The sequence below is a fragment of the Idiotropiscis lumnitzeri genome, chromosome 12, assembly GCF_059441095.1.
Source record: "Idiotropiscis lumnitzeri isolate Australia: NSW breed Sydney's pygmy pipehorse chromosome 12, RoL_Ilum_1.0, whole genome shotgun sequence".
Classification (NCBI taxonomy): domain Eukaryota; kingdom Metazoa; phylum Chordata; class Actinopteri; order Syngnathiformes; family Syngnathidae; genus Idiotropiscis; species Idiotropiscis lumnitzeri.
Window position 1 is genome coordinate 15,497,758 of NC_142402.1, and position 570,567 is coordinate 16,068,324.

Genomic DNA, 570,567 nt, shown 5'->3' on the forward strand with positions numbered 1-570,567 from the left:
TAAATAAACCGAGCTGTTGAAAAAATAATACACCCACCATTCACGCAATTAAAACATTTCAGACTTCAGTAATTAAATACATATGCATTAGTGCAAAGTAAACAAATTTGAAAAACAATGGATCACTTGATGTGTGACGGCGTAAGGAAAGAAAAAGAAATTGCAGCAGGCGTTTAAGGGTTGCTGCACACTTATTTGTTCTAAAGCGCTATACCATAGCCCCAGATTGTGCAGTCAATTACATGATCATGTTTCCATCTTAATTTCCTCTAGATAGAAAATATGACCTGGCAAAGTCATGAAACCGCTCACAAAAAAAATTCACGTTTCAAACTCAAATTTTATTGGACAGAAGCATGCACACGAAACGTGTTCAATTGGACCACGCAGTATTGAGGAAACCACTGAAAAAGAAAAATTCCTACCTAAAAATAAAAAAGAAATTACCACTGATACATGTCATAATGTCTTGAGTACAGAAAAGAGAACACTGAAGTTGGGTCGTGTTATACTCTTCACAACCATGGAATGAGCTATGTGAAACAAAGCTGTCTTGAATTGTTTTCCTAAGAGTAGGACTTTACTACAAAACATGCAATAGTTCATTGGCCAATATTGACTGTAAGGTCCTTAGAAAAATCTTTACACTCCTTAAGATTATTCCTTATTTCATCTCCTTAAATCTCTTCAGTGTATGACAGCGACTTAACTACAAACATTAATATGGAAAAAATACTCTTGGCGTGTTGACCAAACGTCTCAGCAGATGGTGCTCTATGTTCTGGTGCAGCTTTGTACATCCCTGTTAATAAAAAAAGAAATGCATGTTAAAGCAGTATTATACATCCATAATTGTATAATGATGGGCAAAGGGCGATTAGTGACTCACCACAGTATCAAAGTCAATTTAGAGAACCTAAAAAAAAAAAAAAGAAATTTGGGGGGGCATTAGAAACAGAATTCGTTTAAAAACAAGCACCCCACTACAACGTAATGTGGTCAAACGCGTCAGTGCAGTAAAGAATAATCATCAGACTCAGCTGAAACACGAACTCGTATGCAACTCATCATTGAACGTTTGACCAAAAAAGAAAATTTAAAAAGCTTAAAAGACGACATTTTGTTTGACGCGCGTCCAAATAGAGCGCTGTAGCAGGTTGTGCGTTACAAAAAAAAAAAAAAATCAGCGCTGGGTTACCTAAAATGGTAGCACTGTACTCCACAAAAAAGTTAGCCAAGGAAATATTTCACAATTTAAAATGTGCAATATTTTTGAAATGCTTCACTTGAGCTAAGGCTGCCATCTTGTTAGGCGGCGGCATAACACCCACGAGGTGGGCTGCCGAGGCAGGAAACGCGCCAACAATTCAATACGAAATGACTCATTAAAGGAACCAACACGAGTAAACGACAAAAAAATTAAAGGTTAGTCTCACATAGAATGAAGTAAATCTTTAACATACCGGGTGAAAAGTGTTCACCAGCCGGTCAACCCCACAGTCCGACCGCGACCAGTGCCAAAAAAGGACGAGAGAGAGACTGGTGAAGGAGTTACTGCCCCTTTTATGTGGTTATCAGCGTCACGTGACTCCTGCTCCCGCCCCCACACGAAACAATAAAGGGTTCCGGGTTTGCAGACGCGCACTTCCGTCTGGTGTAATGAGTTAACGATTTAATAATAATAATAATAATAATAATAATAATAATAATAATAACAATAATAATAATATTAATAATAATAATAATAATAATAATAATAATAATAATAAGCAATAGATAAAGAATACAATGAGTACTGTATATACAATAATATATTATGTAACATTTAAATTATTCGATTTATAAGCAGTTGTATTCTTCTGGTGTCTTGGTCAAAATGTTTTATGACATGAATATGGTTTTATTGAGAAAGCAGTGCAGACAGTCATGGGGGCCTCCTTCTCCACATACTGCTAAGATTAGGGTATTAATATTTATCCTCAACTCAAAAGTGTGAATCTGAGAATATCCCCCTATTTCGTCAGTTAGATAAAGTTGTTAAATTCCTTCTTGGGGATTTCTATCTAAGTGAATCATCTCAAACTGTCTACAGTCAATGATAAGAATGTTAATCGGCATTTCATATAGTTTTCCATTCCAACCACTTCAATACTCACATTTTCAGGATGAAAAGTTTCATTTGTGTCACTGCACTTTATCTCTACTGCATCCTGACATGGACACCTGTAGTGCTACTGCACCTGGTAAGTAAACTCAACTTGGTGTCATTTTGAAAAAGTATGAACATTTTTTGGGCTTATTATTATTAATTTAACTCTATTGTCATTGTTTTATTGAACGATTTAATTATTTATTGCATTTAAACAACCAGAGCTGGGCATTTGACCCTTTTTTTGCCGGTCAGTCCCCTGCCCTCCAGCCGCTATCTCGGTACGATTCCAAACTTAAAACCGTCCGGCCTTGTTCATAAAAATTGTCATTCCCTGACCCCGTTCCGCCCCCGGGACAGACTGCCCAGCTCTGGAAACAACATACTTCTGCTTAAGAAAAAAATCTCAATCAGTTAAAGTGGGCTCAAAAGTGCTTTCATTTATTAAGCAGGAGACACAAGATGACTCCATTTTGGATTCTCTATGTTTTCATGCCAAAAGGACGTCACACTAAAATGTCTTTGTATAAAATGTACACAAGGAAATTAAGCAAAGGCACTATACATCATTTTAAATCAAACCTTTACATTACAACTTTGATGCCAAAAGTGCACACCTGTACTTGTACAACGTGGTGTCAAGTCCACAAAAACCAACACGTTTGGTGTTGCGATGTCCTGACGCAGAACAGAAAGTGCCTTTCAAGTCTTCACACCGTTTCCCTGTCTATTTCCATCTCTCTCGTTCTCTCTTTTTTCTGTAACGTGCTTAAAACAGTCCTTTAGCCTTCTTCAAGTTGACCTGTTTCCACCCTGGTAGACGTTCGTATTCATCCCTCTTCATCTCCAAAGCCTCCTGCAAAGTACATGCACACACACACAGACGGCAGTTAACAAAAAAATCATGACAATTACGTGAGAAAGCCCACGCAAGCATAGAGAGAAAAGCACAGAGGAAGGCCAGAGTGAAAATTCAAACTCCGAACCTCAGAACTGCGAGGCAAACATTCCATTGCGCTGTCCCTAATGAAAACAATGTACATTATAGTATCAGAAATAAAAGTAAAAAAAAAAAATAAACAGGTGTATTTACAAAAACTAAAATATATTAATATTAACATAATATATGAAACCAATAAATATAAATAAAAAAAACACATACATTTCCACATCATAAGCAACATTAAATTATTTTAACTAAGTATTCCAATAAAGTGAATTCAATTTACATTTTTAATTTACTCAAATATTGTGGGTTATTTAATAACAATGTTCTTAAAGGGGATGTCAAGTCATTTATTTTCTCCACAATACATTACACGCACAGACCATGGTGAGCTCACATGACATGTTTTTAATGTAGTAAAAATTATTTGATTAATTAATTATTTAATCATTTAAGGTGTTATTTTTCGAAAGGCTCAATCATTTTCAATGACATTTCAGTGTTGCTCGAGAAAAGTGTGTGAATTCTTGCGCTATGTGCCATGCAAAAACATCTCTGTGAAATGATTCTATCCAGCATTCATGTGCTTGGTCATGCTTCACGTCGTACAGTGTGGCAGAGGTGCATTCGTTCATTCCTTGGGAGGAAAGTGAGCATCAGGAAGAACAAGAGTGACACACGGGCGTTTTTACAGCATAGTTTGGAAGGCGATGAATGCTAGGAATTCCATGGCTGCAGACGACCACAATGCACTTCTCTTGTTCACTTGTTATATTTCAAGGGAGGTCAAAAATGTGCAACTGCAGTTTGAGAGCTTAAAGGGTAATCTTACCTCAACGCATCAGCACTTGCTCTGAAACGTGAGAGTTAAAGGGAACATAATATGGAAAAGTGAGTTTTTAATAATGAGTACATTTTTTATTGTCTGCCTCGCTGTCTCACAATTTGTTAATTAGCACATCGTCAAACGTTCAGTGAAGTTGTTGATTGGTGGAAACTATTACTGGAAATAAAAAAATGCAAAAATTGTAACCCTGATATGTACCATATTCACAGATCCGCTGCTAACTTTACAGGAATTTTAAGTGTACTGTAATTCCTCATCCTTTGTGTATTTTGACCGAATAATATCAATATTATTAAGACACCTGGGAACTGTTTTGAAATGTGAAAAAAAAGTGCACAATATTTCGTTTGTCTGATATTTCTGAGTTGACAACCATACGGGTCACATCATCAAAATTTCAATGAACATTTTCCCGACCTCAAAGTCACAGTCGGACAAGTAGATCTCCAGGCGTAGTGGGTCCACACCCTCCGGGAGTGGCCGGGTCCGCAGCTGGTCCAGTGGGAATGTGTTCCGACTGAGTCGGGCCAGCACGTCCTCCACCAGGATGATCTGGTTGCACACCTCTGCTTCCTGCAGCCACAAAAATTGCAATTTAAGGAGAAGCTCTTTTGTACAAAATGCACTGCATTCTCTTCTCTGTATTCTGTGTAAGATATGCAATCATTCAGGGAATATAATTATAACAAGATTTGTACCTTTAAATCAATCTTTATTCATGCTGCCTTCTAATTTGTTTATATTTCAATATATTTCTAAGAAAATATGAATATCGTCGTCATGTATATGTTTGTTGTAGTGTCGGGGGGAAGCAAAAGGGGGGGTCTCAAATGCAAGCTAGGACCGCCATTGAACGTGTCATTACCCTTTCTGAGATCTCAGCGACATCCTCCCGGTGCTCCCAGCTGGGGAACATGTTGGTGAAGGTGAGCGGTTCCAGTCCTGCATGTATCAGGTAAGACTTCTGAGGGTTCCTGTCACTCTTCTCTGCAAAAAAATAAAATAAATATTATTGAACCCAATAACTAGTATCAATGTTTTTTTTTTAATTTCAGTTTGTAATTGTATGCTGTTGTTTCTATTTTTTGTGTTTAAATTAAATGCATTTAAATTCCCATAGGCTCCACCTAATAATCTTTATGATGCTTCAATGGGGTTTCTCCTTCACGTGTCATTGGATGATAAATCTTGGTTGTCCTGGTGTTGATACAAAACTGTAACACTTGACGTGATTAAAAAAGAAAAAAAAAATCTAAACTAAAATCAAGTGTTACGGTTACTATAAAGCTGAGGGTTGCAGAAGGTTAGGATGTTTGCGTTTATATTTACAAGCGGGAATTACCCTTGCAGTACTGAAGCACCGTTTCCATGGCGCACTTCCTGTCCACGTCCCAGCGGATGCGAGCTGATCCAGTGCTTTCGCTGTCCTGAGGCCACCAGCCTTGCCACAGGTAGACCTCGTGGAAGTTGTCCACCAGGAACAACGCTGGGGAACCCACACATAGTCCAGTACTCTTTTAGTTCACACTTGAACTAAAAAAAAGGTGAAAACTGGCCTTGAGACGAGCCTCACCGGGTTGCGCCACATTGTAGAGTTCCTCCTGCAGGAAGGGCAGCGAACTGACGAGGTCTGGAGCGCGGGATGGGTGGAACAACTCCGTCGCCACAAACTCTCCTGAAGTGCTGGTCAATTGGAAGAGCCGCGGAGTGAAGTTGAATTTTCCAGGGTCTGAGAAAAATATGAAGTTGTCACAATGTCATCTAACGCCACATTTTCACTTCTTGTTTGTTAATTCTTTTGTCAAAAGTATTTTATAATTTTTTAACCTGAATGTGTCTCAGTACTTTTGCTGAAACGCCAAAATTTCATCTTCATGTTCTAACATTCTCAATACTTTTGTCCAAGCCTCATATGTATTTTACGCTTCCTCCTGAAGCGGCTGACCCAATATTTTTGTTAAAACTCACTAGGTGTTCCAATAATTTTGACCAAATACCACCCTTCGTTTATTTTTCACTTCCTGTTGGTGTCCTGATTCTTTTGCCAAAACTCTTTTCACTTCCTATACATGTTCCAATACTTTTTTGACAACCTTCACATTTTCTACAATTTATCACTTGCTGAAAGTGTCCCAATACTTTTGCTTGAACTTTTTTCACTTCCCCAATGTGTCCCATTACTTTGTCTAAACTCCTCATGGAAGCGATATCTATAGCATATTGCCCTGTGTTCGTCTGAGGTGAGAAATATGATGTCATATGGGATTGTAAACTATCCCTTCAAGGACAAAAGCTCAAAGTCAATATTATTTATCATATCCGTGCATGTCACCTTGCAACATGCAGTCGTAGGCCTTCCTGTCCTTGTGTCCCAGAGCTTCCCAGAAGCCCGGCGGCTCCACCCCCTCATCGCACTCGTGAATGGTCACCTTGCTGCTGCTGTGGAGTCCGGCTTCAAGAGGACACCTGAAGAGACACAAGTCTCATAAGATTTTTTTACTTCTTCAATATCGTGGGCCTAGATGGCTTTGTAATGCACCTTGAATTCTATTTATCTCTTTTTTTTTTCTTTTGCTGATCTGAAAAAAATAGATTTGGTATGTGACTCAAAATCCGTGATCCCGTCTGAATCATGACTTGATCTGTTGCAGCACTATGTATATACTGAACTGTATATATGTGTGTGTGTTCAATTTACATTTAAAAATCCAACTATAATGCCGTTTCGATATGACAAAACTTAAAAACCCCATACTGTTCTTTGATCTTGATCGCCGCCGTGCTGGCCACTCCACGAGTGTGTGCCTGTGTCTTGCAGCCATGCCACAGGTAGATGGCTGCCTTGTTGACGCTGAGCAGGATCACGGACGATCGGGAGCGCAGGCTGCTGCAGTGACACGCCACTTCCAGCAGGTAGCCCTCTGCCGGCATCTCGCCACGGACGCAGTACAGACGCCACTCGCCTAAACAAAAGCTGGTGAATGCCACAAATCGACGGACACGCATCATGGACTAAAAATGTTTACTTTGGATGTTGTCCTCCTCTTCTTCTCGCTTCCCGGCGTGGACTATCATCCCGCCGTTGAAGCACTGCAGGAAACACGGAGGCTCTTTGCCCTGCTGAACTTGTACCTTGGAAGCACAAAAAAAAAAAGACTTTCACACAGAGATCCTAACATATTGCTGCATCACAGGTTGGGAATGTGAATATTTTTATGGACCGGTGAACTAATCACAAGCCTCAATGAACTCTGTCTGTCAGCAAATGACATGACCACAAAAAAATAAAAATAAAATAAAATAAAATAAAATAAATAATAAATAAATAATTGTTGTTAATGTTCAGGGGCAAGTGACCCTCATTGCCTAATTTATCATTGAAACATGGAGAGCATATCGTTTTTATTTTTTTAAAGGGAACCATAGGCCAGGCACAAGCCCTGTGAACTCTACCTAGCAACAAGCGACGTGAAAAGGATGCGATCGTCCTGTATTTGTACCTGAGCCCCTCTCTCCTCGTCCAGCTCAACTGTCATCAACGCCGACGTCCCTTTCTCGCTAACAGTGGAGTGTCGACCTTGCCAAAAGAAATAGCAGCATTTCTCTCTGCCCGGTCCGCTGCTCCTCACCTCTGGATTGTTTCTGCGTCCCACTAAAACAAAAAATCTTAAAATCAACCAGTATGTGCAAAAGAGAATCAAGAATGAAAGGCAGGACTTACCTGACGTGCTGACCATGTACTTCCATTTGACCACATAGGCGTCACCTTCATGGAACTGACCGATGCTCTGGCGGGGCAGGCGGCTGTAGTCGAACTCCAGGATGTGCCACACGTCCACCGAGACGGTGCTGAGCTCCTGAGTCCTCATGTGGTCTTCCGTTTCCACTGAGCCATAGCCGCGGCCCACATTCACGCCATCCAAGATGGTCGCGACGGATGACTGCAGGAACGGCAGCATCAGGCTGGCATCGTACGGCCGGCACTCACGCCCCGTGGATTTCTGGCAAAACAGCCCAGCGGTGAATAAAGCTAAAAAGCTATCTTTTAGACTCATAGTTGCGGTTTGTAAATTTGACCAAGACAACAACTATTAGATGCAAACCTGTTGTTCTGGTTGCTGTTCGCTCACTTCTGTCGGCGATAGTGGCGGCTTCACTTCGGACCAGTCCACAAACTTCTCCTTGAATAAGATGGTCTCGTTGTGCTCGGTCAGCCTGCCGAATATCGCCCATTCGGGACGGCCTTGGCCCTTCCTGTGTCAAACGATGAGGAAAAAGTTGTTCAAGGTGAACCAGTTTAACTTAGTTGGTCTTATTCCTTTTTCTATCTTTGGTTCTCCATCAGCTCATCTTTTTTTAGTCATTGTGTTAGACGTATCGCGCTGGTGACGATAACACCTGTGTCGGACACCAGTGACTTTAAAGCTCCCATCAATAATCCAGTATTAGATACCTTGGTATTAGGGTGTTGCAGTTTCCGGGGTCTAGCGGGTTGATGTCGCAGCAGGTGTAGTCAAAGGTACCATTCCAGAGGTGTTTGGCAAGTTGAAAGGCCACCTTCCTCTGGGCAAGCGTCACCTCTTTGCCGTGCCATACGTACACCTCGCTGCCAAAGTCCAACACCAACACCTGGAGCGCAGACCAAGAGCCACAGTGAAACTTCATCAAATTAGAATGTGGCCATGGTATGTTGACTTTGGGGATGGATGTTTTACGGAAAAGGGTTGTCCCGAGTGTTTTTGGTGCACAGGTGCTGACCTCTTTGGATGATAGCAAGGAGTAGCGAGGGACCTTCCCCCATTCATCATCATCGGGCATCAGTTTGTCATCAAGCAGTCGAAAGATGCAGTTAGTCTCCACGATGGCGTTCTCAAAGCGGTCATCCTCCTCCGGCGAACCGGCAGCTAATCACCCAGACAGGAAACATGTCATGATTTTTTTCCATTTGGCGCTAAAACTTGGAATATTTCTTACGTTGGTAGTCACTCTGTCCCCCGAGGATGGTCCAAAACTCTTGTGAATCTGGACTCTGCACATGGGCGCCTTCCTCGATGGTCTGTACTTTCGTTGCCCTGCAACCCAAATCTTTCTTCGTTTGGATGAACATGGCCAAATCCATCGCCTATGAAAAAAAAAAAATCCATCCATCAATTTGTAGTATTATGCTTATAGTAATGATGAGTTGCACATCATAATGTAATGTAGAAATAGAGATCACTTTTGCCCTCTCGATAACGTTGGAGAACTCTCCTATCCACACAAAGCAGTGCTCGGGCGTCACCAGCAGGAAACAATCCCCGCTGTTCAGTGACGACGCTCTCGGCTCGACTAGTCTGGTCTGAACGTGGCGACGGCCTACAAGAAAATATTGCGGGTGTGACAAGAGCCTGGGTGGGTACCTCGGGTGAGAACCTCCTTACCTTTGATCTGCAGCAGCATGACGTTTTTGTACGGGACTGCGCTGTTGTTGGACGTGGGCGTCTCCGCTACGTTGACGCTGCGCAAACTCACGGTGCTGTAGTTCTCCTTACTAGACAGACCTGCCAGAGCCGCATCGGAATATTCGGAGCTTTTAATCACTGCAACACAGAGGACGACCACTGTTAAGTAGACGCATACAGCAATTTTTAATTTTTTTTATGCTTCACAGAAGATACATCAACTGGATCTGGTAGGTTCCTGCCAAATGTGGTCCCAATACAAGAGGACCTCATGGAAAAGCCAAAATAAATTCCTCAAGCTGCACCGTTATCTAGATCTGTGACAAATATGTTATGGCTTCCTCCATGAAACATGCAACACCCTGCTAAAAAAAAAAATCTGAATTGGTTTCAGCTTAATACTATGAACCAACAAGGTATCTTTTTGCATTAATTAAGTGAGAATCTGCCCCCAAAAATTAACAGCACCTGCAGTTACTAAATGTACTTAATCACTAACTTGACTAACTGCAGGAACTCAAAAATGTTACAACCGTATTTTCCGGACAATAAACCGCTCCTTTTTTCCTAGATTTTGAACCATGCTGAGAATACAACGGTGCGGCTTTTCTGTGGATTTTTCTTTCACCACTAGGGGTGCTCTATAGTTCAGAAAATACGCTAAAAAATCTCAATTTTTTTTTTCTCTTGGATCTGTTCTGTTTTAATTCACTGTTGATGTACCTTTATGTGCATTCACACTACAAAATTGTTCTGCACATGCAATGAACAACTAATTTTTCTTCAACATAGAAAACTGCGGCTTATAGCCTGGTGCGACTCATATCTAATTTTTTTTCCCCAAAAAAGATTTTCTGCGGCTTATATACAGGTGCGCCTTATGGCCCACAAAATATGGTAACTTCAGTCACAAACAATCAAACAAAGTTATGAACTGCACTTAATCATTTATTGACTAACTAAACTAACATTAGCGACTAAAGGACTGACTTGTTATCTAGCAAACTAACTATTAGTTTTTTGAGAAGTGATGTGTGCATGTTAACACCGTGCCTTCCATGCACTTACACTCGGAGGTCATCCTCTTACTCTCCAGCTGAGCCACGTTGAGTCTCTCCTCGGTGTACTCGTGTCGTATGTCCTGGCGGGCGGCCAGCATCTTGACGGGGTTGCGGGAGGCCTGCACGTTCCTGGATGGACGCACAGAGCGCTTGTGCCGCACCATGGCCGAGGTCAGCCTGCCGGAGCCCTGCCGTGAGCCAAATATCGCGTCGAAGTCTTCACTGAGCTCGATAGGCGAGGGCACGTTTGGGAATTCCGCCACGCGGCGGTAGAAGTTAGAGAAGATCTCGTCGTCCAGCTTCATCACCTCCTTTACTGCCTTCTCTGTGACTGTCAAGGTGCTTTCCTGTAGTTCGGACACTGATGGACACAACAAGCGGGAACATTACGGACAGCTAAAAATGACCCTTGCGAAACAATCTGAACTACCTAATTGTTTCGTTGAAAGAAATCTGTTCCTCTGCAGTACTAACAACTAAGTAACTAACTGAGAATGTAAGAATGTACCTTTGCTGTTGAGTCGTCCCAAGAAAGTCTCCAACTTGTCCAACTTTTTATCAGACTCCATGTCTGCTCTGGCTTCAATGTCTGCATAGTAAGGACAGATACCATCAAAGGTCATCTTACCGAATTTACAAAATTCTCTTATAGTTAAGATGTAGGACGAAATTCCAACGCACCTTCCTGAGGTTTCCCAACAACCGCAGTGCCAGTTTTGAGCTTGGTGGAAACGGGCGAAAGAATCGGCCCGATGACTGATGAGGAGGCAGCCAGGCCTGTCAAAAAAAAAAAAAAAAAAAAAAAAAAAGAGAACAAGCTAGGCCCTCATCCAAACATTGTGATCACAAACGTAAAATTGTTTACAGCATGGGGCGGGGGTGGATAAATAATCCTTAGAGGTGAGGTACATGTTGCCTCACAAAGTTTAAAAACCCAAACCTAATTTTCTACAGACCTTTCTTGACCATGCGAGCTGCCACTGTGTACTGGCCAGAATCGTTGGCCGCACCCTTGCCCTTGCTCTTCCAGGCGTCCTCTCGCAAGGAGATCATCTGCTTCCTCTCCTCAATGGTCATCTGGGCCTCCTTGTCCTCCTTTCTGGCCGGCTGAGCCTAAAACAACAACAAAAACATAGATGTTGATTAATGTTTCTCGACTTTTGCAATGGTCTCGTTTCGCTTTGGAGGGATTTGTTTTGAATAGTTGTTATATCAAAACTTGGACAAAAACGCCTTAAAGAAACCCAAGGGAAATTTTATGCTTTTCTGTTTTTGATTTTTGTTTACGACATGGCACCATTCAAAGCATGCCGCATGCCTTTTACTGTTTTCTGCAATAGCGCCTTGCTACTCTGCTCGTAGAACCTAACATTAACTCCAATACCTACTCCCATCCCTAATGCTCCAGCCCACACAAACCTAACCTTAACACCAAACCATAACCTCAAACTAAAACCCAAATCCCCAACCCTCCTCTGCAAACTCGAGTCAAACGCTTAAAAATAACTAAGATGAATCCCGAAAAAAATCCTTCGCCACCCTGCTTACCTGAGCGTGATGGTCAATGTACTGACACTTTTGTCCGAGGGAGAAAGGAGGAGAAAAAGTAGAGGAGAAGACAGGCTCCTGAGGATGGAGAGGTGGAAGGATGAGCGGAAGGATGAGGAAGGAGGGATGGGAAAGGATGCAAGAGTACGCACGTCAGATACGTGTTCCAAGGCAATATTATGCCTACCAAATTGCTAATTGAAACTGCTTTCAGGCAAGATTTCTTTTTTTAAATTATTATTTATTAATTTATTTTTAGAAAATAGACATCATCGGGAGTCTTTTCTGGCCTTGAATTATGGGTCTTTTGTCGACCAAGTTTTCAAAATTATATTGGCCTCTATTTCAAAAAGTCACACCAGTGCTTCAAACAGCAGGCAAAGGAAGAGTATTCAAGCGACAAACGTGATTGGATGACACGGCCGCCCCCCCTTGCAAGTGAATGGCTGAATGACGGGCCTTACCCACAGCTGATCTGACACGCAAACTGCAGAGTGGTCATGGATGACCACCTCTTCCTCCTGATGGGAGGAGTAGGGATGGGGGCAGGGGATGATACAAGGGATGGTAAGTGAGGGGGCAATATTTGGGGAGGGTGGTCTTGTCAACAGGGTTTATTTATATTTCAGGCAATATGTAAGGCATGTGGCAAATGCGTGATCTGAGGTGTTTGTGGTCACGACGTGGTGACGTCACACCTTCATCTGATGCGTTGGCTCTGCCTCTTGGCGCCGGGGCACCTCGGTGGACGCCACGTCTGCCACTTCCTGTTTTTTGTTGATCCGGTTCCTCCAGTCCTCCTCGCCGCTCTTCTTCAGCAGGGCCACTCTGACACAAATGGAGAAACACTTTTGAAATATGTGGCTTAAAAGCATTGCCTGTCATGGGTAGAGCCTCAAAAACAATCAAAAGGCGTTACATTCCGCTTGCATCGGGGTCACGGTTATTCGGACGAGCCCTCCATGAACATTCTGTGGATTTGAAAAGTCTACACACTCCATGTTCAGATGTATGGTCGTGGTAGAATCATGGATTGGGGCTGTTCTTCAGCTGAAACTGAGGACTTACACAAAGCGGACGGAATTATGAACAGTTCAAAATAACAGTCAGTGTTAGCGATTAGCTTCCGCAAAAAATGAATTAATAAATCAGAAAATGCCTAACTAGAACATTTGAACTTTATTTTAGGGTTAATCAGAAGCACTTTAAAGGGTGATGGGTGTATGTTGACTCTTTTTTACATGTTTGACTGTGATTAGTTAATTACAAACAGATCCAAGTCCCCAGATACAAAAGAGTGTGTACATGTGTGCAACAGCAGTATTTGAGTTTATTTTTCCTTCCCCTCTCAAAAACTTAATTTTCAAAATTCTTTTGAGTTGTGCAGATAATAGGCTACATAAATAGTGGAAAGTTTATTTTTATACTACAAAAGCTAGAATTTGAACATGGGTGTGTAGACTTTCTATTTACACTGCAGTACAACGACTACTCATGTAGTTCCTGAAGAGGCAATCACTCAAGGGTGAGGATGATTCAGGTCACATCAAGCACGACTGAACGAGGAAAGCTGATAGAAGGGAAAGTGTGTCATCACTTCTAAGTGAGTGTGGATACAGAAAAGTGAATGCAGTCAGTCATTTTCAACCGCTTGTGAGTTGTCACGGAAAGCAACATCGGACACTCACCCGAGCCAAAAACGTTTGAAATCTTACCTAAAAATAACACTCAACCTTTCTCCCTCACGCTTAACTCAAACCTTACAAATCCTAACACAACCCAGGAGCCTCATGTTTTTAACAATATACAATAAAAATGAAAGAACTCTCACCAACAATAGTCCTAACCCTAAAACCGTAACCTTTATATTAACCCTAACCTCTTACGCCTCTAATCTTTTTCTTTTTGACTGGTCGCTACAGTGTGTCATCCTTCTCCATCGACATCCATCTTCTGCATCCTTGTCCCTAATACCAACTGCCCTCGATTCTTCCCTCAGTTCATCCATCAACCTTCTCTTAGGTTTTCCTCTTGCGCTCAGATCCATACTCGTCATCCTTTTACCAATATACTCACCATTTCTCTTCAGGACGTTAGCGGTCTCTAACTTTTTCCCCCCAAAATATCTAACTTTGACTCCCTGTGATGAGCTTGTTGCAATTCCTATCTACTCCGATGACTCCTTTCTTCATTTCTGCCACAAAAAGCCCTCAGCCCTCCCAGGACGATGATCAATGTATTTGGATCTCCATCATCTGGCACACTTACCTCTCCTTGATGGACATCTGTTTGCTGGACATCCCGTAAGGCAGCCGGTCCGCGGAACCCGTGGGGGACAGTAGATCAATCGAATGGACACTGAGCTTTTTGTAATTGTCGCTGTGGTCCAGCGGCAACGACTGAGACTTGACCAGCGCTTGGGGAAAGCTCTGAGGTTTTGGCGCCGTCGGTGGAGGCACCTGGAGTTTGGGCAGGGGCTGAGGGTCGGGTTGAATGTAAGGCTTGGTGAGGAGTTCCTGAATTTTGCCCTGGCTCTGCTGGGGCGGAGTGAATGGTTTGGGATACGTTGGCGGGGACTGGGATGGCTGAATGTATAACTGGGGCTTCGGTGAATCTGCGGGGGTTTGCAGCAGGAAGGATTTGAGTGGAGTTGGGGGAGGCTGAATGACAGGATGGGTCTGCTGGATGCTGGACACTTGAGATGCTACTGTGGAGGACACTTTGGTTAGCAAAGGTCTCAGTGTCGCTGTGCCATCCTGCAGGTCTGAAAGGATAAGTCACAACATATATATCAGAAATTGTATTATGTCACTTTTTATCAACGGGTGGATATAAAATTATAAATATAGTTGAGAACTATTGCACATCAAAATGTACTGTATAAAAATGATTAGCTGTACTGATATGGCTGAGACCAGAATCAATTTTGGCTCTGAAAGCTCATCTGTGATATTGCAGTGGCGATTTAAATTTCCAATTGCAGCAAAACTAGTTACCGACTGATGCCCACTCATGAAATCGGAAGTTACGACTGTAACTACGGTTCTATTAATCCCGACTGACTGTCAGACCGTCCTGTCACTCTGAATCCTCATGGTGATACGAGAAGATTCCGTAGGAAACGAACCTCTGGTGATACCGTAATTTACACCCATCCAGGGTCATTCAGGGGTCTCAGGTGACTAATTTGGATGCATAACTCAAATTGCGCATGAGCAAAGTGAACATTCAGTGCTTGAAGCACTGCCTCTGGTGCTCAAGAGGGATGTAGTAAAACTAGTTACAGAATTCCATAAACTGTACAACAATTCAGTTATGTTCGGACATGTCACGTAGTTTGCCTAATGCCGAGCACTTTACCATAACCCCGAACACTAAAGGCATGCGACATCCACCCTGGACTATTGGTGAATTAATGGCAGCACACATACAGACAAAGAACTGGCCAACACATTGCTAGACTATCAGTGGCAGTTAATTGATGCGTGAATGCTCAACGCTAAAATGTTGCCAACTGGTATGGTGCTGATCTGCCTTGGCAGAGGTTCATCTGACCCAGTAACACCTATTCAAGGGACTGATTCTAATGGGAGCCGGATCGTAAAACAAAGACCACATAACCAGGATTTTACGCTTGCATTGTATCCCTTGCATAACCAGTTGACGCAATCCGACTGACCGCAACTGGCCACTTTAAGGATAAAACGTGTTGCTAGATCAGTCTCTTTGGAGACAAAGGGATCCACATGGTACAGCGGAATATTAAAGAGATGCGTCCCAAATAAATATAACTTCCCCTCCTTCTCCTTCACCGCGCCCCGCTGAGGCAAGCAGTGATGTGTGGAAGCACAATGAGGGTAATGAGGAGAGTCCACCGCCCTTTCTCCTCTTCCCTTTTGTTCAGACAACAAAGTAGTCTCCTACCTGAGAGTCGTTCTAGGCTGCGGGTACCACCGTCTCCTCTTGCCTCTTCTCCCAGGTGTTGTCTTCCTCCTCCTCCTTCCTCCGCGTTCTTCTCCCGGGTATCACCGAGGGCTCTCGGGCTAGGATGTGCCTCCTCCTTCTCGTCCTCCTCCGCCTCCGCCTGATGCCGGCGAAGAGTGCCGGAAGAAGGGGCGGGAGAAGGGAGAACCCCTAGTTGTTGTTCAGAGATTTTGGGGAGGGGCTTGGGATGGCCTGGGTCCCCCTCACTCTGGGTCATGGAGAGGTACCGCGATGCCCTCTCCTGGTGGTCCGCAGTGGCGGCAGGGGTCTGTTGTTGGGTGATACTGCTTCCCTCGTAGGCGATGCTGCTGCTGCTGCATGCGGGCGTCACGGTTACCGTGGTAACGGAGGCATGGGAGAGGGCAGCTGCCACAGAGCGGACCACGGAGGCGGGGAGGGGCTCTAGTTTGACGTGACTGCTGTGTTTTAACTATAGATAGAATAAAAAAAATTGAATTACGAACATGTAAATATGAGCAAAAGTATTGGAACATCTGCAGTATGTGATCATGTCTGGCTTGGACAAAATATTGGGACACCTACAAGAACTAAAAAGTGAAGAAAATCTGGAGTTTTGACAAAAGTATAGAGGCAGCTGTAGGATATAATTTGTGGTGTTAGGACAAAAGAATTGAGACACACCTACAGTCAATGAAAAAGGGAAGTTTAGAAAAAATATTGCAATAATTAAAAAAAAAAAAAGCAAAAGGTTTTGACACGTAAAATATGTGAAAAGTGGAGTTAAATAAAAGTGATAAAATAAGATAAAATGTGAAGAAAAAATTTATAAAAATCTTGGAACATAGGCAGTAAAAATCTGGGGTTTGGTCTAAAATGTGCCTCCAGTAAGAGAAAACATCATTACAAAAAAAAAAATAATAATACATCCATATTCGGACACCTACAGGAAGTAGAAGTGGCGTTTGGACAAAGTATTGAGACAACTTTTGCCACCAACATGCACTATTTCCCTAATAAGACACCTCATGCTTGTTATGCTCACAAAGCCAGTTGAAGTAAACTTTACATGACAACACCAATGCCGTGTGTTGTATGCCAATCCTGTACTGCACTCATCTGCGCTAACGACGAGCCTAGGTCGAGCCAAATCGAGACAAGATGCGGCTTATTAATGAGCTCATTCAATTGCATCCAATCAGCATTAGGGACCTTACATGTTCTTCCTGCTTGGACTCAATATGGTCGACTGAGGAGCCAACTGGAGGCTCAGTCACCTGTGAGGACACCAGCTGCTTATTTATGGAATAAATATAATCCGGCATTATAATCAATATTAAAAAGATGAAGTTAAAAGTTCGGGGTATTAGTTTTTTTTCACTTTCATGATGAACCTAAAATGCATTGTTACCTTGCTAGATAATTTGACCTCATTCATCCTGAAGCATCACCAAAAAGTCCAACATCCTTTACTTTTTGTGAATATATTTTAGATAAAAAGCACCTGCTCCACTTCGCCCAGGGTGATGGGTTGTGTCTGAAAGCGGGCGAGAGAGCGGCGCTGGCGGGTGGTGTCACTCTTCGCCGCCTCGTCCGCGGGATGGGCGAGCCGGTTGAAGAGGGCCATCTTTTCGGCCAAGCTGAGCGTGGATAGGTCGTCCTCCTCCACTTTAGGGGTTTCTTCATCCTGGTTCTCCTGGACCTTCTCCTGGGGGGCTGGAGTTGCTTGGATACTGACACGGGGGTCCAAGTGTTAAGGCAAGGCAAATGTATTTATTTTGCACATTTCATACACGAGGCAACTTAATGTGCTTCACACAAACAAAAGCACAATAGCTCAAAGCATTTACAAACAAATAGCTTTAGACATTCAAAGGCAAAGCAAAAAAAAAAGCAGCGTATTAAAAATAGAAATAGAACAGTGAGTGGGAATACTTAAACGCCTTAAAAACGATTTAAAGACATTTAATAGCAAAGGAAATAAATAAAAATTAACATTGTGAAATTACTAGAACACAGGAGTGAAATTGAAAAAACAAATGCTTAAAAAGAATGTGGAAAAAGTATAAACGATAATAACCTGGATTTAAAGAACATTTATACTTGGGGCTGACTTCCCTTTTGTTGGTCATTTATTCCATTTGTGTGCAGCATAGCAGCTAAATGCGGCTTCACCATGTTTAGTTTCGAACCCGGGTTCCACTAATAGACCGCAGTTGGCAGACCTCAGAGACCTACTGGGTTCCTATTCAATAAGCATTTTCTTAATTTATTCAGGATTCAAACCATTCACTGATTTATAGACCAGTAGCAAAACTTTAAAACATATTCTACTGTTGACTGTGAGCTTGTGTAAAGCTTTTAAGATTTAAGTAATATACTGTGATCTTTTTGTTCTGGTCAGAAAAAAGTAGGAACGCAAAGCTAAACACTGAGAAACAACTCAATTGTATTTGGAAAATTTTCCAATAACGAGAAATGCATGACCACCAAAGTGTTTGTAGTGGGCATAATCCTTTTGCTTCTGATTTACAACAACAACAAATCACTTGTTGAGAAGTGTGTGAAATGGGTTGTGAAGGGTTTCACGTTTGCTTGTTTCTGGTGCCCAACTTCAGACATGTGGACCTTGTAAGAATGTGAGGAATGCAACAAACGGGAATGCTGGGGATCATCGCGAGTGAGTTAATGTGTAAACAGCGGCTTCCTTCCCCTAAAAGGTGCAGCAAGGCGCTCATGAGGATGAGGCTGGGACGGCACATGAGCAATGAGGGACGACAGAGTGAAATCTGTGCACCATCTTCATTTAAAAAAAAATATCAAGTCAATAAAAGTATTATGATGATTGTTTATGAGGCAATATTTTTTATTGTACTGTAAGGAATAAGGGTTTTCTATGTCATTCGATTATATTTGAAGGTGACGTTTTCTAAAGTAGTTTTTCAAGCTTGGATGAGGTTTAAAATTTGGGGTTGGCGTTCCAAAAAGCGGTAAGGGTTTGTGTTGCAAACTACGGTTGCAAGGTCTTTTGATTTTAAATAATGTTGGGCGATGAGCCACATGCTGCTTCACCAAGACTTATAGTTTCATTGTTTCGGATCACATTTTGCTGCCTTGCATTTCCATTGCATGTTTCTCATTAGATTGCGTTACCTGATGGTGGTCACAGTGGTGCTGACAACAGTTGAACTGGTGCTGGTGCTGGTGCTGGTGCTGGTGTGACTTCCCACAGTGTGCAATGATGTGGAAGGCTCACTTGAAAGTGGGGGGAGAAAACTTAAATGAAGAAAAAAAATGTTGGTGCAACGGCTACAGGCGCAGGTGGCAATAGTAGACACACTCTGCACTTATGTAATACAAATAAAGATACAAAAATAAATTGGTTGCGACTTGTATGAGTGCCAGTGGGGATGTACAAAGTGAATGTTCGTACCTGCAAACGTCGACCACTTCCTTGCTCGTGATGGGCTGAGTGTGTGAGCGATCCTGGACCCTCCGCAGACGACGTTCCACGGCAGCGTTTCGAGAGCGAGGCTTGGGAACGCCACCCTCCGAAGTCTTCTCCAACTCCTGGCAAGAACGACAAAATGACTTTCAGACGTAACGTGACATGAAGATGTGTACAAACGAGTGTAAGTCACTTACCCTAAAAAGAGACCTTTTGGCCGCCACACTCATCTTGGCTCGCTCGTCCAGTTTTTCTTCATCCACTGGAAAGCGAAAGAGGAAAAAGAAATTGGGTTTCAAGTCAGGTTTAGGGTTTCAAATAAGAGTTAAGGTTTCACATGAAAGTTTGAAGCCAAGATTAGGCTTTTAAAGTTAGGCTTTCAAGACAGGTTTGGGGATACAAACAGGTCATGCTATAGTTTGGGACAAGGGTTAAGTTTTCAATTTAGGGTTTGCAGGTTGTACGTGAATAGTCAGATTAGAAATCACCTTCAACATCTTGCAACTGTGCTGGACTGAGATGGGACCTGTGTCAAGAAAGATGAAGGCTTTTCAACACCTAGTCAGGATTATAACTCAAGAACTTTCTCAGAGAGTGAGGACTGTCTTTGCACACCTGTCAGTTTCCAGACGTTCTGCAGAAGTGATTGGTTGAGTCCGACTTCTTTCAGACATGCGGCCGTCCCCCGGCGTGATGTAACGGCGTGGCCTCCGAGCTGCTCGGTCCCCCCTGCCACTCTCCTCAGGGTCCGCCTCCATCGCTGAGGATTGGGTGCTCTCGCTTTGATTGACAAAGAAAAAGAATGACGGTACAAGTTCAGTTGAGGGTGCAAATGTAACAATCTCGGGGAGCAGTTAGCCACACTTAACATGCAGCGGTAATTGACCAAAACATTTTTGACACTTTTACCTCGGCAGAGAAGAAATTTACATGATTAGCATTTCAAGTGTGGGTTGAGGCTTCAAACATGGCATAGTGTTTGAAATTAGGGCTTGTCTGGGTTAGGGTTTCAAAGAAGGGTTAAGGTTTCAAATTAGAGGTCCAAACCAAGGTTAGAATTTGATGTCCGGGTTTTTCAGTTTAATGTTCTGACACTTATCCATCAAATCATGTTATCATTTGTTGAATTTATGTTGGATGCCCTAGGACTTCCATTACCACCCCAAATATTAACCTTGGTGGAGGTTGACATTCATGACTGTGGATTTTAGTAGCATCTCATTGCGGAGTTAGTCATGCGACGGAACACGACAGGGCCCATGCCGGCGGACCTACAAGTCAGGTTTCCTATTGGCATTCTCCAAGTAAGAGTGTCGCAGCTGTGCCACCGACACCCGGGTGTCCAATGTTCCCATCTCGCCATTAGCGACCCCTGATGGAGGCACAGCCCTGGAGGAGGTCTCACGGTTGGCGGTAGCCCTCTCCCTCCGGTACATGACAGAATGCTGGCTGATACCGATGTCTGACATGGAGCGGGTTCGCGTCTTGGGTTTGGGCCCTCCGCCTGCCTCTCTGCTTCTGTGCTTGGCCTGAGGTAAAGAAGAACCCTTCTGAAGATAAACAGCCGAGTCGCTCCTCTGGAATTCTTGCTGCCTTTGAGGCTGTGAGACTTCATATTGGTGAGCCTCCTCCACGTTCATCAAACGAACTTCTTGTCTTGTCTGGTGTTCTCCTTTGGGCTCCTGGGGCTTCCTTGAGGTGTTGTACTGATGCTGTCTTGTAAGATCTTCCTCAGCACCCCTTCTGGTTTCCGTCTGAAGCACGAGTAACTCTGGATGTTTGACAGTTTCTGGGGCATTCTCCGGGTGCATTGATTTTAACACTCTGTCCTCTTGAGTCTCATGACCCGAGTGACGATGCCTCACTCGTTCTCGGATGTTCTCTGTGTTCCTCTCCCGCCTTCGCTCTCTGGGTGAATGCCAGTCCCCCTCGACTTCTCGACTAACTATTGTCTGTTCTGGGTTAGCAGTTTGCCACTCCACATGCTTGCTGAGACCTCTGTGAGGATCATCCGCCGTCTTTTCTCGCTTGCGGATCTCAGACGGCAACACTGCTTTCCGGCTCTTCAACAGACCTTCCGTGTGGACTTCTCCTTTGGAGGCTTGCCGGGTCTCCAGTCTTGCGTCCAGGCTTGCCTCTAGCCTCGTCTCATTGTGGGCTGCATAGATTTGGTCAGTGGTCATTCGCCTTCGTGATGCGCGGATCTCTGGGGGACTGTGGTGTTTGCCGGTGGCCACGGGGAAGTTTTGGTGGTCAACAGAAGGGTGGTACTCTTGAACAGACTGAGTAGGACCTCGACTGGGCCGAGAAGCCTGAGAATGAGCAACAGTTCTGTACTGGCCGGGTTCCAGGCCATATGTGAGTGGGTTCTCCTGAGTCCGATATCTGGTACTGTGGTGTCTGTCTTTGCTCCACTCAGGAGGTCTCTGTGTACTGCCTCTGATTCTTAGGGAAAGTAATGCACAAGGATTATCAGTATGCATTAAGAAAAAAAGAGAAGAAGTGTATAGCCAGTCAAGCAATTCAATCCTGGTGTAAGGTAGATAAACCGAAACGTGATTTTTGGGGTAAAAACCTCATCAGATCTCCATTGGTTGATTATTTTGGCACACACACTACCTATATCAAATAAATCATAAAGGTAAGGACTGTTAAACCGACTGAGGACATTATGTGTGATACAATCAGTAGAAGTTAACGAAGAGAATATTTCTTCATTTTGGTACTTCATACCTTGACGACCAGCTGGTGAGTGTCTGATTATCGTCCCTTGTGTTTATGTTGAGAGACCAGTCGCTATTTGACACGACAGCAAGGCTATGGACAATGTCAAACTGTCACAGATATTTCTTTCCGTGGTAGTAAATTGTTTGGTCAGGCTAGTGATGTCTTCTTTTAAAGTCAGGTTTGAATCAGACGGTTACAGAGGTAAGGGAGAAATAGTACGGACATGTGAGACCAGGAAAGGGGTGGGAGGTTTTACGAGCGAGGCTCACACATTAGTGTTTCGGCAGAGATCAACATGTGTGCTGCAGGAATTGATCTAATTTCACTTAATTGGTCACATTTTTTTAATTCTAATTTGTTTAGTACAAATAATGAATGCTCACCTACGTATGCCAGTGACTTCAAGTGACAAGTAGAACTATGAAATGCTCCCCTACTAGACGATTTACCAAGTTGAGACAAGATCATCATGATTTCAGTATGTCAATGGAAGGTTTTCAAACAATGTTTGAGGTGTTTTTTACTTGGTTCCTCAAAATCCCAAGCAAGAGGAAAGAGCCCTTGGCCTTGAGACCAGAACAAAATCAAAATTACATTTCATGAACTCACCCTTGCCTGTTGAGGATGCTCTGTGCCTGTTGTTCAATGAACAAATCCCCGGGAGAGATACCATAGCGAGTTGGCAGTGAGGCCCGACGGGCAGTGCGAGGCGAGCTGGGCACCGGAGCGACGCTGTTGTCCCTGTTGGAATTGGAACTTTGCTCTGGATGCGTTGTGTCTATGTGGTGGTGGCGAATGGGGTTTTGCTGCTGCTGCTGCAGTTGCTGATGGTGATGTTGAGGCGGAGGTGGCGGAGGCACGTGGAGCTCCTGGGCCCTGGTTTGAGATGTCCGTTCTTGAGCGCCGCCTCTTCGGTAGTTCTCTATGTTCATGGCTCTTTCCTGCTCTGAGAATCTGCTGTCTTGGATACGTGCTGGAGGTTGGTTTGTGTTGACTGGGCCTGATGGAATTGTGGATGCGAGGTCCGGGTGAGTCCTCATGTAAACCCTGCCCACACCAGAGTGGTACGAGCCACCAGTTTCATTATCTGTCGGTTCTGTTTCTGGTCTATCTTGCCTTCCAGCTGAGTGTCTGTCGGCAGCGGCATCTTGATCGAGTCGTGCACGGTAGCGTGACGCGTAATCAATGTCCATTTCCTGGTCTAGGAGGATGCCATACCGCTCCGACAGCTGCCGTCGTCTCTCGGCTTTGTAGCGGGCAATGCGCTCGGCCTTTGAACTCAAATCGGCTGGGTCTGAAGGTGCAGACGCGGGTGTCGAGGAGTTAGATAACGTCATTGGGTCGACGTACACCAACATCGGCTCTGTGTGACCGACTACCCCTCTGGACTGGCGCTGTGCAGATGTCACCGGCTTCTGGGGTCCGTCGAGCTCCTCTTGACTAAAGCGCCTCACTGCGTTAAAAAATAAGCAAACAGACGTGATCTTTCAGTTCACAAAGTAGTGCAAAATCTGGCGGCAGCTCACCCATCATACAAGGCTCGCAAGGGTCCGAGGCCCGAGTGTATCGGGGTGGGTCCTCTTCCAGCATTCTGTTGGCAACCAAACCGCCAGGCAGCAGTGCTGGCGGAGAGTCACTTTCAATCCCTTCCAGACGCCGGGCAATCCTCTCCTTCCTGGAATAAAATACAAAGGCTTGCAGTATGGTAAAGACACAGATAAACTAAGTCAGCTAAGGCCATATAGTCAAATGTCTGTGCGTGGGTGTGTTCTTATGGATTTTCTCTCCTTGATCTGCTATGGAAAACCATCAGGTGATCATTTATGGAAAATACAGATATGTATGCCAAGCCAAGCGCTATGTGATTGTGAAATTAAACTGAATGACTGCCAATCACCTGGTGACTTGTTGAGGAGCAACTGGTCATTCAAAACAATAAAAATGAGAAATCCACAACAGTTTTTTCTTCCTTGACTACGATTCTTCATTCGGTACATGTCCTGTGGCAAGGATCAGTCTTGGTACTATGACAGACATCTGGGTTCGAAAATGAGCTTTAGTTTTATGTTTGGTGTGGTGGGATGTGGTATTGGATATTTCGAGGACACTCTGATTATTTTCTCGTCACGTGGTGGTCTCTCGCATTTCAAAAATTAGTTACAATTCTAAAAGAGTCCATACCTGTTCATCTCGAAATCTGCCGGAAGAGCTCCTTCAAAGTATTTCTTCAATTCTGAAACTAAATGTAACAGTACAGTTTTTAATAAAAGGTATAGCACTAAAATAACAACCAAAGAAACTAATGCGCACCCTTGGGAAGTACGACCAGGAGTTTGGCATCTGTATCTGAAATGCTCTTGACCAGGGTGGCCTTGTCGTGCAGGGAGAAATCACTCTGAAAACTAAAAGTAAAAAGAAAAAAAAATCAAATAAATTAAAAAAATAAAGACAACGGACTCGAAAAAACCTGAATGCACACATAGCAGCTCAAGGGGTTTATGGTAAATGACTGCTGACCGGATCGTCTTAAAAGGGTGACGCGAGGTGAAAGTGTCACATCCATCAGGATCCAACTCAAGAACAAGGTCATCGAGTCGCAACACTTCTAATCAGCCTGGCACAAAAACGTATTTAACTTCAACTATTTCCTTTGTACAAAGTAGCTATTTTTAGATCTGGACACAAACAATGGTATTAAAAGGGACTAATTCCAAAGTCAAACAACATCAACAAGCCTTCCTCGTAAGGCGGACAGCGTTTGCTTATAGAACTGCAGGAGTCATTACATGCTGCAAAAGAGGCTTTGTGTAATTGTGGATGGAATGCTATGCATTATTTTTTAATATGTGTCTGGGAATTTACTGCTCCAGACATCAGCAGCATTTAATGCTGACCATGCAGACATGGCAACATAAAGCGGTCTATGCTGACATACTTTATCTCTGTCTTCATGACCAAGCATGAAGCATGAAAAGAAATGGTTAGCTATCGTTAGCTTGTTAATTAAAATGCTAACATTATGCTACATGGTTGGCTACATAGTTATTTGAATCAATAGGCACATTTCTGTTAGCTCAAAGTTGTCTACGACTTTGTATTTGATGTAAAATGACAATTGTTAGCTTGTTAGCCAAAAGGAGAACATTCTACTAAGCATTTGAATCCATTGGTGTGCCACGCCAATGTTAGCTTAAAGTTGGGCTAGGTACTTGTATTATACAGAAAACAATGGTATGATGTCATTAGCACGTTAATTAAAATATTAGTATTTTTTTACTAATATAAGAACTAATTTCTCTCCGGTTCTTACCTTAAGGCTTCGGTTGGCAATGATGTTGAGGAACAAAGTTTGCCCAAAGCTTCTGGTCCAAATCCTGCCAGGACAAAAAAACATAGTTAAGACCACAAAACAGGACTAGCGTTTGAAATTGGTTTGGTGCTGCCCACCGAAATTTATGACAATCCAGCCCTTAAAGTTTAATTTAGCAGCATGAAATTTTATAGCAGTCTTTAAATCGCAAGAAGTCACATCCAGAAAAAAAAAAGACACTATAAGTCTGCCATTTTTATTTGACGTATCTGCCATTTCAGATCTATTTTGGGCTTTTTTCGCAGGTCATTTCCAAGACAAACTGGATTTTTGTCCAATTGCTGCCAAATTTGAACCATTTCCAGACAAATAGGTGATGCCAAATTGACAAGACTTTCAAACGCCTTTGACATTCTCTGCGGGCAGAGTGTGATGACTTGACTTAAAATATGAACACGCTCGACCAGGGGTGGGCAAATTCTGGCCCGGGGGCCATACGCGGCCGTTAGATGTTTTAATCCGGCCCGCCGAACTTGAAAAAAATGTAATGAATAAACCTTGTTAATGTTTCATTTTCCAAATACTGTGGTTTTTCAAAGACATATATATTGTACTGCTTTTGTTCACTTTCATTTAAATTTTTTTTTTTTTCTCCAATGAGGTGAGGTTACCAAAACACCCCATCCACCTTCTCCTGGTCCGGCCCGTCTGTCAAATTTTAGAACCCATTGTGGCCCGCCAATCAAAAAGTTTGCCCACCCCTGCGCAAGACAAAGTGTTTTTGTAGAATTTTTCTAACTTAATTTAATTAACTACCTATTTCTGTTATGTTCGCATTCTAGATGAACCCCTCCAAACTGTAATAAAATTAGTCGGTTGGGTTTTAAACCCTCTTTGTTTAAGATATGAACAAAATGCAACGTTAGTCATATGGTTATAGCTTTTTATAATGAGCAAATGTGCTGCCGTTTTGAAAGTAAAAATCATGTTGACAGTGACATGGGTGTCAATGAAATGCGTGCAAGTTGACATTCCTCGCAGGTCGCATTGCAACATTATATGATAGTCACACTGCCTGTGAAGATGGAGGATCAAATGATCAAATTGTGCTAGCTTAGTAAAGATTTATAGCACTGAATATGAGACAGAAGTCACAAGAAACAATTGCTTCAGCGATTAATGCTTGATGTTGATGTTTTTTTAGGGGGTTGATTAGCGTGTCAGTCACTCTCCATGCAGTCCATAGCAACTCCCACAACAAGCGCAGCAGTCTGTTGTAAAAGTTGTTTCCCTTTTTGTCGCAGGCAGATTCAGTTACCGCTCCAGACACCACTAGAACAAATCTGGTTCTATTTTTTGGACTCACTGAACCCTCCACAGCACACAAGAAGATAAAAAAAAATCTGGCTGTCAAAAGTGGTCATGTGTATGCTTTTCGAATTCAAGACTTTGCAATGTGTACGCGATCCGTTTGGAAAGCCCCGTGCGCATCAAGTCAGTTCAGTTTTCCTCGGAAAAGGCCCGCATGCTGCCAATCGGGCGAGGAAGTTGAACGCTGCCAGCAACATAAAAAAATCGTAGCCGGCGATTCAATGCGGAAAAGACGACATGCCATGTGTTCTGACTGGTTTGTAGACCGACTTGGAAGATTAGTAAAAGAAAAAGAGGACACCTGGTCACCGACGCGCATTAAACAAACAAGGTTCACCACTGGAAATGTGGCGCTAAAAAAAAAAATACATAAAAAAATCAACAGGTATAACTAACTATTGATACTGTACCCTAATACGATACAATATCGTTATCCAGTTCGTACAACGGCTAATGCTTTTTTTTAGGTCTGAAGACAAGACTCCTGGTCACCACCAGGACATCGTACAAATATTCTACACCCACATATCAATACCGTACCATGATACGATATATAACACTAGATTTTTTTTTTCACTAATACAATTAGGTCACAAAGGTAGGACAAGTCCTTGGAAAAGAGGACACCTGGTCACCACAGAATGACCACAAAATAAGGTTTTGTAAAAAATATCTATAAATAAAGAAGTAACCTATCGAGACTGTACCGTGGTACAATACAACATTTGCGATAGTTTGTCCCGCCCCCGATACTTTTTTTAGTTCCAAAAGGACACTTTGGCAGAAAACAGGACACCTGGTCACCACCAGGCCTTACCTGTGCCGCAGTACTGAACATGGTTGACATGGTAACCAGATATCCAAGGATTTCGGAACATGTTTAGTCGTGTGGAGAGCAATCGCTCACCAGCAACCGAGCGGTGGCCCCACCACCACCACCACCACCACCACCGGCAACCACCCGTTCACAATGTCACCCGAGTCGGAGAACGATAACGCAGCGGGACGCCAAAGCTGCTCAGCGCGCTAATCAGATTACAGTCACAAATTAGCCGCGATGATCAAAACAGCGGCACAGGGGATTGGACGCGATGTGCCGGAGGGGGCGGGGGGTGCTTAGTGGTGGTGGGGGGGGGAGGCGTCGGTGCGGTGTGTATGGTGTTTCCCGGGCATACGGGCCACCAACTGAAGGTGAAGCTCCATGCACGCCAATTAGCGTTAGCAAGCTAACACATTTGTGCCGTAATCCTGTCTAGGATTGTGTGATAAGAAGTGTTTACTCCCAGGCTTTCACTGACTGGTTGCTATTTTTTGTTTTTCTGCTTTCAAGAGTTGTACTTTTATCTGTCTGAGAAAAAAAAACTAATAGTCAGCTTTTCGAAATACAACGTAACAATTTTGTATGACTAATTAACTCTCAACTCTAATCAACTTTATTTATCGCCGCACTTTCAAAACAACCATAGGTGGTGCATACAAAGTACGGTGCAAAAACTAAATAAATAAAAATCAGTAATAGGAAAACAAAGACTGTTAAAGCAGTAAATTAATAAGATAAAACCGTAAACACTATAAAACACAAAAAAATTTTGAAAGCCAAAGAATAAAATGTTTTAAAGTTAGTTTTCCTTGCACATTTTTATTTTGATTGCTGCTATTTTGGTGTAATTAATTAATGAATTAATTAATTAAAACACATTACATATGGTCTGAAATTAATAACATATTTAATAAAGTTATTAAAAATGTTAAATAGAAAGGAAAAGTATTTAAAAAATATACATTTACATTAAGCTGTGCATGTGTATGGTATACCTTATCAATCTTCTTCCTATTTTCAATTAAACCTTTTATATTCTTAAAATGATTAACGTAAAAATACATGGTTATTTTTAGTAGTAGTCATGAAAAATTCTAACTTGTTCTCGTTGAAAATATGAAATAAAACCATATGCAAGAATGAAAATATATTACATTATTTATTCAAATGTATTCATTGAGTTGAAAACACACTAAATGTATAATAACGGCAACAACAACAATAATAACTGTAATAATAATAATGATAATCATTGTAATAATTATAACATCGGTCTGATTATTTTCAGTATTTAAGTATGGACTTAGAGTGCTGTCATTGAAAAATGTTCAGTATACATTTTTACATGTGCAGTATGCTGTGTTTTGCATATATGCAAAACTTTCATGCATAATGTGCTGAAGTACAAAAAGAAGCCTGGTGTCAAATCACACTGTTGACTCTGATGCTTTTTCTCACCCTTTAAAACAGGCAGACACACACACACACGCACGCACACACCCCTGCACACTTAACACACTTGTCCCAGGCGGCTGTCCCCTAATAAGGCAACATGTGTTGTGAGTGGCTGCTGAGTGGAGGTCACCCTGTCCAGAGTCTTGTGTTTACAAGACGGCAGCCAGCCTTGTTGTGTCACCCCTCCAACCTCAACGCCTATCCCAAATCTCCTACCCCCTCTGTTTTTTAAAACCCTCATTGAATATTCCTCCGCGGTTGCGCATGAGCTACGTGGGATTACGCAAACTACATTATGTTATGAAGTTGCATTATGTTGTGATGATCTTTCCAATGGCATGTTATTGCTCAATGTAAAGTTTCAGGACATCATTATCCATTACCCACTTCTCCTCCTCCTCCTCCTCCTCTTCATCATCATCATCACCGTGGTGGGGGCCAGATGTGCTGCCTCACATCTAATGGGCCTGATGGTCCCCAATTTGGGGAGATCTAATAAGTGTTTTTTAAATACATAACAGCTTAAATCTTTTCTTTTTAGCATAGCGCCACATCAAACTGAAATTAATGATTTTGAAAAAAAAAAAGTATCAACAGTAAAATATTGAATAGTATATAAAACCTTAAAATGTTTTTGCATAATGAAACTGCAAACTGCTTGGAGTAAATTTTCAAATTATTGAAAGATTCTCAAATCAAAAAACAAAAATTGTAATATTATTGAGGTGTTATGTTTGTCCTGCATATCATTCCAAATCCGCAAAAAGATTATTAATAATAAATAATACAAACAATCATACAAACTGATTAGGCCTACTCATGTGGACTAAAGGGACAGATAAGGTTTGAAGACATATTTTTATTCTTTAGCTTTCGTCTCAACATGAGACTGTCGCTGTTCTGCTGTTCTTCTGCTATCTATTGTTTGTCTTTTATTTTGTAAGCTAATTTCCCGCAAATTTATATTACGCCAAATGGAAAGCGCTTTGTAACAGCTCCAGCTGTTGTGAAATGCGCTATATAAATAAAGTTGTATTGTATTATTGTTTTATACCTGGTGTAATTGCAACTAAAACACATCTGCCATCTAGTGTTGAATGGTGATATTGCAAATTAAAAATAGAGTTGACTGCTGCGGACTCACAATTTTTATTCTTATTCTTTTTCAATATTTTTTCATGTATTTGAGTTTTCCTTTTTTCTGACATTTGAAAAGATTTTAAAAAATGTTTGGGGGAGAATTAATCAAGGGCCGTGTGTGTGCGTGTCTTTGTAGCCATGTGGTCATGTGTGTCCTGATGGGCCGAGCAGGTGCTCATATGGTCCCGCCCGCCGCACTACACACAGCTTGCACCATAATCAACACGGCACGTTGCACAAGGCAGCTTGCCAACAGCTGTGTGGGAACTACACGCTTCATGCTTATGTCATGATGTCATGATGATGATGATGATGATGATATTGTTCAAATACATTACTCTTGGCTGAAAATGGTCATGCCCATTTTTTTTTTTTTAGATATTTTAGACAAAAGCGTGCTGGATTTATGAAAATTATTTGCGGGGGGACTATTTTCAAGAAGAAAATAGAATGTTCTTTGAAAAGTTGTATTTTTGCAAGAATAAAGGTCCATATTTCCCTAAAAAAAAACATATTTTCTATTTATTTAAAGGTCATATCAAGTTCACTCTTTTACGAGAAAAAGTCAGATAATTTCAGTAAAAAAATGACATTCTCGAGAAGAAACTTTATATCTTACAATAAAAAAGTCAGCTGTTTGCGTTATTTAAAATTCTCAGAATTTTAAAAATGTAATTTTTTAAAAAAAAAACAAATGTTTGAGATTTTTGTCCCGATTTTTCTGGAAAAAGGATTACTGTATTTTTTCCCCGCAAGAAACAACTGATTTCAAGAAAAAAAGTGTAACCTTGAGAAAAATGCATTTCTGAGACAAACGATTTACAATTTGTTAAACCCCCCAAAAATTATATTTTATGAAAAAGTTTTTAAAAAGGTAGTAGTAGTAGTCGTAGAAAAGGAATGTAAAATACTATATCATATTATTAAATTAAAAAAAATCCTCTTTTGGAGTCAGACGTTCATTTTCAATAGCAAGGTTGTATATTTTCCAGATTTTTTTTAGAATCGTTACATTTTTGACAGCAAAAAAAAGTTTCAATATGAAAGAAAGAATCAAGTCCCATTCTGTTGGAGGAAAAAAGTCATGTGTTGTCGAGCAAAACAAATACGCATGAGGCCTGTTTCAATCAGCCACATCCCAACTCTTTCTGACGGCTGCTTTTGTATTCAAATGTCATCAAATGAAGGAAGGACGGTCTTGTCCTGTACTCACATGTATCCTGCAGGCGTCAATCAGGGTTTACTGCTCCCTGTTCAAGTGCTGCGGAACCTGCGGATGTAAGCAGGTAAAACCAAAAACCCAAAACAACTCAAAAACTACATACGCAGATAGACCTGCAGAAATAAATCCATAAAGTCCACACCTGACGTGACGCAATATACACCCGGGATTGGAACGAGTGGGACAGGCGACCCGCCAGCGGGGAGGGTCGCTCGGTTTGCTGAGTACCTCTGGGCCACCCATGTATGGGCTCAAGTCTGGACCGGCGTCTGCCATAAATAGCCGGGAGGAGCTCAGTCGCAGCCTCGTCCAATCGGCTGCGAGCCCACCTGAGGGTCCCGACAACCCACGGGGGCAGGCCCACGCGCCTTGTAAACCGTACTGGGGGGAAATGCTTGCAACACAGGGGATTAAATCAAATCTGAAGCACATTGTTGGGATTGCAACAGCAGGGGAGTCAGTGGTGGGAATTAATACACACTCGGTGATTGTACACATGCGCATTATTAGAGCAGAAGGTGCATGAGGATGCAACATGTGAGTGGGTTTGCTCACTTTGAATTTCACTGCAGAGAATTGATTGACTGTATAAATAAACCGAGTTTGCTGATCATGTTGGTTTCCTGTTAGTCCTTTGGCGCCATCTAACGGCGATGAGAATTCACACCGTTTAGGGTCGTTGTATTTGTATTTTATTTGTATTTTTTTTAATTACTTTTATTTATTTTTTTTACCTACGATTAACAAAGATTAAAATGGCGAGCTTTGCATAGATATTGTATATTTTTTTCAAATTCAGAAAAATGTATTAATGCAATATGTATGACTTGATTTAATTGGGTATTTTTTGTGTTTCATTTTGTTCCACTCAAATATAAACAAAATCACATCTTTGCATTTAATTTTTTAAATGAAAAAAATATTCCCATACACTACAGTAGTTTAAAAAAAGATTGTGAACGTCAAAACCAAATTGCGACAAAACATTGTTTTCCTTGCCTCAAACCACCCACAAATCTTCAAATTGAAATTACTTCTTAAAACAATAGAATTTATTAAATCAATTCTATTTACCAAATGATTTGATTAGATTTATTTAACCTATTGCTTTCAGGCTAGTTGAAAGGAGAGAGAAGATGGCCACACTCCAAACGTGGCCACCACCGCCAACTCACTCACGCTAACAAAATGTGCCAACTTCTCCAACACTTTGGTGGCACTCAAGTGGAGCTCGGCGGGACGCCGTCATCTGACTGGACCTGGCTGGATCGAGCAGACCTGCTAATTTGTCTAATGTGGAGGACAAAAGCTTCAACACAGAAAAAAAGAAGGAAATTGTTCCCCCGAGAGATGAGCCTTTATAGAATGGGAATCAGATGGGACCATTAGTGAATTTTTAGTCATGCTGTCACAGAAAACAATGTTAATCTTTCAATAAATAAAAATAAATAAATAAATAAATGTTATCAGTTTAAAGAAAAATACTTTTTTTTTTATTTGGATGCTATGTGACAGCATATTTTACCATTTGACATGGTGCATTCTGTGAAAAGTAGTCAGCCCACATCAAAGACGAATTGATGAGGAAAAAGAGGCAGTTTCATGCAAAGAGTTTATTTGTGAATGGGACTGCAGTATCATACAACAGTAGCACAATCATCATGACTCTTATGGATTCTCCTGCTATATGTAGAGATACAAAGATCAAAGGCATGTCGAAAAGAAACATGAATGACTTCTCTTCCACTTTTTACTTTTAATTTATTCTAAAAATAGCTTTTAAATACTTGGCATAGTCTCGTAAATTAAACTACGAAACACGTTTTGCCCGTTGACGCCTCTTTTTTTTATCTTCATTTTTTAAATTTATTTTAACCACCGAGAGAGTACCAAATGCAAATATACTTTCTGAAAAAGAAAACATTTGTTTTTCCCCCCTCGTCCCGCTCACTTGCACTCCATGCAAGGAAGAAAAAAAGATGTAGAAAAAAAGCACTTAAATCTCTTATGAAAATAGAAAATATTACAAGTGTGCATAATCACTGCCCACGTTGCACGTCAACCTGTCGTAGAAAAAAAAAGTCCAACGGGACTCTTTTATTATTTTGACGTTCAAGTGTTAGCGCTCACATGCCAATCGTGGGGGTTGTTTCTGTGTGGTCGGGGTTAGTTTGTATTAGCTTTCAAAATTAACAAAGAAATAAAACGAGCAGCCAGCTCGTCCGGCGCTTAAAAAAAACATTGCAATTATGCATGTTTTGCTACAGCGCCCCCAGCTGGCTGGAGGGCCTGCCACTCACAAGTAGAACTGCTCAATGACCTGTGACAACAGTGTTGCGTAGACTTGGAGCATATATTTGGCTGCAGTGTGATGCAATGCTTGTTTTTGTTAACCAAGGAATATTTGGGCCACACTCCAAAGAATAAATCTGTGATATTCCAGCCGGAATTTCACGAGTAAAATAATGAAGTCATTCGTATTTGAGAAAAACATTGTTTATTTAAAAAGAGGTTACATATTTTCGGGGGGAAATAGCCTAGAAATAGCTGATTATTGTTCAAAATCGCATTTAAAAAAAAAATATATATATATTTGTCTTCAAGAGAAAAAAAACTTCAAGTAAAAATCCATTATCTAAGCCACTTATAATAACATTTTAGAGGGAAAAAAAAACTTCTATTAATGAGAATTTTGAAATACTTCGAAGAAGAGTTTTGATGAGTAATAAAAAAGATGTGTATTAAAAAAACACTTTCAGGAAAATAGTGTTTAATTGAGAGTCGGGGAAAACTCTTTCGTTTTCAAGATAAAATCTGAATATTTTCAAGAAAAAAGTCATACATCTTTTATTTTTATGTTTTTAATACCTTCAACAGCAGTTGTATGATTTTGAGAAAAATCTTATGATGAAGAAAAGCATGTACTTCCAGATAAAAAGTGACAATTTCGAGAGAAATGTCTTTTATTTCCAAGCAAAAAATACAACTTAATTCTCAATAATCTGTAATTCTTTGCTCAAATATTTATGACTTCAATCTAAAAAAATGTTTTATAATGTGGCCCTAATACTCCTTTGTATGTTTTAGTAAGGCGAAGTTGAAATTTACAAGAAATGCTGAGACACAACTGCTAAAATGCTACAAGTGTAAAAAGGCTACATAACAATTATGTTAATTCATGACAAGTAATTCGCACACATTCGTTGTTGATTTGTTACAATGCAATGCTGGATAATTCAAAAACGCACACTTTTCAAACACATTTTTTTACTACTACTGCGATTTTTTTTTTTACTCTTTTTTTCCATTATTCTCTATTTAAAAAGTCTTATCTAAAAACCCTGTATGTATTGAAAAATTTCTAAGATATTTTTGCGCCTTTGTGTTTTCGTTGCAGCATTGCATTGTAGGGTTCAAGTACAACCACCAAAAAAATGCGATTCTCCCCCCCGGGAATGCCTAGTGAATGCTGGGAGCAAAGCAGCAATAATGATTAAAATAATACTGATTTTTTAAAAAATGTGATGCGCAAAATAACCAACGTGAATTGACGTAATGTTTTTTTTCCGTTGAACAGAGACGCTACGCACGTTAGCATTGGTGCTAACTGCTAGTATTCAGCCTTCACATGAGTGGTTTGGAAACAAAGGTAGGAACTATCTATATGTATTTTCCACCGCGGGAAAAACAACAGAAGAGTGCAAGCTGGAAGACGAGACGACGACAACACAGCGCGGACAACGCGACAAACGCCACAAACAAACTTTTGCATTGGCACACGCTAGAAAATTAGGGAGGCTCTCCATATGGTTATACTCTACAGACACACACGTGTGGAGAAAAAAACTTGATGGCAAAAATACAAAATACCTCTTAAAATATTTAAAATATACTTTTTATATATATAGCTATATATATATTCATTTTTTGTACATTATGCAAACAGATCAAAAAGCTGATGATAGGAAAAATAAATACTCAGTAAAATGTATGATTATGAAATGCTTAACATATGAATTAGACCACCACCAAATGAACAGCATTGTCATCAATAAAATCATCGGTTCTCCTGGAATATCTGGAAAATTCAGTCCACAAAGCTAATTTCCCTCAGATAAATGGCATTGAACAGCAATGTCTACCAGAGACCCACAAAAAAACAAAAAAGTGTCAGCAGCGTTCGGACTATTTTGAAAATTTCCCTTTGCAACATAAAATGTAATAGCAATATCTAACATGAGTAGACACAAAGAAAAAAGTCTCAAAAGGTCATGTCGGAAAACACACATTTTGGTTGAGAGTGGCCGTTTGAATAAAGAAAAATCACTTTGGGAGCAGAACATTTTTGACAACTCAGCTCCACCAAGCCAGTTTTCTTTGGCAAAGTGAAATTTAATCGCAAAGTTTATTGCAAAAAAAAAAAAAGAAAAATCCGAAGTCGCCATGCCTCAATAGACACAGGAAGTCTGCCATTTTTGTTTAAAGCAGCCATGTTAGGTTCAGTCTGGAGGAACCTCTGGAGTCATTTGAAAATCCAGCCCATGAAGCCAGTTTCTCTTATCCGTTTGATATTAAATAACAATAAAGTAGATTCAAGAATCTATGCCTGAAAGGCACATAAACTCTACTATTTAGGTTTAAAATGGCCATTTTAAGGTCATTTACTTCTGTTTGCCAGTAGCTCTCAAAATTTCTCAAAAAATTTGCAAGTGGCCATACCAAAAAACACAGAAAGTCAGCCATTTTGTTTTACGACCATAATTTCAGGGGCATGCGTGCCTTTTTCCAGGATTACAAACAAACTTCACCCACAGGTTTTGTCAAATTTGAATCTTAAATACCAGCATGATGAAAATTAACAAATTTTCAGATATTAAGTTATTCATCACTTATAATAAGTTTGATGACTTGTCATAAAACACGAAAATCGAAAAAAAAAAAGATGGCGGTGGTCTAATAATGTCAAGCACTGTACATAGATTTAAATGATCATGTAAAGCAGCAGCCCAAATACCCTGACACCATGTCCCTGTAGAATGATCACAAGACGACGCTCCCGACAGGTAGCTCCACGACACCGCTCAGCTTATTTGTACAACAATATTGCTCTATCTTTTTTTTAAATTTATTTATTTTTTTATCATTGTTGTGATAGAGTTGCTGTCAATCATCTTTATTGCTTCCTGAAGGTACCTGCGCGGCAGGAGCTGCACGGATCCGGTCAGACTTCACTTGAAAGCAAAGCAACCGGCGCGCCATGGACGGAGCGGGCGATCATGTGATTAGCTTAGCAACTGGGGGGGGGGGACGTAGGGTGAGGGGGCCGGGGTCGGGGGGGTACACTGTCGCAGAGTTAAAGAAAGGCCGAGCGATATCAGGAAATCAAAAACAGTTCTCCAGCCAAACACAGTCGCGATGAGCGGTGCCGCCACCGCTGCAGTCGTGACTTTATTTTGGTACAGCAAATAATAGCAAAACCCTCAAATTAATGCTTACATTCATAATGTGCAGATTCTCGAGTGTATTCGCTGTCGTCGTATGCGTGGATGAGTTGCATAATGTCTGCCAATGAGAAAAGCATCGGGAGAAGTCTGGGGAGGGGTTCAAGAAGTTGGTAATTGTGAGTAGGCTGGGTTGGGTTGGGTAGGGCGGGGGGGGGGGGGTCACCTCCCTTTTGGCAGTGGAACAGCACTCTTAGAAGTCAAGCCGAGGGTGAGGGTGTTTACACAATGCTCTCGTCGGACAAGAAGGCCATTTCAGTGTCAAGAGATGAAGATGAAGGCATTCTGAGTTAGGCAGCCAGTTCACAGTGTTGTGTGGAGCACTAAAATCTCGAGATGGGGACACGACGGACACTGTCTTTATCCACGCCATCGCTGCTGTGTCCAGCTGTCACAGCGTTCTGCGATATAAAGAAAGGAATCAGTAAACCCGAGTCCACCGCATTTAGTTTTCGGCTGTAGAACAGGGGTCTTTAATCCTGTCCCTCGAACAACCCCAGGTTTTCCATCTCGCAACACACCTGAACGATCGTTATCAAGCTTCTGCAGATCTTGCTGATTATCTGAGCATTTAAATCACTTGTGTTGCAGCAGGGAGAGATGGAAAACCTGCAGGACACTGGCCCTCGAGGAACAGGATTGAGAACCCCTGCTGTAAAAGGTCAGAAAGAAAACTTCGGGTATGAAAATTTGGGGGGGCGATTAAGTCACTCAAGCTTATGGGGTATCATGATATCAGAGAGAATCCAGATTCAGTCACTCCTAAAATAAACAAGGGTTCCTCGGTTTACAACGGAGGCGGCACTGTAATCTCAATTTGTACGTCATAATTTTTATTTCCGCCATACTACGATAAAGTGTAATTGCACATCCACTCCAGTAGTTGGCAGTGGCACTCTCCTTGCCCATTGTGCGCAGCGAGTATTAACACTACGGTGTAGGTTTGTTTTGCAACGAAATGCTATTATTTATAGTTGCGGCGGAGAGTGGGGGGAGGAGGTGAGGGCGCGAATTGTTTTCTTCTCGCTCGGGGGGCCGTAACAGAAAATAATTGAGAAGCACTGTCCTAGAGCTTGATGTAAATTAATTTTGAAATCTGAACAAATCAAGTGTCATAAAGCATGCCCGTCAAGATTGTTTAAATTTTGGATGGTCCACTTCACAGGTAAGCCCGGTCAAGCACGGAGAACATTTAAACAAACCAGACTCACGGCACAACTTTCGAATGTGAGGCCACTCCGCTGCCCTAAAAGTATCTAAAAACTCCATCCATCCATTCAGCCATCTTCAATTGCTCTATCCTGTTTAGGCTGGAGGCTATTCCACCTAACTTCAAAAGTGTGAAAGATGCCCCTGGCCTGGCTGCCGGTCAAGTACAGGACAAATACACAATAGAGGGTCACCCACATTGTCACTGAGTGGGAATTGAAACCCTGCTCCCTACTCAAAATCAGGTGGCGACACACCTCATAACTATTCCAAATATCCTCATCTTACCTGAAAGTAGACTTGTCACCGTGCTTCGCAGTTTCATTCAACACCTGGCGGGATTCAGCCACATCTTCATCTTTGCTCTCTCCGCCTCTCTGGGAAGCACCGGGAGGATCCCGGGAGTCCTTGCCCTCCCCGTCTCCCTCCCCAGAGTCAGTGCTCCTGATGCTGAGGCGTCTCACGCGATACATCACGTCCACCTCACGCAATCTGCCCGGCCGTTCCACGGTCCCATGGCCAGGAGAAATGGCTAGCTTATTCTGCAGAGCTTCAAATCGATCAGGTGGGGCATCACATCGCCGCTCCCCTTCCAAGCTCAGAGAGAGCCTCCGGTTGAGTTTTGGCACGACTGAAAGTGGCAGTCTCTCTGGAGGGAACTCTGGCAACCCGGCGTGATCTCGCCCCGGGTGGGTCCATAGTACCAGTCTATGTTCCGCAAGAGCAATTGGCCTCCTCTCTTGCTCCTGCTTGTCATCCGATGGCACGACAGTTAGTCCTTCTTGCCCTTGTCCAGCATCAGCCTCAACACATTCGGCCTTTTCCCCCGTAATTACTTCTTTCTGTGCAGATTCCACTAACTCAGTTTTACTCAGTTCCTCTGAGTTTGCAAGCTCATCTGTGGAACCATCCACTGTTTCTTCAACGTCACCCAAATTGTCTTGTGTTGACGAATCCTTCGTCCTTGCATCAGTGCTCCCATCGAACCCCGTCTGGTTGAGACTTGAGTTCTGCAATTCCAGAGTCCTCGTATTCTCAGCCGGACTTTCAACCGGATTACGCTGCGGTGGACTTCCATTTGGATTGACCGAGCTATCCGAGCTGTTCTCCTCGTGGAGAGGAGGTAGCGGGCCCTGTCTCAACTGGTTCTCCAGCTCCCTTTTGCAAATAGGACACTCCTCCTCTGAATCGAGGTCTTGAGGAACTGCCGTGTCATTAGGATCATTTGAATTCCGAGAGTGACGCAAAGTCTGGCATATGTCCTCATAGTCAGGAGGACTCGTGAGCGTGGAGGCATCCTGCATGGGCTGTCGGTCCGCCCATGGCACCTCCGCTGATGCGCTATTGGTCGTCGGGCTGAAGTCGCACAGCGGAGTCTCAATGGGTTCGTCAGGCAGGTCTAATTTCACAGTCCTGCCGTCGTTGCTACGTCGACGCGGAAGATGAGGAACAACCCTGTATTCTCGAAAGCCACACTCCCGAGGGGGTACAGGAAGTTCTTCCCTAAGCTGTTTGCTGAATGTGACCGACTTTGTGGCAGGCCTAGAAAAGGCGCTCTTGACTTCCCTGTACTCTGGATCAACAGACCAACTGACAGCACTGCGCCTAAGGCTGCTGGGTTTGTTCAGAGGCTGGGACGTCAGCCGAATTTTGATACGCTCAGGGATTTCAACGGACCCATCTGGGACTTTATTGCTGGCAGCACCGAGCTCCAAGATGTCTTTGTAGGCCTCGTTGAGGTCTTCGATGCATTTGTCAACACTAGGCTGCTTGCTGCTCTGTTTCTGCTTCTGCTGCTGTTGATCCTGGACTTCCTTTTGGATTGCCTCCAGCTCTTTGACAGCATCCCACGGTCGCTGGTTGACGATCGGTTTCAGCAGGAACTCGGGAACCTTGAACACCTCCTGCCCACTGCTCGCTGCTGGCTTGCTCTCCACATTTCCTGAGGGTGGCACTGCTGGCTGTTGAGCTGTGCTCTTGTTCAGCTGGTTGGAGAAAGTGGTGGTCATGGAGAAGGCGCTGTTGCTTGAAAGTTTTAGACTTTTCACTCCCTTGATAGGGAAAGTGAAAGCAGTGCCCCCTACACCACCACCATCTGCAGGGGCATCCGTAGCAGCAGTGATAGGCTCTTCTTGTGCTTCCTTGTTTTCAGGGCCAGGTTTTTCGGCCTCTGGACTAGTTTGCGTCTCCTGGTCACGGTACTGGTTTGCGGGCCAAGATCCTGACAACTTCAGCTCCTTGTAATGGTTTATTTTCGGGGGTCTACAGGGCAACTTTTTGAACATTTTACTGCTTGCTCGGCTGCTCGTCTTGCTGCTCGCTATGCTACCAGTTAATGCTTGCAGCTCTGCCTCGGCTGAAGATGTGCTTTGGAGACTTTGGTTCGTTAAGTGGCCAGTTTTGTTTTCACTGGGACTATCGCCCGGGTCTGGAGACTTCTCATTGTTGTTGTTCTGATCACGGATTGTACCAGTGAGCTGCGGGGTGACTGGAACAGAAACCAAACAAAAGATGGTTTCACTAAGTCGCTTTTTGAGATTCTTGGACTTATCTTTTTCCGGTGGTTCAGGTTGTTCGACTTTCTTTACTTCTGGCACAGTTTCAGAGACAACATGTTCAGACGGCTTGCACGGGGGTGGCGGTGGTTTACCCAGAATGGATGAAGGGAAAAACTGACTACGAGTTTGTTCAGGACCTACACTGTCACTTTTTTTGTTTAGTGCCCTGTTGCCCCACCGAGTACTGCTGTCATTTTCACTAAGGGTCGTTTTGCGACCCGCATTGAGAGATTGTCCCTGTTGGGGAGGAAAGGCACTATCACATGTAGATTGTCCTAAATTCTTAGCAGATGGATTCTCTTTGTTGATGTTCCGGATCTTGTCTGAGTCGGTCAGAGAATTTCCACCGGGCCCTCCTGAGATTTGACTCGCTCTTGTGTCTTCAGCTGGTACTTGACGAACTTGACTCGGTTGCTCTTTGAGTCCAGAGGGTATCTGTTTGCGATAGGACGCCCCACGATCTCCATAGTGTTCTAGCCACGAATCACCCGTGTGCCTTGTTAGCCACCTTCCGGGGTCTGAGCTGGGCTGAAGGGAGTCTGACCTCCACCGCAGGTTTAGCATTTCATTATGATTGATTGACACAGCTCTTGGGGGTGGCGCTCTTTTATAAGACGGGGGAGGGATGTAGCCCGGGGGCTCCATTCCAGTGAGCGAGTGTTGTGCAAAATAGTCATGTCGCAGCTCCCCGCCCCTTGAATAAAAGATAGGCCTGTCTTTTAGCTTGAGACCCTGGTCAATAGCAAGCATTTCTGCGCTACCCCTAATTTGCTGGTGAATCTCATACGACGGCGGCTTTAAAGGCCTGCTGAACCTGGGCTTTGGTAAAAGTGCAACATGGCTGCTTGGCCCAGCATTCCTGCCCCACCGATCCCTGCTAAGAGCGCCGCTATATATATACCGACTATAGGGCCCGGAGAAAAGAGTGCTGCTTAGCCTTTGCGGCCTGTCCGGTAGGCTTGGTCTGGATGGAATAAGCTCTCTGCTGTTTGTTCCGTCAGGTGACAAAACTCTTGGGAGTGACTGAGACTTAGCATTTGTTCTTGAGTGAAAAAATCCTTCAGGCGTCCTCAGGCGATACCGCTCCAAAGCCCACCTTTCCCCGTCCCCATCTGATAACTGCCTGCCCAGGCCCACAGCGGGCCTCCACTCCTCAGTGCCAAGGCTCTGGCACTTCCGCTCCCCGGTCACCCTCAGCTGACCGGGTGCATCTTGATCCCGCAGCCAGGAAATTTCCTCCCACAGCTGCTGCGCTTGTCTCTCTGCCCTGAGTTCCTCGGCGGCTATGAGGGCCTGTGGTCTCCATGCCCCTGCAGAGGCCCTCAGCTCCCTGCCATCAGCATAGTCCAGGAGAATGCTAAAGTCTTGGCCCCGCCTCCGCCAGTAAGAAATATCCCTCTCGTCATGGCTTAGCGGCTCGGAGTAGGTCAAACTTGGAACATCATAGAAACTGCAAAGAAAAAAAAAAAACTCAGATTTAACCGATTTTATTGGACAGAGGCAACAAGTGAGTGTCAGTGTTAAACTTCTACATCATTCCTTTTCACACAGACACCGCCCCATCTCAGTTACCCCTTTGTCACCGGGAATTTCAAATGTTGCCATCACCCCTCCAATCACTCTTGTCGATCATGTCTAAATCTGCTGATTGGTTAGAACGGAAATGTTATCGGAATATTCCTTCTCGTCATCAAGTCGAAATAATCGGCGTATAAATCAAACTGTCAATGAGCCAATAGGCTAACATGTGACCGATTGCTTTCCTCCACACATTGCTTTACATGACAGACAAACAGCACTATACTGTGTGTGTGTGTGTGTGGGCGTGCGTGTGGGGGTGTGTTTGTGTGTGTGCAGTGGCTTTTCCAACAAAGTGCTGAAGTCAGCCACTGCTCCAGCGTCCCTTAATGACGCAAATTGTGATGTTTGTGCAATATGATCTGCATTTTTAATTGTGCTGACCTTTACTTAAAGGGCTGTCGTTGGGGGAAAAAAGCAATAGTGCAATAGTCTGGATAATTATTCTTCAAATACATCATCATTCCACACATAAAGATATGAATTATATGATACGATACAATATGATACAATGTATGATATGATCTGTTATAATGTGTTTAGGCATACCGTATTTAAGAAAGGCCGGGGGGTCGAGGGCGGAACCTTATCAAGATAGCGACCGCAGGGCGGGGGACTGAACGTCAAAAAAGGGTCAAGTGCCCAGCTCTGCTTGAGACATTACGTTACTTTAAATTATGCGGCATTGTTACATATTTTGATATGAAGGCTGTCAGTGTGATAGTGTGTAGGTCATAAAAGACACATTAAAGTTTTTTTTTGAATATTAAAAATACTTTTCGAAAAAATGCATAAATGTATTATAATGTATTAGTAAAGTAATGATATTTTTGCATTTTCTGAAATTATTTCTTGGATTAAACTTTGAATATGCAATTATTTCAATATGTTCTATAAACGGATAATCATCATTAGAGGTGTTTTTTTTTTTTCACTTTCAAAAACAATTCAACACGACAAATGAATGAACATGCTATGTGTGACCTGCGCTCTACGTGTGTGTGTAAGTGTGTGTGTGGGAGAGTCACTAGCAGCATATGCTAGTGTATGGCTGAGGGGGGAGCCGCGCACACTTGCCCAGCAACATGCTGACATCACAGAGCACGTGCTGGATGGGATTTGGTGTGCCAGTGTTTACAGTGGAGTGACACTGTGCTGTGTCTTGACGCAAGTTCAATTCACCCCCAACCTCCATTCTCACTCTGCTGTTGTTTTCATCCGTCACAAGGCGGCTACGGGCTGGCTTTATGCACACAGATGCATCAAGCTTCCGTCAGAAGGCCGGCCTGAGATATGTCAGCCGTGCTTCTGCAGGAAGGAGGGTGCGGTGGGAGTTGGGGGGACCTGCAGTGCAGCTTTTGCATGCTGACGGGAGGAAAGGGGAAGGTGTAAAAAAAAAAAAAAAAAGCGGGGAGAAGCACTCACCCGCTGTCTGTAGCCAGAGAATCACCCAATGCCTGAGCGTCACCTAGGATACCAATGAAGGCCTCCTTCCTCCTCCTGTCACCCTCATTGTCCACGTAACCCTTGAGGGGCGCCGGCCTGCTGCCGTACAAGGCGCTGCTGCTCGCCGAGGCCCCGCTACGCTCCACCTCGTAGCCGTTAAGCGTTGCCGCCGCCCGGCCCGCCCGGTTGTCAAGCAGGAGCTCACGCTGGCAGTCGGCAGGCCGCTTGTCGTAAGCTGTGGCCGACGGCGGGCCGCTCCTGGGCAGTTTGTATCCGTGCGAGATGAGCAGGTCCTCCACGCTGTACATGGCAGCGCACGTCCGGGGGGCAAATGGGGGAATTTGCCTTATGTGCTGTGCTGCTCAGCAGAGTCCATCACTTTAGGGGAAGGGGACCCCCCAAAACAAAAACAGAAAGAAATGGTTAACAACACATCATTCCAGCAACGCAATACCATGCGACACTGATACGATACAAAAAGTTGCGATTTAATTTGTGAGAGCATCCAATGTAGTCATACGAATCAATTTGATACATGACACAAAATTGCAATAAATTATGATATGTTGCAATACGATAAAATAAAAAAACGTATCATTTACAGTGTGATGCGATACAAGGCATCACGGTACGATACATAATGATACAATGTGATACAAGATATTGTGGCTTATTGTGAGGCGTAAAATTACATTATGATGTTTTGTGATAAATACGATACAATATGATACCATAAAAGATATTTTGACGTCATTCATTAATTTTCAAAACACTGCAATACAGCACATAGTGATAAAATATAATGTGATGTGAATTATGACGATACAGTACAGCAGATTATGACTAATTATGACACTTACAATGCAGTACAATACGATATCATACAATATAATGCGCAAAAGTATGATAGATAATTAAATGATGTAGAACATGTGACACGGTATCGCATTACATGTAACGATATGATACGATGCGAAATCTCTCTTCACTGCTGAACAACTGATTTATATACACATGCAATGATACTGGAAAGTACGATTTTTTTCATGTGACATCATCATTATGCTATATTAAAATACAAGAGATTACAACATGATATATAATTTCCTCCGAAGAGGAAACGATTGGGTACAAGGCCATCGCACTTGAATAAAGATCCTCAAAATGCCTGACTGGATTTATTGGATGTTCACAAAACGAGTTACATGAACACATTTTGGATAATTAATGACTTGAGAGATTCATAAAATCTTGATATTTTATCCTGATTTGACATTTTCTTCCATTTATATGTATGAACACTTTGGTCTTTTCTTCCGACTTTCACATCAACGATGAGTCATATTGTGATAAAAATGACAAATTGATACAAGATCGCTCAAGGTGACCTTAACATAAAAGTTATTTTATTTATTTTTTATTTTTTTGCGAACATTGCATTTTTGAAAATCTGAGGGGATGTTACTTTTTCATTGAGCATTGGAATGATTCTTGACATGTACAAACTACACTTTAACCATTTTCCCTGATATCATACAGTTGATGAAAGATGTAAGGAACTATAAGCAGTAAAAAAAACTTTGGAAATGACCAAATGCTAAAACATGTGATTGATATTTGATCACTTTTGAGCTTTAATCGTCATTTACAACTCGAGGTGGGTTATTCATTTGATCCAACTTTTGGGGGTTAAATAATTTACCCCAGACACTGCTGGAGTGTGGTGCTTGTGGGCAGAACTAAATGTACTGTGGAAGTTTGGAGAATTGCTTCTAAGGAAAATGCCCGACTCCATTTAGATCATATTTGTGGATCAAAGACAGCAATTAGAACTGTCTTTGATTTAAAATACATTTTATATTGGGTGATTTTTACATTAATTCCAAGATATTATTCAAGTAAATACCAGTTAAAAGCGTCACAAAAAATATTAGTTGAAAAATGTGATTAATCGCTATTAATTATGGATTTTTTTGCGATTAATTAGTTAAAAAATTATATACATATATATATATATATATATATATATATATAATATGATTTAGAACGATACAATAGATTATGATACGGTACATGACAATATGATGCACTAAAATGTGATACAGTACAATAGGATGTGAGACAATGCAATACAATGCATAACGATAGAATACATTAAGATATCGTCCGATACGATGTGATGTCATACAAAACCATGAATGAATGTGAAACGATCAGATGCGTCACGTTGTGATAAAATATGATACTCGACACGTTACAATATGATACATGAAATTAACATTTGAAATAATTAGCATTTTTGCTACTTTATACACATTATTATTCCTGTAACAGTGGGGCAGTGAATGCACCACCATTCAATTTGCACCACTAAGTCCTTATTAACTGTAACTGCGAGACAGCAAATGCGCCATCATTTAACTTATTAAGTATAAACTGTACAGTAAACTAACTCACTCCTGGAGCAGAGGGAAAGTAAATGCACAATATAAGTAATTCCGAGGAGCAATGAACGCACCACCACTTGACTTTTTAATAAGTGACTTGTTCCGGGAACTGATGGTCAATGAACACATCGTGTTCACTTATACAAGGTCATGACTTCAAAGCCCCTTTAATTTGCAAAGCAACAACCAAAGTATTGTTTGCGATACCACAGGAGTTGATACAAAAAAATCATCGACAAACTTATTAACACTAAAACTGTGTGTATGCTAACATTTTCCACGATCAAAGTTGTTCACGCAGGAGGTCACATAAGGTTCACTTCTAATGTGCATAAATTATCAGTCCACATGTCCCAATTATCTACATACACACGTATCACAGTCTGGGGAGTGTACCTGGATCTTTACCGAGTAACATGCACACACACACACTCTCTCAATTCGTGAATGCATCCTCATCTTCCTGCTATGAATGAATCATGCAGGTGAAACATGTATCATAACAGCCAGCCATCCATAATACATGCATAATGTGCACCACGCCTCACGTCTGCATGCCATGCCATGCTATATGCTACTATGCTATGCTATGGGAGGGGGACACTGCAATATGGCAACATCATGAGCTCTATCATCATACCTGCCTGGAGACAGCTGCATGCACCTGCACTTCAACTTGCACATGCGGCCATGCTGCGACCCAACCCTACCCGTGCACGAGAGGAGAGGTGGGGTGGAAACACCACCAAAAATAATAAGGAGAAAAATCCTAAGAATTAAAGCTAAAACGCGCAAGTTGCAGATGCGCTAAACTGGGAGTGTTTACCGACGCGCACACGCGCTCACACGCACACATGCATGCATAGCAACCCCTCCCTAGAAACCATGCAGCCGGCGATGGGCTACACATTGCACAGGGAGAACGCCGTAGATGAAAGGGGGGGAAAAATGTCATTTTAGTGACGAAACATACCTGGCAAGATGCGTGCGTGCGTGCGTGCGTGCGTGGCCGCTCGCTGCGGTTCGGCTTGCTCACAGAGCGCGGAGCCCGAGCCGAGCATGCCGATTGGTAGGCGGGGAGGACGCGCCGGTTGCTGGCTGCCTCGGACTGCATGGGCTCCCCGAGACACACGCAGGGAGGGAGGAGGGATGGAGGTGTGGGGGAGGTAGGGTGGGGGCGGGGGGGTTTGGGGGCTGCCGCTCCTCTTCGCTCGCTGCCTGCGCAAATAATTTCTTTCACGCTCTTTTCAACTTTGTTTTCTAACAGCACGAGTATTTTTTGGGGCTCGAGCGCCAGCATCTGTTTTTTGGAGGTCCTCTGGAAAGTTTTCAGATATTATCCCCTGTGACTGATCGAACGAAATTAGGTGGACATGTCAATCATGACAGGACTCTTGAAAAAGTCTCAAGGATTTATGTCTGGAGTTCAGCAGGAAGTCAGCCATTTTGGTTGGAAGCAGCCATTTTGAGCGAATTCCAGGGTTTAATATTAGCGAAATCGCCCCGAATAAACTCCAATTGGAAGACATTATTCTTGCGAAACTTTTTAAAAACAGCATATATAGAGGGCGGAATATGGAGTAAAAATGTGAAGATCGCACCAACAATTCACATTTAAAAGTTGTCATTACAATTCAGCCTAGAGTCAGTTTCACACAGCGACAAAACTTCAAAATTTCAAATAAGGAATTCCGGAAGATGAGCCCCAATGGCAGTGGAAAAGCTTATCATGGCTTTTATCTCCAGTAGACTCTGTTACTGTAATGGTCTCCTGACTGGGCTTTTAAAAGAGCATCAAACTGCTGCAGAAAACGTATCTTAAGCTACTTTAGCTGTTGTTTGCAAATATTTCTTTTTGTGCTTCTGGTTGTGTGAAAGACATTGAGGTGCCTTATGCATGAAATGTGCCATAAAAATTAAGCTGCCTTGCCTTGCCCTGTATTGAAAATAACATTTGACTGGTTTTATTTTAAAACTCCAACCAAAAAACTTAAAATTGGGTGCAAATGTCTGTCATGACTGGACGCACAAAAAAGCCTCATGGACCCATGTCGAAAAATTCAACAAGAAGTTGTCTGTTTTGGTTCAATACAGACATCTTGTGGGAATTCCGGGGCTCCGAATGAGCTCCAATCAGAAGCAAGTATGTAATTAACAAACACTTTGCACTTGTGTCATGAGAGATCATCAGGTGTGCCGCAGAAATGATCACATTTCAGTTAATTGGTCACAAAATTATGATTTATTCACTTCAAATAATCCGTCTTTGTTCTTCTGTCTATGTCAGTAAATATGCAGGCAGAATAATTAAATGGCCTTAAACTAGAAAGCAGAAAGTACAATTAACCTGTGAATCCAAATGTTGCCATTACACTGAATAATAGCATTTAGTTTTTAGTGCAAATTGAGACAAGACACTCATTTATTTCCTTACGTAGACTTGTTGTGACCTTTTTGTTTAGTGTGGGTGCGTGAAATTTTTCTCATGCAAAATATGTTTTGTACCAAGAAAATTTCAAAAACGACAGTAGCTTGCAAATATTTTACAACATGGTTGGAGCATAGTGTCAACTTAAAAGTTTAATGACAATGTTTTATTTTTTTAATCAGAGATGCTTCTCAAGATGATTCTTTTTTTTTCTGTGCCATTTTTTTATTTTTTTGCTTGAGCACATCAAGTTTTTGTAATAATAATAGTAATAACGATAACATAATACGTAATCTATGCAGTATTTGGAAATATTTAATATTGAATTAAGGGTAAGTCTCAGCAAGACGTGGATTTTTTTTCTTAACATAGCTATAGATTACAATACATGGTCAAATCTGAATAGCGCAAGCTTTAAAAGAAAATATCTCAAACGCTTGATGTGTGAGAAATAAAAGGTAAATTTTTTTTTCATGAAATTGGTGCACATGTCTATTAAAACACGACACATTAAAAAGTCTTGTCGACTTCTGGAACAAAAAGCTAAGGACCAATGGAGGGATTTTACTGCTTAATGCATGTTCCACAAACGCAATCTCAGAATGCCGTGTTTCGACTAGTTGGGCTGCAGAAGAAATTTTGTTTTGGGTTGATTTGCCATTTAACTTGAGTTTGAATGTGATTCATTTTTCAGGTATGAGAGGGTGTGCACACTTATGCAACCTCATCATCTCTGTTGTTAGTTTTGAATCTTGTCTCTCAAAAAATATATTTTCTTTACTGATGTAGCTCATGATAATAGCGGAGAAGTTTTGAAATGATTTATCTCTGTCACCTTTTTATATCCCGAAAACCTGACATTTAAACAGGAGTATGTAGAGACTTTATATCCACTGTAATTGTCGACTTAGACCCTTTTAAACCTTGCCGTCACCCGCTTTGCCTCCTCTTGTTCTATTTTAGGACTGAGTGGGTCACAGACGACTGCTATTGTCTCTTCTTTTTTTTAAATGTCATCCCTCTATGGCTCTACGTCGATGTCAAGGTCACTTTGCATGTCAAGGTCACTGAGGAAAAAAGCAATGGCACCACATCTCGGCAAACGCCACTTCTTAATGACCTCCCCTTAGTCCATGAGCCGCTTTGGACGTCTGCTTCAAAACACGCACACGCACTTACGTTGATATATACACACACACGGCTACACACTCTCTTGTCCCCATCCCTGGTTGCCTAGGAGACAGCTGATGGGTTCCCCATCTCATAAAACAGCACCAATGAGGCCGCCTGCCAGCCAAGATCCGATTCCAGCGTTGGGAATATTTGTCTCCCTCTAGTGGCCAAATTCAGGAACTAACCCAGCTGTGATTCTGCCTAGTAACCCAATCTGCTGACATGTCCTGTTTGGCACCAGAATCAATCTTTTGTCAGACTTATGAAAGAAGGCAGTTAGTCTGGAATATACTTTATTCTAAGTGACATATTAGTATATGATATAGATTATTGTCGTTATTAAAAGCATCAAGTAAAAACACCACATTTACACACAGCAGCCGCTAGCAGCAAGTGACGTGACGGCGTGACTGGTGGTTTGGATTTCTAGAGCTATAGGCTGGCTTAAGCCAAGAATGGGCCTCGGAGCTGACATTTTAGGGGTGTTAACACCCAATTTCCAACACAATATAAATGGAATAGCTGTACTGCAATCACATATTGTAGTATCAGGTGGTCCAGTTGTGTCAGATGATCTTCAACTGTTCTACTTCAGTGTCTAATAACTGACTTTAGAAACAAATGAGCCAAATCAGATTGTGATTTGCAGTGTCAGACGTGTTACTCAGACTTATTGTAGTTTTAGGTGTCTTACTGTAGTGTGAAGTGATGTATTGTGGTGTCAGATGGTCTACTGCAAATGAGTAGCCCACAGATCAAAACATTTAAAAAGAAATTATGAATTATTATTCATTATTAAATTATTATAAATTAAAATATTTTATTGCAAATTATTTTTTTGGGCTTGACTTCCCCTTTAAATGTGTAGCTCACGAATGTTGGGACATTGTGACTTCCAAGGGAGGTTGGAGACAGTGATCATTTGAAAACTTGCAGGGATCAATAGAGAAAAGTATGGTATTTTCATGCCCAGTGCAAGTCTAGTGCAATCCGGGCTTTGGTATTTTTGCAGCAGCACACAACTTGGCGCATGGGTGATATTAAAAATAAAATAAAACGCTAATATGTTCAATCAAGTGATTTCTTCAATGACTCGGATGGTATAATGATACAAACGATTGGCATGGATGCCGGTCTTACTCTCTCTTCACAGCACTGATCCTTGACAGGATCCCCCCTGGCCAACTTTGCATCTTCCGCAAATGGAGGTCTGCCTGCAGTTCCTTAAACAGTAATCATACTTTGAGCACTTCAATCTTCTGCAAGGACTTCAGCGCGCTCCTTTCCGGCGCTGATTTTAAAGGGCATGAGAGGAGCCTGGAAACAAATTGACTTGTGTTCAATCACACACACAACGGCGCAAACGCCCCTTTTACGGCGCACGTCTGCCAAAATACCAAAAGAAAAATAAGTGCACTTTGCACTGGACTTGCACGAGGAATGAAAATAGAGCCTGTGGCCAATCACAAATTTCATGTGAATATGCCTCACAACAAGGTCAGCTTTATCCGTTTTTGTCCCTCAATGGTCACCGTATCACACAAAAATGGCCTTTCCAAGGGAAAAAATGCTCGCAGAGCAAATGTGGCCAATGCACAATATCCCGCCTCGTCCAAACGGCGATAAAGACCAGGGTGGTGTAAAAGCAGAAAGGTCCACATATGCAATCTAAAAAGAGAAAAAGAGAGTAGAGATCTAAACAAAACGTCAAAACGTCTTAGTCAACATTCTGTCATCTAGGCCTCGCACGCTGACTGGATGCTGCCGTTTGGCTCGCCGAGCCCTGGCGGTGGAGCGCTGACGTCCGTCATCTCGCCGACGATGAAGGTGGGCGCCTCCCCTTTGTCGTTAGCGGGGACGCTCTCGGGCGCCGGTGGCTGCGGCTCCTTGCTGGCCTGCTGGACTAAGGTGGGCTCCTCGTCCAGTCGGCTGGAGATGGACCAGTAAAGGTGAGCGTCCAACCTGGCGGCAGCCAATGAGAGCTCTCGTGCTGAACAGGAAGGCGTGTCCACCTGGAAGGGGGACCAATTAGCCCTATATCGAGTGAAACCTCAGTTCCTCGTGCTTCTAACTGACTCAACATTTAAAGTAAGAGGGCAGCGTCATCACTTTTTATTTAAATCAGGAATTACTGTAACTAACCATGTTCATTTCTTTGGAACAGCAGCGGTGGTTTTGTTAGTTGTATTTTATTTTCATTTGAAATTTGCATTTGCGTTGAAAGGTGCTACTTCCGGTTTAAGCTAAATGCTTTTATTTTGAATGCAAACTTCCTGTTCACTACAATTCACACGTAAGGTAACTTAACAGAGTACGGCCAAGAGTTTCATATTGACGGTCAGAAAAACGAACATTTCTTTTACTAGCACCCCCTCCGAAGAGGCAAAAGGTGAGTAAATGATGTATATTAGTATTTTATGTTCGTAAATATTGAGTGTTGAATGTAAAATATGTCAGCTAATTGTTTGCGTGTGTTTTGAAATGTGTTTCAGCTCTTACGATGATTGTTTGAAGGTTAACACGGTTATGGATAAACGTTGCTCAGAAAATAAACCGCCAAATCATCAGTAAAGTCTCATCCTTGTTCGGAGGGCATGCTACAATTACATTAGCCCTACAATTAGCCATCTGACACTATATCAGACCAAATAAATTGCTGTTCTGGTAGTAGGCGTGTGTGAGTGTTTTATTTCTGTTTAACAGGAGAGACGTTTACCTCAAAGGTGTGATGGAAAGCCCCGTAGTCAACATCGAAGAAGCCCTCAGCCAGCGACATCATAGGACTGAAGCGGTGCCCCCATTGCACCTCCTCAGCCAAGTAGGAGCTCCGAGCCTGACAGGTCATGCCTACACACACGGGGAGCGAAGAGTAAACGCGTTATTCACGGCCACATTGGGCTGCGAGCCAAGACAGAACAATTTCAGTGACGCGCTGGGTGATGAACGACTAGCCTTTATTAGGAATATTTTCCGCGGCAGAGTTACGACTGAAAAACACTCATGGGAAGTTGCTGAGCAAGGAAATCAATAGCCATCACCCCCGTAGCGACAAAGAAGAGCTCCAAATTTTTACCATCCTCTTTGGGGGCCATTTTGCCGCAAAGCAATAATTTAAAGAGCTTTGCTAGGCCACATCTTTTGCAGGTTTAATAGGACCTCAATTTTTTTACATTTTATATTTCAATATGTAAGTGGATGAAAGAACAATTAGAGCTATAAAATTTATTTTTGACGCTTTGAAGCAGGGTGTTTTTTGCAAGTTTTTTTGTTATGCATGAGGGAGAATAGGTGCTTCACAAAATATAAAAAGTATTAGCGTTCTCCCTTTAAATTTAACTTTGAATTGAAAAACAGGTGATTTGAAATGTTTTTGAGGACGTTTGACTTTGATTATTTGATGGACAGGATATTTTTTCACAAAATAAAATAAAACAATTTAAAAAAAAAAAAAAAAGAATTATTCGTCGTTAAAATGTAATTTTTAAATCATCCAGAAAAAAATAAGGTGTACGTAGAGTGCCGTGAATAAAACTGCAATGACTTTTTTTTTTTTCAGAAAATAAAAATGTTCAAAATTCATACTTAAAGTTCCTGTAAAGTGAAACTCCATTTGACACACCAATTTTGTCAACCACCGTGCCAAATTTGTATGATCTAAAAAAAAAAATCATTGAGTACGGAATATAAAATATTAAAAAAAAAATAATAAATCAAGTCGTCGTAGCTGCTCTCAAACACTGTGGGCGTGTCCACTGAATGAGTTGAAACTACTCCCTGATTGGCGGTGCGCAAAATTTCGTTCACGACCTCACCTGTTGCTTCCACCATTCCCTCCAGGATGACCACAATCTCAAAGTCCTCCTTCTCCAGCTGAGCTTGCGACATGTCCCAGAAGGGAGAGTGGGTGTCGATCTCGTGCGAGATTACCAGCGGCGACACCAGGAAGAGGCGGTCGTCGCCTGTTTCGAAGCCCACGCTTATGTCTGTCTGGTCCAGGGGAATGAACTCGCCTTCGAAGAGAGAACGCAGAAGGTAAAAATGTGGAATGTACAACGCTCCTCACTTATAATAAGCGTGAATTGAATAAAAAGTTTGCAACACACTACAGGGCTCCAGAATACCTTTAAATTGTCGGAATCTGTCACTAAAATATGATATATATTTTTTATCAACACGAGTTGAATGATTATAGAATTATGCTGACTACATAAAAGCGTGTTGGCAGCCTCACCCTCCTGCGTCTGCTTGGACTTGATGAGCTTGGCTCGCATGTTGGCCCCCACAATGTGCGAGCTGCGCAGGTCACCCACCCGGAACATCAGGCACAGCTTGTCGTCGCGCAGCGAGATGACGGCGTGCTTGGAGAACACCAGCGTCTCGGCCCGCTTGTTGGGCTGCGAGATCTTCACGAACATGCAGCCCACCTGTGCCGACAGCATATAAAAATCACGAATAACCTTCCAACCAAAATGGCTTACAACCCGGGCATTTAATGGTGTAGGTGTGAAACGCATGTCGGATTCCATGTTGATGGGAAGGAAGACTGGCAGGATCGAATATAAGTCTTTTTAACTATATATAGATGGTTGCTTGTTGCTAGGCAGATTTCAAAGGGCATGAGCATTACAATTGTTAAAAAATGTATATAGGTCAACGCCACCCACTTGATCTGCTTGAAATCACTCGGAAATAACACAGACTACCCTGCATGAAGATATAATAACACACGCTCACCATGAAGGCGTTGACCATCGATCCCAGGATGGCCTGCAGCAGCAGCAGCATGGTGCCCACGGGACACTGGTCGGTAATGACCCGGTAGCCATAGCCAATGGTGGTCTCCGTCTCGATGGAGAAGAGGAAGGCCGAAATGAAGCCATTGACATTGTTGACGCACGGTGTCCACGTCTCATCCTCCAGGTGGTCCAGATCGCCCCTGAGGATGATGATGGCAACAAATGAGCAAATCCAATTGGGACATCAATGCCTTCAAGGCCTTCTCTGCTGGCCTAACATAATCAAGAAATCCTGATCATATTCTTCACATTGATGTCATATTATATCCTAGTGTTCATTTTTTAGGTTAGAGTTTTTATCCAATCAGAATTCAGCTAGTTCGTGTTGCCAGGCAGATTTCATAATACCAGTTACTCGCACAATTCGTCCCAGGCCTTCAGATACAATCGTGCGGGTGTCTGTTCTGTGTCTCAAGGGGGAATTGACAGTTGATAGAGAGTTGTGATAGCCAATCAGATCACAAGTTGATGACAGTAAGGCCTTCTCACTGGCCTTACGTCGAAGGTGATCAACGCGGCTTGTGATTGGATACTCACTTGTGAGGGGGCAGCGCTATGCGGAATCAACACACCAGAAAGTCATAAATGACGACCGTTGAAAATCTAAAATATAGTCTTGCTTTTTTTAAACCACAATGGCTGAAGGTGGGAAAGGTGTGGATTTCATTGCAGACACATTTGAAAGGCCATTTTCAGAATAGACCTTTCAAGTGAAGCTAGGTCGTCCAAAACTCACTCAGTACTGTGTACGTGTCTTTCTGTATATTATTTGTCCAGTCGCGGTGTCATAAATTATGGTAATATGAGGCGGAATTGTTCAAGTCGCATTAAGTAGGACTTCACCGTGTGAACTGCACGGCCCGCAACTGAGTAAAGTTAATCCATTAAAGGGGTCTTAATTTATACCATCCGTGTCTTTTATATGAAGCGGTGTTGGTGATCAAGGAAGTGCAGAAGTAGCATCTCTCTGCCGCAGCTGCCGTTGGCGCTCCGTTGATACAATAAGGTCAAGATTTTGATACGATAAGGTCAGGATTTTGCGAGGTGAACCCGTTTAGCTAATTGGAGCGCGGCTCCTGAAGGAAGTGCCACACGGCCGTTCTGCCACGATTGCTTTTTCTTTTCCTTTTCTGCCATCGCAGCAGAAACGCATCGGAGGCCTCATCGCCGAGCGGTTCAGGAGAGGTGACGCAGCCCCCGTGGATGTTTTATTAAAAGATGCGCTTGTGTTGTATTGATGTCCCGCCAAGTGTCGGATTGGGCGCTCCATTAGTCGTGTCCGGCAATAAATAAGACGCCACAAGGCGAGTACAGAGCAGCTTTACCTGACGTACGCCACTGCTAATGCCTGCTAAATAATTACCTAATTGTCTTGAAGATAAATAGTGCGCCAATTGGCATTTTGAGCGCCGCAGCAGAAAATAAAACATTATAAATATTGTTGGCAAGGTGTCATGAGTAAAGTGATATTACTTTTTAGTTATTTATAGCGTTGTATCATAACTAAAGAGCAGGTTCACAATATTGTTTAGCTAAATGAGATGGTCAAAATATTAGGAACAGCTCTCACTGTGAGGCAGCGCATTTGGACAGCAGAACGTACCACGGCTTTCCAAAATATTTAAAAAAATGTTCTAGCCTGAATTTATAAGTTTTCAAACAATAACTGTGATTTTCATTTCAGATGTAACATTTTAATTTTAAGTCTAAAAATGTGAATTATGAAAAGAAAAACTAATTTAATATGTGATTATTTCCTTTAATACATAAATGTTTTCATTTTAAAGATTAATGTTTTTTCTCAATATTTCAAATTGTAGTTTACAATTTTGATTTCAAGCATAAAACTGTCATTTTTTTACTTTTTCATTTTAAGTGCAAAGGTTTCCGTTTTTTTAGGCACAAATATTTTTATTTTAATTGCATTATTCAAAACAAAAGTACATGTGCATATCGAACTAATTTTAATGTATAACCTACTTTTTTAACTTAATTTGTATTTTCCTTGAACAGTCATTAATATTACATAACAGCTGTACATATTTTTTTACCAGTGAACAAATAAAAATGAATGGAAAATATTAACAATTACATTACAAACATTGACGTAATAATAATATTAATAATAATAATGATGATAATAATAATAATAATAATAAATTAAAAATAAATAATCCACTCTGAACAACAAATCCACTGTTGCACTCGACACTTGATTGTATTAGCAAGAGCATGACAGGTTTCCAGCGTTTGATAAATAGAGCCTTTTGAAGTCTTTAACAAATATACAATTGATGAAAAAAAATGTTTCGAACATAGCAATTTTAGTATTAAATGTAAACAGGGTCATTTTGAATTAGCTATATATATTTATGTTTATCATACAAATTCAAAATTTTGAGCATCCCAATGTTCAGTTTTTGTTCATCTCAAATGACTGTGTCTTGGGTTTGTGGTACAAGCAGGACTTGTCAGCAGCCAATCTCAGCATTTAAACAGCAATTTTTATTTTAAACCAAAATGATTCCGTTTGAAATGTCCCAAAAAATAACTTTAAGCCTCGTGAGAAAAAAATGCCAATGAAATAAATGGCTCAAGGGCAACGCTCACCTGCAGTAAGCGATGAGGTACCAGATGGCGCCGAAGAAGAGCCACGTGACGGCGTAGGCCATGACAAAGACGAAGAGTGAGCAGCGCCAGTTGAGGTCCACCAGAGTGGTGAAGATGTCGGTCAGGTAGCGGTACGTTTCCCGCATGTTGCCGTGCTGCACGTTGCAGCGGCCGTTCTTCTCCACGTAGCGCTGCCTTTTGCGCCGAGCGCGAGCTGGTGGAACGATACCAAGACAAACGATTAGACAAGACTATCATAGATTGAAAAAAATAAAGCCCACAAAGCCAGTTTTGTTTTTAGAGATATTTCAAAAATTAACTTGAGATTTTGTCCAATTACAAGTATCTTTATATATTATGTAGAAATTGAGTAAAAGTCTCAAAATGAGCGTCTTGCCTTTTCTTGACCAAATTTGAGGCATGCATAGCAGACAAAAGGGCGATGCTAATTTTTCAAATGGTTTTTTTGTCATCCCCTGAAGGTGGAGCGTGGCAGCGAACTTTGGTTACTCACCATAAAGTAAGAAACCCTTCAAAAAGCTCCACAAGGTCAGAACCAGATCAAATGTTTCACAAAGTAACATCTAATTTGGTAGGCATGAGCTGACCCACAAAAAAAAAAAAAATAAATAAAAAATGCCTGAAAAGGCACGGGAAGTCAATCCTCACCCCATCCGAATCGCCCTCTCTCCTTCTCCGGACCTTGAGTTTTCTTCCTGGTCTGATTGACTGTGGCCTGCCGCTCGGCCATCTTGGATTGGAACGACCGGTTCACCTTGGCGGCCTCGGTGGTAACGACATGGCCCAGCTCCTCAGACACGTTGAAGACGCCACGACCGTCGGCAGGGGGCATCGGGGCCTCAGTGACCGCCTCCTGCTCTCCTTCCGGCTTGTTGTCCACAGGCAGTGAGAGCGACTCCGGACGCGGGGGCAGGACGGAGTTCTCCACAGCCATGATTTGCGTGTGTGTTTGTGATTGTGTTATTGAAATGTCACTTTGGCGAACTCTGTCCACTGGACGTTTGTTGTACTACCATTTGTTTGCTGAAACATGAGAAGGAAAACATGCGAGTCAGACTATTGTTCCGTCACAATGACTGATACGTTCATCGGAAAAAAAAATTCATCTACATAAGGAAAGCTACTCAGGTGAGTATTGTAGACCTCCGCCAAGGCCAAATAATTATTTGGATCAGCACCATGTTTTGGCATGGTTGAAGACTTCCAGAATACGAATTAATGAATTTTTAATTTTTGTGAATTGTTTCTAAAAATATTGAATATGTTTGAAGTGCTGAAAACGTGAAAAAAAATAGAACAATTTACCTAGTTATTTAGCGTTAAACTCTTTTTCACTTTACCCTCTTGCCCAAAGTCCTCAAGGGGAGGCTTCAGCTAATCTGCGACACTAATAAGGACAAGCAATGGATGGATAATGTAACTTTCAATGTTTTTTTTTTTAAAAAAAGGTAAAAATAAAATACAAATATAGATCCAAACTGACTAAATATGTATGTGAATTTAAAATGTAAAAAAAAATGGTTTCTTTTTTTTTTTTTATTAAACATCTTAAGACTATGATACTGTATCTTGAGTTTAATGGAAATTGGTCAAGCAGTTGTTGCATCACTAAATGTACCATCATGTTACCAATTTCTTTCTGACTAAAACGTATAGAAGGGTTCTATGGACAAGGTAAAGACACGCAAAGGTGATAATGCTAACTAAGTAGGCAGTCTTACTGATCCATAACAGTCAATGGAGAAACAACCAAAAAAAATGCTTGCTAGCGTGTGTGTGTGTGTGTGTGTTAGGTGTGATATTCACTGCACCAAAATGTACATTTTATGGAATTTGGTTTCTTGTAAATATTAAGAGATTTTACCATTCCGTGCTTATCACGTCACTCTTTGCCATCCCTGGTACTCTGCTGTGCCTCCATCCTGCTACAAAGTTGCATGAGATTTGCTGACGTCACGCATGACGCCACTTTAAACTGCAGGTTTTGGTTGACTTTTGAGGCACACTTTTTTTTTTTTTGTTTTAAACATAATTCGAAATTGTTCCGTATTGGGAGTAGCATTTGCATGAAGCATTGTGGTGATCAGATTTATACAGCAGCTGGGGTGAAAGTGTGTACGTGTGTGTGTGCCTGATAGCGAATGTGCGTGTGTGCCATTTTCAGTGTACATTGCTATCACAGCAGGCCGTCTCAGGTGTCTTACATAATGCATGCAGAAGGGCCTACGGTTTTAAAATAATCTTGTATTGTCTTTAAAAATAATAACGAGTGTATTTGCGCAATACTAGTAATCTATTGGCGTGCGTCCATCGTGAGACTGATTGAGGCAATCACAATGACGCACTATCACAAATTGAACACAATCTGCGAACGGGGTCTGTGTACCCAAGCAACGGTGCACATTTGGTCTCCAATGTGGTTGTACATCAAAATAATCAAATCTCTCACCTGATTAGTTTAACCTGGTTTGAAGAAGAAGATGGGTATTCGTCGTGTGGAACGGTTGCTCGACGCGTCGGTCCAATTTTCGCCATTGATCCGGTGGATCGTCCAGGGCCGTGAGGACAAAAGAAGAGCTCTCAACCCTGAAAATAGACCTTGCGCGTCCGCCTTTCCGAGGCTAGCGTCTCGCTGTGGCCGTGAGGTGGGGGAGTCTTCCGCCGTGCGTGGATGTGATGGAGGCGGGCAGGTGTCGTCAGCCCAGCCCCTCGCGCCGAGCCTTGCATTGCCTTGGTGAATTTGTGATGTAATTACAACAATTGTCATCATTTCTTTAAAATCGTGGGCAGTTGAGCCAGTCAAACGTTCAAATCTATGCTTATAAGTCTTATGAAAGTTAAAAAAAAAAAAGCTGTGTGAAAATTTACGGAATACATTCAGTGGAAAAAAACACAAGGTACACAAATACAATCTAGCCAGGAGACACCGAATGCGATCAATATTTTCTATTTATAGACAGAAAATTAAATTATATTACAATGAACATATTTACTCGTGCAATACACCCTCCGAATCAAAAGATGGCGGTATAATGCTATTGAGGCTAAAATGCAAGCCAGTTACCCTAAGTGAGAGATGAAGAAGTCATCATTTTCCTTTTTTCCAACATGTCGGTGTTCGGGCCGGTTGTGAAGGTTCATCCTGTGGTCCTCGCCTCCATTTGCGACTCATACGAGCGACGAAATGAAGGAGCGAGCCGCGTGATTGGCACCCTATTGGGTAAGAAGTCATATTGTCCTCACGTTCATTTTGTCACTTAGTCCGATCGTGGCGCGTTAGCTGGTGTTAGCAAGTCTGCTGCTAACGCGTGCGTGCTATCTACGCTAACTAGTCCATCACTTGAACCAATCAGCTTCTTCTGTCGTTTACTCGTAAACATTACTCTGTGAGATAAGGTCGTTTTCGACGATCAATGTGGATTGCAACGATTCTGACGTGTATGTAATGTGAGTGGGAGGTGCACTGTGGCTAACTATAGCTACTGAAACGTTGACGTGTTATTTAAACGTGTGTTGTCCCCCTTCAGGTACCATCGACAAACACTCGATAGAGGTGACCAACTGCTTCTCTGTGCCCCACAATGAGTCTGAAGATGAGGTGCGTTGTTCATGTAGCGCAGGGGTGCCCAAGTGTGGTCCTCAAGCGACCCTATCCAGCCTGTTATAGGTGTATCCCTTTTCAAAATCACGTGATTCAAACGATGAGCTCGTCAGCGAGGCTGGTAAAAGGTTTTAATCAGGTGTGTTGCAGTACGGATGCATCTAAAACATTCTGGATGGGGGATCTCGAGGACTGCGCTGGGGCATGCCTAATGTAGCGATTCTTTGTTGTTGCCACTTTGGTCAAGGTTTAAGAATGAGGTCCATAACTCTATTTTGAAGAGTACTTTTAAAACCAACTCCAGCTGGAAAAAAAACAAGTGTTTTACACAAATGGATTTCAAATGGGATTTAGGTTAATTTAGAAAAAATGGAAAAAAGCAAAAAAATAAATATACGACAAAAACCACAGGTTGCGTATCAAGATGTGTTGCAAGCCAAGGAGTAAAAAAATAGTTTGACAACTTGAAAAGTGGATGGTGAGGGTGCTTGTCTAAGACCTGGTACACAGTAAAACAATTGGCTGTTTTGTCGCTTCCTAAACACAAGCCACAAACACCAAGTTATCTGTTTTATAAAATAATCCGATAAGATTATCCTGTTGTCTGAGGTGTGTTAACAGGGAATTTTCACATAGCCAATCAAGAAGCTACTTGATTGAGGAAAAAGGAAGCAGGCATAAATAAAAAGTCTGGTGGATGTCACAACTGGAGGACCAACTCATGGTGCTGCGGCAACCGCCAGAGTGCTTATTGAGTGTCTCTGCTAAATATTATAACTCTTATACTGTATATTGAATGTTAATTTATTGTATAAATTAGATTGTTTGCTCGATGACAGTTCCGTAAATTGATGTCCCTTGACCTCAGGTTGCTGTGGACATGGAGTTCGCCAAGAACATGTACGAGCTCCATAAGCGGGTGTCGCCCAGCGAGGTCATCATCGGCTGGTACGCCACCGGCTTCGACATCACTGAGCACTCGGTGCTCATCCACGAGTACTACAGCCGCGAGGCCACCAACCCCATCCACCTGACCGCCGACACAGCCCTGCAGAGCGGCAAGATGAACATTCGCGCCTACGTCAGGTCGGTCTCTCCACCGTTTTATCCTCGTTTGTTTTATGCGGACGACTGTAATGCTGACACATCATCCATTACGCAGTGCACAGATGGGTGTGCCCGGGAAGACGGTTGGTGTGATGTTTACTCCACTGACAGTCAAATACAACTACTATGACACGGAGAGGATAGGCGGTAAGGATGTAAACACTCTTCAATATCAATGTTTCCACCAAGCAGTCTGGAACAAGTTTTTTTTATTTTAATTTTTTTTTAAAGTGGACCTTCTGCAGAGGACACGCATCACTCCTAGTCGCACCAAGGGCCTGACGTCCGACCTCTCCCAGGTAGCCGGCTCGGCTGCGCGCGTCCAGGACATGCTGACCACCGTGCTGGCGTACATTGAAGACGTGCTGGTGAGTCTCTGCTCATATTTTGTCAGTCGCTTCCATCTCATACTTTGGGAGCATTAATGTTGGCTATGTTCGGAGAAGAAGCAAGTGTACTTCGTAGAATTCCTTATTAGCAAGCATTCCGCTAAACGTGACCACTTGATCCATTTCAGTCTGGCAAGGTGACGGCGGACAACAGCGTGGGCCGCTTCCTGATGGACCTGGTCAACAAGGTGCCCACCATCTCAGCAGAGGACTTTGAGAATATGATCAACTCCAACATCAACGTATGTTGTCTTTTTTTTTTTTTCATGTGTGAAGTGTTTTTTTCCTCTGAATTTGTGTAAACCAGCATGTCACATAATGCTTTGTCAAACATTTCTTGCAGGACCTCCTGATGGTGACCTACCTGTCCAACCTCACTCAAGCACAGATCGCCCTTAACGAGAAGCTGGTGCTGCTTTGAGGCACTATTTAATTTTTGTGTTCAAGTTTTTTTTTCTCAGATGAATAAAAGCAAAATATTCCCAAAGTCCATTCCCCCTTCAAGCGTCTTGTGGAGTCGTTTGGTCAATGATTTGACTTTACAGGCACATTTTTTTGTTATACAGTACTGTAGGAAACAAACTGATAGAATCACGATTTTAACTGCAAAGTAGTCAGGGTCAGAATCTGATCAACTATTCAATGACATGTTAATTGTATCACGAAGTGACAATTGATATGAAAGTGCATCAGTACTGTAAATATTATTGGGTATAATTTGTTTGTATGGTGTGCTATTTTGTAGTAACAATATTACAATGAAGAAAAATCACAGTACTGCAATTATACTTGAATGGTATGTTATCATCATGGTACTCTATTACAGATGGTAATATTTTTTGAGTAACACTGCAGTCTGGGAAAAGTTTGAATGTGTTTTTTTTATTTATGTATTAATTCTCTGCATAAATATACATTATAATTGTCCTGCCTGAGTTATCTTGGTACAAAAAGTAGGCATGAACAAGAGCACCCAGTTGTTTGAGCTGCTGGTGTCTTCCTGCATTGGCGACCCTCAACGTTTCCCCGCTGAGTTGACGCCCGGCTCGGCCTTCTTGCTTTGCGGCTTCATGATCCTCTCCATGGTGGCGTAGCTGTACACGGCCCCCTCGTAGAGGGTGTCCCCGGCGGACCTGGCGATGGCCGCCGCGCGGTCCGGGTAGTAGAGGGAAGCACTTGTGGCCATTATGCCCGCCGGGTAGATGACCCTCTTCACCCGCGAGCGTCTGGCGAGAAGGAGCCCCAGCAAGCCGGTGCAACCAATGATACCAGCCCGAGCGTAGAAGTCCCCCGGCGGGTCTTTGAGGAATGCCCAGCTGTCGCCCGCCAGCCGCGCCGCGCTTTGGACTTTTGGTTCGATACGGTCGTAGGTGGTCCGACACCAAGTAGTGCACGGCTCCGCGAACTTCCGGAGGCTGGCGACACTCTGTTCCAATTGCCCGGGTTTGGGCTCCTCGGGGGCGGCTTTCTCTTCACGCGGCGCGGCGTACAGCGACAGGTCTTCCCGGTTCAGCTTTGCAGGCGTGGACTTTTTTCTGTCCCAAGGCGCGGCGAAGACTGTGGCCGGCCACAAGGTGAAGGCTCCGGCCATGAGTCTACCTGTCACCTTCAACATGATGCCTGGTAGCCATGCGTGGCCAATACCGCGAGTCGGGAGGGACATTCTTCCACAAGGCGAAAACGTTCAATTATCACCACAAACACAAAACAACAAGAACTCATTTACGTTTTGTAGTTTGGATATCATCCAGAAACCCTTTTCTTCATATATCACGTAGTTTGTTTTAGTAATTATAGGTATTTGATTTTTTTGCAACGCGAATTTTCCCTCTACTGTATGGACTGTCGCTTTAAACGTCACGTTACGAGTTGACGTTTTGTCACGCTTGTTCCTGTGACGTTGTTGGTTACCATGGCAACAACGACGTCGACATGATACAACAGTGGAGAGACACTTTCTGCACGGAAGAGCACTTTCCAGGAGGGGAATAGTTGAAAAATAAAAATGGAATACCTTGACGTTTCATCCGTTCAGAACATGAAGGCGCTCTCGGCCTTGCTTTCCAATCAACAAGAAGAGGAAAATGACGATGATTATCAAGTAAGTATATTTTCCCATGTTAGTGTTTTTAATTTTTTTTTCTATACTATACATCTTTTTCTTAATCAAAATCTCTCCAGGATGTCTCTCCTTATGCAAAGATGGGCCCTGGACATATAGGCCCCCCAGCCAAAAAAGAGAAAAAAGGTATCTTACTTCTCATTTAAAAAAAACAAACTTTTTTATGATAATTTATTTCTTTGCAATTTAGAGTCCTCGGCATACGCGAAGAACAACAGCAAAGAAGTGTGGAGTGAAGAAGAGGTGGCCGAGGGCCCGCAGTACGATGACGTCACTGACCCACGACCGCAGCCCCAGTGCGTCCACTCAGCAACATATGGATATGCAGTATTCAGGGTTTACTGCTCAATGAAACATTCTTGTGTTTGGAGGTCACACTAGTCCAGACATAAACTAAAAAGTGTTTCTTTCCCACCTATGATTGTGTACAGATATGAAATCATCTTCAAGCAAAGTGTAGGCACAGAGGATCTCTATTTGGGCCTGAGTAGAAAGGACCCTTCCTCCATGTGCTGTGAAGCAATGCTGGTAATACATCATATTATGAGTTTATGTCCAAGTGGGAAATTTCACAACCTTGTAATTATCTGCCTATTTCCCCAAATAACAGCAAGTCGTTTTGAATTTTGTGATGTAACAGTGAGGCCAATTGATATAATTCTGCCCCATATTTTATGACTTGGCAATGAGGATAAGAAAAAAAAAGGTTTTAAGTGATGGCCACACTACATGGAAGCACTGTCAAAAACAAAAAAATCAAAACGCTCATCACATCCCATACCCTCTAAAACAAATCCCTCTAAAAATACCCCATACCAGATGATAATTGCTCAGGAATCGTTTTGGAGACATGATCCCACAATCTGGCCTTCCCTGTTGACTTTGACCATAAAGAGAGAGAAAATTTTTCAAATTTGCCCCTACTGTCGGTATGTGTGTGGCGACTCCACTATAATGAATAAATAAAAGAAACATGTGTGGCCCTAAACCAATTTCATATAACACACAACAGTCCTAAATGTTAATGCTGGATATTTCTACAATCAGGTGATAATCAAACTCCCAGACAGCAAAGCAACAGACGTTATTCTGGACGTGAAAGAAAAGTTCCTTGATCTTCGGACACCAAAATAGTAAGAGGACATTGTCTTATACTACCTCTTACAGTGCTACTAATGTTAGATCACCAAGTTTTGCAGGTCTGTCATGGAACTACAAGAAGACAATACATATTCTCAGTTTAACTACTTTGTGATGAAAGGATACCAGAATGATAAACACACAGCCATGGATCCCTTCATAACATCCTCGCTCAAGTCACCTGTGTGTGCCAAAGAGGCCTACTGTAGCATTAACCTGCATGTGTTGTGTCTCAACGTTATAGTAGACTGGCCCTCCACCTCCCGCACCCGGTCCACCACAAGGAGGGAAAGGCTCAGTTTTTTAGTGAAAGGGAGGAACTCGAGGTGACGCTGGTGATGAATCGACCACTGGACGCCATCAACATGCAGTGAAACTCGTCGACCCGCAAGATTGCATCCGGGACAAGATCAGATGCTGCTGAACTATCTGACTGCAAACTAATGTAAACTATGTACATTTATCCAATGCAGTATCATGAATGAAAAATGGTCCCTATGATCCATTTTGGACCTCCGACATGCTGTTTGGGTTACTCTGTTCTAAACTGCAATTATAGTGCTTTCAAATTTAAATTTTCTCTTCAATGTCTGTCTGTCCAGACATAATAAAGTTCAAGTTTTTTTTTTTTTTTTTAAGGCAACATTTTTAATTGATATTGTATACGTATACCTAATGCCGGAGTACTTGTAGCTTGTGAGGGAATGTGTGTGTGCTGTTCTGTGCAGTAACTAATAAAATGTCAAGTTTTTCTTTTGACTTGAGCAAGAATTTCATACATTTAAGTGCGAACTTGTGGCCAACGTTGTCGATAAGAGAATGATAAGAATACAGTTCAGTAAAAAAATAAATAAATAAAAAAAGCACTTGACATAACTTTTACTTAGGTCTGGTTATGTGATTATTTGTATACATATTTTTGAGAACAAAAAAAAGTTAAGTAAAAAAGGCACTTCAAATAACTTTTATAACTTTTACTTAAGTCAGTGTACGTAATTATATTTTCATTAAAAAAAACATGCTGAGATTTTTCCTCTATTTCCCGGCATGCACTGGTTTCTCTGCGCATGCGCAGACGGCTTTATTTGGTATACTACCCAGACCGCCGGAAACTACAACGCTGTGGAATTGGCCGCACTTGGTAAAGTTTGTCACTTAATTTACTTCCCTCGTTCGTAAAGCGTATTAAATAAAACTTTGTTGAACGTCCGTTTTATTATTTAAAAGATGAGCGAAACAAGCTAACGGAAGCGGCGCTCATCGACTAGCAAAGCTGCAGTATCGTTAGCGCACACGGGCCCCTCCATTCACTGCTTAGCTTGTTTTATTTTTTAAACCATTTTCTCACTATATCCTACTTATACTCCCTCAGATTGTAAGATGAACTGGTAAAAACATCGAGTAAACTTTACTTGATAGGCCGGTGACGTTTATTTACGGCGAGAGGTATAGTGAAGGATTAGCATCTTTGAGGTGACTAAATGATTAAAACTGCATTATTGTGGGAAAGCATGTTACCTGTAATGACATATTTGTAAACATTAACTCTCTCACATACGTCCAGTCTTCCCCCCCTCTTGTTATAATGAATTACAGAATCATACTAGTATAATAAGGCCACAATTCCCATTTCAACGTTCAAGAAGTTAAATTTAATATATTAAAAGAATATTGAACTGATTACAAAATAGCCTCCTCCTATATTTGAGTGAAGTGTTGCACAAATTCTGATAAATGGAGACTATTAAGACTCGTTTGAATTCCAGAATTCCAATTTTAGTTTAGGTCGATCTGATAGTTGCAGATCCCCATACCGGAAAATGCTGGACATCTTAAAATTACTAAGGTAGTCTCCCTGAAGGATCTTCTTTTGACCCTGATAAATTATTTTGAAACAAGTTTAAGACCAAAAAGCAAAATTTTTTTTTTGCTGCATGTCAGGTGTGCACCTGCGAGCGAAGTGGTACTGGTAAGTCCCTTCTCTACGCTGTTTGACCTGAAATGTTGATAAGAGCTCACAGACAGACTAACCCACTGACAAATTCCCACTTCTGCAAATGATGGCATGATATCAGGGGCTGCAAAAGTTGTACAGCGTTATGACAAAAATGTGTTGTTGTTTTTCCTGAAATAAGTAATAATTTTGAGATTTAAGTGTCAAAAATGTAAGTAAATTTTTTTGAAAACCCCCCCAATGATATGACAAGAATTAAAACAATCTTACAAGATGTACCAAACAGAATGACAGTGTCATTTTAGTTTTTTTTTTTTTTTTTTCTGGGAGAAAAAAAGTAGATGGTTGACTGTCTCTTTATTCAAGTAATGTTTAGAAAAACAAACATGTAATAAGCACATCCATACATGAACTGCCAATTGCTGAGACTCATGCCACAATTCACATTGTTTGCACACTGGCTAATGTCTTAGCCGGTTAACAACCAGGCAACTGTACATTGTCGTTCGCTGACCCCCAAGTCACTCACCAAGCTCTGCCTTTTAAAGCCATACACACTCAAAGACTACTGTTGAAGGTGACCCCAAGTGTTTAATCATATGTAATATTTTTTTTATCTGATTACTCTGTTAATTCATGGATCAGTCGGTAGAATAATAGGTTCCAAAATTATTTGATACCCCACCGCTGTCCTATAACCAAAATTGAGTTTATGGCTTAGGGATGTTTGTTTCACAGGTGTGATGGCAGGAAGGGCGTGATTGGCGCAGCCCAGCCACCATGACCGAATGCTTCCTGCCACCCAGCAGCAGTCCCGCCGAGCAGCGGCGGGCGGAGCACCCGGGTGGTGTGGCACGCACCCCCAGTTCAGAGGAGATCAGCCCCACCAAGTTTCCCGGGTTGTACCGCACCGGTGACCCATCGCCCCCGCACGATGGCCTCCTCCACGAGGCGCCCGACGCATACGTGTCGGATGACGACAAAGAGCACAGCAAGAAGAAGAACAAGTTCAAGAAGAAGGAGAAGCGCAGTAAGTGATTTTTGATTGGCTATGATAAGTCTGCGTGAAGGTCTGTTACGTAATTTGTCTTCAGTTACCAAATATGCTTCCAATCAATTTTCCATAATTATTTGAATACTTTGATATTTGCTTAAGTATATATATATATATATATATATATATATATATATATATATATATATATTTTTTTTTTTTTTTTTAATGGTTAGCATTTACATTTATTATCACATTTTGCTTCTCGGGGGAACAACATCCTCTTTGCCACTTGGACAAAGTTGTATGTGGTTTTTGACAGGGTTACCACGGCAACATCAAGCGAGTTCTAGTTTGTGTTTTAGCTCTGGCGCCCAAAAGAGGAAGGTGACGGACAGCTTCCACCCACTCACCAAGCTTTTGTTTTCAATCCCTGGTGGCACAAGTGAAACAGTGATTGTTGTGATTTTTCAAGACTATAAATGATTCAAAATTAGGAAGGTTGAGGCACAAGGGGGTTGTGCTACATTAGTGGCTGACCTCTTTTTTTTTTCCAAGCACCCGCCTCTTTCCCTCGCCTCCCTTCCTGTTTCTCATCGAGAACAACTAACTAGAAACTCTCTCTCCCTCTCACGCTCTCTCTCTCTCACTTTCTGTCTCTCTCTCTCTTGCTCTCTCTCTCTCTCTCTCTCTCTCTCTCTCTCCCCAGCGGAAGGATATGCCGCCTTCCAGGAGGACAGCTCGGCAGACGAGGCCGAGAGCCCATCCAAGATGAAGCGCTCGAAGGGCATCCATGTGTTCAAGAAGCCCAGCTTCTCCAAGAAGAAGGAGAAGGACTTCAAGGTGAAGGAGAAGGGCCCCAAGGAGGCCAAAGACAAAAAGTCCAAGGACCTGACAGCCGCCGACGTGGTCAAACAGTGGAAGGAGAAGAAGAAGAAAAAGAAGCCCACCACTGCTGCCGTCCCTGCCGTTGAGGTGGAGACATTGCCGGCAGAAATTCCTGCCTTCAGGCCCATCTTCGGTGCCCCTCTAGCGGAGGCGGTGAAGCGGACTGCGCTGTATGACGGCATCCAGCTGCCAGCAATCTTCAGGGAGTGTGTGGACTACATTGAGAACTACGGCATGAAGTGTGAGGGCATCTATCGCGTCTCAGGTATGGAAACACCATGAGAATGGTTATAAAGAGGGTTGACTGTAGGCTTAGGGCGTAAGAGGGGACAGCGAGGCAGCCGTGAGAGAACAAACAACATTGACACATGATCAAATGGGTCTTCAAACGTGACAATAGAGAAGAAAAAAAAGTCGGAACACTTACTTCGTTTTAGAGGTGACGGATGGCGAGGAAGAAGTCTACACGAAGGAACAACAGCATGTGCCAATATGTCGTGTGAGAGGCGACAGACAGGAAGGAGAGTCGCACTGGCAGAGGACAGCAACAAGTGATAGAGTTCAAAGAGGGAACAAAAAAACCAACAATAGTTTGAGAGGAGACAGACAGAGAGAAGAAGAGAACAAACGGCAATAGAAAACGACTGAAACAAAACCTATTTTATTGTTTTGGAAGGGGATGGACAGAGAAAAAAATGCATGGCCAAAAAGCAATAAAGATTTAGATTGAGATGGGACAGACAGAGATGAAGGACCCCCACCCCCCTAAAAAAAAGAATTAATAACAAAAAGCTAGTATAAATGATCTTCCATGGCTCTATCAGGTATGAAGTCCAAGGTGGACGAGCTCAAGGCGGCTTACGACCGGGAGGAGTGTCCGTGCCTGGAAGAGTACGACCCTCACACGGTGGCCAGCCTGCTCAAGCAGTACTTGCGCGAGCTGCCCGACAATCTGCTGGGCCGGGACCAGGCGCAGCGCTTCGAGGATGCGTGCGGCCGGCAGGCTGAGGCCGACAAGGTGAGCGAGTTCCAGCGGCTGCTGGCCGAAGCGCCGCCCGAGAGCCGCCTCCTGCTGGGTTGGCTGGTCACGCACATGGATCACGTCATCGCCAAGGAGGCCGACACCAAGATGAACATCCAGAACATCTCCATCGTCCTCAACCCCACCATACAGGTCCCTGTGACGTTTTACATTGCTTTAAAATGGGTCACTGTTTATCTTTGAAATTGGCCTACTTTAGAGCATTTATTCTGTCGTGTGATCTATGTTGCTGAGTTGTGCTATGCACTGTTGCCATTTTTTTCATAAATCAGGTTTTACATGAAAATAAACAGTTAAACAGCAAAGTTAATCAACTTCTTTATTGTTGTTGAGACACAATGAATTATGATCACAAACAAGTTGCCACATAACTAGATGAGTCCGATCATAGTAAGATGGCAAGTCTTACTACAGCTAATCAGTGGAATTTTGCTTATCTAGTAAACTGGGTAGAAAAATAATTGACATACTAGACAGCATTCACACTGCTTCAACAGAATTCTTTTGCCGAATTGATCCCTAGTGTAATGTAATATAATGTATGCCTCCCCCCTAGTAGATGCCGTCTCCCACCTGGGGTTTGTGCACTGAACTCTCTCCCCTCTCACCATTATTTCAGATTGGAAACCGGGTCCTCTACATGTTTTTTACGCATGTGAAGGATCTGTTTGGCGACGTGGTGCTGAGGCAGGTGGTGCGTCCGCTGCGCTGGTCCAACATGGCCACAATGCCTGCACTGCCTGAGACTCAGGATAGCATCAAAGAGGAGATCAGGCGACAGGTGAGGAGATACATGTGGTCTGTTGTTTTGCTGCCCTCTTGGATGAAATTCCCTTTTTAAGGTTGGAGGACACGTGATTAGACGTGAGAAAAATATACACAATACCCAAGTTGCATTGTCTTATATTATATACTCCACATACTTCACTTTGCTATGCTCTTCCGTTTTGATACTTTAATTGAATTAGTCTCCTTTAACTTTTTTTCTTTATGAACATGTTCTTGTAGGAGTTCCTACTCAACTGCCTGCATAGGGACCTGCAGGCTGGCGTAAAGGACTTGTCCAAAGAGGAACGCCTTTGGGAGGTCCAGAGAATTCTCACCGCTCTCAAGCGTAAGCTGAGGGAGGCCAAGCGACAAGTAAGAGGCGCACACTTTCAAATGCCACCGCCTCCTTAGTTGAACGAGGGAGACATCATGACACTGACTGATTTTTTTTTTTTTTTTTTTTGTGACGCTTTAGGAGTGTGAGACTAAAATCGCCCAGGAGATTGCTAGCCTGTCCAAAGAAGACGTTTCCAAAGAGGAGATGACCGAGAACGAAGAGGAAGTGGTTAACCTCTTACTGGCCCAGGTGAGTGACTTGCCAGGTTATATAGAACTCATAATATTTCTTCCCTCATCGGATGAATAAGCTGGATGGTGCAGATTTTGGCAAAATGTAGTCTTGAAAATTGCAAAAATTGGATAAACAATTACAATTTTCTAACAACGCAGCACAATTACGGAAGATAAATAAATGATAACAGTATAATTGACATTTGATCGTTTGTTTTTGGCAATCGAAATAGAATTTGTATTTCTCTGAATTAGAACCGTGATAAAATATGTATGACATCTTTTTAAAAAATGAAATGAGCTGTATGAAATTATTGCTAAATATCTTTAGAACATTTCTTAACACAAAATAAATACAAAATATTAATAGTTTGTGATGAAAAAAAATATATAACACAAATTTCAAATTTTTTGTAAATCAATCTAATATGAACACAATTCATAAACATTTTTTTGTTACTTGCGGGGGCTTGGGAACAAGTCCTGCCGTGAATAGTGAAAATCTTTGAATAACTGATAATTAATAATTTAAGAATTTAGTCCCTCATCAAAACTACAAACTAGACATGATTTTCTTTAAATTAGTGAATACATTACTCATATTAATACGCATCAATAAAAGAACCACTAACATGCTAAAAAAAAATATATATATATATATATAACATGCTAGATATTTAGGGGTGCAACTATATCTGTATTTCATTTTTTTGTCCCATCTAAAATGCTGTTGGTGATTTAAAAGGTGCTTATGAATAAAATGCATCCACCTGTCTGATCAGGAAAATGAGATTCTGACAGAGCAGGAGGAGTTAATCTCTCTGGAGCAAGTATTGCGCCGACAGATTGCCGCAGAGAAGGAAGAGATTGAGAGGCTGCGGGCGGAAATCGCAGACATCCAGAGGTAAGGCAAATGGCCATGATTTGCTTCTGTTGTAGTGCCTGAGTGCTAACTGAAGCCCTAATATTCCTGTCCAGTCGTCAGCAGGGCCGCAGCGAGACCGAGGAGTATTCGTCCGAGAGTGAGAGCGAAAGCGAGGATGAGGAGGAACTGCAGATGATCCTAGAGGACCTTCAGAAGCAAAACGAGGAGCTGGAGGTAAGGAGCTGGGAAAGAAATGCCTCAAAAGTCAACAGTAGGGCAGTTGAAGCTGTCATTATGTCATTAAGATTGGTATATTCATTTTTGTAATCAATTTATTTCATCACATAATCTGGTAATTTATTTTTAATAATGAAATAAAAAATTGATTTAAAAAAAAAATAAATCAACAATCGGTATATATTCTTTATCCTCTGTAAAAAAGTTAATATTGCTGCAGGTTCGCAGTTATTGTAGTTGTGCATTTCTACTCCCTGATGACGCAAATGCAGAGATTTCTCATGATGCACAAACTTCTTTAAAGTCAATTTAATTATGTTATTACTATATGCTGCTATAAAGTACACTATTAAGAATACAATTTTCCCTATTATAAAACACATGAGTTCTCATGAGATAGCCGTTGTCGCTATGGTAACCGACTGACATTTGCATCACAGAACAAGAACACCCACCTGAACCAGGCCATCCACGAGGAGCAGGAGGCCATCTTGGAACTGCGAGTCCAGTTGCGCCTGCTACAGAGTCACAAGATGCAGCAGGAGCTTGCCACGCAGCCACCGCCACCAACAGCGGCTGAAGAAGCCGCGCCCACGCAGCCCAGCCCGGAGGCCCGGGGCGGTGGTGATGAGCAAGCCAAGGTTGCCGAGAGCAGCAGCAATACTGCCGCTGCTGCTTCCGTTGTAGCACCCGCTGGAAAGACAGTGAAGGATCCTCCCAAGCCGTCGCCCAGCAAAGACAGGCGAGACGGCAACATGTGAGGCAAAGTTGAAAGAAAGGTGTTCCCTTACTTAAAAAAATAAAGATACCGTAGTTTGTGCATCATTGCTTCATCTTACGGTGACATATTGACCAAATAATTATAGATCTGGAAAGTCCTTGCCGTGGCCTTTTAAAATGCCGTGTGAGTCAATGATGTTTGTTGCGAATTTATTTTTGTGTAGTGGTAAATGTTAACATTTTCAAGAATTGTATTTTTTTTTCGTCATTGTTTCATCATGCAGCAACATATTCACTAACTGACTACAAATCTGGAAAGTTCTTGTGGACGGCTTTTATATGACATGTGAGTTGATGAGCTTTGTTGTCAATTTATTTTTGACCTGCTTAACAAATTTTGACATTTTCAAGAAAGTATAAAAAAAACATTTGTTGTCAGTGCTTCATCTTACGGCATATTGACTACATAAATACAGTTAAAGAAAATTTTAATATAACGCATGACTAATTAATTACAGAGCTGGAATGGTTGATGATGATTGAGTTGATGACTTTCGTTGCTTGACCTGGTTTGTAACATTCGACATTTATTTTCAAGCCGAAAAATAAGCACTTTAATCGTTTCTTCATCAAATGTTAACAAATTGAATAAGTAATGATACATCTCGAAATCCCTCGTTGATTCCTTTAAAATGACGTCAGCCGATGCAAATAGATTTTTTTTTTGAGTCATTAGTTCTTCTAGACCAAATAATTGCAGATTTAGAAAGCGCTCCTTAACATCATGAATAGATGGGGTTTGTTTGAATTGGTTTCAAAACTGCGGCCTGTGGGTCATGTTTGGTCCATGCGTGCGTTTCATGTAGTCCGATGTGCAACTCTTAAAGGCTAACTTAACCTAGAAGCTCACAAATACTCCTAATATATAATAATAATAAACGTGTTAGATTGTGATATATTTTCAGAAATTTATGTCAACAATACATTGTGCCAAAATGGAGACTGATTAAACAAAACAAAAGCTCTTTGAATACATACCATAGCTCTAAATATTTAAATCGAAGCTATACCTGGATTGAAATGAAGCTTTCTGCTATTGTGTAGAAATGTATGTAGAAATATATCGTATATAACAAATGGCTGGAAGAAGTGTTACTGTGCAATCATCTCCATGGGAATTTTCAGGATGATTTCTCATGCGTTTTGCCATGTATTGTATAACACTCTCTTGTTCTCTTCTGGCAATTTGTTAGTGGCTCGGGTGCGACATTTCATATTTTCCTTTTTCATTACCCCCACCCTCTATGCTAATTGTTTTATACATGCATTAATTGACTTGTGTGCTCGCATCTGGTCTCATGATCCGTGTTATTAAATAACCCTGTGACTGAAACACTTAAGTGATGTGAGTAATAAAGAGAGCATCCATTTTGAGTAACTTGTTTGATTTACACCGAATCGTGGCTGAAGGATTACAAAAAGAAAATTGCTATATTTAGCGCTTCCAAGTTTCAATCCGCTACAAATTCATTAGGTTACACTGCGCAACAGCAAATTTTATTCAGAGATGGCTTTATGTATCTCTATATGTATTTTTGATGCAGATTTTAAAATTTACTTACTTCTTTTTTAGCACATTCAGATATTTGAGATATTTTCGTTTTTTGTCTTTAGGTTTGACCAACAAAAACGGAATCTACCACACGTTCTAATTTACAGCAACGACGTCAGATAAAAATCTCACTAATTGCTGACCTACCCCTTAATTCATAAACATCCATATGTATATTCTATATTATTGTTAAATTATTATGAGAACCTGATGTGATACAAAAAAAAGTTTCGGAATCAACGCCTCAAAAAATTAAAAATAAAGCTTACTTGCATCATTGATTAAAAAAAAATGGAAAAATTTCTTGACCAGTGTTGTGCATCTCAAAAGAACAGTAGTTAGTTCTATTAATGTGAAATAAATACAAAATAAGACAAACGCGGGATGATATTAACTGTTAGTTACTGAGCCCGCCCCCCCACAAAAAGTAATATTTTGTCATCCGCCCATTTCCTATATAAAAAGTTATGCTAAGTTACTCCTAATCATAAGAACCTCACACAGGAAGTTAAAGTGAAAGAAATCGTGTTGAAAATAAATTCTATATAGTTGTTTTTTTTTTCACAATTTGCGAGTCAACAAACAGTAGAATTAGTTAATATATAGTTTACAGTTAAAAACGCAGTCTCTTTACTTCAAACTTGTTTCATTATGTACGCTTCTTTGTCCATGTGTTTTTTATTTTGGAATCCGTCACAGGATGTGTATCCCATTTTGGTGCGGGATGTTCTTGCTGATGGTCAGCAAGTCAGACAGTCCGGGGTTGGGTTTTTTTCTCTCTTACATAGAGTCGGGGGCTGCTGTTGGAAAAAGAACATGTTTCAAGCATGACGAGACAAAGACAGTAATTGAACACTGTCATACAATGATATAAGTCATTTTGGCGACCCACCATGGCGATAAGGGAGCTTAAAGTTTGTCTTTTAGGGGTAAGTGTCACCTTCTTTTTAATCCCCCTCCATTTTGGGGAAATTCCTTCGATACTTTTGTTTGTTTTTTTTTGTTTAAGCTGAATTTAGACTTCACAAGACCACGTTCTAACTAGCGGTCTGAAATGTCAACTTTTTTTTCGTACGAAAAATACTGAAAATGTAACCTGTTGATGGCGAGCTGAAGTTGACCCAAAAAACAAAAACCAAAACCTCATCAGGAGCAGCTGACAATTTGCGAACATTTTTTTTCAGTTCTGACGTTATGTGACGTCACCGCCACGACTTGCCATTCATTTTTAGCTGTCACTTTATAAGAGAACTAATTGTTCAGACAAGAACATCATTTTATATTTAATTTGACTTCTCATTACGTTCCATATTGTCACATTTAAAAACTAAAACTAAAAACAACAACAGAAGAGCTCATCGTCATTTCTGACGAGTTCAGAATTTACTATGCATTTCTAATTATTTAATAAAGAAAATAAAATTGTTTTTGTTGCTGTGCTTTTGACTCATCTCTTCAGGGCTCACCACTGTGAGTCACAAAACAATGCATTAAAATTTAATTACTCAATGTTGAAAAATGATTGTCTTGATGTGCATCTCAAAAACTTTTTTATATTTAAAAAATTTAAATATATAAACACATAATTACATTTTTATTTAATCAAATAGTTTAATTAATCTATTATTATATATTATATATATATTATATGATCTTATTATTAATCTAATATATTGAAATTGAATAATTAAATTTAAAAAGGAATTCTCTCCACTTAAATTTCATTATGTTGTATTTATTCTAAAATTGTTTTAAATTCTCAATATTAATGCCAATGTTTTAAAAGTAATTAAATGTTTAAATTAATTTCTCTTGACGGAAGCATTGACAGTTCAGCGCTAAGTTAAACATTTTTAAACTGTTGCTAATGCAAAGTGATGTTTAACAAGTGTTAAATCAATTGTCCATATACATTATTATAAACAATTGGGACATTAGGATGGACAATTATGCGTTTTTAGCTATCATGCTGCATGATTGGAATCTAAATATTTTTCTGAATGAATCATGGTCTTTGCTGACTTTGCATGTGTGAATGTGTGCAGGACACCGGTGTGGGCAAATCCAGCATTGTCTGTCGCTTCGTCCAGGATCACTTTGACCACAACATCAGCCCCACGATAGGGTGAGACCTCAGCCAAGGAGGCAGCAATTTTATAGCGACTTGTGGAATACAGTTGGAATTCATATTTCTTATAGGAAATAGTACAAGTAAACAATTCCAAAGTCAAACTGTTTCCATCATTAATCCTTGTTTGCTGTCATACACGTGTAATAAGAAGATACTTCCAAAAATCGAATGTTGTGTTCCAGAGAAATTAATTAATTTATTTATTTATTTTTATTTTGCTGGAAAAAAATACCATAAGTAGGAACTTTTTTGTGTGATATTACCTGTAGAAATTCTGGTCCAAAAACATCATCAGATTAGACTAAACCAGTATAACTTAATTTTTTTCTCAGCATATTGTATAACCTCAAACCTTTTTTGTCTCCTGCTACTCAGGGAACCCTTCTTTGATTGGCTGACAAGTGGCAGTTAAAATTATCCACAAATAAGATCGCATGTGCTGAAATTCCGAGCGGTTCTCCAACTCTCTGCCTCAAAATTACTGTGACAATTCAAAAGGCGTCGCTTACCCAAAAAACTAAATAGCGCTAACTGAACAATATTCGTAAGAAGAGCTGTATGTGCAGTAGAATAGGTTATGTTCTTCACTAGTCACTTTTTTTTCTCTTCCTGAATATTTTTGTTATGGATGATTTAGAAGCGTTTGAAGAAAATTCCACGAAGATGGCGCTAATTTCTAATTGAAGTTAAGTTTTAACTCACGTTTAATGCTAAGTGGAAGTTTGCACTTTCACTAAATGCTAACGTATGCTTTGCGAAGTCTAATAGGTGGTAGCTAATTCTGAAATATGTCTATTACTTTTAGGTTAGCTCTGTTGCTAATGCTAACTGACGTCCAATTCTGAGTGAAGGGAATTCTAAGTCATGATGTAGCCTGTTGCTAAATGCTAAGTGATGCTATGAAAAGTGTAAAGCTGGGTGAAAAATTACACCATGCTAATGCTAGGTGATGTTATGGATCCTTACGAAAACAAGCAACGTTTTACATTGCGGCTAATACTAATTAAAGCTTTCGACTGTCACTAATTCATAGGGAAGTTTAATGCTAAGTACAATTTTAGTGTTGCTAATGCCGAGGGATGTTTTAGACTGTCGCTAATGCTAAGTGACATGCTCCACTGTCACTAATGCTAAACGAATCTTGAGAATGTCGCTAATGCTAAGTGACATTTCAGACTGACGCTAATGCTGCATAAGGTTTTACACTGTTACAAATGCTGAAAAGGTTTCTTGAAACTGAAATTTTATGCTGTGGCTAATGCTACATGTCCATCCCTAGAGCCTCATTCCTGACCAAGACAGTGCCGTCCGGAAGCGAGTTGCACAAATTCCTGATCTGGGACACGGCGGGACAGGAGCGGGTGACATACTCTTTATTTTTTTCCTTCCTTTTTTTTGTTTGTTGTTCACATACTTTGATTTTCTCGCATGCCCCCATCATGTATCGTGTTCTCTTGTGACCGACTCACTCTTGGCCGTGAAACGTCATGATCCGCCTTCATGTTGAAGATCACGAGGACACTTGCTAGCCTGGCGTCACATTCATTTGACCACAGGGAAAATATTGACCACAGTAAACCCTCATTAATCGTGGAAGTTAATGATCAATTAATTAGAATTGCCGAAAGATGCCACAAGATGTCGCCAAAGGACAACGTTTGTCATTATATGGTTAGTGCTTCGAGTCGCACTTCAAATCCAGATTTACTATTCGTGATGACAGTAATGCATGACATCCAAATGTGTTCTTTTTTTACTTTTCTGCAATAAAGCCAAGTCGCAGTCCAACAAATGAAAAATCTAGTTTGATCAAAATGCTACACAGTAAATGGCGCCCAAAGTGCTGTACAAACCCTCACATTTACTTAGTTGAAAACGCTCGATTGAACTGGACAGTTCATTGGCGCGTTTTGGTCGAAGATACTGAATTGCTGATCGATTTTCCGAGCCCACTCGAATCCCAGTTCTAATCACCACCGATTCATGCACAGCCCTATAATATGCAGATGTATAATTATATGCCAATATTTCTTTTCACTAGCTGAAGCACAAAAACAGCGAATGAGTTGGTTTATAGGGGGGATACATTCACTCTTTCTCTTTCTTTCTCGATTAGATGAACCAACAGACACGCTACAAAATAACAAATTAAACTGTTATCAAGTAACATGTACCAATAAATGAATACAATTTCATTGAGCAAGTATTTATAATGAAGTTGTACGTGAAAGTCAGTGCTTCTGAGAGCGTTCAGGGCAGCAGAGAAGCCTTGCTTGGCTGCGTGTGCGTCATGTTGTTGAGATCAGTGGAATTTTGCAAGCGTTTTTCTGTTGACAGCTTCCCTTCATGAAATGCATTGCAGAGGGGTTGAAACAGTCTCTACTGAAGTTCGTTTCATCGCAAGAACCGTCATGGTTTCGTGTCGTCACATGGCGTCTGTGAGGTCATGGCGGGAAAGTCCACTTTGGTGTTGTTACAGCACAATATGAAATTTGAGTCAAGTTAATGTAGGCCTTTTTTTCTCTTTGTAGTTTCATTCATTAGCTCCGATGTACTACAGAGGATCAGCTGCTGCTGTCATCGTCTATGACATCACTAAACTGGTAAGCCTTTCATTGGACTCAAAAATAATAATGTAATAATACGGCATTTTCACTGGTGGAGGAAGGTTTCTACAATCTGTGCATGTTGGCAAGTACTTTTCCAAATCTTGTGCAATCAACTGACTTCACCAGCAGTTGATTCCAATTAAGCTGTAAGAACCTGTCAAAGATCATCAGTAGAAACATGATGCACCTGAGCTCAATTTTGAGCTTTGTTGCAAAGGCAGTGATTTTAATGTTATTTTTAAAAATACATTTAAAAAAACAAACAAACAAAAAAAACACTTTTCTCATGTTGCCATGATGGAGTTTTGTGTAAAGAATTTTGAGGAAAAACTTAATTTCATTCGAATGCTGTGATTACTTTCCAGTTGCACTGTAGTCAAACAACCATTCACACTTTTGCACAATTTCGAGGCTACAATGAACCAAAGATGCGCTTTTGGATTGCGGTCATAAGATGGTGTACCCGCAAAAAACCAATGCGAATTCAGGAGAACATCCAAACTCCACACAAGAAGGTCAGAGCCGAGTTCAAACCTCGAACCTTAGAACTATCTTATGTGGCAGACGTGCAAACCACCAGGACACCAGATGACTTTTTTCACCTTTTCTCCCCGCCATCACTGCGCTGTGTAACGGCAATACCACAGAATTGGGGAATGAAGTTGACCCAGTAATTTTCTGCCAACTGTGTTTGCAGGACTCTTTCCAGACACTGAAGAAGTGGGTAAAGGAGCTGAAGGAACACGGGCCAGAGGACATCGTTGTTGCCATCGCAGGGAACAAGAATGACTTAGGAGACATCAGGTGGGTTACTCATTACTGTAGTACAAATAAAGTGGTACTATGACGTAGCGAACCTGCAAAGTTTGGCAGATAATGAAAAATTATTTAGGGATTACCTCAAGCCCAATTGAAGTTTACTGTAAAACAAAATACAATGACTTACACCATGTTTAATCACATTGACTCTGTCTCACAAAAGTTTTCCAACTTAATGCTAACGCCTATAAATGTTGCAGTTGTTGGAAACGCTTTGAACAACTTACAGTTGAACACAAACAGCATCAACACATGCGGAAAGAGCATACATTATCTCTGATGGGCATATTCCTTCATTCTGTGTGAAAAATCAGTATTGCAGATTAGTTGCAGCAGACTTATTTTTCTTCAATCAAATCTACATGTAGTATGTCTATATGTATTTTACTGACCCCTGGTGGCCAAGATGCGCACACCATGCTATTCTACGCTATTTTCCCTCCATGTTATCAAACAGATTATTTGTGTTTTGGAGTGGGCTGAAATGGACTAATGGCATTTTCATTCATTTCAATGGGGCGAGATGATTTGAGATATGTGTGTTTGGAGTTATGAGTGTAGCCTCAGGATGACTTAAACTCATAAGTTAGGGCACCGCTGTATGTCCTTAAATAAGTTCCTCATCTATCTCATACCTGACATTGTAGGGAAGTCCCCATGAAGGAGGCTAAAGAGTTTGCCGAATCCATCGCCGCCATCTTCATCGAGACCAGCGCCAGGAATGCCGTCAACGTGGAGGAACTCTTCCAGAAGATCAGTAGGTTTTGAATCATCTTTTATGGGCGTGATGTACAAACCTACTGTGTAACCATCAGTATGTGTTGTGTCACTGAGTTCATATAAACCATTTTGTGGGTGAAAACCAAAGAATTTTCTGTGCTTCCAATTACAGCGTGGCAGCATATTAACAACTTTTTATTTCAGGCAAACAGATCCCGCCGCTGGAAAACCCCGACGTGGAAAGCACAGAGTCGTTCAAACTGACCCGACAGCCTGCTCCGTCCACCAGGAGGTGCTGCTAGTACGGCCACAAACCGTCCAGGTCGCAGCTGCAATGCAGAACATCATCATGCTTAGTGTCACATGTTTTAAAAGGCATTAGGGCCACGATGAAAAGGGGAAAAAAAGTAAGTTCTTGATTTGTATTTTATTTTTTAAATATTGCGATAAGAAAGTTGAAAACTTTAACAAAAAATTTTATATGAAAATAAGTCGTCTTTTTCGGAGAATGAAGTCCTATTATTAGAAGAGAAAGTCACAGTTTTTTGTTTTACAGGAATTAAGTTGTATATTACCTGAAATATATTATTCCACAAAAATAAAGAGGTAACATTGTGAGGAAAAAACACAAGATAAGATTTGTTATATTTTAGGAAAACAAATTTTAGAAGAAATGCATAACTTTACTAGTGTTAAATGGTAACTCTAAAGTTGTAATATTACAATTTTAAAAGTTGTAAGAACCATGCTGTAGAAAAAAGTTAGAATATCGTCTGAATTGACAACAAATTCATAATTTTTACAAGAAAAAGTCATAGTAACGGGGGGAGCACAATATTATGAATAAAAAGCGTGATATTGGTAGAATAAGTTATAATTTTATGAGAATGAAGTCGTATTATTACAACAATAAATGCATACATGAACTAAACTGACGACTGTCGCGTGTCCTCCATCCATCCATTTTCTATAGCACTGATCCTCATGCAACTGCTTTCCAATCAACCGCAGCTGTCGGGTTCCAGGTTGTTTCGTCAGGTTAACGTTTAACAACCATCAAATATGATTTGACAGTGTCAAAACATTTTTCTCATACCATTAGAACTCTCACCGGTAGTCATTTGTCAATTGCAATTTTTTTTTTTTGCCTTTTCAGTGTGGCCTTAATATTTAAACGTGACGTAACTTCAACTTTCAGAGAAAGAAGAACTTCCCCTTTTTTGTTGTTGTTGTTTTTAAGCAAATACGATGTCGTCCTCTGTTGCTGCATTGCAATGCATTTCCCTCGCGTCGGCTCTCATTGCCTTCAATGCACTGTGGCTCTTCAAACATTTGCAATGCACGCGCACTTGTGTAGCACACTCATATGCGCTTGTGTAAGAGGTAACTGTAATGCTTGCATGGTTACAGTACGACGCCTCCTGCTGGAACATTGTGACCCTCCCCTTTACGAGAGTTTACATGCTGAATGACTACAGCGGAACCTCCATAGTGGACGCATCACGTCGAGCGGGTGTAAAGCGCTGTTTCAAGACAGACATGTCATGAAGAGGGAACAAGAAGGTGTTTTCAAATCACCAGTAATTTTTTTTTTTTTGTTGCGTTAGGTTCAATTTTGGTTCTATGCTTATGGTTTTCACACATGATAATTTTTGATAAAAAAATGCAATTCTCTTTCGGGTAAAATAACATTTTTGAAAGAAAAAAAAAATGTCATTTTACGACCCCCCCAAAAAAGTGTTGATTTGGCATAAAGAAAGTTGTCATTTGATATAGTCCTCATTTTATGTAGGGGGGAAAAAGTCCTTTTTTTTGTGTACATAAAGTTGTAAATTTGCGAGAAAAGGTAGTTTGCCTTGTTAGGAAATTTTTTGTCTAGTTTCTCAAGAAAAAGTTGTAACTTCACAAGGTTGAAGGCATAATTTTACGGGAATAAAGTCATCATTTTCAAGTTGATATTTTCTGTCTGCTACGTTTCTTATACCATAAATTCCATTTCCGTGATAACCATAGAATGGTGAATGGAACTCAATGACATTTTTTTGTTTTTTTCGTTTTTGTGCGAAGAAACCTAACCAGCACAAACATTTATCATTTTAAACATTCTTACCTTGCCTACAAATGTAAAAAGTTACCAGCTTTTTAATGTTGTGAAAGCAAGCGCTCATTAGCCAACTTCATCCTTTAGATGTTCCCTGAGTTGACGTGTTGTTCCACTCTGGAGGTTCCGCCGTTTACTGTTCTGTGATTTCACTACAGGGAATGTAACGTGGGTTTTTTTTTTAATACTATTTTTATTTTAACCCAAAAAGGGTAATTTTTAAAAAAAAATTTCAGCATGTACGAAAGTGTTTAAATACAATGAACTAACAAATGCGAAAAATCTTTTTAAAGGGGAAGTCAAGTCAATGTATAGTCAAGAACATTGAGTTCCCTCTTTAAAGTGTGTTTTTAAAGCAAGTTTTCCTCCGAATCAACACTTTAATCCATCCATGCTGGACTCATTGTTAATGCGCTACGAAGCGATCATGTGAATGTCAAATTAGTTGATGTTCCCAAAAGTGTTTTTCTGCATGAATCAGCTGATTTGTCAAAGGATGTAGAGCTTCCTTGTATCCGCTCTAACTTGTTTATGCATCTAATCAGTGTACCGTAATAAAATGTTAATTATACAATAGTATACTCTTTTACACTTTATTTTATCATAGTTTCTTCCTTTGCTAACAGGATTACTTTCAATCTACTTAACCCATTTCCACGAAGATGGCGCCAAGCGAGGTCATTTTGGTTCGGAGCCATCTTGGAAAACTGCAGTGACATATAAGTCTTTTATTTTTATAATCTTTTAAATCATCATGTCATGTCAAAGGAAGTGGTACTGGCAAATAAAACTTTTTTTTCTTTCAAATTAATTTTTTTAAAGAAAAAATGTTTTACAGTTTTAAGAGAAAGTCCTAATTGTGTGAGAATATAATTGTCATTTCATGAAACTAAACTATTTCCCCGAGAAAAAAAAGTCTTAATTTTGTGAGAATAAATGCTGTTGTAAGTTTGCGAAAATTGTATTTATTTTATTTTTTTTTGGGGGGGGGGGTCTTCATTTTATCAGAATACAGTTGTATTTTTTGGCGGGTGGGAATAGTTGCAACTTGGAGAATAATTATTAATTCTAATTAATTATACAAGAGCAGTTGTGATTTTTCTTTGTTTGAAAATAAGGTTTCAACTTTCAAGAAACTTGCCCTTAATGAGAAGTTTTATGAAACTAGTCACAATTTTAAAAGCAAAAAAAAAACTGTTATTTATGTCACAGATGTAACTTTCCAAACATAAAAGTAGTGTTAGCGTCGGTGAAAGTCTGTATTTTATGTGAAAAATGTTGCAATGGTACAAGAATAAGGTTAAGATTTTAAAAAAGATTTCATTTTACAAGATCAAAATCATAATTTTCCAGGAGAAAAACGACCATAAAACCAACATTTTTATGGAAGCTCATTTTATTGTGTGAGCAAAACAAACAACACCATTTCTCCAAAGGTTTTAATTACTCTGAAAAAGTTTTTTCTGTTGAATTTACTTAATTTGATTTTGTCAAGTGGTTACATGAAAGAAGATCATCTGGATCCAGTTTTTGAAGTAAAAGATGTAACTTGATCCAGATGGTTTTATTATGTGCTGCCACTTGATGAAATTAAATGTAGCAAATTCAACACAGCATTTTTTTCAGTGTACTAACAGCTTGAAAATGGTGTCTGAACAGGAAGTTATTTGTTCAGTTTCTTGTGTTGTCATAAATTTAATTTCCTTGTTCTATGGTTATCATGACACATTTTTCACCACAATACAAACTGCTACCGTTCGTCCTTGGTGAAGGTCCACACTCTGAGTTCCTGTTTTGTTTCAGGGACATTCAGCCTGTGCAAGATGAAACTCTGTGGGAAAGCTTAAAAGTCAAGGTTGCCTATGGCCTCCTGACATGGCTGGAACCTGGAACTTGTCGCCATTAGACCTGCCATCCCAGCATGCCTCCATTATGGAAAAGGCCACTGTTTTGACCACATGATTAGTAATAACAATCCCAATGATAAACATTGTTCAGTAAGTGCAAAACAATCTAAACTAAACATTACAGAATATTTTGAAATGGCTATTAGGTAAATTTAGCAATATTTAAATTATAAAATATTTATAGTGTTTTATATTTAAAATATATTTAATGTACATAAAATATGAACATTTAAAACAATTCAGACTATATTACATGCTCATTATACTTTAAGGAGTGTAATTGTTGTCTAAAATTTTGACAATACTTCAAATTTAAGCAAATATGTAATGGTTGCAGTCAGTCAAAAGTCATGTTAGGTGGATTAAAGAGTGATTTGGTCGTGTGGACAATTTTAACTTATTCTCATTTTATTCCTCCTCCTCCAGTTTAATTCAATTACCGCGCCCTTAACCATATCAGCTGGGGCCGTAAACGTACGTCAGCACGCATGTACGTACGCACTGGCAGCGGTTACCTTGCGTGCGCGTTCGAGTATTAGTAGCCGCACGCCCGCGCACGTCAGCGTTGTGCACCGTGGACAGCGCGAGAGAGAGCGAGAGAGCGAGAGAGAGAGAGAGAATGATTGAGAGAGAGAGAGCGAAAGAGAGAGAGAGAGAGAAAGAGAGAGAGAGAGAGAGAGAGAGAGAGAGAGAGAGAGAGAGAGAGAGAGAGAGAGAGAGCGTGTGATGTGAGAGTAGCCTAGCAGAGCTTTGCACTCGTCAGCTCAGTAGTGACCCGTTCCACACACGCGTCCCCCTCCTCTGTAGCTAAAATGTCAAAGTTGGACCAGGTCCTTGTTCTCGAGCCTCCTTCCGACCTCAAATTTAAAGGTAAGATGCGCCGCGATGTGCCTGTTGCGTGACAAATGTCCCGGTGGTTCGTGACAGCGTGTTGCCGGGCACCCTTTTTTATTTTTTTATTTTATTTTTTTTTTTTTTACACTCGCTCGCTCCAGCGGCTCGTCGTAGGCTGCGTGCTAGCGAACGTTCAGCGCCATTTTAAGTTAGCCGCGGACCAGACGGGCCGCCGCTGCCTCCTCGCGCTCCGGTGACGCGGCAAACCGCGCCTCGAGGCCACGCTGACGGCCAAAGGTGGCAGAGATATGCCGGGGGTGGCTGACGTCGCTGGAACTGAACGTGTTAGCATTATTAGCATCGCCCAACATCTTTGAATGGTTTTATTAATGGAACGTCTCAATGTGTGGAGTGGGAACTATACATTTTGTCATGGCAAGCTATTTCAGTGACTGACACTTTGTGAAAGAACAAACTTGGCAAATTCTGTTTATCTAACTCACTTTTCTGAAATACTGCAAAGCCACCCAAGTGTAGGGTAGTATGGAAAAACGTTAGAGTTAGCTTCACCTGGCTAGCCTTCAGTGATGTCATTTAATCGGTGGCTAGGCAGCTAGCCCAAGTGTTAGCTTGTCTTAAACCACCCCTTTTTCAACTTCTTTCTAAACAAAACCCTTCTCCTGAAATCCCCTTGAAGCGTTTGTTGATCCCAACTGTTGCTTTTTCTGTTGATAGATGTGTAGTGATGAGCTTGCAGAGAATATTGTACATATGTGTGTATATATATATATATATATATGAACGCTATGTTTAGTCTATGTGGTGTAATGGTGTTTTAAACATTTGCAAATCACCATTCATTTGCAAATATAGCTTAAGAACATTACAAACTCTTGGATGCAAAAATGTGCCAATCTGTGTAAACTGGTGCCTTGTCTTACAAGGTTAATTTGTTACGTGACCATATTCATTACTCAAAACACTTGTATCTTAAATGGGCTGCCACATGTGTAGCACTTAACTACCTTTGGTACTCAAAGCGCTTCACACTATTACCTCATATACCGACTGATGACGTGCCATCAGGAGCTACTAGGGGTTCAGTATCTTGCTCAAGGACACTTTCACATGGTTACAATGGCCGGGGATCGAACCAAAAACCTCTCGGTTGGGAAACGACCTCTACCACAGAGCTACGCCGCCCCTATAAATCAGCGTTCACCATGGAATTGAACATTAATATGTGACTGATCCCAAAAATGACAGTCTGGCAAATTGCCTCTGACCCCATTAACCCCTACACACCTGCTCTGTGTCTCAGGTCTGCGGACCAGACCCTACTGAAGGTGCCAAGGAATAATCAGAGCCTCAGAAGGGATAGAGCCTTTTCTTTCGCTGGTTCTTACCTCAAGAATGACCTAACATTAAATGTTAGGCAAGCCCCCTCCCTTCAATCTTAAAACTCGTTTGAAGACGCATTTTTATCGTTTAGCTTTCGACCCTGCATGAGACTCTCACCGTTCTTCTGTTTTCTGCTGTCTGCTATCATTTATTTGTTTTAAATTTACTGCTTAAACCATCGTTGTTATTAAATTAGTGCTTTTTTATATTTTACTCTACGCAGTTTGTTACAGCTCCAGCTGTTGTGAAATGCGGTTTATAAATAAAGTTGTATTGTATCGTATAATGCACAGACTGGTTTCAATGGCTCTTTTGACCCTAGTTAAAGGCGCCAATAATTTTGATAAGCCGATGACGGGTTTTGCAGAAGTGGAGATTTCTATGTTCAGATCAGATTAAAAGAGAAACAGAGTTCTGAAAATTGCGTTTTTGTACACAACAGCCTTGACAAAGAAATTGACTGGCCAAACCATTTTATTGTAATGAGCTCCTATTGGCTCAGCACTAAGTGTCATGGTCTATTTCGTTCACAATCCTGTGTTCTGCTGAAACGGGCGACATGTTGAAAAATATTTGCTGATATGTCTGATTTACGGGACCTTTTATCAGTTAGAACATAGTATTGTTCATGTGAACAATAATCACACCAGGTTTTCTCTTTGGGCTGTTTAATTTGCTCGTGTGTGTGGTTTCTGTCACATAAAATAAACATAAGCAGTTGCATAGAAATGTCTCTTTACAATGCTTATTAGCTGCGGTCCTAATTCAACATATAGTTTAAATAGTACAGTTAACATTAAGCTAAATGTACATAAATGACCTGGCGTGACTGATGGTGACTAATATTGAGGCACTTATTTATGTGAATCGGGTCAGTTTATGGGGAAACTCAAAGGTGTTCTGTTCCCCTTCATCTGCCGATTAGCATGGGGTTTTTCGGTGGCCAAAACATGCCTAATTCAAATTAAACTAACCACCAGAGGGGGCTGGAACTGCACAAATGGAAAACAACTTTTCCTGCTATTAATATCCAATAATCTTTTTTTTTTCCCCATTAAGGATTTCAGAGGCATTTGAAGTACTCAACCCATGTTTTTATTTTTTTTAATAGAAATTCCACAAAGATGGCGGCCACTTGTCACATTGCTAATCTGTTCCAGGCCAGCTCCCTATTACAGGTTAGCGTTCTGTTTGTCACGCAATAACTACCAAGTCAACGTCTTGATGACGTGATTTTTATTTATTTTTTAAACCAAAGTTGAAAATAAAATAAAAATATGGCTGTGTCTAAGGGCAAATGTGAAATACATGTTTTGCATTTATTTAAAAAAATGCATCTATGTAAACACAAAAAAAGCCTGAATATTGACTTTGCTTGTTCGGTGGTAAGATCTTGTGTTAAAAAAGCCATTATTTACGTGTGCCATGGCGGGCAGGAAGTATTTGCGGATAAACCTGACAACACAATTAGTTGGAATGTAATGATTTCAATAGTTTTTGAATCAGCATTTCATTTCATAAATTCATTGTGCGGTTCCTTATGTGTGCGCTGCCACTAGGGAAATGCAGATATACAGAGATGCCCAACTGCTCAATAAGTTGTAGTCGATTGTCACAGATGATAAAGAAACTATGCATAGTTATGTGCTCTGATTCCATATTATGCTAATTTGAATCCTATAAAATTTTCACCAGTTATGACTACTGTATATCTACCAAAATGTTTCCCACTGAGTCAAAACGTAGCATGTTTGAGTCGTTAACGTGACGATTTAAAGGTCAAACTGGCTGCAATCTGTTGGGGATCTTAGTTTTGGATGGACACTTAAACCTAGCTCAAGTTGAGCCTTCCAAAAATGATTTGTGTCCCTGAATTGAACCTGAATTTATAATTAATTATTAGCAATCTGCCTTACGGCGTCCATATTCTCCCGTTAGATTTAATGAATAAACCCAATTAACGTAATTTATCTTAACATCAGATTACTTTATCAAGACTGTCTGATTGAATTAATGAAGCAATCATGTGGTATGTTTTTACTATTGAATAATCCTCATACACCACTTATCAACATATCAATGAATAACACAATTTCTTATAATGTTGGCAGGAACGTTTCGTCTCCACGCTGGGATTCTTCTCGTTACATAGAAGGGGGCAGCCCTCTTTCTTTTTCTCTTTTTCCCTGCTATTTTTAGACCAAGACCGGGCCTGGGGGACCCAAACTTGGCTGGCATGCAACAAGATGAGCCAAGGTGTCAGCTCGGGGTTAGGCAATAGAGGGAAGCAGTGTGGGTGTACCGTGTGTGTATTTATGTTGGAGCCGTTTCCATGTTGCCTTGAGTTATGCTCACAGTTTAGTTTTTTCTTTTTTTTTTCTTCTTTTTTTAAGCATCAATCAGGGTTCTAGTGGTTCCCAAAGTTCACTGGCCAACACATGCCAATACAAATTTATTTTATATTGCAATGTAACACAATGAAGAACTTGTTTCTGAATTATTGATTGTCATTCAACTTTTTACTGCGCTGTCCACATTTTCATTTGCGCATCAGATTAAAAAAATAAGCTAGGTAAGAATAAAATGTAAAGCCCACAAAATATCAAATGTTAAATAATCCATTACATTTTATTCAGCAAAAAAATAAAAAAGTAACTACACTTGTACGTAATATTTTCTTCAAGGCGTAAATAATACAGTATAAAGATGCTAAATATGAATTGGAGAGGAGCTGACAGAGTGATTTTTGGCAGGAATATTTACAGGTAACAATGGCATGATTAAACTATCCAAGTTCCCTCCGAGTAATTTGTTTTATCAATTGCTGCTCGTCTCCTCCTCCTCCTTTTTAAAATGAGAGAAGTAAGGCCTTTTGTGTTGAGGTATCGTCTCACCAGCGGCAAAATCTGTTTTTTTCTTGGTAGGCTGCTACATCAGCACTTCCAAATATGGACACGCTGGCTCCTGGTGCATCGTCGTCATTGTCGTGTTTCCGCGCGACTCTTTCACACCGAGTGCAGTGTGAAAAGGGCTTTTTACTTTGTGACCTCTGATTTGCCCCAGTTTTGTATTCCTCAATCTGTCTTGGCTGCAGCGTTCCCGTTCCTCGCTGTTCAGTCTCTTCTGGGGCAAAGCAGCATGTCAAAGTAAATAACGGAGGGCCTTAGTTCCCCTCCCTCTTGTTATAGTTGCTTCATTCCTGCCTATGCGTTCTGTGTGGGTGCACCTTATATATAGAGCATAATCTTGGGAGAAAGGTGTGAAATGGTGTTTTACAGGAAGTGTACAAGGGGCCATCGAAAGGGTTCTTACTGCATGTAACTAAAGCAAATGCTTGTTTTTGTGCTAACAAGCAAGCACACGGCATCTAAAAGCATCATGCGCCTTCAAAGGTTTAAACGGAACAAATACGTGACATCCAGGCATGCTTTAACCATTGTAAAAAAAATGTTTTGACATTTTTTGTGCTAATTGGTTTAGATATTTTAGTTGTTGTTTTAAAAAAAAAAAAAAAAAAAAAAAGTAGTTCTTAGTTGGGAGCGGGTGATTCGTATCACTGGCAATGGTTATCACGCATGCACAAGTTTCTGGGATTATTTTGGCACACGCATTGTCCTCAACAGACAGCATCATTGACTGTCGTACAGGTTTGCGTGAATGTGCTTGTGACATACCTGTGTGTGTGTGTTTGTTTGTGTGTGCGCGCGCGCAGGCAGGCAACAACAACACTGCCGTGCTTGTGTTCTGCAAGCTGGTCATGCCTGGCGTCTTATCTTTCTGAATGTAGCCTTTTGTCAACACTCGCCAAGCTTAATGCACAGCCTTTAATACCTCACGACCCGCCATGCGCAAACACCAAATTCACGTTTTTCTAGCATGAGAAGCTAACGTATAAGTCTGTGTCGTGTTCGTTCCTCTCAGACAACACGAATCAAATAGATCCACTCAAAGACAAAAAAAAATGAAGCAGAGATGTGTATTCTTATGGGACTTTCGAGTCGGGTGTGCAATGGATCGTAGTATCGACTATGCTGCAAGGCATTAGCTCTGCTATCGGACGTTAGAATCGGCTATGCTATCGGAGCATAGAAATGAAGAGTCACTCGTCAAAGTCTGGCTGGATGCGGTTGCATATCCACGGGAGGATCAATACTTGGTATTGGTCATCTTGTGGCTGAGCTTGCTTCCCATTAGAGTTCTAACTCTTATCAGCTGCATTTAGCCTTCATGAGTCATGACATTGTGAAAAACAACTAGGGCTACATAAACTAAACTAAACTCAATCAGTGTAGTTAGCCTTGGAGTTGAGAATAGGGTCCGTCTCATGACACTCACGTGTGCTTTCCAACGTTAGATTTTATCTAGTCTCAATTCCTTCGTGCATTATGATGCTGGCCAACATCACAAGTTGTTTTTGAGCTGATTTGTCAATTTATTCCTGGAATCTTGGAGTATGTTATCATGTACCCCCAAACCCTTTTGTCATACCTCGGGTCACCCCTCACTCAAAAATACAATCTAGTAAAAAATGACATCAAAATAATTTTATTTCATCTCCTTAATTTCAATATGTAATTCTCAGACGGTGTCTTCTTTTTAACTGAAATTAAACAAAAATAAATAGGCGCCTTGAAATTAAAAAGAAAGAAATAAAGCTATTACTCCCAAAAACTGGAGCGCTTTTCAACAATTCCCCTCGCAACAAGTATTTCAATTTTAGATATCAGGAATAAAACACTTAACAGGAATCTTATTCAGCAGTTATGCCACATGTTGCTTCTCCTGTTAAACAAGTTGTCGCACGTAGCATTTTAATGACGGGTTTATGAATATTTATTTATGTTCCTGTAAATAAATCATTAAATGTTTCCATGTACCCACTGCAATATGCTCAGATACCTTTGGGAAAACATTTGTTGTCGACACAAAGCGACTCACGGAGCGTAATGCTGCGGGATGCGAAGCCGACTTTTGCCACGCGTGAAATGTGTGAGTGTGATCGCCGGAGTTGCACGTATGAAGCCGGCTCGTCAAATAGCACGGCGAGCTGACTTCATATGCGGTCACGTCACACAAATAGTTGAATTTGCGTCTGGTGTGAACTCACCATGCCAATAAGCAATGTCGCTTGAGCTGATTTTCATGTCTGGCAGCACAGCTGATTTATGATGACCGCTCGGATGCTTTTTCTGTTAGCATAGCTGATTGGAATGTCCTGTGACATATCTGATTTATAATGTCTGGTTCCGTGGCTGATTATTATGTCCAACAACTTAGCCGACTAATGTGTGGTGGCATTGTCGGTCTATTTGTAATAAATCAGTGTCAACTTTCATTATAGTCATGCGTGTAACGGCGAAAGGAGTCTCCAGCGTTCTCGACTCATTCAGGTGGTCCCTCTCGAGGCCGCCTTTAATCCAGCTCAAGTCTATTGAAGTCATTTGAATGCTTTTATCTTCCTCTGGTCTGCTGGCAGCCCTTTAAGTCATCCAGCGCTGCCACCGCAAACCTAACAAGCTTTGATTCAATTATTACTTGTAATCACATCGACCTAATCGAGTTGCACTCTTGTTTCAAACGACCTCTTGAAGTTCGTTTTGAACTTTTTGCCAACATTTTTATTTTATTTTATTTTCTACTGAAGTATGGAGATCGCATTTGGAAATACTGAATTTCCACCCGAATACCGTTACCTTTACCTTGTAGTAGTGCGTGCGGTCTCGTAGTTACGTGCACGTTGTTCTTGAATTCCTGTTTGGACGTTTTTGCTCCAAGCTACTCAGCTCCTCTTTGTAGTAATTTTATAAAATATTAAACTTTTTTTTTGTCCCTTTTTAGTTTAAAGCCACCCCAAACCTTGAGATTGAGAGTTTCAAATAGTTTTTTTTTTTTAATTTATTAATTATAGTTTTTCAGAAATGTTTTCAACTTTTTTTTGTGGTGGACTTATCCAAGTCAGTTTTTTTTTCCCCTCTTTTTCTCTCCCCCCTTCCCTCCAGCCGTAGTTGAAATGCAATTAATTTACCCATGAAACTGTACAAATGAGTCTGTGGTTATAAATCCACTGACTGTCATTCTATCCTCCGTCAGGTCCGTTCACAGATGTCGTCACTACGAACCTCAAGCTGAAGAACCCCTTGGATAGAAGAGTGTGTTTCAAAGTCAAGACGACGGCACCGCGCCGGTATTGCGTACGGCCCAACAGCGGTGTCATCGAAGCAGGAGCCGCCGTCAACATCTCTGGTCAGTGACGCTTGCGGGTTTCCACCAAACACACCACTGAAGATTTCCAACAGAAAAATTGTGCCTTTTTACTGTTGTCCTGTTCAATTCATTCTATTATGAGACAGAAAAAAGGTGGATGATTCTCTAACAAGCCATCAGCACAGTAGTTTGTACAACTGTTTACCAAAAGCTACCAAAAATCATGGCGGTTCTTGTATATTTTGGGTCAGGAAGTAAATCACGTGGGACCAGAGACAAACTAGTAGGCTTTTCCTGTCTTTTTTTTTTTTTTTGCCCCTAAGGATTTTGTGCCCAACTCTGACTGCTATTTTAAGCAAAGACAAAAGCATTTCAACTCAAAAGCAGAGGTTCTTTCACTGTGTGTATGTGTGGCACAACCACATCATCGCAGGGTGAACAATTTCATCGACCAATCAAAATGTGCTTATCAAGTCCAAACACTAATCCCCCAATAAACGAAATGCAGCTCTGCTTACCTTTTGGCTTTGCGAATACAGCATGGGACGTGTCCGTGTGTATCAAAATTATATCGGCGCGAGTGGGGTGGTTGTTATGTAAATTAGGGCGACTTGTTTACAGACACAATTTCAGAAATGGACTGATATTAAATACTCACTTGGTTTAATTTCAGTCTTGATGGGTGGGCAGGAACTCCAGAGACGCACCCATTTGCACACAAGCTATTAAAAAAACCACTTTCCCATTATAGGTCCTCTTTAACGTGACCTCCCTCAATAGTTAACTGTGTTAACGCTGTGCTTTGCTGTCCCTCCTCAGTTATGCTACAGCCCTTTGACTATGACCCCAATGAGAAGAGCAAACACAAATTCATGGTGCAGACAATCTTCGCCCCACCCAACGTCTCTGACATGGAGTCTTTGGTGAGGAACATGCATGTGTGTGACGGTTGAACTTCGCCCTTTCTGTCACCAGAGGGCAGTAATATCCCAGTAATGTATTACTAGAACAGACTTGTGATGTTTTATTAGATAGCATTGTTTCTGTTACGATATTCCATGTGCCATAATTATTTGCTTTTACTAGTGAAAGTTCCAAAATATTTCATATTTTGTGGATGTGAAGTTTCGTTACCTGACCCCCGCTGCAGGCGGTTTGTGACAATGAATAACGTTCCCCACTTTGCTCTCTTTCTCGCCGTCACTGCCAGTGGAGAGACGCGAAACCCGATGACCTCATGGATTCCAAGTTAAGATGCGTCTTTGAGTTGCCTTCTGAAAACGATAAGATGGTAAGAAAGATGTTTACGTTATTTTATGAACCATTTCTGGTGGCAAGGTGAGGCGCTATATGAGTTTTCCGGTTTCCGCTTGTTTCAAGCTACTGGGATGCCATCTGAAGAAAAAATAACTATTCTTTAAATGTGTGATCACATGGGCTTGTCTAATAGTCATATTGAATCATTTGCTACTGGTGCTTTTCAAGATGTGGAAATATTGTATTAAAATTTGAAGTATAACTGAACTGTATTCATGCAGGGATTCTTTTGTGTACCAATTAAAGGAGTCTGTGTAACACTAGTGGAACTCGTACTACATTCAGCAGCTCTAGTCAAAATGTGAAACTCTTAAGTTCATAAGTCACGGGAAAGTTTTGTTTACAATATTTATAAACAAAAACAATCAATTATTTTTCAAACTGGCCTTCTGGATTTTATTTATTTATTTATTTTAAGAAATGAACTCTTCTACGTTATTTGAATTTGTTGAACGTGGCTGTAGTCTATGCAAACATCACCTTCAACCTTGTAGTAGTTGCCCCGCCGCCATATGTCTACTCAGTGTTTTCCTCCCCGCTTTCAGAATGACGTGGACGCCAGCAAATCTGCCCCCGTTATGAACTCTGCCAAGGCTGACCCGCCCTCAGCGGCAGCAGCCGCAGCCCCCAACGCCACCATCATGGCCACTGTCTCTGCCTCCTCATTGGATGATAGCGAGATGAAGAAGCTGCTGGAGAAGTGCAAGCGGTTGCAGTCCGAGATGAGCAAAATGGCTGAGGAAAACCGGCACTTAAAGGTGACGTGACAAAGAAGGAATCTGGTGGATATCTTAAAACAGTCAAGATGTATCACTTCATCATACCTTGACACAATTACTGCTTTTAAGAAATTCCTATTAGCGAGAGCTTTGGTGCCATTTTGCGGCATCTGAAGACATTACAGAAAGAGGACAAAAATATGCAGATATTCTAACGATAAGCGTTTTTCAGCAAATAGCCACGAAAAAAAATAAAATAAATAGGTGAGTTTGTAGCAAATCCCAAATTATATTATTACTAGTATTATGTCAAACTGTAATGTCATTATTTGTCGATTTTAAGCAATTAAAATTGAAATCAGATTTTTGTGCAAAAAAAAAAAAAAAAGCAAAAAAAACAAAACAAACAAGCTATTGCCTTCCAGTTCTATCCCAAGCTGACATCAGCGCGCTTTGCTTTTCCTCCCCCAGGACGACAGCGCACGTATGAGGAAGATGGCACGCTCGGATCACGCCACCGTCAACTCGGCCGCCTCTCTGCCCTCCCTCCTGGTGGTCATCGCGGCCATCTTCATCGGCTTCTTCCTAGGGAAGTTCATCTTGTAGACTCGTGAGTCGGCGGCGGGGTCTCCGCCCCTCCTTCCCTCGAACCAAGTGTTTGTGTTGACGTCCGCCATATCATCGCTAGCGTGGGTCTCCAAGCCAACACGTGTGTACGACAAAGGCGCTGCCTTTTCCTCTTTTTTTTTTTTTTTTTTTTTTTTAAACTTTCACACACGGTTAACTGCGCACACGCGTCCAGAAAGCAAAGGCGAAGACAAAGCGATTGTGTTCTGTCTTTTTTTTTTTCTGCGGCGGCTGCAGCTCATGTGACAGGAAGTTATCTGTCAGTCCACGTGGAAGTGAATCATAACCACCTCGCTCTCTCTTCTTCCGTTGTTTTTAATCGGTCTGGACTCAGTTGTTTTAATGAAATTCTTTTTAAAGAAAGACGAAGAACTTCCATCACCTTCACTGGATGACTTTGTTCTTTCTTCTACTTCTTGGAATGTTCACGTCCAGTTGGGGATCAAGGTGCCTCCTCCTCCTTGTACATTTGTCTATTCTTTACCCACCAATGCAGACTTTATATTATTATTATTAATTATTATACAAATCTTCTACTCCCATCTGAGGCAAACATTGACTGAAATGGGTCTCCATTCTTAAATCCTGTCCCATGATATTAAGCATTGAAAATAAAATGGAGAAAAAAAATGGTGTTATGCGTCTATTTGTCTTCGGTTATTAACCATAAACCCCATAAAAAGTTCTATATCATGTAGTGGCATGATTTATTCCAACGTCATTTTAATGTAATAACCTGATAACTCATAAAGTTGTGATTAAGTTTTTTTTTTTTGCTGGAGTGGCAGTAATACATGAGAATTTTTCTCATGGGCAGTTGAGTAAATGTAATCTGCTGCCATCATAAAACATTTATTTTAACTGTACAGGCAATGTTTAAAGTATATAATTCAAATCTAAATTAAAGTAAAACTACTCAACATTTGTTGACGTGTAATTGTAAAAACAGTAAGATGTTTTCGGCACCATTCAGATCACCTCAAACTCACTGTGATGTAGAATGAAAATTACTACATGACTGATGCAATTGGTGAAATCATCAATGACGTCCTCAAATTTATTTTTAACCAATCAGACGATGCTGTCAACGCCTGTTTTTCGAGGAACTTTTTCATGCCAGCAGTATCTATAAAACTCCACTAGGTGACAGTATCGTTCCATGCCAGGCATCATCAAAGGGTGAGTAGTTTTCGTTTATATGTAGTGGTTAATTTAACTTTACCAGCGAATGACTTTATTTAACCAAGGAACAGATTAAATATAATTTCCTATGGGGACTTAATCTTTTTTTTTTTTTAATTTGTAGCATCTTTGAGATTGTCTTCCAACTTTAGACGTTCCGCCAAAGGTGATACCATCACCGAGTGGACTTTTAGAATAAGTGCATTAATTCGTTGAGCGTATGGTAGGATCATCAGCAGCTCCTGTTAAATGTGTTTTATTCGTTATTGTTTTTGGTTACTAAAACGAACAAATTCCATTATCGACTGTGTGCGTTCTTGAACACTGGGACGGCCATTACAATACTTTCCCGTGTCACAACGTTAAATGAATCTTTCTTTGGTTCCTAAAGGGCTCAGTCACATGACCAAATCCAGCAGACATTTAATAGATAATTGTTGGGTGAGTCCATTAATGAAAAAAACCCCACATCATCTCATTACAGTATTTTCATTACCCTGCTGTCTTGATAACATACATTTTACAGTAAGTGCAATTGTAGTCATGTTTTTTTATGACTGAACATATAATGTGACTTCTGTGTTCCAATACAATACAAAAAAAAAGGATCTTTATGGAGTGTGGACCCAAGGGTAGACAACATATGACACGTGAGCAATATATGGGCCCACTAGAGAAGTGACACCCAGATGTGATCATTCCGTCAGTCCGTTTGTCTGTTTTTGTTTGTTTGTTTGTTTTTTTAAAAAAGGACGTACAAGGACAGTACGTCCATCCCTGAAATCGGGTAAAGTACCCACGGGTGTGCTGTGTTGGGCTCTTTCAAAAAGAAAGACCACTGTTCTCTTTTGCGTTACCATGGAGACGCCTTTATGAACTGCCTGCAAAAACACGAGTCTTTTTTTTGTTTTGTGTGCTTACCCCGCTGTAACAGTTTACTCACAGGCATTGTCTGCCCTCTAGTGGTTCAACACATGTAATTCAATTACATCGGACAGGACGCCCATTTCACTAACGACTGACAAAATAACCCTCAGACTGTCTTGCGTGTCTAACTACTTTGGACTGTATGTATGACTCTGAGTGTATGAGGCGTAGGAATTTAGTTTTGTTATCTTGTAACATTTTTTTGCATACGAAGTATGTCCTTGTGGGGCAGCTCTAGCGTTTAAAAATCTCCCCAAACCGCCATTCATTCTCGTGCCAGCGCCACCGTACCTACGAGCCGGAAGTGTAAGTCTCTCATTCTCCTCCAAAAATAACATTTTATTACAAGATACTGTGAATGTGAATAGGAAATTAGCCAGCAAGTAAAAAGCTTTAAATAATATTTATCTATGAATAATGAAACCTTTGACGTTAGCTTCTCTCTCACGGCGTCATCATGCTCGGATGTTTTGGGTGAGAGAGGGCGATTGTTTTTCTCTTCTGAAGCGGAACATGTACGTTTCAGGGTTAATTGCCATTTTCAGTATTTGGCTCCTGATAGGAAAATGGCACCCGCCCCTCATCAAAACAAAGCATGACATCATATATACATCAGTCGTCTTTGGGTCCTTATGCCTAAAGTGCAGTTTTGTTTTTTCTGTAGGAACAAGTCTTTGGCTCCTAGCTCCATCCCCCCCCCTCCTTAAGTCAGCAATGCACGCCTACGCGGAGGCCATCTTGTGGCCCTTATGGTACAATCTACACTATTGTACCATTTTGGGGTCCAGTAATGACACTCTAAGGCGACTTTTGTTTTTTTTTCTCAAAGTCACCATTGTGGGCCTAAAGCAACAAAGCTTTGATAATGATGGCTATGAGCACCGTAGCAACACCGACTCGGTGCCATCCCCCACCGCCGTTCCTTAGCCGCAGGGTTGTGTCGTCCCCGCCCGGGTCGCGTCCCGCCAGCTGACTGCTGGTTGAGCAGCGTACCAGGGGCAGCTGGTAGGACGTGGCCCGCTTGTCCGGGTGGTCCGGACTGGAGCCGTCGCTGGGCCGCTGGCCGTTGAAGAGCAGGTAGCGTCCGTTGGCGTCGCGCTCCATGCGGAACAGCTCGTACTCAGTGTGCGGCAGGCGGATCCCCAGGGCCACGCAGCCGTTGGTGGCCGTCACGTCCTGCTCCACGCCCAGCTGCCACGACCGCTCGGCGCCGCACTCGTCGCCGCTGAACACGTTGAGCAGCGAGGTGGTGGCGAAGTCCATAGGCGTCACTCTCATGTGGTTCACTGTGGGAGGGAAGATACGGCGAGATAACTCAAGGGCTACGATCTCCTAAGATTAGACACATTTATTTACTGTTTGCCTAACATCTTTGGAGAGAAATACTTATTGATTTCATAAGCTTGTTTTGAGGTTATGTCATAGAGGTCACACTGACAAAACAATTACGGATCTGGATAGGGCTGTTCATTTGAGGTATGATTCCATGGGATTGTCATTTGTGAGTTTGATAAGCATGTCATTTGGTTATAATGTCATCATATTAGATCAATATTGACTTAATAATTACAAACCTGCATCGGACTCATCGAGGCCTTCAGTTTGAGGTATAACTCAATCAAAGATTTTGTTAATGGTAAACTTTGACTTTGGGTCAAGCAAACTCCCCCAAACACCTCAGTAAGCGGACGTCTACTTGCTTACACACACCCCAAATTTGAAAGGGATTCGATGAAAAGTGCTGGAAAATTCAGATATTTAATCTTTGATGTTTGATTTTGCTGTAACCTTGACCTTTAATTCTGACCTTGACCCAATCTCTACACAGAATATGAAATGTTTCCATGTCGATTTGTCATCGTCGGAGGCGAAAACACAAGAATACGTCACCTTTAAAGACAAAGTCAGTGCCGCCCATGACTCGCGTGGAGTGCAGGCCACGCGAGTACCGTCCGCGGGCGTAGATGGTGAAGGTGGGGTGCTTGCACACGGGGTCGGAGAAGTGGTAGTAGTAGCCCTCCCATGTGTGGTTGTTGTCGTGGAACAGGAAGTGGCGGGTGAGGAAGAGCACCTCCGGGCGCACTTCGCACCTCTGGCTTGCCCACTGGCCGTACAGGCCCACCGCCAGGTCAGCGCGCGGCGGCAGGATGGGTGGGTGAAACTCGTCCGAGCGGTAGATGATGCGGCAGGCGATGCAGCCGTGCGCGTGGTTCTGGAAGGACAACAGGTCAAAACTTGGAATTCCATCTTAAAAGCACATATCAGCTTTACATTCACAGCATAACAATACGTCATTCATCTTAAAGTCAAATCAAAACATTTAAAATTTATTCTATTGTACTGTGTACTAAACCGTCTGTGTTTACTGTATACAAATCCACTTGTTTTTCCAAACTAAGAAACCTATCTTAAAATATCCATCAATAATCATGCCCAAAGATGTTCATGTTAAAAAAAAAAAAAAACGTAAAATCAACCCACAGTCGTCAGAAAGCAGGATTGGAGAGATTTAACCTTCAAAATCTTCAGGATATTGATTTTGAAATAGGCCTACTTCCTGTTTCCAAGCGTGTAAAACAATAATGAGCCATCTCCTAGTGGTCAAAATTGGGATTACACCCCCAAAAAAGTACAGGCACAACAAAATTGAGTTATAAAACTGTCCAAAGAAAATCTGCAAAATTGCCGCAGTGAATTGCTCCTGATGCACTTACAATATAATTCTTTACATTGTATTTAAATATATTATTAATATTATTATTATCTCATATGCATTCAAAAATTTGAGTTGGATTTTTCTGTGCAGTTGGAACAAACAAATTGATTTCCATTCATTTCAACCGGAGATGACTTGCGATACAGACGTTGTAAATTACGAGAATGGGCAAAACAAATTCAACTCATATATCAAAGCGCCACTCAATGTATTTGGTGATGACATGAACGCCAAATTTTACCTGACAAGATGCAACAATTGTACTACTTGGACTGTGCATGTTTTATTTGATGTGGAAAAGCAGAGTATTGAGGGAAAAAATGGATAGTTCCCTAAAGAACGACTAAACAGAAGTTTTGTTGTTCTTGAAAACAAGGACAAATGTTCACTAATATTTTTGCAATTCAAACAACCAGAAAGTATTTCACATTTGTCCAAGAGAACAAAGCAACTATTTCAGCATCGCTTTGTACTGAAAATGTTTTTTTATGTTCCAAATGAGCAAATAAAGTGGCAGCCGAGACCACAGCGGATCACGTTTTGGCAGGGCTGTGCCTCTGGGGGGATTCCCGCCATATTTGCGGGGGAGACAACGTTGTCGAGCGCGCTTCTCGTGTGGTGAGCGATGAATTCCAGCCTTCATGAAGCCTGAGGACTATGCTTGGCTATGTAGATGCTTAAAAGCTGACAAGCTTTAAGCAACACATAATCAAAATTAGAAGAAATACATTGTCCAGCAAAAAAAAAAAGGGAAAAAAAGTCTCTAATGATTTTAGCATAAAAATGAAGTCACAAAGAAAATTGAAGGTAACGTCAAACGCAAAAATCTAAAAAAAAAAAAAAAAACATCCAAAAACGTAATGAAACGTCAGTCGTTGCAGAAAATGAAGGAATCAGCATAAAAAAAAAACACACAAAACACCAAAAAAACAGTCTAAAAAAAATACAACAAGGCAACAGTTAGAAATTATGTTAGGTTCCTTTTTTTACCATCAGATGCAAAAATATAAGGTAAAAACATCAATGAAATTACACACACACACACAAAATTAATACCCCCCAAAAAAGAGAGAAGGAAACAACATGAAAGTGAAGTAAAAGCTCTAAAATGAAGTACCGGTAAATGAAAATTGAATAAAACAAGAAAAACAAAATCCACTATATTAAAGAGGATGTGGAGGATTTTTTTTCTTGATGTTTCCTGTTTCAATGCCTTTGTTGAAGTCCGTACCTTCCATTTTAGTAAATTTAAATTTAAACTTTAACTTACCAGGAATGTATATTTTTTTCAAATTGACACGTGACATGATGACATCAGAGAAAATGAATGAAACAAAGTCAGAAAAATGTAGAAAAGGTCACCAAAATAAAATGTAAAAGACACTGAAAAATGAGGAGAATGCTCAAAAGAGTTGATGATATTTCCTCCTTCCAAAGCTTTTTAAATGTTACCCTTCTTTTTGGGGAGGTTGTACCATCAAGAACAGCATAGGCGGAAAATTAACATAACCGCAGTCATAAAACATCAAAAACAGTATGGAAAAAAACTGAACAAAATCGGCAAAATCACCTCCCAAAAATGAATGAAACATGATAAATCCCAAAAAGAAGAAAGCAACCAAAAAAAAAAAACTCACCCAAAAAAAAACAAAAGCCCAAGCGTGTGACGTAAACCGAACTGACCTTGGCGTTCTGCAGGGGCGTCTGGTAGCTGGAGGGCTTGTAGTAGAGCCTCTGCGCAGGGTCCGTGTGGACGTCCCCGAGGAAAAGCTCCTCCACCAGGTGGTCCGGGTTCTGGTGCGTGTACTGCTTCTCCACCCGCAGCAGCTGCAGCTCGTGCATGGCAAAGTTGAGCTCCCTGGAGCAGTTGTAGCCGCCCTCCTCGCTCCACAACTCGTACGGGACGTCGGGCTCCCAGGGCCCCCTCACCGCTCCCCTGCAGCTCCGGTTCAACCTCTGACTCAGCTCCTCGGCCACTCCGGCTCCGTGGCACGTGATCTGGACCCGGTGGAGGTGGTACTCCGCCTCGGTGCCACCCCTGATGATCCACGAGGCTTGGCGCAGGCGAAGGCGTCCCCGTACCAGCAGGGTGTAGGTGGGTTTCGTGCAGTGGTTGTCCTCATAGTAGAATTGGTGCGCCTGGAAGGTGTTGTTGGCGTAGAAGCGGTAGGAGCGCGTCAAGAACTCTGGACCGGGTCTCACTTCACAGCTGAAAGGAAAAAAATAAAAAACATTCATAGACTGAAGAACCGGGAGACCGCGGAAGAACTGAAGGAGCCTGACCTGGTGGACACCCAGTGACCCTCCACGTTTGGGGGCATCTGCACGGTGATGCGGGCCCCGTCGTGAAGGTGCTTCAACATGTGGTGGCACATATGGGAGTCCTTCACCGAGCGGCCGTAGGTTTTTTCCAAGGAGATGTGACGCGACCGCTCCTCCACGGAGAAACATGCCGACAAACCTGAGCAACCAACAAAAATGTCACTGTGTGCTTTCGCTGAAATTCTTCATCTGTACAATTGGGAGTTCCTTTTTAGAACTAGACCCATTTCTACTCAGGGTAACTCGCTACGCCGAAACCCTGAAGCAGCTCGGTGTCCTTATTTAAATTCCCAAATGAAAAAGTGACACCGGTGATGAGCCCACCACTTCTCTGCTAACCGAGACGAGCCCCGGAAGCTTGCTAGCTAGTTGATGGCTAGCGCCCCTCGTCACTGCGTGGATAGCCCCAAGACCACCTGGTGGAAACCTTAAAAGTTCCTTCATGAGATTTACGGTGTCTCCAAGCAAGAATCAATGAAGTAGCTCTCAAATGAACAAATGGAAAGAAATAAAGTTGATGGATGAACTCTGCGCCACTCAAGTGAACCAGAATCAAAGGTTCAGTCGGCTATTTTCCTTTTATATCGAGTGTAACCAAAATAAAAGTGATTAGAGTCTTGCCAGGCTATTTTTAGAGGAGCAAGCTTGCTCCAAAAGTCATGTGAAGAATTTTTTTCATTGGACAATGGAACCTTTCGGAAGACTTCCTGTTCCCAGCCTGAACCTTATGCTAGGTGGCTACATGTTAGCATTTTAATGTTAGATTTAAAGATAGAAAAGTTTTGTTAGTTCTCGTGTATTCACGTTACATCCTCCCACCCTGATGTTGTGACGCTAGGTGACTACACGCTAGCATGACTCATGCCTGGTTTTAGGGTCTTTGGAAGAGTTTTAAGTCAAATTGAAGCCACCTCCAAAACCCATGCAAGCTATTATTCAAGGCAAGCTAACCTTGTTTTTTTTTAGTTTTTTTTTTTTTAAAAGACCTTATGGGTACGCCCCGTTCCCACGTTTACTCCTGGGTCATGCTAGGTAGCTATATTAGCAACCAATGACTAATGAGCATCAAGAGGCCCACAAAGTTTAACACAGCGTTAGTTGTTCACATGGTTAAAAAAAAAAAAATCATTGAATGGGAAGAAATGATTAAAAGTCAATGGCTTTAATTTTTCAAAGGTCAGAGGAGTCACTGGCGTCCCAACAAAGACGACAATAGTTCGACTGGGCTGTGAGCTCTCTAAATGTAAAAATCAAAGCGCCCACAAGACTCCCACAGCTCAGAAAGCACACAGAACATTGCCAGCTGGCTCCAAACCGCCGACTGGTGAGGTAACGTCAGCGCGGACCCCAACAAGCACAGACGTTGCAACCCAGACAAAAACTGAACAATTCCATCTTGTACACCTCAAAACATCCAAATATGTGATTGGGTTCAGATGGAATAATACTAGAATGGAATCTAAAAAGTTCTTGTATGACAGCGCTAACAGGGCTAATGCTAACTATGGTAGAGTGGCTTAGGAAAAAACAAATCAGATTTTTTTTCCCCCTTTTAGAAAAAAAAAATACCAAGTTGTAACTTTTTTTTAATCAGAAAATAATATAAACACCTTCTCATCAAACAACTATTTTGAACACAACAAATTAATGATTTTAAAATAATACTTTTTGAAGGTACATATTCTCTAGACGTGATTATGAATTATTCTTTTAAAATGAAAACTATTTGTGAAATTGAAATAATTAATTTTACTTAATAATACAATTTTGTTCTCAAAATTTAATTTTTTTCCCTTGTAAAGGTTTCCCCACAACTTTCCAAAACTATTTTCTTAAATTACTTTTTCTTGAAAAAAAAAACTATACCCTAAAACACATACACAAACAACAAAAATAACTTCCCATAAAAACATTATTCTCATAAAATTCTGACTTTAGTCGACTTTATTCTCTTAACTTTTGAATATGGCCATTATTCTCATAAAAGTAAGACTGTTTACCCGTAAAATAAAAGTTATGCCATCAAATTAGCACATCAAAAAGATGAGCCAGACCATTAAGAATCCATTTAAGTTGATGTGCTACGCTAATAAACCCCTTTTTTTCCTATTCCTATTTTCAGTTTGTTTTGTACACAAGTTTCCATTTCCTGATGTCCTTGAAGGCATCACAGCGCTGAGCATCAAAGCAGCAGAATTTGCCGCCTTTTGTCTCTTCAAAGCGTGTTAATAACTGATTGATGGCGACTGAGAAATCGAAAAGCTTCTATTTCACATGTGCTTCCTCACATTATCGACTCGTCTCATTGGCCTCTCGTCCGTCGTCAAGTCAAGGGGTGAGAGAGCAGAAGACACTCACCCCTTCTTCAAGTCTCTCCCCCCCTACAACAAAGTCTTCTTTTATCTTGAAGTGGAAAAGTCCCACAATGCTCTGGTGCTTACGTTCAGACAGCCCTTGAGCACTTTTTTTTTTTATTGACCTCAAAAGTCCCACATCACAAGCAGCACCCCCCCCCCCCCCACACACACACCTACCCACCAGCCCTAAAATAAATGGACTTGTGTGAGGCTGACATGCCAACAGGTGCTCGCTTCTTTCAAAACAGACACAAAATCTTCTTCACAGCAAATCAAACGAATATTACCTCCATTAGCTAGCTTATGTTTGTAGAAGACGAATCAACAATGATTTTAACGAGGTAGAAAACATAAACGTCAATATGCACTTTATGTCGAGTCAACACTTTGCGTCAACGACAAGAACAGTCCCGTTCCTGCAAATCGCTGTAAAAAAATGATAACTTCTAATCTACAGCTTTCCTAGGAAATCACAATGTCCCATCGCTGTTGTGTGATTTTAAGAACAGGTACATGGGCTGCTCATGTGGCACTTGGGGTGAACTTTGTGCATGTGAGCACCAGGTTGACCCCCTGACTCATGAGCAAGGATGGCAAGTTTCTTGTGTTTGGGTTACAATTAGTAGTTTTTTTTTTTTTTTTTTTTTTTTTAAAACAAAACGACAACAGGAAATAAATGAAGCTAACCTTACTTTGATAGACATTGTCTTGAAAAAATGAGTCACCATATGCCCCCAAAAAGCAATTTATTTATAAAAATATCAACTTTATTCTCATTTGCCCATGTGTTTTTTTTTTTTTTTTTTAGAAAAATATGCATTAATTTCCCTCTGGGCTATTATTTTGTTCTAAAAAAAATACAATACAAAAATACAAAATGTAGTTCAAATTAGGCCTTCGTCGAGATTTGTATTTTCATAATTTTTTAAAACAATTTTTAATCATTTGTAGATTAATTTGCATGTAAAACAAATTGTAAAATATGAGTACATAATTGATACTTGTATTGATTTTAATGCTTTATTTAGCAGACGACATGCATTTATCGATCTGTCTGTCTGCCTGCTTGTCTGTCGCATGTATGGCCTAAAATTCCTTACGCGCACAAGAGCGCGCATGCGCGCGCACCCACACTTAGAGGCACGTTTACATTTTATATCGAGTTGCTTTACCTAAGCAGGAGGAAATGATGAGAAATAAAGCCGGGTCCATTGCGGGTCCAGAAGTTTCAACTTGTCACACACTTGATCTGCTTGCTGCTTTTTCGCAAGCTTCGTCCTTGCGTGCTGCGTTTTCAGGTGGAGTAATAAAAAAAAAAAAAGGAGAGAAAATGGTAATCACATGATGGTTTCGAGAAGCAACAAGATGGTGGTGCCGGATGACAACATGGATGTTCCTTTTTGAGAGGAAAAAAAAAACCTCGAGTACAGCTTGGTGAGAGGAGAGTGTGCGGAGCTGAGCAAACTCTTCCCTGTTGGATTGCGAGTGCGCAAGTTGAGCAGCAACCCGGCTGCATTTCTCGTGCGTGGGCGTGGAAAGGCTCGCGGTTGTGGGTGTTTCCTCGACGTGAAAATGTCAACTTTGATGCAATTTGCCACGAACAAATCCATCCACCCATTATCGGAGCTGCTTCTCATCACGAGGGTCGCGGGAGGGCGGGGGGCGGGGGGGGGGGGGGTTGTTGAAGCTGATCCCAGCGTAGTCAGGCCGTGGGCGCGGAAAACCCTGAATTGGGCGTCAGCCAATCAGAGCGCACAAAGACGCTCACACTCATACCGAGGGACAATTTAGGAAGTCCAATCAAACGAGCATGCATGTTTTTGGAATGTGGGAGTAAACCAGAGTACCCAGAGAAAACAGTTGAAAACGCTAACCTTACTTTGAAATCCTAATCCGACTTCAAAAGCCCGACTCCATTTTGAAACCCGAACCCTATTTCGAAACCCTAACCTTATTTTGAAACCCTAAGTCTTACTTTAAAATACTAACCCTATTTCAAAACCTAACCCTAATTTAAAACCCTAACCCTATTTCGATACCCTAATCCTACTTTGAAACCCAAACCGAATTTTAAAACCCAAACTCTACTTTAAAACTCTAACCCTATTTTGAAATCCGAAGCCTATTATTTTATTTTTTTTTAAACTTTTTTCAACTATGAATAAATGTGACCACCATATTTTGAGCTCATGGGATTCCCATTTTCACATATTTGTATCCATACTCAAAGACAAATTTACGAAGAGCACCTTTGTTCACATAAAAACATGAAATTAATATTTCTAATGTAGTTCTGCTATGGTTGCAAAATGACTACTTTTTCCTTGATTTGATTATGATTATACATTTTCTGCTGTTGTGAAACACTTCAGCTTCTTGATGAAAAAAAAATCTAATATTGTTTTTATTCTCATGAAATTACACAATTTATTTTTTATTTTTGATCACATAAAAAAAAATGCTCATTATTTTTTTCTGGCAAAGTAATATTCTCAATTCATTCTGGTCTGATTACATTAAAAAAAAAAACTCTCCAACATCAAACATTATTAAAACGGCAATTGTTTCTATCATTCTTGCAATTTCGCGCCCCTCTCTTTTCATCGCGTCCCTAATTCTGCTTAGTACCGGACACCGAGCTGTTTTCCATGATTGCTTCCATGTTCCCAAAAAGGATTTTGAGCAAAAAAAAACAAAAAAAGTTCCTCCGAGCTTATCTGACAATCTTCCCTAACAATGAATCTGTATTATTTGGAGCCTTAAGACGCTCCGCTCCACGCTCTCTGCTCTTTCTCCGGCACAGTGACTCCATCCCCATTCCTCCTCCTCCCCTTCTTCCTCCTCTTTCAGGTCCCCGGAAAAACTGGGATGCGGACAAACACCCTGATGGGATTTGCAAGGAGGCCGGAAGGGGCATTCATGACGCGACCAGAGTGGGAGTCTTGTTCTTGTCTGTTGACCCCTGCACAGTCACAGCATCACTGCACCCTCTTTGTGCAGCGGCGGCGAAAAAAAAAAAGCTTCATTTTGCTATCAAGTCACCGCGATAAATCAGGACACTTGTTTCTCGTCTCAAAAAGCGTTTATTTTTGCCGTCCCCGAACATGTCGCTCCCATCGTCTCGTTCGGAAGAGTGCAAAGTTGCTTGCAAGGCAGGACACACACTTGAAGCATTAAAATCAACTGAATTAAAAAAAAAATACACTCATGAAACAGGCCTGGACTCAAATGCGAAGCACGCTAGAATTTTAAAAAAATATTTTCACCACTGGGACAACCAAAGTGTTTTGTCAACTAGGCCTAGTTTGCTGTCAGTCGGCTTATTTAAATGGCGACAAGTTGTCACGGTGCTGTTTGGTGACATGGTGGGTAGCGCACTAAACATGGACCGGAGGAAGCGAAGGAAAAAGTTGTCTCGAGAGATCCGAAAGCAAATGTAAATTTTGCATCTTCAACAAACCCTTCATAGATTTTCATTAACATCAAAGAGAATTCTTCATTGAATGGAATGTGCGTGATTTAATCGACTTCAACTTCACTTTTTTGCTTTTCAATGCATAACATATTTTTTTCTCATTTATATAAAATGTTTTAAAAAATTAAAAGAACGTATTTTTCTTGAACTTTGGAGTGTTCGGTTCGGCCAACATAGTTTACATGCTTTGCTGCACACTGAAGATGATTTTGTGTGTGTGTGTGCGTGTGTGTGTCTGTGTATTCATGATTAAAGCCAAGTTGCCTTTCTGTGCGCAATTTATCTGTTTTGTGTTTGCTTCTGGCGACGGCTCCCCGAGGAGCTTTGTGTCATCGGCGAAACACCGGCCCAATGAGGAAGGCGTGGCCCGGCACGCTCAGCTAAAAAAGATTCCCACACAGTCACGAAGACTAAATGTGTTCTTTCAAGTGTTTATTGCGAAAGGCCCACCAGGCCAGAAATGCAAGCATGGATCTGAAAAGCAAATCATTTCGCTCAACTTGCAGCGCATTTCGGGAACTACGGGAAGAGAAACTGTCCATTGGTTGAAGTGTCGCTATCGTAAAACGTAATGGCTAGCGATGTTTGACACCACTTTCTTTAAAAAAAATAAATAAATAAATAAAATATTTTTTTTCCTAGCAAGATTCCAAATGTTTTTTTAAAAGCAAAATAAAAATAGTAAAGTTCATTTTAAATGTCTGTCATGGGTTAAGGTTCCCGGGGCCCCAGGACAAAGCCTTGAGGCACGCCATGCCTTGAGGAGCTTTGCTACCTGAGTCTCCGTTTGTTACACAATCATGTTTTAGACCCCAAAATGTGCAAACAAAGGCTCTGCTTCGGTGACATTTTGGTCTTACACAACTGTCAGAAAACGACAAAACACAACACCAAAGTGATCCAAGAAGCTCCACAGCAAAACCGTACGCGCTTTCGTAAACATCAATAACTTCACTTCCATGTTTTTTTATAAACATCAAAGATCGTGAAGCACACATCCGCATTTTGTAAACATCAAAGACGTTTTAGCGTCTTGAACCAATTTTTTTCCCCCGACAAACATTGAAAAACTTAAACGAAGTTACGCGTTATTTGTAAACATCAAATAAAAAAAAACAAACCAAAAAACACCAGACTGACAAGAAAGATGTTGGTTTGGTACACCACTGGACCCTCATTTCGTCCAACACGCCATCCACATTTGTTCCTTCTTGCTGCGAGCGAAAAGAAACGCCTCAGCCAAAGCGTGAGAATGAAACGGCACGGCCATCTTTCCAAGTTCAACATGGCCGCCATATGCCGAGACTAAATGAGATCCAGATAAGGACGAGAGAGACGGATGGTGTGGCCAAGGCCAAAACGTTTCATGGGGTAAACATGCGTCCCATGTGCAACGAGGGCTCCTCTCGTTTGCGGAATAAAACAGCCAACGTGTTGTCACATGAGGAATTGGCTCTGACAAAAGTGCACAAGTGGGCGGGAATGTTGGGGGAAGAGAAGCAAGGGGAAAACTGGGCGAGAAGGAAATGCATGAAGATGACACTGAAGAAATTATGATTTTTTTTTTTTTAAATTGCCATCTTCTGGGAGAAGCACACTTTGTCTGGCTTTTTTTTTTTCCCCCATGTTGCTGTTTTGTATTAATCACACCAACAGATGATGGTGGAACAACGTCGCCTTGGGCAGAGAATTTGGCTCAGTGGACTAAATGAAACCAATGTTTTGGTAGACATCAAAGACATTTTCAATTTCTGATGGAGCATTTTAAAAGCAAGCAAAAACAAAGTGCTGCACAGATACGAATCAAAGAGCAAACACATGAGATATTTAACCCAAAAAAAGGAAAAAAAAACAGCAAACCAGTAACAAATTAGTTCATAAAAAAAAAATCAACATTATAATGAAACAAAATGACTTAAATTACATTTTAATTTATAAAATGAACAAAATTTAGAGTAAAAATGTCCTTCATTTGTTTTATATGTGAGCTTTAGGGGTTCATTTTTAAATTTATTTATGCCTACATTACGATTTATTTTTCAATTAAGTCTTCAATGAAGCGAACAATTTTTGTGAACATCAAAGACACCAATTATTTTTAAAATTAGGTAAAAAAAGTAAAGAACATTGGGAGTTTTCAATAAAGCTAACATTTGTTTTCCGTAAACATTAACTGCAATTGTCTTTAACTCATTTACTACCATTGATGGCTAAAAACGTCAAAGATCCATTTTTTTTTTTTTTTTAAACTCGGCTGGTAGTGAATGAGTTAAGGACAAACCTTTTATTTACGTCAAAGAAAAATTTGGAATTGACAAGGAAACACAAACATCCCCCAAAATATAGTTTTCAATAAAGCTAATGAAGTTTTGGAAACGTCAGTCAATTTTATTTTCTAAAAAAAAAAAAAAAATTCCCCACATACATCAAATACAATTCAGTCTTTGATGTTTACAAAATGTATGTTGGCTTCATCAAAGACCAATTTGATCCTCCCATAAAGCTAACATGGAATCATTTTGCGGTCACTGTGCGTGAAATAAGCTGCAGACAACAATATGATCAAAGCCGCGAGCAGCCTATTATTTTTTTTCTTTCCCCTTCAACGCGTGAGCTACAGCTTAAACGTTCCAAGCGGTCAAGGACATGCAGTCGAGGATGTCAAGTCCTTCACATTCATCGAAATCCATGACGCAGCACCAACTCTTTGAGGCATCTAAAAGAGGCCCGGCCCGGCCCGGACCGGACTGCGGCGACACCGTCGGGATTCTTGTGGCTTTCGTGGCCTCGGCTCCTTCCGTGTCGGGCCGCTGCAGCTCGGGCCAACACGCGAGCTGACGCGGTGCCGTCCTGCAAATACCCGCCCGGAAAACACGTGGGAGCAACGAGAGTCTTCAATGAGGCAAACAAAGACCAGTTTGAAGCTGCAACTTTTTTTTTTTTACAGAAAACGAACCATGTACCAAAACAGCACGTCTCACAAATATTTATTCTATCATGAGGAGAAACGTTTCTTGGCAGCTTTTGGAAGCGACGAAACATCTCGCCGCCGCCCGCATAGCTTTCATCTGTTCTTAATCTAACGAGCGAGCTTTTAACGCGGCTCCCAACGTGTCCCGGCATAACACAAAAGGCAGCGCTGAGCGGCAGGTACGCTCACGCTTCTTCTTTTTTTTTTTTTTTTTTTTTTGGGGTTGACTTGACGGACAGCTAAATTGCTCGAAGGTCGCATTTCAAAACATACCAGCACGCCCCCGAAAACATTTGATCTTCAGGCCTCTCTTGATGTTGCTGCGTGCGTCTTTTTCATGAACCCCACAACTCTTTCATTACTTCCACTCACTCAGGCTTTCATTTTGTTCGGTCAATACAGTATAGTCACATAGCTTCTATGAAGATGGAAGGATTAATTTTTTTTTTTTTTAAAATCACAGGACACACAAAGACCAACAACCACTCACACTCACAATCACACCTCGGGACAATTTAGTGTCCAATCAACCTACCATGCATGTTTTTGGAACGTGGAAGGAAACTTGAATGTACTTATTGAAGGTGACGGGAAAATGAAGCTTCATGAACCAGTTGTATTTTTTGATGCCTCTTGATGGCACTCTCTTTAAATTGGGCGGAAAGCACAAAGACTTGACTTTCCTTAAAAGTCTTTGATTAAACAAACAGTCCAAAAATTTAAATTGTTTCATGAAGCAAATTCGAAGATTCATTTTCCAATCACTACTTGCGGTCAACAGCAATTTAGTTTCCAATGACCCCAGCGTACCTTTTCATTCGAAATGAACATGAAATCCAATCCATTCTAAAAACATGATGTGCTTTTTCATTCCCATGAAAGACAATTTGATGAGTCTTGAATGATTCTTGATTGATTGCTTCCAGACATCAAAGACAATTTTCGTCTTCAATGAACCTTAAGTGCTTTTTCATAAACATCAAAGTGAATTGGACTTCAATGACACTAAATCTATCACCCCAAACCGTCGATGCCACGGTCAAACATGGGAGCCATCCTTTCTTCTAGCGTTTCCACCAATGCAGACACATTACTGGTGTGTGTGCGTGTGGGTGTGTGTGTGTGTGTGTGTGTGTGTGTGAGGCACCAGAATTTGTCCCAGATTTTTCCCTCCTCCTCTTCGATTTCGTCGTCGTCGTCGTCTTCTGTGGGCTCTCTGACAGCCAGCTTTGATGTGGCCTTCTCACTGTTGTGACCGCAGGCGCAAGAGGAACCAGATGATCTTCAGACTGCTTTGTGCCTTGTGGAAAAGTAAGGGAAAAAAAGTCCCAAAAAAGAGAGAGAGAAAAGAGGGCAGAGGATTAGGGGACAAACATGTTTTTAGAAGCAGGTAAATAATCAAGTCATCAGGGAACACGGAGGGAAAAAGTCCATTTAAGAAAATGCGAAACAGATGTGTCGCTGATGTCTCTTTGATGTTCGCCTTACCATCGACACTTGCAAATGGAAAAAAGCATGAAGTCACACAATTCCCACCATTCCGACGGAGTGGATCTTTACAGCCATCGCGTACACGTTGGAAACGACTTTGGTGCCAGGTCGAAAAAAATTTTGATTGAAGAAGTAATTTTGTCATTGACGTTCGTACATTAGTTTGGATTCAAATTCTAAATTGTTCTTGAAGTTTATGAAAACGTACATCAGGTTGATTGAATTCTCGGTTGTCTTTGATGTGAGTTAAAAACAAACACATTAGCTTAACTGATTCACTGCCAGCCCAGGTAAAATGAAAGTACGTCTATATCCGTCAGTGGTAGCGAATGAGTTAAATGTAGACTGAAACGTGTCTTTGATGGAAACATGCGGACATTAGATTCATATTCACTCAATGAATACTAAATTGTCTTTGATTTTTTTTAAAAACTAAGTTAGATTCATATTATTGTTCACTGAAGACTAATTTGTCTTTGATGTTTACAAAAACACGTTACGTTAATTGAACAATAAAAATCTGTCTCAAAATTAAAAAAAAAAAAGCATGTTAGGTTTGTTGGAAATTAAGTCTCCTCATCTGATCCACTAAATTGATATTAAACATATAAGGCTCACGGAAGATTCTAAATTGTCTCTGATGTTGATGAAAACACGCATATGCTAATTATGCTAGCCATGTCCTCACATGTCTAACTACATTTCCCAGCAGGTTTAGCGACGGCAGCGCTTGCCTGGCGTCATTTCTTCTTGCCCGGCTTTTTTTGCCCCCGCTTTAGCCACCGCGGGCTGTCGAAATGTTTTATATATACATGAAAAAGGTTTTTGTGTTATTTTGGTTCTGCTTGCCGCGACAGCGTGTATTATTGCCACGCTGCTAATTACACACGATACACACAATGGAGGCAACAATGGGAAAAAGTCGTTACAGTAAACAACAACTATTTAAAACTTTTGTCTTTCATGTCTTTTTTGCTGTTGTTTACATTTGGACACTTTTAACGAATAAAAATAAAATATGACTACTTGAAAAGTCCCCCCCCCCCATCCTGGTTGACCACTGCACATATTTGCTGCGAAAGCAGGTTGGCACAATGCTGCTGTCTGACCACCGGCATTCCCAACTTCATATGTTGGGCATTGAGAATCGAGTAGAAGCAGGATTAAAATTCAGGTTCTCCCAGAATAATTTAGATTTTAAATTGTAAGAACCAAAAAGATGCCAACTTTGCCTCACGGAAGCCAGAGTTCAAAAGATATCAATCACCCCCTTACTGACAGACACATTTAAAAAAAAATAATAATTTATTGAAATAATTCTAAATATTTTTTTGTTTTTAATGAATCGGAATTGATCATTGTAAAGAACTGGAATCATCCACATTCAAACGATGCCCAACCATTACTAACTCATTTGCTACCAGCTGAGTAAAAAACAAAACAAAATTGATCTTTGACGTCTTTAGCCGTCAATGGCAGTAAATGAGTTAAACAACCTTATGAAACGCCATCTATACTAGCTGCAAGCCTTGAATCATCGTTGAACTAATGCACCTGTATCGTGATACTAAGTAGTATCATTGGATATTTATTGATACCAATTTATAAAAATCATCACGCAATCTCAGTACCAATGTAAAAATACTGCCAAAATCGTGACGTGATTTTCTGACAATGTACCAATTATCGCTGTATCGTGATACTATCAATATCACCGGGCCAACATAATTAGCCAGCAATCGCCAATTCATCAAAAAAAAAACAACTACTGTATATCGTTCTACCACGCCAGCATCAGGAAGTTGTGAAAATAACTTCTTCCCTTATGTTTTACTTAACAAATCGTAAAAAAAAACTCCACATGGACCACAGACGCTCACATACCTCGTCAAGCGGAACGCACACACAGGAAGACAGTGTACTTTGTGGAATTAAATATCCCCCCACATGCACACAAACGGCGGTGGGGGCGGAGGTGTTGTGAGAGGGAGGGAGGGGGGGGGGCTTGTCCTCGGAGGGTCCGCGGCTGCAGAGTGGTGTCATTGTTGATGACAAGCGTCCGTGAAGCTTCCTGTCTGTGATCTAGGTTGTCGTGGCGACAGCAGGCCTCAGTCAAATAGATTCGCTTTGATCCTGAGGACAGAAAGGCAAAAAAGAGGAATCCTTCAATTGGCAGCAGTGGTCCACATCAAATGGACCGCTGGCACTACGCTGTGGCCGAGTCTGGAAAAGTCTTATAACAGCACTTTGGATCCACTTACACCAACATACTTTTTATTGGACTACATCAGAGCACACCCCCCCCCCCCCCCCCACACACACACACACAAAGGAAGAAAGCGAGAATGTTTCCAGACCAGGTGGGGGGGCCAACGAACAATACCATGTTATGGCAATATTTTTCCAACCATTCCAATGGTATCACGATACAGAGACAAAGAAAAGATACGATATCATTGTGATATTTTTCTAGCAACACTGAGAGCAGCGTGATCCAAAATTTTCATGATAATGACCATGATATAATATTGTGATATTTTTTCTGCAATACAGCAAGGCTATAAAGAGTTGGATTAAAGTCACAGTGCAATAGTGCTTCATGTTTCCCAGCAATGCCAATAGTATCATACCATTATTTTTGCAATGCAAGGACTTTGATTTAAAAAATTCATCATGATACAGTTTCTGCACACGTGCACGCACACACGCCGACTTCCTGCATGAGTGTCGTTGCTGTCATCGTATATCCATCAGTGGCACATGAAGGAATGCAAATGAACTCTGCAGCATATCCGCCTCTTGAAGCGATTCAAACAAGATGGGGCCCACGAGGAGAAGAAGAAGAGGAAGAAAAGCGTTAGCTGGAAGCTAATCAGATTGGTGGACGTTCAAGTGTTAATGTGCTGCAGCTTTCGTTCAAGGCGGGAGCAAGAAAAGACGACTTAAGTGTGCGACACACGTGCATGCAAAATGTTTGTCACATGTGTGTCTTTGTGTGTGCATGCATGTGTGTGTGGTCAGTGGAAATAAAAGATGGAAAAACACAGGGAAGGAAAAAAAAAGAAGGAAATCTGTAGGTTAAGGTATTTTTTTTTTCAGTGTTGTGAGTCAATCAATACTGTATTCTTGGGAAAAATATTGCCACAGTATTCAATCATGGTTTTCATCCAACAAAACTGATTAGCGCTGTATCATGATCATGCCGATATCAGTGGTAACATTTTTTACGATTACGCTCATCTTCCCGTATATTGACGATTAGAAAAATATCGCAATAACATAATTTCGTTTTCCTTTCAATGTATCAATTATTGCAGTATCATGACATAACAATATCATGAGTATAGGCTGTCACTGTATCGTGATACTATTGATATCATTGGAAAAAATATCAGTTTTTCCAATATGTCGAAAAATTTCCATCTGCGTCCAAATATTATATCATATTTAGTGGTGTGCATCTCTCCACAAAAGAGTGATTCGATTCGGTTTTCGATATGCGCAAATTGATTCAATGACTAGATTTGAAAGTGGAACGATTCGATTCGATTTCACTCAGTCAGATTACGTTTAGATTTGATATGGTTCGGCTCACTTTGAGAGGTTATGACGCAATGACTTTTATGTTGTCATTCGCATACAATTGAACGAACTCGCCGATACCGTAAATGTGACATTTATTTCTAAAATATATATCTCCCGATTCAATGCACTCGCATCTCTTAAGTAACAAAAAAGGTTTTCGGGTTCAAATCCTATTTTGTTTCACCACTAATAGTGAAGCTTTAAAACGCTTCTAGAATATTGATGGATGATGTTTTTGTTGTGACATGCAGAAAAGGTCAGTCGGTGATCAAATGTGACCGCGTACCCCGACACTTCATCAGCTTTCCAAACATGTCCGTGACTGCGTGTCCTGGCGCGGCCGTGCCCCGTCATCTGGCGGAAGGAGCGAGTCCAAGTCGTCGTCAGACACTTGTCTCATCCTCTTGTAGTCGCCGCTCACCCAAGCTCATTCGTAAAGACGCTAATGGACTGCGTGACCTCACCCGCCATCTTTGTGGTCAAAGGCGTTGTTACACACCCCCACACGCACACGCACACACATGTTGGGTTTTTTTGTCATCCCTTTGTTTACTCGTGCGGCCGCCTTCCAACTTTCTGCAATGTGATTCAATGAGACACATGCAACAGAGGTTCAATCCTCTGTGTGTGTGTGTGTGTGTGTGTGTGTGTGTGTGTGCTTTCTAAGCTTAGAATCAGAGCTACAAACACACGCATACGAAGCATATTAATTTGTGGCCAGCAATGACGACAAGATACAAAACTTTCCCATAGGAAAAAAAAATGGAAACGCAGTTCATCTGTTCCAGAGTGAAAGCTTTCTAAATCTAAAAAATTAATTGCCATGTAAACAATTCAGTGTGTACTCACCCTTGAGGAGATTGCTGAAGTTGAGATGACAACTGGGCAGCAAGGTGGTTGAGTGGTTAGTTCGTCTGCCTCACAGTTCTGAAATTCTCGGTTGGAATCTCGCCGTGTTTTCGGTGGCTTTCACGTTCTAACAAAATACACAAATATTAGAAAAAAATATGAAGCTATTACAATAAAAAGAATAGTCAAAAACATTACAAAGATGTCTTTTTAAAAATAGAAATATATTAGATGAGAAATACACAAACAGATTTTTAAAAATAGAAAAATATTGGTTAAAAAATATATAAGAAATATAAAAATATAGGTCATGACATACGAAAATAGTAGAAAAAAAAGAGTGACAGTTGAGTCAGTCATGACAGTCATGACAGTTGCCAAACGCTTAAAGATGTCGCTGCGGTGTCTATCGAGTTTTCAGGTTACATGTGGATTGATACACATCGAGCATCCATCATTTGAGGATACGTGTTAAATAGGAGTAAGGGCCTATTTAAAAAAATAAAATAAAATAAAATACTGGACCAGATGAGCCTGGAATAGACCAGCCGTTCGGGAGTTGGCCCGAATTTCTCCATGCCAAGCCACCGCCTGGGAAGTTTGAAAGCTAAGTGAGGCACAGTTGTGACACACTCAACACATTTCAATTTGTTTATCGTCTTTGTCATCTGACTTTTTGTCCTTTCAAAGGCCACATGGGGTCACGGCAGCACCGGCCAGGGGAATTTCATGAAGCGCAACGAGACTGGCAGACCTCCTTCGTGGCTGAGAGTGATAACACCTGGCAGGGAGGACAACGGCGTGCACTGTGCGCAACCCCCGCTGCACTTATTTCGACGAGGGGGGGGGTGAGGAGAAGGCCAATGATGACTGTGAGGGAAAACCAAAAGGCAGATTCCATGCGTTTGCAAATACTTGAGTTTCGTTTCAAATGTAAACCTTTTTTTTCTCATTTTTAAATAAAACATTTTTTCTGTCTCACTACATAAAAAGTGTTTCCTGGGAGTGGAAAAGGAAGATGTCAGGCTGGAAAAAATATTGTTTACCTTGTATTTTTTTTTTTGGGGTGTGTATTTTTTTCAATATTGGTACATTTATTTTTTGGATAATTTTTTTCATTATATTTTCTATTTTTAAGTTGACATCTCATATTTTAAATGTATTTTTAATCCAACAACATTTTTTTTATTATTTTCTAACATATTTACACCCGAGTATTTTTCATCTTTTGATGTCCGCTACATTATATTTCATAAGATTTTTTTTTAAATTTGCATCTCTTTTAATATAGCTTTACTTTTTCAAATATGGTATAATATCTATTCTTGTTATTCCTATTATCTGAGATTTCTATTTTTTTCTTTAAAAAAAAAAAAATTTTAAATACTGATTTCGTCTAATATTATAATATACTTCTTGGCGTCATATTTTTTACAAGTAATCATTTCCCCTGGTATTCGCTGTTTTTACACACTGATCCCACAAAATTGATGGATTGTATCTGAAACTAAATGTTCAAAAGCACCAAAAACGAATACAAATTCCAAGATTATGAGGCTCAATTTTTTTCCCCAGTTGATGAAAACTAGAAACTACTTTTAGCATCAATAACGTGAACTAATGCACCTTGCGTGTCTGTTCCATTCCCCAATAACCGAAATCTACCTTTCTCATCCCCACAGCAGCCTTTCACTCCATACCAATGAAAATTACTTTATTAAGCACAGTGAGCGCACACACACGCAGGGTTGAATTTTTAATTTGCTTTGGTCTTACAGAATATTTGAGGGATGCGGTGGATGAACACAGGAGACGATGCTCCACTCAGCAGGGTGAAAAGTGCAGGCTTGGGTGCACACGGAATCATTTGTATACACGTTTATGCAAATTTATATGTGCATGTATATATCTGTGAGAGAGAGAGAGAGAGAGAGAGAGAGAGAGTGCAAGAGAGCGTGCGGGTGCGAGAGAGCGAGCGAGAGAGAGAGAGAGAGAGAGAGATATGAACGTAATTAGAGTTGTGTGTGTGTTTTTTTTAATTAGACGCTGTTCTTTTCTGGGAAGTCTGTGGCGGAGCTGGGTGGAGCCTCAGTGGAGACAGGAGGCTTGTGGTCGGGCCTAGGGAACCACGTAATGGAAACCGTGTGTGCGCGCATGCCTGACGCACACACACACACACACACACACATTCAAAAACACACACATTCATTCTAATAGGATAAAAAGACACTCATCCCCATGGTAAAAGGCAGGATGTCACAATAAGATAGTAAGACAAGAACACTTGCACAAAAAACGTCACAGAGTCAACAAAACTGTTGCAGACAAGAATTTGTGTGTACCAACCCTCACAATGTATTTATATCACACATGCACACACAAACACATACATACACTGTTGTGCCACACTGCAACAAAAAGACCAGAACACACTCACAAACAAACTCAGCTCTGTAAACTGATGATAAAATGTATGTGTTCACTTGCACAATTGATTTCGCTCTCTCTGGCATGAATCGTGCCACGCCACAATAGAAATACTTACATTTAGTGCCACATAAGCTAATGTGGACGTGATTGTGTGTGCACTAACCTACACAATGTAATTGTATTTCATACACACATTCTCAGGTTGTGCCACACTAAGATAGAAAGATGGGAACACACACGCACACAAACACACACATTCTCATTGAGAAATATCAAGCTAATGAAGACAATAGTGTGCGAAAAGTTGACTATTCGCACAATATGTGGACTTACCTGTCAACTCCGCCGTAGTTTGACTTGTTTCATAGTGTCAACATTTAACCCTCAATTTCCATTAACCTGCTCTACCCAATTATCTCTTTTTGTAATCCGCGTAGCCTTTATTTCCTTCTACCAAAACATTAAAATTTTCCTTCTTCCACGAACCCAGGATTTATAAATTAAATAGTGTACTCTAGGTGTGTTATCTGCATGCGTTAACCACACTGCCCCTCACAGGCGAAAGTGTGCATAGCAAGAACAGTACAGTTAACAAGCACATGGCAGGACATGCTAAATCAAGGAAGGGTCGTCGTTAAAAATATAGCGCCGTTAGAGAATTGGTGTTAATTCGCTATAACGCCTTGTTTTTACATTTGCGGTTTGAACATCAAATATGTTGTCTTTGTAGTGAATTAACTTGAATATAGAATGGAATCATTGCATATTATTTGTGCATGAAACACACATACACAGTCACATACACAATACATGTAATGGGTACCTAGACATTGGAGTTTTATTCATGTTTCCATCGTCTTTCCCATGCCACGAACCGTCAATCCACTGTAAGGAAACCAATGTGAATTTAAGGTGGCTGGTTGTTGTGATGTGTGCTGCCGCCATCTGCTGGTGGAGATCTGAAGCGAACTGAATTTTGCCAAAATGTCAAGAAAAGAATTGCGAGTAAAATTGGCCAAGCGACAGTATGTATGTCGAAAAGCTCTCTCGTATCTCAAGGCACAATTGGATATCAAACGGGGGGAATGTCACAGGTGACATCACATCAAGACAGAAACACTAGAACACTCTCTCACAAGCTTATGCAGACATGAATGCACGAGCGCCAACCAAACACCACAACGCAAAACTAGACAAGTCATGCCACACTAATATAGAAATACAAAAATGTGTGTACAGCAGGTATACAGTGGTATGCACCCCTCACAAACACGCACACAACCACCACGCACGCTCACAGTCCCCCCCCCTGGCAACGAAGCGCACGTTCGCATGCGAGTCCACACGCGGTGCCTGTTACTCACACGCAACGGCTCATGAAAAAGCATGCGCACGCACCAGAGCGTGCTCGTAAAACAGGCACACAAGCACGCACGCCAGCTTGGACTCATTACGCATGCGTGCGCACGTACACAAGCGTGCGCGCGCATATATCCGTGCGCAAGGCTGGCTCACGCGACGGTAAAACCTTCACTCGTCAAATCCCGTCCGATGCGTCTTTTAGAATGAGCATCAGCCACTGACGTCACCTCTGCCAGACAATTGACAGAATGACGATTGTAGTAAAGGGAAATGGTGGGAAAAGCCAAAACAAAGCAGGAAGTTTCTCTTGTCCTCCTCAAGTGAATCAGAATGAACGAGGGGCTCCACCTAGCGAGCCTTCCGTGTTTCACTCACAAAGTGCGTGACCGGTTCCCACGAAAACCGAGCACGAGCTCGTCCTCGTGATACGTCAAGCTCCTTCCACCAAACGGCAGCAGGACCGGAAGTTGGATCAAAATAAAAGTCGCAATTCTGAAAACAAAAAACAAAAACAAGCTACAGTTTTTATTTTCAAATGACAAATATATCATATTCAGGGGACAGTGACAGTTGGTTGCTTTTTTTTTTACTTCCAAATAAAAACAATGACAAGTAATATTTAGATGAGTCTTGCAGTAGGTCATTAAATATACAAAAATATACTTGCATCATGTGGGTTGCGTTTCACCTGTCAGTTATATAAAATCATATTAGACTATAGTAAAAGCTTTGGTGAAGTGTGATTTATTTTCACTCCCTGATTATCTTTTTATTTTACAGGAAAATGAACCAAATAAAAATAGAATGAGTGCACTATTAAATATGATGGCGTATAAGGACCACTCTGAAAATGACGAGTCAAAATGCAACAAGAATTAAGTGTTAAATTACAGGAATTGGCATTTTGAGAAACAGTTGAATGTTAGAGAGGAAAATATTTTTTTTTCTGAGTCATTTGAGAATAAAGCGTTTGTAAAATGGCAATGTTACAAGAAAAAAACTCCCTAAACAAAATTAAGACAATATTCCGGTAAGTTTTGAAGGTAAAGTCTTACGAGAATCAAGTCGTATTCTTTCTGTGGTTTGTTGTAATTTGGGGGATTTCCGCAAATTAATATACATGAGCAAAGTGGTATTTTTTTCAGCAAAAATTTAAATAAAGTTGCTTTTTTAAAAAATTTTTTTTGTAACGTTACACAAATCACGGTACCATGACGACTTCATTCTGGTAAAAGTACAAACTGGTTTTTATCATTAAATGACAACTTTAGTTTGGATAATTGTCACCGGCATTCCTTTCGTGTGTGGCCTTAAACGCTTCCATTCAACAGTGCGCTCTGAACAGCAACAAAAACAAGCAAGTAAATGCATACAAAATGGTGTTTTATTGTCAAAGCGTCTGAGTGGGACAATGTTATTTATATTTATATTCTTATATACGTATGTGCATATTTCCTCATTGTGAACTCTAAATTGTGCCACAAACTAATTATGGTGAGTAAGCTACAGTATATACAGACGTCCATCACTGACCGTTGACGCGTGTGTGTTACTGTATGACAGTAAATTTGTCAACGGCGACCCGACACTTTGGTATTACCGCCGAGTGACAAACGCAGGGAACGGTCGCCTCGCTTTATCGTACAGTGCGACCAATCAGTACTAACTAAACACATCCATTTAAAAACACCCACATGAATATATGCAACTCAAGTTAAAGGGGACATATCATGAAAACATTTCACTTTCAAACTTATGTCTATTTTGACCCAAGAATGTCAGGAGACCTTAATCACGCCCAGAAACTATTTTAACGGTTTTGTGGTTGGTCAAACTGACCTGTAGAGAATCTGCCCCAAAAAAATATTTAAAAAAAAAAAAAAAAGGCCTAAAATTGATGCTGTATTTTTTGTTTTTGTTTTTTTACTTTACACCTCCTACCAAAAAGTTCATAGGGGAAAAAAAATATTATTAGCCTTATGGTACTATATCAGAAGAGTGGGCCACTTTGTCCAGTATGAAATCTAGAAAACCAGGATTTATTCTGCTTTTTACTTTTCTTTAAAAACAAAATAACATTTGTCTTATTATATTTTTGGATAATTCAGGCGAAAATCCAGATTTTTTTTATAAACAGGATTTAAACTTAATTGCGGGTAAGTTTACTTTACAAATGCCTGTTCAAATGTCAGGTTTTTGTGACATTAAAAAATGAGAAAACATTCCAAAACTTTCCGCTAATAATGTTTTTATACGTTACATTCATGTACTTCAGTCTCATTTTTTTTAATATTACAAAACGCTGGCATTTGAACAGGGGTGTGCAGACTATATCAACTGAATAAACCAATTGGGGGAAAAATATGCATGCAACCTATTATGTTACTTTGTCTTTAAATTATAAAAACAACAAAAGAAAAGCAATGAAATTTGCATGGCATTATATTTTTTGTTGATTAAACGCATTTGAACCTGTGTGCATTTTTGGTAAGAAATGAACACAAGGAGGGTTAAATTCTGAGGGGGGGGGGGGGGGGGGGGGCGTAATATGTCTCTTCTTGGCCATCGTTGGGCTCCATAAAACAAACAAAAAGCAATTATGAGACCATAATTCTAATGATGCTTTGTGAGAAAAACTAAACATTGATTTTTACACGTGGAAACCAAAAAAATATTGTTGAAGAAGTAGTCTATCGAGAATGCCATTCATAGGCTATTTTTTTTTTGGGGGGGGGCCGCCTCAGCAGTCAGAGTTGTGCGAGTGCGCAGCAGCGGCGGCCGCCTCCAGCTTCCAGTCCCGCTGGTCATCGGCAGTGTGCTGCGAGGCGGCGGGCGACAGCGCCATCTGGCGTCGCGGGTTGCCGCTGTGCATGGTGTTCCAGTGGCGCTTGAGGTCCGACGCCTTGATGAACGCCTTGTCGCACGAGCCGCAGTTAAACGGTCGCTCGCCGCGGTGCTGCCGCTCGTGGTCCTTCAGGTGTGACTTGTGCTTGAAGGCCTTCTCGCACAACTGGCAGGCAAAGGGACGCTCGTTGCTGTGGACACGCTCGTGCCGCTTCAGGTCGGGCCCACGGATGAAGGCCTTGCCGCACACCACGCAACGGTGCGGCTTGAAGCCAGAGTGGATCTTCAGGTGCTCCTTGAGGTGGGCGGCCGTGGTGAAGGCCTTGGGGCAGTGCTCGCAGCCATACGGCCGGTTGGCGGTGAGCAGCCGTTCCTTCTTGGCGCTGTGCTCCAGCGGCTTGGCACCGGCGCCGGGCAACGAGCCGTGGTCGCGGTGGCCGTAGAGGAGGTACTCCAATTTCATGTCACCGGATGATGACGAGCCCCAGCCGTGTGCATGCGGGTCCTTGGTCAAGCCCGTGTTGTAGCCGTGCGGCTGGGCCACGTGCGAGCCCCCCGCGCCACCCATGCTGTCCATGGCCGTATCATAAAAGCTGTTCTTGCGCACCTCTTCCATGGCCAGCTCCTTGAGGATGGCGTCCTGCGCACGCATGCCGTGGTCGCCGGGTGGCGCCTGGTTCTCACGCGTCTTCATGTTGGTCAACTCGCGCTTCTGCGAGCATAGGTTGTCCAGAAAGTTGATGCCCAGGATCTGGCCAGACGACATCATCATGTTTATGTCCTTCTTGCGTACGGCCAGCCGCGCCGTGTACATGTAGTTGAGCACCTCCTCGAAGATGTCCGAGCGGATGAAGTCCAGCTCTACGATGGAGTTGTCCTCGTCTGTCTGCTTCTTGAACAGCTTCTTGAAGTAGTTGCTGCAGGCCGCCAAGACGCAGCGGTGAGCCCGGAACTCGATATTCTCCACCACCACCACCACGTCGCAGTGCTCACCTTCCATGCGCTGCTGGTTGAGCATCTTCAGGAAGGTCGCCTTGTGGTCGTAGTCGATGTAGCGCAACAATTCAGACATGGTGTCGAATGGGAGCAACCTGGAAAGGAGTAGGGCGGGGCTGAGTGAACTCAAGTGGAACAAAAAACTTTCAGCTGAATCCCACATTGTTGCCCCGCTATACCCCAGCTCATCATTATTTAGTTTACTATTTCACTACTATTTATTGATTTGTTCTTGTTTGTTTTCTTTTTTAATACTGTAAATCTCCCCAATGCAGCTTTGAGTCATTTATTAAACACTGGGATAGCAGTAAAACACAATGAGCAAAGTAAACTCATGTAGAAGATGTTACAAGCACAGCTCTCACCAAGACTCTGAGACACAGGCCCCGCCTCTTATAGGCACCTCCGTTTATGCATGCACGACAACACGGACAGTTTGGTCAATAAGGGCTCAACGTAAACGTGCATAATGTTTTGCTTTATGTTTCATAAATGCTGTATTTCATTTAACCTAAGAGCAGCAGAACTAACTTGAAGTCTGATTTTTTTTTCACTCTCCGCAATTCAAATTGGTTTGCAGTGTTTTAATAACCCCTCAACACGCCCATAAATCTCTTTATTTCCTACCTGGCTCAATCTCTATCTCCAGCATCATATCCACTGGCCCCCTCTGCACATGTGCCAATAACCTCAATACCTCCAGCTTTGTATCCAAACCTTGGCAGCTTGGTATGTTCAAATCTGCCTAGTCTCCTGATCACAGTGACTATCTCCAATCCACACTAGAAACATTTGCTTTCACTTGAGATTGAGCTTTTCTGTCACTGATCAACCCTGACACTTTCCCCCACCGCGCCTCGACTCGACTATCTTTTTTCGCCTCCCGTCCACGCTCCCCATTGCTCTGAATAGTCGAACCCAAGTACTTTAATAAGTCTCGCATTTACTTCAGCTGCAGTCCTTGTAAAATGGTAAGCAGCGGCCTAGCTCACATTCACACCCAAACAAAAATAAACTAGCTAAATATCTTATGCAAAGAAACAAAAAAGAAACAAAATAAAGTCAACGGCGACGAACGCGAGACAAGAACAAAACGCACTTTAATGTCAATCCCGTGGTGCGTTTAAGGCTTCGACGGTGTGTTCAAGGCTCGCGTGACAAACCCGAGAGAGAGGGAATATTTCACATTTCACTGCGCCCAGCCATTTTGACCAAGCACAAGCTCCGCTGGCATGTTGTTCACAGAGGAAGGAGGAGGGGGTTGGCGGGGGGAGCGAGAAACGAGCGCGGAAACACACAAGCGATCATACTCGACACATAAACAACCTTTCTATTCCACAACCAGTCGAGCAACAAACGAAAAAGGTTCCTACCCGAAGCCCGAATGCGATTGCCCGTGTTGTCACGCAAGGCGAGTCGACGACGAATCCACACTGGCTGCTGCTGTCGTTTTTCCTCTTCCTCCTCTTTCTTGTGAGGCTCCCGCGCCGCGCAGGAAATGCCGCAGTACTCCAGCGCCACCCAGCGCACCGGAGACGCTACAGCAGCCAAACGTCGTCTCCCAACAAGTAACAAGAACGAAATGTCGAGGCTAAGTTTTGAGAATTGTTTCGAAGGAAAATCTGTAAAGATTACTCTGTTTAGATCGTATTCAAGGATCAAAGAAAGATCTCATTACAGTCCGTGATTTAAAATTCACTTAATATTTGGTGATTTTACATGAATTCGATATTATTCAAGTAAATACAAGCTTCACAAAAACAGTAGTTGAATAATGTGATTAATCACAATTAATTATGTATTTTTTTGCGATTAATTAGTTACAAAAATAATAACTTGACAGCACAAGTTTTAAAACAAATCCAAATTTGGTCGGTTTCCCGCATACAACTTTTGGTCTTATGTGGATCTTTGGGGGGATCTCAAAACATATTTTTATTATTTTATGCCTAGTAAAACCAAGCAGTTGAAGTGTTTACATGCAAAGTTGCTAATTAATGACATTCATTAATTCTAGATAACTTAATTCCTCGTAGCTGTATTTTCTTTGTAGCAATGTTTGTCATGTCTTGGAATAAAATTTGTTGAACCTATTTCAAAATGAAACCCGCAAGCTGTGACTATGACAAGGCACACTAACAGCCCTTTGCAGAATTTCAAAATGCTTGTCATTCGTTCATCATAAAAGTCCTGACTCCTTGAAAATGGCATACGCCATAAAAAGATAAAAAAAAAGAGAGCAACAGAATTTAGCGTTGCCTCTCTATTAGGTCAAGGATACCTGCTTTGAGATTAGGACTCATTCGGCAAAAACTGTACTTTACCTTACCTTACCTCAAGTGTATTCCAGAGCCCTGCAGTTCACCACAAAATGCCTTCTTCCAACCAAAAAATGTAGATGCGATTATTTTCAAGAATAGGTCCTTGAATTTTTAAATATATTTATAATAGATTAAATCATAAATCATTTTCAAACAAAACCCCAAAAAATGTACTTGAAATGTTGCAAGTCGTAGTTTTTCAGTTTCAACCGCTTGACTTCATAATTGTAATCAACACATGAACATGAAATATTTGCAATGAAATGGTTAGTAATTGAGTTCATTCAAATGAGTTGATTTCAAATCACAGAAATAAATGGATGTTAAGAAAAAAAGTGGAGTACTGTATTAAAGAACACTTTCTTGATAAAAGCTTTTGAAGTTGTACATTTTCAGGAATTGAGTGGCGGATCAAAATGAAAGGCTCTCTAAGGTGCCACGTGCCACAGTTTGCCCACCTCCCAGAAATGATCCACATCACAGTCATTTTTGTTGTGTTGTGTCAACATTTTATTAACCGGAGAAGGAAACTGCAATTCAAAACAGACTCGCATCGTTCACCTTTCCCACCCATTGGAAGTAAAACGTACTTAGCGAAGGGGACGGGTGGCGCTATGAGGGGCCGGCGTACAGCGGACACATTCAAAGCCTGCACAGGCACATTCAAATGATTTCCTTGGCGTCTTGCCGATGAAAAGCCTCGTCAGAGCTTCGATGCGAACACAAAACGAAAACACTGATGATTGTTAAAAAAAAAAAAAAATGCTATTCAAGTAAAAATGACAAAAAAAAGTCAACAATAAGAGATCGAGGAACATGGCCTGGTGTCTGTATTTAGTGGCATACCTGAAGGGAAATCCATCTACAGGAAGGTTAAATAGTGCACACGCTAAACGTATATGCAGCCTCTGTCTGGAGTGATGGCTTTTAGTTCATAAATAAAAAAAAAATAAAAAAAAGAAAAAGCTGGCTACAACAAGTACTCTCATAAAAACACTTTAAAGTCATAAGGCAGTGAAAGCAACTTGCTTTAATTATTATTATTACTTCTTTTAAATCGTACAGTTTTTTCCGGGATTATCTAGTCCTTCACCGCATGCGTTCCATTATTTATTAATTTTTTTTTACTTCTGCAGGTTGGATGGTTACGACTAGCGGGCAAGCTGAAAGATGAGGAAGGGAGAGGAAGATTTTCAGGTCCCGCAGTCGAATGTGGAATTCTGGGACGCCGCGGTTACTCCTGGAAGAGCGGAAGAAACTGCAGGTCAGTACGTGAATGTGATTAGCACACTTCAACTCAGGCCTCCCCCATTCTGGCAATTCCACTCTGTCCGACTTTGATACTACCTCTGAAGACGGCAAATTTGTGGGTCCACTGCAACACCCCAATAAGCAATGCGGGGGGAAAAGACGGCGTGAAAGCGGCTAGAATGAAGAATGGCAGGACCAATTCTGGAAATGTCCACTCTCCGATGTGGAGATGAAGCAGAGGTGATCATAAAATGGTGGGGATGAAATCAACCAAGCAAATTTCCACCTAAGGAGCTGGAAATGGAGTTTGGGGCGAAGTGGACCGAGCAAATTTTCATCTTCAGAGGTAGTATCAGATGTCACAACTCCCTTACAGCACTTGATGCGGCAATTTTGCAGGGCCTCCGCGTGAAAGCGGATACAGACATCTTGTTGCAAAGAACACCACGGCGTTAAATTAGTACTTCAGATGCATTTTGGGAGTTCCATTCGCACCAGGTCAGAACAAGGTTGGCCGAGTACAACAAGATGGATACAATACAGCAGAACCTCCAAAGTTAAACGTCACTAAGGTCGACCCATTCCTAACTTTATATTCATAGTAGAATCAGTTAAGTGTGTTTGTTTTTACAGTTGTTTGAACTTGTATGTAACACTTGTGAAAGATGTGTTAAGAAGTTAAAACGAGGCTGGAGACACATTCAATTTTGTTTTCACATCGTCATGTGCTCAACACTTAACATCCGTTCCGATATTCCCCCCCCCCCCCCCCCCCCCCGGGTGAATTTGTTTCAGTGTCCTTGATCGACCGTCAGACGTTCCACCGTTTGAGGTTACAGACGTGTTAGCTTCATAGGTCATTGAAGTATGGAATTAAAAAAAGAAAAGGAAAAAAAACACAGATCTATTTAGCACAGATAGCACAGGTGTCTGGGGCGCTGCCGGCATCAAACCAATTTTACATTTAACAGAGTACAAGCCAAGACAAGTTCGCTTGTATTTGTTGAATACTAGAAGACAAAAATCTCTCGATGCGAGGGTTTTGAATTTCAAGTCGACAAAAGCTTTGGTCATTGTGAGGCTGCCCCAGCACTTCTGTGTGCATCTATGCTCTGCAAAGGCAACTTTCATATGTTAGTCGTCCTACTTGGAAGTAAGCATACACTAATGCACCGAGCATAAGGCACCAGAGACAAAAGGCAAACATTCCCATGTGTTGAGTCACACAAGCACACGCACGCACACTGGCTCATCCCAACGCGGCAACACGTTTGGGAGAGTTGCTTTGGTGGCGGTTAAGGACAAGTTGCACGCTAAAAACAGGTGGGTAAAAATAACCAGAATTGGGTCAAAAAGGGGACTGAGCCAACTTTTTGGGTTATTCATTTAAAAAAAAAAAAATCATTTACAAAACAAGCTACAGCAGTCATCCAATCAGCTTCCTGAACCATTTGAAGCGTGATCGGAGCGAAAACACAAAAAGGGTACACATACACTGAGCTTAATTTGAATTTCCTCCCTTTACAATCAAAAAAGCCAGTCGGATATGTGAAGATAATGTGTGTGAGATAAGAGCGATTTTTTTTCCATACATAAGCTGCTGGAAAAAACGGTCAACAAAAATAAATGTTAAACCCGTTCAATATTGACGATCCCAAATCCTTATGTATTGTAAAACAGCAGAGAGGCGACACAATTTCCCTAAAAGCAAGCGGTTAAAAGCTACGCCGTCTTTGACTCAATGTGCACCTGAATTTCTGAGACAGCTTTCCGCCAACTGAGGCACGCCCGTTTACGCTTCAGATCAGATTCCGCTGGATGTCGGCATGTTTGCAGGAGCCGGTCGAGCAGGTATTTTATCTCTCAAGAGACTGCTGGTGCCTCTTTGGTGAAAGCCACACAATCTATGTCAAGAAACCAAGCCTTTTGCGAATTTCTAACATGTTTCTATGTCCCAGAAAAAGTACTTTGGACTCATTGTCCAAATCGTGAATAAAGTAGTCCACGCCACAGTGTGCGGCGTTTCATTCATGTCCAGCAGGGGGAGCGTTTCCACCACATGAGATTGCATGAGAAAGACAGCAGCATTAGTGGAAAGGGATTGTAGGGCTTGTTGTTACAAGTTGAGACCAAAATATCCCTTGTGTGCGTGCGCCCCGGCTGACTTTTTTTTTTTTAATATTTTTTTTTTTAACCCCAACGACAACAAAATGCATTAGCTTGGAAGCATCAAACAAACCCCAAAAACAAACAAGAGGGCAACTGTTAGATGATGAGGAAAAAAGCGGGCATGCCAGAAGCAGGGAGCAGGACTGGACTGGACTGGACTGGACGGCTTACCTGGGTCAGTCCTCCCCCTCCTCTGGCGTGATCTCTGTCTCTTTATGTACCACTACTTTGGTCACTGACATGTCAGGATGCTGCTCTTTAGCCTCCTTTATGGCCTGAGCCAGAGCCTACATGCGCACAGATTGCAGTGCCAGAAGGGGTCACCAGGAGAGGGGGGGGGACAGAGAACGGAGGGTGGGGTGGAGGGTAGGGCAGGGATAGGAAGTCACTGTTATCCAGATTTTAAAATCAAAAGTGAACAATTTTATTAGTTTTGAGGCCGCATGCTTAGCCTCCTTGATTGAGAGTGGCTCAGTTGAGCTCCTGAGGGTGATTGAAGATGTTTTCATTCTAAAGTTGTTACTTAAAACCAACAAAAATGATCATTTAAAGGAAAATACCTCATCATGGTCGATGTCGGAGTCTCCCGTGATGACGATCCTTTTCTCGATTCTCGTCTCTGAAATGCCCCCTTTCACAGTCTGACATATTAGAAAAAAAAAAAACATTTTAGAGAGCACATATCACAGAACAGTTTGCCGGATGCCAAGTGTCAACAATGAAGTCTGACCTTAGTGATGTGTGTAGTGGTGGTGGTGCTGGTGGTTTCCGAGGTGATGGTCTGGGCGCTCAGCAACACGCCGGGGTCTGTGTCGCCGTTCATGTCGCCCTGTAGACAAAGTAAGTGACAAATTTAGAGAGTCAACCCAGGAAAGTTTGAAGGTTAAACAGCTACTGAAGCAGCGAGCCAGCAGCATTTAATCCTGGAAGATTGTTATTAGAACGTACCACTCCAGACTCATATGTGATGGTCTTGGTCTCTGTATGAACCACAGGCGTCTCTTTGGTGCAGACCGCCGCGTCCTCTTCCATACGCTGCTGGAGAGTAAAGAAACACATTATCGCCATCTGAGCTCTAGGGGGCGACGCAGCAACAGCAGTCAATTTCTACAACTATATCCAGCATAGTCTGGATTTTTTTCATCTATTCTGATTTAGCATCATTGCTAATTCGTGTCATACTGTTTTTGGTGTGCATACTCACTGAAGAGTGTTGCGGCGCTGTGTCCATCTCCATGGCAACAAGTTGCTTCTGCTCCGAGTCAGCAGATGCCTGTGAATGAAAATGATGATTGCACGATTGCATCACAAAAGTAATGTCTACGATGCATTAGGAACACACTGAAAAAAAATATTACTGTAAGTGAAAAAAGTTGTAATTTCAAGAAAGAAGTCCTAATTTAAAGTCAAGTTGAATTGTATGGGAAGGTGATAAAATGTGAAAAAAAAGTATAAGACAAATATTAACAATTGTATAATTGAAATAAGATGAGGGGAAGTAGCCATTTCATAAGAAAAAAAAAAGTAATTTTCAGGGAAAAATTACAACAGATTTTTACGAGAATATAATAAAGTAATGAAAAGCTCTACTTGAACAAGAATCAAAAGTAAAATTGTAATGACTTGCAATAAAAATTAGCAAATTTAGTCCTAATTGTTTTCAATAGTTTTTTGTAATTCTAATCTTTTATGAGTTGGCAATTTTTTAACTTAATGCATTAAAATGAAGGTAATCTGCAAAAAATACTAAATTTAACGAATAGTCTCCTACTTTCTGATGTTCAAGTTAAAAAGTTTTTACAAGGAAAAAAATGTCATAAGAAAATGTTAACATTAATAAATCAAATGTAATACAATTACAATATTAAGTTTATGAGTAAAAACAGGTCAGCACTGGACACGAAAAAAGTTTTATTTTTATTTCAAGAAAATAAGTGATAAAGAATAATCATGATATTCTGCCTCTTTTATTGGGCTGTTTACCACAATAAAAGTAAATAGCGACTTCCTTCTCATAATAAGATTATTTTTCTACTTCAGTGTGCCCTAATACACTTTCCCAGAAAACAAACAGCAAAACCAACAAAGTCCTGCTCATTTCCACGCATCACCTGTGAGGGAGATGACATGCGATATGACACATCATCTTTGGCAAAACAAACATGTCAACAACGTCAGCTTGTGAGCGACCAGCAAAGAGTGGTCACCTTTTCGGAAGTCACAGAAGAAGAAACCCATCCGAGAGTCGACTGGCAAGGACAAGACGACGGATACGAGGAAAGAAGGAAGAGACAGACAGGACATTGAGATGGGATATCAGAGCAACGGGAAAGAGAGAGAGAGTGAAAAGTAGGCCCGTTTGGAATGGATTGTATGGAATACCGGATCTAAGACTTAGTTTCTTTGAGTCTCTTCGCAGGTAGAGCCATACAATGTTTTCAGAAGTGGGAGTGGGGGGGGAGTGGGATGAGGCGGGAGAAAAGCCGCAGCGGTGGCTGCGGGCCAGGTGGCGCCATTGAGTAGTTCAGAATGCTGGTAAAAAAATAAATAAATAAATAAAAAAAAACCGTTGCAGCACAGGGAGCTTGTCCCACCCGACGGCCCAGCCATTTGTTTTCCTTATCAGCAGTGGGAGCAGCAGCTAATTAATGCAAAATCCTGGCGTTTTTTGCAGTCAAACTAACATAAAAATTACCTTAATATAACATTATGGATGGGCTGAAGAAAAAGATAACGACTATGTGGAAGAAGTTGTAAACATGAAAGGTATAATTTTGTGACTATTAAAGAATAATTTTCATGAGGAAAAAAAGCATTCATTTATGAGTAGTCAATTGTATAATCATGCTGATTTAAGAATAAAGACGTAAAAATATCAATGCTGTAATTTAAAAAAAATAAGAATTACGTTGACATTTTAAGCACAGGGCTAGAATATTACACTAAAATATAAAAAAAAATATATACAAAATACGGTATTTGAAAGTTCAATTAAATTTTTAAGGCGCCAAATGACAACAGAAATTGTCTCAGGGCACTTTACACCTGGAGCAGGTCACAGCCCACTCGCCTCACTTATTTCGAGAGCAACTTCATTTTTCTACAATCCAAAACTGTTTTGAGTAAAAGTTGCACTTATTTATTTTTTGCGATGAAGATAACATTTCGACAGTTTTTTTTCAAACAAATAAAAATTGGTGCAGTTGAGGACATGATATAATTTTACAAGAAGGAAGACTTACATTTCCAAGGATAATGCAAATGTAATTATTTAAAAAAAAAATGAAATTATGATAATCTAATTATTATTATTATAATGCAGCTGTACTTAAAACGATGAAAGCAATGCACCGCGGTGACAAATTTAACCACCCACTCGAATTCCATATCAGCTTTGTGAGCAGCTGCTAAAAAGGCAAGCCCAAGCGTTCTTTAATGCGGGCTTCCCGAAAACAAGCAAAGGAAAGCGGCGGCGTGAAGGTTAACAGTGGCTGTTAAAGGGACGAGGTAGCGAGTTAGCCATGCACAGCGCTGGATGAAACTTCGATTATTGTTTTTTTAGGCGGCTGTGTTGTCTGCTGCCGGGGACGGGAGGAGGTAATGAGGGAATGCTTCATACAGTTACCACTGCTAAGGGCGCGGTCTCAGAGAGTGTAATCGGAGCCACGTCGGGATTAGACCGCTCAAAGGTCTTGGTCATCTCCTCCGTCAGCACTCTGACGACTTCGGACTCCTCTGCTCTCGCCACCTCCGACACCCACGAGGCCATGGCCTTCTTGGGCGAGCCTTTGACCTGAGATGCGTCCTCCAGAAGCGCCTCCATCTTAGTCATGAGGAGCTTTTCCACCTCTTCTTTCCCCTCCGTTTCCACCTCGGCCTCCTTCAAGATGATGAGCATGCCTCTTTTGTCGGTGATGGCCTGGGACACTTCTTCTCTGACAGAACCTGGGCTCAGCTTCGCTACGGACTTCTCGGACAACTCGTCCTGGGAGTCAGGGGTTTTCTCCTCCGCCGCGAAAACGTCGTCGTCCATAGCGGCCGACGGGCTAATCCCCTTGGGCACTGCTGGGGGCGCGCCGTCCGCTAGGTTACTATCTGCAGTGCAATTCAGCAGATATTCCGCCGCCTGGGGAGACACTTGCCTTATTGGAAATGGTATTCTCAAGAAAAACAGGGCATTTCTGCAGCTTCAAGAAAAGCCAAACTTAAAACTTTTAAAGACCTATCTGGATCAAAGTTAAAGCAGACATTTTTTGGTGACAATTTCGTCTGCAAAATGACGGCTCATTGCCTTGAAACAGTGGAACAATTAAAAAATTTGGATATTTCTGAGCTTTAAATGGCATACCTAGGGATTTAAGAGTTATTTTTTCAGGATGAGTCAAGCCTTCATTAAAAAAAAAAGTAAACCCTTGAAACAGGAGACTTGTAGATTTTTGTGACATTTTTAATAATGATTAAGGCCTTCATTGTGAAAAATGTGCATTTTTAGCAAACCGAAGTGGTAAATTTAAGACTTTAGGAATAATTGTTAGGGACAATGAAATCTTTATATTGGAAAAATTGCATTTGAAGAGGTTGAAACATCAAATTTCCGGATTTATGTTAAATTCTTTGTCGGATGATTAAGGCATTCCTTTTGGAAACGTTGCATTTTAATCATAATTAAGACCATCAAAAGAACATTTTAAGACCTTTAAATAGCAAATAGCAAATTTAAGATTTGACATGTCATCTGGGAAAAAGATTCAGGTAATCAAATTCAATATTTACGCATTTAAGACTTTTTAAAGATTACTGTGCAGCCGCCAAAGGCGCCCCCCCCCCAAAAAAAAAAATCACTTAAAATAATTTTTAGTACACAGTGAAGAGAAGGAAAGTAACAGTTTGAGCCAAGGAGAAGAAAGAGCCGGCTTTGCAGAAACAATGCAAAAGACACACACGTGCAAACAAAACCATGGGGAAAAAAAACAAGAGGAAAATGTCACCTCAGTGGCTTTAGGTTCCATCTTCGTCTCGTCTTTGGGGGGCTCCCCATCTTCTTCCTGCAGAAAAAAAAAATAAGTGAGACGCAAAATAAACATATGCGGATCCGGGAAACTCAAAGTGACATTTTTGGACGGACAAGTCTGGTGTCAGTGATCGGGAAGTAGTCCAGAAATAATGCCGTCGTGACCACGAGAAGAAAAATCAATGAAAAGTTGACAACCACGGAGAAATAATGTGATCAAGCTGCTGTTGGCAGAGAGTCTCGGATTTAATGTGCAGCACTCTTCCTTTCTAGTGCCTGTATTCTCATTTAATGTGCGCCGACATAAAATATATTGCTTCAGACTTAATGACTCACACACATATTATTCAACCCGTGCTTACATCCTGCAGATCCAGCGGTTCTATCATGGGCGGCTCGTCCGTTCGGGGCGAGCGCGCCGGGGACGAGGAGAGCCTCCGCTCCCATTCGGTGAGGCCTGGGACGCCGGCGTCCGTCTCCAGGAAGGAGCGCTTCAGCTCGCTGATGTTGGTCTGGTGTTTGACCATCTCAGTGGGGGGCTCGGTGTCCTACAATATGTGGTCAGGTGACCATAGTAAGAGGGGTGAGGGCCGGGAAGCACGCCATGCTTCATGGATGCCAACGCAGGTAATGCAAACAGAAAAAAAAAAAAAAAAGGCAACGATAGGGATGGGAAAAACTAAATAAAAAAGAAATAGAAGGGCAGTCAACATGGAAGGTAAATGTTTGGATGCTTTGTAAGCTACTCATGGGATACAGTGAAACATCCCAAGTCAAACATAAATAGCAATATTAGTCACTGCTGCAGTCTTTAAATCCAGCAATTAATTGTTTAATAACGTGTGTCGGATTTGGATGCAAACATGCTTACAAGGGGAATGTCAAAATGTTGGAAGAATAAGGTCGTAATTTTTCAAGAATAAGGTTGGAATATTCAGGTTTTTTTTTTTTTTAATTTACATTTCACAATCAAAAAGGCTACGACCATCAGGATAAAGCAATTTTAGAAGTTTAAGTTTCTTACTATAGTCATTTGTACATGCGAGAGTACAGTACTTTTATTTTTATCTTTTTTTTTTTTAAATGAAAAAAAAAAAATTAGGGAAAAAGGAATTGTTCAGGAATTATAAAAATTATACATTTGAACACAAATTTGTATTGTGTGCATGAGAAAAATTTATATGACAAAATTACTTTTAATTTGATGCTGAAATGTTGAATTAAATCAATTGATATAATTCGACAAGGATGAGGTCATAATTCATAAAAAAAATAAAAAATAAAAATAATCTCATCAAATTATGAGAATTATATATTATGAGTGATTTTCTATTCGTTTTTCCTCTACAATCATCCAGATTTCAGCCGTTTCAACCGCTCAACATTTTTCAACTTGAAGCCGCCGTAGAGTGAATCTAAGAGTGTCAATTCAACAAAAAGCAGCCCTAATGCATTCAAACGTGGACGCGATGCAATAATAAAACACATGCAGTTTGTCACACAACACAGGCACAGCGCTCCCAAATCCTGTTAGCGTTATAAAGACAGATTAAATTGCTGTCGTTTGATCTCAGCACGCTCACAAGAGCAACTCGAGATGCTCGGAACCACACGGGAAACCCGAGGCACTGCACACAACATTGCTAAATCAGTACTGTTAGGATTATTTCGATTTTCTTACCAACCTCCAGCATCAGATTACTGTGCTTGACAAAAACGTTTTCCCCTTTTACGCGTCTTATGACACTACACTGAACGAGAAACAGGAAACAAACAGGAGTGGTTTCAGACTCTGGAAGCTTATGCATGGCTGCACACCTAACATGGATTGAAAAGCTGCAATCAGGAAGCCGGGCTTCCATTTACCAAACAAGACAAGTCAACTGGGCTGAAGGTGCGGACGAAGTCAAAGTGTGGGGGAACAAAAATGAATTGAGGCAGTGGAGTGTGTAGGGCATTGGCAGCAGGCAGTGAAGCGAGCGATGGCGAGAGCCGTTGAGGCGTTACCTGTGTGGGCATCTCGGAGTCGTCGTCCACATCAGACTGACAGCAAGTGAGGAAATTGTGACGTGAGCAAAAGGGAGGTGAAGTGGTGGTGGGGAATGTGGTGACAAGAAGAGAAATGTGTGATGTGGAAATAGGTGGTAAGAAAGGTGGTAGTCAGAGAAGCAAATCAGTGCCTGTGACGCTTTAGGCAGAAGGGAACAGTGCAAAGATGCTTTGGGGAGAGGAGAAGTAAAGGGCTCACACTGAAGAAGAAAACGGTACGAAATGCTGAAGTCAAAATATTGTGACTTTGCCCTCGCAAAATTCCAATTTATTCTGATGACTTTTCCCAAAAAGATGCTGACTTTATTCTCGTAATGTGACAGTTTTTCCTCATGATTATGGCGACTGCTTCCTCCAAAAACATCTCCCATTCTTTTCCTCGCAAATTACGACAATCTAATTACTGTCTTATTCCCGTATTTTTTGTTCTTCTGTAACATCACGAAGACTCCTACACTTTTCTCGGACAATTTTATTCCCTTAACAAAAGTGTTTCTTAAGTAATATTATAACTCTGCAATTATCCAACTTTCTAAATGCATTGAACATTTTCCCCAAAATATTTAAACTATTTACTAGCAAAATTCCCATTTTATTTCACCTCAAAATCATGGCTTTTATTCACACAGACTTTTTTACGTTATCATAATGAAAATTGTTTTTTTTAATACATTCTTCACTCACAATAGTACAACTATCTAAAATGACAATTTACAAACATTTTGGGAAATAATTCCACAACTTCTTCCCTCGCAACATTAAGACTAAAAATGTTTTGTATTATTTTTATCATTATGTTTTTATCGCTTTTCAGTGTGGCCCATTGCACTCATTGAATCATTCGCAGTATAACAAATATTTTACGTGCACTAAATTTCCGTGAACGTCAATTAAAATGACTTTCCCATGCTTTAGAGTGCGCGGTGTCTCCCCGCGACATACAAACCTCCGTGGCGGTTACATCTCCGTCGAAGGCAAAGTCAGTTTGCTCGCTGTCGGTCTGCTTTGTCAAAGCCACGGAAAGCATTCCGAGCGGCAAAAAGAAGGAATACAAACAGAACAACACCCCGGCGTTGTAAAACGCTTTAAAGCAATACACGATTTCAACCTTTGTAACGACAGATGGAAACAAAAATGGAAATGCACAGGTCGCTTTTGGAGTCAGACGAACGCTCCAGAGAAGGTTAACCAAACAACAGAGAAAGAAAATGAAAAGAACAGCAAATAAAAACAACACAGAAGCAAGCATGACAGACTCAGAGGAAGCTGAAACCTTCAGTCAGTCTTTTTTCTTTTTTTTTTTTGGTATCAGAGTTTATAACCTGACTTCCAAGGCTCTCCTCTCCATGCACATTTGACACTTCTCTGCATTACATCACGCAGATCATGTGAGCTCCAAGGGCTTGCTCATATTTTGGCACTGCGTACAGTCGGGGGGGGATTACCATTTCAATGCGGAGCAATGCAGAGAGTCGAGTAATGGAAGCGTTTGCATGCGGTCTGCAGTGAAAGGAGTCGTGGATAAGAACAATGACACAGAGACGGGGTTAGGCACAAAGCTGTGTTTAGGCAGGGATTAGTAACTAAAAATAAGACACTCAAAAGGGGACATATCATGAAAAAGTGACTTTTTCATTGTATACAAATTGTTGGGTCTGTGGAGTGCCGGGCCAGCCATTAAGCATGAAATTATGCAAGCAATGGCTTTGACTACACTGTCTGAAGCACTCAAAGACAAAAGGCAAGCGAGATTAAAGTTTAGCGCACGTTGCAGGCTCAATCTGCGTCGTAAATGGAGCAGGACCTTTAACTCTTCTTTTTTTTTTTCCTTCACATTTTCAACTGACATTACTCCGCAAATAGTGGCCGCTTGCCTTGTGGCAATGCCTGCGCTTCGCTCTGGTCGCCGTGGAGACGAATGGCACTCTGCCTTGGTAAGACTATTTTCAGCAATACTATTCAATAATTCTTGATCCTATTTTGACAAAAGAATGTCAGACATTTATAAATAAATACTTTAAATATGAAAAAGCATAATATGTCTCCTTCGAAGTAAAAATAAATAAATAAAAGCTGGCCTTGAGTGTCTAACGCTCACGTCAAGCCATTCACACATGAAATGACTTCTCTGGATGATGATGACTGATGATTGAGTATGAGGTTCTGAAAGTAGGACAGACACTGGGACAACACAAGTCTCCAGGTCGGCTCTGGACTGGCGAAACAGCAGAGCGCCATACGGGACAGGCGTTAAAGGAGTTCAAGTCTTACACACCTCCTCTTCCTCTGAACTGTCATAGTCATGGTAGCCCTGGGCTATGCAGGCGGTCAGCGAGGCTGCCTTGGGCTCCAGGTAGCAGAGGCACAGCGCCAGGGGGAAGGAGAGGGTGAGGGCGTAGGGCACGGAGAAGGAGGTGGAGAGCAGAAAGAAGAAGATGAAGAGGAAGCAGGGGATGAGCGACGGCGACTTGATGGGCACAAAGTTCTGAGCGCACTCCGGCAGGAAGCGCATCTCCGACAGGTCGGGGAAGCTGAGGTAGCCGTCCTCGTCCAGGACGGCCGACAGGTCGGGCAGGTGCAGGGAGAAGGAGAAGAGCGTGCCACCGCGTGCCCTGCCGCTCTGCTCCAACCGCTGCTTGCGGGCCGACAGCAGCAGCGCCCGCTCCGCCAGCAGGGCCGCTTGGCGATCCGAGCGGGCCTGCTGGCGGCGCCGACCGGCGCTGTCCTTGGCCGGGCTCACCGAGGAGGCCCGTTTGCGCGTGTTTTCCCTGCGCCGCCGTCGCACTTTTGTCGATGACACGGGGGATGAGGGGAGTGAGAGCTCAGAGCCGAGGGCGCTGGTGGTGAAGGCACTGGGGGAGCACTAATGGAGGGATAGGATGCGAGTGTGCGTGTGTATGAGTGGCGATGGGGAAAGGAGGCCAATACGCATGAGCACACATGAGTAAAAGTGTGGGGTTAAAAGGAAGGACAGGAGGAAAAAGCAAATTAGTAAAGCACACAGAAGATGAAAAGCAAAGTCCAAACTAGAAGCACGTGGGATATTTTCATCAGCCACAAGGAAATCTAAAAACTAAAACGGAGTTCAAAGTCGTGGAATATAAATACTCCCAGAGCCTTCTCAAAGGTTCTTTGTCTCATGGCACCGAGCCTGCTGCGTGGCGGCGGTTTACCTTTGCCTCTTGTCTGAGCGGCGTTGGGGTGCCGCCGGCGGCTTCCGTCGTCCCTGCACGGGCATCTTCCCGCTCCGCCTTCTCTTCCTCCGCCTTCTTCTCGGTGGTCACCGTGGTGATGATGTCTCCCCTGGCGTTGGCGCCGCTGTCGCTGTCCTTCATCAGAGTCTCGTGGTTCTCTGTGATGGGCGCTGGAATGCAGAAAGACGGATGAGACCTGGACGGGAGTTGGGGTCCGTTTGTGGACATTTTATCATCAGCATGGAAACAGTACTGTGGTGAAATGCCAAAAGAGCGTTACCAGTTTGCCTTACGAACATACAATTTCGGAGCCAGGTCTATGATGAGGAGACCCATAAAAAAACGATTCCAAATGTGTGATAAGTGCAACATTTTTTGTTTTTGTCTTGAGCGTGGGCAAAGCAAGTCGACAAAGTCTGATGACTCGCTGTCTGTCGACTGCGGTGACCTTACCTCCGTCCAAGCTGCGTGACATATTGTAACGTTTGCTGGCGGAGCGCTCGAAGAAGGGAGCGGGTCGAATGATCTGCGAGCTGGCCCTGCGAGTTTGAGCCTGCGTCCTGCCACTGTAGCGGAACTTGGAGCCGAGGGTGAGGAACTTCTTAGGGGGTGCCTCGGGGGACACAAGCCTGTTAAAAGTGACAAAAGCATGTTAGAAATCAAAGCAGTAGTAATGTTGAAAACATTTGTTAAGCAACTCATTGACTGGAATCACTTGTGTTATATGGTTATTAATTATTATTATCTCCACTACATGGAAAAAATCATTAGGGACACCTGTCATATAGAGATCACAAATCCAGACTCCCTCGCTTTCATTTTATTTATTTTTTTGTTAGTTTCTTACACTACTGACTGGATAGCTGCCATACGAGTGCTTAAAATTGTCTTAAAGTGACGAGGACATTCAATTGCTAGCAAATATTACCTGAAGAATGTGTGGTGTTCTACGCAGACCTTCCACAGCCGTTTGGCAGCACGGTGGTTGGGAAGCTTGAAGCCGATGGTGCTTTCAAACTGCTCAAACTTGAGACCCAAAATTATGATCAGACTGACTAAAACAAGCGCAACGCTTCTTGTTATCGAATTTAGCAGCAATTTACCTCGCCGGGACGGATTTTAATGTAGAAGTTGTTCCTCTTGTAGGAGATCTTGAGGATTTTGGGCCATGCGAAGCGGTTGATGCGCAGCCTGTCCCTGTAGATGAGTAGACCACTGGCACACACCCCTAACATGATCTCCACACCCTCAGAGTCCTGAGAACAAACACAGCGCAGGATGATAAACTGCACACAGTACAGCACTATGTATAGGACAACACTGTTATCAGGATGAAGCAGGCAGGTGGCGAGTGGAATCAAGCAAATGGTTCTGCTACCTCAAAATAGGACCGGAGAGGTGCCTAAGCAAGACTGGCGGATGAACATTATGCTCTCAGGTGGAAGCCATTTGCTAGGGGAGAGCCGATCCAAAGCGGGAAGTCTTACAGGGATATTGAAAATTGTGTTCAACCACATGCACATGTGGAAACGGCACACGCGTACACACAATAAGCAGCCGCTTACCTCTCCCTCGGCACGAGCCAAGCCTTGATAGAGACGCCCTACCAACTTTGCATTCGGTGAGAGAGGAGACAAAAGAGGGAAGCCGGTCTGATATGCTTTACAGCATTTTATCATTTATCAACAGGATAATAATCTGGTGGACATTGAGCAACGACGCTCATTCCGTCTCATCAAGACTACTTTTTATCAACTATCGACTGATATAAATGATATAAATCCGTGATTGTGATAATCTCCGGCTCGTTTGCACGTGACTGGTGATAGTCGATTCATGTGCGATTGATGACGTTGTCTTAAAGATGCCAACTCAGCTCATCGCAAGCCAAAGGAGAAGTGGTGAGATGATGAGACAGCAGTGCAGCGGCAGCGGCGGTGGTGGTGGTGAAGGTGCAAGTGAGGCATCGCAGTGGCAGCCATGACTGCTGGTCGTGTGCGTCAAATGGATTTGTCTAAAGGAGCTTCAGATGAATCATCCACTCAAGACAACAATCCCCCGCCCCCCCCCGTTAGAAAAAACAGGAGCAAACTGTAATCACACTTGGTTAGGGAAAGCCTTGCCCAATAATAATAATAATAATAAAACGGTTTATAGGTGCCTAAATCACAGCTTTTATTAAACAGGGCTTTGGCGTGTCAAAAAGAAGCTCCTCCCCTCACTTCAACCCCTCCAGTTGTGCAGTAAAAAAGCAGGCATTCGACCATAAAGCGTTGCGGTTACCTTGGCATGGTGAAGATCCACACCATACATGGACAGTTTCTTTGCGTTTTCCAGGAAATGCATTTCGGCTTCAGCCGGAGTCATCCCCCTGATTGAATGACAACACCAAACAAGAGGAACATTGAAGAAAGGATTGTGAAAAACAGATAACACTGGCGAATTCAATCAATTTCCACAGGAAGCAGACCTAATTCAGTTGCATTTCACAAAATCCAAATTGAATCAATTTCCTCTTGTTCTGTTCATGGATGTTTTCAGCTGAATTGCTGCCAAGCAGCTGTGAGTGCATCCATTTTTAGCATTGACGACCTTTAGCGAGAGCCTCACACAGACTGCTACTGTGCTGTGTTGTTGCACCCCAAAACTGCATCAAATTACTCACAAATCGTTGCGATGCAGAGAGAATATGACGCTCGGACGCACAATAGATGGCATTTTTTTTTTCATTTGTTTAAAGACACAAATCCAATTATCAGGAAGATGTGTTGTCTTCCGGAGCAGAATCACTAAAGATGCTAACAAAAACAACAACATAACTCAAAACGTTCCAGGTCTTAAGAGATGATCTTGCAGAAATTTATTAATTCCAACATTTCCTCATATAGTGGCGGTGGCTGTTTTTTTTTTCTTTTCTTTTTTTAACTCAACTGAGTGCCACGTATTTCGTTGAGGTTAGCCATTAATTAGGGCGAGGTTTTATTTATACAAAAGCAATCTCATAGAGCAGTGATTGTCAACCGGGCTGCCGTGACACATTACTGTCCCGTGAGAGGTCTTCAGATGTGTCGCGGAAAATGACCTCATGTCAATTATTCTGAACCCCCCAAAAAAAAGATAAAGGAAGAGACTCTTTAAAGAGTGGCAATTATTTAAGTGGGAACTATTTAAGGAAATACTTGATGACCGCCCACCTGACACCGAGTTCACAACACTTACTTGTAGGTCTTGTGGAGTTCCATGACTTTCTCCTCCAGCTCTTTGGTCTGGTTGGGTGCGAAACGTAGCTCACTGATGTAGTCGCTGCCCAGCTCTTCCGGATCGTAGTCGCCCAGCTCTGACTGCGCAGTGTACGAGCCCAGAACGGTGTGGGTGGCAAAGGAACAAGGGAGACGACCCGAAACGACGTCATCTCGGAGCTGCAGGCACAGGTAGTACCTACGACAGCGGGGAGAAAGAGGTTAGAATAGCTTGGGCTGTCACAGAAGTGTGATTCTCATCATGCTGTCAAGTGGAGATCAAAGAAAACCAAGCCAACGCACCTTGTGATATCCTCAGTCAGTTGGGAGGGGTCTGGAGGGTAAAACTTCACATTAAAAGCAAAGTTCCATGGGCCAGCTGAAAAAGACAAGGGCGTTTTGATACATTTTTATCAAGCGGCATTTACAATCTTCGTCTGTTTGCCCCAGTATAAGAACATATGTAGTCTTATTGTTCGGGGAATAAAGTCATGAAAAAGCATTGTAATAAAAAAACAAGACGTTATTAAAAACACACATACTCCTGATCTGCTTTTTCAGGTCCTTGGTAGGGTCCAGCCAATTCTGTCAAAGACAAAAAAAAAAAACTCGTCTTCGTTGTAACTGAAACAACACACGGCCTTGACATTCATTGTGATATGTTGTCAAAATACCTTCTGTTTTTCCACATCTCTATATGTAATGCCGAAATAGTCCTTCTCCAAGAGATTGAGGTGATCGCAGACTTTGTCAAACAGAACATGGCCTTTCACACGCTTCTGTGAGGGGAGAGCAAACATGTAACAGACATCCAAGCCGACTATTTCTTCTTCCAATGTCATCAACCAGGACCTTCTACGCAAGTTAAGCGAGATCCATATATAACGATAACCTGGCCAGGTTTGAGCGTTTTCCCCTTCTTTACGATTCTGTATGTGGCTCTTTAGAACGTTTCTCATCGGAGACAAGAGATATATTTGTGCCTCGAGACTCCATCCAGATCTCACCTCCACATTCAAGGTGTAGTCAGAACCGTCCAGTAGCGTCACTTTGCATTGCATGATCTTCACCTTCTTCACTCCTTTTAAAGGAGACCTGGACAGACGACTAGTGGATGACTGGCGGGACTCTTGATCGTCTTCTTGCGTCTCCTGATGGGTGAAGATCATACATACTTCAATTTCTCGAAAATTAAAAAAAAAAAAAAAAAAACATCCAAAATATTCGATGTGTCAACTTCTATAAGTCGTGTGATTGAAATAATGAAAATTAATCACATCGTATAAACCAAGGGTCACCATGTGATAGCCCCGAATTGTGTATTTGGCAGGCTGAATGATTACACTGCAAAACATTTGGAGACCACATTGACCAGACATCCCATCCAACTTCTGCTTCTCTAATGCTTCAGGTCGACGTCTTAAACAAAACCACCAGTTCTGTCACATGTCTGCGAGCTAAAAATAAAGCCGGCTTCTCCAAATGAGTTCCTGTCTCCACATGATAATCAAACACTATTCACAGACGATTTTAATTACAGGTCCCGGTAAAAACGTCAGGATCTATTACAAAAACCTACCAAGGTCCAAACAGGCAGTAATTAAAAAAAAAAAATTATCAAACCTGGCGACTTTCATGAAAGCGTTACAAGCAAGTGATGATTCATATTCAAGACATGAAAAGAACCCCGCTGTAATTCTGTCGTGACAACAAAAGCCACACAGCTTGGGTCAGTGGGTTTGAGCACAAACACGTGGTGGTTTCCACTTTTTCTGCATCTAGCACTTAAAATCGGGAAACTGACCAAAAGGAAGTCACGCCGTCATCATTCTTGCATTTCTGCTCAAGCTTCAGCCAAAATATGACCCTTAAAAAAACGACAGCTGCACCCTCATACCAAACGCTGTTACCAGGAGTGTGCATTTCATTTTGGCAGAAGAATTGCTTTGGTTTGATGATAAAATACAAAGCTTCAAACCAGCTGCGAGGGGTGAGCAAAAAGCCACAATGCACAAAATGTTCACAGTCTTATGTTAGTTAGTCAGATGAAGAAGAAAGCATGCAAAGAGGCGGAGATTTTGTAAAAATCTACCATAGGGAATTTTGGTAAATATTGCGTGGAACACTTTCCTGGGGAATTATTAGCAATGATTATTAAGAAAATTATTGTATTTACAAAATGCAACATATAAAAATGTAGGCCAACATGCAAGCAAACAAATATTTTATTTGATTTTTTTTTATATATATTTTTTTGTTTTGGTTTTTTATTTGAGCACCATCTGGAGAAAAACGTGAAACTTTCCGAAATAATTTAAAATGTGTATTTTTTTATGTGTTACTTATATAAAACACCAAGATAATTTTGTTGTCATGAGCCAACTTGCGTGGAAACTAAAATCAAAACGTTTGAATAAAAATGATTGAGTCATGACAGTTTAGTTCCCAATATTATTCTGATGTATTCTTATAAGTGACCAAATAATCCTAGTTGAATTTGAAGACAATTGAAATTTTATAACCGCAGACATTCTGCATTTTTATTGTGCGCAGTTAAAAAAATTGATTTGTTCTCCAGTCTAACATGAGTGTTGCTAGGTAGAATAGACAGATTGGGGTGGGTTGGTATTGTTGGGAATCCTAACAACCATGAAATGCACTCGGGTGATTTCACGATTGTTCCTTCGGAGGCGCCACCAGAGAAGAAAAAACTGTTAACAAGTGAATGTTAATACTTAAGTGTCAAAGTCATCATTTACCAGTGGAAAGTGAACACATCACCACTTGGTCATGTGTTCCTCTGCATCTGCTGCAGGCTCAGAATGATGACTTTTCCACACAAAGGCACAATTGAATGAGGCTGAGCCGAGTTTTACGAGCTCGATATGATATAAGCGGACCGTCTGACCTGTTCTTTCCTGGCCGGCGTGCTGTGTCCCACGGCGGCAGGAAGCTGCTCGAGCTGGTTCTGAGGCGAGGCGGGTTCAGCGGCTTTCGGGTTCTCCTTGGGAGCCTCTGTGCTCTCCTCCTGCTGCTGCTGCTGCTGCTTGGCCTCAGAGTCTGAGCCTGATTCGGTTGTCATGGTAAATTACGCTGGAGCGGAAGAAGAAGAGAATGCGTCAACTGACCACTTATGCAGGACGGTGCACTCGTTTGTTTCAGCTGTTAGCTTAACAGAGACTGTAGTTAGACACGCGCAAAGATTTCAAAATAAGGCGGTAGAATGAACAGTTGATATAAATTATCCTTGTGGGTTTTTAATTTATGTTTTGTACTTCCAGTTATGGTCTTCATCATGCCTGTATTGACTATAAGTTTGTCAAAGGACTTACGAGTGACGCGTTGAACATTTGAGTGCATCGTTGGGTTTTATTTTGGTAGGTTTTCGCTTCCTTTTTGGTATCCATTCACACTGTATTGATACACAATCAGAGCCTTTTTTTCTTTTTTTTTTTAGAAACTAAAAAGAACTAATTTCATCTATTTTTATTGGTGTCATGCATTTGAGACCAAACCCTGGTTTTATTTTGTGACGTTTCTACTCCCTACTATTGACTCACATTTTGTGATCAAAATGACCTTGATTTTGATATTTCTGATCATGAGTCCCATCTGTTTGATAGTATGGAAAAAGAAGTAGACTACTATATGCTAGCTTCTTGCACTAGCCGGCAGCTGGCTCCCTGCCATACACGCGTCAGATATGATCAAATGGTGTGTTGCATGTTTCACTTTTGTTTTTGTTTTACACGACAGCAGTTGAAATTATTTTGTACTTGTATACTCATGTTAAAAAAACGTGACGAGATGAGGACATTTTTTTAGTCTCTCACAAAGCTATCTCGGAATTGAACCGCAGCGCAGTAAAAGAAAACATTATGTCCCACGGGTCCTTCTCTGAGCTAATGAGAGGAAACATAACGGCATGTTTTGCCAAACGACGATGACAGATAGAATTTGGTGCTCCGGGGCCTCACTGGTCTTAACTAACTCGCAAGGCTGTGCATGAGAGATCAGAGGGCATGTGTGCAGGATTTGTGGGTGTCTGCTGCTGTGGGGTTGCTAGTGGTGGCCGATTACCATTCTGCAGCCGCCCTTCTCCTCCTCCCCTCGGCTCTATTTATAGAGGCTCTGTTTATTCCGTGCTAGGGAGGATGTCGGGGACACCGGATCAACAAAGCCAGCATTGTGGTCTGAGGTGTTCCCCCGGAAAATGCTTTGGCGCAAAGATCAAATTTAAAGAATAAAGATACGACAAAGCATATGCTTCAAAGCAGAACCAAAAGTTGCCCTCGCGACCGCTTTTCGCACTAACGACACTACCATATGTTTTAATGCTATAGGCATGAAGCCGTCATATTTCAGGGTTGCAACACACGACCATGTAGGTCTTTTCAAATCTGCACCAAAATGCAACCTGTCGGCATGCACGATTCCAATAACACAGATGATAGCAATTATCAAGCATGCTGAGTTGATACCAGTGTCCAAAAAGCTCTTTGTTCAAAGGGGGCGACTGCGTGTGCAACACAGTACTACTTTATATTGCGATGTATTGATAGTGATTGTACACTTGTATCAATATTTCTGTCTTGCATCAAATGCACATCAACTTGTCATACAATAATACAGACCAAATAAATCCCAACATGAGCTCACACATTATCAGTCTCTTAAATATCCAAACTACAGCACTTTATGTGTAGATCAATGTCAACACAACCAAAACAAATGAAGCTGCAGTGCTGATTTAAAAGCGTCTGTAAATACCGCCTGGGAGTGGATTTAAATTTGGCCCTTCCAAACATGCTGATTGGGTTGCGTTCAAATACCCAGACTATGCAACTTTGTCATGCTGCAAAAAGTTGATTACAAAATATCATTTACAAGCTTCTGCAGCGGGAGGTGATCAAGCCACGCGATCCGAATGGTAGTGCAGCTAACCTTTGCCTTCCAAGAACTATGAGGATAGGGAAAAGGGCATCTCAGCATGGTAGAAATGAGAGAGGGGGGGGGGTACTCTCAGTCACACAACACAACAAAGCACACAAGTCATCTTGTGCATGGACCACTACAGGCATTATGCGCAAAAGAAAGATGCATTGACCACCCATTTTATGATGGTATAAAGAGAGCAAGGCGATCCAATTCAATAACAACAAAAGTCTCTGGCGTCCAAAGCTTTGACAAGGCACTTTTAGAAATTGCTTGATTTTCCAGCCAAAAGTGTGTTGAAATCAGGTCTCAGCCTTTATTGCATTTAGAATTTCGGCATGTCCAGATAGTCATTAAAGTTATCAACAAGTACCAGCTTTGCTACATTTGCCGTTCTTTTTTCTTTTTTTAAATATCACTTGATAGTCTGAACAACAAACTTTCCTCTTTACATTCTTATGACTAGTAAGAGAAGACAGCAATGTCAGATGATCCGACGATCCGACGGTATCTTTTTGGCACAAGATAAATGAGGGCTATTTTTCTTTGACTGCCCGCCTCGATTCAAACTATTGTAATAGTGACGCAAGTTCGGTAGGCAAACTAAAAAGCACAAGCAAACCGATTGCATGAGTCTCCCCTGCACAAACAAAGCAACCTTCGGGAAAAATAAGTCTTCACAGTGGCCAAAATAATCCCAGAGATTGTAATCAAAGGCTACAAGAAGATATTCAAATCCAAACATCAGAGCAGAAATTTACGTACAGTGTATGGGCGACATTGCATCAGTGTCACTGTGTGCCTACGCCAGGGGTGGGCAAACTACGGCCCGGGGGCCACATGCGGCCCGTTAGACGTTTAAATACGGCACGCCGAACTTGAAAAAAATTAAATGACCTACGCTCTGGCGGATGGATGGTAATCTCATTTTGAAAGTTCCATTTGGGATCATCTCACATATATGCAGAGGCTGAGGGGTGGCCATCTGCGCCGAGTACAACACAGCTGGGCCCCTGCACACACCCCACTCGCGAGTACCCCGGAGGCGCGCTAACTTCGCATTGGCGGCGCTCTTCTGACACATCACTCCAGCCGTATGGCCCCTCCTGCCATGGGGCGGCGGGGGCTGACAGCTGCCGCGCACAATCCCAGCCACTGTAACAGGAAACCATGTTGCTGGGTCTGGACGTTTGGATTAAGAGCTTCCAGATCCCTAAAGTGCTTTTAAGAAGACTGAATTGCAAACAGAAGGAGGGCTGCGCGATTGATTTGTTTGGTCCAAAACAACCTGTTTTCTTGTCTGTAGTCATGAGATGATCACGCAATCTTCATTTAAACCCTTTTATTTGTCTTTTTACATTCAATTTGAGGTATTCAAATATTTGCAGTCTTGAACTGGGATGATGGACGACCTCGTATTAGTTTGTATTGGTAATTACCTTAAGAAATATTGACACGGCACTGGATTTTAACAGAGGGATTGTGTGAGTGCAGATTAAGTGACATAATGGCAAATATCATGTATGATTTAGAACTGAATTAAAACAGACTTGGTTTACTGTATGGGTCAAATTGGTATGAAAAAAAAACATGTACTATACCGAATTATATTGAACCTTGGTGGATAGACAGCCCAGTAAATGTTCTTGTGTTTACACGGCAGCAGTACCCGCCACAAGCATAGCAGTGAAAGCAGGTGCTGCTACAAAGTGTGACATTATGAGCCAGATTTTTTTTTTTCCTAAGCAAATTTCAAGTCAAAATTTTTCCTATACAATAATGTATTTTATATGCCCCGCTATTCTAAATATTGTATTCTGATTAATGTCGCAATTGTGAGAAAAGAATGAATCAGAAAATAAATAAATAAATCAACCCGTTTTCAATTTTAAATTTAAAAAATGATTTTTTTTTTTTAGACATAGACTAATCGGGAGAAAAATAATCGTTTGGTCAAATTCAAAAGTTGAGTTGACCTTGGAAGGATTTTGTTTTTAAATGTTCAACCTTGTGGGGCATTCAACTGATTGTGTTTCTGCTTCCTGTCCAAGCGGACATGTGGAAAACACTCTGGGTTATGCTTTCACATCCCGCTGCCTAGTGTGGCGTGTCGTACTGGCCTTAACAATTCCACATATCCAAACAAGCCGAGATCTGTTTTCCTCTTCAGCGTCTTCTGCCAGGACACTCAAGTCTGCTCTCAATCCAAGTGAGACCCGTACTTCACAAACGGAAAGTACAAGGTCATCCAACAGGCACTAAACATCCTCACCCCATTTCTGCATGCAAACCTATACACACAATAAAATACCATAAAAATATCAGCATGTCAGCAAAAGACCTCTTGCGGAGGTCTCGCCAACCTTCAGTTTTATCCTTGCACCACCCGAAATGTAAAATGAAAACTACAAAGTGGCACGCTTTGAACATACACACACTGCCAGCTTGCTGCGGTCACGACATCACACCACGTCTCCCACCTGCCGATCTGGATTGTGTTTCCACTGTTGTGGCTTTGCTCGGTCAGCTATAAAATATTATTACCATTCCATGCTTACAATTCCATCGTAACACAGTAGTGACAATTGTCTTTTAATCAGTCCACAGCAGACAGCCATCAACAAAAGGACCACGACATTTGAATAAAAAGGGGAATTGAAAAAGTGAGCCCAGCTATTAGTTGACCTGTTACAGTGGAAACGCAAAAAAAATGCATAGTTATGAACTCAACTGCTTGGGGGTAAAGGTGTTATTGTATAGAGGATTCTTAAACAAATTAGTTTGTTGGGAGGGGTGAGACAAATGAATGACATATAAATGCATTGCAAAAGGGGGAAATGAGTTGTGATATGAGTAAAGTGCCACTATTTAGTACTCGTAACTACATTTTGCCCCCCCTCCCCAAAAGAAACAAAAAACCCAGGACAGCCATAAAAAAAAGTCAGACCCCTTGAAAATAGAGGTACCCGCGTTAAAAGGAGTCAATCTGATCAGACTTGATTAACAAAAATTGACCACATAATTGGTATTGGTTGAAAGTGGCAACAAAATGAAAATCCCACTTCTGCAACACAAACATACTCATCAAGAAGATGAAGGGACAACAAGGCCCACAATGTTGGACAGCAGGCCAGTGTACGTCTTAATAGGCAGTCAGTCGTCCAGAGACTCGAGATCAGCTACTGGAAGGGATGCGAGGATGCTAAAGCAGCCACACCGAGTGAGTGTCACCCTGACCACGCCTACCCGCACTGCAGATCACAAACAGCCCCACAAAATGTGTGCAGTACTGACCGTCGATAACCTTACAAATTCCAACCCCATTCCCCCTTGCGAATACGCCACGCTGAGCCACAACCGGAGGTGTCATTTTCTATCAAAGTTGCACTCGAGAGTTGTTTTGGTTCACTTCTTTTTTTCGCCTCGAGGCTGATAGATCAAACAAGCTAGCTCACCTTTTAACGTATAGCCTTGTAGCTTTAGCCACACGTCAACTTTAGCCTCTTGTGCTAACGTTTAGGTAGCAAAAATGACTTGTTTGAACACAGCTCTCCCGATAGAAACGTCAATGTATGTCACCTATGTACGTTCGCGACCCTGAAAACGGCGTCTCTGGTCTGACGACGTGCTTCCCTGCCCTATTTAACGTGACGATACATAAAAATGTGACAAAACTGTTTTGATTACCAGAACCAAAGACGTTCCTCGCTGGTCTGGTTACGCGGGTTGCATGCGCCGAGCGTGGGCTAGTGTTGCCTGACAGCGCCGCTGTTCTGCCGCTGTTAGTTCTCCCCCCCCGCCTCCTCGCGACGTCGGTGCCGCCGCGAGGAGAATTGTGGGAAATTGAGGCGCACGTACGTACACACTGGCCTTGCGTGCGCGCGCTCACGCGCGCTGTTTCGCGAACGCGCGCACGTCTGGGCAATTCATGGGACGAGGCTGAATTTTATAGGGATGATACAGCGGTGTTCAGAAGGAAACGCGTGACGTCATCAAGTCGCCTTAGATCAAACGGGGTGTTGAGGAGGTGCACCGAAATAGGAATGTGCAATATTTGTCATTTTCACAATTGAAGAAAAAGTAAAACATTTATTATAACGTGGCATTCTAGAATTCGGCCTTCCAATACAGTCGTTGTAATATTTGTTGCATTCACTGTTTCTCATTTGTTTAATTATTTTATTCATTTATAGCTCTCAATAATTGGTGCATTTATCACAACTCATTTAAAGCTCATCTAAATACTACGTTTCATGACTATAGCAAACCACTGCTGATCAGCTTCAAAGACACGCTCCTCAAGGACACACACACTCAGGAAATCAGAGAACTGCGATAAATATCCATTGCAAGAGTACACAAACGCACCGCCATTATCATCCGCTGCTGGCCGGTGTACATGCTCATTGGCACGCAAATACAACCGAGCAAGTTTTTAATGAGGCTGTTCCCTCTGGGTGTTTTTTGTGCCTTTTTGCCTCCTGCCTCCCAGAGGGAACCCGACCCAACTAGGTCAAACGTTTGACTTTTATTTCATTTAATTGCTGACATGCTGCGTGCCAGCACATACTCATGTCGGGCACATTAGTGCACCAGTTTAAGCGCGTGCATTCCGTGGACAGCGACAAAGACGTGTCCGACGTGCTCTAAATAGGTGATTCCTAAGTAGCCACCGAGCTAATTGTAGCACGCATCATAAAGCAGGCACGTTAAAATCCGGTGTGAGTGAGGCCTGCCAGCAGCCTGACAATGGAGGTAACAAAATATTCGTTTGACTCCCACAAAGTAATAACAAAGGATCTCTTTTCACGCTGACATTGTGGACAAGTACCGCAACATCCCTATGTCATCGCTGTGATGCAATGCCTACGTTAACCATAAAAAACTCTTAACTGCTTTGACTTGGCAGGCAGCATCGTGCGCTAGGCCGACTAGTTCAAGGAAGAACTAGAAATATCTATTTGTACAAGTATAGAACCACCGTAGGAGCAGAACTCATTTTCAGCCCTGGAGTTTCAGGGCTCAGACAGGCCCACTTTAGTTCACAACATTTTAATCAAGTTCCACAATTTTACCCTTATTTATTGGATGAGTCTAAAATGCCGAACAATTTCCTTTAACAATATTCATTTAGTATTCCTTCAAAAATCCAAATTACAGCTGAGAGCACAATCGGTGTTTATTTGATCAAGTATGCGAACATAAATTGTTAAATTGGACAAAAAGACACAATGGGACCGATAATATATATGGGATGAAACATTTGACCCTATGGAAAGCGCTTTGTTACAGCAGCTCGAATCGGTTGTAAAATGCGCTATATAAATAAAGTTGTATTGTATTGTATTGCACTAATAAGGCAAATAACCGTGGTTAAGACAGCAAGATTAAGACAGCTAACATTGCACTTCCTGTTTGCGCTCTTATTTTGAAACACATTCACACCATTTTCCGTTTTCTACTTAGCACACTGACGCTAACTGTATCACAGCTACAGCAATTGGAGGACACTTTGCAATAATGCGCTGTTTTCGTTTCAAGTAACAGTCGTGACTGTTTTATGGCTCTTTAATGTATCATTTCTTACAAACAGGGTGTAATACAGTTAAAGTTTCCAAATTATTGGTAATTAATTTGTGACAGTCAAGTGTTGTGGACGCCACTTTCAAAATGGATCCGTGGGCAGAAGTAGCAGCACCAAATAATTTTCAAGTAATAAATATATTAAATATTTTGGGACACTTTTCACATACAAGATGTTTGGTCAAGCTCCAACCTGGTGGTTGAGTTTTTGCTTTTTATGGTGAGTCATCAAACTTTGCTGCCATATTCAATTTCATGGCAATCTTTGAGACAAGTTTGTCTTTGAAGAAACCATCAAAATGGCCAAAATGCTTTCGCAATTGTTGCTTCAAATCTAAAAGACACATCAACAAAACTCACCCACACGCAATGACAAAATTCTTGAATATGCAAATGAATTGCAATAAACTACAAGTGTCAGCTGTGTTTATGTGCTCTGTGACTTCTTACGGGGGAAAGTGTGTATGTGTGCAGATCAATGCCTCGTCACACATGCTGGCTCAGCAGACACAGGACATGTGATGTGTGGACTCTGCTGAGATTATGTGGCTGCTTAAGTCGTCACTTTTTTATGCTGCATACACACGCTTCCCTGTTCCTGTTCCTGTTCTTGTGCTGCTGTTCAGCAGCCAACCTTGACCCACTTGAACCACGGGACCAGCCTTTTTTACGGCAACATCTTTGTGTCGAAGATCGCACAACCCCGTCAATAATTTCTCAGATAAACCAGTCGCAGTCTCCTGTCATGATCATGAAATCATGATCATATTGTTCACATTGATGTCATATTTTATCCTAGTGTTGAATTTTTAGGTTAGAGCTTTTATCCAATCAGAATTCAGCTAGCTCGTGTTGCCAGGCAGATTTCACAATACCAGTAGCAAGCACTATTCGTCTGAGGCCTTCAGATACAATTGTGCGGGTGGCTGTTCTGTGTCTCAAGGGGACTTTTACAATTGATAGACAGTTGCGATAGCCAATCAGATCACGACTTGATGACAGTAAGGCCTTCTCGCCATTTTCATCATAGACTTTTCAAGAGAAGCTAGGTCGTCTCACTCAGTACTGCGTAAGTGTCTTTCTGTATATTATTTGTCCAGCCGTGGTGTCATAAATGATGCTAATATGAGGGGGATTTATTCAAGTAGGACTTCACTGAAGGTCTATGTGTAAAATGTACGGCCCGCCACCGGTAAATGTAAATAGTAAATTTAAAACCCCTTTGCATCGACAAACATTGTGTCACACCAAACAACTAAAGGCACACCTCCGTACCAACATCGTGTTAAACAACAAATCGCATCCCCCACTCCAGCAACTTACTGCCAAACAATTGATCGGACCCTCCACGTCCAACACACTGCCAAGTTCGGGACAAACAACTGACCACGTTCATTTTCCAAAAATCCAAATTGAACAACCACTCGAACAAATGATCAACTTTGTGCCAAACTACACTCCCCGACCACAACTACAGAATTTATGTATTTATTTGTAACATCCAAGGTCATCTTCCTCCTTGTTGTACACTGCAGTGTTTATTCTCCGAGTGTCATTGAGCTTGCAGTCTGCAGCGTGAACTGGATGAACTCCAAACAAGCTGGCTTGCAGCCTGCTTGTTTGTATTCCGCCTCCAATTAGTCAAAGCTACCGCCCCCTGCTGTCCGGCTCCTTTCAACAGGCAGGTCAGCGAGCACACAAATGGCAACATTAAAACCTGATTTGGATGTGATAAACTGAGCCAAAGGTCGTGCAGCATCCGCCTGCACACAGTCAGCAAAAGGAAAGCGAGTCTTATCACAAGCAGTTGTAAAAAAAAAAAAAAAAAAATGTGTTTGCAACCTTTGGAAAGCGAATGTCAAGGAAGCAGTTTTGACGGAAAGGGTGGTGCTGGAAAAACTGCTGCAGTCCATGGAATGACTTCATCAGCAACCAAGGTTACAGTCAAAGAACCATTCAAATAATCATGCAACAATTAAATTGAGTGAAAATGAAATTCTTCATAAATATCAAAGACAATTTAGGACGCACCTTTTTTTTGTAAACATCAAAGACAATTGAGAAAAACCCGAAACCCATCAAAGACATTTTGAAGTCTTACATGTAGCTAGCATACATTTTCTTAACGTCAGTCACAATTTAAATGAACCTAGCAACAACAAAAACAGATTCTGTGTCCGAAATTGTAAACTGCACCCTTTACATGCTGGGCCCAAAATTTTGGTACACATTAAAGAGTTGGAGTCTTCCAAAAAATTAAGCACGTGTATTCGCGAGGTTTCCCAATCGAAGGCTAATCCTCATTCCCGCTATAAATAAACTACTCGCACTGTCAAGGTCCGTAAGTGGCCAACCCTTAAATATCGGCGACAAGTGATCAGACCTACGCAGGTAGTGAGATAACACCTCTCGCAAACGGCTTATCTCACCACTCGGCAGGATTGAGTCATAAGCGTTATCTCCCGCGGGCCATGAAGGCATCGTGCGCACTTGTTTGACTTTGGTCTGCTTCCTATTCACATTTCCACTACTGCAAGCTAAAGCAAGACAAGGTCAGGATGACAACCTGTTGATCATTTCATTTGTATGCCTGCGCCATTAAATCAGAGCCAAGATGTCACTGAAAGCTCTTTCTAAAATGTTGACTTAGTGAAGATGAAGTCTCCATTTTGTGTGCTGTACGCCGCCGCCTCCCTTTCCCTTCACCTCCTCCAGTACAATCACAAACGTATTGATTGTGGCCTGACGTGACAGTGGTATTGATCGGCATTCCTAAAGATGAACGGTGAGAGACAGGCAGATAGCTTTCAATGCTGACAACATCGCAGCAAAGTAAAAGGCTGTAAAAACGCCCTGCGGTTAAAAACACTACAGAATGCCGCACTGCAGGCCAAAAAGGGAACCTGGGAATTTCCTGCTTTCAGTCCCCGTAATTAACAAGCCTCCTTGTGTCCCAGTGGACTCTTTAGGTGGGTGGGGAAAAAAAAACTTAAATCCACCTTCGCTTGTATCGCCTTCATTTTGGTAATATTTGGTGCTTTATTTCTTTGTTTAAACTTGAAGAAAAAAAAAATAAATTAGTGCTGTCAAGCGATTAAATTTTTTAACTAATTAATTTTTAAAAATTCCGTAATTAATTGGGATTAATCGCATTGTTTCTACTACTTTTTTTGGGAAGCTTTTAACAGATATTTACTTGAATAATATCTTGAAATTAATGTAAAATCACCAAATATGACATTTATTGTAAATCAAAGTCTGTTCTAATAGCTTTCTTTGATCCTTGGATACAATCTAAATGGAGTCATTTTCAGAGGAACAGGATTTTTCACAGTAGAAATGTTTTATGTAATTTAAAATGTAGACTTAAAATGTAATAACAGTTTTTACCACTAGATGGCAACCCTTATTTCAAACCCTACTTTGAAACCCTAACCCTGGATTCAGACCCTGACCCTCTCTTGAAACCCTATAATTTGAAACCCTAACCCTCAATTCGAACCATATTGCGTGAAACCTTAAATATAATCTCTAACACTGACTTGAAACTCTCTCCCCTGGTTTGAAACCCTTCTTTGATACCCTAACTTGGAACTTTTATTGCAGTATTCAACACATTTTTAATTTTTTTTTTTTTTTTTTTAAATCAGAAAGAGTACATGAGATGAATCACCATAAGTACAATTTTCTAGATAAATCTTCAGAGCGGAATCAGAATATGCCCTTGTTTTTTTCCCCCTGAAACAGCAGGTTTTTATAATAATAATGATAATAATAATAATAAATTAATAATAATAATAAATTATTAATAATAATAATATAATACATCATACAGCAATATATATAGTTATTATGAATTAATGGTTAGGTTCAGCAACAGGGTGACTTTTTTTGTGTGATGTCATAGCTATGAATTACAACGCATAGTAAACTCCATATTGCGCAAGCTTTTTTTTTTTAGGACAAAATTAAAACCAAAAAATGAAAACATCTCAAAAACCCAATGTGCTAAAAAATATATATATGTAAGGGCACAAAATGTGCGGTTGATCGGTATTCTCAAACACAAAAAAAGTTGAAAACTCCTCCCTAATGAAACTTTACAAGCCAATCACTGTGAGGAAAATCGAATTGTCCACTGAGGGACATTCAGGAACAAGCTCGAGAGAGCACAATAACGGGAGCCACAATAACTCTCACGTACTTTGCCCCGCTTTTATCTCTCTGGCCCTGTACATTCACCTTCATCAGTCACTTCACTCATAAACCAGCAGAAGGTCCACGTGTCCACAGACACATGATCCAGCAATAAAAAGAATATGGAGACACTCAGGAACTTTTTTACTTTTGATTCATTCACTGTTACTATAGTAGCGAGCGGAAACACTCACGCTGAGCCAGCATCCCATTTTCACAGGAAACATCAGATCAAGTGTGTGTGGTTGCATGTGTTTGAGGGGGAAAAAAAAAAAAACGTCAGCTCATTGCTCTGGTCAGTAACCGTATGATCAAAAAGAGGAGACACTTGAGAGACAAGTGAAGCCAATGTTTTGTTTTTCCAACTAATGTTCGTGTTAATGTGGTACGCTTTCATGTTTATTGTCTTATATTTTTAATGTAATGAAACATTTTATCTTCGATCACTCTTTTTTCTTTTACATTGAAAAAATGGTTTTTCTTCATTTCAAAATGGGTCAAATTTGACCCCCCTATATATATATATATATATATATATATATATATATATATATATACACATATATATATATATATACACATATATATATATATAAAGGATAAGTTCTATCCACTTACAGTGTCACGCTATGCTCACTTCTGCATCAGAAATGGATGTTTGAAAAAAAATAAAAAATCAGCTTTTACAATTGTTGCTGCTCGTTATCATATAAAAGATGGCAAATGAAAAGTATACATACATTTCCATTTGTGACATATTGTGTCTTTTGTATATTTTTATATCCACTTGTTGACAGCGTTTGACAAGTGCCTATACGCTTGAGTCTATTTTGCTCCTGAGAATAAATCAGGACTCACCATTTCACATTCCAGGAGGGCAGGAAGGGTGGGCCGGCAAGTGGGGGATCGTCGGTCACATTATGCAGGAGAAGGCCCAGCAACATAAGCACACATCAAAAATAAAATCTGAATCAGATTGGGTATACATGCCCCCAGTTGGGGAGGTATAAAAACAGCCAGATATAACCCCTCTACATGTATTATTATTTATGTGCACAATCTGTGAAACAATTAAAGATATATGTTATACCTGACTCTTCCAAAAACAGTCCCAGGCTGTGTTGGAGACTCCTGCCAGAAAAAGGAGCAGGCACCTGTAAAGTCAGTCAGCTGCATTCACTTCACAGCCAGGCGGACCCAAACCGGGATTAACCACGCCCCCTTCAGTTTTCGGAACGCCCCCTCCGTGGTGCTCCAAAACGAACATTCCCGCCCCAAACTACCACCCCATTCACAACGCTACTGCCATCTAGAGGTGACTTGAAAGAGCGCTGCAAATAAATGTGATCAGCTGTGACTTGTGGCCACTAGAGAGCAGTCGGGCTGCAAATGAGATCTTCATACGCCATCGAGTTGGAAGAAAAAAATCGATTTCATTTGCTGTTCTATGGTTTTAGCGCACATTATACAATAGTTAGTTCCGACCAAGCAATTTCATTAGATTCGAGTCATTCCGTGAGTGTTGTGATGCACTACAACAGAGACTTTTAACTTTAACAACATACTGTATTGCTACGCAGACATTCTAAACCAACTTTTTAAAAATACCAAGTAGGCAAATACTACCTAAAAAATAATTTGTAGCACTCACTAAGTATTAAAATACATTAGTGTAATACAACTAAGTGTACATAATTATTTAGATTTTATTCCTAAAAATATACAATTAATATTATTGTAACTGACTGTATAATATAAAAACCTGTGCTTGAATATAGGAAAACAAGACTGAAATTGTGACCTCTTTAAAATCTATTGCACATAAAAAATAACCTTCCTAAATAAATGTTAAAAACAAACGGCTCTTTAAGGTTAAATGTTAATGTATATCACTTAAAAGTTAATCACTGTTCAAAACCGTTAATTTGGCCCACATCAACAGTTCCGATCCCAGTGAGGAGCAAAGATTTGCGATTGTTTGTGAAGGGAGAAGGATGTTGCGTTCTCATCAGAGTTCGATCAAGTTTGCAAACGTTCACTTGTACTTTTCTTGTGAAGGAATTTTGAACGTGGTCTAAATTTCCACGTGACAAGAAAAACCACTAAAGCTATTAGCGAACACAAGGCGGCCATTTTGTGAATGTTTGAGACCTTTGATTGAACCCTGAAGAACTCGGTTTCCTTCGCCAACCGAAGCAAATGTTGCCCCTTCAGTAGGCTAGAGGCTTTTGTGGTGATCTTACATTACATTTGGCTGTTAAAAACTTGACCATATTTCCAGAAATAACATAAATTAACGGATTAAACAAATAACGGATTAAATAAACAAAACAAAAAAATCAAGGCTGTCAAACTCCTTTTGTTATCTTTTAATGCTTTTCCATGATGCAAGTGAAACTATTTGGCGCAAACAATCTACTTCGCATTCGCTTGTGCACAAAAGGACGCCTACAGTGTTGGGGGAAGCGGGGTCAAAGGGCGTGGCTCGATGGGGATTTTAGTCGTAGTTCAAACGTTAGTCCACCACGTAGTGAAGTGTGCAGAGAAGACGTCGTCCCCTCATGGAGGTCCACGCCGGCTCCTAACTCAACATCTACCTGAGTTTCATCTTGACAAGTGTAGACTTTGAAAGTTTGATGCTACAGGTTCTTCAGTCGCCTTCCAGTCACGTCTGCGCTTCTAAACGAGCAGTTAGTTTTCCATCCACCTCAACTGCTAGACCAAAATAAACGCTAGAATCCAATCCATGCGTTTGGTTTTCAAATCCGTTCAACAATCTTTAGTATTGCTCTTGCTACATTGAAAAAATAGAAAAGTCACATCTGAACGGTTGAGTCGGGGTATGTGCGGAAAAGGAGGATCCTTGCCCTTTTGAGTCTTCATGACGATGCCGAGTGGCGCTTCCGGAAACTTCGAAGCAAAGACATTCCATAGCCCCTTTCACACTGGTCATTTATGCAGGAATTTTCTCGCTGTCCTGCGTGGAAAGAACAGTTGTGCGATGTCCACCTGGGAACTCACCAGCTTCAGACAACATCTCAGGGATGAGTGGGCAGCCCTTTGTGTAAAAAGCCCCTCATACACTGCCCAAATGTTTTCCCAGCTCACTGCCCTTTGTGTAAGTTACCGGGATAATTGTCAAGTGAGGTAGACCCACAAATTTGACAGTTTTTGACGTCTTCATCTGCACTCGACAGTTTGGTGACAGAAAGTAGACTAGACTTTAGACCTGGTGAAGCCCGGTCTAAGTTGTGGCGCAGGTGGTGTATTTCAATGCATTTCATTCGTGAATATGCCATGAGGTTGCAATTAATTGGAGCCTTTTCTTGGCTTACTGCCCTAAGTGTAAGTTCCCGACGCAGGTGGGTTGATGTCAACCTGTGAATTTCTCCGCTCGTTGGTTGGGCAGCGTAAAAGAGGCTTATGATAGTTTTTAAGTGCTCAGAACCTCGAGGTTCAATGACCTGCGTGTTTTAGATTTTTCCAATATCTGAGGCACTTGATTCAAATGATCAGGTCATCGACAAGCTCTGCAGGAACCTGATAACGATCTTGACCATTTGAATCAGCTGTGTTTTATGAGGGCAGTGCTTCTCATTTTTTTCTGTTACGCCCCCCCGCCAATTGGCCCCCCTCCACCCACTCTCTACTATAAATAATTTTCATTGCAAAACAAACCTACACCGTAGAGTTAATACTCGCTGCGCACAATGGGCAATGAGAGCGCCACTGCCACCTACTGGAGTGGATGTGCAATTACACTTTATTGTAGTACGGCGGAAAAAAAAAGCATGTTCCCCAGGGTCACACGCGCCCCCCTCAGCATCACACCGTGCCCCCCCAGGGGGGCCCACCCCACTATTTGCGAAGCACTGTATGAGGGAAACATCTCAAACAAGCAGGATAGTGGCCCTCGAGGACCAGAGTTTGACACTGTAGCTTTGCGGGTTTTCGACAAAATATCAGAGATGTAACAAAATTTGAGGGTGAGGGTCAATACCCTTGCTCCTCGTGTGCTGAAAGCCGTTGTACCTGTCTGAAGCTGACCATGCATCTAATTATCTGAAGGTGGGACTCTACAGTGGTTATGTGGGTGTGGCAATACCCGAATAAATGCCATTTCGGTGTGAAAGGGGCTTCTAAGAGTTTCTCCGGATTTTCTTTAGGATTCTGCAGAAGTGCTGGGTGTCGCCTGTCCTTCGTCTTCCTGAGCGTCCTTCTCCACGGCCGCCGCCGTGTCCGTCGCTGCTACTTCCTGCTCGCTGCCCCCCCCTAAAGAAGTGTCCGGAGCATCGAAAGACTCGCCCCCAAGATCGCTGAGTTTGATGTAGCCCTTACTGTTGGAGCGCTCCAGGCGGGGGCAGCTGAAGCGCCTGCCCCGCTCGCTCTGGTGGCACACGGTCACCGACAGGCTGCAGCGGCGCGCTGACCTCGGCGGGTCCGTGAGCGAGTTGAGGGACAGGCCTGAGCCCATCGCCCTGACGACCGGGGACGGCGGGAACAACTGGGGCGGCTCAGCGGCAGGTACGTCCTCGGGCGGAGGACTGGACTTTTCTTCATGGCCCTGCGTTTCCTCGTGGTCGTTCTCCGCCTCGATGACCACATCTTCCTCCGCCTCGCAGTTGTTGAGCTTGATGACCGGGAGGGTGAAGGCGTTTACCGAGGAGGTGACAATGGAGGTGGGGTCCCACTGGCGGGGCTGGGGGGCTTCTTCGCCGCCGTTACTGTAGTCCTTGTAGATGCTGTACACCGTGTCAGTGAAGGTCTGGACGTCCTTGGACCAACTACGCGACGGACGCCGGAACACCTCATCACTGCCCAATGCGGCGGAGGAGGGCCAGGAACTGCGGCCCGCTGGGTGGCCCGCCGATGGACCCTCGGCGCTCTTGGACTGGGTGTAGTTTACCAAACCGTTGAGAGGCGAGTACTCCTTCGAGCGAACACTGTGCAGGTCTATAACCGTGGAGTAGATATCCCTCAAGTTGATGATTTTGGTTTTCTTGTCGCGGTTCTCGTGAAGGACGGCATTGGCGCAGATGAAGAGGAAAATCCCGATGCCCATCACCAGTGGTCCGAAGACTTTGAGGTTGTCGGAATACAGGTAGTTGTCGAGGAAGTCGCACAGAAAGCCACAGTGGGCAGGGGACGGGGCCAAGTCGCTGCCATTGGAGTGGCTCTGGTTCAGCAGGTTCAGAGGATCTCGTCCCACGTTGGAGGACGCGTTGGGACTTTGGGAGTAACTCATCCTGCCGTGGTGCACCCCCGTCCGGCGGCGCTCTTGGTATTGCTGCTGGTTCTGGCTGGGCCAGTACCCGAGCACGGCCATGGAAACGCCCACCATGAGGACAACCAGCCCGACGGCCGCTACCAAGCCGGCGGGCGAGCAAAGGTTGAGCTTGCCCTTCACCACCACCACGTCATTCTTCTTCTTCTTCTTTGATTTCCGCTTCTTCTTGTTCTCGGCGCGGTTCTTGGAGCGCAGGGAGTCCTGGCGCCGGTTCATGCGCAGCAGGCCACCCGTGGCGATCATGGCGGCGCTCGGGGAGTGGGCTTGTCACTCAACCTGAAGGGGCGGCACAAGAGGCAGAACATGAGGGTCCTCGCTGAGCAGATGGCACACGCTTGTTGTAAACTACAGATTATATGCGTAATCCTGATTTATCACAGCAGATGGATGGATTAGCAAATGGGTTTCCACCACCACATATTCAAATGGAACCGCTGCTATTGTGACAAAAATTTGTATTTCATATTTAATTATTTTAGTTTCCAAAGTGGGTTGCATTTGTAAATTGTATAAAGTAATCTTTGTTTAAAAAAAAAATCAAATATGTTCTTAGAGTGGAAACACTGCACTGGAATGTGATTTTTAAAAAAAAAAACGTTTTTATGTTTCTGAACAAGCTGGATTCTATTTTTTTTTATTCATTATAATAAAGAGTGGTGCATACATTTCGATACAGATTTAGATTTCAAAGAATTTCGTTAGAACACAACACACTCAGACCCCAGATTGTCAATTTTACAACCTTCTGGCCAACTCTCACATAATTATGCTAATTTTGTCATCATCTGTCAAGGCATTTTTTACTCTGAAAGCCCCATTTATAAAATGATTACATATGAAGCAAACTTAATTATTAAAGATTTTTTTTGAAGTGACATTAACTGTTTTTTTCCAGTTTTATTTGTAAGGAATAAAGAGGAGTACAGTTTGCCATAAGAGATAATCAGAGAAATTAATCAATTTGGCTTGATTGGTCCAAAAATATCATTTCTTTATTACAAATAATATATATTAATGTGCCATGAACTTTTTCTAAAAAATGTCTCATTAAAGGATTGAGAAACATTAACTGTATAAACGTGTTAGAAAGGAAGATTAGCCCTCCTTACCAGAGTAATTTATTTAAGACTGGTATTAACATATTGATTAAGAATCTATCCCCCCCAGCATTTTTGACAGAATCACATGAGTGTTTTTTAATCTTTTTTTACATGAAGTTGCACCTAAGAAAATACTTGGCTCTCCAAACACCACCATAATGGCCAATATTAAATTACAATAGCAGAGTAGGCCTAAGTGTTCACCCCTCGCCAAAAACAATGAGACAGAGGTTTCATTCAAAAAAGATAATTCATTTATATTTTGAGCTACTGTGCACAGTTTGAATCACATTGCACTTAAATATAGGGAAGTTAAAAAATCATACTTAAATAATGATGATATTGAATTGTATGGCACATAAAATTTTGAAAAAATTTACTCCTCAACAAATGTTTACGACCAAACAGTCCTAAAGATTAAATGCAAATGTAAATACAACAAATACAATTGAACTGTACTTGGGCAGTGATTCTTTTCAATACCACTAGAGGGAGCCAGCACAACAATTGCAGTAAGACAATTTATCGCCTGTAAGATTGAGTACAGAAAATATATTGGAAGATAACGACGATTGATCTACCGATACAGTAAACTGTTGCCGATATTCATACATAAGAGGAAGATAAACCACAGCGTTCTCATTTCACGTAATCATCTTTGTCATTATAGCCCAATATCGGGAATACTGGTCGCGGCGAATTGATTCCGTAATGTTTCGACCGACGCTATTGACAGAGGGACAGACAGTAGAATCTCGTTTTCCTACAACCATTGACACAAAGTCAACAAGTAAGGCCTCAGGGAGCATTTTAAAAGCGTACATCTTGCAAAAATAGAACCGCAACCGATTATTTTTAGCTTCAGTGGGCGAGTCACTCCAGTCGGGTTTGACCTACAGGCGGTAAACGCACCACTTCAGCTATATTAGTCATCAAAAAGCCAATCTGATGCCACTGGACCTATACGGCAAAAAGAGGGAACAATGCGTGCTCGCTGCCTGGCTGCTGCTACATCTCTATCTGTATGTTTATCTGCATCTCCAAGCCGGGCCTCGGCGGCGGCGGCGGCGGCGGCGGCGAGAGGATGTGATGTGTCCAGACAGGAGGCCAGCGGGAGTGTTGCGCCCACCTACGCCCTCCCACCCATTCTCCTTCCTGCTCTCTGAGCAAATCAATCTCAGCATCAGCGTGCATTGAGATGACAGACACACACACACACACACACACACACACACGGTAGTAGACACTTCATTAGGGACACCCTCACTGAATAATGCTCATATGTGACGCCTGTTTCACAACGTCACGTTGCAATCTGACTCAAGCGGTTAGGCCACTTTATTAGGTACACACACAGACTTACTAAGTGTGCTTCACGGCAGGTTTCAAAACATCCTGACATCCTGGAGAGGGGTGTCCAAATCAGGCCCTCGAGGGCCACTATCCCTCCTTCAGCACACCTGATTCAAATGATCAGGTCATCAGCAAGGTCTGCAGAAGCCTGATAACGGTCCTGATCATTTGAATCACATCTAAAACTCGCAAGGTGGTATGTATACTTATTTCATTCCAGAATAAGGCTGTGACTGTGAAAATGACTGAATCCTTTCTACATGCACTCTATAAAGTAACAAGCCACGAATATGCCTTTTATTGCCATCGTAGTGCTTCACACAAGCTTATTCAATTCAATTTTTTTTTCATATCTCAAGGCGCTTTACAAGTGGAGCGAGTCTATAGTAGTAGTTTTTGCATTAGGAATAATAATCACGCTGCACGATTAGCACTATTAATGCTTTGAGTGCTTATACATTTTTTTTGTATTGATTGTAGGAGACCATCTCCAGTTGCAAAATCACCTACCATTGGTCAAAGGGTTAAAAAAAAAAAAAACGAATTAATGTAGCAATGTTGTTTGCAGCAAAGGAAGCAGGGTCACTTGATCCCAAAAAGAATTTGCTTGACAAGACTGTGATGATAAGCAGAGAATCAGAAAGTAAAAGCAACACCCTGTGACGTATTCCTACGTCACAAGAAGTCTGGGGACGGGTTTGTCTGTATTATACTGCACTCAGAAAGCCAGAAGGAGCAGGATCATATCCATTGAATTAAAACAAACATTTTTTTGTGGTGGCAGGCTGGAACAGATTCATGGCATTTCCATTCATTGCAATGGGGAAAGGTGATTTGAGCGTGTTTCCGGTGATGAGGGTGGTCAATGTGCGAATGAAACTCGCATCTTGAGGCACCACTGATATTTCCAAGTTGCCATAAGAACGATTTCCAAAATAGTTATCACCAAACTTTTTACCAATCCTGGCTTTCATGCTGTCTTCTTCCACCCCCCCCACTCTCCCCTGCTTGCCATCATAGTGATTGGCCACTCCTAAAAACACTTAAGGTAGCATGTCCATGACATGCGTCAATCATAATCGAATTTGTAAAGGCAAATTATTCACATTCGACCTCATTAGCTTGTGCAGGCGTACCTAATGAAGTGTCTCGTGCACACGTGTAGGGGCGTAATTACTCGATTCCAGCCTTATCTGGTAATTACACCATCACAATTAATCTGGAGGTGGGCAAGGCACTATCTATCTTCCCGAAATATGTATTTATGCTTTTTAAATTGGATTTTTTTTTTCTCGAATAAGTGGAGTTATAGAAGGGGTATCTTGAGTGGGTGTGGACCGTTTTGTGTCAGCATCGCTGCTCGGTTCGGTTCTGTTCCATATGTTGGAAGATAATGAAGAGGAGGAGGAAGAGGAAGAGGCGGGGTGCTTTGTTTTAGCGCAATTTTGCACGAGTATGTTCTGTTGACATCATAGCACATCTGTTTCCTCTCTGTATGCATGCGTGTGCGTGAATGCGCGTGTGTGTCGTATATCTCCGTGAGTGCGTGCGTGTGTCAGTGCGCGCGCGTGTCTTGCTGAAAATGTCCAGAACCGACACGCGAGGCTCCAAACACGGCCGAATTTGGGCGCACGAGACGCGGCCCCCCAGAAAAAAAAGAAAAAAAAAAAGAAATACACACGCACGCACGTGTAGTTCGCGCACACGCGAAACACTAAATGCACGCAAGAAACATAAAAAACAAAAAGTTCGGACACAAATCTCGGAACCGTGGTGCGTTCACGGTCTTCCATAAATGCAGCACAAACATTCCAATCCAACAGGGTGGTTTTGTTTTTTGTTTTTTCATTTTGCAGCTATCGGAAATGGATGCACATCAGGCTTACCTGCTTAGAAATTGGGGGCATCCTCAAAAGGAGGCATCGTCGTCGATGTGCGCCACTTTGGTGGCAGAGCTGCAAGGGAGGGAGAGAAAGACACGGAAAGGGGAGGGAGAGAGACAGAGATAGAGAAAAGAGAGAGAGCTCCGTGCGCGCCACAATGGATGTGCCTCAAGCTCAAAGGCAAAAGGAAGCAAGGCAAGGCAAGGCAAAGCAAAGCAGGGGCGGGCCGAGCAGGAGAGAAGAGGAGGGGGGAGAGAAGAAAGGAGGAGAGCAGGAGAGGAGAGGGAGAGGGAGAGGAGCTGCTCGACGTGATGCCCATTTGTCATCTTTGACTTTTACGTATGATGGCAATATTCCATTGCTACACACATTTCAATCTGAGCGAATGCAGAGCTGCATTCAACGTGTTTGCACAACTGCGGTGCATCATATTGAGAGCTGACTCAAACGAGTTCGGTTTTTCAGTTAGTCACATTTCATTTGAATTCACGAGGGAAATTGTTGCTTTTGTCATTTTTCGAAATGTATGCTTTATGTGGGCTACTATTGAATTAATTTTATTGCGGTAACATTATAGTGACTATTACAGTGTCCTAAAAAATTATTATGATTGATTTATTTATGTAGTAGTAGTAATACTGGTAGTAATATTATTGACTGAATATAAACCCAGAATAATTTTGAGGTCTGCCGATTTTGGTCAATTATTGGAGCCCAGAGTTCAACGCAATCACGGTGAAGCTGCTATGAGCTGCTATGCTGCGTGCAAACGGAATGAACTGCCAACAAAAGTGAAGTCAGCTCCGGGAGAAAATGCTTTTAATTCAAGGTTTATTGTTTATTGTTGTTTACAGTATTTCAAATCCATTGCGGTGCTGTAAGTACATCGTATAATTGTAAGCTCGTGTTGGATATTAAAGTCTCGGGCAGTGTGATACTTAACAGATGTTTCTTGGGCTTGTGATGGCGGATTAAGCGAGCTGATTGGTAACAAAACGCTAATCTGACTGCAGCAGCCGTACACGGAATAAAGTTCATATTTGACTGATAAGAGTGAATGACGAATATTGTCATGATGCTTGGATGAGTGAGCGAGTGGTCGTGCCACCATGGAGCATTAAAATGATATAACTGACGTTGACGATCAACTGTATTCAACGCTAGGGGAGAATTAAGGGGAGTTGACTGACAGTCTCTAGGATCCATGCGTCGGCGAAAAAAAAAAAAAAAATCCATTCTCAGCACACTGCAACCAAGCAGCCAATCAACTAGCAAATATCCGCAGGGCACCACTCTTGTCAAAAGTACAATTCACTGTTCGTGATAGAAGAGGAGAGGGTCGTTCTGCGGTTGTGATTCGTCATCGTCATTGATTCCTTGTCCACTTTTATAGTTATTGTCTCACTTTGAAGGTGATTAGTGAGCCGGGAAGATCCCATGTGGAGAGTGGAAGGTGAGGAATTCATTTGTTGTGTCTTACCTGATGCTGATTCTAATGCTGTCTGGATTCAGCACCGACCAACCGGGACAAGATCTGAAGTGGGCCAAATCCCTGCAGGCGTTGTTATGGAGGATTCTGCATCGACCAACCGGTCCAGGTCCTGATGAAGACCACGTTCCCAAGGTTTTCGTTGACTTGACTTTGGTGCCCTCAATGATCCACTACGTCACAATCACTTCCATTTCCGGTTCTATGGTTATCATCATAAAAAAAAGTAATATCCACTTAAAGCCTTTGAAATACATCCCACTCAGTCACCGTGGAACTTTTCCACACTGTGCCAACGAGGCACTCTAAAAGGGGCCAAGCAAGCACGAAGTCCCTGCTCACATTCTAGCTGTCAAATCTTGACCCCTTCTCACTCATTGGCCAATCTCAGCACGGACAACAATGAGGCACTCTAAAGTGGCCATTCCAGCCCAAAGCCACTGCCCACCTATTACCTGGCATGTCAGTCTTTTCAAACCAATTTTACACCCTCCTTTGCTTAGCATCATTATTTGCAGTTTTGGAACGCGATACGCAACAGATATTAGAACGTGAATGGAACGATACATGTCGACAAAATATCACAATAATTTTCCTTATAAAAAAAAAAAGAACCACATTACAAAAAAGTGTCTGTCTTAAATGGGATTTCATTTCAATTCCAAACCCATCACATCATGTATCATTACGGGACGTGTCTACTCGCTGCTCTCCGATCATTTCTCCCTAACCCAATTACTGTCCCGCTCCACTTTCAACCGTGCCCGCCTGCTGTGAGAGACGCATTGCTGCCCCCGACCGAACCTCCCAAACGTCCATCTGTCTCCGTGGCCCGCATCGCTCCACCGGCCCCACCGATGCGACACGCATCTCATTAAGCCGGAAGGAGCCCGCATGGAGTTCAGGTGTTTGATTTACGAGCAGGTTCAACAGTGAGCACAGATTGCGTGCCGCGATGAAGGTCAAGCCTATTGAAGTGCTTTGGTGAAGCTACTTGCAGACATTTATGTTGGCCTTGTGGGATTTGTTGACACATCCAGGAATGGGACACCCTGGGAAATTATCACCGGGAGGCTGCGTAGACTTATTGGACTGCTGCTTTAGCGAGTGAAATAAATCCACAGTGTGAGACGTGTGTGACGCAAGTAAAATTTCTTCCTCGGCAAAAGCCTTACTTTCTCATCTGGCTTAGGTGAGTGTAATTACACGGGGAAGTCTCGCTAGTAAATTATTCAAAGTCATTACGATGAGTGGGAAAAGTCCAGAGCTGTAAGTAGTTTATGACTCCCACACGGCCCTTAGACGTGTGGTCCTCAACCTTTTTTTCTATCCGGGACCGGTTCATGGTAGAAAAGATTTATTCGTGAAATGCAGACCAATCAGCGACAACAAGGTGGGCTGGAGATTTTCCCCATTGAAAAATAATTGCGAAGGGGCGGGGGGGCTGGGGGGACAGGTCCATTAGTGTGTCACCGGACACCTGTTTTGCTGATGATTGGCGAATGATTGAAAATTAAAAAAAAAAAAAAAAAAAGGACAGCTGAGCACTGACGGAAGTGGATTTGCATCCGCCTGGGTAATCGTTAGTAACCGGGTCAAGTACCGACTGACCTCTCAGTCGGTCACTGATGGATGCCCGTTTTGCTTTTTAATTTTTTTTTGTTGTATTTTTTAATTAATTTTAATTAATTTTTAAATTTTTAAAATTTTTTAATTTTTTTTCATTATTATTATTTTTTTTTTGGTGGATGTACTGACTGACCAACAGTCTTCTGACAGACTAACTGACGGACTGACGAACAGGCCAATGATGGACCTACAAAAGTTAGTAATATGCCCAAAAGCTGACAAAAATATGACTTTTCTTAAAAAACTAAACTTTTTCTCCGCTCGTATCTATGTTAGGAAAACATCATGGATTTTAATCGGTCGACTGTCCCAGAAGCTGAGTCTGTAATTTGGAGTTGGGTATGGAAATTAAGCTGGAGAGCACGTCCAATTTCCGCCGGAATTTTCCATAAAAGCTGAGTTTGCTCGGACTAATTAGACTCCTCATCAGCTGCTGAGCTCAGTGGCCATGTTTTTGTTTTGTTTTGTTTTCTTTGAGTGTGGCGAGGCCGCCGTTGTGCAATCAGGGGATTTTTCTCGCCTCGCCGCCAAGACGCCAGTGGAAAAAAAAAAATTGTCTTCTTTCATCTGTACATAATATAGGTCATCTCTTCAGGGATGAACAACAAACATCAAATGCGGCAGGAAAAAAAGACTTTTCCACATGTGGAGAGTACGGCCAATAAGTGGTTCGCGCATCTGCCTCAGTTCTTAAATTCCAGGCTTGAAACTTAACATGAAATAAATAAAAACAGACTGCATATCAGATAAATATATATCTATATACATAACGTGCATATACAAATATATCGAGGATTTTTTTTTTTTTTTTTTTTAGTAAACAATCTTTAAAAAGTCCGATTGTTGGCAAGAAAAAAAAAATTAATCAAGAATTAAGTATTTTTTTCATGAAAAAAAATAACGTTTTAGAGTGGCTTTTGCAAGTCATATTTTTGGTAAGTTAAAAAACAAAAACAGATTCTAAAAATATAAATATTAGGTTCAGTGAAGCCTCGAAATTATCCGTAGTTGTTCATGCTGGTTCGTCTCTATATGTGCCCGGTGAATGACTGGTGACGAGTCCAGCGTGTGCCCCGCTGGACTCACCCCAAATCATCTGCGACGGATTCCAGCTAGCCCGTGACCAAATGAGAATGAGCTCTACAGAAAATGGATGGATACATTTCCCAAATTTTGCATGCTTTCCTTCCATTTTCCGTTGCCTTGGGAAGAGGAGATGGCTGCTGGGTTACTATGGCAACCGCTTCACAATGCCTGGCAAAACACCTCAGAACACATTGCTTTTTCATCTGCGCCTCGGGGCAAAAGTGACGGCTGATGGGAGGGATATTTCTCTTCCTCCTCAAATTGCACACTGTGCAAAAAAAAAAAAGGCATGGTGAAGAGATTAGGTGATGACATAAGAGAAATGTTGGTTTGACACAATCTGCTGCTGAATTTACATATTTTTGTCGTGTTGCACAGGAAGTTGGCCAGGAAGTGTGTGTGTGTGTGTGTGTGTGGGGGGGGGGGGGGGTGTGCATGTGTGTGTACCCAGAATGGCAAACCCCAAAAAGCAGCGAGGACCAAGCAAGGGCTATGTGAAAGAGTTCGTTGCCATGGATACGGCAATGGCAATGTCACCTAAGCAGGTTAACCTGCTGCTAGCTGTGACCTTGAGTAGCCTTGCACCTGTGTCGCTTTATACGCAATTGAATTGAACCATATTGTATCAAATTAAAAGGCATTGTATGGAATCGTATCAAATTCAACTGTATCATACTAAATTGCATCAAATGTATCAAATGGTATCCAATGGAATTGAGGGTTGTATCAAAATTGAATGGTATGGCATCTTCTGGTATTTGTATTGTACTGAACTGTGCAGCACCAAATCAAACGGTTTCATATCTAGTTGTATTGTCTGAAACTGGATGATATCAAATTCTTCACTTAATCTGTATGGTATCAAAATAATCTGTATTATGTAAACTGTACCAAATTGAACGGTGTGGTATTAAATTGTATCAGTTTCAACTGAGCGGCACCAAAATGAACTGTATCGCATTGAACAATCTGGTGTTGATTTGTATAGTTGTATAATTGAACAGTACGGTATCAAACTGTATCATGTTGTCTTGATTGAAAATATCATATCAAATGGTATCAAATTGAAGAGTCTGGTATTGCTTTGTATCAAATAAAACTGTATGGTGTTGTGTATTGATTTAACACATTGAACTGCATCGCGGGATGGTATTGAAAATGTATCGCATTGAGCCAAAGGAGATTAACAATTAGTAAATTAAAGTTGCATATATCGTTGAATGGGCTGAAACTGAAGCCAAAATTGCACCATATGGTATCACGATACATAGTACATTATCACAGGATCATAAGTTTCTTAAGTGAACACAAAGTGTGAATAGAATCTGCTCATCATTTTCCCAGCAAAGAGCCGGCATTTCATATATTTGTGATGAGTTTTCTGGTCGTTTCTGACACAGACTCTTGACTGCTTTAATGCGTAGCGGCTTTTGAGGCGGCTCGCCTTTTCACATGCTAATGACTTCATCAACATTAAAGCTCACCGCCGTTATTAACCTTCGCGACAGGAAGGACAGTGAGAAATTACGAGGAGATACTGTAAAGCGAGACAGCCTTTGTCAGAGTTTGACAAGCAGTTTGGTAATATTGTGCAGAGACTCGAACGGCACCCGGCAGCAGACGGCAGGCAGTAGAAGGCAGTGATGTAATGCCGCACTTGAGCACATCCGCCACAGTCGCAGCACATAATGCCTATCGACTACCTGTCATCCACGCACCTTCATGGGGTCACGCGAGGGGCGACGCTTTTGCGGGCGCACACAAGTTGAGGAAACACATACACGTACAAACACTCACAAGGACACGGACGGCAAGTTAGAAAGGACTGCAGGGAATAAAGTGAAATGCTAAGAATTGAATTGTGTTTACTTGTGGATGGTACTGAGTTGTATTGCATTGAACAGTATGATATCGAACCTTATTGAAGTCATTCATACTGTGCCGAATTGATCAGTCTGGTTTCCAATTGTCCCAAAATTAACTACATATATACTGTAATATCTCCTTGAAACATATTTGAATTGTATATATTGAATTGAAATATATCTTACCAAAATGAACTGCACTTCAATGACCCACATCGAACAATAATGAATAATATCAAAATAAAGTGTATGATATCTACTTATATCGTATTGGACGCAATAGTATCGGATTGTATTGAATACAATTATGGGGTGTAAAACTCAACTGGTATTCTTCGTATTGTTTTGAACTGCATGCTATCAAATTGTATCGCAAATAACCATACCTGCTGTATGACACTGAATCACAATGTATGGCTTTGAAATGTATCAAATTGAACCGTATCATACCAAATGAACCGTGGTGACTACTTGTGTCGTAATTGACTTGTGTCAAATTCAACAATATCAAATTGTATCGCGATACAGTGTATGGTATCCAAACGTATCACATTACAAGGTCACCATCTGTACAGTGTAAAATTGTATTGAACGGAATGATTTGCTTTCAAATTGAATTGTCCGATATCGTTTTTTGTATCATTTCTACATCCAACAACGGCATTTGTCAGTAAAGTATTGAACAGCACCATATAAAATTGTGTCGATTAAATCTGTATTGCGTAATATTGAATGGACTGGTATCAAACAGGACTTTGTATACGTTTTAGTTGTAAAAGTAACAAATTCTATTTGGTCATATTGTGTCAGTCTCAAATTGTAATGTACCGCATAACAACAATCATGAGTATGGACACCACTTGATATTCCACCTTCTCCCCACAGAATGAAAAAGAAAAACATAAACAAAGGAAGGTGAACGTTAGCTGGCGGAGGCCCAAATGCCGATTCATCACCTTTGCCGCCACCCTCAAGAACGCACACCAAGCAAACGGGCGGCGCGTGGCTGGCGGGGAATGAGCGATGGACTGCGTCGCCTCGGCTGCGCCGGAGAAGACAACAACATCGCTTCTCGGCACTTTATGAGAGCAATGTATCGTAAATGTTCCGAGGGCACTAAGTGGCGTCGTAAACATATTTTGTTTGCAATATGACTTTGTTTGTGGTTTGAGCTTGTTTGCCAACAAAAGCGGAGTTGTAAATGTCCGCTTTGACCACAACGTGACACTTAAGCTGCATTGTCGTCATCATCTACGATTGCGGATATTTTGTGGATGGAATATTGCTAGCACTTCACGGAACCACATTTGGAAAACAAAATGGGCAGTGACAAGAAAAACATGACATATTGTAAAAATAACCGTGCGAAAATGACACAAAATAGATTTAATTGATATCAATTGTATTGAATTTTTAGCTTGAAATTGTGATGGAATTGTTTTTTGACAAAAGTTGACCAATTTTTAATGAAGTCCATTTCAATCAAGATACGTTTTGGGGTATGACAAGTCAAGCTATTTAATTATTTAAATTATGAGGACAGATTGAAAGTTTTGGTCTGAAATTCTATAAAATTCAAGCAAATTTGACAAAATTCTATAAAATTCTATAAAATAAATATAAAATTTATTTAAATATATATATATATATATATAAACGTCTGGGTTAGAATAATGACCAAAAAAAAAAAGGTTTCAATGACTGACTTAACTTTTAAACAACATTCTGTGATACGGTCATCATGGCGGTCATGCGGGTCACTTGCATCCCGGCAGGTTGCGGGAACTGAACAAGCGCCCGTCCGCATGGCCACCTCACACCGTTGCATTTCCTCTCCTCATTTGAACGCTCGACGACTCAATACGAGGCCGCTCGCCAAAGAAACAGACTCCTTATTGCCCGCCGCGCTGGATCTATCAGTATAAGTCGCCATGGCAACAGATGAATACACGCGATCCTTGGCGGATGAGGGGGGCACCGCCGGTTCACTCGTCAGAAAAAGCTCGGTGGAGCTGCCATGGCAACAGACTGATCACACGTGAGGGAGGAAGAGGAGGAAAAGGAGGCTTGCTCCAACAACAGAAACGTGGAGGGCCGGGCAGGAAGTGACATGTGCTTCGACGAGGACTTGACCCCGGCTGTACTCTCGCCACGAACAAAGTGATGCAGAGAGATGTGCAAAGACGATTCCGGCAAGTGGCGACATCTCTTGTTGCTAGGCAGATTTTGTGTGGCGCCAATGGGAAAAGACGAGGAAGGAAAGGAAGAAAAAACAAACAAACCTTACCTCTAACGAACACCTGAAAAAAAACACATTTCAAATATTTCAATAATTGCATTTACATAAGCAAATCATATCTGTATCAAATAGAAAAAAATAAACATCTTACTGCTAATAAATACTTCAATAAATAAAGATATAATAAGTATTAAAGCTAGGTATTAAAAGCAATCAAAACCTACTAAAAATAAAATTAAGCTCATCCCCTTCAAAAAACAGCCGACAAATATTTTCTTAATTTCCAAAAAGCATTTGTAAATGTTATAAAATATTTCAATAAAACTAAACTAAAAATATAATCTTGAATAATCACACCTATTACAAATAATTAAAAAATAACAGAATTATAAATTATAAACATGACCACATGTTAAGTACATCATAAATTCAATACCTTACCTCTAATAATTACTTGATTAAATGTTATATCTTAAAATAAGTTGATTTAGTATAAATATACAATATATTATATAGACACATATTAAAATTAATTATTAAAAACCTTACTTCTAATAAACACCTGCCAAAAAGTATTGGCAAATGTTAAATAAAAAAACATTTGAATGAGTAAAACCCTAAAAATAAACACCTAATTAAAAAACTGTCATTATTAAAAAAAATAAATGATGAGCAAATGTTATGAAATTATTAATTATAATTCATAATAAATATGCTCTCTGCAACTCAATAAATCAACATCCAGGCCACATTGAATCTCTCCTCCCATTGACATTGGGGAAAAGAATTGATTATCCAGAGATCTGAGCATTTGATGCATTTATTGTACCTCAAGATTGAGCCCACTACTGGCTGGCAATCGCTCAATGGCGACACCGATTTCCACGGAATTATTGGAAGGCAGCGATGACCACCTGCAGTCGCCTCCCGCCAAAAAGAGCGGCCTGGTCTTTGGGGAATCAGGTGATGCTATTTGCAGGTTAGGCCGGATCACATGACCAGTTCAAATGGGGAAAAAGTGGCAGTAAAAGCCGACTAGGTATGTGGCGACTAAAATGGATAGACCATGGAAAAAAAAAATACGAAAGACTGGTCTGAAGTAAAAAGAAAACTAACTCTAGAGCAGGCAACTGCGTACCAAAATGAAAAGCATCATGAGCTACTTCATCTTTCAACGCTCAATTATTCATGCCTGGATTCAATGCGGCGGTGAGGAGAGAGCGCGTGTGGAAATATCCTGTTGTGCTCATTAAATATGCACAAACTCATTAGGAACACCTCACTTTCATTGTCAGCCTATTTGCATATTTGAGGACGTATGCAAATGAAGATGTCGAGACGCAACGCAACTGACGCTCTTGATTTGGCTCGACACCGTAAGCTCCTGAAAAATTCAGGCACAAAAGTCGCGCCGGCTATTTTGGGAGATGGGAAACTGGATTGTTGCATTGGCAAGGGAAGGTGTCACCTTTGTGAGTTTCCTGTTCTACGGTTAGCATCGCATAATTGAGTATTGCATTTCATCAATTAATCGAGCATTCGGATAAAAATTGATTTTATACACAACAATATCACACGTAAGATTCAGGTATTCATTTTCTGACATGGCAATGGTTTGAGGTCCAATTTGGACTTGTCATTTTTCAGAAAGGGTTCCACTCCCTGTTCTATGGTCATCGTCACACTTGCAAAGTAAATCCACATTTTCATGACCCCTCAGCTGAAGTCTTGTGAGGATCGCAGGTGTCATTAAATTGTTGACATTTGAGCTCAACTGCCTGTTCTATGGCTTTCGTCACAATTGGAGCATCGCTCCAAAATGATGCGCTCACGGAGCTGAAGTCTCACAAGAGTTCAAGTCATGTTGTCATGAATTAGGTTTTTATTTTTTTACTTTTCAGTTCTGAGTTCCATAACCTGTTCTATGGTTATTGTCACACTTCAAAGTCCACTTGCGAAATGAATCCGCATTTCCATTCTTGCCTTGTGAGAATTACAGATGTGGCGACGGGTTGATTTTATTTATTTTTTAAACGTATTTTCCAAATTGTTGGTTCCGAGATCAACTTCCTGTTCTGTGGTTATCGTCACAAAAGCGCAATTGCAGCGTGGAACCAAATTGAAGTGCTTCGTTAGCATCTACATCCGTGTGTTGCATCGGTGTTTGTAGACTTACAGACTCAAGCAACATCTGGCGATTTTCCATATTTTGTCTTCGTCTCCTTTTATCCACACTTTCCTCTCTCGTGCTTCCCGCTCCTCGTCATCCCTCGGGTTCAGTGCATGTGGGTGTGTAATAATTCACAAGCAGGCCAGCGATGAAAAATGAAAGACATCCGCGCCGCAGCAGCGCCAGGAGGCCTGAAAGCAGATGGAGAAGAAAAATGGCAGAAGTTTCAAGTTAGTGCAACAAAGTCAAACAAGTCGCGGTTGGGCTTGGAAATAGAAAATGGCCGCTCATTAGCAGCAGTAAGCGCAGCAACAACGTCCTGTTTGCATAACTCACACTTGATTAGGCAATCTTCCCAATGCTACTGGAGTCTGGAGGTGCATTCTAGTATAGCGTTGTACTGACCTCTTGTGGTGGAAAGCCTCACTACAGCTTCGTTGGCGGTCGAAGCAAATGGAACTGATAAATTCAAACGAATTACATGCAATAAATCCAAAAGAATACCCTGAAATCATAATAAAAAAAATGAAATACGATAATAAGAATAACACAATACAACTTAAAGGATTTTTGTTTAAATTTAAGAAATACAAATCAACGTGTAGTTTTAAAGTCTCTAAATAGATCAATTGAAAAAAAAGATATATAAAATGTATTAATTTAATGAAAAACTAAAAAAATATTTAAAATAAAATATCAGGAAGAAAAACAAAATACCACTACAAAAAAATTAACAAAAGTAATATTTTGTAATCTTCATGAATTATGTGTTTAGTTCTTAAAATCAGTATTGCGCAGACTTTCATAGGTCAAACTTACAAACATCAACAGAAAATATCTCAAAGACCTGATGTGCTCGGAAAAAAAAGTAAAGACATTTTTTTAAATCAATATCAAAAATAAATTGGGGGAAATATGAAGCAATCTTTGATTTGAATTAGTTGCTGACCAGTGTTGAGAAAAAAAATACAAGTTCGTAGATAGTGTGCAGTTCCAAAATTGTCCAACAGATGTCCCTATCATGCAACGTTCCACACAATGCAATCCACACACGCGCGCGCGCACACACACACACGCACACGCACCCCCACCCGCAAAGCCACACAAAAAACACACGTGACACGCTTCATGTTGTATTACATTTATAGAACAGTTTTTCTCTTTACAAGCCGTCATACTCGAGGACCAAAGGAAAACGCACACGATATGGTCCATAAACTATATGAACATATGATTGTCACTCACTTACTGCCAGTCACAAATAAATTCGAGAAATAATAAATAATCTACAGAAATCTGTACAATATGCACACGAAGAGAAGAGAGTAGCTTTGGGTCCCCCGTACATGGAAAAGAAGCGGACGTACACGAGTCGCGACTTCGGTGCAACATTCAGCCACTTTTTTTTTTGTTTCTTTTTTGATGTTTTAATCAATTAATCGCCAGCGCAGCTTAAAAAAAAAATAAAAATGAAGAAAAAAAAAATGAAGAAAAACGAGGAAAAGAGACCATATCATTATGTACACGCGGAACAACACGTTCCCATTCCGTAAATGTTTGGCGTTCGTTGTCCTGTTCGGGATCAAGGCAACAAGCGCAGGTCATTGTGGGGACGAACAAAACAGTGTGTATGCATATGTGTGTGTGTGCGTGTAGTTTGGTGTGTGCGTGTAGCGGGGTGTGTGTGTGTGTGTGTGTCAGCTCGAGCCGAACAGCACACTTGGCACGTCGGACACTTCTTCAAAGTCTTTGGGGTGTCAGTCTCCGAGTTAGCCGGAATTCAAGTATTCCAGAGCCACTTCGTAGCAGAACTTGTACTGCTCCTGCAATGGGGAGGGGACATTTTGAGCAGCGAGTTCAAAATCAACAGAGTTCTTACACCCGTAGACACAACATGGTCACTGAATCCATAATTAGACGTTGTGCAAAACAGCACAACTGCCCAAAGTTAGAAAAACTAGCTTAATGCTAATGCTAATTAGCATCTATGCTGCAATGCTTTAAGGGGCTCACCAGTAGGTCCACCATGTTGGGTTTGTTGTTCCTCAGCGTCTTGACGGCGTGAAAGACGTCGACGGCTCGCTGGTGCTGCAGCATCTCGCACACGATGCTGATGGCACAGAAGGTCCCGCTGCGCCCGCCGCCGTTCCTACAACAGAATTCGTCAGTTCAACCTGCCGCCATCGGAATACTTTCAATAATTCATGAACATATTTGCCAAGTTTAAAAAAATGAAAATATAAAAGTAAAAGTAGGTCAAATGTGAATTACATTCCACCTATAGGGATAAAATCATGAACGGAGGTGAATATTTTTAATTCACTAATTAAAAAGCAGTATCCATAATTTGATTATTAAATTATTATAATTGTGCTTGTTATTTGAATCCATAATATTTGAATGTGTTTTGCTAAAAAATGCATTGGTTCTCCTTTTTATCAGTCAAATTATTTTATTATTCATAATTATTTTTGTTTTATTTGAACGTTTTTACACAAATTTACACATTTATCTATTTATCTTTCATTAAATTAGAATGATTTGTTCATTATTTTACAATGAATTTATTGTATTATGGATGTTCCATTTTACTTCGTTCCATTTGACTTGGGTGGAATAATTCCAGGTGCAGTAAATGTGTAAGGCCACTAGATGGAGCTCTTTCCTCTCTAACCTGATGATGTCCGTTGGTGAACTTACAAACAGTGGACCACAGTGCGTCCCTCGCCGCCGTCGTATTCGTCCTGCCACTTGTCCACCTGCCGGATGAGCTTGAGGAATGAGCGCTTGGACATGGGCGTGTCTCGGTACATGGGCCAGCCCAGGAACTGGAACTGCTGGACCATGCGGTAGCCGTCCTGAGGCTGACCAAGCCAAAAGAGCACAAACATGATGGGTGAGAATCATAAAGTGACGTGTGGGTGTTTCGGCTGCTTCTGGACACCAATGGAACTGCCGAACATGTCACGGTGGCGCAATGAAACTGACGTTTCATTCATAGTATATAAATAAAGTCGTATTGTATTGTACAGTGAATCTTCATATCAGTCATGGTTGCTGTCAATTGTAGTCGACTGAAAATGGCATCACAACGCTCAGGCAACGGCTCACCTTTTTTCTGGGTGTGGTCACGTGACATTCACTAGCTGAGCACTTAGGCACTGTGATTTCATTTTCAGTTGATAGCAAGTGGCAGTACAAGGCAAAATGGCCGCCCAATTTAATTCATATTCCACAAACGCAATAATAAAGGGGAAGTCCACCCAAAAATTTTCATTACAATAATTTGTTCTATGTGGCTCCTCTAGTCTCAACATGGCATTGTGATGACTGACCCGAGCCGACAGTCCAAGTAGCCTGCCCTTGTTGCGGCCTCTGCTTGTGTGTGTGCGTGTGGTTGTGCGTGAGATGCAAAAGCTAAGTGCGTCGTCCCACCGAGGAGACGAACGTTGATGGATGAGCACGGTTACCGCGGGAGACGCGCAGTTAAACAATCAGCAAAGATCCAGATGCTCTAAATCGCACCCAGACGCGTCGATCAATATCTGCTGTCAGCGATCACGCAAGATTAGATTGGCCTGGACGCAGCACGGACGCGCTAAACCTTTAGTGTCATCAAAACTTTCAAACAGTGCGCAGGTTGTGTTTGAAGTCACCTTTGGACATTTCTTTTCGACAAGGAAGTAGAAAAAGTGGGTTTTGGGCTTTCGTCATTCTTTATCAATAATCAATAAAAATGGACAGCCAATTTGATTACAAATAAGTGCACAATTAACTGGATTAAAAACTCAGAAAAGATAAAAGACACTTGGAAAACAAAATCATGACAAAATGTGTATTTTGAATCTTTTTTTAAAAGCAAGTTTCTTCAAAAAATAATATTTAGTTTCAAGAGAAAAACAACGTTTTTCCTTTTAGATTTAGATTGAAAGGGACAATGTGTAGAATATTTCGATTTTTTTATTCATTTACATTTACAGCGTTGACATTCCTCGCCTCCATCTTTCTGCTACGCGGAGGACACGATCACCCGATCACAAATTTGCTGGATCAATAAGAACAGCATGTGCTTAATTGGTCACTCGAGGGAATACTAGACGTCGTTTGTGATGACATTTTGCTGGCACCTCTGCCGAAGAATTTGGTGGCAGGCTTGCAAAGTGTGGTCTCTTTGAGGCACCGTCGTAAGCGCATGCTTCGAACTTAGGTCGTTGCATTCTATTAGTTCACCACTAGATGGCAAACAGTTCTACACACTGTCCCTTTAAGATTTGAGGAAAAAAAAAACATTTTCAAAAGTGGAAAAAGACGTTAGCAAATATTTGGGTGATTTATTTGTTTCACAGCGGTTGTTTAACTAAAGTTGAAGTGAAATCATTGCATACAACCTGCACCATCAAGGTCCGAGCGCAGAAAAGAAAAAAAAAACGAAAATAAATAATGAAGGGAATGTAGTACTGGCGGACAAAGTTTTCTTAAAAGAACATTTTACTTAAAAAATTAAAATACAAGTCATTAAAAAAATATTTTGCTAAATGATAATAATAACAATAATAATAATATATAATAATAATTATTTAGTTAAAAAAGGATTGAAAAAAATATTTTAAATCCAACGAAAAATTGTATAAAATGTTTTCTTTTCATGAAGAAAATGACTTTTGAGGCCCAAACATGCAAAGTATTTTTATTCCGACAAAAAAAAGGTATGAGAAAGTCCTCAATTACTTTATTTTGTATTTTTTTCCCATTACTTTTAATGATTTAATAATTCTTATTAATTTTTAAATGTATTTTTCCACATTGGCCAAACACCAGATTTTAAAAACAAATTCCACCGACAATGCTGATTGCGCTCCTTTGGGGAAAAAAAAAAAAAAACCACGCGGCGGCGTCCTCGTTAAAGAACAGAAGGCCTCGGCCTCTGCACAGCTTGAACGGACAAATGGAGGCGACTGAGTGGGACGTGTGAGGTGCGCGGGCAGAATAACTTTCGGCAAGAAGAAAACAAGTTTGGAGGAAAGCCAGCAAAAAAAAAAAAAAAAAGGAGAGAAAACTAGCGAAACATTTTTGGGTGCATTTACCCGCGCTGCATTGTAGATTCGGAATATTCTGCTGATGATGTCTTCCTCCAGGTCGGCGGAGACAAATTCCACTTGAATGGGGCCGTGACGGTGGACGCCGTTTTCGGGCCAATACTGCGGGCACAACTACAAACAAACGGGCAACACACGGTGGGTCGGGTCAGACGAAATTGACAGCCAACACTTGGGTGAAAACGTCAAAGACCCAAAAGGTCAGCATTTTTAACAAGATTGTGGAAAAAATTGGATTGAAAGAAAAGTTACCATTTTTGAGAGAATGGAGGGGAAAAATAGATTAAAATAAAAAGTTAAAAGAAAAAATTCGGAGAAATTGGAATTCTTTACCAAAATGTTAACACGAGAAAAAACGGGTTTGCCTTGCGACCGTCACGTCTCACCCGTTTTTTTGGGGCTGATCACGTGACGTTCGTTTAGCGAACTGTTGGGCATTTGACGTAAATTTCGAGAGGACAAAATGGCCGCCCCCTGAGATAGATAAAAACTAACTGATTTTTCTACTCAATTCTTATTCCACTGTCGCAAAAGAACATTTGGAACTTGACTTTTGCTCTAAAAAACCCTCAAATGAAGGCATCATCCATATTTGCATGTTTAAAACGTCGCTTCCTCCTTTTCCCCCTTCCCAGGAGATGAATGAGTGTGTGTGTATTTTGCACGAGTGTATCCCACTTGTGGATCACTCACACGCGAACGCCACTCTGAGAGACGCTCGGTCACACCACGGCGAACAAACAAGAGAAAACAAGCCCACTTGAGAAGAGTTGACAATGCACACACTCGCAAGCGTGAGTACGGTGTGTGTGTGTGTGGGTGTGGGGGTGTGTGTGTGTGGGTGTGTGGGGGTGCGCGTGCCGATGTGTGACAAGCACAAATACAGACGCTGATGGCGAACACGGTACGCTCCCTCTCCACCACCGACAGCTGCACTTCCTGCCTTCCCACGTCGGTGGGCTACAGTGAGAATATTGAATGAAAGACCCCCCCCATCCCCCCCCCCCCTCGACGAGTGGGAGGAACGGTGGCTTTGATGGGCGGGTGTTATGACAGAGCCTCGGGCTGAGAAATGTGGAGAGCGACCAGAGTTGCTCGCTCAGCTCATTGACAACACACACACGCACACACACGCGCGCGTTGGGCTTTTTACCCACAGTGCACTGCTGCACAACAAAGCGAGGCCTCCGCTGGGACTTTACCACATTTCCAAACTTTTCGATGTATTTTGGCCTTTTCAGATTGTAAGATTAATTTTAACGGTTCTAGAATATAATGTACTGTATATTATAAACTATATGCGAATTTGATAAAAATGCGACTACATTTCTTTTTAAATGTTTTATATAGACGCTGCTCCATTTTTTTTCTTTTAAACCCTTTGAGTTGTTTTGCTCACTTTCTATTCGTCCACAGTAGAAATGGGTATAAAAAAAAATTCATAAAAAGCACGGAATAATTGAAAGTGATTACAATCAAACTTTTATAAAAAAGAAAAATGTCTAAATCAATACAAAAAAATTTATAAAATGCACACAATTAATGTTAGAATTGAAAATGAATAAAAAAAAAAAAACATTAAAATTTCCAAAATAGAAAGTAGGAAAATAAAATTACTATCAGTATTCAAATTAACGCCACAATAGAGATGGGCATGTTAAAAGATTAATAATTAGAAAACATTAATTCAGGCTATTAAAATATATCTATTGAAGTAACTCCACATGACTGCTCGACATCATAATTAATAAAAAAAAATTATTAATACATTTATAAATTTTAATCCAATTAAAAAAGAAAGAAGTAAAAACCTTGCATCCATCCATTATCTGAGCCACAAGAAAAAAAAAAGAAAAATCTTTAAAATCTTTGAGAAACTCTGATAATGTGTTTGCACAAGTGTGCACACCCTCTTCAGTGGGAATGTAGATGTCTGAAGCAATCACATTCAAACTCACACCTGCCACAAGTGCCTCTGACGAACGCCAAAGTGAGTTCGGCTGTTCGAGGAGGCTTTTTTTTACATTTTTGTGCTTTCTCGCAGAAGACTGACTTTTACTTCTTCCTCGACAAGATTTCTTTTTTCCAATTGAGGTGTAGACTTTTGCCTACCTGGGCGGGGTCGACGTCATTAAGCATGACGACGGAGGTGCAGTGGTAGTCCAGCACCAGCCTCCAGAAGTCCTTGACCGTGTTGGGCAGAGGATGTTGCGTCACGATGAACGCCGACGGCTGCTTGTAGCTCTGCAGGGATGAATTGCGACAGATATGTCGGGATGTTTGGAATCATTTGGAGTGCACAAGCGTCAGCCATCCAGTACAAACGCTATCATAATATGTTCAATGCGAATGTTTCTCCAAAGGATGACACGGCCACCATCTGGCAGTCGAAGCTGACACGGCAGATGGGCGCTTTGACCGAAGAGACACGAAAGGGACGGAAAGCGCTTTTCGAGGCCATGACCGTTTAGAAACTCTTCTTTGCTAAATGTTTGCTAACACATGCTAATCATTTTGTGGGTCACCCTTGTTGACAAAACCTTTCTTTTGAATTTAAGACGGTGCTCATCTCTTACGTCCATGAGGGCGGCGTTGATGTAATTGGAGCTCTCGCCATCGATGGTGATGAGGAAGGGCAGGCAGCGGTCGGGCGGCAGCACGTCCATGCAGCGGTTCTTCTCGTGGTTCCGGGGCAGCAGCGCAATGCTGCAGTCCTCCACCCTCAGCGTGGGTGTCACCATGTTCAGCGTCTGGATCAATGGAAGGAAAAAGAACACAGCAAGCTCGTTAGCGTCCAACATGCTAGCATGTTAGCATGCGCTAGCCACTGAAAGTGGGTGAAGACATTTTAAGCCTCAAGGCATCCATTTTGTGGCCTTTTGGCGTTGCTAAATCAATTAATATACAGTAAGTCCAATGGGCCGTGTGTAAAATGTCACATGACCAAACCAGAAAACAGGTTGGCGGGCTTCTGTGTGCCGGGAGAATTAGAATAAGTACAGGTTGATGAGATGAATATTGTTCGCTTTTTCGCTGGTGTCTTCGGAAGGAAGTGCTTCGGGAAATGTTGTAGTTAGTTGCATTAATTCTATTAAATTAATAACGCACCTGTGTTACTATCTGACAGTTTTAATCAATCTCTCTCTCTCTCTCTCTCTCTCTCTCTCTCTCTCTCTCTCTCTCTCTCTCTCTCTCTCTCTCTCTCTCTCTCTCTCTCTCTCTCTCTCTCTCTCTCTCTCTCTCTCTCTCTCTGTCTGTGTATATATATATATATAAAACACACACACGCACGCACTCGTATATAGAATTGACAATTTGGGCCTACCCGGAACTCTTCCTTGATAGGGCTGGAGTTGGTCTGCGGGTCGAGACGGTTCATGTCGTAGTAGACGGAGCGGAACTGTCCGGCGGGGATGGTGGTGTCGCCGCACAGGCACGCCTCCAAGATGGAGTCGTGGATGAAGACGTACTGCTCCTGCGAGACAGGGCATCCTCATTGCGAATCCGTCAGGGAATCGAGTACTGTACGGGCCAAGGAGCCCAAAACTGTCTGATTTCAATCGCGTCGTAATTAACGGGCAACATTCGAGACCTTTCCATGAACTGACCGTGTTCTTCCCCGTGCGCCTCCCCAGGCTGTTGACTCTGACTAATGTTTGTCTTTGGTTGCGTTTTGAAAGGTCACATGACATATTTTGCTGCGCTTGGTTATCACTGCAGGAACTACAGTACCTCCAATACTTTGACCTTTTAAGAACCCCCCCCCGACCCAAATTCACACTGACAACCCCCGGCCGTTGCCAGTTTACATTTTGAGCATCTTTATATTTTGTTCTGTTCAAAGCCACGCACGCCCTTCGATAGCTGACAGTTGGCGCACCACTTGTCCGCACTTGTAAAAAGAATACAAATATGAAAACTGATTTTTTTTTTTTTTATCCATTTATACACAGGGAATCTTTAACTAAATGGAGTTCTGAATCTATCTTTTTCATTATCCCGATAATATCCAGTATTGTCCCTAATGAAGTGGCCAGTGACCATAAGACGCAAAAGACGCAAAAAGGGAGCAGGAAATCCTGCTTCCGTCTCCTCGTGCAGCCATCAATCAAGCCTCTGTGACGGTGACAGCGCTTGGGGCTTGATGGAAATCTGTTCTGAAGTGACATTTTCAGCCGACACCCGCTTGTCGTCTCCCGGTAAAATCCGCACGCATGCACAAGGTCAGCGATGAGGGGGAAATCACGAGAAAACACGTGTCGTCGCTAAACCTCATCTGCAATGCGACCTTTTGATCGTAACGCAGAGTTGTCGCTGCTGCGGCGCTCGAACCGCAATACAACCGAGAGCCGCGTCGTTACGAACTAGCTCCGGCCAATCGTGGTGGAGCGTGTGGATGAGCAAGAAACACCTGCAAGGCTGAGAATAAAACAAAAAAAAATACAAAATAAAACAAAAATGCACTTTTGGTATACTTTGAAGGTCAATGAACTTTTAGGAGAAGTGAGTCAGGATGGGTGGTGCTTGAGCAGCACCCCATTGTCCGATTAAACAAAACAAAATCGAGATTATTTCATAAATTATTTAATAATTGTTATTATATAAAATCTATTAAATCAAAAAAGTTAATTATATGCTATATTAATAGTTTATCATTCTTTGTAATTTATTCTATGATTGTATATATTGCAAAACCTACAGTTAAAAAAAAAAAATTAAAAGAACCCCCAAAATAAATATATATTAATATACAATTATTCAAATAATAATCAGGATTTTTGTTGTTGTTTTTAAACATTTTAGAAAATGCTACACATTATTTTTTACTTTTTATTTTGTGATTTTCTGTATAAAAAAAAAAAATAAAAAATAAGGCCACAACCAGAAACCCCCCAAAAATTTAAATATTGAAATTATTCTATAATTGTAGTACGATCAATTGATGATTTAAATATCATGTTATGTATTAAAAAAATAATTTGGACAAATTTTGGAGTTTGGTTATTTTCTACGTTAGTAAAAAAAAAATCGACAGAACCACAAAAAACATTTAAGAGATAAATTTAATAGATATAAATATATAACAATAATAATGAATTCTAATTCAAAGTATTGTATTCAAATACAACCAAAATTATATCTATATATATTTTCAGATGGAATTAAATGTTCCATAATTAAAAAGTTACACATTAAAATGGAAAACATTTAGTTACAAACTCGGAGCAGCCAATCACTGCGAAGCGGGCTGCCAAGGAAGAAACACCTGCGAGGGGTGAAGGAAAAAAAAAGGGGTGGTGGAGGGGGTGACACTTTGAAGGTCACTGAACTTGAAGAAAAGTGAGTCAGGGCAAGCAGCGCCACTGAAACGTTTTGCCATTAAGCCCAACGACGCTTGCCGATTTAAAAGGAATTACGAGCAAACGATGCGTTCAAGTGGTGGCAGATGGCCGGCGTTCAGGAAAGTCCTTTGCCCGCTTATAAGGCTCCAAAGCTCTTTTATGACAGCGAGACATGCCAAGCGAGCGTGCGCCCGCCGCAATAAAAGAATTTTGTGAGGTGCGCTCAGGTGAAAGTAGGAACCCACATTTACATGAATTAAAATATAATAACCCTGATCAAGTCATGAAAGTGATACGATATGATTCTGCTCTCCCGCTGCAAGTGCGGCAATTGAGCCCTAAATTCTGCCTAGCAACAGGTGACTGATCAAACGTGTGAGCTATGATATTTGTATTCATCGAAATCAGTGATTTGCGCCAAGTGTGCCAGTCAGACTTTGGTCCTCCTTTTCCACCCTGTCATTTTTGTGGCAAAGCATGTCCAAAACCCCCCAATTCCCAGCGGCATCCCCCAAGGTCCCGGAGGCGGCCTACCTCGGTTTGGACCATGTTGACGCGGCGCGATCGCAGTTCCCGGACACAGTTGTAGATGTCCACCACGCCTTCGCGCTCCGCCATGTCCAGCATGATGTCGATGACGATGAAGCAGCCCGTCCGACCGGCGCCGGCGCTGCGGAGAAGTGAAAAAAAACACTCGTTTGATATTTTGCGTCAAAACATGATAGTGAAACTGGGTTGAGCGTGGCGTTACTGATTAACTGCTGACTAACAGACATCAATATTTTGAATGTTAACATTTTGTGTGACATTTACTGGCACCGTTAGATTTGCCTGTCAGGCAAGACTGAGGGAATAGACCGTTTTGATGTGTCCTAGAGTAGAGTATTTATTATTATTATTTTAGTTTTTACTTTTTAAAATACACAACGTGGTAATAGGTGACCTTGCTTGTTGTACCTGCAGTGTACCACCATGGGCCCGGCGTTGCTCAAGGTCTTGGACTTGACGCGGCGAATGAAGCCTAGCAGCCCCGTGGAGTGGTATGGCACGCCGTGATCCGGCCAGCCCGTGAAGTGGAACTGACGGATCTCCCGGATCTCGTGAGCGCCTCGCTGAGGGATGGTGATGGACAGGCGGTCGCCATGGTAACACACGTTATAAAATAGTAGTTATGCATGTATTCACGAGTAATAACATTGGGGAGGGGGGGACAATTTTTATGAATAAGGCCGGAGGGTCGAGGCCGGAACTGTACTGAGATCGCGGTCGGAGGACGGGGGACTGACCGGCAAAAAAAAAAAAAGGGTCAAGTGCCCACCTCAGATACTTAGCGTTACCTTTTCCACGGCGAAGGTGCGGATGACGTACTCGGAGAGAAGTTCCGTCTCGATGAGCGTCACCTTGATGTCTCTGTAGATCTCCGTGTCGTCCGGCCAGTATTTACAACACTTCACCTGAAAAAGACAAAGACGCCATAAATCGCTTCTGATGAGCGCAGTAAAGCCGCACAGTGCAGCGGTTGTAAAAAGGATAATTGGCACGACACGCCGCCGCCTGATGTCCCGGCTCTTCGGGCACGTCGGAATGAGCCGGGCGGCCCCTTGTAAAATCAGCAGCGGGAGGAGGAGGAGGCGGGGGGGGGACTTCATTCGCAAGTTATTGCTTTTCATCCGACGGCGCTTCGGCCATGTGAAAATGAGTTAAATGGTACAGAACTTGAGCGGCCGGGGAGAGAGAGAACATGGAAAAATGCATGAGGGGAGGGAGGTGGCGGTCCAATAATGATGTGAAATAATAAACCCTGGGCTGTTAAGAACAGATTTCCCTACAGGAATCTAAAACACTCCAGTGGAAATATTACTGGTATTAGGCATAATAAGAGTGCAGAATTACCCGCCCTCCTCCTCATCTTCCTCCTCTTCTTCAATTAAACTGTTGCTAGTGAGGGAGATGGAGAGACGACGAAGAACCGCGTTCACGGCTCCTCAGAGGGGCCCGTGAACTGGTTAGCAGTGAAATGAGAATTTGAGAACACGCACTCGCGCGCGCACACACACACTAAAGTGGGGGTTGACGACCCCCCCCCCCCGCCCCGGTCGACGGCCACTTGCAGCTATTCAGATGACGCAATGACCCGCTCCACTCTGTGGCAATTGGCCTCATTTGGGGGTCTTCTTTCCAGTCATTATGTTTGTTTGTTTCTATTGTGCAAGTTGGCGATTATTGTGAGATGACAATCACATGACATGCATATTTTCAGGTGTTGTCATTGGTAACCTGACAAAGAATGATCACGCTATAGCGACTCGGTGCTAAACAGATTTTTGTTTTTTCGAGTAAATGTGTTTATTTTCATTGTGCAAGGTGGCGCCTAACACATTATTTCCTATGGGGTAAAAACGGCGGGAATGCAAGTGAATTTGCTCGCTTCTTCCAAATGAAAATCCGACTATCTCATACATCAAGGTGCACCACGGCCCGCCTCCTTGCGCCGTTGAGTGTGTGCGGCAGGATTTCCCAAAATTCATCAGGCCAGCGCACCGAGCAGATGGCCCGCTGCGTTCCGCTTCGGCGACTTTACGAGCGAGCTCGACTGTGCGGCGGCAGCCGCCATTGGCCGGGGATCATATAGCAGACGCTCATGGGACCCCCGCGGGGGCGCGGAGGACGCCGCCCGCCGCCGCTAAGCAGGTGTGCAGAAGGTGAGGGGCGGGGCTCGGCGGGCGCAAAAGCGGCCTAATGAGGTACCAGGAGAGCGGCGGGCGGGCGGGCGAGAGATCACCGTGAATCATTGAGCAGCTCTGAGACGCTGCAAAATCAGCAGAATGTGAAAAGGTGCGCTTGTTTCTCAGCACCTTTCGGCCGCCGGGGCGCTTAAATTAACTGCTCGGTGCAGCTCTTCAACGCTGCTCAGTGCACCACATTAAGGCCGCGGGAGATAATAACATCAAGTGCAATATTTAAAGAATATCAACTGTTCTCCTCAACCCTCCCAGCTGCTTTCATTTTCGTCCAATCGCAACCACACGAGGAGCCCAGAAGGGGTGACGTGACCAGCATTGGACGTGTGGCATGCGTGCTACTCACCCGGCCGACTTCCACCAGGTTGGTCACCATGACGATGGCCGCCGTATTCTCCTGCCACACCATTCGCCAGAAGTCCAACACCGTCTCCTGCATGGGGCCTGCAGATGTAGAGCAAACGAAAGAAAAATGACGGAAAATGTATTTTTTTTTTTTGGGCAAAGCTGCAATTTTCATATTTGTCCAGGAGATGGCAGTAACTGCCATTCAAAGCAAATTTTCAACACCTTTTATATTGATTGAAGAAGGTTGTCCTAATACCTCTGGCTATGTAATAGAGGTGTAACAAATAATTGATTAAACACCAACAAATGGATTATCAAATTAATCGAACTACTTTGATAATCGATTAATTGTTTAAAGACCTTGTTTAATGAATATAAAATGGTCCAAATCTCAGAATATCTCAATCGTAAATATTCTGATTTCGGCAGTCTTCCATGAAAGCAAACGCGTTATCGTTGTGTTTCCCCCCAGTAAAAAAATATGATTTATACAAACATTGGATTTTACTTTGGCAAACAATAAACTGAAATTATTGTTAATTTACGTTTGTGCAATTTCCATCCTGTCAATTTGAAACAATTTGCTGTTTTTCAACGGAGGGATGCAAATTTTTTTTTAAAGCGATTCATTGATGAATCAAAAATAATCAACAGATTAATCGATTATCAAAACAATCGTCAGGTGCAAACCTACTATGTAGCGTTTCATTCATAGCGGCAATAGTTTCACGCCTTCAATTGTCAATTAATGGCAAGTTTACTCTTTAGAATTATTCAGGTTAATTAGAATGATGAATATAAGTTTAATCAAGCACGCGAGTGACATGAAATTATGACAAATTAATTAGGGTATGCAAATCAAGTCGACACACAAGCCCCCCATCAACAGCAATTACCTGGAGAAATTAGGAAAATTATTTATGCGAGCAAACTCAAAGTTGATTATTAAAATGAACTCGTCGTTTTACGAGGAGACCGAGTGCAAAATAATTACCAGCGATGAGAACCAGGTCGAAAACAAGGCCAAAATGTGAGACAATATATAAACAAATACACAACATCGTGCAGCATCGATGACGACACATACTTGAAGAAAAACAATAAACAAATTAGTGTCTTTGACGTAATTATATCAATTTGGAGTATTTATTTATTTTTTTAATTTGCTCCCCCTATTCAAAGCATGCAGCAAACATTTTAAGTCTCGCTACTGACGTGAAAAATGTCAGATTGAATTTATCGTGCCGCTCAGAAGCCATTTTAGGTCTTTTTTTTTTTTGTTCTTGATTGTAACACTCTAATCTGTCGCTTTTGACTGATTAATTGTTTTTCACTCTTGCCTACATGGACTTTGTATTTATTTTAAAAAGAAGAGCGCGAGGTGACCTCATGTTTTATTCTTTTTCTTCTTTTCTAGATCGACAAATATAAAACAAATACCCTGAGCTTGTTGTCTTGTATATTTAAAAAAAAAAAAAAATTATAAAACAAAAGAAGAATTTTGGATAAACGGCAGCGTCGCACCCGACCACCTCCCACACTTGTCTTCCCCGTGGGAGGGAGGAGGAAAAGAGGAGTTTTGGGTGACAAAGAAGCGGGACAGCTGGTGTGTAGGTAGCTCACGAGCACTTGGCATTATTATGATTATGGTAAAAAAGAAAAATCATCATTTAGTGGGCTTCTGGTGCCAAGTTGCATCCTGGAGGACTTTATTGTTCCATATGCGTGCGGGGACCGATAGAGGAAGGCTCTTTAACACCAACAACTCAACCGAGAATTGATTTGAATATTATGAGACGGATAAAATTACCCATAGTCCTAATGGCGAGAGGCTCTTTTGAACTTGGTTGCTCCCCAAAACAGCAGGACCTAGCAAATCGTATAAACAGTGTTTCAGGTGCCTTAAAACCCATGTCCGACCATTTTAGAGATATTTGGGTGAAGATTTTAGGTCTGGAATATTTTTTTAAAAAATTCAACACCAAAAACCTGTTTTCGGTAGCAGCATAAACTGTACCGATAATCGCAATGCCTATTGTCAGTAGACCCACAAAAAATTCTCAAGAAGCTAAACGTCAAAAGAGACAGGGAGTCGGATTAATCATTTAGAGACGTAAAATTCCCCAAATCCACAGAATTTCAGCATCTCGATAGTAAATATTCAAAGTTTTTTTTCAGGCTCGATGAATTGTGATTCTCATTGTTGAATGGAACCGATTAATCGGCAAAATAATCGATTATTAAAAGAATCGTTTGTCACAGCCCTATTTTAGAATCAATTTAAATTTGATAGCGGCCGCTGTAATAATTTAAAAATTCAGCCGCCAAAATCTGTTTCCACATTATATTTAATGGCAATGTGTACCCCCAAAAAAGTCCTGCTCGGAAAGACAAGGAGTCTGATTTGAAGCTGCTAAATGCGAGAGATCATTATCGCGTGTGGCCTTGGCATTGTAGCGAAGTTTGATGACTTTCTTTATTTCAGGTGAATTCTTCAGTGATCAAGTCAGCCACACGCTAACGTGAGCACATTAGCGCCGCTAATGAGACGCGTGTGCCTATTTTGCTCGTCGTCAGCGGAGAACCTTGCCGATGGGCCGCTCGCTCACGCTCTCTGAGATTGAAGAGGAAGAAGCGGAAGCGTTTGAACGCTCGCTCGCTCGGGGAACGCCAAGGTGAGAGCGGATTTTTTTTTTTTTTGTTTCCTTTTTCTGTAAAGTTTGAAGATGCATTCCTCTGAAACATGAGTGCCGTCATTTGCATTGCGAGGGTTGCTGCGGCGTTACTTCAGCGGCGTCAAGGCAATTCATCTGTGTCATCACATAAATCAATATCAGTCATATTAATAACAACATAATATCAAGTATGATAAAATAATTACCTAAATAAATGTTAAAGGTATTTCTTAAAGATTTAATGCAAATGTAGTGTACTAAAAAGTTAAATAAAACTGAACAGTACTTGGGCAGTAATAAGCAGTAATTCTTTTGCATTCCACTAGGGGGAGCCACACTTTCAGAATCACTGAGATCCTGAAAAATCTTGATTGAGGGAATTTTGCCGATACTTTCATCACAGAATTTGGGATTAGATCTTACCCTGATCCATGCAAGAAACTGACCCAAGAGGAAAAAAAAGTGGCGTTCTGCTTGAAAAGATCTGCGCCACATGAAAATGCACCAAGGTGAGACGTTAACCATGGCGAGTAAATGAGCCGCAATGCATCAAAATATGTAATAAGCGGGCAAGCTTGGGAGATGAGGAGTTTTTAATGGAGTGACAGCTGCCGCACCTGTCGTCGCCCCGTTGACGCCGCCGAGGGAGTCATCGGTAGCCCCGAAAGCTAATGAGAAACGCTCTCGGCCATATTTGCCGCTTTTCATCGGTTTAGCCAATTCTGCGATTCTCGTTTTGCTTCCGTGTCAGGCCTCCTCGCTGTCGGCCAAAAATTCCTAAAAGGAGGTTGCGCTCTTTCTCCTGGAGAATACAGATGTTTACAGTCGGGTTGGGAGGAAAAAAGGCTAATGGACCAGAAAACTAAGTCGGACTTGAATGAAAAGTGCTCGGCATATTTTTGTTGCATTTGCAACTTTCCATTTTGAGTTCGACGCAGCCCATTTCGGCGGAATATGTAGCCAGTCGTGCTTGAATTAAACGCGTTCCTTTTATCTTTTTAGCTCAAGACGTTCCTGCAAAAATAAAAAGAAATTCCCTCACTTTCAGTTCTGTTTTAACTTTTACGTTGGGCTTTTTGGGTGTGAAATCCACTGAACGTCAATTAATAACGTCCTCTGTCATGTTATTTTTATTCTTTTGTTTACTTTTGATTTTCATTTGGCAGCAGCCCGTTTAGGCAGACAACATGTCAGAGCCTGAAAGAAACGGGACATCTTCTGTTATTTCGATTTTTCCTGCAACAAACTTGACTCCCCTCGCTTTCACTTACGGGAAGCAAACTAGTCGGGCCTGAATCAAATTATTATTATTTTTTTTCCGTTTGAATTTTAAAAAAGCCATTTCAGGCAGCACACTAGTCGGGTTTGCGCCATGTTCTACTTATTCTTTCAGCTCAACATGTGCTCACATTGGATTTGTGGTGCCAACGCAACATTTCACGCGATCGCCCAAACCCCTCAATGATCAAAAGTGGCTAAATTGATCCAGAGGAGGCGGATTAGTCACGTACAGTACGTGTGTTTGGCTGGACGGTCAGCGTGATGCGAGCACGTCTGGTGAGCAAACAGAGGCTCTGCTTTAATTGAGACGCTGAGGAGTAGCGGCGCCGCGCTAATGAACAGCTAATTATGCAACTCCCAGCACCCCCCGAGCAGCTTGTGAATGCATTAAGGCCTCCTCTTCGCTCGACAACAAATACAAAAAAAAGATCCTGACTACTTTTTTTTTTTTTATATATTATTAAAGTAGTGTACACAATTTCCAAACCCGCACGCAACCCCGCACCGGGTACATGAGGCACTAAATTGGTAACGATTGAGCATCAGTCAATCGTTAACCTCCAGGGTGGCGCTAAGTGCTCGTCGCCTTGCAAATCCTCCGGCCGGAGAAACACAGTGACGAAATGTGCACGCACATGTCAGATAATCCATTTATTTTCTTTATTTATTTATTCCTCCAGCAACCCGATTAATTGTTCCCGTCACGCAGATGGACCGGAGAGCATGACGATGCATGCCGCAGCATCCCCCCCCCGAGCGCACACGCACGCACATGCGCAGGATAAAGTGAGCTTCAAGTTTTAGTCTGGCGGCGTGAATAACACAGCACAGGTTTCGTACTTTTTCTTTTTTTTTCATTGGAGGCCACAAACTAGACGGGCCTGACTCAAAAGTCTCCTCTGTCACGTTTATTTAAGCAAATTAGCTCACACGGGACCAAGTATTGACTTGCCTTTTACTTTTGGGATGATTTGTGAAACAACCCGTTTTGGCAAAGAACTAGTCGGGCCTGAAGAAAAAAATTCTGCCAAGTTCATTTAACTTGAAAACTCATTTCCTGTTTACCTTCAATTTATTTTTACACTTCTTGTCGTCTTTTTACAAACTAGTCAGGGATGAATTTGCCATTTTATTACGTTTCCTTTTACTGTAGCTCAAATTGTTTCCGCATCACATTTTACTTCCTGTTAACTTTATTTTGATTCCTACAGCAGCAGATTTAGTCAGAAAAAGGGGTCAGGCTTGAATCAAAAGTGGCTGCTGACAAGTTGTCTTGCCCACCTGAAGCTCGAAATATTTCCGCACGAATCGTCACGCATTTGTCCTACACCTTTGGTTTCTATTTGGTTTTCTATTTTTAAACACATTAGTCGGCCCTGAATTAAAAGTGCCCTGTGCCATGTTATTTTTTTTCCAAAATTCACTAATGTCTTGTTAACATTTTTAAAGCAACCCGTCTAGGCAGCGGATTTAGTTTGACCTGAATCAGGAGCATCAGACACCATTTTTATCGCAAAATCTTCTCCCAGCACTCAAAACTCATTTATGTCACGCCTGGATTTTCAAAACAGCTTGTTTAGGCAGCACACTAGTTGGGACTGAGTCAAAAGTTGCCTCCACTATGTTGAGTTTCTCGACATCTTCCCAGATAACTTCTGTTTGTGTCGTGAGTTTTTATTTAAAGAACGTAGTTATGTCATATTTTTCCTTACAAATCTTTCTTCACCAAATTTAACTTCTTGATGACTTTCTGTTTTGATTTCTAAAGCAGCCTGTTTAGGCGGCAAACAAATCGGGCCTCAAAGAAGAAAGCCCGCTATCGTCTTTTTCTTTCCTTTTAGCTTGACATGCTCCGGCACCGATCTTTACTCAATTCCTCTGACTTGCTGTTTCGATGTTTAAAACAGTTAAGCAGTCCAGGAGTTGGGCTTGAATCTAAAGTGCCCTCAGCCAGGTTATTTTCGTCTCTTTAATTTTTGTTGCAGTGCCAAACATCACGCCTCATCCCAATTACAGTCTGTATCCATTTTTTTCTTACCTTGAGTGGCGATGTAATGATTTGGTCTGTGGTAACCCTGAAAAAAAAAGTGAGAAAAAAAAAAGGAAAACATAAGAAACAAAAATATGTTGACACATCAGAATAAAATGTGTTTTTATCAGGTAATATGTGCAATCGTGTCGGCGTGGACATCTACACACTGATCAGGAATGTGAGACACACACACACGCACGCACTCGCACACCTCTGGAGCGAGGCGCCAAAGTGTCGATAATCCCTGCGATACGACTAACAGCATCCGTCTTCACAACGGGTTTCCAGTCTGCGGGATTACGCTAATCCCTCCAAGATGCGTTTGCCCAATTCCTTGTCTTCTCCCCGGAGACGCCAGGCGGGAAACAAAACATCAGGAGGACTTAAAGGCTTCCTTCCCCCCATCATCATCATCATCACCTTCCTCCCTCATATTCAATCAAGCCCGGACTCTGACGAACGCACGCGGACGCAAAAAAAAAAAAAAAAGGATGCCTCGCTCGCTCTCCTCCATTTTTAATGACTCCTTTATCTTGTTTGTGCTTTCATGTGACGTCCTGTCAGGCAGCGTTGCCGCATTAGACGCTTGTCAGGTGAGGAAATGGACGCCGAAGGAGAAGAAGGTCAAGAGTGGAATAAATCGCACGTCCAAAAGGGAATCAAACATGTTTCATGGCTGTTTGAGGGTTTGTTTTTTTTTTATAAACGCAGCTGTGATCATTTACATGTTGTTTTTTCGAACCGCCACGCATTCTCGCCCGTTATCAGTGCAGCCTGCCTGAAACGTTCAGCAGGCAGGAGCGTCCACCCGCAGGCCTTTATTTGTATTTTCTGACTGAATTAGCACACGGCTGCTAATGGGAACGTCAAAGCCGCAAATGCAACTGTTACATGCATCCCACTTTTTCTACAAATAAGCGCTGGAGGGACTACGAAATGAGAATCGGCAAAAGCTTCAGAGGTTTAAAATTACATAATAATAAATTCCATAATTGCTGCACTGGTTGAATTTAGACTGCGATGAATCCGATAATAGCTATGCTAGCTAAAATAAATCTGACAAAAATGTAAAAATTAAAACTACCATAAATCCTCCAAAATTGAGCTAGTTAGATTAAACTACCTTAAATCCCATAAGAATTGCGCATCATAAAATTAGGATACCATAAATCCCCACTCACAAGTTTCAAAAGTTGCATAATGTTAAAATAAAGCGAATCATGTAATTCTCCCAAAAGTTCCACTGGCAAAAATATGATTATCTTTAATCCCATAAAAGCTGCACTCGCTAAAATATGACAACCGTAAATCCCGTAAAAGATGCACCACTAAAAACAAGACTACGGTAAATCTCCTGAAAAACTGGATTAGGTTAAAATAAAACGTCAGTGAAGCACTCAAAAAATGTGCCGATTAAATATGACTGCCATAAATGCCACACGTTGCAAAAGTAAGACTGCCGTAAATCGAAAAGAAAATTGCACGTTTTTAAAGAAATCACGCAAATCTCATTAAAATTGCACGGCTTAAAACATGACAAACCGCAACGATGATAAAAGCTTTAGTGGTTAAATTAAAACTACCTTAAATCTCAGAAATGTTACACCACTTAAAACATTCTACTGTGAATCCCGCAAGTTTCAAATCAGACTACCGTAATCCCCATAAAAGTTGCACTTTGAAAAAAAATTGCTTCAAATAAGACTGTTGCCTGCAAAATGTTGTACTGTTGGGTTTGCAAATACGAACAAGTAGAGTATTTATTTAAAAACGTAATTTTTTTCCATTACAACAAAATATAATAATTACCAACATGCTTGATTTAAGGTGAGTGCTTTTGCATTTGCTACTCCGCATGCTAATATGCAATCAGGGGCGAGGATGCGTTTTCTTCGCTTAATGACTCGACATGTTTGGGGTAGTACATTGACTCGCTGACTAGCAAGCCCTCGTGAAGACCATCATCATTATCATCTGGCGGCTTCGGCGCAATAACAAAAGCAGTGGGGATGTTGCCCGCAATGGCTTTTTATTGGCGCGTTCTGATGAGTTAAAGAGTAAAAAGAAACAACCCCCAAAAAAACAAAAAATACACCGTTAGCCGTCTGTCTGCACTCTTTTGAATATGCACATGTTCTCAATTAGAAGCGGGCCCCGGCTTTGTATGGTGCAGCATAATGGACCATAAAACCAATAGCAGTCAAAGGTAAATAATTGAAGGCGCACCTTGCATGATGAATTGATGCGGGGGGGGGGGGGCTAACAAGAGATTACAAATGAGCGCATCGGGCAAGGTACATCACCAGGCTATTAGCGGCGCGTCTTCCTCATGGCGGCGTTTACGGGGAATCAGGTCATATAAGCCAGTTAGGCTGCTTCGCAACACGCTTCATGTGTCTTTTTAACGACTTTAACACGGCGTAAAAGGCATGCCGAGACTGGAGGCCATGTAAGTGCTGAAATACGAGCGTGGCTTAGCATGCAGGGGATGGCACGGGCAGAGAGGAGGATTGAGAGCGACAAATTGCACACGTGGATGGCAAGGTGTAAGGGGGGAGATGGAGAAAAATAAATAAAAAAAAAAAAAGGAAAAAGGAAAAATTGCATTTAAAAAAAGTAAGAAAAATACAAATATTAAAATTACAAATACTGTAGTATTAAATATATAATCAAGTTTAGTTAAATTCTGAAATAATTCTTATTAAAACATTATATATATATAATTATATTAATTATTATTAATAATAACATTAAAATAATATTAAAAATATAAATCCAGAAAGAAATTATGAAAAAAATATGGCAATGAAAAAAAAAATATTTTTTAATATTCCCCTGGCACTCCGCACATAATGCTATAGATAGGGAAGGCAGAGGGAACTCTCATATTGGCTTGGATATGACAGAAAAAAATATACAATCTAACAATGAAACACACAAAAAAAATGAAAAACACCCCCCAAAACAATAGAAAAACACAAAAAAGAATACTCCCGCTAACATTGTGCACATTTACAGCCGCAGCCCTCGGAAAAGGAAGGTCACCTTGTGTCAAGGTCACGCAAATGTGTCTTTGGCTTTTTCACTTAGCAACAACAAGAGCAAGAACAACCTTGTTTCTCGTGCGAGCAAAATGGGAGGATTTGTGGAGGTTTGGCGCCGAAGGAAAATGAACTGCCAGTTAACGCCTGTTTTGTGCACGCATTTTTCGTGTTTGCAGGTTATGTGGGGAGCAAATGTCATTACGGTGTTTCGAAGTTTGTTTTCAAAGACCATTTTTGCTTGCACATATCGCTTCCACGAACAACCATGACTAAACTCGGCTCCCAACCAGACAAACAAAGCTTGTCTCTCAGTGAAGATGCATCACACATACTTCCTTGATACCAATTCCTTTTGAAAGGCTTCACATTTTAAATACTAAACCCGAACTACACAATTCATGCCATGTTCTACCACAATGATTCAAGACTTAGCGTTAAAGCCTTGGTGGAGGTCCTTCCTTCACCTATTTAGTATCATCCTCTTTTCCTAGCATGTGTTTGTGCTTCTTTTTCTCGATACGAGTGCTGTCATCTACTGATCTTTATTGCTCTTAATTTGAGCGCACACTGATACAGCAGCTTGCTACAGTGTGTGTGTGTGCGCGTTTGCGTGTGACCAGTCCCGTTCCCTCAGGGCCCCCCTGCGACGGCAGCACCGGTACCCTCTCTGCCACCCCCGAGAGGAAGCGCGGTGACCTTTTTGCGTCGGCGGTGCTGGCTGGTGCGCGCGTGTGTGTGTGTGTGCATGCGTGCGTGTGTGTACTTACATCAACGTAATTTGCATTAATGTAATCGGAGCTCTGTTCGCCCTCCAGGGCCTGCAGCCTGACACGCGAGTGATCATCTGGAAAAAGAGGCAGAGAGGAAGAAGAAAGCAGCATGGAATTAATGACATTAACCAGGCCATGACATGGTGAGGAGGAGGAGGAGGAGGAGGAGGAGGAGGAGAAGGATGACTGACTGTCTCTCTTTATGACTTCGAAGGATATAGTGGCCACCTATTGCAAAGATGTTTTCTTGTGCGTGCACAATTTTTAGACCTTCTGCACGATTAAGCGAAACCGATTGATCTGTCGTGCAGAGTGCCACCCAATTTGAAACAATCTATGAAGACATGTATATGTTTATAAATGCGGCTTTAATTTTTTGTTGTCTTTTTCCTTTTTGACTCATTCAATCCATTCGACGTATATTTACATTTTCAAAATTGTAGTCCCTGCCTCCCAAAGACGTATTTATACGTCATGGCCTTTTTTTTTTTTTTTTTTAATTCATTTTTTTTTTTTTTGGCGTCATAGCTCCATGTTTTTATTTTTAGAACACAATATTGTGCAGACGTTACAAAATCAGTCAAAAAAGAGAAAAAACCCCCCCGCTGTGATTGAGGTGTTTCCTTTCGTGAAAACGGCTGGGAATAAATGAGTTAATTCTCAGGCGTTAAGCAGTGCAGTGAGAGCCCATGTTCCAACCAAGTTGATCTTGATTAATAATGTCCACGACTTTTTGTTGGGGCGTATCTACAAAATACAACACACATTGTAGGCGAAGCAACTGCTGGAAGATAAATATGTAACCACGGAGCAGAAAGGTCAAATCTGCTTCGGCTGCACTGATAATGAAACTCTTTTGTTTCTTATGCCGAAGCCAGGCACAATAAATCAGCTGACAAAGGCGGGGGAGGGGGGCATAATGGGGTACGCACATGCGATAATGTTCCCGTATCGGTTCTTCATGCGATTCTCGTCTTTCTTCGCCGAGTCCCACGGCGCCGACTGTCCCTCGAAGAAGCGCTGCGAACAAAGACACAACAGAAGTGTGTGGTGAAACATGGCGGCACTGGGAAGACCTTTCATGCAAAAAGACAAAGATGTGTCATGCTTAACAGATGCAAGCTGTATGCCGAAATACCAGAAGTGGACAATGTCTCGCTGGAAATTGTGAAAGTGTAAACATTAAAGCACTTTAGATGCTGGAACGTCTATTTTTTTTAATTTTTTTTCTTTTCTATTGTTATTAGAGTTCATTTAAGTTAATTAAATTACATATATCTAAATATGCTTCAAAGTTAAATAACTAAAACTTGTACTTCTCTTAAGTAAAGCAATTTGTTACGTTTCAACTGTTGCGATTTAAAAAGAACATTTGGACTTTTTTAAAATTTATATATTACAGATTTCTTTCAGAATTTCTATCACTATTTTTTTGTATTTATTTATTTGTTTTGGTTATTTTTTTTAGTTTTTTGGATGATGGCCAGATTAACTGGTTCAGCATTGGGTACTTTAAAGACAAAAAAATGCAGAATTTTGTGTGTGTACAACTCAATTTAGGCGAATCTGTAGACAATATTGATAATAATATACATTATATATTAATTTCATATAAAATAGTATAACAATCTCTCCCTCTCTCTCGATATATATTATACAATAGTTTTGTCTGTCATGCAGGATTTTAATTTTGCCAATATTAGTGGCAGTCATCATTCTGATTCACGTACTGAAATAATGATCACATGATGAAGCAACAAAAAGTTTATTCATATCCTTCAGCAAGCTTTTGCAAAGAATACATGACTTTCACACTTTAGTCCAATAATTTGGGGGGGGATTTTGAACTACATAAAAAAAATTTGCAGTACAGTTATGAAATGCGAACAACTTGTTTATCAACCAGCTTTATGGATTGTGCTCTCTTTGGAGATTCCACGTTAAGGCTTCCTACTCACTTCTCATTAAAAATTCATATATTTGCAAGCTCGTGTATTCTGGTGAAAAAGTTTTCGAAGGCACTCAGTAACACTCCCTCAGCGAGTGTGACTGCACGAGTTCACTCGGTCGACACGAATTTGGGGGGACATGTCCAATCATAACGAGCCTGAAAGTGGACAGGATGTGTCAGCCATTTTGGGACAAAATTAACAAGTCATCCATTTTGTCTAGAAGCGGGCACAAATGGAAGACACTCGATTGTGATGCTATTTTTTTTCAAAAGAGGCACATTTGGCACGACACAGGTGTCACACATTCCATCCATCAAAAAAGCGAGAGGGGGGGGTGACGGTGAAGTGGCTCACTTGGGTTGGTAAATGCCCTTTCGGTTGAATATGTGCATACATTTGCCATACATTTTTGATTATTCCAAAAAATATATAAAAACACAACAACAACAAGGGTGCTCTTACCTCATTAATCTGATCCAAAGTTAAGGTACAAGAAAGAGCATGGGTCAGAGAGAGATATAGTACAACGTTAAGTCAACAGAACCACACGCTCCAATTCACCAAGAAGAAAAAGGGCATTAACCTGAGGACACGGTGATGTCATGGTGGAGACGAGACATGCGAGCAAAGGAGGGAGTGGGAAGGGGAGGGGTGTTTAAGTGTTTTTGTGGACACGTGGCGACAGCAACATGAAACCAAAACATGAACCCGGAGGGACACCCGTGGCGGCGCAACAATCCTCGTGGTACAGGTGGTCGCGCATTTTGTTGAACGCTCAGAAGGGGATTCACTCGAATACACGCGGGAAGGCAACATTTTAACAGTGGAAGTCAGAGATTTTTGGGTACTTTGGGATTATTTAACTGTGATATGGCACAATAATAGATGTCCATTTTGTTTTATTTGATTGTACAGCTGTCAAACACGCGACTGAAATCGCATCGCATCATAATATGTGTTAAAGGTTGCCCACTCGGCATCCATTGCTGATCATCTTGGAAGGGGGATTCCCCCGTCTGCGGTCCCTTCTCAAGGTTTCTCATTTTTCCCACAGATGTTTTTTTTTGTTTCTGTTTTTTTTTTTTTAGTTTTTTCTCGCCCTCCAGGGGCTAAAGATCAGGTTTTGTGAGTTAATATTTGTCAGCTGAGGGCGTGTGAAGCCCTTTGAGACTTTATTTCAATTAAGGGTTGTATAAATAAATGTGACTTGACTTATAGCATGCACCCAAATAAATTACATTGGACAATTTAAAAAAAAAAAAAAAAAGAAAAAAAAAGAATGTTACCATTTCTTTTAACTTTATTATTATTCATTTATTTAAATTTGTATTATAGTAATAATTGCCGTAGGCTGACTCACAATATCAAAACAAAAGAAATGTCCAAGCTAAAACAAAAATAAAAATAAATAAATACAATTCTCAATTTCTCATTCATCCAGGTCATGGGGAGCCACAAAGGTTGAATCAAGTCCACTGGACTATTTTTGTTCATTTAATTTGTATTTTCTTGTTTCCTGAATACAGTCAAATATTACTTTACTTTATTTTTTTCAGTTGGATATTTCACATTTATAGCATGCCAAAAGATGAGACTACGAACTATGACAAATCATAACCGAGCATTTACTTTTATTGTGTTTTTAAATCATTGATTAAAGTCTATGACTAAGAATTTCATTTCAATTTGTGGAAGAGGTTTTAATGAAAACAATTATTCATGAATAATATTAGACTTTTATTGAAATCAATTACTTCTTTTGGTAAGGTAAATAAATCTCCACCTCCACTTTCAGGCGTTGCCTGTGAACATGAAAAGAAGATTTTTTTTTTCTTTTTCCGTAAAGCACAAGAAATGATTATCTCTGACAAGGAGCTGCAGGTTTATTGGCTACAGTAAAAAGTTTTACATAGGTCTCGGCGCAGCCATTTAAAGGCGACTTGGATGTTGTTTTTGGGGGGGAGATTGGCAGGTAAGGCGACAGTTCCGGAGGGGGATTAGGGAAGAAGGCAACATTTGACACAAAAGTGCACAACAAACACAGACACCAAAAGACAGTGTAAACACGCAGAGACAGGAGACGCATTAACAATTTATCCTAAAAGTGCAGCTGAGGAAAAAGCAAGCGGCGCACAGAACACAGATGAAGAGAGGCGTACACATCACTGTCAGCGCAGAAATCGCATGTCCAGACCCACACAAGGCTTTTTAAAAAGCTATTGTTTAAAATCTTTTGGGCCCACATTTTATTTTAGATACTAGGAAAACAATTGTTTAAAATATCCTTTTGAATGTTTTTTTTTTTATTATAGTTTTGATTTGAAAGACAAAATTTTTTTGTTTAAAAAAAAAAAGAATTTTCACACTTTTCCTGAAATTGTCATTGAATAATCATTAAAAAACTTATTTTTTTCATTTTTAGAATGAATTTTAGATTTTTATTAGAATAGTATTATTACTAATTTACTTTTAGAGTTTTTATTCGTTCAATTATGTAGAAATGTCCCCTCCCCATATTTCTTTTGATTTATTTTATTTTTTTCATAATGATCTTTTAGGCGCTTTTTCCACAATTGGCTGTGATCATGATTCTGATTGGCCCGTTATTGTTTTGCCACTTTTATGCTAGAATGAACAACGGTGAACTCGCTCCAGAGAGTCAAGTGTAAGTATCCGGAAACATATTTACAATATTTTCACAACCACAAGGCTGACTTAAAAGTCGTACATTTTCTCCAAAATGGACGGGGGCGTCTTATAACGCGACGTTCCTTATGTGTGCATCAAGTTCCAAAATCTTGTGTGACTTTGATTAGCGCTCCACTTGACTGACAATGTGCATTTCCTGGCGGCAAACTGCTTATTTAGAGGCAAGGCGGACGTGATTGAGGACAGCAAGCGGACATTAATCTAAGCTTGCATGCACGCTAGCATGTTTTAGCGCACGCATGCATGTATGCTCGCATGTTTTAACCTAGTGTATTTTTCCCATGCCTCCGCCCAATAATACGCTGATCCTTATTTATGTGTTAAATACAGAAATGGAACCCGTAAATGAGATGCCGCATTTTAATATGGTGCGCCGCAAAAATAAGTACACAAGGAGCTTCCTTTCAAGGGAATAATTGATCTAATGGATTTGAGTTTCCAAGAATCTGAGTGGCCTACCTCAAAATGTTTAGATAACGAGCATGTATAAAAAGTCTCTGGCTTTGCTTGTGTCTTTGTTTTGTAGATCCATTTTCGTTTTTTGTTGATGGCGGCTCACTCTTTGTGGCGTCTTTACCACATACGGCTTTTATCGTGCTTCTAATTGACTAAAACATTCTGCTTCCTTATTGCATTTGCCCTGAATTTTTTTCATTGCCGTTTTCTGGCACCTTTTCTACACATCACTTTCATCCTGATTCTGATTGGGCCATTATTGTTCCGGCACCGTCTCCACAAATCCCGATCTTCACGATTCTTTCTTTAAAATGCTCCTAAAAACCCTCAGCGTGCATGTGGACATGTGGGCCGGCTTTAGGGCCAACCGTTTACCGACCTCGTACTCCTCCTTGAAGCCGTAGCCCTCGGCGCACTTCATCTGCGTGATGTGCTGCAGCAGGTCGGCCACGCGGATGGCCGGGTGCAGCTGGCCGCTCTGGTACGGTACGTCCACCGCCTCGCGCTTCCTCAGCGAGTGTGACTGCACCAGGCTGCTGGTGTCGCTGCCCATGTTCTGGCTCTCGTCTGCTTCGCAAAGCACAGTGGCAAGGCCCGCAAGTCAGCGCCGATGCAGTGAAAAAAAGCCAAACGGGTCGACTCGGTGACACGATGCTTGAAAGCGGTAAATGCGATGTTGTGACAGTTGCCGCAGATGGCCGCTTATCTCATTTACTGTTCAGCATTATGTCACCAGCCTCCAGATTGACAAACAACTCTCCCAAAACTAGTAATCTGCTTGTAATGGATGGTCACAACAACACAACGCCATTGAGTAAGAGGATGAGTCATGTGGTGGGAAGGTTCAGGTCCATCTGTCTCAGAACCTAAAGCTATTGAGTGTGCATTCAGACTTTTGGTTTGGTTCAAGCAGCGGTCATATCGGTTGACTTGAACTTAAATGTTGTGCTTACACTTCTGTCTGTTTCGATTAAAAAAAACAAACAAAAAAACTGGTTGGTACCATTGCTTTTGGACAAGTGTGAACGAATGCTAACACCGGATTCACTTATTCAGACTTTTGGTTTGGGTTTACAATTGTGGAAACCAACTTTGAGAAGAGGGAGCATTTTTGGAGTGTTAGTTTTTTTTTTTAAAAAAAACAAAAAAACGATGAGTAGATTTTTTGATAGTTCCAATCAAATTGAAGCACTTAACATTTTTTACAATTTCCTACTAAATTATTGAGAGTTTTTTTTTCTTCCGACATTGTGGATCTAACGTAATCACCAACCGTGGCTAATGGATTTTTACACTTTACACAAGAATTTTAAAAGGTTTGCTCCATTTAAAAGGGGAAAAAGGAGCGTTTTATTTATTTTTTTTTTAATTAATTCCTACTAAATTAATCAGACAAAAACGAATGTAAATTTGTGTCGGTTGCTTCATCTTTTCAACCAATCGGCGGCGGACGTGAGGCACAGATGTAGGTGGTGGGTTGTTGGGACGGTCGTGCACCCAGAATCATGGAGGAAGGGGAAGTGGCAGGGTGGTAGTGGGGCGGAAGGTTTTTAGTGGAAAAGCATCACACAAACACAGTGTTGATTCCACCCTAGCTGACCTGATCTTTTGATAAATAAATAAAAAAAAAAGAAATAAAAAAAAAAAGAGCCCAGGAGGGAGGCGGAGATGGTGATGAGGTTGTCGCAGCCGTCAGGCACTCAGCTCATGCTATGCTAATGTTGCTAATAGCGGCATGGGATGGTGCGGGAGGGTTGGGGGCGGGGGGGTCGGTGGCGAGGAGGGGCGATGAAATGCGAACACTGGTCATGCAAGTGATGTCACAAAACGTCGTCGGAAGCGCTCGCTCGCTCGCTGTCCGACGGAACAACGCCCCCATTCCCTCAACCCCGCATGGGAGAACTTACCATTAATGGGCACTTTTTAGATAGCAGATACATAAGAGGTGACGGATGTGGAAAAGAGAGAGAGAGAGAGACAGAGGGAGAGAGGAGGAAGGAGCGAGAGAGAGAAAGAAAGAGGGGATAAGCAACAATACAGCATGAGAACCTGGTACAGTGTTTGAGTGCTACGCTATACGCGGAAACGCTTCGGCCCAGTCGGGGTGGGAGGGGGGATTGTGGGTGTTGATTGATGGATGTTGGGGCAGTTTGCATGAGAAAAGTAAAAAAGAATCAAACAAGGAAGTGATGAATTTAAAGGAGGGAGAAGAAAACGGCTGAAAGGCTTTGTTAGCATTGTGAAATGGCGTCACAAAAGTTTCCTAGGAATCCATAAAAAAGGGATGGTGTTTTGGTAAAAAGAATAATATTGCTTAACTCTACCCACTTTACAAGATTATTTTGTTGTTTTTGGCAAAAAAAAAAAAATTTTTTTTTTTTTTTTGCATTTTTCGCCAAGCATATCAGCCATATTGCTTTTTTGTTTGATTGTCGGAATTGTGAATGGTGGCGTCATACAAAAATTCATGGCAACGATAAGGAATAACTGAAGAATGTCCCTGCAACTCTATCAATTTTCACATTAAAAAAAAAAAAATCTGCCTTTTTGTTTCGAGGAAAAATTTTGGTGCTTAGCATATTTTTTATTGGTGCTCATGCCATATTTGTGGCGCGTGTCGTCAGTAACATTTTTAGTGCGTCCCGGCATATAATCGTGACAAATTGTTCATGACGAGGAAGGATAAAGTGGGCTTTATGAAGTATGGTGTCACATATTTTTTTTTAATAAACCGGCAAGTATTTGGTCAGTTTCTTAATATCTTTCAGTATTTTTTTTTATTTATTTATTTTTTTAGCTTCAGCCATATTTAGATTGTTGGAATTGTGTATGGTGGTGTCTAAAACAGTTTGTAGGAATTCTTTTAAAAGTGGTGTGAATCCCAAAAAAAATTATTATGAATCCGGTCACAACACTTTTAGGAATTTACAAAAAAAAAATCATTTCTCATGGTTAATTTAAGAACGATTAAGACATTCATAATTACAGAAAAAAGTAAATTCTTTTTTAGTATTGCAAGTAATGACTGGATGTGGATTGTCGGAAAAGTGAACGACGTCGTCACAAAATATTTTTTGCAAAAATGTCATTTTGGGTAGAATGAAATTTATTTTTATTTATTCCTATAAAGTGCAGTCAAGTTAATAAAACATTTAAAACGGCGACAGTTTGAAGCCAGCGACACATTATTTCTATTTCTTGACGACATTAATTTTCTCTATTATTTTGACGACTGTCACAGCTGCAACCCCGTGCCAATCGCCCCCGTCCTGCTTCATTAAAAACTAACGCCGCCATATGGCGGTGATGAAAGACGCCCCTTTAAGTTACGCGCACTGTTAAACTCCGCTTCTCTTTCTTCTGGAGAACTCAAAGCGTGGCGCGACGCCCCCAATTTGTCGTCGTGTGATGCGTTTCGGGGGGACGCGTCTTTTTATCATTCCATTTCATCGGGAAGCGAGAAGCAAAACACAAACAAGTAGGCCGCCGACGGCGCGGGGACGATGACATTAAAAAGAATAATAGAAGAGATCGTTGTGTTGCGGGGAGCGAGGGGAGGGAGCCAAATGAAGAGGAGGGAGGGGAAGACATGGATGTTTTTGCTGAAGGGGAAAGTGGTGAGACTCGTTTCCGCCTCCCGAGCTGCATTTACTTGTGTCTAAAATTGCTAAAAAAAAAAAAAAAAAAAAAACCCCGCCCCACCTTCAAACCCGCCTCACACACCCAGTCCACACGTCTGTCCATGCATATGACGGGTCAAACACGTATGTGACATCACACGCGGATGGGATGCAGCAAAGCCAGTCCCCCACCACCACCGGAGAGACCCTCGTTTTGAGCGGGAAGGTGGGGATGAGGATGAGGAGGGGCGAGCAGGCAGGTATGACGGAGGGGGGAAAAAAAATGTAAAGAAATCAAGAAAAAGCCAAACAAAGCTGAAACGATGGAGGGGGAGGGGCTTGGGCGACGAGGAGAATCTGTGCTTTCCAGTCCTCAAATGAGTCATTGCAGGTGTGACAACAAAGAAACGAGACTCACTGTCGATAGGCTAAGTGTTCGTGTCAAGGTGTTGCGCAGCATCTCGCCGTTAGTCTGCCAGCGTGATGATCACGTCTGTCACTCTCTGCTTTTTTTTTTTTTTTTATCCTTGCATTTATGGAGCACACAACTTCCACACTGTCTCACCCTGTTGTCACTTCTGCGCTGCAGGTTGAACCCATTTGTCCACTTCACTCGTCTGCATCAAGGCAGTTCAAGTTAAAATAAATTAATTTAAAAAAAACTAATAGTCTCAACCAAATTAAAATGACCTATAATGAACTCCAGACGAGTCCAGACTAAAAGGCTCTGTGGGGCGGCGAAATGTCCAGCCGACAAGACAACAGTCTTCGTATGTCAGCGTGGCGCTGTAACTATAAAATAACGGCTAGCTTTGCTACATTCGGCTCTTCTGATCGCAGCTCACCTTTGAAATGACTAAACCGCCTTCCAACATTGTTCACCAGTTCGCAGCCCCACTATTTCGGGGATGCCTTTTGGTCCACTTATTAATCAATTTCGCGCTTTATTTTGGGGTGTAATTTCACTTGAGACCACTAGGTGGTGGTACATTAGTGTGTTTAACTCTCTACATATGAAAGAAGAAGAGAATACAGGAAGCGTCAGCCTCATTTTTACTGAAGAAATTAGAAAAAAAAACTATTGAATATCTCAATCCTCTTCACTCCTTCGAACTTGTACAGAACTCAACATGTCAATTAAAAAAAAAAAGAAAGTGACGACATGATGTCTGGCTTCTTGGTTGTGACACCTAATACAGGCACACGGAACGGGTCCTCAGTAATGCATCATCTACGGCATAAGAGAAAGGAATTCTTACCTAAGATGGCGGTCGGCACAAAGGGGTCTGAGGGCACAAGTTGGGGGAGGAAACAAAGTGTTGCGGTAAATGGAAATGCAGTAAGTTCAATTTAGCGACTTGAACGACACATTCGGTGGGGGTTCCATTACCTGGGTAGAAGGCGCTGGTCGGGATGGAGGAGCTGAGCGTGTTGGCTTTGGGCAGCGTGAAAGAGGACGGCGACGACCCGGCTGCACACACACACACAAAAAAAAACAACAAAAAAACCCAGCAGGATTCAATAGGAAATCGTACCCCAAAATTGAGCAATAGAAGTGGAACTTGAAGTTACAGCCATGCTATGGACGATTGATAAAAAGGAGTTCAGAACATTCTGAGACTGCTTTTGTTTAAGATACCGTTGTCGTTCTGATATATTGTTACTGCGATTTTTTTTTTTTTTTTTTAGGTGTTCGTGCAGCAAGCTTTATCACGCTCCACTTGCTTCGTTTTCAGACTTCTTTTGTCTGGCACATTTTGTCATTATAAGGTTATTACAATGAACAGAAACTAATGCAATAACAAGAACTAATGAACAAAAAAAAAAAAATGTAAATGAACGCTTCCAAAAAAACCATAACTGAAGCTGCATTTTACATTCAGAAAACAATCTAAAACTTACGAAAATACACTAAATGTATGAAAAATGAAAATAATATCAAAATGAATAAGAACTAAATTAAAATAAAATACACCAACTCTAAAACCTACTTAAACGTAACTGAATTGGAAAAAAAAAAATCAAATGAAAAATTAAAAATTAAATGAAAACTAACTAATATTGCAAACAACCATAACCCTGTTTCATACTTCATGCTTCTTTTTCAGACTTGTATTTGTATTTGCTTCCTTTTCAGGCTTTTAGTGTCACACACAGTACACGTGTGGGTGCGTGTGTCATGTAGTGCAACGTTGTCACTCTTTGTCACACTTTCATGTTGCGTTTCTTATTCAGGCTTTTGTGGAAACACATTACTTGAAATCACCCAAGAAGCTTGTTAGCCTCCGCCATCAAGTTTTAGTTGCTATTTTTAAGACATGAGCTAAGAGGCCACAGTAACCATCAAGTGAACATGTGGATTTAAAAGGGGCAGTATGGTGGAGATTAAGCACAAAATAAAGTGGATGGCGGATAAAACTGAATTCGAGAGTCAATATGCTCAATGTCGAGACGCGCTAACACTGTTATTACCAGTCAAATGTCTAATCTATCGCGTCTTAATCCCAAACGGCACTGTCACTTAAGGTCGCCGGCAGCTACGCCGATCATAAATCAGCCGTTTAAACCTCAAAAGCAAGCAGACAACAGATCTGGAGTCCACGCCGACAGACAGTTAATCAAGGTCAGCGCATCATTGGGGCGCTTGCCCGGCAGGGGTGTGTGTGTGTGCACGGGGGGGGGCTGCTCTGTATGTTTAATCTGACGCTCAGGAGGCGGGATTACGGCCAGTCGAACCCCAAGGCGCAGATTTAGCCCAGCTGCCCATCAACGGAGGATTAAACGGACCCTGCGAGGGGCCGAAATGAAGAGGTCATCACACTGCATCGCATTGTGTTGTGTTGCGTGAGGGTGCGAGCCAACGAAGCGATAGTTTAAAGGGCAGAAGTCGCTTAAAAAAAATGTGTCGCTGTTAAATGTGTTCAATTATTAGAATATGAAGAACAGAAGTGAACAATTTGTCCTGCCGTCTTACCTCGACCGTTGAGTGTGAGCGCGCACTCGCTGCGCGCGTTGAGGGTGAGCGCGCACTCGCTGCGCGCGTTGACAGTGGTGAGCGCGCACTCGCTTCGCGCGTTGAGCGTGTGGTTGTGCGTGTCCATGAAGGAGAGCGCCTCGTCGCAGTTGGTCCCCTGCTCCGTGTAGCTCTTGTCCATGGAGTTGACCATCACCGTCATCTCCTGGCGGGTGCTGTTCAACGTCTCTTTGCGCTTCTTGGCTAGTTTCCTTCAGAGGAAGAGGGGGAGAACAAATAAGAGTCAAATTATTTAATAAACTAAACTATCAAAACTTAGCATATAACTGTTTAGCGAGCATATTTTTAAATTTTTTAAAATTTTTTGCTCAGATTGTTATTTCTTATGAGAAGGCGGGTCACATCATGAGCTCTGGTTTCTGGTCACATTAACTTTGATTAGGCGTCGGATGACTTTTCCATCTTAAGAATAAAACAAAAACGAGTGAAAATGTGGAAGAGGCGGGACTTCCTGACCCAAATCAATCGGGGGCCCTCATGATTGAAAGTCCAGCCTCTTGGACATAGTGGTGTGAATTTAATGTTTTGTGTTGACCCACTTTGAGGCCTCAAAAAGACTTATTACTCCATATGAATTCATATTTCTAAAAATGTACTGAATACTTTTCTTTTTTAAGTGGTCTAAACCTTGAATGGCACCATGTATGGACGAAAACTCCAAAATGCATTTTTTAAACTAAATTAATTATGTCAAAAGTTTCATTTCATTTTATGTATTTATACTGTGGTGCCTCGTTTTTTTTTTTTAGATTAATCTGTAACAGTAATTCTGAGTAAAACAGATTTGTATGAAAACCAAAGCAAAATTTCCCATAGTAAAACCCCCAAATCAAATCAATCCATCCCAGACACTCACAAATATCAACAAAAAAACACATTTATGGAGAATAACTACCAATTTACACACAGAAAACGGCGTGATTATATTGTGTGCTTTTATTTTGAAGGGATGACTTTCGACAGGACTTGGTGTCTGTTTTTTATATTTAGGAATATATTTTTTTACACAATATAGGAATGGCTTCGAATGACCGCACATCAATTCCAGGAAATGAATAGCCGAGTCATGCATTTTTTTTTTTTGTTGTGCAGAAAAAAAAAACTAAATTGTACAAAACTTTGAGGAAAAATTTGGTGAGAACCGGCTCATATGAAAACTAGGTTCGTCTATAATTAAATGATAGTCATTATTTCAATTATAATAATTTATTTAGAATACTTCCATATTTGCAAAAAAAACTTTAAATATCTTTTAGTAAAAAAAAATAAATTAATTAATTAAAAGAAAATACAGTGAAGTGTTTATGATCAGAACACCCCCCCAAAAAACGCAAACATCAAAGTAAAATGTGGCTTAAACAGCCAGCACGACAGCATGTGTCATCCTGTCATTGATGGTCGGATAAAAAAAAAAAAAAAAAAAGTTAGCAGTTACTAGTTCAAACATAACCCACAGAGAGTGAACAGAGAGGAGGAAATCCTTCTTTAATCAATGTGATTTCATTTGTCCTATTTCTTCTTTTTAATTAGAAATGCTGATTGTTTCCCTCTTTACGCTTTCATCTTATCTCTTTCCGAATATTCTAATTTGATTTATTTTACATTTTTTAACTGATCACACCACTCATGCGTATGAAACCTTAAAACCCGGAAAGCCATACCATCTTCAAAATAAGGAATTTCTTTCCCCTTTTTTGACGGAATAAAAGAGAGATTTCCCCAAAGGAGAGGCTCTCTGAAGCAGCGCCTGACCTTAACGACGGAGAAAGAAGAGAATAGAAGAGCGTCCCCGCGGTGATTAATAAAACATGGAGTCAACGCTCCGTTATTCCACAAAACGTAGCTGGAATGCCGTCGGAATGATCGCCTCGCCTTGATGACCCCTCCGCTGTGCCCGCCCGCTGCTTTGTTGCCGCAAATCTCTTCTGTTTGTTCAATTTCCCGGCATATGGCGGCGTACGGGGCGACCCCCCGCCGCCCGCTTGCTCCGAGGGCCTCGGCGTGGCACTAATGGCGCAGCCGCTTTCCTCGGCGAGCAAGAAATTGACAAAGATGTGACATTTTCACGCCGCCGGACGCGTTTGCTCTTTTTTTAATCTGCAATTAAGAGAACAAACAAAAAAGACGAGGTCGCGTGTAAGTGCGACACAGGAGGGAGGTGGCAACCCACCATAACAAAATGAAGTCAAATGCTATTGTTCCAGCCTGCAACCGAAAAAGATCTTTGGCATTTCACGATTAGGATTTTGGAGCCTTCAGAAAGTTAAAAAAAAAAAAAAAAATAAATAAAAATAAATGAATAAATAACCAATCATCGATACAATCAGAGGATAGACCGATCTATTCAACTCGATCCCCGCAATTAGCATGAACCATGATGAGGCAAAATTTGCGTAAGAATGACGGCCATTAAAATGCTTTCGGGGGAAAAAAACAGGGAGGGAAAGTATTTATGAGGGACGGACAACCCCAAAGAAAACAAAAAAACAAAAAAGGTGTAAAAAGATTGCAAAATATTGGATGAAAAATTCTATATAAATAAAGTTGCATTGTGCTGTGTACAATTAAACGAAAATCCAACTCTTGTACTATTGACAATGGCAATGACGTAATTGATCAATCAACAAATCAAGATATTACAACTAAAAACAGTTGTAATGTATCAATTGCAAATGACCAAGCTGTAAATTCAAAATATCGTATTTTCTAAAACAGTTAAATCAAATCTTAAAACAAAACAGTTTTTTGGCCTATTTTTTTTTTTTCCTTAATGGCCACCCGAGGGCAGTATATGACAGCCATATATGGAACAGTAACGGACGGTCGTACCTTGAATTATCTGTCTACATGTGTTGCCCCACCGTTTATATTCAGAAATCTGTTCTAACACCACAGCGCATTTGTTGGCATGTATGAATGACATTTTGGACCAGTTTGCTGAAGGGACTCGATTAAAGCAAAGCTATGTGGTTGACAATTTTTATGAATAAGGCCGAAGGCAAAATGGATTTTGGCAGGAGGGCGGGGGACTGACCGGCAAAAAAGGGTCAAGTGCCTAGCTCTGACGCGAACGAAAGGCAACATGCGTGTTGGTCTCATTTCTGACGCAACCCCCCATATAACATATTTATCTAGTTCTAAAGCATCTTTTATTGTACTGTCCACATAATAAAATGCCGTTTGTTATGAGGTGAGTTGAGTTCAATGCCACCATAAAGTGCTTGCATCTAGAATATTAGCTCACAATTCCAAACCAAAAAATGACAATATCTCGGCCACTATTGCATGTTATTCCTGATCGAGACAACGGCCTACGCTCACACGCAATCGTCGCGTCTTGGCGGAGGCCTGCCCACCACTAAGTGACATTCTCGTTTAGTTTCAGCATCTGCTACCAGTGGAAGAGGCACGAGGCGGCGCGGCACAGATGAAGGGAAGCTGCTTGCTCGGCAGCGCGGCTGATGAAGATGAACGACGGCGCTAATGCTGCGCTAATTTATATGAGGGGGGAATTTAATGATGGATGACTGGATTAACGACTCTTCCGCGCCACCAGAGATAAGTCGGAGAAAAGTGCGCCGTAAAATGTTTGCACGACTTGATAAATGGGACCATTCGTCATGTCGCGATACACAACAACAAGAGCACTCAGACGAGCGCAAACGGCCGTCAAGGCTTGTGAAATCCATGTGAGTGAACGGCAACGGTTTCCACGTAACGTCAGATCATTTTTAATACTGCTCATGTTCGCAATCGAGAGTCCACATTACTCCAAAGGCTGTGTATGTGGTTTTGGAAGTGTTGCTCTTTTGGTTTGCGCAATAGAACAGAACAAAGAATTTTAGTTGAAAAAAAAATTTTATGGAATGCTCCGTCACGCGCTGGACGTGTCGTACATTTATTACAGTGTAATAACCCTCTGCCAGTTATTAATGTTAACTGTAAATTTGAGCAATAGAAATAAAAAATAAGAGAAAACGTATCGTATTGGGGGTCCCCTGAAAAGTTAATATTTTGGACTTTCGAGGATGCTGGAACCGAATAAAAGTGTTTCCATTCATTTCAATGGTGAAAGACGATTTGAGATGCAGGTGCTTTTAGTTATGAGTCTGGTCAAGGAACCAATTTAACTTGTATCTCAAGGCACCACTCTCGTCAATGACAACAAAACAGAAGGCATGTCGCTGAGCGAGTTGACTAAATGTGCAAACATCAAGGAGTGTCTTTACAGGGATGGATGCACACAGCACCATGGCAGAATACATTAGAAATGTATGAACAAATAACAACCAGTGGAAAGTATAATAATCGAAAAATCCATGCTGAGTCGGAAAGTTTTGAAGCTCCGCCTTGAAAGCGTCATTTCCTGCCGTCGCCGATTCTCCGTTCAAATGTGGGCTGAACTCCTGCAGCTCAGAGCCACAGACGCTGGCTCTAATGAGGCGCGACTGATGTCGTCGCCCGCGGCGTTTTTTTTTGCTTTGCCTCCGCAAACACCTCCGTGCACTCTCGCTCTTGCCTATTGTTGTCCACGTACTACTCTGTATGATATTTTTGATTTGGAATTTTTTTTTTTTTTTTTTTACCTACGGCAAGGAAGTTGTGTTTTCATTAGATTTGTAGCGCTTGTGTGCAAGTTCCTGTCGTTCCGTTGGACAACTGGAGGAATTAATCATACAGTAGCTAAATTTTGAGCCCTTGTCATAAAAACGAACATCCAACATCCTACAGTGCTTTAATGTGGACTCTTTCGCTATCAAGGGAGTTAAGAGTCAACACATAATTTTTCTACGCCAATTTGAGGTGACCTGCATCTCAAAGAAGTCAGAAATGAACAATAGAAATAAAAAGAAGCGCTGTAAATGGTGCGATGCTGAGGGGGCCGCGTGTGACCCTGGGGAGCATGCTTTTTTCCCTGCCGTACTACAATAAAGTGTAATTGCACCTCCACTCCAGTAGGTGGCAGTGGCACTCTCATTGCCCATTGTGGGAAATGAGTATTAACTCTACGGTGTAGGTAGAGAGTGGGTGGCGGGGGCGCAAATTGTTTTCTTCTTGCTTGGGGGGCGTAACATAAAATAATTGAGAAGCACTGACATAGTGACACATGTCCGGTGATTAACGTGATCGCTCCGCTTTCTCTCCAGTTATTTAATGTGAAAGGCCCACTTGCATAATCAAAACATTGTTACTTTCCTGATAAATCGGGTGGCAAGTGTTGTTCCTTTACCCTTCCATAAGGAACCAAATATGATGACGGCTAAAATTAATTAATGATCAATAAAAATACCAAAAATTATTAAAAGGTACGGAAGCAAATATAGTCTCCTTCCTTGTGCTTTCAGGTACCAAATATGGTTCCTGATATGACACATGAAGAGCAGCATTTACAGTTACTGAAGAAAGCAACAGTTTGATATCATAACATTGTTCATCCCTAGAACTAAAGGCATCCCCTGGAATAAACGGCTCCCCCCAACATCCCGCAGGCTGGGCCCCTTCCTCCTACTTCCTCGTCCTGCCCGCTCATCATCATGCAGTGCCGCTACATCGCTGGATCTGCCAGGCTGCTTGTACCAATTAGCGTGAGTCTTGCTGCACGCTCGCCGCGCGCTGCCTTTAATGAGGGCGTTTGTTCACTCGCCTCGAGCGCGCTTGGGTTTCACACACGCCGCGTTTACCGTACCTCCCGTCTCCCGTCGCTGTATCGCCCGTTGGTGATGACATGGTTATTTACGAGTGCCATAAAGAGTAAGCAACAGTATGAGCTTGTTCCCGTTTTGCTAGCTTACTTCAGCACATTTTTCATTCTCCATAGAAAGAATTGATTTTTGTTTTTTCCCGCAACATTTTACACATGACACACAATATATCGGGCTATTTTCATTCCACTTTTGATTGCTACATGCGAGTGAAAATAGTTATTTCCGTTCACAGAAAGGCACTTGCAGGAATTTTTCACGTCACATTATAACCCCATTTCTCACCTCAACTAGAAAAGTCGCAGGTATCAAAATCTTCCCCAAGATGTGCGAGTGACCAGAGAGTGACAAGGGGTGGTCAAGGCCCCAATTTCCCACGATGTAACTTTACTACTAGCCGTGTTAAATGTCATCTTATGTGTATGCGGCGTGTCGCGAAAAACTGATGGCGAGTTGCAAATGGCCCCCGGGCCGTCGTTTGGACACCACTGATCGAAAGGAATCCATACATGTCTATGAGCCTTTGGACACTCTCTGCTTGGAAAGCAGTCAGCGTCGCTGTTGTTTGCTCACGGGACCTCGGCAGGCCTTGAACGTTCTACTGCCACGCAACCATGCCAATACCCACCCCGTGCGCGGGGGGCGGCCGGCCAGCTGATTAAAGGCCACGCTTTTGACGGCACATGTGAGCGCATGTTTAACGAGCATGCCGAGCGACTTCAGTTGGTCGCCACCTCTGGCGGCAGTGGCTGAAGTGCATATTTTGGCGACGGGCCTTTGATGTGTGCGCAAAAGTATTCACAGGATTCATCAATCATACAGGTGACGGCTTGCATGTCGGGGAGCCGCTCCACGGGATCCCCATATAGATAGTTTTTATTAATTAGGCATTCAAAGATTGATAAGAACAGCTGTCATAAGGCAAAAAAGTTTTGCTTTTAATTAATTTGACTGTCCAAGGATAACTGTGGAAGTAATGCGAGTGTTAGCATGTAGCTAAGCCACTCCCAGAGTAGGGTGTATATCTTTTTTTTTTTTAATTAGGGGTAAAAACTTGAATAAGAACAGCTGTCACGAGTCAAAAATTTTGGATTTTATCAAACTATCCAGACTGTGTGACGATAAACACCACCGTCTTATGTATAAGGTGGTAGGTAGCATACGGGGAAAATACTCCCATTGAAGCGTCTAGATTTAGGTTTTATTAATTTAAGAATCGTGAATAAGAACTGACAAGGCAAAATGTCGCCTTTCATTCAACAAACACGACAGTCCAACGACAATCACATGAATCCACCAAATGACGTAACATGATAGCTAGCATGTAGGTAAAATGCTAACAATGAAAAGCCTTTAGCTAGTTATGATTAATTACACGTGAAAACAGTCAAAAATGTTTAGTTGAGCAAATGAAAACATAGTTAATAAGGTAATATTTGAACAAGTTTCTTTACTGGCCGCCAGAACTGTCCTTAAAAACATTTAGATTAGGGATGACGCCCCAGGAGGGCTTATCGCGTGTCATTATTAATAAGACTTTAAAAAGCCTCCATTTAATCCAATAAATATCACTCTCTGATGATAAGTGATGCAAGTCTTCCATATGATGTGTAATGTGACGGCTACCATGTAGTGAAAAGGTTTTTATTTACCAGGCATTATCCTGTATTCACTTTTAAAAGAATAAAGCCGAAAAACAAACGTCGTTCATAAGGTCAAAATTTTAACAAGGATCTCTAATGGATCCAGAGGAGGACCCTATAACTGTTTTTTTATTTATTTTCTGAATTAGCATTGTTCTGCAGGAAGCAGTCAAAAAATTATTTGAAAAAGTCATGTTTTGCACAAAAATCTCCATCGACCGCCTCACGTAATAATACTTCAGCGGAGGATTAATCGCAAAAAAAAAAGCGTAAAATTTTTTTCAATCAAATTCAATTAAGACAACTGTCCACTGATAATCGTGTGAATGCACCATACGACGTGTGACATGACAGCGAGCATTCAAGCAAAAGAAAAGAAGCCTAAACAGTCAATTTTCAAACAGAAATGAGAACCTTTTAAAAATAAACCCGCAGAATTCCAACTGATTCGCTTCAGCAAAGCAGCGCACGTGAGCAACATGCCGAACATTGCGCGCGTCCGTATTATCTGCAGGTGCATTGTGGGATGTCCTTTGAAGCGAGGCGGCCTCCGTGCCATCCTTGCGATCGACGCAGATTAGCCACAAAAAACGCGACGCTGCACAATGTAAGCCTCTCCGCCATTCACGACTAGATTTGATTGTTTTGTGCCTCTCTGCGATATTTAAATGAGAAAAGAAGTCCGAGTACACGTGCAGTAAAGCCAAAAGCATGCCGGAGTGGGGGGGGGGGGGGGGGGAGAAAATCAGGTAAGCCCAAACAAAAAGCATGAGATGCGAGATGTGGGAAGATGACGTGGGGGGAAGAGAACAACTTCATGCTAAATTATTGTGAGATGTGCTAAAGCGGCTAATCCAAAAATTCAACGTGGCATGTACATGAACGTGATCATAAGGAAAGCGTGGTTGCGTTGGCATGCGTGCGACTCAGAGAGAAAGAATGGCGACGGACATGGACGCCGAGTTTGGTTACTTACAGGTAGTAAGTGTAGGAGTGATAGGTTCTTCTGCCGAGTGGGGTGGTGGTGGTGGAGGTGGTGGTGACGGTGACGGTGGTGGTGGTGGTGGTGTTGGTGGTGGTAGTTTTTAAGCAGTGGAGGACGAGGAGAGAAACGGGAGAGGACGGGGATGGAATGGAAAGAAAAAGTAAAAATATATTAATGTTTTTTGAAAAAAAAAAAAAAGAACAAAATCAGACATGGTGGCAACACGACGATGCTCGACTTTGTGAGGTGAGCGCGACGGTAACCATGCAATCGTTTCTGCTGCTTGTCATTTCTGTCCGGTTAAAAAAAAAAAATGTGTATCCACTTTTAACAAGGGATAAGCGTTGGACTTGGTGGATTAAATGGGAACATTAACTGGCAATTGTTCGTATGGATTATTTAAAACTTTAAGTTTCTGATAAGTCTCTCCACACCTTAAAAAAAAAATGAAAAAAAAAAAAAAACGAAAAAAAAAATCGTATTTTTGGGCATAAAAGAAATTTAATTTGTAAATCCGAAAATTACCGACATTTATGGCAACAATGTTAGTTAGTTTTACATCCTTCAGTTGAGCTTCCAAAATAGGGAAAAAAGTTCTGTAAACTTTAAAAAAAAAATGGAATTTTGAGAAGTTTTTATTGTGCAAGAACTGTCCTAGAAAACGTGCGTCCGCCTTCGAATAACAATCAGCGTTTGACGAACTCTCCTCGATTGATTCGATGAGCATTTTTAACAAATCGACTTCGACCACGAGAATTTTCATTATTGGGATGCCAGCAAGTTACAACTCGATATTAATTAGGGTTTAAAACTTGAATAAGAACACCTGTCACAATTTCATCCAATAACCATACAAATCCACCAAATGACAATTTTGACTTCTGAACATAATGTCACTTTCCTGCATGTCGTATAAAAGTGTCAAGTTTAATAACCAATGAAAAATCACCAAGTATTTCCATTGGCTGCCAAAACTGCCCTCCAAAACACATTCATCCGGTTTGGACTATGGGATTTCTCGCTAGTTGTTATTAATCAGTTGTAAACCATGAATAAAAAAAAACAAAAAAAACCGCCTGTCCAGATGCAAAAAAGTTTACATTTCACCCTGTCCCGATGCGATAACCGTGTATGTGTATGTGCGGTATGATCAGTTCGAAAGAGACCTTTTACGCTTGGCGAGAGTCTACTTGTTATACTATTTAAAGGTTGTTGCTGAACAACCAATAAAAATCATCATGCTGGGCTTTTAACAGACACGACAGAATCGTCATTCGAAACTTGCGTGTCAGCTCAGGACTCGGCATGACTTGGTGAACATTATCCTCTTTCCATGCAAACTGTTGGACAGAATCGTGATACGCACATTAATCAGAATAATACAAAAAAGTCCACATCTGACCTCCCGGGTCGGACTTGAACAAGGCGCTCGCATGTCAGCGCACGCAACTTCGATTGGCCTACCCGACACCCCGGATGGCACGAGCTATTTGCGGCAAATCCTCCCGCCTCGGCTTTGATTGTGCCTAAGTGAAAACAATTACCGCTCGGACGGGGACCCGCGCGGAAAAATGAAAAGTCATCATTAGCGGGCGGTCAAACACAAATCAATGAACGGGTTCCATTTTTACTTTTTTTTCCACTGTATTTTCAACATATTTAACGCAAAGGAGAAAAGAGTTCAAACAGAGGAAAACTCTTTCTTTGTCTGCGGAAGTAATCGCACATCTGCAGTATAGCTGCTTTCAATTGGGGCTCATTAGAGTACATTTCCAGAGATGGTCAAGGAACGAGCCCTGAAATTTGTCCCAAAAGGCTACCGTAAAACAAAATGGCCGACTTTCTGTTCAATTCTGGAAAAAGGTCAACGAGGCTTTTTCATGAGTTCTATTATGATTCAATATCAATCAGGTAAAATGTGTTTTGACGGAGCTTTCCTGGGCTACGTATGAATTTCAGGGTGGCCTCATTTTTAACAGAACACATGTGCTTGCCAAAATTTCAGCGTTTTCAGGCATATTTAAGCCCTCAAAAAGTTGAATAAAACGTATAAACCAGCTCTCTTCTTTCGTCTCTTCGGATGTATTTCGTCGCATTTATGTGACTGACATAAGAATTAGAGAACATGAAAGAATTTTATGTCCCTGGACAACGTGACGGCACACATTGGCAGCAGAATGGAAAGAAAAAGTATAAACAGTCACCGTGGAAGGAAAAGACGCTTGATATTTGCAGAGCTTTGCGTCTTATTATCGCAGGCATATGCGCAAGGGGGCCTTATGTAAACGTACCCTTTAGCAACGCAACCATACACTGAAGAATATTAGAATATTTTTTACGGCTTATCTCCCTCGCAGGGCTTCACAAGCTCCCTGCCGACGGCATTTGTTGGTGGGTGCGGCGGAAAAAAAGATTTAGATTTGCTCAATGGGGCGTGACTGCCTGATTGAATTAATTATTCATGCCAAGGAAATGCAAATTTGCACGAGAAATGACCGCTCACCTTTTCTTCATGAGGAGCACCACGCCGAGGAAAATGATGACGAAGAGCAGGATGCCGGCGATGACCCCCGCGATTTTCACCGTGTGGTCCGTCTGCTTCTCTGGCTCTACGGCATCGGGTTTGTGGGTGGCAGCGCCTGTCGGAAGGACGATATTTATATATTTTTATTTTTATATATTTTTATATTTATTTTTATATATTTTTATTTTTATATATTTTTATATTTATTTATATATTTTTATATTTATTTATATATATATATATATATATATATATATATATATATATATATATATATATATATTAGTAAAAGTGTGGTTTGAATTTGGTCGTAATAAGACAAAATGTCTTAGATAAGTTTTTTTTCGAAGGTCCCCCTGAAAATGTTCAAAATTGTAGACTAGGGAATGCGATGCTAAGAATTTTTTGTGGGCATACATACAGTATGATTGACATGCCTACTCAACTTTTATGTTGCTAAGGGAAACTGGCTTTGTTTTATGGCCACTCGTCAAATTTTGCCACCACAAGGAACCTAAAATGGCAGCTTTGTAACAAAGTAGCAGACTTCTTGTGTCATTTCCGTCATGCTTTCTTGAAACTTTTTTGTGGGTCTCCTCATGATAGACATTAAAGCAACGTGAACAGACTCTCCTTGGTGGAGGTAATAAATGAAAAGCAGATCTTGTTAAAATTCCGCTGGCTTCCCACTAGCTGTGCGAGTCGCTCGGAGAATCTCAATCCCGCCAGGGGGGGGGGGGGGGGTCGAGATGGGAATACAGACGAGCCTCTTCCACTTTCCTGACGAGCTCAAAGTGCAGATTTGTCACACATTTGTGGTGAGGGAAAAAAAAAAGCTCATGTGTGGCATCAGCTCCATCTATTCGTAGCTGATTGCTAAGATGTCAATGCGGCCAATGGAATAAAAAAAAAAAATCTGTTGATAGCGGCCTACTAAAGCGAGAACAATGTGTCAGTGGGATGGATATACCCCTTTTTCCTTGATAGGGAGACAACACGGCTTCACAATTGGCTGACGTGGCAATTCATCATTCTAAATTTAGCAACGCTGATGTTCAGGTGCCGGACACTTTGCGACTTATCGCCTTAAAACTCTATTGCTCACTATTGCATCCGAGCAATATCTCCACCAAGCCCGGCTGATACGAAGTGTTTTGGTTATTTCAAGCATTTAAAAAATGTATCTTTTAGGGGTTTTATCTTTTTCCCCCCCGAGCTGCCTCCAGCATCTTTTGTGGAGTGCGCTCGGAGCGCTCTGGCCGCAAACGTGATTAAGCGAGGGTGAAGTTATCTCGCGTTGAGCTTCGCGCAGGATGCAGCGAAAGGTTGGGAGGCTCCAAGAGGACAATACGGAGTTGCCGACATTTATATAAGCTGCTAAAGCTTTAATGATGTTTGTGGTTCTCAACATAACGGCGCATTGACGGTTTAATCGCAGCACATTGGTGCACACGACTCAGCGTAAAAATCTCAAAAACTGTCAATTTTTTGAATTTTTTTTTTTTTTTTTTACAATGTTTTTCGGCATTTATGTATTCTGTTGTATGAAAGACACAAAGTGGAAGAGAATTTAATTGTTCTGCCTGTCGCCATATAGAGATGAACAAACAGATTCTCTATAGCTAAAAAACTAAAAAAAAAAAACAATCGGGGCAATTATGTGAAATTGAATACAATGTGCCACGGCATAGTGATTGCAAATCACTTGACTGCTTGCTCAATTTTGGGCATGGGTTACTTGAGACCTGTTCTAATAGTCATGTCCACCCAATTTCATGTTGCTAAATGAAACAGGCCTCGAGGGCTGAATTAAGTAAAAAATCAAAATCAAATCAGAAGCCATTTCATGGCCATTCCTGAAAATTTCATTTTCTCTCCTTCACTACCAGCCAAGTAAAAAAAGAAAAAAAAAATGGAACTTTGACGTCTTTAACCGTCAATGGGAGTAAATGAGTTAAGGCAGACTAATGCAAAAGACTTTCACAAGTTTCTTCCTGTCTAGGATGCCTTCTTGCAATTGATGATCATTTGGAAATGCTTGTCAAAATATGTCAGAGCCAGTGAGTGTTAGAATAGTTTGGGATTTTTCATTTAAGTTAATTATTTACTTTTGTCTTTCGTTTTCAAAAAATAAAAATCAGTTACCAGTAGTTTGAATTTATTTTTAGAGCTTGATTGTTATATTTTATGGTTTTGAAAACTCTCCTTTTTAGTTTGGTTAGTTTAAGCATTAGTTTTTATTTATTTATTTATTTTTATTGAGAGTATTCGAGTATTTGCCGAGTGCAAGATTAAAACCAAAACCGTCACTATGTATTGTGAAAAAAGTCACGTAAACTACAGTTCTCAAACGACTGTTTCAGTTATTTTGTTACTTTTCATTAACTATATTATCGCCAGAGCCCTGGAAATCACCCAAAATCGTATACTTCCTGTTCAACTACAGGCATTGATTCCTGAGAATTTTGGATGGCGACTGGTCACAATTGACATCTCCAGTGACTTACTTGCTCCTCAGTGAAATTGATTTCGGGGGCGAAATTTCCCCCAACATGAACCCCTTGGGCCCACGTGGCCAACTTTAATGGAGGCTGCGCGCTTTCTGACCTGTGAGTTGGTGGTCACCGGCTGCCGGGGCGATGCGGAGGTACGGCGTGGTCAGCTGAGTCACCAGAATGGCGGCTGAGCGTGACACAGGGTGAGTAGATCCACGACGACATGCAGCAGGTACAGACAGAGAGAGAGACACACACACACACATGCAAAAAGAGAAAACACACCGACTCAAAACATTGCTGAGGTGTCCTAATATTTTTGTCCATGTATAGTAAAGTGAGTGAAACAAAAATATTGTGTAAAATGGAAAAGCCACATTTTTTTTTAGTTTTTACAAGTCTATCCTCAAATACAAAAAAATCCACGGCCATCAAATGAGCCACCAGCTAACGTTAAGCGATGAACACCTTTACATCCCCATGCCAGTCAGCGAAATTCACCAAACGGACGTTTATCTTATAGTATTATGTCAAAAATCGCGAACTGAGGTGTGTGTGTGTGTTTGAAGGCACGGACATCGCGTTGACAACTAACAAAATCTCAACGATGTCATCGATTAATCGAAATAGCCTCAACTCAAAAAAATTTGCAGTCGTTCAACTGCTACCATTCAAGAATTTCTGCTCAAACGTGTTAATTGGTTTGAGGCAACCACACGCGACCTTTAGCGATCTTAAAATGGGTCCTACCTTTGGTGGCGACTCGGATGCAGTCGATTTTGGTCTCCTGTAGGAAAGAAAGACGGGACATGGGACAGAAAAGGAGATTATTAGAGTACAGGGTACACATCAGGGCAAAGGAAAGAGGGGGCCTGCCCACCCGAAAAAAAAGGTTACCCCCCCAAAACTAAAATATATTATACTTCTTACAGCCACCCTTCACTTTAATAATGAGCCAGTTTCAGGTTTTAAAAAGCAGTTTGCAGCAGTAAATTGCACTCGTTCATCGTGTTTTTTGTAGTGATGTCATTGTCAATAACATCATGAAAAATAGAGAATATTTTTCTTGTAACAACCAAACCCATACAAACCAAATTCTTCGAGTAGCTCAGCAACGGAAAAACCCGATTAGCAAATTAGCTCAGTGTGGATGGTTCCTGTGACAGTATTTGTGTTGGAATATATTACAAAGGGCTAGTTTTAGCCTCCAAAAACGTTCCCGCTCGGAGAAAGCGAGAGAGAGGTTTGCCAAACACTCGAATGCTGAAAAGAAGAAAGGACACAAGCGGGGACAAGGAGGCTGTGAGCGACACAAAGGACACGGAGGCTGTGTCCCTGAGCTGGACCTGCCTGCCAATGACGAGCCAGACAATCACCGGCCACGAAATAGCTAAGCATTATGGTGCATGGAAAAAAAAAAAAAAAAATAATCACATTAAATTTCAATGATGAGGTAAAAAAAAAAGATTATTTATCTAAATTGTTCATCTGTTTTTCATTTTTTCATTGGTCACCAGGTTCGCGGTTCTACGTCCTGACTTCCACACTCACTGACACGAGCAGGAAAAGTTTGAGTATGTGTTCTATTCTGGAGTGCCGACTGGCTAATTGAATTCAACCCGAGCCTCACACGTTATTACCGCTGCCCTCCCGCAACGGACGTGCTGCTGCTGCTCAAGGAGGCCGGCAGTGGCACATTCTCATTCAGCTCCATCGGCTGGCGGGTTCTGCAAATTGCTATCGAGCGGCAAGCGAGGAGGGACGGGAGCGAGGGTCACGTAGCATCTCCTTGAAGACAGAGGGCAGGCGACCTGTGCGATCCGTCGGCTTTTCCCCCCGCCGCGGTGGCGATGCCTGCGACAATTACCAGCCGCTGCAACCAATGCACTAAACGCCAGTTTGGCATTTGACAATAAATCACAAATCACATATGCTGCTTGGTCCTCGTGTATCATGATGTAAGTATGTCACATCACTTGAGAAGGCTACACAATGTATTGAAAAAAATATCAAATATGCAAATTGTGCAGCAACACATGTAGACAGACAATATAACAATACTCAAACCCATGTATTTATCCTCCAGCAGATTACGGTCACGTAGATTAATTGAGTTAGTTTTACTAATTGCTATTTTCGCTAAAAGTGTGCTTTGACGCAAAACTTCACTCCCACTGAATGATTGTCATGACGTTCAACGTGTCTCACCCCATTTGCGGTGCTGACGGCCTGGTAGTAAACGCTGTAGCTCTTCTGGGGCAGCAACGGTGCGTTCCAGTATCCGCTGTAGGTTTTGTTGTCGCCCACGGTGAACGGTTGCGGTCCATGGATGCCGCCGCCGGGAAACTGGGCGGCGAAGTAGTAATGGGAGTTGAGCTGCGTGGCGTTCTGGAAGTGGATGGGCACCGGGTAGCAGCGCAGGATCTCGGCCGTGCCCCGCGCCCGTCTCGGACGCTCCTCCTCCACCACCACCTGGTAGGCACTGGGAAAACAACGCAACGCGAGTTAAACCTAAATTGGAGGGAAAATGATATCACAGAACTCACTCAGCAGTGGACCATGAAAAGTTGGGGAAAAAAATGCCTAGCAGTTTCTTGACATTTTTGGCAATTCGTATATTTTTTTTTTTTATCGGGGCTGGGGGGGTTGCTATTAGTGATAAATGTCTATTGGATATATAATCAGCATTCATTTTTTGATTTTTAAGATTTTATTCAATGTTTAACTTTGATATTTTTTTGATGTATTATAACTGGCGGCAAAATTTATGCGAGTTTTCTCAATTCACAGCCCAGCCTGAAATTGAACAGGAAGTTGTCCATTTTGAAAGTGAACAAATTTCAGGGCCTTTAACGTACTTTCACAAACTCCCACAAGAGTTTCCTGTGCAGTCAAAGCCTTCTTGCCTATGTCATCCAATGTGGGCCATCACACACAGACTTTCACAGAAGGTCCCCACATGTGCGGTCTCATTTTAACCTTTGACCCGCCCGCCACTGTAATTAGAGGCATCACCCTCTTCCCTGACAGGATTAAATATTTCATCACCTCTCTAGCCACCGCGAAACAGGAAAGCCGCCGTGAGCTTTGCAAATGGCGCGAGCAAGGGCCCTCGTGATTAAGTGTCGGGTTAAAGAGTGCATGCTGTACACGCTGAGGCGCATTTCATCATCCCAGCACCCACCGCAGGGAACAATTGATCATCTGCGGTGCGTGTGTATGCGCGCGCGGCCATCGGAGTGTGCCTGAGCTAGCACGTTTTGTTGATTTGAGCCAAACAGGTCGCAAAAGCCATTCAGCTGTGAAGTTTGGTGCGAATGTTTCAGCGGAGCTTCGGGATCCGAATATTAGAACCTATCGAACTGACAACAACAGAAGATTGAACATGTGATCCTTATCAGCATCTAAATTAGAGCTGTCAAATAATGTCCAAGTTGAATTGCCAAAGAAAGATTTTTGAGACTTTTTTTTATGGATGTTCAAAGTAAGCAAAGCACATTTTGACTCAGCATCTTCACACCATAAACCAATCTTTCACGCCTGTACCATTTCCGCATTGAACAACATCTCGGTAGAAAGAGCACGCCGCAAACGTCGGCAGCAGCTGCAAGTGGACTCTTTGTAAGTCGGCGGCTTGCTGACCTCCGTCGGGACACCACACGCATGATAAACCGGCCCGACGACGAGATGAGCAAGTGTCTGCTCCGTGCCCAGTTGGTCGACTCAGTGGACAAAGTGGTCTCTGTCAGACGTACAGAGGGCCCGCAGTGGCCAGCCAGCTCGATATACCCGAGCGTGAGGGAGGGAGGAAATGCAAAAAGCAGTCGAGAATTTCTCTTCTTGGGTGAGAAGAAGTAAATAACACAAAGTTGTGAATGTATTTGGCGTTCTTTTTACTTACCAAGAGTCGAGATTCTTTGCTCACTATTTTTTTTAATGCATCTCTTAAGGGGAAATTTACTGTGTAGCCTAGATGAAAAATATTTTTTTTTAATGTTTGAAAAAAAATAAAATAAATATGTTTTGGAGGAAAATATATGTTTTAAAATTTATGTAAAAAAATACATGTAAAATGATTTATTATATAAACAAAAAAAAACAACTGTGGGGGAAAAATGTGTAAATATATGAAAATATATTGCAATGCACATGTTTGTCTGTTTGTATGTTTTCAAACTATTGTGATAAAAAAACGGTTAAAAATAAATATAATAAAATGTAACATTCCCCTCTTGAGGATAAATATATGTGTTGTTGTTGTGAAATTTAGTGTATAGCCTGCATGAAAACACTTTTTTAAATATTTGAATACATTTTAAATATGTTTTGGAGGAAAGTACATATTTTAAAAAATATTTGAAATAAAATCTCAAAATGCAAAATTATTATATAAAAAAAATGTGTGAGGAAAGAATTTCTATAACTTATTGAAATTGTATTACAATGCAAATAAATGTTCGTCTTAAATATATAAAAGTTTTCAAACTATTCTAATCAACAAAAAGGGAAATATACCTTCAAGATACAGTAGACATTTGATAAAAAAAAATTAAATGAAAAAAAAAACCCAAAATGGTGGAAAAATAAGCACATTACAAAGTAATCACACGTCAAAGCCTAAAATATTTGCTTGAATGACTTCATATAACGTCCATACAGCATACAACAACTCCTCCTAAAAAAAGAGCTGAGCGAGACTGTTAAGCAAATCTGTTCCACATATCTGCAGCATGTAGGAGTAAAAACAGACTTAAAAAAAAAAAAAAGAGCCTCCCGCAGGTGTCTCTCTCTGTGTGTGATATGAAGATGCGGCTGCTCCATGCGTTATTTAATGATACAGCACAGGGATGGCTGCTTTTCCTTTCCCGCGGCAAAGTCGTGAGCGCCAAAGGCGAGGAGGCTTCCGGGGTTAAGAACTCATGTCATGTGCAAATCTCAACCTGCTGCTTTGCGTCTGCAGCCGCTGCAGGCGCAAACGTATGATTCAGAAGACTCGCAGACAATAATGATAAACATTTTTTTTTTCAGCACTTTGCTTACATGGCTGGAGAAGCAACAATTTTGTGAGATGATTTTGGGTGGGGGGAAATAATGCACATATTCTGCTGTCAGAGTCATGTGATTCCTGTCACCAGCTCACAGTCGCAAGGATGACTCACTTGGACGCGGCCCAAGGCTGAGGACACAAACACGGATGCCGAAATACATGAAAACAAACAATATTCAATGGCCCTCGCATTCCCGATTTTTTTTTTTTTTTAACGGGGGAATTCTCAAAATGATCAAATTCCGATGCCTACACAAAGCGGAATTCCTTTGTAGGAATTCGAAAAATTCAACCATTTTGGCATCATGGTTACTTTCCGGGTCATGACTTTCGTCTATTGGCTGAAAGGATGTAGTAATAAGTAAGTAATAAAGTATTAGAGCACAATCTTAAAACCATAATGTGGATATGAATCGATTTATTTGATCTCAACTGTTCAAAGTGGGCTGGCAGAGACCCGCGTGGTCCCACCACAACCTGCGCCGACACCAATTAGCCCGCTAGCCTCTCTACCCAACTCGTCACATAGATTTCTCCTCCGCAGACCAATTATGCCGGATTGACTCGCCATCGAGCGGACAGAGGCCACGGGAGTCAGATTTATTTTTCATGTGGGCTGATAACAGGGGCGCCGGCCTCTCCATCACCATCTTGACTCACGCTAATGCTAACAGGGGCTGATTTAAAACGGCCGTAAACCAAAACGATTCTGGAACCGTCAGCGGCGCGGCTCACGCCGTATCACAAGAGAAGGCGATGATTTTTGTCCCATGTTTAGTCGTAGCTATTATCGCGTGACAAGCCTCCAGTTATTAAGTTATTCCTGATTTTTTTTCTTTCTTCTCTCTCTCTCTCTCGTCAAGCGATTAAATTTTTTTTAACCAATTAATCGCAAAAAAAGTAATAATATTTGGGAATTCATGTAAAATCACCACATTTTTAAATGAATTTCCAGAGTTTACGCTTTAATTTTGACAACCGTAACGTATCTGGGAAAACCAACAGTTATCACATAAAAATAAATAACGTTTACCGGTTTATTTTAGGACTGAGCCAAAGCACTTGCCATACTCCGGTGCAGATTATCTGGCGCTACAAGGAACAAGAAAGCATCTCATTTGCAAAACCGCACTTGGTAGTTTAAACATCTCCGCTGGCTGGAGGCAAAGGTGACGCCGGCAGAAGAGGTCTGATTTAGTGGCAGCAAAGATAAGCGGAGGCATCTCAAATCATTTATTGCCGCACAAGCTTGTAAACATTTATTTTGATGTGAGGTGGGTGGATTCTGGCCGCCGAGGAAGGGGGCAAACGTTACTGCGACATTATTGATAGACAGTCGCCTTAATCCTCTTAAAGGAACACTGTCCCCTCTGGTGAAAAATGTTCCCGGAGATTAGCGTCCCGTTCCGAGCGGTATGTATTTTACATATGATGGCAATTAGCTTCCCTTCGGATAATCTCCGCTATGACTTGAATTTGGACGCCGTGGCGGAAACGCAACGGACAGTCATCATGGTGTTATCGTGTCATCTTCCAGCGAGCGCACTTCCTGCAAACCATCTCCAAACGCCCGCGGGCGCTATCAGCTAACGTAACCAAATCAGCGTATCACGTGATCAAATCAAATATGCTCCTGCTGCTACTTTGCGTTGCTGCTATAAACCCCCCCAAAAAAGTGACCAAATCCCTCTCGCTCATCTTCCCTCACGAGGGCTTTAAAAGTGATTTCCTAGAGTGTTCCATTTCAGAATTAAATTAAACATCATCTGAATTAAAGACATTTTCCAAATAACATGTACATGTACATAACTTCTGTGTCAATGAAGTAATTTCTTGTTATTGGCTTGTGAATGTGAAGAAGACAGATAATGCATTTCCACCGCCCACACAGTTTTAAACAACTCCCGGGCATCTCAAAATATCTTTGGCATGTTTTTTCAAAACAAAAAGGGGCTAAAATGACAACACACTTTTACATCCTCTTTTTCCAGCTTTACTGAAATCAGCCTGTTTTCAAGGGGCGGTCCTGTCTCGTGCTCATGAGACATGGCTCGTCCAGCTTACCTTCTACTACAGGGTCAACGCATAGTGTACATCTTTCATTACCATGACAACGAGAGCCAAAGTTAGATTTTTTTTTTTTTAAAATAGTTTTATATTAGCAATGAAGAATAAAAACATATATTTTTATTTTATTGTTGTCCATTATTTTCTGAAAAACATTTTCTATATGCATAAAAAAGTACATGTACACATCTAGAGATGTATCAAAATCTCCAGATAATTATAATATATATATATATATATATATATATATATATATATATATATATATAAATAAAATTCTGACAAAAACAAGTATTGTTTTATTTTATAATTTCAAAATAAATACAACAATAAGATAGGAAAGAAACCACCGCGCCCGAGGAATAACAATCTATTAGAGACAGAAGGTGTGACATATTAGGTGTCAAGAATCTGCCGTGCACTCACGTGCACACCCGTAGTCGGTCACCAGCGCACTCCCACTGAGAAGTGAAGCAAAGTCCCCCTTTAAAGCTGTGCCGGTATTTCTAATATTGTGGTCAAAGAATATGCTTAGCTCAGGGAAATATAACAAAGACTACGACGGTCTGAAATAAAGAAAGGGAGAAAAAAAAAGTATGCCTAAGTAGGCAGAAGTTGGAATCTCCAAAGAATTTTTTGGGGGGGGCTGGCGGTAAACAAAAGCCGCAGCCTGCTGTGCTAATTAATGGAGGCTGTGATTCACCACACGCTTCGTCATCATTTGAGCTTTGTAATTGGCCCGCTGACGAGACGCCAGGCAGAGCGGGTCCCGACGGACGGTACCTGCGAGGCGATTAAAAAGCCATCTTTCTTTCTGTAAAGGCACGCCACACTAAACTCTGAAGTTGTCACGACTCGACGGAGACGGTCTTGGAAATGCAACTTTGAGTCTCTTGAGTTTTGTTGCCTACCCAAGAGGTGCTCTGCTGGGGCACTTATTGTCACCCGGTCCCCCCTTAAAGCCTGGCTCCTTTTCTTAATGAGAGCTCCGGAGCAAAGCGCTCAAGCCTGCTTGGAATTTTGCTTACTCAAGAGTGGCCGCGGCTGGGGCATCCATGCTCAACCGGGAGCCCCTCAAGTCTGTGATTTTTTTTTTTAATTGTTTATTTATTTATTTTTTACAAATTAAGAAAAAAAAAAAAGCATGTCATCTATGTCTCACGCGCCCCCCCTCCCAGGGGCCACCTGGGGGGGCGTGAGACCCTGGGGAACATTCTTTTTTTCCGCCGTACTATAATAAAGTGTAATTACACATCCACTCCATTAGTTGGCAGTGGCGCTCTCATTGCCCATTGTGCGCAACGAGTATTAACTCTATGCTGTAGGTTTGTTTCACAACAAAAATGCTGTAATTTATAGTTGCGGCGGAGAGTGGGTGGTGGGGATGGGGGAGTGAATTGTTTTCTATTTGCTGGGGGGACGTAACAAAAAAAATAATTGAGAAGCACTGCTTGAACTAAATGTGACCATTCTCATGTTTATGATCCTGTTGTATATGTGCTAAAAGCATTCATAACGTACATTTTTTTATTGCTTATTTTTTCAGGGCACTCATGAGCTAAGTGCCTATGAATGCTTGCTCAAATTGTTTTCCGCCGAGGAGGGGCATTTATTCTCACCAAGCCCCTCTGCAGAAAAAAAAATCTGTTTCATTTTTGTTTTATAAGAGATCCAGAGCACAAGTCGTTTGTATTTTTCAAAAAATGGTTATCGCTGTATTAACATACAGTAGACCTACCGAAGCAAGTTTCATAATCCGATAGCGTCTCTTAAAAAGATGAAGAAGAAGGTATTTATGCCTTCAGCAAACCAAAACGATGACTTTGCGTAACTCCCACCACAAAGGCGCTAACAATGCCCTGTAAACGCTCCGACAAAACGGGTTCAAACGAGTTCCTTGGCCGCCTGGAAGCCCGTTGAGGTTCAGGGTGAGACGCTACGCTAACATAAAAGACTCACTGAGGCGGGACATCCGGGAGTCAACTCGAGCTGACCGTGTTCAAGTTTTTTCTCATCTTCAAAGCCAAAACGCTGGAAGCTCCAAGTTCTTTGCTAATTCTCCTAGCGTCATAACGCTAGCTTATTTATTTATTTATTTATTTTTTTTAGGTTGGTGTTGCTTTTGCTGCCAAGGCCTACCTGACTGGAGCTCCCCTGCTCTGGGCAGGCTTCAGCAGGACAGTCACCGTGCTGTCCGTCTGGTTCAGCGACGTCTCCTGGTCGTACGTCGGCATCGACGGAGCTGAGGGATGAAATTAAGATGTTAAAGTTTGTTTTTTAAAAATGACTAAATATTTAGACATAATGTTTAGAAACGCTAACATATTTAGAGAACATAACTAACTGGCGGGAGCGCCACAGCTACGTACCAAAGCCTGCTTAGATTGTTAGCTACCAAAGAGGGGCTTCACCTGGGACATTCATGCTTGGCATTTTTTAAATGAAATTCGATTTGTTTGAGCTCAGAGAAGCCATTCAATGTAGGAGAAAAATAAAATAGTCCCAAAATTGTCTGTTCGACTCCAAAACTGGTTCAGACATTAACAGCAACAGAGTTCATAATAGCGCATTAGCATAAAGCAGCAGGAAAATAATGATTAAAACATCATACAATTGCATATTCCGCTTCCATGACATGAACAGGGGCTGAGAAGGATCTCCATGATTTATTCAACAGGCCCACAGACACTGACCTGAAATCTTGGTGGTGAACTGGGTGGCCACGGCGGGGCCGTAGCCCTTAGCCGTGCTGGCGCGGAGGGTGAAGGAGTACGTGGAGCCCGGGTGGAGGCCCGCAAAGGCGTGGGCGGTCTCGTTGCCCGCCTTGGCCACTTTGCCGCTCTGGTTGGAGAGGTCCAGCTCGGGGTCGAAGGAGCTAACCGCCTTGTAGGAGATCTATGAAGGAGATGAATATTCAGAGGCGAGTGTGCCGCTACTGCAGCTGCTCCAGGGTCTGTGCTTGAAATCATCTTCAACCGTTTAGACTGCACTCGAGAGAAGCTAGTCGGATTTCATACAGAAAAAAAAAAAAATGGCACTCCACCGCGTGTCTACTTCGCAACCATTTATGCAGAGAATATTTAGTGATGTTGTTTTGCAACATACTATTGACTATTTTTTTTGTTTGCTTTTAACATCACTGTTGTACATACACAATACTCTATATAGAATCAATGAATTTATTTTTTTTTTTTTACATTCATGTTCTATACAGTGCCGTGAAATGCAGTTTCTAAATATTTGACTTCCGATATACATGGGATCTATTAAATGATTAATGTATGGATTGGCATTCAAACAGCATATAGACTAATCATTTTTAGCATGCAGTTGTGGATGTAAATATGTATTTTTTTTTTTCTAGTTTACATTCATTGTTTCTAACTATTCTTTCTTTCGTTGATATTTACTTTTATATGTCTAGCGTTTGCCACTCATGTAAATGTAGATCACGGGTCACCAGCGTGGTGCCCGTGGTCATCAAGCTCCCAATGGGATGTCGGATAAGTGATCATTTGATTATATTGTATAAAAAAAATATCTGATTCCAAATTATTGTGAGAAATCATTTGCATGATACGCATCTTCACATAAATGACTATTATTCGTTAATAATAACTACATAATGTCATTACATTGTTATGGATCATTTGAGCAAATTTGTTATTTGAGAAGATTGTATAAAACTTGTCGCCCCTTCTCATTAATCAGCACAGAGGAAGTAGCTCTCAGTTTCAAAATGGTTGGTAACCTCTCATGTCTTAATTTTTTTTTTTTTTCAGGTTATTGTTATGAGATTCTTTGATTATTCATGATCATCTTGTCATAGTAGACTATATTGGCATTAGAAGTTTTTTTGATGCATATAATGCTGCTGAATTTTCTCGCTGCTGTTCAGATTCATTTTGCTTTTCGCATTTATTTCTTCATAAATGGTTTGTCACACGTTATTGTGCTACAAATACTTTTATTTTGAATACCGTTTTGACTGTCAATCAAAACCCGAAAGGCTCCTAATATGGCATCAAAGTGTGCCTAATGAAGCTGGCGGGTGTAAGTGCTAAATTGATGGCTTCCTGCTCGTTTGCTCCCGCCATAAGTCACCGCTTTACCTGACTCGTTTATTAAGAACGTAAGTGGTGAGCCCATTTGTTAGCCCCCCCCCCCACAGACACCGCAGACTCCCAAGGTGTTGATGACGGCGTACGTATTTATATTTTATGCCTTTGCGACGCTTCATAAATCCCGAAAGCGAGCGTTGAGGGGGGAAAAAAATGTAAACCAATATTACGTGCAATGGAATTTGCCGACATGTTTTCCATTATTTCTGATGTCACATTCATTAAGGATGTCGACAGAGGCGGTGACGGGTAATTTCAAACTGAAACGTCGCGATATGCGCTTGGGCGGCGCAGACAAAAGGAATAAATGAGAAAAGGCTTCCGAGCATTTCCAAACTTGATGGACACAAATTATGTGGCGCTCCAAACTCCCATTTGTGTGCCTTAATTGGAATGATAATGGAGCTTTTCCTTTTTATGAGCGGCGCGTGTGGTGCTTTCTTGAAGTGGGGACTTGAGTTATTCTGCATGGATATTAGGGAAAGCACTTGCCTTAATGCCTCCCCACAGAACCAACACAAAGGAAGGCACTGCCACTTCCAGGACGCTGCAACTCGTACCTGACAATCAGAGCCTTGTTGCCGCCATAGTTGGCCTAATTTTGGAACTGTAGGGAACAAAAGCCTCGCTGCTTCAACTTTCAAATGCTGTGTGGAAGTCCGGAATATATAAAGAAAATATTCGGGACATTTACCAGATAGAATAGTCAACAGCCTAGCATGTTATGGAGAAAAAAACTAAACAAAAACAAAATTAAAAAAATTAATACATTATATACATTTCAATAAAGACCACACTATTAAAAAAAAAAAAAAAAGAACCCAATATGACTCAACTGAGTTATTCACGTAACCCAAAAACTTGGGTCACGGGAGTTACCCACAAAACAAACCACAAAATAACCAATTTTTGGGGAACCTGGTTTTGCCCCAAAAAAATATTTTGTATAAAAAAAAAACAACATTTTTTTGGTTTGTTTTGTGGGTTCTTCATTTTGAACCAATGTCGGGTGACTTTTGGGCCTATCTTGTTTTTTTTTGTTTGTTTGTTTTTGGTTTTTTTTACCCAACTGGAAGCAAATGTGAACAGCAGCAAGAATAGTCTATATGGAGGGGAAAAAAAATAGTGATTGCAGCACAAAAAGTTGCGATCGCTACAGTATCCTTTTTAGCTATATACTCCATATACAGTAAACGAATCATCCGCTGTTCATGAATAATAGATACCACCTAAACCCAGAGGTCAATGTGAAAAGAAGCAGTAGTCGGCAACGCTGTATGCAGTAATCCAAAAAAAATATACGTGTTTAGAAATAATCTACATTTATGAGGACGACAGACTGAATTAAAAAAAAAAGACTTAATGAGAAGTTATTGTGGATGCAGCATGAATAGTCAGCAGCATTACATGTTGGAACGATCATATAGGTTTCAGTCAATATAATGTATATTAATGGCAACATGAATACATATCATGAACAGATATAAATGGGAACAGCAGAACAAAAAAAAACTTCATATCAATAACTCTCGATGTAGGAAAGTGCACATGGATCAATTATATTTACAGTTTATACTGCACAAGTGAATGTGAGGAGCAGCAAGAAAATAAACCGCAACAAATCATGTATAATAGCAATTACATTCAAACAAAATACGACACGACGCGGATGTGCAGCAAAAATAGTCAGCTTGAGTGTATTAAATCCAAATTTTAAAAATGGATTATCAGATTTTTACGGGACATTGTGAGTGAACAAATGAACAAAAAGCTTGTTGTTGGCGGGTAGGAGGAGTAAGTGGAGTGTTCTGAAAGCCTGGAGGCAGTTATGTTCCATAAAGTGGATCACAGACACACACGCACACACTTCCTTTTTTACGCGTCGTATGAAATTTTAAAGAAGATAAACAGCCGAGAAGTGTCGCTCTTTAAGCCATTAAGCCAACCTGCTGTGTGTGGTGTATTTTTCCCTCCCTCTCTCCCCCTCCCTCTCTTTGTTTTTTTTTTTTTTTTTTGTTTTGTTTTTTTAATGGACATTGTTTCTGCATCCGCTCGACCAAACAAAGCCCCCCGCCGCCGCCGCTCAATCCTCGCTCTCGTCCAATGAGAGGAGACCCCCGCTAACCCAGTCAAAATAACGCAGCGCGGTGAGCAAACAGCGGCCGGAGAGGGAATCAATCTGTGGGAAAGGCGGCGGGATTACTTCCCAAACCGAAGGCTTGGTTAAGATCAATGTGTGTGTGTGTGTGTGTGTGTGTGTGTGTATATTTGACTTGTGGAGGCGGTCGTGAAGTCAACATTGACTCGCCACCGCAGCCAAGTCGAGAGAGATTGTACTTTCAATTGAGTTCAAAGGGCAAAATACGACTTTATATACAGTTCCTGTCATACACTTGTACGGATGTCTTATTGTTTTCACGGATTTGGATTGCAAGTGGTTAGTGTTTTATTCACGAATCGTTTGCTTATTTTTACATTGGTTTGCATTTGATGATTTCAAATGCAAATGTAGTGTTTTTAATCGCACTTATGCGAGTGTCTTATAGTTAGTGTTTCGAGAGCGTTTGCACTTGAGCGAGTGTCTTATTGTTTTTACGCATTATGATTGAGATTGGATTTTTACACAGCTAACATATTTTACGTTTTTTTTTTTTTTTTTTTTTTTACAAATAAGTTTAGCTATCTTGTTTTTACATTTGTATGGGATTGGTATTGTTTTGACGTCCTTGTACAGTATTAAAAGTGGTGATCTTATTTTTCCGCTTGGAAGAATCTTAATGGTTTCTATGTGTGCGAGTAGGCGTGATTCGCTTATTCACGTGCATTTTACATATTAATCAGGGTGTTTTATTGGTTTTGAGGACTGTCACAATTTTTATATTTGCACGAGTGTCTTATTGTTTTTGCGTAACGTTAATGAGAGGTTTGCTTATTTTTACACTTGTAAGACTTTTTTTTTTACACATTAGAATAACATTTACAAGAGATCCTTATTTTTTACACTCGTTTTTTTTATACCTTAATTTTTTATTTTGCATTTTATTATTCAAAAATTGATCATTTAAAAATAAATACAGAAATACAAATGTATTAAAATAATGAGTAATTTATTAATAGCTATTACTGTGTTTTATAAAATTCATAATATAATATTAGATTATTTGCTACAATAATCCTAATTTGCCCAAAATGAAGTGACATGATTTTTGTGGATGGCGTACGTACCTCATACTGTGTGATGACACCGTACGTCTGCGCCGGCTCACGCCACGTGACCACAATCTTCTCCTCGTAGGCGCTGCCCTGGACGGACTCCAACGGGATGGCGCCGGGCACTGCGGGAAAGCCACACGCGGCACAGATTAGCGACACCGATGAATAAAAGTCGTGCCCGTCGCCTTCACTGTGATTTATCCCGCTGCCGACAATCATCCAAAGAGCTTTTCAAGGACGTCCATTACACAAATGGCCGACGGACAAAGTCAAAGATATTTTAATGGGAATATTTCAAGTCGTTGACAATAACGACACGCACGCCGCATGTCGTACAGCGGAGATGAGTGGCATGCGGGTGCACATAAATAAAGGAGGGTGCGTGACATTGTTCTATCTTTTAAGTCAGCCACAAATTTTGATTAAATATGTCTAGAAATGCTCCCTTATTTTGATTTTTTTTTTTAAAAGTGGTGCACTGTCTCTATACGAATGCTGACAGGGGTGTGTGGGCAAAAAGTATGGTTTTGACCAACTATATACAAATCAATAATCTTCTGTGCCGTGCTTGCTAGCTATTTTTTCTGACTCTTTACGGGGGTGCGTCATCTCTGACAAATTGTTGAAGTCAACATGTGGATACAAAAGTTTAGATTTGATATATGATGGTAAATTAACAACTTCCATATGCATGTCTCACTTTTATTAAAAACATTTCCAAATTTTTTTTATTAAATTTAATTAAATTAAACTGCTAAAAAACAGTTAAACAGTTCAAATTAAATTACATTTTTTTTATTAAAGGGGTGCGCCAACTGTGTCAACTTGGAAGGGGACGTTGAATTGTGGATGTGCAATTACAGTTGGGCAGGGTACCGCTACTTTTTTTCCAAGTACTGGTTTAGAAAATATATACATAAATCAAAAATGCAGCAACAGCAACTCCCCAAAAGCATCTAAAGTAGGCAACACCTTTTTTTTTTTAATTCTTTTTTTTTCAAATTTTCAAATGGTTTTCATGACTTCAAATAAACTGACTGCTTTTTTTTCCCCAGGAGTTGCATGTCATCTTTGAATGTCTGAGCGGGTTCAAGTTTGTGTTGGAACATCTAAAACCAAAAATATCGAACTATATGTGCACCTAAAATGAGGCAGCTTTGCTTTGACTTAATTTAGAAGGGTGCACCTAAAAATGATCAGAAGCTAAAAAGGGGGTGAACTGAGGCACCTGATCTTTTAGTTTATATTTTGCCATGTTTTAATTAAGCATAATGCTTTTTGGCTGCTAACTATGATGATTTATTTATTTATTTATTTTAGGGGAGCACCTTTTCTTACAGGAGAGTGAAGCGTGTGCTAGGGAAAAAAACAAACTTTGAAGGTGCTTGGCTTGAACATAAGCACCCCAACTGTGCAGCCACTCGGGCAAGGCAACAAATGGAACAGGCTCCGAGCTCTGTAGCTCACCGTCTTCGTCGGTCTGCACCTCCAGCTCGGCGCTCTCCTTGACGCCTTCCGGGTTGCGCAGCACCAGCTTGACGCTGAGGTTGGTGTAGGGCGTCAGGTTGTGGATGGTGTGCTGCGGGTCGCGGCCCTGCACCTCGTAGCACACCTCCTCCCGGGTATCATCTTTGCCGCCCACGCGCGAGCGGTACTGCGCCGTCAGATTGTAGCTGTGGCAGCGCGTCACGTTGTAGCCTAGCGGCTCCCAGCGCACCGTCACCTGCTTGGATTGGACGTCCAGCACCTCCAGACGCCGTGGCCCGTGCATGGGCTCTGCGGGGACGAGACGGAGGAGAAAGTGTGAGGCCACATGCAGACAATCAATTAGGCCGCATGAAACGCCAGGTGGTGCGCATTAGTCTCGGTTGAAATGAGGGAAATGGATAAAATGTATGCAGCAGCACAGCCTCCGCCGCTGTTCTTTTCTCTTTTCTCAACATTTGACACCCAGTCAAATTTCATCTGTTTGAAGTTGCTGAGTTTCCTGTTTCAAAGGCGCAGCGTGATGGGGAGCAAAGGAGTCAAGGCACATCCCATCGCAGTGCCGCGCGCGTGCCGACGCTCCGACGGCGCGACGCCGGTGCGAAGCCTCAGCAGGGGGCGCGTCACCGCTGCACAGAACGACGTCTTTTCAAATGACAGGTGGCTATTAATGCCACCTCATATAAATGGGATAGGTCACTCGGACTGGGGATACATTATCACGAGGGGTGCGCAGCTCTCCAATAGAAGACGATTTGGTACGTATCGCGATACATCGGGTGCGATATGATTCAAGGACGGTTTATTTGAATAACAACTGTATATAATTATATATATATATATATATATATATATATGCAGCAAATCATGTAATAACACTGTTAATACAGTTCTCATAAAGCCGAAACGCTTACGTGACACGCCCCCCTCCTTGTAAATTGGTGTGGCGGGAAGCCATTTTGGGAAGTCACCATCAAAACAGAGTCGATTCTGAAAGGAAACTCAATATCCAGAGTGTGGATGTTATTTGCTGAGACTTTGTTCGGCCGTCGGATGGCAACACGGCGAACCGGTTAACATAATCACTTGCGGAGACGGCACGCAAAACATTACGGAGATCAGACACACGGCAGCCTGAGGCAGCCGCCAGCGCCAAGCCAACACAACTCACGGTAACACCGTCATTTAACAAGGCCACTTCATATGAAAAAAACAACAAGTAAGCGGTGGAAAGAAGTAACTGAGGCAGTGACTTATTACTTGGCTAAAGAAATGATTCCTAATAAAACAGTGGAACAAAAACGAGGGCTTTGCTTTGGGGACTGTTCAAAGTACTAGACTCGCGCTCTGAGCAGTATTTTTGTGGTGAGGTGACGTTCACTGCACATTTAATTTAAAATTAAAACCTGTTCAGAACGCTAAGTTGGCTTTAAATTTTTCTTTTTTTTTTAGGATTTTATATACATTTTAGATATGTTGAAAATGGTCAGATATGTGCAAATGAGTCTAAAAAAAATATGGAAAAAAAGAATCATGAAAAAATTGTGATTTTATTTTTAAAAAAATGGTGCGATGATATTTTTGCCATATCGCCCACCACTGCATCAAATGCAAACAGCTGACCTGAAATCCTCAGTCAGAATGATTCTGATAAGAATAACCAAAACATCTGCACGTAAACACGGCTAATGTCAATATTCAATGCTGGTATATCGATTTTGCTGCCCCCTATAAGACAGCAAAAGTCTGTTTGACGCCACCTTCCTTCCTGCACTATCGGATTCTATTACTTCCTGCTTTGTCAACCCGGGTGGGACATGACTGCCCCCCCCCACCAAGCCATGCTATCACCTCTAACCATTCTTGCTTTGGCCACTGCCTTTTCCGCGGCTTTCCCCCCATTCCTAATCCTTATTTTGCTGCCGTGCCGCCTCTCCGACAAGGATGTGAAGGCGGGCGGCCTCGAGGTAATGGGATCAATTTCCATTCCAGGTTAAATTTGCAGCCCATTTCTCTGGAACTTAACACTTTAGCAGCTATTAGGGAGGAGACGGGGGCTCCATTTCAGCTCCCATCCGCCCCCGGGGATACGCAGGCCTGCCGGCGGATCGGGCGGGCGGCCATGTTTAACATTCATAGGGTGCAGCGAGGTGGTTGATTGTGTGGGGGAATCTACGGCGAAACACTTCAGGATTCCAAGGGAAGAGAGACGGCAACATCTGGGAAGAAAAGTTACAAGACACAGGGAAAATGGAGGGTAACGTTTGGGAAACGAGGTCATAACGTTAGCTCGGGAGGCGCTAAAGCTAGAAGAAAGCGAGGCCTCCCGACGGCTGAGCGACAGACGGAGCAGCTGCAAAGCGGCGGATGAGTTCCCTCCCGAAAGAGAAGATGAAACGGCGTCGCAAACCGCCACCCTGCGGGCGCGGTAGCAGCACGACGACGGCGGTTCAAATTGAGCTAGGGCGCTACAAACGTGCCAGTCTGCAAGAGGAAAACATCTGTCTGGGGGGGGGGTGTCTGAAGTAATGAGTTTATGCATCAGCTGAAAAAAATGGAAGCAGAATGCAATAATGTGAACAGTATTTTTTTTTTTTTTATAAACCAAACCTGAACTTTGCAAGATAATCAATGCACCGAGAAACATCTGGATTGCAGTGAAGTAAAAAGCTGTAGCAGATCATGCATACTGATTAACATCTAATCTTATTTCTTGGATATCTTGTATTTATTATTTGTACTTGGATTATTTATTTTATTTTTAATACTTTTCCTGGTTCTAATTTTGTGGTTTCAGATGTTTGTGTTTTATTGTAAAAATTTAAGAATTATTGTAGACGGGCAACAATGTATTGATTGAAGGACAATTAATCGATAATCACATAAATAAATATTATATCGATGAATCGTTTTTACATAAAAAAATTCTTGAATTTCCGATTCTCAACCAAAAATATTGCTCAATTTCTGTTGTCTTCCATGAAAGCAGACCGAATTGTTGAAATAAAATAAAACATTGGCTTTTACTTTTTACTTCTTTTTTTATGTCACAGACCAAACCAGCAACTGAATCAGAATTAGCTTTTGTCCTGTTTTTGAATAAACAAATGGAAACTAAACACGTTTTTAATCCGATTCATCAATGAATTGCCAAAATAATCGTCAGATTAATCGATTATTAAAATAACCATGAATTGCAGCTCTACATAACTGTTTTTGCAGACAACATAATATAATATTGAGTTCCGTCACAAAAGTTGTATAAAACACATCCAATAACTCTCTCGACATCCAAACGCAAACATTCAGCTCTTGCGATATTTTTTTACATGTCTGCAGTTTGTTGACACATGGGCCCATTTGTTGACATACGGGCCCATTTATCAGAGGCGTTCCACCTAGATGCAAGTGTGACACCCCGCACAAATCACAGCGCTCAGGCTTGTCGGATTGAGATTCACACTTTGTCGCTTTTGTCCTTTTATTTATTTATTTATTTTCCTCAAAGCGTTAATTTGATTTGTGTGGCCAGCCGCCCTGCAATTCTGCCGGCGTTAAGCGCGTCCCTTTTGGCTCGCCTGAGTGCAGCCTCCAGATAGTTCCGCAAATAAAAGGGCTGAAAACTTGCATTTCCTGCTCGACTCACCCCGATGAAAAGCTTGTGAATTCCATCTTTTTCTTTGTTGCGTTTTAGATTTTGCCTCTTTTTCACTTCATGTCTCGCTTGAGCAGGTAGTATCTCTAAAAGTAGCCCAGAGGACGATATTTCAATGAAATTTATTTTGGGTTTTTGCGTAATATTTTTATGCAGCTAACTTTTTTTTATGGATCTATTATTTTATATTAGCTCGTATTTTTGTCAAGTTTGATAATATTATTTTTGGTAGGAGTCTGTTTTTCTTTCTTTTTTCTTTCTTTTTTTTGTCTGTTTTTGTAGTTTTTCGAAACTTATGAATTGTTTGCCTTCTTTTTCTAATTTTCCTCCTGTAGCCATTTATTATGTAATATTTGTATTTTTGTTGAGTATTTTCGCATTTTTCTTGTAATAATTTTTTTTCGTGTATTTTTTCCCTTAAATATTTGTGTTTTCCAATATTTTTGTCATAATATTTTATATGTAATAATTTAGAAATCTAATCTAACATGTAAATTTCTAATTTTATATCGTTTTTTTAATATCTCTTACATTTTTTTTCCAAATTTTTTGCCTTTTATCCAATATTTTTGCACTTGTTTTTGTATTTATTTCTTAGTGTTTTGATTATTATTCTTATTTTTTTAATATTTGTTTCATTTGACAAATTTTACATACATTGTTTTATTTGGTATATTTTCTCCTTATACTATTATTTTTAATCGATATTTAATTTTGTGCATTTCAGAATCTTTCATTTTATTGCAGAATTTACTACTCAGCAGTTTGCTGTACCACTTTTAAAAAAGAAAGGATTTATTTAATGATGATAAATAATTTACTATATTTGTGAATTTCATTTATTTGTGAATTTCATTTTAATACTTTCAATGGGTTCCTTGGGTACCGTTTCGACCCAAATGCAATACCATTATACTCCTAATATACACCAGAGTCCTGTTTGTATAACGTTCCAATAAAATCTTGAATGAGCACACGCCATTGAAGCCACATTTGTTTTCCTTCACATCACACAACCTCTGGAGTCTTTTTCACCACAGTAAAAGTACAACAATGCGAACGGAATACATCGAAGCACGGTCCGTATAGCATCTCCCATGAAAAAGACGTCAACAAGTATAGACAAGAGCATTTTTGTGTCGAGAAATGAGCTCCAGTGCTGACAGAAGTGAATCATTTGAATTTGACATTTACGTTCCCCCTCCCTCATCACCATCATCATTATGGTGTGACATTTGAATCATGTTGTCACAAATTAGCAGCACATTAGCGCCCTTTGTCAAACAATTCCCCAACCCCTTCGAGCACAAAGTTTGCCCACCTGTTTCCAGCACGGCGAAGCTTTAGAATTTGATGACACAGTTCAAAACTAAAGAAATGAAATAGACATAAATGCACGCAGACACATATGGCATATGAGCAAGACATTTTTCGTTCGCGGATCCTCGAAGCGTGTGTACTATAAAGCGCTGTCCGCGTAGCATCTGGTTCTGCCTGGCTGTTGCACGGAAGAGCAATTAGCTTATCAGATCATCCTTGGGCGCCACAAGCACACAGAGTCTTTATCGGATCGGCATCGATTAAGTGCGGAGACGCTGCCGACTCCCAAACAAGGATGAGAACACTTTGCCTGTGATTAGACATCAGTGTGGAGTCGAGGCAACGGCTCCAAGGCTAGTCGTCATCTCGTTGCTAGAGTAACCGACGATGTGCGCTTGCGTGTACTGTAATATGATGGAAGACATATTATGTTGCGGTAACAGAAATGTATCTGTTATTTGACCCACTGCAAATGAAAACTGATATTTTTTTTTTTTGTTGATTGATACTGTACTGTATTGTGACAGAAAATAATAAAATAAAAATTAAATTGAGAAAATAATTGAGAAGCACTGATCTCAAGTATCTCCCAAAAAATTCATCTAGATTGCATCCTGGCCTGTCAGTGGCAAAAGACATGTCAGTGGCCAGCATCAGTGTCAGTTTTTTTTCTCCAACCCTTCAGTTAAAAAATAAATAAATAAATCAACAAATAAAAAAAATAAAAAAGGCTTTGCAGATGTGTTTGCCACCTTCTATTATACCGTGACGGTGGCAACGGCGGCTATTGAGGTAATGACACGGCTTGAACACTCAGGAAATCATTTTCATATCCCTCAGAAGCGAGACATGATGATAGCTGGCGATAACCGACAATCAGAGCACCCATCACCTGTCCTCGAGTGCCAAAGAAGAGGCTCGGGCTGGAGGGGTTGGGGGAGTACAGGGGGGCGTTAAAAAGGGAACGAAATGGAAGGGTGTAGCAAATGCTTACATGGAAGAGGACGATAGAGAGAAAAAAAAAAATAATCATTATATGATTTTCTTTCTGTTATTAGACAGTAACAACACACAAGCATCAAATCTTGAAAACTATTTGCCTTATCACCTTTAACAGAAACTAATCAAATTAACCAGAAAATGCAAAAAATATATAATTGCTTGCTTGATTGATTTTAGCCCGTTTAATAAAGTTGAGGAATTTTAAAGTCACCCTTACATCCTTCCGCTTTTCTGTACGAAGCCCTCAACTGAAAAAGTTTGTCCAACCCCTGTTTGATTGTATTGATCCACAACTTCCATTTCCCTATTGCGGGACTAATAAAGGCCTCTTCCATTGTCGTACGTCGAATCGTGTTTGATTATCCCCTCAAGGACAAGGTTTGTGCTGGCGTCACCGGCAACAAGTGGAAACCTTCAGCCTGACAGGCGTGCACGTCGTCTAACAGATGGCATTTAGGAAGGCAGCGCACGTGTTCCTGGGCTGCTTCTACACATCCATTACCAAGTCAAAGACAAATGCTCGAGAGTTCGGGGGGGGGGTGTACCCCCCGCACACCTATATACAATATCCATATACACACACAGGCTGGGCGGTACACCTTGGGGGCGTGGATAATCACCAGGATTTATTGAATGGTGCTGGCCGCTCCTCACTCTATCAAGTCCTTCTTTATAGGCCCGCTGATGAATGACACTGCCACCCTGACTGAGGTTGGAGGAGGTGGTTGTGGTTAGGGGGGGGGGGGGGGGGGCGGGGGGAGGAATGGAAAGTACAAAATGAGGCGCCGGGCCGACCTGAGCTGTCTGATGAGCCGTCCCCCTCATCCACCACCCGCCACTAAGCTGTGAAGGTGGCGACGGATGGCTGATTGTGTCTCCGTTGAAAATAATAGAAATGCACCTCAGTACAAGTGTTGTTTCGTCACTTGACGTGTCACCGCACCAGTCAACGTTTCAACAATATATTTGAACACTATTTTGATGAAAAAAAAAAGGGGGTGCGAGCACCCATAAATCGCCGCTTGCAGCTTTATTTAAGAAAAATGGTTTTAAAGTTATGAAGTGATTATTGTATTGTAGCAAAGTATAATGCTCACGTTTGACTCGAGCCGCGACAAAAAATCAAGAGTAAGACGTTACGTTGGCTGCTATTATGCAGCATCAAAAGTGTCACGTTTTTGATTTGTTCCATGAGAACGGCGCACATTTGAAATAATCCTACCATTAATGTGTTCCAGCGCCCCTAAAACCATTTTAATGTTTTTAATAAAGAAATTAGCACTGTATAATAAGTTCACAACCATTTATAAGAGACTTACGAATCAGCATTAAAATGATTTTTTTTTTGTAATGGATGGCCTGTGAGAATTGTTACATTGTCTGTCTACATGTGTTGCCCCATCAGCATTACAAGCACAAAACATTGATGCTATTCCTCTTCAGCATTTCGCATTGTTTGTTCGAATCGTTTTAAAGATAAGCGTGTGTGTTTGTTTTACATACACAAAATTATGTTCTCCTTGTTTTAGGTTTGGTTTGACAGTAAACTAAAACTTGGCGTGGCATTAAACTGCTACTTGTTATGAAATGAGTTCCACATATGGCAAATCTTGAGAAGTTTCATATATTAATACACATACTTTTGCCACCAATGCATTGTCAATGAAATATATGGCTAATTGTATGTTTATTACTGAGTGTCATATTATTTTGTCAGGATTATAAATTTTATCATTCCTGTCGAACATGGGCCACAAGAATTTTTTAAAGAAATGACAACCAACAGGTGAACAGGAATGTTTGATGTATCATACTTACTGCCATCGAGTGGCAGAGCATTTCAGTGTTACGTGGCTAGATACGTTTTGGACCAATTAAGAAAACTTGGCTCATTTTCCGCAGAAAACCTGATAATGAGTAAAGGCACAGTGGTTGCGAATCAATACTTTAGAGAATGCTTCGTTGACATTTTAAAAATTAGCCAGCAAAATTCCCGTGCTGCACGGGGGGGGGGGCAGAGGAGGGGGTGTACACTCCTCACGTCATCATTTTTAAGAGGCCGCGACACTATTTTTGTGTCCGTGCAAAATGAGATTTCGTTGCCTTCTCGCAAGCGCTGAAGGTCACGAGATTATTCATGCTTAGTCGGGACAGATCGGGATGAATGGCCCCAACCTGCGCCGCCCAGCGGAGCCCGTCGGCCGGGCCGCCAGTCAAACGGCGCAAGATGGATGACGGCGGCTGCCGAGGAAGCGGCTCTTGATCTCGTCCGGCTTCTCTCCCTGACAGGCCCGAGCGTCAGCCTGGGCTCCTAATTGAGCGGTTAGGACTGGCAGGCCCGGGTGCGATACATCACGGCGCCCCCCAGACAGGACGGGACACTTCCTCGCTCTCCCTCTCGCTCGTCTGGGACGCGCTAATGAAAATCTGCGGGGCCGCATCTGTCGCTTTGCAAACTGAGCAATGTTTGCCATGACAAAAAAAAAAAAAAAAAAGGGACGCTTTAATACCACGGCGAGGACATGCAACATTCTCAAAAGCAGGGCGGCCTTGAGAGGTTTCACATCCAAAGCGGGGGCCCGTGCCATTGTTGTCGGCAACTCTCTTTTTCTTCCTTTTCTCAGGTTTGCGCAAGCATTTTATTCTTGTTATCCTCGCTTAAATTCACAGTTTTCACAGCTTGCTAACAATTTCCAAATGTCTCCATTTTTCAGCATTTGGCAATGGCGCTCTCGCTTCCATTTTGCTGTGAAGTTTAACAAGCCCTCGCTCCAAATGATCAGGCGGTGGCCCCGGCAGAGCGGCACCCGGGGTGGTAACTCACACTTTTCGGCAACACTGTCGCGGGGCCGTCGTCGCACGGAGAAAACCATTTCCAGCCCCCCAGCGAGAAGGCGTGTTAAACTTTTAACAACACTGCAGTGGAGTTGTGTTGTTGAGTCCCGACAGTGGCGAACATAAACCCTCACAAAAAGCTACAGTACATCATAAAAAGTGATGCCGTGTGACCCAACTGGTGTGTTTTTCAATGTACAAACGTATGGTGACAGCATGGCATCATTTTAAAGACTTCAAATTGTGTATCGCCACTCCCAGTCGACGTTTACGGTCAAACCAAAGATGAAAATGAGAATTAATAAAATCTATTTCGTAAGAAATGCATAAAGCTAGAGACGAGCAAACAAACAGCATCGGTGTTGCAGCGTCACAACATTTTAATCCGGGGGTCTACTATCCTGTTCCTCGAGTGCCGGTGTCCTGCCCGTTTTTCATCTCTCCGATGACCAAACGATCAACACCATTTTCTAGCTTCCGCAGACCTTGCTGATGACCTGATCATTTGAATCAGGTGTGTTGCAGCAGGGAGAGATGGAAAACAGGCAGGACAGCGGCCCTTCAGGAACAGGATTGAGGAGTTCTGCTTTAATCACTGCTATTCGTATTCGTGTCTATTATGTTTTTGCAACGGGTTTGGGTGGGGGGGAACGGCTGATTTGACTTCACTGTCAATTTCAAACATGGAGACAACTTAACTGACCCGAAACCATCGGTGGATGACATTGAGGCTCATTTTAAATATCAGAGTAGATGAACAGCTGCATTATGTGCAAAAAAAAAAAAAAGAAGACAAAACCCGCTGAATGAGAAAGAGTCATCACAGGGGTGACTGATTGACTAGGGTACGCCCGCACTGTTTTATGTGACAACCAACAAACTCTCCGACTGATTCGGAGAAGAGCAAACAAACCATAAGTGTGAAAGCACCATAAGTCTGCATGATGGCAGCCTGCCTTTCCGTGTAAACGGAGATGAACTCCATCCATCTACTTGTTTACCCAGTGTGACTTGTCTAATTAAAACTCCCGTATATGAAAACCCTCCTGAACGCATCGCGTCTGATCGCACGTACAATGGCGAGTGGTCATGTGACAGCATTGACGAGATGAGTGAAAAGACCCTCATAATTTGTTGGCCCTGGCAAAAAAAAAAAAAAAGCAGGCAAGGTTGAGTTCTGTGGGAGGTTGTGGGAGGACGACAATAAAAAAATAAAAAAAAAAGCATATATTTTTTTCTAACTATTATCACAGGCAGTTGGAAGTAGAAAGAAGAACTGTGCTCTTATAATGTCAGTTCTGCGAAAAGGCGATTTGCGCGCCACTCAAGGACGCGTCTTCAAACGAGTGCCGGCAGAGAGCAGACGCTATAGACTGTGCGCTATTGTGACTACCCTCATCTTCAGACACCAACTCGTCTGCTGACTTGAAGCTGAGCGAGCCAGGCGAGCACATGTACGACCCTTAGTGGGAAATGGATAAAAACTGTTTTTGCCATTTGCAAATCAGAGACCAGAAAGATTTTTTTTTTTAGTTTATTTTTTTTTTTTTTAGGCAAGTGCATCATTGATGGGTTAATTTCTTTTTACGAAAGTGCGCCATCCTAATATTTTTGGAGGTAGAGTGCAAGCAAATGTTTTCTTTTCAGGAAAATGCCTAATAAGCTGTTTTCCTAAAGCTTCCCCCAGCAAGAAGAAAACAATTTGCGCTCCTACCCCACCACACACTCCCTGCCGCAATCATGTCTTCACATTTTTGTTGCAAAACAAACCTACACATTAAAGTTAAAACTCGCTGCGCACAATGGGCAAGGAGAGCACCACTGCCAACTACTGGCGTGGAGGTGCAATTACACTTTATTGTAGCACGGCGGGAAAAAAGTATGTTCCCCAGGGTCAAATGCACCCCCCTCAGCCGCGTGCTAAAACTCATCACGGCGGCTGTTTGTCACCTCCACTCTGGAGCAACCGAAGAACTCAAGTAGCATTAATTTAGTGGCACTCCTTGGCGCTCTCTCTTCGTGTTTATAAATTCAAACAGAAGTGCTTCTCAAGGTCTTTAAATGTTTTCCATTCACCGCCTTTAATTATTCATGCGCTATCTGCTGTAATTTTTCTCACTGATTTTTTTTTTTTAAACCACCCCTCCCACTCCCTCCATCCTTTTTGCTAAATTATGGATGTCGCGCTCCCACCGTTCGCTCGGAAGCGCTCATTCAGTCGGCTCGCGTTGCTCATAACATCTCCCCAAACACGGCAGCCGAGACGCGATTTATTCGCCGTTTCCAGCCCCTCCCATAAAAGCTTTATCTCAGATTTCATGTGTCTCCCGAGTGGGGCGGCGCTGAGCGCTTCGCAAAGTGCTTCACTTTGATTTACGCTGTTGACAGGGCGGATTGTTTTTTTTTTTTTTTGTTTTTTTTTTTTGGTAAATGACAGTACATGAAGAATTACATTGAACGTGGTGTTTGTATCAGAGAATAAAGACTTGTTGGCGTCCATAGTTTTTGGCTAGAAGCGTAGACAGCTAGCTTAGCTTCTTATGTTAGCTTATGTTAGCCATTAGCCAAAATGCACAACTTTGGTTGAGAAGTGAGATAAAAGTTTTTGACTGAGTGACAATGTTGCGTTTGAATTGAAAACATATGTATGACCTTGCCAAAGAAGTGTACACATTTTTGTCTATGTGAAGAAGTACAGTCAGGTTCATAAATTCTCATCTTTTTGGCTCAAATACCAACACCGTGGAGTTGAAAATAAATACAGTAAATATTCCCACCTACGGATCTGTGTTAAATGGAAATTCCCTCACTCGAAAAAAAAACCGTATGCATTAAATTTTCCACTGCTATATTACATTAACGGTTGATTCCTCACAGCGGAAATTCCGATATCCGGAACCCGGAAGCCATAGCGAAGCCCGCAGTAACGCAAACTCAAGCAGTTCCCGCTCCATACAACGGAAAAACTTTGACCGCAGATGGATCAAATTGGAGAAGAGACAGGAAGTCTAACTGCCTTATGTGGCTACTTCATGAAAAAAAACAAAAAACACAGTGCTGCTCACTTCTGGTTAGCCGGCAATAATCACGTATGATTGTATTTGCACTTTCCTAGATAAGAAAATGCATTTTCTTAAAAAGAAAAATAATAAACAAAATACAACATTGAGCTGTTATGCACTACTAAATATTCACTTATTCCATCATTTAGCTTGATGCTGCACTAAAAAAGAAAACATTCAACTCTTATATTACAATTTCTCCTGTATTTTATTTTGTTCATTTGTTGTTGTTTTTTTACGTTACCATTTCATAAAAAGTTCATACATGTCACTAAATATTTCGATTTTATTTTCTTTTGATTATTGGATCATTTGTCATTGACCGGATAATTTACTCCGAGCAGTTTGCCATCCGACGTTGCACTTTCCTAAAAAAAAAAAAAAAACTAAACAGATAGATAAAAAGATAAATTAATAAATAATAATAAGTTGTTATATAATGTAATGCTTTGTTTGAAATGTTATTGGACATCATTAGTATTTTTTTTGTGTGTAAAATTAAATCTGTTCTCGTATATGCAAAAATAAAGTACTTTTTTTCTTTTTTTTGCTTTTTCTTCCCTTACTGTACTTCGTGTGAATCATATTGTGTTTTTACGCGAAGGTATGCACCCAAGTGTGATTTTTGCCATCCGGTTACATCCAAAGAAAACACTCTGTCTTTGTACTCAGCCTTGTGACCTCTTTTGTGGCAGTACACCACATCCACGCTGACTCCAAACACCTGCTCAGACTCCACATCTATCACGCCAGCGACTCCGCTCCCATCTGGCTGGGCCGCGCCACGTGGGAGTTGGCCTCATCTGCTTGTATTTTGGTTTGGCGTTAAAGACGGTGTGGGAGGGAATGTGCTTTTTAATCGGGGATCAGCCCTCACTCGGAGGGAGCGGATGGAGAAGTTTGTGGTGAGTCACCACAAGCTGGTTACTTAGCATGTAACCTTTAGCATCAATGAGACAAGTGTTTGATAGCATGAAGGCACGAACCTTGATGTTAGCCTCTCAAACGACTTCTTACCCTAACTAACTAGCTAGCTTATGGACTGGAAATGTGCGACCAGACGCGATATTTTAGCATACGCCAAGATGTCTTGACTAAGTGAAGACATAGTCCTCTACGTTAGCGGCTAGCTAGCTAGCTACTAACTTGCTAACCACTTTCGAACAGAAAATGCATAACCGTAACATCATATTACGTCACAACTATTGAAGACAACATAGAAAGTGTTAGCTTCTTATGCTAACTGCTAAGTAGCTAGCAATTAATGTTTTAACACTATAGTGTTTCAACCAAAAATGTGCGACCTCGCACAAGACATCAGCATATGTCACAAGTTTTTGAGTGGGTGAAAATGTAGATGATATTGTCACAATCCTGTTTTGTTGCACACACTTCTGGTTTGTTTTTTGCTTCCTGTTGCAGTTTCTATGGCGAGTGTCAGTGGGCTAAGTCTCCTGCACGCACCTGCTGGAAATTATCATAAGTGGGGTGTTTAGACGGAGATGCAAGTGGAAGATGACGAGTTATTGTTTCGTGCTTCTTGTTGCCATTGCTATTGCATATTGCTACTCTCGTGTTTGTACCATCTTCTCTTGCCGGCAATCACTTCTCATCTCGAGTTTAGCTTTTAAGTATTACTGGTATTGTGTTTGTACTATTTTTTTTTCTTTTCTTTTTTTGATAGTCTATCTCCCATGGCCCTCCGTCCACCTTAGTTCGGTTGTTTCAATAATTCTATCTCCACGTCAATCTTCTGTCCAATAACTTATTAATTCGTATTATATTCACACTTGCTTCCTCTTTTTGTTCAATAAATTCCATAGAACCCGCTCTACTTTGTTTGCTTTGGCAACCACAACCTGCGTTCTTACACGTTTCCGGACAACTATGGTAGCTTCACGTGCTAGCCTCTAACAAGCTGGCCACTTTAGTGTTCGAGATGAAAATTTAGCCCAAGTTAGCTTCTTGTCAACGCAATCGATTAGCTTCAGTAGCTTCTCATACAAACTAGCTAACTAGCTGGCCATTTGAACGTTTGAACTAAAACAGCCTACGGGGTTTTGACAACATAGCTTCTCAAATTAGCTGCTAACTAGCAAACCACTAATAGCTAACTTCAGCAGTTTCACTGAAAATGTAAAATCTCACTTGAGGTAACATAATACACCTCAGGTTTTTCACTGAGGAAAGACAGAAAAGTTAGCCATGTGACTTGATTGCACTCGCTCCTAACTAGCTTGCCACTTCATGTAGGCTACGACCTTGCGAGGGACGTCAGCATATTTCACACATTTTTGACTGAGTGAAAACAAAGATGTCTAAGTTAGATTCTGATTTTAGCCTCTCACCGCTAGCCATTTCACATATGACCCAGCGAGAAACATTTGTGTATAAGTCTATGCAAAGCAGGTAGACTGTTATCACGAAGTGATGGTAATCCCTTCTGATCGTAAACTCACCGGCACATCTGGTCCGTGCCCTCAGCGGTGGTCCGGGTGCACCCGTGCCACCCTCCAGAGGCCTGGTGAGCAGAACGCTGATCTCGTATTCGGTGTCAGGGTCCAGGTGTCCGATCTTGTGCGTGGTTTTGTCGACGGGCTGCAGGTCGTACATGGTGCCCGACACGGTGCGGTATTCGACCTCCCGGTCCACGATGGGGCCGTCGCCGTTAATGGAATTGGCGTTGAGCTGTATCCACAGGTAAGTCGCGCCTACGGCGGTCAGCTGTGGCGGTGCGATGGGTACCGGAGGCTCTGGAGGGGTAAAATGGATTTTAGTTGAAAGTAATTGCTGCTGTCCAATTGAATACTGAACAGACACTGAAAATGTTTCCACCTTTTGAGATTGTACGACGGGGACCTTACACTCACGTCTCATTCCCTTTTTGTGACAAAAACAATTGTTGCTTTTTAAAATATCTATTGTACATATTATAAACGTCACACCAGATGCTGCCGTTTTCCATTTGTAGCTAGTATCAGATCCGAAAAGAGGCGTGACGCGACATCTGTGTAGGGGATTGGGGCGTCAAGTTCTTTCTCCACCCTGTTGTGTTGAAAGCAATAACCACTGCCTGACAATTATTTCATGGCAATATCTTTGTGATGGTTTTGTGAAAGATGCCGTAGTAAACACGTGACAACTTTGACAGTGACCTTTTCCTCCATTATGTTCCCTATATTTGTCTAATCTGACTTAAACCCAATGGCATCTCTTCCTTAATGAGCCTTCGCCAAATGTCAGCACAGGTTCTTTCATCTATTTAAGGCGTTTCTATTATACGAATGGCTTCAGCAACACCAAGTTAGGCACAACTTTGAGATGTCTATTGAATATTCCCTAATATTTAACATAACATACATCACATCATGTTCAGCTATGCATACAATAATATACAGATTTGTGTTTAATCACATTGAGCCTTCGATGCAAATGTAATGCAACACATTGCTGAACTTCGTCTTTTATACAACGCAACGTGTTAAAAAGCTCTACACAAATCTATTTTACGTTACATACATAGCGTTCTATACAAAACTTATGTGCCAGCATTGAACATAATATTCAACATTCTATACCACTCTAATGTATCATATCACTGTCCTTGTGAAAAACATTTGTACATTTTTTTCAGATTTTTTATTTTTACGAGAATTGGGTTTCAAAATTATCGACATTCTATTAAGGTTAAAATTGAAAGAAAAATACATAATTGGACCTACGTGTTTTTCACAGGACAGTGACGATATTTACATCATAGTGAATGTTCTATACAACCCTAATTTGCATACCGAAAAATCTTGCGCCTCCTGGAGGAGGATCCTGGATGAAAACCTCCCACTAAGTAATCAAGCAGTTCGGCCGATGGAGATTGTCCCTCATAGGAAGCAGATGGTTCGCTCACACTGACCTCAAGTCACGGGTCCCTAAACTGCATCTAATCCAAGCTGTCCAACATCACCTCGAGCCAACTAGCTAATCCAGCAGACCTAAAACAGTCGGAGGTGTCCGAATCTGTGTTTGTTTTGATGGGTTTTCGGGTCAGAAGTCTTTAAACGTCTGAGTCTTTTTAAGCCATGGTTCCCCCTGTCAACATCCGAAACAGAGATGGCACAGCACCTCTTGACGTTAAATCTTTGGGTGTCTTCAAAGGGTGCATGAGTTGCTTCTTGAACAGTCTTTCCCAAAATCTTTAATAGACTCTTAAAATAAGTTAAAAATAAGGCTGGGCTATACGGCCAAAAATGTTGTAAATTGAATCCCGCATAAAAACACAAAAGGCAGACTTTGCTGGAATGTTTTCCACCATCCTGACAGAGGTGTCACACCCCTTGTCCGCCACGACACAACAGCACAAGTAGCTTACGGTGATGAAAGCATGTAGGTGCACTAAGCCTGGCGTGTTGTAAATTACGGCTTAACGGCGTGAAATACACTCAGGCGCTGGCACACGTCAGGGGTATTAACGACTTGCTTTTTCGACCGCGCGTCTGCTTGGAGACGGCCGACGGTGGGCGACACGGGCGGCCAAACGCGGGGGTCGGTGAGCAGCTGCTGTTGCGATGTTTGACCACACGGCCAGGCGGAATGGCAACAGCTGCGTCGTCCTCGACGGAGGCATCTGCGGACTAACAGCGGCTTAGGCGATATACGTGTTGAATGTGTGAAAATAAAGCATATTATATGCAAGATTGACTTTAACTGCGACACTTAGAAAATGGTAGGACTAGTATGTTTCGCCGTTACAGTTTGTGGTGATTAATCATTTTAAAGTGACTTTTATTTACACAATATTAAAACGCGTTTAATGTAATCCCAACAATGATCATGTTCTCACACAATATTGTACATTACTTTTGGTACAAAATTGAACTACCACATTTGCTTAGCGATAAAATTCTCATCTTTTAATTCATCAAGTTAATTCTTAAAATTATTGCTTGAAATTTTTATTAACTGAAAATCCTGCAACTTTAAAAGAGGATATCTAATTCATACTAAGCACATTTCTCTACTTAGTTGTACTAAATCCAGAAGTGTGATACAACTTTGTAGAATAAAGGGATGGGGGAAAAAGTGCTAAATAATCGCTTTAACATTAAAATATTTAGAATAGAAAAACAATTTGGTAGAAATTCAGCAAAACTCTTAAATGAGAATTCTTAGGTAATAAAATGACTATAGACAATCTTTTTGTAGTAAGAAGAATTTGGGAAACTCAGATGAATTCAAACATCTTGATTACAGACCAATTGAATTAAATTCTCCAAATAAAAATCATTAAGGAAGGAAATTAAATTCTCTAATGGAGCATTTTTAAACAAAATGCATTTGACACCTCTAAAAATTCTGAAAAAAAAAATCTATTTTTGGTGTAACTCACTTAACTCCAATAAAAGGAGTTTAAATGTATGCAACTGCGGACACACAAAGCCCTTCAGCCGTCCAAATGTTGTCACTGTCCTGTTGATTCATGGTAATAATCATAAATCCTGCTTTCATTTGTCCGGGAGCCTCCTCCTCTCTCGTTAAGATGGGGGAGATCCTCGTTACTCTCCTAACCGGGCTGGAAAAAGACAATCGATCGCCTCTGGGAAGATGACCGTCGAGTCTGGCTTCGACTTCGATTTTTTTTTTTTTCCCCTCCCTCTTCTCTGTGGCTATTCTCATTAGCGCCGACACGGGCCAGAATGCTCAGCTGGAGCTCCGAGAACCTGAAGAAACGGAGCCCGGGTCTAAACCGCGGGAATAATTATTGTCCCTTTCAGAACCGCTACGGGAGAGCCTATCACCGGGGATGGAATAGGAAGGGGGGTTCAAGCGGGCCGATCCATATGGCACGGCGCACTTCCACATAAATCTGGCATGAAAATCAGGAGTGATTATCAGGGATAATCAAGCATTCATTCTCCTCCTGTTGACCAAGGCGGCAGTGTATTGTAATGAGGCGGTGATGAAAAAATCCACATTCTATAGTCACTCCCATACACATTTAAGGGGAGCCGGGGGGGGTTTAAACAAGTCACGGCTCCAAGGAGTGAGGAGTGGTGGGGGGGATATGGGGGGTTAAGCACTTGTTTTATGGCAGCGGATGTGGAGATAAGAGGAGATGACACTTTAGAAGCATGAAAACGCCGCTTTTCTTCCTTCAAAGGGGGCGGCGAGGGGCGGGGGTGTATTACGACCAGATCCCGATAATGGCATAAATATTTACGACATAAAATAAGTCCCCGCTAACGCAAAGTGCCGTTTAGCGAGGGTCAGAGTGCATAACCTGGAAAATCATCACAATAGAAGCACATTGCGAGTCAAATTTTCCAAGATGGAAAATTGTACATTCTAAGGCATAAAAAGACGATTTGGTAAGAAAACCCCACAAAAGACATACATTTTTCGAGATTTTATTTTTTTTATGAAAAAAAAATTCTTTATCATTGATCATCACAAGTGTTTGAAATACCACAAAACCATAAACTAAAAAGGGGATGAATCAACTGGTCACGTTTGACAAATGTTTTTTTCTAAAGTTCACCAAATTCTCATAAAAGAATCAAATTCACACAATAGACCAACTTCTGCAAAATACTGCGCATTATTTTTCTTCAACATTCGACAACACTTTCATAAGGTCCGATGCTTTTCTCATATCCAAATCCTCACACTGAACAATGTTTTGTACCAAATTCTGCTAAAACCTCACAACAGGTTCACATTTTTCAAGGCAATTCTTAACAAGGAAGGCTGATCTGGCTTATTCGACATTATCTCCCTCGCCCACTCTCTGTTGTGTCCATTCTGGCGTGATTGACAGAGCTCGATCTGCAGCAGCAGGATTAAACCTATCAATCACATAAGGCTCGGAGACAAAAAAAAAAAAAAAAAGGAGAGGGAGAAAGAGACAGGGGGGGAAAAAAAAATCAAGGCAGTAAATTCAATTGAGAGCACACGGAGAAGATTGAGGTGAAGAAATATAGGAGGCCATTACTGGACGACTATAGGGGCTGTAAGGAAAGTGAGGCCTTGCAGCGAGAGACGACTCCATAAATTCATATCAAATGACTGCAGGAGTCAAACATCAGTGAGGCTACTGTAAACCCGCCCGCTGCTTGCCTTTGTGATCCTTTAAAGCGCCATTGTGCTCAGTCAAGGACGGTCTCCGTTTTACACAGTGGAGAAGTCCTCCAACTCACGAAGCATCATAAAAAAATAAATAAATGGGGAGGGATTGGGTTAAAAGTGCCCTAAAATCTGTTTATGTAGCTTTTGCTTCATGTTCATTTCCCACCGACTTTGCATGAAGGTCAGCGCAAGGTTCGATTGAAAGAGCACCCAAGTCCCGGAGCGTCATCTAATGAAAAGCATCAAAATGTTGAGCGAAAGGAGATTTTCAAAATATTCTGAAAAGGGAATGAGATTTGGATACCAATGACATCGCCCCAACAGAACTACCGTATTTTATGGACTATAAGCTGCTACTTTTTTCCTCTTGGGTCTGTTCTGCATTCACAGTACAAAATCTCTCACATACTCTCTCTCACAGCCTCTCTCTCTCTCTCTCACTCTCTGTCGCTCTCTCGCGCTCAAAATTCAGGCTGACATTGGTTGCTGAATGGTTAAAAAATCAACACTCACGCTTGATGGTCAGCTCCCCATAGTTGGACACGCCAACTCCTTTGTCCGAGTGAACGATGCACCGGTAGCGACCCGAGTCACCCTTGGTGGTGTTCTCCACATCGAAGGTGCCGATGAATCTGCGGTTGTTCCAAGGTTTCGTGGCCTTCATCGGCGCCTCGCGTCCACCCATTCCCTGTTTGAACACACGCATAGGAGTGGTTTCACTGTGTTGTACAATCGTGACTTTTGTTTGTTTGCCTCAGTCTCAATTGTGAGTGATACATTAATCACTCGGCAACGCACAAAGAGGCAGCAGCTTCTCCCCAGCTGTCACCCCTTACAGCGGGCAGATGGGGGGGTAGGGGAACATTTGTTCATTAGAAACGTTTCTTCACCGCTGTCATCGGACGGGGATTTGGCCTAATGTTTGTTTTGCAGCTCTGGTGCTAATGAGGACGCATTTGCGAAAATGATGGAGTACCTGGCACTGGACCTTTAAGCCCGCTGATCACACGAGTGACGGTGCAAGTTAGCGTCACAGGCCCGAAAAGGCTCTGGCTGCCAGATGCACTACCTTTGTCGCTCGGATCAAGGTCGACCGCAGGCTGCTGTGGACCGGATATAGAAGGCACTCTCCACAGAGCCAGCGTCTATGTGGGTTAAGAGCGCACGGCAGCGGGCTGACACCTGTAATCCCCTGCCTGCCAGCCAGCAGGTTACATCCAGAATGCAATGAAGCAATGTGTGAATGTCACAACTTGAACTATACACTTGTCACTCAGATTTTTAGACTGAAAATAAAAGAAGGATCTCTGAGGTTCTGTTACAGTCGAAAATACAGGAACAGAGATAGAGTCAAAACCAAAATGGAGTCAATTTAAGAAAATGTGAGATTGAATAAAGATCTAGACTGAAACTATGTCAGATTGATTACCATGACAATGTGAGACCAAGGCAACGAAAAACACAGCCTCACCTGAAGCCAGAGACGGAAATTGTCCCGTTTGCGTCCATTGACGGTGCAGTGAAAAGACGCCGTCTGTCCTGCGTTGACCTCCACTCCCTTTATCGTCAGAAAGTGTGGCGTGTTCACTGAGAAACCACAAACAAAAAAAAAGACGATGTTTAACAAGCAGGTGCGTTGAATTCAAGGCGAGATTAAACTGTGGAGCAGAATATCAGTGTGTGCTGCGAAAGAAGTTACAACCCCTGTGGCGGGGCTCGCTTGTAAACGTGAGTAGAGCGGGCAACGTAAACTTGATTGGACGCCGCATTTATACTTTAGTGTGTGCTACCTCATGAAGTCTCGGGCCCGGATCGCTTTGTAAGGAAGAAGGCGGCCACCTAAATCTCCAGAACGAGACACGAGAGGCCGTTCTGCTGCTAATTGCATTGTCGCTTTACTTCCCCCGCACATTGAGTTAATGATACCACTCTTAGAAAAGCTTTTTCATATTGATTGTTGAGGGATTAAGGCTACGGGTAGGTGGTAAAACTACGCTTCATGGCTGGTGGTCAAAGTGAGGATTAGGGTTATAGGGATAAGGGTTAGGGTTTTGTGGTTAGGCCTTTAAACGGCAATCCGACATCAACCGTTGTGGCCAACTGTCGCGTTTTCATATCGCAACGGAAAATAAGTGAGATGTAGTACCCCTCCATGCCATGGGTGGCGATGGTCAATACGTAACATTGGTCGGTGATGTTGCTTAACGTCTTTCCTGAATGAGAGTGATTACTTCGACAGCCGTTATGTCCTTAGAGAAGATGTAAAAATGAGCAAAGCTTATTTAGTTGTTGAGAAACAGCTTCAATTGTCACGTCACTTTACATCCTTGTCCACTGTACTGATTCGCTAGCTAACAGCCAATCATAGTGATCATTTAATCCATTGCTTCTCAATTATTTTATGTTACGCCCCCCCCCCTAACAAGAAGAGCACCACTGCCACCTACTGGAGTGGATGTGCAATTACACTTCCCCAGGTACACACGCGCCCCCCTCAGCATCACACCGCCCCCATCCAGGGGGCCCCGCCCCACTATTTGAAACGCACTGATTTAACTCGACAGCGACCCGATTCTACATGTTGAATCGGCCGAACACGCCCCCCCCCCAGACCCCCCAACAATGGCTCCACCTTTATGACGTTATTCGCTACTACAAACAGATGGCGTGTACCCACATTCCGATGGCGGATTGATGTGTAGAGAGGCCTTCAGGTGCAAAGGATAGAATATTGGATGGGATGTTTAGGGATTGTACTTGGTATTTGGAATTAGTTAGTGTCACTGTGCCCCGAAGTAAAAAAGTTCAAGTCCACCAGTCAGAGTTCAGGAGTTTGGTTAGTATTTTCGTAAGGGGCTTGCATTGGTGTTAATGTTGTTATTTGGGGCAATAGGTCAGAGCAATTTGCACTGTTGTTTAACTGAAACTCAGCACTGAATACAACAAAGTGTTTAAAAAAACAAAAACAAAAACATTTTTCTCCCTACCAAACAGTGCTCATTATCATTAGCACATTGGATATTCTGCGGGAAACAACTTATGTGGAACATTTTTGATGAGTGCAGGGAAAAATAGGGCAATCTAACAGAGCGACCTTGATTTGAAACGTAACCGAATCTCTAAAGACTGAGGGGGGGGAAAAACTAATTCTATTGCTTTTATCGCTAAGAGTTCCACTTGTGCTTTAGATTCTTTTTTTTTTTTTTTTTTTTACAACCTCATCCTTCAGCAGCGTCCTATGTCAATCTAGACACCGCAAAAAAAGAGATAAATCAGTTTGTTTTTTTCATACATTTTAAAGAGGGTCACAGCATAATCACAACTTTATCGTGGATATCCCGAACGATGGACTCATTAGAAAATAAATGCCTTTGTGCTGTGGCCTATCAGTCAAAGATCTGATTGCCCCGAACAGGAACATTGATTCCACCTCACACTTTCCCCTCACATTTAAACATTCATCACGTCGCAAAAGGCACCATCGATCGCCTTGGATGCATTCAGATGCAACACAGACAGCTGTACGAATCTATCGTATTGACACAACAGTTGTAGGAATTGGGCCACTTTCAAATGCTTAGCAAGTCATTAGCATTTAACAATCAGAGTGTGATACTTGCTGCTACTGTATGACGGGCAGAGCAAAGTCCAAATGCAGGCAATTGATTTAGACTTTAACGTTAGCATGTGAAAACCTTTTAGAGGAACGCCGGGGTTCCCAAACAACATCCCCTTTCACAGGTTTAGTGATAGCGGTGAGGGGCGAGCGTTGGGTCTCGGCAACAGTTTTAAGGGTCGCAAACAGCTTTTCTGGTCGCCATAATTATATTAGGGCTGTAAAATCTAAATTAATTCTGGAGATTAAGTTACATTTTTTAACGCAGTTAAATATTTGAACTCAGTTTTATTTACTTCACAAATAATTTGCATACTTTGCTAATTCAAATACTGCACCATATCAGGTGTACATCTTTAGCACATCATCACACGACAAAACACTCTGCTCAAGTTACCACTGGGTCTTGCAAACCAGAACTGCAGGAGTGTGGTGCTTGTGGGCTAAACGAAATGTACTGCATAAATTTGAAAGAAAAATGCCTGTAAAGATGACTCTGTTTAGAAAATATTCATGGTTCAAAGAAAGTTATAAGAACAGTATTTGAATTTAAATATATTTTCATATTTGTTGATTTTACTTTTATTCCAAGATAGTATTCAAGTAAATTTTGGTTAAAATCTTCACAAAAAAATAGTAGTTGATTAATATGATTAATCGCGACTAATTACGGATTTTTTTTTATGATTCATTAATTTAAAAAAAAATTAATTGCTTGACAGCACTAATATATACATATATATATATATACATACACACGCACAATTTGATGCGCTACTCAAACTTGGATTCTTTTATCAAGTGTTTTGTCATGTTTTGATCCTAATTGCATCAATTGCACCAACTCCATCAATGGGTTGTGGGGCGTAAAATTTTTCGTAGACATTTTATTTGAAGGTTCCCATATGGACTAACGAGACTCAAAAACACACAGACAAACCGCGCTATCCTGACAAGGCCTGGCAGTCCCAGGAGCAGCAGCCTCAAAATCTGCAGACGGAAAGTCCTAAATAAGCCGGCACTTGCCATATACACCCGGCAATACGAACTAGAATTTGAATGCCTGAGAGATGAGCTTCTTTGCTGAGGATTCTTAAGGGACGAAAGAATGAAGATGGTATTTGTTTTTCATTCAACTTTCTCTCTGCAATCTCTCACTCCGACATCCCGAGCGAATCGTATGCTCGTAAATCTTAAGGGAGCCACTAGGAGGACGTTTTCCCGCTGTCCTTTGTTTGACGAGTGGGCCTTGAAGAGAACAACAGTGTATATTTGGAAGGGTGTCATGCAAGGGACAATGGCTTTTTGATGATGTTTTATGATGGAGAGGAAGAAAAAGGAGGAGTGGGGCGAGGGGACTCACTGCACTGATGGCCTTGGACCAGGACGTCTTTGATGGCCAGCATGCCGCGCTGCCCAGATGTTACGGCTTCGAACACGATCTGGGGAGCAGAGAGAAGACTTATAAGGCAGGCCATAAAAAAATGAGACGCCACCTGAGTGCTTAAGAGAGAGAGAGTGAATTGCATTATTTTTGTAATATGTCCACAGTGAATGTGCATTGTGACCTGCAAGACGATCGTTGCTATTTCCGTCCCTTTGCTTTGAAATCCATCTTTTGGGTTTATTCGTCAAGCAAGGTCACCTTCAATCAAGTTAGTCAACTGGAGTTACGTTGCAAAAGTCATTTGTTGAAGACACGTTTAAAACTGTAGATCACGGGTGTCAAACTCAAATACACAGTGGGCCGAAAAGTAAAACTTGAACAAAGTCGCGGGCTAGAATTTAATTAAAAAAACATTTTTTTCAAACTTTTTTTATTATAAATGGTTTTATTAATGCAATACAATGTTTAGTTTTTAAAATTACTATTATCCTTTTGAATGTTGCTATTATCATATAGAATGTAAAATGATATAGTAGTCATTTGGTATAGCCTCACGGGCCAAATATAATTACATTGCGGGCCGAATTTGGCCCACGGGCCAGAGTTTGACACCTATGCTGTAGATGTTCAGCACCAATCTACCTCGTCACCAGAATAACATTTCTGGCAACAACAGATCCGCATACAGATGAACGCCTAAAGTTGCTCATTATTGCCTGATTTTTTTTTTAGCCAGTTTATTGCTTTAAAGTCTTTTTAGTCAGGTTTTATCGTGTTGTTATTTCTATTACAGAAACAGTGCCATTTTTCTTACAAAAAAAAATACTAGTGAAAATTATTGTTAAGGTAAACATTTTTGGCTAGCGGTATCGGAGTTAGGATTGAGTTTAGGATTTGGGTTGCACGTTAGGGTTTAGGCCGATGTTCTAGGAACATTTAACCCGAATCTAAACTTCAATACTGAACAATTCTAAAGCAATGTGGCATCTGTCTATTGACATATTTGCAAAGCTGCTATGTCAAGTATTTCTCCTCTATAGTCTTAGCTATGTCAGTGACCAAAATTCCTAACAAAGCGCACAACATTGTCACATTGGAAACCAAGTGACCCCGTTCTGAAGCACAAGCTGTCGGGTAAAAAAAACCAAAAAACAACAAATGGTCCACTGGCCTGTGTGAGGGCGTGTCGCGACAAAATGTCAGAGTTATTTCCTTGCTGGTGTAAAAAAGGAAACAGAATGTCCACGCCTTGCCAATCTCAGGGTGGGGCGCACTGACTCCTTTCCACTCCCTGCCACTACACATGTCCTGCATGCCATGAGGCCTTACATACAAACTGAAGTATTAACTGAGCATGTTTTTGAATTTTGACACCACACTCGACGAGCATCTCACATTCCTTTTGTAGCCTCCAAATGCGGCAAGCGAAGACGCGCTTCCCATTGTCATCGGGGAGGCCGGATGCCTTCAGATAAGGCTGCGTAATTATTAATTCCGCGTTGAATATGAAAGCGAAGATCTGGGGCCGCCAATGATGGCCTCATTACGGGCTAATTTAAAGGAAATTAAAAGGCCGAGCACTTCATGCATCGCCATCAGACAAATGAACTGGACCCCGTCGCCTAATTGAAATCCTTTTGTTTGCGCAACAGACATCAGTCAGCCCGTCTTAATAGCCGCGATATAATTGATTCCGGCGTCGATGATAGCGCCCGGCATAATTGGGCCTGACCTCGTATTCGCGAGGGGGATCGCGGGCCGCAAACGACGTTGCCGCGAAAAGTTCAGCTCACTCATTTGTCAGAGGGACGGGCAACTCGCCAACGCCGCCGTCACCCCACTCCCCGAGGGACGCTGCTAAGTAGTACATTACAGTTGGGATTGATTAGCTCTGCCATCGGCCCTACTGTATTGAAATCAAGACGAATGAGCACGTGCGGGTTTTCCCACAACAACCGACGGCCCGCCAAACCACCGAAAATTGCTCTAAATGATCGACAATTAAAAGTTTTCCGGATGACCCGGCGAATAAGTACTTACCTAGGGCGTGATAGCCTAAAAAGCCTTGGCGGTAATTAAAAAATAATTACGAATCAGGCGGCTTCCCTTTGACAATTGTGTAGGTTACCAGGCAATTAAAGATACCTATAATTAGTGCCGTGTTGTTAATTAGAGACCGTTTCAAGCGTTTTCGTGGCTGCGGGTTGTATGGAGATCATTACCTTCTCCGTTCCATCACACAGCGCTACAGCAGACGCGGTTCATTTTCGATTCACAGTTTGGTCTACAAATAGTGGAAAATTGGGTCGAACAATTACTGTAATGCGATTGTTCCTTGCCAGTTAATCATGATAATTGCCACCTTTCACATGAGATCTATTCAACCGATTTAATTTTATTTAATTTTTTTTTTATTGGAACCTATTCTCAGCTGTTCTCAGTCGTGTTCCCTCGCCAAGGCCATAGCTAGTAGTAGCATCAAAGACTTTTGTAAATTGGGTTTACCCTGGGTTAGTAGTGGTTAAGGTTACAGAGATCCTTCACAGTATGTGTATGTTTTTGCTCTGCTGAGCGGCGACAAACAAAGGAATTGTCATTGACCAATTATCGGCCGATATTTGGTGTTTTGCCGATTATCGGCATCGATTTTTTAATTTTTTTTTTACTTTCAAGGCCAATACATTAAAAGCCGGTTTTAATTTGGCTTGGTGGAGCGCACTTTTCTCTCTCTCTCTCTCTCTGCTGTGCTCGTGGCCCTGCCTGCAGAGGCAGATCGGCCCACCCACAGATTAGTTACTTGTGCAGCCAATCAAAAGTAAGCTGCCCGTTTGCTTTTTACCTCAAGTCACACGCGCTACGGGGGAGGTTCCACGAGTAGAGTAAGATATAGCGACAGACTTTGCTGAAATTTTAATAAATGTCAGTCTACTACAACAAAGTTGTCTATTTTCTAAGAAAACAGCCTTAAACATGCTGTTTAATAAATATTTACTTCAAGGCATTTAAACTAAGTCAAGTTTTGCAGTTTTTATTTTTCAAAATTTGGACACCATTTTAACCCTTTTTTCAATAAATGAATATTGGTTATCGGCCTCTGTAATAATAATCGGTATCGGTATCAGCCCTGAAAAAAGCATATAGGTCCAGCACTCATTGTCATCATGTTATGTCATTTTTTTTTTCAAAATCATCTGTGAGCTCTTCTATTTTAAGGGCAACGTGAAATGAATATGAATGATAAAGAGTTTTTGGATCAGATTTTGTGGTATTATGTGATCTATGTACAACCTACTTTTGTATTCAACAAAGCAGGTGAGAGCACTTCCTCCTGGCTTTGTTAAATGACAGAAACATATAGCAGGGGAAGTCGGAACTTTAAATGTCAACAATGTCTTTGTCAGTAGCGCACAGTTGGTTTGGCACCTGGGCCTTCAGTTGGGACTTAAGTAACCTAATCCAATCCACCTTTTAATAATATCAGTATGTTGCGAAATAATGCAAACCACCAGGAAATTAAATTGAGTCACAAAACAATTTTAACCACGGTACACGCAGCCGGCTATTACCTCAAGTTTCATTCCAGAAGCATTTGACCAAACGGTAATTGCATTAATTTGTCTCGTAAGGCTGCGGCTGCTGGAGATAGTCAAAACCTCTCAACTGTTGCCTCTCGCTCTCTAGTGTCCATGCACCTCTCATTAAGTGCCCTCTCCTATCTTGTGTTCGGCAGCGAGAAACTCAGCAGTGTCCCTTGTTAACAGAACTATCAGGCTGCCTTTGGTTTCGCCCCCCCCGCCCCTTCACTACCGCACACCCGCCACATAATGAAATAATTCACCGATGGAGCAGCCGGCCCCACCGTCTGGAGGTTAAGGGGTCTCTCTGCATCAATTAACATTTGGTGGGCTCGGGGAACAAACCCGGCAAAAGACTAATAGCGTGGCGAGTGTGAAATCACCCTGCCCCGGCCGCCGGTGATGCGCACCGGTAAGTGAAAATGAGTTTCAGAAATAGGGTTGAGATGGAGGAGCGAGTGAACGGATTACCATGGATACAGAGGTAGCCTCGGGAATCAATATGAGGTGTTTTCAATGGGACGCTATTGTTTGGGTCTCTTCAAAAGAGGCACTGTGTCTGGCTTGGTCTTGTTAAGAGGCTTTAATGACTTTGCCATCGCGACAAAAGCCTTGTGCGATGACTCGTCTTGTTATTTATCATCTAAGAAAAATAGAGAACTCTCGGGTTTCCTCACCTGGTAGTAGTTTGGCCAATAAGTGCTAACCGCCAGCTCCACCTGACCCCAGGCACGAGACGCTGGGGCGGACACGTTCCACGCAGGCGTCCCCATGGGGCTGTTGTTCTCTTTGATGTAAACATTCAGGTAACCCGGGTGGCTGTTGTCCCGCCCACCGATGTAGTAGTGGAAAATGACGCAGTGGGTGTCGTTCTCCCTCAGCTGGGGGGTCAGCAATAAGGCCTTCTGACCAGAAAAACGTCCGGAGGTGTTGACCATCATGAAGGCTGTGCCTGCAATGTGGAGGACAAGGGACATTAACAACTTAAACGGTCTTGGACAACCACCTTGACACTTGACACTTTACTGTGGTAAAGCTCCAACCTTGCGATACAAGAGTTTCATTTTTTATGATGAGCCATCAAACTTCACGGTCAGTCTCCCAATTAAGCGTCACCCATCTATCAAGCTCAAATTTGGCAGTAATCAAATCCTTAAGGTTTTTCTTTGCAGGGCCACTGGAAATTGCCAAGATGACCTTGGAATGGCCAGCATGTCGTTTTGTCTTTTCATGATAAGCATGTCAATAAAATGTCACGTTCCAAAGGAAAACTGGTAAAGCCAAGATTTGTGTCTTTGCAAGTGGTCAAAATCACCCTATGATGGCCACTTTGACAAAGAAATGTCAGACTTTCCATGTCTTTTCCGCTATGGCTTCTTGAAGATTTTTGGGGGGTCATGAGAGACGATGCGACTATATGTTACTCACAGAAAAATGTCTGGGGTTATGATAAATCATTAAATTTAGCATAATCCAACCACACATAATAGAAAAAAAATTTTTTAAATAAAATACCAACAATTTTGTCACCCAGCTTCCAAGTAAATGTTGCTCAAATTTGGACAATATCGGACAATAAAAAAATTATTTAAAAAAAGACTGAAAATTATAAAAAATATAATAAAATAATAAATATAATAAAAAAATAATTTAAAAAAAGACTGAAAATTGCCAAAAATCAGCCTAAACTGACCTTCTCACCAGAAAATGACAGACTTCCTGTGTCTGTTCAGGCTTCTTCTCGTGATAGACACGGCTAGAAAATGTCATGTTGCTAACGGAAACCGTCTTTCATGGCAAGTCATCAAACGTCACTGCCAAAAAAAACAAAACAAAATCCTCCCATTTGGACATCTCCCTCATACAAAAAGCATTTTCAGACTTTTTAGCTCGTTGACTCATGACAGACGTGCCAACTGCAAGCTGCTAAGGAAAACTAGCTTGCAGCCGTGGGACGGGGGTGAATGGCGCTGTTGGAACAAGAAATAAGTTGAAGACTCTGTCGCCGTGACTCGCTTCTACGCATCCCTTCACTCCGGTTTCATCGTGTAAAACATGACAGAAACCCCCCAACCCCCCTTCCACCCCACCCGCTCGTTATCTCAAGTCAGAGACAGATGGAATCGTCGAGCGTTACAAGCGCGGCACAACAAGACAAGCGGGGCGCGCTCGACTCATTGACTGAGCAAATAGGCTATTGTGAGAGAGCGCCGGGCGGAGGCCGACGAAGCACTCGGCGTTATTCGCCCCCCCCCCCCTTTTTTTTTTTTTTGCACCGGCGCGCCCAAGCCTGTCGCGAGATGTTGACTTGAAAGTCAACAGCGATTCGAAGCGTTCAGCTCCGCCTCGCATCAGCGAGAAAAAGGACGATGACAAAAAACGAACGTGTCGTCTTGTCGTTTCGCCAGCATAATACTTCTCACTTGTGCTTTATTGGCACCACGCGAGGGGCATTAGTTTAACTTTTAATATCCAACCCAAGCAATAAAAGCTAAATGGGGGCACGTATTGATTTCCCATCACATCCTCCTGCGGTCTCGCTAAAGGAAAACAGTCCCCGTGAATATCTTTCATTCTTGAGGCTGGCCTGTTTTGTATTCTTATTAATGGTAATAGTCGGAGAAGTCAATTTATCCAGAGATAAGAGCATTTTCTCATTAAGGCGCTCGGTTGGCTGGATGTCTCAGCAGACTTATGAAGCAGCTTTCCGTATTCTGCTGTAATTATGGCTTCAATTTAGAACTCCAACGATAAGATAATCCTTTATTCAATGGAGGTACTGTATGTACAATTTCTGTTACAAATGGCCATCAGGTTAAAGATTAAACTAAAATCTCAAACTCACAGTTTTTGGTTGAGTATTGCGCAAACAGAAGGTTTAGAAAATGAAGAGTCATGAAATTAAAACCAACGTCTACCATGAGCAGACCTACATAAATATCTCAAGACCCCATGCCTGAAAAGCGGCAGTCTGCCATTTTGGGTTTCTGAAGGATCTGGAAGTTGGTTGGATCAATCCCCAGAAGAGCAGAACGGGCCATGAGGACCACAATTAAGTGACATTTGAGAGATTAGGTGCCCTTTAGCAGGGCATTTTATTTGCTGGTGGGGTTACGTCCCTTGTGTGGGCAGCTTCAAAGTCTTTTTAAGACATGGCGAGGCTTGGGGGACATGGATGCTTGTCGGTTGTATAGCCAAAAGTGCGCTCAAAACGTGTCCCTTGGGAATCGAAATGATAATGAGTTCTTTTCTGAAGACGTATTCTTTTTTTATTTACCTCGACAAGCAACTTGAGTTTTTTTTTAGATTTGATGGAGCATGAGAATGTGGAACCACTCAGAACCGTAATAAAAAGACCAGAATCTAAAAGCCGAGTCCTTTAGCATGGAATCACATCTACTGGGTTGACATCACTTGTTTGGTCCCTTTTCTGTTAGCCGTTTTAAGACTTTTTCGGGGGTGGGGGGGCTTTGGGAGTTGGATTGTGGTTGCTTTAATACCCAGAAGAGCAAAACCATAGGAACACCAACAATGGAAATTTGAGAGACAAGTTGCCCTTCCGGAAACCTCAACATTGAGGCGTCAAATCCATTTTTGTGGCCCCAACAGTTTCAAGCGTGGGATGATGAAGTTTGCTAGTTCAATACCCAGAAAAGCGAAGGAGTCACTTGCGAGCGATGAGGTTGTTTTTAGTACAGAAGTGGGCAAACTTTTTGATTGGCGGACCACAATGGGTTCTAAAATTTGACAGAGGGGCCGGACCAGGAGGAGGTGGATGGAGTGTTTTGGTAACCTCACCTCATCAGAGAAAAAAAACAAAACATGACAAACCACAGTATTTAGAAAATAAAACATCAACAAGGTTTATTCATTTAATTTTTTTCAAGTTCGGCGGGCCGGATTAAAATGTTTAACGGGCCGCATCTGGCCCTCGGGCCGTAGTTTGCCCACACCTGCTTTTTCCTGGGGGCATCACATCAGTTGCGTGGTCTTTCTTTGGGCAAGATTTTTAAGGAGGGGGGGGGATCTGAAAGTTAATTGGTCTGCTTTGAGGAGCCACTCGGAATTCCAGTTCGGGGGATTTTAGAAACACAAGTTCTTATCACCGACGAGGTGTTCTGTCGCAAGGTTCCCTCATATCGCTGGATGCCGTCATGCCTCCTCATGTTGCGACACCTCCCTGGAGTGTAACATTTAATTACCTGAAAAACTATTAAAGGATCATTATTTTTCTCTTCAGCGGATGCTCCACTTTAATGGGAATAAATAAATTGTGCTACTCAAGAATGTACGTTCTGCGCTGCCGGGCCATTTCCATGGCAACCGAACAAGCAGCTCAGGAGATGACCCAGAGCGAGTTAGATTTTTTTTTTTTTCCTTTTTGTTTTGGTGTTCGATGAATAAGTTATGTAACAGGTGCAGTGCAGCTCGGGAGAGACGGAGAAGGTTGGGAACGGCCATCTGGTATCACCGAGGTTGGATCCCGAGGCTGGCTAAGCATTTGGAGCCAAAGACGGCAACACCGGTAAGTGCTCCTAATGAGCGAGGCCGCCCTAATTCCGATCGCCCCTGGGTGGCTCGTCGTTATCATTTGCGTTGAGTTTGTCTGAGATTAAAGCGTCATTATCTCTGATACAGGAAGCGGAGCACCAATGAGGACCGACGGAGCAGTTTCAGGTGTCGCCTGACGCGCGGTGCCGGCGGCTGATGTTTCGTTAATAATGCTCGGCCATCTGCCACGAGGCGAGGCATCAACACGTCTTGACGACTTGATGAATTGTTCAGTTGCGGCTAGCCTTGCAATGTCAAACGTCCGCGTGGACACTTTAGCACGGCGGCAAAGCACCTTTTGTTTGGTAATTAGGGAAGAGAGCATCACAGGCGCACAGCGTGCAGTTTTTTTTTTTTCAAACATTCTCTAAATGAATAAATAATAGGTGGACATATCATGGAAATTTTACTTTTTAATTGACTATACAACTTGTTGACTTTGCGAAGTGCCTGCCCACCCCGAAATATTTTCTAAGTATGTCGTTAAATTAGGAGCAGCACTTTGCAATTTTGGACCCTCCTGTGCTGCAATTCGTTATCCTTTGTGGACTGAGATTTAGTCAAATTAAAAATTGCGATTGGACGTCATTTTGTAGGGAATGCAACTTAGCTTTCGGAGAACTAAATTTTTTTTCGTCACTTATGTTAAAAATGCAATTTTTGACATTTCCCAGTGAATTTTTCCTGACAATAATCGTTCAAACCCTAGTTAAATATTGACATTTGACCTGTCATGTATCGAAATTGTATTGCAAGCAGAAAAAAAAAAAAGCGATACATGACATCTATATTTTGTCGCACTCCGAGTTAAAGGCTCAATAAATAATATTGACAATATATCACCGTTCATATTTTTTTCCAATCTTAGTTAAAACTGATCAATATTTTACACTTGCGTATAGATACCGTAGCAAAAAAACCCAACAAAATCAAGCTATGGATTGACGCGGTATCTGAAACAAAAACAATATAAAGCATCAGGGCATTATGACAGAAATCGGTCCGAAAAGCAAAAAAAAAAAAAAAAAATTCACACACTTGACAGAATTCACAACACACGACTAAAAGTGCTCACCGAACTGAATCAAAAAATCCTCCCTCGCCAAACTTCAAAAGGCACACATTTCCCTTCAGATTCTCACATTCACGTGTGAAGAGCGGCAACATTAACGTCAGTCTCATCTGGAGCAGGGACACTTCATTTTCTAATCTAATTCATTTTTCATTGCCTCGCTTGTGTGTTCTGCACCCCGTCATTGTAATGGAAGGTGAAGGTGGCCTACATTTGTAATAATAAGAAATCTGACGGTCCGAGTAGCAGAGAGCCTTGAGAGCACGTTCCATTTTTAATTGATCTTCAGCACGCCACCATTAAAGGCAAAAAAAAAAAAAGAGAGAAAAAAAATAATACACCCGCAGTGCATTAGCACAGCGTTAACAAAATGTCATTATCTTTTGCTCGTGTGCTTTTGCTGCCTAATTACTTGGTGATGGTTGTGGCGGGTCCACACAGTGTGCGTGGTCATGAGGGCGGAAGACTGAATGGCGAAGGCGATGGCGCTAGGATGGTGGCTAATTGATGGGATTTTTCTTTTTTTTTTTTAATTAATTAATAAATTTTTCCCTTTTCTTTCCAGTTTACTTGGTTGCTAATTTACTGTCACTAATGATACACTTTGATTTAATACGGTACAGTTTGACAAGCCTGAACAATCCAAATTTGGTGGCAAGAAACTATGTTGAAGTAAGGAGAGGAGCTTCTTTTTTTTTTTTAGGCCGCAGTCCTGACTAATAAAATAAAAAAAAGCGTAGATGCCATGTTGTGGTATCTATAGGGAATTGAAAACTTGATCAATTATTCGCCGAATTTCCGCTTTTCGCGGCAGGGTTCGATCACAAGTGAATTAGCGTCATTTTTTGGCGAAGAAATAAAATCTCGGTAAGACCCATAATAAGACTTCTGAAGGCATAAAATGAAAACGTTTGAACAACGTGAAATGCTTTTTCCAAAAAGAACCATCTGGTAAGAAGAAATATCTTGCCAGGCAAAGACCAATTCTCTTGCCTTGATGTGAGATATTGATTTTTTTTTTCCCCTCCCAACGGTCAGTGACACTAATATCAGGATTAATGCAACACTCACTGAGATATTAATAAAAAAGTCCCAAACTCTTGTAAGTACTGAAAGCAAATCAACGTAATCTGGATCTGCGTTAAAAGTTGTACGATGTTGGGCTTTTTCTTGGACTTTTTTTTTTTTTTAGATTTTTTTTTCTGAGGTTTGAACTGCATTATTTTCACTTACTACAGTATGCGTGGAAGTCTTCCTGCACATAAATGTGAGAGCTGGTCCAAACATGAAAACAGTGCGCTCATATTCAACAACAACGATAAAAAATTTTTTATTGCAATGATCAAAGTCTACAGTTAGAAGGTATTTATATAAATTTGGAGGCAAGTGATACTCAGAGCAGAAGATAGAATTTGCAATAATGACGAGAACTCATTATTTCTCCCGTGCTCAGGTCCTGAACTCGGAGAAAATCATTATGTGCGCCAAGGTGGGCGTTGAGGATGAGGAGGGGTTGAATGAAAATGAAGGGGCGCTCTTTAAAACCCCAAAAAGCCTGCAGGTCTCATTTGCTCATAAAATTCAGAGAGGTCGCGGCGAGAGAAAAGCGCGCTTGCCACCGGGGAAATGTCAATGAAGACGAGGCCGTCCTGCGTGCCACCAATCAAAATGGCTCTGGCTGCTAATGTGGACTAACATGAAAGGTGGCCCGATGAAAAAGACGGCGTACGTGCTCACCTCAAACCGTCAATCAGGACCACCGAGCCGGCCTGCTTCCTTCATTGGTGAGCAACGGTTCACAGCTATAAGACAGACAACGGCCGACTCTCCAAAACTTTTTAAGTCGTGCACCGCCTTCAACAACCCCACAGAGATGCTACACTTCCTCATCACCGCACAAAAAGGAATGTTGGCTAGGATAGAACTGGACAGTTACACAGGCTAGGAATGGTAAAAAACAAAAAAAAATTGATTAATCGATTTTAATCAATTTTTATTTTCATGGCTTGATTCGATTCATAAAACCCTACTTTTAATCATGACTTTTTCCCCATAAATTTACATGACTTCTATGCGAAAGTAGTGTACCAAAACAAAATGGCGCCAACAAGCATGTATTTATCGTTTTGATCATGTCATGGTAAATAAAACGGACAAGATTAATGGAACTGCCTTGGCTTCAATACTTAATGTAAATATTAACATTTTTACTAGTTTTTTAAAATATTTTTACTTGCACCTAGTTACACAAAAAAGTTTGTACTAATTGCAGCATTGGTTCTTCTGAGAATGCATTACAATACTTTCGAAGTAATATTGGTACTGCGTGAAATTATTGATTAAATCGAAAATCAATCAAAGTCAAATCGAAAATTGAATCGAATCAGGCCCGTGTGTATGGAATTTATTTTGGACATTTGAATCGATACCCAGCCCGAAGAGAGACAATAACCTAAAAATCAAACCAAAACTAAAGTTAAAACGGAAACATTTGACGCTCGTCAATCCATAAGAGTGAAAACCATACGATTGCTTTGTCCCTCCCAGGTTAAAAACGATTCCTATTCTATGCTAATTGATAACATATTGAAGGTGAAAATTAGCGACGCACCGATTTGCTAACCAGTATTGGTGCTGATACTGCAGTTGTTTGTTTACATTCAAACTCAGCATGAGTCATCTTGGCGCCGTCGTACTGGTCAATGCAGACTTCAATTTGTTCAAACAACATGTGCAACAAGAGGGAATAAAACTCTGCATCTCTTTGATGCCAAGTGCCAATGTGCAGGCAGCTGTGATGTATCTTGATTGGGGAATATTTATTTGGAGGGCGGGGGAGAATTGACGAGTCACTGCTTTGTTGAGTTACAAAAGGAAGTTCCCGGCCAGCCGGGAATTATGCAAGATGGCCGACTTGCTGAGCAGCTTCTCAGGCATACTGCAAGATCTTTTCACACTTAGGCGGATACAATGGCATCGCAATAGGTGGAATTATTTTATTTTGGCCCACCTCTGGTTAACACTGATTGATATGTGATGCTGGTTTTTTTTTTTGTTTTTTTTTTGCATGGCTTTAATTTGACATCTTAAAATGCATTAAGGCCAATTGCCCCTGCTACAATCAATGTCTCATCAATGCCCCATTACACAAGAGAAGCTGCTGCGGCGAGCTACCCGTCTGCGTCATTAGCCACGACGCATGCAACGAAGTCGGTATATGCAAATAAGTCCTCCGCGGTAACATTCCAGTGTGCAGTCTTAATCCTGTTTGTCCAAATCCAGTTTGCCGCCGCTCCTTATGCATGCGCAAACATCGGAAATATCACAGCGTGCGCCCCAACGCGGGAATTAATCCACAAATGTATCGAGATGACATAATTTGACGTTCCGTTTGGTGCTCTAATCGTATAATGGGCTTTCTCCTTAACCTTGCCAACTCTGCGGTGGGACCTCACACAAACTTGTGAATGGCTCGAAAGGCAATTAGCTTATTTTGTGCAACACAGTGCAGCCCCCTCGCCACTCTCTGCCGCCTCCTCCTCCTCCTCGTCCCACAGCGGCAAATCCCATTTTTGGCTGATGTGATTTGAATTCTGATTCAATTCAGGATGCCCTTCCCGTCGTCCCTCCTTCTACTCGTTCACTTCAAAGTGCATCCGAAACAACGGCAGACAACCTGTTGTAAGGGACAGCCTGTTCTTTTGAAATCTGGGAGGGATTTGTCCAAAAGGTACATTATAAAAAAAAGTCGACGTTTTTGGAATTTTTTTTTTTAGTTAAAATACTATTTACATATAGGACTTCATCAAATTAAATGTTTATGTTATCGGTTGTTGCAATCCATTCACGTTCAATTCGGTATTTTTTTTTTTATTTATTAAAAAAGTAAGTCAATTTAAGTCAAGTTACTTATTAATATTACGAGGTTTCGTTACAACAATATTGCGACAATTATTAAAACTGCAAATTTGCAAAAAAAGTAAAACCTTAAGCTTTTCCAAGACAACTAAAATATGTTTCATAACTAATAATATTGGTAAAAATAATAATAACACTTGCCCAAGAAAATACATCACTAATTTAAAATAAAAAAGTTATATTTGAAGGATCGATTCGATTTTTTTAATAATAATTTAACCGTAACTTAGTAAAAAAAAAATTGTATGGGATTATCAAAAACACAATTCTTTTGCAAAAAGTAAATCACAGAAATTAAAAAAAAAAAAAAGCAAATTTGTAAAAGTTACTTGAAAATTATTGATAGTAATTCCTTGATAGAATATTCATAATTCCATAAATCAGCTGAGTAAGTAAAAAAAGGACGCATTTGATTTCATTTATTATTCAACAAAATAAGTATTGCAAATGTTGCTAAAAGATAGACCACCTAATGTCGAACGCTATCCGTTGCGGGATAATCATTTTTTTTTTTCATATTTCAAAACAAACCCTCCCATTGGGACTATCCAATTTCATGTATTTTATTCCCCATCCATTTACTCTGCCACTACACAGATCCCCAAATTGTGCCACTTGACCCATGCGCATTAAATCTCGCTTGAGTGGCGAACGCTGTCATCCAAAAGCAGCAACGAAAGAAACGGGACAAGTCAGTCCGTCCCCTTGGTTGTTTCCTTCAATGTGTTTTTCTTCTAATTGCCACATGTGGCTGGCAAATGGACTTGTTTATGCCTCCCCGCAGCTCTGATTACAAGCGTGGGCATCTACAGGGTGACTCGGACCAATTCGAAGACTGTTAATACCAGCCTTGCCTTTTATTTATTTATTTCTTGCTTTTGAAGAGAGAGCGCCAGCTGACTCTCCAGAAAGCGCTGCCCGGCCCTCCCGTGGGGGCTCTTTGCAGGGAATGACAGCAAAAACGCTGGCGGAAGACCCTCAAACTGAGATTAATTAGGGTTTGTGTATTATGCCGGGGGACAATGGAAAGTGCAGCTCCGGCTTAATGACTTATTGTCTCGCTCTAAATATGTTGCACGCCGGCAAATTGAACGTCCTCGTTGGGTTCTTTGTTTTAAAAGCGCAGCCTTGTTGGATAGTGACACCTAAGACAATAGTGCAGGACTGGCAGAATGAGGTTCTTTTGAACCGACTACAGTGGAACCTCTCCAAACGTCCGACTGCATACTCGTATGTTTTTGCAGATTTGGTTGAAATGAGCCCGACGAAAATTCACAAACAGGAGCCAATTGCTGATAGCACCTCAACTAGACATCTTGCACATTAGAAAAAAAAAACAAATGGATATATATATATATATATATATATATATATATAAGAAATGAAAAAATTCCGTAATTAATTGTGATGACTCCCATTTTTCAACTACTATTTTTTGTGAAGCTTTTAACAAATATTCTTGAGTACCATCTTGGAATGAATGTAAAAACACCAAATATGCAGTATATTTTAATTCAAAGACTGTTCCACGAGATTTCTTTCATCCTTCAATACAATCTAAAGGGAGTCATTGCTCCAGGATTTTTTCTTACATTTTCAAAATGTATGCAGTATGTTCAGTTCAGCCCACAAGCACGACACTGCAGCAATGTTGGTTTGCAGTAGCGTTTTGTTGTGAGACGATAGACTAAAGATGGACAGCTCATATAGTATGGTAAGAATTTTGCTTTGCAAAGTACACAAATTATTTGTGAAGTAAATAAAGCCGAGTTAAAACATTTAACTACGTCCAAAATGAATCTCCCCAGAGTTAACGCTTTAATTACAACGTCCCGAAAAGAAGTCCACAGCAAAGCATGATGAAGTGGACATGTGTGACTCGGCTGTTGAGCATCAGGTAAAACTCCACTTCAGCTCCGTACAACCTCTCCACTTGTATAAGTCCTAGTGGGCTCCCTATAGTGATATTTGAAATTGTAATAAGCCAATCAATTTTAATTATGTGAGCCTTTCCATCAACTGCGCGCACGCTGGAATTAATTAGAATGCATTGTAGTCACTGGAAGGCCCCCCCGCTCTGCTTAAAATGCACAGACACTGCCAGACACCTGAGGAATGGCACTAATGGAACGGCAAAGTTTTCATGTTCTAACAAAGCCAGTGATGGATGTTGTTTTCCTCGCCAGAGGATGGATTGCGGCAGGCCTCGATTGTGTCGGGTGTCCCCTCGGTGACACGGTCGATTAGCAGGGTCCTCGCTAATTTTAAACAGAACCCCCCCCCCCCGTTTGCCGTGTGTGGCCAAACGCTAAGGAGAAATTACTTTCCACTTTTGATTAATGTCAGGGCACAGGGAAGCTGGGCAAAAGGTCGCAGCGGAATTCGGAAGAGGGTGACCTACAAATTAACGCCGCGCACGTGTTCTAAATTTAACGCTAAATTAAAAGGTGTCGTGATTAACGCGACTGCTCCGCTTGCTAGCTAAACGCCACGTTGCAAAATAGGAAGAACAGATCGACTAAAAATGATCCATAATAAAAAAGTTGGCGCGTCGACATCATTCTTGGGGTACTCGGGTACTTTTTTGTTTTTTTTCTTCAATTTGGTAGAGAAAACATAGAGCTCAATATTTCCAACACGACACACATTTACAAAAAATGTCAAATATATTGAATACATTATTATGAAGCTGGTTCGAAACCAGTTACAATAGTTATCATGTTCGAAAGAAATACTAAAGACTCTCTTCCGATGACTAGCTAAGCAGCTCATTAGCTGACTAGCTAAGGACGAGCTAACCAGCTAATTAGCTTGGCTAACATTAGCTTGTTTGCGCTCTGACATTGCTTCACACGAGAAGAGCACCGAGCAAAAATGATCACGCGTTCACAACATACTCGTCTTGATTCATGCCAGCGCAGCTCGGCGATTGCACCCCAAAAGGAAATAAATGAAATAATCCACGGTCAAGTGAACACCTCACGCTCTGTCCTCTGATTAAAAAGCCATTCCGTGCAGACTTCAGGCACTGCCCCACCGATTGAGCTCGTCCTTTTTGTCCATTTCCACCGCTACGTAATTAGCATGTTGCCCCTTCTTTCTCAGCACTCAACCCGTCACGTCAAATTGTCACCTCCGCCTCCCCCTCCTCCATTTCGGCTCCTCAACAAGAGATGGAGAAAGGCAGCGCGCATGAATGCTGAAATTGTTTTACGCTCCGAAGGCGTTCGGGTAACGCAAAAAAAAAAAAGCGATCTCACCTCCGATTGCCGGCTGGCTCTTAACCCGTACTTGGTAATCTCCGCGAAAATGACCTCTCGCAAGGGATTGTTATCCCGGGCCCATGTCTGTGCATCGACGGGGGGGTAATTGAAGGCATGAAATGCTTTTTTTCCTTTTCTTTTTTTTTAAATAATTGCTCGTAAATGTGGTGATCTGTCCATCATTCAGCCTTGAGAATTTCTCACATTGGACACAAAACATTTTTAGTAAGAAATTGATATTGAAAATCCCTTGTGGCCTTGCTCTCACAATTTCAGTGCTCGCAGGCTTTACCTTCTCGCCTTGACACTTGTGTTGCTTCTACGTACGAGAAAAGGGAGCTAGCAAACGTATTTTCACTCATGGAAATACAAGCACTTCATATAGTTCGCTGCCACCACTGCGTCGACAAATCCAGGGAGAAATCAACTTAATGCTGATTATTGGAAACTGACTCATTTTTTGTTTATAAAGTCATTGCAGCTCTGCTTACCTTTGACGCATGTGGGTTTTTGTTTGTGTATGTACGTCTGCATAATAATGTTTTGGGTAGTCACCTGAAAGTGGCTCTGGGTCTTGGCCCAGCTGCACTAATCATGTGTGTGTGTGTGTGTGTGTGTGTGTATGAAAATCAACCCCCAATCACTTAACAGTGAGGCAGTGGCCACACTTTCAGAAATCAGCACATTAAAGATTGATTTGGTTGTTGAGGTGGAATTTTTAATTGACAAAAAGATCGAATAAATCGATTATTTTGATAATAAATTAATCGTTTAGACACCAAATAATAAGTCACTTATTATTATAATTTTTTTTATATATATACGAACGAAAACAGGACAAACTTCAGATTTAAAAATAAATAAAATTTCAGTAGGAAATTCTAATGACTAATGTTTGTTTAATTAACAAATTGTAAGCACTAACCCTGGAAAACTTTTGGGCCAAACTGCAATCACGTAACGCCTGGCGCTACGTATGAAATATTTTTCTCAAAGCCACTCCTACCTGAGGGCATCCATGGGTCAGCGGAAGACTTCTCTCTGGCGTTCACCTGCTCCCAGTCCAAGTCGTCGTCTCTGCCTTGGCTGTAGCCGCATGCTGCCAGCGGTTTCGCAAAGTTACAGTCACCTGCGACAAGGAGAAGATGATAAACACATCTACGAGAAAGAATCCACAGTTTTCAGTTTTTAGCCACAGTACAAATCTCTCCAGTTGTTCATTGTTGGTCGCTATCTCCTTGCCACATAGAAATATATGCAATTATTAGAAATAACACACTCAAATTATACACGACATTCACGCAATAAATTTTAAAAAATAATAAACAAAAAAAATAAATTAAATAATCCACGACATTTTCGTATATGCGTGTGGAAAAAGAATTTTCACAAAAGCAAAATGTCAACGTTTAAGATACCCAACATTTATTTTATTTTTGTTGAGTGTAGAATTAAGAGAGAGTTTAAAAAATGCATTGCACAATGTCGGTGTCATATGAATTACTGGCAAAGTGCATGATGATGAACGACACTTGCACAATTGAAATAATCCACAAAGAGTCTTCAATTGAGTCGAAATTGATTCCGATTCCCGCAGCCACAAAACACGCCATCCCCCTTTTTTTTCTTTTTTTTTTTTTAGCATTAATGCAGTGACAAACACTATTGTACTGGTGTGATCGATGTCTACAAACAGCCTTTTATTCCGGGGACCTTGAAGGCCACATGGAGTATTCGAGCTGTTTTTCCATTCTGAAATGGGCTTTCAATAGACTTACAAATCGAACCCCCCAAAAAAAAAAAAAAAAAACGCAAGAGCACGTTAATCCATCCAACTTTCCATGTTCCAGTTCCACTGTTGCTGTGAGACAGCAGGCCAAAACAATATGTCATCTCTTCTGACATTCTGCAGCATAAAGGCTACAAGCTGACGTGATTTTTTTTTTTTTTTTTGGTGCTTTTTTTTTTTTCCTCCTCCATGTTTTCCAATTCATCTCGCCGGTGACATTTTCAGTACAACGTGCAAATGAGCGGCGATCACGGGATAATTAATATCCAGCTGCATAGGGCAGCCGCTAATGATTTATTTGCCGACTTGTTTGCTTTCGGCTGGCAGTGAAGGGAGGGGGTGGGGGGGTTACGTATGAAATGCCAAAGTATCAGAGGTAACATGTTGAGGAATGGTCCACGGGATTTTTTTATTTATTTATTTGATTTTTTTTGTCATTAAAGCAAAGGACGTGACTTTGTGATAGCTAACTTTAGTTGGATGTTGTTGGGAAGAAAGCACAAAGAAAAATGCGAAACCAGTATTCAAGCAAAAGTTATGGATATAATATAGAAATGAATAAATAAATAAAAAAATAAAATCGGAGAATGTTGCTTAACCAAAAAGAAAGGGAGGGACAAAAGTAACGTTAAAATCACACAATGGGAATTTTTATTTATTTTTTTAATGGTGAGTACTAGGGATGTAAGCTAACTTTTTTTATTTTTTTTTTCGCCGATACATAAACCGATAAATTTATGTTTGCTCCAAACCGATACCGAAAGCCACAATCTTTTTGGGCGCAGGGTATTTTTTAACACGAATCCTTCTGTGCCTCATTCCCGTGTGGGCAATGAGAACTGTACAAATTCTCTGAACTTTCCGGGGTACCAAGTCAAGCTCTTGGTCACCACCGATTCAAAAACTTTGTTTCAACCGCCAAAAACAAAAGCCGTTGTAAAAATGTCTTAATGCTAACTCTGAAGTCGCGCCCAGTCGTGGCAGATTTAGCTGCTGTGTGATGGCGCCCTTAAATTGGCAGTAACCAGACCACTATTGGTGAATTTGAGGCGACGCTCGTCATATGACAAGTTTTGGTGAAATCGGAACGATCGACGTGACGACATCATCTCGCATCTCTAGAAAACAATGAGAAAAAAAAAATATTCAGGGATTTTATTAACTCATTCATTACCAGCCGAGATAAAAAAATATATTTTTGACGGATTTATCCGTCAATGGCAGCCTATGAGTTAATATCTGATCAAACGTCACTTTGGAAAACTTTGTGAAATTCAAGGATGATTATTTTTATCACATGACCTCCGCCAACACTGCTAGGGATTTTTTTTAATAACACTCTACTGAATAATTTGTACAAATTGCAGATATAACATAAAAAAATGCATTATTAATATCATCTCCATCCTTGCTATTAAAAGAATTTATGAGTCACCACGGTCATTATTAATACCTGCAGTGACAGGGATATGGAAACATTTGATGACATTTTAAGTGATTAATGTTAAGAAATTGCAGTGAAACAATCACCATGATCATTATTAATAACTCCCCCAACATCTGTATTGAAAAAAAAAATAATCATCAAACAACAAACATTTCGGTCTACATCCATGGGAAAATAAAAATCATATACCTTCTACTCAATGTTTCAAATAAATACAAATATATGCGTTGCCAAGATGCAAGTCGGACGTCATTTACATGATTCCTTATTCCTTGGCCGCGGCTTGGCAACCACTGGCTGGCTTCCATCAATATTTGCACTCAACAGTTCCAAGTTCCTTCGCCTCCCCTCCCTGCGTCTCCCCAGGCCGCCCACCGTCCTCTCACAGCACGACCGCCTTCAAAAGAGGTGGCTTTTATCGGTTAAGGTTGATATTCAAAAATCGATGGCGTCGGCCAGAGGTGAAATGTATTCCGACTCGGCGGGGGGAACACGAGGAAGGGATTTGGGTTGGGGGGGGGGCGGAGTCATCAAAAAGAATACGTACAAAGCAGTTAAGTTAGAGAGGAGGAGGGGGTGTGGGGGGGGGGGGGTTCTTTTTAAATGAACTCCTTTTTTTTTCCATTTAATAATGAATCAGAAAGGTGTCGCTCGTCGCCTTCAAAGGAAATCATCAACATTTGTGGGCTATTAATGATTCACTGGCCGTGCATCGAGAAGACATTCTCATCAGACTTTATGTCTTTATGAAATTAAAGAAGAATATACCGTCGGACTCCAGTTCTCTAGTTTGGCAAATGTGTTCATTCGCAGTCGTGATCAGCTAAGATGATATTTATTGATTCAACAGAGGATCTATTTGTACCAATATACATTTTAAAAAAAATTATAATAATTTCCTCATAGAGTGATGCCTTGAGATGCGAGTTGAGTTTGTTTGGGGACACACTTGCAAGCCAAAACACTTATCTCATATCATCTTTCCACATCAAAATGAATTGAAATGCTGTTCAGCTATGCTAGCCTCCCACACACAAAAAAAAAAAAACACACAAAGGGAAAATAGCACTCTATAATACTGTAATTCATAATAACAAAGTAATAACTTAATTAAACAGAAAATAAAGAATGAAATAGTTTTGTAGTTGATTACTTCACCGCAACGCCTTTTGGTGAGTGCTAATTAGCCACCGTCATGCTGACAAACCAAGAATTTCACTCAACATATAAGTGATTTGATCTACAGTCATAGTTTTTCATTTTTCACAGAGGATAAAGAATATATGCCTGTGAACATATGTGAACTGTTTTTGTATCACCGCCACTTCGAAGAAGCTACCCGCGAGTCTGTTTGTGGCGCTTCCCATTATGTGTTAGCATTAAGCTAGTCGACGTCAAAGCAAAGCGTTACATGGTTGCTTTAAATGGCACAAAAATAATCATCTGGATTCATACGCTCCCCTGAATCAGAAATTTAACTCTTCACACTGCAATTTGATACATTGGGATTTCTAGCGTTCTTTGCGCTTCCTTTGCTAACGGTTTCAGCTGCCAACGCTCGAGCCTTCATCGGCGCTGTAACTGCTTGAGGAAATCCTCTCATGTGACCATCTCACAAACTTGAACAACAGCAGAATGACCCGGATATGCGTTGATGTTTACAGAATGGCGAGAGCATTGTGAAAAATTTTGATGTGGCTAAAACGAAAAAAAAAAAATATTACTGTGTACGACAACTACTGTCTGGGAAACCCACTTTACACAAAATCAGCTAAAATATTTGTTTTTATTCGTGTCGTTTCCTTGTTCTTTGCCCAGATTGGCTCACAACTAGCCAAAATTTGCTTCAATTGATGCCTATTGAAATGCATTGAAAAAAATAAATAATCAGAATTAAACACTTTAAATTTAGTACATTAACGAGATTCTTTTATTGTCTTTGGTAGATCCTGCTATTTTGGTTAGCAACTGATTTCAAATGTGCCCAGCAGCCATTAGCCATTTATGAGCGCGTTTAACACAGTTATTGCGAACAAGCAATAAATTATTGCCAATGGTTTCGATGGGTACGATTCAGGGTCAGTCCTGAGAAAATTACCAGTGCTTCTTCTTATTGATCTGTCTTTCCAGATCTTGACACCTGCAAATGACACGAGCTTTCCGGTGGCCCCAATCCATCAATGAAAGGGAGCTGAAGACGCCCCGCATGCAAATGAAGACATCAATCAATGGCATCAGAATGCCACGTCTCCCAACGGGTGGTTGATATCGTCTCCGTTGCGCAACCCCCGTCGCCATTCAGCAGAAAGCGTTCGGCAGGCCCGCCGGATGTGCCGCCAAACAATTTATACCCGAGCGACAACGCGCAACAGTCTTTAAATTCTCACACCGAGTACATTTTCAAAGTAATCCATCCATCTTTTTCCCCCGGACGGAGCCAGAGGCCACAATCAATACGTCAACCCCCTCCGCGCCACCGCCAATTTCTCCTAAAGATTTTCACCCCCAAGTCAGACTTAAAAGGCCTTTTGTTCCAGCACCTGCCACCAAAGTTTGGCGCTGTGCTGCAGCATTGCTACACCTCACACACGCCGTCTTCTCAATGCTGAAAGTCTGAGGGGAGGACAAACATGGAAAAACACTTCAATGATGGAATTTCTGGGCGGATTTTGTTTTGTACACGGGGTTGTAGCGAAAAAAAAAAATAGTTGTCGTAGATTTTTTTTGAGGGGGAAAAACCAGCATGCTAAATCATGGATATTCCTTCATAACTTATTCAAAGTACACTGAGGAAAATTATGACTATAAAAAGCCACCAAGGATTTATTTTAAACATGCTATGCCAAAAAATGGGATGAGATTCAAAGCTAATCATTCCTAGAAAAGACGGATGATTGAAAAATTGGACCAAGGACATTGTTATTGCCTCTTTTATTGTCACGATGGAATGATGCAATGAGATTGTGAGCACGTAATTTCGTTAGATACCAATGAAGAAAATTAACCATAGGATTCATTTATTGCTATGGAAAATATTTGAGAACAAGCCCAAAACGAAAGAAAAATAAAATAAATAAATAACATGGACGCTCGAAATAACGCCAGCATCATTACATAAAAATGTATTGACTCAAATAAATAAAATTGGCAGATATTCGTAAAAAAAAAAAAAAAATAATAAATAAATAAAAAAAATATATAAAAAAAAATCGCATTGAAAATATTAACTCCTCACCATGTCATTAAAAAATTGATGCAACATATTCAAAGCTATAATATTTAATAATTAAGAAATGCCAGATCACGATGCCTCCTCCAACGTTGCTTTGTCAAAATGTGTGTGAATGTGTTTTGACATTTAATTAAAAATAAATCTAATGATGGTTTAATATTGCAGGCTTGAATAGCCCAAAAAAAAAAAAAAGAGGACTGGACAAAGAAATCTTCAGGCATCTTCATTTCTTGCCATGCATGGCAGCCTGTTGTCCGCACTCAAACAAATTCGATCCTACGGCTTCGCATTTGATATGCTAACATTTTTTTTTTGTTTTTTTTTTAAACCTCGACGAGCCGTCACTCAATGTGAAACTCCAGGAAGAACTAATTAGCATCATATTTGCAATTACCGCCGCAGGACGCCAAGAAAGATCACACTAAGAAAATAGTAGTCATCCAAACTCCATATTCGCCTTAATTGGTGCGGAGAGGAGATGAATTTGAAGCGCTTTCTTGACAGGTTCAGTGGTAGAGAACGTCGAGCCCGACTTGGAAGGAAAAAAGAAAAAAAAAAAAGATCCGTCAAAATGTGTGCATATCCAAATAGAAGGCTGCCTGTCTGTCAGCGGCCGCCGAATGCTGCGCGTGATGTGTCGCGCGACAGTAAAGCGCATTCATCAAATTGATCGCAGCGATTTTGACGTGAACAACGTAAGGCCGAAGGGCTTTCGTCACGAGATTGAATTTCCGCGCCGTTTTTTTTGTTGTTGTTGTTGAAACAGGCCTCGAAACATTCCGTGGCGCAATCGCTTTGTTTTGCAAAAAAAAAAAAAAAAAAAAACAGCGACGACGAGCCGGCCGCTTAGCTCGGCAGATTACCCCGTGGAAACGTTCACTGCCGACTTCTTTATTTCCCGGCGAATCGATGCGGCGAACAGCGAGACGTGATTGATAATGATATTGAGATTGATTGTCTAAATCCCCTCCCGTAGTTCAAAGTCCCCAAACAGATAATATATATACATGCAATTCAGTGCCGAGATGGCTCTTGGCAGGAGCTGCCAATAGATAAGTGAAATAGGGCCGGAGTGAAAAGGCCTATCAGTCCCTGAGGGGCTTAAGCCGCAGGATTCCGCAGCTCCACGCCGGCCGCGGTAGAGGGAGATAGTCGACATTGGTTTTAAATTACCCGAGATTGCCTCTCGCTCTCGGTCTTCGGGGGCCACCGGCGGCGGACGAGATGTTTGTTAAAACAAGTGTCGACTTGGAGGTGGATCGGGCCGGCGGCCCGACCCGGCCGTTTTGCTCGGCAGGCTGGATGGGTCGGAAGGCCGGTAATTGGCAGAATTGGCTTTAAGGAGGACTTGCGGCAATGATATTTACCAGTAAGACTGAAGCGCGCTGATCACCATATTGTTGCTCCCCCAGGGCAAAAAAAAAAAAAGTTTCGCCTCTTCCAAGTGGAGAAGAATCAAAACAAAGAATCGTAAAATGATTCAGGTCCTACTTAAAGAAAGTGAGTTATTTGAGCAATGGGCGTTTTGAATTTGAGAGAATGTCCATGACACGTGGTGTCCCTCAAGGGTCATTCCTTGGACCACTTTTGAGGAATCTGTATATGTTACAATGGGACCGTTTTAATGAACGTGTTGTGTCACTTCTTAGAGCAAATTAACAATTGGATGAACCAAAACTTTTGACTGCTAACCCACAACAAATTGGATGTGATTGTTTTTGTCATGAAAGGAAATTGCAGTAAGGAAACCCCTGGAGTTTATGAAACCAAAGATCAAGTCTCAAATTTTGGGTTGCTGACTCTGACCGGACTTTCAACAATTATAGCAACTCAATCAGAAAAACAGCTGAAAAAATTTCCAAACTGAGGCCTTCTCCAAGTAGACCACGCTTTTAATCTCCCGTAGGCTTGATTATTGTAACAGGCTTCTGACCGGACTCCTTCAAAGAGCATCAAACAGCTGCAGCTAATTTAGAATCCTCCATGTTCTGGTTCTGACCAGAACAAAGGGATCAGAGGCCTAAAGTCTTTACACTGGCTTCTACTCAGCTGTAGAATATATTTTTAAATTCAGCTACTCATCTACAACTCACTGGAGGTTTGGGTGCTGAATACAGTGAAGAACGGTAGCGCTCGAAAGACTTTGGTAAATCAGTGGAGCCCAAAATTCAAAGCACGCAAGGTGAAGCAGCATTTTGCTGTGATGCTGCACTCAACTGAAATAAACTGCCAAAAGAAGTCACTCTTGACTTTTAAATCCAGAATAAAAATGATCCTTATTTACTCAATTTGTGATTAAGGTATTTTGAGTAAAAAAAAAAAATAAATACAAAATAAATAACTAAATAAACATAGTCTCCAAAATCATGTTCTTGCTCTGTATGGAATTTTTACTTTTTATTTCTTTACTTTGCTTTTAAGTGTCTTGAACTCTTTGTTGTTTTTTTTTAAGGCTTTTAAATATTATACTTTTTATAATGTGAAGCACATTGAATGATCTTGTGTATTACAAACATTTTGGAAGTTGCTCAACACATTTGTCATATTGGTTAAAAGAAGGAAACATTTCGGCCATATTGGTAAAAACCCGTCAAGCCAATCAGGTGTCAATGTCCTGCTGTCCACTGAATGCAGACACGGGGTTGATTTACACCGAAATTAGCCTCCGGCATCGATTCGCAACAGCGCTAAGCTCAATACTCCGAGGCTGCGAGTAACAGAAACTTCCTCCACTTTCACATTTGATCCAGGTGAAGCCCAGCGTCAATCAATGCTGGGAAGAAGAAGAAGAAGAAGAAGGAGAAAAAGTAGGAGAGAAAGAAAACTGGTTTCTCGTGAATAACAGATCCCGGACGGGGAGATCTCAAGAAAACGTTAGAAGAAAGAGCTGTGTGCTAAATCCCCCAATACCACCCCCCCCCGAAAGACAGCAACATCCAGACCCGAAAGTCAATGACCCTTCAGTGTAAGGCACCTCAATCCTCCCAAGCTCCACTAAATCAACACTTCTTTGAATTCTGCCGGAGCTGCTCAACAAACGACGGGTGAAATGCTAATGCTGCTATCAGTAGCGTTAGCCTCTCCATCCCCCCCCCTTTCCCTTTTTTTTTCTTTTCTTCCCTCCGTGTCGTTCCCAGTGTCTAATTTGTCAGACAAGATGGTAACAATAGCGTAAATTAGTCCGGAGGGAGGAGTTCGCGTAAAAAGGAAAGAATTACCACGTTTGATCACAGAATAAACAAGATTCTTTTGTTTTGTGGAACAATCGCTTAGAGTTATGTAGCAGAGTGAGCAGGGGGGGGGGGATTCAAGGTTGAAAGTCAAAGAAGTAGAAACGGCGAGGCTAATTAGAAAACGACAAGAATGGGGGGGCGATTCCTCTTGAGGGGAGAAACTGGGTTATCGTATGATCATTTGGAAAAACCAGAAATACCAACAATCTGCATTCATGTCCTCGCTTTTGCCTTTAATTGACTTTATAACCAACGTTGCCCTCAATAGCTTGTAAACAACTCTTTAGTCATTATTTATTCAAGTGTTATTGTCACGCCACGGCTGATTGGTAATTTAATTCCATGACATAACTATCTACAGTATAGCGCACCATCTTATTGTCAATTAATTACTTGCTAGGATGCGGTTTAGAGGTGCAACAACTAATCGATTAATCGACAACTAATCAATTATCCGATTAATCGATAGTTATTTTTGATAAATTCATTGTTTGGACTCGAGACCTTGCTTAGTTTCAACGAAAAATGACAACCTCTCAGCAGTAACAATTATCCAATTTTGGTAAGCATCTGCTTTTAGTTGAAAATAGCAATCAACATTTTTGCCGCTTTTCTGAAATGTTATGGTTCAAACTGGCAATTAATTTGTGTGTTTTCTGTAATGATAATTTCAAATAATATCCTGCTTTTGGACATAGGGATGGAAATTCTTATTATTTTTTTTATTAGATTTTTTTTTGTAAATCTGATTGATCGATTAATAGCCAAAATAATCAACGGATTAATAAAACTATGATGAGTTGAAGCGCCAACTCTGTTCAAGTGTTTTGTACAGAGTAATGCTGCTGACTATTCTTGCAGCAGTTTGCTCACATTTACACCTGCATATCGCTGGTGTCGGACCAAAACCTCATAAGTCACATTTTGGTCAAATGAATATTTAAAAAAAAAAAAAAAAAATCGATATTATTGTGCAGTCCACACGTGGGTGTTATTTTTACACATTATTGACTAAAGTTTGATCACTTGATGCAATGAACAAACTTGCCATTTTTGGGGTCTTCTGAATTTTGGAGCGACAAGGTTTTGGCCTTATGCCAATGATATATAATTGACATATTATGCTATTTTGTTTTTATGTATAGTTTTTTTTCTGTTCATACAAAACAGAAAGGACAGGCAGTATAGCGCTAAATATAGCCACGAAGGATTTACTGGATGTCAATTTTCTTTTGCCTCTAGTATCAGTCGCAGGTATCGGCAGTCTCTCTCAGTGCTCGATACCTTAAAATAGGGCTGGTATCGGCACGATACCGATACATGGTATCGGTACTTCCCATCCCTAATTATGAGTGAGCTTCTTTGCGTTTTGAGGTGTGCACAGCAAGTTGACTGAAAAAATATGTCGCTGATTCATCAATATTGACTTGACTTTATTCCATTTTCTATTTTATTCTATTATCTGATTGAGCTTTGGCGTCAACACATGCACAGACAGGTGCAAGCTCAGGTCAAAGGGTAGCGAATGACGTAGCCTTGACAGATGCAGGCTGAAGAGATTTCAATCGCTCTCCAAAAAGCGCCGTCTTAGGGTGCTCACCTGCCCACTTCAAACATGTTCGGCGGCTCTTTGTTCCTTGCGCTTAAAGTGCCATAAATCATCTAGAGGCTTCATCTTCCCGGGTTCAACGTTGAAAGCGCGAGGTCTCCTTTCAAACGGACTCGCTGTGCTCAACTCTTGACAAGCGCCTCAACGTGAGCCATAGATCTCGAGCTGTTCCCCGACAAAATAGCATCGCACAATCAAGACCTCTCAGACAGTCAAGTGGCATGAATAAATCACGTCAAAGACTAGAATCCCCCCCAATCGCATTAATAGTATTAATTTTTAAATCCAATTATTGTTCAACGGATGCTGACCTATTTTCTTATTTAACTGTCCTTTCAAATCGGCGCACATCACAGAGTGGCTGGATTTACAATGTGCTTCATCAAATTAGCTTTTATTTTCAGGTGATCCAAAGCACACCGGAAACAACCTGCACATCCCCAACCTGCTAATCAAGCTAATCTTTAATACTTCCACCGAGAAATCACGTTGATTTGCAAAACCAACGCACGTTGGTTAGCAACAAAGTTCAAATTCTTAACGTGGATGCACAACACTATGGGAAATGGAACTCCACATTTTGCTGTTACATGTGAAATGTGTTTTGTTTAGCAACAGAGTTTGAATTTCAAATGTATGCGCACAACATTGTTCAGCAGCTCCTCGTGAGTGCCCACTGGGATGGGAATCGTCTCAGCGTAACGAAAGATCGTCTCATTCACAACGTGAGCTGGTGCGCCATACTTTACAGTTTACATGCTGCTTAGTTGGTTAGCAACCGAGTTCAAATAAGGTCACATTTTAATGTCTGTGTGTGAACTGAGGCGATAACAGTTACACATTTTCCCCTCCAAAAAAAGACAGGCATCTATTTGAGCGAGATCATTTGTCTGAAAGAATCAACAATTACACACTATAAATGATTGATCGCGATTCCAATGGAAATCGTCCACATAAATTCCTGCTGCTCATCGCTACAACAACACCTGAAAACTTTTAAATCCAAATTGATCCATAGTGCTTATGGGCAGCCTTGCGTCTGTCAAATCGAATCCTTCTTGTCTGCGGAGAACACGCGGCTGCAAAGGTCACGCCGCTCATCATAATAATCATACATCTGAGGAAACAACCGTCTCAACCGGTCAGGCGTCACTCCGAGAGCTCCGGCGTGACCGTCTTGGAGGCCAGTCGGGCTTATATCTGTTTGGCCGAAGGTGGCGAATCAATCACGGAATGAGGGAGGGATGCCAAAGTGCTCTTTGACACCCCCAATGTGAGGCGGCTGTCATATATCGCAACATCAAGGACATGAATGACGTCGATATAAAATACAATGTAAACAAATTATTGATTCAAGCATTGAAATGATTCATTATTGAGTTATGGGATCAGCTATAAAGTCCTCGTATTCGTATATTGAAGGGGAAGTCAACCACCTAAAAATATTTTGCAATAAATTGTTTTACGCGCCGTCAACGGTCTAAGCATGGAATTCTGATTAAAATTGCGTTTTCGGAATATGAGTTAAGTAACAAAATGCACACGATTTTTAGCGATGTCAGATGGGCGGCCATTTTGTCACTTCTGTCGACTGAAAATGACATCACAGTTGCTCAGGGCACAGGTAACAACCAATCGTGGCTCAGCTTCAGAAAACAGGTGAGCCAGGATTGGTCAATACCTTGAACTGTGATGTCATTTTCAGTCAACAGAAGTGACAAAATGGCCGCCCCCCGTGACAGGAAAAAAATGCGTGGATCTTAATGCTCAACTCAAATTCCGCAAAAGCAATATTAATCAAAATGCTGTGTTTTGACTAGTGCGTAGAACATAATCTTGTACAGAAGATTTGGGGGTTAAATTCCCCTTTAGGTCAAATTTAGAAAATTTTAAAAAGACAAAAATCACCTTAAGGTTTCCAACAATTTAATGGTAGCCCAATTTTAGATAGTAAAGTGTCGGTATCAGTACAGTATATGTATCGGTATCTGTGTCTTCTGTTAAAGGATTACAAAGGAATTAAATCCATTCCCATTAATAATTTGATGATGTATTCCCTTTAAATATTAAAGAGTATCTGTGACCGTATCGAGTCAACAGTCATATCGGTATTGGTATCAGCGATACCGTCCATGTATCGAACTCTCTTAATCAATCTAACGTTGAGCTTTCACAACAAGTGTGAAAATTCTTCTCAGTCACGCACAAACGCTTCACATATTATTAACCTTGAGTTACTTTATTGCTGACATGCGCAAATACACATGCTTAGGGACGGTCAAACCCTTGGCTAATTACTGGCTCGGACCACGACAACCACGATGGCCGAGTGGTCTAAGGCGCCGCGTTCAGGACCCAGTCTCCCCAGGAGGCCTGGGTTCGAATCTCGAATTTCCCCATTGTGGGACTAATAAAGGCAATATTATTATTATTATTATTATTATTATTAAAGCCACTTAGACGGGCATGTGACGGAACAAAGCGTGACGATTCCTGACAGCAACTGAAACAAAAGATGACATGATATCGGCGCGATTCAACACTCCCGAAACAATCACGTCTTCTCCGTAACATGGAAGGAGACACGGGACAACAACAAGGCGGCAATTTTAACAGTCGCTCAGCTAAAAAAAAAAAAAAATGACAGCAAAAATAGAATTTTTTTATTTATTTATTTTTGCGAGACGATTTTAAACGCTCCATTCGAGGAATCCACAGCAATTTGTCAGATTGACAGAAATGTTGCAACACTTGCACAAGGCCTGGCGGTGGGCCACCGACCCTTTTTTTTTTTTTTTTTGAGTTAAGCCATTTAACACGATACCTGGCAACTTTACCAAATGGTGACCCAGTAAAAATGGGATTTTAAGGATTTTCACAGAAAAAAAAACAAAAAAAAAAATTAACATACAGCTGCTAAAGAAACAAACTGCATACAAAATTTGACACACAACACCCCATAATGACAACTTTAAAAATAAAGTTGTAAAAATCTCACCCAAAAATATTAATAATAATTGGTTTTTGAGTGTAGACTTCTGAGGGTAAAATAAAATTGCACGATAAGGCTATTGCGCAACAAGGCAGCAACATAACTGTAAAAATAGTCAAGCGTTGTCTCATGTAGTCAGATTGTGATTTTCCAGGACTGTACAGAGGCGTACCGAGTTTCCGCATGAAACTAATTACGTAGGGGGCAGGTAACGTAAATGCCGGGAACAGAAATCTACTTGTCTGCAAACAAATAAAGTGAAGCTCAGCCTCTGGCTAGGATGAATGACTCGATGAGCATTTAGCAGTTTGTCGTACGATGAAGCCAAAGCAACAATTATTTTTTATTGGTGTTTTTATAGAATCAAAATTCAATCTGTTCCAACTATTATTGCTGAACAAACTAGTGCACTTTCCTAAAAACTATTTCAAATGCCATACAAAGCACATTTATGAGGATTATTTTGTTACCCGACTGTACCCAATGTCGTCCGAATTGTGATTTTAAAACAAAATACAAACTAATTTTAAGCACACCCGTTCATGTACACTTTTATTTTCATTGATTTACCTGAAAGACAAAAAACTGGGTTAATATTCTCGTATGTTTAGGAAAACAAAAGGGCTGAAACGCCGACTTTTGGGATTTATAACGGTTTCACTGTATAATTTATTCTCATTTGAATTTCCCTTTTTTTTTTTTTTTTTTTTTTTACACTCTGGACGAGACCTTAATGATGTGACCTGAAGTGAAAGGAGGACAATGGACGTCTGCCGGCTTGCCTTATCTCTTCCTCTGCACAACCGGTCTGCCTCAGTGCTGCCGTGCAACTCGGGCCTTTTTTGGACGAGACATCCCTCAGTATTGCCTTCCAAATCAAAGCTTCACCAAAGGAAAGAAGAATAGGAGACGGCGCAGAGTTATCTTCGCCAATCTGGTGGGTATTTTTCTCCTCTTTGTGCACCTGTCAAATGATTGTCTGCATTTTCCACAGCCTTGCTTCGCTGTATTTAATTGAATTAGCTTGAGATCTCTTCTATGACCTTGACAAGCTAAAGTTTCTTCTTCCTCAGTTTCGTCAGAGGTTAAAAAAAATTTAAAAAAATAAAGTAGATCCAAAATGCTTGTTTATTTTCTTTATCTCCGGTCACATGCTATTCGGCACCCATTTTTCTCTGCGGGGAGAGGGGGAGTTTCGCTTTCATCGACACGCGCCGCGAATCGGAGCGACGTGTCGCGTCGTTCCGCTGACAAGTGACGACCGGCGATGCATCCGGGCCGGCTGCCAGCGCGCTGGGGTAGGAAGAGCCGAGGGCGAGGTGGAGGAGGAAGATGGGAAGGAGTCTTCAAGGAGACAGAGGTTTAGCGGTGACTGACTGCCTCCGTCAACAAAAGTCTCTTACGTGTCATGTGCGAAAGATGTGACAGTCAAGCGGCATTGATTCGTGGCCTAATGCATGTGACGGGCCGCGGTCATGTGAATCATCCGACAGTAGTGCCATATCATATCGTCCATGATATGATACCAAATAAAAAAAAGCTATGTTGCAATAAATGTAGTGCAGCCATGCTAAACAGAGCTCCTTGCAATTAATATGAACCGCAAAAGTAAGCAAAAAAATAAATGGATAAATAAATAAAATAACCATTGCTGCTACTTTGTCTCATTGTCGGTCACAAGTCACATGACTTGACTCGAGTCACATGACTTGTCCCACGTCAGACTTGGGTCGACGATTTTGGGATTTGGGACTTGCTTGGCGAAAAATTCACGAACAACTGAACTGAACTTTGAAATTAATCTCCATAGTTAATGCTTTAACTTCAGCCCTAATGTAAACAAACATATTTCAACTTAATCCCAGAAATTGTCACTCGAGGGAACCCCTCAATTCCAGCGTTTTTCTGGATTTTGACTCATTTTGCGAGGCCAACAGAATATTGTGTTCTAATGCTATAAAAACACGGCGCTCTGACGCAAAAAAAAAAAAAAAAAAAAAGGCTAAGACGTATAAATACGTCTTTGGGAGGTGGGGACTACATTTTTGAAAGCTTATATGTACATTTTCTCAACACATTGTTCACCATGTTAGGTGAACTGTCATACATAGCGGAGAGCTGCATAATTTCTGATTTTTCTCCTTGAGATGACATTTTTTTTTTTTTTCATGAGCTATTGTCGCCCACCCCTGTCCGATTTGAGTCCAACTCACGAGTCTCAAGGTCAGACAGGTAACTGAAAGTTTACTTTCCCCTCGCTAGGACGAAAGCAAAACACACAGCGGCCATAAATAAACACTAATTGGTAGCTAATTTTCTTAGCTCTTGCCTTTGCCTTTGGGCTTGGCGATGAATTATTCATGGCCGTGGCAAAACAGCTTCATGTAGACCCCTACGAGGCACCGCACATTCATTACGGTATCACGTTGCGCGATTGCAGGCACCGACGGCTGCTATTAGAATAATATGCATATTGGGCCCTCTTCCTTTTCTTTTCCCGAAGCGTTTGGCAGGCCGCGGTGGCTCTTCCGCTGGCAGCGAGTGAGAGGGATGCGGTGGCCCTCGTGGCTGTCAAAACCCTCTTGTTTTGAGGGGGGGTTGAGAATAAGGGGAGAGGGGATTAAGTTGGTGGTGGTCACACCGGCGGGAGGGGGCGGGGGGTGCCGCGGGGATTGGCGCGTTCCTAATTTCTGGAGGTCCCCTTCGGCACCGCACGCGTCTGGGTGAGAGTGTATCTTGTTATTGCTGGAGAATCACGAAATGGACGTTTAATTTTTTTTGTTGTTGTTGTTGGTCTGCGTGAAAGTCAACAAAACGGAACAGGAAGTCGACTCATAAATTTCCTGGGTTTTTGAGGTCGTATCAGAGGTGGTGCGGCGGTCGCGCGAAAGGGATTATTTTAGCAAAGCTTGCGTTTCCACATGTCAATGTTCCGCGTGAAATGGCGGGTTGAAGTTGATCCACAGATTTACGAGCTTTCAAGGTAGCATCAGCATCTGCGTCTATGGGACTAGTTCATCAAAGCCCGCCCGCTCTTTCCCGTGATCCTGTTCGGCGTGATCGGTAACCACAAATATCCCGACTTTGGAGTTACAGTAGTATCAGAGGCGTAAGAGAAGTGGGAGGAGTCTGGCAAAGTGAGAATCTTCAGAGAGTAGTCCAGGAGAAAGCACGAGAAGGACAATCCAAAGACATCATAAATAAGCCGGCCCATTTTATTTTTTTTTACATACACATATTACTATTATTACTGACAGCTTCAACACGTTAGGCTAAATGTCACTTGCGAATAGGGTAACGCTGCGAAATGGCAGGTGGCTCGGTGTGAGCTATCTGTCGTCCCGAGTGTTGGCTTTCCGCCGGAGACATCTCGTCCCCAGAGATCCCAAATGCCGAAATCCTCAGGCGGCGTCGACATCAGCGTGACGGCAATATGAGATGATGTCACATTTACAGCACAGTAAGACACAGAAGTGAATGCAGCCCTCATATTTTTCGGAATATTTCATTTGTTTTTCCTGGGACAAAATGATAGAAATGAGCAAAAAAACGTGAAGGAGTCAATTTACTGTCGGAAACGGCCACTGTCGTGCTAAAGAAGCTGAGGTTCTGATGGACAGGCCAAGGATGTGTCCACGCCTAAACTCTATGACTCATCTGTCAGGTATTCTCAAACGAAAGGTGGAGGGCCACAAGGTCTCGAACATCCGCCGGCGTTAATCGTGGAAGAAGATTCCGGTGGCAACATGTGCAGCTCTGGTGAGCTTGAGGCCAAAGACGGGTTAAGGCAGCGCCGAAAAATAAAGGCTAAAAAAATCATTGACCAACTATCAAAACTAATCAAGAAGACATTTTTGACATCCTTAGTTAACGAAAAATGAAACGCTACTAACACGATTGCAACGGTCAAGACGAATTTCAAACCTTACACCTTGCTAGCAATCCTGACATGAAACCTACGTTGAAATGCGAATACCGCTTGAAACTCAGACCGGGAAAACTTTTATAAATTGAAAACCAAAATATGGAATGAAACCTTAATTTGAAACATTTAACCTGGATTAACACCCCAATCAAATCTTAAAACCCTACTTTAAAATCCCAAACCTGATTTAATACCGTAACTAGAAATCCTCACCTTAGCTTCAAACCATAATTGAAATTTCTGGCTTGAAATCCCAACTTCAAACTTGAAACTTGACATGAATCCTTTAATTGTGAATTTAAACCCCAATTTAAAACCTTAACCGTGTCTTGAGCTCAAATTTGAAACCGACGTGTGGCTTAAACCCTACCGAACCAAATGTGGCGGCCATTTTATCATTTGTGTCGACTGAAAATGACATCACAGTTCCTCAGGGAAGGACCAATCGTGGCTCACCTGTTTTCTCAAGCTGAGCCATGATTGGTCGTGAACGGAGCTCGAAGCAACTTTGATGTCATTTTCAGTCGACAGAAAGTGACAAAATGGCCGCCCCCTGAGATGTACAAAAACGTGGATTTTACGGCTTATCTCAAATTCTGCAAACTTAATATTAATCAGAATGCCATGTTTCGACAAGTGGGCCTGCGTAGAACATATTCTTGTCAAGAAAAGTTCTGGCTTGACTTCCCCTTTAAGAAACAAGCAAACAACCGTGAAAGAACACATTTGAAGCTTCAGGTGCATTTCAAGCAGCTTCAGGATTCCTGTAAATTCAGGACACTTCTCCAATTCGTGTCGGTTCTTCAAGTATCTTCAGGCAGGAATGTAAAGTATTCCATGTAAGTAATGAGCAATCCTTCAGAATCCTCTAAACGCTCTTTTGTGCCGTCAATTACATGCAGTTGCCTGACACTGCTTACGCTCGACACTTGAAACATTCTGATGCCGTCAGTCTGATTGCGCGCGAGATGCCGAGTGGAATTATCCTCAGACCAAATCGGACCACACAAAGTGCGGCTGGTGATATTAAACAGCGTTAGCATCAACGCCGGGCCCGACGAAGCGGAAGCCGGCCCGACGTCTGGCCCCGGACAGGCAATGAGGCCGGCTGATTAGCGGCGGAATTTGTCGCTTGGATGTTGAGCGTGTGGCTGCTGATTTAAGGAGGTTGTGTGTTCAAGGGCGCTGCTCTTAAGTCTTTTGATTGCGAAAGAGAAAATTGCCACGGGGAAATGAGAGAGATATCTGGCATGGCAAGAAGCAAATCTCGACATATTACAGAGAAGCTTTTAAGTGAAAGTCAAGTCCAAAATTTTCTTTGGAATACGTTTTATGTGCCTTCACTAGAGGTGATTTCTGCTTTAAAATAGCTCATTTAAACCCGACCTGGAAACCCGAAAGCCCAACCCTAGCTTGAAGTCTAAAATCTTAACCGGGATTTCAAACCATAACTCCTAATTGCATACCTTAACCTTTATTAATCGGCCAGCAATTATCAAATTAATAAACCAGTTTTGAAAATAGATTAAGAAGGTCTGATTACGATTGGAATCATCGCCAGTTACAAGGCAACTTTTGTGTGTGCAATCGCAATTGAGACATTCCAGCGAGAGGTGCGTGCGGCTCCCAAAAGGTCAGAACTATCATTATCTGCAAACAGAAAGCTAGCATCGTAGGAATTAAGAAGCCTTATTGGGCACATTGTTGGAAGTTCCATTTTGGGTTTTTTTCAAAGATTTTAACTTTTCCATTTTAGTGCTTTATTCCCCTAATCCCAACGCTGTCCTAAAAACCAAATTTGAAACCCCAACCTTGTCTTTAAACATTAACCCTGGTTTGAAATTCTAACATGAAAACCGTGCCCAATCCCGCCTTACCTAAACCTGAAAACCCAAATTTTATCCTTGATTTGAAACCCTAACGGTACTCGCCACCCTAATTTCAAACCCTAATTTGAAAAAAAAAAAAAAAAGAAATCAAACCCTGTCTGTAACCCCCCCTCCCATTTATAATAAGAACCGTGACTCCAAACCCTGATTTTCAACCTCAAGCCATACTTGAACTCTAATTGAAAACGAATACCAAGTTCCTTCCGGAATTTGGGATCGACAGAAGTGGAGCAAGTGGGGTGAAACCTTAATTAAGCGTGTGGCTGCCAGCACCTTGGCACGCGGCCACGTAGGCTAACGGCAGCAAAGTCAACGCATGTCTGTCTCCCAGCTCGTTGGTTTTTTTTGTTTTTTTTTAAAGAAACATCAAGCACGCGTGGCCGAGCTACTCGGGCTCTCCGCGTTGAGGAGGGCGAACCTTACAAGGCGTGACGGAGTAAAGCGGAATGATGAAAGTTTGCAATAAACTACGGAAGACGTTGTAAATCCAGACGAGCAACACCGGAAAGTCAATTATCAGAGGAAATGTCAGCTCCGCCCACTGGATGAGACGCTTCGCCACAACAAGTGGCAAGTGAACAATTCCAAGGCGTGTGTGTGTGTGTATATATTTTTTTTTTTGTATCCTAACATTGGCTTGAAACCCTACCTTGAATCCTTAACCCTGTAATGAAAACTTTAATGAAAACCTAAACCCTGTTCGAAACCCTCTCCGAACCCCAGTCTTGAATCCTTACTTTGAAGCCATAATCTGGGTATGAGAGTCTAACTTTGAACCTTACCCCTTTTGGAAACCCTTGCCGGGCTTTAAACTGCACCCGCTTTTTTTTTTTTTAAAGCATGAATCAGCTTTGAAACACTAATTTCAAAAACGTACGCCTGATTTGAAACACTAAATTTGTATAAAACTCTCACTTTGGCTTCAAAATTTGAAACAATAACTTGAAATTGAAATCCCATGTTGAAACCCGAATGCTGGTTTGAGACCCTAACCAAAATGTGAAATTGCTTCTAACTCCAATTTGAAACATTAACCCTCGTTTGAAACCCTAACCCTGATTTGAAACTCTTGAGTCAGTCTTGAGATCCAAATTTCCAAGCCTTCCTTAAAAATTCCATTTAAAACTCCGATTCATTCCACGAGAGTCCTGACTGCCGATCAGAATTCTGCCTCTTGAATCACGTCTTATAAAATCCAGCCTCAGAGACGGGTCCCATTCACGGTGAACTCCCACCCTGCCGACAACGATTTGGACAATTACCAAGAGACGGCAGATCCTTTTTGGTGCGGGGAAATTGCCTGTGATGTTGATGACGCATAAAAAGCATTTGACACATCTTCAGCAAAATTGCCGACTGGCCATAAATATGGTTAGCACTCGAGCAGAGAACGGAATAGGCAAAGCGTTACATCACTCAGCTGTGACGAGACGAGGGGGTTGCTAAAATGGACATTTGAACCGGCGGGGCCGGCCTTCAAAGGGAAACACCTCATTATCTCCTCGGCAATGAATGCGCATGAATGCATTAACCAAAAAAGTCATAATTAATAAAACTAATCCTAATCCATCTTTTTTAGAGTCAGGTGCCTCGGGACGAGCCGGGCCACCGTTGGGGATTGCATCCAATTAAAAAATGTGCCGCTCAACCTCGACCCAACAGGCCCGCCTCCTTGTTGGGAAGCGGCGTTCCACCTCCTCGTTTCATCTCGCGGTCGAGAAAATCACATATTTTCTTGTTGTCACTGCTGACTGAGTCTCTAATTACGCACTCGCACGTAATCTGGTATGGAAATGTCTTGTGCCTTCTTTCATGTGCGCATGGAGAGCAGGCGAGGATCACACACACACACACACACACACATTGGGCGACTTGAATAAACCTCACTTGGTTTAATGCAAGTTGGAGCGGGTCAGCGCTCGCACCTTGGACGCAACGCGGATTACTGGACAGGATCTTAAGGGCCAAACAAGATTGGCGAAAGACGCACAACAGACAGGAATTAAAAACTTTCCAGTCTCCGAAAGTGAGTCGAGGTAGTTGGAAACCGTGTACAACTTTCCAGTCAATAAACATGGCTGAGATCTTAAATCTGAAATTTTCCCAAATATCGATAAAAATAAATAAAATTATAATACTGGTAACACTTGTTATCAGAACAACGCATTCCAAAAAAGTTATGCTAGCAACGTAGCAGCCGTGGCTAATGTTAGCTTGTTTACAGTGCCAATGCTATCTCAGTATTAGCGCTTCTATTTTGTACGTAGAAGCCGAGTATGAGTTCTCCGAGACTATTTGTCGCAACTACGCACTTTCATAACGTCACTTTGAATGGCCGTGTTCGAGATTTGAGATTAGCGAAGTGAAGCTACATTCAAAATCTTGCTAGCAATTTTAACACGGCGAACTCCCCATTTGCAACGTAAACAACCTTGATTATGAATGTATAAATGACTTTGGGTGACATTTCGCAACTAATATGTATTCCCTTTTCCAAGTTCCGCGACGGGACATTATTAAATCAAGCTTTAGGTTGACATCATTAAGCGCAAACAGCTGCCGTCCGACATCTGGCGGAATGTTCTGACGGTTGCCATGGAGTTGCTAACACTCAAGGCAGCCTTGGCATCTCCCATACATTGTAATGCAGGAGATTCTTCAATTTTTTTTTTTTTTTTTTACAAGTTCTGTAATTATTGGTCCGAAAGACAGTGCAGCACTGACACATTGTTTGCACCTCAGCATGTACGAGCCGCAGTGGTTAGTGACTACATGTCGGCTTATTATCGTGGATGTGACAGGAAGCCGTGGCGGCTTGCGAGACCTCGGTGAAACCGCAGGCCTGGCTAATTGGTGCCACCGCGCCGGTGGAGACTGAGCTGGGTGCTAACCAGACTGGCAGTCTGGACCTCGTACCAGTAAATTAAAGTTCTGTCAAGTTCATTTGTAGAAGACAAGGAGGGAGGGAGGGAGGGAGGGAGGAGGATCACAATCCCGCAAATGCAAAAACTCCTCGCAAGTCATCCAAAGGTCGTACCGGAACTTTTTTGAGCGTCGTTGCGATGACTTTCTTTGGATAGTAGCGATTTTAGCACCACCAGAAAAGCTGTTGGCAATTGCAAACATTTCGTGTGCATGGTAGGAATTATCACTATGCTTTTACACAATGTTTTTCCTCTTGTTTGAAAATTTTTCTTTTTTTTTTTTTTTTTTAAGTAAAGGAAAACGAGTGATCACAATCTAGTTCATTCCAGGGACATCAGTGTTATATTGTAATATTTTTTGCCAATGCACTTCAATGAGTGTAAATTATATAATATTTTTCACTTTTTATTTAAATAGATTGGATTAATTCGTCCATCTTCTGATCAGGTTGTTGATTGGTTATCGTTTTTAAATTATTTATTTTTTTATAATTTGCTGATCGGCTCCAAAATCCTAATGGTGTAAATCCAAGAAAAAAAAAATGATGTAGTAAAACTGTGAACCAAAAATTAAAAAACTATATTCACACGTCCACATTTTTTTTTTGTACTTGCCCAACAAATATTGTTTATATCTACGATAATATCATATTGTGAGTGAAACTCTGACCTCTGCAAAGTTTCAAATGTGACCCAAAAGAAATTAAGATGGACTCATCCATCAGTGTCAAAAAGCGATAAATCCTTTATACAGATCAGCATTATGATTCCAGTGAGCAAAATGAACACGCTTATCGCTATTAGCAAGATATACAAAGTGGTGATGAAGTAGAATTAGTCACAGCAAGAAAAAGCTAAACAACTCATTTTGGTTATGGGGACCAAGAAAACCTGTTTGAAACTCTATCCAAGCCTTAAAACATCCAAAGTCAAGCCTCAGCAACATTCTCCGAAAGCTGTGCAGAATGTCACCGGCGTATGGGCAAACACTGAAAAATTATCATGAAAAAAAAAAAAAAATGTTTTGGGATACAAATTCAGTTCTCGTCCCCGGCCTCTTTGTCTGAATAGACTGGGCTGTCTACCTCCAGCTGGAATCCTATTATGACTAATTCCACATTAAGATCTACTAGGAAAGGCAATAGGGAAATCCGCGGTTAGCCCGGGGACTCGCTCAAAGACTTAGATGAGGAAAGGAAAAGATATATTTACATTTGAGTCAAGCCGAGGCTCCAGCGGCGGGTTAAATAGAGGGGGAAAAAAATATTCATAAGGGACTTCAAAACACTTTAGCTTTTGGAGAGCAAAAAAAAAAAAAAAAAGAAAAAATTTATGGCGCTCTCAAAAGGCCGGTTTAACTGGTTTTCTTTCAGTTATGATATGTGACTCTGGAGCGACGTAGCAAAACAAAACTAAACCTGGAGGCGATGTGCATTCATTTAATAAATATTAAGTACAAGACGTATCGATGATTGGGTCAAAACGTAGGCCAGAGTCAAAATATAAAATGAAGAGAAATAAAACGTAAAAACATTGTTAAAATGTAAAGATGTTTAAGAGTAAATAATTTATTTTTTTAATTAAATTAAATCTATAAAGAAAGAAAAAATAAGAATATAAAACAAAAATAACAAAATTGGATGATTGTAAATATATAAGAATTAGCTTTGTAAACGTTAAACTTAATTTAAAAAAAAAAAAGGGTGATACGGTAAAACGGATCAAGTAAAAACATAAGACATCACATAATTAAAATAAATATAAAGTACAATTGTAAAAAAAACGGAAAAAAAACGTAAACTTTAATACAAAAAAATATCCTTAATTAAAAACTAAACAAACTTAACGTAAAAATTAAAATGTAAAACTAAATACAGTGGAACAATAACAATATTAAATGCATTTAGGAAAAAAAAAAGGCAAATCGAAAAATTGCAAAGCATGTTGTGTCAGCGAGCTAAGACTGAAGACTTAAATCCTAACGAAATCCCGTGACGTCACCATTTGGACCCTCTACGGTTTTGTTTACGCAGATGCACGTTCCGTCGACAAACGTGTTTTCAACTTTTCTTTTTTTTTTTCCCCAAGGTCCCTCCCCACTCACACCACACGTCACACAACTCTGGCGGCCCTGTAATTTCGCCGCGTGATTACAGGGTGGGAGCGCAGCATTGGGCCTGGTTATTGTTTGGCCACGCAGCTGTTGGTCGCCGGCAAAGTGAGCGTTTGAGGCAAGAGAGGAAGAGTTGCCGTTTGGCAGTGCTCTGCCAGCCTCACAAAAATTAACACTGGCGGAGTTGACCACCAAAATTATGAACGTGACATTCAGGGATTAAAATAACGGCTCTCAAATGAATGGAACGGCACGCTAACTTGGAATAGAGAATGTTGCCTTTTATTGAGTGTTCCGGTGCTTCGTAATTGAGAATGAGACGGAAACCGATCATGGCAATATCCTGATAGTAGATTACATCGTTACACAAATAGACACGATACGATATTCTAACACTATTCCCGCCCCGATAGGCAGAAACAGCAGGAAATGAGTCGATGAAGAAAGCGAAGAATTGAATTCACAATTGAATTTTGATTTACCGCCTAGCCTGAGGCACCATTATCGTAAGTATCGTAGTACAAATTCAACTATAAAATATATACACTAACAGCATTTCAATTATTTTCAACGGGGAATATCGATTTGAAATGCAAAGAAATTGAGTCACAAGCTTGGCGACGGAACGAATTAAACCCGAAAGTCAACATAGCACTTGAGTACAATTAAGAACCGGCGCAGCCCGAGGGTTGAGCCTTGAGGCACTCCTTATTAGACGGCAACACGGTTAGCAACATGAAAAATAATAAGCTGTATATCGATGCGCAATTATTGGGCGGCATACACCACACTCGTTGCGTGACATGCCTGAGGCGATGACATGGAGTCGGTCTCGCCTTCGCAGATAAAGCAGCTTCACCGCATCTGACACTCTCAAAGATTTTGGGGGTGTTTCAGTTATGCCCTTCAGGCTTGACTGCAAACTGCTCGCGATAAATTTGTGCCAGGGGAGGTTCGGAACTGTGCGGTTATTGAACCATTCAAGGGCTGGGGGGCTTTTACAGAGTATTCAACAACTTTTCACAGAATGTCCACTTTGCGTTTGTGTTACTGCGCTTCCAGAAATCCTCCACTTTAGAGATTGAAAACTTTTGCCCAAAACACAAAACTCATCTCTGAGTGTTGTACATTTTGTTGCACAAAGCAGGTCTTTTGTTAGTTTGGCTTTTGACGCTGATGACATGTCGACGAAAAGGCGATGGATGATGTTCCGAACGGATCATTTTAAATTGAAAATCAGCATAATTGTCACACTTAATGCAATGAAATATAAATGTAATCATGTCGATTTTCCAAGGTTGTCTGCGTTTTTATCAAAGTAACCGCTTGTACCAGAGCAGCCAAAGATTAAAGAGCGACTAATAAAACCGGTTTTCAGTCATCGTTTGGATCGGCGCTGTTGACGGGAGACAAACACAAATTTGGATGTCAAACAGCAAAAGGAGCAACGTGAGCGACGACAACCTGATACGACACTGAATAAAACACCCAAAGGATCAAGTGAAAAAGTCGAGTCGGTATTTATTCGCCGATCCATTTCATCAAAACTTGCCGGAATGGCACCCTAAGTGCTCATTCCGACCGCTATTGCGACTTCATATTCTGTCTGACATTTATTTGTGTATTTTTTTTTTCCAATATTTACCATCTCCTTCTGAGGGATATTGACCACCCTGGTGGCACACACTAAAAGCATCCCTGGAAAGACAGTCACACAGCGTACGAGGAACCCGGCCAGGGTGGCTCTTCACAGAAAAACTGTCTCCCGTCTACAGAACTAGGCGGCACAGTCCGAGCGACGGGAATATAATTAGTACTGTTGGTCGATTATACTTCATGTGCGCTCTCATGAAAATGTATGATTTTTTTTTTCTCTCTCTCCTTTACTCCGAGGCCCCACTGAGGCTCCATTCATCCTGGGGGATGGCTTCATTATTGAACAGTTAAATGGTCAATAGGTTGGAGCGCCGGGCGGCCTTTTTAGCGCAAGGGCAAACAGCCCAGTGCAAATGGCTGGCGAAACCCTAATGCATTAATGAGCGAGCGTGACGTACGCTAATGTGACGGCAACAGATTCACGCTGACAGTAATGGAAGATTTTGCCCCTGGTTACACTCATAAGTGCACCCCCCCCCCCCCTACACACACACACACAAGCACGCACGCACGCACAAAACCAGCCCAGCAGTTCCTCCTCGCCAAGCCCGGCGGATGGAGGGGGCGGAGTTCACCTTGCCTGCCGCCGGAGCCTTGACACATGCTTAATAAATAACAGGAGACAAGGTGGAACAAGCAGTAGCGGCGCACCCCTGCCCGCCCTACATACATCCCCCCACCCCCAAAGTGCCACAACTTGCACTGAGACTAGTTAACAGCAACACTGGCAGATTTTCGGCAAGTTTCCTATCAGCACAGAATGATCCAAAACAGCCTTTCCTAAAAGCTTTTAAGTGGCCCCTAAAACGTTCGCCTCTCCAACACACACAAACATATTTACGACTAACCCACTCGTGGGGGGGATTCATAAAGCATCTGAAGTCATAAAAGAGCTTATCCCAAACTCTTTGAGCCATGCACCCACTTCAATGTCACAAAAGAGATGACGCACCTCCTCTCAAATGCACGAAAGGGATGACGCACCTCCTCTCAAATGCACAAACGCATCAAAAAAAAAAAGGCAATTTAAAAAGGCAGAATTTTAATCAAGCCAAATGGATTAAATATCATTCAACATTTTTAACTGACTTTGCGGACACACAAACATGAGAAAAAAAAATTTTCCAACTCGGTGGAAGTCGCCACCTCATCACATTCTATAGCAGTGGTGCTCAACCACTGGTCCGTGGGCCACTTTGCACCGGGCCCCACAGATGAAAGAAAAAAATAAAAAGTGCAATACTGGCAATATGAGGAAGAAATCAAACGTCAGACAGCCATCATTTACCAAACTTTTTTAAAACCGGGCACCCCCTTCGGCATAACGACAGAGATGCCGCACCCCCTTTAATATTTTCATTTAAACGACTTCTTCCCCCTCTTGGTCATCATCATTCATATCAATGTCGAGGCTCTGAGCTTTCATTAGCGCACTTCAAGTCAACACCAAGTCACCTACGTTGTGCTCGGGCACCATTCGCTTCTTACCAACTTATTTTTCCCACTCCATTTTTTTTTTTCCTTACACGTGTTGACACGATCGTACAATTGTTGAAGCGTGCCTAGCAGACACACAAACAGTCCCCACGCCGCTCGCTTCATTAGACAGCCCCTGTGTCTGCCTGCGTGCAATTCATTAATTCTTCAAACCCCCCCCCCACTTTCTTCCTCCCTCCTCACTCCATAATTAGAGCGCCTCTGTTTGTCCGGCATCCTTCACTCAGCCGCATCATCTCAAGGCCAATTATCATTCCGCGGCAACAGCTCCCTCCTAACGCCACCGCCGCCGCCGCCGCCGCTGCCTCGAGAGTCGACTTCAAAACTATTATGGCCTCTCAAGAATGTAAATAAAATGGCTGGCAAATCAGCGGCTAATGATCGAATGTGGAGTGGCACCCGCGGGACCCGTGAGATAAGGACTGATGAGTTTGCGGTTGCGCTTGCTTGGAAGAGCTCAGGATGGGCCGCGCTTATTTTACACCACCGCGGCTATTTTGGGATGTTGAGTGCGTGCATGTGTGATGCTGGTTAACTTCAGAGCAACTTCTTTTTTGGCTTGTTTTGTCTTTTCAATGCAATCCATCCAATCCAAATATGAATTTCAGCGCCCAAAAAAAAATTGGTAGCAAAAAGCAGTGTTTCCCAAAACTTGCTTACTTTGCATTTCGAGCCGTACTGCGTCCCGTTTAGGCGGCAGACTACATTACAAATTGTCTACTTTGCATTCTGCTGCCAAGTTGCATTTTTTTTTCTTTGTTTTCAGAATACCACGCAAAACTTTGCTCGCATCTTCCTGTTGCGATCTCAACAACTGCCCGTCTAAGCAGAGCAATCGGTTGAGCCCGTACTAATTATGTCCTCTGCTGTCTACGGCAATTTGTGTTTTCTGAAATAGCCCCGCATCAAACTTTGCTCAGGTCCAGTTCACTTCCTGTTTCAATTTCTACGGTTGACCATTTAGGCGCCCAGCTAGGGTTACACTACTTTTTGCAACCATAACTCGAGCTTTAATCCTTTGTTTGGATTTTGCATCCTGCATTTCTAAAACTTCCAACCTAATCTGCCCCAAATCCAGTTTTTCTATCGCAACCTTCAAGCCAGAACGCATTTAGGAATGGTGAATGTGATCACCCCCACCCCAAGATTACGCTCCCATTTGTCATACAAGATGGAGGCATTAGACACGAGATAAAATGCAAATACACCTTATTTGCATCCTGAGTGTTTTTGTTGGGCTTCTCTATGAGGTTAAAAAAAAAACAAAAAAAAAAAAAACATAATGCTTCCCCGCCAGTCGTCAAATCAAAAGACACGTTTAAATAGCAGCACTTAGCATTTGAGAAGTTCTTCAAATTTATCCTCAGGAAGTGAAATCAACTGGTTACAATCAATCTCATTTTTTTGGGGGGGGGGGAGTCACACCACAAACGCCGCGTTGGGCAAAAAAAAAAAAAAAAAAAACGTTTTCCACTGCCTTAATTACCATCATAATATAAGTGACTGAGAAGCAAAGTTAGAGAAGAATGTAGACACCTCACTGGCTGCTTTGTACTATCATCAATCCTCCAACATGGTTGGGAGGAGAGAAAAAAAAAATCATGCATATTTAAATTAATTCTGCGCCGGCTCCCACAAAAGGAAGCTGCCATCCGTCAGGACACCTTGCAGAAAAACTCTATTAAATCCGAGTCAGCTGGGAACCGGGAAAAAAAAATGAGTGAAGAACTAAATGATTGCTTCCAATTAAGTTGTTTATCTCGCCAAGGAACGTCTGTGCCGCTTCTCTTTGGTCCGAGCGTGCACGCCAATCAGGCCCGACTGACTGAGTCACTCGTGGAATGACGAGCAAGTGATCGGCACATGGCTGATCCCGGGAATAAGGATGGGCAACGTGACAAAACAAGTCTGTCTGGGTCCCAGATGATATTTCATTCAGTATGAAGTGAGTTAAATCCCAACTGCCAAAATGGGTTGCTGTACCGATGCAAACGTGAAGCAGGCAAGCGGAGAAGGAAATTTAGTACATGACAGTCACTCTACTTAACAGGAAGTACATAAAACAATTAGTCACAACTATTTAGAACACTTTGAAAAATTACGACTAGTGTACAATTACTACATTCCTGAATGAACGGGTTGCGGCAGACATACCAATAAAAAACTGAAGTAATGGATGCGAAGTTTGGTGTGGGGACTCGTTTGGAAAAAATAAATAAAGTACACTACATAATAGTAGAGTTTGGTGCTGGATAAATTTGTTAAAAAAAAAAAAAAAAAGGTAGGCACTTACTAGAGGCCTGCCTAAACGGGCTGCTGTAGGCATCAAAACAGAAAGTAACTAGCAAGGAAGCAAAGATGCGGGAGCATTTCTGAAAAGCATTTTGCTTCCGAAACTGTCAGCTGTAGAGCTCGAAACAACAAAAATTTCATAGATTTCACTAACAGGAAAAATAAAGCACAGTGCACACGACAGTACAAGCTCAACAAGTGTGCTGCCTAAACGGGCTGTTGCAAATACTAAAACAGAAACAAACTAGTTGGTAAGCACATTTTAGTGCTGGACTATTTGGAGAGGAATCAATGATTTTGATACTTCACCGCAGAAGGCAGAGTATGCAATAGTAGTCGCTCAAAAGATTTGCTGCCTGAATGGGCTGCTGTAGACACCCGAACAGGAAGTTAAAGGAGAAGTCAAAAATGGTCGACAGTATATACGCTATAAACTCAACCAGCCTGTCACCGAAACAGGCTGTTGTCGGGATCGAAACAATGAACAGAATCTGCCCGACTAGTCTGCTGCCTAAACAGGCTACTTGTAGACGTAGCAAGAAATTGGTGTCACTACTTGGCAGCGGAGTATCCATCGAATGTGTGAAATTCTGCTTCACTGTTGGCCAGTTACGCCGTCACAGCCACATACGAAGGGCGTTTCCTTTCGCAACTTGTACGCCAGATGGCCGATGACAGGTTGAGGGTTAGCGCTAGCTAGCTGGTCCAACACAACGCAAAAGCATTTGCTAGCTAAAAGGAAGAAAAACAATCTGGATGCATCGTTGGGTATGATGAGGGATATAGAATGTAGAAGGCTCCTACCCCGCCACGTACAAAAGTAGGAAGCGGAATTGGAATGTTTTCTCTTTTAAGCGCTGAGAATTAGCGTTGCCACGTCGGATTAAGACTATAACTGTCAGAGCGAACTCACGTAACCAGTTAACATGTAAACAAAACACCGGTTCTGGTTCAAACTGCAAGTCATTTCCATAATTCATGCAAAGACTTCCGGTGCGTCGGAATAAGGTGGTTGAAATTAAAACACAAAAATGAGAAGAAACCACAAAAAGAGTTCAGTTAAGTGGGAAATTATTGAACAAAAATATATTTCATTCCTTGGTATCAGAAAACAGTTAGTGCAAGTCTAAAAAGTCTGCTGCCTAAACGGGCTGCAGTCGCGACCCAAAAAGCATTTTTTTCCACACGCCCATCCTTAGTAGAGACATCAGAGGGGGAAAAAAAACCTTCAAGGGGGATAAATGGTCGCCTTCGTTGTGAGGCGGCGAAAACCAAGCGCGACACAACAAGTGATTTATTGTTGTCTCCGAGCATCCTGAGCATCAGAAGACTAACATGGAGGAGGGGAGTGGGGGGTGTGGGAGCTACAAAAAAAAAAAAAAAAGAGCAGCAGCAAAAGGTGAAATTTAAAGATGACTTCCAGGAGCTCAACTAGGGATGGGGGTCCAAGTAGACCAACAATGTACGTGATGTGATTAGCACATGAGCTGTTAGCACGTCACCGCCATAGCAAACACTCCAGCCTGCCGCGCGGCTAATCCGTCACCTCGCCAGGGAAAGAGTGAAACATTGATTTCTTCCTGGTTTACATATTTACCCTCACACACACTCACACACTTGCGTGCAATTAGGAGGGCGTTTATCGACAGTTTCAGCACCACTGGGAGCCCCCGCCGATAAATCTCTGCACCCTTACTCAAGTGGGAGAAGAAGGCATATTTATGTGACATGACTGAATAAATAGGACAATTTAATAAAATAATATTCCATGATTTAACAAGACTTTGTGTTCAAAGTTTCCATCTGATCGACATCTTCTCCATCCATCGCTTAGATGCGTGAGCAATACTGCCCTCAACAGCATCCCTGAGGTAGCGCTTGTCGTAGTCACTCAGCCAACTTTTAAATAAGGGCTTTAAAAAAAGATATTTGGGAGCTCGATCGATTAGATCGGTCATCCATTAGTGCTCATCAACGGCAGCACGGATTAATGTGCTCTTCTGGTGTCAATAAGAGCCCTTTAGGGACCCTCTGGCATTACGCTACTGGACATTTCTCACCCCCCAAAAGATCAATTTTACATGAAAATTGGTTAGACTCGCATATTAAAATAGCATCAAAACAACCTGCGAAACACATTCGTTACCTTGAAGAGTGATCGTTTCATGAAATAAATCCAATTGTTTTCGCTCGACTTCGCCTTTTTACCTTCTTATATTCGCAGGTGACACGGCAATCCCTTTGAGGTTAATCACATTAGACAGGGCAACTTATAAAGATAAAGTTAGACCCACACAAACGGTGAACTCTCTCAACTCGACCCCCGTCGCCGGTTAACCGTACGCGGCGAGTTGGTCGCACCTGTTCGTCATTCACGTATTCTCAAGTGGAGGTAAATCATCGATTGAAAGAAAATGTTTTTCGGGTGACCGTGAATGCATCAGGCGCGTTCACTTACCTTTAAAAACTTCTCCCCGGGCGGATAGCAGCAGCGTGATGGTGGCGAACCACCAACCGACAACTTTATCCATGTCGACGGCGCCGAGGCGACCGCAGGGTTGACAAAACAAAACAAAACTCTTCGGCGCTTGTCACACAACTTGGACGCCTCCAAAAAAATAATCAGCATAAAATAACCTCCGTGGTCGTCCTTCTTGGTTTTGTTTGCTTTTTTGTTTTGTTTTGTTTTATATTTGTTACTAGGCGGGCTGTCGTCGCTCCAGCGCTGCTGTTGCTGCTGCTGCTGCTGCTGCTCCTTCTACTCCTCCTCCTCGCTCCGCGTCCACACTCGTAGGAGGACCGTGAGTGTGTCGATTGCACACTTGCGCGTGGATGGAGTGAGTGGTGCCTTGGCGGCTGCGTACGGACCGTGTGGCCGGGAGAGGGCGTGTTTGAGCGGGGTAAACGTAGAAGTGAACCGCGCCCCCTCTACCACCAAGCAGCTCACCGGGCACTACATCTCGGGGAAGATGTTCAAGTAACCCGGCTTGTTTAAACATTTGGGCCACTTCCTCACGGAACAGATGTCATGTTACTTTTTTTTTCTTTTTCTTTTTTTGCTTCAGGTTCGGTAGACATGATGAACCTGTGGTCGTCAGAGAAGAAGAATGAAAGGGGCAAAACAAACAAACAATATATATATATATATATACATACATATATATATATATATATATATATATGATATATAAGTCACAAAAAGTCACTAAAGGACAAAAACATCAACTTTAAAAGCATATATGTCCATATTGATACTTACGAAGCCATGTGACACAAATGAGAAATGATTTGTAGTTGTTTTGACCACCGCCTCTTTGTGCATTGTCATGCCTACGGCCCTTAAATGAGAAGGAATGTACGAAAAAAAAAATACCAGCTGGAGCACAAGCGTCTGCTTTATGCGCCGTGCTGATCAACATCCTGTGCAGCTGAACAACTGATATTGACATTGACATCATACAAATCCATACTCCTTCATCATATTCCTCCCAACAAAGAGCGACGCAAATCCATTAAACCGACACGGTGAGCTAAATGAGAGCTAATAGTCAAGTGTCAACCTTGTGCTGCTTGTCAATAGGTGCCACGTGAAAAGGCTTCTTCGGCGTCTTGCAGAGCAACGGCACAGTTTCACACTGTGAACAACGGGGAGACGTGCTTTTTAATTATCCTCCTTGATTGTCAAAGGCTCTGTGCATAAAAAAAAAAAACACCAGTTCTAAAGTAACAGTGGAATCACTTCCAAAAATCATATGACCCCTAAGCAAAGCTAGCATGTGGCAAACGGGATTGTTTAAGACCATAGCCACAAAAAAAGGGCCACATTAATTGATACTGTAGAACACCGGTGTCAAACTCAAGGCCCGGGGGCCATATCTGGCCCACGACCTCATTTTATGTGGCCCGCGAAGGGCAAATCATGTGCGTCAACTTCCTGTTTCGAGCACATTTTCTTCACTTATAACAACACTGCGATGTGAGATATTGCAATTATTTTATTAATTTGTTGTGTGCTTGTGATAACGTAACGTGATCATACATTTAGATGGGTTCACAGTCGTAACGGCCCTCTGAGGGAAACCATGACTACGATGTGGCCCGTCCCACAAAAATGAGTTTGACACCCCTGCTGTGGAACCACCAGAAGTGGTGCAAATTGCATTTCAAAATAAGAGTCTCAAGTGGAAGTGCTGTGACTGACACCCGGGTTTACTCAAAACGTGGAGCTAAATAGACGTTTCGACAGGTGAATAGATAATACATTCACCTAGTTAGGGATATTAGCAATGTTTAGAATTTCACCCAATAATTCTATATTCTATAGGGTTAATCCATTACATTCAGTCACCTTGACATTTTTTTATTTTTAATTTCACGTGCACATCTGGTATGTCACTGTGGCTGGACGAGCAAAACTTACAATGTTTTTGGTTGAAGGTCGCATGTGCATTATTCTAAACTTCTTAGCATTCTCAAATACACGTCGGCCCTGGGCGAGAATGTCTGATGTGAGATGTTGATTCATGTCAGACATCCCTTGCATCGAAACAACAGAACAAATTTGTGGTCATGTGACCACAACGTGATTTGGCGGCTGTTTGTGTTTTGGGCCCACAAATAAAATCTCGTTTTAAGCCTTCTACGTTAAGACTTTCCCACATGCAGTTACCAATAATCTCCAGCAGAGGTCACTTTTCTACCAGTGCCTTGGTGTTGAATTGACAAGAAAGAAAACAAAGAATCTTGCAAAGTTTACACTTGATTATATTTTCGAAACCTTTACAGAATGTAACATGTATAATATATTTACAAAAATACACAAAACAATAATCTTACAAACTTGTTTGTGAGCAAACATTAAGGTGATAAAATCAGAACATCAATGACAGATTGGTTACAAAAATCTGAGGAAAAGTGACATGGAAAAAAAACAAGTAACATTTTTGCTGTAATTAAACTGCATATAAACATGCAGTTTTTTTATTTTAAGGAGTAATTTACTGAGAGGATAGAACTTCACTTTTGGTGCAAATCCGTATTAAATCCTAGTGCAGGGTAATGGATCTAAAAATTGATAGCAAAATTGGGATTGATATTGACTGATTCACTTTGCAATAAAATCAACCTTTGCATAATTTCATCAAATATAGCTCATAATTCTGTAAAATCAAAGCATTGGGAGTTGATGAGCTATTTACACATTACTTGCTGTGTTCAAAGTCAAGCACGTAAAGCGACCCTGTATCTACTTGAAATCGTAAACAAAAACACATTAAAGTCATTGCAATAATTCACATCTGGCAATTTGATGGTGCATCAACCTTCATTTTTAAAGAATAGAATTATTGCCGATAATGTCCGTATATCTACTTGGACAATATTAAATCTTGTAGTATCCCATGAAACTACAAATTCCTTCTGCTCAAAAACTTTGAGCATTTTAACACTTATTTATAATTAACTTTCCGCGTCGCTGCCATTTCCATTGCATCTCGCACTTTATCTATTTCTTGTCTGCTCCCTGTTGCATAATTCCCCCCCCCCTTCTCCTTTACTGTTCTTTCCACTGCCTGATCCCCATGACTTGAATGCAACAAACCCTGTGTGTGTTATCCGCCCCGCCACCAACCCCTCGCCGCTAATCACCCTCCAAATGTGGACCTGTGAATTTTTGCCGCCTCCTTTCAACCCTTAACTGCGGATTACGCTCACACGCGTGCTCCGCATAGCGCGCGCGCTGGCGGTTTGTAGGTGTTTATTTACAGCCGACGACACTTGAAAAAAATCTATTTGTGTGTGTCCTGTGATGTAATACTGATCGTGGACTCTGAGGCGTGAGCATCCATGTGTCCGCCGTCGGCCGGTTGCGAGCGTAAAACTTGACGGTGCCTCACGTGGGCTTGAGGTAGTTGTACAGCGAGCTTAGTCCTCCTTGCAGTACTTCCTGAATGGGCTTGAGCAAAGGGTTGTGTATTATATGGAGCCCCTTGTCCAGAGGATGACAGGCCAGCCTCCTGAGCCCGATCAGCAGGTACATCTCTACCGGTACGTTCTGCAGTTCGTTGAAGTCCACATTGAGGAGCTCTAAGGACTCCAGGAAGCAGAGGGTCTTGGGCAGGGTGTGGATGCTATTCCCTTCCACGATGAGGATCTTGAGCTTGACCAGGTCCTGGATCTGGTCGGCGATGGTCTCCAGGCGGTTGCATGCCAGGTGGAGGAAGACCAAGCCCTTCATGCTGTAGACGCAGGTAGGGATGTGGACGATGCGGTTGTGGCTCAAGTTGAGTTTGGTCAGGCTGCGCATGGCTGCCAAACTGCCGGGCAGGCCGCTAATCTGGTTGTTGGCCAGGCTGAGCACTTCCAGGCAGGTGCACGAGCCCAGCTCCTCGGGCACATCGCTCAGGCGGTTGCGGCAGGCGAAGAGCACACGCAGCTTCTTCAGGAGGCCGATCTCGGGCGGCAAGCTGGTCAGGTTGTTGCCCCACAGGTTGAGCACCACCAGGTTGTCCAGCGCGCTGAGAGCCGGCGGCAGCGAGCGCAGGTAGTTCATAGACAGATTGAGCTTCTGCAGCTCGCGCAGCTCCCACAACTCGGCCGGGGCGTCGTCCAGGCCGCGCATGGCCAGGCTCAGCGTGCTGTAGCCGAAGTGAACCGTGGCGTGTCTGCGGATTCTCTCGGCGGCTGAGGAAAGGCTGGTCTGGTCGCTGGCGGTGCTCCGCCGGCCTCCTTGACTCACGCTCACCTCGCTGAGCTCCTTGTTGGAGAAGCCGTGAGACTGTTTCCCGCCCATCGCGAAAAGACGTCCGCATTTGATTCCCCCCCCCCGGACGCTGAGTTGTTACGCTTTGGGCCGCATCAGCGGTGGGTATCGCTGAATCCTCGCTGAGCTTGCGCGTGGTCTGCTCGTCACCGACAAAGTGCCCGTCTTACAGGGTTTCATTCCCCAGCTGGTCCTGTCACTTGTCAAGTCCACAGATAGAACCGTGCCCCCCGACCACTCCACAAGTAGGGGGGTTCCGTGTCAATGCCATGACCTCATACTCAGACCCCGGGGGGGGGGCACATTCGCTACATGTCAATTTACATACTCGTCTTGAACTGTTCACCTTCAAGAAAAATACCTTTGGATTGACACAACCGGTGAGCGGACGTAATCGCCATTGCCCGCCCCCTCGACCGGGACGGATGTTCTCTTGTTGAGACTTAAACTTGACACCAAGGAGGCGGCGGCAAAAGTAACACTTCTCAGAGGCATTAATGGAGCCTCTTGTGCAGACATGCGCGTCGTTTTGAAGTTCAAGTGCAAAAGGACGTGGAACGTTATACTAAGCTTCCCGGAAATGTTGACCGCAGGGCGTTGCGTCTTCCATCTGGTCCCACAAGGGCGACTTGGATCCTCAGTTTTTAAACTTTTTAGGGAAATTGAATTCCCCAAAGCCAGGTTCACTTTGCGAGTTGAAATTTGGTAAGCATGAAGATCAGGAGTTGTTTCAAGAACCCTTGCCCCGTGGAAACACAGAAAGTCTGGCTGGATCGGTGTTGCAATATGTTTTGTGTCTAACCGCCGTAATAATAATAATAATAATAATAATAATAATTTTGGGCAAAAACTGACAAGGGTGATTCTTGCATCAGGAAAAGTCACCCTCCGCATTATAGAACTTGAACTTGGTCGATGTGTCTTCGATGCAATTTTCCGGTCAACTCTACAAAACGGGGGCCCGCGCTTAACATTGGCCTTAGTCATCGTTTCTGCCAGTGTGCCGTAATCAAAAGAACTTGGATGGCAGTTAGCGGCCGTCTCCAACTTGCCGCATCGACTTGCGGCTACGTCAGCACTTATGAGTGACAGCCGGAATATTGACTCTGCTGAATCGGACATTGGAGACTGTCGGGCATTTTTAAAATAAATTATCAGTCTTTTTTAGAATGCCATGTCGACGAGTAGAAACTGTCAGCTTATACCATCAAATCTCGATAAAATACAGTCTTGGTTAGACATTAGGGCCAGAAGAAAGAGTTCTTTTATGTATTTTACATGAGTGATTCAATTTTCAATTTAATTTTACTGTTTTGGGAGTTTAATTATTATTATTATTAATATTATAATTAATTAATTAATTAATAATAATAATAATAATAATAATAATATTGTTACTCTTTGGAGGGCCTAAATATGCATGAAAACTCAGCATTTGCAAATGTTATCGTGGTAATCCAGAAAACGACAAGTAATTGGGTGCACATCGGATGCAAAATAATGAATAAATAAAAAATCCCCAAACACCCATGGTTGAAATGAAACGCAAAGTCTGCCTTATTTCTTTGAAACAGCTGTTTTGAAGAAGTTGAGGGCTTGTGACGAACTACGATTGGGGAATTCATGAAAATGTAACGTAATGGGAGGCCGGCAACGTGGACACGTGGGCAACACAAAATTAAAAGATTTATGGCCCTGTTTGTTGTTATTTGCACTGCCGGCAGCAGTTTGTCATATTTTCATCTTCTTGTGCCACGAAAAAAACGGACAAAAAAAATTAAGCGTAAACACATAAATAAAAAACGTAAATTTGACCTTGCCAATCAAAACGGAGTGATCTTTATGAAGATGCTGAATTTTTGTACGGGGTCTCTTTTTGCGCTGGATTTATTGCCCGGTGAGTCTCCAGTGGGCAAGACCACACAGAGTCATTACAGTACCGCATAACCAGATAACCCTTCACAGAAGATCATTTTGGTCACCCTTGAGGGTTCTCATTTAGGCACTAATGACGCGTCATAATAAAAAGGTGTCTCGCAAATGTTCGAGGAATGCTCGTTCCCATTTTCCTGTCATTTAAATGTCAAGCTGTTTCTGCACATCTGTTCCTCCGGGGTGTGAGGAAAAAAAAAAAACAGGAGTGGGATAAAAGATGTGTTTTTAATGAAGATTAATGAAGCCTGCGGTCGCGTTACGGCGACGACTCGTGTCATCGTGACATCTTTTCCGGCGATGATCGAGCGTGTTCGCTCGTCCGACTTCTCGCGCCACCCCTTTTGAGCGAGTGAAGCCTTTTCTGCATATTTGATTGCATGTGATGCGAGCCTCATGTTGCCACTGCAGGGGTGTGTCGGCACACAGCTGAGGTGTCATCTTTCTTATAAATAGATGAGCGCCTCCTGTCATAATGATGCATTTGTTGCTCAGGAATAAGTGGATTGGATCACAATGGATGAGTACCAGGGAGGAGATTTTAGACTTGAGCTTGTTTTTTTTTTATTATTTTTTTTTTTTTTGTGATGCCAGCACAAAAGGATATTATCAAAGACAAATAAGAACAGTGCGATGTTAATGATGGAACCGGAAATGTGTCTAAAGCAGGGGTGGGCTTGGCGGGCCACAATGGGTTCTAAAATCTGACCGATGGGCCGGACCAGATGCAGATGGATGGAGTGTTTTGGCAACCTCACCTCATCGGAGAAGAAAAATTCATATAATTTTGAATTAAAGTAAGCAGAGTATTTAGAAAATAAAACATTAACAATGTTTATTCATTGAAGTTTTTTTCAAGTTCGGCGGGCCGGATTAAAACGTTTAACGGGCCGCATGTGGCCCCCGGGCCGTAGTTTGCCCACACCTGGTCTAGAGGCAAGGATCAACAACTTTTTTTTGGAAATTGAGAGTTAGTTCTTGGGCATTGATGCTCATGTATTGAATCTCAGTTAATTTTCCACATGTGGTGTTCGGCTCATTCATTAAAGTGGTGGAGGCCTCGCCTCCACAGAATCTGCCTTGAGGCTTGTTGAAGTGTGAGAAGCAACTGCCAACACTTTAGCTTTTAGTGTCTCTACATGACTCCCTGAAGGACACACCGCCAACCCGAGGAAGGGCTTTAGGTTCGAACACCAGACAAGTTAGGGTCGGACAGACGATACATTTGCATGCCGCAAGCCCCTCAGAGCATCCGAGCCAATAAACGAGGAGAGTCGGTAGAAGCGCCAGAGCTGATCAGCATCAATTATTCAGAAGGCGCATGTGTGAATATTGACACGGGTGGACACGTCTCCCGCGCTAATGGAGCGTTGCGGAAGACAACAATCTGGATGTTGGCGAATTTGAGGACAAAACCTGCAGGCGACGCAAAGCAGCCCCATCATGCTAACTAACTAAGATTGATGGAGGTCGAATTGTGGTTAGCACCGTTGCAAGAAGTCTCCGGGTTCGATTTACTTGAGTTGGTTTTCAAAGGAACGCTTACTTCTTCTGATGGCTAAAAACGTGCACATAGTACACTGATAAGGGAAGTGTTTTCAATATTTACAAAAAGACATATGTTACTTATCGGATTTGATGATCTTAATTACGAAACCATGTCAACTGAAAAAAAGATTTTGGGGAATTTACATGACTAATAATGTTTGTGGACTTCATATTAAAATACCAAAAGTGCTAATTGTCTTCACTTTTAATAAATGTTGAGATATTGCAAGATTTTTATAAATTGAAAAAAGAAAAGTGTAGCCATGACATATATAAACAAGAACTTGATGGATAACTTGTTTTGAAATCAGAATAATAGTAATAACTAGAATGTAAAAGAAAAAAGTCTGTTTTCGTCAAATTTGACAGGTGCCAGGCCCCCTACCAGAAGTCCAGCCTTTACCACGCCCCCTGTGAATGTTAATGCCACTTCTGCCCCCACTTAAACTCCACCCACTTCCTGCTTATGTTATTTCCGTCCCCACCTAAACCCCCTGGAAAAAAAATAAAAAATTTTCCCTCGTAAAAAAAAAAAAAAAACATTTTTCCCGATGTCAAAAAATATTTTTTCTTCTGTATTAAAAAAAAAAAAAAAAAAACGGAAAAAGAAAAAACACTCGCCCCCCATGTAAAAAAAAAAAAAAAAAAAAAGCATTTTATTCCCTCCCCCCCCCCAAGTAAAGCATTCCCCCGGGAAAAAAAATTACCCCCCCCCCCTCGGAAAAAAAAATTGATATTTCACAAGATTTTTCCAAGTCTCCTCGAAGGAGCTCTCTGTTTCAAAAATGTTGATGACCCCTGTAAAACCTATCGTTAGATTCTGAACCTAAAGTCGATATTATTTTTTGTTCAAAAATTGTTTTCAAAACCTTTTATGTTCAAATTTGTAATTTTAGATTCTTATTAAAAAAACATTTGTGTGCTAAATACTCAAAGCAGTTTTTGATGGTTACAAAAACAGCGTTTGGTGGCAGAAAAAATGGAGGCAATATTACGTTCATCATCAACTAGCTTTGAAGCCAGTCAGCGATAAGAGAGCCTAAACAAATGAGATTAGCGCCCTCCATGTTCTTGAAATATTGTTCTCCTTCCTTATCAGATAAATGAAACTTCTGCAGCCTATTTTTTTTTTTCATCCACTAATCTCGCTCCAAACTGGCTGCCTTTATCTATAGTTAGATCGGCGACCAGATACAAACGGCTAAACAAACCGGGCCGACGTGATGAATGGACGATAACGACACCCGAGGGAGAGTGCGATCCAGGTTAACTCGAGCGTATCCAGATAACATCTGTAACACGCGCAGGAAAGCTAACTGGGCTCCAAAGTGGTGGAATCGGAGTTTGCTGATGCAGCAGAAGGCTGGACGGTGCCAGCGGGGTTCGTGACGGCAACAGGCGAGTGATGAAGCACCGCTGAGGAGCCTAAATGAGTCCCAGATCACTGATGTTAGCACTACTGGGAGCAGAGCAGTCGCTCAGAGTTTGACTAATCTTGATGAGTGGTCCTGTTAGCACAGTCAGTGAGAGGAATGGCTTGACCTCCGTGGCTACGGCACTGCTTACTGACACCATTTGGTCACGTCGCCAATGATTACCAAACGTGTTCGTTTGGTTATCGTATTAAAGGGAGCAGTCAGAGTTGCGGGTTCTATTTCTGTATTTAGCACAAACATAGAGCTCGACGTATTATTGGGCGCGGGCATGTCAAAGCAGACTTTAGCTTAGCTTAGCATGTATGCTAGCTTGTGTTTTTTAAAAAGGCAGCGGGAGCTAAAGTGAGTATTTTATTGAAGTGTTTCACAATGTACACAATTAAAGTCTTGAAAATTGTCAATATTCACAGTACGGTACAGTAATATTTGTATTAATTTCATTTTGTCTTATTATTATTTATGAGTGTCACTATGAAGAAGGCGAAAGTCTCGCCAAAACATGTCAGGTAAAAAATTAACCTAAAACGAAATATAAATCATGGTCTCCAGCGTCTGCAAGGTCAGTAAATGTGAGGCACTTCCATGTACATAATTTTTTTTAATTTATTTTATTTTTTTTGTACAAATTGCGTTTGTTTCCACAAATTATTAAATTGAGTTCATTGAAGAATCTAGTCCAAAAAAGTGTACTTTGCTGTGTATTTTTTTTTTTTTGGGTGTACAAAAAAATTGGATGTTTGGTTTATAGAATTTGCTAAATTAATTTCGACATATGACAACATGCTTTTACTAAATTGTCTTTGTTGCCAAAACGTGAGTTACGTTGACCGAAGACGCTAAATTGTCGACGTTTTCAAAATCTCACATTCAGTTCATCGATGGGTTCAACTGTTTTCTATCTTTACATGCGCTTAGTTCTCCAAAAACAAAACTGGTTAGAAAATGATGTGGATCGCGTGCATTGAATCATATCCATTTTTTTCAATCGATTGACATGCTAACTCCAACAAATGCACACAAAAAAAAAAACAAGTAAAAAAATCAAATGTTCTGTTACTTTTCCCGCGTCGTTCACTAACTAATCAGCCAGCTACGATCGTTTTAAGTTGACTAAGTTGACCAAAGATTCTGTGAAGAACTTTGTTATCCCCACAAAGCCACAGTCTCGTTGCCTGGTCTGAGACCTTTGAGTACATTCCAGTAAATTATCACAAATTTAGTGACTCTGCCACATCGCACGTCAGCGGGGGTGAGCTCGGCAAGGTTTTACTAATGAGCTCTGGAGCAGCGGGACGGCACGGGGAGAATTCCCGCTTTGAAAACGGCAGCTGAGGCTGCGCGATAGATGTACCGTATACGTTGACAGCGGTTGGAACGAGGACTTCGACGTACGTCAGGTGTGATGGACCAGGTTATTTTTCCACGTTCTCATTTCCATCCGTTCGGGTTTCACGGCGGATTATCGTTGCGGAGCGGCCGCTTCACACAATGAGATGTGACAATGATCAGCGCGTTTCGCTGCCATAACGTTTTCGCGCCACGCTGATATGGTAATCACCCGATCCCCCACAATGGCACCTTGTGAGAGTTGCCTTTTCAGGTCCGCGTGATTCTGGACACCAGCCAACCGTTCAAGTCCAAATAGCTTGAAAAAGGCGCTTTAAAAAAAATAAAATAATATCATGCATGTTGAAGGAACACAGCAGAGGGGCTTCTCCGCGCACATGCTGAGACATGGACGGCTTCCTCGGAGTTAAATATGCAATTCTGTTTTGACGAGCGTGGGGCCAGGTGCCCATCGGTGGCCCCGGTCCAGCTGGAGGATGTGGCCGATTCGCTTCGGCTGGCATGCTGGCTGGCATACTAACAGCCCGTGACAACGCTCGAGCAGGAGCAGCGACAGGATTACCCACGATATGTTGAAAGTTTGCCCGCTAAACACCTGACACTTTTGATGGAGGAGTCGGAGTTAATTTGCAAACCTGCGAAGAATCTGCTCTTTGGTCTTGCATCGGTTGCTTTGGTCCGCACGCGAGTTTGCTTCCCTGGCAAAAATCTGATTAAAACTTGTTAAAGGTTTCCAGTACGAAATCGCCCTCATTGTCTCGGCCATCGTGGAAGGCCAACGAGCTTAATGTATTATTTCACCAAAGTCTTTTTATTAAAGTGAAACAATCTCGTCATGCACCTGTTGCTAGTTCTGGGGAGGGGGTATTTATTGTCGGCCTGTGTCAGCACACGCTAATCCGTGGCCACGATTACAAGGATGACCTATTCCTGGTCTTTGTGTGTGGGGGGGGGGGGTGTGCGTGTGCGTGTGCGTGTGCGGTGATTGTACTTTTGATACTTTACAGCTTTCTCCAGCCAACGTCAACTTTTTTTTTTTAATACCCAATGTCTGAGAGAACAAATGGTCTACTGCTGATATGGTGATTTCTTCCACCCCGTGTGTTGCACTTGTGTCCCCAAAAAGAGGCTCTGTCAAATAATTTAAGGAGAATTGGCAACCTTTTTTGTTATTGGTTGATATAATTAAATTGGAGGAGTAGGAAAAGGTTGTGGTGATTTTTTTTTTCCTTCCTTCATGTTGGTGTACGTGTGCTCTTGGGTATGTGTCGTTTTTTGTGAGCAACAACTGCTTCGCTGCAATGTCTGTAGTTTGGAATAAAACACTTGGGTCCTATTCACTATGTCCGTTTTTGACGATTAAGTGGTAAAGGCAGTGGTCCCCAACCACCGGGACGCGGGTCATTTCGGACCAGGGCGTGACGGGCCGCACAGATGAAAGAAAAAAAACGGGCTACTTCCGGTTTATTTATTATTCAAGGTGAAAAACGTTTTATTTTGAAAAATGACCGGATGTTAATTATCTGATATTAAACTCACAAGCAAGAAAAATGAGTAAAACAAGCGGCGGAAAAAAGATTGGAGACCACCATTATAAGGGTCAGAAAACATTTTGGGGAAAAAAGGCATTAGAATTATTGGTCCGTGTTGTAAGTAAACGTCAAAATAATAGAGGGACGCCATCCTTTCACCACCTTAGCGTCCAATTCCACCATCTGCCCGCGGGCTTAACCCACTAATTGTGGCCTGACTTTCTACGCCATTGTCGCATGCCTGCGGCTCGCTTTTCCAAGCCACGGTTATATTAAGAAGCGGGTGTTTTAGTGGAACGGACGTCATGCTATCAGCTGAAATGATCAGTGTTTGTGTGTAACGACCGCCTGATTGATGTGCTTGAGGTTTCTGTGGTCCGGTGTTAAAGAGGCATTGGCTGAGTCTGGCTTCTTATTAGGTAGTACCAAGGATGGGATTAAACAGTAGTTAGAATGTGATGTGTTGTCACGGAAATGTACAAAATATAGAGTAGAATCTTTTTCCTTTTCTTTCTTTTTTTGGGGGGGGGTTGACTGGCGCCGAGTGGGTTGTATTTGATGTATGATGTAATAGGGACATCTACTGGTTAAGGTCTGTCATGACACCATAATTTATCTATTTTGAGGGGAATCCGTTTTCCTTTTTAAATTGGTGTAAAAAGAAAATCTTTTTCCTCAGCTATTTTTATACTACTACGACAACTGATAATGATACAAATAGTGAGCAAAATCACAATACGGATAATAATTGTTATTCATTTAATACGGATAATGTTTCTTCAAAAGAAAATACTTGGGCAAAAAATTGTTTTGTGGTTTAAAAAAAATCATTAATTCACAAGCGGAAAACTAAGTAAACATTCATTATATTAACTTTTTTTTTTAAATTTTGAACAAAATAATTATATTTCTTAGATATTGTTGCAATAAGTAAATAAATTTCATTATTGATTGTTATAATATAAATAAAATAAGTTTAATACATTATGAAAATTAGCTTTGGTTCAATCTTGAAATTTATGGACATGAAAATTCCCACTGTTGCTCTTCCAATTTCTCATAATTTTAAAAAAGTGTTTCAATAACATATTGACGACAATGCACATTGCGTGTTGTAATATGTAATTAACATTTTGAATAAAAAAAATCAACCAAACTGGCAAGTTAACGTCGTGCTCGTAGGAGCATCCCTGCCTCCTGACCCCCTCAAAGATAGCAACGACATTGCGTCCGCGTCACGACGCTCGCGTCGACCAATCACAACCTCGACCCGAACGCCCTTGTTATATGACGAACAGCCGCGTTGTCCAATCACAGTCTTACAACGGCCCTTCGAGCGCGCCTCCTTTCTGGGTGTAGCCAATCAAGGCCGAGCAGTAATTACTAATTCATTACAATGCGAAGGGGAGTGACGCAGTTCTCGAAAACCAAAATCTCCCTGCACGCTTTCCTGTGTATGACCTGAAATAAACTCCGCAAATCTCCCCCTGGGTTGCGGGTGACGAACCTCGGAGGCAACGCGGAGGACATCGCCGGTTGTGTGGACTTGGGCTGTATGTGCCAGTCGTCGCGCTCCTTGGGATTCGGGTGCCATTCCGGTTGGAGGTTGCGGTCGAACCGCGAGGACTCGATGCGATAACCAGAGCAAGACATGCCGCAGCCTAAATCACGAAAGCTCGCCATCCTCGGCTACCGATCCGTAGGTGAGAGCCGGTCACACGACGAGAAGGGCTGATCCCCCCACCCCCACACACACTTCCCCCGGAGGGAGGGTGCCTGTTTCGGCTAGGCTGGAGCGGGCCCTGCATGGGTACTCGCAGCATCCATCCCTGCACCAGGTGAAGGCGGCCCCGGCACCAGGCCTCCGCCTTGAAACCGAAACGGTCTCCATTTTTGGCATACTTTCGCCGTCAAACGACGAGAAAGCAAACCTCCCCCTACGACAATTCTTGACGAGCGGATGGATTTGACGCATCACTCGCCGGTTATGTCACCGCTAGCACGGCAAACGGGCGCAGTTGAGATGCGGTTAAAAAAAAAAAGATGGAGGGGGCCTAGCGTGATGCATGCTTGAGTATTCACTTTGTATTTTTTAATATAATAATGGTGGTCCATATCCCTGCATTGCTAGAGGAACCTACATTTACTAATCAACAGTGAGTTTATTGTAGGGGTTAGGCGTTTATGTAACTATAAATAGAGATTCCTAATACACAGTGTGAGCCAACAAGATATATTATCACATTAATTTCTCAGATATTCTGATATGAATCAATTTCAATAAATACTTAAAATTACTCCAGAAGTGTATCAAGAAAGGGTTATGGTTTCAAAATAGGGTGTCTAGGTTATAGGCAAGTGGTAGGGTTTCAAGCCAGGGTTAGGATTTCTACCCAGAGCTGGTGTCAAGTCTGGTTTTAAGATGGGGTTAGGTTTTGTAGTCAAATTCAGGGTTACAAAGTAGGTTTTAAAGCCAGGCTTAAAGAGGAAGTCAAGTGAAAAATTTTCTTTGCAACACTACCTTCCTTCCGTCCTCCCTTCCTTGAGGAAGTATGGTAGTTGATTCCCAGCCATCTATTAGAGCAGAATATTGAAAATATTGTATTTTTTATTTTGCTAGTGAAGCCAGAATTTGAGGAAATGATGAAATTTGGGCATGGGCTGGTTGGCACATTTCAGCAGTTGAAGTAATTTAGGCACAGCGTTTAAGAGTCCACTATTTGAGGGAACTGGCTCATGGCATCCAGGAGAGTGTAGACCAATATTTGATGAAATATGGTACAATAATTTAGGCCAACCCTCTATTAGAGCATTTATTTCAGCGCAGGCCACTGTAAACAAAGTCGATGGGAATATTATTTGGCGGCTATCTGAGAAAATACACAAATTATACTTGTTTAACATGAGGTAAGACATTCCGCTCAGGGTGTGAACTACTTGTATGAAGGCGCAAAAAACAAATAATATCAAGTGATGCTTGAGTCTGCCTTTCTAAAGATTGCTCATGAGCTTTTTCTTCTTTTACAGGGAAGTCATCTTTGACCATTCAGTTTGTCGAGGGCCAGTTTGTCGACTCCTATGACCCGACAATAGAAAACAGTAAGTACTTGATGAAGAGGATGTCATTTTTTTGGTCCCATTTGCTATTACAAATTTGGTCTGTTGTGAATTTGGATAGGGTTCGCAAATTCAAACAAATTTGTACACATATGCAATTCTTTTTCACGATTTAAAGCAGTTCCTGGATGTCATGCCATATCTGTGATACGTTTTCAGTACCCCCTCAAAAAATACTTCGGTTTTAAATAATTCTCTGATACCACTAGAGGGAGTGTGCGAACCACTCGTGGCACACACACAAAATCACTGGCCGTCGCTTGATGATGCTACGCAACTATTTGCAAAGCAGTCAAACAGTACATTTTCCATAACGGGACGGTAACTTCGGCAATGTCGGTAAAGTCATCGTTTTCCCTGAGCTTTTGTATTTGGCGAGCACCCGGCGTGCCTCTATAAATAACTTGGAAGCAGGTCTCGTAAAAACGAACCGTCAGCGTTCTCTGCAAGGCGGATCAGCGGGCACAATATCGACACGTCCCTGCACTTGATGAACCCGCTCGCTATGGAGCGACTCCAAAGAGCATGTGGAGATGTGCCACTGTCTAATCATTTTCTCCTTCTTTCTCTTCCCTCGGCAGCATTTACTAAAATGATCACGATAAACGGACAGGAGTATCATCTTCAGCTGGTGGACACAGCAGGACAGGTAGTATTCCGTGTGCACATCAGAATGATGAAAAATAAATAAATATACACGGCAAGACTTTCCGTATGATTGGCAATATCAGATTTGGTTATTTTAGTTCACATTAACTATTGAAATAACCAAAAAAAAAAAAAAAAAAAAAAACATTTTCTTTGACAAAATAGAATAAAAATGCTTTAAAAAATTAAATGAATAAAAAGAAACAAAACTACTGCCTACATTAATAAAACTGGGTTAGGGTTACTTTGTCTTTTTTTTTTCTTCCTCAGTTAATATCATAAATGAGCTTTCGGCATTGATTTTAAATGCATTTATTTTAGTATTGATGCATGTCCGTATGCTTGCACTCAACAAATACTCAATTTATTTAAAAAAAATAACATAAGATAAAACTAATATAAACTAAACTAAAATGAAGTATTTCCCAAAAAGTAAAAACTAACAAACCTGCTTAAAAAAAAAAACTAATCAAAATTAACTGAATTTCAAAAAGCAGAGCCAAAAGTCAATAAAAAAAATCCCAAACAACGTGTTCGGATCAGCCGATATTTTATGACGTCAATGAGCCGCGAATCACGACATTAGAGCCCCAGTGTTTGCCACGTATACATTTATTTTATCTGTGCCAGGTTGCCACAAATACATTTGGGCCGCCACTGATAGATTTTGGCGCTACTGTCAATATGTAACAAGGGTTACGAGTTTGTTTGCTGCACGTAGTTTGTGTTACCGTACTCCTTTTGTGCGACTGCTGATCGATACCCGTGCTGCTTTCCTTTGTGCTACGATAGCGCAATGGCCGTCTCGGCTTGGAAACACCACACCAAAGCCTACCAACAGTCAGCAGGATATTCTAAATTTAGCATTATGTTGCGAAAAGTCAACCAATGCTGCAGCACCAGAACACGCGCATGTGACGGGCTGGTGAATAGTTTGATTTTATTTACTAGACAATTGTCCTATTAACTCATTCACTACCTGCCAAGTAAAAAAAAAAAAATTTAAAAAAGGGATATTTGACATCTTTAGCCGTCAATGGCAGTAAATGAATTAACTGGAAGGTGGATAAAAAAAAAAGTGTTAATTTATATGACATATTTCTATCTCCGCAGGATGAGTACTCCATCTTCCCTCAGACGTACTCCATAGACATAAATGGCTACATCCTGGTCTATTCCGTCACCTCCAATAAAAGGTGTGCTTTAGTTCCGCTACCAGTGGCGAACATAGCGGCAAAATGACTGATTAAACCGATGTTTCTTGCAGCTTTGAAGTGGTACAAGTGATTCACGAAAAACTGCTGGACATGGTGGGGAAAGTTCAGTGAGTACCACGTCATTGACTTGTTTGGAAGTGAGCATATTCCAAAAAGATCCGAAAACGTGTCACTTTTCTTCTCCCACGCGACAGAGTTCCCATCATGCTCGTTGGAAACAAGAACGACCTGCACATGGAGCGGTATGTCAGGAAACTATTTGCGCCACAAGATGGAGGCAGGTGTACCTAATCTTGTGGCCGTTATCGTTTTTTTTTGTTGTTGTTGTTTTTTTGTTTTTGTTTTTTTAGCGTAATCAGCTGCGAAGAGGGTAAAGCATTAGCTGACTCCTGGAACGCTGCCTTCATGGAATCCTCGGCCAAAGAGAACCAGGTACCGGGTGAAAATATTTGGCACATTTCGGGAGAATTTGTCAATTTAGGAACAATAAACAAACATATTTCCAAATAACATATTCAAGCATGGAATAACATCATTCATCACATATTTCATGTCTAATGTTACAAATGTACGCCACACAAAATGGATATAACGTAAGAAGTTGTGTCCCGTTGTTACATTTCCTGTCTCAGACCAGCTAAAAGAGATTAGTTAGCATATAACTCACCCACCTCGTTGAAGTTCTCAGCAGTTAGCCGTATTAAGCCGCTAGCACTTTTTCTTTTGCTCATTTAAGAGCCCGCTGTGAGCTATTGGCATATTTTAGAGTCACCTGACGTAACAATTGTTTGTCGCAGCTACGAAATGTGGGCGGGTGTGGGATTTATGCTAAATTGTTGTCAGCTGTCCGTGTACGTTACTAAATGTAATTATTTTTATGGCCACTAGATGGTAGCATTACACTGTCTGCGTTTTTCTGGCGGCAAATGCACATACAGGACATACGCAGAATAATGGAATGTGCTTCATGTAAATAAAAGTACATTTAAAGGAAGAGCAGTTACAAACAAAAGAGTTAAAGAATTAAAAGGAAAGTAAGAAAATAAATGTACCAAAATATTTTGGAAAACCTGATTTTTAAAAAGGTTTGAAAGACCTTAATCATAGTTATGGGAAAAGCATAAAAACAGCATCTGTGTCGCTGTATGCAGACGGCCGTGGAGGTTTTCCGCAGGATGATCCTGGAGGCGGAGAAGATGGACGGCGGCGCTCAGCCCGGCAAGACGCCCTGCGCCGTCATGTAGGCGGAGGACTCAACCGACGCAACGACACACACATGCACACACAAACAAAAATACAGACAACTGCACTGCACTAGGATATCCCGTTTTACTTGAAGGCTAGCTAACGCCACTTCTCCACCTGAATATCCTCCATGACTTGGGAACCCGTTATTTATCAGTATTGTCATCCATGTTTTCCTTTTGGTGTGCTCGGTGTGGAAGCGGGACGAGTGGCGCTCATGAATTTCATCACAAACCGTGTATCCGAACCCCCACCACCATATGATCATGACTATAATAACTAGAGAAAGAGGATGTTTCTTCTGGTACATTTTATTTGTTTCCATATAGCAGTAACTGTCATCCAAATAGTAGTAAACAAACAAACAGAACACATCATTTTTTTAAAGTTGAAAATGTTGTACAAATGTTTTGGATTGTAATCATTAAAGCCAAACGTGGTTATGTAAAAAGCACTTGTCTGCTCTTTCTATTCTTTTGGGGTTTTTTTCTTAATAATCCTTCAAAACTCAACATTTTCAGTTTGAAATGGGAAGTCAAAGGTCTCATAAAAGTTATTTATTTGGAGGTGGGGGGTGTTGAGGTCAATATTACAGTAAAACTTTAACAAGAGGTAGCCTAAGTCAAAATGTTATATTTCAAGTAGAAATGATTTTATAAAGTTGATGATATTGGAGGGCAAAATACTGTAAAAAAAGAAATTCTGAAAAAAGCCATAATATTCCGAGGAAAATATAATCATATTCCAAAAAGTGCAATTTGGCATAATAGAAAAAATATATATAAATAGTAATGTCCCAATATTCTGAGAAGAAAATATAGCGATATTCTAATATTCTGAGTTTTAACAACATATTTTTGTAAATATGCTTAAGAAAATTATGCTTCAAGGAAAATCAGTAATATTCTTAGAATAAAGTCATGAGGGGGAAAAAATTCAACATATTCAAAGAAATTGTTCAAATATTCAAGTCATATTCTAAGTAAAATGATCAGATAATATATATTCGTTTTTAATTTTGCGGGTGGGAAATGAATATTCTAAGAAAAAAAAGTTAAGTTACAATACTATAAGAAAAATACCTCATTCCGAGAACAATATGAAAAAGTTTTACAATTTAATATTAGTCTGTAATGTGCGTAAAAGAAAACTGCAATGCAAATTTTACCGAGTCGGGGCTTTTACATCCCATCAAATGGACTCCACCAAGAACAAATTGTTACTTAGCATTATTAGCTTATTTCCATAATTTGATGTGTATGTAACATTTACACAAGTCAGGAGTGCCAAGAGGAAAAAAGTGAGATGTTTAATTTTTCCCCAAGAAAAACTAAAGTCCCAGTGTGCTGAGAATACCACCATTTTTTTGAGGGGACAAAAAATGCAAACCTAGCAAGTAAAAAAAAAAATGGAGTGCACACAAGTTAATATGTGCGGAAAAAAATCATGACGATGGCAGAAATATTTTGGGGGAGGAAGAAAATCCAACAAGACTTTGAAAAATTCCACAAGAAATCTTTTTTTTGTTCTGAGAGTCATAATTGTTTTCAAGAAAAAATAACTCAGTAAGAAGTCCCAAAGTTATTGAATATTCAAGAAAGAGAAAAATATGTAAGTAAAGTTCCAACGTGTTTTTTTAAGGACAAAGTGTATGGGCCTTTTGTGTTTGGACATTTGTTTTGTTTTTTTATGGCTCGTTTTAGAAAATGACGGCAAGTATTAAAGTTCCCGTTTAAAAGCTGTCACGTGCATTCAACAAAAAAAAAAAAAAAGTCTCAAAGTATTTACTTCATTTTTATTTTAAGGCCTTGCAAGGCAATTAAAGATATCTGCTCACTTTTTTCTTTTCTGTACGTATATCGTCCTGACATTTGTCATTCTCACATGTCATTAGTACCAGCCATGAAAAAAAGAATAATGCGAGGAGCACGACTGCGTTATAATCCTCTCAAGCATGACGGCGGCGAAGGATGTTGTTGCCAGGATGGGCCACCAGACCAGGATGGACAGCCAGACCGGGCTCACCCGATATGAAGCTACGATGGTTTTGGGCGCCACCGTTGACATTTTGGTATTTGCCAATGACATCCTCACCTGTGCCTGAAGAACAACAATAAAAAAAAATATATATTCAAATGCAACATGATAAAAATATTTTTTTTAAATTACGCTGATTGCAGCTATATAGCGGGTTTGATCTTTGTGCTAAAATAGTGTCTGAACAAATAAAAACGACCTCACGCCAAATATTGCATTTTTTTTTTATTGTTCCTCAGTTCTTCCTGATCACGACCCTCCCAAAACACCAAAATAATATTCCGAGCTTGACTGTTAATCGATCATGACGAGGTCCTTAGCAGCTGTTCATTTGGCCAATCAAAGACACACACTTCCTGATCGAGAAGAGCAGGAAAACACTCAAAGCCAAAAGTGCCAACTTCATTGTGCTGGTCAAAACGAGCCACCTGTAAAAAAAAAAAAAAAAAAAATACAAAATGAGAAGAAGAAAAAATGAAAACAAGAAAATTACGTCGACATACCTTCTTGATTTGGATGTTTCGGTACGTGCCGTTTAATGATATTGATGCGTTGTCAGTCACTTTTTTTTTTAATAGCAACTTTTATTTAATTATGTTTAGACATTCTTCCAGTTTCGAAGATGCCCCACCCTTTGTCCACAAGCATCTTCTGCAAATATGGATTTGTCATCCATCCAGGCAATTATTAAAAGCAAAATTAACACTTCAAAAGCAGACTTGTGTGTTTCGTGCCAGATCTTTATTCCAGTCATGCAACTGCCACGCCCATTTCCAGGCTTGGCAGTTTGCCGAGATGCATGGTGGCGTGCTGCCTGCCCAGTCGCGAGGACTTTGGAGACCAGCGAGCCCCAAAAGTGTTGGTCCTTCCAAATGGGCGGGGCAGTCGAATGATTTGAATGGAGAACTGGCACAAACACAACGAGGCGCCATCGAAAAATCAACCTTTGAAGTGGAAATCTCACTCTCGTTATTCGGATGGGCGACAAATACTTGATAAGATGCCGCAGGGCAAAGGGCTGATGCATCTTTTCGAGCGACTTCTGCATAATTGCGAAGTCGACACTGAATGTGTTAACATAAGTCAATAAGCGCAGATGCATAAAAAGTGACCGATAACGTCGATATCACTGAACAGCACAAAGCGAAATCTCCAAGTCAACAAGGTACGTAGAGGTACTTTTCGAGTGTGGCTTTACTTATTTATGTTGTTATAATTGGAAATGTTCTCTGTTCCAGGCTACTCGTGTTAAACAGCACAATGAAGTTGGTGCTCTTGGCTTTGAGCGTCTACCTGGTCTTCACAGTTGGTGAGTGTGTATCTGATATTTTAACCTTGGTCGGAATTGTCGTACTTGGATTGCAAGTTCAGTTTTTTTTAGGTGGTACTTTTTGTCGATAGTTTGGGAACCTTTAACCCAGCTGGAATTCAGCAGCCCACTTCATGCTTGAAAGAATGTGTAAATTAACAAAAAAAAATTAATTATTTTCAAATCATTCTAATCACTTAAGGGGAAATTCATAATCAATCATCAATATTATTGGGTGATACAGAGGATGTGGAAAATGACGAATTTCTATTCTATAACATTTCATGCACTTTTCCAACTTGTGCTTTCTTTTTTTTCAGGTGAAGCCTTGATATGCCATCATTGTAACCCGCTTCCGGGGCACTCAACATGTGTACCTGACCAGCACACGTGCGCCGCAACGCAGCCATTCTGCGGCACCCTAATTGCCAAATATGACCCGAGTAAGTTTCATTTGACAATCCATTAAAGTGAGTTGACGCGTGTGCTTTGGAGCCTGTTGTTCTGATTTTTGGGCAAAGGAAGCAAGATATACCCTGGAATGCTCGCAGAGCGTTTACAGATGTGATATTATTAATACATTATTGTTATTAGATTGTTATGAAAAAAAGGGACATGAAAAGGAGGAAAAAATAAGGACAGATTGAGTTTGCAAAAAATTCATTTGGAAATTTTACCTGCACCTCAAGTCAAAACATGTTGACTAGTGTAATTTGTTAATTGATTAATAATACAATACAAATATTAGTCAAGTAATAATATTACATTTGCATTTAACATTTTTATTTAATTAATTAAATAAGTGTGTAATTAACTATAAATAATAGAACATATTTTATTAAAATTTACTACTGTATTTTACATACATGCATACATTCAACTTTTTTTTTTGGGTTCATCCATCTGTTTAAAAAAAATAATAATAACAGTAATTCAATTGTGGCCTTTGGTTGGTTGAATCACAATAACTGGACTTTTAATGTCTGTTGAAGCGCGTTTGACTTTAACCCGAAAGGCTTCTTCAGTTCGATTTTGTTTTAATAATTGTCTTTTCTTTTCTCTGTCAGGCCACCAGAAGCGCAAGTGCATGACTCATCACGATTGTGAAAGTCCTACTTTTTCCCTTTACCACGTAAAATGCTGTGGCTCCGACCTTTGCAATGGCTAAATAAATTGCAGCAACCGCATCGCATAATGTGGAGCTCCAGCGGCCTTTTGGGCCCTTGTTGAGTCTTGCAATTATAGATTTTCTTTCTTTGGCTCTATCCAGTCCAAAATAACATCGTCATTTTTGCTTTAATGATGAAATGTGCACACTTTCAGCTTTCAATCAATAAAACACATGCAGATATCTTTGTTTCACATTTACTACAAGATGAAGTCCACCTTTTATATTTTCTAGCCATTTAATGAAAAGGAACACTTCAAAGAGTCAACGTTGTCGACAAATGAGGCACGCTGGCACTGTCATCATTTTAAAGAGGACATGTTGTGGAAATTTTACTTTTTATTTAAGAAACAGTTGGTTGATAAACAGCACGTTAATTTTTTTAGGTGAAAAAAAAAAAGGTTTTTAATAATAAAACACCATGATTATTGTATTATTCATCATTTATTTAATTCCTGATATATATATATATATATATATATATATATATAGAAAATAAAATAAAATAAAAAATAAATAAATTAAAAAAAACATTCAACGTACATTATATGTCCAAGGAAATTCAGGAAATGTTTCCGTGATGAATGGCTGTGCAAATTGACCTTGCTGAGGTACTTTAAGGAGATCATTTCAACGTACTGCAAATTCTGACACGCCCACCACCAGTCTTTTTTTTTCCGCTTTTCAATTTCCAATGTTTAAACCAAAGACAGGAGATCATTTGTTCCCATTCAATGAAGGCAGCAACATCGCCTCCGAGAGAACGGAGTGAAATATCCGTCATCAAGCCATCACAAATCACAGACAGGCTTAGTTGATGATTTTGTTTTATTATTATTTTAAGATTTTTGGAACCGCAAAAAGGCATTTATTCGTCAAATTCGTTGCACATGTCGGTGTCGCAGCATTTGATATTGATGAAATTGTTCCTCTTGAGGAGCTGGCAATCAGCCATGGCCATGCACTTCTGGTATTGACCAACTGGAGGAATGAGAAAAATGTTCAAATTTAAATGTAAAACATCCCATTCACATTGACCACGTCACTAACGACCAAACAAATCTCACATGGAGACAATTGGAACTTGGCGGCAGCGCAAGCGTTCTTGCCAACTTGGCATGTCTCCACCCTGAGCTCGCAGTCCTCGCCGGCGGCTTTTGGCACACAGTTATGGCAGTCGAGAGCATCACCTGACAACAAACACAACCAAAAATCAGCAGCTTTCTTCAGGAATCACCGTGCAACTTGAAAGTCAGAGGGAGACTTGTTGAAAAGTAGCATGACATAATGCATCCTCTAGCTTAAAGTGAGTAGACCCTCGTGAGGAGAAGCCGTACAGATAATGGATGGATGGATATTGTAAAACGTCAAATATAATGCTGGAGGTAGTTCAAATTTCTGACGGTGGCAATAGCACACCCTAGAGCCGGTGTCATGCTGCTCCTGTTTTGAGAAAGTCAAAGAAGAGCACAGGGAAGCAACAACACCACCTCAAAGTCAATTGGCTGCTTTGCCAATGACCTGCTGGTTAGGAAATGTGCACAGTACGCAAAATAAACATGCCCTCTTGCCGTCCAAGATTGGGTCTTAAAAAAAAAAAAAAAAAAAAAAAAAATCAATTAAATACAGTTTTCAGTAGTGAATGAGTGACAATCTCACCTGCGGCAAAGAGCAGCATGACGCTCAAAGCCAACGTCAATAACTTCATTGTGACGTTCACCAAAACCACAGCAAAACCTGCGACACCGCAAGCAGAGATTGCGCGTTACACATATATGCCAGAAGGGGGCGCCCTTGAAATCTCTTCCGGGCAAAAACATCCTCACACACAAGTGAGGAAAAGCAGCATTTAAATCTTGCTAGCAGTTTGAAAACTACAAACTCCACCTTTAAATAACGATTCAAGTTTACCGTCAAACTAAACATTAGACAATTACACCTTGTGTTTTAAAAACACCCAAATGGATAAACTATTAAATCAACAAGATGAATGCTAACATTCAAGAGTTATAACACAGCATCTATGCTGCTGCGTTGTAACGGTGCAGCAACACAGACAGACAATAAAACCGTACTCGCTCATATATTCTTTATCCTCTGCAAAGAATTATTAAAATCAGAGTCATACGCATAAGCTGAGAGATGAGCTGAGGTGTCACACTGAACTGTGTATGACTCCTTTCTGTTTTCCACTGTCCACAGTTGGCCAAGACGGGCACAAACAGAAGGAGCAGCACAATGGCAAAACAAAATTGAGTAAATTCAACACACCATTTTTTTTTTTCAACATTCAAACATTTATGGATTTAAAAGAAATCAAATTGAGGTATTTAGCATGAAAAATCACCTGTAGTACCTTAAGTATACATACCTGGCAGTCTTGTAGGTCTCCGTCTGTAAAAGTGACGACCTTGCTAACTCGCCGCCTCTTTTTTTATATTTGCTCAACCCCACCGGGTTCGTCCGTCCACGCCCGCGTTTGCGCCACCGTGGTCAGGGGTCAATGCCGGTGTATCGTCTTATGCAAGATGCATCCGCCCATTTGTGCCTCCATACTTGAGCAAATATGCGTCTGTCAAACACTCATGAGGATATATTTTGCAGATTTCTATCGAGATACAAAGGACACACAGATGTTGGCCAAAGGCTCGCCCGGTTTCAGTCTCAGACAATTGTTGGAGTAGTTTACAAGAGCATTTGTGTTAACCTTTGTGATTGTCACATTTGTTTGGATTGCCTTATTATAATTACGATGACAGTGATCCCTTCTCACAGAACTCCCACTAAAAATGTTTGTAAATTGCTAATATTAGTTGAAACCTTAAATATACTGAACCTTACCTTCAAAAGAAATGGTTTACAGATTATTCCATTTTGAAAAAATAATATGCATTGGGGAAGCGATATTGCCACTTTGCTACCAATAAAATGCACTACTTACTACTTTCCTTTTAGCCACAAAAGATGTTTCACCCCAAAAACAAAATCCCAAGAAGCAAATTAAGCAGTGAGGGGTGCAATGAACTTGACAATGGAGAGGTCAAGCAACCCGTACACAAATGCTGCACAAAATAGGAGAGCAGTTTCTTTGGCTCCAGTTCTTGTCGGCAATTTATTTGCATCTCACAGAGAAGTGACATTCCCAAATTCTGGATTGCGAGTGCTGCTGGTTTTCAAAAAGTGTGAAACAAAATCAACTATGTAACAACAACAACGCTATTGTGACCAACCACCAGACACATAAATAGGAAGACCCGACGCACACAAAAAAATTTGTCCAAATGCATACATTTAATGAAGCTGGAATTCAATCAACACGCGTGAAATCAAACTGCACTATTCAAGATTTTGTCAATGGCAGCAAACTTTTCACGACTTTTATAACAAATCAACTCCCCTCGATTCAAGCGCATACAAAAGCGCCCCGCCTGGCAGAAATGTGTAGATGCAATAACTCTGCTCCTGAAAATAAAAACGCCCTTGTGGCTCTATTGTGAGCCAAAAGTCCCATCTCAGCAGTGGCACAATGTAAGAGAAAGTGCCCATGTGGCAAAATGTCTAAACCCGCCATTGTTGTGCTTTTCTATAAATCCTCGGAGCCAGGCTCGTGGTGGGGGTTTGGAACAACTACTACTGTGGAAAATGTCTCAGAGCTCAGGAAAGGTGAGTACCCAGACGGGAGGCGGCCACTAAGGTTAAATGCTAGTTGTATACCATCAGAACCTCGTATAAGTTTCATTGATCCTTATCGAAAAAAAAAAAAACATCCTTTAATTTTGTTTTTTTCAAATTGGGTTTATGGTGACAAATGACGCCATTTACTGTCGACCCCTTCCGATGGCAGATCGTGCTGTTCGAGGGCAAGGGCTTCACGGGCCGCAAACTGGAGGTGTGCAGCAGCTGCGACAACTTCCAGGAGCGAGGCCTCGTCAACCGTGTCAACTCTGTGCGAGTGGAGAGCGGTGCCTTTGTGTGTTTCGACCACCCGGACTTCAAAGGTCAGCAGTACGTCCTAGAGCGTGGCGAGTACCCCGAATTCCAGCGCTGGAGCGCCCACAATGACCACATGGGGTCCTGCCGGCCAATCAGAATGGTAGGAAGTGCTAAGCTATTTTTCGTACATTATTCATTTTGTCCCAGCCTTTTGGGTTAAATGGATGTCCCCTTTTGACCCATATTGGGTTATTTTTTTTACCCAATTGTTTTGGAGTTTAATTGAAAATGTTTCATTATAATGCATGCAAACAAACAAAGTGATTATTTTGAGTAACTGCTTTCACGTGGGACTATTTTCCTTTCTAGCAGCAGAGCACTCCAAAGAAGCGGAATCGTGATTGTGACTTTTTTAGATTTTTAAATTTGTTTGGGTGACTGTTACCCATGAATTGAAACCACTCAACCAGAAAGGCGTCCCATCAGATAATGTCCATTTTCCATTTAATAAAAAATTGTTTTTTCCTTTTTTACAAGTAATGAGCCTATTTTGATCAATTAAAAGATGTAAAGTGCAGATATATTTTTCTCAATTTAGTGGTAAAATTACAAAATCAACAGAAAACATAATCCTCAAGTGCAGATAACACATTTAAAAAAAAAAAAAAATCTACTGAAGTCCGGTAACCAAGTATTTGTATTTCATTAATTGTGCTTGGCCTCCCCCAGCATGGCGAGCACTACAGACTGGAGTTGTTTGAGGGCGACAACTTCACTGGCCAGCAAGTGGAACTCAGCGAAGACTGCCCTTTGCTGCAAGCCAGAGGCCTGACTAAGAGCTGCATCAAGTCCCTCAAAGTATATGGAGACGGAGCGTACGTACAACACAGCACACACAAACACTTAAACCTATGTTAAACAATGGACACTTCATTAGGCACACAATCAAATAAAAAATAAAGCAAAGTTGGCCAATGACGTTGAATTAAGACGTTTGCAAAGGTGGGAGACTTCAGTCATATGTATAACTTATGTCAGACTTAAGTCGCCAATTTTCTGACTTGTGACAAATATATAAAATATTGAATGTATAACTGCAAGATACTGTAACGTGCCATTTTTTTTAAAGTTGTTTTGTAGTGTGCTCTACAGGTTGTACAGACTTGTCAATTTTACTACTCCGCTATGACATATGTGTGACATCGACTAATTCATCATTTATTGAGAAATTAAGTTCCAGACCACTACCAAAAGTGATAAAATCCACAAAGTAGTGACTGAAAAATTAGTTATATGCCTATGCACTGTATTTCAAATCTTGATGTAGAGTTAGCTGGCTGTGAACTAGCAAAACGTTAGCCACACTCAAGGTTGTCAGTTGAGGCAAGTTGCCAAAGAAAGTGCTAGTGTTTCATGTATTTTGTTGTTTTAATAAAGTAATTGTAAGCGGCTACCATGTGGAGGGATAACAACGCCTTCTAACAAGCTGTTGTTGGCCTAATTAAATTACCTAACCATGTTTACTTTATAGTAGACAAGCACTAGCACAATTTAGCCACGTGTACATTAGCACATTGTGCTTCAGCTTCTTTTCATATAGAAATGATCCCAAACTTTTAACAACCTTCAGTGAAGTCGTACTTAGTCCGACTTGAATAAATCCCCCTCATATTGCCAGCATTTGTGACACTACAGCAGGAGAAATAAGATTGAAAAAAGAAACTTACACAGTACTGAGTGTTGGGTGACCTAGCTTCTCTTGAAAGGTCCGTCATTAAATCCACACTTTTTCTCTCCTTCGGCCATTGTGGTTTAAAAGAGCAAGAATATATTCCACATTTTCGAACGGTCGCCAGTTACGTCTTCCCGGTGTATTGATTGCGCTTTGCGTTGCCGCCTCGCGAGTGAGTATCCAATCACAAAACGCGTTTTTCACCTTCACCAAGACCAGCAAGAAGGCTCGTTGTAACCAATTCGCGATCCGATTGGCTATCGCAAGTGTATATAAACTCTGAAAGCTCATTGGCTTTGACAAAAAAGATCCCCGCACGATTGTATCTGAAGGCCTCGGGCGAATAGCGCGTGCGCCTGGTATTGTGAAATCTGCCTGGCAACACAAGCTAGTTGAATTCTGATTGGATAAAAACTCCCTAAAAATGCAATGCTGGGCTGTAGTAAGACTTCAATGGAAATAATATGATCATAATTTCTTGATAATGTTAGGCCAACAGAGAAGGCCTTGAAGGCCTTGCACACCACTGCTGTTATGCGATAAATACTTTTGTTTTGAAGGCCTGACTTTACAGGTGACACATAAGCCCCCATTGATGCTCTTGTGTTCTTGTTCCATTGAATGCAAACGGAAAACAATGCATGATTAATTTGTTTTTGCAGCTGGGTGCTGTACGAGGAGCCCAACTATCGCGGTCGCATGTACGTGGTGGAGCGAGGAAGCTTCGGCAGCCACACTGAGTGGCAGGCGGATAACCCCAAGATCCAGTCTGCTCGCAGGGTCGCCAACTACTTCTAGGTGGTGCGAAGAAGCTCTTCGCGCTTGTTTGGCTGGAAAACAGCAATGGCTGAAGGAAGATACGACACACTTTCAATTTTGTACCGCCTTATTGAAATGCCTCAAATAAAGCAATATACCATATGTCATATTATCATTGTTCTCAATCGAGTAGTGATTCCCAACGTTTTTGAGCAGCCACACATTAATTTAGAAAAATAGTATTTTATCCATAGTAAAATAAAGTCAAAGTAAATCAAAGTAAAAATAAATAAATCGATGAAATAGCTCAGCAAAATCGGTAAGTCGGCCAAGTAAAATAAAGTTAAAAAAAGACGTAAATTAAATACTGTATTAATGGAAGCAAAATATTTTATGTGGAAAAAGGAAAATGAATTAACCAAATTTAAAAAAAAAAAAAAAAATGTATGACTAGAAATTACATGCAACCTGTTAGTCTCTAGGTGGCGCCAGAGTACAAATAAAAAGACAGAACATGGCTTCACATTATGCATTTTGTAGGCTTGCCGCCAAAAAGAAACTATAAGAATGAGAAATCTATGTATAAATTAATATAGATAATGGGGTTATTCAATAATTTGAAGTAAAATAATAATTATTGAACTTTAATTCTTTTTTTCTTCTATTTTTGATTACATTATATGTGTTGTACATGGATTACTTCTTGGAAGCTGTTTTTTCCATTCTGCTTTATATCTCTCTCTATATATATATGTATATATACATATATATATATATATATATATATATATATATATATATATATATATATATATATATATATATATATATATATATGTATATGTATATATAGTAGGACTGCTGCAGACAGTGGTTTCTCAGGATTAGTTCAGTGTGGATATTGTTAGTGGGGGGTTATTCATCCCTCTCGAAGAGACTGTCCCGGCGGTGATGTGTGTCTGAAACATGGCGGCTGTGCAGACAAATGAGTGTCACTCTGCTTTTTGTCACTAATGAGGAATCCTGCGGCGGCACCATAGCCACAGTGTATGAGCAACACTCTGCTCATTTAACACGTCAACTTTGCCTACCATATTTGCCATTAGTCCAGTGTGTGCGAGTGTGTGTGTATGTGTGTACAGTGTATGTAATAACATATCCAAACCTAGTTATTGTCGTTTGAGCCCAGTGTGAGGCAGGTTGAGCCATGTCAGAGGCAGATGGTTTCCAACAGGAGCATTGGTCACAGGGTCGACTCTGTGATCAGTCACCATTGCACTTGGCCGATAGCCAAGCAGATGTCCAGATTGGGGGACATTGTGACAAATTCTTCACAGTGTTTTGTTGCAACAAGAAGGACAAGAAAATGTCCGTGCATCCAGACATTTTTATAAGGCTTGTACTCACCGAGGCCACAGGTCAAAGACAACACGTAACGTGGATATCGTCAATACTTTCCGATTAATCATCATCATCATTGTCATCATCACAAAGCACGTGAAATCTGGTTGAGCAAAATCCCATGCACCCCTCGAATAACCTGCCGAGAGTGTAGAGCTGGTCCACTGTTCCATGGCCAGGACGAAAACCACACTGCTTCTCCTGAATCTGAATGGTATCTGGTATCTGGAATCTGGTGACCCGCGTCCGGGCAAGGGAAAACAGGATTTTTTTTTTTTTCATATTCATCATCAGGGGTCTCTGGTCCCCATAACTAGGATGTGAGGCGGATATATAATATATAATATAAAATATAAATCATATAATATAATATAATATAATATAATATAATATAATATAATATAATATAATATAATATAATATAATATAATATGCTCGGAAAAATGGATGGCTAATACGATAATGTAGTACAGGGTTCATGACATTTAAAGACGGCACGTAAATCTCGTATATTCTCGCGATGACTCCGCCTCCTTCCACAGCTCAACCTACTGACAATTCGTAATCCTTTGCTCTCAAATATCCAACTCCGGGGAAGACCCGGGTTGCAGACGAAAGGTTAGCACTTTTCTTTCACGCCCTAAACCTATTTCAAACTTTCAAAACTTGGACTTTTTCTTAACGACGCGTTACAATGCCAATGCCCTTAAAGCATTTCTGGACGAAATGAATCGCTTCGTGTGGTGTTCAGCCTCTATCGCAAAGACAAGCGAACCATTTGTCGTTAATGTCCATTCTTGGGGCATCCGGGCAGAGCGTTTTTTTTTTCTTTCAAAATAATAGGGCGACCCCTTATTTTCTAACTTACTGTTATCAGCTCGTTGCTTGTGAGTTGTCAGAAAGTTTGCCAAATAAAGTTAAGAGGCAAGTTTTAGTCGTTTAGTATTCTGGAGTCCAAAGGTTTGCGCTCTGTTGAGTTTGTCTGCTCCCCTGTCATTCATATCTTGGACTGTCTGGCACCTTGTCAAACATTAACACAATCTTGTTTTGCATGCATTCCATACAGTTTGACGAGCCGTCATGACAGAGCTGAGCGGCAAGGTCCAAACGGTCCTGGGTCTGCTGGACCCGGACCAGCTTGGCCGCACCATGACCCACGAGCACCTGACCATGACCTTTGAGTGTTGCTACGTCCCCCCGCCGCCGGAGAACCGCCAAACTCCCGAGAACCCCTTCCAGATGCGCCACGGGCACTGGCTGAGGCAGAACCCATACGGCTGCCTGGAGAACCTGTTCCTCTGCCAGGAGACGGAGGCCGTGCGCGATGAGTTGCTTGCTTACAGGAAAGCGGGCGGTGGGAGTGTGGTGGAGAACACCACCACAGGCATCGACCGGGACATGTCCACCCTCAGGAGGCTGGCCAAAGAGACCGGGGTTAACATCGTGGCGGGGGCTGGCTACTACGTGGACTGCACGCACTCGGATGACATGAGGAAGATGAGCGTGGAGAAAGTGCGCATGCAAAACACGCTTATGAGAGTATTGTAGAATCACACAAGAGAAAGTACACACAAACTAGTTGAAAGAAAGCTGCAATGTATGATACCAAAATTCACCTGAAAAAACAATTTGACACTCAGAGGCATACCGTTGTCTTACTTTAAAAAAAAAAAAAAAAAAAAAATTATAAAATCTGACTTGTGTAATTTTTAGAATTTGTATTCATTTATTATGATTATTATTATTATTTGCAATTTTTTCCAAGATTTTCTGCACACATTTCAAATGGAACACTTGTGCTTGACACTAGTTGCGCTTTCTTTACCAGCTCACGGATGTCATTGTGGGCGAAGTCCTCCACGGCGCCGATGGCACGGACATCCGTTGCGGTGTGATCGGTGAGATCGGCACCGGTTGGCCCATTACCGACAGCGAGAAGAAGGTGCTTCGGGCGGCGGCCCACGCCCAAGCCCGGCTCGGTTGCCCCGTCATCATCCATCCCGGCCGCAATGCCGCCGCTCCGGCCGAGGTCGTCCGCATCCTCCAGGAGGCGGGCGGCGACATCGGCAAGACAGTCATGTCGCACCTGGACAGGTAAGGGATGAGTCGGGAGTGCTGTAGAATGACTTCGGAATTATTTATTTCAATCTTGTGTCTTGCGTCGCTGCAGGACCATCTTCAACCACGATGAACTGCTGGACTTCGCCGAGATGGGGAGTTACCTGGAGTACGACCTGTTTGGCATCGAGACGCTTAACTACGTCTTCAACCGGGAAGTGGACATGCCCAGTGACAGCCAGAGAGTCAACACGTCAGTACACCTGCCTACACGTTCACTTGACATCCAATACAAGAGTTGGATCAAGAAATAAGATTCATAATTTCTTACTGATTGGGACTGTGTTCTCTTCCACACTGGGTGAAATTTAGTTGGGATAAAAATGGGAAAAAGGAGGCCATAAATGTTTTGCTCTGTTTTGTTTTTTGAGGTGTATTCTTAACAGCTAATAATAATTATTACAATAATAAATATTGCTTTGTTGAATAATCTCCAGAATTTAGTAAAAAAAAAATATTTGTAACACATTTTTGGGGGGGAAATAACTACTTAAAAAGTCAGAAAAAATAGACCTTTTTTTTAAAAAAATTATAACTTTCTCTAATTAATAGTACTTACTTTTTTAAACTGACAATTTTCAAAAGAACATTTTTTTTATTAAAAACTATGACTTTTTAGAAATGATTACCTTTTTATAAAATGTACAAATTTGTTCTTAACAGTGATTTCTTTGAATATTCAACTTAAAAAATATTGATACATTTTAAAAACTATTAACCTTTTTCTTGACACAATCTTACCTTATTTTTTCTGCAAATTTATGTCAAATTGAAACTATTAAGACTCTGCACTTTAATTCCTCTGAGATGTTTATATGGAAATAATGGACCAATGTTATTGATTCCGGATGATATCTGATCCGAGACGCTCAAGAAGACCGACTTTAAAGTGTTCCCTTGTACCCCCCCCCCCCTCTTCTTGCATATTCAGCTTGGCCTTCCTGGTGAAAGAAGGCTACGAGGACAAGATCGTGATCGCGCACGACATCCACACCAAAGACCGCCTGTGCAAGTACGGCGGCCACGGCTACTCGCACATCCTGCGCAACATCGTGCCCAAGATGCTGACACGGGGCATCTCGCAGGCGCAGGTGGACAAAATCCTGGTGGACAACCCCAAACGCTGGCTCACCTTCAAATAAAGCACAGGGGGTGAAATAAGGCCAGGCAGTTTTTCATTTGTTTAATGAAGCCATAATGATTTCCCCCCCCCCCCCCCCATCGTGGGGTGACGAGCTAACAGTGAGATGTAATGTATCCGTAATGAATTAATTTGGGCCTTCTATCAATCACAGGGTGTAATTTTGTCTCTTGTGATGAAGATAATCATGATGAAATGAAGTAGACCACAGTGATTTATACGCTGGACACATTTGGATTACAATTGCGTTTTGATTTGTTGAATGGCTGCCATTTTGTGATTTCTTTCCTGTACCTGCACTCCTAAAATGTCAGAACAAAGCCTGTGGTCATATTTGTGCACTAAAAACTAGGGTCTGACCGACTTATTGCTTGATATTTGTTTTTTGGAAATAGGCAAAAATATACAGATATTTTTTGCATTGTTATATTAATAGACAAATATGATATTCGAACATCTCCACTGCCCCAGAATATTGCATATTTATGCAGATTTTTCTTTCCGTTGTGGAGTTAAATACTATTGGACAAAGTATTGTAAAACAATGATATGTTTTGCCTGTAATTCATACGGTGTATTCATTCTTTAAGGAACCAAAAGAGAAGGTAATTTATTAAAAAAAATAATAATAATTGAATTAATCGGGTGATTAATCGGTTATTGGGATTTTATTCGGCCCCAAAAAGTTTTTTTTTTTTTTTTTTCAAGATTTTCAATGCCTTCAACACTCCAGGTGGCGTCCTCTCCTCTTGATGCTTTTATGTGACGTCATGAAACCAACATTCTGACTTCGATATACCTGTGAGAAGAACCTCAATACTGAAACGATACCACGGGGAAAAACGAAAAACATCAGTAAAACATTGGAATCATAAAACTTGGAAATTCAAGTTCTCCACATTTTTATTAATTCAAAGTAATATTAGGTAGTGGGATGAGATTACATACAATTGTTATATTCCATTTTGATTCAAATAAAATCAAAACGTTGGCAGCAATTAGCCATTTGTTTTTATATTAGGTCTCTTTTATTTGATATCGCTGTGATGCCCGTAATAGCAAAACCACCACGTTTCAGGAAAACAAACAAACAAAAATCCCAGTTTGTTGATCCATTTACATTGCATTGTCTAAGAGAGCAAGCCATTTTCAACTTGTTGTACTGGTCTACAATTGGGAACAAAAATACATTCCTTTGTGGGGACAGACCAATAGTATTGACTTGTGAAAAAAATAATAAAATTTTGTCATGGGCGTTTTAATCTGATGCCAGTGATGTTTAAATTTAAACATAATATACTCTAGAATACAGTAATCCCGTTTTTGAGTGCATAACTTCATTTTTTAATACTGTTTATACGCCAAGTCGTTTCCAACCACGTTTTTCGACACCCACTCATCAACACAAGTTCATAAATTCACGTGACAAATAATGTTGCAGTACAACTGCAATCCACAGAGACTCACGTGAATTGATTTCGCATTAGGATTACATACATTGCGTGTCATTAACCGTCAGCATTCATTCACGTGGAAACTCCAAACAATCACCTCTTAGTGCGTGTCCCAGAAGCACACGCGTGTTAATGGAGTTGCCGCTTCCTGACGAGCGCGCCGCTCATCAGTATGCCCCGTGCACCGTCACGTCGCCGCGGCGGCGGCAAACGAGTCGCCCCCTCGACGGCGCGCCTAACGGGAGGGCCCAGATGAAGAACGCGCTCGCTCCTCGCGTGTGGGAACAGGTGGCCGCACAGGGTGACTTCGCGCCATGATCAATGGCCGCCGCGGTCGGGGCCAAACTTTTGATGAATCTTGTGGGACGATTAAAACTGTAAATTATATATGATATTCATATTTGGAAGGGAGGGGTGTGGGTGGGGTGTCACCCGGGGGGGGAGTCAAGGACACGTTGCTGTCACGTGTGCTGACGAACGGTTTGGCCGGCGCGGCCGCCTGACCAACTGTCATGTTGGACGAAAAGAATCGCTTTTTGATTTCAAGATGGCAGCTTTTTCTAATCATGCGTCACTCCAGATTGCTTCAAAATGGAATGTTTTTTCTCCAAATAACAACACAGATTGACTCTGAGGATTTACTTCTTTGTTTTCTTTTAGTCTGTTTCTGTTTGGTTCGGTTCCTTTTGACACTCGCAAAAATAATCAGTGATTCGAAACGTTCACATTCAAGTATGTAAACTCAAAGGTTTTGGGGTATGCTGAATGAGTGAGCTCAGGTGGGGAATTCTCGTAGCGGGGGTCCTCGGGTACCCCTTTTTTTTTTCAACTTATCCTCTGTTATTCACACCAAAAATAAAAATCTATTCATTGTTTTTTTTTTCCCCCCTGTACTTTCAGAAACGCCCTAAAATGCCGTAAATATATGCTTTGGCGGCATCTTGGTCCCAAGAATTGTGACTTTGATGGAAGGGGAGTATCTTTTATTTATCAGGAAAAAGCCATGTCTAATAGAAAAGTAGTGCATTGGCGCCATCTCAGTGCATCTTCGGGCTAAAGAACGTGTGACGTTGAACTGAGGGGAGGAGCTTCTTTGAGAGGCCTAAGTCTTATCGCAAGGAAATAGAATGCTTTGACAAAATCCTGTAACATTTTTAAGCAGTTATAAACCTTTTGTGGTGGGGGGGTTCAATTAGATTTTTGGTATTCACGAGTATGACCCCGCCCTATATACTAATTTCCATTTGAATGTTTTCTATTTATGCTACAAAAATGTCTATACAAATATTTTCCTGAATCACACGCAAAATCAGGTTATATGAAAAAAAAAACGGAACTTCGTCATAAACCGTGGACCCCTTATTTTGAACCTGCAAGCGCTCAATGTAGTATTTCTGCGGTCACAAGATTCCAGCAAATTGCCATGAAATTGCTTGAAACCGCTTTTATCCACTTTTTTTGTAGGGTCACTCCTCTGTAATAGCGGCAGGGAGACAAAGATGATCCGCCTTTGGAGGTAGAAATCACCCCGATTCTGGCATGAATGGCCACAATGGCATGCGAACGTCACATGGACAAATCCAGCTTCAGGTTGCTTCCTGATTTGCTCTCTCTCTCCGTTTTGAGACACAATCACAGAGTCTATTTAATGTACTGTGGGTTGTACGCACATAAGGATTTGAGATTGAAAATATTCAACAGGTTTAACGTTTACCATTTTGGCCTTGAAGGAAACAAATCACACACAGTCAGGATAATCTTTCAGATACATTTGACAATTGAATTTTTGCAAAATTTGATCGGAAAGGAGCAGAAAATGCTCAAATCTTTTTGAATCGGGTGATAAATATTTTTAAAGTACATTTTTCTAGATTATTATTTTGCACTGATTACAAATCTGTGCTATTTTTTCTCTAGCACAAAAGTTTTTCATAGTGATAATATGTATTATATTTCTGAATTAACTGTTGGATTTTGCATCAGAGATTTTTTTTCTGAAATAACAATAAATCCATATTGCGCAAGTTAAAAATTTAATTAAATGAAAAAATAAATCAGGAAAAAAATCTCAAAAAAAGAAAATGACATTTCTAAAATATGCATTAAGAGTATGTTTAAGGACATACAAAGTGATCTTTGATTAAAATTTGCTTTTGACCAGTGTTGTCGATATGCGTTTACCCAATCAAAAAAAAAAAGGGTTATAATTACCCATAGATGCCACAAAATGGCGGCAATGGCTTTTCTAAATGAAGCTTCCACCTTCACTTCAACATAGTTTCTTTGGCACCAAGATGGCGATCGAGGCAGTGCTTTGAAATTAGACATGGCTACGTCCTGAGGACTATAACTGCAAATTTTAAATTTCAACAAATAGCTATAGATAGGTTAAAAAAATAATCATTAAATTTGCAAGACGTGGAAATGTCATGTAAAAGAAAAATGGTTATAAACCAAACAGGCCCAGATTTTGTTTGTTCATTTTTGCGACACAATTAAACTGTACTTACTGTGACAATCTTTCTTATTATTTAGTGGTGCGGCGACAGATTTTCCTAATGTAAATTTTGTGCTTTGGTTCAATAAAATTATTGGAAACACTGATTTAAATGCCCTTCATTTTGCTGGATTGTAAACTAGAGTGGGCTTAAAACAGATCCGAGGGAACTACTGGGAATGTATTCTCAAGTGTATATGACTTTTGTGTATAATTAAGGTTCAAGACACACATGTATAGCGTGTTATATTAAACGGCAGCAGCGACAGTACAACATGGCAGCGCTTCACAGTTCATCCAGCTTGACGCCAATCAGACTACATGTCAACAATTACATTACAATCTCCCCGGCAAGCTCGTTTGGTGAACAAGGACGATGTGAAGCTCTGTCTCTACTAATCCAACAAGTGATGGAGCGTGCGAGGGAGGAAGCGAACAAGAGCGAGCGCAAAAGAACGAGCCGGTGGGTTTGTTTTCAGTCGGCGTACAGCATGAAGCCCGAGAAGGTGCTGTACTTGTTGTTGTTGCCGCCGTGTGCCTTGCCGCCGTCCAGCTTGATGTAGATCTCGTCGCCGGGCTCTAGGTGCAGCACCACACTGTTGCTGGCGTAGTCGTAGTTCTGGTCGGCGTCCTGCGCAATGGCGCTGGCTCGCACCTGAGATGGGATGGAGTGGAGACATACGGGACACTTCATTAGGTACACCTCCACTGTCCCGTAACAGCTGAGACAGAAAATGATACTCCATTTAAAAAGTAATAATAAATTAACTTTGTGTAGCACTTTTCTTAAATAAACAAAAAGGGATTAAAACATACATATAAAATAAACCAAAATAATTATAACTCTAATTTCAAACAAAAAGAACCAGAATAAATACAAATTGTGTGTACATCGAGTCAACTTTTTCTAATCTTTTGGCAACTTGGCAGGAGCAGAATATTAAGAGCAGCTCTTGGTTTGAACCACAAAGTACAACAGGGGTTGTCGTTAAACCATACATAGTTCATATTTACGAAGTAGTACATAAATGCAGTGCGATGCATCTAATTATTAATCACATATAAAAATGTGTGTGTGTGTGTGTGTGTATTTATATTCGTATATTAACTCTCGTGGGATCGTGCAGCTGTAATTAAAAACGGTGTCAGGTTTATGTTATTACTGTAGCATATACACCTGAACATATGGAACAAAATAGTGCATGAAATTAAATACTGTATTGGCAACATTTCCATAATATTCAGTTCTATACAGTATATTTAAGAATATGGTACAGTCTAGTTTACGGGCTTTCGTTCAGCCCGTTTGCGGTGAATTTAATCGCTTTAATTATGCAAATCAAGTTAGAGGAGTGTGCGTAACGCGCGTGCGTAAAAGCTGCGCGTCAAAGTATCCAAACGAAGCCCCCCCCCCAAAATTGCACGCTGGTGTCATTTTCAAGGTTGTTGTGGTGTCGAGCCCACCTGGTTGTTCTTGCAGAGGTCGGCCCACATGCTGGTCCCGTCGCCCCCTCGCATCAGCACGTGGTACGTGAAGTAGTAAATCCCCGGGATGCTGCAAGTGAACTTGCCGGTGGCCGGGTCGTAGTGGTTGCCCAGATTGGTGACCACGTCGTCGAACTTGAGCACTTCGTAGCCCTCGTGTTGCTTCTTGAGTCCTGCATAGAAGGCGATCTTTGGCACCGTGTTGTATGTGGCCGCGCTGATGGCCCCCGTGGGTCCGTTCGCTCCCGGGGGACCCGGAGGACCGGGCGCCCCTCGCTCCCCGGGCGGACCGGCGGCTCCGGGCGGACCGGGCTCTCCCACGGGGCCCCTCGGACCCATCTTCCCCGCGCGTCCCGGCTCGCCTTGCGGACCCTGGATGAAGGTGGGCAGCGACTGCACCAGGCGGTTGTCTTTAACCGCTTCACCGGCCGCTTTCGCCGGCGCCGTGGCGGCGGTGGTCCCGTGAGGATCGCACACCATTTGGCAGGCGCCGAGCATCTCGTAGCGGGCGGGAGTTCCGGCGGAGTTGACCATGGCCGGGATGAGCACCACCAGAACCAGGACCAGCGCCACGCCGCACACACCGGTGGCGATCATGTGCGCCCTGCGGAGCGGCTGAGTCCTGCTGCGAGCCCGGTGGTCTTCCAGCCTGCTTGCGGGCGGTGCCTGAGCCGGGCGGAGAAGAAGCGGAGGCGAGGCGTGCTTCGGAAACTTTTACGATTGCCCCTTGGACGCGCGCTGGGGGAGCATCCGCAGCTTTTTACGCGCTGCTGCGGCATCCGTCCGAATGGCGCATCTCCTCCCCCACCTCAATAATAATAATAATCGGTGGGCGGGGGGGGCAAAAATAACAAGAAAGCTGTATGAGAGGATTCAATCTACTCAACATACGTTACGGTGCTTGTTTCTGCCCACTGTGCACAAAGAGAATTCAAATGTTAGCCCGGGCCGTTGTGCTTGGTGAGGAGAGATGAGGGCAAAGGAAGGGGAGGGGGGAGGAGGTGATGGATGGGAGCAGAGAATACATGCGTTTCTTCAATCACACCGCGGGAAGTCAACAACAACAGCCAAAACATCACCGAGGCGTGATTAGAATGCCCCACGGTGTACAAGCGTGGACTGTTTACACAATTCAGATGAATAAAACAATAAATGGCATCAGAGCAGCGGAACTCGGAGTTCAAATGTGCCTCAAGCTAAGCTTACTGGAAACTTACTAAACAAACTAAACATTTGAAGTTTTGCCATCGTGGAAACTTGGCTTCCCCGCATTGCGAAAGAAAGAAGAGTCGACAGAACTGTTTTTTTCTCTTATTGTCTCACCCAATTTAAGTAAAAACAACTCAGGAAATTGATTTGGAGGAAACCACTTGCTAGCTTTCTTGAGCTAACATTGCCGCTCTCGGTCATAGGTCAATTTTGATTCAACTTTATGAATTGTTTTGGTACAAAAAAAATACAACAAAAATGTGGGAGGGAATATATGAAATACAACTCAACCTAAGTCACTTCGCAACAAGCAACAGTTTGCATATTTAATAATTCTTAAAAATAGTAAAAAAAAAAAAAATCTAGTCCAAGTTTACTGCCCAATTAACATAATACAAAGACAATTAGATGTGTATCTACAAAAGCTTTGCAGCTTTGGTTTTGTCAAGTCTGCTTAGCCTCAAGCTGACAATGCACAAATTGCCTCACTGTGGCAGAAATATAACTCATAGCAACAAATATTTCAAAGCAAACAGTAGAGCAACACGTTCAGACATATTATATAACACGCAGAGACATGCAATACAGTATATTTTTCTACTCTGTAAAAAAAAAAAAATAAATAATCACAAATACTACTCAGTGAAGAGCGTGAGCAAGAGACCCGGTGCGTTGAGTTAAGGATTCGACCCAGCAAGTTGGGTCAAGATTTTTGATAATGCTGAGACAGAGAAACGGGTTACCAGGTTATGAGCACAACTATATTTAATAATAAAACAACATTTATTCCCAACATTTTTTAAGAAGTAACTTGCCCCTGTGAGGAATTGCCACAGAAAGTCAATAGCATGATGTGTTTGGCATCGTGATATCGCCCATTAATTGTCAGCAGGTGGGTCACTCACTCTGACACGTATTTGAACCCGAGTCACTATTTCCAAAGTCAGCGGTCTGACCCACTGAGGAATGTTACTTTAAATGAACTTCAACTTCAGCAGACAAAACTCAAAAATAGTGACCATCTTTCAATCCAAATCCAATCTTCAACCCAATCTACTGGGTCAGAATAATTAACCCAACCTTAGGTAAAAGTAACCCACTCGGCTCAAAATCCGCAGCCATCCCGCAAGTCTGTTAGGAAAGCAACCGTGTATTTTTGTACGCATCATTGACAACATTGGTCACTCACAATCTGTAAAAGCCTAATTAGGGACATTAAAACACACAAAAAAAGGAAGAAAAAAAAACGGAATCCGTGCTGGTTGTCTGGCACCGGGTCACACCTCAGTGGCTCCCTGAGTCCAATTTATCATGTGAGGAAAATCTATAGAGTAAGTGAAAAGAAGCAGGGAGTGACTGGGAGGAGGCAGTGAAGGATGACTCCGTGCAGACATGCGCATCAAATGAAAGTCAAATCAAAAGTTGATCAATTATGCCGCTCAAATCAGCCTTTCGCGGCTCGCTCGCACCCAAACTCCAACGTGGCCACGTGCGCTGTGCATAAACGGGACGCTAATCCCATTGACTTGATACGACGATGCCACTCGCCCGCATCGATCGCTGAGATTAAAAACAAACGTCTCAATAAAAATTCTTCACGTTTTTTTTTTTTTTTTTTTGTCTTTGGAAAAAGTTTGAGTGATGAAAGGCCAATTCTTGTTGAGGAGGGAAAATAATGATGTGCCGGTGGATGCGCGGCCCGTCACTCACCTCGCTGCCAGGTGAGGAGATAGATGGCCCGTAAACCTCAGAGCACTCCTCACCAAATCGTCTCAAGTCTCCAAAATAAAACACCTGTAAAGTTGCACAAAAACGGCGACAAGAGCTTGTTTTAGATTTTTGTCGGCATGATATGAGGCGTGGTTAACTTCTTTTTACAGTTGCATGAGCCAAAATACATAAGAAAAAAAATCTGTACTATTAATAAAGGTCTTATAATGCAGAATTTTTTTCCTGCTATAGTGTTAAAGATAAAAATATTGCATGTAGAAACGACTATTAAATGTTTTTTATTTATCGTGCACAAATTGATCACAAAAGACAAATTTCCATTTAAGTCTTCAACAGATGTTAAATATAATTTCGCTAGATCTCCACATTTTGATTGGCCACATTATTATTTTATGATTTAAATCTTTCACACTTTCAAAAGTCGATTTCTGATGTATTATATTTTTTTATATGTTGTGTTTTGATGTATTTTATCATTATTTTTTTGTTTCAAATACTATTTTTAAATGTTTTACTATAACTTATTTATTTCAAGTACGTTTAAATGATATTTTATTGAACTATATTTTTCCACTTCATTGTATGTTTAAAAATGAAGTTAATTTTGTCTTGGTTTATTATTTTTGTTGTTAGTGTTTTTTAATGTTTTTATTTTGATCTTATTTTTAACGTATTTCTGAATGCAAAATATTTTTCTGAGATTTTTAAAATTTATATTTGTCCATTTTAGATTTTTTTTTAAATATTTTGTTAACGTTTTTTATGGGGATGAGAAAAGAAAGATAAATGTGTGCATAAAGCAACATTTCCTGTGTAAAGGCAGATTTTTGGACCGTACAGCTTTACCTCATGAGGTGGCCATCAAGTTTGCTCAACCCCCTCGAGAAAAAAAAAAAAAAAAAAACTGTCACTGCTAATAAGTGCCATCATCAGGGATGGTCAATTGAAGGAGATGGATGCCCCATGAATAATGTAGCGTAGCTTTTCAAGCAGCACTAATCAATGTTGCATATGATAATCGGAAAGTGTTTTTTTTAAGGGCTCACTGGGCTCATTTCTTTAATTTTTTTCACTTTTTGGATCAATTTCTGCCCAAAATGAATAGGAACGGGAGCCAAGTTGGAAGGATTGGATCAAAAAACCTTAGCTGGACAAGTTTGCAGTCGACATATTTTTTGCTTTATGGGCAAGTGGTTAAGTGCCCCAGTGGGTCCAGCAGATGGCGCTGTGGTTAGAAGTAGTATACGTTCTAGTATTATCAACAATATAGAGTTTCAAAATTCAGCCAGGGAATATTAGACGTGGGTGGGGGGGGGCGGATTGACAGTGGCTACCACGTGCCAACACATTATCGGCGATGGGAGACAAAGGGGGTTTCAAGCAACCTGGGAATAAACCGGCCGTTCGAGGAAACTCCTGAACTTCCCGGACGCCACCACACCCCGATTACATTTTATGGGTACCATTTATTTAACTTCAAATCCACATTCCTAGGCATAATTTGTGGGGCTTATTACCTGCCCTTTAGGTCTATGAAAAAGTTGGCACCATTATTAAAATGTTTACACTACTCTGTATTAATGTAAATCAAATCTACTGTACGTGTTGAGGTACTGCCACTAATGCCGAGCTAGTTTCATAAATATGGTAGTTGATATTTCAGTGGGTTTTTTTTTTTGGTCGTTGTTATCATATAAAAATGGCAGTGTTAATCACCCTGGAGAAAAGAACACATTTTCAGTGGGTGAGGGTGGCAAGTATGAGGGAGAATATAGTACATAAAGGCGCAGTGTGACATACTGCCGTGGCTGTGAGTCAGTCCACAGGCACTTGTTAGCCTCTTTTCTTCTTCCCTCCCCACAGTTCCAGTGAGTCAGGCAAGCCTCGTGGACCACGGCCGTGTCAAAAGCCCACCAGCCACCGCCACTACAATCACACGCACACACAAAAAAAAAAGCATCATTTCAAACAGCGGCTCAATTAAGGGGGTGTCCATTGTTGACTTTCATGTGCAAGTAAAGTGTACTCACCCCGGGCCCAAAAGTCATGAAAGATTCCTCCAGCGGGCCTGACAGCCGCTTTTGACGTTCATTTACAGCCAGTCAAGGCAGCAATCCCTGGAGGAGGGGGATGAGGGGGTGGTGGGTGTCTGATGATTCCTGACATCTGGACAAGCAGATGTTCAGAGGACATGAATAAAACATGGAGCACGAATTGTCTAATAGAATGTGTGAGGGTGCGAGAAGTCCACAAGACGGAGATGAGAGAGAGAGATGCTGCATGAAATATGGATGACGTGTATGGAGGCTGGGGGTGGGGTGAGGGTCTCTTCTAAAGGGGTGGGGGGGGGGGGGGTCAGAGTTTGGTGGATCCTTGAGTGGGTCTTTCATTACCTCTGAGATTTCATTAGGTGCGCCTGCAAAATTAAAACGCTTGCCTTTACTAAAATCCGTCAGTCACTATAAATTATTAGCGTTGATGTTAGCGGTATGAGTGGGTCGTAATATTAGGAGCAGCTCTTATTTTTGTGTGACGCAGCACAAACGCAATCATAAAATTATTGTTCAATGAGCAAAATTGACCTTAAAAAAATAATCTTTCCTCTTTACTGTTTGCAGGTGTACCTAATGAAATGGCCCGGAGAGAGTCAAGGTGGGACGTTTTTATTATGTGACACACCTGTGGACATGATGACAGAAGGTGTTGAAGGAGGTGGGAGACAACAGAAGGTGACACTGCTGCTCTCTAATAAAAGCTTTGAAAAATATTGGATAAAAATAAACGAGAATGCATATTGAGTTTTTGAGTTCAGGGGCGTTCGGGGGACTTGATTACCGAGTAAAGTCTGTAAAAGCTGTGATGCAGTCGGTATGGATGCGTACTTCATTACAGTAGCACCTTCAGCATGAGACTCTGCAATAGCCGTCCGTTACAAGGCCAAACTATTATAACTATAACTTCTGAGTTTTTCTACAAACTGTAGGCGCTATTGCTCAGCTGATTTTATTTTTGTGTGAGTGTTTAAGTTGCCAACAAAGATAGCATTTTTGTCCTCTTAAAAAAAAGGTGCAGTCTAACAATACGTACGGGCACGACTCTTTATGTTCCGTGAAAAACAACCAATATTACTGAATCTTAATTATTTGTGAAACTCTTCTTCATATAGTATGTTGATCTAGAGTAAGCCTGTGACAGGGTACCCAGGGAGGAACGGTGGTACTGCATGAAGAAATTGGAAGTGACCGAGAATTAAGTAAGAAAAATCCAGGACATGTATGAGGGTAACAGAAGAGTGGTGAGGTGTGCTGTAGGTGCGACAGAGAAGTTTCACTTGGAGGTGGGAGTGCATCAGGGATCAACTCTAAGCCTCTTCCTTTTTGCAATAGTGATTGGCAGGCTGACAGGTGAGGTTAGACAGGAAGCCCCATGGATCATGACGCTGGAAGATGACATTGTGAGGTGCAGGGAGCAGGCGGAGGAACATTTAGAAAGGTGGAAGCATGCGCCGGAAAGGAGACGATTCAAGATTAGCAGACGTAAGGCAGAATATATGTGCGTGAATTAGAGGGGTGGAGATGCTAAAGGAGGAGATAGCGAAGGTGGAGGTGCAAATGCAATCTGGCGTGAGGTTTGGTCTGAATGTGCGCAGGGGCAGGTGAGACTACATTGTGGTATTTTCGCAGACCTGTGAAAGCGGGCGCATTTGTAAACGGGCGAATTGAGTTTTTAATTCATTTTATCTTGTGCTATTATGAACCTCTTTATACTGTACGGACGCATTTATTAACTTTCAAAATCCTTAAGTCTGGAACAGAGAAATGTATTGATTTTAAAAAAATTAACATTGTAACTTTTTTTTTAAAAAAAAGCAAAACAGACTTTTTAATAACCAAACACACATCATTTGATAGCCGTGACGCTGTGTTCTTTTCTCACATGCTAGTCTTTTGTAATTGTTTGTCCTTTAATTCCTCTTTTTGGCCTCCCTCCCTCCCTCCATCTCTTGTTCTGCTGCGTGCAGAAAGGCCAAAGCGAAAGGCTGGACTCAACAGCGCCGCTCCGCAGGGGGGAGAACAGATTGCGATATCACGCCGCCCACTCAAAGCTGCTCCAGTGTCCTCCGCTGAGGAGCAATCACGGCGGAGGTGGAGCAGCTTTAATTATTACTGTTTAAAAAAAATAAATAAAATGATTGGTTCATTCAAGCGACAAATCAAGGCGATTGTGTTCATGCCACAAATTTGTTTGTATCCAGCTGGCCACTATTATGAGGTGTTCACATGCGCATACAAGCTAAATATCACAATGACCCTCTTGAACTGGATTATGCAATGCAAAATAACTACCGTGTGCACAATATAATGAGGTCCCCGCAAAAGTTGCATCGACTGAGCAGTGAGCAGCAGCCAATTATAAGCAGACTTTCACACTGCACCTGGGTTCTGTCCCGATTTGCCATAATTAGGGGGTCCACGGTGTATGACGTCATTAGCTGTTCAAGTGTACCTAATGAAGCGTCTTTTCAACTGTGCAGTGGTCAGTTTGGGGCATGTGGGATATTTATCATCATTTGACGCAGACTGCCTTCTAATTCTAAAACTTTGATAACAATTCCCCTCAAATGTGTAAATAATAAATTCTTAACATCGTAAGTGTATGTACGCAAACCGACAATGGCCCTGATTGCCGGCTACTCAACATGTTTTCTTTTTTTAGCACGGCTCCAGCAAGCACGGCTTACGCTGTGCTTCCAGTTACTAACCAAATCAAAAGATCAGGTTTTTTAACCGCACTGGCAGAGAGGGTGAATCATGTCATGCGCTCACTTCGGACACACGAACCGAGCAGCACAGCTCTCATCAATGAGCCTTCGGAGTTTCATTCGTCTGACTTGACGACTATGAAAACAAAAGAGTCAACCTCAAAGTTTTAGTTTTAAATCCAGAATTGTTATAGTCGCCAAAATCCAATGAAAAAAAAACCCAAGTAATCTTTGCTATATAAATCATAAAGATATACATTTTATTGCAGTCATCAAACTTCAAATCACTCTGCTTCAAGATAATACATGTAATTTTTTTATCATTTCATAATTTTTTTTAATTATTGCATTTTTAATTTTATCCTTTTCATTGTTAGATCATTTTAAAACAAAATAATTTTCATATCATAGACGTTTTCATATTGTTTTACAGTCTTGTGGTTTCATTATAGTGTGCATATGAAATTGTTTTTTTTTTTTCAATGTTTGATTGTTTTTGTTTAGAATTTTCAAAACAAAGTAAATTAAAAAAAAAAACAATTTTGTGAGTTTAATCATTTTTATTATGTGGAACTGTTTGACGGGGTCAAGAAAAATAAGATGAAAACTAGTGTGAAGAGGGTCGGGTGGAAACGCCAAAGCAATGAATGCAAGTTCATCCTTTGACGCTCACTGAACTAAACTCTGACATGACAGCTGAGTCATGTTGAAAACTATAAAACGAAGATTCCAACAAGATTCCAAAGAGGCCGCATTAAAGCACTTTATGATGCTTCATGGGTCTATTCTCATGAGAAAAATTGAGTTGTAAAAAAAAAAAAAATTTTAAAGTAAGATGTCAAACCTTTGACACTGAATGAAGAGCCCTCTACCGCTGTGTGACTCCCCCCCCAACCCCTCACCAAAAATTGTGATTCCCGTTCAAACCGGTCAAGAGCCTGCTGAAATTGAAAAGGTCCGCATTAAAGCACTTTGAACGTCAAAGCCTTTGTGTCAATTTTGAAAGCGCGACGTGGTATACGGAGAAATCGCTCTGTGACCACAATCCCAAGAGTTTGTGTTGCAACCCGTCCCGCGCGATATGACCGCAAAGGATTATGATAAAACCGAAAAGAAGACAGAATAAGTCGATTGATTTTCATGGAGATGTCAATCGATGGCTTGTTTGGTTTGACGGCGTTCGAGGGCGCGGTGTCACAATCTGGCGCCGGCGAGATTGAGCAGCGTCGAGGGGCTTAGTGGCAAACACAATCGAGGAGTGTAAACATTACTGAGAGGGCTAGCGAGGGGGGAGAGAGGGTGTAGGGGGCGATCAATGGCCGCAGTCTGGGATTGATTAATTACCCATGGAAAGAGAGTGAGGGGTGAGGGCACCAGAGAAACCTGATCAGAACAAGATTTATCACCCAATCTGCCGAGCATCCCTCCCTTTCTCTCCGCGATCTCACTTCTATTTCTTCTGTGCCCTTCTCGCCTTAAATTGTACATGGACCCGTGCTCCAGATCACCCCACGCCCACCCCTTTCTAAATAAAAGTCACACACGAGCATCTCATTGGACCGCCTCCCAATCGCTCTTGCAATTCATCCCAAATCAATGGCAAAGATTCTCACTTGTTTCCATGAATTCCTTTGCCCTCCGTTTTTTTTTTTTTGAACCACCCATAGTTATTATCATCATTTATCGATTTTATCAAGTTAATTTATTTTTTATAATAGTGTTCATAATTTCTGCAGGACAGTAACCCCCAATATATCGCGGGTTCCAGGTTGGCAACACCACTATTTTGCGTTTTTTTTTTCCTCTGCGTAGTCAATTTATTAAATTGGGTGTAATTCCATTATTGACCACTAGATGACGGCTCTCTATTATGAGATGGTGGGAATAAAAAGTATTTCAGCAAAGCCTAATTTTTGTGATTGAATCTAAATGCGGGGAAGTGAGGCAGGAGCAACTTAAATTAGCATTTAATTGACGAAACAAAAAGCAAACAAGGAACTTGGAATAAATAAAACTATCAAAAGTACAAAACGACAGGGAGAAAACAAAACACAAGGACTTGATTTAACTTGAAAATCGAGATAGGCAGGAGAACAACGGACGTAGTGTTACCTTCCTAGACCAAGCTTGTGTCAGTAGTCTCAACTCCAAACCGTGGTGAGGACGAACTGACTGAAGTCAGGGTGGTGGACACGACTCAGACGACGAGGCGTCAATTCGCCCAGACCAGAAAACGGTTCTTTTATTGACATCTATCCTTTTACATTGAACACACACTTCTCTTCCGGGTCTCTCCTCCCGCCACACACGTCACACGCCACATTGCTGTCCCAGGCTAATTGCCTGTAACACGTAGACGAGGACAATGAACCGACTAATACTGAAAGCAAATGGGGAACTAAATACAAACAAATTAAAGAGACAACGAGGAGCACCTGGACAACACACAAACGGGTTAGAAGGAGCTGATTGGTTAACGAACACAGGTGGACATCATGAGCTTGACGAGACACACCAAAGACGAGGAAAAAAACACACTGAACCAAAAACAAACACAAACCGTTACTAATTGTATCTGAATAAATTACATTAGGAAGGGCGTGGCGGGCTTTATAATGGACTCTTTGTATTGTTGGCATGGAGACTTATGGTCCTTTCTATAAAGTCCAAATACCCGTCGCGCACACGCAGACCAAATCCGGGAGAAAAAGATGTGCCGAGAGAATATCAGAGTGGTCGTTGTCATAGCGGAGACAGCCACATGACAGCGCTGTCCTTGCCCGTGCGTCCCTTAACATCGAGAGCCCCGCTAATGATGACCTTTGGTGTAGGCGGGCGAGCCACCCCATTTAATTTAGTGGGGGGTGGCTTCATCGCCGCTGGACCGAACGTTCGGAGGGCCTCCGGGTCGAGAAAAAAAGGACGTCTGGCCGCAATTAGGATTCCGGGAGCCCTTTGTCAACTTTAATTGAAGCTGACAGCCACTGTGGACGAAGACGAACAAGACAGTCCAAAACCCCTTCAAACTACATGATTCACTCCCTCACTCACTCCCCGTACAGTCTATCAATACACGCACGCACGCGCGAACGCGTGCGCTCGGACTGCAGTGTCATCCGTCTTGGCAAGGAGCATTCTGCGCAATATAAAAGATGATGGATTAATTAACAAAGCAGTAGTGGTGCCATCTTTATAAAACATACTGTGATGGAACTTGTACTTTAGACTTCGGACACCTGACAGCGTCACGCCTTAAAAGCTAAAATACTTAATATTTAGGTTTGGTAAAGCAACATATACAATTCAAATGAACATGGTATGAAAAGAAAGGAGGATAATATAAAACAAATGTCAGTCAATTTTTATTTACCAGCATTACATTTTACGGCGCTCTAAGATGCATTACACATTACTTTACAAAGCTCCCACCATGAAACAGTAAAAGTCTCTAATATTACAATGAGTAAAATTTTGTTTAGTTTCCCAAGATAAATGTATTTAAAAAAAAAAACTATAAAAATAATTACTAAATACAACCAGTTTTCAATTGCAGTCATCAAAATATTTTTTTAATGAACCTGAATGTATTTTCTACTTTTTAAAATAAATAAATAATAAAACCAATATAGTCACTTTTGAAAATGACAAGTAAACAAGTTTCATTTTCTGCAAAAAACAAAATCTGATTTTCGGCTTGGACCATAAAAAATATAAAAATAGTTTTTAAAAAAGTTTGTTGCATTTAGCATGAAAAAATTCATTGACAGCTTCTTTAGCATCCAACCTCATTGTTGTTCTATTTCCACTTGCTTGTACTGCGCCTAAGTTTGGATAAGTCACAAAGAAAAGTGAGTTGTTCTTGACTCAAGCACTTCATACGACACAGCACAGGCGAATTTTGTTTCCTCAACTGTTCTGCTGCAGGGGCTCTCAAAAGCGACTTCCTGTAGTGCCGATGAAAGTCTGCATTAATGACGACTTGTTGCATTGACTTCATTTCGATTAGTCACATTCACTCAGCCATCAGTAGGCTGGACGCCGCAATCAATATGAACAATGGACGAAATGACGCCAGATGGGCGGCTCGCAGAGATTTGCTGTCACTTAACCACCGTTCACGTCCCCTGCAGCGTGCGAGACGCAACACCTTTCAAGCCTTTTGCTTTGTTCATGCAAAATAGTTAACAACACTTAAAGGGGTGATGACCCAGCCAGCGTGATCCGTTTATCAATAACAAGCTCCATTTATGTATCATTTTATCAGGAAATTGATATCGACTTGTATTTTCTATTTCATCTATTTTGGAGAAATGTGTGAATAAATCATTTGAAAACCGCTCACTAAAAATTAGGGATGTGGCCACGCCCCTTTTGTTCCCTCCACTTCTTGGTAGGAGTCACGCCAGAGACCGATCAAAATTTGTCCAATCAAAGTCATTGCTGATAATGTCAAATAATGGGACCGAACAGCCCCAAAATGTATATGGACATCAGGTTTTCTGAATAACACAAAATATAAAATATTTAGCCATAATAAAGGATGAACGTATAGCTTCAGCAACAATTGGATTTTCATTTCGGATAGCTATAATTTACAAGGCATGCTAAAATTTGGATTGTGCAAGCAAATAAAGCAAGGTCCAATTTAAAGAGAAAATATTAAAATTTCTCAAAAACCTGATGTGCTCAAAAAAAGGTAAGGCTAATTTCAAACTTGTGTCAAGTAACTTTTGTTTTAAGTGATCTTTCTTAGGTTGTTCTTTCAAAACAACAACACAGCAAACATCGTTGATTCTTAGAGATTATACCATTCATTTGCGCTATTTGGCAAAACATTACAAAAACAAACAAAAAAAACGTTTTACCCCAGTGAGACTTAGTAAGGAAGCAAGGCCAGCTTTGCATATAATATAAGTTTGATTAATGTATGAATAGCTTATTTTTTTCATTTTGTCAGTGCTCCGCATGCTTTCTTCATTGTTTGCAGCGAGATGAAAATGACCCTTTAGTCACATGAATATTTCTCCTCAAATACATAAAAAGGCAAGAATAGGCTGGAAAATGACATTTATTTTGGTCATGCAAATTGGACTTTCTGTATATTTCCCCAGTCACATACAGCCTGCAGCAATCAATATTTCATAGTTTGTTTCTTAAAGCAGCATTAATTGTATTTTTTGAATTAAAAAAAAAAAACCTTGGCACGTTTTCTTCCATACTCACCATCACCGCTATCCTACAATACTGACGCAAACGTAGTTTTAAGTGCCCTTGTTTGGACGTCCGCAAACATCCAAGTGGAGGAAGGAAGTGCGATAGAAAGAAGAGTCAACGTGAAGGCACTTAAAAAAAAAAATAGAATAAAAGTAGGATCGGGATTTTGGCAAAAGTTCTTCAAACGATCGTGCTTGTGCGTGTGTGTGAGAGAGAGAGAGAGAGAGAAAGGGAGGGGACTTAGGAGTACTGCTTGGTGAACCTCTGGTGGAACTCCTTCACTTTACTGAGGAGGATCTTCAGCTTGTCGGCGGGAGGCAGGATGGTCATCCTGTCCAAGAAGAAGAAAAGGTTTAAAAGGCGTGGAGATAATGCATTTGACCGACTTTGAATTTTTTACGTAAAGTTTTGCCTTGAGAGACGAGTGGCCTGACTGTGGCATCAGACTCAACTGACTTTATAACAAAAGAGAATTAGAACTTACATGTACGGTACCTTTCAGTTGTATTTAACATTTAAGTACCAGACATTGGAATTTAATCATTAACTGTTTAAAAAATTATATTGATATAAGATTTGTATCTAACTTTAATGTGAAATTCCTTTTGAATTGAGTCATTTGACTATTTTGTTTTCCTGTGTTATTTAAATTTGAAATCTGCCTAAAGTTACAGCGGCTTATAATTTACCTCCTATTTTTGTAAATAAATCGACACAAAATTCTGAATTTACCCAATGAATTTTGTTTTTATTTTCACTTTTACGTTTACACAAGCTTCTTGTCACAAGATAATTAGAATATCAAGCCTTTGGAAAGTACTCCACTCAGAATTGAAGTCCTTCTAAAAGAAACCTTAAGAACGCAAGAGTCTTTCCCCCTCTGCCTTTTAAATATCCGCAGGAAGCATGTCAGAGCGTAAGCGGACCCAAGTTGTTAAGCCGAGCCATGCGTCTTCGGCAGCGGAACATTTAAAGATTTCCCCCGACTTTGAAGGATCACCGTTAAGAGAAGAGGTTCAATAGCGACGATAAAGCAAAAAGCTTCCCCTCCTAATTTTGTCGCAGCGGATACAAAAACAATCGATCCATCTACTGCAGAGTCAATTAGAAACTCTGGGCTCAAATACATAAAGGAATTAATTAGGATGCTTTTCGAAAATGTTCATTCATGAAGACAACGTAGCAATTTTTAACATCTAAAACATTTTTTTTTAAATGTGAGGGACTCTTCACATGGTGAGGAAAAACTGCATTGTTAAGTTTACTACGCTTATAGTGTGTGGTGTACTAGAAGTGACAAATATGGTAACCACATCTGCTGTAGTACCAAGACTGACCTGTAAGAGGCAGTGTGGTGCCCAAAAGACAACCAGATGGAGAAAAAATATCAAGAAAGGTAGAAGTAGGAAATTGATAAATTGTCAATCATCAAATCACTCTCATTGTCATAAAAACTTAATACAATGTCATAAAAAAAAAGCTAAACATTTAAAAAAAAAGTGATTTTTAAAAATGGAGGAATAGCTTCATGACAACAACAATATTTCAACATTTTACAAAATTACTTAATCTGTCTATATTAATACAATAACATAAAAAAAATTATTTAAACATCAGACTAAAAAAAAATTTGTGCACGATTATCAGTGTGTGCGCGTGTGTGTGTGTGTGTGTACTGCGCTTTAGTAGGCCTACTGTTTTCTTACCTGAAGTGGTAGGTCCCGTCCTTCTGCCCAAAGCCGCTGCCAGGAACAAGGCAGATGCCCGTCTCCTCCAGCAGTCTCATGCAGTAAAACATGTCAGGCTGTTGGCCTTTTCCCTTAAAAAAACAAAAGACATTTGTTACATCAACACATTACCATACGTGAGTACTGTGTGATTTTTATTTATTTATTTTTTTTTTTGCGGCGCCTCCACAGTGGAAGAAAACTTTTTGCCTTAAGCAATAAAACAATTTACAATGCGGGAGCTTCAGTTTTGTTACCATTTAGAATTGGAATTATTTGGCCTTTGGCGGAGATTTAAGTTCTACTGAGTGCCACTCTAGTTCCTGTGTTGTGGTATTTTTAGTCCTCCATGTCCTGAATGCACTTTTATCTTCTTCCACAAACTTACAAGAGTTTGCATTAAACATTCAGCCATGAAGTGGGCCCAAAGTAAAGCAAAAGGGCTTTTTTTTTTGTTTTGTTTTTTAAGCAGCTCATGAATGAATGAATTAATTAAGACTGAAAGGCTCTTGAGCGTTATTGGCGATTGTCGTTCAGTCTCCATTTGGAGAACAGCACACATTCCTCCGGTCCAGGGCCGCTCGAACGCAGGGGCAGCCTTCGGAGACTTCAAAAGGCGACATCTCGCGCTCGATTTCAACAAAACCAATAGATTCCGTTCTGAGGCGACGGGCAATGTACGAGGACGTCTAATGGATTACGCAGGCCGCTCGCTTTAACTACGTCCCATGGCGTGGCCGCTAAACAAGCCGCCGCTCGCTCCGACTGCCGACGCCGAGCGATTGTGACGCTTGGATACCCGATGATGCCGAGGGAAGTTAACGAGGATCAATTGGCGGGTCAGCTGACCTTTTCAAGTGGGGAGCTAATCACATTCGCTCTTTTCCGTCAACCGTGCCGCCTTAAAAGAGCTTATTTAACAGCGCTGTATCGTGAAAGATGACCAATGTTTTTAATGAAGGCGTTGTGAATGTTATCATTGCGAAAAGTTGACTTTTAATTGTTTTTATACAAATTCTAGTCTCACAAGTGCCCGTCGTAGGAAAACTACAACTGCAGTCTGAACAAAATCATTAGCGAGTAGATGCTAGCGCGAGCTTGACCCAATAGAGCTGACTTTGGGCCCCATCCCATCAATGCTGCAAATTTAAAAGACAAATTTCTAGGGTGGCAGCATAGTATCCGAGTGCTTAGCATATCTGCCACACAGTTCTGAGGTCATGCATACATCTTTTTGACAGCTATCTTACTCCTTGGACTGCCTCTCATGAAAATTCAGCTCATGCCAATTAGGTTATGCGCTACAGAAAATAGATGGATGTTGCATGAAAAATGTCATGTACTGTTTGTAACGGTTTCATGATGGCAACGATTAAAAAAAAAATACATAAAAATAAAAATAGAAAAAAAATAAAATAAAAAATAAATATATATATATATATATATATATATTTTTTTTTTTATTTTTTTATTTTTTATTTACAGTGCAATACGTACTGCGGCCTCTTTGACAGCCTTCTCTGGAATGCTAATACGAGGGAAGGAGTACATGGCACCCTGCACAGGATTGCAGCTTATGCCAGGCACAGTGTTAAGCACCTCCTCTGTCAGTCTGGCCTTGTCTGCTAAGGCACTCAGGGTAGCTGTGCGCTCCTGAATGGCAAGAAAAACAACAAAAACAAATAAATTAAAAAAAAAAAAAAAACACTCACAGAAACATCCTTAAAAAAATGTAATCAATCCCTTCTATGAGATTTCATTGTACCTTCATGAATTTTTCATACGACGGTTCTCCGGGCTGCGGCGGGTTGACCACCAGGTCCATCAGTGCCTGTCCAGGAACGGGCGGGCACAGACGCACCGACACCAGCTTGGTCAGTTGAGCCTTCACCTCCTCGTCCATGTTGATGATCTCCATGTAGCCGCCACGGAAGCCACATCTGGGAGGAAAACATATAGAATGTAAAATGAGTTGCGTTGAGATTGGACTAATCACAATCAGGATTACGATAATAATAATAAAAAAAGTATTTTAAAAAATTAATAAAAAGAGGATTTTGGTGAGGTTTAATTGCTTTTATACAAACTGTATGTTGGGAGTGAATGCCCACCCATCAAGTGTGACATTAAACAACTGAGTGTTTTGTCATCTGCGGACTGCTGAAAATGTGCCCGTGAGTGAGACATTCTGCACAGCTGGCCCACTGGGGCTAATTTACATAATTCCCACGCGCACACCGTTTCGGTGCCCATGACTTGCTCAGTCAGGCTGGGCGAAGATCCAGAACCACTTTCAAGGACAGCCAGATTAAACTGACGAAAACACTCAGGGGCGCAGCCAGGAATTTTTCAGTTGGCCATGCATGCGCGTATTCACATGCTTGCAAACGAGAAGTCACCACATTTTTTTATTCTTTAGCTTTCGACGCAACACGAGACTGTCACTGTTCTGCTGTTCTTCTGGCATCTATTGCAAATGTGTTTGTGTGTTTTAATTTGTGTTCTAATTACCTGCTAATTTATATGACGGCAGCTGTTGTGAAATGCGCTATATAAATAAAATGGTATTGGATTGTATCTCATGCACTGATTTGCTAGCTAACAGCTAATCAGAGCTTTGACAGAAAGTTGTGACTGGATGTTTTGGGACCCTTTCCCCAAAAAAAAAAAAACATGCAGAAATCAACCAAAGCGTATTTGGTGAAATAAAGGCTCAAGAGTCGTCACTTACTCTCCCATGTAACATTTGGAGGTGGAATGGAAAGAGGCCAGCTCCACCGCGTTGGAGTACTCGGGCCCCATCTCAAAAAGCACCTTCTTGAACGAGTGGAACTGGCACCCATCGGCGTACACGTTATCCTGGTACACCTGGTGAGAAGAAGAAGGTACGGTAAGGAGCGTGTTTGTTTGATCGCGCGGAACGTTGCCGAGCGGTTACCTCGTCAGCCATGAGGAACAGACGCTCCTTGGCGGCGAATCGGATGACGTCTTCGATGCATTTTCTGTTCTGAACCTGGCCTGGGGGCAGAAGAGGGTCGATGAGCCGCATGGTTGTGTTGCTTTGCTGCCATCTAGTGGCGTAAATTCTCAACGTTAGGGTTAAGCAATACAAGGGTTACTCAAAATAGTTATAAAAATATATATGTAAATTTTGAGTCTTGTTGAAGCTTATGATTTTCTCCTACTAAGCCATTTTAATCATACTAGCTGCACCCATCTGCAAAAATGCCTCAGGCACAGAAATAGAGCCTCCAGTGTTTTTGTCCATTTAGTGTATTTAGATCCTCTTTGGTGGACTCTAAAGCAGCCACCAGAGATTGTGAAGCAGCATCGGATAACCCTAACAAAGACAGTCTTTCTCTTGAGTGAGTTTACTCAGTTGCCATGGAGACGACAGCCTACACTTACCCTGGTGCGCTCTCGGTGAGAATAATCCCGAAGATTCAGCTGAATGTTTTGGGGTTATCCCCCCCCCCACCCCAACCACCACTCGCCCCACTAGAAATAACATTTTGACGGGGGCTTTACCGGTAGGGTTCCCGGGATTGATGATACACAAGGCTCGGGGGTTGCAGTGGCCGCGTGCCTCGTCCAGAGCCCGCTGCAGCTCGCTGATGTCCATGCTCCAGCACGCCTCCTCATTGAGGTAGTAGTTGATCTGCACGGCGCCCAGCTCGGCCAGCGCCGCCGAGTACAAAGGGTATTGCGGGATGGAGATCATGACGCCGGTGCGGGCCGCGCCCTCGCCACACACCAGCAGCTTGAGCATCGTCTAAACAAAACAAACAAAAAATTCATATATGATGTATGATGGCATTTAATGTTATTAAAAAATAAAAACACGGTCGCATCGCAGTAGCCAGAAATAGAAAAATACAAGCTGCTTCTATTTTCATTGTAAATCAAAAACATGAAATCTGTCCTGGATTTACAGAACATCAAGCTTGGAATCATGATTCATTGATGACCTCTAGTGGTGTAAGCATGTTACTACAACACACCAACCACTTCAGAAGGGTGAAGGTGAACCGATGAGAGTATCTTCAATATTTTATGGAATTGTATGAATTAAAAATGAACAAATATAATTAAAAAATAAATTAATTAATTAAAAAAAATGTTCTTACCACAATGCCGTCGCTGGCCCCCGTGGTGAGGTAAATGTTGTCCGGGTCGCAGTGCACGCCGCCGTCCCTTTGCTGAATGTAGCGGGCCACGTCCTGCCGCACACAGTCGATGCCTTGACTGGCACTGTACGAACCTGAAGAACAGAAAAATAGACAATATAAGCAGTGTCAGGTTGTCATAATTAGCCCATAAGGTGACTAAAACATCTGAATATCTCAAAATGATTTGTCTCGAGGGGGGTGTCTGTTACCTCCACCAAGGAGCAAATTTCCTATGGTTTGACTTTTTCAATTATTGTTTTGTTCCAATTCTGCCGACCTGGTGTATTTGAAATCCCAATATGATTGCATTGCTTCATACTAAATAAACAAATAATACGAATACATATGATTGAAAAATTATTTATTATTATACATTATGAGCATTAATGGGTTAAATGTAGGGGTCTTTCAATAACTCCTCTGAGTTTTTATTTAATTTAAGAAGGGTCTGCACATAGTGGGCTGGGTCAAAAGTTCATTTGGACGATAAAAATAACCCCCAAGCTGTAGGTTGCCCAACACCTGCTCCCAAAGTCCCACAACAAGTCGCCACGACAACATGGAGCCACAAAGCGCCCCCCCCCCTGCTCTGAGGAGGAGGAGGAGCACATGGGGCGTTAATGCCTGTCATGTAAATAAAAGCTTGCGGTTCATGTTAGAAGAAATCCAACAAAACGCAACACACCCATACTGTTGCCACCGCAGGACTGCAAGATGCGGCGCGCTCGACTCTTTGCGTCCTCTGGGAAGGTGCTGTCTTTGAGCAGCTCGGGGTAGGAGCACAGCGCCAGTACCTTCAAAACAACACAGACACAGGAGGTGTGATGTGGGGATATGAGCCTTTAAGAGGTGGGGCCTTGTTGGGGGCGGAGCGGGACATGTGACATTGGCAAATCAGCGTGTGAGTGTCTGCGTGTGAGCTGTGGCCAACAACAGCTGCTGTGTCAGTGTATAAACATCTCAAAAAGTGCATGGGCATCCTTGGTAGTCCTTTCCCACATTAAATAGCGTTACATCAAATAAGTATACTGTAAAACGCAATATAAATGGAAAAAATGGCCGTTCAATTGTCAAGCTGTACATACTTGATCACTCTGAGAAGTTGTTTACGCAGTGGCGGTGGTTTGATGTTTGGACGTGCAAATGTAAAATGACGTAAAAATTATTTTATTCTTTTAAGAGTCGCGCTTTGTTTCCACAAGAATTACGAAAGCTGTCGACGCCTTTGGCCAAGCCGTATATCACTCATTTGTTTGAGAAGAAATGGAATGTTTTCAACAGGACAAGTAAAAAGGTGTATAAAGTACACCGTAATTGTTGACCTATGCATGTCAAGTATGTTATTAAGAGACCCGAGGGCTGGCTTACATTTTGTAAAAATAAATAAATAAATACAATTTTAAAAAGGGGGGAGGGGCTAACCTGTCGAAAGAAGGTGATTGGCTGCTGGCCCATGGCATGCGCATCCCCAATGTTGGCTTTGATGACCTCCTGGAAGGGCTTCTTCCTCCCCTGTGTGTCACAAACACAAACAAATACCACTGAGTTCATTCTTTTCTTCGGTGTTTGACAGTTTTTGGCTCTGGCTGACCGGCGCTGGAATAGAACTCAAATTTAAATGCAAACAGATTGTGGCCCATAAAAATGAAGCGGCAGGCATACCACTGCGAAAAAAAAACAAGCTGGGATTCATTAAAGCGGCTGTTTGTTAGTTTGCTGCTTTGCCTCACATAGGTTGTTCAACCTAAACTGCAGTAAACCTTATTCTCACGGGTGCCTCATGACACAGACATGCTTGAACCTCCTAAGTGATGGGAAGCACGGAAGATTTATGGCAACTATAAACGTAAAGAGCTGTTTTCCGGGGCTGTCATGTAAAGTTTGGAGGCGTATGCTAGCTGTAGTGGGGAGCTAAAAGCAACATTAACAAGCACATCCGCACGCAAACAAACAAGGACTCATCGCACGCTGTGCACACGAGCAGAAGAGGAGCACTTTCACATTCGGCATTCCCCTGGAATCAAAACAGCCTGTTTGTCCGATTATACGGAGCAAATGTGAGTCTGTTGCCACCTCATTGGTCAGAGAGAGAAAAAAAAAAAGATTGTGGGCCAATCCAGTTTGCCGGAGTGCATCACACCCCAAAGTCACCCCACGGTGGGTTCTGATGGCACTCAAACGATCTTTTGCTTGCTGCCCTCTATCGCTGATAAGTCAGTTGGACAAACAATTCCTTTATCACTTTTAAATCTATTTAATGAGTAGATAATTGTTGCTCTTTGAGAGTGAGGGGGAGAGCGAGAGAAAGTATACTACCTTGTGCTGTCATCGGCAAGTGAACGAATAAGACCGCAGCTGCTGAATTCCAGCTCAGACCTTGGAAATTTTGGAAACAAATTATATTCCAATGTTGCTTTTAACAATCAAACTGCAAAAATCTAAACAACTTTGAAATTGAAATGCGCAATGCAACCATGACAGTGTAAGGTAGGTTCTGCCTAATGGTTATTGCTGCAAATTACAAAGGTTTGGTGGGCAAACTACGGCCCGGGGGCCACGTGTGGCCCATTAGATGTTTTAATCCGGCCCGCCGAAATTGAAAAAAATTAAAAGAATCTACCTTGTTAATGTTTTATTTTCTAAATACTGTGGTGTGTCAAAGAAGAATATTTTGTTTTAATGCTTTTGTTCACTTTCATTTAAAATTAAATGTGTGTTTTTTTTCTCCGATGAGGTGAGGTGACCAAAACACTCCATCCATCTCCTCCTGGCCCGGCCCCTCTGTCAAATTTTCGAACCTATTGTGGCCCGCCAATCAAAAAGCCGCTGCCGTAGAGATAATACTACAACTTATCTTTACTTCTTATCTTTCGGGCAAGAAAGAAAGCAAAGTAGTCGGACTGACACTATATGTGACATTGGCTGGTCGTTGCGATCAAAATCATCAAATGATGAAAACAAAAAAGAAAACAAAAGTCAGGAAACCTGCTGAGACAGCAAAGTTGTCCAGCCGACATTATGTGAACAATTGCTTGCTTGCTGCCACACAAAAAAAAAAAATTCAGCCTCGACTCCGACTGATTACATAAAAACACAAAATTCTATGAACTAATTTTGTTTTCGAGTCACTCTGTTTAGGCAGCAAACTGGTGAGGTTACAGGTGCCGTTCTCAACAGGGAGATGCTACTTTGGTGGAAAACTTTGGACGAATGTTAGTGATTGTGGAGAAAGGCGTCTTTTTAAAGGGTCAGCATGCCTTCAATTGTGCCAGAACGCAAAGGAAGACGGACAAGAAAAGCTTTGTGTGTGCATGCATGTGCATGTGCGCGTGCACGTGTGGCCCAATTGACTATCAGCTTGCATGCCCATGAGGACAAAACAAAGGCAGCAATGTACAAAGTGCATTTGTACGGAGCCCTTTCGTGGGATCTTTGCCAACTAGTGGGAGCGAGCCTTTTTTTTTTTTTCCTGGTTTGATAAACGAGGCGAGATATAGCGATGATACGAAGCGATGTGAACAAAATGTGGGCTTTGTTTTTTTAACAACCTTCATTTTGACACTGTAAAGGTGGGCACGAAAATAAATTTCCTGATGGATGGGGAAAGATAATGATGAGCTGGGGCCGACGGGGGCTGAATTTTTGCTATCTTGCTATTTCTCCGTAGACGAAAACTGCAACATAATTTACAAATCAGTAGTAGAACAGATTATGAAATGTCACGAGAGGCTCCTGTTGGGATAAAATCTCAATGATTAACCAACAGATGGACTTTGCCAAGAGGATATGGGCCCAAGCGTCCAAGTGGTAACCCGCCCGGTCATCATCGGGGGTATTTTTGAAGTGGCAATGACATACGCGAGAAGCTTTTAGCAGGAGAAAGTAAATATACCTCGTCCATTTTCACCCCGGTGATAACGCAAGACTGTCGTTGAGATTACGGTTCAGGTGGGACATGAGCAAATGGGTGCTTTTCTTCACAAAGGTGTCAGATTATTCTAAATGTTATGTAAGCATTGTTAAGATGCTCGGGCGCTTCACGAGGTAGGGCAGCACAATTGAATAAGATACAGTGCAAAATAATATATAATAGATAATATTGTCGATTTTTTAATTTTTTTCCACCAGTAAATATTCTTTTGGGAGGGATCAACAAACATTTTGCACATTGCTCATTATTTTAATTTGCGCGTTATCCTTTTTAGTAGGGGCGCTCCGATCGAGTGTGATTGGCCAATTTTTACAGAAAAGTACGTGATTGGTGATTGCGATCGTAGCCTTTTATAACCGATCGATCACCCTAAGCGGCCAATCGTTCTTATATAACGTGATAACATCGGCAAACAATTAACAATGGCGTCATATTTTATTCCAGAGAAATTTACACCATCATGTTGTTTCTTTTAAATTACATAATGCAGTCAGTAATGCCACATGTAGTTGTTTCTACTTATAACTTAACACGACTGCTAATGCGTGTAGCATGAATCGTAGTTAAAAGTTCTTGTGGCTTTGTAATAAGACATTTGCAAACAACTGCTTTTATCTGAGGAACATAACGATCCACATTTTCCCCTATTTTCGCACATGTTACAGACTAAAATATTTGGGGGATTAATCTCCGGCGTTAACGCTTCAACTTTGACATAATTTATAAAATCCCAGAGACGTGGAGAAGAGGTGAAGGCAAGAGGAAAACCGTTTTCAACAAAACAACCAAAGAGTACATTCAACCTTTTAAAGGGTGACGCCAGATGTGCATAACCAACAACAGCAACAGCCTGACACACTTGCCAGTGACAATAAAAAAAACTGCTGTCAGTGTCAGCCCAGGAGGATGCAGCCGAGATGAAAGGGACCCCGGTGTAGAGTTTCATCATGATGGGAGTATTAAAGCTGTCAAAACTGTATTAAATGATGCAGTAGGATGTGGAGTGTCCCATTGCATTGTGTCCAATGCCAAATAAATACAAAATAAAATAAATACGCTCCTGCCTAGTGCCAAGTATGAAGCAAACCACAATGTGGCTAATTGTTCCAATTTCAACAAATACCTCTGTAACAGTGTCAAAACCAAAGTGAGCATGATCATTTTTGCCTTTTGGGTAGGTGCCTGAAAAATGAGTGTACATCCACAAACCAATTATAGATGCAACAATTCACGTTTAGAAAGTTTTTTAACGCCAAAAACTGGATAAAAGTCCATTTTCGGAATAAAAATCGGCTCACCTCGGAGAGCTCTTTCTCCAGCTCAACCGCCCGCTGCACGATGGGCCCCCGCACGGCGTACTCGACCATCTTCACGGTGGGGTTCATGGTGTCGATGGTCAGCACCTTCCCCCGCGGAGAGCCTCCGTTCTCGGCCACGCTCTCCTTGGGCAGCCCGCAACGCGTGGCGCTCAGGCCGGCCATGGCTCTGGCGGACACAAGGGGAGAGGTCAGTGAACGCACCGCCGGTACACCACCAATGCCACCGCTAACGGCTAACGCTTCACCCCAGCTTCGAGTCAAACTGAGGCGGGCGACTTTGCCGGGTGACAGCCGCCCTATCTTCGCCGCTGCCATGTTCTCTTGATAGTTTTCAATGGAGTTCACTCGGACGAAGTTCAACGATAAGCTGAGCAAGTGCAGCCGCCACCTTGAACGAGAGTCCCTTTGAACTTTGATCAGGGTACAAGTCCAAACTTCCTTAAAAGTAAAATGGTGGTACAAAAAAAATATTCCCGAGATGTTCCCAAGCATCCACAGTGTGTGGATTTTTTTTCCCGTTAGGAAAAAGAGGGGGGATTTGGAATGAACTCTGCACACATGGTAACGATTTCAAGAAAAGGGTATCCCGCCCCCTTTTTGTGTGAGCGCGTTGCGTGTGTGTGTGTTATCCCTCCCCTTCCACGCACCGGGCTCGGTTCTGCTCAAGTTTTGGACCCTGACGTGGCGACGAAGCTGCATGTAATTCCCAGAGAGACAGATGGACAGTGAATGCACCACGGAGGAGACTGAAAGGGTTTTTTTTCTCGAATGCAAAAGAAGCAGAGAGGGATGCTCCTCCTATTTCGGGCTCACCCCCTTTTTTTCCAGATAGAGCTGCTTTGGTCCAGTTAATGGACAACTTGTACTTTGTTAAGGCATCAAGTTGTGGGTTTTTACAAAATTTGGGCCAACAAATTTCTAAAATTGGATTTTAATGAAGTGAAAGGATTGAATGATTTCACATCGTAAAAAATGTAAATTATGTAACGTCCAATGTAATTAAATCGTTTTAACACATTTATTTAAGCACTTTCAAGCGGAGCAAGCATTATTCATAATAATATAGAATTAATTTTCTATCAATCATATAATTGATGTATACCGATTAAAATTAAAGAATAAAAAGTAATATAGTAACAAATAAAGCTGGGATAACATAAATATATAAAAAGTCGAAATAAAATGTTAACAATAACTCATTTATGAATCAGTGTTTCTTTGATCACTCCGAATATGTTGTCAGATTGTGAGGGGATCGCTCGCGTGCAGTCACTGCGTGTTCATTTTCAATTGGGTATAGGTCTGGGCTCTGGCTGTTTTTTGTCATCAAAAAACAAGAAATAGAACATGGCATTAGTAATTGTCTTCCATATATTCAAAGTGCACAAAAAATGCAAAATGAAAAAACAAAGGACATATTTTGTTTGCATTTTTATCATAATACTCTTCACATTGTTTCACATCTTATACAGTTTATTCGTATCTTCACCTGACTCAGCGCATTAATGTGTTTGATTACTAGTCCTTTTTCACCACTTCTGAATTCTTCTTATCATTCTAATTCAGGATTTTTTTTTAACTATAATTCACTTGTCTTTAGCCGTCTAAAGATCTGACAAAATTGTCGCTTTCGAGCCGTAACACTGGACCGAGAATTTATACGTCAACACTGGCACCTGAAGTGCCGTCTAAAACGCCTGTGGGATGACGACTACTGCTTTCGACACAACAGACACAAGGAAGGAATAGCTGTTTTCCCTTCAAATGAACTAAGAGTAGAAGCAACACGTGTGCCTTTCAGATGGAACTCATTTCCAAAGAAGGTGCTCATCCAGCTGATGCAGGTTGCTTATTCACATAATTAGATGCGTGGCAATGTCAGGGCACCAGTGGCAATTGATTTGCAGTCTGTGTAGAAGAGCGATATCAGAAGAAAAATGTCTACTGGCTGTTACGGGTGGTGTAAAAAGGCGGTGATAAAAGTACTGAATCTAGTTAGGACCTTGATGGAGGTCAGAAATAAGGTCATTAGAAACCAGTAGCAGTAATACTCGAGAGAGTTTGTGCGGCGATTGCGTTGAGGGCAAATGTCGGCGCCGTCAGCGGTGTTAGCAGGAAGAGTTGATGTTGCGGCGTCTGCAGCGCAAAACTTTTACACTCATCTGTAACCAAATAGCACTTAAGTGGCTGGTGGGAGAATCCACGAACAAAGTCCTCGGTGTTCCCTTGGTGGGTGCCTCCCTCCTCCTCTGCGGCGGCCTCCGCTTCTTCCTGCTTGAAGTAGCGCGTCGTGCAGAAAATGTAGAAGAGCTTCAGGAGTTCCCAGAGGCGAGCCTCGGAGGGCGAGGGCAGGTCGCTTTGGGGGCGGCCGCGCGAGGGGGAGGGCACACAGGAGACGGAGTGGTGGTTCTCGCGGTTGATGAGGAGGAAGGCCAGGACGTCGGGCCGTAATGTGATGGATGCAGGAAGGCAGTGTTCTCCGACAGCGAGGCAGTCTCGCAGGGTGTCCACCATGGGTGACCAGAAGCGGCCCACCAGAGTGCTTTCGGCACCGTGCAGGGAGGGCGTGGGACCGCACAGCACACACACGTCGGCCCCAGGGAGCAGCTGGAAGCGGAGGAGGCGGTGGGCCACGGTAGGGCTGCCCTGAGGGAGGAACACCGGGTAGTCGCAGGAGGCGGCGCAGGAGTCAGAGAGGACTCGCATTAAAGCCGAGAGCAGGACTATTTCCTGAGGAGCCAGGCGCCACCACATCTCCGTGGCGGCGGCGACACGCCCGTGGATTAGGAGGCAGCCAAACTCACTGTCGGCAGCTTTGGCGAAGTCCTGCACGGCCTCCTGGATGGGGGCCAGCTGCGGAGGTAGCAGACAGTCGGCGCAGTGCGTCAGGTGGCCCAGGATGCCCGGGCGCCGCTCCTCCAGCAGCTCGTCGATGAGGCTGAAGCAAGAGCGCAGGTCCCTCTTCAGTCGTTCCAAGTTCCTGGCGTTGACCAGCTCGTCCTGGCCCAGCACCATCACCATGCAGCTCCACACGTTCTCCAGAAGGCGCTGGAGACGCAGGCGCTCCCCTTTGCTCATGTCCGCACCCTGGCCTGCCTGGTGACTCGCGCTCACAGCGATGAGCATCACGCTGTCCTGGAATACTCGCCACACCACTCTCCCGCCGCCCTCAGTCTCACAGCTGGACAACACCACCCCTTGTCCACTTCCGAACATGTGAACGCCATTCAGGGAGCCGATGATTGAGAAGGGGAGTTGCCTGGAGGCCCCCCTTGTAAATAGGGGAACGCCGCTGCTGGCTGTGAGGCACACAAGCTCTATGGACCCCTCCTGGAACATAATGCTAGGGCTGGGCGATTCTTTTTTTTTTTTTTTCACCGTCCACTATTTGCTGAAAAACTCGCTGTTGTTGTGTTCTTTATGAATTGCTGTAAGAAGCTGTCAATGTTTGCAATTCTCTGGCAGAATATAGTTTTTAAAAAAAATATATATCATAAGTTTAATTACCTCTAAGAAATAGACAGTAATGTGATGGAAAATTCCAATTGAGGAGGCGTTCGCAAATTTACAAGGGAGAAATACGCATGAGCCTCACAGCAATTTTAACCTATCAATATTCATGATCCGTTTATAAATAAAATATATTAAATCTAATTTAAACAAATGAACAAAGGAGCCTTTTGGGGTATTTGGCAACCCCTCTAAAGGAAGGGAATCGAGAAAAAAAATGTGTAATGTAAAATGTTTTTATATATAGATGACATAAATCAGTTGTAAAATCGGATTTTTGTTATAATAAATAACATTTTATTTTAAGGCCATATCGCCCAGCCCTTCATCATGCTCTTTGTTCGATAACGTCATTTTGGGGCTAAATAACAGTCTTGCAGCTAGATGCTAGCTCGCTACTCATTGGCAAATGAGCCGTTAGCATTGGCTGCAACTACCACTAAACTAGTCACAGACATCAAACTATGACTATCATGCAGCAAAGCTGGATTTTTTTCTCTCCACTAGCAGCTTTTACCCAAGGAGAACGAACATGCTGCGTAAAGGGAAACGGGTTACCGTCGTTTCCACAGCAACGCGGTCCCATGATTCATTTCTTCAACCGGCGTCGGCGGCGAGCGTTTCATTGTGACCGCCGGTCCAAATGCAGCCTTTAGCGGTACACTCGTTGTCACGCTGCCGCCTTTCGGCGCACGACGGTCGGCAGACCGCACTTCTGCCCCTCGCGTAAACGCGCCAGTGTGCGTGTGCTTAAATCTTTTTTTTTTTTCAAGGGATGGCATCCACAGAGGTGATGGCGTTCGTCTTCTTCTTCTACATTAAGGCCGGTGAGTGAAGTGTTTGCGCCACCATCTGACGAGAATGTGAATCGAGAGTTCAACTGATTTACCGAGTCAAAGACGTCAAACATAAACGAAACACAATTAGAAATAAATCCAATTATTTTGATAAATTTTGAATTACAAAACAGTGGGTAAACGTTTCATAAACCCATAGAGGAACGGAAGGTTGTCTTAAAAAAAAGTGGATGTCGGTAAGCTGTTAGCGCGAGATGTGCCACATCACGTGATTCTGCCGTCATGTATGTAAAGCCCTTTGAGACTGTCTGTGATTAAGGGCTATACAAATAAAATTGACTTGACTTGACTCATAGACGCATTTACGAAGTCTTTAATTTACTCCCATTACTGGGATATAAGGAAATTAAAAAAAAAATGTATAAAGATATTATCTACATTGTTGGATTTGGGTAACAACACTGTATAATTAATACTGGAATTAATTATGCTACTTTATTATGGACTAGGAAAAGTGTGCATATACAAATGTGATATTTATTCACATGTATTCTTTTTTTCCTTCACTTACCTGGTACTCCACATTTTGAATGACACTGTAGTGAGACATATATAGTGACTATTTATTTATTTACTATTCCGCTCCATGAGGGTAAAAATATATTAAAATTGTATCTGGCTGGAACACACAAAAAGTAAACACTGGTTTGGAGTAACAAATAATGTTTTTATTCATTAAATACAAAAAAGTCCAGAAGAGTGATGACTAAAATAGAATAGAAAAGGCACAGTTAATTAAAAATCCACACTGTGCCATTAAAAATAAAACTGCTTCCTTTCATCGTCTTCTACTGTGGCTGAAAATAGATGGTTGTCTTCTCTGACATGGTTCCAATGTATAATACACTCAAGAGACCCCCCCCAGCGTTGTACCCCCCCCCCTTTCCCTCGTGGCAGTTTTAATGGCTTGGCATGAGGGGCAGTGTTGAGGTCCACGTTTCCCTGTAGCATCAAAATGAAGGCCTGCAAAGGAATCCGAAGATTAGATTAGATATGAGATCTGAAATGACACGGTGATGCGGGCCAAGGTGTATACTCACCAAATGAGCGAGGCGGGTTCACAAGAAAGAGCAGACCTTCTGCGGCCTGAACGGGTTGGTGCTGGACGACACGCCGGTAAGCAGGGGGTCTTGCAAGGCATTCTGCATGCAGAACTGCTGGAGGTCCGCAGCTGCTTGGGACACCTTGGGAGCAAAACACAAATTCAATAATCTTGTCTTTGGAGCCTCAAACTGTGCCATTTAGTGCATGGCACCAGGAACGTACAGGCACAAAGTGCACGTGATCCGACCCACCATCCAATTCTTGAAACAAATAATCACCCGAAAGGAAATGTATGATCTGAGCTAGACTAAAAATATTTAAAAATGAATAAAACACTCAAAAAAAATACATATGCATTTAATGTATTGCGCCCAAGTGTCCATGTTTTCAGTAACGAGAGTGGTAACTGGATGAATTAAACGTGAAAATCACATGTTTCTCTTTACTTTCATGGCTGAAAGATGGGGAGCGAGTGTTTCACTCTTGAATGACATGGGCTGCGTTGACTTAACTCTTCCACTAGATGTTCCTAATATTGCTTTCACCGAAGTTAAAAATGTCCCAATTTGTTTCTGCGAAATTTGAAGGAAAACCTTAATGCTTCATGAAGCTTCACTCACCCACCTCGGACCTTCTGAAGAATTCCTACTAGCATAACATTTTAAGATTTTTTTTTTTTTTTGGGGAGGGGGTGTTATTTTTAATTTCTTTGGGTAATTAAAATCGCACTCGGCTACCAACAGTGACGACTAAATTCAAATTGGATTTCTGCAACGAATTCGCTTCGGAGTCACTTCTTTTCAAGGTAATTCTCACAAGTTGCATTCAAACACCAGATAATGAATACAAATCAACGAAATCTCAAGAAGATGTATATTCGAATAAATATTTGTAAGTTAACAGTACATGAGTTAAAGCCAAAACTTCCCCTTCTTTGTCAAACGCAACGCCCCAGTCTGTGTTGCCGGTTGACTAATGGCTGGCTAACTTGTGAGAGGCTATTGCTAATGCTAGCACAGGAAAGGTAACGGTCGAGACACCCGGCCCGGAAAACAATCAAATTCGCACGTTACCTTCACTCTGTTTATGCTGGCCTCGAAGCGCAGCTGCTGTACGGCCTTTTTCATGGCAACGAGGTTGTTGGAACTCGACATTGTCGCTGTCCTTACTCGGCTAGTAGTGGGGGGCTGCGAGGCTTCGTTTCTGGCTGGGCTCCGGATGCAGGAGGCGAACGGAACGATGCGATGACAACTTCCCGTTTGGGCTGGGGGCTGCATTACGCATTGTGGACACTGGGGTGCTAGAAACAAGCAAAATAATGTTAAAAACTAAAGCAAATTCTAAGATTTGTCTCAAATCGATTCTGTATGTTTGAAGAGAATTGCTAAAAATTTGCAGGAATGAAGACAATGTAGTACTGAATTCTTGAAATTCACCATTTCAGTCGTCCGTATTTTGTGGACAGATGAAACCCAATGTTAAGTTAGAAGTCACACTTAAAAAAAAAAATAAACATTCAGTTTTCGTGTGTGCGGGATGAAAAAAATAAAAGATATCCATCTTGAGGATTAGCTAACAAGAGATCAACTTTTAATATGGTTTACCATTTCACGCTCTACTTCTGCTAGCAGCACCGTCTGGCTCTTGGTGCTGTCGGTTACGCACATTCAGCAAAAAAGAATGAGATATTTGGTAGTTTTGATGCAAACGGTCTTCTTTCTTCATCGACTACACTGCTCTTCATTTTCCTCAATACCTTTAACAACTTTGTTTTCCTGAACCAACTCTGCACACAGGCAGTGAAAAGATGCAATAGTCCATTTAATGAGAAGGGAGGGTTCAATTGTAACCAGGGATGTGCTGGGACCAAAATTCCGTGCAGCCATCCTGCGCTATAAAAATTGCCAATAGGCCATCAACTAACAAAATCCCATCTTCCCCAATTAAAAAAAAAAATAGCTGTCTCTTTTAAACAAAATTAGTTTATTTACTCGTAAAACAACAGATAAACAATTAAATGTACACTAATTAAATTAACTGATTGTTCGTCATATTAACTTTGTAAACATTTAAGTGAAACAGACCTTCAATTTCAAAAGAAAAAAAATGTCATGCCAGTACTTGGTAATATTCTTTGACTTGTCCCATTCAGCGCTGATTTTTTTCTTTAAAGTGCTTGCTTGTTCATTTGGCCACTGATTTGTGAGCATGTTCAAAAAAAAAAAATAAAACAATAAAGAGTTCATCAGCCACACTGGAAGGAAGGAGGCAACGTGGACTGAGTGGGTCTTTTAAGTGAGGCTGTTCTCATCATCCCAGAGAGACAAGATACTCTGGTCTCCGCTATAGACTCCGTTTTTGGCCATGACTCGCGAGTCTCTGTCATCATCAGTAGTGCTGCTGGCCTCCTGTCGGCGTCCTCGATTTGAACACCCAGAGGAACTGAAACAGTGTCGCAAGGATTATTAGTGCACATTGAAATTGTTTTGCATTCCTGCGGGTATTTTTTTAGATTTTTCTTCTCTTGGCATGAAACATAATTGGAGTGTAGTCCTGCTGTTGATAAATGACAGTGTACCTGGAGCCTGGAATGAGGCGGAGTGTCCGGTAAAGTTTGGCAGTGGATGGCACTGTGGTGCTTTGAGCAAGAGTAGGCTTAGGAGTGGAGAACATTGTGTAGTTTGGGGATTTGGAGAGCTGGGTTTTCGCGGAAGACACCCTCGTCTCTGGCTCACTTCCTAAAAGTAGCGCAGTAAATCATTTGGAATCAACACCAACGATTATGCATGTTCTTAAAAAAAATATATTAAAAACTATCCACTCATCCATCTTCTGTATCGCTTCTCCTCACTAGGGTCACGGGGGGTGCTGGAGCCTATCCCAGCTATCTTTGGGCAGTAGGCGGGGGACACCCTGAACTGGTTGCTAGCCAATTGCAGGGCACACAGAGACGAACAACCATCCACACTCACACTCATACCTAGGGGCAATTTACAGTGTTCAATCGGCCTGCCATGCATGTTTTTGGAATGTGGGAGGAAACCGGAGTACCCGGAGGAAACCCACGTAAGCACGGGGAGAACATGCAAACTCCACACAAGATGGCCCTAGCTGGGATCGAACCCACGCCCGATGCTGTCTCGCACCGTGAGGCCATCGTGCTAAACAGTCGACCACCGTGCCGCCCCCATTAAAAACGAAATGAATAAATAAAAATGCAATAAAAAACTATTTAGAATCAATAATGATAGATAGAAAATGCATTTTTTTCCTGTTTTGGCTGTGATGCGACCACTCAAGATTTCTGAGTAAAAGAGGCTATTGATAGCCATCACCTGCATTTGCCTTAAAAAAAACAAAAAAAAACAAAAGGGGACGCGGGGTTGGACACTTACTGGTCGACAAGGCACTATATCCATCAGTCGAGGAGCATCTACTACGGTTGGCGAAGGGCGTCATGTTCAAGAACTGACTTTTCAGCCATGAGGCACGGTCCTCCTCAAAATCCTTTTTCTGCAGGAGCAATGCAACGGCAATTATAAGCTTGACCGTATGTCTGAAATAAGACTTTCAAAAAAAATAAAAGATTAAAAGCAAAGCATTTGACATACATCTCGGCCGAGGCGGATGGCGGCCTCGGTAAAGTACTTTCGCTCCCTCTCAAAGTTCCTTTTCTGCTCCTCGAAGAGCCTCCACTCTTCCTTGAGCCGTTCCTTCTCCTCCAGGGTGTAGCAGCCACTGAGGAGCTCGGCCGTCTCATCGTCGAATGATGTGTTCAGTTGTTGCTGCAACACATTTTTATTATAATTGACAATGTTTGCGTTTTTCCTTCTTACAGTCTTTTTGAACAAAACAGACCTGGAGGAGTTGCTGCTGCGTGTGAATGAAGTCCTTGCACTGCTGCACTTCGCGCCTCATCCTCTCCATCTCGTCCTCGTGGGTTTCTCTCGGGATCACCCCCTTATTGGACTCCGCTTGATTTTGAACTTGGCGGGGGTAAAAACATCAAACGATGATTTATATTACAATGTACTTGCCAAAGTCTTTTATTTATTTTTAAATGTGTGATGTGACCACATATGGTAACCACAACTTGAATTTAGCGAGACATACGGATTAAGCTGTCAGCTATTTACAATGAGCAATCCAGTTAATAAAATAGCAATAGCACAAATCATTTGATTACTAATTCCAGCAATTATAAAACAACTTTATAAAAATGCTTTTTGTGGAAGGCTGAGTCATTTCACTGCTCAATGATTAACTTATTTTTATACTTGGAGGAAAGGAAAGAACATTATCCAAAGTTTTGCAAACCTTGGTGGTCCAACTTCTCCATGTGGCTCCTCACTTTCCTCCATTGCTGGCGAATGCTGTTGGTGAGCTGCTCCCTCGCTGGGTCACAAGAACGGTCCAGTAGTTCCCTGCTGGAGTTGCCCGTCTTCTCCTCCCCATCCGAATCAAACTGCACAAAAAAAAAAAAAAGCAGTGTTTTTACCTGATAAGATAACAACATGACTTCTTCCATTTCTTTAGAGATTATTTTGCCACTGGTTTGTCGATGGCATTGTGCCCCTCACAGGTCAGTTTTAGTACTACAACCGACAAGCTTGATTTTTTTTTTCTGCTTCCCCCCCCACCCCTCATCATCTCAGATGTCTGTCTAACATAAAAATCAGCGGAGATCTTATACTATACCATTTCAGTAAAGTGTTTTGAGCCACATTTACCGTCTCCCGGTTTTCATCGACGCCTGCTCCTCTGCACGGCGCTTGCCGTGGACTCAGCATGTGTACCATTTCCTTTTTCATCTGCTGAAGGACTTTCTTCAGCTCCGCATTCTCCAGCATCAGCGACTGCTGGCTGGCCTCGTAGTCCCGCAACATGGACTTGTACATCTGCCCTTCGTGGCTGAAAATGCACATCCCAATGATATGACAGATTCTTCAGATTCAGTCAAAAATGTGAGACGATAGTTCCTCCCCATACCTGGCTGTGACTTTGGCGGTCTTCCAGTGGCTCCTTTTGCCGTCTGCTCGTCCTAGGCAATTTAGCACGTCAATAGCTAATTGGGACAAAAAAAAAAAAAAAGAAAATTCCAGTTAAGAGCAGAATGCATCCAAGAGGCAGCTTTTGATCTCCCCATGGTGTCAAAAAATTATGTCCTGTTATGATAGACATGTACTTAAACACAACATACGAAGAGTAATGTAGTCACCCAGTTTTTTATCTCTTCTGTCCACAAGTAGCTGACTGAGACGTTCCTTGAGCTTCACCAACTCTCTCTCTTTCCTCTTGGCGTCATGGCTGTATTGCGACGCGCGGCTGGCAACTATACTTTGGAGTTTCTGAACCTGTAGTTACAACATTTATCAGTATTACAATGTGACCTATAAAAATGCAGCGGGTCATCGACCTCATCTTTCTCCGATTTCAGGCATCTTTGCAGAGTCTTGATTTTGAGTTGGAGCTGCCTTTCGGTCTCATGTAAACCCGATTTCTCCCGGATGGACAGTTCAAGCTGATCCTGGAGAAACACATGACAATTATCCCTTGACTGATTCCTGGAATTGTGGTGTAATATGCTTTAAATAGAAACAGAGAACCAGAGGGGTCTATACTGTCACACTTGCCCTAAGTCTTGAATTGCTCATCTGCATGTGATCCAAAGTGCTGGAGTTTTTGAGTTGCTCTCTCTCAAGCTCCTCTAAAGTGGCCATAGTGCGCCTGTGGATCTGCAGCATCTCGAAAACAGCATTCAAAGCCGGCACCGCGTTCAGGCTGGTGCATCCTGCGGAGCTTACCTCCATGCATGAGGAGAGAGCCAGGGCGGAGAGCTCCTGTGAGTGGAGGCATATCAGTCATATTGAAACATAAACTCACCAGCCACATTATTAGGCATTTAAAGAGGACTAATACGCGTCTTTACATAGACAATGTGTATTATCAACATTGTTTTGCAGCTGTGTACAACTGAACCGTATCATACTCTTGCTCTCACTAGTCTAAATGTATTCTTATTAATATTGCATTCATGGAATAAGACTTGAGTAAATGAATCTATCCATTTTCATTAGTAACAGCTCCCAGTTTGAAGCAGTGCCGTTTTAAAGAACACCACTGCAAACTACAACTACAATAGCTCTCGTAGTCGTACCTGATTGATGTAGGAGACACATTGTGGGATGTTGTCATCTGTGCAAAAGACAGTAAGCATATTGTAGGAGTTCCTGGACAAAGGCTGCAGTGACACAAAGTTGTTCTGCCTTGACGGGGACATCGTCACATGTGATATGCTGGAGATCTCATAGGTTCCTAATGAAAGAAATCCCAAGACAGCATTAAATTTGGAGTATGAAATAGGCTGCTGCTCTAAATTGAGAGCATAAATCTGGGTCACCCAAAAAAAAAAGGGTTCAGAAGAAGAAAATTACCCATAGAGGTGTCTCCTGGCATGGTTGCCCACCACTCTCCCATATCACCCATGCATGAGGACACAAGGATGCCAGGTCACAAATTATCAGACAGTGGATTAGCAGTCAGCCGGTGGATCACAAGCTCCAGCTGGACGCTCTGCAAAGTAGCATGAGGCTGTGAGATGGAGCGGCAATGGATAATCTGCACAGAAATATTGCCCACGCCAGCTTAAACGGCAGATGTGCACCAGACAGGGTGGGATTGGGGTTTTAAAGGAACAACTGAAATGAAATTAAAAAAAAAAAAACAGACATAAGGCAGCGGATAAACAGAAAACATTAGAGGGGTTGGGCAGTAAGGAAAACCATCCATCAGTTTTCAATAACCCGTATCCTCATTTGGGTCACTGATCAGATGGAAATTTGTTGACTTTGGTTGAGGGGGTAGGATAAACCCTAGACTGGTCGCCATCAATCACAGGGCACAAGTACATGAGCATTCACACTTATGAATCTAATATACATGCTTTCATATGCACTAATCTACAATGCCACCAGAGTAAGAAAATATTCAATGTTTTCTGTATTTTTTCCCATACTTTCCCTTGAGCAGTGCAGTAATATTAGGATGCCTTAAAACACGTTATACCAGATGTTTATTCCCTCAGTTTTACTCCTAAACCTGTACTCACATGCAGTCCAACGCGACGCATTAAGGAACAATGGGAAAAAGCATAACTACCCATCACGCGGTTGCCGTCGAAGACCTTTTATAAATTAAACAACTGTTTCCGCGTCTTTTTTTAATTGACGAATTTATATTTGACAACACTAGAGTAATGTTTCAAGGGCGAAGTAAAAAAACTATACTCAGTTTAGTTATCTCCAGCAAACAGCCGGGGAACACCCAAACGCAACGCACGAGAGCCTCACCTGGGGAAAACGCTGACGTCGGCCAAGCTTCGACTTTCACAATGAATTTGCAAATTTACCTGACACCAAACAACACTGAAGACATAAAATGTGCAAGTCATCTGAATTATTTAAGTTATCCGACGCAAAGCGAAGGACTTGTGGAATCCTGGCATATTTTCACAACATCATGTGCTCGGTGTGACAAGCCCAAGGTTATGGCGAACTCCTGAATAGTGAGTAAACGCAAGTCAATGTAAAACTAACCCACCTGAAAACAAATACGGAATAAAAACACCATAACAAAATTATAGTTTTCTTATACATTTTTAGCAAAACTAGAGCACACAAAACGCACTTACCGCTCCGGCGGCGTAAAATGGGTCAACAATTGGAACAACGCGCTAACTCAACTTATACTAAACAACAACGGTCAAAGCCGCATTTGTTCGTTAAACTGTCAAGACAAAAAAATGTTACTCTTAAAGGAGGAGCGAACTGAGCAAAGATAAACCGAACACATTCAATGTTTTTCAAGTCTCGAGACAGATAGCCCCGAGCCAAACACCAATTTTATTGGAGGAGCTGTTGCCAGGCGACCAGTGCGCGAGTCGCTTATTGGTTAGGATGATTATTTAAATATGAATAAGTATCAGGTGTAGTGCAATGACGTCAGCCAGAAAGAAGTGACACTATGCGTTATGAAAACTTTGTTAGAGCTCGTTGCATTGTCATTAATAAAAAGTGCTCTACAAAAATTTTTTTTAATTGATTGATTGAGTTCCTGGTTGATAATAAGGTAATAAATAATAAGATAATAAACATAATAAGGCACATACATGTATACATAAATATATACATACATACATACGGTTTAAAAAAAAAGGGGGGGAAAAGCTAATACAAACATGAACGTCATCGCTCCTCAGTATGCATATGCAAACCTGTCAGCTGCGTCTAGTGTTACATACAGCCATGATAATGTCATTTTCAGACATCCCAGCTCTGCACATACATTTTTACTTCAGATTTCAAAGAATAGCTGGGGAGGTGGGAGTTACTCTGACTAACAAACTTATGGCCAGCACTCCAGTTTATAGGAGTTCTCAGCAGCAGCCTCCTTACAGAGGTGCCTCATAAAGTTATCCGTGGTTCTTAGGTTCTAAAAATATATATTCAGGTAACAAATATAATAAGAATGTTAAAATATTAATGTGCTTAATTTAAGGGAACCTCACAAGTTTTAGACAATCCTCAAAATTACATTGTAATGGTTGGAAGGAAAATATTTTGCCAGGGTGTTTCAGTGATTCTATTTTACTTTTGATTTTATTCATTACATATAACACTTTGTAGCAGCTTCTCCTGACTGTGTGGAAGGACTCAACTCATGGATAATATGTAACCTGGCTGTCTGCAGAAACGTGTGAAATATTCTATAGCAGAGTAAACATGGTACGGAGGCTTGTTGTTTCAGGGCCAAATAATATTAATAGAACAGCGCCCTCTGTTGGTCATTTATACGAACTTACACTAGGGAGCAGCCGTCTTACGTTGCCAATTAAATGCATTATTTTCACTCCATAGAAAGCAAACCACATGCTGAGTCGAACTTGTTTATTATATCGACCAGTCATGTTTTCATGAAATACCATCCACAGCCTTGCTCAACACATTTATATCACAAGCAGGAGCAATCCTAAGTAAAAATCAGTAATTAGAAAGACATTTTTGTGCATTTGTATAAAAAATGATGATTTTTAGCGCCAGTCCACTCGTAATAGCGAAGATTCACTATATTGTGTTTTCATAGGTCTTGCGATAGCCTGATATTTGTTAGGGGTGCAGTGTGTTGAAAATATTGCTGAGCTACACACAGAGGCCATCCCCACTAGACAGTGATGTGATCACCTCTCGGCCACGTCGCCCGTCTGCGCCGTCGTCGTGACGCCAGCACCCGATCATCCTCTTCAAATGGCGTTTGAACTTGGATCCCACTAACACATAGAAGACAGGATTGAGGCAGCAGTGCGAGAAGGCCAAGAGCCTGCTGACATGAAAGGCGAAGTCAAGAATGTTGTGGCCGGCGCAGCGCTTGGCCAGGGTCTCAGAGTCCACAGGTGCGTGGGACCAGAAGCGTAAAGATTTAAGAAAGACTGTGACATTATACGGAGCCCAGCCCACGAAAAAGAGCAGCATGAGAGTGAAAATCAGCTTCAAGGTTTTGTTCTTGCGTCTCCTCGCCGAAGGCCGAAGTAGCCTGCATAGGATCTGAGAGTAGCAGAAGAGGAACACGCCTGAGATGAGGACAAATAGGACATTCTGCTGGTAGATTCCCCACAAGCTGCTGGTGGAATCGGCATATTCGCAGTGACTCTCGCCACTCTGCTCCACGACCGCAGTGAGGACTAAAGCCGGGACGGCTACCAGGATGCTGGTGGCCCAGATGAGCATGGACGCCATTAGGCTGTAAACGCCTGCCGCCGATACAAGCCCGGACAAGGGGTTAAGCACGGCGGCGTGGCGCTGGGCCGTCATGGCAATGAGGAGCAGGCCGCTGCTGTAGAATCCCACGTTGAACACGAAGCTCACCACCTTACACGCAGTCTCCCCCAAAGCCCACCCCCAGGCGTAGTAGTAGGCCCAAAATGGCAGCGCTGTCGCAAAAAGGAGGTCTGACACGGCCAGGTTGAAGATGAGGGCATTGGTGAGGCTTTTGACATTTTCGTACTTGAGTACAATGGCCACGACTAGGATGTTGCCCAGCAGACTGAGCACAGACACCACGGAGAAGAAGAGAGGACTGGAGATTTTGCTGAAGTGCGACAGGCTGCTTGCGTTACATATTTCATCTTGGTAGTCCTCATCATAACTATCCAAATCATCATAGGAATAATCATATGACCAGTTATAGGTCGGCACTGGTGTTGCTGTGATAGTGGTGACTTCCTCGGCTGCAGCCATTTTAACTGTGGGGAGAAGATGACATCAAGTCAGGACCAAAAGTATTTGGACAGTGTCTGCATACCATTACGATTAAAATATGCACTCGCAGTCGCTAATGCACCTTCAGATGAAAATCGAATGAAACAAACAGCCTGAAGTCGATAAAGGTAGGCCTCATCACTCCGAAACCGTGATACACTTAAAAAAAAAAAAAAAAAAAAAAAAAAAGCAAAGCCTAAACTGTCTCATGTTCAGTTATTGGGTTTGTCTGAATGATAACTGAAACCAAATGGAAAAAAGGAAGTCTGTGTGTGCGTGCGTGAGCGTGCGGGTGAGTGTGTGTATGTGTTAAAATGTTGACTTTCAGCTTTAGCTTTCAACTTTTCACCAAAACACTGCAGTTACCCTTACGGAATTGTATTCAAAGGGCCTCCTTTTTGGGGCATTCAAAAGTATTCTGACATTTGACAAAACTGTGTTTGTAAACAACTATTAGTCAATAGCATCATTCTCAATGAGTCAATGAAGAGCAAAACGTCCTTTTTAAATAGTGTTCATGTTTAACAACAACAAAAAACACTAACATCCGGCAATTAACACCAATACCATATTTAAAAGGTTTAAAAAGTTTTACAAAATTATCCCTCATTAAATGACAAGATAATGTAGAAAATACTCTACCTGCACAAATATTACTGCACACACCACAGTCTTGGTTACGTTTCCCTAATAATGACCCGCAAAGCTGTGAACATCAATTTCATATCATCCACACCCACTGAGAACCTCCACCTCCAGTTTTTTTTTAAAAGAAAAGGTCTGTATAAACTTTTGTCATCAAATAAATGCTATGCTTCAATAATAAACACCATCAAAACTGTGATTTTCTTGCGTGTGCCAATTACAAATAAAACTGTAAAAAAAAGAACAATAGTAAACAGACATTTAAAAAAAAATGTGATTCATTTTTTTTTAATTTTAAAGATTTTATAAAAAAGTATACACATCAAATGAATATATTGGAATTTGTGAAGTCCCAGTTCAAATATTACAACAGTACGCATTTATGTTTGAATATATTTTGGTCACATTTTCTCCCCTTTTAAAGAAAAAAAAGTAATAACCCATACCTGTTTATTTTCGTTTGATTTATTTTTTAATTTCATAAACATTCATTTTGGTCGCTTTTCCCCCCTACCCATGCCTCTCAACCAAACTTGAAGTAGTGTGAGACCCGCGGTCACCCCGATTGGTCAGAAATACCTGTCAATCATGCATTCATACCCGCCCCAACCAGAGCACGATTCCGTCAGATAACTGTGCAGTGGTTACTCCGGACTTCACGACAAGTAAGTTTGATTTTGTTACGGTTTACGAGCTGCGGTATTTTTTCTTTGTTTTTTTAATCATCACTGTGACTGCCAGTTTGACGATATGAACATTTTCGGGACCCGGAAGTGGGGAGGCAATAGCAGGTGTCTGTGCTATAAATAGCATTGAGACGTCTCTTCTGACGCGTCGATGTCACGTTTAAAGAGGCTCATAAATGACATAAAAACATTGACCTAACAGTTTGGCTACTGTTTAAAAAAAGTGCCGTTTCCGTGGCCTGCGTTGTCTCTCGTGTTGCAAAATCAGTTGGAGGACTGTGCTGAAAAGAACGTTACTTATCCCACAGTAGCTGCTCTGTTTGACACACTGTATTGTCTTTCAGGTTACAAAAAGAAAGAGCATTATGTTGTTTTGTGTTGTTTGGAGTAACAACGTCTCTTTTTGAAATGTCTCTTGCAGAATTGGTCCACAATGTCCTCTTCAGGCTCCTCAGTTGGCCAAAATCAGCTGCATAGGATCATCAGAGATCTCCATGGTGATAAAGATACACAACACCATATTTACCAGTTTGCGATGATGGTATATTTATTATTGTGGTTGCAGTCTGCAGTGTGCAATAGATTCGAAGGTTTGGATTTCGAATCCCCGCTCGAGCCAAAGAACCCCGCAGGACCAAAAGTGTCCAAATTAAATCTGTCATTAAGCTTTTTATGTTGGTGGCCATGTCAAGGGGACGGAAATCACAAAGCATCGATCATAGTTTGATTTTATTTGTACAATATATAAAATAAAGCCTCATGTATAATACCAATTCAAAATATGCATGTGTGGTACATATATGAAGTCTGCTCCAATGTTAGTTCAAGTAGAAAAATGAATCACTGGAAAATCCGGTGATATAGTGAAAAATCTGAAAATGATCAGATTTCAAAATCTGGGAGACAATTAAGCCCCAAAAAGTGAACCATGATTTGATGTTGGATGTGTGTTGTTTTAATTTTTAATTATTATTTTTTTTATAATAGATGCAGTGTTTCAGCTGAGTCAAGAGCACAAAGACTATGCTGAGCCCGTGACGGACGACAGCACCAACCTGCGCAAATTCTTCCACAAACTGGAGTACCTGCTGCAGGTGCAATGCCTGATAAAATTGATATAATCTAAGAATGGGCGTAATAATCAAATGAATGCATTTGTCAACATATTCCAAATTTACATTTTAATCAGTTCTATACAAATTGTGGAGTCTCTGCAGTCCCTACCCTGCAGAGAATACTCGATTAGATTGTTCAGTGAAGTTGTCAACTTGATGGTGGCAGGGGAACTATTTGTGTTTGCCGATTTGTCTGCGCCATTTGCCATATTCCCGGATAGGCTACATAAATGATCCGCCCCTGTGGCGAAAATGCAATCCATGCTATCACTGTCTTTATGGGGGCCCACATACATTTTGCTGTTCGCACCCAACTTTTTTAGACTTGCTCTGCCACCTTGTTGTGAGCGTTAGAAAAACAGTACTTGCTGTCGAGGGGGCGGGGCGAGCAGCGACTCATTTGCATGAGACAGGACCACGCCCGCTATACAGGTTAATTTAAGAGACGTTAGATATGTGCTGCAGAAGCATGTCCAAGACAACTGGGAACAGTTTTAAATTGTCAAAATAAATCCATGTGTTCTTGGTGCTGTTAATTGGGCATCAAATAGCTCCGTGTTTTTCAGTTTGACCTGAAGGAGAAATCAACCTTTCTCGGCCAGAGAAAAGACTACTGGGATTACTTCTGCGACTGCCTGATTAAGATCAAGGGTGCTAATGATGGCATCCGTTTTGTAAAGTCCATCCCTGAGGTAATCCTGCTTTGCAACACGCGCACACACACACACATGCACACGCACGCAGACACACCTGAGACGCGGTATGTCGTGTGAGGCAAGCATAGACACAAATACACCGAGCGTATTATCATGTAACTAATCCTTTGGTCAGTCACTCTGGACTGATTCACTCGCCTTCTTTCACCAGCGTCTACTCTTACTTCCTCCGTTTGTTCCTCGGAATTCTCAGTGGTAAGGTTCACTGTTGTAGTTGTAAACATATTTGATTGATTTTATGACTTGTTTATGTGCAATTTATGTGAAGATTGTTTTGCTCTGTAACATTAACAAACTAAGATCGCCTCACTGTCAGACAGTAGAACCCTGTCAATCATTGAAGAAAGGTTCACGATAAAAATGAACAGGTTGTAATTGAATATAATTGCGGAAAAAAACGTTTTTAGACGTTTTTAAAACTCTCGCTCTCATAAATCGCTCTATTAACTAACGCATCGGAGAGATCATCTTGTAGCCGGACGGATACGGCAGATTACAGCTCGGTGTGCCAAACACCCATTTTTTACACCCTGTCTTCGGATTCTGTTGTCCGGGAATTTACACAGGGTTCCTTTAGATTAGAGTTCATTGGATTAGTTAATTTGGATTATGGACACGTTGTCATTTTGTCATCAGTTGCCAGAATTGGGCATGTAAACAATTTGTTTTGGTTACTTGCGTATGGCTGTGTTTTCAGTTAAAAACCTCGCTGGGCAAAGGAAGGGCCTTCATTCGCTACTCGCTGGTTCACCAGCGACTTGCTGACACATTGCAGCAGTGTCTCATCAATCAGAAAGTCACAAGGTGAGTAGTCCCTATGGCTCGGGTTGATATGTTGTTCATATTTCTTTCCAGGAAGTGCGACTCCCTCTTCCCCATTTATGCCTTGGTTCTCTTTTGATTGAGCGAGCATTCTCAAAAACACAATTTTGACAATTCATATGTTCAAATGGTAAACAATATGATTTATGTCAAGTCATGTAGTTGAAGTTGAAGTCATGTCGAAGCTCATGAATGGCAACTCGCCCGTCCTAAAATTGGCAACTCGATTTTGACTCCCGTCTAGTTATGTGACGACAGTCCCCCACCTCCTCCTTTACCTGCAAAATATTATCTTCCTTAGCGACTGGTATTACGCCCGGAGTCCCTTCCTCGACCCAAGCATCACCTCAGAGATCATAAACCACCTGTACGAGCTCAACCAGATCCAATTTGACGTTGCGGCCCGTGGTTACGATCTTGACATTGATTGGCCGGCCTTTGCCAGGTAACTGTTGTGCATTTTTGAAGATTTCTTTTCATGTTTGATGATAATTGCTGAAAAAGTGAAAGAAAGGATAATTATGGAGTAGTGGAGATGTAGCGTTTTTCGCCATTTGAAATGAGAGCATTTGTTGGGCGTGGCTTAAAAAACAAAAACAAAAAACAAAACAGTGCCTAATGACAAAATTTTAGTTGCATGACCAACCACTATATAAGAATTTGAATGCCTTTGGTGGCATCAGCGGCTGTCAATTCTGAGTTACGCAATATTTTCTCATGATTACGTGCTTAATCCATTTCAACCACTACAGCGTGCACTTAGCAAGCTCGCTATTCCTATCCTATAATCATTTCAACGTGAGTCACTCATATAAAACATAATTTTCTCCCTTTTGGTCTCATGGAAGACGGACATTAGGGGCTGGCTCACTAGCACATTTGTGGAGACCCCCCAGTCGTTGCTCCAGCGTCAACAGTCTGATCCAGGTATGAAACACTACATATGATTTGTATTTTTTTTTTTTTAATACGATTTAAAGGACCTCTTTCATCAACCATCCAGTCACAGGAGGTGTCAATTCCCGACTTGAGTCTCCTTGAGGACCTTGCTCCGGCGGAACCATCCCTTCGCACTGTTGCAGAAAATCTCCGCATCGAGCTCGGTCAGTCAGAGCTCAGGCGGCAAGAGCTTCTTGGACAGGTGGAGGAATTAGGCAAAGAGTCTGCCGAGCTGAAAGATGTCGTTGAGAACCTTAAAGGACAGTTGCTAGCAGCTCAGAAGACCACCATTTTGACGGATCCTTCAGAAGTCCCCGCTAGCATGGATGTCCGTAACCACTATCAAACGTGTTGGGAAGAAAAAAACTGTGAACTTCAGGACAGACTCGCAGCTACTGAGAACAAAAATATGGAGCTTCTCTCCAAGCTGGACAAGACCATTAAAGAAAAGGGCAAGCAAACGACCAGTTTTTGCGAATCCGCCTGGAAGATCCAAGAACTCCTGGAGAAACTAAAGTCAACAGAGGAGAAGAGGCTGGAGGCCAAGAGGGAGGCTGAGGACCGAGCCAGGCATTGTGAACGCGTGTCTCAGGAGCTCAAACTGAGGGAGGAGGAGTTGCGGACCTGCACTGAGAAATTGGCTGACGTCAAATTCCGTGGCCAGGACGAGCGTGCCGAGACCTTCAAGCGCTTGGAGGAGCTCCAGGGTGCGGTCGGTCGCATTCAGGGTGCGTTGACGCTGAAAGAGAAGGAAAGTGGGAATTTACGAGCGCAGCTTCAGGGCTTGCAGGCCTCGCTAGAGTGTAGAGAACGGCAGGCTGAGGAACTGAGACGGAGGCTGCAGGAGGAGCGTGACGAGATAGAGCGCAGATGTACCGATACGGATAGCCAGAATGAAACCTTGGAGGTTCAACTGCTGGAATTGCGAAAAACCTTAAAAAGCAGAGAGAAAGAGCTTTCTGCCAGCTCCGAGAGAATCGAGCATTTGGAGGAACATCTGGAGGAGTTGACCGTGGAGAAAGAAAGCCTGATTTCTAGACTCGATACCTCTGAAGAAACCGGAAATCTTGATAGCTACAAATCTCAGTGCTGCGAACTTAAGGATATAAACACTGCGCTACTGCAAGCGGTCAAAAAGAGTGAGGACAGTATTGCCGAGATGACTCGGGGAAGGGAAGCCTTGTTAGACCAGCTCGCAGCTCTGAGGGCTTCTGAGAAGCACCTGAAGGGAAGGGTGGAAGCTGCCGATCTGTGCGTGGAAGACCGCGAGAATAAGCTTTTGGACGAAAACCGCCATTTGGAAGAGCTTGTCCAGAAGGCTCTTGTTGAGAAACAGCGAGTGGAAGCTCATCAGAAGAGTGTGGATCAGGAAAATAAAGACCTCCTCGAGGTCCAGTCCTTGTTGAAAAAACAACTCGCTGAGGCCCATGAGGAGCTGGACTTGCTTAACGCCAAAGCGTCAAATCTGGAAGAGAACCTCACGGGGTCCCAAAAAAGCCACGCGGAGCTGCTGATGAAATTTCAGCAAACGGAAGTCATGCTCAAAGACCGGACGGCTGAATGTGGGCTTCTGCAGGCTCGTGCTGAGGAGCTGGCGAGCAGGACCTCAGACCAACATGATGAGAAAGGAGCGGCGGAGAGCAATGAGAAAATGCCGAAGCTTCATGAGGAACATTTAACAACTGAGACCAAAGAGGCTCCGTTCAGGCTGGTGATTGCCGAGGCTCAACTGGAGCTCAACCTTCGGGAGGTGCAGCGCCTGAGGGAGGAGGTGGTGGAGCTCAAGGCTCAGCTCCTGGCTGGGACGGAGGAGAGAATGAAAGCTCAAGCCTTTCAGGAGGTGTCCGAGGCATCCCGAGAGGACCTGCGAGTCTTGGCGGAGCAGCTCAAGGGACAAGTGGAGGAGCTCAACCGGCGGCACGTCGACGAGATCCTCCGTTCTCGCGAGCGGGAGGAGGCGCTGATCCGCGAGCGAGACTGTGAGGCCCTGGCTCGGGCGGGCCTGGCTGCCGAGGTGACGGCCAGCAGGGAGGAGCTGCACAATCTCAAGCAACGCTACGACGCCCTGTGCCTAGAGAACAGCGACTCCGGGGAGGCCCTGTACCGGGCCAACACTGAAACCGCAGAGCTCGGAGTTCGCGTGTGCATGCTGACGGCCGAGAACGAAGAGGCTCGCCTGCGATGGGAGACCCTCTCCAAGAGGCAGCAAGCGCTGGAGGAGGAGGCCGCCCAGGAGGCGACCAGACTGGATGCTTGCACAGAGCAGCTCCGCCGGGAGAATCGGCAGCTGCTCGGCAAGCTCCGTCACCAGGATGACCTTTGGGCCGTGACGCAGAAGCTGCAAGAGGAGCTGAACAAGGTTCAGGAGGAGGCGGAGGTGCTGCAGGAGCGGAGCCGCCAGGAGATCGAAGCTCTCCGCTTGAAGCTCAGCAACCAGGCTATCAGCCACAGCAGCCAACTGCAGGTCAGACTTGCAACTCAGCTTCGAGGCTATTTGCAACTCTGTTAGCATAATAATAGTAATTTAATTAAATTTCTGTTGTCATTCAGAGTGTCAACGAAGAGTTAATGGATGAGAGATTACAGATGATGAGTGATCAGGAGAAAGCAGTCGAGGTGGAGAAGAAACTAAAGCGTTTGGAGGTGAGAGAATGTGGATTTCTTTAACAATAGCAGTTATTCTGGACAGTCTTGTACAAATTTCAAGTCATACGTATTCAAGAATGAAATTGGGTGTTTTCAAGATATAAATGAATAAAGTAAATATTTAACTCTGTGAGACTCTCAAAACATTAGCTTTTATTAACTGTATTGATGCAACCGCAATAAATTAAATTCCAAATAACTTTTGTGACAATATCAATCGAAACTGAGCATTATTGCTCTTGCGCAGAAAGAATTGTGGCTGCATCGCTCAGCGGGTGTTCATAGCTCTTTCTGCATGGAAGCGTCATGTACTTTATGTGACTGTTCCTAGGCTGAGGTGCAAAGATACCGGCAGCACCTCGCCGAGAAAACCATTCAGACGGCCCATTCGGAAAATTTCCTTCAGCAGAAAGAGGACGAGCTAATAAGTCTGAGGAAGAATTTGTCAAGGTGAGAAAGCATCTGTTGTGGATACAATTAATGCTACGCAACAACTTATTTTTATTGAAAGACATTTTTTGTTTGCAGTCACAGGTTGTGTTATTCTTCAAGCATTGTCTTCATTTCACAATTCAAACATACAAATGCACGGAGGCCACTTGGGAATCTCTCATGATAGATTTTTTTTCTCTTGTCACGAATTGTCCTGTGTTTTTGCGCGAAGATGCCAGGAGGACCTCGACACGACTCAACGCGCCTGTCAGGAGCTGAGGGACACTTTAAGGAGCGTCACGCTGGACAAGCAGAACTTTGACCTGAGGACGGCCGCCGAACTTGACGACCTCTATCGAACCAAGGTCAACCTGGAAGAAAGGCTGGTGGAGCTCATCAGGTACACGGACTCCTTTTTGGTTTCATGATCAGACACTTTATGTGACTGAAATCTGTATTTCTCCAACTTAAATTGTATTAATGTAATAATTGCGTAAAAGGTGACTATTTACAGTTGGTAGATAATACTTTTTTTTCCTTTTAGATACCTTTTGTGTTTGTTGTCATGGCATGTATTGTGCATATATATATCCAAGGTCAATCAATTATTAGTATTTTTTTCATAGATTATAATGTGCTGTTGTTTTTAAGTAGCCCATTCCCAGTGTCAAATTACAGCCTTTGAAAAAGCATGAACTGTCATACATTACATTACAATAAGCTTAAAAAGAATTGATATGTGGCAACGCTGCTCGTAAATAGCCATTGACATTAGCAGGCAACTTCACCGCATTATTACTTTACTATTACATTATTATTACATTATTATTACATTATTATTACATTATTATTTGGACTATTCTCTCATCTGTCTGATGACCCTCAACATTTTGTGTGACTTTCGTGGCCTGTTTTTCCAGAATATTCCGATCGAATTCTAAATCGTCTGACATCCAAGACAGTCGACGTTGAAGCTTTCAGTGGATTTTTATTAAACATCATCATAGCCTGCCCTATGGTGTCATGCCGTGTTGTATTTATGGATTTGAGGCTTATCTGTGCAGGGACAAAGACGTTCTGTGGCAGAAGACAGACGCGCTGGAGTTTGAGCAGAAGCTGCGCGATGAGGAGACGGAGCGTGACGTCAACTACTGCCTGGGCTGCCACACCCCGTTTGGCTGGTGGCTCCGCAAGCACAACTGCAGGTCGGACGGACACCGCATTAACAGCAGACTTACTGTGCATTTGTTGTTTGATTTAGCATTTTCCACAACCAACACTTTTTCCTTTTTAAATAAAAATCAGCAAATGTGCATATTTGCAGGTGTCTAACAAGTATGTGGTCAAGTAATGTTAATTCGACCAGTAACATAACAGGAAGGTTCATTTGTGCATTTGACTTTATTTCAAGAGCGCATTTCACAACAGCTGGAGTCATAAGAAAGTGCTTTAATAATAAAATGTTATTGTATAAATACAGTACATAAATATTGCCTTAGCATATGCTGCTAATTGAAATTTTATTTTGAAAGTACTTGTTAATAAGTATGTCTACCTCTAGAATAAAACCATCTGCATTATTAAAGAAAAATCATGGTCCTACAGGATAATAACTTGAGTGACTTTTTTCTCCCCTAGTTTTTGTGGCCGCCCCTTCTGTCACTATTGCCTGGCCAATGCAGCCAGCCAGCAGCCGGGCGGAACCAGAGAGCGCTGCTGCCGTGACTGCTGCAACCAGCGCGGTGTAGAGGCCGAGCGCCCCCCGCAGGAGGACGCCTTCGCCAGCACGCCGGGCTCTGCGTTCAGCCGTCTGCTGCAGCCTCTGAGAGCCGTGACGAGCGTTTTAGGTGAAGGAGGAATCTGTTTGTGGTCATACATGACACAATGTTCAAGTATGTAGAATGCTAAATATGGTGTCTATTCCCCAGGGGCGCATGAAGGCGACAAGCAGGAGGATGGGATGTTTGATATCATCACAGAGGAGGAAGTGAGCGGCGTCTCCGACGGCGACTCGTTTGCCACCGCCTGCTCGCCTGGGCATGGACAGCAGGAGGCAGCACAGATGTACGTAACTCTTCTGGCTCGGGTGTTTCTCTGCTTAATAACAACCTTAGAAGCTCACTTAGTCACAAATAGGAATTTCTGAAACAACATTTGTGCCCTTTAGATTGCAGTTTGAAGGCATTCCAATAGAAATATTTTTATATCGACAACATTTTTTGAATACATTCATCCAGAAGGAATTTGTGAGTTTTGAGCTCTCTTCCTTATTGGCTATTAATCGGTTTGTTTGTTTTTTCATCCGATGTAGAAGCAGCAGCAGTGCCAGCACAGGAGACGTCCCATCGGAAGACCCGGAGGACCAGCGTGGCGCCGTGCAGGATGCCGAGATCTGCCTGCTCAAGTCGGGAGAACTGACGTAAATTTGAAACTTTTTTTTTTTTTTTTTTTAAAGACCATAAAGTCCTGTTTACATGCTGTCACGTGGTTTGTTATGTTTTGGGTCACGTTCGTTGTCGAAAGCGGAAGTGAGAAATTAAGTGAAACGCGGAACGCTTGTGCATTGAATGCATCACCTGACACGTACAGTACAAAGAGAAGAACTCACTTTGTCGGAACCCAAAAAAACAAACAGACAACGGTCTGGTTAAGTTTAGATACTGTAAACCAAGGTTCAGCGTTTGAATATCTATGGGTAAGAGTTTTTTTTTTCTAGGGTCTCCAGCTTTTTCCCCACTTTCTAAAAACATGCTTGTTCGTACATTTTTGGGGCTTTGTACCCCTAAACCTTTTCATCATACCTTGATAACTCCCACACTCAATATGTGTTGATGTTTCTCCAAAAGTAGAACGTAACACAACTGATTGCACTGGTCCAAATTCTAGGCAACACTATTAGCTTGTAGCCAAATTAATATTTTTATTAACTGTCGTAAAAATTGAACACTCCGTTAAAAATGATAAAACGCAGTCAACCGGTCATGATTACAACACAACATGTACATTGCAGTTAGCACGTCGATGGCTTGCTGGCTAACAGAGAAGTCGACGTCTTCTCTCAGTGCTGCTTCTTGTGAAACAGATGAACATTTTTGATGATTGCCGAAACGAGGTCAAGTGAGGCGCATTGACGTCTCACGTAGTGATAATTCCGACAGTTTGACTGTGACGTTTGTGATCTCACGCTTTAGGTTGGCGTCTGGCTTCGCCGTGGACGACATCTGCAACTTTGGCGACAGCTCGCGGGAGCTCTTCATTAAGTCGAGCTGTTACAGCACCGTGCCCATCAGCGCTGGCAGGCCGGGTGCTACTGTCTGCTGGACGTTTACCTCAGAACCCAAAGGCATTTCCTTCAGCGTTGTTTTCCGGGAGAGTGCACAGACGACACTGGAGCAAGCCAAGGTGATGCGCTACACACAAACACGCACACGCAAACAATGGACCTACTATAGTGAACCTCCACGATTGGCAAGAGAAAATTTGTTAGTAATTAATGCCTATCTAAAAAGATTTGTAATTGCTTTTAAATGCCACAAGATGGCAGCATCACCATTTTTTTTTTCCGATTGGACCAGTGCTTCTCTTCTTGGCCGGGCCCCGGGGGGGGTGCGGTCCAATGCTGAGGGGGTCGCATGTGACCCTGGGGAACATGTTTTTTTTTTTTTTGCTGTACTACGATAAAGTGTAATTGCACTTCCACTCCAGCGGTTGGCGCTCTCCTTGCCCATTGTGCGCATATTAACTCTACGCTGTAGGTTGGTTTTGCAACAAGCTGGCGATTTGAATTGCAGTGAACAAACCCTTAAACGACACAACATTTTTAACAGGGTTGTAAAAATTGCGATTTGTTTTCTTTTTGCTAGGGGGGGGCGTAACAGAAAATAATTGAGAAGCACTGTATTAGATTAAGTTTGTCTAACATTGTTGCTTGGCACCAAGATGGCGCCAAGCAGCATTTTTATATTAGGCATGGTTTTGGCCTGATCACAAAAACAAAAAGGTTCTGAGTCTAGTTCAATCAGAAATTGCAATCGCAAACTTGCCTTGGCACACTCTGCAGGAGTGGGCAGTGGGGCTGAGAAGTGGGTCATTGACAGCTTCCCCAAAGCCAGCTGCTCTAAACATGGCTGTTTAGAAAGGCTGTAAGAGTACTTTACTGACATTTTATGAAGACACCCAGGAACTGTTTTAATCTGCGGAAAAGTGGCGTCATATGTCTCCTTTAAACTAATCTTCTCCTTCGTCAGGTCTTAATCCCGCTGACTCGCTGCAACTCCCATAAGGAGACAATAAGAGGGGAAATGAAAGTTCGGAAACCAGGAGAGTACATACTCATCTTTGATAACTCCTTTTCGAGGTGAGTCCTAGAACCCTGCTGGGTTGTTTTTTTTCTCAGCTTTTTTTTTTTTCTGAAGTTTATAACAAGAAGCATCAATACGTAGCCTAACATGCTCTTCTGTCATCCAGGTTCATCTCCAAGCGGGTGATGTTTCATCTGGCAGTGGATGCGGGTGGCCTCCCGTGAGAGGAAAAGCAAGTCAATCAGATGTTGAGGCATCAGTCAGTGCTTTCGAGAGTGCAAGGTAACTTGAAGCAGAGTCTACTCGAAGCACTGCAACCTAGGGGAATGGTGAGGGCACTTTAGAAGCAGCTTGGACGGCTAAGGCACTTCAGGTCATATAATCGTAGGGATACTGTGGAAAATTCATAAAAAAAAAATAAATAAATGCTGTTCTGCACACAGGAACAAAGTAGCTATTCTTTGAAATGCTACAGTTCAGTTGCTTATAAATTGTGAGATTGGCCTTTTCCTGCAAAAAGAATGAAGGCGAGCTCATGGCCAAAATAACAATCCGCGGAAAATTTTAGAATGTATGAAGCATCCAATCATACCAGTGTACAACTGTATATCGTGTGCTTAACAAAAGTTGATATAATTTGTTGTGATATTAACCAGGGTCCTTGTTAATTTTCTTTCTCAGACTTTTTAAGCAGCCACAAGTGTTATTTGTAGTTCAATGTGGAGGTTTCATGTAGAAATTACGAAATTATAGTTTTTAGTGGTCACTTTGAACAAAACTACGATACTCTCGCTTGCAATGGGAATGTTTGCGCAGCCACTGGAGCGAAATTCCCACTGTAAGTCGGAAACCCATCACATTTCAGTTAACGCAATTTGGTATTGTCTCAGAGATGGCTCTCTTATCATCTGTATTGTTCCGTGAAAAATAATATGATGAGATTTTCAGCAAATGTATTTGGTGTCAAATCAACTCATTGTTCATCACATTGATGCAAAACATACATTATTTCATTCAAATTACAAAAAAAAAAAAAAAAAAAAAGCTGTGGAATCTGTATTTTTGATGTTACACAATTGTACTTTCAGCCTTTATTGGAGGAGGAGCTCTCACCAATGGGTGGTCCAAAACATTTTCTTAAACATTTCTCTATGGTTGCCTTTTATTACTGTCAAGTCATCGAAAATGCGATGGCGCGATGCAATCATGCGGGCATCTGCAAAGTTGATGCAATAACTTATATGTGCTTAATTGTCTTATTTTAATCAAACTATGCTTTCATTTTACGGTTTTGCGAGTGTCACAGTGGCCCATTGAGCTATATTGTGACAATTTCTCCACTTGTTGTGCTACTTGTTATCTTGTAAGCAGCCAAATGCTGAAATCAACAACCGGCCTCTTGCACATTGAAATTGCATTCTGCTGAAATAATCACAACTTTTACTTAACTCATTCACTACCAGACGAGTAAAAAAAAAAAAAAAAAGAAAATGGATCTTTGACGCCTTTAGCCGTCAATGGCAGTAAATGAGTTAATATATCTGTAATTGTATTTTTTTTTAACTAATTATGTTACACGCGTGCAAGCTTTACATACCCAATTAATGTGCTGGTTGATTTTGCTCTGAGCTCTGTAAAGTGAAGAGTGACTCGCATACATATCAAAACGCCCAAGCTTGTCTGACCTTAGAAAGGCCCGTCACAGTTCATGGGCCACAAACAAGCCGCTGGCGAGCCAGATATGGCTCCGGAGCCACCTATTGAGTACACCTGGTCTCGTACCTTTCTCAGTGCAGCTTTTAATGGATGATTTGCCTCACCATGCAGCTCGAAACCGCCCCCCCCCCACTGAGTACTGAGAATGTTCCCCTGTAGGTGATATTAAAACCCACTGAACTCTCTGAACTCGGGTTCATCAGCATTTAGTTGGCAGGGCAGCACCATAAACGTCAGCTTCCAGGAAAAGGCTTTGACATAAGTCTGATCCGATCAAGGATGAATCCCTCGGTGGAGGCTGTCCTTAAGAAATGCCTCCTTATTGTTGATGACATGCGACCAAGCATATTAGAATGGCTAGATAGTGAATCGAGTCTTGCGTAATGCTCAAAGTTTAGACTACTTTAAAGTTGTTTGCTCCGACTTCCCGTCGGAGGTGATTTACTCGTGCTGTGTGATTTGGAATTTAATAATGAAATTGTTAGGGGGACAGTCGGGTGATAGGTCGCATCATGGTAGGCGCTTTGTTTGTTTGGTTGTTATACTACGAAGATCCGAGGTGGATATGTATTTTGTGCATTACCCGCAAAAAATGGTAGCGAGGTACACTGGAATGGTAGTAGGAGGATGGTATCCAGCCTCATAGATATCTACGGCATAATGTGCTCTCTGAAATGAAACAAAAAAACGGAAATTACTTTTTATACTTGTTTCTAATGCATTTTTTTTTACTGTCTAAAGTTACACAAAGCAAATTAACAACAACAATCTCAATGTTTTAATATGTTCACTAAGCTACTGTACATTTCTAACATGAATTGAATGTTTTTTTGTACACTACTCTATTCATATCTGTATATTGCCAAATATATTGGAGATATGTGAATTGTAAAATTGGAAGTAATCAATTGAAAAGAATAATGCGTTTCTTTTTGTCACATTAGCACGTCGCGCCTCGGTGACAGATGACGTCGGCACATTTTCTTTCTCTTCCTTGTTACCACTGCTTGTCGTGGTAGTTTACAGAGGTCTTCGGGACATTTTAATCATTGTTCACTTGACTGTATTGAAATGTTTACAAAGTCAATATTTATATTAGGGTGGATTAATAAAAAAACGACGTTTAAGTGTGCTCTTCTTGTGATTTAATTTCATGAATAATTCACTTGCCACAAAGTCCAAAGCAGCCGACCAACCGGCTTGCGACACATGCTCTGACTCTCTGACTCTTCCTTTGCTTGCTTTTCCATCCCCCCGTGTGTGTGTTCGCTCGGTATATCGCGTGTATTCGCGTGCGTGTGAGGTGTTGTTCTAGCGAGGTGTCCATCTGACAGAGGCCGCTGCTGCTCCTCAAGGTTAATGATCTCATTGTAAATCATGTCACAATCACCCATCCATCTCCTGGCGCGGTCTGCTCTGCTTTCCTTTCATTTCGTCTGCGCACATTCACGACCATGTGTGTGTGTGTGCGCTGCATGTTAATTCCGGCTCGCCATCTGTAGACGGACACATTTGCTGATAAAAGTCCATAAATTTTTTTATATTTGTACTGTAATCCTTACTGAAGTTCACACACACAACCAAAAAACACACACACCCCCCCACACGCACACACACACACACACACACACACACACACACACACCCGCACGCCTGCTCATCCAGTGTATGGTAAAATAGGAGCCACTTCACACAAGCAGATGAATGAATGAAGGGATGAGTGGATGAAAGAGGTAGAGTTTAGCGGATGATGGCATGATCCGTGAATGGGTGAATTGATGGACGAGTGGGCAAATCGATTAATTGATTCTGGATAGGTGAGTAAATGTCGCTCAGATGCATGAGTGACATGAATGAATGAATAAATACAAAGGCGGTTGGGTGAGTAGACAATGCATGGGAGGTGAAATGGATAGTTGAGTGTAGGAATGAATGGGTGAGTGGATGAAAGATGGCGAGATTATAAATTCATAGGTCAATGGATAGATGGAAAGATAAGTGAATGATAAAAGAGAAAAAGTGAGTAAATTAGTTGATGCATTTGTGAGAGGATGATTGAAATGTGAGTGGATACTGAATCTATTGGTGAATGAGTGATGACAAGCTCAGTGGCTGGATGAAAGAATGACAGTGGACTGGAGAATGAATCATTTTCTTACATTCGAAATCAAATGAAGACACGCCCTCGCTTCGATATGAGTGTCACTTGACCATTCCTCTGAGTGACACTTCATTATCATAAGTGAAATGATGGGGGGGGGGGAAATCAAAATATTAAAGATGCTCCAAGATCATAGAGAGCAAAGGACACATGAACCTTTCTCGCTTGCCTCCGCGTGTGTCTCGGCCCTCCTAAGGCCAAGCGCTCCCCTGTAGTGTTCATGTCAGGCTGTGTCTGTTAGCTGTCAAACATGGAATGGGTTCAGGCCTTAGAAGTGTTGAGTCACATGGTCTCGCCATCGCTGACGGCATCCCTGGAGGAAGTTCAATTGTAGCACTCTGCATTCTCCTTCAAAATGATTAGATTGTTTTCAATCATTTCATTTTTGGTTGTTTCGTAGTTATATTCGTAGTAAATGTATTTTAGTGTTTCAATCAAACACAGCTATGAGAACTGAGAGACTCAACCGGCTCCACAGTAAGTAATTGTATCGATGACATTCCATTTTAAGAACAGGTTTCACTCTGGCTCCAAGTCAGCTGTAGAATCGATTTTAAAATTCGGCTACTAGTCTATAAATCATTGAATAGTTTGGGTCCTGAAAACATTTAAGAAATGCTAATTGAATATGAACCCCGTTGGGCTCTGACCGAACCGAACATGGTCAAGCAGCATTTAGCCCGTTATGCTGCTTGTCAACGTAGATTCTTTTGGTCATTTTAATGAGCCACTTTTGTTCTCTTTGCTTCGCCTTTGAATGTCCTCATTTGTTCTCTTCGTATTTTCTTTTAGTTGTGGTGCTTTTGGTTGTGTGAAGCTCATAGACCGTCATCCTTTGTCAACTTTCAAAGTAACATTAATCCAAAAAAATCATTTTTAAATTTACAAGTATTTTTTATGTAAGAGAAATATAGAAAATGTCATTTGTAAAAAATATGTTAAAATAGATATTTATATTATAGAATATTTGACAGGCAAATAACGATTTCACTCAAAATATTTGTTGTAGAAAATCCATGTAAAACACAGATTTATAAAATAAATCTGCACTGTAAAATTTTTAAAAGCAATACGTACATGAGAAATTTAATACTTTTGGATTATAAATTATATTAAATATCTAGAGTTGTACCTAATACATAAAAACCAAAAAAATATATAGTGTAAGAATATACAAAATCTAATACATATATTAAATAAATTAACTCACATAGAACGTTTCCTCTCAAATTAAAAAAATATGATTGTTATACGAAATAACCCCAAAGATTCACTACATAAAATATAACCATTCTGCTCAAATTTTAATGGAATAGAATTAATAATTATTGTTGTACTGCAATAGTGAAAAAATCTTTGCAACTGTATTTTTAAAGATACATTACTTATTCCTTCATATTAACATAAAGAGATGAATAAGAGGGAAACTTTTTAAAAAAATCTTTACGGAAAACATAACTGATTATTCCTTCCTCATCTCCAACAGTACGAAAGTTTCCAATCCATGCGTGATCCACTGCAATGTACCAATATCATAGCCATGTGTTTTTAATATTCCTATAATTGGTTTATATTAAAACCTCCCCAAACACCACGAAAAACCTTCAATTTAAAGCTGAGAATAGAAAAGAAAGGGACAAGCTATTGGTCGGGGGTCACAGTTCACGGCAGCCCGTCTTCGATCTGGAGGTAAATAGCCAAATGGAGGCTTAATGGCTGCTGTTTCCATGGCGATGCGACCAGAGCATCGTCGGCCCGCAGCGTCTCCAAAGATCAGGAGTGTTATTTTTAAAGTGACATAAACCAGACGATGGCGATTCTCCACTGGATGTCTGCACTTTAAGGAAGGCTCAGGGCGAGGCTGATGTGCAGACGCCGAAACATGACTGCAAAATGAAATTACTCCAGCCGTATCATCATATGTGCGTGTAGGGCAAGATGTCAGAATTCCACATGTTAATATCTTAACAGAGATTGTCTTGCGTTGAAAGATTTTTTTTTCTGGCTTTACTTTTTTTTTTATCAGGCACCATACCATATTGAGTAACAAATTGTGAGTGATTGTGCATTGTTAGATTCCAATGCTCAAGTCATTTAATAACTTCCAATAATTGTAGAAAAATAAATAAAATAATAAATATAAAAAAATATAAAATCCAAATAATTCATGTACATTTATGCAATATAATTTAATTTTGCAATAATAGTATAATTGAATGTGAGTTAAATTCTTAATGTTCTCCAAAATGTCTAATCAAGCTAATGGAAACCTAACAATTAAAACTATTTAATGTCCTTTATATTTTTCTCCAATAATGTTAGATTCATGGATTTTTTTTTAAATTTAATATTAGTGCTATCATAATTTAATTTAATGATCTAAACAAAGGTCAAATTAAAACTCGCATTTTGATTAAATAAATAGTATGTCCAAGAAAATACTTCAAATTAATCAATTTAGTCAAATGTTATTTCTCAATATTCACCAATAAGGTTAAAATGATCAAGTCATTTTGATAGTTTTTATTAAATACATCATAGACCCTAAATATGATGCTAATAATAAAGCAAAAAATCATTTAATTTCAACTTAAGTAATTTAATAATTTAATTTTTCATTTATTTCATTTCATAAATGAAATACTATACATATTGTATTTATTTCATGTAATGTTCTTCAATGCATGATTAAAACTATTTTGAAATAAATCTGGAAAAACCTATTCGATTTAATTTGTTCATGCCCTCTCAGGTGAATTCTGTATTTTGAATTCAATTAAATAAATTAAATGATACTCAAGAAAATACAATATGAATTCATTTAATTTATGTTTCCAGTAAGCTTGGAAGCCCATATTATTTTTTTAAACATTTTTCAGCAAGTGTGCTATAAATGACAAATAACCATCCCCTTGATTGATTGACGTCATGCCGCTTATGATGTCATCGCGCGTTGCTTCTTAACATAACCCTCTTGACCCGCCTCCCTCATGTGAAGGCCTTTTCCCGTCTCCACATTTCCAGCGTGTGTTTCCATGGCAACACACTCGCCCGCCCCCGTGCGCAGCTCCTTGACTTCAATTAGTGCCGAAAGCCTTTTTTTTTTTTGCCCGCAACACATTCTTCCGTACACGCCGTGAGACGTCTCGCGGTGAAGACCTGAAGGCGAGGCATGTGGCGATATCTGTGTTCCGTGTAAAAGGCGAAAGTGACTCATTTCAGGAACGCCTCGGACACAGCCCTTTTACAACTGTCTGACTCAGTGATGCCGTGTTGCTGTTTACAAGCACCCACGGTTGTGTCAATATTTTTTTTCTGGGTTCTGTGTAAAAACGAAAAACCTTCAGAACCTTATTTTAGGACTCCACTGCTACATTCTGGGATCACTATCTACAAGAACCTTTATTGACATAATCCATGATGCTATTTCACTGTGTGAAAGTGCCCACCGATGCAGCAATATCCAGCTTCACTGGGTTCTGTGTAAAAGGGTACCTTGAGTTTTTCTCTCACGACTCTGACGTGCATACTTTGCAGGAGCTGCGTGCAAACATCGCGTAATTGTCTGATTTTGTCATGCTGTGTTGCTGTGTGAATGCACACGCAATTGTGGCCATATGCCGCTTTGCTGGATTCCGCGTGAAAAGCAAAAGCAGACAAGTTCCGTATTGTCTCTCACAAGTCTGATGCAGGTTTATTATGCGGGATTTCAGTGTGAAGGAAAATGAATTAACGAAATGTACAATGCTGTGTGAAAGCGTTCACATTTGCCGCAATTGGCCTCTTTCGCTGGGTTCCGTATGAAAGGCACAGGTGGATGAATGTGTCGTTGATTTGTTGGGTTAAGTGTAAAAGTCAGCGGCTGTTTTGTGGGATCTTTCTGTAAAACATTAATTGTCTGAATCAGCGATACCATGTTCCCGTATGAAATCACACACGCTTGTATCAATATGTCTTTGCTGAATTTTGTGTCAAAGCTACAGCAGTCAAAAATGAACTCATTGACTTTTGTTAGTTCAATTTCATTTTGAGTCCTCCAAACTGGAACAAACCGTCAACAGCATCACTGATTCGTCGCACGCAAAAAATTAGCCAGTCACCCCAGTCCTGGCTCCGTGTCGCCAATCAGAAGCATTTAGCGGCAAAGTGGCGGGATGTGCCTTTAAAGCGATTTTAACCTTGACTATGGCAGCTCATTACAAGCGCTGCATGGCTAATTACAGCGAACAGGTGCATCGCTCAGCCAGCATAGTCATGCAGCCACAGATTTCATTTAGAGATGCTGCCCGCTATATTAACCTCGCTAATTGCGACGGGAAAATCTCCCAGCCCGAACTGCCGGGATGGAGCGGTGCCGACCTCGTGGGGGGGGATGTGAACACATACAATTACTTTTCATTGTATTTTAAGGGGAGTCGCAGCAATGCAGAGGGTGGTGTTTAGAATGTAGACACTTTCGGAAATAGCGTGCATGTTGTTGAGTGTGTGGTTTTAGGCTGGCACATGACCAGGATTACTTGTGATGTAGTTACCAGTTGCATGTAATTAATGATGTCATCCAAATACCACAATATTAAAGTAATTTACCGTATTTTCCGGACTATAAGACGCTACTTTTTTCCTAGCTTTTGAACCATGCGGCTGAGACAACGGTACGGCTTCTCTGTGGATTTTTCTTTCACCAGTAGGGGGCGCTATATAGTTCAGAAAATACGCTAAATAAATTGTATTTTTTTTTCTCTTGGGTCTGTTCTGTCTTAATTAGCAAAGTTGTTGCCGTGTTAAAAGGCACTGTTTTAAAAATCTGTTTATGTACCTTTATGTGCATTCACAGTACAAAATCATTCTGTACATGCCGTGAACTACTCGTTTTTTTCAACGTATAAAAATGTGGCTTATAGCCTGGTGCGGCTCGTATGTAGTTTTTTTTTTTAGAATTTTTTTTTTAATACTTTACCAGGCCTTTACTGCAGCCATTTTTATTTCTTGTTTGTTTCTGGGGGTCTCTCCGTTCAGTGTCCTCTTCAGGATGTAAAATGCATGCTCTATTGGGTTTAAATCCAGTCATTTTCTAAGACTCACAAGCGCCTCTGTAAAGCATGATCAAGTTAAGGTGGCTTGGGTTTGCATGGCCGCTTCTGGAACTGACTGTACATATAGCTTGTTTTTCAAAAAGTAGTGCACTTAGTTTTGTAACTGCAGGTTCTACTCTCTTTCACTTCATATTCATGTTTGTTGGCGACTATAGAGAAAAGTGAGCTTGTGATGCCCCCCCGTTGATCTTTTATTCATTATCTATTTGTCCTCCTCGCTCCCCGCCTCCGCACCAAGGAGCTCTGCATTTGACAGGCCTACATGTAAACCACCAGCTGGACTGACAAAGAGGGCATAGAGACCGAGGTGTGTGCGTGTGTGCGCGGGAGTGTCACAATGTGCTGATGGCACTTCCTCAGCAGATGGTTACGACAAGACGGGATATTTGTGGACATTGGGGACATTCCGTCTTAACTTTTTAAGGGGATAGTGCGGAACTTTGGCATGAACGAATAAGTATTTGCTATCAATAAGTAACGCGGCAATCCGTATAGTGCTGAGCTCCACTGAGTGATTTGAATTTATTTAAGACTGCAAATCAAAATAATCCTCAGTCCGTGTGCCGAGATTCCGTGACTTGTCCCCTTAATCCTTGTCAGAAACATCAAGTGTAACGTTGCCTCTTTCACATAGATGTCTTGCCTTTTCATGTCTGGAATAAAAAGCGCACGTACTGTTCTGACTCCATGTTGTCATGGCGACCTGGTGATGTGGCGTTATGATTGAGTGTGGCTTGAGTGAGCCACATAGCTACGACGTCTGATTGTCACGCCGCGTGCGCACTTGCTGGCTCTATTGTTGGCTCGGGGGACCATGGAATTGAGGTTGCAGCGCATTTCAGGCTACAATATTAAGTACCATGTAAAGATCGTAATCTGGAAGTCTTTATGTACTATTATTACTTTGACTCGATTCAACTGTATTGATAAAGCACTTTAAGATAACCTCTGCTGTATACAAAGTGCTGTGTACGGAGCCAAAGTAAGTCATACAACAACAAACACTCAAACTAATTAGCGATGAAGACAGTAAAAAAGTTGCATTGTGGTTGCCGGTAGATTTTTTAAAAATTATAATTAATATTTTTATTGAATGTCTATCAGTGCGCGGGAGTGTCACAATGTGAATTGTTTGTGTGAAGCACATTGAGTTGCCTTGTGTATGACGTGCTATAGAAGTAAAACTGCCTTGCCTTTGTATTAAATACAATTTTCTACAATTCCTACTGTCACAGTGGTATTTCAAGTGATGCTAGGATGATATAAAAATGCCTTTAAGGGGGGAAAAAAAACTGCAAAATCTTTGTTTCCCGTGGGGACTCTTGCATCTTTTGAGTGCTTTTCAAACATTCATTGAATTCGTTCAATATTTCATCCACCACTATGGTATTCATTTTTTTCCTCCATTTCATATTCTGCGAGCCAGTTGGCAAAACAGTGCACATCCCAGACTGGATTGGACGACGGGGATTGTTGGGCCATATGGGTTCTAAAATTTGACAGAGGGGCCGGACCAGGAGCAGATGGATGGAGTGTTTCGGTAACCTCACCTCATCGGAGAAAAAAAAATACATTTAATTTTAAATGCAAATGAACAAAATATCTGTGTTTGACACACCACATTATTTAGAAAATAAAACATGAACAAGGTTTATTCATTTAATTTTTTTTTTTAGTTTGGCGGGCCGGATGAAAATGTTTAACGGGCCGCAAGTGGCCCCCGGGCCGTAGTTTTCCCACACCTGGGCTAGATGCTTTAAACTCACATTTCCTCTGGACTGCATTCGCCTTTAGATGACGTCTTGTGAGCAGGGACAGCCTCCGAATTTTTAGAATGGCTTAAATTTGCCATCTAGTTGCATTTAATACTTGACGAAATGCCTCGAGATTCCACTTGCCATCACCCATAATGCCCAAAGATGGCCGACCCCCCCCCCTTTCATCCCACCCCGACCAAGGGGTGTGGTTACAATATGTGTCATCCATTACAGAACATTTCTGTTTCTCTGACAACCTGCAATTACATCACAAAGTGGCGGCAGCGGCATTGGCCTCGCGCTCCGAAGCCAATCAGCAGCTTTTTAAAGGCGGACTGACTCACTTATTGCCGCAGTGTGGCGCTTCGTTAAAGATACTCGTCATGACTCATGACACATGTGCCTCTTGCGCAAATTCACGATTATATGTCATCATCCTTAAATAGACTCATTGTTTGGGTGAGGCGCCATTGAGCTTATACCATGATCAGAATTTTTTAAAGATGTGGTCTGTGTGATGCATATCATTTGGATGATTGATGGGGTCTGTTTCGACTGGACAATATGCAGTAGTGCCTTGACTTGCGAATTCAATTTATTCCAATTTTTTTTTTTTAATCATGTCTTTCATTTATTTCACCATCTGTCTGTTAGAAAACATGCCCTCCATCTTTTTGTGTCGCAGGAAGTGCAGCCGGTGTCTTAAAATGACAGGATTGACTTTGCAGGAAGTGGCGTAATTTAGTTTTTTTTCTTTTTTAAATTAGCCGCCCTACTGTTCTGTAAAATGTTTGACACCAGCCAAAGACGTCAACAGCACACAGAAGGTCCAGAAATAGCCAATATTTCAACCTGTGCAGAGATATATCTGACGAACACTTTTTTTATCATTTTCTTTTTAATACAAAAAAAGACTCATCTTTGATTAGATTATTTTTACAATGTTCTTAACGAAAATGTTTTTCAAGATACAGTACAGTGCCACATTTTCATGGCCAGCGCATGGATGGAGTTTTTATTTAATTTTCAATTTTCCTTTACAGCCGCAGTTACAAATATGCAGTTGCGCCGTTGTGGGTGTGAACATAGTTGACTTAATTCCCGGCCAATCGAAGCAGCTCTTTTCTTTCCTTTTAAATTCAGCACAGGAGAGGCGCATGGACTAAAAGCTAAACCATAATGGACCTCTTGCAGTCTGTGCAGGCGATTGGCATGCCAAAAGTAATTTTATAAGGAAATGCAACCAAGATCACTTGCAGATGATATAAAGTTGGCCGCTGTGAAGGACACGCCCTCCACAAACAGTTCTACTTTCTTTTCCAAATTATTTTATTCTCTATTTTTCTTAACCCAAAACAAATTACTGTAATTGTCGTAAGATTACAACTTTTTTTTCTCCAAAACACACCAAAAAATAAATAAAACCACAACTAGTAGTTCTTCCTTTCTTCCTGATATTGGAGTGGAAGTCGAAGAGGCCTCGCAGGGGTCCCCCACATCCCCCGCTGCTGATTCCGCTTCGAGGCGTTACGGGTGGGCGGGTTGTTAGCTCCGGACCACAGGGTGCCTCTTTCTCGCATGGAGTCCAAAAAGAGACAAGGCGGCTGAGATGGTGATGGAGCTGGGGGGTTGGGGGGGGGCGGATGTGAGGGACTGAGTGGACATGTTGAGGCTCTTTGAGTGGAGACGCACTGAAGCGCACGTCACATTTTATCAATACTGCAGCTGGAGATAATAATACTTTGCTCTTGTTATTTACATGAGCAGGAAGACTCGCTTGAGACCCCGTCAAGAACAGGGGTGCCCAAACTGGGTGCAATTTCATCAATACCTGTTTTTTTAAATAGTAAATACCAAAAACTTGTGAGAGTGTTAAGTTTTATTTCATCAAATTAAAATGACAACACGGTTTATTAAGTATAAGTCATTTTCAAAAGTCGGCTATTTTAAAGATAACACCGTAAATGGGCTTAATGAATAACATCGGTGTCGCAATGTACACGAAATCAGAATATTCATCGAATTAAAAAAAAATAAAAAATTTATAAACAGAAAAAAGTCATCCCAATAACAGAATAGGTGGTCAAAAAAATGACAGTAATTGTTGCAACGCTATTAAAAAAAAAAAAAAATTAAGTAAAAATAACTGAGCAGCTTCTGCGAGGGTGTTGAACGTCAACAGTAACACTCAGTGCAGAACTTAAAAACCAAACCGACCCCAAAAAATAACAAGTGACTCACACTCGGCAATTTGCACCCAGCAGGGACGCGCAGTGCTTCCCCTTCTGGAGCGTCGAGCTTGGACGCTGTCCGTCTGCCTGTCTCTCACGCTGCCTGTCTGTCTGCTTGTCTTTCTGTCTGACTGTTCTTTTTTTTTTCGTGCCTTTCATATTCTTGCTTGTCAGTTATCTTTTGTCCTGTCTGCCTTTCTGTCTACTTGTTGCTCTGTATTTATATATATATATATATATATATATATATATATATATATATATATATATATATATATATATATATATATACTTCCACACGATGTCTTTCCATTTGTACCTGACTCTCTTTCTGCCCGTCTGTCCACTTGTGTCTCTGACACGCGGCATTAATGCCTTCAAGCAGCAACATGATGTCGTCAAAGTAGTGTTCGAAGACTCCACAGGCCGACGCTGCTGGCACTTTCTCCATGGCAACAAGGGCCGATGCTGCTATCACCAGCCTAAACAGACCCACCATTACCGACTGACTGAGTGACTGACTGGCCTCCCCCACCATTTGCATCCATGTCCTTGAGGCAAGTCTAGTAAACCCTTCCTGTAAATGAAAGGGTGTGCGTCACAGGCGTCAGCCAATCAGAACGATTCTTCTCGCTCTCGACTCGCTCTTTTCAATTGACTCATTTCGACCGGTTGATACAATTTGAAAGGCCTGTTGTCCTCAAAGTGCGTTTCTGTTTCCTGTTTAGGACTTTTCATGCCGCCACTGTTTCAGGAGAACTCGGTGGACCTTGCTTTGTGCTAAGAGGATTTCCTCCAGTGGTTTAAAGCTTTAATTTGCCATCTTCGCGTCAGGCAGATTGACAGTGAAGCTAAAAAAAAATAAAAATAAAATAAAATAAATCTTTAAGCTATGCCTATTTATCACATAAATATTCACAATAAGTGCAAAACATCAACCTAAGTTCGCTGCTTATGTAAGTCAAGCATAGCAACACATCTCCAACTGTTAGCATACATCTAATTAGCGTGCACATCTCCCCAACAAGTGAAAACCATGGCCCAAGTAACTTTGCAAAACTCTCACAGCATATTTGCACGTGAAATTACTTAACATGATAATAATAATACTTAGAGACGTCTCTGCAGGAGTTCAAGCCTCCGTTTGAGTGATCAGGATCCGTCCCAATACTTTTGTCCATTTAACATTCAAACAGAGATGGATTTCTGTGCGATAGCTCCAGGCCCGGGTTGCTGTCCGTGGTGCTGAAGGTAGACGAGCTTCCCTCCAAGCGGTCGGGTTTGTATTTCGTTTGTGTGCAGGCGCGTGCGTGTGCAAGCGCGCCCGTGCACCCGAAGACGAACAGGCGGTGGCGCGCCAGCGCGAGGTGAGTCACGCATCCACGCGGCAACCTCGTGAATTACGCCCGGCAGGGATGCCGACCTGCCGCCTGGCGGGGGCATCTGCTAAAGGTCAGCGTGGCGCAGAACACACAATTTTATGAATGGGTTATCTCTCTTTTTTTTTTGTCTACGCAGGCACCTGCGCGCGCGCGCGCGTGTATTTTTTAAATTTTATTATTATTGTATATTAGTGGTAGTTGTGTAGTATTTAAGTTACCAAATATAGCGTGTAATAACAAAAGCAAACGTACAAAATTTAAACAAGTTCCTAATTATAAAGACATGTCATTATAATTATAATTAACATACATGTTAATTAACTATTTAATAATAGAAATAATTGTTATTATTTGCATTTGTGGACTGTAAAAGGGGTATTTAAGGATTTAGAAATTAATTTAGAAGATAAGCAACGCACTGTAAGCGTACTTTTGTTTTGATTAAAATAGACACTATCTCGCATCTTTGTTGTTTTTTATTAACAAGCTATTGTTTTTCATAAATTAATATTTATAGTAGTGGTAGATGTGAATAGTGAAATAAAAAAATAATTTAAAAAAATAATACAAATCTTTACTGACTACTTAATAATAATCAAAAAACAATAATCTGTTATGAAAATGTTTACTAACTACTGCATAGTAGAGAAGAAAATCACCATAATAATATCATTAATATAAACATGTTGACTAACTACTGCATAATAATGATAATAATTTGAAGAAGAAGAATATTTTACATTTCTGGACTATACAAACCCTATTTAAGTAGTTAAAAAATATTTATAACCTAATAAGAAATTAATATAAGGGTGCTTTTATTTTGAGTAGAATGGGCACTAATAATAATTATTATTAGTGTTATTAATGGGCTATAATTAATAATTGTATTTAGTTTTTTATAACCTTATTTATTGGCGTTTTCGCCCTCCTCTCATTTCTATGTAACGAGGCGCAAATCCCAAAGGAACTGACACCCCCCCCTCCTCCCTTCCTCCTCCTCTTCATCCTCCTCCTCTTCCTCACCGCAGCAGCAGCAGCAGACACGTCGTGCGGCAGAAGCACAAGAAGAAAGGGCGGACTGACAAGACGGACAGCACCCTCAGTGTGCATATTTTGGGGAAAAAGAGGAAGGAGGACGCCCCCGCCCCCCACCCTGAGAAGGCGACCATGGCTTCCTTTGCATTGGTAAATTCCTTTTTTATTTCCCCCCCCCCATTAACGCGCCTTTACTTGCCTTGTCTGCATTGGGGGGGCAGTGAAGGACTTCGATGAGCTTTCTGAAAAGGCGTCCATGTGCAGCTATAAGGATGCATGCAGTGTGTGTAGGGGTGTGTGGGGGTGTGTGTGTGTGTGTGTATAGAAAGGGGCTCAGGGTGGGCTGATGACATGCATATTGAGTGGGTGCACTACACGCTGCGGGATTTACACATCCATAAAGGAATTTGCTTCATGAATTGTCTGGTTCGTTTGAGACAACACCCAACCGAATGGGGCTTTTTGTGCAATGATTGTGTATTGATTATTGGGCAATGTGCTCCCCTGATGCTCCATATTATACTCTTGTCTTTGTGTCAATCAATGAACGCACACACACACACGCACGCGCACGCACCACTTGTCTTCCCCCGCAATTTGGATTTAAAATGTATGAGTCACATACCCCCCCCCCCACACACACACACACTTTAAATTTGTCATGTCACGTGACACTTTTCTTCTTCCTACATGCTTCAATCATCCATGTCAGCTTCCTCATTTCTTTGCAGCATGTCACCCGGTTCTTCCTCTTCTCCGTCATCCTAATCTTTTTCTTTTTCTTTGGGTGTCTTTGTGTTTGCGCCACCCTGTTCCCCGGAGGAGGGTCCTTGTGAGTTACGACTCGGTAAAACATGCGAGAGAGATGCTCGCCGGCTAATTGAATTGGTCACGAGAGGCGAAGGGACATGAGGTGGAATTTGTCTTTGCGTGGATGAGCGCAGGGAGAGGAAGTGTGTGTGTGTGTGTGTGCAGGGGCGGCTCCAAGATTTTTTTTTCTCCCGGGCTAAAGGGGGCTTGATACATATGGGACGGACAAAACCATTTCTAATGTATTTTAGAATATCAACTAAAATGGTAGAGGGGCTTAACTGGGGCTATACAGATTTCTGACGGTGCTATAGCTTCCCCTAACACCAGTGTAGCGTCAGTGTGTTTCCGTGTTCTTGTTTTTATGTTATTGCATGACACCACCCTTGACTTTCCACTTTTAACGTGTGGATATTTAGGCTGGTCCACAAACAAATATGCGCACACCCACTCATGCACACCCAAACACACACAGAAAATTCCATGATGCACTCTTTTTTTTGACTGTGTGTGAGTTCTTGTTTTTCTATCCTTTTGTGGCACCACGCTTGAAATAGCACTTTTAACATGGGGACATTTATCCCGGTCTCACACGCACACATACACACCTGCTAGGATGTGCTCCATTTTTAACCCATATGTGTTCTTGTCTTTCTATCTTTCTCTGACACTACCCATAACATCCTACTTTAATTTGGTGTACATTTTGGCTTGTCCACACTCCCAAAATTCCATTATGAGCTCCCTTTTCAAAAACTTGTGACAACAACAAAAAACATCAGAATGAACTTACTTGATTGTGTGTGTCTGTTCTTGTTTTTCTATCTTTGTGTGGCACAAATATTATTGTGAAGGGCAAACATGTACTGTAAATGAACATATAAAAAATGAAAAAAAATATACCATATTTGCTTACTGACTTGCATTACTGACTGAAGACAGCTGTTGGATTCTAGCATGCCCGCAACCCTTGTCACGATAAGCAGTCCGTATAATGGATGGATGTGTTTGAGTGTGTGAGAGTGTCTTGTCTTTCTATTAAGTATGGACCAACCTTTTTGGCCAATTCTTCTAGCTTTTGTAGCAACATTTTGGATCCCAAAAATATGGGATGAACAAATTGACCATATTTGTATGTGTATGTTCTTGTCTTTTAATCTTTGTGTGGCACAACCTTAATTGTTGGGACATTTGTCATTGGGAACACATTTTGACGCAAAAAAAAAAAAATAAGGAAACGGAAGCATTTGCCACTTTTGGCACATTTGACCGTGTCTTTGTCTGTTTTTGTTTTTGTCTTTCTGCCATTGTTCGGCACAACCCTTGACAACCCTGCCTTTATTGTGGGGACATGGGTTAGGGGTGGGGGGGGGGGGATAGGCGGGAATCACTCTCAGCAAAAACAAAAACAAATAATCCCAACATTAACAAATTGTGGCACAGTTGACAGTATGTGTGTGTGTTTGTTCTTGAGTTTATGTCATTGTGTGGCACCAGCCTTGACATCCCAGTCATCCTTGTGGGGCCATGGTGTCAATGAAAATGCCCGGATGAGCTCCTTGTACTGCATTTGACGGTGCGTGTGTGTGTGTGTTTTCTGTCTGACACAACATCTAATGTGGGGACATGACTCCCTGCAAGGGTATTTTGACTGGCCCATGCAACAAACAATGTCCAGATAAGCCACTTTCCCCCCCCATTACACTGTGTACATATGTCTCAACTGGTCCGGGCAAATGTGTTTTGTGTGTGTGCGTGCGTGTGTGTGCGCTTGCACGCTTGCAGTGATTCATTGCTGTTTCAGAAAGCCGCGTGGATGAGTAACTCAAGCAGGGTGGGGGTGGTGCTTCATTTTTTTATTTTTCAAATATTTCCCATTGCGAGCCTTCCAAATATCAAGATTTCTGTTGTGCATTTGTTTCTGAGCCGCTTTTGTTTAATTTAAGATGTCTTTTGGGTAAACATGATTAAATGGAGAATGAGGGTAGGGTTTGTTTGTATTTTTATAGAGTGTGGTTTTGAATAAAGTGAATGAACAAATGCAGATGCCCTCGAAAACACATGTTGTGTTCGCGGGTAAAAGCTGTGTGAGATATTGTGCAGCTCGTTTTCTTAAATAAAGCTCGCCATCGATGATGCGCAGTGCAGTTTCCATGGCAACGACCGTCCAATGATGATAAAACAACGATAACAAATGGTTGCTGCTTCTTTTACCAACTCTTCATTTATTCACATGCGTTTGCATACTATTTAATTATTTGTTTTATGTCAAATATGGTCTGCTGGAACTGATTAACGTGCTTTCAAACAATCCTGTCAAAAAAAGCTGACTATTTGAGTAATAAAACACATTTGATTATTTTTGTTGCATTTAAATTTATAGTATTTTTATTTTTTTTTACTTTTTTTTAAATTTATGTCAATCCGTTCGAACATCATTATCAAGATCCAGTGTTTTTTTTTTTTTTTTGGAGGGGGGGTGCACTGTTTGTGCGTCTGGGTCGCAAAATACACAGTGTGAAAAATGCTGAATTGTATTTTAGTATTTAAGTGTAATTAAGTGTGGAATTGATGACGCACAAATTTTAGACAATGTTGTGCAAATTGCTTTCAAAAAGTCACAGTGATTACTTTTCCTAAAAAAGTAATTAGTTACTAATATTCTTTCATAAATGTTATTAGTTACCATTTAAAGTCACTATTGCATTCCATTTTTGAAAATCTGATTTTTTTTCCCCACGGGACACTTTACCAAGAGTAGCACTTTGTAGATACCTCCTTCATTTATTTAATATTTATCAGACTTTAAATCACAACTAGTTGACAAACTGTAGGCCCCGCTTCAAGTTTTTTCTCCACTACAAATTTTACTGTAAAGTGCTTTATAATCATTGTCGAAAAAATTAAAAAATAAAATCAGTCATGCATGCATAAATATTCTTCCTAACAGTTGAATCATAAAATGCTTTCAACATGGGTACTAGGTTACTCCCCCTTGTTATAATAACGCAGACACTTTACAATTAATTCATGAATGAAAGTCGTTATTACTGCATGGTAAGAACCGGGTATGCGGTCGACACGTCCATTATTCCCAATTAACCTAATGTTCAATGCTGTCTCAAGTATTTCTGTCCTAGTTTGCGGCGTTTGTGCAATCTGTTCAAATGAGCGACTATTAATTCTCACATCCTCTGTGACGTGCTATTATTTCAGGGCCCTTGATGCTAAAGTGTGCAGTGAGAGGGGTCAGGGCATCGTAGCCAACACGCACCAACACGCACACATTTGCAGAAGAAGCTCTTCAATGGAGACAATGAGAGACTTGGTCCTGACTGTGATCATCCTTCTGCCTCTGGTGAGTATTGGCGCTCTGACGTGTGCACAATACGTGTGTGTGTGTCATGTCTTGTTGCCTTAAAGTTTGAGTGGAATTGATGAATGAGCAATAACAGAGCTCTTTAATTCATTTTTCATGATTTGCGCTTTTAGTTGCCGGAAAGGTGAAACCAAATATGTAGCTGTGTTCATTTACAGTATAAAAAGTAGAACGGTTTCATGGTTTTCTTTGCTACAGCCTCGACGTGAGGCATGTGGGCTTCCATTTCAGGAAATATAAATCTTTGTTCCTTTATATTTGAGAAATTGCGCTGAGAAACATTGGCGTGTGTATTTAAAAAGTCACATGCAGCAAAGGAACATGATTCTACTCATTCCTTGTGAGGTGTGTGCTTTCATGTACATTTTATTCCATATTTTCTTAAAGGGTACGTCAACCCCAAAAAATTTCAGCCAGAATATGTTCAATGCAGCCCCCACTCGTCAAAACCCGGCATTCTGTTTAATATTTTATTTGTGGAATATGAGTTAAGCAGTACTCGCCAGTGCAATATAACAAATAATTGAATTAAATATATCCATTAAATTAATTAAGGACTGAATAGCTTCCTTAAATATAGAGCTACTGTACATTCATTTATGTCACTTAAATTGATAAAGTGATGTCATTTTCCTGATTGTTTGGTGGTGTTCACACGGTTTTACTACCTCCTAGTGAGACATGCACGGCCACACTTGAGAAACCAAAATAAGGTTTCTCAAATATGAAGCAATCCACTGTCTCATGATGAAATGTGTTGGCTTCCACATCACGAAGCGAATATGGTTCCTTATTTATAACGTTGTGCAGAAGTGGTCCAATCTCTTAATTTTCCACATCTGTTTGGTGGGAATCATATGGTTCTAGTAACTGGTCGTTAGCACTCGAGGAACACAAAGGGTTCCTTAAATATAGTTATGTTCATTAATAGTACAAAATGCCAAAAACCTTCGTCATTTTCCAGATTTGTTGGGTAGGAATCAAGTGGTTGGACTGCCTCATAGTTCAGGATCACACATAAGGGGATGTGGTTCCCTAAAATGATTAGATGTTCACATATTTTTATTTTTTGTCTTACCGGCAGCCTATAATTAATTCACGGTGCCTCCCTGCCATCACAAATCTTAAATCACTCACATAACCAACAAAGGTGAAGTACCCCACCAGTTGACATCTTAACGCGCATCGTCCACCATGCTCTCCGGCTAACCTTGGCCTCCAGTTGTCATATACTTAACGTGTGTCAAACGGCGCCACTGCCACTACTGGGTCAGCCGCGGCCGAGGTGAGTGGCCAGCGGGCAAGCGGACTGCCGCGTCGATGACACTTTTATTATCCGTGCTACGTCTGGAGCTTCCCGTGTGCCGGCTCGATGTTAACTGGCCCTTGAAAAGAGCCTTGGGGGAGGCGAGCGCCGTTCTGCTGTACCGACCTATCCAACTGGACATCTGGTTTGGGAGACGCTTAACTTGAGAAAATATATGCTAATGTGGGCCCTGCAGCACCATTTTGTTGTGGTGCGTTTTATATATATATATATATATATATATATATATATATATATATATATATATATATATATATGTGTATGTATGTATGTAATTATATGTAATTTTTAGAATTTTTTTTACTATTTACTTTTTTATTTTTTTATTTTTCTTACTACATAGGCTACTGCTGTGCCGCTGCCTAGCAACAATGGATCTAGTCCCTCGAAGGCGAAGCCCGTGTCGGCTTGATTTGGAAAACAGTGCATCGATAAGCGCAGTCATTAACCAAAAATAGGGAGTCACTAGTGCGCTCACACTCAGTCACTTATAGTCTCCCCAAGCCATGGAGGTGCCTGAAGTCAATTCATATTAAAAAAAAAGGAAAAAAAAAGTGATGAGTCAGCCAAAAAGACATTCTTCAGATGATACTTCCTGTAGAGTGTATGATGCCTGGAGAGAGAGATAGCGGGAGAGAGAGCTCTCAAGAGCCTTTTGGGGAAGTGAAAGGACACATCATGAGTCTAAATTAAGTCTCTTTTCTTTTTGTTGTGTTTGGCAAGTTGGAGCGGAAAGCAAACTGATTGCGCTGATTGCTATGTGATGTTCTGTTGAAATGAGCCGTAAAATCTTGGTTTTCTCCTAATGACGGTACATCATTGGTATGAAATCTGAAGCAAACAGAAGACCCCTTTTCTCAATGTCCACCTTTCTCTCAAGCAAAATACTGTATAAAATAGAGTTTAAATAAATATTTGAATTAATTTTCTTTTTAGGAAGTGCAACGTCAAGATACCCTTTGTTTTGCTATGAAGATTATATGTTAAAACAATAAATTTAAAAAAAGGAAAATACTAAATAAAGTGTGCAGTGAATCCCCCCACACTATTTAATGTTCTCCATGGATTTCTTTTTTTTTTTTTTTTTAATCCTAGCCTCTGTTATTTTCTGAAAAACTCACCTACTTGCTGTTTTCATCCTCAAGCAATAACAGTATCGTTTCGGCATCATCTGGTGGCAACTTCTTTTCAAGGGAATACGGTCAAGCAGGTTGAAGTGTTTTATTTAGACAAAAGTAGTCCTTTGCCGCCACCTTGTGGCATTTATAGACAATTACAAACCTCTTTTAGTGGGTGGTCAATTATTTCACCAAAATAATACAATATAAAATTGTTGCGCAGTAAAAAGCAGTTTGCCATGGTTTTAATCTGAAAAATAATTTTTAAAAAATTTGAGTATAACTGGAACGTAAGACGCGTGAATGAAGGAACAGAAAGTAAGCAGAGCAAAAGAAAAACACACCTTGCAACGTTTGCTTGTCATTGGCCACCAAACAAATCACAGTATTGACAAGATGGCTCTTACTTTTTTTGCCAGCAGCAAACTACCCAATCAACAGCGGCACTCACTCAATTTTACCTTCAGGACGTATCGACAGCTCAACATGATCCCATCAGTGGCCTCACTACGCCTTCTGCTAACTTTTGATCCAATTTCCTGCTATATCGTCTTCCTCCCTTGTGATGTCACGTTTATGTGCATTCTGTTCAGGTGGCGTCGGAGTCAGAACACTGCATCATTCAGCGAGAACATGACAAATGCATGGAAAGGATGGACATGCATGACCCCAACGATGACTTGGACATGGGTGAGTTAGCCTGCTTTACTGGAAACAGTGCTTATCATATAATGGTGCCGCTAGACATTCCTCCTTCCGGGTGGGTCATGGGGTGGCCGAGTCTAATTTCCGGAGTATGCAAAACTACCCCCAAAAATTTGACAAACCCAATATATTATGGAAAACGATTCCCGTACATATTTGAAAATACCCAAAAGTCATTTATCTGGCGTCGCACCTGATGGGCAGTTTTTGTCACATTTACAGTACTTTTTTTATTGGATCCGTCTTGTTTCCACTTTTAGTCACCTAACTAATTTGGCCTCAATTAACTAAATATATGATAACCCCCTTTTTTAAATTCATAATTTCATAATTTAATTTCATAATTTTCTTGAATTTCACTTGACATCATTTTTAACACACCTTTTATTTCGTTTAATACAGTGAAACTCTAAAAGTCCCAATTAAAGCACTCCCCCATAAACACCTAACCCAGTGCTTCTCAATTATTTTATGTTATGCGCCCCCTAGCAAGAAGAAAACTATACGCGACCCCACCCCACCACCCTCTCTCCGCTGCAACTACAAACAATAGCATTTTCGTTGTAAAACAAACCTACACCGTTGAGTTAATACTCGCTAAGCACACCGGGCAAAGAGAGCGCCACTGCCCTCTATTGGACTGGATGTGGAATTACACTTCATTGTAGTTCGGCGGAAAAAAAGCTTGTTCCCCAGGGTCACACGGGCTCCCCTCAGCGTCCCACTGCGCCCCCGCGTGGGGCCATTTGTGGGGAATATGGTGTGTTTAAGTTTATAAAAGACTGACTATGGATTTATTCTTACAATATCGTTAGGTTGCACTAAGTGTAGCGTCGAGTAGTGGACGTTGCACCTTCACTGTAGTTTAGCCAGCGAAGATGCAGCGCTTCGCAGGCAACTCCGTGTGCCTCATTTGACTCAGATTTGCCCTTTCAAAGTAATTGGCTTCCTGTCCGGCTCACCACACACAAGCAAAACACATTAGGGAGAAGAGAAAGGTCTACAAGCACACACACTTGCGCATTTGCCGCACAATATACAGAATGAGACTGTCAAGAGAAAAAAGGATCTAAGTCAACACACACTCACACAAACACGCAAACACGCCTCTGCATCGCTATAAAACCTTTGGAGCATGAATGATGTTGAACATCTGGAGAAAAGAAATGCTGCAAGGTGCTGAAGGTTAAAGACGCAGAAAAAGAAAAAAGACAAGAAAAACACAAGATGTGCGTTGGGACAAATTAACCAGTTACCAAAAATCTGAATTATTTCAGCATTTTTTGTGTGTGTAGTTTTAGACCGGTCTGCAATGACAGAACTGGCTAAATAAAACATCTTTTTGCACCCAAGAAGTCCCCTGAAACTAAAAGCTATACTCCCTCAGCATCAACCGCCCCCCCCCCCCACACCCACAGGGGGACCCGCCCCACTATTTGCGAATCACTGATCTCTGATCACTGTTCCTCATTTCATGCGTGTCACATTCACCATGCGCACACATATTCGCTCCCGCAGCGTGCCCTTGGATGTGGGACAACCTGACCTGCTGGCAGGCGGCCGACGTGGGCGAGGTGGTGGTGGTCAACTGTCCCGAGTTTTTCCACGACTTGATGGGCCCGGAGGACGGTGAGCCAACGACTATTCCTAAAACATCCAATCCCAAGAGCGCTTTTTCTTCTCATGTGGCTGTTTTTCCATGCAGAGATGGGCCGGGTAAGTCGTAACTGCACGGAGGACGGCTGGTCGGAACCGTACCCTCACTACCTGGACGTGTGCCTCTTCTACGACAACGCCACCAAACCGGTAAAGTTCTCGTACTCGCTCGCACGTGCTCATATCAACGTCACGCATGCTATGTCCTCTTTTAGGACATGTACTATGCCTCAGTCAAGGCCCTCTACACTGTTGGCTACAGCACGTCCCTGGTGTCGCTCACCACTGCCATGGTCATCCTCTGCAGGTTCAGGTGAGCATGAGAATGACAAGATTAGGGCCCGATTGATAGAATTTTCATAAGGAATAAAATTCCTTTTGAAAAAAAAAAACTTGCATAGGAATGTATGTAGTATGGAGACAGTTCAACTCCGGTTTCCTCCCACATTCCAAAAAACATGCATGGTAGGTGAATTGGACACTCTTAATTGCCCCGAGGTGCGAGTGTGAGCGTGGATGGTCGTATGGCTATGTGTGTCCTCCGATTGGCTGGCAACCAGTTCAGGGTGTCCCCCCCAGCCTACTGCCTGAAGATAGCTGGGATAGGCTCCATCAAGAAAGATGCATTATTTTTGGGATGCATCTCCTTCCCATTTAGGAAGCTCCACTGCACCAGGAACTTCATCCACATGAATTTGTTCGTATCGTTCATGCTGAGAGCCATCTCGGTCTTCATCAAGGACGGCGTGCTGTACGCGCAGGAGGACAGCGACCACTGCTTTGTGCACACGGTCAGTCACACAGATGCCTGCTGGGATTTTTTTTATTTATTTATTTATTTATTTTAAGGAAAGATTTCTTTGAACTTGTCTCTACTCAAACACGCATACGGTACTTTGGATATATTTTAATATTTTGTATTGATTGTTATTTGGATGGAATGTTTTTTTTTTAAACCGGATTCAATGGTTGATCAACAAAATAATTGACAGATTAACTGAACGTGACAATAATCGCGACTGAGCAGCTCTAAAATTGAAGCTAAAATGTGCAGCTTATGATAAATAGGCTTTGTGATCAGAATTGGAATCGGTATCGGGGAATTTTGCCTAATTTTGTAACCGATTATTTCTGACTAGCAGATAAGGTAATATGTTTATTATTTATCAATATTATACTTTATTAATATATTTCATTTGCTTCTCTAAATAAATAAATTTAATTTCGTTATGCAGTTTTTTTTTTTTTTTAAATCCGTGGACAAAATGTCTCAACCGTATATCCAAATATATACGGTTCCTGAACTGTATAAGAAGCATTATATCCAAAGCCTTGAACTTCACTTTCTCGTCATCTTGTCGGATAAAAAAAAAAAAACGACAACAATCTTTCTAATTACCAATGCAAAACGAGCTCTTTGTACGGCAACAACACGTCGCCCGCTCCAAGCAGCCGTGATGAATGCAGCTAATTGGCTGTGCTAATGGCCATATTGCTGTTCAACTCAAATTAACATAGCCGCAACGGTTACCTTGGCAACCGTAGCTGAACATCCTCACCTCACATGTGCGGCGTCACCGCTTGACCCCGCTCGGGTCTTCGAAGGCGGAGGATGGAGACGAATTGTGTTGTCAAGCTCCATTGAACCATTGAGGAGACGCTTTGCAATGACCTCTGACAACTCTTGATTACTTTGTTGTGTTTAGTTTTATAATTATTATAAAAAATTAATAAATGTTTGTTGCTCTATTAAATTAAAATATTTATCTATTCTTAAAAAATATGAAAATTTTAAAAGCAATTCATTTTATTTTTAGGTTTTATTTTAAGCAAGGACATCATGTTACACGCAGACATTTGACATCTACTGAACATTATTTTAGATTACTGAGAGCTGCATTTCAGAATATACTGTACTGTTTTTTTTTTTTTTTTATAATCAGACGAGATGGATTGGCGTCTTTACTGTTGGTTATGTGTTCTTGCAGGTGGCGTGCAAAGCAGTGATGGTTTTCTTCCATTACTGCGTCATGTCCAACTACTTTTGGCTTTTCATCGAAGGGCTCTACCTCTTCACCCTGCTGGTGGAGACATTCTTTCCCGAGAGACGATATTTCTACTGGTACACCATCGTCGGATGGGGTAAGTCTTTGCATATAATTGAAATGAGAAGGGTTGTTTTTTTGTGTGTGTGTGTATGTGTGTGTTATTTTTTTAAATCTGACAAACAGCAAAAATGTTTTTTTATGAATGTTGTATACACATACAGGCATACCTTTTCTATGCATACTTTCAGTAATTATATTTATTAAATGCAAATTTTATAAAAACAGCAATTGTTATATCAAATGATTTTCATATAATTTTTTTTTACTAGTTGTGATTTATATATTTATATTTATACATATGAAAAATTGGCAGCAATACGCTTCCGTAAAAAAGAACATCACATTTAGTCCGCGACCAATAAAAAAATAAAATAATAAATTAAATAAATTCAATAAATTAAATAAAGACTTTTTTTCCTCCTCTGCGGTAACTGTAATTCACCAATTGTCGCACTAGATGGAGCCACTACATCACAAATGAATTATTTGAACTGTGTGATGAAAAAAAAACATACTCCATGAATATAATGTTCATGACTTTTGGCACGTCCCATCATGGGGTTGTCACAGCGAGTCACTTGTCCATCATAAACAAGGTTAACTTTTTAGTTCATACTTATTTTTTTTTAGGAACGCCCACCATTTGTGTGACCGTCTGGGCCGTGCTGAGGCTCCATTTTCATGACACTGGGTAAGTACAAGCTCTTTATCCAACATTTTATCATCCATACTTAACAAATAGGGGTCAGGCTAATGACATCGAGTACTTAGAGTTCACCAAAGACTGTTCGGGCTTTTGTGTCTGTAAAATTGAAAACTACTTCCTCCTGCTCTCCACTAGATGTTGGGATACAAATGAGCACACTGCCCTCTGGTGGGTGATCAAAGGACCTGTCGTGGCCTCCATCATGGTATGAAAGAAGCCGCTCATGCTCCACTCCCACAATGTTAGGCCCTGCCTGATGACGTCATGTGTAACGAGACGTGTTTGTTGTTATTTTAGATCAATTTTGTTCTCTTTGTGGGAATCATCATCATCCTCGTGCAGAAGTTACAGTCCCCGGACATCGGCGGCAACGAATCCAGCATTTACCTGTAAGTAAACAAATGACCACCACCAGCTGCAACAATTCAACGCATATGAGTCAACATCGATTCAACATGGGCTGTAATTATTTTTATTTATTTTTATAGAAAGAATGTTGTTCACAAGGCACTTATAGAGAAAGAGGCAATCACAGTCACATTTTAGAGTAGTTGATGACCCTCACATGCATGATTTTGGAATGTGAGGGGTAACCTAAAAAATTTGACGTGCTGCTGTGCGGTTACCGTGCAATGCGTTACATCAATTGCCAAGCGTAATTCACAGCTTGGGGATGATTAAGTGCTGCCTTTGTGGAGGCAAAAGGCAATGCTTGTGTAACGGACACTAAAAATATGTTTTATACTGTGGGAGAAATTTGTTTTTCTTCTTTTAAGTGTATTAAAACTGGACTTAAACAATTAACTTAAAAAGAGAATATAAATTAATTATAACAAAATGAAAGAAACTTACAAGCTTACAAACAAAACGTGCATACAGCCTAGTACAGGGGTGGGCAACTGGGGGTCTGAATTGCCAGGTGACAAAATGTGAATGTGCATGGGTCGATTTTAGTTTTAAGTTGTAAAATCACCAATCACCACTAGAAGGCATTTTTGTCTTTTACCCGGCTTCCACTGCATATTATACTGACCTACACTACCTCGTAAGGAGGCCTGCTATTTTTATTTTTGCAGATTTAGAAGGATCTATGCCGGAAAAACATTGTACCTCAATATTATAAAAAATGGAATGAGTTGATTTTTGTGGAAAAAAAAATGTTCATGCAATTCAATGTTGATTTCTTGTTGAGTAGTTTTGTGCCGCCCTTAAATAGTAAATGATATTCAAGCGAGGTCTTTCCACTGAAAAAAAAATACAGTTTGTGGTTATTTTGTTGTTGGCTTAGGATCGTTGATCTTTAATACATGCATTGAAAAATGTAGTTTGAAAAATTAAGTATATTGAGAGCACATACTTTCATTTATGCACTTATTTTTTTCCATATGTAAAACAGCATTTTTTTTGTCATGGCTGGATAGGTGCTATGTGACTCCTGCGTGCGCCTGTGTGTGTGTGTGTGTGTGTGTGTGATCACGAGCGTGTCCTTAAAGACGTCTTTGTTGTGCTGTTGTGTTGTCTTTGTGCTGTGTAGCAGCTGTGCTCAGAAATGCTTCAGTGAGCCCTCACAGGCTGTTCAGCATTCGTGCAGGATGTCAGAGTTGTCCGCCATCACACTGTAAGTGTGTGTTTGTCAGAGAGTGTGTGTTTGTTTGCATGATATACCTTACATAACCCAATTTATGAAATACACGTGGGTCGTCGAAGGCGTGACATCGTCCTTCTTTTACCTGGGATCTCCTGGCATTTAAATGACGCTTAAACTGCAACCTTTCGGACTCACCCCGTGTTAAAAAGCGGATCCTGACCTCATACCAAAAAAAAAAGAATGGGAAAAAGTCCACCAGGTCTTTTATAGTTGTAGGCAGCATTTAAAAGCACCTTTGAAGCTTCTTCATAGACATGCATGTTTAAAAAAAATAAAATAAAATAAAAAAAAGATCATTTGTTTGTCATAACATTTATTTATTTCTTGTTTTAATAGTTGATGTATTTCGTAATGGGATTTTTACACAATACATATATATTCATTTATTTTCATAAAGTTAATTTATTTGCCTATTCATATTACAGTTAATATAATTTTTAATTCAATTATAAACTAAAAACATGTATTTTCTTCCCATATCATGCATTTTTAAAATAATTATTTTTTTAATGTAAAATTTTTAAATTAAGTGCATTTGTTTCCGTTGCAGTTGATGTCGTTTTGTTTTTATTTTCATTTTCATTTTTTTTTCATGACTGTTTTTTTTTTACACTAAAAATTCACAACTGCATTTAATACTGTTCGTTTATGTAACAAAAACAATAAAATCTGGTATTTTTCATTTATTTTGATAACATTCCTTCAGTCAATTAATTAATGCTACAATTAATGTATTATTTTAAGCGACGCATATTTGCGTTCCTTAATTTATTTTCAAAGATGTCATGTAGTTAAAACAGAAAATTAGATTAATACATTTCTAACAAACTTTTTTTTTCTGGGCTTAGTTTTTCAGCAATTAATTATTTACTTATTCGTGCCACCCAAAATCATGTCGTTTGTTTAGGAATTCCTGCATTTTTTTTTTTCTTTACGAAATCCTTCAAAATTCTCCCTTAGAACTGCTTTCAATGTGTGTGTCATCGTTTATTGTCCTTTGTGTGTCTGCCATCATACATGCGCATCTGTGTTATTTGTTGCATTATTCCATTGCTCAACAGCTCCAACAACCACACACACACACGGCGTAAAATTACCGATAATGAACTACAATGTTCATTATTGTGCTTGTACAAGTACACAAAATGGCGCCGCGATACGTTTCTAAAATGCTGATCTTCTCTGTGTGTGTCGTAGGCGTCTTGCGCGATCCACCCTCCTGCTCATCCCGCTGTTTGGAATTCACTACACCGTCTTTGCCTTCTCCCCCGAGGACGTCAGCAAGAGGGAGCGGCTGGTCTTTGAGCTGGGCCTCGGATCCTTCCAGGTAAACGACACGTTAACGTCAAGACGACACTCATCATGGCATCAGTCGTATTTTGGGTTCAAAACTTCTTCTCTGTTTGATCCCTTGCAGGGCTTTGTGGTTGCCGTTCTCTACTGCTTCCTCAACGGGGAGGTAAGCTGTGCTACCTGCCTTCTATCTTTTCAGGGAAAATTGTCAAAATCTGCCGGGAATCAAGAAATGTACACTTGTGAAAGTGCTGGGTTTCAAGTAACCCAATTTGGGGGGGGGGGGAGCTAACCCAGCGCTTGGTCCAGAAGGGACCGAGCCAATTCTGGGTTGTTTATACCCAGCACATTGGGTCAAGATTTTGTTCCAACAAAGGGCAGCAACTACTCATATTGATGTGTTACAGCTACTAATAAATTTGAAACCAGGTTGAAAATATTACTATTTTTTTTCCAAACATTTTCGAACAACAGCAGAAATTATTTTACCTTAAATTGACTTCAACTAGAGGACACAAAATGGCAAATTGCTTCAGCTTGAGAGCCAAATCCAATTAACAAAGCAATAATGAATCCGCCCGTGGGTAAAAGTAACCCAGTATTCTCAAACGCGACACAAACGTGAATATTTTTCATGTGTAGCTCGTGGATTGAATTTTCAATCTTGGAGGCAAGCAATTCATCACAAAGCTGTTAAATTGCGCTACGTGAAGCAGAAAGTCTCGTAATGTAATGGAGTACAAACACTTCAGTATTGTGCGTAATTAAATATTATATTCAGATATTTGTACTTTACTTTGTTATTGATTTTTGCTGGCAATTTTTACACCGCTACATTTATTTCCCCAAACTCTTTGTTGCGCACCTGGGCTAGCACACTTTTTGTCTACGCTTACACAAAGTCTTCTCTTCGGCCTGAAAACGAGAATGAGTGTGAAAACACCCAAAGTCAGCACTTATTGACAGTGTGGAAATTCAGGAAAAGTGTACTTTTTCTTGCGACTTGAGAATGCCTTGTGCAGCAGATGCAACGTTGTCGGCCAATCAGGACAGACGGATCGCTCCGGCTTTACTTACGCTTTAAAGGACATGATGTTTTCTTTGTTGCGTTTGAAATTAATCCAAAAATAGTAATTTAATCAGGACACTCAATATGACTCAATTAATTCTTCTACGCGCTAGATCGACATTCCCAACATTTTGTGGCATGGATCAAATTCTTGACAATTTTATGTCCATAATTATTGGCACCCCTGGATAAGATGTGTTCTTTAGCGTGTAAGAAATTCAGTTTTTGTCGAAATAACAAAAAAAGAGGAAAATAATCCGGTGCCACATTTGAAGCTGAATCGCTCCTCGAATTTGTAGGTGAACAAATAAAGCAGATCTTGTTCGCTTTCTTATCATCCATTTGACAGCATTGTTTTACAATCTTATTAGTTTGTGTGGCGTATATTTTGCAATTGCTTCCAAACTTCCAGTGCAATCTGATATTTTCACCTTGAATGGACGGATGGACATTTGACGTTGCTAAAAGATGAGTCGATGCCTAAAGTACATGTAAAAAATGACCTTGTGAAGTTTCTCCCTGAAGGTGCAGTCCGAGATCAAGAGGAAATGGCGCAGCTGGACGGTGAACCGATACTTTGCTGTGGACCTGAAGCAGCAGAGGCACCCGTCGCTGGCCAGCAGCGGTGTGAACGGCGGGACGCAGCTGTCCATCCTGAGCAAGAGCAGCTCTCAGATCCGCATGTCCAGCCCGCTGGCGGAGAGCGCCAACATCAGCCTGCCTACCTGAGCGTGTGATCACGTGAGCTCGCCATCAGCCGCCTCCAGCCAGCCAGCCGTCTTGAATGAATCCACAGCGGGCGGAAGAGACCAAAGTGGCCCCTTGGCTCATGAGTACTTTTTTCATTTTCAGTTTCTCTCAATGGTGCATTTGGGATTTAATTCTAAACAATCAGAGGAGACATTCTAAATGTTTACATAGTCCCCCAGTCCCCTCTTTTATTTATTGATTTATTTATTTGTATTTTTACATTTTAATGACAATTGATTATGATGGTACAAAATAACAGTTTTTGGTCAAATTTGGATTCGTGTACAGTCAATATCAAAGTGCCATAGAAGTCTAAAGGTAAAAGAAACAACCTTTGCCTTGCTTGTACCCGTACCCCAACGCTTACGCAAATCCCAAATACAAACCCTTCAACTTTTCTACAATCAGCCGAAAGTACCGAGTATGTCAAAAGATAGAACTAAAAAACTTACCCCAAAAACCAATTGTGAACTTTGTAAATATTTATAGTGTAGGCAAGTAGATCCGTCTTATTATTGCGTTTGCATAAGAAGTATTGTAATGTAATGTCTAAAGAAAATTTAAAAAAAAAAAGGAACTGGAGCCCAAATCTGTAGATCACATCCCATATTCAACTCAATATGGGGAACTATTGAAGTAGACTTAGTGCCAAAATGAATGACTTTTCTATTAATTCTTCTACATCTACAGTGCAATAGAACAGTGCCATGACTTTTTTATTGACTTAATCTGCAGCTTTACGCACTTCGTACAAAGATATCAAGCTCCCCGTACATCCCTCGCCAACTGTCGCGTGCATCTGCAAAAAGTGCCTCGTCCCTCACTCCTTTTTATTTAATTACAATCAACATTGAGAAAAAGCCATTTCCTGCATTGAATGTACAGTATTGTGCTTTACTCTGCATGTTAGTATGAATTTTTTTTTTTTTATTATTATCATGATGAAATGCAGTTATTATTTTTTTACACACACACACACATATATATATATATATATATATATATATATATATATATATATATATATATGCGTGTGTGTGTGTGTATGCGTGTGCGTGCGCGTGTTTTTCAGCATAACCTACGTTGTTTTAAAACAATGTGGTGAAACATTAGCATCATCTTCATTCACCCCCTCCCCCCCCTTGGTTATAATGTAACCCCAGAAAAAAAATGTAGTCTTAGATCAGTTTATTACATTTATGATACAATTATCCAATTAAAAAAAAAAATATTCCCCTCCATAGAATTCATCTGCACCTAAACCTGTACAGTTTAAAGTAACATTTTGTCAACTTTCATAAGTGTAAACACACAAAAAAAAACTAACCATTGTAAGTAAAGTAACATTTCTTTTTAAAGACGCCGGACGAACATGTAATGGCGCGGCGTTTTTATTCCGTATAGTTATTGCTGGAATTAATACATGGCTATTTAGATGAGCTGAAGTCTCACGGGATTTGCTGAGATCTCACGTAATTTGTTCCGTAATGTTTTCAGTGGTAAGCTTGAATGTCCGAATCGTAACTCATTTTCGTCTTATTTTCATTATTTTATCGTGTGGGGAAACTAAATGTTGCTGCTTACGTGCTCTATCACCAGCTGTCACTCTGAGTCTGAATGCAGCTCAGATGGAAACGACCATGTCTCAAAGCTGTTGACTGTAAGTGTGTGCTGTATCGTTGCCCGTCACAAGGGGGCAGTCACGTTTCTTTTACATTTAGTAGTTAAAAAAAAAAGAAGTGGATGTAGCTAACAGAGTTAGCTAGTATGAAGTCAACGCGACTTAGCTTTTTTTTTTTTTAATATAGAAAGCTATCCATCTTAATTTACACGAACTTGTTTACAGTACCGCCAACTTACTAGTTCGCAAGATGACTAAAATGCGATTTACGTGTACAGTAAAAAAAAAATAAAAACAGGAAATAGATTAATTTGTCAAGTGTCACCAGAAATAATTGTACTAAACATATATTTTTCATTATATTTGTGCCTAAAATTATATACTTTTTAAAATTATTTAATCAACTTCATGTTTATTTAATTTTTGGCACAAAAGAAATTTGGTTTAATTGTATTTGGCATGAATGGTACATAACATAATTATATAAATATAAAGCCAATTTTACAAATTAATAAATAAATAGACATGCATTTTAAGAAAACATTTTAAATTGTTTTGCATTCAATTTCAATAATCATTAAAATGTAAAAAAATAAAATAAAAAATAAATTGTGAAATTGTCCATCAGTTATTCCGTTATCAAATGTGATCAGGAATAATTTTTTGGCATGCATAATTCATTTTCTTGGCATTAAAAAGATTTATTTTAAAATCATTTAATAACTGTGAATGGTACATTTCAAAATCGGTTGCCCATGTATAATGTCAAATGTAAAGCAGCCTGCCACCATCACGTTACAAGTAATATAGCTGAATGTGAACATCGATGTAAAAACATAAAAATTAGATATGAAAAAAAAAAATACAGGTTTTAACGCAGCTATTTAAATTTTTGCATACTTGGGAAAATGTGTCACTATGGTAGCTGGCTTGCAAAGCTAATATTTAGATTTTTGGATATATATTTTTTTCCCAAATAAGAATGAGCCAAAGGAGGATACATTTACTTATTTTACTAGCTAGCCAATTTTCAATGTTTTTGTTTGGAACCACATTTCTAAAGTTAGATAGCTGTAAAAATGAATAAGGGTCTCAGTGTATGATTTTGTTTTCTAAAACCAAACTGTGAACTTTTTGAGTCACCCACGCACTTTTGTTAGCATATAGCTTCACATCGTCTGACATTTGAGCTTCATATCTTCACCTTCGGCTAACCGCACGCGGCTATTTTCGCGTATGTGTCAAAGAAAAGAGCGCAAAAGGCCATAAGTGGACATTTCAGGGAATTTTCAACTGCTTGTTGAGCGCCAGGTAACAAGCCAGTGCTCCGGCTTGTTACCTTCGCTTAGCACAATTTCCCGCGAAAACAAAATGTCGGGCTACAACTTTGGGCACGTTCGGAAATACGCCCACACTAGTTCGCACACTGGTACACTCCAACCGTTCGGAAACTCAGAGCGTTGCTCGAATTTTCAAAATAGGACAGATGGAATATTTCAAGTTTAGAACGTAGGTTGCGTTCGGAAATGAGAGTGGAGTGCACTCTGCCACACACACAGTCAAGAGTAACGCACGGGTGGTGGATTTCTGCACATGCTCTCTTTGTTTAAAACTTTTTTCCAAGCACCTCAAAAAATACTGAGCAAATTCTCGGGTTAATTAGCGAAATGGAGCTAGGCTAGTCGAAGCTGAGCTAAGCTAAGGTAACAGGCTTCTATACAAAGGGAACTAATCTCGGCTAGAAAGCAATTGAGAACATTTGTAATGGATATTAAAAGTGTAAAGTATTTTTTGTGTGTTTAACAAACTGTGAATTTTTGTTTATTGCCAATGCATTTTTGAATGTACAGTTGTCGCTCAGCTGCTCTTCTATGATGCCTGCTATGAATCTACATGGTGTTCAATCATATATCCAGTATTATTGTGTATTTAATTTTCATATTTTTTACCTCTTAACCGAGTCTTGCAGTGTTACGACTGCATTTTGAACGCTCTAGTTAGCGAGCGTGTGATCGTAAAATGTATGCACGTGTCTGTATTGACGCGCATATAAAAAAGTATATGTACATATTTAAAAAAAAAAAAAAAAAAAAGGATATTTGGTCATCCAGCTTCCTGTGACGATGTGTCGTAAAAAGTGAGGTCCGACATTCAAGTCCATGTTGTGTACATTTGAATGCTCAATAAATATGTGCATAATTGTCGTACTTGATTGGTTACATGATATCGTTTTATTCCCTTTGGGATTTTTTTGTTTGTTTTATTTTTTACTTTAACATTTTTAAAGGTTTGGGGGGGAAAAGTTAAGTCCGAGCACCATTCTTGTTTTATTTTTTAATTTATATTATGAGGTAATATTACAGTCACTATCAGTAAAAATTATACTGGTATATTTTATTTCACAGATATATCACAAATAATTAAGTAATTTATTATTTTCTCCTGACTAACTGAAAAACTGCAGCACTGTTCATTTTAAATTGTTTTTTAAATTCATTCGGTTATTTCATATTTTAGACAATTTATTATTTCCTTTATTATACCTTTATTACTAATGGAACATCCAAATCAATTAAAATTTGATTTCTTATTTTATCTTCCATTTTATGTATTTCTTTTTTTTAAAATAATGGATTAGGAAAGACATGTTTATACAGAAAGTTGATTTTAAAATAATTTGAAAAGGGACAAATATTCAAACATCGAAATTTTTAATTGTTTCATTTTACAGTTTAGCTTTTAATGATTTACAAAAGTCAAAGTTTTTTTATATTTCAAATTACATTTAATGTTGTGTTATACTCTGCAGTCCATGAATGCTCAGAAAAGAGTCTTAATAACATTGAAACAGAATTAAAAGTCAAATATTTTACCTTTTCAGAATACATAAACTGTTATTTATCCCACTATATGCATTTTCCTTTCATTACTGTGCTCACTACACGCCATTTACATAAATCTACTCTACATCCATAGCAAGTGGAAATATCTCATAAAAAATGTCGTGTAATAAATTAAAATTTAAATTGTCATTAATGAATAAAGTATTTCATACATTCATTAAATACGGAATTAAATAAATCAGATAAATAAATAAAATAATCAAAGTGTGGTTAATTAGATGTCTCATTTATTGAGAAAATGTGGAATTATATGTATATATATATATATATATATATATATATATATATAAATATATATATATATTTGTGTTTGCTTGTGCGTGTGTGTCATTAATTTTATTAAATTACCAATAATTTGGGGGCGATGATCGACTCCCGACACAGACACAGTTGAGTGGCCCACTCGTGCACCGGGACACTGCCTCTCCGAGGCGGTTTTCGCGGCCGATCGGGCCACTGGTGGATTTACCCACTCGGGAATTCCCGGCAGAGCTAATCGCTGTGAACGGCGGTGTAATGAATCCGAAGCACCTGGGACCACAGCCCCGGGGTCACGCGTAACGGCGAGGGTACGGTAATGAGGACACGTGAATCGTCTGCCCAGGCGGAAAATGGATTTTCCCGGACCAATTAGGGGCGGCTGGCTGGTTCTCTGCTCTTGCTGCGTGACACCACCTCGACCCAGGAGGTACCACGTCGTGGTGTCGAGCAGGATGGCGCCGGGCAGGCAGCTGGATCCCATCTCATAGTGCCCGTCAGGGAAGCCTCGTTGTCATGATCCCGTAGGAGTGCCCAGAGAGTTGGAGGAGACGGGTCGTGAGACAGGAGATGAGGCACTCTTTTCTCCGGAGTTCTTCTGACAGATGACGACAATTCTCAGGTCAGAAATTGTTTTATTTGCTTATCTACGGCAGACTGTCCGGGCAGGCTAACAGGAGGTAGCGTGGGGCTGGTGTATGCTAGCTTTATGCTAGCTAGCCGGTTTACAGATGGAAGCTTGTTCGTAACCCATAATCCCGCCCAAAAGCAACAGCGCATACAAAAATTAAATGGAATAAAAGTTGTCAACAAATAGTAAAAGCGAATAATAAAATCGTCACTCATTTTTAATTTGATTTCCAAGTTAGCTTAGCTTTTGAACTTTTCACTGATAACAATCCAAATTGTCAATTTTCCTCTTCAGTCCCGAGGTCTTGATATCCATTTCCAAAAACAATTTAAAATGCGGATTCATCAGACCACAGTACACTTTTCTACTTTGTTTCAGTCCACCTCAGATGAGCTTGGGCCCAGAGAAGCCATTGGCATGCGTTGTTGATTTATGCCTTTCGCTGTGTATGGTAAGAGTTTCATAGATACAAACTGTCAACCGACAATGTTGCTGAGTCCACGTGGCAATAGCCTTCACACAATAATGTTAATGCAGTGCCACCTGAGGGAATGAAGGTCAAATTCATCATGAAAAAATATATTTGCAACATAAAAAAATACAATCATCAGTTTGAACATGAAATAAATTATCTATGCAGTGTATTCAATTGAACATACTGGAGGTTGAAAAGGATTTACAATCATATTGTATTTTGTTTTTCTTTACATTTTACACAATGTCCCAACCTATAATTGAGGTTTGTGTAATAAGACGCTGAATATTCTCATCATAAATGCTTAGTCCAACCGCGGTGATGTCATTTTTTTTTTTCATTTAGTAACTCACTAATTGCAAATTAAAGAAACTGTTGACAGAAGGGACTAACATAGAATGCGTACAGTACAGTACAGTAGAAGAAACATGTCAAACCAATAAAATAAATCCCAAAAAAATACAGATGAGTTAATCCATGACAATTAAAAATGAATTCACCAATAATAAATTAAAGTGTAATTATTACTTATTTATTTCACTGGATTTCAAAGAAATTTACTTTGGCACAAAAAAAAAAGTCGATAGGCCTTTGTGTGAACATGGATTTTGTACCCCAAAATGAAAAACTTGATCAAGTTCTAACATTTAACAAATCTCAACTATTGGTCAGTCCTCAAATCAATCTAAACTGCTGAAAATGGCTTACTCTCTTTGACGATAAAATGATAATGACCCACCCGATGTTTTTTTGGGGTTTTCTGAAAAGTGACGGTTTTGGATGTAAAAAGAAAATAATCAGGCTCAACATAAAACACTTTGGACACGCAAAGACTCGCATCGGAAGTGCTCTCAAGGCTCAGTGCAGCACAGAACATGTCAATCCACTTTGTTGTTATTGCAACCCAAAATGCGGAATTAAATGTCCCTTCAGTTTCCGCTTACAGTCATACGGTAGAGATGTTGCCGGTGGAGGGGGGCCGCCGAAGCCCCCCGCGTGCTCCAAAACTAACCTGACTGATGCTTCGCTTGGCTGGCTTGCGCTGACTTTGGTTGTGACATTTCCAAAGCCATCTCCGCAACTCCGCCTGCACCTGGGAAACAAACGATTAATTGAACCACAAAAACATGGCACGATTGTCAAGTAAGAAACAGATGTTCACCAAGTAGCGATATTTTGAGAGGCTGTTTGTAATGATCACTGAATGTATGCGTGCATTTTAGATATTTTTGTTATTCCATTAAGACCCCTGGGGAATTGTTATAAATTGTGGGAAAAAAAAAATACATTAAGTCTCCTTAGAATGACTTACCTCTCCGTTCATGAAACAATACAGCAGAGCTACCACAAAGCCCTGAAATAAGCAAGACTGTATAAGACATTCCTAACATTGTTTTATGTAAAAAAATAAATAAATTTAAAAAAAAAAAAGGCGGCTGGTGTGATTAACGAGCTGGTGGTACCTGGAAGGATCCTAGGCCCAACTCGATGTAGAGCCGTGCCGCCACGCCCGTGTTCTCCGGCAGGAAGGCGAACACGGTGTAGTGCATCCCGAACAGAGGGATGAGGAAGAGCGTGGATTTAGCCAGTCTTCTGTGGAAGAAAACAAACATTCACACGAGAGATGACAAGACAACACCACAACACTGCAGTTATTGAAGGCATCCTTACGTTTGAAATGTCAAGTGAGATCCAGATGCAAATTTCCAATCAGCGGATTAAATGTCATGAGACAACTTTGTGCGCTGAGAGTTAAGTTGAAATCGTAAATGTCGTTATGTGCACGAGGCAAGATTTGGTGCTTCGGAACTCACTGTAATGGGATGTTTCTGCGTTAGCACGTCAACTACATTTCATTTCATCTCATTTCTCAATCAATTTTCCTGAGGTTTACTTTAATGTCAACGTCAAGACGTGCTATTAGTACAGAACATTTGATTAAAAAAAAAAAAACTACTATAAACAGGAAAAAGGTTCTCTCACAAAATGGCCTGCAATTTTATCATTAATATTATTTCATTATTTTTTTCATATTAATTGATAATATGTTAGCCTTTTGCTAATTGATAGCATGTTAGCATTAAATCGAACGGATAGAGTATATTACTATTATGTCTTTTTTTTTTTTTTTTTTTTTTAAGAACTTAAAACTTCTGTCAGACAAGTTTTTTTTTTTCTTGCCAGCCTATATATCGCACCTAATATTTGTATCACTAGGATTTTTTTGGACACTTTCTTTGAACAATCCTGTTGGGTGATAAATCTATTTCTGGTATTGTGTGCTATTTTTAAGGTCTTTCCGTCGAAATTAATTCAGTTGAGGAGTAATCACATTAAAAACGTTATCCAAATTGTACATGTCCTGCATTACACTCTTTTTCATTCTCATTTAAAATGTCTCAAATATCATTTGACTCTACATTGTACATCTACAGTGTGTTTGGGTCAAAAGGCATTAACACGTAGCATTACATTCCTCAAATTTCTCAGCTAAGTCAACTTTAGCTACTAAATGGTATAAAGGTCAAACGCAATAAAACGTTTGACCATCATTTTTGAGGGTACGACCTTGGCCGAGGTTTGGTTTCCAGGCGGAGATCAAAGACTTGATTTTTCAGGGTACAACCTTGGCCGAGGTTTGCTTTGCAGGCAGAGATCAAAGACTTGATTTTTGAAGTTCAATTCAATCAGTTGAAAGAAGTGTTGTGCCGATGCTTGCTCCTCCAGGTTATCACTCCTGCCAGTTTAGAGCCTCATTCCAAGTCCAAAGTATTTCTTCCACATCAAAGCCTATTTGAATAATTCATCCTCCGTGACTCACATAAAATGTCCAGTGTCGTTGGTCCCGGACATGGCGGAAGATTTCAGCTTCTGGACCAGAATGCGGATCACGTTGATGAAGATGACGATGTTGACCTGTTGGATATAACGGCTGTATCTTAGAGCAAGACATGCATTTGGAACGTATGGACATGAAACATATGCGAGCAACTCACCAGCAACGAAGCTGTTATCGGACCTTTTATAATCCACCAAATGCCGACGTTGTCCGTGTCATCCCAGCAACTAGCCACATGTAAAAGGAATAGAGTAATTATTTTGTTGACTTGAGTTGACATGCTAAATGCGACAATATATTGTTCTGTAGACTTTAAGACTTACCCTCTGTCATCATAGAATAATCTGGTCAGCACCCAAAGAATGAGAATAGTCGATGGCAGGCCTGTGACGGGTGAGTAGGGATTAAAGGAGAATACGTGGAATTTTCAACAACACTGTGCACCAAAGGGTGGCAGTATGTCACCATTGAGTCAATTGAAATTGAAGGACTTATTTTACTTAAATTACTTATTATTTAACATAATTATTAAATTAATTCAATCCTAATTCAATAGAATTTGCTAAATAAATTGTAGTAAACAATAAAATGTCAGTTAAATGGAAAAAAAAGCAAGCGTAAAAAAAAAAATTGGTTTGTAATGATATGCAGGAAACAAAACATGGCACCTCAATAATATTACAATTTTGAGCGAGTTGTTTTTTTGTGAAAAAATGCACATAATTAGTTTTTGCACGTAATGTTGGTTTGCTGTTAAGGAAGTTTGTGCCATCCTTGAATCGGGTGCGTCAAGCCCTTTGTTGTTGGGTGAGGAAAGTGGACATGCATTGAAAAAAACCGTCATAAAAAAAATTATATATTAAGAACACGGACTTGGCATGTATTTTCTCCACATTTAAAATAGCGTTTTTCCGATACATCTGGTTATGATGTACGTGGCTCTATTTGCCCCTCCCCCCCAGCAGCTTGATGAAAAATTGTCCCTGTAATAAAATCTAATGTGACGATGACATTGAAGTCTAACTTGTGTTCGTCCTGAATACAAAGTTGATACAAAGTGATCTGAGTCAAACGTTCCCCACTGCAACTCTAATCGGCCTAACTGCAAAATACAAGCAGGCGTTTGCTAGTTGCTTCTTTCTTCGTCCTTCACCCGCAGAGCAGACAAGAGGATGGCTCTTGACACCTTAATTAACATCAAACACAGCCACTCACCCCATCCAATCAGGATGTACCACCAGAAGTACTTTCTCTGAGAGACGAAGGTGAGCGCCAGCAGGGTCTGCAGATACATGCCCTCCACCAGCAGCCAAAAGTAATTGGCCAGGATGCTGAACTGGAAGAACGCCACGGCCGACTTGCACGCCGTCTGACGGGAACAACGGATTCGTCCGTTTCGTTTGAGTCAACTTCTTCACACGCTTGACGTCTGATCGGTGACGGCTCACCGTGGACACGGAGCAGTGGTCCAGCGTCTCGTCGGCGAACAGCACCGTGTCTTTGACGAAGACGGAGCTGGCCCTCAGGATGAATGAGGAGAACAGATTGATGTGGATGTAGTTCCTGGTGCAGCGGAACTTCCTGAGGAGAGAGGGAGGGGGGGGGGGTCAACGAGTATGATGATCCATCGAGCTGCTTAGTGAGGACAAATGAATGTTTAAAGTTACTTGAAAATAATATATAATAATGAGTCGTATGCTGTTTCACCAAATACAAAGACTAATTTTAGCACACTTAAAATGTGAACTGGAGGTATAACCTGAGTCAGTATTCTTTTCCGAGAAGAAAAAAAAAAAAGAGAATATATGGTGTTAAAAAATGTTAAAACCGCGACATGACATTTGAATTGGATTGGCTTGATGGAAAACAAATACACAAACTTGGAACTTCGATAAGTAATATGTAATAACTCATAAACTTATTGAAGCCCAAAAACAAAACCAAATAATTTATTCCAAGTATTTGTAGACAGTACTGAAGATTCCCCCCCCCCCAAAAAAATAATACAACACAAATACTTTGACTTTGCAAAGACCCAAACTAAATCTTATCATTTTTGAAGACTCACAAATCTAAAGCAAAAAAAAAAGTCCAAGTAAAAACTAAAACTAAATCTAAATATTTTCAATTTTAACATGAAACATTTTTTTTAAAACACAATTTTCAAAGCATTTTTGAAAGCATGAATATGAACTAAATCACATAAATTTAAAGCACTTAAAAATATTATTTCTAAAATGTTTAATGTACAACATCAAAGCCAATTACACAAAATGTATTTGTGCACACATCTTGTTTCTGTATATAATATTTAATTTATTTATTTTTTTTAACTTACCTGAAGGCCGTGAAGACCACTATGGCGGTTATGAGGGAGATAAGCGAGGTGGCGTAGCCTACAGTGTACACCTGTCTGAAGGTGGACAGGTAACTGGTCTGTAGGCGGGAAACAAAATCCACAGCACCCAAGTTGTTTCGTATATTGTCAGAGAAGAACGCTTGTGAATACACCTTACCTCTGATTCAGGCCCGTTGTCATCGCTAAAAGCACAGACTTCCTGGTAGGATGGATAAATGTCCGACCAGCCGTCCACTGTGCAGTTCCTGTAAACGAAACCTTAACATGGAGGCAAAGAGAACACGAGGAACTTTTAATGACGACAACGATGATATCGGCCCATGCCGAGTAAAAAGTGATTGTCTAGGAGTGCGTCACTTTCCCAATCATGCAGATTATCTAGCAAGCGGGGTGACGTGTGCTTAACTTTGAGCATTTTCCAACTGACCTTGACCACTGGAGAAATGCTGAAAGATATCAGAGCACGACACGTTGACCACCTGACCAACGTCGGCTCTTAACCAGCATCCAATCTGGTCCCATTCCGTCTGACATCCTGGAAGCAGCCAACAAAAGCCAAAATCACAAACAGACATGTTAATAATTTGGTCTTTGGTTGGCTGTTGTCCAACAAAAAGTAGGTCTTTACAAATATTTGCATCCAAAAAAAAAAAAACAACAAAAATGTTTTTATTTTTCTTTCCTTAGTACCATAATGTTAATTTTGACCTTAAACAAACGATAACACAATCTCAACACAATATGCAAAATCTTAACCTCAACAAACAAGAAGAAAAATCCAAGGCGACAATAGTTTGGGATTTTTCAATAATTATTTTTTATTTTGTTTTGAATATTGTTTTCAAAATTCAGTTTTGTTAATTGGCTTTTTAGTTTTTATTAAATTTTTTTTCAAAAATGCTTCATTTTCGTTAATAGTTTTAGTATTAGTTTTATGTTCTTATTCTATGGAGAATTTGTCATGCGCAAGATAAAAAAAAAATCGCTATGTTTTGTGTAATAAACTACAATTCTCAAACAAAGCTATAGATGTCCAGCAATACCAAAATAAAAGTTAATTTGTGATATTATTTGACAAAGACGAAAACAAAGGACATTTTTGCCATAATTATCGTTAGTTATTTTTGTAACCGTAAGACGTACTTTCAGTTAGTTTTTTTTTTCAACTCACGTCATAACTAGTTCAATCGTTGATTGCTGACCTAAATTGGTTTTCTTAACTCGTCAAATTATGTATTTATTCATTTATTATAATAATGCAAAATTCATATTTGTAAGTTGAATACGTTACACATTCAGGGTTATTTAACATTCGCGAGTAGTTGAATTTTTTCGACATTTGCTTACATGTGTTCTATCGTCATGACAACAGTTATGCTGATGTAGCTCCTCTGTGAAAATGACTTGCACAACCCTCCCCTAACCCAAACACTTTCTCCAAATATTGCATGAAATACTGAACCTTGTCTCTACCGGTCACAAACCTCCTCAAATTTTTGACATTTGTCTTGAGTTCATCAAACAACCTGACAGGTTCCATCCGACAAATCGACTATGAAGAGTCTTTTCCTCCTTCTCCTCCTTTCCTAAAGTGTCTTGCTAGTCTTTTGCTTCCTGTCACACGATTTCACAATCTCTTATATAACAGTCATCGCCCGGGACGAGGGCCGAGGAGAGGAGACAAGGTGAAGGTAAACAAGTCAAGAGAATTCGGAGGAACTAAGACAAAACGCACACCGCCTAATATAGAACAATAGAAATGACGGGGGAGGCGATGTGTCAATCGTCATGCTCCTGTGCGGCTCATGTGACGGCAAAAATAAATGTCAAAAATATTCACTGCAGGAGACGGTTGCTCTAAACGCAAATGCAGGAAGGATTTACGTATGTCGCGAAAAACACAAACCTTGCCTCACGCAGTCAGGAGGATTTTTTTTTTTTTTTTGCCTCGTAAAGCAAGAACGCTTTTTGGTTTTGAAGCCCAATCGAGTTCGTTCAGGTACAGATCAATCATTGATGTCCGTTCGGTTGGGAGTGACGTCACCCTGAGTGTGTGACCTGAAGCGGACGACCGTGCGCACGGAAGCGAGTGGCCTCCGAGGCTTCCTGTCGCAAAGGGCACGTCAGAGATGTGGAATTTATTTCCAAATCACGTTTGAGATTTAACGTCACATTTGGTGGGTATGTGTGCAAATATGTCATCTGGGTGTGTGAGTGCGGCAAAATGAATTTACGATGCACGTCAAGCAGGCAATGTTTTCAACAGCGTGGGTTGGTTTGTGTACAACTTCCTGTCTGCTGATTTTTTGATACATCAACCTGGATATTTTTTATTGAACGATGGGGAGCTATTCCTGTTCTTGGTGTTCCTATCTTGGCGTTGATTCATAATAATGCTGCGTTTGACTTGTTCTGTGAGAAATGTATTTATTTAACCTGATATATATAATTATAAAATATGATTTATTTAATTTTCACACTTTTTATGTTGATGATCTTAAGTTTCTACACATAATATTGCACCAACAACAACAAAGATAAGTGAAAGCAGTGAATTAAAATACAAATTAATGATCATAACAAACCTACAGTAGACATCAGAAAACAGCATATCCGTGTTGGGTCGAAAGAATAAAAAAAAAAAAAAAATGTGTCTACAAATCAGTTTTATAAGTGAACAGCGAGGAGGGGGGGGGTTGCCTAACATCTAACCGAAGGTCACTCTAAAGGGAAGCATCAGCAACAGAAAAGGCTTGATCCCCTCAGAAGCTCCGCTTAGTCTTCAACACCTCCAGTCGCATTTGGTCCTCAGACGTGAGGCACCAGATGCGTACGGGTGGAGGAGCTACTCTCGGTTGAGCGAACATCCCAACTTTATTGGAAATGGTGCGAATGTACTTCCGCACCACAACTTAGACCTGTTTTCGGCTGGTCTAAAAAAATAGTGTACTTTCTGCCACCAAATTGTCAGGTGTGCCGGGGCCGTTTAAAAGAAAACACCCTCAGTCCACTGTCTCCGAAAATCGACTCTCACAAGTAATGACATCATTTTAAGCCGTAATTTATTCTCTTGCACAGATAATTGTATTAAGGACACAAGAACTTTACCATCAAAGAGACCCCCTAAACCGGACATGTGTCTCCAAGCATTACTAATAACATTAATAATGGCTGCATTGCCTTTAAATCATTACGATGGTTCACTGGCTTACTGGGTCACTAAAATGATGCCGAGTCGTTGTTGCTGCTGCAGTTGTCAATAACACTGGTGTGCATGTCCAAATGTGACTAGTCAAAATGTCTGCCTGAAACTTTTAAACTCCTGTGTGTGTTTGTTCGTTGATCCATAGAGCAACCTACAGCTTTAAAAGAGCCGACATGTGCGCTTGCCTGCAAATGCGAGCCCATATTTATGCCTACCATGGAATTATACCCATGATGGCAAACAGCAGAGGTGTCAAACTCAAATACAGAGTGAGCCGAAAAGCAAAACTTGAACAAAGCCACGGGCCAGCATTTAATTTTTTAAATGCAATATAAATGCGTTTTTTTTTAATTGAACATTTTTGTTAAGTGGTTTTATTAATGAAATACAATTTTGTTTAGTTTTTAAAATTACTATTATCGTTTTGAATGTTACTATTATCATAAAGAATGTAAAATGGTAGTCATTTGGTATAGCGTCGCGGGCCAAATATAATTACACTGCGGGCCAGAGTTGAGTTTGACACTTATGGCAAAGAGGAAAGGGCTTCTTTTTTTTTTTTTTTTGCAAATTAGAAAACTTTCTGGCTGTTCAGCGAACAGCTGATTAAATGTCATACTTTATTGATAACTTATCTGCCGTCAAATGGTGAGTCATTTTACCTCATGTTCGACTTCGGACCTCCCAGTGGACTGTTAATGAATTGACCTTTTAAGATCAATAAGGTTCTCGCCCCTGACAAATGGTCCAGGCTTCAGCTAACAAAGCAGACCAAAGAAGGTTCAACCCAAAGACACATTTGATAGGTTCTATTTGAGGCTTTCCAATCAATAAATTGCAGTGCAGTTCATTCATGAATCGGACTGTTTTGAGATAGTAGTCGAATTCCCATGTGGGATTGACACTGTGCTGGCTTTGGAAGCTCAAAGCCAGACAGATTTTCATTTTTAGCCGTCAGTGCAAAGAAATAAGCGCCATTCTATGATATAACATTTGTCCCCATTTATCAATACGCCACATGAATTATAGAAAGGTGAACTTCTTTTCCTCACGACCGCCATCTTTCTGCCGAAGCGTAATCACAAGGTCGGTCCACGTGTCACATCATCCCCCCCCCCCCATGAGGCTGACAAATAGCAGCTTAAGTGCAAAAAGCTCTTTTGGCAAAAAGAATAAGAGGAAGAAGCCCAAAGCTTTTCTCTCTGTTGGTTTGGCCTTTTGTGGACGAGAAGTGGCTTTCAAAGGCACGCGTTGACACTTGAATGTCACCTTATTTCGGATTAGCCGCAATCTTTTGGAATTGCTTTGGACACCCAGGGGAGAGCGTGCTGATGATGATGATGATGACTGTGGATGGTGCCGTCGCAGCGGGAAGGCTGAGAGTCAAGCATTTATGCTAACAAAAAAAAATGCTAAATATTCATGTAATGGAGCAGAATGAGCCTTTAGTTGGACCGCAGTGGAGAAAGCCTTGCTTCAGCTTCCGTTCTAAGATTTGAATGTGAACAGCAGCAAGAATAGTCCGCAACACTACCGCAAAGGAATTTAAATGCATTCATCAGAACTGAGAGAGAGAGAGAGAGAGAGAGAGAGAGAGAGAGAGAGAGAGAGAGAGAGAGAGAGAGAGAGAGAGTGAGAGAGAGAGAGAGAGAGAGTGAGTGAGTGAGTGAGTGAGTGAGTGAGTGAGTGAGTGAGTGAGTGAGTGAGTGAGTGAGTGAGTGAGTGAGTGAGTGAGTGAGTGAGTGAGTGAGTGAGTGAGTGAGAGTGAGAGTGAGACTCAACAAAATATAAAACAACTTTTTTTTTTTTAACTTCCACTGATGTGGTGCTGCACGTGTGGCATACAGCTGTGCAATCAACCACTGAGCAGCACTCCTGATCTCAGCCCATCACACCTGTTCTTGAAATCAATTCCTTGCCTTCCAATCTTTATATTCTGTATATCTCGCCTTGGGGAATGAGGATGATCAAGATAGGTAAAGAAGCAGTCTCAAAGTACACGGACCGGAATGGACTGAAATCTCACAGTTCCCGCTGCTAATGAAGCCACATAGCGAACATCTAAATGACATAGCGAATGCTTGTGAGAAAGTTCTGTGGTCAGATATTTGGTGAGACGCTGTGTTTGGAGGGTGAAACAAATTCTGAGAACATTTGAGGAAAATATGCAGCGTAGTAAACACAAAGACCAACAGGTTGTCATCACCGGTGAACGCTAAATTTTCCTTCCCAAAAATAGGCGAAATGTCATCTCCTTCACGTTTGGCTTAACACGGACGGACGCAAAAGCACACAAGCTTTGACAGTGAACTTCATCAGATGGCATTTATCTGCATAATGAGCGGCGCACGGAAGTGTGTGTGTGTGTGTGTGTGCCCTGATTATTGTGTCGCGCCATTGTTCGCCATGATCACAGGAAATTTAGATCAAATTAGCGGCAAAATGCTAAAGTTTGTTGATCTGTGATGAAGTGGTGACAAAAGCTTGCTTGTGGCATCCCTACAGGGAGGGAAAGTTCATTCAGGTTTCGCGTACGTGGAGCGCGTGAGTCAGATGAGATCAGGTGGTTTCAGTACCAACTACAAATGTCTTTGACCTGCATTTACGTTGTAGTGGCATCTTTGGATAGAATACAAAGATTGTATCAAAAAAAAAATAATAAAAAATCAAGCTTGACCAAGTTATGCATTTAAAAGCAACGACAATTGGGACTGACTTCATTTCTTGACTTCCATCATGTTTGTTAATACTCATAAGTCTGACCTGACAATAGTACATTTGGAAAATAATCTGCGAAAAAAAAAACCTCATCTCTCACTCGCCCTATCTTGTACCTTTTAAATCATTTTGAAGAAACCACCGCGTCTGAGGAAAACCAACCAATTGGCGTGACCTACAAGGTGTCAATCATTTGCAGTGCACTTGAAAGCATGTATTTAGTCGTCACACACCTGCAGTCTCGCACTGACCAATTAGCTTGGGTGCTTTGCTGAAACTGTGGCGTAATATCCACTTTTTTTTTTCTTAAAAAAAATACCCATTTGCTACCGACTAGGCATTAGACCAGCAAACAGAAATAGAGTGAAGCGACCTCAGTAAACTGAAGCGAAAGGGCATCAGCACCTGTTTTTGATTTTTAATTGATTGTATATTAAAAAAAAATCTAATAAAAACTTGCTAACAAATTAGCACCTATCGGCTTGTTTACGTTAGTGACGGACACGGCTTTGGTCAGAGATTCAAGGGAGGTGGTCCTCGTGAAGTGAGGCTCAATTCAAATCTTGTTAGCGTTTTAAAATCGCACTTAGGTGCTTCAAAATGACTCGAGTTTGAGCCATGCAAATATGTTGTGCGTTTCTAATCCACAATTAGTCCTCATGGAGGAAATTGCTTGCCGTTTCATAATTAGCTTTTGTCTTGCCCTACAATAGATCCCGCACAGCTAAACTAGATTGCACATCTTCCCCGTCTGTCTTCAGCAAAACATCTTACAGCGTGCCGTCGTTTGTCACGTGAGGCGTGTGCGTTTGTGTTTTTTTTTTTTTGCGTGCAAAGCAACATCAGCAAAGCCACCCACCGCCGTTCGCCGTCTGGTTCTCAACTTCTCTCCTCCTCGCCTGGCTGCAGGTCTCGCCGGCCCTCAGGTGCTGAGCGATGATGGCGCAGTCCGGATGAATGACTTCCACCTGAAAACATGACACACGATACAACCGGCAACAGCTAAACACACGACGCAAAGACGCTGCCATTTTAATCGATGGTGTAAGAATGTGAAAAGTGACATCATCACTCTCACTCCCTGTTGTGTTGAAAGCAATTGTAACTCTCCGACAAGTATTTCAGGTACCGCACCGGACCAGAGGCTGTTGTGACGGATGGCGCACCCGCAATGCCGAGGGAAGGAACTTTACTGGAGTTTGCATGTTCTCCCCGTGCCTGCGTGGCTTTTCTCCGGGTACTCCAGTTTCCTCTCGCATTCCAAAAACACGCATGAGAGGTTGATTGGACACTTGAAATCGTCTTTAGACGTGAGTGTGAGCGCAGATGGTTGTTCGTCTATGTGTGTCCTCCGATTGGCTGGCAACCAGTTCAGGGTGTCCCCCGCCTACTGCCCGAAGATAGCTGGGATAGGCTCCAGCGCCCCCCGCGACTCTCGCGACGAGAAGCGGTATTGAAAATGGATGGATGGATGATTTGCTGTCCAGCAGTTTTGTGCCATCTTTGAATGGGATTTTCTTGAGACGAAATAATGTTGACTTAACTTTCGACCGTGTTAGTATAGTTTAGGCCAAATTTTTCAAAAAGCTACATTTTTTTTCTTGCGCATGCGCAATATCTCGCCACTTCTGTACAGAAGACTCATTCGGTTCAATTCTCGTTAAGAAGACGTTAACACTCAATAATTCCGAGACCCGGGCAAACGACACTTCACCACAGGTGTGATGTAATCCAATTATTCTTTTGGAGGATGGTGTCCACACAGTCCCTGCAATCCTGCCTTTGCTTGAGTCTGTTTAAAAGGCATTCCGGAACTTCTGCGACTGCTTTGACACTTCCTCTCGTCTTTGTGTCGATGAAATCAATTGCTTCTGTCTGACGAGGAGTTTTGCATGATTGTCTTGGCGATATCCCGCCTGCTCGGGTTTGAATTACAAGGAACTGTCAGGACCTTGCGGGACTGCCCGACGCGCCAATTTTGCAGAATCTCCGCAGGGCTCAATAGTCTTGCCATGGCGATCCTGGTGACCTATGACACGCCACTTGTGAACAAATGCGTCCATGACTTCAAATTTGAAATCAAGTTGCTAAATCCAATCTGAAGAAGTTCCGTTGACGCATTATCTTGTACACGACGCTGTTACTCGATAGTCACGCTCCCTAATGAGAACTAATTAGTCTCGCCAGCCTAATGCAGCTAAAAATAATAAACAATCATTCATATCTCTACAAACGAGAGGTTCAACGCCACTCACCGTGGGGACACAAAGACACAAGAAGAGGAGGAGGAATCTCTCCTGATGTTTGGAAAATCTCTCTTGATTGATATGGATCATCGTGGCGGCGATGATGGCGATAATTCCAGAATAGTTGAGTCCTGTGTGTGCAGCCCCGCTATGAAATATGCACTGTGTCAACCTAAAATAGATGACTGCCAGATGAAAACTTGAGTCTCTCCCCTTTCACGCTCTCTCTTTTGCGCTACCCCTCCCTCGCTCTCTCGCTCGCTCTCTCTCTCTCTCTATCTTTCTTTCTCTCTTCTCTGTCTGAGAATCAGGTGAAGGCGCATCTCAGGAGAGGCTGCACGGCCCATTTAAAGACACGACGTGCCTCCTCGCGGCTAATAGGAAGCAATCGGTCACGCGTTAATGAATGTCAACGAGCGGCGGCGGAGGCGTGCACGTCCCGGACAAATACGCGCGCAGGAGTAAATCGGCTTGATTTGATTGAGCAGACGGCTAACTGAATTACGTTCGTTTCAAAAGTCTGTGCCTCTCCATGGATTCCTGCAAATCTTTTGTCATCGTTAGGCCCTCGCTATGCGTCACTTGGCTTTGTTAGCGTCATTAATTTGTTGACTTCTAATGCTTTTATTTGAGGGGGAGGCATTGGAAGTGGATGACCCAGCCCGCTAGACACCCGTCAATGTGATGTGATGTCATCTTAATGAGTATTTTAAGCATTGATGATTCTCAAATCGGAAAAAGTCGGAAAAAGTCACATTTTCTGTTTGAGGAGGCGTTTACTTGTTTTAAGAAGGAGAGGACACCAATTTATGTGATGTGATATAGTTGAGTCTTTTAAACCTTTTAAGCCTTTAAATCCATTCAATAAATGTCAATAAATGAAGGGCGACAATTTCCCTCTAGAATGATGTCTTAAGATTTCTTCAATGGACGACCTACAGAGCTCAACACCCCTCAGTGTTAACGCAGTGCTTTTTCTCAATGTCTGCTTAAATTAATCAAATTCCGAGTGTTATTTGTTTTCATTGGAGGGAGGCGTTTAGGTGTTTTAATTGATGACACTTTCAGCCAAATGCTTCGAAGTGTGATGCCGTGCAGTTTTAACGAGTATTGTTTGCTTAGACTTGTGCTTCTTATATTCATTATTCATGTTCTCTATTTAAGGGAGGCATTTAGTTCCGGTGAAATACCTGATAAAGTATCATTTGGATGAGGATCTAAAATGTAGGTGGGTGCGTTCTAAGACTATAAAATGACAAATTTGCGGTTTCTTTTTTGGTGGGAGGCGTTTTGTTGTTTGAAGTGGATGAGCGACTTGGCGAAAAAAGGTAGTATAGTCGAAATGGCTATTTTGGGGCTTAGTTGAGCCTGTGAAATAAAATTAAAAAAAATATATATATATATTTGAGGGTGGCGTTTATCTATATTCTAAATATGCAGTGTAGTTTTTCTGAAGCTCTTAATCCTAAATTGGTGCTTTGGAAATATAAAGAATTAATTGAGTAATTTTTTTGATTTGCAGGAGGGGTTGAGTACCTTAAAGTGTAAGAGTCACCTGTAAATCAGTTTAGTTGTCTTACGTGGAAGACCCGCCCCACAAAAAAAAAAACATGCAATATCATGTAGTATAATTTTAATAAATATTTTACAGCTAAGTCAATGCTTTCGAAGTCTATAAAAAAACATATGAGTGGAATGCAATGCTGTTTTAATGAGAATCTTAGTCCGCTGCTTCGTAAATCAATCAAATTGCAAACTTCTGATTTATGGTTTTAACCTTTATTGACACAGGCAAGGCAATTTAGAGCGGATTCTCATTTGCAATGCAAATCTTAAGCCTATAAAAATACAAATGTGTTATTTTTCTATTTGAGCTCCCTCCTTTAAGATGTTTAAAGTGGAGGACCCACCTGGTGAAATGCCTCTCAGTGTAATGCAGTATATCTTGAATTAGCATTTTTAAGGCCGTAAAATATCTAAATGATCTAATTGAGGGAGGCTTTTGGCTGTCTTACGTGAATGACCCACCGGGCGAAACACTTATCAGCGTGATGCAGCGTACAGCAGTTTGAATATGTGATGATGACGCTAGGTTACGAGAAGATGACATTAATTAGCCCTCAGCTTGCTCGCGGTAATGACTTACTGACAAACCGAGGTCATGTTGAGATTAGAGGGAGCGTCGCTCAAAACTACTCACTGGTATTTTGTCCATTGTTTTCAACATACAAGATGATTTGTGGTGTCAAACCATTTCCTTTCCAGCATATTTAGAGCAACGCACAGGAGTAAAGCCAGGACTCCCAACATAAATATGACAACTGATCTGCATGATTGAAGGCAACCTGACTTTGCAGAAGAGGCACATAAATGCAGTGCCGCTATTTTTTTTTCAATTTATTTCCCAGAGCTGTGTCACCAACGTTGAGAGCATTAATTTTAGAAATATGTAAGCTTAAGAAGCCGAGGCTGTGTGATGGCATATGCAATAAAATAAAAAAACTGTTGAATGGATATTAGCTGCTTACATGGCTCTGCTGTTTTTCAAAATGAACCCCTTTAGGTTGCTCAAACTGTCAAATAAGAAAGCTTGGGTTGCACATTGAAAACTATCAATAAAGCTGGTTCAGTGGCTCTGTAAATGTACTGCACTTCAATGCCAGCCAAGCACGAGGTTGTTTTGTGTTTATTACCTCGACCAAGGGTGTAATGGAATGTCTCGATTTTTTATTTTGAAGTTCTTTTGGTGCATTTTAGTGTATTTTTCAAAATGTCATCACTAACAATTTTCATTATTTATTTGGTCAGGGTTCTGTCCAGAATTGTTAATAGTAAAATGGATTTATAAATCTAGTTATACCGACGGGACTCAAAAAATATAAAATTTGATCATTTATTATGTCGACTTTACAATGCTTATAGCTGTTTAATTCTTTATCTACATGATTCTTCTAGAAAAATCAGTTTCCGGACAAAAGACGTCTGCGCGTCCGTTGCCAAGGCAACACGAAGTCTCGCGTGAGCACACTCGTCTCTGATTGGTCTGTTCGCGACAAGCAGCACTACCAAGATCGCCAGCTCACTTTTCTATTTCTTAATAGCTTCTGTTCAACAACAAGCTAACATGTCCGGAGATAAAAACGACTTTGAACATACCTTTTCCTTCCGTCCAGTTCCCTCCAGGAAGTTCTCGTTCCTGGAGGAAAAGGAGACCGTAGCTCTCTTGATGAAATGGTAAACTTGGAGGCGAGCAGTCATGGAGACAAAAAAAGATTTTTTTAATGTTTTATCGCCATCTTGCGGTGTCATAATATAATTCTTCCAGTGTTCTTTCTTTTTTCAGGTCGATGCTTGGGAGGCTCTCAGCACAAACGTTCAGCTTTGACCAGAAGTTTCACCTTTACAATAGCGACAGGTTTGCGATGGTAAGACATGACGTCACTCTGGTGCAAGGCAATTGAAAAACAAACAAACAATAAAAATAATTTGTCCTCCAAGAGTAACGAGGTTGCCACTTCTGCGCTGGACTCGACCATGCAAACTACAAGCCACGATAATAAACCTGAATATTAGTTGTTTTTTCAATATATAGTTTTCTTATATTTATTATTATGACTTAAGTAGACCGTACGGTCCACATTTATATTATCAACAGTCCTAAAACATTGTTTCATTAATTTAGCAGTTGTCTTAATTTCCATGCCTTTATATAAAAAAAAACATGGCATAATTTTAAATTGACATTAATTGTGATACAAGTTACTGGTTTAGTCTGTCAGAAAATAGTCATAAGATACTTACCATTGTTTTCCAAAGTAAAAGCAAATATTTGACACATTTTAACTTCATCTACAAAGGACGTGGCCTGTCTGTCAATTTGAAAAATCTTTTCTACGCACTCTTATTCAGACGCCAGATTTTTGTGTCATAACAAAAGGAGGTTCCCTTACATGAGAAAGGGCCAAGCCAGAAATAGAGTGCGCTATAATCGTTGATCGTTAGGGTGTTTTGATGAAAGCTTGTCACACAAGTGTAGTGAACACACCTGTGGAAATGATTCAAATATGTTGTTGATTATTTTGTGCGTGTCAACATTACACTCTGTGCAGTGCTTCTTCACGGACGCCAGCGTGCTCTCAAGTGCAAGATTGACGGTCGCCTGGCAGCCTCTCGGTATGTCCCGTCATCTTATTGTCATGTCGATAGCAACTTCTTGAGGTCTGACTATTCGTTTCTTCACAGATAAACCAGTGGCATCAGTCGACGTGGAGGTGATACCATGCACTAAGATCTCGATGGACTTATTTGACCCCATCTACACTTGTGGCATTGTATCGCCCTCTGGGCACATCGCTAGATGCTTCCACGAAGTCTACCCTGACTATGATAAACTCCGAGAGGTGAGATTTCCTTTTTGTTACACCAGTTTATTCATTCTCCCTCCAAACATATATTTTTGTGTGCCGGCAGATGCTGCAGGATGAGGACTCGGAAAACTACCACATACTGAGTAGCGCCGAGCGAGGGGAGTTGCTGTTTCTACTCTTCAAGCACCTTTGCCTCGGGGGAGCGCTGAATCAGTATGAAGACACCGTTGAGCCTTACATCACCGTCACCAAGAAATTGTACAAAGAGCTCATCAGGTACAAAAGGTCTAAGACAAAAAAAATGAGCATATATGATGTGGCGAAGACACTTATTTATTTATTTTTGTGATAGTCCACTTACGTCGGAGGAGGTACGAACTGTGGTTTGTCTTTGTTTTTTCTTTAAGTGTTCAAAAGGATCCGGAAACTAAAAAGATCAACGTCATCTCCACAGTGCTCAAAGTCCACGTCTATGTAGGTGTAGCGTTTACTTGTTTTGATTTGCACTGAAACGCCCAACTAAGTTCTCCCCATGTATTCTGTCTTTCCCTTGTAGGACGAGTCGGGCCAGTGTTACCCGGGGAGACGGGACGAGGAGCAGACGTTTGCCTACCTGATCGTGGACCCTTTCAAACGCCATGTGACGCTACTCTGTCACGCTTATGGCGTTGGAACTATGTCCCCTTAATGGTGTAAATGAATCTTGAGAGATTAAAAAAATATTTATGTACCATACAAAAGATGCATGAATCAATTCAATTAAGTAAATATGAAACCCAATTAGAATTAGTGTTGATCAAATGCTGTTAAAGCATGCTTGAGCATGTACGTTTGATTTTTTTTTTCATTTTTATTATTATTATTAATAACGTCATCTATAACGTGTAAAAAAAAAAAAAACATAAAACGCAGTGAACATTTTCCGGATGCAACGTACATATTCGGCCGTGCTGTATGTGATTGCGCTCTGCCCTCTACGGGACAAATGATGATATAACTGCTCTAAAAAAATACTTGGTTTCGAACCGGCTCGAAATATGACTGTATTCCAAATGCAATATGTGACAAAAACTAAGATGGCGTAGTAGGACTTTAGTATTACTTTGTTTATGTCACAAATTAGGTTACACCGATTTATGTCAAATGAAAGGTCGCATAAACTGTAAATACCAGTTCTCAAAGCATTGTGGGAAATATAGTCCTTAGCAAAAATGGATCATACCACGCATAAATATAATCGTAAATAACAATAAACACGACCTGCGTGTTTTACATTGAACATAGACACATACACATGTTTTAAATCATGCAATATACACTACTAAGAACAATTAAAATGGGTAATAATTGACATTTTGGGAGAAATTCCACAAAGTGCCCACCCTCTACGCGCTCGACTAATAAAGCCGTCCGTTCCACGCTAGCCCTCTTCCGGTCGGATTACAGCCGAAACAGCACATTAGGGGACGACTCCCAAAGACTTGAAACGTCGGATAAAACAACCTGGTAAGTGTTGAAGCTTCCTTGGACCCTGAAACTTGAACAAACGCGTTCGGGTTCGATAGCGAGCAAATGCGTTGACATTTCTCCTCGTGTAAACGCCACGTGTTCAGCCTACATTCGAGTTTGCAGCTGTCAGAAACTTCACGTAGTTGTCTCCTATCGGATAACATCGATATGAAACATCGATATCGGTACACTGGTGTGCTTTAAACTACGGTTAATGTCTGTAAATGTTTGTAGTTTCTAGCGTTCAACCACTTTGATGGCAGCAACTGGTTTTAGATGCTCCTGGTGGTACCTAATAATTTGTCCAAATGAAATGGTGTAAAAGTTAAACATTTATTTGTATTTCCCATGTTGTCTGTTGGTCTCAAATTTCAGCAAAGGTGAGTGTTGGAGATGTGCCTGTTTTTCATTTGATTAAAATCATGCTCTTAATAAGTCTACTGCTTGTTGAAATAATTCAAATTTGTAATTGACTTGCATGGCAAGCATCAACTGGTAAAACCGCTTGCAGATGAATCAGCATGTTACCTGTTTCTGAAATGAAAGTAATTAAAAAAAATGCAGTATTTTTATTGGAAATAAATTAACGTGGAGCTGGACATAATTCATAATCCCCTCCTATCTTGACAAGAAAGATGTCAGAGCTACATTACTACATCAAATGCGTAATTTTCTAGTGGGAGCTTTAAAGGAGACTTTTTGTTGTGTATTTTTATTCCACAACTAACAAATCTATGACAGGTATTAAAGTACGCAAAGGGTCAAGGATTAGAGCACCCTTTATGTACCCAGTTCCTTGTCTTGCTGAAATTAGCCATTTTTTTATGGTTTCTTGCGAGTGACTACTATATTTACCATATTCTCACAACCATAATGCACAGCGTCTTAAAAGGCACTGTCTCAGTTGTGGGTGCTATTTCTGTATTTAACTCATACTTAAGGCTCACCGTATTATTGGCTGCAAGAATGGTAAAACATAAGCCAACTTCCTACAATATCATGCATGCACGTCCGCCTTTCCTTGATATAAGCCGCATTTTGCAATGAAATGCTCCCAGTCATTCAAGCGAGACGCTCATCATCACATTTACAGATTTTGGAACTCCGTGCACATATAAGGCATCATATTCATTTTGGAGAAAATGTAAGACTTAAGTGCGCCTTATAGTTTTGAAAATATGGTACATATCGGGCTTTCGCTGACCGCAGCTGCTTCTACTTGCGTCAGCAAAGCGCATGTCTTGGAATTTGGGGCTCGCTCACAGACATAATTTCAGAAATAGACGAAACAAAATTGAATTCCCTACTCAAGTTGTTGGATTGGCCGGCAACTATCTGCATAGAAATCATTAAAAAAGTCAATTTTACGTAATGTCTCGTTAAAGATGCATTAACAGAAAACTGTATGATTGTAAAGTCCTGGTTGATTTTTGTTGTTTAATTGATTTTTACCTGCTTGTTTGGTGCTAATTTAGGTTCTGTTTTTGTTTTATTGGGCTTGTGATTTTTGTTTTGAGGTAGCACAATGAATTAATTACAATGTAATCATGTTTATTGAGGTTTTTATTCTGTTTTTCTGATTGTGGTTTCATTTGGATCTCTTAATTGAACACTGCTGGTGTGGTTTATTTTTGTATCATAGTGCTTATCAATCAAAATAAATTCAGTGAAACCTCTAAAGTCCAACAAAGTCTGTGGGAAATTATGTATAGAAAAATGATCTGGTTTTGGAGTCAAAACTGTCTCCATCTTAATACCTTTTAATGACTGTGTAGGTTATGCTTGAAAGCTTTAAAAAATAAAAATCAACCCTTGATGTGTCAATTCGGCATAGTGTCAAAATGGTCAAACATTTTCAGATTTTTAAACATTCTTTACTGTTATTCAAGTGTAAAAATAAATTAACATCTCCGTATTCAGTGATTTAAATAAATAAAATTCTGGGGCATGTTATTTAGTTATCTCGACATTTTTTTTTCACGGTTCCCTTCTAGGGGAGCGTCGCTAAAAATCCTTAAGAAGTTACAAAATGGCTGCACGGCCATTTTTAAGTTTTGTGCGACTTCCGAGGCATTTGATTTTGGAGGTTCCACTGAAAATCATAATTGTGTGGCATTGAGGAAACAAGAAAAACTTGAGTTGAAAAGTGTAACGTGACGTGAGATTGATCCATTAGCTTTTATTGGCGGCTCTTGAAACCACCACCATGGCAGACATTTTGAAGTGGAGCGTTTGTTTATCCTCGAATGGAAGTAAACATTTTTTGGGCTTGAAATGAAGCTTTTTGATCAATCATCACTCTTTTGACAGCATGTCAAAAATAGTTCATGTGGGGTACTTGCACGAGGCCGTTCACCCTGGGCTCCCGCCAACTTGCACTTTGGCGCCCATGGAGTCATTTTATCATATATTTTTTTTCAAATTTCATTTTATTTACTCCTCTTGCCCGTTTCTCTTAGCAGCCACCTTGTTGAATATAAAGAAACAATATAATGACGAATAATTACGTCGTGATTCTTCATGTGGCTCCTGTCGCCGTTTATTCTTGATAAAAGATTAAATTAATTAATTGATCAGCACGTGCACGGCGGTGGACGCAAGAGGAGGGGAGGGGGGGTGGGGGGGCGACACCAGTTTGAACGGCCTCGTGTCAGAATGTCCTGAAATTTGTTGTGAGTAGTTGAAGCAGAACGTTAGCTGCCACTTGTTGCTTGAAGCACCTTTTTCCCCCCACCTCCCTAAGCGGGATGGATCAGTTGAACTCCAAGCAGGGAGCGGCCCCTAAGCCCGCCGCCACGCCAGAGAGGAGCATCATCAGCGGAGACAACCTCCAGTTCGGGAAGATGCGGCGCCACGCCCGCTTGTCCCAGTCGGAGAACGCGAGCTCGGGGCCCCAAGCAGACTACTTGGGCTCCTCCGCGGAGGCCGGCGGCTCGTACGGTCGGAGCCCCGCCAACCGCGGTGAGATCTTCAAGCCCTTGTCCTCGTCGCCGAGGAGCCCCAACGCTAAGGGCAACTGGGCCAAGCGTCACCAGCAGGACGGCGCCCACATCCCCACGGTCAAGGCGTCCGGCACCCCCCACCGACGCTACAGCAGGGGCCGCTACCGCACCTCGTCGGAGAATGAGAAGGGAGGCCGAGGGAGCAAGGAGCCCAAGTCTCGGAGGAAGGGCTTCTCTGAGAGCGACAACAGGTCGGGACGGGACAAGTATGACACACGAGGAATGGCGGCGACGTGACGCGTACTACTTTTTGTCTGCCTTGCGCTGTCCTTTGGCCTCCATGTTGTCATTGAAAAAAAAAAAAAATCTACAGTATATCGGAGCAGAACAAATGTGGCTGGCTGATGATTGGATGCAACTTTCGGGCCTTTTGTGTGGTGATCTTGCTGAGGCGACAAGTCTGCCTCGCTGGCCGAGGAATGTGTTGATTCGTTTGTTTCATTGTTGCATGTAATTTGTGTGTTGTTTTTTTTTTTTTTTTCCCGAGCGTCGTTTCTTCATTGACTGCTTCTTCTGTGTGTCGAAGGCACTCAGCATGACTTACCCAAGAATATTTGCATATTGTCGTGAGATCAATATGGGCTTTGACAAAATAGTCTTCCTTAAAGAGCGGAATATATTTTTAGATGTTGTGGCGGAGATTGGTACCTTTTGTGGCCTTGTGCTTATTCTTGTCAAAGCAGTTGGTGGACTGCATCATATTGAGTTTTTTTATTTATTTATTTATTTTTTTGGGTCAATATAATAGAAATGACTCGTGATGATTGTAAGTCTGTGTGTGTGTGTGTGTGTTTGTGTAGTAATGTCTTGGAAATGGAAGCGAAAATCACAGCCGTTTTTTTTTTTCTGGTCCTCAGCGCCAACATGAGTGGACTTGAGTGCCTCGCTGCCGAGAAGGTCTGGTTCGACAAGCGCCGCTACGACGAGGCCGAGAGGAAGTTCTACGAGGGTGCCAACGGACCCGCCCCCAAGCAGCAACAGGTGACACCCTCATTAGCATTTTTTTTGGGGGGGGGGGGACATGTTGATCACAAGACTGTGGTGGATAATTTTCCTGACTGATTAGTGTATTTGTGGGTTATTATACAAGTATATTCACAAACTTGCCATACCATGGAGTCCCCAAAGCTTAGCAGTGTCCAAAAAAATAATAATTCTCAAGAATCCATACCTGAATAGTCATTAGAAGACCGTCATTTTTGAAGCTGCCATTTACTTGTGAAAAACGAGCTTGTCCTAGAGATTTTTGTCAAATTTCTACCGAATGTGAGCAACGTCTTTTAATTAACAGTGTTAGTTTTCGTATCGGTGTAAAACCTTTGGCCCCGGAAGGTACTGCCGCCCTATCAGTCGCTGGCCTCTGTTTGTTTAAGCCTCGGTTACATCATCACTCCGAGCAGCAGCGTGCTTGTGCATGCACGTGTGTGTGCGCCCAATTTAGAAGCCTTAGCGAGCGAGCGAGGTCAGGTGGTTTTGGCAGCTGTCTCCCCGCCGCTCATCGAGTCCGCTGCGAAATACGGACCATTTTATCCCGAGATGATTAGTGTGTGCGCAGTGAGAAAAGCTGCAGCCGCACCACCGGATGTGTAGGTGGACGATGTGGCTTTTTTATGTACTTGTTCAGCCAAACTTTATCTGCTTTAGAGTTGCGTCAGATAAGAGCGAATGTCAACGGAGTGCCTGCTGCACACTGATTTTGTGTCCATGTTGGTTCGTTTGGAGGATTACTAAAAAACTCAAGTGACACCTCAAAATGGTTTGATTTATGGTCTACAAATGTTTTCATACAATACAATCGAAATTTTAATCATGATTTCAACATCTGTCCAAATTTTACAATTAACGTGCAGAACGGCGCTTTGAATTTACAAGTTCCTGACGTTGTGGTAGTACCCTGAATGCACCGTTTTTTAAAACGGCAATAGCGCTAATGCTAAAGTCAATGGAGGATCTCATTTTTTGTTCAATTTAGTCAAATGAATTTCCCAATGCGATTCAAGTGGTGACTTCATGTTTTTCTTTGATTTTCTGTTCTATTTGATTGTGTAACCTTCTCTCCGTCCTCCCATTACCCGCGGCTTGCAAACGCCGCAGGTGAAAAGCGCCGCGCAGCAGCAGCCCAAAGGGCGACCGCAAAAGCGGCAGCACAGAAACGTAAGTCACGAGTGTGTGGCAACGTCGCATGGACCGTTTGATGCTTGTGTGAAATCATCATCATCATCATCATCATCATCATGCAGAGTGGCATCATTGTGGATTTAATTTTTTTTAAAAAAATTTTGCATCTTGTTCATAATCATTCCATGTTAATTTGGTGTGAGATACTCCATTGGTAACTTAATTGCATTGTTTGGATGTTTGTGTGTGCAGAAAAATGATCATTTTTGTTCCTAATGCTACAGTATTTATGAGCCAAACGTAACCTATTTGTTTCCAATTCCAAATTCACCTGATTGTTTTCATCAGTGGTCATTTAGAATGCGTGCATGAGAAATGATGTCCAGTGGTCCAAAAATCATAGTTTTTAAATGGTAGAAAAAAAATTGTTGACTTATAAGAAAAATCTATGATAACAGTTTAAAAAATCTTAATATATTTAAATTTCTATTTTGAAGAGCATCTTATTTTTTTTTTTATGCTGTGCGATTGTAATTAATGACATTACATACATGATAATGTGAACATCAGAAGATGCCAGAGATGGAGACTTAATTATTTTTGTCTTGGCAATATTCACATTTAAGAATCTCCATTGTAATTGTAATCACCAACTGGATATTTTAATTGGAACCTATCCTTCATTCGATGGCAAAACTCACCTATTTGCAGTTTTTGTGCTGAGCCATCTTGGCGCCAAGGAACTGTTGAATTGAGGCAATAGTCCAGTGTCACCATCTTGTGGCATCTATATGCTATTGCAGTTGCAAAAGTTTTTGCTATTTTGGGGAGCAAGAGTTTGAATTAGGCGCACATATTCTCATTTACAGCCGAGCTTGGTACCTCCTGGATCCAGAGCTCATCTCCAAACCCCTCCCCGTCCCCGTTTTTGCAAGAGAGCTCAAATCTTTACCACTGGAATATTCTTTAATTCATATATGCATGCATGCATGCTGACATGAAATTGAATCTCAATGCTTATAATATGACTCATTGCGTGCGTATTAAATGTCCAACTCACTCTCTGTCCCTCGCAGTCGTCCTCTCATCCAGGCGAGCAAGAGCTGATTGCCCGCATGAAGAGTCTGGAGTTGGAGAACAGCACTTTGCACAAAGGTGGGCACGTTTAAAGCATTTCGAGTGTGACTGGTCGTCTAACTGGCTTGTTGGGTTTTGTTAGTGGTGGGCGATATGAGGGCCGCCCTGCAAAAGCTTGAGGCCAGAGTGGCTCAGCTGGAGAAGACCCCCGCGCCCGCAAGTGTACCCGCAGCCAAGGTAGAAGGGGGACCACGATGTCGTCATCATACCTTGGGCTTTTTCTCTTCAGTCTATTAATCGCCGTTTCCTTTGCCAGGCTGCTCCCGTCGTCCAAGCGGCTCCTGCGAAACGGGCAGAAGAAAACGGGGACGACGACGACGACGATGATGTCGACTTGTTCGGCAGCGACGATGACGACGACGAAGCGGCTCGTCTGAAGCAAGAGCGCGTGCAAGCCTATGCCGCCAAGAAGGCCACAAAGCCCGCCCTGATCGCAAAGTCGTCCATCTTGTTGGACGTCAAGCCTGTAAGTCCCGACTCTCGATCAGACATGAGATACAAAATCTGCTCCCGTCACTTTATCTGAACGGTGGTTTGGTAATTATTCATCAAAAAGAGGCCTCGATGCTACTCTCAGTTCATGGCCGAACTGAACGAGTTCCACATTTTGTTTTTAAAGCAACAATGTCCTCTTAGCTTAATGTTGACAAATGACATGCTAACGTTAGCTTCAATAGGTTTGTAAGCCACGCAGTTTCCCACCAACGGTGGGGCAACACAATTAGACAAGTGAGATATCCATGCTAGATTGGTTAGCTCGTCTACGCCGTTTCAAAAGCATTAAATCTTTTTTATGTTTAGCTTTACTGTGAATATCAGCTACGAGTGAAAAAGAAAATCTAATATTTAAAAAAATGAACGAATGGATGGATTGTTTCAATGACGGAATTTTTGCGTCCTCCCAGTGGGACGACGAGACGGACATGGCCAAGCTGGAGGAATGCGTGCGCTCGGTGCAGATAGACGGGCTCCTGTGGGGCGCGTCCAAGCTGGTTCCGGTGGGCTACGGCATCAAGAAGCTGCAGATCAACTGCGTGGTGGAGGATGACAAAGTGGGCACAGACATCTTGGAGGAGGAAATCACCAAGTTTGAGGACTTTGTGAGTAAACAAAATGGAGGCTTTTAATTTGGACTTCAAAGCTTGGAGGTACAGTTTTGTTTTGTTTCGCTCTTTACAGGTGCAAAGTGTCGACGTTGCTGCCTTCAATAAGATCTAAACAAAGTGCTGCTGTTTAATGGTTCATTAAAATTTAAAAACTCAATTTGCGTTTTGGGTTTACTGACCACAACATTGGGTGCACCTGCACGATGAGATGCAAGATCAGCATTCGTGAATAGAATGTTTTTGCATTTGAAACTGATTCATGCATTTTTTTTTTAAATGATTCATAAATATAATAATTAATAACACCACTATTAAGCACCATTTTTGATTGAAACTGTAAAATTATAAATATTAAAACATTTAAGAAATGTAGTATTTTTTTTTTTTTACTTTTTCACGTTACCAAAACATTTTTTTAAAAAATACCAAAAGTACATTTTCTTAATGGATTACAAGTATTTGAATATTTTTCTGATGTATCCGTTCCATCATTTAAAGCACGTCAAAGAAATTCTGAAAGTGATTTGCCCTTTTTCAAGAAAATGTGCAAAAAATCAATTTTCTATTTATATGCCATTATTTTTGACCATCTTACAAAAAAAAATGTTTCTGTATTTCTTTGGTACCACTAGAATGTGCAGTCGAACCTAATGAGGTGAGCAGCATTTCCGCTTCGCAATTACAGTGAGCACAGCTTCAGAGTCGATCCCAAGCCCACCCAAAATCCCGGGAACACGGGCTGACTGAAAGTGGCGTGGACGCTGTGAAGCAGAAGCATGCCCTCGGAAACGTTGTAGAAGGACAAAATCCCGGCCCTGAAGTCCAGAAAGACTCCTATCCTGTTGCCGCACGGCGCGGCCACACTCTGGCTCTGCTTGTCGTGGCGGAAAGTACACGCGGCGTCGCCGCAGTCCAGGCTCCAGGACTTGGCGTTGTGGCCCAACTTGCTGTCGCTGCCTCCGCCGCTCCGGCTCATGCTGCGGTAGCACACGCCGACCGACGCCCCGCCCTTGCCGGCCCACGCCACCTCCCAGTAGCAGCGACCAGCCATGCCGGCGCGGCACAGCACCTGCGCCCAGCTGCTGAAGCGTTCCGGATGCTCCGGGTACGGCTGCGCCTCGGAACGAGTGGTCGCCACCCGGTGGCCCTCGGACAAGCTCAGGTAAGGATTGGCCGTGTTGGGGTCCAACGTTAAGTCCTGGTAGTCTGCATCGAGGTGATTTGAGTTAATGAGATCAAACTAAATTACAAAGAAATGGCAAAAATGCTTAAAAATAAAAATCTTACAAAATTAATTAAATCTTATGTTTTCATCAATATCATACATGGGTTTTCAGTTTACTTAATTTTTTTAATTAAATATAACACTTTTTTTTAATCTAGCACTTGACAAACCCTCTGTATATTTAATACTAAAAAAACACGAAAATTAAGAGTTTTTGAAAAATTAAAGGTAAAATTTGTTCTAAAAATATCACTAAAAGTAACATTTTAAAACACACTAGCGTAAATGAAGTAAAAATTGTGAAGTATAATTAAAAAAAAAAATTTGAACTGGTTTGCACATAGCATAGCACGGTTTGACATGCTGGTGATACGCTTTTAAAATTAAAATCTGTACTCACAGTGTAAAAATTCCTCTCTTGTCTTTGGGTCCGAGTCATATAGTATGTGAGCATCTATTGTTACTAGAAAGACGAAAGGGGGGAAAAAAGGAAATTATCAATCCACTTTCTAGACCTGATTAGGGTGAACAATTTACTGTTAAATTCTAGTTTTCCACAGGTCTTCAATATTTATTATTTTTTTACAATTATAGACTAATCTAAAAAAGTGTTATTCGGCTTACTGTCTCATCTAATTTTAACGCCCTTTATTTGGTTTTCTTTATATTCCTGGTTTTAAAGAAGCGAGTATTGTTGCCAATGCCAGGTGTCTGAAATATTCCCCGCCCACCATTCTACAACCACTTCTGTTTCCATGACAAAAAACAAAGATCAAATAATGGTTTTCTGCTCGTTTATTTACATATTTTAGCATCATTAAAATGTTCTGCGTTGAACTGCGCGTTCGTCGGGAATCATTCAACAAAATCAACAGGATTCTTGCTTCCCGAATCCCATCCCATCTTGTCGCTTGGTGGCAACTTTAATTGCATACCTTTGGTCTTTTCATTCGGAACGCTGGTTTCCTTCAGGGAAATCACTGCAAATGGACAGAAATGCAAATGTCATCAATGATGTATCGCTGTGAATTTTGCGTGAATGCCTTGTGACAGGTGCCTTTATCGGAGATCCTGTTGAATTCCCTCTGGAGGCTTTCGTCCAGACAGTCCCTCAACTCCGCCAGGCCTCCTCGCATGGTTTTGTACATCAAGTACGGGAATGTGTCCGTGTTGGGCATCTGCACCCGTTTGGATGGGAAATGAAGAGATTTGCACTTCTGGAATGATGGAAAAATAAATATACATTTTTTTTAAAAGTGATTTTTGTCATGTTTTTCTTTTCTGTTTTAATTCTCCCAATACGAAACACGCTTTTAAAAAATATAATAAAATAAACTTGAGTCAATACCTGAAGGAAGAGGAGGTGGTCATCACTCCGACAGAGCTTCTCCAGCTCTGCCTCATTCTTCCGGACCTCGGTCGTCTCGCGTTCCAACTTCTCCAGCAGCTGCTCTGTGTGCGCCAGGGCCACCCGCTCGCGCCCTCGGATGGCCTCCTTCACGTCGTAGCGCTGCTTCTCGATGGCGCGCAGCAGCTTGGAGAAGACCCTGTCGCTCTCCTCCTCCGCCGCCTCGGTGGCGTGCTGAGTAACGAGGGGAACAAACATGAGAGGTTTCTGTTATTTTATCGAAATTAGCGTTGGATGACAAATTAAAAAATTTAAATGCTCACACACTCACTTTGATGTATCTGACCACATAGCGAAGTTCCTTCTCCACATCTTTGATGTTCTGCGTGCATTTCAAAGACGCTTCTTGGAGTTTTTTCTACAAAACCAATTACATTACAGGCAAAATTATAGGCTTGAAACCCTAACCCTACCTTATAACACTACTTTAAAACGCTAAACCTAGCTGGAAACCCTACTTTGAAACCTTAACCCTAGTTTGAAACCCTAACCACAGCTCGAAACCCTAACCCTACTTCTAAAATATAACTCTAGTTTGAAATCTTATTTCTGATCCCTAACCCAAGTTTCGCCCCACCCTTACTTACCTGTTGTGCCACCCGCTCATCCACCAGCCGCACTGTGTCGTGGTTCTTGTGTTGGCCTTTGAGGCAACGCGAGCACACGCCCTGTTGGTCATCACGGCAGTAGCTCCTCACCGGCCTTTGATGCTGCTGGCACAGCTTCTCTCTCACGACACTTGACTTTTATACAAACAGAAAACACGAAATCTCAATTGCATTTGTAGCCCAACTCTTTACCAAAAGGATTTCCAGCATAAATGCAATAAAGTTCACCTGCGCCTATGCATGATTCGTCATTTGCAGTATCACATATTTGCATTTTTCCTGGGAATCTAACAACTATTTGATGAAAATTTCAATTAATCACAGCAATTGTAAAATTATAAAGTATTTGGTTTAGCATCTGTTTTTTTTCCAGACTGACATTGAAGTGTACAGTTTGAGACGAACGATTTGTTAGTAAGATACCTCGAATGAGAGATTTATCATGAGAATTGTATATGAATTTGTATAATTATTTTGACAGTTTATGGATTTAAATTTTTCCTTATGATAAAATATCAGAATCCAACAGGTAAAACTCAAATCAACGAATCACATTTTTTAAAACATGAACCGGAAGAAGGTCTATAACTGCGCATGCGCAGTGTTTCCACACAACCTGACTGGTCGTTTTCGAACGTCAGTCACCTTGTAAAACTTTCCATTAAAAAATCTAAACAAACGAGGAAAAAAACAACAACCTCGTTGTGTATCTTTGTAGCCACCACCACGCCGTGACCGCGCCCCCCACGGAGGCGCTCGTCGGCCGGCTGCTCTTGGCCTCCGCTCTGGAGGAACTTCTCCACCAGCTCTCCCAGGACCGTGTTGCGATTGAGCAGCGGTCTGGGCTTGAACTCCAGGCGGCACTGCGGGCAGCTGTACTGGGCCTTCTGCGGTTTGCCTCTGCTCCAGTAGTCCTCGATGCAGCCCAGGCAGTAGCTGTGGCCGCACGGAATGGTCACCGGGTCCCGCAGAACCTCCAGGCACACCGAGCAAGTGAACTGGTCCTGTTCCACGGAAATAGTGGAGGTAGTCACCGCTGCCGCACCTGTCGCCATCTTCCTCCCGTGAGGGCTCGAAGTGGGCGTGGCTTGCAGGTGTGTTGATAAAGGTTGCACCTGCTTGAGCCGCGGAGACGTAACGTCACAAAGCACAATGTTGATATTGGACTTTGGGCTTTTAGTTCAAGTGTGAGACCCCCACGACCATTATAATTTCATTGTTTGGGGGGATTCCTTGAAAGAACAGGAAGTGTATCAATACATGCTACTAAAAACAAAAAAACAACCAAAACTTTGAATTTGTGCTACAAATTCAATGTCTTAAGTCATTATTTTTTCTATATACTTTTTCCCGAAAATTATAATATCGTGAGTTACTGTGCAACTCATTCTTACGTCAGTGTGCAACCGGAATATTGAATAACTGTGATTTGCCAATTTTTGGACCAATTAATTAAAATGCTTTTTGTACAACTGTCTTCTCTTGTATGCTATTTTTTTTTAGATTTCTGCATCCAATGAGACAATACAAATTTCTCCATTTGTGAGACTAATAAACGTTATCTTTAAAATATGTACACTGTACACTGATAAACAACTTTAATAGGTAAACCTGCTAAATCCAGTGTGATACTGCACTAGCTTTGCACATAATGCTCTGATTATGGGATAACCAATATATTCTTGGTAAATAGCTCTGTAATTATTTTACCATCACAAACCTAAATTTCCATTTAATTTGACGTCAGACGGTATCAATATTAGATATCGGTATAAATAATATCGGAAGAGAACTCAATGTGATAACACAAATAACAGCACGCTGTTACAGTACACATTTTGGGTGACACACAGCATTTACAATTTGACCTTTATATTATGTATGTATGAATAAACTCACAAAGGAAAGAAACACAAAGGTCACATGTTCTTAAAATGTACAACCATTTCAGTTCCAAGGAATTTCTGCTTCTAGTTACTTCACTCAGTTCGGTCCAGTAAATTATTTTTTTGTAAAAATGAAAGGAAAGTACAGATATCCAAATGGTGCAAGTGTTTGTGCGCTTGTGTGTGTATGTGTGCGTGATCTCCTCAGCTCACCTGGTCGACACAACACCAACGCTCTCTGCAAATATGTAATTACTGTAGGTGCCACTTTATTAAAAAAAATAAAATAATAATAATAACTAGAAAATTCAGTGGGCAAATGAGTTGAACCTATTTTTCAATAGGTTTGATCAAATGCCTGACCCCGCTCAGGCTCCCCTCCTGCCACTGCGAACGAGACCCTCTCTCCCCCTCTCTCTCCCCTCTCTCTCCCCTCTCTCTCTCCACAGGCTCCAGTTCCCAGCCTCATCAGACAACCACCACTTCCTCCTGCTCAGCCTTGTTCCTCACAACATCTCAGGTGAAGAACCAGCTGAGGAAGATGAAGGCGAGGAAGGCGGCAGGCCCAGATGGGATTAGCTCCCAGCTCCTCAAATCCTGCGCAGACCAGCTGTGTGGAATCGTCCAGCACATGTTCAACCTGAGCCTGAAGCTGGGCAGAGTCCCCCAGCTGTGGAAAACATCCTGCCTGGTTCCGGTTCCAAAGACACCCCATCCGAAGGAGCTCAACAACTTCAGACCAGTGGCGCTGACGTCTCATCTGATGAAGACCCTGGAGAGACTGGTCCTCGTCCATCTGCGCCCCCTGGTCAGCTCCTCAATGGACCCACTCCAGTTCGCATACCAGCCTGGCATCAGTGTGGATGATGCAATCATCTACCTGCTCCACACTTCACTCTCCCACCTGGAGAAGGCGGGGGGCACGGTGAGGATCATGTTCTTTGATTTCTCAAGTGCTTTCAACACCATCCAGCCCGCCTTATTGGGAGACAAGCTGGAGCAGGCGGGAGTGGCCCACCACCTCATCACATGGATTCACAACTACCTCACAAACCGGCCACAGTACGTGAGAACACAGGACTGTGTGTCTGACGTGCTCCTCTGCAGCACGGGAGCGCCGCAGGGAACTGTTCTGGCTCCCTTCCTGTTCACCCTCTACACCTCGGACTACAAATACAATTCCACAACCTGTCACCTGCAGAAGTTCTCTGATGACTCTGCGATTGTCGGCCTCATCACTGACGGTGACGATCGGGAGTACAGAGGGGTTACGCAGGGGTTCGTGGACTGGTGTCAGCAGAACCGCCTCCAAATCAACGCTGTGAAATCCAAAGAGCTGGTGGTGGGTTTCCGCAAGCGTCGGCACTCTCCACCTGCACCAGTGAATATCCAGGGAACAGACGTTGAGAGGGTCTCAACTTACAAGTACCTATAGGAAGGGTCAGAGCAGACTCTTCCTACTCAGGAGGCTGAGGTCCTTTGGCGTTCGGGGAACACTCCTCAGGAACTTCTATGACTCGGTGGTTTCATCAGTCATCTTCTATGGAGTGGTCTCCTGGGCAGGAGGCATCTCGGGCCAGGACAAAAAGAGACTGAACAAACTAGTGAGAAGGTCCAGCTCTGTCCTGGGCTGCTCCCTGGACTCTGTGGACTCAGTGGGGGGCAGGAGGATGACGGCAAAACTGTCATCAATGCTGGACAACCCAGCCCACCCACTCAATGACATTCTGAGAACACTCCACAGCTCCTTCAGTGATAGACTGTTACACCCTCGCTGTACCAAAGAGAGATTTCGCCGCTCCTTCCTGCCAACTGCTGTCAGACTTTTTAACAAGAACATTGGGTCAGGCCTACAAACGGGAGGCCATTAGTGCAATTGTGCAGTCCTAGGATGCAATACTACTACTGTACTTTCAGCCAATGGTGTACTTAAATATTGACCAATGATGTATTTTGTTTACCATTACAGTATTCCGGTTTCGTGACGTCACTTCCGGTCAAAAACTACGCAACTTCCTGTTTGTGACGTCACTTCCGGTTTCACATTAATTCTGTGAAAGGAATTACATGAATGTAAATTGAATGACCTAAATTATGTGAAAGGAATAACATGAATGTAAATTGAATGACCTAAATTATTTGAAAGGAATTACATGAATAGAGTAAATCACATGAATTATGGGAAAGGAATTACATGAATGTGAAATGAATGACCTGAATGTCTTGAATTTCAAACTGGAAGCATTTAAATGTTGAATGTCCCAATCAAAATGAATGGGGTGAATTTGGGGTGAAAAATGTGAAATTGTGAATAATCTGAATAAGTGAATGACGTGAAAAATGGAAGATCCCATCACATGAATATGTGGAACACGTTAAAAGTGGAATGAAGTGAATCGGTTGAATTATGTGGAAGTAGTTAAGCGTAAAAAAAACAGGCAGAATAAGTTTAATATTAATAATAAAGAATCGCCTTCACACAATAATAAAGCATGGTTGGAGGTATGTCAAAATGGGAAAATACTGCAGCTTGATGATCAAAGTTCAAGGTTTTTGCATGTGAAGTTAATACGTGAATTCATGTCCACATTCAAGTTTCATTTCTTGGTGGCATGAGTGCGGCGCTGATGGAGCCTCTGCCTGTAGCCTGAAGACAGTTTGGAACCTGCAAAAAATAAAAATAACATTTAGGATATGGATGACAGAAAATTACCATTATTATTATGGAATCATTATTATTATTTCTATCATTATTATTATTATGTAAACCTGCTGTGCTAGAAAAAAAAAACTATTCGGCAGATACCAACCCTTAGACGAGAAGACAAATATGGGCTCAACAGGTCCTGGGCTCAGGAAAGGGTTGAGGGGGGTCACGGGGCTTTGGTCCAGGCCGGGTGACAGGAACCCTACACACAGATTGACAATATAAAGAAACAGCGATGTAATTATTGTTTGATAAATGGCCAGACTTATCGGTGACTGTCTTATCAAGGTGGCTGTTCAACGCGACACAGTATTAGATGCCAAAATTCCACTTTGTGAGCAAATTGGAAGGAGATCAGTATGATTTGGGTATTTCTGCTTCTTTTTTTTCGTGACATTTTTGTTTGACGATGTGCTCCGTGATTTTTCTGATGTCAAATTAAATAATTTGGCTCAACGAAGAACGTGGCAACACCGTTTTCGGGGTGACTCACCTGTCGCCTCCATTTGAACAGCCGGCTGGGGGTCGGCCGAGGGCGCGGGCACGTCGGGCGAGAGCGCGTCGACGGGCAGGTTGGCGGGAGCTATGAGCACCACTTCACTCACTGTTGGGACACAAAGTCATGCTTCACTTCAGTGTGGTACACATTTCCATCAACGCCTTCTTTTTATCAATCTTTGCTTTTAGGGAGACAACTGGATGAAAAAGTTTATGAACCCATTCATCCGCTTATTTACATAACCCATCCATGGATATTTATAACGGAAACTTGCCAGCCAATAGGTGGCCTGAGTAGCAGTCGAAATGAAAAGGCCAAGGAGATATGATGAGAAATAACAACGTTATGCAGTTTTACTCTAATCTTCAATAATTTTTGCACTCCAGGTATCACACAAAAACGTTCCCCAAAAAGGCAAATTTTCCCGACACAAAATAAAACGAAATCTATCTAGAAGGATCGTCACGTTCCATGCAAGGTCGTTCACTAGCAGTGTCAAGCAAAAGTGCACCTTTCTTATAGATGCTGACGAATCCATCCTGGCAAACCTCTTGCAACAACGCTTTAAAGTCGCACACGGCTTTTGTGGCAGAGTCGAACGTCAAGCCGGGCTCCAAGGCGATGGCGGGCATAGTCGACGACGCGGGCGGCAATGCGTCCAGCGCCTGACAGCTCTGTCGTGACAAAAGAACCAAGTTGGAAATGCAGTACAAAGAGCAAGAGAAAGGTTTTTTTTTCTGATATATAATTTTTCCAGGCAGACCATAAACGCACCTAATTTTGGCTCTAAAACCTCTGACTATTCCATTACAATGGCCAACAAATTATTCGTATTGTTTTTATTCAGATATGCAAGTCAACTTTTGTACATACAATTTTTGCATCATTTCTGAATATTCCCTTGTTTCTCTCTGGCAAATTGTGTATTAATATTAATATCAATATCAATATTAATATTAATAAAAATAATTATATGCAATATGCTATAATTCTTATATTTATGAATTATGGTAAGTTCAGCAATAGGTGAAATTTCTGTCTAAACTGTCATTGCTATAAATTACAAAACATGGTTAAATATGTATAAACAAAAAGTTAAAATGTTTCAAAAGCCTGCTCGATAAAAAAAAAAAGAAAAAGCAAAGAAATATTTTAAGTCAGCCTCAAAAATATGTGTGGAGACACATAAAGCCGCCACTGATTAAAATTTGCTGTTGACCAGTGTTATTTTTCAAAATAATTCAGCCCTGATCGAAACGATATCACCTCGGTCATCCTCAATTTGAGCCAGGAAGAGCCCCAAAAATGCTCCGTGGCGTGTCACCCTCACCTGAAGGAAGTGTAGGTGGTCGTCAGCGAGGGCCAGCAGGTCCAGCTTGGCCTCTCGCCTCTTCTGCTCGGCGATCTCCTTCTGGATCTTCTCCAGAAGCTGTCCGGCCTGACCCACCACCTGCTTCTGCTGGGCCTTGATCAGCTCGCGTACCTCAAAGCGCTTCAGCTCCACGCAGCGGACAAGGTCGCTGAAGACGGTGTCGCTCGTCTCCGCCGCCAGCCGAGCTGAATGCTGCGGTGGGAGGGTGGGGGGTTTGGTTAACAAGAAGCTAGGCGCCATTTTTGTCATTTGACAGGAAAGCGGTGCGAGTGTGTGTGACTTGCGTTGAGAGAGAAGATGGTTTGTCTCAGCTCCTGAGCTTCCGTCTCTCGTTGCTGAATGCTCTGCCGGGAGGTTAGCTTCATCTCAGCCAGCTGTTTCTGTGGACCAGAGAAATTATACCAAAAGAAAAAAAAAGTGACCGTTTTCAACTTTTTTACTTCTCTACTTTAAGACATGATTTGATTATCACAGAGCATCAGGGAGTTATATAGACAATTCTTTGATGTTGTCAGTGGTGTTGAAAATGTTGTTAGCGTAAAAAACAGCAACTTCTGTTCAACAATTTCAATCTCATCTGAAAAACATTTCCAGTTGAAGTGTATATTTCAGGTATTAGTTGATTTAACTTTTTTTTTGTAGTTTTATTTTGCTCATGCTGGAACTGTTGTCACTTTGACCAAGATATTTTATTCTTCTTCTCAGTATAAGAAGAGTTAACCATTTCCCCAAGTTAGTAAAATTGGTTCTGTATCTAATTGACAGTAACTTTTTACTTTTGCACTTGCATACACTTCAGACATTCTACTCGATTACTTGTTCAAACAAATCACGTGTGTATTTCACTCTGGCGACACAAGCCTAAAGTGCCAATGGCAGCTTTGACTCAGTACAGATTTTAGTCTTATTTATTTAGACAAGTATCGAGAACGTTTGCCACCTTGGGTTGCTTATTTAAATTTGAACTAGGTGGTCAAGACGACATATTGGATTTAAAAAAAAGACCAATTATAAAATAAATCTAAATATTGTAACCAAATGTATTATTAACATTTCAAAACAAGTACAAAAATATATATAAATTAACCCCTCAATTGAAAATTATTAGACAAAATATTTAGGGGAAAAAAGCACACGAATAGTAGATGACAAATACTTGATTCAAATGCACAAATTAAAAATAAATACAAAAAAAAAAGAAAAAGAATTGTGGGTTGGAATCCGCAAACTAGCTATGTTGAGTTCCACTTTATGTCCGCGTGTCATCAGAATTAGTTACCTGCTGCAGTCGGATTTCCACCTCCGCCAGCACGGTGTCGTGCCCCTTGTGTTCATCCGTCAGGCACATGGAGCAAATGCACTGCTTGTCCGTGCGGCAGTAGACCTCCAGCAGTTTATCGTGACGCGGGCACACGCTCTCCTGGAGACTCTTGGAGGCCGACACCAACTGGTGCTTCTTGAACACAGCTGAGTCGTGGTGCGGCCGGACGTGCAGCTCGCAGTACGACGCCAGGCATACCAGGCACGAGTTGACCGCCTTGTTTTTCCTCCCGGGGCACACGTCGCACTCCACGTCGCCGGCCTCCGCCAGGCTTTGTTGTTGTTGTGGCCCCACTCCGCCCGCCGGAACCTCCTGGAGTCCGCTCCGCTTGAATCGATCCACCAAGTCGGCGAGCAAGGTGCTGCGGGCGAGGGCCGGTCTCGGGTTGAAGCTTTGTCGGCACTGGGGGCACATGAACACGCCGAGGTACTCGTCCTGGTCCCAGTAGTTGCGGATGCAGTCGGAGCAGTAGCTGTGGCCGCAAGGGATGGTCACCGGCTCCCGCAGGACATCCAGACACACAGAGCAGGTGAACTGGTCCTTGTCCAGGATCACGCCACCGTGTGCCATCGTAGCCCGAAGTTTAGAACTTGGAAGGGACGTGAGACGAACAAAAACTACAAGAGGCGACACAGCTGCTCCGTTTACAGGAAGTTACGTTTAGGGGCGGGGACAACTGCCGGAAGTAGAAGTACAGTGTTTTGTTTTTTTTTAGCCACGTGAACTTGCACATTGTTGTTTACCTCGACGACTTATAACAGAATTATAAAAATATATTACGGATGACTAAATAAATTATCTGCTATATAAAACAACTCCAGTGGTCAAATTTCAGCGAGAAAAAACCCCCCAAAAGCTTAATATTTACGCCAACGGGCACGTCCAAGAACCGGAAGAAGACGGTCTTGTTCTTCATCTTCATTATCATCATCATTATTAAAGACAGTACCGCTTTCCCACCAAGGAAGGAAGTCTTCTAAAATTAAAAAGTGATAATGAAAAACTTGGTGTCAATCAATAGTGAGCCGTATCTTGGTAAAATTACATCTTGTGCAAGTGTACCAAAAATGTTGAATGAATAAACGCAAAAGGTCTTAAGCGCATTTTAATTAAAAAATGCTATTAAATACAACCAACATACTGTTATTGTACATGGATTCATTCCATAAATAATTTAAGAGGAATCTGACAGGGCAATGCATGACTTGTCTCTATCAGTGCATTCATAACAAATAATATTCAGACATACATCTCATCCCTAATAATTCTAAAAAAAAACCATTTTGGTCACAAGATGACATGCAATAAATGATTTATATTCTTCATGTATTATCTGTCAAAGTTGCCTGCAACATTACATTCAATTTTAAATACCCATCTTAGCGCCAAGCTAGCTCTTAATGGGGAAAAAAACAGCAGATGATCTCAATGATAAAACAGGAACGTTGCTCTATGGTGAGCTTCTTTGTGCGTTTTTGGGCGGGAGATCAAATTGCTGCAGCATGCCCATGTGAATGCATCACTCGGTTTCACAATCATATGGCCATACTGTTATGTACAGCATTTAAAAACAAACTAACAAAAAAAAAAACTAATTTAAAAACTAGGCGAGTGGAATATCATGAGGCCGGGTGACGGCCCTCTACTGTGTTTGTAATTGTATTGCTAACAATAGGCATGCGTTTATTCGTCCTTCTTTTGTTCCAGTCCGCTCTCGGCTCTCAGGGCTTGGCTGTTGGCTGAAATAAAGTTGATCCAGTGCTTCACGTCCTCGCCCAGCGGAGGACATTCGATCTGGTGACACACAAAAATCAGTTATTGAGCAAACTAACAAAAAAAATAAACAAACAGGACACTCAAATAATGGCCTTGTCTAACCTCCTACTTTGGAAATAAAACACACCTTATACCAATTGTGTGTTTTTTTTTACATTTGTGAATGACTTTTCAATCCATGTCTGGCCTTTTACATTTTTTGTGTATTTAGAAAAGTTGACAAGAGTTTTAGCATTTTCATCACATATTTTTGTCTTGGTTTTTTCGTTATTTCCTGTTTGGCTAATGTGTATTTTTACAATCAAATATTTGTAACCTATTCTATTGGTTTTTTTTTTTTCCTTTTTTTTTGTCAATTTTCTAGTACTTTTCTCTATATTAGATGTATCTGCTTTGAATTAATTTTGACTATTTTTATCCCAATTAGTGCATCATTTTCAACTAAAGTTATTGTCTATTAAAATATAAATTGTTTATTGTTTTCTAATATTGCTGTCTTGAATTGAATTTTGTCAACTGACATTTGCGTACAATTTTGTCATACATTTTAGTATTTTGTTTTATTTTCATAGTTCTATTGTATTTTTCCTTTTGTGTTGTTTCTTATTGTCCTATTTCAATTACATAATTTTAGAAAACTCATTTTTCCTCATACAAATAGCCAAACTGTTCTCATTTAGGCCTAACCAACTGTTTGCGTGTGGCCCGCATAAATTGTGCGGATCAACCAGTAACGCACCTTTTTTTTGCAGACAAACTCAACAATTTCCTCAGGCCTGCTGTGCACCACATTCTGTCTGCAAAGCAACACGGCTGACACAAAGCCGTCCTTCTTGGACACGAAGCGCTGCTCCAGGTAGAAGGCCTTGTCATCCCAGCCCAGCACCCTGGTGCGGATCTCAAACGTCTCTGCAAACGCCAAGGAGCGCCGATAGCGGATGGTGGAGGCTCCGATCACCATCTTGGCCCCCATCCTGCACAAGGCCACAAAGAGCCCGTTGCGCATGTAGTGGTGGAAGCGGGCAAAGTCACATTCGCGTAGGTAGCGCGAGTTGTTCATGTGGCCCTTGTAGTCCACGTCGTGGGGGAGAACCACACCGTCCACGCTTTGCTCCGCCAAGACATCCCGTATTCGTGGCTGGAGCAGGGTTTGGATCAACACATGTGCTCCCCGTAAGAAGTACCACACGTCCACGGTGCAGAACAGCACCAGGAGGCCTCCCAGCACCAACAGCAGCATGTCTCTGGATGAAAAAAAACACAACCATATTAGAAAATAAGACAAGATGTTGATAGGTACCAAAAATACTTAGAATGTAGAGTTTTTTTAAATGGAACAAAAAATATGCAAAAAAAAAAAGAGGTACACAAAATTAGAAAATATGTACATCTAGACAAAAGCTGGGATAGGCTTCAGCATTGCGACGTTCGTGAAAAAAGCGGTACAGATAAAGGATGGATGGATAGAGAAAAACATGATAAAACAGTAAAAAAAAAAGCTCAAATTAAAAAAGCAATACAGGAAAACTACATACATTTATTACAAGTATATTACATGAATATTAAACCACATTAGACAGACTTCGCATGGCCCTCGAATATTCTTTACTACTACCACATGATGTACTCCACCTGACAACTACTGGATCTAACGACTGTATATGAATTTGTCATTACATTTCTAGTGTTGCATTACTGACATAGACTTATGTGTCACCACTCGCTCACAACATGCAATTATTATTCCAACATTCGAAACTAATTTACTTCAACCTTGAGAGGACATGGACAGCACTGCACCTGCATGATGCTCTGGCTTCCGCTGGTTAGCTAACTAGCTAGCTAGATTCATAAACAGTCCCGCCGGCCCCTCCTTCTCATCCGTAATAAAGATAAGCATGCGCCAAGAAAATGTTCACGCCTTCGTCTACCCGAGCAACGGGGTACCCCTTTGGTCGTTTTATGGCGTCAAGCGACTCACCGTGCGTGGCAAAGGGAGCACTAACATCGGCTGCGGAGAGACAAGAAGCCGGTGCCGCTCACAGGGTACAGGGGACAGCCAGCGAACCAGCATGACTTCCGGGTATGTGACGTCAGGCAACTGGGCGGGATTTTAAGATTTGCATGAATAGAATAGATACAACTACATGCTTTACATCTGCTAGATTTTCTTCGCTTATTCGTTTAGTTTCAGGCGGTAGCGACAGTTAGCGTCCAAATCAAAATATAATTCGCCAACAACAGTTGGGGCCTTCCCCAAACTGGTTCCACATGCATTCTCCGGCTCGCTTCCTCATTCTCCACCAATCACTCTCGCGAGATGTCCCTTCATTGACCACTAGAATTCAGCAACACCAACATACTTTGTTGGTTAACAATCAGTTTCAGACATGTCTCGACCACGTACTAATTTGTACTACCACACCAGCAAACCCACCCTTTATCCCCCCTTTGCCTGACCCAGAGAACAAACATTTAGGATGGTTTTATTATTTTTTTTACTCACTTTTTAGCCTCTTCCGCTATGTTATCCCAGTCTCCGAAAGCGCCCATTATGATGACATACACGTGAAGTACTCCTCAGATTACTTGATGTCATTTAACTAGCGTCTTTGAAGACAGCCAAAATCTGCTTTCCTTACCGAGAAGTTGGCGACTTGGCAAGCGGGCACGTAGCTGCGTTAACTTTGATGTCATGCTGGTGTACCAACACCCCTTAAAGACCAAAGTAATTTGTCACTTCCTGATGTGACGCCTCAGGATGGTCCAACCGCAATCACGCGTCTCCTTATAAGGTTAAACAATGATGTCATCCGTATAGAACGCATTTGAACCATCATAAATTATTTAAACATAACGCATTATTTACTGTGGTGGTGGTGCGCTTAAAACTACATAAAAACATGAGCAAATAGTAATGTATCAAGCAAGGCCGAAATTCAAATCAAATGGAGTCCTACTAAAATTAAATTACAGCAAGTTGAGTCAAGTTACAATTTGGGTTAAGCAGATAATAAATTAACTTAATTGTGGAACAACTTTAATTCACTATTACATAAGTTATCCTCATGACAAAAATAATAAACAATGAACACCACATACTCGCAGTTCAGCATTCACAGATGAATTTTTGGGGAACCCATCTTCCATTATTTGCTATCCACTGTGAATCGTGGGGGCCTACTTAAAAATTCTAACGTCCGTGCTTATTTATCTTTCTCTGGGAGGCCACTCTCTGCTCTGAGGCTCTGGCTGCTGGCTGAAATAAAGCTGATCCAGTGCTGGAGGTCCTCAGGGAATTCGGGACATTCCACCTGAATGGATCCAACGCCCAAGTTAGAGCCCTCTGAGTGGGACACATGATCCTGATGATGTCTTACCTTCCGCTTGCAGAGAAACTGCATGATGCTGTCCGGGCTGCTGCGTAGGACAGTCTGCTTGCAGTACATGACGGCGCACACCAGCCCGTCCTTGCTCGACACGAACCTCTGCTCCAGGAAGAAGGCTTTGTCGTCCCACGTCACCAATCGACTCCGCAGCTCATACGGCTCACCGATGCAAAGCGGCCGGCGGTAGCGGATGGTCGTCGCTCCCACCACCATGGAGGCTTTGAGGGCCCGTAGCGCCTTGAAGACGCCGTTGCGCACGTACAGCGAGAAGCGGGCGAAGTCGCACTCGCGCAAGTAGCGGGCATTGTTCATGTGACACATGTCGATGTCGCGCGGGGCCACCCGGCCGGTCATGACCTGCTCGGCTGTCACGTCACGCACGGGAGGCTGGAGCCAGGCACGGATGATCACGGTGGCTGCCCGCACAAAGTACCACACGTCCAGGCTGCAGAAGAGAGCCAACAGGGCGGCGAGCAGCAGCAGCAGCCACATCTCGCTGGAGGTCAAAGCAGGTCCATGTGACAATGAGCAATAAAAAGAATATTTAAGTTTTGGGATGGTTTAGCTAGAATTCAGACCTAAATTCAATTGTGGTGACCTGAAGGGGATCAAACAAAAGAGAATTCCTTGCCATCTGACCCGGTTTGAGGTTTTTATTTCCCCCTCGTCCCATTTCATCCAATTAAAAAATGTCTTCACCACCGGGATACACCCGTCCCCACTTGTCTGGTTAAAAAAAGCTACTTATTTAAGGAGAAATATTTTTGTAAATTACGCTAGATACATTTTCACCCATTGACATATTTGTGTAAAGTGATTTTTAGTAGTTGTAATTTTCCCATTTTGAGCAAATTGATAAATTTGTCTTTATTGCTATTTTAAGGTGGTGCGTTCACTTTCCATACCAAGGATGGGACATTCGTCACTTCAAGTCCTCCGGGGCTATACTAAAAAATATATTATTAAAAATAAATAAATAAATGAATAAATTACCCACAAACAGACTTGTGTATTTTTTTCCCCCCAAGTGAATCGAGCAGGCATACCCCGACCCCCTTTAATTATAATTGTTCCTAATAACAAACATCAAATCATGGTCATTTTCAACTCAATTTTACAGGTTCTAATTTTGAGGTGGAATTGGCTTTTTCTCATATTTTATTGTTGCCGACGCTCAATTCCCAATCTTGTTTTTTTTTTCTCCCAAGTTCTTGCAACTTTTTACCTGAAATGTGTGTTCCTTTTTACACAGCAAGGAGAAGCAATACGTTTCAAATCCGTCTATCTAAATAAAACAGGAAAATATTTGTTTTAATCATGCCTACGATGACTCACTTTGAAACACTCAGTTAACTATTTTTCCCATCCTCAGAATGATCAACGTTGAATAGCGAGACGCCTTGAAAAACAGGTCTTACAAGACGGACAAGTGTGCGCAAAGTTTTGATTTCAAATTAAGCAGATCTAAATGTGGCAAATATGCCACACTGCGAGTCTAGTACCGCGCTTGAATATTCACGTGTAATAGGAATGCTTTAGACAATGATTCAAATTTAATGGACACAAGCAATTTAATTTAGGAACACGTAAACACAAGCCTATGCACGTGTTTGCAAGTTCAACAATTTCAACTAACCACGAAGTAGCGAGCTCTGGCAACAAGCAGCGTGCAAAGAAACTGGAAGTGTTTAAAAAGCGTGAAGCATAAACTCACCCAGGTGTCTTTAGTGAAGCACAATCTTAACTTTTTTTTTTGGGGGGGGGGTACGGACGGGGTCCATGTATATATGACTTCCGATGCTACATTTCAAAACAAAAGCTAGTGAGAAACGGGCGTAACTTGTGTGGTCAAATTAAAAAGCACCGAGAAACTCAACGGTTGTGTTTTATATCGTTCTTTTCAATTAGTAAATTTTCCAAGGTAATAAAATTTATTTAGCCTTTGATGATTTGTCCCGCGGTTTATTTTGACTTTGTTCTACACTTCCGGCTTAACAAACCGGGTGTGACGTAATATAATGAGAGCGGCGCCGATTGGCTTAAAGTCAAGAAAAAAAATGCAGTACAGTAGTTTTGATTTTTATTTGAGCAAAGTTTTAAGTTGTGATTTTATTTTGTATAGTTTATGGATTGTAAAGTGCTAAATTAATAAAATTTACTATTTAGTCACTTATCAATCTGCCCATCCATTTTCACGCAGGACATTCCCAAACCAACAACGGGGCAAAATTTGAAAATGTATTCATTCTCTTTGGATAATAGGAAGCAAAGGCTTCGAAAGATTAACCTGTTGTCGGATGCTCCACGTTTAGGGTACTGAGACCTGCTAACGTTCTGGTCAGCAGGCAAAATGATAGCAATTGCAATGCCAATGCTCCAAGCACTTGCGCAATAACTCAACTCTCAAGTCAACTCAACTGTATTTATAAAGCACAAAGACAACCACCGCTCTATACAAAGTTCTGTGCATGGAGCAAAAGTAAGTCATAAAACAACAAACAAGCAATAAAACAAACAAAGACAGTTAAAAGCACAAAAGACAAAACCAAAACCAAGTCTCCTGATGAGTCATTCCGACAGTACAAGCTAGCTAGTTATCAGTTAAGCTAACTGTTAGACTATTTCTTTTTCTACTGCAAATGCTTATTCTACTTTTTATTGATTGACATTCCGTTTAATTTATATTTAATTTTGTATATCATTATTCAGTCTTCATTTGTAGTGATCAAGCTATTTAACCGATTTCTTTCCAGTTATTTTACAATTACCAATTATTTTCTTTAAATGTATTTTTTAATGTGGTCATTTCTGAACATCATATCAATTTGTAGTTATTAAGTAAGAAGAAGTTTTTGCAACTAATGTTGTTACCATTAAAGTTATATCAGCCGAGCTGCTTCTTTTACTTCTTTGGTGTGGCAGGAGGTAAATGTGTCCAGGCCACTCCTATGATAATGCAATGGTTGAGAAAAGTGATTTCTCTGTATGCGAAAGCTTGCGTAAAAAAAAAAACTGTCTCAAAGGTGCCACTTCTGTCTTATTGTTTATTTCTTCTTTGTACCTTTCACTGGTATGGATGCCCTGTGGCAACATGCTGCCTCTCACAGGTCAGTCTTGGTATTACAACACAAAACTGGTTTGGGAGCGGAGACCTATGACTGTCGGGTTATCTCTTTCCAAAACTTGAGATGAATATATACTGTACATTAGCCATATTTTTAAAGAAGAAAGCAAATGGTTTTCATCTGTCTTCTTTTATAAATACATAGCTAAACAGTATGTGCAAATGAGTCATACTCTAATACAATCACATCTTTAGTGGATATCTCCTGAAAAAAAAAAAAATTGACGTCAGCTGGATGGCTGACTTGTCACCCTTGTGGAAATAACTTGGTTGTAAACACTTGTTTAGTTTGTCGTGTTAAAAAACAATGTCCATGTTTACTGGGAGTTCACATGCGGACTACCACTGACGATTGACACGGTGGCTTCTTTGCTACTGGCTCGCATCTTGTCCTCGATGAGCCCTTTTCCACTCTAACTGCAATCTTTCACTGCACAAAAAGTTTTACAGCTAACCTTCTAATGTCCATGAATAACTCTCGCTACCCTGGCTGGAGATACTGTGAGGGAAAGAAGGATGAGCTATCTGTGGTGGTGAGGAGCCGCCAGAGGAAATCCGAGTCGTCCTCCGGGCGCGAAGCCTCCATCACCACCGGGTCGCTGGCGGCGGTCTTAAGGCGGACTTTTCTGTGTCGAGACGCCGACGTGGCACTTTTATGCTGATGAGAAGTCCTTGAGGTGTTCTCCAAAGCGTCAATCGGCTTTAGAGAGCCGCAAAAGTTCATGTGATGTGGAGCGGAGGGAGGATGTGGCCTTCGGAAGGAGGTATTAGTTAACGTGTACAAGCTTTTATCAGAGTTCCTTTGTCCTGTTGACAGTCTGCAATTGAGGACCACGGCGATGGGAAGAAAAGACACAAATGGACAACAATGAAGTATCTATTGAGGCAAAAATTAGCTGTGGACATAGGAAGTGATCACACCACTGAGTTTCTGATAAAATGAAGATGACCATGATAACACAGTGTCTGCAGACTTAAGCAATTAGGATTTTTAAATCTTTTTTTTTTTAAAGACCACTTCTATCAAATTTAACATCCCCCTTTCACTCGGTGTGGGAGAGATGGATTCAATGTTATATGATTGTCACTTATGGTAATGCATTTTTTTTTTTAATGTGTCAGATACCCGAGGTATCATAGGTATAAACCACATGTATGGAAATTTATGGACCACTTTATATACAGTGCTCTCCATAATTATGGACACTCCTGGTTTTATATATATATATATATATATATATAGTATTACAGTACACCATACTCACCGAAATGCCTGTCTCACTGCTCTCTCGGGAGGCGAGGGGTAGAGCTCAAAGTCTTTTTGGATAGCCCCCCGCAGTTCTTTCAATTCTAAAAAGGTAGTTAAAAAAATGACCGATACAGACAACCATGTCAATGATGTCAACGGGATTAAAATCTTTTTTTTTTTTTTTTTACTGCAGTAATGTACTAGACTAGAGGCTCAACCTTGGCCATCAGCGTCAATGGGCCTCTAGATGGTAGCATTGGCACAAATGTTCCAGCAGCACTTACCTGCAAGGGTTGGTTCACTATTGACTCCCTCAGCCTGACTCCTGCATTGCTTTTTGATCATTTCCTGCAAATGACATTGCAAAAATGCGCATGCATGTTATATTAACTGTGCATATAATACGATGGTGTGTGACTACTGAAGCCACAGTGATAAAGTAGATGGCAAATATAGAAGGTCTAAGGAAAGAGCAAGAGGAAGCTAATAGGGCTAAAAATAACAAACAGGGAGAGAGGAGAGGAATTTCTGTATGTGACCACTAAACGCTTAAACAGAAGTGTTCCATCATAATTTGCCCTAAAAAATTCACATCCAGACAAATGACAACCAGTCTGGGTATGTGTACGCCTGTTAGCAGGCCGATTGAACGGTGAGTTCGATTTTTCCACTCAATATTACATGAACGCAACAACCTTTTCACATATAAAAAGTGGATTTAAAAAAATGTAGCATATTTTCCCTTGTGTGACTCAAACTATGTCAACATCTGGCCTCAATAAGTCATAACCCTGACAATTATGACAACATCACAGGCATGTGTTGCCTCTAGCCAGCAAGGATGCAGAAATGTGAGCATCTAGAGGAGAAAAATGTGCTTTTTGCATGTGTTTATGCAGCAAATATATATATGAGTATGAAAAAAAAAAAGTTTCACGGTGAGTGCAATCCACGCTGCATTCAAACGGATCACTTCAATACAATAAATATGACTGTTATCCACACATAGTTGAAGGCTTTAGGGATTAAAACAAAAGAGGATGAAATATCAACTCCTTCCTGTTTTACCTGTATGTGCTGTACTTTTGCTTTCAGTGCCGCACATTCTTCAGCGAGGATAGACCTGCAAATGGTTACAGTGGTCGGTAAGGAGGTTGGCATTTCAATGTGATTAAGTTGTAAAAAGGGGAAGTAGAAGGTAAAGAAGTTAGGGTACAGATGTACTGTATTTTATGTCAGATTGGTAGCCAGATTGGTAGGTACAGTTCATAAGAAAGCAGGTATGTATTTTATACATATTTACAGGTAATTGGTAGGTGGGTACAATGCCTGGTCGTGAATAGTGATTTTCCATGAATAACTCATGCTCCCCCTGAAATTGATTCTAATTTCCTAAATGAATAGTTAGTTCAAATGATACTCCCTTTAAAATGATTATAATGAACTAGATTAATAGTTCAAAGTAGGGCTAGGCGTTTTGCACACAATCAAACTGTGAATAAGCATCTCGTTCTCTTCATCTCATTTCTTTTTATCCTATTTTGTTGTTCTGGGTTTTATTTTCACCAAATCCTGGGACTTCTTGGGCTAACCTGGGACTGCAGATATCATATTTCAAGCGGAAATAGGTGTTGGAATTCTTTAAATCCTTGAAAAACGTAATTTAAAATATAACTGGAAAAAGTAAAATTAAAATAGTGACAATGTAAAATTACAAAATAATAGCAATTGAAAAAAAAAATACCGGCTGTTCCTGTAGTTTGCTTGTTGGCCTCTTAGGGGCAGTGTGGTGCCGTAAATGCGTAGACACGTACAATGAGATAAAATTAGAGTAGAATAAGAAAGTTGCGATTGAGTTCGATTAATATAACTCTTTTTCACATCTTAGGAAGAATATGTGTCTTTGAATAGTGTTATCTTACCTTTGTGGATGTGTTACTACAGTGCTCTTGCGTGAATATTAGTTACTTGAAGAAATATCACCTCCGGAGGTTTGATGCTAGTTTCCTGTTAGCATGTCAATGGGATTTTACATGGACTTTAGCATTAGCACTGGCGATGCTTTTAAAACAAAACACGACTTGAGACAGTCGACGTGCAACGATTATTCGACTGGCATGGGAAAATGTACACTTATGGACCAGGTTTTTCTCGGTTTTGCAATTCAGTTCGCATTGACGCAAAATTAAGTAGATTGTCAGGAAGATGTGTCAGTTGCTAACGAGGAGAGGTAGATATTAGAGCAGGAAGGTATTGAGGTAAGCGTAGATAAAACACAAATCTTTTCAAAGACTTAAGACATTTATTCTGAAGTTCTTTTTCCATTTGAAATTTATGGAGACAAAAGCTAGACAATCTAGGTCATGTAGGAAACGGCAGGTCCCCAGTTACACTATAAATGAGTCTCTATTTAAAAGTTGCCCGCAAGCAGGAGGAGATGGCAAGGACAAATTCAGTAAGTCGAGGGGTCGTCCCTCTCTAGTTACATAAGCGCGTTCGGGTCGTCCGTCGACTGGCGTCCAGCACGGGAAGCACTTTCTCACAATGGATCTTTTTGTTTTGCTCAAGTCAGGAAATGGAAGAGAGAAAGAGAGGGCGGGAGAAAGGAGAGGAATGGGCCCTCTTCCAAGGTAGCCTCATTGACCGCACTGCTACACCAACCATGACGCGAGGGATGGAGGAAGAAAAGGAAGGATGAAGAGTGAAGGAGGCGAGAAAAGGGGAAAAGCAGTCTGGGGCAAATGAGGCAAGAAAAATGGGTTGACACTCCACTCAGTGTGTTTAACAACCAATTAAGTCCAATACAATAAAAAGCAGAGATGCTTTGACTTAATGTTTTCCTGACTCTTCCAGACATCAGACTTCCATTTACAATTTACACAACTTAAAACTACTTTACAGTTTGCTCATTTTCTAGATTTAGGGTAGGTTACAACAGTATTAGACTATGTGCAACAACAGAAAGTTAACTGTGTCTATTAGGACAATGAAGAAAAAAAATCTCAACCCCACGATTATATAATGAGTTGTGTCTGAATGATATGGATTTTTCTACGCCGAATGCATCCATTATCTGCCGCTTATCCGGGGTCAAGTTGTGGAGGCGGCAGCTTCAGCAGGGCCCAGACTTCCCTTTCCCCAGCCACGCCGTCTAGCTCTTCCGGAGGAATCCCCAGGCCTAGCCGGGAGACATAGTCTCTTCAGCGTGTCCTGGGTCGTCCGGCCTCCTGCCGGTGGGAAATGGCCGGAACAACTCATCAAGGAGGTGTCCAGGAGGCATCCTAATCAGATGCCTGGGCCACCTCATTTGGGTCCTCTCAATGCCAAGAAGCAGCAGCTCGACTCCTCAGCTTTATCTGTCGATCTCTCGCTTCCTACCCTCAACCGTGAACAAGAACCCAAGATACTTGAACTCCTCCACTTGGGGCAGGATTTCTTTCCTAACCTGGAGAGTTGGGTGAACTCCCATGCACCCTCGAGGACCCTGCAGAGAGTGTAGAGCTGGTCCACTGTTCCGCGGTTGGGACGAAAACGATCTGATGAAATAACAGTGGTTCGATAGGTGTTTTTTTTTTTTTTATCCTTTGCAGGTCCAGTGATGTCTAAGTTACTGCTCACCCAGAACGGCCACCACCGACCACAAAGTGGTGATTTTGCGTTGCATTAAGGGACGTGGAAGCCATTTTAGAACCAAAAATAAAGATAGATGAGGCACGAAGCCAATGATCTTTATGCGGCGTGAGAAAAAGCACAAAATTCTGAAAAAAAAAAAAAAATCCCGTGTAATCACTTTTCTTTTTAAATCAGAATCACCTCTCCAGTGCATGATGACAATAATTTAATTAAATGATTCAATTGAATTAAGTCCTAACAACTTTGCGACTTACTTCAGATGTTCAACCACATTGTTGATGTCGATGATATTCAGCTTGTCCTTCATGGCTTCAATCTCCCCTTCGATGCTCGACTGGGTGGACGAGCGCGAGCTTCAAGACAGAAAAGCGAAGGTCAGAGGGTTACATCGTGAGAGTTGGCAACGTCGCTCGCCCACACCTGAGGTCATCTTTGGGCTCGGCGCAGACGTCAGGTCGACCCAAGGCAAAGTTGACCGTCTTCACGTCGTAACGACTTAAGAACTCCTCATCGTGCCTGCGATGACAAGACAACATCTGCTACGTCACGGCGCATCAAGGCTTTCTAAACAAAATAATAGAGGAGCTCAGCCATGATTATGAGCCTTATAAACATCGGCCTTAAAATGGAAAAAGTTGAGCAGCGGCATCATATATTCTGGAAATGCCCTGAGGGAGGAAAACAAAGTAACTAAAGCAGGCAGCCGCAGGCGAGCCAACAGCCTGCTTGGTTTTATTGTCCCTGCATTAGAGAAAATGAGTGTTTTTTAGCCGGAGACAAATCACACAGATACTGACTGCTTTGTGTGTGTGTGACAGAGAAAATGAATGGTTGGCGCGGCACCAGGACAACACAGGAGGAGTCCAATAAGATAAATCAGTTGACGTTTATAAGGCAAACACCCCCCCCCCACCGTACAACCTCATATAAATGGCTCAAATATCACAATAAAAAAAAAAAAGTGACATTTGCCACCCACGACTCCCGCGGGTGTGGCGGCAAGCAACTCAACGGCGTCAGGACTCCCTCCCCCGCCCCGACTGCTACTGGGAAGTTGCCCTGGTAATTAGATTGCTGATGTATACAATATCGGCCCGCCAGGATAAAAAAAAAGTATTAGCGCTTGAGGGATTGCTTGCTTTGCTCGATGCTTTTGCAACGACAGAACATTAAACTCACTTAAATGAACAACGCGTGACACTGTTATCGTCTTGTGTAGGTCACTTTTATGAACTCAGTTACAAACCCGAGAGTGTGTCGAGTTTCGCGGCCTCAGTGCATCGCGGGTTTTCAAAACGTATTCATCAAAAAAGTATTCATGAAAACGATATATATATATAAAAAAAAACTAGCACATGCCTTTGGCCACTATCTTAAAAGAAACGCCAGCACTAATCATCTTAATTCCTATTATGCTTGCTTTTTGTTTGCAGATTGATAGAACTGATCTACTGGGAGCCGCACACACCTCTCACCGCATTGTCTCAATTATGAACGCACAAACAAGTTGCCACGTCGCTGAGTCCCGACGTAATTAGCTCTTCAGTGGAATTTTGCTTGTCTGCAGCTGTGCAGAAATAAACGTGCCGTGCTAGAAAAAAAAATCTGGAATCAGCAAATCACCATAAAAATCTAACTCAACAGATTTTGTTTCAAAATTGTTCCCCAGTTAAATAGATCAATTAAAAAAAAAAAGAAGAGAAAATCAAAAGGAAGGAAGTCTGCAAATTGATCAAATAAATAGCCGCAAAACGAGAAAAATGGAAGGAGAGAACATGTTGGGCTATTCTCAGAGGTTACACAGGGCAACATTCCTGCCAGCAACAACTTAGTTGCCAGGAGAATTACTAACACGCGCGAGCAAACACACACACACGCATACACAAAGCCGCTTTACGACTCGCTTCTGTTTCCCAATAAAAGTCATTTGATTGCCAACAACTAGTTGCCCGTCCAATGGCCTGACATTAGCGTGAGAAATTAAAAAGCAAACAGCAATTAGGATGTTTTATAACCGCTCCTTAGATTTTTATAACACGGATAACTTCGCCTTCATAAAAAAAACTGTTACAAAAAAAAAAGATAGACCCAGAGTACCGAGGATGTCACTGAGAGCACTTAAAAAGCGGCATCAAACGCCCCGATTACGCAATGTTTCTTCGCTTATCACAGCAGCACATTTTTAAGATGCGTTTTTTTTTTTTTGCCGACCACTTAGCGCAGGCCCATATATTCAATCCAATAATTTAACGTGGCGCTAAGAGGGCCTCTAAAATCGACGCTTTAAGTGACTTATTGTATCGCAACACCCTTGTGACATGGGAGCCAAGTAGAGCGTTTTATGGACGTCTTTGTTGAGGGGGGTGGATGTGCGTAAGGGACAGGAGAGCAAGAGGGCTTATCGTTCTCTTGCATCCCAGCTGTTGAGACAAAGCAAGACGTGGTGGGAAGACAAATTACAAGCACACAAAAAAAAGGATGACTGGCCTTCACTTTCTGTCCAATTTTTACGTGAAAATAGAGTTGTTATCGATCAAACATCCATGGCAGGGGAAACGTTTTGCCCCACCAGCGGCCACAAGCACACCAACTTGCAAAATATTGTTGAAAAATCCACAGTGGTCACTGAAATAACTACTGGCGAGATTGAAATCTGCCAAAACAAACATTGACCAGCTACAAATGGAAGAACGTCTGTTGGATCGGAGTATTTTTATTTTTTTGGCAAGTCACTCTAATTCTCAGCTCTATGTTGTCGCTTGCAAAATACAGCATAGAAGGAACTCTATCAACTGTGAAACATTGAGGGACGGGATGTTTTGAATATTGATAGCAGGTCCAAAAAATAGGGTGCTGACCCAAAACACACAAAAAGGCGGAGAACAAATTAGTGGACTATTCTGAAGATGCCTTTGACGATACCTTGGGGTTGTGACAAATTGAAGTACAAACACCAAACAGTTCAGACAAGTTCATTTACAAGTTCGTATAATAATATTAATAATAACTAGGGGCTGCCGGAAATGGATTTTTTTTTGGAGGTGCTGATTCTGATATTCGGCAGAATAAAACTATAAATCCGTCAATTAATTAAAAAATATATTTAAGGAATGAAATAACTTTCTTTTTTTTGAATGTGTACGTGTGTGTGTTTGTGTGTGTGTGTGTGTGTTGGGGGAAACTGGTGACTGCTTTGCAGTTTTCCAACCGACAGAAAAATCTGCAAAAATCGACAAACTTTTGGATTTTTTTTGTCAGGGTATGTTTAACTGGCATTATCTTTGTCGAATGTTGTAATTTGTTAATGTATAAAAGGAAAAAAAGCGGGGGAAATTTGATAAAAATACGGAAAAAAAAAATCAACTGATTTTTGTTGATTTTAAAAGAGCTAATATCGGCTGATAAAGTAGGCTGGCAGATTAATCAGTCAAGCCTTGGTAACAACATAGTAATAGTACAGTAATAACAGCGCAGCATTCCACAAGCCTTGCTCACTTTGATTGTGACTTTAATCGCCAAACATTATGTTTGGATTAATGTGGAAACTTGTCACGTGATTCTAATTAAGAACAAATTACAACACGGGCTGTGTAAGAATGAAATGTTGATATTTTTTTTACATGTAATGAAATTCAGTTTAATCTGACATGGACATTTTTTTTAACCCACGATATGTACAGTGAACCTTCAGGACCAAGCTATGCCGCGAACAACAAAAATGAATGAATAATGAATGCCTTGTGGCGTCATTCAATCCCACATTTATAACATTACCAGAGCAAATGTTGAAATTAAAATATTTCATTTTTTTTTTTAAATCACCCATGAACCTAAAAAAAAAAGTTTTTTCAAACATCTTTGCTGAAACAAGAAGCAGCTTGTGGGCAACACCGACCTTCCCTCCCTGAGGAATTTCTCCTGGAGATTATTCAGCAGCATCCTGACCTCGGCCCTCACCAGCTCCTTTATCACCGGCGGGTCGGCAAGGGGGCTCCTCCAACGGGAGAACTGGGTCCCAGCCTGCTGGCTCTCCTGCCATATCTTGTACCACATGACTGCCTGTCAGAGCAGAGCACAGGGGACATAAGTGGTGGCAAATTAAATTGGCATCAAACAAAGAGCACAAATCTAATGGCTTCACGGCACTTAGTATTTAAAAAAAAGAAAATCACATTTGTAAACCAATGGTAGTGTGATTAGTCACGATTTCTTTCCTCTTGTGTTGCTCAAAGCTCGTTCCGGTTTTTAACATCTGATCGCCACCATCACCATAAACTGTTCTGCGATTGTAAATATTGCCCAGGTTGTTGTCCGACTGTCTTCAGAGCAGATCAAGGAGGGAAAAAAAAAATAACTCTTAACACACACACCACACCAGAGGATAATCAGCCAGGATAATCTTTCTGAAACATTCATTAATCAAGCGACTGCTGGGGAAAAAAACGCATCAAAAAATTGTCCCCGCGCTTAGCCTGAGTTCTCGCCGCAAACGCACACAATTCCTCGACTCAAGTCTCACAACTTACAATGAAAACTCTTGAATTGTGCTTTGGAAACAAATCAGAAGATAATAAGGGGGAAAATAGCGAGAGGGGCGCATATGTGTCTGGCTGCCATTAACGCACTCCACACCTGCTTCTTGTCAATCATGACTGACCTCTTTCAGTAAAAATGTCTCTTCAAAGGAATACACCAGGGGACCTGGAAACACATGCTTTTTTCTTTTTGTGTGTGCGTGTTTAGCATTGACAGCATCTACACACGGCCAGTTAGCGCGGCTTCCTTTGTGGGCCTTTGGCTGCCGACTGGAGTGTTTATGTTAAAGGCTTCATGGCTCAAAGGCTGAAGAGTGGATTTTGCTTCCCGCTCTCCCTCCCCGCCCTCCTTCCTTCCTTGCGCAGTAAAACAGTAGATCTCACGCAAGAGTTATTTTAAGGGGAGTGCTGTGAAAACACAAATTATTACACCGGGTTCGTGTATACATGGAAGATTTATTTTTGTTCGCTGTAGGAAGAAGAAAGGAAGCGAGAGAGTGGTCTTGCCGAAGCAAATTTAACCGCGGTAGACAATGTGGACCGTGATGGGGCGTGGGGGGGGAGTCACTCGATAGTTTTCACAACGGTGCATGGAAGCATGGGATTCATTATATGGCTGCGGTCGAAACACACAGTGACAGAGGCTGGGTACATCCTGGACTGGTTACCAGTCAGTCCTGGGGCACATGCAACAGCCCAACAACTCACTCCTAAATGTACGTTTAGAAATTGCAATGAACCTAACATGCACGATTTTGGACCAATCTGATCAGAAGATGGACAATTACACACCGGCGGTGCTAGAGGGGGGGCCGCGAGGGCCTTCACCACCCCCGAGGATATGTGCTTAGACTCCCAGGTGCCAAGATAAATAATTTACTTTTTCTAAAGAATATTTTGAGTTTGTAAAAAAAATAAATAAATAAATAAATAATTTTTTTTTGCATATAATCGATGGAACATGAAATGAATTGGGAAAAAAATATAACAATTAAATCCTAAAAATTCTCCACAAAACATTGATAAATATTCAATGCTGACAAAAAATTGGAAGAAGACTCCGCACAGGAAGATAGAGTGGGTCTAAAAATTCAATCTTGTTCGAATGCTACTTTTTATTTTTTTTTGTGATGTATAAAGAAAAAGAATGGAACAGCTGAACTTTATTTGGGGTCAATCAGAGGCACTTTAAAATGGTTGCTAATTGGCTAATTCTGAACACAGATCCCCAGTTATAAGATGATGTGAACATTGTCTCAGTTGTTCATTTATACTTCCCTACTCTAACAGATTTGAATCTTTCTTCTATTGAGTTGCGATGGTCCACGTCACGCTAACCGTGGAAAGAAAAAGTATTCTTAATACTTTTTTTTTTTACATTACCAAATTACAAAAGCTGACATTTATAAAGGGCGCGTAGACCTGAAAAATGGGAATACACATTCAGTTATTTATTTATTTTTTGGGGGGGAGTGGTTAACTTACTATATTTTTACATCTGTGTGACAATTAAAATGTGATTAGCAATTCATTACATTACATTTAAGGTAAAGAACTCATGTATCAATGTGTCTTATAAAGAGTGTAGGATTAGCCTCTTTTTCGCCGTCAGAACTCGCTGAGCCACTCGCTGCCTGCATGTGTGTGTGAGTGTGTATGATTTGCATATGAAGTGATTCCTTCTGCATCATTCTAATTTGATTTCCGTTCTCCAGGCCTTTAATCGTCGCCAATTATCATCTTTTGCATGTGGAAGGCCATTAAAGACGATTACGTAATTGGGGACCTAATATGCCCCTGATTTTGTGTGTGTGCGTGCTCGTGCGTGTGCACGTGTGTGTCTGTGTGTGCCAGGGTTTCATAATTTTTCATTATAGTTAGTTATTATTTCATTTTGACTTTTGCTTTTCAAATTCAGTTAGTTTTTACAGCGGATTTCCAGACCCTAACGAAACATATTAGTTTTAGTATTAGTTTTAGTTTATTTGTAGAGTGCAACATAAAAAAAAGGTTGTTGCGTATTCTGTAATACTGTAAAAGTAAGGATTTTGATATCACCTTTTTTCAGACCAATACCAGTAAATGTACTAAAATATTGAGTTGTCACATATACCGATACCAAGTATCGATACCACTCGTACTTCTTTTGATATATATATTTTTTTTACCCCAAAACAATGAGTTACTTTTAAAGAAAGACCTATATTCCTAAAATAGCATTTTACTCCAAATTACATGAAACAAATGGCAATTTTGTGTTATCTTTTACTTATAGAAATTGCATCTTCATGGGCATCTGTCAGACATGTATGCCTTTTGTTCCCGATCGTAAAACGGCCACAACGGCCACAAGAGGGCGGCCGAACCGATATTTAAATAAGGCCGGGCACCAACTGTAAAGCAAACGTCAATTCCCTAAAGACTGATTGCGATTCTTGTTTTTTCATTTTTTTTGTGTGTGTTTGTTAACCTCGGTGTGTGTGCGAGTGCTTATGCCTCACAAGGAATGAAACATCTTCTGAGTGTGTTTTTCTTTTTTTTGTGCTCGTCTCACCTGAGGTGTCAGAAAAGCAACATAACAGTATGTCAGGCCCAGTCGGCTTTATCTATTTATTTGTTTCTTGTATATTTGTCAGGTTTTGTTTTTCAGTCCAGTTGCTGTGCTGACTGCAGAGTGACGGATAACATTAATCAAGAGCGGATGACAGAAAGCACAAAAGCGAGAGAAAAAAAAAAAAAAAAAAAAAAAAAGCGTTGTGTTTGCAATGAGACATTTTTGATACCATCACGATTTGCAGTATCACATAAGCGCCAAATTTCAAGAAATAGTCCATGAATATTGTTTGAATTCAAACGGTACACCTGGGCGACAAAACATACCCGTCAGCAACGTGACAATACTTTTGTTCAGTGAAGGTAATTTGTGCATCAGATCTCTGAGCTCTTAACTTCAGATTTGGACATAAGACTGAAATATTTTTAAGTCTACAGCAGCAATGAAGCCTCTCGCTTCCTAAACTTTTCGAAAGGAATGTTTTATAAGCAATTGTGAGGTGTGACGGCGTTTTATAACACTTCTTCTGAGGTGTGATTTGTTTTTTGACTTTTCGTGGTGGGCCGGATCAAATGCTTTCGCAGGTTCCCCGCCTCAGCTCTTGCAAGTTCTTATTCAGAATTCCTCGAAGGCAAAGGAGGGGTCTGTTCCTTTGATCCACCTGCCAAAGTGACCCTGATCCCGCTTATATCGGGACTTGTCATCAGTACACCAAATCTGTCTTGAGTGGGGTCAATAAGCCAGAGCTGAGGGAGAGTTCAGCGGGTCCTTGTGTAAATATTGATGTCTGGCTGGCTCGCATTTGGACGGCGGTGCCTCTTTTAACCCAGGATGGCTTTTATTCAGCAGCCTGGGAGTTGTAATTGCTGAGTAGAAGCAGCTCAACCAAACTTCTTGCAAAACCTAAGTTCTTTTTCGTTCTTTTACTTTAACTGCCAGGACTGCTGAGGTGGGCAAAATTGGACTCACTCCGAGAACTTTCAAATGAGGGCAAATATTTATTTTTATAACCATATAATTTTAAACAGAATTCACGGTGACAAAAGAAAGGCTCTGACTGACAATATAAACCATAAATTTCCCATATCGCTTATCCTCACCTGTGTCAGAGGTGAGACGGAGCATAATAGGCAATGACTAGCATGGAAAAAAAATTCTCTTCCCTAACCATCAAGCATCTTTAGATGGCAAGTAGTTTTTCTCTATTTTAATTTTATTAGATCAGGATATAATGTCTTCATTGTCATTGTATGGTGAGGAAACGAAATGAAAATGAAAATGGAGTAAGATGTGTGCCTGCTTTGGCCACCAGGTGGCAGTATTAAAACAGACAGATTCACATAACTGTTCATTGAGAGACCTCAGCTCCTCAGTACAGCACTAATAGTTTTTCTTCACTGAGGATGCTCTTTCACTTGTATACCATTTTGCCACCTATAAAGACACTCAAAGCACTACAGTTCACATTCGACTACGGATGACACAGCCTCAGTGTGAAAATGTCATTCAGTATCTTGCACGAGGACACTTTGACAGGGGAACGAACCCAATATGTGACTTTGAGTACTGTTATATTGTCTGTCTACATGTGTTGCACAATCATTTGTATTTAAAATATTATTTCCCACCCCCCAAAAAGTAAATCCCCCTCACCTCTGCGTGTAGCTCTGTGTACGTGTCAACCAGCGAACGGCCCAGCGTGGCGTGAATCTTGGGCATCTCGGACCTCGGGACATGCTCAATAATCAGACTCCACAGAGATGGACCGGGGCACCAAGTCTGGTTCCCGCTGGTAGACTGCATATGGCTGGCAGTCCGTGGCTGAAGAATAAACAAAAAAGTTGTGTTACATGAGTTAAGTTACACGAATCAATGGAATGTTTTTAGCATTCTTCCAGTCGAATTTGATAATTAACTCACATCCATACATCAATTTTCTATAGAGCTTGTCCTCATTAGCGTGGTAGGTGAGCTGGAGCTGATCCCAAGGCACACCCTGGACTGATCAGTCACAGGGCATCCATTAACAAAAAAAAAAAAAAAAAAAAAAACATTTTATTATTTAACACTGTTTTACTGCTGCTAATTTAGAAGTGATCTCTAATGCACGGCCCCCAACTCTACTGTTTAAAATATGAAGCAGCTGATTTGATAGATGTGGGCAAAATAATATCTGGAGTGCCCCACTGTCATATGGTGCTTCACAGGGTTCAATTTTGGGGGCCACTGCTGTTTTCATTGTATTTGCTGGCCCAGGGTTCCATCTTAAAAAAAAGCAAGGTATTTCTTTTTCATTGCTGTACTGCTGACAGTCAGATCTACAATGTGTCCCGCTAAGCAAAAAGGACGCTATGTCCTTAGGGCTTCTTTCGTCCTGTCTGGAGGAAATCAAAGCCTGGATGGCACTGAAATTCAGTTAATAGGAAACAGAAGTTATAATGTTTGGTCTCAGTGGACCTTACACAACCATCCCTGTTGACATGGGCCCCCTGGCATCTCATCCAAAGGCAACAGTTTCAAAGTTGGGTTTTAAATTGGTGCTGATGTTATATCTATCCTTTTTCCATCTTGGGCAGCTGGCGAAAGTAAAGGCCCTCCTTTCACAACAGCACTTGGAAAAAGTAATCCATTGATTAGTTACATCTAGAGCTAGATTACTGTAATGTATTTCATTTTGGAGTCAGCCAGTCCTTCCTCAAGCATCTCCAGTTGGTCCAAAAAGCTGCTGCTCGCCTCATAACTTGGGCTCGTAGGAGGGAGAACATAACACGAATTTGGGTCTCCTTTCACTGGCTCTCTGTACACTTTAGAGTTCATTTTAAGATTTGTTTTGAAATCTTGAAACAGTCGTGCCCCACATTACCTCTCTGAGATCTTCCACCTGTGCCCAATGCCACATGCCAGAGGTTACTGGATGTACCGAGAACTAAGCTTCAGAGGGAATCGAGCTTCTTCCGTAGACACTCGACTAATCTCCCGTTAAATTAGGCAAGCCTCCTCAAATTTTAAAACTCATCTTAAAACACATTTTTATTCTTTGGCTTTCGACTCAGCATGTGACTTGAGATAGTTATACCGCATTTACTGTCTTTTTTTAAATTCAATTATTGTTTTAACAGTGTTTCATGTCTGATTATTACCTTATGTACAGACTTTGTATGCAACTGTGGTTGTTTCTTAAGTGCTCTGTAAAAAAACAAGTTGAGTAGTAAGCAAATTAATGAGTGTTATATGAGCTTAACAGTGTAGCGTGTTAACGGGGGCAAAATACTATATTTGGTTTTAATTATTATTTACTTTTCTGAGTTTATGCATGAGTGTATTATAACACTCTGTCGTATAATACCATAGTTGACTGACAGGTTGCTTTCAGAGTAGCTAGCCAATGCTAACGACAAGCTTTGAGGTTAGAGACGTGTCTACGGACACATTTTGTAAATTGATACAACTATGAAAAAAAAATCAAACGCTCCGGAATGGATACAGTGTGTTTAATTTCTATAGAGTATAAAGAATTAGTAAATGGCACTCACCGTCAATCTGCCCTTTGCACGACTGAGGTGGTATCCAAGGCTAACTTGTCAGTTGCTATGGGGAGGAAGTATCGCGAGATGTCGCGCTCGCTGCCGCCACCTCAGGTGATGTCACGGCGCACATATTTGGATTTTTAATACTTTCATATTACGTCAGACCATGCCGTCACTTTAATGATGTCACTTTAAGGTAGTAGTGCGGCAGACGAGGGTATAAAAACGTCTTGAAACTGCTCACAAGTCTCTTCTAAAAGCCCACTAATGGAGCTTTTGGGGGTGGACGCAGTGTTACCACCCCCCCTCCCCTCAATGCCTCCACCCACTTTCCCCCCTCAACTCCAGACACCAGACGGACTTTGGTGAAGCAAGTTCCAAGACTTGGAATTAAGTCAACAAGTTTTAGCAACAATGTGACAAATATTTCAAGGAGGAAAAAAAATCCCACCCACCCGACCTTCCTGGATCATTTTCACCACACTGAGTTGTGATTGAGAATCATGTTGTCGAGTCGGCTCCTCTTTGCGGTGCTCCTGTGCGCCCAGGACGTCTTCTGCTTCTCAGTGGGCGGCCAGCAGCAGCAGCCGCCGGCGGAGAGCACCTGCGAGGCCAACGATAGCGTCTACTACCTGGGGGAGTGGTACTTTCTGGACTCAGACCAGTGCACCCAATGCGAGTGCACCGCAGAGGGCTCGGTGTGTGCTCGCACCGAGTGCACCACCTTGCCGGCGGCGTGCATCCATGTGAGCCACTACCCCACCGACTGCTGCCCTCGCTGCGAGAGGATCGGCTGCGAGTACCGGGGGGTGGTCTACGAGCTGGGGCATAACTTCCAGGTAGGCACCCGGTGGAACCTGCGCGACTCTTCCACCATGAAGGAATTTGAGAAAAACGTAATGAGTGAATCCCACCCTCCTCGTCCAAATTATCAAAGCTGATTCTATTGAACAATATTAAGTCATCTTCGTCCTTACAAGATTTAGAGGACACGAACCAATCAAATAAAAAGCAAATAAATGTTAATTACTAGAAATGAACACCATATGAATTGAATGTATGAAAAAAAAAAAAAAAAAAAAAAATATATATATATATATATATATATATATATATATATTATATGTATATATATATGTAAGAAAATCTAGCTCAATTGTAAAAAAAGAAACGACCTTTATAGGTTAACAGTGGATAAAAATACATTAACAATGACCCCCCCACCAATTTAAATAGTGAATTACTTGCATTTCAAGAGTAAAAAAACACAAACGTACACATCACCTACTCACTTTAACTGTACAATATTAAAAAATAAAAAAGGTGTAAATGTAAAAGTGTAAACGTAAACGTTGGCTGCCAGGATGGCCGAGTGGTCTAAGGCGCCGCGTTCAGGACCCAGTCTCCCCAGGAGGCCTGGGTTCGAATCTCGAATTTCCCCATTGTGGGACTAATAAAGGCATTATTATTGTAAATAGTCAAATAATTGTAGAAAAGGACAAAAGTTAACAAAAGTGGGAAAAAAATCATAGATACAAATTAATCAAATCAAATTCATCCCAAAATTACGAAAACATGAAAAAAGTTTTAAAAATATTGATTTTAAAATATACAGTTTAAAAGATGCAATTCATTTAATCACTTAAAAATAACACAAGACATTAAAGAGTGCATTTTAAAATATATATTAAAAATAAATGTTAAAAGTAAAACCATAAAAAATAAAAATGAAAGAGATTTTTTTTTAAAATGTGTAAAACTCGGGATAATAGCTGTACAACCTAATAGCAGGTTTGCATACTACATATTCACCCATTCACCTGCAGGCCAATTAACAGAATATTTTTTTTACTTAAGATATTTAGGCTCATGTTCATCTCACTTTGGAAGCATAGAAATGAAAAGTGTAAAGAAAAAAAAAGTGATCTTTTCATGCACTCAGCACATCCTCGGCACCTAGTAGCAAATGGCGCCCCCTATTGAAAGTGGGAGTTAGTGGACACTACAATAGGTACACCTACTTGTGAGATACGGTCCAGTGATTCAAAAATTGACAGCTTGACCACTGTCTTTCTAACAGTGTAATATCTACTCAATACAATTAATATGTCAAATGAAAATCACTGCCTTTTTTGGGGTGGGGGTGGATATTTCAGTCTTAGCGCTATCATAAAGTGATAATGACAATTTTACGAAAGCAATAATACTGAGTTATTAATCTAAAGGTATTGGTTTCTATATCTAGCTGCACGAGACTCAAATTGCTACAAAGATCCACTCCAAGAAATATTGAAGATTGATCAAGTGCAGGTGTTTTAACCATATTGACTTGTGTGTTTTCTAGCCAAGCGAATGCGAGCAGTGCACGTGCGACAGCGACGGCATCGCCCGTTGTTTGGTGGCCGACTGCGCGCCCCCACCGTGCGTCGACCCCGTGTACCAGCCCGGAAAGTGCTGCCCCGAGTGCAAGGACGGTGAGAGTCCACGTTAGATCTAAATAATACAGAGTCACATAAAAGCCGGCTCCACACTATTACACATTTCCATTTTAGTTAATGCAACAGACCATTGGACATGAGCAGCAGTGATGCTTGTTGTAGTACCAAAACTGACCTGAGCGTGGCGGCATGGAGCATTGAAAATTGTCAATAGAATTAAAAAAAAATCCCTGAAAAATTACAATGTTTGCAAAAATCCATGGTGAGAAATATTGAAGACCTATGATATTATTTAAATCGCCTAAACAATACATTTTATTACAAGAATATATTAAAGATGAAAATTGTTAAACAAATATAGAAAATACTTAATGTTAATTGCTATTACAATAATTGTTTTCAAATAACACCGAATTATACTGCAAATCAAAACGTCAAGACTAAAATAAATAAAACTAAACTAAATACTATACATAAGAATATGCAAACTAAAGCATAAACTATAAATATTTTTTTTAATAATCACTTCAAGTTAGAGTCACTGATGGTGTAGTGGTCCACTTGCCTGACTCGTTTGCGGGGCAGCTCCCACGTTAAGACCGATTGATGGAGATTGACATTGGAGACATCCTGCAATTGGGCCTAAAAGTTAGACATTTGACCCAATTATCGTTGTGTCTGCCCGTTAAGTCAAGACCAATGAAGTTACGCATGATTAATTGCCTATTTTACTCCCCTCAGGTCCAAACTGCTACGTGGATTCATCCCGCAGCCGGGTGATTCCCGCCGGCGAGCCCGTCTGGGTTGACTCCTGCACCAAGTGTCGTTGCCATGACGGCCAGGATGCCGGCTACTGGGAGGGCAACCGCCTGGCCACCTGCTCCCGCCTCAAAAACTGCACACCCGAGCAGTCCGAGATGCAAAACTGATAATCGGTCATCCATCTTCACCAATGCACCAAAGACTTTTTTTGGGCTATTAAAAAATATACAGGAAAGACGGACTTTGGGGTAAAAGTGACATAGTGTAAGAAGTTGTGCTCATGCACGTTGAACACATTAAAAGTATGCACGATCCAATTGTCAGTGCGCACTTGTGTACCAAGCAATTTGAATTTTCTTAGACACGACTTGAGTAGTGTTGTCAATCGCGAGTGACTTGTTCAAACAAGCAAATCTTTCGAATGTTCCGCTTCAAAAACAAACGTGTTCTTTTCTTAGAGCTGTTGAGCTGATCAGCAAGCAATATTAATTCCCTTGACCATTACAATAAAATTTGAATTTAAAAATTACATTTAAGTAAATTATAAGTACATTTACATTAACAATTACTACTAATCCACTTAAAATATTTTAAAAAAACATACACAAATGTCAATAGTATTTTTTTTAAATGTGACAAAAGTAGAAAAGGCAGTTTGAACCCCCCAAAAAATAAGAAAATGCCAATAGGAAAATAATTGTAAAAATTTTTTAAAATATTTTTTATGATGACAGCGGCGATATCAGCATATTTAGAAACATCTGCGTGCATTTTTAGGGCTGGTAGTGCAAGAAAGAAAAAACTTTTTAATATGTCAAAAAAAATAAATAAATAAAATATTCCCAGTTGTATGACTTTGCCAAAATCAGAAATAACACCAACAAATGACAGAATCACCATCAATCTTTAACCCGAAGTTTTATTGATTGTATAGAAAAATTAGTTTTGATATGACATAATGCATACTATATAAGATAACATTTTTAACATTCAATATACAAAAAAAAAAAAAAAAAAGCTTTTAGATTTACAGTAGGTATATATATTTTTTTCATCTTAAAAATGCCTTCGGGCCTGAACGTCCCGACACAGGAAGCCCGTCCTGTTTGTGGGAAGGAAAACACGCGAGCACCCGAGGTGTACTCGACCACCAGTACGGCTTCACTTCAAACATCAGAGCACTCCGAGTCCATTAGCAAACATGGAGCACTTCTCGCCGCGTCGCTGAACGGAAATGAATAGAATTGCGAAAACCCACCTTGGTGTAAATGCACACTGGGGGCCGCTCGCGTCTGCCCTTTACTCCCATCAAATCCAATTAGGTCTGACTGATGTGATGCAGTAAGCCTGCCGGCTGAGTGTGTGTCTATCGGAAGATTTCATACATAAAAATAAAAAATATGCAGCAATTAGTAAGCTCTGGGTTATTTTTGGCATTGCTATTGAAAAATCTCCAAACTTCTAATCAGTATCTGTTCTTTATCTCAGTATTTATATTTCTGACACCTGTTTTTTTTTTTTACTTCGGTGAAAACAGAATACTAGTCAGTACTTGATTTGAATACTTAATTTAAATCTAGTTCTTAATTTTTTTTGTAATAAATCCCGCAAAATTCACATGCGAAAAAATGCCGACTAATTTGATGGAATATTAATCGTTGAGGGACAAAGGCAAAATGAAATGTATTAAACATGAAGCAGAACTTACATTTGTTGATAAGTGGAAACAAAGCACGTTGGTTTGTCTTAACGTCCCGAGAACAACCACAAAAAAAAAAATGGAATAAAACTGCGCTTCATTGTTTTACGATCAAGTATTTCAAAGCATGAAGATTCAATCTGTTCAAACAGCTGCAAGTGTGCACTCGATTGCAACCTTCATAAGAAACAAGACAAACTGGTGAGTTGAAACGCAAAAGTCGCCTTGTGCCATTAGCCACGCCCACCGGCAGACACTCGTCACGATCTCCTTCAAGGGGAAGTCAAGCCGAAAACTTTCTTTACAACAATATGTTCTATGCGGCTTCACTCGTCAAAACTCGGCAGGGCTTCGATAACGACCAATCATGGCTCTGATTCGGAAAACAGGTGAGCCGTGATTGGTCGTCACCTGAGCCTAGAGCAACTGTGATGTCATTTGAAGTCGACAAACATGACAAAATGGCCACCTTCTGAGATGACTAAAAATGGATGCATTTTGTTGTTTAACTCATATTCCCAATTGCGATATGAATCAAAATGCAGTGTTTCGGGTCGTGAAAGCGCAGAGAACAGATTATTGCAAAGATTTTTTTGGGGGGTTGACTTCCCCTTTAAAAATGTCTGCCCACAAGATTTCTCACAAACCTGCAGTTAATGTAGCTTCGGTTGGGCTAGGCCAATTTATCGCGATTTGAACCCTTTTCAAAATAATCAAAGGCCAATTTTTTTTTACAATATATTCATTATTTCTCATGAAATAGTAAATGCTGTCAAGTGACAAAACACTACTCAAAAACTCATGAGCCACTTAAAAAAAAAAAAAAGTATCTGATGGCTGCTGCGTTGTTGTGACTTCATTCATTATGCTTTTTTTCCCCATTAATGATTTTTTTAAAGCCAATATTGGATTCGAAATCAGCATTATCTGAAAAAAAAAAAAAAAATCAATTTCCGGTTAGGTCGAGTCCTACATGTGAAACAGTCCAGTTGTGTGAAACGTGATCAGGTGTGCAGATCCTAATTATGAAGCCTTCGCCGATGTCGGTTGCATTCAAGAGTGTCGAGCGGCAATCAGGAAGATAACAGAGCCTGCAATCAATGTGACTTGTCTCGCTTATTGACAGTTTTGGATTAAGGGGTCATTTAAGTTTAGTTCAAGGGACTGTAGTTCGAGGACACTCCCCCTGGTTACTAATTTGTATTCACCAAGAATATTTTGCTTTTCAAAATGAGCTTCGTAATTGCTTGATTTATAACAGCCTTTGATACACTAAATTACGAGCATTAACCAGGAAACCACAATTAAAAAAAAAAAAATTAATTCATAAAAGATATAGATGTCTCCTTTTGCGTTAGAAGTCTTCAACAATTGATGTTTCACTTTTCTAAAAGGACTGCTCTTCATATAATATTAAATATTTATTTGTGGGCATATATATTTTTTTTAATTGGAATTGACTGAGTTCTTCTTTACTGTTTACCATACAGCGCATACTCGTGATTTAGCACCCGCCGATTTGTCTCTGAATATATTTTTTTGTATTTTTTAAAACACATTTGAAAAATATATTTTTTAAATTATTATTATTATTGATATTTTCTTTTTTGTGGGGGTGCAACTCAAGTTTTTCAGGGAAAACGGTTAATGGAGGTTTATCCGTTTTTTTTTCTCAAGAATTTTTTGTGATTTAAAAAAAAAAAAAGGAAAAAAAAATTCACGTCAGTTATAATTAGGGTGAATTATATTATACTGACCCAAATGTCCCACAAATAGTTGCGGCCCACTCTACTATGAACTGGAATTTTATGATTAGGGTTGAATGAAAGCTTTTGGCACCCGTACATACATAAATTATTATTAGTTTTTTTTTTTAGTATATTTTCCGCAAACGATAAAAATGATTCAGTTCAATCAAGCCAGTCATCCAAAGCTAACATATTGCAGCTGTAACCGCACACAAGCTTTCGTCGCCTCAATAAACCAAACCATTTAATGACTTTATAACATTTTATATCGCCTCATAACCCAAATTAGAATATTGTCCAGAGGCGGGTGATTGCATTTGGCTGCTCTTGGTGGCAACTAAAGCCTGTCGTGAGATTTGCTAAATAGGAGGGCGGAAAAGGTCAATGAGACTGTGCAAAGGCAATCAAAGGCGATAACATGCAAAAACAACCCCCAAAAAAATCCATAAAAAGAAGTGAAGACAATGTGAATGTGCGAATGCGTGCGTGCGCTCGACAGAACTCCTCTCACAAAACAAAACAAAAAAAAAAAATCTTGAGGTGGAGATTAGCGTACTGAACACATTGGGGACTTTTTTTTTCGTCCTCAAGACTCACCAAAGTGGAAACTAAAAAAAAAGAAAAAAAAAAAAAAGCATTTTGGTTAATAGTTCGTTATTTAAAACATGTCATTTAATTCATAGAAAATAACTACTGAAGGCATTAGCTCGGTGTATCATAAATACACGTTGGTGACAACAGAATGACAGCAAACAAAAGGATACAAAAAAAAGAATAAAAACAGTCTTGAATAGGTCTCAAGTGGGAAATGATAATGCACAGTTATATACGCTCGTAGTACTGAAAAAAACAAAAAAAAAGTGAGGAGGCTTGTTGATTCTGATAGCCCAAAATGGACAGCTGATGATAACGAAAGCTCACTATTACTTATTATTGGGCCGATTACCAATTTCAAGACATAAAAATCTCAAAACTGCTAAAACATCCACCAGTAGTCTGATTTTTGTTATCATGAAGGGAAATGTCCAAAATATTCTTTGCGATAATTTGTTCTGTTGTTACCATCTTAAAACGGTATTCTGATTTCTATTGAGTTGGCGGAATAAGGCTCAAGCAGATGAATCCATCCATTTTCATCAATTTCAGACTGCTGACATTTTGTCCTCTAGCGCCATCTGTTGTCGACTTGGCTTCAAAGTGCCCTCGGGGCTCGCGTTGCGAGCGTCACGTGACCAAACAGGTGCGTCTGTCTACGGCAATTAGCTTGTCTACAACTGGTGGATAAAAATCTTAGTCTGAGAAATAAGTAAGCACGTCTACAGCTGTACTAAATTTAGATTTTATTTTGAAAAATTAAATTATTTTCTTTTGACGTTTACTATAACACCTATTGAATGCATTCAAATGAAAAAAAAAAAGACACATTTCAAAATATTGCATTTTCGTGCCCTAATGGCAATACAGTGAAACGATTGACATTTTGTCGGAAAACTAACTGATGCCTACAATTGACAAATTCCACCAGCTCAATTCAACTCCTCCAAATGGACATTTAAGTCAGAGTGACGGGATAAACTAACAACGTAAAGTCCTTATTTATTTTGTCTATAATCACCCAGCCCGAATTAAATATAATTCTGTGTTTCAATGTGCAGTCACAGGCATAAAAATTAAAATTTTGGAGGAACGTGGCAAATCATGATGACCTCACATCACGTCAAATCAGATGATTAGCTCAATTGCCTTCTCTATTAAAATTCTCTCCAGTGATGCCATTTTCAAACGCTTGCCTCGCAGCTACAACACGTTGATGTTGTACAAGTTGCTCCAATAAATTTCAGTCTCTCTATAAAAAAACAAAACATAACTATAATGTCCTAGCATAGTCCCAGTGAGGGAGATGCAGGCACGATACATTCATTCGTTAGTGCCAGAGGCTTTGATTTGGGAATATTTTCGACTCGCACAAGACGATGTACACAGGCGAGCGAGATAAAGAGTGGCGTTTTATGCGCGCCCGTCGTTCGCACGTGGAAAGTGGCGTCTGTGATTTCCTCCATGCATCACTCATCACCCATCTTGCGGAAATCCACAAAAATCTCCTTTCAAAACTTCTATCGTCACATTGTGGTCCTCCCATCGCTCAATTTAATGGCTTTTTGCCATTTTGGGAAGTTTCACCTCAAGGTCCCTTTTCCGTGTCCTCCATTTCAGTCTATGAAACGCCATTCATCAAAATTTGGCCCCTCAATTCCAAAGTTGTCCAGAGGCTTAGAAGAGCAAGTCAAAGTGTTAAAAAAAAAAAAGGAAAAAAAAAAGGATCCCTCGCTTTGATGTGCTTGTGACTTCCTTGCTGCGATCCCAACCTACCTTCTATTTATCCTTTAAAAGGCCTGGGCGGCGGTTTGCCGATTTCCACTGAAATGTTAGTGTAGAGCGGGTACGTTTTGATGTGAACCACTCGATAGGTGAGCGAGCTGATGCCGTCCTTCTTCATGGTGTTCTTGGTGTTCTGGATTTTATTGAATCTGGACAAACAGAAGAAGGTCCAATTATCAGACTTTTTTGTTCAAGGCAGCGGTACCTTGACTTTTATGAGTGTAATTGTTTCCGCGACCAGGCCGTGACTCAATTTACCTGACCAGTGATGCCTCGGGAACTGAGTTACGGCTTAATAGATTTTTTTTTAAAAAATAAAATTCGGAAACAGGTCAGGACAAAAACTACGGAACCCTGAGAAAAGAAAATGAGAAAATAATTTGGTCATAGTTCAACCAAACAATTAACACCAGTTTTTTTTTTTTATTACATTTTTTTTGTTACCGTTATAGTTTTTGTTGCCTTATCCGGATTTTGCTCAATTTATGAAACACATTTTCAACTGACTTTTTTTTTGGGCTCATTATCTGAATTAATCAAATATTACTTCATATATTTTTTTTAATTTTTAGAAACACTACCCAACCAGTTTTTTACTTGTTTTGAGATATATATATTTATTTTGCGTGTGTGTTTTGGTTTTAAGGATTACACGCAACCGACCAAACTGATTCTTGACAGCAGGGAAGACGCGGGAAGCTGCAATCTTTTTCCTCGAAAGGCAAGAGTCAGTGAGATAAAAATAGAAAAAATAAGGGAAGAGGATTGACACTTCCACCTCAACGGGGTGGGGGTTGGGACGTACTTCGGGGAGGGGGGCGGGGGGGGGTTTCGTGGTGGGTGGGGACGAAATGCTTTAGAGCCAAGTGAGGCCCGCATGACAGAGAAGAAAAATGAATGCTGGTTGAACTCGGAGATAAAATTATATTTGAGGGGGGGAAAAAACTGACAGATGGATGGAAGAAGATATGCTGATATTAAAAAAAAATAATGAAATCTTCAGATAAGTCTGTCATTGAGCACGTAGATTAAAGCCATAGACTAATCCCCAAGTACATATAGAGAATATTAGATGGCCTCAATTTGCATGCTGGGACATAAAAACCAGCTCCAATGGAGGTTGATTTTAATTTGATGTACTTCCGAGACGCACATGTCGTAACACGTCGGGCGTACCGTTAGGCGCAGCGCAATCTCATCATATCCCCAGAAGAGCTGCATTGTCACTGTTTCATTGACATTGCCAGAACGGGATATTGTAGAAATACGTTTCAGATTGTGGTCGCAACGGAATGAATTGAAATGCACTTTCATGATGTATGCTCATTAGCCTGATGCACCGTAACTGAGCTAATAGCTCTGTCGTCTCACTCGGGGTGCAACTAAATCGCCCTAATTGATTCCGCGGAGGAAGAAAAAAAGACATTTTAAAATCCATACACAGACACAAAGAGGCTGAACATATAAATGGAATATTGAACATGCCTGTGAGTAATTTATACGGATATGCGTGTGTGTGTGTGTGTGTGTGTGAGTAGGTAATGAATACGGCTCCTTTCTCGATAGCACTGACCCGATCTCATCGTTATGCCTCGCCAGGGCGGATGCACTGTTGAGTGAATGTGTGTGCGTGAAAGATATCACACTGAACAGTCAAAGCGCAGCTAGCCTGGATAAACCTATTAACGTGCCGGGAAACGGACGCTGCCGAGTTTATCGCCGCAATGGAGTGACGCACCTGTGTGTATTAAATAAGATCATATATATATATTTTTTTCCCAACAAATTGACAGTATGACCAGGGAATATTCAAAATGCTTCCATCACTCCATACAAGTATGCATCATTTAAGTTTTCCCCCATATTCAGTCCCATAACACTTTATATTATTCATGCATGTTTTTGCTATATAGTACCCAAAGGTCATAATAATACCCAGCGTTCGCACAGCTTTGGCCGAAAGCCCGAAACGTCCCAAAATACAACCGCAGCCATAAAAATGGCCGCACTAGCTAAGCACTAAATCTTAACGCTCGAGTACTTTTGGAGCGTCCTGCCGAGAGACCGACGGGAGTCTCTTTTCTATAAGTGGCAACGTGTGTTTCAGTCGTGGCGGTCAGGATGCTGAATGATTCATGTGGCGAGACGTCCACGTGCATTTAGGACGGAGTAAATAAATCAAGCTTGAGGTAGATCAACTCATTTGTCCACTTATGTGTTCGCTAAATCCAATGGGAGTCCGTTTTTTTTTTTATACAGTATACGTTGAAAGCTACATTAATGGTTTGTTGCATGGAACAGTGAATTCCATATTTCTCAATGCAAACAATAAAATAAAATAAAAATAATCAAATAAGCACAAGCACCATATAAAATGAAGGACTGATGTGCTCCGATTGTTCTGAACTCCTGCTTCCATGCTACTATTTGTCATACTGAGCAGAATCATGAGCAGAGGACCTTCCATAATGTGGACTAAACTTCCCCGAGCTGATGTGGAGTTGCAATAAAACAACCTCCTTCGTAGCGTGGCCTTGATACACACTGTCATATTATAAAGTGTGAAAGGCAAGTGCAAAGAAAAGAAATGTTTTTAATCAAATAAAACCAAGCTAGCTTTCAGGGGGCTGGGGGCTCTGAAGGGCCAGGGTTGAGGTTGCACTTTTGCCGAGCGCCATTTAAAATGCTTTACAGACGAGCATAAAACCTGCGTGACTTATTTGCCGGTGTGATGAATGAGGCCCAATATGGCGGGATGAGCCCTCGGAGGAACATTAATCAGAAGGTGTATAGCGCTTGCCATTAAGCCGTTCAAACGGGGATTATCACGGTTTCTTCCCTTTAAAGAATAACTCCCTCGCACCCACCTCGTCATACTAAACCACCACACCTGTGCCCATCCAGCCCCATCATGCCAGGCTGAACCGACGGAGGCATCACACATTTTGACAAGCTACAGTCAAAAGTTTGGATCTTCTAGTTGTCAGCCTGTTAAAATGCTGTAAAACGTCCAAAGTGGCTCGTTGTTGTTTCCGATCGGGGTTGTAATACGTTGGGGATTTTTCAATATTGTAAGCTTTTATTTGCTTTCGACTTTGGTTTTTGTATTTCAATTTGTTTTCATTGGCTTTTTGAAAAAGTATGTTCATTTTTATTAGTTTTTTTTTTTGTTAAAAATATTTCATCTTTGTTTAGTTTTTATTAGTTTTAGTTTTTTTTTCATATATATCTTGAATATTTGGCGAGTGCAATATAAGAAACAATGTCACCAAGTATTGCGTAATAACTGAAACTACAATTCTCAAACAACCTTTCTTCTTCTGGTCGGATGAACAGCAATATCAAAATTAATACATTTAAAATGAAAGCCAAAAGCTCATTTGCTGAAGATGAAAATGGAGAACATTTGTGCTATAATTAAAAAATAAGATTTATAAACCTGGGATGTAGTTTCAGGTAGTTTTTTTTTTTAAAAGGCATTTTTGTTTTTATTTCGTGAACAAAAAATGTCTTATTAATTTGAGCAATTTTGGCAGTTTTTGTTAACTATAATAATCTTGTTTCTAGTGCATACTGAGTTTTAATACCTCGATATATGGGTGTGATACAATTCAAATGAGCCTGTTGCAGTAAAAATAGTATTCCCCCTACAAAATTACATCAATTCACAAAAAAACACAAACACAAAGAAAATAAAAATCAAAAATTGCTATCAATAGATTTATTATGCAAGCTAAACGTCCATCTTCATAAATCAAGTCAAACGAGACGTCGGCCATTCCAACGGCAACATCTTGAAAACAATCTGCGGCGTGAATGGGACGACGTCTAAAACAGGCAGGTGCGTATAGCATGTCATCCATCAGAGTTTTAAGCGCGTGCGTCGACCGTAATTGCCTGCCAGAAGCCACAGGGCACCAAATGGGAGCGTCTCGTCTGCTCGCCTTCATCCAAAATCAATAAACGAGCCACCAGACGGGTTTGACGCCATTGTGCTCAGCGCTCCATTCTCGCCCTGCCTCTGAGTCACACCGCCTGCACAAAAACGCCGCCACCAACAAGGATGCTATTTATTTGGAGGCTCATGCATTATTCATGGCGTTGCGAGGGGCAGTAGATTGTGTTTTCTTAGTTGGGACTAACTTCATTTTTTTTTTCGCTCTTGGAAGATCTTTCGAGACAAAGTGGGATTTGGGCTCTTCACATGCAATCTTGCTTCATTTAACCACAATAAAAAGCGCCTTAAAAGTCAAAATGCTCCATTGTGTCATACAAACAATATTTTACAGGAACGTTTGCTATAAAATGACCATATTATCCAATGTCAACTAGAAATTAAAAACATAACTATGTTTTGCAACAAACAACATTTTACCATTAAACGGAAATGTTTCACAGTATTTTGCCACGAAAAAATTACATTTTGCCATCAAGTCAATATGCTTGGCAGTAAAAACCTGAAAACACGACATTGAGTTAAAACGCTATATTGTGAAAAGAAATTGAGGTCTATAAAAAAAATTACCAGTTGCCATGACAACGCCGTATATTACTTTAAGAAATGACAACTCTATACTTTGCGATTAAATACATTATATGTGACCATGAAAATGCTTTATTCTGCCATGAAAACATGGTAGTAACTATTAATAAAAAAAGTAAATATTTGTTTGAGTGTCATCTGAAGATTTGGAGCAGAGTTCCGACCTGAGGGCCCAACCAAATTTGGCCTTTTTCAAAACGATCAACATCAATGTCAAATGTATTTTTTTGTCTTCAGTACTTAATCAATTTTACAATTATTTGACAGAATTTTAGGCAGGATATCCAAATACCAAAATACTTGCGATGGTTTTGAGAAATGAACGTACAGATGTGCGTGTGAATTTTGGTGACGATTTCTAACAGTTTTCTGTATGCCACTCACGCAATATCCTTTTTGAATAGAATTTTACGACGGAGCAAACCGCCGGTGCAAATACATTTTGGTTTTGTTCTTTGTGAATTCGGCCAAATATCTCGCAATAAAAACTTCAAATTGGATGAACATGCTATATTTTGTAAAAATATATATATATTTTTTTAAAATGCGGTACCTTTGCGGGTTGGGCTCGTTGTGTTTGTCTCTCTCGTGTTTAATCATTCTGTAGCGGCCGATGCGCACGTCCGGTCTGGACACTTTCATCCCGTTCAGAGTGATCCTGCAACACACACGCGGCAGCAAACATTAGATAGCAATAAGGTGCAATAAGAAGCCCAAGTTATTGGACTGTGTCCTCTCCAGTACTCCTCCACTCTATTGCTCTCATGCAATTAACTCCTCTCTCGTCCACAGGAGAGGGCAACGGATATTCCCCATGAATCCAATCAAATTCGCCCGCGCAGACTGAATTTGGGCCGATTATTGGAGCCGTCTGAGAAGTGGATGGAGCATGCGGAGACATGCTGGACGGTCCAATCTGAATCAGACAATTAAAAGACGATCAAAGACAAATTGCAAAAGATAATAGCCTCGCATTAGATGCTTTACTTAAAGTGGTTTTTTTTTTTTACCTGAATGAAATTGTCTTTCTAGCCATTTCGGTCAGACACTTACACTTGAATTAATCATTCTTTTCTTTTCCTGCTCGGCCCCAATCATAATTTGGGTGTTTGTGTGCATCGACGTGACACTCGGTGATGACCCCGTGGGTGGGATATTCAAGTAGCAGGATGGACTACGGATCATTTCAGTGATTTCAATTTCATTTTGTGTCACAAGGGCGGATCAACGCGGTTGCAATCTATCATGAGCCATCTGTTTACCACGCCCGATTCAGATTCGGGTGAATTCCCATCAAATTGTTGGCCCAAGTATGACTGCCGGATCGACGATTTGAGCGTTGCCGGCAATTTTCGGGTTTCTTAAGATATATTTCCCATTTCGAGCTCATTTGTTCCTTTGCACTCCATGTTTAAAGCTCCTGTTATGTTGTGGGTCAATTTTAACTTTTAAAGTACCAAAAAAAAAAAAATAAATAAAAAAAAAAAAAATAAAAAAAAAATATTTAATGAAATATTAAACTGTCTTGTCACAAAAAAAGTTAGTTTCAACCTATTTCCATTTTTTAGTCATGACTCATAACCAGTCGAATGAGGGTTGATTTTGACACACAAAAAACCCCACAGAAAACAAGCTTTTTTTATGAAAATAAAATACAGTATTTTCGACACAAAAGTAACTTTTATGCTAATAATTCAAACATCTGAACAATGATTTTCTTCCATAAAATACCAACAGCAAAGAAAAAAATAAAAATAATGTATTTACAAATATTCATCAGTGTAACCATTTTACATTTGACAAGCTTTCGAAAATATTTGCACGCTATTTAGTAGTAGTAGTATTTAGTAGTGTGTGCATCGTGCCATTTATGTGCACGCGCGCGTAAGTCTGTACATCATCGCTTCTACTTCTTTTGTGACACTCTTTGTGGTAGATTTAACGTGACAACCTCACAAGTGACATTTCATGGTAATCGATGCAGAGCAGATGTTGGATAACATGGTCAGCCGCAAAGGGGTGAACTCGATCAACTTGTACAAAAACACACAAGATTGTATATTTAAAGTGTCGGAATGCAGCAGCTTGTCCAAAATGAGCTTTGAAGGACATATTCCCTATGCGTGCTCTTAGAAAGGCTTTTAAAGCAGCCAGCCATGACAAGGCGAGGGAGGGAGGTTGCGTGTGTGTGCGTGTGTGTGTGTGTTAGCGCTTAACGCGAGGCCACCCATAACCTTCACACACGGCAGCTTAAAGCAAGTTAGATTTATTGCCTTTTTAATGTCGCTCCAAATGCAAATGACAAACTTAGCCAGAATCTAAAAGCTTTACTTAAAAATAGGACAAGGAGACAGGATAGTGACAAGCACATCCTGATTTTTTTTTTTACCCCCCCCTCAGTCGCCGAGGGGGTTAAACAGTGATAAAAGGCACAGCTACGCCGATGATCTGCCGTCTCGCCGAGTTTATTCGACAAATTGAGCCTTTTACGCGACCGGCGGACACTCAAACAACCTCAAACGGACCCAAGGTTGAGCTTTCCTATAGCCGACCAATGTAATCACTTTCCCTGAAAGAAAACTATAAAATATGAATGGCGTACTGGATTGCAGTTACTGGAATAGCGTCACTCTGATTGTCATGCTACTTTAGTCTCCGATAATATTTGTGGACACCTTGTTTGGTGTTTGCATTTATGCTAACGTGGCTGTGCAAAGCATTGTGGCGTGAAAGTCAACATGTTTACCACTGTAGATTATATTTACCGCAATGGCTTGTGGAGTGTTACATAATACGGTGGACCGGCCATGACCCATAATCTTGTGTTAGCATCTTTGCTAATGTCATGGATTGTGGCTGGGGTGGGCAAACTTTTTGATTGGTGGGCCACAATGGGTTCTAAAATTTGACAGGAGGGGCCGGACCAGGAGCAGAGGGATGGAGTGTTTTGGTTACCTGACCTCAACGGAGAAAATAAATACATTTAATTTGAAATGAAAGTGAACAAAAGCTCTACAACAATTTACACATCTTTGAAAAAAAAACACAGTATTTAGAAAATAAAACATGAACAAGGTTTATTCATTTAATTTTTTTCAAGTTCGGCGGGTCGGATTAAAACGTTTAACGGGCCGCATGTGGCCCCCGGGCCGTAGTTTGCCCACACCTGGTTTGTGGCATGACTGTTGTTCAGTTGACTACGGTCGATTTTATTCACAACGGAGTCTTAAAATTAACATCTATGTACTTGAACGTTCCGTAATGTTTGTGGACTAAACAGGGCACATTCTTTTGTGTTTATAGAGTGGCGCCTTAAAATACTGGTGACACGACTTTTAAATTCTTCTAAATACGAGTCGTCGCTGAGCCAATTATTTTTGTTTTGACTTGTGAACAAAAAAAAAAAATGATATATGAGCACTGCATCAGTTTGGCATTATTGGTAGCATTGGTAGCTACCTAGCTACCTATTTAGCTATTAGCTAGCTAATGGTAGCTAACAAACAATTCAAGACGCAATACGGCCTAACGAAGAGCCTCAGTGTTACAGCAACAAATACGTGAACACCTGGATCAAAACCTGGCCATCAATTGTAACAATACTCAAAAGAAAATTATTTATCCTCTGCATTTACAATTTCATAAAATGCAATATTGTAGCGTGCTACACTGGGGAAAGATGAGTTGAGATGTGCCTTGAGTTACACACATGACATAAAACAAATTCAACTCGTAGCATAAAGCGCCACTGTAGTACTTGAAAAGCATAGTTTATCGAAGGATTTTTTTTTTCTTTTTTTTACGCTGAAGGAAGCTCACCTGTTGTAGATATCGTCATCCTCTCCTCCCCAGCCCCAGTACTCGTTCGGAAAGCCGTTGATCTTCAAGAACTGTTTTTTACTGAGGCCCGACACACCCCCGAAGTAACCCGCATAGGGCAGCCTGGAGCAGACCACAAAATATCGTGAGCAACAACCCGACTGATTTCATACGTGAAGTTCTCCATCAAAGCAGTTAGACAAGAACGAAAGAACGTTTTTTTCACCGGAAGCCAAACTTGTCCATGGCGATGGCGAAGTGTCGAGGCTGCTCGTAACAGTGGTACAGGTTGCGGTCGTCCATGGGGATCAGGTCCACATCGCTGAAAATGAAGCAATTGTAGTCGCCGTCCTTCAGCGCCTCCGCGTAGCCGACGTTCAGCAGCTTGGCGCGGTTGAACGTGTCCTCACCCAACTGTAAAAGAACGCAAATGCCCGCCATAAAGTTCATTCACGCTCATCATATTTTGCCAATTTAATTTCGTAACTATGCTACAAAGATTTTTGCGACTTCGCTCCATCCTCCATAGCAACGAAACAATCTCACCCAGCTACTGTATGCTACTTTCCGCCCCGCCGCGTAGCGATCGAGACATGATTTTGATTTATCTGTGCGATTACACTGTATGATCAGTTTAATTAGCAACCCGGTTAATCAGTATATAATCCTCACAGCTGGAGGATTTACCTTGTCGCCTGCGTTATTTACGCCCGGATGTGCCTAATCAATCCACATCTGCTTCTGACACCGTTATGTGTCTAGTAAATAACTGATCTCTGTTTCCATGCGGCAGAAGTTACGAGGCCGCGCCGTCGCCGAGTCGTGCCAAGCAATTAAGGTGAAAGGTACAGGTTGAGCATGGCTGCGCTGCCATATATAGTGCGCTGCTGCTCTGTATTTATTATCACCCAGTGGATGTGTGTATTGACCTCTGTTAAGCGGCTGCACTCGATTATGTTTTACACACTCAGCACAAAGTGTGTGCGCGTACGCTCGTGCGTAGTTTCATCCGCGAGCACAATGTATGCAACGCCATAAGGCTCAATCGCAATATAATATTTTTAGGATTAATCAAATCTAAATGAGTCATTTTAATTCTCATATGCCCAATCTCCGCAATGACAGCCGAAGCTTGAGGCTAATGGAAGCTCGAATAGCTTCATTTGCAAGCCCGAGTTATGTGAAATTTGAAATTTGACGCGGCATTGCTACTTTGAATTATGGTCCAAAGCGACATCCAACACAGCCACATTGAGAGATTATAACATGCTACATTGCTAAAACTTTATATGCAACGTAGCCACAGTGTCATTATCGTAGCATGCTACATGGCTAAATGCTACATAGCTACAAAGCTCTATCGTACAATTTATCGTACAAAAAAATGAACAAAAGCATTACAACAAAATATATGCCTTTGACTCACCGCAGTATTTAGAAAATAAAATATGAACAAGGTTTATTCATTTAATTTTTTTCAAGTTCGCCGGGCCGGATGAAAACGTTTCACGGGCCGCATCTGGCCCCCGGGCCGTAGTTTGACCACGCCTGCTCTAAAGCATTTGGAAATAGTCAGCAAGCACGTTAGCATCTGAATTAAATCCGCTTCACCCTTACAGGTCCCACCTTATTCATGTTCCCGTGTATCCAAGCTTTAATCAGTTGAAGGACTTAAATCTGTAAAGTTTATGGGCAAGTTTAAAGACAATTTAAGATTGAATATCTGTCAAAACATCGGCATGACAGCACCACAATACTAGCGTTTCAAACTGTCACAGAAATACTTGATGCGAGAGGAACGAGGCATTGCACTTATGCATGCATGACTGACACATACAGTTGGGCATATATACAGCATACTGTATATAGATGAGTGTTAAAATAATAAAAAAAACATTGGCCCATGCCCATGCGCTCTTCATATAAGCTCCTCCATCCCAGCATCGCTTGGGAAGCAGCAGGCTCATCAAAGCTTGATTAGATACTGTAGCCAACCGCCAACACACGCACACACACACACACACACGCATAACACACATCTCAATTAAAAGCTAGCTTTCCTCAATCCCTTTCGCCGTGCCATGTTTCGCACGGAGGAGCATGGCAGCGCTGGCGCAGGGCCAAGACAACTAATTGTTGTAATGACTTTCATAGCGCCGCACACAATCTCAAAGCGCAAGCGAAAAAGCCAGCGGTCGGTGGCGGCCAATTCAATAAAGGCGCGTGCCGACCTTTTGTGCAAAGACCGTAGCCTAATTTGTCGTCAGTAAATAAGGATGGCACGACGGTCATCCTAGATACTGTAGCAAGCTTGGATTTATTGCTCCAGAACGACACGTGGCTGTTGAAATAAAAGAGAAGGAAATGCGCATGTACATCATAATTAAAAAATTTTTTTTAAATAGTTGCATTATTTGATGAAGACATAAAATGTTCATTTATTAAAATTGTTTTTTTTTAATTATTCTGTCTTTTTATATTTATTATTTCTAAAATAATTGTATTATTATTCATACATTCACCCTTTCTTACGTTGATGCATTTATAATAATCTGCTTTAATTTCAGCAAATATGATGAATGCCTAAAAAGTACATATTGCAAGACTGTAGGTATACTTCTGAGTATGTAATAGATAAATAAGGGAAAAAAACATTTAATTCCCACCCGGTGTAATACCAGCGAGCAGGAATAAGAGCGTAAATCACACAGGAAGTATGTCAGAAAGCGAGCGAACATTAAGAGTGACGGAAGGGACCGAGGGGGGAGGACGGAAAGATGACGAGCGGTGACAAACGTTGCCGCAAAAAGACATGACAGGGAAGGTTGGCGGTGCCCTGCGGTGGTGGGGATGAAGCTTGGGGGGGGGGGGGGGGGTGCGCCATGTGTCAGTCAAAGAGAAAGCGCCGAGTCATGCAGAAAGGGACAAACAGTAGATGTATACTAGTAGACTGTATACTCGGGGAGCTGCCACCTGTCATCAGACACTCAAGAGGCATGAAGGGAGAAGACACAAACAGATGGTTGCCGTGGCTGCGGGCCTTCGACCTGCCGTGTGGAAACCGGGCTCAAGTTGTAGTCCACATGCAGGAGAAATGAACTAATAATGAAAAAAATATATATATATATATTAAAATTTATATCAAAATGACAATATATATATATATATATTATATTTTACAAATACAATACATTTTCAAAACATTTAGAAAATAATATTTAAATGGAAAATTAATTTAAAATATTTTTTCCATAGGATGTAATCAATTGAATAATATTCTTTACAATAATATGTTCAATGTCTAAACACAATATTTTAATCAATACTGTTTTTGTGGAATATGAATTAAGCAAAAAAAAAAAATATATATTTTTTAAACAATTAAAAAAAAAAAAGCACCCGTTTTTATCCCTTAGACGGGGGCGGCCATTTTGCCTCATACTGCCTCATGGCTCAGCTTACAAACATCACATGACCAAACTGAGAAAGTAGGTGAGCCGTGATTGGTCATTACCGGAGCCTTTGGCACTATGATGTCATTTTCAGTCGGCTATGTCACGAAGCTTCCATGATGATTGGGTGCTAGAATATGTTTGTTAAACACTGCACATGCATATGCAGTATGCACACACTCACTATCGCACCGAATGTCCCTCACATGACAAAACTTTAGAATTGCACAAGTTGAACTTTTTTATTCTTTTTCCTCCTCCTTATAGTGGACAGAATTATCTTTCTTCTGCTCCCGTCTCCTTATTATGTCAGGAAACACACACACACGCACACACACGGACGGACAGACGCACAGTCCGGGTTTCACACCGCGTGTCCCTCAGACCTGCTGCAGCTCGATACAGCGAGGTGACTCATCCCTCCTCATTTTCCATCACGACCAATATGGGACACCATCTGCCTCACGCCTTAATGTTGGAGCCTTCTCCAATCTCGCCGTCACTTTGAGATATTGCCTCTGTGTGTCGAAAATATGTGCAGGGACAGACTGGGAAAAGTTGCAAAACTTCCTTTTCCAAGATGTATGTGAGAATGCTGAAAGAGAAAGGACGCATTGGACAGGAACGCAACATGTTCTTTGCCAGAAGACGACGCCGGCGTCACCATGTGTGAACCAGTGATAGCGCACATGAACGTTTTTTCTTCGATCATAACATTTTAAAGATCAAGAGTAACCAAAATCGAAATCAAGATTTGAATTTTGATGATTTAATCGTCCAGCCTTAGCATTCATTGTTAGATTAAAATAAAAGCAACAATTACACTGAAAATAACGGCGCAACGGATCACATAAAACAGTTCGGATTGGATCATGGATTTGGAGTCGCAGATCGGATCATTTACAGATGAGCAAAAAGAAAAAAAATAAATAAATAAAATCAAAGAACTTGTCTTCATTCAATTTATAAGATGCGTTTGCCCATAAAAAAAATGTAAATTAAAATCAACTCCTAATGTTTAAAATGGCTATTCAAGATTTAAGAGGGCAATTTAAGGCAGGAAACATTCTTATTTTATATGTGTAAAGTGTATAAAATTACAACGTATCCTGCCAGACATTTTGAGCTGAATGTTTTCTTAAAATTATTTAATGAGTGCTTTTAAAAAAATAAATGAAGACAACATTCTTTTTAGATTGTGTTTTTTTTGGGTTTTTTTTTAAATCACATTCGATTCCTTTAAAAATATAGAGGACGTTGGTCAACTGGTTTTGGAGCAGATTTGCGGATGCAAAAAAAAAAATCTACCTATAAGAGGTAAGCCAAATATTACTCAAACAGAATCACACTTACTTCCATGAAAAAAGTAAGCTCACAGCCTTGGTTAAAGTAAAAATAAATAATTATATCCTTTTCCTTTTACAGTTTACAAACTGGCCATGGTGATAATCTCAGATCAATTTAATTTTTTGTGACTTTTCTTTGGACTATACAGAGTCGATTTTTTTTTTTTTTTACAGCTGGGTGACATGGCGCCAGCGCATGACACAGTCCAGACTTTGTTTTTCTACAGCTTTTCAAGCGGCGCCCGGTTTAATCGTGCCATCATCGGGATTCACAAAGAGCACAAGGACACAGTGACAGTTGCCGTCCAAGGAGGATTTGGCAATTAGCCTGTTGCACGGACAGCAAGGGAGTTGTTAAAAGTTTTAGCGACTATGTTCACAGTAAAAGATGCAATGAATCCCAATCAGCTGAACTAATTAAAATTTCATCAAATGGCAATCGGCTGCAATCAATGGGGAGCTCAACGCCACCTTTCGGTGTTCTTCCGTGTTCAGTTGAAGTCAACGAAATGAGCACGCCGAGGGGTTGGAAAGCCCAACATTATCCCGCATGCACTTTTACTGCCTTCAGCCGAATCCCCTTCTGAGTGAACGATGTGCTCTTACGACGACGAGGGAAGGCCAAAGGGCTCGTAAACGGAGGCGAGCCGGAGGATGCCGTTTAGCGGGAATATGGCAGGCGATATGAAGCATGCACCAGGATGATTAAGTTTTACATGCAATGCTAGTGCCGTGCAGATGCTGCTAAACGTGTTTTTTTTTTTTTTGGGGGGGGGGGGGGGGGGCTATAGTGGAGTCCGCGCTGGACTTTGATGTGTTACTTTCCCTCATTTCTAGTCATTGTAAGTATCATAGATAACAGAGAAAGTAGTAAATTATATAAAAGTATTTTATCATACATTATAAAAGAATTTCATAAAATCTTTTTTTTTTAATTCCATGAAAGACATCCCTAGATTTTTTTTCTGATAAAAAAAAAGCTATAAGAGTAATAAAATAAAGACAATAACAATAATACAAAATGAACAGTTATCGCAATAAAAATGAACACTAGAGGTTAAAAATACATAAATTTTTCCCAAAAAAGTAAAGAATATCTGCTTATAATGATGACTAAAAAATGATACAAATAATAGCATTTGAAATTGGAATCAATAATCAAATCCCTTAAATCACAAAATTGTCCATGGCTTCTAAATTTGACAGAATATTTGGCGCTTTAGTGCCTTTTGACGACATCGACGTGACGCATGATGCAAACGCCAGCTATGTGCAATTAGCCTCCCGCTGGAAACACAGCAGATGCTGAACATAATGTTCCGACAGCAAGGCACTCACAGCGCCGACTGCCATTGTTGTTATGACAATCTCACACTTTACGAAGGCTACATATAATTAAGATGGATGAGATGCTGTGATGGGAGATTACAAACTGCATGAAAAGACCTCGTTCTTGCTTTGTAAAGCCAAAATGAGCAGACAATAGAATATAAACCAACAGTGGTGGTGAACACTCGCATGAAGAAAATGTAACATTCTACAGTCAAAATAATACAAAGCAACGAGATGATGGTACGAACGGCGATTTGCAATAAGGATATTGCAATTTTGTGACGTAAGCCATCAGGCCAAGACACTCATCGCCTCACCTCAAAGCGAAGTTGCAAGTCATTTCTACACATTCCAGTTTTTTTTATTTATTTATCGGTGCGATATAATGCTATTACACTTCACACCTGTAGGGGGAGTAAAATCCATTTTTGCATACTTCCCACCTCCTCATTTAAACGTTAGGCAGGCCCCTTCTCTGTTTGTCTTTAAACAGTTTTATTTTATTTTAGGAGTCCTGCAATTTTCTCAAAAGGACTGCTTGGAATTAAAAATGCGGACTTAAGGTTACATTTTGACACTTTTTCTGAGCATCCTCTCATGACCTGGCCCACTCAATTTTGTCAATCAGTTTAACAGTTCATATTTTTTTTTTGAGCTTCCTAGCGAGGAATTGAAGATAATTCTTTTAATCTAAGAAGTCTATCAGGAAAAGTCATGACTGTGGGGCTATTATGTCGTGCACGCAGTCGTGATGCGATAAATGCCACAAGAACGGCAAAACACTCATCCGGCACGACGGCTTCGCCGTAACTAATAGAATCAACCTAGTGGGAGTGTTTAATGTCAAAGCTGAAGCACAGCAGCGGACCTCCGTCAGTCTTATCTGACCGGCCTTGGGGAGCCGTTCAAAGCCGACTGAACACAAAAAAACGCTGTGAGGTTTGGCATTTCACAACCACAACTTTAATGGAGACGGTGGGAAATATCCTGCAGGGGTGAAGTTCAGTCAATTGAGCAAATTCTGGGCTTGAACTCCAGCTGTTGGAAGCAACATTGGAGCGTTGCCAACGTTGGGAAAAGACCAGAGGGTTGAGCTGGAGGTGTGGGAAAACAAAGTCAGGCACGGAATTTGCCAGAACACATCACGAAGGACGTACATCATTCTGCATGCCAAATGACACCATCCACCTCCGAAAGTATTGGAACAATAAGGCCGTTTGTCTATTAGCAGTTCTTCTTTTCTTTAGAACATCACAAATAATAATAAATCTTTATTTATTTTTTTTATTTATAAATTTTTATTTTTATTTTTATCAGGGTCAATGCAGTCAAACATAGATACAGGACAAGCTTGCATCTGATGTGAGGCATTTGGAGGAAATAGCTAATGCTAATTCTCAACTCCAGTCCCTCGTTGGGCTCTTTCACATCATAGCAGTACAATATAAGATAGAAAAAAAAATGCATCAATAAAAAAATTTTAAAAAAAAATCAATAATCAATGGTTGTATTGGCTATGAATCTCTTCTGACCACTTCACAATTCTTTTATTTATTTATTTATATGTAAGCCCAAATCTGTAATGGCGCTACTTATTGTTTGAATGCAATAAGACGCACAACCTGGGCAGCAAAATATGCACACCACACTGATTTTTGCCCACGTGAAAAATGCATACGATGGGCAAAAAACATGGGCAAACTACGGCCCGGGGGCCACATGCGGCCCATTGAAAGTTTTAATCAGGCCTGTTGAACTTGAAAAAATTAAACAAGTAAACCTTGTTCATGTTTTATTTTGACTGTAATTCTGATGTGTCCCCACTAGGAGGCGCAATCTAAGACATTTTTGCCCATTGCTGATCTAGCCTCTCAAAAAACAAACTTCACTGTTTGTAGACCATTCAGATTATATAATCTCAGTATCGCGAATCATGATTCACAGAGATTAGGTTTACATTTTGCCGTGAATTTTGTCCTTATGGGCTCTGCTTCAATTTCATTGATCGGACAACATGATGCAGATGAATCTTTTTTAAGGCCCTCAAAGCTCTTCACACTTCTGTCACATACACCTACTGATGACATACCATCAGGAGCAACTCGGGGTTCAGTATCTTGCTCAAGGATATGGTCACAATGGCCGGGAAACAAACTCACAACTTCTAGATTTTCCAACAATCAAAAACCAGCAAATGCAAAGAAGGCCTGAAAGAGCATTTGTGTTGTAATGGCACAATTTTCTTCTTGAATGCCTTTCATGAAAAAAAAAAAAATAAAATAAATCACACTTTGGCCAGCACGGAAGAGTCGCACAGGTCTTGCGTGTTTATTACCAAAGAGAACATCAATCTTGGAAAACACATTTACAGACATTTAGCATACAAAACGACAGTTAAATGCTCCTTTTTCCGCCCTCTTCACCACGCATTGTTATTAATTCAATAAAAGCTTTGCAGCGTATGGACATGATTAATTTGGCCGCTTGGAGAGCTTTATAGCGGTCACGGCATTGGTCGCTGAAATGTTTACCCATGGCCAAAACTGAGTATTTGTTCAACTACACAACATAAATCATGTTTTGTAAGAACTAATTGCTTGTTTTCCGTAAGGCGGACATTCAACAAACCATTTTTTTTTTCCCAATTAAAGTGCTTACAAACAAGCTTGCATGTATTCACGTTTCTGAAACTCCTGCTTGAGAGATCCTGGAAGACACTTGCCCCTCTTCATACTCGGGCAGTAATGGTTGACGCTTGACCAAAAAGACCACATTAGCATTTCAATTTAAATTGGAATTATCGTTTAAATTGGATTTACTGTAAAGGGGCAACACGTCTTTTGACAAAGCAGTACTTAAGTCATAATTCCAAAACAACGATTAGACCATAAACATAAAACAATCAAATAAAAAAAAAATGTAAGCACAGTGGTAGCTGAGCGTACCTTTGTACGTCGTGGACCACACATTTTCACACCGCTGTAATAACTAATTCATTACACAATGTTTGTAACCATAAAGCCTCATAGTCCAGGCCCTGTCTGGAACTGAGGATGCCGTGTACTTTCAAACCCTCTGATGAACTCCAAATCAACCACATCACTCTCCCCAAAAAAAAAAAAAAGTAGACACTAAAGTATGAATAACAGAATCTCAGGAACAAGAGCCAGAGCGAGGCATCCGTTACACAGCCAGAGTTGTCTTAAGAGGGACCTCTTCCTGCCACACAATTCTTGTTTTGTTTTTTTGTAGAACAAGAGTAACATCAAAACATTCAAAACACATCAGCTGAATTGATATGCCTCATTCCCAAAGACAATATTTAAAAAGATGGGGTGTTTTGTATCGCTACTGATATCCTTGTGCTCAAAAGTTATTGCAGACGACTGCGATAGATAAAACAAGCTGGAGGTCAAGGATGATCTTATCAAATTACCTCGCTGTATTATTTAACACATCCAAATCCATCATCTGTGCCCTTGTTTGAAAAAGCAATGCCTCTAACGTTTAAAGACGGTCTAACCGCGGCTAGTGCTAGCGGCTAATGATAGCGGCAATCCTGAAATACGCTAGCAGCTAAAGTTAATGGTGGAACTGTAATACTCACTGGCAGTGAAATACTGCACAACCACTATCAAACTGCCACTGAAGTGCCCTATCTTACAGCTAAAAACTAACCAATCAACCTGACGCTAGTGCTAACAGGTAATGATAGCACTAAATACTCTGTCTCACAGCTAACGACTAGCTAACCAGTTAACTTGCTGCCGGCCTTATCAGCAAACAATAGCAGTGGCACTATAATGAATAAAACTACAATGACAATAAAGGGATTTCTATTCTATTCTATTTCTATTTTCTAATAAGTCTCACGATTAATAACGCGTTAGCAAGTCTACTTGGAACTAGTGTTAGCTGCTAATGTAAGCAACATCATATGAAATACTCCGTTTCACAGCTAACGCAATATGGTGGCAATCTCGCGACTAATGACGTGCTGGTAATCCACCTGTGGCGAGCGATAGCCGTTTCAGCGCTAATAGTGAACCTGCGTTTAGCACAATCAGCTAACCTCAAGGGCGGCACTGAAATTCTATGCTAAGTAACTGCGAACAGCTAAACAAAGACGCTCATTGTATACTGACTCAAAAGCTTGTGTCTGAGGAAATGACACTCGTCCATTAAACAGGCGGAAATGAAGGTCACATGATGTCCCGCTTATCCCCACTTTGCTTTGGAATCACATCTCAAAGCCTTCAGGAGAGACTGGCAATAAGCGGGTGACCTTTTTTTCCGAAGCAATTACAATTATTTTCCCCCGCTTTACAAAATGATCCCCACTGGTAATCTCAAACATTGCTGACAATATCATAACGTACATTTATTTGGTTATTTATGACAGCTCTGGAATAAATTAAATGCAGACAGAATGAAACAAAGAGCCACATCTCAACTAATAATATAAATAAAGGTACCCATGCTGTGGAATTTGAAGAAAAATGCGTGAGTGATGAAGCACCAGTAGACGCTGAAAGGTTTTGAAGGTTGGCAGCAGCACTGAACTCAATCTTAGCTCCTGGACAGAAATCTGCAAGGATGCTATCCCATCTACCTGCGTCTACACTCAGCAGCTAACATACGCGCAATGGTGCTCGTATACTCCATTATCTCTCAGTTAACAATTCCCCTAAAAGTTTACCTGTGGGTGGCGCTAACATTATGTAATACCGCCGATGACCTTCATTTCACAGACTAACCGCCCAACCTGTTACTCCCGGAACCGAGGTCTAGTGAGGTATGCTGTCTTTCAAGGCACACTTTAAAGCAGGGGTGGGCAAACTATTTGATTGGTGGGCCACAATGGGTTCTAAAATTTGACAGAGGGGTCAAATCAGGGGCAGATGGATGGAGTGTTTTGGTAACCTCACCTCATCGGAGAAAAAAAAATTAATTTTAAATAAAAATTAACAAAAGGATTACAAGAAAATATGTGTCTTTGACACACCACAGTATTTAGAAAATACAATATTAACAAGGTTTATTCATTTAATTTTTTTTCAAGTTCGGCGGGCCGGATTAAAACGTTTAAAGAGCCACTTGTGGCCCTGGGGCCGTAGTTTGCCCACACCTCCTTTAAAGGCACTATATGGCAAAGACAAAATAGTTTTCACTCAAAAACTCTCTTTATATATATATATTCAATTTTAATCGGAAGAGTGAATCTAGTTTGCATGTAAATTTTTAACAGTTCGTTTTGGACTAATACTTACTATTGTCTTAACAATTCTTTCTGTTGTCCAACATGGACTGTCCGAAATGCTACATCTTCTTGTCAGAATTTAAATAATAGCAGTAAATCACAATATTCTGCTAAATTTTTTGAGTTTCATGAGAAAATGACACCTGGCAAATAAGGTGTCATTCACAGACGGTGGAATTAATCGAAATTCAATTACGATTATATTTATTACATTTAACAATTATAAAATTGGCATAATCGTAAAAAAATATTATTATATATGGTATTATTATTATTATTATTATATATAACTGTTAAAATAGTATTCATTTTATAATTAATAATCTCATATTAAAGTTCGTACACTTGAGTTTAATCTACGAGCGTTGTATTGAAATTGTTTATTTCAATGTTCTATGGCTATTTAGAAGTGGATAGCAAGTAAATTCTTTTACAAGGAAACCATACTCGAAATTATGGTATCCCAAATTCAGACTGCTGAAAATGGTCACAAATCAAGCCTAAAATCACTGCTGTCTCATTTTGCAGGCGTATTTTTTATTTTTTTTTTACTACTGACATCCATTTTAAGTACGGCGTTATGAATTAAATGCCAATATTTTTGTCATTCAAGTGCTCCTTTAACACTTCCACTATACATTGTATCTTGGTGTTCACTCCTAACGAAATGATTTGAAAGTTTTTTTAGGGGAGCGAGAAGGTCAAATTATAAATGCCTCAAATCTCTTTTCACTGGCAGCAAGACACTTCTCTTGCATCGCAGACTCAAAGGTTAGAAAAAGAACAAATTCCACCGTGTATTTTCTTTGTCGGGCGGATGAAGAGAAAGAGGAAAATCAATATCCTCTTCTATGGTGTACTGCACAAACGCCTCAATTTTCTTCCCAAACATTTGTTAAACATTTAATTATCTCTGAATGTGGCAGTGAGGAGCGAGTAGATAAGGAAAATAATGACTCTTCTAATTAAAAAGGCTTTGCTTTCATTAGCATTTGAATGAAAAATATGCTAACATCAGATGGGAAAGATAAACCGGTGCATGATTTGAAACTGATATGCTGATTTAACAACTACAAATGTTTCTTTTTCGTGTCATCAAATTCAACAAATTCCTTTGCTTCAAATGCTATTTATAATTCAGGGAGGGGGGGGTGCGATGCTGAGTGGGCATGTGTGACACTGAGGAACAAGCTTTTTTCTCCGCTGTACTACAATAAAGTGTAATTGCACATCCACTCCAGTAGTTGGCAGTATTGTGTGTTCACAAGTACCCAGTCGTTCCAATTACAAAGAGACTAGCGTTCCGAGGAGGCACATACTCAAATACGTTCTTATCAACTTCACGAGTCGATACTCTGCGTTCTTGACATTGAGAAAAAAAACGTTAACTATCCACCGCGCAGGTGAAACCGCGAATGAGCGCGCCACCCATCCGTCAGCCCGCAGGATTCCTGGTTAGCTCGTGAGCGAGCTGGCTAGCGCCATGACAACCCTGAAAGATTGGCTTGATTTGTCATGATTTTGAAGCCTCATTTTAAATACTTGGCGATATTCCACAATCAACTGAGGAAATCAAAATCACACTATCGTGCATATGGCAAAATGAAAACAACCATCGTATTAACTCATTCGTTACCATTGACGGAAATAGACGTACTTTCATTTTACCGGGGCTGGCAGTGCATGAGTTAAGTATTAAAGAGGAGAGTTGAAAAACAATAACATAAAGGGAATAACTATTTCTCGTATCCTTGCAATGGTCAACCACAGCGGCCAATTCAAATTTGCCGCAGCTGCAAAGGTTGGACGGCCCAGATCAATAAATATAAATATATGAAGGCCAGATCAAAGTAAATCTCTCATCTAACGCAGTTTGGCTCTCTCTCACCTGTCTCCCTCTGTTTCTGGGCTCTTCTCCAATTCACATGATGGCCAAAAAAAACAACCAAACAAACAAACAACCTCTGTGTAGTCAGCCCGGTTACAGGGCACGACTGTCCCTCTGCAATATCTACTCATGATACTTTGCCAACATTTCCACACAAATACAATAGGGTACTTTATCACCCGGTTGACATGTTTCAGATTCAACAAACAACAATAAGCGAAACAACCTTTGAGGACAAAATAAACTCGACGGGGATAGGAGACCATTTGGCACATCTACAGCTTCCCGAGAAAGAGAACAGCAGCGTATCGAGAGCAGACACAGCGGGGCAAGTGGAACCAAAAAGGTCCGTTCCGCGGGGAAGTGATTAAAGGCGCAGCGCAACGTCTCGGCCAGGAGAGCACGGACACAGTAGCCATCGTTGCTCGAAGCCAACCCTGACATCTTGGCTCATAAGCATGTCTTGTCTATTAATAAATACACATTATTTTTACTATTAATATTATTTGTATTATATTATTGGGAAAATTTGTAAGTATTGAATGTAATCGTGATATCATGAATTGGTAGTATTATTAATTTATTCAATTATTTTCTTAACACCTATTGTATGCATGAAAACAACCAATATACATAGATAAAACATATTTCAATTAAGAATACATTTTATATAAATATATAGGCTGTTTGTACTGTAACATAACTAATGAGAATTTTGTCATCCATTAATTTTTTTGTTTAACAAAAAATCAGCAGTGACAGCAGTAGCAGTGCAATTAACACAAATTAAATTTTTTTTAATAATTAAGAATGACAAAATTTTAATAATTTAATACGTTATTTAAAAAAATGCCAAGAAATTTTGCATGCTACAATATTAAGTACCTTAAAAAAATATACATTAAATAAGTAATTCATACCCATGGATTATATATCAACAATTGACCAAATCAAAACTATTTAGACAATTTGAACACATATTTAAATATAATTACAAAATAAATACGAGTATCTACTTTGTATTCTTTTTAAGGGTAACTCACACAATACGGCAAAGGCATTGGAGGCCATAATCAGTTTATTTTTTTTTTTTCACAATTTCCTCTTTCAACTTTTAGGTATCACAGCGTGACGACAGGGCAGGCGGAACCAAAAGGTTTGTTCCACAAGAGGAGAGATGAAAAGGAACAGGAAGTGAAACTAGCTCAGATGGCGAGAGTATAGTTTAAGACTGAAACACACACGCAGACGCACACACCATCCATCCCCAGCAGTATAAAACAGTCACGGTAGAGTACCGCCTTCCTACCTGATTGATGATGTAGATGCCGTAGTCAATCCTCTGACGTCTCAGGATGGGGTGGAGGTAGTGAAGCCAATACTTCAGGTGGTTTTCCCGATGACGGAATGGGATAATGATGGCCACCTTGAGGACGGGACAGACACATAAGGCTGAAGATTTCATAGTGTGCAGTTCTTTAAGTTATCTTCTAATTCCCAGCTATTCATGTTGCCGGTTTGAACTCTGCTGCTAATCAAAACAGCAGCACTTACGCAGGCATGTAAATGAGGAATCTTACATTATGCGGGGATGTTAAATGACAATTACAGAGAACTGACATTCCACTGAAAGGCACTATATTACACATTTTGTACATTGTAAATTCACAAATATATATTATTGTTCATTTTGATAGTTTTACAAATTCCTGACCAATCTCAAGCGTTGAAAATTCCATTTTTGAAAATTCCGCCCAACTCAAGCGATATGCAATTTTCAACATAATCAGAATAACGCAAAGTGAATTAGTCAGGTCCTGATCAAATGTTCGGCATCATATGACGTTTTACTTTACAGAGGCAGCATTTTAAAGGGAGCATATTATGCAAATTGGACTGTTTGAAATGGAAGTTAAGTCAGTTTGTGAGCAACGCCAAGTTGGAACAAGCCATGGATTATTGATCTTATTGTTGTATATTACAAAAACTAAAATCTTATTGCTACCTGAGTCTGAGTCTTTGTGGGGAGAAAAAAAAACAAACAAACAAGAAAAGTCAGAGTGTTGAAAAGGCACCTTCCATCGAGGCCGACAGTCAGGGGGCGTGTAGCGGCCTCCCTCCGTCACGTTGGGGTTCTCTCGCTGCACGCGCTCCATCGTCATCTGGGAGCTGAACTCGATCAACAGGCGGCCCACTGAGGACGCAGAGAGAGAGAGAGAGAGAGAAATAGGAAGGAAGGGAGTGAGGATCAATAAGAACAACAAATAGGACGGCACATAAATGGGGCGGCGGCCAGATTTGAAATCTTCAAAGTAACATTCGCGGCGGATGAAAACATCTCCACTCGAATAATGTCTGGCTTTCGAACACACGTTCCGAGAAAATCCTCTTTGATGTCAGCGTGTGTTAAGTGAGTTAATTATGTGATGATGAAGCTACACCATATGTTCCTTTGCATACATGTATTGGAATCTTGTGCGGAGGGCTCAGATACTAATTATTCATTGTCGAGCACAGAAAGACAATTCACAATTTTTGCTTTAATAGTAAAAAAAAAAAAAAGGAAATATTTAACTCATTTAATCCCAGCCGTTTTCGCAAGAGGAAACACCTCAATCACAGTGGGTTTTTTGGGCTTTTGACTGATTTTGCAAGGCCTAGGAATATTGTGTTCTAAAGATTTAAAAACATGGACCACTGACGCAAAAGGCTAAGACGTATAAATACGTCTTTGGGCGGCGGGGACTACAATTTTGAACACGTATAAATACATCTTATGGATTGAATGAGTTAATAAACTAGTTATTTTTGTAAATGGATGGATTTTTTATATTGTATTTTTTTATTATTATTTTAGAACAACACAAATAGAAAATTCATTTTATTTTGCAGCTTTTTAGACACATTTGAATAGTGAAAATATACCTCTATTTTTTTTTTTGCCCGTCTAAAAGCATCACACCACAATGACTTTATTATCGTCTATTATTTTTTTAATTCTTTTTTCACTCAGTGGCTTAAGTCAAGCGCTCACAGTTGAGTGATGGAAGTAGCAAATACACTCAAGGGTGGCGGTGCTCCAAATCAAAATCACACCGTCGTGCATATGAGAAAATGAAACCAAGCATTTCATGACATATTTCAAAGTTAGGCAAGTGGAAAGACAATACGATAGCGTCAGTAACATTTTCCTTTGGGGCTATTGTATCCTGCGTTGATGAATTTGTGCATTAAAGCAGGGAAGTGCACACACGTGCGCCAGCTAATAATCCACTTAGTATTGACGAGTCGGCCGAGCGATGCCGAGTGATCGACTCTAACCGGGTTACATACTCTCAATGTAAAGAGTCCCAACTGCTCTCTTCACTCACCACCTTCTTCCTTGTCATTAGTTTTAGTGATATCCTTGGAAATGTTTAAAAGGAAGTATCCTGTCAAGGTTGAGGAAGGTGAGGACCCAAACGCAGGGAAGCCAGGCAGGGGTAACTTAAAGGGCATTTATTAAACAGAAAACTAAGGCAAACAAGGAACTTGGAAAAACTTAACGACAGGAAACCAACGACAGGGAGAGGCGACAGGAACTGGCAACAGGCACAGGCAACCGGGACAAGCGACAGGGACAAGCGACACTTAAAATGACAATGAACCAACAAGAACTGAAAGCAACCAGGGAACTAAATACACACAAATTGACGAGACAACGAGGAGCACCTGGACAAGACATGGAGGGTTGGAAGGACCGGATTGGTTGACACTAGGGCTTGGGTAAACGAGCACAGGTGGACACAATAGACAAGACGAGACAAGACACATATACAAGGCCAAAACATGAAACCAAATACTAAACCAAAAATAACAAATACAAATCATGACAGTACCCCCCCCTTAAGGGACGGATCCCAGACGTCCCAAACACAAACAAAAGAAAATTGTCCAAAATCAGGGTGGGCGGAAGGGGGCCAGGAGGCGGGACCACAGTCCGCGATCAAGGCTGGTCAGGCGGGCGTCCGGGAGGCCAGACCAGCGAGTCCAGCCGTGGCCCTTCAGGCGGCCGTCCGGGAAACCAGACCAGGGAGTCTAGCCGTGGCCATTCAGGCGGGCGTCCGGGAGGACAGACGCATAAGTCCAAGGGCGGCCATTCAGGCGGACGTCCAGGATGACCCGAACACCGCATGGAGTCCGCTGACGAGGCTGAGACGAGACGCGGCGGCTGGACGCCGGATGCAGCCGAGACCGGAGCTTGGAGCAGCGACGGGGCGGGCGCAGCCGAGGCAGGCACTTGGAGCGGCGGCTGGTCGTCGAGCCCCGCCGAGACAGGAACGTGGAGCGGCGGCCGGTCGTCGAACGCCGCCGAGAATGGAACGTGGAGCGGCGGCTGGTCGTCGAACCCCGCCGAGACAGGAACGTGGAACGGCGGCTGGTCGTCGAACCCCGCCGAGACAGGAACGTAGAGCGGCGGCTGGTCGTCGAACCCCGCCGAGACAGGAACGTGGAGCGGCGACCGGTCGTCGAACGCCGCCGAGACTGGATCGTGGAGCGGCGGCCGGTCGTTGAACGCCGCCGAGACTGGAACGTGGAGCGGCGGCGCTTCGTCGGGCGCCGCTGTGGCAGAGACAAGAAGCGACGGCGGGTCGTCATCCACCGCCCAGGCAGGAAACTGGAGCGCCGGCGGATCGTCGAGTCCCGCCGAAAAAGGAGCTTGGGGCGACGGCGGATCGTCGAGCACCGCCGAGGCAGCGACGGGAAGCGACGGAGTGTCCTCGGGCGCCGCCGGGACAGGGAAGTGGGGTGGCGGCGGGCCGTCTGGCACCGCCGAGGCAGGGATTTGGAGCGGCGGCGGGCCGGGCGCACCAGAGGCCGGGACTTGGAGCGGCGGCGGGCCGGGCGCAGCGGGGACAGGGACTGGTGGCGGACGCAGAACGTGCTCCGCCGGAACAGGGACTTGTGGCGGACGCAGAACGTGCTCAGCCGGAACAGGGACTTGTGGCGGACGCGTGGCGTGCTCCGCCGGAACCGGGACTGGTGGCGGACGCAGGACGTGCTCCGCCGGAACAGGGACTTGTGGCAGACGCAGGACGTGCTCCGCCGGAAGAGGGACTTGTGGCAGACGCAGGACGTGCTCCGCCGGAAGAGGGACTTGTGGCGGACGCAGGGCATGCTCCGCCGGAACAGGGACTGGTGGCGGAAGCAGGACGTGCTCCGCCGGAACAGGGACTGGTGGCGGAAGCAGGACGTGCTCCGCCGGAACAGGGACTGGTGGCGGACGCAGGGCGTGCTCCGCCGGACCAGGGACTTGTGGCGGACGCAGGGCGTGCTCCGCCGGAACAGGGACTGGTGGCGGACGCAGAACGTGCTCCGCCGGAATAGGGACTTGTGGCGGACGCAGAACGTGCTCCGCTGGAACAGGGACTTGTGGCGGACGCGTGGCGTGCTCCGCCGGGACTGGTGGCGGACGCAGGACGTGCTCCGCCGGAACAGGGACTTGAAGCGCTGGCGAGGCGCCGGAACGGGGGTCAGCAGCTCTCGGGAGGCCAGAACGGGCCCCAGCAGCTCGGGGGGAACCGGGACGGGGCTTATCAGCTGGCGGGGAGCCGGAACGGGACTCATCCGCTGGCGGGGAGCCGGAACGGGGCTCATCCGCTGGCGGGGAGCCGGAACGGGGCTCATCCGCTGGCGGGGAGCCGGAACGGGGCTCATCCGCTGGCGGGGAGCCGGAACGGGGCTCAGCAGCTGGCGGGGAGCCGGGACGGGGCTCAGCAGCTGGGGAGGAGCCGGAACAGGGTTCAGCAGCTGGCGGTGAGCCCGAGTGGGACTCTGGAGGCTGCGTGGTTTGCTGCAGCTGGCGAGGAGCCGGGACGGGACGCTGCAGCTGGCGAGGAGCCGGGACGGGAGGCTCCAGCTGGCGAGGAGCCGGGACGGGAGGCCCCAGCTGGCGAGGAGCCGGGACGGGAGGCTTCAGCTGGCAAGGAGCCGGGACGAGAGGCTGCAGCTGGCAAGGAGCCGGGAGGGGACGCTGCAGCTGGCGAGGAGCCGGGAGGGGACGCTGCAGCTGGCAAGGAGCCGGGACGGGACGCTGCAGCTGGCGAGGAGCCGGGACGGGACGCTGCAGCTGGCGCGGAGCCGGGACGGGACGCTGCAGCTGGCGAGGAGCCGGGACGGGACGCTGCAGCTGGCGAGGAGCCGGGACGGGACGCTGCAGCTGGCGAGGAGCCGGGGCGGGACGCTGCAGCTGGCGAGGAGCCGGGACGGGACGCTGCAGCTGGCGAGGAGCCGGGACGGGACGCTGCAGCTGGCGAGGAGCCGGGACGGGACGCTGCAGCTGGCGAGGAGCCGGGACGGGACGCTGCAGCTGGCGAGGGGCCGGCACTGGAGGCTGCAGCTCGTGAGGAGCTGGGTCGGGGGCCGGATCCCTATCAGCCTGCCGCCATAGGGATTCAGGGGAACGGGAGACGCGAAGGACACGAGGGACCGGGACTACAGGGGCTGGTGAACGTGCGCTACAAAACGTGGGTCGAACGGAAGGTGGTGCAGAAACCGACTGTGGACGAGGTACAGAAACAGACGGACGAAGTGAACTAAGTGAATTGGAAAAACGTGACTCAGGGTGTAAAAAGTGGGTGCTATTACGAGAGGTGGCAGATCCTTTACTCGGGCGCCGTCGTTGACCACCTCGCGGAGGTCCAGGATAGATGGCCAACCGGGTGCCCAAGTAAAGGTCTGATGGGTGTGATTCAGGTGTGGACTCAAAGGACTCGAAAGGAAACCGTGACAAAAACTGACTGGGAGAAGAAAACTCATGAGAAAAATCAAAATCTGGGTCAAACTCGGAATCAGACAACTGAAAATAGGGGTCATCATCTAAATCTGAATTAACAAAAACATGGGGGGACAAAATGGTGTCGTAATCAAAGATGTTAACACAAGACGAAGAAGAGTGGCAAACTGGCTTGGCGGAACATATGGAACTCACACGAAGGGGTTGGTCGGCAGGCTGAGGGGGGTACCAGCTTGGGCGGCGACGGCGAACTCGTCGCCGTGAGCTTCCTGCTGGGTCCAGTATTGGTTGGTTCATTCTGTCAAGGTTGAGGAAGGTGAGGACCCAAACGCAGGGAAGCCAGGCAGGGGTAACTTAAAGGGCATTTATTAAACAGAAAACTAAGGCAAACAAGGAACTTGGAAAAACTTAACGACAGGAAACCAACGACAGGGAGAGGCGACAGGAACTGGCAACAGGCACAGGCAACCGGGACAAGCGACAGGGACAAGCGACACTTAAAATGACAATGAACCAACAAGAACTGAAAGCAACCAGGGAACTAAATACACACAAATTGACGAGACAACGAGGAGCACCTGGACAAGACATGGAGGGTTGGAAGGACCGGATTGGTTGACACTAGGGCTTGGGTAAACGAGCACAGGTGGACACAATAGACAAGACGAGACAAGACACATATACAAGGCCAAAACATGAAACCAAATACTAAACCAAAAATAACAAATACAAATCATGACATATCCAGGAATGCTCGAGTGTTGGCACTTATCAAGCCATCCATTATTACCATCGATTGTGCCAAGAATCTTGTTGATTTTAGATGATAATAATGTAAGAAGGCCACGGTGGCGTAGTGAAAAGAAGGAAGGAAGGAAACGAGACTACGGAGCATATAGCATTGCAGTGGGCAGCACTAAGGCACAGCATGAATCTCATATTTTTCATACAGAATGCAGAAAGAAAACGAATCAGTACAGCACTGTCCGGCACTAAAACGTCCATGTCCTGTCTAAAAAAAAAAAAACAGCTTTTATTTGAGAGGAGACTAAGGGCAGGAACAAGCCTGTGATGCAGCAAAGTAGAGACTGTGGAGTATAGCACATCAGCATCCAGTGCCAAGGCAATGCAACAGGGTAAGGAAGTTTAAATCTCTTGTGTATATCGTTGGAAAATTTTTATTCAAGAGGAGACTATGGGCAGCAAGAAAATAGAGCACGCCACCTAAATGGAAACTATGGAGTACTATGGCATATTATATTCCACAGCAACAGGGTAAGGAAGCTAACATCACCTACTCCAGAGGAGACACATTTTATCCAAGGGGAGACTGAGGGCAGAAAAAAAAAACACGCCGCAGCAAAGTGGAGACTATGGAGTATAATAAAGCAGCATCCTGACCTAACAGGTTAGTCTACCCTCTTCTATACGTATTCCTCTAGAGAGACACATTTTATTCATGAGGAGACTCAGGGCAGCAAGAAAAGGGAGCACTGCATCAAAGAAGAGATAGTGGAGCATAGAGATACCAGGGGAAGATAATGCCACCTTTATTTACTTCTCTCAAGAGACAACTATTAGTGGAGAAGGAATTGAGGACAGCCAAAAAAAAGGGAGCGCTGCAGCAAAGTGGAGACTGTGGAGCATAACGCACAGCAACATACACATTCATCTTCACTCAGGCTCTCATCCGGATAGAGGCCAAAGATCCCCAACTCAATTGCTTTGACTAGTCCTTTTAAAATCCCAGGGAAGGCCCGGCAGCGTTTGGCTCGTCACTTCGAATAGACGGGAGGCGCAAAGAGATTCCGGGCTGCCGCCGCCGCCGCTGATTAACGAGCAGCCTGTCGTGCCATCTCTGCGGTCAGATGGCGTGCGGGCGTGCGGAGGACGTAGTGAGGACACGGTGTCATGCCTCTCCAGGGAGGATCAACGCGCTTTGCTTCGAGTGAAAATCTCACGTGTCCGACTGTACTTGAGTTCAAGTCGCAGAAGATTGTACGGCGACTGTTCGAGTGGTACTTGATTGATGAGGACGCCGCGTTATGTAAGGACAACGAACTACAGTATCATTCGGATAGCATTCAAAATCAGCAGGTTGTTATGTTGTATAGATATTTTTGCATTAAGCTTTATTTTTACAAGAAAAAAGTTGATATATTACAGGAAAAATGTTTTTGTAGATTTAAAAAAAAATGGTACATTTAGGAGGAATTTGTGAGATTTAAGTAATTGTATGACTATAAAGCCAAGATACATACATACACTTAAATATATACAGATACATTCTATAAATAATGTACATAACACAGCCAGTCATTTTTTTAAATAAAAATTAATATACAGAGCTAAACAAATATCATTTATTTAATTTATTTAAATACAATAAAAACAAACTAACAAACTCTCAGCCTTCAGTTCTCTTAAAATGAGTGTTTTGCCGCTTTGTGTGTACGTGTGATCTGTATGTTGTGATGTGAGGATTAACAGCGTCCAAGAATCTTCTGCGCGTATGTTCGCTCAGTCACGACACCCCGAAGTGCGCACGTGCGCGTGTGTGTGTGTGTGTGTGTGTGTGTGTGTGTGTGTGTGCGGGGGCTGCAATTGAGATAAAGGGTCAAGTGTGGCAGTGCTTTTGCTTCCCACAAACAAAAGGACAAAGAGGACGACATTAAATGACTACTGATAAGAGTGGTGGCTCCTGTGTTGTGTGACGTACGTTATTTGAATGTGGGAAGCCACAATGGATGTGGGTTTTTTTTATTTTAAAGGGTTAAGGTTTATTAATTAAAGACTTGGCTTTTTTTTTTTAATCTTTTTTTGCATTTTGATGTCTTTTTGTCACTTGGGCCATATTGTATTGAGCAGCCAGGCTTACATTATAGTAAGTTCCATTTAGTTTTTTGGTGAACTCAAAGTTTCAAGGCAACAAAGACCAAATTTTAGGTTGTTTTGCTGTTGTGAAAATCAGAAATGATAAATAAGAGAACTAAAAAGTGGGCCTTGTATGGACCCCAACTTAAAAAATTGTATTGAAGAAAACAAATTGCTTACTTTTTTTGTGCTAACATAAATATCAATAATGATTCACATTTTAAAATCGTTCCAACTTAAATTACTGTGTCAGCCCCAAAAAATTACAAGACGTGTTTTTTTTTTACAGCGTGGTGACATCATGAACAAATTACCAGAAAAAAAGCCAACAAAAAATAACCATGCAACATAGCCATCAGCCTAACATTTTTGTCATCAAAGCAGCCATTTAAAAAAAAAAAAACAACCCTCTAAAAAAAAAAAAACGGCAAAGTAATACTTTGGCCCATTTCGCCTGTGCTCGGTTTAACAAACAAGAGAGCCTAAAAGCTCCTAATGGCGTGAATCCATGTGAACAGCATGTTCAGGGGCAGCGGCGGCGGCGGGGACCAAACGAATGGAGAAAGCGTGTTAGGTGGCGGGAGGGGAAGCGGGGGAGGGCGTTAAGGAAAGGAAGTGACAAAGGAAGGAGCGAGGACGAGTGCTACTTTGAGATACACAAGCTAATGAAGAGGCACGACAGGCGCAGCCACGCCAGCTGTGCGCCACGGCAACGCTCACGAGAAGGAGGAGGAAAAGAACAAGAAGTTGATGGTAATTGTTTCTAATTTGCTTTGTTGCCACACATCAAATAAGGCGGATAATGTGTGCGTTCATTCCAAAACAGCAGCTGTTGTGTGCGCTCCACCTACACCGTGAGATGACCAGACACGGAAATGAGCATCATTTAAAAAAATTCTTTTTTTTTTTATGCACACACTAGTGTTAGTACTGTCAAGTATTATTTTTGTATATATATATATATACAAATATGTATATATGTAATTACATTATAATTACATATATATTACATTTCCAACGTATGGACTACACATTCAGTTTTAAAATGGACATAATATTTATAATAATATAGTCATTGTCACCTTCGGTTTTTCCTGTCACTGGTCGTCACGAGTCACTCGCAAGATTCTTTTATTTGCCGCCACAATTCAGCTCCATTCTTTTACCCGTATGCTCAGTGTTTTTCAATTCAAATCGCCGCAACTCCACGATGTCAGTCAGCCATGGCAGTCACTATTTGACTTTCTCCTTTTCTTGTTCCAGAAGACAGGTGAGTTGTGATTGGTCGTTACCTGAGAAACTGTGATGTAAGTTTCAGTCGAGAGAAGTGACAAAATGGCTATATATGGATTGATTTGACTGTTTAACTCATATTACGCAAACGCAATATTTAATCAGAATGCCACGTTTAGATTAGTGAAGGCACATAGAACATTCTTTTTTTTTTTTTTTGCAATATTTTTTGGGGGTTGACTTTCCCTTTAAATTTTGACGCCAATATTTTCTCTTTTACTGAAAATGAATATTAGTTATCAGACATCTTGACTACTAAACTAATTATCAATATCGGCCCTGAAAAAAAAAAAACTTCCTTACAATCAGACTGGCTGTGGCAACACTGTTTTGAGAGAACCTTGTGTTCCGTTTAAAAAGAAAAGAAAAAAAACAGCAGTTATTATCCGCAATCAATTCTGTGTTATCATTGCTTGATTAGCTTGGAATGAAATGATTCCAACTTATCAAGGCACAGCAGGCACAGTAAAGCACAGTCTCATCCCAGCCATGCACACACACGACAGATCTGTCCAGCTGGCACTGTGATGTGATGGCTGACACACACACGCACACACGCACACCCCCACGCACACACGCGCATGCAACATACAAAGTTACATTGCGCAGAGCCAAATTAAGGAAGCAGGTTCTTGAAAGTTCAGTGTAAAATGCTCTAAAATGGCTGACGATATGCTCTGAACGTTCAAAATTGCACAGGGAGCCGGTGTAGAAATACACATAAATTGTTGTCCGGCACACAAAAAAGCAAGGATTTGATCGTACACATACACGCACACGCACACACAAAAAACAGCCAACCTCGCAGGTGGCTGGTTTGAAAAACAACAGAAGAACTCGTCCACACTTCAAGCACGTACGCATTGCTCCAGCGCGGCTGACATCTGAACTCTTCGGGGGAGGCTGTCCAAAGGGGGGTTCTTTTTTTTTTTTTTTTTTGCACCGGCGTACACATCAAAGTGCACGGTCAACGTCACCTGTCTTCATCTCGTTTCACTTTAATCTTTTTTTCCCACCTTTATTCCTTTTTTTTCCCCCTCCCTCAGGTGTCGTCTGTCCTGTCCCGATCAAAACGAGGCTGGGATACATCCACTTGAAGAAAAGATTACTTTTCCACACACATTCACTCGGCCACAACATTAGGTACATCTAAATCAAAGTAACGAGATATCGTAAATATCGTTGCTGTCCTGTGATTTTTTTTTTTTTTTTTAATTTTCACATGAATGGAATGTAACCCATTCACATAAAAATACTGGACAGAAATGTTTGTCACAGGACAGCAACATTATTATTTATTGTTGTTTTATAAAAGATCACCATTGATTTGAGATAAAAAGATAGAGACATGGGAATAAATGTACATGAAATAGCGATGGTGAAAAATCCATTGAATTAACCGGTCCAGGTATAAAGTGTTCTGCAAACCAGGATTGGGATGAAAAAAGGAGGCTGTAATTTTCCTCACATTGAAAGCGATATATTCACGAAAGGAAAAAAAAAAAAAGCTGTAATTTTCTTGAACAGGCCTCCCAGTGAGAAAGTAATTAGAGCATGCGCTGCATAAATGACGCAGTGAGTGCTAAGTGACCTTCCTGGTGGGGTAAGAAGAACAGAGGCTAATGGCTTTAAATATGAGACGGCAAAGCTCACTTCCATCCACGCAGTAGCGGCCAAACGTGTCATTTGGCTGCGGAATGACGAACAGGGAGTTAAGTTTAGAAATGAATCCATATTTAACGGACAAATATTTCCATGCTAGTTGAACACTTTCGGGGAGTCGCGGCCTAGTGAATCGCGAAACATGAAGAGTAATCGACGGCCACAAACGATCACCTTACGTTACCTTTAAATGCGATAATTTGAGATGATTTTGATGTCAACGACATACAAAGCTCGTCTCGGTAGAAATGCACTCTTTCGACATTTGTTTATACTGGAATTTGGTGCCATCTTGTGGAATGTTAACGCATTACGTTATAATCCGATCCCCTGATTTGCTGGTCTCCTTTCTTATCAAAGTGAATATGAGGGAATGAAGACGCAAAACATACAAATGAAGAGTAATTTTTTTTTTAAATCCATTTTTAAAACTTTTTTTTTAATTCCAATTAAGGTCTTTCAAAGCATTTTTGTAATCACCTTTTCCAACACTTTTAGTGATTTGGGGATCTTTTATTTCTTGACTTTCTTTAAATTTAAATGTTTAAATGTACTTTCATTTACGTGAAGATACGCTTCATGTCGAAATATGCTCGATAAATAAAGCTGCTTTGCCTCGCTTAGCGCTGAACAATGAATCAAATTCAAATGAGCATGGCAATTTAACAAAATGCGATTTTTAGATTGCAAAGGCTACAGATAAAAAAAATAAAATAATTGCGCTTATTAAAAATCTGTTTAACATTTGTGATGTATGAAATACAGAACTGCTCAACATGCAAGAACACACGCAGACAATCAGAACTCTGGAAATGAAGTGTCGTCTTCATAATGAAGATGACTAAAGTCTTTGGGGGAATAATTAATGTGGAATAATTATAATACTGCTGATGATGACAGTGGACAAAGAGTAATTGCAACGCGTCTGCTGTGGGCGGCCATCATTTTACACTCTTGCTGTGTAGCAACAATTAAAAACGCTGATGGACTGTCATTATTTTTGGAAGACTTTAATGACGAGTGTGTTTACGAAACAGTTCTATCGGAGGAAAAGACTCAAATCATTTCCACAGCAGAGACTTCGAGAGGTATTTGATCACTAATATAGGGCATTCGCGTTTTAGTGGCGAAGCATTCTTGCATAAAAATGCATTTGAATGAGTTTGTAACGCAGAATGCGGAATTTCAACTGACAGGATTTATGGGACACGCGCGGATATTAGGGCTGGGCAATTTCAATTTTGGCTTCTCACCATCGCAAAAACATTCTAATCAAAGAAAAATGATTCATGTGCCGAACGGCGCAGTGTGTGGTTGAAAGTTGGCTTACAAGTGTCCAAATTGAGGTTTTCTGAGTAAGAATCTTTTGATTGGTCTTTTTTTTTTTTACTGTGCAATGCAGGCCAAAATTTAAAAAAAATTAAAAAAGCTGAGTCACACTGACTGATGAACTTTCACCCAATTGTTGAATGGTACGAGCAGCTGAACATACAAAATGAAAACACCTGCAAGGAGCATGACATAGAGCAGATGTCACTGGGTAGGACACGCCTCCTAAAAACATACTTGTGACTTTTGACTACACTTTATAAAACCCTTTTCATTTATGTATCCTACGTTTTATATATAATTTAAATCCATCCAGCCATCATCTTATCCGCTTTTCTTCTCAAGGGTGCTGGAGTGTATCCCCGCTGTCTTCGGGCAGGAGGCGGGGTACACCCTAAACTGGTTGCTAGCCAATCGCAGGCTACACAAAGACATGCAACCATACCTAGGGACAATTTAGAGTGTCCAATCAACCTGCCATGCATATTTTTGGAATGTGGGAGGAAACTGGAGTACCCGGAGGAAAACCCACACAGGCATGGGGAGAACATGCAAACTCCACACATAAATGCCGGAACCGGAATCCATCCCTGCACCTCTGAACTCTGAGGCTATCGTGCTAAAAAGACGCCCACCATGCCGCCATATATTTTACAATACAGTGCAATTTTTATTTATTAAAAACAAGCACATATTTATAGCAATACGCTTATCATTTCATTATAATTAAACGCATGGCACCGTGACAGAAAACGAAAATTCTTGCTACATTCTTTGAATGATGGGAAGTAGTGCCATCTGGTGGACAAATATAAAATTCAAGTTGAGCACGTTGAACCGTTAACCTTAACGATTGTATTCGTTGATGTTAGCGATGAATATAAAATACTAATAAGACACGTGTCGGTTTATGTGTCACTTGGCCAGCGACAGCGGTCAATAAACCTTTTTATTTATATATTTATTTAATTAATATTGTGGCACAAATTCAACCTATGATCATTCAGGCGGCTGTATGTCGAGCTACCTGGCATCAATAAGTACTCCAAATTGGAAAAATGGAGGCTTCTGTGAGTTGATGTGAGCAAAGCAAGCAGTCAAGATAAACGAACCGTCAAATGTTCTGACGCAACTTTACAGTAGCCTGCAGCGAAACGCTGTTCAAGTGTGTCGCCGAAACGATGGCAGACGATCTTGCATGTAGCTACCCAGCTAACAAGCTAATTAGCAAGCCAAAGCGGGGCGGGCAAGCGTCACGACTCGACACTTCCACTTTTTATTGCGTTTATGCCATCAGACTCCAGTGGTGAACAAAAATCTGAAAGTTGGAGGAAGCCTTGCGAAAGCAGGCGCACATTCCCGCACACACACGGAAGCTCAACTGGGAGTTGATTAAACTGATGTAACAAACTGCACTTTTGCCTCCCCGCTGGGTTGAAAGCTCCCGACAAGCGAGTCTATCTGACTCCAACGACACCACGGCCATTTATTTCTACTTCGCCGCCACTCTAAAGGTCCCGGAAGGAGGCAGTCGGGGGAAGACGATTTGAAAGGTTGAAAAATAGCTCGTTGAGGGAGGACATCGAGCGAGACATGAGGGCGGAGTTTAGACGGGTGAGGAGAAGAAAAGAGAAGCATGCGGAGAAAGGAGATCATCGGTATTGATCCGAGAGTCTGCTGAGTTCCAGAAAATTGAAGAATCAGATGTGATGAGGAATAATGAATTGGACTCATTTGATTATTTTTGTTGTAACTTGCTTTTTTTTTCTTAACTGTGGTGTATTTCTAATAATTTTCTACAGTGCACAATAATAACTAAAAGAGTAGTGAATAATCAAATTCAATGTAGAAAAATGCCATTTTCAGATCGCAAATTCAGAAAAAAAAACCGTAACTGATTGGCCAGTAGGCTTTACATAAGCGCAAATTTTATTTTCATAGTGCCTCGAAAAGTTGAGTGCTTAAGAAGTGCAGTTAAACTGTTTCATAAAACGTGAAAAGTTGAAAATATCAAGACACAGATTTTTTTTGTACTATTGTTATATTCTCATTTATGACTCGCTGAACTTGGCCTCCGAGAAAAAATACAAATCGAGTCAACGGATCCCCTCAACGAACATTCCCCTTCATCCATTCTACATATTTGGTAATTCAGCTCGGATTTTCACCAAAGAAAAACTAAGTCTACTGAATAAAACATGTCATGGCTGCACAGGAGCAGGAAAATTTGACTGTGATGCATCACATTCGCTGACACGGCTGATATTTAAAAGGCCAGAAATACATCACTCCACGTCCCGTAAAACCTCTTTGTGACACCTTTGTGGTTTGTCATGGAGGCGCTTGAAGAACAGCCTGTCTTGAAAGGAGGCTTGAGATGTGTGTGTGTGTGTGTGTGTGTGTGTTGGGGGGTGGGGTCTTGGTGGCTTAAAAATAGCATGTATAGATATTGTTCCGGTGTGACGGCGGGAGAGAGATGAAGGCCAATTCAGCATGTCAGAAACAATTAGAAGAGAAATGTTTGCATAAACGTGACATTAATGTTTTACTGCTGATAAATGCAAACAAGGAAGAAAAAAAACCCCAAATGTGACGCAGAGAAGAAAATCTGGGAGAAAAGATAAATGTGCATGGTAGATATGATGGATTGATGGTTAGGGAAGATTGGATGGATGGATGGAATGATGATGGATGGGTGAATGACGATTGATTGCTGACAGGTAAAATAGATGGTTGGGCATAAGTATGGATGGATGCATGGGAGGACAGATGACAGACTGATGATGGATGGATGAATGAAGCTTGATTGTTTGATAGGTAAGATAGATTGTTTGGCATAAGGACAGCTGGATGGATGGATTGAGGGACGGACGGATGACGGATGGTGATCGATTGATAGGTGAGACTGTCTTAATTTGTTGGATAGATTTTCGGTGTACTGTGATTGGTGGAAACCAATCCAAGTTGTGCCCCACCTACTGGTGAAAGATGGGATAGGCTCCAGCACGCTCGTGAGAAGGTAATGGATGGATGGACGGAATTTTGGCGTATGAATGGGAAGGATGGATAAGCGAGTGGATGGGTGGGTGCATCGGCAGATGACTATAAATAAATAAATAGGCTGACAAGAAGCCGTGTGGGTGATGATGGATGAAAAAGATAAAGTAGCACAAATAACCGACAGTAATGAAGTGCACGAGTTTGGGATGCCAACATAAGCGGCGTCGTTTCACTGTGGGACAATAATGATAACTGACGGTGAGTCTTTCATGCTCATATTGTTCTTTTTAGTTCTTCACAGAAGCAACATAAAACAAACTGGATGCCTCCATTCGTCTTCCTCCTTTGGTGCTCACATTTAATTACGATATCAAACGTAGTGGGGAGGATCGCTTGCGCAGGCTACCATCGTGAAAATCTGGGCTTGTGATTATTTAAAATAAACACGCTGGCTGTGATTAATGGCTCGCTTTGCGCCTTGAGGATTTTAAATTGAACTGCTAACACGCATACACACGCACACACAAAAAATAAAAGCTTAAATACGCTCCACTGATTTCATGTTGTTTCCCTTCCGCACAAATTAATGTGTACAAGCAGGGAAACGCGTACATAAAAGTTAAAAGGCATAAAAGTTTCAAATGGTGCAATTTTTGTTGCATTTTTGAGCGTGTTGAATATCACAAAGGAGAAACTAAAGAGTGGCGGCGGGGGAACAATACGCAGATGGCCACGTCTCAGTTCCAAAGTGCCGTGAGGCAGATCCTGCATCCACGCCCAATGAGTCCATTCCAAAGCAGATGGTTTTCACCCCTAAAATGGACTCGCACCAAAACAAGAGGTCGAGAACTTCCTGCTGTATAATGCAGGGTACACACGGAACAAATCTCTCGTAAAGTATGTAAGTGCTTACTGCTCTCATTGTGTGCGGTGTACGCGGGATGACCAATGCAGAACATCACAAAGATTTTATCTGTTGACAGTACCATGGATGAACATTAGAGGCAGTATAGTGCCACAGGGCATCCGGGCAGTTGGAAAATAACAAAGAAAAAGAAAAAGTACTAGTATTAGTTGTAGTAGTAGGAGTTAGTAGCAACGGCAGTAGGAGTAGAAGAAGAAGAAATTAAAGTAAGTGTAAGCTTATACATAAAAGTGAGAAAAAAACTATGTAATTACAACAAATTGACACAATATTTTTAAAGGGCAAAAACAAACAAAAAAAGATTGTAAAACCAAAAAAAAAAAAAACATCAATTAATAGCTACAAATCAATACAAAAATATTAAAATAATAAATTTGAATATTAATGAAAAAAATCTAATAAAATAGGCAACAAAAGTGATTATCGGAAAACTACGATAAGGAAGAAAGAGTCAAAGAAGACGAAAAACTTTGTCAAAGAAGCTAGGCTAAATGTTACTCTATTTGATGACTACATTGCATTAGCAAACTCTTCTTAATCACTTAATAACCACAAATTAAAACAATGATATTTGAAAAAAAAATGGAAAACAAACTGTCCAAATGAATGTCACTTCATCATTATAAATGAATAGAAAACCTATAAAAAGGGACAAAGTGGGAAAAAAAAGAAATAATAAATTTAAAGTAGGGCTGGTCTAATAAGTAGCGACCTGTTAGCTTGTCTGATAACAAGAAGAAATAAAAGAACCCCCAGAATAGAAATAAATAATGAGTTCAGTTTAACTTTTACGATTGTTGCCCCGGCAGATTTCCAAGCAAATCAGAGACGAAAAATTATTCTTAACGCCCGATACCACAGGATAATTGCTCAGGATAATCTTTCATAGACATCGATGAAATCCACCATATGAAATTTGGCCTGATTTTCGATGTGTGTGTACACCGCTTCAGGCTCTAAGCCACCTTACAGGTCCAACAACAAGCTGGACTGGAACCAAACAGCAATCGACTGGCTCCCGTCGCAAACTCGCCTCCTGCCGTTACCGATCTCTCCGACTGCTCGGCGAGGCGGGTTTCCAGGGAGTTGTCTCCCTGGTGGCATTGACCCAATCGATACCAAAAGCGTACGCAAGCCTCGCATTAGCGGGTGGGCGGGGGGGAGAAAGAGAGGAAAAGATAAAAGCCTGACCTAAATACAGGTAATTCACCACCGTGGATTACCGGCAACAGTCGGCGAGATGAATGAAAAGTTGCATCCAACACTATTTCGTCTTTCTTCTTTTTTCTCGCTAAACTAGAATAATTGAGCGATGGAGTGTCGGCGTGAAGCTAACTCATCTGTCACAACGGGAGATGTAGGACGAGCTGACAAACCACTTAAGCTTCCCTCCCACGCCGTAGAACAATGGTGAAACGAAAAAAAAAAAAAGACCAAATGGGAATAACTTGAGAGCAGGACCTGAATAAACAACACAACGGGGACTATTATTAGCCCCTTTCACACCGCCTTCCTGGCAAATTAGCGCATCAGAAGTGGAACAGCATTTTTTCGCTTTTAGAGATAGCACACAGAAACATGGGTTGCCAAAAGCCATTGCAGCGTCACGTGTTGGGATCATTTTGTGTGGCGACGTCTGGCACAAAAGGGTGCGCAGGTCAACTCAGGCGTTAAAACTTGGCACTGTCGTTAGAGCGAAGGCAGATTTGCCATACCGGCGTCCATATTTTTTGCACATGGGAGGGATGGCAGTGTGGGCGGCGACTCCCTGGGTGTTAAACTTCACACTCTGCTCCACTTCTGTTACGATTGTGATACTACGCCGGATGCCGGCAAATTAGGAGAGTCAACTCACTGCAAAAGCCCCGCCGTGTTGAAAGCAATTGTTGCTCAAGTGTGAACTTGGACTTTGGACCGGAGCAATTTGCGTCGACGTCGGGTCATTGCAGTGCGTACGTCCCGTCATTTTCCGGCCTGACGTTCCGATGTCAGTCACATTGGACTTTACACGCCGTTTGCAGCTACCTGCCTCTGACAACACGAATGTAAAGAAAAACTGAAATAGATTCCACAGTTCTGTACAAGTGAGGCTCGTCTGAAAGAGGAGAAGAAAGAGTTGGCAAGATTGTGACTGGATCGACCACAATTCGACATTGTTACTTCCTCGATGCATTCAGAAGATGGACGGGAGATTAATGAAGCGGATTTGTTGGGACTTTTCAGTAAGGTCAAAACACTCAAAAAATAATCTGGTTTGCTGCAAAAATCACACACTTAACATAAAACCCAATGGAAGCTTAAACTTGCCGTCATTCAAAGGCTTGAAGGAGATCTTTTAGGTTCGAGCTACGTCAAGCCTTCTAAATCGAGCATCGCGGCCTGATCTGACCCCCCCCCCCCCGACTCATCCCGAGCGAACCAAACGCCAAACAAGACTGTCAACATCGCCACAAGCTACAACAAAGAAAAAGTCTCACCAAGTGACTTCGCCGAGAAAATAATAAAAGGTTTTTACTGAATGTATTTAATTATTACTTTTTTTTTTTTAAGACATAAAAAAAAAAAAAAATCTCCAAATCACTTCTAATGTGTCAAATTCACAAGCTGTGTTGGTTTTTATGAACGTAAACTACATAAACATGTGGACCTCAATAATAAAAAATAAAAAAAAGTACCACTGTACTCTTTAACTGACTTGAGTCGGGTTATTACTTTGTTTTAGGTCCAGCAAACCCGGCGGAGTGCATCAATAATTAACTTTTATGACCAGCGGAGTAGACCTCAAAGAGACAAACTGGCAACATGCACTCGCTCAGGGTGAGCGAGTTTGATTCACTCTATATTGATTTTTCACGGTGCACTGTGTGTGTTGCGTGGAAGGACAGGAGGTTGTGTTTTGTTCTATCGGGCCGGCGTGAAGTTCCCACAGGTAATTGATGAGAAATCGAAAAACTGTAATTGGATCTTAGGAGTGTCTGTCCGAAACCTGCATGCATGTGTGTGCGCGCGTACGTGTGTGAGAGAGACAGAGGAGTCCACGACTGCTACTCTTCAGATCTTGTACAATCCATTTTTCATTTACAGTCCAGATGCCTCATTAACGAGGTTGGCGCTTAAATAGAGTCGACCTCCACCGAGCCAAACAAACATCTAAATTTAGGTCAGCACTGTCGGCCTGAAATCATTTGGATTCATGTCTTGTTATTAGCGTTGTTCCGATACCACTTTTTGGGTTCCATTACCGATACCGCTAACTGGCTGTGCAGTATCGGCCGATACCGATACTGTATCGATACTGTACCGATACTTTTGAAAAATCCAAATATAAGCACAATTCTTTCTAGACTGGGTCATAAGATTACATTTGATAGGAATTTGAAGCATATTTATGTGTAATGTGTGTATGAAAATTTATTTTTTAAACCCCCAAATATTTTACATTTTGTACTAATGTACATAGATGTCAGAATATGTCAATAAATCATCGACCCATAGCAAAGCAAAATTTATTAAAAATATCATTTGGAGCGTTTGAAGCATGATACCAATGTCGACAGCCGGTATCGGGATCATACTGGTTGGTACTTGCCGATCCGATATCAGTGTTTTAAGATAGTATCGGTACGGATACCGATACAGATACTGATACAGGTATCGGTATCGGAAGAACACTACTTGTTATGTTAAGTTACATTAAATCAACTCGGCAAAATCTCAACTTTTGGTGTTTGAAAAGAAAAAAAATGGTAAAAAAATAAAATAAACGAAATTCAGAATTTTGAGCAATTTTGCATCTATGTCTTAAATATTTCAACAAGTTTGATGCACCGCTGTTTGCCGACAACTAACTTTAGAGAGTCTAAAGTCGGCTAATATTCTTGATCCTTGGAATGTTTTGAACAAACAGAAATGTTATCAAGATACCCAGGAACTGTTTTAAATTGAAAAACAAAAACATAATATGTCTGTAATGTTTCACAGTAGTTTTCCGTCAGCGGACTGAGAAGCACCAAAAGCCGCCATGACTTTTTTTTTTTTTTTTTTGCTCACAATGACTAAAACGTGCAAAGAAATCAAGCGGAAACCTCACAAATGTTTATCGTTTTCGTATAATGAATTCTAAAAGATTAAATTCTCCATATAAGAGAGAGCAATCCGCTAATCGCTCTCACACTAATTTCCCCGGAGTGAATATTTAGAGCACATTAGAAAGATGATATTTGACGCCGCGCCTCGCTTCTCCTCATTGCGCCCGAAACGACGCGAGGCCTTTGCTGGTTCCTGACACGGATGCTAATTTCATCCACGGCGAATGAAGACGCCGCAGAGATCATCCAGCGCTTGTCTTCAAAACATCAAATAGACACAAACTAAGTTTTTTTTTTTATTTGTATAGCCTCTGATAATCCTTTTAACTAATCCACATCCAATCTCTCACAATGTTAATCCGCCAGGCGTGACGGCCCACGTAAACACTGCGAACGGAGACCCGGCGTGAATAATGACATTGTTTTGGCTCATTTGGCGACAACTTAAGGCTTTTAAATGCTAGCGGGCTAATGCGCTAATTTTTATTGTCGTACATGACCAGCGTGAGCCAATACACATAATCACAACGCTGATAATCTTACTTACATGGTATCTTGTTGCCCGGTGATGTTTTAGAGCAGCCATGCTCAAAATTGTAACCAGTGCACTCATTTTAAGCATGCAAAAGAAGCGGTGTTTATAGCCAATAAAAGTATCATGCCAATCAAAAATTAACAAATACATTTGAAAACGTTTCTGGGAAGACTAAATTTGTTTTTTTTAGGTACTCGGATCTGGCTCACCTAATTCATTCACTACCAGCCAAGCAAAAAAAAAAAAAGATCTTTGACGTCTTTAGCCGTCAATGGCAGTGAATGAGTTAAGCAAATAAAGTTCCGATTTCATGTTTCTTACTAAATGGATTTGTTCTTTTCAATTTTGGCAGAAAAATCTGCCCCAAAATGTAATCATAAAATCCGTTCCAAAATTGCATTTCTACCTGCATCTTTTTCTCCCACCAAATTCATTCTAAATAGAAATCGAACCTATCTCCAACGCGTTGACAAAGTGTGGCTGCCAGAGGAGATAACACTTCCAACATCATGTCACATTTACGACTGCCACCCATTACTCTAAGACAAATTCAAGGTAACATTAATATAAAACGGTCTTGTCATGCTAGGTTCGAAATGAAAAGAAAAAAAGCAAAGCAGCAAAAAACATTCATTTTCAGATTTGAACCAAGACCTTCAGAACTTTAAGCTGTGCCAACGACGACACATCATGCTACTACCCGCTGTTATTACATAATATAATTTGTGAGGAAACTGGAAGCACACGACAGGCCGAAGCATACACATGTTCGCTTTTTTTATTAGCTTTGGGCAAAGGGAGGAAGTTTGCAACAGAAATAGAAAGAAAAGAAATAATTCATGCAAACTCTCCTTCGGGTAGAAAATTAGAGCGCCGCGCCATCAAGAAGGAGAAGGTCGTTTTCAAGCAAATTTATGGCAGCCATTATAATGTCAAGGAAAGGCCCTTTTAAGTCCTAAACCAATGGGTTGCTTCTTCAATGCGGGGCTTAAATGGCTTGATTGCGAGGTTGAAAGTGGCTAATGCTATTGCTTAATGAACACAAAGACATACAGGAGAATGTGGAAAAGCTACTAGCTTCCATTAGCCTGGCATGAATTTCTACAAGATTCTGGAGTAAATCTCTGTTCTTGTTCATCCCAAAATGTAATAAAACATTGTCTCATAACGTAATGACATTTATCGTAGCTTTGCTAACATTTCAGCCATGGATTAACCTCAAAGTTTTATATGATTTACAGCTAACTAGCCTTAGCAGCTGGAGCTAGCAGATAACGCAGGTCGCAACATAGCCGTTCCGGTATAAGATAAACCCACATTAACTATTTGATAACTAACTCTGATGACGCTAAATAACACTGCAATCACATCGGGACATGAAGGTTTTAAAATAGGCAGCGCTTCCTGGAAAGGAGGTGCTCGCCCTGAATTATAAGCCATTAGCCTAGGAAAGACAGATTTACGACCTAGTGTATCATAATTTCATTTGTCACATCTCTTGCAAACTTTACAAGAGCCATTGTGAAGAAATTCCTTTTGTGGATATTTTTTCTTTGATGACGCAGCTAGCAGATATCTAGTTGATGAGCTAGCAAGTTAGCTAACCCATTAAATTGACTTTTTTTTTATTGAGGCACCAGCAAGATACAAAAAAAATATGCGTAAGTCTATCCGCTGATCGCTCTAAAGCTTTGACAAATACAGATGACACGAGTAAGAATGGCTAGCTAACTAGCAACTGATGTTAATATCTCACATTCGTGGTTAGCGGTCTGGACTTGAACATCTCAGTGTCATAAAATCCAAAGAACAACCTAGACACAGCGTTACGACTTTGATGAGAAGCTCTTTTGAGTTCTCAAGAGAAAATCTAACTTTGATGACAATCAGCTAGCTAGCTAACAGCTAACATTCTCATGTAGCAAACTGCCCTCCCCCAACCTCAATTCCGAATGAGCTTCCATTCCACCCCGTCCATTGCCGAGCTAATCGAACGTGTGCCGTTTCTAAAGCACAATGGCAGCCTTTAACGCTGTTGCGAGCTGGGCTTTAACCCACGTAGACGTTCTAATTTAATAACCAAGCAGAACAGACAGCGCGTGGGTGTTTGTATAAAGGTAAAACCTCGGCGGGCAGCGCCGCGGGCCGACACGACAAAAAAGCTGGCAACTCGTAACGATGAAAAGGTGGCTACGGGCTACTTTCCTTAGGTACTAATTTAAAAAGTTAATTGGCTGGGTGACAGCGGGATATAATGCAGCGCGACAGGGGGGGTGTGGGCAATGGAGGAAGCCTCGTCTGGTCGCTTTTAAAGCGCGGCGGCGCTCGCTGCACAGAGGCATGCTGGGAGAGGAAAAGCTACAGGAGGTATGGGAAGAAATAGTGAGTGTTAACCGGAATCTCATCTTTATTCTGGCATGTTTTGATAATCGCTCATAAAAGCTGGTGTAACATTACAATAAAAAGCTGTTTTGATAACGACAGTATCAAATTTAATGTGTCGTTTTGATAAGGAGGCTCAAGAGTATGCTATTCTTCCAAGACAGAAGCAGACAGTTCAGCTTATTAGGCTTGACGTGTGTGTGTCTTTGTGCATAATTTCGACTGATAATGAATGATGCAAGAAAACAATTCATAGATGCTTGTACATAAAAAGGGGACATATTACGCAAAATTAACTTTTTAATTGCTTGTATATAAATAGCTGGGTCTCTAGAGTGTGAAATTTCACCACCATGGAAATGTTTTTGTTATCTGTCTCCCAAAATGTCTCTGAGCAAACTATTGATGGATCGTGACGTAACATTGATGCTAATTTGCATAATACAGAACCTCACTCAAAGTCTTTCCTGTTCATCACTTGACAGCAAGGCAAAGATTTGCAACTTTCGAGTGACATTCAGTTGATACAGAAGCACAATTATTTCAAAGCAAAACGCTAAACAAAGCTTACCTCAACTGTTCTATGAAATTGTCAACGCCGGGTGGGATCTGTGGGGGGAGTTATGGACCCGGCACCACATGAACAAAATCGACTAAATTAACTGACGAGCCGAACTTAGCGAATTGGCGTGCTGCAGCCACCAGTGAAAATTCATATGATGTTGTTACTCCACCTTCATGAGGGCTTGCTTTTTTCCGTCAGACATCCGGAAACTCTTTCATACGGAAAAAAACTGCATATGTCTCCTTTAAAGAGCGCACATTGACTCTATTGCAGTATCTCATATGAATCAAAGAGCGCACAAACGACACTACTCTTAATTATCGTACTTCCTTAAAAACCCTCCAACAGTCGCCAGTTTCGTCCTTCAAAGATAAAAAAAAAAGGGCCTCACTCAAACAGACCCCTTTCGCACCAGTGAAGGAAAAAAATGATAAACTGTAATTACTTCAGTTCATAGAAGAGGTTTATGTGCAGACAAAAAAAAAAAAGTCTCCTTTCAAGAGGCCATTATGACCTTGTTGCTAACCAAAAACAGCAGCACCTATCAAGGCATAAATACCGGTAATATTGTGTATTGTTATTCCAAAATTTGTTCCAAAACTCAATATGCAGTTGAGTTAACAAAACCCACAAAATTTTGTAATTATTTTTCACTTGGCCATTATTTTCCAACTAGTTCATTCAGGCTCTGTCTGAGACGTCTGGGGTTAGCGAGCTGGGACTCGCTGGGACACACACACACACACACAGACACGGCTTTGGTCCTGCGCCTGCACGCACACACAGGCAGCAACACACACACTTGGCTGCAGGAGAACACCAGCTGACAGGTGCTGCCTCTATGAGTGGCTCGCATCCACCCATTATGTAGTGTGTGTGTGTGTGTGCGTGCGCGTGTGTGCACGTCCATCCGAATCCCAACCAGCCCACCCCGTCACCTCTCCACCTGCACTTCCTTCCTTTTCCGTCCCGCCGCCTACGACTTTCCCACCATCCTTCTTAAAAAAAAAAACAAAAAAAAAAAACAACCTTCTCTCTCTCCATCTCTCACAGTATGAGAACCGAGATGCAATACGAGAGCACACCTGCGCCTGCCATGAATACCAAAACCTTTTTGAGTCGCTGGCAGAAGTGCTGAGACCACTTCAGATGACGGCTTCATCCTTCTCAGTGCGAGTAGCAAAGCAAATGAGAAGTTTAGAAAGAAAATAGGGGTCTGAAGCTCATTAAAACGCGGCATTTGTGTTTGCGGTGTTTAATGCAACAACAATACAACTATAAATATCAGGTTAACACAGATTTTTTTGTAATCGCATAACAATAATTAATTTTTTTTTTATCTATAGATGCCGTGTATAGAACAGTATTTTATGAAGATATTTTTTCCTTTACAAGTTATGTTGATTATAGAACTACAGCTCGGAGTTTTGCAACTAGGTCAGGTTTTTTTGTCGTCACTTGTAACGGGCCTCTATTGTTTCTTTAATTACATCCAATTCATTTTTTTAATCTCTTTAATCCACTTGAAAGGCACCATGTAAATGTTTAGGTTATTTATTATGCTGATTGCACCAAAGAATACCAACATAATTAATGGTGACACCTCTAAATCCATGCTCGTGTGTTTGTGTGAGTGAAAATGATTAATACTCGAACGTTTGACGCAATATTAACCTCAAATTTTCCTTTATAAGAAAACTTTCTATGCAGACAAGTCAAAACATCACATTCTGATTAATTCTTCGTTTTCGGAATTTGAGTTAAGCAGTATAATCCTCCCGCTTTTAGCCATCTCAGAGGGCGGCCATTTTGTTTTTTGCTGTCGACTGAAACTGACATCACTGTTGCTCAGGACTCAGAAGAGCGACCAATCATGGCTCAGCTTCAGCAAACAGGTGAGATGCGATTGCTTGATACTTGAGCAACAATGATGTCATTTTCTGTACAGCAAATTCTAAAATGGCCGCCCCGTGAGATGGCCAAAAATTGAGGGATTTTGCTGCTTAACTCATATTCCACAAACGCAATATTAAACAAAATGTCATTTTTGGACTAGTGAAGACCCGGAGAACATTTTATTGCAAATCATTTTGGGAGGGGTTGACTGCCCCTTTAAGACAAGATGATAATTATGTGGATAAAAAATAAACATAAAAGACGGCATTAAAAAAATAAAAACCTGAAAAGTTAAAAAAAAAATATATATATCTAGAGGAGCAAACCCTGATATAATAAAATGAAATAAAACACTCTAAATAATATTTTCAAAAGTAAAAACACTGTGACACGCTACACATAATTGACCAAAATCATCACAGTTCTTGCCCTAATGTTGTATGATCATAAATTAGGTGAAAAGCTTTTGAAATTCTCCTTCAAATTGATTTTTGTCTCGATAAAGAACATTTTTCCAGTGTTGGAGAATTGTAACCAACTAATGCACTGAGGCTCGGCAACCCGTAAAAGTATCCTGATTACAGCATCACAATCAAAGGATTGAAACTTGAAAGAGTCACGTATTTGCGGAAATACGGATGTCTACTGCAAATGTCTACATCAACCCGGCGGGGCGTCCGAACGCGCTCGCCGGATGCGGGCGTGTCGGGAGAGACGCGGCGGGGTAGTCGCGTTGAAAGAAAAGAGCAGCAGGTGATGTCTGGCAAGGTAAGCGATGCCTTTCGCGGCCCCCCGCTGGTTGTCTGATGCGCGCCGCTTACAAAAAAGAACCTTATCCCCGGTCCCTCGCGGAAAACACACCCTAGCTTATTTTTATGCCAAAGTCGAATATGAAAGAAAACCAGCTGAATCTGCGGGAAACATAATCAAACATTTTTTTTTGATTCCACATGAAGCTCGGGTTGCTATCATCAATGAAAACACAGTTTTTGGCAAGCACCTAAGCTGCTGTGAGGTCTCACTGTGAGAATGAAACTACGATGTTTGATATGAAATGCATTTCATGTTGCGGGTCGGCGAGAGAAAGTACACTAGCTCTGCTGCTAATTGGTAAAAGACTGAAGGGGCTTGTATAGTTCAAAAATTGTAAAAACAAACAAACAAACAAAAAATTATTTAAAAAAAAAGCTAGGCAGCTTAAGAGAGTCGAAAACAAAGTTTCGTCTTGCCAGTGCATAACTCGAATCAACTCTTCCTAAGTGTAACAAGGAGCCTGGAAAGCTAAAAAAACAAAAAAAAACAAAAAAACATTCGCCTGACACCAGTTTCATTTATTAGCATTAAATTGATTTCTATTTTAACAGGGCGAATGAAAAGGTCTCAGCGACCCATCCACGCCCAACGTTAAACAGGAAGTGGTTTCAATCAGCCATTTGGGGCAAATATACTTATAAATATATAACCCAGAATTTTCCCAAATGTATCCAAATTAGAAGTAGGAACACTAGACGTTTTTTTTTTTTGCTTATTGGCAAAATTTGATGATCGTGTGAAGGATTCACCATGAAACTGGGGTAAAAAAATCTAATTAAAAAAATAATTAGTCCGAAATTTGGAAAACACGTCTATCACAAATAGATGCATGAAAAAGTCTCAAGGACCCATACCTAAAATTGGTTTGAAATATACATTTTAGGAGCGATGATTGGATCAGATTCTCAGCTGATTGGTGACCGTTTTTCTTTGTTCTTTTGAAACTGCATCGGTCAAATGATACATTAATATTTTTTTTTTTCAACTCATTTACTGCCATTGACGGATAAAGACGTCAAAGATGAATTTTTTTTCACTATTATTAAAGAGACTCACCCAAACCAGGCGGGTTTTCCGGACATGGCGGCAGTGGCTTGGGCGAAGGCGTCCGATTGGCGAGCGGCTGCGCGGTGGACCCCACCTGCTCGCCTGTGGCCAGGTAGCTAGCCGCGGTGGCGTTGAGCCTGGAGATGTTATAGAAGTAAAAATGATGTCCGCTGGCGTTGTTCCGGGAGCCGTTGCGCCCGTTGTTGAAACGGCTGAAGAGGTCGAAGCGCTGGGAGTAGACATCAAAGTAGAGGATCATCATGATGAGGAAGTGGAGCAGGCAGAGGAACAGGACGCCCTTGCAGATGCGCTCCAGAGTTCGGCCCAACATCAACCGGGTCATGGCCGAGGACGACGAGCGGCGGACGACCGCCGGCCACGACGAAGATGGCGTGGCGCGGCTGCAATCATGCGCTCATTGCGACGGCCTAGTGGTCGATATCCCAATCTACTGAAATACTAAACCGCACGCAGTTCACCACAAACTGTTCTCGCCGCATCGGTCATGGGGTCTCTGGGAGGGACAGGGGGGCTCCAATGAAATTCCGAGCTGCCAGTTTGGTCCCGATGTTTCCCCGCATGACCTCGGATCTAAAACAATATCAATAAAGTTGATCCCAGACGGATTTGGACCCAGAGAGCGCTCAGACAACACTAATAAGCATTATCTCAGATATAAGGCAAAGTGATGTGCTCCAACGGCAGCTTGCGGCCATTCAGATGAATAAAAACATCCTCAAAGGGTCCCGGCAATAGATCATCCTGTTGGTGAACGATGCCGTCTGGGATCTTGGCAACGTAGACCTCCTTGATGGTGGTCTCAGGCACCTAAGGGAGAAAAAAAAAGTGCAGTCAAGTCAAATCAAGCTGCAATAGAATCTCACACATGCGTGCTGTCCCGGTGGTGGGCGTGGCCAAACGAAAGATAGGTTGCACTTCATTGCCATGTTTTGAAAGACGGATGACATGTACAAGAGGAAGGGATGTCATCAATTTTGAGCGTCTGACTAAACACACGCTAACAATTACGTCCCGTCAACGAAAATGTCACGTACGTCACGTCATGTTTTCGTCATCGCATAACCTCGTTTAGCTCGTCATCGTCATGAAAAAAAGGGGCGTTAACGAAATATCATCGCTGACGAAAACAACACTGATCCGGTCAGAATATTCTGAGGTGCGTACATGAAGCATTTTTATTCGGTTTGATTTAAAGCATATATGATGGTTTTGAACAAGTTTATCTTAACTCATTTACTGCCATTGACGGATAAAGATGTCAAAGATCGATTTATTTTTTGCAACTCGGAAATATATTCAAACACCCAAAATAAAAAATAAAAAATCAAGCAATCTATAAAAAAAAAATACTGCACATATTTTACTGTCCGTGCAAATGCACGTGCCTTTAACTCATTTACTGCCATTGACGGATAAAAACGTCAAAGATCGTTTTTTTTTTTTTTTTTTTACTTGGCTGGCAGTGAATGAGCAGTAATTTTCTCGATTCCAAGGAATTTATTATTATCAATTAGGAAGCTGATCATGATTAAAAAAAAATACATAAAAAAAAAATCATATCCATTTTATGCCTGATTAAAACAAGTGTTTGCATTTTGGTAAAAGCAAATCCAAAACCTGAACGACACTTTCCTAAATTTCCTCCTCCACATCCAGAAAGGTAATTTTCCACACACAAAGCCCACCTTTACAAAGAGTCTTCACTGGCCATTCATTACTCTTTCAGTGAGCCAGCTTGCAGACAAAAAAAAAAGGTCAGGGGAAACGATTCCTCCTCGACAAAACAAGGATGAGAACAATGGTATGCCCGCAGTTGTTGTTGTTATAGTTTGGAGCTTGGAAGACGTGTAAAGTAAAAACCAGCTTGTTTCTTATTCCAAACTCGACACTGCTGCGTTGTTTGTCTCGCAGCAGGAGAAACGTCTTCATTAAAAACTTGGTGGAGGAGCGAAGGAATGAGGTCATTAAATGAACTACAGTGAAAACAACTTCTCCAGAGTTCCCCATGATGAAAAAGAAGAGGCCCGCGTTTGT

The 570,567-nt window shown here is 41.4% G+C and overlaps 37 protein-coding genes and 3 long non-coding RNA genes across 104 annotated transcripts in view; 14 read left to right on the forward strand and 26 right to left on the reverse strand.

The window, feature by feature from the left end:
- Positions 1–320: 320 nt before the first annotated feature.
- Positions 321–1,563, reverse strand: LOC148326133 (uncharacterized). The gene is made up of 3 exons (XR_015846078.1): positions 1,464–1,563; positions 890–916; positions 321–802 (listed from the first exon to the last, which is right to left on the reverse strand). It is a non-coding gene; the product is annotated as an uncharacterized LOC148326133 (long non-coding RNA).
- A 1,006-nt stretch (positions 1,564–2,569) lies between these two features.
- LOC148326134 (supervillin-like) lies at positions 2,570–31,671 on the reverse strand. 8 transcript variants are annotated; one of them, XM_088310723.1, is made up of 38 exons: positions 31,570–31,671; positions 31,419–31,475; positions 25,420–25,483; positions 24,420–24,511; positions 24,291–24,348; positions 23,636–23,784; positions 22,719–23,562; positions 19,998–20,162; positions 19,871–19,908; positions 19,580–19,644; positions 19,368–19,504; positions 19,088–19,210; positions 17,439–17,667; positions 15,917–16,406; positions 14,261–14,756; positions 12,691–12,820; positions 12,457–12,513; positions 11,993–12,070; positions 11,401–11,557; positions 11,126–11,221; positions 10,953–11,033; positions 10,452–10,805; positions 9,363–9,521; positions 9,161–9,297; positions 8,917–9,064; positions 8,701–8,846; positions 8,396–8,571; positions 8,046–8,196; positions 7,664–7,943; positions 7,443–7,594; positions 6,969–7,074; positions 6,698–6,905; positions 6,275–6,408; positions 5,516–5,671; positions 5,285–5,428; positions 4,808–4,929; positions 4,360–4,515; positions 2,570–3,005 (listed from the first exon to the last, which is right to left on the reverse strand). In XM_088310723.1, the coding sequence occupies exons 5-38, from the start codon at positions 24,296–24,298 to the stop codon at positions 2,919–2,921; spliced, it is 6,159 nt and encodes a 2,052-aa protein (XP_088166849.1). In that variant the 5' UTR covers positions 24,299–24,348; positions 24,420–24,511; positions 25,420–25,483; positions 31,419–31,475; positions 31,570–31,671; the 3' UTR covers positions 2,570–2,918. The 8 variants fall into 8 exon arrangements, with proteins under 8 accessions (XP_088166849.1, XP_088166846.1, XP_088166851.1 ...); XM_088310720.1 differs by lacking the exons at positions 31,419–31,475; positions 31,570–31,671 and adding exons at positions 3,928–3,948; positions 27,608–27,753; XM_088310725.1 differs by lacking the exons at positions 31,419–31,475; positions 31,570–31,671 and adding exons at positions 20,658–21,827; positions 27,608–27,753 and having other exon boundaries at positions 19,088–19,189.
- Positions 31,672–36,555: 4,884 nt separating this feature from the next.
- On the reverse strand, positions 36,556–47,279 carry jcadb (junctional cadherin 5 associated b). The gene is made up of 4 exons (XM_088311997.1): positions 47,140–47,279; positions 43,699–44,097; positions 38,426–42,145; positions 36,556–37,329 (listed from the first exon to the last, which is right to left on the reverse strand). Exons 2-4 carry the CDS (start codon positions 44,025–44,027, stop codon positions 37,320–37,322), a joined length of 4,059 nt encoding a protein of 1,352 aa, XP_088168123.1. The 5' UTR covers positions 44,028–44,097; positions 47,140–47,279; the 3' UTR covers positions 36,556–37,319.
- Positions 47,280–50,043: 2,764 nt separating this feature from the next.
- On the reverse strand, positions 50,044–59,921 carry kcnj9 (potassium inwardly rectifying channel subfamily J member 9). Of its 2 annotated transcripts, XM_088310370.1 has the most exons (9): positions 59,644–59,921; positions 57,843–58,217; positions 57,174–57,387; positions 54,502–54,703; positions 53,999–54,191; positions 53,580–53,777; positions 52,484–52,614; positions 51,517–51,779; positions 50,044–51,435 (listed from the first exon to the last, which is right to left on the reverse strand). In XM_088310370.1, the coding sequence occupies exons 2-9, from the start codon at positions 58,126–58,128 to the stop codon at positions 51,255–51,257; spliced, it is 1,668 nt and encodes a 555-aa protein (XP_088166496.1). In that variant the 5' UTR covers positions 58,129–58,217; positions 59,644–59,921; the 3' UTR covers positions 50,044–51,254. The 2 variants fall into 2 exon arrangements, with proteins under 2 accessions (XP_088166496.1, XP_088166497.1); XM_088310371.1 differs by having other exon boundaries at positions 51,220–51,779; positions 59,644–59,920.
- Positions 59,922–60,255: 334 nt separating this feature from the next.
- On the forward strand, positions 60,256–62,783 carry eif3f (eukaryotic translation initiation factor 3, subunit F). Its single transcript, XM_088310372.1, has 7 exons — positions 60,256–60,414; positions 60,722–60,792; positions 61,664–61,881; positions 61,958–62,049; positions 62,134–62,270; positions 62,420–62,533; positions 62,635–62,783. Exons 1-7 carry the CDS (start codon positions 60,303–60,305, stop codon positions 62,710–62,712), a joined length of 822 nt encoding a protein of 273 aa, XP_088166498.1. The 5' UTR covers positions 60,256–60,302; the 3' UTR covers positions 62,713–62,783.
- Positions 62,274–64,135, reverse strand: LOC148326138 (MICOS complex subunit MIC26-like). The gene has a single exon (XM_088310373.1). The coding sequence runs from the start codon at positions 63,952–63,954 to the stop codon at positions 63,307–63,309; it is 648 nt and encodes a 215-aa protein (XP_088166499.1). The 5' UTR covers positions 63,955–64,135; the 3' UTR covers positions 62,274–63,306.
- On the forward strand, positions 63,299–66,338 carry dnaaf6 (dynein axonemal assembly factor 6). Its single transcript, XM_088310374.1, has 6 exons — positions 63,299–64,392; positions 64,473–64,539; positions 64,604–64,709; positions 64,845–64,941; positions 65,461–65,546; positions 65,798–66,338. Exons 1-6 carry the CDS (start codon positions 64,297–64,299, stop codon positions 65,925–65,927), a joined length of 582 nt encoding a protein of 193 aa, XP_088166500.1. The 5' UTR covers positions 63,299–64,296; the 3' UTR covers positions 65,928–66,338.
- A 253-nt stretch (positions 66,339–66,591) lies between these two features.
- On the forward strand, positions 66,592–75,025 carry ralbp1 (ralA binding protein 1). 2 transcript variants are annotated; one of them, XM_088312015.1, is made up of 11 exons: positions 66,630–66,694; positions 67,495–67,522; positions 68,246–68,537; positions 69,211–69,654; positions 70,214–70,563; positions 71,051–71,212; positions 71,440–71,571; positions 71,675–71,785; positions 72,552–72,673; positions 72,748–72,868; positions 73,312–75,025. In XM_088312015.1, exons 3-11 carry the CDS (start codon positions 68,288–68,290, stop codon positions 73,630–73,632), a joined length of 2,013 nt encoding a protein of 670 aa, XP_088168141.1. In that variant the 5' UTR covers positions 66,630–66,694; positions 67,495–67,522; positions 68,246–68,287; the 3' UTR covers positions 73,633–75,025. The 2 variants fall into 2 exon arrangements, with proteins under 2 accessions (XP_088168140.1, XP_088168141.1); XM_088312014.1 differs by lacking the exon at positions 67,495–67,522 and having other exon boundaries at positions 66,592–66,694.
- Positions 75,026–75,914: 889 nt separating this feature from the next.
- Positions 75,915–84,162, forward strand: rab31 (RAB31, member RAS oncogene family). Of its 2 annotated transcripts, XR_015846231.1 has the most exons (8): positions 75,915–76,132; positions 77,249–77,328; positions 78,614–78,695; positions 79,866–79,937; positions 80,641–80,747; positions 81,410–81,519; positions 81,687–81,889; positions 82,893–84,162. XR_015846231.1 is itself a non-coding variant. In XM_088311992.1 (7 exons), exons 1-7 carry the CDS (start codon positions 76,097–76,099, stop codon positions 81,782–81,784), a joined length of 585 nt encoding a protein of 194 aa, XP_088168118.1. In that variant the 5' UTR covers positions 75,915–76,096; the 3' UTR covers positions 81,785–84,162. The 2 variants fall into 2 exon arrangements, 1 of the variants encoding a protein (XP_088168118.1); XM_088311992.1 differs by having other exon boundaries at positions 81,687–84,162.
- Positions 84,163–86,062: 1,900 nt separating this feature from the next.
- LOC148326142 (vesicle-associated membrane protein-associated protein A-like) lies at positions 86,063–97,225 on the forward strand. The gene is made up of 6 exons (XM_088312102.1): positions 86,063–86,360; positions 93,816–93,968; positions 94,749–94,852; positions 95,140–95,220; positions 95,792–96,004; positions 96,437–97,225. The coding sequence occupies exons 1-6, from the start codon at positions 86,303–86,305 to the stop codon at positions 96,569–96,571; spliced, it is 744 nt and encodes a 247-aa protein (XP_088168228.1). The 5' UTR covers positions 86,063–86,302; the 3' UTR covers positions 96,572–97,225.
- An 870-nt stretch (positions 97,226–98,095) lies between these two features.
- On the reverse strand, positions 98,096–107,654 carry LOC148326143 (protein APCDD1-like). The gene is made up of 5 exons (XM_088311591.1): positions 107,269–107,654; positions 103,701–103,878; positions 103,101–103,626; positions 100,592–100,913; positions 98,096–99,987 (listed from the first exon to the last, which is right to left on the reverse strand). Exons 1-5 carry the CDS (start codon positions 107,306–107,308, stop codon positions 99,545–99,547), a joined length of 1,509 nt encoding a protein of 502 aa, XP_088167717.1. The 5' UTR covers positions 107,309–107,654; the 3' UTR covers positions 98,096–99,544.
- Positions 107,655–113,664: 6,010 nt separating this feature from the next.
- On the reverse strand, positions 113,665–121,700 carry LOC148326144 (uncharacterized). Its single transcript, XR_015846200.1, has 4 exons — positions 121,231–121,700; positions 118,468–118,594; positions 115,918–116,166; positions 113,665–113,842 (listed from the first exon to the last, which is right to left on the reverse strand). It is a non-coding gene; the product is annotated as an uncharacterized LOC148326144 (long non-coding RNA).
- A 1,921-nt stretch (positions 121,701–123,621) lies between these two features.
- LOC148326145 (zinc finger and BTB domain-containing protein 14-like) lies at positions 123,622–127,612 on the reverse strand. The gene is made up of 2 exons (XM_088312116.1): positions 127,473–127,612; positions 123,622–126,194 (listed from the first exon to the last, which is right to left on the reverse strand). The coding sequence occupies exon 2, from the start codon at positions 126,173–126,175 to the stop codon at positions 125,000–125,002; it is 1,176 nt and encodes a 391-aa protein (XP_088168242.1). The 5' UTR covers positions 126,176–126,194; positions 127,473–127,612; the 3' UTR covers positions 123,622–124,999.
- A 1,294-nt stretch (positions 127,613–128,906) lies between these two features.
- Positions 128,907–161,253, reverse strand: LOC148326146 (band 4.1-like protein 3). Of its 23 annotated transcripts, none has more exons than XM_088310481.1 (26): positions 161,139–161,253; positions 148,242–148,399; positions 146,341–146,484; positions 146,008–146,112; positions 145,876–145,918; positions 145,637–145,712; positions 145,314–145,532; positions 144,378–144,465; positions 143,660–143,704; positions 143,198–143,350; positions 143,023–143,120; positions 142,548–142,723; positions 142,074–142,264; positions 141,176–141,763; positions 139,847–139,900; positions 138,859–138,894; positions 137,214–137,399; positions 136,829–136,885; positions 135,466–135,966; positions 134,048–134,089; positions 133,045–133,113; positions 132,789–132,878; positions 132,571–132,669; positions 132,401–132,481; positions 132,012–132,127; positions 128,907–129,660 (listed from the first exon to the last, which is right to left on the reverse strand). In XM_088310481.1, the coding sequence occupies exons 3-25, from the start codon at positions 146,392–146,394 to the stop codon at positions 132,017–132,019; spliced, it is 3,162 nt and encodes a 1,053-aa protein (XP_088166607.1). In that variant the 5' UTR covers positions 146,395–146,484; positions 148,242–148,399; positions 161,139–161,253; the 3' UTR covers positions 128,907–129,660; positions 132,012–132,016. The 23 variants fall into 23 exon arrangements, with proteins under 23 accessions (XP_088166607.1, XP_088166599.1, XP_088166597.1 ...); XM_088310473.1 differs by lacking the exon at positions 161,139–161,253 and adding an exon at positions 153,956–154,110 and having other exon boundaries at positions 132,789–132,875; positions 148,242–148,426; XM_088310471.1 differs by lacking the exon at positions 161,139–161,253 and adding an exon at positions 153,956–154,110 and having other exon boundaries at positions 148,242–148,426.
- Positions 161,254–162,401: 1,148 nt separating this feature from the next.
- On the reverse strand, positions 162,402–169,833 carry tmem200cb (transmembrane protein 200C, genome duplicate b). The gene is made up of 2 exons (XM_088310179.1): positions 169,675–169,833; positions 162,402–165,611 (listed from the first exon to the last, which is right to left on the reverse strand). Exon 2 carries the CDS (start codon positions 165,576–165,578, stop codon positions 164,211–164,213), a length of 1,368 nt encoding a protein of 455 aa, XP_088166305.1. The 5' UTR covers positions 165,579–165,611; positions 169,675–169,833; the 3' UTR covers positions 162,402–164,210.
- Positions 169,834–181,274: 11,441 nt separating this feature from the next.
- On the reverse strand, positions 181,275–318,452 carry LOC148326148 (receptor-type tyrosine-protein phosphatase mu). 9 transcript variants are annotated; one of them, XM_088310837.1, is made up of 34 exons: positions 317,963–318,452; positions 285,913–286,035; positions 272,780–273,054; positions 268,504–268,582; positions 264,996–265,111; positions 264,038–264,212; positions 258,865–259,158; positions 244,514–244,822; positions 243,059–243,168; positions 238,406–238,607; positions 237,852–237,954; positions 230,807–231,080; positions 229,349–229,385; positions 228,711–228,785; positions 226,083–226,218; positions 223,571–223,600; positions 215,190–215,440; positions 213,606–213,686; positions 213,475–213,501; positions 208,975–209,162; positions 204,411–204,498; positions 203,476–203,552; positions 199,671–199,707; positions 193,675–193,772; positions 191,925–192,041; positions 191,545–191,699; positions 191,122–191,257; positions 188,571–188,720; positions 187,822–187,995; positions 187,358–187,489; positions 185,234–185,359; positions 182,850–183,013; positions 182,163–182,298; positions 181,275–181,972 (listed from the first exon to the last, which is right to left on the reverse strand). In XM_088310837.1, exons 1-34 carry the CDS (start codon positions 318,033–318,035, stop codon positions 181,919–181,921), a joined length of 4,602 nt encoding a protein of 1,533 aa, XP_088166963.1. In that variant the 5' UTR covers positions 318,036–318,452; the 3' UTR covers positions 181,275–181,918. The 9 variants fall into 9 exon arrangements, with proteins under 9 accessions (XP_088166963.1, XP_088166964.1, XP_088166962.1 ...); XM_088310838.1 differs by having other exon boundaries at positions 188,571–188,714; positions 208,975–209,165; XM_088310836.1 differs by having other exon boundaries at positions 208,975–209,165.
- A 2,715-nt stretch (positions 318,453–321,167) lies between these two features.
- On the reverse strand, positions 321,168–322,401 carry lrrc30a (leucine rich repeat containing 30a). Its single transcript, XM_088311641.1, has one exon. It carries the CDS (start codon positions 322,292–322,294, stop codon positions 321,395–321,397), a length of 900 nt encoding a protein of 299 aa, XP_088167767.1. The 5' UTR covers positions 322,295–322,401; the 3' UTR covers positions 321,168–321,394.
- Positions 322,402–331,434: 9,033 nt separating this feature from the next.
- rheb (Ras homolog, mTORC1 binding) lies at positions 331,435–336,740 on the forward strand. Its single transcript, XM_088311946.1, has 8 exons — positions 331,435–331,762; positions 333,087–333,158; positions 333,758–333,825; positions 334,938–335,020; positions 335,092–335,148; positions 335,236–335,283; positions 335,392–335,473; positions 336,193–336,740. The coding sequence occupies exons 1-8, from the start codon at positions 331,711–331,713 to the stop codon at positions 336,283–336,285; spliced, it is 555 nt and encodes a 184-aa protein (XP_088168072.1). The 5' UTR covers positions 331,435–331,710; the 3' UTR covers positions 336,286–336,740.
- Positions 336,741–339,472: 2,732 nt separating this feature from the next.
- On the forward strand, positions 339,473–340,929 carry LOC148326151 (uncharacterized). The gene is made up of 4 exons (XR_015846093.1): positions 339,473–339,488; positions 339,562–339,632; positions 339,953–340,075; positions 340,700–340,929. It is a non-coding gene; the product is annotated as an uncharacterized LOC148326151 (long non-coding RNA).
- A 681-nt stretch (positions 340,930–341,610) lies between these two features.
- On the reverse strand, positions 341,611–346,676 carry ly97.3 (lymphocyte antigen 97, tandem duplicate 3). 4 transcript variants are annotated; one of them, XM_088311071.1, is made up of 5 exons: positions 346,461–346,676; positions 343,172–343,355; positions 342,460–342,537; positions 341,868–341,990; positions 341,611–341,781 (listed from the first exon to the last, which is right to left on the reverse strand). In XM_088311071.1, exons 3-5 carry the CDS (start codon positions 342,506–342,508, stop codon positions 341,669–341,671), a joined length of 285 nt encoding a protein of 94 aa, XP_088167197.1. In that variant the 5' UTR covers positions 342,509–342,537; positions 343,172–343,355; positions 346,461–346,676; the 3' UTR covers positions 341,611–341,668. The 4 variants fall into 4 exon arrangements, with proteins under 4 accessions (XP_088167197.1, XP_088167198.1, XP_088167196.1 ...); XM_088311072.1 differs by having other exon boundaries at positions 343,172–343,372; XM_088311070.1 differs by having other exon boundaries at positions 343,172–343,408.
- LOC148326153 (gamma-crystallin N-A-like) lies at positions 344,389–347,386 on the forward strand. The gene is made up of 4 exons (XM_088311068.1): positions 344,389–344,463; positions 344,645–344,893; positions 345,463–345,608; positions 347,128–347,386. The coding sequence occupies exons 1-4, from the start codon at positions 344,443–344,445 to the stop codon at positions 347,261–347,263; spliced, it is 552 nt and encodes a 183-aa protein (XP_088167194.1). The 5' UTR covers positions 344,389–344,442; the 3' UTR covers positions 347,264–347,386.
- Positions 347,387–349,142: 1,756 nt separating this feature from the next.
- On the forward strand, positions 349,143–353,146 carry pter (phosphotriesterase related). The gene is made up of 5 exons (XM_088311199.1): positions 349,143–349,243; positions 349,692–350,137; positions 350,454–350,719; positions 350,796–350,936; positions 351,675–353,146. The coding sequence occupies exons 2-5, from the start codon at positions 349,706–349,708 to the stop codon at positions 351,883–351,885; spliced, it is 1,050 nt and encodes a 349-aa protein (XP_088167325.1). The 5' UTR covers positions 349,143–349,243; positions 349,692–349,705; the 3' UTR covers positions 351,886–353,146.
- LOC148326155 (complement C1q-like protein 3) lies at positions 352,826–367,380 on the reverse strand. Of its 4 annotated transcripts, none has more exons than XM_088311204.1 (6): positions 367,135–367,380; positions 362,291–362,426; positions 362,061–362,186; positions 360,240–360,323; positions 357,300–357,986; positions 352,826–356,490 (listed from the first exon to the last, which is right to left on the reverse strand). In XM_088311204.1, exons 5-6 carry the CDS (start codon positions 357,915–357,917, stop codon positions 356,311–356,313), a joined length of 798 nt encoding a protein of 265 aa, XP_088167330.1. In that variant the 5' UTR covers positions 357,918–357,986; positions 360,240–360,323; positions 362,061–362,186; positions 362,291–362,426; positions 367,135–367,380; the 3' UTR covers positions 352,826–356,310. The 4 variants fall into 4 exon arrangements, with proteins under 4 accessions (XP_088167330.1, XP_088167329.1, XP_088167327.1 ...); XM_088311203.1 differs by having other exon boundaries at positions 357,300–359,853; XM_088311201.1 differs by having other exon boundaries at positions 357,300–360,089.
- Positions 367,381–370,072: 2,692 nt separating this feature from the next.
- Positions 370,073–385,694, reverse strand: gpt (glutamic--pyruvic transaminase). Of its 4 annotated transcripts, none has more exons than XM_088311935.1 (12): positions 385,451–385,694; positions 381,362–381,548; positions 377,555–377,644; positions 376,818–376,926; positions 376,091–376,224; positions 375,492–375,735; positions 374,902–374,981; positions 374,695–374,831; positions 373,729–373,903; positions 373,461–373,616; positions 371,943–372,055; positions 370,073–370,567 (listed from the first exon to the last, which is right to left on the reverse strand). In XM_088311935.1, the coding sequence occupies exons 1-12, from the start codon at positions 385,672–385,674 to the stop codon at positions 370,477–370,479; spliced, it is 1,740 nt and encodes a 579-aa protein (XP_088168061.1). In that variant the 5' UTR covers positions 385,675–385,694; the 3' UTR covers positions 370,073–370,476. The 4 variants fall into 4 exon arrangements, with proteins under 4 accessions (XP_088168061.1, XP_088168063.1, XP_088168064.1 ...); XM_088311937.1 differs by lacking the exon at positions 385,451–385,694 and adding an exon at positions 382,030–382,135; XM_088311938.1 differs by lacking the exon at positions 385,451–385,694 and adding an exon at positions 381,628–381,963.
- Positions 382,206–385,440, reverse strand: fuz (fuzzy planar cell polarity protein). The gene has a single exon (XM_088311941.1). The coding sequence runs from the start codon at positions 384,719–384,721 to the stop codon at positions 383,411–383,413; it is 1,311 nt and encodes a 436-aa protein (XP_088168067.1). The 5' UTR covers positions 384,722–385,440; the 3' UTR covers positions 382,206–383,410.
- Positions 385,695–386,624: 930 nt separating the features above from the next.
- LOC148326158 (guanine nucleotide-binding protein G(I)/G(S)/G(O) subunit gamma-5-like) lies at positions 386,625–388,041 on the reverse strand. The gene is made up of 3 exons (XM_088311943.1): positions 387,867–388,041; positions 386,790–386,933; positions 386,625–386,712 (listed from the first exon to the last, which is right to left on the reverse strand). Exons 1-2 carry the CDS (start codon positions 387,945–387,947, stop codon positions 386,808–386,810), a joined length of 207 nt encoding a protein of 68 aa, XP_088168069.1. The 5' UTR covers positions 387,948–388,041; the 3' UTR covers positions 386,625–386,712; positions 386,790–386,807.
- Positions 388,042–388,759: 718 nt separating this feature from the next.
- On the reverse strand, positions 388,760–394,696 carry ssx2ipa (synovial sarcoma, X breakpoint 2 interacting protein a). 2 transcript variants are annotated; one of them, XM_088311939.1, is made up of 14 exons: positions 394,484–394,696; positions 393,228–393,366; positions 392,951–393,108; positions 392,427–392,633; positions 392,210–392,320; positions 392,012–392,147; positions 391,783–391,858; positions 391,524–391,704; positions 391,111–391,258; positions 390,652–390,779; positions 390,405–390,578; positions 390,189–390,306; positions 389,372–389,531; positions 388,760–389,235 (listed from the first exon to the last, which is right to left on the reverse strand). In XM_088311939.1, the coding sequence occupies exons 2-14, from the start codon at positions 393,277–393,279 to the stop codon at positions 389,085–389,087; spliced, it is 1,800 nt and encodes a 599-aa protein (XP_088168065.1). In that variant the 5' UTR covers positions 393,280–393,366; positions 394,484–394,696; the 3' UTR covers positions 388,760–389,084. The 2 variants fall into 2 exon arrangements, with proteins under 2 accessions (XP_088168065.1, XP_088168066.1); XM_088311940.1 differs by having other exon boundaries at positions 393,228–393,411.
- Positions 394,697–395,990: 1,294 nt separating this feature from the next.
- On the reverse strand, positions 395,991–397,781 carry LOC148326160 (chemokine XC receptor 1). The gene is made up of 2 exons (XM_088311942.1): positions 397,749–397,781; positions 395,991–397,090 (listed from the first exon to the last, which is right to left on the reverse strand). Exon 2 carries the CDS (start codon positions 397,083–397,085, stop codon positions 395,991–395,993), a length of 1,095 nt encoding a protein of 364 aa, XP_088168068.1. The 5' UTR covers positions 397,086–397,090; positions 397,749–397,781.
- A 523-nt stretch (positions 397,782–398,304) lies between these two features.
- fyco1b (FYVE and coiled-coil domain autophagy adaptor 1b) lies at positions 398,305–412,256 on the forward strand. The gene is made up of 18 exons (XM_088311933.1): positions 398,305–398,416; positions 398,859–398,934; positions 399,425–399,531; positions 400,119–400,244; positions 400,966–401,072; positions 401,392–401,535; positions 401,939–402,017; positions 402,094–404,493; positions 404,580–404,672; positions 405,007–405,125; positions 405,340–405,507; positions 406,172–406,312; positions 406,746–406,954; positions 407,036–407,171; positions 407,419–407,526; positions 408,299–408,509; positions 409,355–409,464; positions 409,575–412,256. Exons 2-18 carry the CDS (start codon positions 398,871–398,873, stop codon positions 409,630–409,632), a joined length of 4,380 nt encoding a protein of 1,459 aa, XP_088168059.1. The 5' UTR covers positions 398,305–398,416; positions 398,859–398,870; the 3' UTR covers positions 409,633–412,256.
- Positions 412,257–424,766: 12,510 nt separating this feature from the next.
- LOC148326162 (pituitary adenylate cyclase-activating polypeptide type I receptor-like) lies at positions 424,767–442,369 on the forward strand. Of its 4 annotated transcripts, none has more exons than XM_088310782.1 (15): positions 424,767–424,936; positions 428,813–428,954; positions 432,014–432,110; positions 433,644–433,754; positions 433,831–433,931; positions 433,997–434,094; positions 434,440–434,572; positions 435,770–435,923; positions 436,520–436,580; positions 436,731–436,800; positions 436,893–436,984; positions 438,130–438,213; positions 439,441–439,570; positions 439,661–439,702; positions 441,118–442,369. In XM_088310782.1, the coding sequence occupies exons 2-15, from the start codon at positions 428,904–428,906 to the stop codon at positions 441,340–441,342; spliced, it is 1,449 nt and encodes a 482-aa protein (XP_088166908.1). In that variant the 5' UTR covers positions 424,767–424,936; positions 428,813–428,903; the 3' UTR covers positions 441,343–442,369. The 4 variants fall into 4 exon arrangements, with proteins under 4 accessions (XP_088166908.1, XP_088166910.1, XP_088166911.1 ...); XM_088310784.1 differs by having other exon boundaries at positions 441,131–442,367; XM_088310785.1 differs by lacking the exon at positions 438,130–438,213 and having other exon boundaries at positions 441,118–442,367.
- A 3,801-nt stretch (positions 442,370–446,170) lies between these two features.
- Positions 446,171–460,803, reverse strand: LOC148326163 (pituitary adenylate cyclase-activating polypeptide type I receptor-like). 2 transcript variants are annotated; one of them, XM_088311666.1, is made up of 14 exons: positions 460,620–460,803; positions 459,224–459,332; positions 452,869–452,976; positions 452,599–452,699; positions 452,421–452,518; positions 451,531–451,663; positions 451,298–451,451; positions 450,406–450,466; positions 450,240–450,309; positions 450,065–450,159; positions 448,707–448,836; positions 448,556–448,597; positions 448,256–448,336; positions 446,171–446,735 (listed from the first exon to the last, which is right to left on the reverse strand). In XM_088311666.1, exons 1-14 carry the CDS (start codon positions 460,698–460,700, stop codon positions 446,652–446,654), a joined length of 1,347 nt encoding a protein of 448 aa, XP_088167792.1. In that variant the 5' UTR covers positions 460,701–460,803; the 3' UTR covers positions 446,171–446,651. The 2 variants fall into 2 exon arrangements, with proteins under 2 accessions (XP_088167792.1, XP_088167793.1); XM_088311667.1 differs by lacking the exon at positions 446,171–446,735 and having other exon boundaries at positions 446,753–448,336.
- A 2,861-nt stretch (positions 460,804–463,664) lies between these two features.
- On the forward strand, positions 463,665–465,665 carry cfap300 (cilia and flagella associated protein 300). The gene is made up of 7 exons (XM_088311669.1): positions 463,665–463,844; positions 463,954–464,035; positions 464,720–464,783; positions 464,853–465,010; positions 465,081–465,253; positions 465,385–465,451; positions 465,534–465,665. Exons 1-7 carry the CDS (start codon positions 463,735–463,737, stop codon positions 465,663–465,665), a joined length of 786 nt encoding a protein of 261 aa, XP_088167795.1. The 5' UTR covers positions 463,665–463,734.
- A 1,179-nt stretch (positions 465,666–466,844) lies between these two features.
- On the forward strand, positions 466,845–474,006 carry eef1da (eukaryotic translation elongation factor 1 delta a (guanine nucleotide exchange protein)). Of its 2 annotated transcripts, XM_088311795.1 has the most exons (9): positions 466,845–466,866; positions 469,230–469,679; positions 470,346–470,469; positions 471,583–471,642; positions 472,683–472,761; positions 472,826–472,920; positions 473,000–473,209; positions 473,649–473,843; positions 473,923–474,006. In XM_088311795.1, the coding sequence occupies exons 2-9, from the start codon at positions 469,234–469,236 to the stop codon at positions 473,959–473,961; spliced, it is 1,248 nt and encodes a 415-aa protein (XP_088167921.1). In that variant the 5' UTR covers positions 466,845–466,866; positions 469,230–469,233; the 3' UTR covers positions 473,962–474,006. The 2 variants fall into 2 exon arrangements, with proteins under 2 accessions (XP_088167921.1, XP_088167922.1); XM_088311796.1 differs by lacking the exon at positions 471,583–471,642.
- A 323-nt stretch (positions 474,007–474,329) lies between these two features.
- LOC148326166 (tripartite motif-containing protein 16-like protein) lies at positions 474,330–478,200 on the reverse strand. The gene is made up of 8 exons (XM_088311792.1): positions 477,789–478,200; positions 477,070–477,225; positions 476,754–476,840; positions 476,423–476,656; positions 476,132–476,291; positions 476,010–476,054; positions 475,475–475,537; positions 474,330–475,055 (listed from the first exon to the last, which is right to left on the reverse strand). The coding sequence occupies exons 1-8, from the start codon at positions 478,143–478,145 to the stop codon at positions 474,529–474,531; spliced, it is 1,629 nt and encodes a 542-aa protein (XP_088167918.1). The 5' UTR covers positions 478,146–478,200; the 3' UTR covers positions 474,330–474,528.
- Positions 478,201–481,395: 3,195 nt separating this feature from the next.
- ftr67 (finTRIM family, member 67) lies at positions 481,396–485,549 on the reverse strand. Its single transcript, XM_088311794.1, has 7 exons — positions 484,834–485,549; positions 483,839–483,934; positions 483,513–483,746; positions 482,694–482,856; positions 482,177–482,287; positions 481,787–481,885; positions 481,396–481,641 (listed from the first exon to the last, which is right to left on the reverse strand). Exons 1-7 carry the CDS (start codon positions 485,443–485,445, stop codon positions 481,574–481,576), a joined length of 1,383 nt encoding a protein of 460 aa, XP_088167920.1. The 5' UTR covers positions 485,446–485,549; the 3' UTR covers positions 481,396–481,573.
- Positions 485,550–485,964: 415 nt separating this feature from the next.
- Positions 485,965–489,529, reverse strand: LOC148326168 (protein THEM6-like). 5 transcript variants are annotated; one of them, XM_088311800.1, is made up of 4 exons: positions 489,294–489,425; positions 488,633–488,752; positions 487,391–487,895; positions 485,965–486,669 (listed from the first exon to the last, which is right to left on the reverse strand). In XM_088311800.1, exons 3-4 carry the CDS (start codon positions 487,889–487,891, stop codon positions 486,559–486,561), a joined length of 612 nt encoding a protein of 203 aa, XP_088167926.1. In that variant the 5' UTR covers positions 487,892–487,895; positions 488,633–488,752; positions 489,294–489,425; the 3' UTR covers positions 485,965–486,558. The 5 variants fall into 5 exon arrangements, with proteins under 5 accessions (XP_088167926.1, XP_088167925.1, XP_088167927.1 ...); XM_088311799.1 differs by having other exon boundaries at positions 489,158–489,417; XM_088311801.1 differs by lacking the exon at positions 488,633–488,752 and having other exon boundaries at positions 489,294–489,529.
- Positions 489,530–489,674: 145 nt separating this feature from the next.
- LOC148326169 (protein THEM6-like) lies at positions 489,675–491,742 on the reverse strand. Of its 2 annotated transcripts, none has more exons than XM_088311803.1 (3): positions 491,677–491,742; positions 490,032–490,536; positions 489,675–489,965 (listed from the first exon to the last, which is right to left on the reverse strand). In XM_088311803.1, the coding sequence occupies exons 2-3, from the start codon at positions 490,530–490,532 to the stop codon at positions 489,858–489,860; spliced, it is 609 nt and encodes a 202-aa protein (XP_088167929.1). In that variant the 5' UTR covers positions 490,533–490,536; positions 491,677–491,742; the 3' UTR covers positions 489,675–489,857. The 2 variants fall into 2 exon arrangements, with proteins under 2 accessions (XP_088167929.1, XP_088167930.1); XM_088311804.1 differs by lacking the exon at positions 491,677–491,742 and adding an exon at positions 491,266–491,287.
- Positions 491,743–493,070: 1,328 nt separating this feature from the next.
- ccdc24 (coiled-coil domain containing 24) lies at positions 493,071–508,819 on the reverse strand. 3 transcript variants are annotated; one of them, XM_088311292.1, is made up of 9 exons: positions 508,669–508,819; positions 506,789–506,956; positions 501,942–502,105; positions 498,467–498,562; positions 498,301–498,399; positions 495,482–495,536; positions 494,698–494,761; positions 494,430–494,514; positions 493,071–493,982 (listed from the first exon to the last, which is right to left on the reverse strand). In XM_088311292.1, the coding sequence occupies exons 2-9, from the start codon at positions 506,936–506,938 to the stop codon at positions 493,646–493,648; spliced, it is 1,050 nt and encodes a 349-aa protein (XP_088167418.1). In that variant the 5' UTR covers positions 506,939–506,956; positions 508,669–508,819; the 3' UTR covers positions 493,071–493,645. The 3 variants fall into 3 exon arrangements, with proteins under 3 accessions (XP_088167418.1, XP_088167419.1, XP_088167417.1); XM_088311293.1 differs by lacking the exon at positions 508,669–508,819 and adding an exon at positions 508,276–508,316; XM_088311291.1 differs by lacking the exon at positions 508,669–508,819 and adding an exon at positions 507,056–507,094.
- A 186-nt stretch (positions 508,820–509,005) lies between these two features.
- On the forward strand, positions 509,006–512,179 carry LOC148326171 (von Willebrand factor C domain-containing protein 2-like). Its single transcript, XM_088311565.1, has 3 exons — positions 509,006–509,501; positions 511,007–511,136; positions 511,842–512,179. Exons 1-3 carry the CDS (start codon positions 509,166–509,168, stop codon positions 512,027–512,029), a joined length of 654 nt encoding a protein of 217 aa, XP_088167691.1. The 5' UTR covers positions 509,006–509,165; the 3' UTR covers positions 512,030–512,179.
- Positions 512,180–517,451: 5,272 nt separating this feature from the next.
- The window catches only part of b4galt2 (beta-1,4-galactosyltransferase 2), a 62,950-nt gene continuing 9,834 nt past the window's right edge, over positions 517,452–570,567 (reverse strand). For 2 of the 3 annotated variants that reach the window (XM_088310998.1, XM_088310999.1), the window contains 7 exons: positions 568,522–569,340; positions 541,404–541,522; positions 540,638–540,754; positions 526,277–526,464; positions 526,051–526,173; positions 522,785–522,889; positions 517,452–517,837 (listed from right to left, as the gene is read on the reverse strand). In XM_088310998.1, coding sequence (XP_088167124.1) covers positions 517,687–517,837; positions 522,785–522,889; positions 526,051–526,173; positions 526,277–526,464; positions 540,638–540,754; positions 541,404–541,522; positions 568,522–568,855 — 1,137 coding nt within the window. In that variant the 5' untranslated portion in view covers positions 568,856–569,340 and the 3' untranslated portion in view covers positions 517,452–517,686. Of the gene's footprint in view, positions 517,838–521,238; positions 521,724–522,784; positions 522,890–526,050; positions 526,174–526,276; positions 526,465–540,637; positions 540,755–541,403; positions 541,523–568,521; positions 569,341–570,567 lie in introns of those variants that run through there. The other variant, XM_088311001.1, reaches the window with a different exon arrangement.

Bases quoted from the DNA above. Each gene is read 5' to 3' on its own strand.
- rab31 (XM_088311992.1), top strand. From the start codon at position 76,097: ATGGCGATAAGGGAGCTTAAAGTTTGTCTTTTAGGG. The intron at 76,133-77,248 runs GTAAGTGTCACC...GAATGTGTGCAG, and splicing joins TTAAAGTTTGTCTTTTAGGG to GACACCGGTGTGGGCAAATC. The intron at 81,520-81,686 runs GTAGGTTTTGAA...TTTTTATTTCAG, and splicing joins GGAACTCTTCCAGAAGATCA to GCAAACAGATCCCGCCGCTG.
- dnaaf6 (XM_088310374.1), top strand. From the start codon at position 64,297: ATGGAATACCTTGACGTTTCATCCGTTCAGAACATGAAGGCGCTCTCG. The intron at 64,393-64,472 runs GTAAGTATATTT...AAATCTCTCCAG, and splicing joins AAAATGACGATGATTATCAA to GATGTCTCTCCTTATGCAAA. The intron at 64,710-64,844 runs GTGCGTCCACTC...GATTGTGTACAG, and splicing joins GACCCACGACCGCAGCCCCA to ATATGAAATCATCTTCAAGC.
- gpt (XM_088311934.1), bottom strand. From the start codon at position 381,874: ATGCTTGGGAACATCTCGGGAATATTTTTTTTGTACCACCATTTTACT. The intron at 377,645-381,361 runs GTGAGCCGATTT...TGTGACACACAG, and splicing joins TGGAGAAAGAGCTCTCCGAG to GGGAGGAAGAAGCCCTTCCA. The intron at 374,982-375,491 runs GTAAAGCCCCCG...TTCTGCCCCCAG, and splicing joins CAATCCCGGGAACCCTACCG to GCCAGGTTCAGAACAGAAAA.
- LOC148326134 (XM_088310725.1), bottom strand. From the start codon at position 27,668: ATGTTCCGAAATCCTTGGATATCTGGTTACCATGTCAACCATGTTCAG. The intron at 20,163-20,657 runs GTAGGTCCGCCG...TGTCAATCAAAG, and splicing joins GCCAATAGGAAACCTGACTT to CGAGAGCACCCAATCCTCAG. The intron at 5,429-5,515 runs GTGAGGCTCGTC...TGGGTTCCCCAG, and splicing joins CTACAATGTGGCGCAACCCG to CGTTGTTCCTGGTGGACAAC.
- LOC148326171 (XM_088311565.1), top strand. From the start codon at position 509,166: ATGTTGTCGAGTCGGCTCCTCTTTGCGGTGCTCCTGTGCGCCCAGGAC. The intron at 509,502-511,006 runs GTAGGCACCCGG...TGTGTTTTCTAG, and splicing joins AGCTGGGGCATAACTTCCAG to CCAAGCGAATGCGAGCAGTG. The intron at 511,137-511,841 runs GTGAGAGTCCAC...TACTCCCCTCAG, and splicing joins CTGCCCCGAGTGCAAGGACG to GTCCAAACTGCTACGTGGAT.
- eef1da (XM_088311795.1), top strand. From the start codon at position 469,234: ATGGATCAGTTGAACTCCAAGCAGGGAGCGGCCCCTAAGCCCGCCGCC. The intron at 469,680-470,345 runs GTCGGGACGGGA...TCTGGTCCTCAG, and splicing joins TTCTCTGAGAGCGACAACAG to CGCCAACATGAGTGGACTTG. The intron at 473,210-473,648 runs GTAAGTCCCGAC...GCGTCCTCCCAG, and splicing joins TCTTGTTGGACGTCAAGCCT to TGGGACGACGAGACGGACAT.
- LOC148326145 (XM_088312116.1), bottom strand. From the start codon at position 126,175: ATGTCTGAATTGTTGCGCTACATCGACTACGACCACAAGGCGACCTTC.
- ssx2ipa (XM_088311939.1), bottom strand. From the start codon at position 393,279: ATGGGTGATATGGGAGAGTGGTGGGCAACCATGCCAGGAGACACCTCT. The intron at 393,109-393,227 runs GTAATTTTCTTC...TTCTTTCATTAG, and splicing joins GCCAGGAGACACCTCTATGG to GAACCTATGAGATCTCCAGC. The intron at 390,307-390,404 runs GTATGTCAAATG...TTGCTCCTGCAG, and splicing joins CCATCCGCCTCGGCCGAGAT to AAAAAGGATTTTGAGGAGGA.
- rheb (XM_088311946.1), top strand. From the start codon at position 331,711: ATGCCGCAGCCTAAATCACGAAAGCTCGCCATCCTCGGCTACCGATCC. The intron at 335,284-335,391 runs GTATGTCAGGAA...TTGTTTTTTTAG, and splicing joins AACGACCTGCACATGGAGCG to CGTAATCAGCTGCGAAGAGG. The intron at 335,474-336,192 runs GTACCGGGTGAA...CGCTGTATGCAG, and splicing joins CCTCGGCCAAAGAGAACCAG to ACGGCCGTGGAGGTTTTCCG.
- LOC148326163 (XM_088311666.1), bottom strand. From the start codon at position 460,700: ATGATCCATATCAATCAAGAGAGATTTTCCAAACATCAGGAGAGATTC. The intron at 459,333-460,619 runs GTGAGTGGCGTT...TCATGTTTTCAG, and splicing joins TGTGTCTTTGTGTCCCCACG to GTGGAAGTCATTCATCCGGA. The intron at 450,160-450,239 runs GTGAGTTGCTCG...TATATCCAACAG, and splicing joins CGATAACAGCTTCGTTGCTG to GTCAACATCGTCATCTTCAT.
- kcnj9 (XM_088310370.1), bottom strand. From the start codon at position 58,128: ATGGCTGTGGAGAACTCCGTCCTGCCCCCGCGTCCGGAGTCGCTCTCA. The intron at 54,704-57,173 runs GTGAGCGTTGCC...CATCATCCTCAG, and splicing joins TACCTCATCGCTTACTGCAG to GGGCGATCTGGACCACCTGG. The intron at 54,192-54,501 runs GTGAGCGTGTGT...CTGTCGGCACAG, and splicing joins CGATGGTCAACGCCTTCATG to GTGGGCTGCATGTTCGTGAA.
- ccdc24 (XM_088311291.1), bottom strand. The intron at 495,537-498,300 runs GTAAGTCGCAAA...AACCATTTGCAG, and splicing joins AATGTGGTTGAACATCTGAA to GTCTATCCTCGCTGAAGAAT. The intron at 494,762-495,481 runs GTAAAACAGGAA...TGTCATTTGCAG, and splicing joins CAAAAGTACAGCACATACAG to GAAATGATCAAAAAGCAATG.
- ly97.3 (XM_088311071.1), bottom strand. From the start codon at position 342,508: ATGAAGTTATTGACGTTGGCTTTGAGCGTCATGCTGCTCTTTGCCGCA. The intron at 341,991-342,459 runs GTGAGATTGTCA...GTTTGTTGTCAG, and splicing joins CATGCTGCTCTTTGCCGCAG to GTGATGCTCTCGACTGCCAT. The intron at 341,782-341,867 runs GTGAGATTTGTT...TCATTCCTCCAG, and splicing joins CAAGTTCCAATTGTCTCCAT to TTGGTCAATACCAGAAGTGC.
- LOC148326143 (XM_088311591.1), bottom strand. From the start codon at position 107,308: ATGGACCCGGCTTTATTTCTCATCATTTCCTCCTGCTTAG. The intron at 100,914-103,100 runs GTCAGTTCGGTT...TTGTCCTTCCAG, and splicing joins CGCCCCTGCAGAACGCCAAG to AACCACGCGCACGGCTGCAT. The intron at 99,988-100,591 runs GTGACGTATTCT...TCCCTCCCACAG, and splicing joins CACTGACTTTGTCTTTAAAG to TGAACCACATGAGAGTGACG.
- LOC148326162 (XM_088310782.1), top strand. From the start codon at position 428,904: ATGGAGACAATGAGAGACTTGGTCCTGACTGTGATCATCCTTCTGCCT. The intron at 433,755-433,830 runs GTGAGCCAACGA...TTTTCCATGCAG, and splicing joins CTTGATGGGCCCGGAGGACG to AGATGGGCCGGGTAAGTCGT. The intron at 435,924-436,519 runs GTAAGTCTTTGC...ATTTTTTTTTAG, and splicing joins GTACACCATCGTCGGATGGG to GAACGCCCACCATTTGTGTG.
- LOC148326153 (XM_088311068.1), top strand. From the start codon at position 344,443: ATGTCTCAGAGCTCAGGAAAG. The intron at 344,464-344,644 runs GTGAGTACCCAG...TTCCGATGGCAG, and splicing joins TGTCTCAGAGCTCAGGAAAG to ATCGTGCTGTTCGAGGGCAA. The intron at 344,894-345,462 runs GTAGGAAGTGCT...GGCCTCCCCCAG, and splicing joins CCTGCCGGCCAATCAGAATG to CATGGCGAGCACTACAGACT.
- pter (XM_088311199.1), top strand. From the start codon at position 349,706: ATGACAGAGCTGAGCGGCAAGGTCCAAACGGTCCTGGGTCTGCTGGAC. The intron at 350,138-350,453 runs GTGCGCATGCAA...TTTCTTTACCAG, and splicing joins GGAAGATGAGCGTGGAGAAA to CTCACGGATGTCATTGTGGG. The intron at 350,937-351,674 runs GTCAGTACACCT...TTGCATATTCAG, and splicing joins GACAGCCAGAGAGTCAACAC to CTTGGCCTTCCTGGTGAAAG.
- ftr67 (XM_088311794.1), bottom strand. From the start codon at position 485,445: ATGGCACACGGTGGCGTGATCCTGGACAAGGACCAGTTCACCTGCTCT. The intron at 483,935-484,833 runs GTAACTAATTCT...TCTGGTCCACAG, and splicing joins TGGAAATCCGACTGCAGCAG to AAACAGCTGGCTGAGATGAA. The intron at 482,857-483,512 runs GTGAGGGTGACA...TTGTCACGACAG, and splicing joins ACCACCTACACTTCCTTCAG to AGCTGTCAGGCGCTGGACGC.
- LOC148326169 (XM_088311803.1), bottom strand. From the start codon at position 490,532: ATGTGGCTGCTGCTGCTGCTCGCCGCCCTGTTGGCTCTCTTCTGCAGC. The intron at 489,966-490,031 runs GTAAGACATCAT...GGATCCATTCAG, and splicing joins AGTTTCTCTGCAAGCGGAAG to GTGGAATGTCCCGAATTCCC.
- LOC148326158 (XM_088311943.1), bottom strand. From the start codon at position 387,947: ATGTCGAGTTCCAACAACCTCGTTGCCATGAAAAAGGCCGTACAGCAG. The intron at 386,934-387,866 runs GTAACGTGCGAA...TTTGCTCCCAAG, and splicing joins CCAGCATAAACAGAGTGAAG to GTGTCCCAAGCAGCTGCGGA.
- fuz (XM_088311941.1), bottom strand. From the start codon at position 384,721: ATGTTCCAGGAGGGGTCCATAGAGCTTGTGTGCCTCACAGCCAGCAGC.
- LOC148326166 (XM_088311792.1), bottom strand. From the start codon at position 478,145: ATGGCGACAGGTGCGGCAGCGGTGACTACCTCCACTATTTCCGTGGAA. The intron at 476,841-477,069 runs GTAAGTAAGGGT...TTGGTTTTGTAG, and splicing joins ATGAGCGGGTGGCACAACAG to AAAAAACTCCAAGAAGCGTC. The intron at 476,292-476,422 runs GTATTGACTCAA...CCATCATTCCAG, and splicing joins ACCACCTCCTCTTCCTTCAG to AAGTGCAAATCTCTTCATTT.
- eif3f (XM_088310372.1), top strand. From the start codon at position 60,303: ATGTCGGTGTTCGGGCCGGTTGTGAAGGTTCATCCTGTGGTCCTCGCC. The intron at 62,050-62,133 runs GTAAGGATGTAA...TTTTTTTTAAAG, and splicing joins TGACACGGAGAGGATAGGCG to TGGACCTTCTGCAGAGGACA. The intron at 62,271-62,419 runs GTGAGTCTCTGC...GATCCATTTCAG, and splicing joins CGTACATTGAAGACGTGCTG to TCTGGCAAGGTGACGGCGGA.
- LOC148326160 (XM_088311942.1), bottom strand. From the start codon at position 397,085: ATGGCTGCAGCCGAGGAAGTCACCACTATCACAGCAACACCAGTGCCG.
- LOC148326148 (XM_088310836.1), bottom strand. From the start codon at position 318,035: ATGGATAAAGTTGTCGGTTGGTGGTTCGCCACCATCACGCTGCTGCTA. The intron at 188,721-191,121 runs GTAGGCCGCCTC...CCTGTCTCGCAG, and splicing joins TCAACATGGTCCAAACCGAG to GAGCAGTACGTCTTCATCCA. The intron at 183,014-185,233 runs GTAAATGCACCC...TGGCTTGGTCAG, and splicing joins GAATCTACAATGCAGCGCGG to CCTCAGGACGGCTACCGCAT.
- LOC148326142 (XM_088312102.1), top strand. From the start codon at position 86,303: ATGTCAAAGTTGGACCAGGTCCTTGTTCTCGAGCCTCCTTCCGACCTC. The intron at 86,361-93,815 runs GTAAGATGCGCC...ATCCTCCGTCAG, and splicing joins TTCCGACCTCAAATTTAAAG to GTCCGTTCACAGATGTCGTC. The intron at 94,853-95,139 runs GTGAGGAACATG...CGTCACTGCCAG, and splicing joins TCTCTGACATGGAGTCTTTG to TGGAGAGACGCGAAACCCGA.
- tmem200cb (XM_088310179.1), bottom strand. From the start codon at position 165,578: ATGATCGCCACGGGTGGCCTGCTGCGCATGAACCGGCGCCAGGACTCC.
- LOC148326138 (XM_088310373.1), bottom strand. From the start codon at position 63,954: ATGTCCCTCCCGACTCGCGGTATTGGCCACGCATGGCTACCAGGCATC.
- LOC148326146 (XM_088310471.1), bottom strand. From the start codon at position 148,415: ATGACAACCGAATCAGGCTCAGACTCTGAGGCCAAGCAGCAGCAGCAG. The intron at 134,090-135,465 runs GTAACTGTATGA...TGTCCTTGCCAG, and splicing joins AGACCGCGCCCTTAGCAGTG to TCGACTCTCGGATGGGTTTC. The intron at 132,482-132,570 runs GTCAGACTTCAT...CTAATATGTCAG, and splicing joins CCACTACACACATCACTAAG to ACTGTGAAAGGGGGCATTTC.
- ralbp1 (XM_088312014.1), top strand. From the start codon at position 68,288: ATGACCGAATGCTTCCTGCCACCCAGCAGCAGTCCCGCCGAGCAGCGG. The intron at 70,564-71,050 runs GTCCCTGTGACG...CCATTATTTCAG, and splicing joins TCCTCAACCCCACCATACAG to ATTGGAAACCGGGTCCTCTA. The intron at 72,674-72,747 runs GTAAGGCAAATG...ATTCCTGTCCAG, and splicing joins GAAATCGCAGACATCCAGAG to TCGTCAGCAGGGCCGCAGCG.
- cfap300 (XM_088311669.1), top strand. From the start codon at position 463,735: ATGTCCGGAGATAAAAACGACTTTGAACATACCTTTTCCTTCCGTCCA. The intron at 463,845-463,953 runs GTAAACTTGGAG...TTCTTTTTTCAG, and splicing joins GTAGCTCTCTTGATGAAATG to GTCGATGCTTGGGAGGCTCT. The intron at 465,452-465,533 runs GTAGGTGTAGCG...TTTCCCTTGTAG, and splicing joins TGCTCAAAGTCCACGTCTAT to GACGAGTCGGGCCAGTGTTA.
- jcadb (XM_088311997.1), bottom strand. From the start codon at position 44,027: ATGTACAGCGTGGAGGACCTGCTCATCTCGCACGGATACAAACTGCCC. The intron at 42,146-43,698 runs GTGAGTGCTTCT...TTTTCTTTGCAG, and splicing joins TCTCTGGCTACAGACAGCGG to TTTCTATGATGTTCCAAGTT.
- LOC148326155 (XM_088311204.1), bottom strand. From the start codon at position 357,917: ATGATCGCCACCGGTGTGTGCGGCGTGGCGCTGGTCCTGGTTCTGGTG. The intron at 356,491-357,299 runs GTGGGCTCGACA...ATCCCATCTCAG, and splicing joins ACCTCTGCAAGAACAACCAG to GTGCGAGCCAGCGCCATTGC.
- fyco1b (XM_088311933.1), top strand. From the start codon at position 398,871: ATGTCCTCTTCAGGCTCCTCAGTTGGCCAAAATCAGCTGCATAGGATC. The intron at 398,935-399,424 runs GTGATAAAGATA...TTTTTATAATAG, and splicing joins GATCATCAGAGATCTCCATG to ATGCAGTGTTTCAGCTGAGT. The intron at 407,527-408,298 runs GTAAATTTGAAA...CTCACGCTTTAG, and splicing joins CTCAAGTCGGGAGAACTGAC to GTTGGCGTCTGGCTTCGCCG.
- lrrc30a (XM_088311641.1), bottom strand. From the start codon at position 322,294: ATGGGCGGGAAACAGTCTCACGGCTTCTCCAACAAGGAGCTCAGCGAG.
- LOC148326168 (XM_088311797.1), bottom strand. From the start codon at position 489,204: ATGGGCGCTTTCGGAGACTGGGATAACATAGCGGAAGAGGCTAAAAA. The intron at 487,896-489,157 runs GTGAGTAAAAAA...TTTTTCATCCAG, and splicing joins ATAGCGGAAGAGGCTAAAAA to AGACATGCTGCTGTTGGTGC. The intron at 486,670-487,390 runs GTGCGTTACTGG...GTGTGTCACCAG, and splicing joins AGTTTGTCTGCAAAAAAAAG to ATCGAATGTCCTCCGCTGGG.